Source organism: Anastrepha obliqua, chromosome 2, assembly GCF_027943255.1.
Source record: "Anastrepha obliqua isolate idAnaObli1 chromosome 2, idAnaObli1_1.0, whole genome shotgun sequence".
NCBI classification, from domain to species: Eukaryota; Metazoa; Arthropoda; class Insecta; order Diptera; family Tephritidae; genus Anastrepha; species Anastrepha obliqua.
In genome coordinates this window covers 64,030,138-64,606,853 of record NC_072893.1, presented here as the reverse complement: position 1 = coordinate 64,606,853, position 576,716 = coordinate 64,030,138, and the positions used below count along the sequence as shown (strand labels likewise).

General features: G+C 36.4%; 3 protein-coding genes and 1 long non-coding RNA gene across 5 annotated transcripts; 1 reads left to right on the top strand and 3 right to left on the bottom strand.

The window, feature by feature from the left end:
• Positions 1-124,105: 124,105 nt before the first annotated feature.
• On the bottom strand, positions 124,106-124,570 carry LOC129238174 (protein GVQW3-like). Its single transcript, XM_054873208.1, has one exon. It carries the CDS (start codon positions 124,568-124,570, stop codon positions 124,106-124,108), a length of 465 nt encoding a protein of 154 aa, XP_054729183.1.
• A 98,556-nt stretch (positions 124,571-223,126) lies between these two features.
• Positions 223,127-228,331, bottom strand: LOC129238173 (uncharacterized). Its single transcript, XM_054873206.1, has 2 exons — positions 224,484-228,331; positions 223,127-224,438 (listed from the first exon to the last, which is right to left on the bottom strand). The coding sequence occupies exons 1-2, from the start codon at positions 228,329-228,331 to the stop codon at positions 223,127-223,129; spliced, it is 5,160 nt and encodes a 1,719-aa protein (XP_054729181.1).
• A 74,744-nt stretch (positions 228,332-303,075) lies between these two features.
• On the bottom strand, positions 303,076-534,535 carry LOC129239217 (neurobeachin). Of its 2 annotated transcripts, XM_054874564.1 has the most exons (30): positions 534,436-534,535; positions 483,231-483,357; positions 453,640-453,836; positions 433,471-433,592; positions 432,759-432,885; positions 430,213-430,332; positions 429,963-430,109; positions 427,781-428,255; positions 427,501-427,595; positions 419,763-419,903; positions 416,783-416,922; positions 409,429-409,642; positions 395,256-395,478; positions 393,632-393,774; positions 393,346-393,536; positions 392,520-392,710; positions 387,043-389,580; positions 380,539-380,906; positions 378,306-378,620; positions 377,486-377,593; positions 373,645-373,792; positions 348,608-348,717; positions 334,878-335,120; positions 315,647-318,557; positions 315,392-315,562; positions 315,022-315,285; positions 314,632-314,828; positions 310,752-310,903; positions 303,738-305,223; positions 303,076-303,460 (listed from the first exon to the last, which is right to left on the bottom strand). In XM_054874564.1, exons 1-29 carry the CDS (start codon positions 534,517-534,519, stop codon positions 305,133-305,135), a joined length of 10,353 nt encoding a protein of 3,450 aa, XP_054730539.1. In that variant the 5' UTR covers positions 534,520-534,535; the 3' UTR covers positions 303,076-303,460; positions 303,738-305,132. The 2 variants fall into 2 exon arrangements, with proteins under 2 accessions (XP_054730539.1, XP_054730540.1); XM_054874565.1 differs by lacking the exon at positions 334,878-335,120 and having other exon boundaries at positions 303,076-305,223.
• Positions 399,994-401,908, top strand: LOC129239218 (uncharacterized). The gene is made up of 3 exons (XR_008581830.1): positions 399,994-400,310; positions 400,378-400,814; positions 400,880-401,908. It is a non-coding gene; the product is annotated as an uncharacterized LOC129239218 (long non-coding RNA).
• Positions 534,536-576,716: the final 42,181 nt, after the last annotated feature.

The following is a 576,716-nucleotide window of genomic DNA, read 5'->3' as shown; positions in this document are numbered from 1 at the left end:
ATAAGCGCAATTTCGACAGTTCACACTTTTGCAAGAATTACAGTCAACCGGCAAAGTGAAGGGACAAATCTAAATTTCTTGTTGCTACTTTCACGCCAGCCAGTATTTCACACATATACGAATATTCTATATGTATCTATGCGCGAACGGGAGTGAGCGCACTGATTTCAGAGTGTATATATGTGTGCATGCATGTATGTATGTATGTATGCGTGCCTGTTTTACTTCGCACGTTTTATGTCAGCTTTTATTTTCGCCAATTTTATAGCCGCCTTCTTTACGCTTCAAGCTCAGCTACAGCAGACCATTAAGCGCTAAAATTTTGCAGGTGTACTTTGAAGTGTTTATGTAATATATTTAGATGCGTAAGAAGGCATACATATGTGCTTGCATAACGGTATTTTTATTGCCATTTGTGTTTGTGTATTTATATTAATGTTTACTTAAGTGTGGGGTGCTCTTACCCACATCAACATATGCATACTTGTAGTGCTCTTTAAGTACTCGCATTGCAAAGTAGGTACTGTTGCTTAGCGCATATGTTTTGTAGCATACTTTGAGGCTGACGAATGTTACACAACTATGGCGTTGAAGCAAGCGTAGCAACACTTAAATGGTTGGGGCTATCGATATCCTAAGTTGTTAAACTTATTTGAGTTTTTTCGTTTCTTCATAGAATGTGTGTGTGTGTGTGTGCGCGTGTGTTTATACAAATACACTTGTATGCGATTTAAAGCTGGTCTGTCTCTTAGCGGCAGTTTTGTTTACCAACGCCTAAGCCGAACAAAGTAAATGAAAGCGAATTAATTCAGGCGCCAGTGCTGTTAATATTACAGGAATGAGATTGGAGAAACACAAAGAGTGAAGGAGGGTGAGATTATGCAGTAAAGTGTATGAAGAAAAAAATTAAAACACGTGACTCTTTTATAAATAAATTCCCGAAATGTAATATTAATTGAGTTGAAGTATTTGATTTTATAGACAGCCAGCATAATAGTGATAAGCAAACATTGCCGAGCCATGCTAACTAAATTTTTGTTTCTCAAAGAAGAAGAGGATGACATTGGCGACATTTGGTTTCAGCAAAACTCAAAATTTCAAAAATTGCCGAATCAGCCGAAAGTCGTAATGGTGATGCCTGTTGACCGTATAGTTATAAGCTGCGATTTGACTCCATTCGACTGTTCTTTGTGGGAATGTTTTGCCAACCATCCAGAGATGATTCAAGAGTTGAAGTATTAAATCAAAGTTGCCATTGGTAAGGTAAGTACCGAAACTAATCGAGCTATGCGGAAGAATTGGATGCACACTGTAAAGTCAATAATGGAAGTCCTTTGAATGAAATTTTTGTTCCATAACATTTACTCTTTCCAACATAAAAATTTCTTAGTAATAATTATTTGAAAAATTTGTATAGACGCATTAAATTAAATTCCAAGCCCCAGATGGACTACTCTGTGGTTACTATTTTGTAAAATTTTATAAGATGGTCTTTCCAAAACTAAAATATATTTACAAGGAACCGAAATATGAAAATTTTGTATATCTGCAATTTTTTGGTATAATTTAATATCCCTTAAAGATGAAAAAATTGTATAATGCATCAAGGAGATTACGAAAAATTCCTTTAAGGTCTACGCAGGATGCATCCGCACAATTAAATCATGACGAACGTAGTTGTATGGTTGGTTGGTTGGTTTTTGTGGTGATTCTTCCAGAATCCAACTAGCGCTTCCGCACCATTTTGTTGCCATATCCACGTTACCAACTTGTTTACCAGTTATTTACGGCATGAGTATATCCAGTCTGTGCGGTTTAAGAACCTTATTAGGTTATTGACGTCTAAGCCAGACAATTTTTCGAGATTCTCGAACAGCGGCCTGCCCAAGGTTAACATTCTGTCCTTCTATAGGGCAGGGACTGCTTGTTCTCCGACAGACCAAAAACCAGTTATGACTGTCGTTAGTCTCTAGGCGTCTCGTCGTTTCATTCTTATTAATGGCGACGATTGCTTGAGGTTATAGGTGGACTATAACGTTCTGCTAATTTTGCATTTCGTCTGGTCTTTCCACCTACAATCCGCGATTCGGAGGTATTTTAGGGAAATTGCACTTTTGACTGCACCTAATGGTGTGAATACCGATTCTGCAAAAGTATTATTCATGGCAGGCCCCCTTCTTGCCAGTTCATCTGCTTTTTCATTACCTTCAATATTCCGATGTTCCGGCACCCAGATTAAGGTCACTTTATGGCTTACACTCAAGGTGGTGAGGCTATTTCTACTTTGTTCCACCACTTTAGAGGTTGTTGTAGCCGAACCCAGTGCCTGGATTGCAGCTTGGCTATCCGAAAGATAAGCGATTTTACCCTTAAAAGAGAAATCTGCGATTAGTAGCCTACAAGCTTCCTCAATTGCCAGTACTTCCGCCTGGAAGACACTGCAGGCATTGGGGAGACGCACAGATTTTTAAATTTTAACCCTAGAACACACACCCAGAAAATACCACGTAAACACACACCCGGGATACGTTTGTACCCGGGACCTTATTTTGCGGTTTTTTTAATGCTTATTCAACCGATTTCTATGATTTTTTTTTTTTGAAATGTATATTTTAATATATAACAAGTATTTTGTCTTTTGTTTCATTCGAATATTCCTACTGGTTCCAGCGATATGGGCAAATAAGGTCAGGACATGCAACAGTGGATTTTTGTTTTTGTTGTTGTCCTGATAAATGCAAAACAAAATAATATAATTTATAATAATATACTTGTAGAGTAACAACGAATACACATTTTGGTTTTTATTTCATTGAAATATTCTACCTGGTTCAAAAGATATGTGCAAAAAGGTCGCGCAAGGTATGGGTACGTAGGTAGCAAATACACTGGTATAACTGGTTTTTGTATTTTATATGCAGCTGCAAGGGTTGTTTTCACACGAGGTGTTGTTATAAATGCTGCCTGTTGATATTTTCATTATTGTTTTGGTGCTCAAAAGTGTAAGAAGTGAAAATATAAGTGAAAATAAATATAACTGAAACTATAAATAACTGGATACGAAATGACTTCAAGAAGAAACGAATGTTTATCAAGTGCAGCATATAGAAGGTAAAAAATGTAAAATAAGCAACAATGTAAACATATACTAATTTTTTTTATTATGCAGGCTAACTGAGGAACAGCGAGAATCATATATACAATCTTTATTTGATGAAATTTGTGACGATGACGCTCCCTATGACTATGACTCAGAAGATGAAGAAGACATTGAAATTGCTGATGACGATGCTGAAGTTTCTCAAAGTGCCGCAGAAGTATTACCTGATTATGCGGACTATGAGGATGATGAAGAAGACGATGAAGAAGAAGAAGTAGAAGAAAATAATGAATTACCTGCTAGTGGCGAAAAATTTGTTGCACGCGATGGTACTGAGTGGATGAAAGAACCAAATGTAAGTCGTCAGGTACTCAGACAAAATATTATAAGAGAACGTTCTGGACCAGCTAGATGCACTGAAATGTTGTCAATAGAGCAAACATTCAAATGTTTCATGAACGTTGAAATGGCTGATATAATTATGCGCCACACAAATAAGTTAGCAAAAGAAACTTATAATGCTTAAAACAATGCGCATCCAAACACAACTCCTAAGTCATGGACGCCTGTGTCAATAACAGAGCTGTATGCATTTTTTGGCATACTTATTATGACTGGTGCGAACCATAGCAATGGAGAACACGTTCGAGATTTATGGAGCGTCAAAAACTATCCTTTATATCGCGCCACAATGGGAGCCAACCGTTTCTGTTCGATATTGCGGTTCCTAAGATTTGACGATAAAAACACTCGTGCAACACGCTTACTAACTGATAAAGTAGCACCGATCAGTGAGTTGTGGACGATGATGAACAATAATCTTGCTGCATATTACAAGCCCAGCTTATGCTTGACGATTGATGAACAATTATTTCCTTACCGTGGACGCACACGGTTTACGCAGTACATACCGTCAAAACCTGCTAAATATGGTGTCAAGGTTTGGTGGATTTGCGATGCCACAAATGCATATCCACTGCATGGGCAAATATATACTGGCCAAGCAGAAACTGGTAGGGAAACGAACCAAGGCGAACGAGTGGTGAAGGATTTGTCTGCCAAATACCAAGGAAGTGGCCGAAACATTACAATGGACAATTTTTTTACGACCTTGCCAGTTGCAGAACTGCTTCTCACCTGGAAACTCACGATCATTGGAACTTTGCGCAAAAACAAATCATATATTCCTCAAGAAATGAAGCAGAACAAAAACAGGACAATTTGTTCAACGACATTTGGCTTCAAAAATAATGTGACAATGTGCTCTTATGTTCCCAAAAAAATAAAGCAGTAATTTTGCTTTCGACCATGCATAATGATGCTGAAATAGCTGACAATGGGAAACCTGAAATAATTGAATATTATAATCGTACCAAAGGTGGTGTTGATCGAATGGACCAAATGTTTTCGGAATATCCAACACAAAGACAAACAAAACGATGGCCACTAGCGATGTTCTTCAACATGTTGGACATTACAGCTCTTGCAGCCTACATTGTCTACGATTTGAATAACCCTATGTTGCCTTGGAGAACAAACAACAAGCGTAAGCAGATCCTGCGCAGCTTGGCTGAAGCATTGTGTATGCCCATTATTGAAGCCAGAGCCATAAATCGGTAAGTGACGCGAAATTTTTCGACTAAAATTGCTATTGAAGCATATTTCAACCGACCGCGGGAATCAATGGTGTCAACAGCAGCATCAACATCTCCGCAGCGCGCACGCCAAAACCTGTGTCCGGTCTTGCTATTTATGTTACGCACAAGAGGAAAAACGCCGTAGAAAAACCAGAAAGCTGTGCGCCAAATGTAAGAAGCCAATGTGTCTTGAACATTCGGTCACATCAACAAATTGCTCTATTTGCCATGATTTTCCTTAGATATAAAATGCATTTGTATAATTTTTATAATAAAAGTCAATAATATAATGTGTGAAATGAATATTTTTGATTTTTCAAATAAAAAAATAATATAAAAAATGTTTTTTTTTGATTATTATGAGGATTTTTACTATTGGGGTACAAACGTATCCCGGGTGTGTGTTTACGTATATAATGTGTTTGGAAGGCTGTAGCTCCTGAACCAATAGTCCGATCTGGTTCAAATTTTGAATTTGAACTCAAAACTAAATAATCTTCCTAGATCCGAAGTTAGCGGTATAGAGGTATAGCGGTTCAAAAGTTACAACACTTCAAAGTTGAAGTGGATACATTTGTACCCGGGTGTGTGTTCTAGGGTTAAGTCTATGAGAATATATACCAGCTCCAACACAAAAATCCATTTTAGAAACGTCTGTATAGATTCTAGTGTCGAAGTTGTTCAGTGAGAATCCCTTATTCCATTCCTCCTTAGATGGAAAGAGAGTGGCAAAATTCCTATTGAATGTTACCGTCGGGACGATGTAGTCAGTCCTCACCGAGGACTTTTTTTCCAGCGACCTGCTTCGTTTAACCTAAATGCACTCATGATTGCCGTCTTCTTAATGTAGCTCTATTGGAATAGCGTGTGTCAGTGCGTTCAGAGCCTCCCTAGGACATGATTTGATTGAACCGATAGTTATTTCACAGGCTGATCTTTGTATTCTGCCGAGTAATTTGGTATTGTACTCGCTCCCTAAAGTTTTCCACCAAACTATCGAACCATACGATAAAATTGGTAGTATAACAGCTTTATACAACCATAATGCATGTTTAGGTTGAAGACCCTATCTTCTTCCAAGCATACGTTTACAGGTATATAAAGCAATTTCAGCTTTCCTTAGTTGTATATATAAATATCTTTTTTTATTAATATTACGATTGAGTTAGTATTATGTAAAAATAAGTTTGCAAATATTGTAAATGTTAACTAGGCTTGCATTTAGTAAAAAATGTATTCAAAAACAAAATGGGATGATTAATTTTTCGTCACCTTGCATTTATGTTCTGACTAGAGTTTCGGCTATTCTAGAACGGCTAACAGGACAGATTTCAACTCCTTTGGAACCCAAAATGCCTAAAATAAAGGAGGAAACTGAATGCCAGATGAATTCGCAAAGTAAGAAACGCTCAAACAAATTCATCCTGGAAAATAATGCAATGAATCTTTGCAAAGACGAACCGATGGCAGGTGAAGTCAAGGTCTGACTTGTGGAAGATCAAGGAAAACGTGACAAAGGAGGAGAAATCCAGCTCTTTGGAGTTCTGAGTAAGTAGTAGCCTCATAGCAAAAATTCAGGAAAGCTAGACGTGTTTTTATGAAGATTATTCAGAAATTATGAAAACGATGGGCAGGACAATCAGGCTTTAGTGAATGCATATATTTTTTTTAGATACTCGAATTTAGGTGATTCATATTGGATTTAAAGGTCTGATGAAAGTCATTGAGACACCGGACAGTTCAGCAAGTGGGTCCCGCAAGTAAAGCTGCGACTAGCACATAAAGAAAAAAGATATTATATTAGGTGCGCAACTAAGTTCCCGCTGTTTGTCAATAGATGCCGCCAGCAGTGTGTGCTTGTCCATTCTAACATAACCTAGGCATCATAAACCAAGCTTAGACATATGGTAAATAAACTGCTTCGACACATTAGTGATTTTGTTTTGGTATCACATACTTTTGGTTTTGTGAAAATGTCTGATTTATTCGAAAAAAAAACGGCCAAAAAAACCAAAGGATGTTGAACGTCGTTTTTTCGCCTGTGAACAACTGATCGAGCGGCAAAAAAGGAAGGGTTTGCTTCATTGCATAGTGACGGGTGATGAAAAATGGATTCATTACAGCTATTCAAAAATAAGAAAGTCATGGGGACTGCTCGGTCCTGCTTCTACGTCGTCGCCTCGGCCGAATATTCACGCTGCGAAGGTTATGCTATATATTTGATCAGTGTACAACAAACGATTCGATCAAAAATTTAGGTGATCTCCAATTCAACTCTACAGGGAGTGATTGCCTCACTCAGCATGACAAAAAAATACTATGAAAATATTTGAATCATCTGTTAGATAAAATGAAAGTAAATTACATGACTTACAAAAGTACAAAAGTTCACTGAAGTGTTCTAGTGCATCCAAATTCTACAACCCCCCTGCACATGCAACTTATTTTTATATTTCACACCCCCACATTCCTACTTACACCAAAAATCTGTAATGTCCATAAAAATATTTCAAAATATTTTGCATGCGAATGAGTCACTTAAGCACGCCGTCCACTTCTGGGAACAAGCAATGCGAGTATTGCACGACGAACTAAAATTCAAATATGAAATGCTGCTCCTGAGAGTGCAAGTCATTCCCGTAAGAGTAATATAGGAAATGGATTTTTAATGAATAAATTATAAAGAGAGAGAGAGAGAGTGAGTGGTCGAGAGTAGAGCAACCTGCATGAGCTATTACCTTTTTGTTAAAAATTTATGTATTTGTTTGTTGAGTGCTCAGGCTATAAAAATTATTAATTTGAGCTGGATAGTTGGGCTGCGCTCAGTGCTGGTGGGTGGCAGTCTACTACTACCAGGTATGCTGATTGAAGTCAGTGGTAATCCCTCGGATTACCAACGCCGCATTGTTGTAAGGTATGCCGATTACCAGGCAAATATGACACACATACGCGCATACACACGCGCACAATGGTGTGAGTTGGCTAACTACCATTTATTTATACATTATTGAAAAATGTATCAATCATGAACCAATTATTGTGAACGTAATCCACTTTTGAGTGAAACAAAAATTAATAAAATAATAATAAAATACAAATTTTTCATTTAAAGTCATTTATAGTCATATACTTTGTGAAAGTAAATATCGACTTGTGTTTATTGTTCTTGTCAAAATAATCCAATTGAGCTAAATGTCCAAAGAATGATATGCAATTATATTAAAATATAAAAAAAAAGATTTTTTCAATTACGAAGAAATTTGCATCAATTATGTTGAATAGCTGAAGTTGAATAACGAATGTTTAATATTTTTATATGGAAGAAGCCAACAAAAAATTGTCAAAAATCAACGCGATGCTTCAATCATTTGAAACTTACAGTTTATTCTTTTGACTAAATTTATGGATTTTATCTAAAGACTCTGATTTTTTATACAGTGGGTTAAAGTTTAAAAATTTTGGTCACGAGAAAGAAACTGGCGCGCTTTGTGAAATCGGCTCAAATCGCTTAGATTGTTATCGCCCCTATCAAGAAGAGGAAGAAGGCTTATTGCAATTTTTTTTTTGTTTGATCGGGTCAAAAAACCAGCACAGGGAATGGTTTTAAAATAAGCTATGGAAAAATCTAAGACGGCTCTGATGGCTAAACTAAAAATAGAGTTCCAGAAATGTGTCGATCGCTAAATCCAATGCTGGCATAAGAGCATTGCAGTTGATGGGAAGTACTTTGAAGGCGATAATATCACTTTTAAGGAATATACGCGTATTTTGAATTTTTGAATATATTCCGAGAGCTTTTTGATCAATGTTTTGATATGTAGATACAAAATTTCAGTCAAATTATTGAAACGCTCTCCGAGGAAACACATACTATGTTATTTATTTAAATATTAGGTCAGTCCATAAGTTCATGCGTTTTTTAAAGGTGGTTTTAAAATTAATAAATAAGATGTTTAAAGTATTTATTAATCAATAATATATTTTCCTTCATTATATACAATTTCTTCCCAACGTTGAGGCAAATTTTGAATTCCCTGCTCTAAAAATTGTTTGTCCTTGGAGCCAAAATACGCTTCCATATCCCTTTTTATAGCTTCTTTTGATGAGTAGTTCTTGTTACTCATATGGGATTGAAGTACACGGAAAAGGTGATAATCACAAGGTGCAATATCCGGAGAGTATGGTGGATGCGGCATTAGCTCCCATACGAGCTCGTTCAGCTTGCCTTATGTTTGCCTTGCGGTATGAGGTCTTGCGTTGGCGTGGTGAAACAAAACTTTGCGTCGGTCGATTTTTTTAAGTGCCTCATTCGGGTTTGATAGCTGATGGGAATAATAATCAGCAGTTATCGTCTGGTTTGGTTCCAGAAGTTTATAATAAATAATACCGGCCATATCCCACCAAATAAACAGGAGAATTTTCTTGGGGCGAAGGCCATCTCTAGGGGTCGGTTCTGGTGTTTCATCTTTATCTAACCATTGGCATTTGCGAACAGGATTATTATAAAGGACCCATTTTTCATCACCAATAACGATACGGTTCCAAAAAATTTCATTTTTACGCCGTTGCAGCAGCTGGGAACAGACATTCACTCTCTCCACGAGTTCGATCATCGCGTCGGAGTTAAGGACTTCAGGACGACCAGCGCGCGGGACATCCTCCACGACGCAGTTACCACTTCGGAATTTTGAAAACCACTTTTGCGCCGTCTATACACTCACGGTATCCTCACCGTGAACAGAGTTTATTTCTGCAGTAGCAGTTTTTGCATTTTTACGACTTTTACGATATAAAAAATTTACAAAATATGCCTCTTATACGCGTTCGAAGATTCCATTTTATTTTTTAACAACACGTACTTCTATCCGCGATTAAAATCACTTGTTGAATGCACAATATATCAAAGAAAATATAAATAGTTCCTTTATATTCTGCGAATAATTTTTTGCATGCAAAATCGTACAAAATTGAAATTATGGGTAAAATACGCACGAACTTACGGACTGACCTGATAAAGGGTAGTTAAGTTTCAAGGGCCGGTGTTGATTTTGAATAAAATACAATGTTTGCAAGAAATTATTTTCACGATAGCGAACACTATTCACAGTAACTGCCTGACCGGCCTCATTTTGGAAAAAATACGGCCCAATGATGCAGCCGGCCCATAAACGGCACCAAACAGTCACTATTTGTGGGTGCATTGGTTTTTCGGCAATCACTCTTGAATTATCATTCGCCCAAATGCGGCAATTCTGCTTATTGACGTATCCACTGAGGTGAAAATGTGCCTCATCACTGAAGATGAAGTGCGCGATATGCATTTTGATTTGAACGTCCGTTTTCATAATAAGCCTGAATAACTTTAACGCATTGCTTGATTGTGTATCTTTCCATGGTTCAAATTGAGTTAGTCTATAATTGAGAAATGTTAAATGAAACGCAGAAAAAAATTTAACATTTAGGTGTGGTTTACAATCAATATCGACCCTTAAAATTTAACCACCCGTTATATATAAAGTATATGAACAACAAATACTTACAGACACAATTTAAATGAGGTTGGCTACAAGATTTGAGAAGGTTAAAGAAAAATCGAGCTCGACAAGAGATGAGGTCTGGTTAAAGAGCCCTAGAAACTGATGCGTTTCGGGCATAATTTGTTTTGTTATTACTTTCACAAAATGTGTAGGAGATTCGAAGTTCTCTTCTTGGATCGCGGTGGTCTAGAGCTCGAAAATGGAGGGTGTTTTCAGGAAGTTTTTTTTAAATAAAAAACGAAAAACGATATTTACATTTTTGAGGTCTTTTATTCAACTTCTTCTACATACAAAAATGAAAAAAAAACTTTTTTTTAATTTTAATAATTTTTAAAATAGCGCTAAAGTTGATCCTACCGAAAAATTGGACCTGGACGGTGTTGTCGATTTTAGCTCTTCTGTTTATCTGAAACACAAAAACTAAAAGTTATTAATTAGTGGGACTGTAGCTATGTTCCGTACTACAATAGAATAAAAAGAACCTTTGACAAAATGGCGCGATTTTGAATTTAAAACTCTAAAAATCGGGGGTTTTTCAATTTTTTAATCCCAAAACTACGAAATAATTAAAATAATAGTTCTAGTACGGGCGATAGCCATTGATATTGTGAACAACATATTAAAATTTCAGACGATTCGGCTAAATATTTTTTTTTTTTGAACAGCACCAGGCCGAAAAAAGTCGTTTCGAGATAAATTGAGTTTAAAGTTTGAGGTTCAGGACCGCGCGGACCACTCTCTACCTAGTCAATGGGCTGTAGTAGCTACAATATTGAGAATTCCCGCATTTACAGTGTATTTTAAGGTACTGATTAGGCCACACCCTAAATACTTACAAATTTTAACTACCCTAATGTTAATTGCGCCTACCGTTCCGACTGTTTCAAGCCACCGATTCCAGTCGTTGCATTGTTAAGACCGTTAACCTCGGCATTTCCCCGCCGAACAGTTAAAACGTTTACTGTGCTAAACACTCTTCGGCGATGTTACTTTCGTTTTGACTTTACACTTTAATTACATTTTATCATATAATATACATATACATACATACATTCGTACATCTAAATATCAATAAAAGATGATAGCAAATATAAACTAATACTTTTCTTCTTTTCAATAAAAAATATCATTGGAGCGATCGTGGAGGAACCACATTTTAAACCTTACAACTGCGTCGTATTCCGATGATAACAGTACTATACCTTCGAAATATCGAAAAAACAAAAAAAAATCGATTTTTTGAAATTTCTAGACCACCGGGTCCCCTTAATGTTTATTCGTCCAGAAGGGCAGCACAGTCAGGATCTCCCTTTATAGTGCCAAATACAAAAGTTAAGGAGAGAACAGATTTTCTACTCTCGAGAGGTTTGAGATTTAAAAGAAGTAAACTAGCACTTGCGGCCTCGGAAGTGTAGCATAAGTGCACTAGCCTGCCATCCCAGACAACCTTATCCTCACAATCCTAACTCTCGCACAAAAAGTCAGCGCATTACTTGCATTGTGGCTGCTAAAACAAGCAAAATAACAAAGAAAAAGCCACAGTTACACTTGGCATCAGTGGCACCAGCAAGAGGAAGCGGGAAATGGCGATAATAGCGCAGACAAACCAAATTTAGCGAAGTCCTCAACCATCTGTGTGATCCTCCTGCCAGAAAAATGTGACGCACAGATGGCGCTTCAAGCAGTAAGAAGGCGTTGTTCCTAAGCAACGATAGGTGGGCATTCCCATTACTTTAGGACTGGTAGCGGCAGGTAAATCACCTACCCTGTCAGAAAGCAAATAGATTAACGAAACCAACGCAAGACTGAGTCTTGTCGAAGCCCTATGCTCCCGAGTGAAATGAACAAGTAACAATAACAAAAAAAAAAAGCTAGCATTATATGAAGGAAGAGTTTCAGTAAATCGTACAGAGTGGAAAGCATACTTAAGAAAAACCTTTTGAATTGTCTCAATCCTATTGATTGCACTCGTGTGGTGCTTACTATAGATTTTTTGATAACTTGTTGCTAGCGAGTTCTAAAGCAAGTGATCTTAGAGAATTCCATTCCTCAAAGACCCACAGATAAGTCCCATTGACTACTACGAGTGCTCCTACAGCATCTCATCACACCCCTCCCTCTTCCCTCGTAAAATTCTAGTAGCCTCTTTGCTAGGTGCATTCGTGTACAGGCATACAAACACATATTGCATAAAAGAATGTTTAAAACTTCCGCAGCAAAGACTTTGTGAGCTTCCGGCACCAATTAAGAGATCTCAATTACCAGCTACTGCTAGCTGTCAAGTTAATTAATAGCCCGGATATGTCTCTCTTACCTTTTTATGCAAAAGTACATGGACAGAAATAATCAATGCCAATTGCCATTGCTTTGTTTGATGGCTTTGTCGCACAACTACAAAGTTATTCCAAAACAATAAGCACATCTGAAACTCATATCAACACCGGCGGGGAAAGGAAACTTCAATAGAAGTCAACATCATTTTTGGCCTACGGCAGCCATTGCAACTACGACATTCATTTCTTTAGGCCAACCAGGAGTGCAGTTGATTTGTTGATAGCTACGTTTGTAAGTGCACATGGAGACACTCATGCATGCATGTATGTGTGTACGTACGCAATTGCATAAATAAATGCAACAGTACTGTACAGTGCACCACTGCAAAGTCAATTAAATTCTTGGCTTGATTTGTTAGTACTTTGAATTTTCGATTTCGCATTTTAGCTTTGCCATTTGTCTGATAAATTTTTGTTCGCCTATGCCGTTTGCTGTTAGTTTCCGTCTTTATTTATTTATTTATTTATTTGCATTCAACTGACTTTTTGTAGTAGCAAATGTTTGCCATGAAATTCAATGTATTGAAATCAAATTTTGGACAAGATTTCTGAAAAAGTAGTCAAGTGTTATCTACCCGAGCATCTTTGTTCATACACACATACATATGCACACAATGAACAATACGGAATTGAAATTTAGTACAGGGTGGCTGATGAATTTTGCTACATTAAGAAACTCAAATAACTTTTTTTTTAGTGTATGGAATTCATTTATTTTTTTTTCAAGTTGAAGGTCATTAAATTTTATTAAATGTAGCTTAACTAGTTTTAAAAATAATTGAATTTAAATGCCCCCCATGCTCGTTGACACAAGTGCGGCATCTTAGTAAAAAGTTGTTCATTGCTGGTTTGAGAGTTGCGACAGGAATAGCCGTAATTGTTGCCCGAATGGATTGTTTTAGTTCATCCAAATTTGTTGGCTTTGTTTTATAAACTTCTTGTTTACATAAACCCCACAAGAAAAAGTCAGATGCAGTAAGGTCAGGCGACCTGAGGGGCCAACGAAATTCGGAGTTTCTTGAAATCAGTTTATTGGGAAATTTTCGTCGCAACTCTGTCATAACAGTCTGGGCTATGTGAGACGTTGCCCCATCTTGTTGAAACCACACAGAGTTGAAAGGAATTCTCTTTCGGCGTAGTTCTGGATAGAAAAAATCTTTCAGCATTTTCAAATAACGGTCTCCAATAACCGTAACGGTGTGACCATTTTCTTCAAAAAAAATAAGGCCCGACAATACAGCGTGAAGAAACCGCACACCACACTGTCACGCAAAGAGGATGCAATTCCGTCTCGTGGAGTATCTGTGGGTTAGAAGTACTCCATATTCGACAATTTTGTTTGTTCACATTGCCGTTTAAATCGAAATGAAAAGGCAGTTTAACATGTTTTGGTCTTCTTCCACCATTTGCAGGATCTTCTGGCAAAATTCCAAGCGAATCGGCAAGTCTGCTGCATTCAGTTTGTTAACCATTTGAATTTTGTAGGGAAATAAGTCTAAATCTTTGTGCATTATTGTTTGCAAAGACTGTCGGCTGACACCAAGTTGAGCAGATAAGCTTCTTGTTGAAACCCTTGGATTGCTTTGTATAGCTGCAGCTACAGCAGCGATCGTTTCCTCCGTCCGAACTGGTGCATTTCGATGATAAGGCCTTCTTGCGACTGTTCCTTGCTCAGCAAAATTATTCACCAGTCTCATTATGGTCCATCTGCTCGGGGGATCGCCGCCAAATATCCGCCTGTACTCTCTCTGTACCAAAACTACGGACTCCAGTGCGTGATAGCGGCGGACTATCCAAATTCTTGTTTGCGTGTCCCAGTTATCCATTTTAATAAATTTTAAAGATCAATCTGCAAATTAAAACAAAAATGGGACAGATAACTTAAAAAGAAAAAAAGTTATTCAATTTTGTTTTGGTAGCGACTTTCATCAGCCACCCTGTACATTCGGTTCGAAATTAGCTAAAGCTTTAGTTAAATGTTAAAAGTGGATGGAAGTATGGATTTGAGTTGCAAGTGAGCTTAAATTGACAGACGAGTGAAATTAGAAAATTACCATAAGAATAAAACTACTATTTGCTGTGGTATTGTACTTAATTTAAATTGAAATCAAGCTTCTTGGCTGTCTAGCAATGAATAAACGAAGTGACACTGATCGAATACCCTCCTCGACTACCGCCTCTTTGAACGTTTTTTTCTTTTCTTTGAAATTTGAAACTCGAGCATCTTACCGTAAATTCACGTTTGCAATGACTTTATAAATACTGATTTAATTAAAAATTTATATTAAAAAAAGTAAATTAAAGATCGGAAAGAAAGCCTCTACCCTTGAGTGAAATGGGAGATTACAAACCCGTTAAGTTGGGAGCTAACAAACCCGTTAAGTTATCCTTGGCGATATAAGAATAATTAAAAATTACAATGTACTTGTAAGACAGTACTTTTAACTTTTGGAGTACATCATGAGCCGACTATTTTTGTAGATGCATATGGAAAAATTAAAAAAACTGGTCCGAAACCTAAGATTGACGACAGGTATACGAGACGAAAGAGACGGTTAGCTGTCAATAAAAACATCAGCCCTAACGAAATTAGATATGAGCTTCCTTCCAACGTTACAAAGAGAAAAATACGCAAATTTTGAGTGAACATTCACATTTAAATAACAAAATCGATTGGCTAAACCAAAGCTTACACCTCGCCACAAACCAGCTCGACTAGAATTCGCCGATAATCATGAGTTCTGAGATCATATTTAGCGACGAAACAAAATTTAATCTCGATGGGCCTGATGGTTCTCAGAAGTACAAGGTGAAGCCCAAAATAAACAAGACTGAGCTAAAATAGAAACGACAGGAGCTTCGTTCTGATAACTTCGAGTTTATATGTTCAAAAGAGTCCACTCCGGGCTCGATACACTGTTTTGCGATCTAAAGCTTTTCGAAAGAGCGTTTCAGATCAGTCACCAGAATGTTCTTCAGGATATAAGCCTTTTGGATGGTCTCTACGTACGCAAACCGTTTTCCTTCCATGGCCAAATGCAATTTTCCGAATAGCTAGAAGTCACGTGGAGCTGTATCAGGCGAAGACGGTGAGCGATTAATGGTAAAAATGTGATTTCTAGTCACAAGGGTGGATCGATGAGATGGTGCATTATCATGCAATAAGTGCCAGCTTCCTCCTTCATGGTAAACAGGGTGAATTCGACGAATACGATGCAACAAACGTTGCAAAACGCCAAGACAGAAAATTGTATTGACGGTTTGGCCCGTTGACACGAACTCCTTCTGGACAGTTCCCTTGGAATCGTAAAACCAAATGAGCATCGACTTGATTTTTGACTTCTCCAAACGCGATTTTTTGTATGGTGGCTCATCTGAGGCCTTCCATTCGACACTTTGACGCTTAGTTTCAGGTTTATGTTGGAAACACCAGGTTTCATCACCAGTTACAATGTTGTAAAAGAAGTTCTCGCCTCTTTTATAAGACCTTTCGAATATTGAATTCTGAGCAATTTTTGGTCCTCAGTTAACTTGTGCGGAATGAAACGTGCGCAGACTTTTTGTAAGCGCAAATTATCAGTTAAAATGCGATAAATCGATGTTTAGGAGAAATTCAACTCGAATTCCACGAATTTCAACGATGATTTCAGGTAATTTTTGATAAATTTACGAACAATTTCGATGGAGTTTTCGGTAATTACTGATTTTGAGCCATATTCATTGTCATTTATGTCCTCACAACCATCTTTGAAACGTGTAAACCACTCATGAACTCTGGCACGAAAGAGACAATCAAACTTTTTTCATCAATTCAAATGTTTCGATAAACGTTTTACCGATTTTAAAACCAAATTTGATATTAGCTCTTGGTTCGGAACTCATTTTTGTACCGATGACACAAACATACTGACACTTTAGACGCAATAACTTCGCTTCCTTTTTTTTTTATATTTGTTTATTTATTATCAATTATTAATATTATTAAGTACTACAATAAACAATAGTATTAGTATATTAATGATGTGTCGTACAATGTCTCTAGACGAGCTCTCAAGTACGTATATTATCTGATGTCTAGTAACTTTTCCTTAGTATTGAAATTAATTTTGTTTTAACTTACAAGTTATTAAATATTTTGTATCTTTGATGCAGGGAAAAAGGGAACAAAAACGATGCATAGATTATTGTTTATAATAAAAGGCTTAAAAGTAGTAAAAGAAGGTAGTCAGACTAGAAAGGTGGTATGAATTAGTGTTGCGTGTCATTTGTTATATTAACCACCAACAGTTTTTAATAGTAAGGGTGGATTCGATTTTGTCGCAGCTTGAAATATATGTATCAAAACGTTTATTATTTGCATTAAGTGTTTTTGATGTGATTATTTTATTGTTCGCTCTTCTGAATATGTGATATATTATTGGCGTGTGGTTTTCGTTTTGTATAAAGCCATTTTTGTCGAGGTATAGGAAGGATTCGGCAGGTGCAAATCCATTAGAAATAGCTAGTGAGAAATAATCGTCGCTTTCGTAGTAAAACGCTCTTATTAATATGTTTTTGGTATTGTGTAGGCAACGCTGGATATGTTTTCTTATTAAATTAATAATATGACAATCAATTCTGGGCACTTTCGCTGTGTTATAAAGCTTTGAGTTCGGTATGTATTTGGTGTAGTTACTAACTTCGCTTCCTCTGAACCTAAAGTCACTAAGCCTTCACTGGAAGTCAGCTAGAGATGTAGCTTCCAACGTACTATATTAACTTATTAAAACCTTTTTATTGCACCAGTCTTTTTTATTTTGAACTTCACCTTGTAGTCCAGCACTTCTTTTTTTTTCTACAGTGGATTTGTTTAGAGTCGGGTATATTAGAGACTAGCTAGGTAGGTACCAGTCTGCCACTCCCCAAGTAGCACCTAAGCACCGTTTTGATACCATTTTCAGACCTCCAATGGGCAGATATCTACAGCCAGCCAGAGCTGCTGATTAAATGGAGAAGATTGGGGGACTTAGGTTGGTGTACTGCTCCAGGCTGTCGAAGAAAGGAGCACCTAGTAAACGTATTCAGCTAGTTGCCAATCCAGGATATTTACAGAAAAAGTGCTCAACCACCTCCTTCCCTGAAAGCACGGCCCAGTGATGGTATCTACTTCCAACGAACAAATTAAAAAAAAAGTTTAGTTAAAAATCTTAACAACTTTCTCATATTCTAAGTGTTTATTTATCTAATAGTCTAAGTTTTGGAGTACTATTACTTTTAAAGGTCAGCGCAAAAGAACTTTTTAGATACCAGCGTGAGTATTCCTTATTACAATAACTTAATTAATATTATGTCATATCTCTCTAATACATATGTGCACCATTGTATATATGTATGTATGTATGTATGTATGTATGCGAGGATGTAGCTAAAGCCAGAAGTCGTAAATTTAGCTATTTGTGATATTCATAACACTTTTTGTGAGTAATGACGAGAAATTAAAAGCCACCGCTTACTAAACAAAAACGCTTATTACGTACCATCCTGGAATACCCTACAATAACCTTTTCTCTAGTGTATAGTCACCAGCTATTACAATGAAAAATTCACACAATTTCTTGTAATGCCTTATGCTTTGTGCCTTACTCGTATTCTCCGTGGCTAAACTCAACAACATTCTCGAGCGACCTCAACATGAAAGCTTCGCGCGAAAGTGCGAGTACAAACGCGATTTGCCATTGCCGCTGGTAATTTCGCCTAACAAAAGCGTAATGTTGAACATTTCTTTTCTACTTATAATTGCATAAACATGTCGTATTTTATTTGCCTCCATAACGGCAGCAGCTTAAACAACAATAACAAAACAAGATTAAATTAAAAAAGGATGAACAAAAAAAAACAACAAAAAAACGAACTCAAATACCAAAACAGCAGCATTGTGGGTAAGTTGTAGCGTTGACGACTTGGATCTAAATAATTCAGAGAGGAGAAACAGAGGCCAAGAGAATGCGAAACAAAATGTGTGTGGTATGCCTGTTGCAAGAATACAATACATACATACATACATTGTACACACACACAGCAAATGAGGGATTAAAGGGGCAAAATGGTGCAGTGAAGTTAAAGTACATAAGCAGCATTCGTGTCGAGTGTTAATGAAAGTGTATTGTTCAGCGAAAGGAGGCGAGAAGCGGCGAAAAGCGGCGTAAGGAGGCGTAAGGAGGCTGGTGGCTTAACGATAATATGCAAGTGTATTATAAAACATCCTGAAACAAGCGAAACAACAAAGAATCATGTGACTCGAGGAAAGCAAAAGCAGTGGCCAAAGGATTTTAGAGTATGTAGAAAAATATAAAAGAAAAATAAAAGAAATCAAGATTTGTATAAGAGGTATAATTTTTCTGTTTGTAACCACAATAACGACTGAACGCAGCAGCAAATGGCTATAGCAGCGCCTAGCCTTCTAACCAGTGGGTAAACAGTTGAAATGTACAAGTACAACTAAGTATTTGTTGTTACTGCGCTGATGTGCGGCACACTGGCACTGGCAGCTGCTACTCTTCCATATCTACTACTTTTATGTGTTTGTGTATGTGTTTGCATATGCCATTCACGATATACCAGCGTATAAGTATAAGCACTTAAGCGATATTTTCTTCTTTTTGTACGATTGTGTTGACCGTTTGCGGTTATGACTGCTGTTGTGGCAGCGACTTTTGTATTGGTAATGGCTGGCCATAATGGCAAGCAGCTCTAGAGTACAACTGCTAAATACAAATTGAGAATTGCTTTGTATGACTGCAGTCCATTGTATGCGGACGTGGTTTGATGCACCGAATTAAGGAACATAAAATACACTTGGAAAAATTTGGTTAGCTAAAGGCTTAATAAATTGTTTTAGTTTTAAGTAAAAATATTGGTGAATGTTAGAAAGAAGATTGCATAAATGAATGGATTCAAAAAAAGGTTAAGTAAAAAGTTGCTAGCGTTTTTCGGTAGTCGTTTTTAGTGAGCCATCTTTCTCGATGTGTGTCTGTACTACAACGTAGCATACCAAACGGGGATTTAAAGATAATACAGGGTGGGCCATATAGCGTTTGCTTTTTGAACCACCTATTTTTTTGAGAATGGTAACACAAATGACATGTCAAATGTGTTCATAATTTACTTAAAGGCTTGACATTTACGAAATGGGACGCTATACGCTTGAATAAAATTGGGATATATCGAATATCTATTTCTAAAGTAGTGAATCTTCTACTCAAACTGTGAGAAATTTGAAAAAAAATTCCAAAGAAAAGATTTGCCAACAAGACAGTTTGTGGATCAATTTGTTAATCGTGTTCGTGAAAGTGGATCGTTAATGGATAAAACAACACGAGAACGTGCTCCTACAGTTCGTACACCCAAAAACATTGCTGCTGTAGCCGAAAATGTGCGTGAACATCCAACAACCTCTACTCGTCATCGTTCTCAAGAATTGAACATTTCACACACTTCTTTGAGGAGAATTTTGCATAAAGACCTCGGTATGAAGGCTTACAAAGTTCAATTGGTGCAAGAAATGAAGCCTATTGACCATCCAATGCGTTTTCGGTTCGCTCAATGGGCAGAAAATCGTTTGACCGAAGATGAGCATTTTTCCCGAAAAATCACCTTTTCTGATGAAGCTTATTTTCACATCGGTGGCAACGTCAATAAGCAAAATTGTCGGATTTGGGGCTCAGAAAATCCACTCGTTACTGTAGAGAAGCAAATGCATCCACAACGAGTCACTGTTTGGTGCGGTTTTTGGTCTGGCGGCATCATCGGGCCTTTTTTTTCAGGATATTATTTTCATTCATAAATGACAATGTTCAATCTTTAAAATACAAAACACAAGTTTGAAAAAATATTGATTAGTTTTTTTTTTTTTATAGCCGATTCAAAAAGCAAATTTTACATGGCCCACCCTGTATTACGCTTCAAAAATACATTTTCTGAAAATTCTGCTGTTAGCTGTGCTTTACAGTTTTCCAAAGTAACAAAGCTAATACTCTACCCCTGCTCTCATCTTGCCTGTCCTAACGTATGGCGCAGAAGCTTGGATGATGACAACATCCGATGAAGCGACGCTTGGAATGTTTGAGAGAAAGATTCTGCGGAAGATTTTTGGACCTTTGCACGTTGGCAACGGCGAATATCGCAGACGATGGAACGATGAGCTGTATGAGCTTTACGACGACATAGGCATAGCGCAGCGAATAAAGATCCAGCGGCTACGTTGGCTGGGTCATGACGTCTGAATGGATAAAAACGCTCAAGCTCTGAAAGTATTCGATGCGGTACCAGCTGATGGTAGCAGAAAAATAGGAAGACCTGCTCTGCTTTGGAAAAATCAGGTGGAGATGGACTTGACTTCACTTGGTGTGCCCAACAGGCGCCGGTTAGCATGAGAAACGAATGACTGACGCGGTTTGTTGAACTCTGCTAAAATCGTGTAAGCGATTATTGCGCCAATCTAGAAGAAGCAGAAAGGGAAAGCAAAAGTAACTAATATTCGACACACCCAATATAAGTGCAAGATGAAAAGTTGTCCCACACGGCCGAAGAATATTTGAGTTATTTATGAACCTAATACAATAATTCCATTTTGGCTAGTCTTAAAAAGAAATTCCATATATGGGTCCCATACTAATTGACGCAAAATAATTTATTTTCCGATTCTTTGCGAAAATGTAATGAAGGCTTCACATTTCTGAATAAATAAAAAAATTATAATATCGTAAAAAAAAAAAAAAATTAAAAAGTTCTGAACCTGCAACTATTGATGAAATATGGCTAATATATACAAGAATATCAAGAGAAAAATATATTGGTAACATTACTGTGGGCCGACCCAAATGATCGCCAAATAGGTATACATCCTGACGCGGCATTAAATATCGCCTTGCAAAGTCTCTGCTAGGTTTTCGTAATGGTATAACATCTAACTCAAGAAGGATTGAAAAATGTGATAATTCAATAGCGGAATTATAAAATTACTTTCAATCAAAATCTTGAATCGTAAATGTGTTGCTACATCGTCGAAATAAAGCGAAAAAATATCACTACTCTCTACTTGACCTAATACTATTGGGTTGACAACCAAGTAATTGCGGATTTTTTTTAGAAAATTAAATACAAATTTTTCACGGAACTAAATAGCTTTATTCTGTAGTGTATTGTCCATTTTGATCAATGACCTTTTGCCATCTTTCAGGCAGCGTCATAATCCCACGTTTATAAAGCTTCTGGTTTTTAATAGCAAAAAACTGAACCAGGTACGATTTGATATCATCATCATTATTGAAATGTTTACCACTCAAGGAGTTTTGTAAAGATCGACACAAAAAGTAATCAGATAGTGTAAGGTTAAGATCTTATGGTGGATGTGGCAAAACTTCCCAACCAAGCTTCAGTAATTTTTCCCGAGTGGCCAAAGATGTGTGTGGACTTGCATTGTCAATATGGAATACAATACTTTTGGATTTGTCAATTCGGGCCGCTTTTCTTCAACTTTATTGTTTAATTTCGTTAGTTCTTCAATGTAGACATCAGAATTGACCGTTTGGTTGGGGGGTAAGAGTTCAAAGTAGATAATTCCTTTGTAATCCCACCAAACTGATCACAAAACCTTCTTTTGATGAATATCAGTTTTATATGTGGTTTGAGTTGGTTCACCTGGCCTGCTCCACGATCTTTTCCGCTTGATATTTTCTTTCGCCAGTTATCATCAGTCGTAGCGTTTCTTTAGTAAATCGCATTTGTTAATGCGATGCGTTAAATGCGTTTTTTCAGTTCGTGAAGAACCCACGTGTCGAGTTTTTGAACATAGCCAAGTTGTTTTTGCAAACTCACGTGTTGTACTGTGACGATCCTAATCGATTAGTGCTTTGATTAGGGCGCCATCAACTTCAACTGGACGACCAGAGTGCTTTTCATCTTTGAGTGAAAAGCCACCAGAACGAAATTTGGAAAACCAATTTTGTCACTCCCGTTCTTTTAAGGCTTCGTCACCATAAGCAACACATAACTTTTTATGCGCTTGCGATGCGGTTTTCCCTTTGCGGAAATAAAAATGCAAACTATGACGAAAATGTTCCTTTTGATTTTCCATTTTTCAACGAACGCCAAACGAAAACTACGCAACCGATCAAAAAACTTTCTTTACTAATTGACAGCTGAATTACCAACTATCAAATAACAAAATGTGTTTTACATTTTGACTACGTCTGCAAACCTAAAAATTCAACTGAATCCATTTATGAGTGAAACTCGCAATTATGTAGTTATCAACCCAATGGTTGGTTGGTTGGTTTAAGGGTGACCCCGCATCGGGGTGCTACATACACCGCAAGTTGGGTCCGTTGTGTTGCCCTAGAGCTCATTATCTTGTATGATTTTCCCACCTAGCCGAGATTTTTATTATAGATTTTGGTCAAAGATATTAATTCGTTTCGAGAATTTGATGAGAGATTCGATTTTCAGGTCCGAGAGTACTGAAAGATTGTTAATTGTTGGAGAGCCTAGAAGAGCGAGTCGACTTCTGGCTAGATCGGGACAACTGCACAGCAAATGCATGCCCGATACTTCCTCATCTTCGTCCTCGCAGTATCTGCACAGGTCGTTTTGAGGAACCCCGAGCCGACGTGCATGAGTGCCCAGAAGGCAGTGGCCGGTGATAAGAGATATTATAGGTATAGTATGCCTTAGTTCGTGTTTCGAAAGACTTATAAGGGTTTTTGTCTGTTTCAGATTGTAGCATAGCCAGATTTGTCTGGTCGTAACGCAAGTACTTTCCACTCGCCACCTCCGATCAGCAATGCTGTGAAATTCTCGATCAATGATCATTTTACATGTTGAGAGCGGAATATGGATTGTGGGTAAGTTACTAACATTTGATTGTGCAGCTCCAGCTCTTGCGAGTTCATCAGTTTTGCAGTTACCTTCGAATCCACTGTGACCCGGTATCCAGATAACTTGGACAGAATTCTGAACACTTATCTCGTTAAGAGATAAGAGACAGGATCGAACCACATCTGAGTGGGTATGAGAGGAGCTGAGTGCTCGAACGGCGGCTTGACTGTCAGTGAAAAAGCGGATATCCTCTAGTGATATTCTCTTTTCAAAGATAGTTTTCGCAGCATATCAGATAGCGCATACTTCCACTTGGAATACACTACAGTGGTCGGGTAATCTAAATGATAGATCGATGTGAGGGGAATTGGAAAAGATTCCAAATCCCACTTTACCGTCTTGTTTTGAACCATCTGTATATATAATCAGAGGGCCATCGATTTCGGTAAGATTTGTCTTCCATTCTTCCCTAGTTGGGAGTGAACAGGAGAATAGCAAGGGTGGTGATGGAAGACTTACATGATAGTCTATGTCGGAAGAGATAACAGTGTTCCTGTTCAGTATGGCCGAATGCCCAAGATACTTTTTCCATTTCGATATAGCATTCATGCGTGTCGCTGCAATCGCTTTGCCAGCCAGATCGATAGGCAACAAGTGGAGCAACGTATTTAGAGCCTTAGTAGGTGTTGTACTTAAGCATCCTGTTATCAGGAGGCAGGCTCTTCTTTTGACTCGATCAATTGTGGCTACTCTACACCGTTTTTCGAGTGCTGCCCACCATACAACTACACCGTAGAAGAGTATCGGTTTCATGATCGAGGTATATATCCAATAAATGATCCCAGGTTTTGCCTATAGCTTTCTTACAAGTATAAAGCTTTTTTACATCTGTTTTCAATGTTCAATTTTCAACTCAACTTCCTATCTAGAATAACTCCTAGATATTAGGCTGAATCTGATAGAAGTAATGATTTCCCTTTTAAAGTTATTGTTTGCAGTGGAGGAGATTGTTGTTTCCTATTGAAGAGAACGAGATCTGTCTTTGCTGGACTCGCATTTAGTCCGCATTCGGTGCACCATTTTGACAGAATATTGATTGAGCGTTGCATGAGCTCAGTGAGGGTATTCAGGTGTTTGCCTGACACGCAGAGAGCAATATCATCTGCATAGGCTACAACCTTGCAGCCTGCTTTTTCGAGATTTCGAAGCAAACTACTTACAGCGAATTTCCAGAGAAGGGGTGAAAGTACTCCGCCTTGAGGAGTGCCTTTGACGGCGTACATTCTCATGCGGCTTAACCCAAGCTCTGAAATGATTATTCTATTTTGGAGCATTTGTTCGATCCGGATGGAGTAATTAACCCAATAGTTTTGCTAATTTTTTTTATTTCTTTATGCCATCAATGATATTTGACATTTGACCCTTTGAAGACGTTAAAAATTAAAAAAAATATATATATTTAGCAAGTTTTGTTAATTAAGCATATACTGTCCCTTATTGCCACAAAAAATTGTCAACATAATCAAACCTATGTATTATTGTTATGTATGTTAAATGTTAATGATTTGCTGTCAGAGCCCTTTGAAGTGCAAACTGGAGAGTGTCAGGGCTGATTTATCTTTTGTTTAGACGAAGTAATGCGTGCCTCAATGAACGGAAGATGCGGAATACAATGGATGCCGTTCTTACACCTCGAGGATCTTGAATATGCCGCTGACATGTGCATAATCAAACACAGATTAATTGATCTGGAAACAAATCTCACTCAATTAGTATGTCATAGCAGAGCGGCAGGCCTAGAAATAGATGCAAGGAAGACGAAAGCAATGTGCAGCGGCCGCTCCTCTATGCCATCACCAACGCTCTCTTTAGGCGATAAATGCGTCACAACCGTACAGAGCTTTGTATGCTTGGGAAGTGTTATTGCAGCCAAAAGCGGAGCTGACGAAGATATACATATACAAGGATAAACGATGAAAACTCGGTCTTGGGTATGCTGAGGAACGTATCGAAATCTCATGCATAACTTTTGTTAAATCACTGCTATTCTATGTATGCGAAACATGGAAGGGCTTTACCCCTATCGAATCGAAAATTCAAAAACGTATTAACAAGTATTTGCGACGAATTCTTGGTATAAGATGGCCGCAAAGAATAAGAGACGAAGATTTATAGCACCTTACCTAATAAGAATCTGCAACGATTGAGATCGGTAGAACCCTATGCGCCACGAGGAGATCAGATCAGCAGTAAGTCCCTTAATGCAATCGGTCCACGTCTAAGGAGGTTCTCAACAGAACTTTACTATTACTACTTTGGTCTTGGTATTGCTCAAGGCTTTAACTAGGCAGAACTTCCCATTCGAGGTCTTAGAGCTTCGTGCCCGTCAATAAATGTGCATGTGAACAGACTTTGCTCCTCAAGGGATTTTTATCTTGCCGCGATGGCGAGGCTTAGTAAGAGCAATGATCATAAGAGTGATGCTTACAGTGCACCCAGTAGCGTTTGACTATAGACTAGTGGCGGCTAGAGCGCACGTCCGTCTTGCATCAAGCGGCTCGCGATATAAACGTAATACTAAGGTACGCCCATATGCCTGGCAATTGCAGCGTGCAAGTAAAGGTAGCAGCCCTACCTTGGGACTACAAAACCGGGATTAATCCACCATCTTTTCGCACGGCAAAGAAGAAAAATAATACGAAACCCACTTTGACGACCATATTTTAACAGGAAACAGGTTACCGAATAGGATATTGGAACGTACAAAGCCTATATTTTGTATGTAGGTAACTACTGGCCCTACAAACCACCCAGAATTAAAGGACATTATGTATATTTGGTATTCACGCGTTGTCTTGACGTTGAGCACAAAAGACATCTAATTCGCCAATTCTCGTCACTGGTCGTCGATCGCCTGCCTTAATTCTGGTCAGTTGTTGGGAGTAAGGTTCCTATGGCAGTAGCTCCTTTCGAATCCAACCAAATAGCGTCGTAATCTTCCTGGCAGTTCATTAGAGCTTAGCGATCGTTCGGGTGGTTAAAATGTTCTCTTTTTTACCTTCTTTTTGAGACACTGTACGCTTAGCTGACTTCACAAAACACAAAATTCTCAACTATGTATTATATTTTAGACGCATAAAATCACCCTTAGGATGACGTAAAGTATGACCCGATGCGTTGTAGTACGCAGATATGATTCACCAACGGCATTTATTTTATCTAAAATATATTTGGTGGTTAAACCTTTTTTCTTGCTTACTTTGGTGTTCAATGCAACAAAATCTATGTGCAATTGGCGAACTGCAATTCTGTGAGGTGTTCAATTGAGCCGGAGCTAAGTTCAATGCTAAGCATATCAAGCATTCTATTAATAAAGCTCATGAAAGCCGAGTAGCGACAACTGCAAAACAACAAAGTGTTTCCTGAAAAGGACAGGGCGATAAAGAAATCCCCTCTGATAGGTTCAATTGAACAACACAATCCATGGTGACGACATATGGTCATCATAGGCATCATCAACGAGACGCTGTATTCATCTCGTTTGGAGTACAACAGACAATTTTCTCTGACGCTGTTTGGCCTGCATCAAATTCAGATAGTACATTTCTTGGTCAGATGTATAGGATTGAGATTGGACAAGCTACATCTCTTTCCCTCTACAGACTGCTAAATTTCATAAGAAAAGTTGTGAAATTTTCATAGGAGCAATGACTTCCCACTCCAGCGATCCCTTAAGTACAATGGCCAATATTACCTGAGCACTTGAAAAATTCTGGCCATCCACAATTCTATTGTATGGAGTCGAGAATGAGTTTGAGTATGAGTTAAAATAAACGAAGATAAAAAATTAAAGTTTATCAAGTTTTATTTTCAATGGCGCAAAGAGATGGAACAAAGAAGAGAAAGCAATAAAAATGAAGGTGTTTAAACCGCTGACCGCGCTGATAGCTCACCTCTTGGCTACGGACGTAAAACGGAATTAAACTCTAGTCCGTTCAAGTGCATTGAAGAAGTTTTGACTTCCACAAAGCGTTGTTGTTATTTATGCTGTGCACACATAATTCTGTTTATTTTATTGTTTTACTTGAGTCAGCTATCTTTGGCTACCACCTTCTTTCTCTCACAATTTTTTTATACGCGCACTTTTCAACTTTTTACATAAATGGAGGCGGGTGTTCGAATGAAAGGCACATTTTAACTTTCCATAAATTAATAAGTGCAGAGTTTAAGAAGTTCAATGTTCCCTTCACAATTTCTGTGTTCCTCTGCGCGCTTGATTTTGACTTAGTTTTTATTTTATATTTTGATGTTTTTTGTATGTATTCTGAAATTAGGTGGTTTTGGCTGTGTTCTTATTATTGCCAAAGAAAAGGGCGTCAGCTGTACTGGTTGACTTTAGACAGCTGCTTAATGATTCACTGGGCGAGGCGGAAGTTCGGAGGCTTCCGTGAGGTTGTTTCCACAGCTTATTTTTTCTTGCCTTATCATTGTTTCCTTTCAATGCTCTTAGCGGTTTTTTGCTTTCATTGATTTTCACTGGCGGGCACATGGTTTATTCCGGTGTGCTTACTTGAGGGTTTAAGTAGTTGGGGATTCTTTGAAATTTACAAGTTCAAGGAAATTTAATATAAATCTTTGCAAATTAAGCGAACTTAAGGAAAAATCCTATGTCTTTATTAGTGGGATTAGCTAATAAAGAAAATAAGTTACTTCGTTAAGTACAAAGAGAATAAATTAAATGGTGGATGATAGGCTGTATAAGTAGTTATTGCTTTATGCTGTTTTCCAGAAAATTCAAGTTTTCTAAGCAAAATCTGAGATTGAATATTAAATATAGAATTTGCTTGTGCCGAAATGAAACTATTTTTGGAGCGCAATGATTTCAATTTAGGATGAAAGTAGTGGTGTCATACGAGTATAAGCCACAAAGCTTTTTGGATGCTTAGGCAAAATGTTTTTAACACGCTCGCTACCTAGGGGATTTGAGTAGTCCGTCATCACAGACCAGGTAGAAATTTATATATTTTTGTCTAAAAATGTGGCTTTTAATTAGCATTGGGTTTCCTAGAAACTGAAACTCATTACATAGTAATTTTTTAATAATATATATATATATATATATAATTGACGCGAACGCCTCATTTGGGTGTTTGGCCGAGCTCCTTTTCCTATTTGTGGCGTGCTTTTTGATGTTTTTCCACAAAAGGAGGGACCTACTGTTTCAAGCCGACTCCGAACGGCAGATATTTTTTATGAGGAGCTTTTTCATGGCAAAAATACACTCGGAGGTTTGCCATTGCCTGACGAGGGGCGGCCGCTATTAGAAAAATGTTTTTCTTAATTTTGGTAATTTTTAATAATATAACCATCATTATTACTAGCTGAACGACGCAGTCCGGGTTTTGCTTTGCTGTAACATTTGTCTCCTGTTTGATTTATCCCTGCTTTTAGTTCTCCAACAACTTATCGGAATTTTGGTCTTTCTTTGCCTCTATTTCTTTCATACATACCCATTTCTTCGGTGGGTATGCTTCGTCAACCCTTATAATTGTGACCAGCTCATCGTAGAGGGTTAACCTTTATTATGCTGGAGGTATCCAGGTGGTTACACAGTCTTTGGAACTCGTTAAAACCAGCCTGATAATTTCCGCCTATCTTATCAGCAAATGGGCGAAACCGGTTCTACAATACGTTAGAGAATATTTTAAAGCAATTATTAAGGATTATTTTCGGTCTATGGTTTTCACTCTGGAATTTGTCTTCCTTCTTGTTGGGTACACAGATTATTCCGACTTCCCATGGTTCGTTCATACGCTTATCCTGCCGAGCTCCTTTCAATACAGTGAATATTTGGCACTTATGTTTAAAAATATTTGGAGGTAATTCTTCTACTTCTGGAGCCTTGTGATTTTTTTAGGGCGGGTTATAGGTTAGGTTAGGTTAGGTTGACCTGGCTGGCTGAAAGCCATCACTTAGACCTTTTGGTCCTTAGTTGTACCAGATGGAGCTTGACCCTTGCGTTTTCTTGTAGTAAGCTTCCTGTAATAAGCCTGCGTTTTTGTGAATCTAAGTAAGCTCTGAAGCTCTAACCCCGAGAAACATTCTAGCCTTTCACATTGTAGAGCTCCTAAGATTTCATTCGGGTTCTAGCTAATACGGGGCAAGAACATAGAAGGTGTTCTAGCGTTTCCCTCTTTTCTAGTTCATTGGAAAATCTGCAGCTTTCATTGTTTGTAATTCCCATCTTGTATGTGCGTGCCGTCAACAAATGGTGGCCTATCAGCGTACCTACGATAGTTCTGCTGTCCTTTCTAGACAGTGCTAGTGCAAGTCTGGCGTATTTATCTGCATTCTGTGTATACATGAAACGGGTTTTGCAAGTGGTTATATTATTCTACCTCCTGTCTAACTGTGTTTTCATGTCCGCAGCGATGTCATTGTATATCGTATTTAAAGGCTTCAGTATGTCGTTTTCTTGTTCGCATTGAATGTAAACAGCGCGTTTGGCAATCTCATCTACAATTTCGTTTCCTACAATGTCCTTATGTCCGGGTACCCAATAGATGTGCAACCGTCGGTTTGCGGCTAGTCTTTCTATGGCTTCCCTGGTCCTAAGAACGTTTTCAGATGAAATTTTACATAAGTTTATTGCCTTTATTGCCGCTTTACTGTCAACTTATATATTTATTTTGGCGTTGCTCGATGCCTTTCCTAGTGCTATTTCTGCAGCCTTTCCTACAGCAAAGTCTTCTGCTTGAAAAATATTGTAGTGCTCGAAGATTAATTAAATAATAAATTAATTGATTGCTTGGTGTGTAGTTCAGCGCAATAAATCCGTACACCTACTCCGTCTAACATTTTCGAGCCGTTAGTAAATATATTAAGCTTATTGGGGCTAGCTTTCATACCTCTTTTTCACCCCTCTTCTTCTATTGTTGTTCGGAATCTCTTCACTCAATGGTATTTCGAGTTATATTGTAAGGCAGTTTATTGCTCATTCAAATTCTTCTAAGTCCGGATCGCGTTCTGGAATTGAGAACATAAATACATCCTCAGATTCGCTGATTCTATTGAGATGTTCAGCAAAGTTCTCTACCCATCTGTTTGATATATGATTGGGATCAGTAAATCGATTTTTACTAGAAGCCCTACAGTAGATTGTTCTAGGATTGAAATCTGATCCCCAATTGTTGATGCCTTTGTAGAACAGACCCTAATGCACTTGCAGCAATTCAAAAAGGTTTTTGTTGTATTTTCTCTTTTTGGCTCAATGGACGCACTTTTCTTCCTTGGGCATTGCCTATATTCCTCAGTGGAGGCCCTCGGTTTGCGAAATAACTTTTTCTGACATGCCACGTTCTTTTTATTGGTTGCGCTTCGACATTCTACACCAAACCAAGAATATCAATGTAGTCGGGTTTTATTCACTAGGTTGAGATTGCCACATCTTCGTTTGGTTGTTGATTATGTTTGTGCCTTTTAATTCCTCAATTAGGGAACTTTGGAATTTATCTCCTTTTTATGGTTATCCAATGCACTTATATTTATTTTCGCCCGTTTTGTGCTACCTGCTTTCTTCGTGGTCATCTAGGTAAATTACAAGCCAAATGTGTGATGTTTCGTACTGCAACTATAAAAGGAATCAGAATCTTTGAATATAATAATAACAACGTAAATATACAAGTTCAAATTTCATGGCTTCGTGGTTGTTTTCAAATATTTAAAATAAAATGTATTAAATGATGCGATTGCTTGAATAAATTCAGAATTCTGCAACCAGTAACTGGAAATATAAATATGCGTATGTATGGGTGAGCACTACATCCTTATATCATACAAGGTGGCACAAAAATAATCATCGCATTTTGTTTTTAAACAACTTTTCTACTAATTAAAAGCAAATTATTTTGAGTGATGGATATCTTTGACCTTAACACGCTCCATTGCTTGTGTGCTTATCTGTTTGTATGATATACTGGAGCTGTCTAGTTCGCATGTATCAAATATGATTTACGTACGACGCCATTTCCAGCAATTAATTATAAATCGTCTGGTAGGGTGATTAATTTTGCGTCACCTTGTAAATATTTGTGCCATTTACATAAACTTATTCGCATGTTACGTATACGCTATGTTGCCTCTACTAATTAGCCTATCTAATGACTAGTACAATACGCAATTACCCAACAGGAGTTGCAGTAATAATAACCTTCTTGTATGTTAAAGTTGCATTTGATATTATGTTTGCACATGCACTAATACATACATATGTATGTACACACATATTTACGGATGTTGTTCTAAATATACTATACAGATATGAGAGCATAGAAATTGCCTCTTTATCAACTCCCTTACAGCACTCAAATGGCGCCTGCGAGTGCAACAAACTTGCTACACGATCTCAATTACTTACATGAAATGTTTTAACAAAAATACACTCTCATGTGTATGTATGCATACGAACACGTGTGTGTATATATTTATCTATATTCTCCATTGCTAACACCTGTTCCTGCACTATTATGAAGTTTGAACGTGAATCCATTGTTCTTTGCTGTTCTCGTTGTTCTCCTAGTGTGCGCTTGTATGGATATGTATGTGTATAAACGAATAGCAAACCATATTTGTTTGTAGGTGTGCGCTGTGTACCTTCACAATTTGCTTTATTTTAAGTCTTGAATGTTTTATGCTTACAAATTACAACAAAGATGTGGTCTTAAAAAACCTTCATCTGAAATTTTAACGACTTGTGTGACTGTTGCGGTATGAAAGTACAAGCTGAGTAAGGCACGTACTTCCTAGGACAGTACATGTAGTAGAAAAGATATATGGATGTATGTGTATGTAGTAAAAACGTAGGTGTTCATCACGCAAAAACTAAATTCGCCTTTTTCTAAATTTTTTACATCGTATGGAAGCTTGCAAGTCGTAAATGGTTTGTGGAGAATACTCATTTTGGCATGGTTTTGCCACCTGTTTCTTTTCGGGAAAGGTAATTCACGGGTCTTATATGATTTCTGGATAATACTCATTTTGGTATGATTCATATTCAATTCATAGGTTCTAGAGGATTTGTTGCCACATTTTTTTTTTTGAAAAAGTAATTTATAGGTTATTCTTAGGCCGCCGTGGCCGAATGGGTTGGCGCCTGACTAGGTTCAAATCTCGGTGAAACACCAAAATTAAGAAAAACATTTTTCTAATAGCGGTCGCCCCTCGGCAGGTAATGGCAAACCTTCGAGTGTATTTCTGCCATGAAAAAGCTCCTCATAAAAATATCTTCCGTTTGGAGTCGGATTGAAACTGTAGGTCCATCCATTTGTGGAACAACATCAAGACGCACACCACAAAAAGGAGGAGGAGCTCGGCCAAACACCCAAAAAAGGTGTACGCGCCTATTATATATATACATATACTACTGTGGGCAAAAAGTTATTTTTTTCATGAGTTGGCAGCACTGTTAATAACCTCTGGGCCAACTTTCATGTGAATGTCATTATCAGTAATATATTTACGCTTGTGTTTACCAAACGACCAAGAGTGCATTTTTCGATTTTTACAATGTCTGATTTGATTGAGCAGAGAAGTGCTATCAAATTTTGTTTGCGGAATGGAATTTCGGCTGCGAAAACGTTTAGTATGTTGCAGAAGGCATTTGGTGATTCGACCATGGCGCAGAAAAATGTTTATAAGTGGTACAAAGACTTCAAAGATGGTCGAGAACGTGTTGATGACTTGGAGCGCTCCGGACGACCATCAACGTCAACAAATGACCAACAGAACAATAAAGTGAAGGAGTTAGTGCTCAAAAATCGTCGGTTGACTGTTAAAGACCTTACTGATATGATCGGAATATCAGAAGGATCTGTGAAAACCATTTTGAAAGACCATTTGGGCCTACGAAAAGTCAAATCTCGTTTGGTACCGAAAACTCTCAATTTCTTGGAAAACAGTCGATGCGTTGATGTGTGTGAAACAATGCTTTCAGACTATCAGCATGCTCAAATACATCATTACGGGAGATGAGACTTGGATTTATGCTTACGACCCTGAAACAACCGACCAATCAAGCGAATATCGTGCTGAAGACGAGGCCAGACCGAAAAGAGCACGTCAAAATTGTTCAAAAATAAAGGTCATGATGACAGTTTTTTCCCTTTTCGTGGTGTGGTGCACTATGAATTCCTTCCACCTGGCCAAACTGTTAATAGGGAATATTATTTGAGCGTTATGCTTCGTTTACGTGAAGGAATTCATCTAAAAAGACCAGAATTATGGGCCAACAACCCTTGGTTTTTGCATCACGATAATGTACCGTCTCACACTGCACTCGTTCTTCGTGATCATTTCGCCAAAAATTCCACGCATATCGTTCCGCAAACAACCGTATTCGCCTGATTTGGCTCCGTGTGACTTCTGGCTATTCCCAAAACTCAAGAGACCACTCCGGGGAACGCGTTTCGAGTCGATTGAGGAGATCAAAGCTGAATCGAAGAAGGTGCTGATGGTTATACCGGAAATGGACTATTTGGCATGTTTCGGGGATTGGAAAAATCGTTGGCATAAGTATATTTCATCGAGAGGGGATTATTTTGAAGGGGATGAAATTGATTTACAAGAATAAATAAAGATTTTTCATTTTACAACCAAATTCACCTTACTTTTTGCCCATTCATAGGTTCTATATGATTTGTGGTCAATACTCATTTTGCCATGGTGTTGCCACCTGTTAATTCATTAAAAAGTTTACATAGTTATTACATCTTGAATATCATTTTTTTTTACTTGAGTATACTCCACAACAAAAAAATCAAAAATATGGCAACGCCAATCTGAATTTTAATTTTTAATTTTATTGGAAATATAATAAATCAAAGGTAAGGACCTAGAGCAAAAAGATAATTCATGGGTTTTTAATGATTTGTGGCGAGGGCCCTTTTTGACATGGTGTTGCCACCTTTTTGCTTAAAATAAATTAATTCATTTAAAAAAAAATTGACATCATTATTACATCTTGGATATCAAAGAAAATATTTTTAATTATTTTTATATTCACCAGAAAAAAAGCGAAAATGTGGCAACGCTAACCTGAATTTTATTAGAAATATAACAATTTATAACAAATTTCGCTTGAATATCAAGATAAAAGCTTTTAAACAAGTTTCAATAAAAAATAATTTTTATCTGGTACTGCCACATGAATTTTATTGCAAAAATAGCAGCTTATCACACATTACATTTGAATACAAAAATATGGATATCAGAGGTAAAATTTTTTTGTAATTTTTTTTTTGAAAATTAGAAAATGCATTATAAAAGTGTAATTTTTAAGAAGTACTCGGTGGCGCAAAATTTATCATCCGATTTTGGTTCTGAATAACGTGTTTACAAAATTAAGAGTTCATTCAAGTATGATTGACACACGACGCTATGAAGCTTCCGTTAGGGTAATTTATTTTGTAATTTCTTGTATGTGATCAAGAAACTTATTAATTCATTAAAAAAATAGCTACAAAAGCTAGAAGACCAACCCAATAAACTAGCCCGAAATCTACTTCTAAATGAAGGTTACACACCACTGAGAAAAAAAGACATCCTCCAGTTTGCACTGTCTTCATTATCTCATCTCGCACGAGGGTCCGTCTACGAAGGGAACGGAATCTCGGCCATTCGGGAATTCATTACAGTCTTATCGTCATAAGAGATAAAGGCAGTTTCATTAGGCCTTTCCGGGTTTCCATCCAATTCCATCACATCCGAAAAAAAAATTCGCGCACAATCGTCGAGAAAAAAAATCAAACAAGCTGTCACTTTTTTCTAAATATTTTATGTAGATTTCCTGAGTATACATTTTATTATTCGAAGGCATTTATTACAATAGATCGATAACTTTTTTTATGAAAAATTCGATCTTTAGGCATACAGAGAGTTAAACATTTTTAAATATTTATGGAGGTAATTGTAAGTACCAACTAACCAGAAAACTGTTTTGTATCCCTAAATCAACGGTTTCAGAGATACGAAAGGTTTTCACAAGCAACCCAAGCATTTTGTCGGAAGCCATAAAAAAGCTATATATTTTGCTTTTAATTGTATTGCCATTACTCCTGTGTGGAGGGGAGGCACTTTAATGGATGTATATATGTACATATGCTCCAATCATACCACCTTTCTGACACACGCTCACATTCACAGATTTTCTCTAACGCGTAAATGTGGCGTGAAATCAGAGTAACAAAAGTTACCAAAGGGCGGTAATGTTTCTTCCAATCCACAGGGAATCGCTACGACTCATAATGCCATGTACGTACGAGTGTGTGTGCACACCGCGTTAGATATGTCATTATATGTAATGTAAGTGTACAAAATTTAGCAGTAAATGGATGACTCAAGGTGAATAGGCTTAGAAATGCTAACTTGGCATGAAAGCTTGATTAAAGAGCTAAAGTAGAGGCTCTCTGGGGGCGAATGAGTACCAAGCTAAATGTTTGCATGCACTTCTGCTTTAATTATAATTATTAATGTTTGCCCTTTGTTTTGTTCATAACATAAAGTAATATTTTCGGTACAGATGTATGTATGTATATATGTATATATTTATTAAGTTACTATTAACGAATCAACAAATTAATCACCGGCAGCTTTTGCTAATCATGTTCACCCTCCAATTCCGACTATGAATAAGTGAAATAAACTACGAAACGCGCAAAATAAATTTCATATTACGTTAGGTTTTGCTGGTGAACTGAGGAAGAAACATAAATAAAAGTAAAGAATGAAGACTAGTATTTCTCTCGACTTAAATTAAGTGGGGCAGCTCCTCCAGCACTTTCAAATTTTCCATTATTGTTTTAAAAATTCATTTACAATCTAAAGAATATCTTTTTTCAATGTTTCAAGTTTAATAGAGAATCTAAAAGTGCTTGTAAAGTCAGTGAAGTGATGAGCGTCGTGCGAAAAATGAATAAGATTGAAAACTTCAATCGCGTATTTCTCAAAATACGGTAATCAAGATATGGGGGAAATGCCAACTGTTTTCCAAACAGAAGTTTTTGCCATCCTGAAAGTTGCCGAATTTATAATCGAGAGGAGATGGAGGCGAAAACAGATTAGAGTTTTCAGTGACAGTCAGGCTGCACTGAAGGCCCTGGAGAACGCGAAGCAAACCGCAAAGATTGTTCAAGAATGTAAGAAGAAGCTCAATTCTGTCGCAAGACACCGGAACACTCCGGTGTTGAAGGAAACGAAATCGTCGACGAATTGGCCAACCGCGGATCACGGCTACGAGTTTTGGTTTCCGATGTCATGAGAACGAGTAATATTCGTTCTCTAAAACTGGAGGATATTTACAGATTTGCCAAAGAATAGGGAAAATTCTCACAGGACTAACTATCTCTATCTCTGTCTCTATGCTTTCATATCTCTTTCTCTGATACTTTTCTCCTTCCTTCCTTGACTATCTACCCCTTTCCAGAGCTCTAAATACAATGGGCTTTTTAGCCTGAGTGTTGTAGGAGCTACCAAATATCCGAAGCTTTGTACATCTTTTCATAGGGGAGATTTTTAAGTGGCGGGTCGTAAACCCAGCGCACAACCAGCTATCCTGGAATGCTTCACCTTCTCACGTTGGCTGACTCCCGAACGGGTATTTGGAAGCTACCCAGAGGATACTTGGACTAATCCTGGACGTTGTGAGCTGCTTAAACCATATGTAGAAGAATCGTCCTGGCCACTCCCAAGTCAATGGAAATCAGTAACTTTCCCCACTTGCGTGGACTTCTACATATGGAACTATCCTCCATTCTGCGCAAAACTTTTGGACCTTTACACGTTGGCGATGGCAAATATCGCAGGCGATGAACAATATGAGCTGTATGAGCACGAGAAAGAAACGATTGGCGCGCTTTTTTAAGCTCTGCCAAAATCGCGTAAGCGGCTATCGCGCGAATTAAAAAGAAGTCAAGAAAATATAATTTCATACTCACTACCAAAACTAAAGAATAATCAAAATATTTACATAATTCAAATATAAACTTACGTCTTACTAAAACATACAAGCTTATCCCTAACTAACTTAAAGATAGAGTTCAATAGTGCAAACAATTCTTTCTTTGGAACTGACAAATGAGGCAGTTTAGAAGAGCACATTCAATAGGAGCATTCCGAGCAGATTTTGTATTGAAATTATTTAAATAGAGAGGAAGGTTTTACGAAGAATTTTGAGTGGTGTAAGAAAATTAATACAAAGCGGCAATGTCAATGTCACCTTTAATAACATAGAAAAAAAAGTGGGAGTAAGAATCGATCTACTACTATCTAAGGACTTCAAGTTGACCAAAAGGAAACGTGATGTGTAAGATGGGATAGGATCAGAAAATTTTACTGATACTAGTATAAATTTCAGAGACACTTTTGCGCACTTGCGATACTGTCGATTAAATTAAAGGGGCGCATTCCAACCTGGAGCGCACGAATGCAGTAAACAGCCATTTAAGGGTATAAAAATCCGTAAAATTTGAGGATTTTTAATTGTAAAAAAGCCTGAAAGAGAATATGATTTTGATAAGATGAAATGAGATTCGAATCTTGGTGAATGACCAAAATAAAGAAAACGTTTTTTCTAATAGCAGTCGCCCCTCGGCAGGCATTGGCAAACCTCCGAGTGTATATCTGCCATTAAAATGCTCCTCATAGAAAATATCTGCCGTTCGCAGTCGACTTGAAACTGTAGGTCCCTCCATTTGTGGAGCAACATCAAGACGCCCGTCACAAATAGGAGGAGGAGCAAGGCCATACATCCGACTCTCAAAAATTACACCCAAATCTTTAGATTTTCTAGCAGATTGAAGTACAGTACTAGAAATGCTATAAGAAGTATGAAAGACAAAAGGGATTTTGTAAAAAGTGAATTGACAGCATTTTTTTGATATATAAGGAAAGTTGACATTTTTAACACCATATTGCAAATTTGTCTTTTATCTGCTTGAAGCCGGCATATGTCAGATGTATTATTTATGACTGAAAATATTCCTAAATCGTCAGCATGTAACCGAAAATTAGCTTTTGAGAAGCAATTGCTAATGTCGTTCATGAATAGCACAAAGAGTGGCGGATCTGAAACAGTGAATGATTCCAAGAATAGGCCATCAACTGTGACCACGCAACGCCTTCTGAATAAATAGGATTTCAACCATTGTGAAATCCATTTTTTTATTTTTTATTTAATAAATATTTAATTAATTTTAAATAATCTATTTTTTTTTATTTAATAAATATTTAATTGATATAATAATTAAATATATTCTTCTTCTTCTTAATTGGCGCGATAACCGCTTACGCGATTTTGGCCGAGTTTAACAAAGCGCGCCAGTCGTTTCTTTCTCGTGCTAACCGGCGCCAATTGGACACACCAAGTAAAGCCACGTCCTTCCCCACCTGATCTTTCCACCGCAGAGGAGGCCTTCCTCTTCCTCTGCTATCACCAGCTGGTACCGCATCGAATACTTTCAAAGCCGGAGCGTTTGTATCCGTTCGGACGACATGACCCAGCCAACGTAGCCGCTGGATCTTTATTCGCTGCGCTATGTCTAATGTCGTCGTAAAGCTCATACAGCTCATCGTTCCATCGTCTACGATATTCACCGTTGCCAACGTGCAAAGGTCCAAAAATCTTACGCAGAATCTTTCTCTCGAACACTCCAAGCGTCGCTTCATCGGATGTTGTCATCGTCCAAGCTTCTGCGCCATAGGTTAGGACGGGCATGATGAGAGTCTTGTAGAGTGTTAGTTTTGTTCGTCGAGAGAGGACTTTACTGCTCAGTTGCCTACTTAGTCCAAAGTAGCACTTGTTGGCAAGAGAGATTCTACGTTGGATTTCAAGGCTGACATTGTTATCGGTGTTAATGCTGGTTCCTAAATAAACGAAGTCTTTTACAACCTCGAAATTATAACTGTCTACAGTGACGTGGGTGCCGATACGTGAGTGCGCCGACTGTTTGTTTGAAGACAGGAGGTACTTCGTTTTGTTCTCGTTCACCACCAGACCCATTCGCTTTGCCTCTTTATCCAGTTTGGAGAAGGCAGAACTAACAGCGCGGTTGTTAAGGCCGATGATGTCAATATCATCGGCATACGCCAACAATTGTACGCTCTTATAAAAAATTGTGCCTGAGCGATTAAGTTCTGCGGCTCGTACGATGCTCTCCAACATCAGGTTAAAGAAGTCACACGACAGCGAGTCACCCTGTCTGAAACCTCGTTTGGTATCAAACGGCTCGGAGAGGTCCTTCCCAATTCTGATGGCGCTGCTGGTCTTAAGCAACGTCATCTTACATAGCCGTATTAGTTTTGCGGGGATACCAAATTCAGATATCGCGGCATACAGGTAACTCCTTTCCGTATTGTCGAATGCAGCTTTGAAGTCGACGAAAAGATGGTGTGTGTCGATTCTCCTTTCATGGGTCTTTTCCAAGATTTGGCGTATTGAGAATATTTGGTCGATGGTAGACTTTCCAGGTCTGAAGCCACACTGATAAGGTCCAATCAGTTGGTTGACGGTGGGCTTCAGCCTTTCCCACAATACGCTCGCTAGAACCTTATAGGCGATATTTAGAAGACTAATCCCGCGGTAATTGGCACAGATTGCAGGATCGCTCTTCTTATGGATTGGGCAGAGCACACTTAAATTCGAATCGGCAGGCATGCTTTCATCCGAGCATATTTTGCATAGGAGCCGATGCATGCTCCTTACCAGCTCTTCACCGCCATGTTTGAATAGCTCAGCCGGCAGTCGGTCGGCGCCCGCGGCTTTGTTGTTCTTTAGCCGTGATGTTGCTATTCTCACCTCGTCATGATCGGGTAGCGGAACGACAATTCCGTCGTCAACGATTGGGGTATCGGGATCTTCACATTCTCTACGACATGCGCAGCTGTCACTGTTTAACAGGTTCGAGAAGTGTTCCCTCCATAATTTAAGATTGCTCTGTACGTCAGTCACCAGATCGCCGTCTTTGTTCTTACAGGAAAACGCCCCGGTCTTAAAACCTTCTGTAAGCCGCCGAACTTTCTGGTAGAATTTTTGGGCGTTGTTCCTATTGGCCAGCATCTCAAGCTCCTCGCACTCACGTATTTCGGCCTCTCGTTTCTTCTGTCGGATAATACGTTTCTCTTCCTTTTTCAGCTCTCTGTAGCGATCCCACATGGCTCGCGTTGCGCCCGATCGCAGCGTAGCTCTATAGGCGGCCTCCTTTCTTTCTGCGGCAGCATGACATTCCTCGTCGTACCAATTGTTTTTTCGGGCTCGCCGGAATCAAATTTTTTCTTCGGCGGCGGTACGTAGGGAACGAGAAATGTTGCTCCATTCGTGCATGCCGGTTTGTTGGGAAGTGCTCTCTGAGAGCAGGAGTGCGAGTCGAGTGGCGAATCTTCTGGCTGTCTGTTGTGATTGCAGCTTTTCGATGTCGAACATTCTTTGCGTTGGTAGATGTACGTTTTTTGCTGCACAGAGGCGTGTGCGCAGTTTGGCTGCAACAAGGTAATGATCCGAGTCAATATTGGGTCCTCGGATCGTGCGTACATCTAACACACTAGAAGCGTGTCTTCCATCTATCACAACATGATCGATCTGGTTTCGCGTTTTTCGATCAGGGGACAGCCAGGTAGCTTGGTGGATTAAATATATTATATGTATATAATTAAGTAAATACTTACAAATGATTAACAACGACCTGCGTATGACAGTGAGTAAAATCCAAGTGAAGATAATTTATATAATAAAATGTTGTGAGAGACTTTGTCAAAAGCTTTGGAAAAATCTGTGTAAATGCAGTGGACTTGCAACCCTGCTTAGGAGGCTCTAATGCAATATTCCCTTGTTTTTGTTTTTGGGCGGTGAGGTTGGGTTAAAAATGCCTTCGCGCGATATAGCAACCGTCGTTATTACGCGTATGGTGATTCCACTAAAAACACACCTCCTCCTCCCTTAAATTTTTCCTTCTACTCTGACTGCTTCCGCATTGCTTCGAGGTAGAAGGTCAAGGCGGCGTCTTAAAAAGGACACTTACTTACTCACCCTGCGTCCAGGGTCACTTGTTTTGAGAAACCTATGCTCAATGCTCTTCAGCATAAGTTTCCACTTCACACTTCACACGAAGTTTGCGACGGTATTCCATTTTTCTTCGTCTATCATCATTTTCTTAATTATTTCTTTAGGTGTAAATACAGCAATAGCTCCTTGCAGAGCTGTTATCTCTTCGCATTTAAAGAAAGTGTTCCCCGCATCATCATACTCAGTGTCTCCATATATGCATGGCCGAACAAAAACTGTGTGAGGTTATAGTTAACCTCACCGTGCTTTCTTTTTACCCACTTTTTTAAATCGGGTATTAGACTCGCTGTACATCTACCGTACCATTCAGAGTTCCTCTTGCCTGCCAAAGTGTTAGCGTTTGAATTCTAATGTCGGAGAAGCGTGGTACTGGAATTGCTGTGATTTTTGCCTCCCATCTCCGTTTGCGCTCTTGTGCTATAATATCTATGGGGATGGTTCCGCTGATAACTAAAACCATTGCTTCAGATACTGTTCTGTATGAAAAAGCCAATCTAAGAGCGCAGATTGCAGAGTTTTCCGCCCAGAGCGAATTTGCCCATATTTCGCGTCCATATAGAAGAATTGAGTTCGTTAAAAGTTTTCGCTTGTTTTGTGTTGGACCTCCAAGGTTTGCCATGAGCTTACTTAACATGCCGCTTACTTTGGCAGCTCTTGTGGCAGCATGGTTTATATGCGCTCAGTAAGTTAGCCTTGTGTCCAATCGAACTCCTAGGTATTTGACCACTCTTTTTGTCGATAAAGTGGCACCGAGCACTTGTACTATATATCTACTTCTAAAGGGACACGTCTGTTGGTTAGAAGGATTAGCTCTGTCTTCTCTGTGGTCAGCTTAAGCCATGGTTCTCTAGCCATGTCTGAACTCGGATCATCACCTGATTTACCTTTCTTTTGGCCTCGTCAGTATTTCGAGCGAAAAACTGCAAGATTAGACACTGTGGACCGTCCAGTGACGAATTCATGCTGATTGCTCGAAATAAGCTTTTTAGTGGCAAAGGACATCTTTTCTTTTACAAAAAGTTTAGAAATTGTCGAAAGCTTTTAAATTAGTCGATAATTACTTACTTCACTCTTATTGCCGCTTTAAAAAATTTGGGAAAGACTTGGTAGTTTTCAGTCATCAATGAAAGTTCCAGAAGATAATGACTTATTTGAGATAATCTTAGCGGTCAAATAACTGCCGGACATTTCTTTCTGTCCATGAGGAAGGTATCAAGCTTAATATTTCATGCTCGACATCATCATCTGAAAGACTTGGGTGCCCAAAATTCAGAGTTGAAGATTGATTTAAATAGCGATCTAAAAACCCATAAGAATCTGAAGCACTACCACTCTGAACAAAATTATATTGGAAAAATTCTGTGAAAAAATTGACTGCTTCTAGTGGGCAGTGGATAGAAGATTTCCTGGATTTAATGGAGCGCCAAAAAGTGTTAAAACTAGATTAAATACTCTCCTCAACACTTAGAATATAATTATTGTGTGGAAATTTCAAGCAGATCAGAGAAAAACTGACGGAAATATAGAACATTAAAGGAAAGCGTCTAGCAAGAAAATATTTGAACGAAGGCTTAATTTTCTCAAAATCGGTTTTTTGCTTTTTATATATTTCTAAAATAACTTTTTCAAGAAAATAGTTTCTAGCGTTGAGCCAGTCCAAGCGAGCGCCAAGTCTGCATTAACAGTCAGATTGGTTTTGCGAAATATTTGCTGGAGATGGAAGGGAATAACCCAGAGAGGGCTTTTCTCATTGTGTGAAAGAACAGATAACTTAGAGCTCTAATGTCAAACAATGCTCAGACAAGTGAAGCAAGCGATTGACTAAAGTTGGCCTGAATTGTTAAGTAGAAAGGTTAAGTTGCGAGGCATCAAGATATGGCCAGAAATACACACTTAATGATGTGCCACAAGCAAAGACAGATTGAATGGAACATTAAGAGGATAGAGATGTTGCCTAGAAAATACTACCTTTTTAAGAATTTGTAAAATGTTTTTATGTAGGAGTATTATACCAGAAACTGGCCCCAAAGGAGGCATGTAAAAGTGAGCTGGTGAAGTTTTTTTTACCCACAGAGAGGAGAATTGATTTAGAAATGGGCACAGGCTATCGAAAAAAAACGAAATATATTTTGCCTACATCAGATAATTCTAATTGAAGTTAACTTCATCGTCGAAATGCTCACTTAATATTTTGAAAAGAGCTTCAGTGCCAAAGTTCGCATTAAGTTCATCTATGCACTACTGCTGAGGATTATCGAAATTTGAATAAAATAATTGCACACTTACCATTTGTGAACATTTTGTGAACACTTTTATATTGAGATGATTTTATTTAATTAACTTTTATTAATGCATTGAAACCTTTTAAGTAAATTACCATATAAAATATCAATTCCAAATGGTCAGTTATCAGATTTGATGGGGCGGTCTGCATAAATAAATGGCACCATTCACGTGAATGAGTAAAGAAAAATAAATAATAAGAATAATTCACTAAATTTGCTATTGTGTTATTTTATAAAATTACGGCAATTAAAGTACACTTTGGTTAAAAATTCGAATTTGAATAATGCAAAACTTATTTCATAAAAGTATAAAGTAGAATAACATTTCGAGGATTTTCTTTATTCACCATTTCTGTGGTCTAGTTAAGCTGCTTATCTCGCCACTGTATAATATTATAAATATGTACATACATTTTTGTATTTGTTGCCGCACACAGCTTTCGAAATATTCTAAATGTTCAATTATTTGTAATCCTTTACAAATTTAATCTGACTACATGATTTACTGAGCTCCACTGGTTGGCATGTTATTGAAAATTAAATTTAAATTAGAAACAAAGCAATGAACCACAACAGAATTCATTGAATTCAATGTAATATAATACTATTTATAAACTCCCCCCCACATACACACACACATGCATCTAAAGTAGACACCTTCATGTGTGTGCGCAAAATTAGAAATATTTAATCAGTGAAATGTGGGCCCGAATAGAACAACTAGAGCAACTATTTGCCAAAGGGTGCACTGGAAATTCCTCCCGCTCTACTAAATAATTCATTGTGGTCAATGCCTCTTTGACTCAGGAATGGAAGGTGTAATGAAAAATCGTTACTATATAATATTTAAACAAAAATATATGTAAATAAAATCTAAAAACTAACTTCTTTCTTTGATGGACTCGTTTTGCCTAAGCTAAAAGGATTCACAATCCAGCTATCCAAGGAAATTAAATATCTTGGAGTAATCCTCGATAGTAAGCTTCTATGGAAATCACACGTTGAAACAAAGACATCCAAAGCACTGACAGCTTTCTCGCAGTACAAGGGGTCTTTCTCCTAGCAAGGTCTATGGATCTACACGGCTATGATAAGACCTATTATCACCTACGCATCAGTGGTCTGAATGAGTAGACTCTCTCTAGTGGGAGTCAGGAGGACCTTATCGAGACTACAACGCACTGTGACCATCTGTTGCACCTGAGCTTTTTCGACTACTTCAGGCCCGGCATTAGATGCCACCACTTGATGCTTTCATCCATGCAGGGACCTTGAAGGCCATCTGCAGGCTGAAACACACTGGGAACTGGTACGGCCCCTGTCCAGCATTGGAAAACAGAGAAGGCATGGACGTCGATCCAACGACTCTCTCCATGCCCCTTGACTCCATGACATCAAGAGTCGTACTTGAAAAGAGATACAGTGTAGTGCTACCAGAGGCTCATTTGTGGGAAGACTCAGAAAATGAGCCCGGCAAACAATGTTTTCGCATTTTTACAGATGGCTCCAGGACCGAGCATGGCTCCGGTTCTGGGGTCTACGTGGAATCCAGCGGGACAAAACTGCACTTTGCTCTTGGAATGCATGCATCTGTGTTTCAAGCGGAGGTGTATGCGGTTCAAGAAGCGATGAACTTTGTTGTGGAAAACCGATGGAAAGGCAGATCTATATGTGTCTGCAGCGGCAGCCAAGTTGCGCTTATGGTCTTAGACAGCCCTCCAATCACATCAGGGGTAGTCGAATCCTGTAAATCCAGGCTGAACTATATCGGTAGACATAACAGCCTGATGCGAACATTGGTCCCGGATCACGTGGGTATCGCTCTGACTCCTTAGCAAAGATAGGCTCTGAGGCCAACTTCTTTGGCCCAGAGCCCGTTTTGCCACTCCCTTCTGCGGCCATCACGGCCACGGTTAGCAAATGGGTAACTACCACCCACAAGCGAGCTTGGCAGGCTGAGAGAGGCTACAGATGGACTAAACTGATGCTCCCTTTCATGTCCGATCGACTGTCGCAAACCCTTCCATCATTAAGCAGAGGGGAGTGCAGACGGCTGGTTGGACTTACGATGGGTCACTTTCTGTGGGCGAAGCGCATGGAAAGGTTTGGCATCTCAGACAGTGTACTCTGCCCAGCTTGTGAAGAGGAGGATGAGACGGCGGACCACTTCCTGCGCGTCTGCCCCGCCTTCGTTCGAATCAGGTTTGAGGTCTTTGGCACTGATGTGTTAAGAAGCGACCATCTTGGGTCCTTGGCACCGCAAGATCTACTCAGATTTCTTCGGAGATCGGGTAGATTTAAAGAAAATTGAAAGGGAATCCAAGTGTAGTACAATGGACTTAATTAATGTCTGAGTGCTGCACTTGCTTGTTGGCCGACATAAAAAAAACAAAAACAAAACAGTATAATCCGGAAAGTGACGGGAATCGAATTGTGAAACTTTTAGGGATTACGGAAACAGTTCTTCTTTCCAAAGAGTTTTTAACAAAAAAAATTTCCGCTTTTTTCCATAAGTCTTTAACCAATAAATTAGATCATTTGGAACAAAATAAAAATTTTAAAATAAAAATATAAGAAATAATTTTTAAAAAGTATATTTAATTCTAATTAAAGAAACATTTTGTTGCCTACTTAGTCCACAGTGCACTTGTGAGCAGAAGAGCTTCTCTCTTACAACCTGGAAATTAAAACTGTCAACAGGGACTTGGCTGCCGATTGTTGCTTTGATCGCAAGACCAGACCGCTTCGCTTTGCTTCATCCAGTTGCGAAAAGGCAGAACTAACAGCGCGGGTGTTTAAGGCCGATGATGTCAATATCATCAGTATGCGCTGACATTTTTATGCTCTTATAAAAAATGTGCCTAAGCGATTAAGTTCCGCGGCTCGCACTTTCTTTTCCCCCATCAGATCACACGACAGCGAGCCTCTTTATCTGAAACCTCGTTTCGTCAAAAGGTTCGGAGAGGTCCTTCCCAATTCTGATGGCGCTGCTGGTATTGAGCAACGTCATTTGCATAGCCGTATTAGTTTTGCGGGGACACCAAATTTAAACATCGCGGCATACAGATAACTCCTTTTCGTACTGTCGAATGCAGCTTTGAAGTCGACGAAAAGATGGTGTGTGTTGATTTTCCTTTCATGGGTCTTTTCCAAGACTTGGCGTATTGTGAATATCTGGTCGATAGGAGCCTGTCCAGGTCTAAAGCCAACACTGATAAGGTCCAATCAGTTGGTTAATGGTGTTGAATGAAATTCGTTATGTTGGTGTTATTACTGATTCGTCTATTACGTCCATTATCCGTTCAATTGTGGGGATGTACCGCTGCTTCAAACAATGAAATCATACAACGCCAACAGAATAAAGTGCTCAGTTGGCTGATAAACTGGCTAATGAATGCTCTGCAAGCATACCTCTGGACTCTGAAGCCTTCCTAGGGCCCTTAGAGGGCGTTGGTCTGAGTTGGGCTCCTGCAGAGTAGCTAAATGCTTTGTGAAAAAACCAAACAGGAGCGACCTTTCTCCTTGAACTTAGCAGAAAGGACCGGGGCGTAGGTAGGTTTAATCGCAGGACACAACACCTGTGGTCAGCATATGGCTATCATGGGAATCATCGACGACCCAATATTCCTTTTTGACGTAAAAAGGAGGGCACTGCAGAGCACTTTCTCTGTAGCTGTCCGGCGTTTTCTAGAATCAGACTTTGGCTGTTGGGGTGCGATGTTCGGAGCATATATAATTTAATGTTATGGCCAAAATGATTTCGGGCAAGTGGCCGCCGCGGGTGGCTCGAATAAATTCCAGCCGAGAGGCCCAATTTTCGACCACTTTTTGCTGGGCACAGGCTATCGAAAAAAAACGAAATATATTTTGCCTACATCAGATAATTCTAATTGAAGTTAACTTCATCGTCGAAATGCTCACTTAATATTTTGAAAAGAGCTTCAGTGCCAAAGTTCGCATTAAGTTCATCTATGCACTACTGCTGAGGATTATCGAAATTTGAATAAAATAATTGCACACTTACCATTTGTGAACATTTTGTGAACACTTTTATATTGAGATGATTTTATTTAATTAACTTTTATTAATGCATTGAAACCTTTTAAGTAAATTACCATATAAAATATCAATTCCAAATGGTCAGTTATCAGATTTGATGGGGCGGTCTGCATAAATAAATGGCACCATTCACGTGAATGAGTAAAGAAAAATAAATAATAAGAATAATTCACTAAATTTGCTATTGTGTTATTTTATAAAATTACGGCAATTAAAGTACACTTTGGTTAAAAATTCGAATTTGAATAATGCAAAACTTATTTCATAAAAGTATAAAGTAGAATAACATTTCGAGGATTTTCTTTATTCACCATTTCTGTGGTCTAGTTAAGCTGCTTATCTCGCCACTGTATAATATTATAAATATGTACATACATTTTTGTATTTGTTGCCGCACACAGCTTTCGAAATATTCTAAATGTTCAATTATTTGTAATCCTTTACAAATTTAATCTGACTACATGATTTACTGAGCTCCACTGGTTGGCATGTTATTGAAAATTAAATTTAAATTAGAAACAAAGCAATGAACCACAACAGAATTCATTGAATTCAATGTAATATAATACTATTTATAAACTCCCCCCCACATACACACACACATGCATCTAAAGTAGACACCTTCATGTGTGTGCGCAAAATTAGAAATATTTAATCAGTGAAATGTGGGCCCGAATAGAACAACTAGAGCAACTATTTGCCAAAGGGTGCACTGGAAATTCCTCCCGCTCTACTAAATAATTCATTGTGGTCAATGCCTCTTTGACTCAGGAATGGAAGGTGTAATGAAAAATCGTTACTATATAATATTTAAACAAAAATATATGTAAATAAAATCTAAAAACTAACTTCTTTCTTTGATGGACTCGTTTTGCCTAAGCTAAAAGGATTCACAATCCAGCTATCCAAGGAAATTAAATATCTTGGAGTAATCCTCGATAGTAAGCTTCTATGGAAATCACACGTTGAAACAAAGACATCCAAAGCACTGACAGCTTTCTCGCAGTACAAGGGGTCTTTCTCCTAGCAAGGTCTATGGATCTACACGGCTATGATAAGACCTATTATCACCTACGCATCAGTGGTCTGAATGAGTAGACTCTCTCTAGTGGGAGTCAGGAGGACCTTATCGAGACTACAACGCACTGTGACCATCTGTTGCACCTGAGCTTTTTCGACTACTTCAGGCCCGGCATTAGATGCCACCACTTGATGCTTTCATCCATGCAGGGACCTTGAAGGCCATCTGCAGGCTGAAACACACTGGGAACTGGTACGGCCCCTGTCCAGCATTGGAAAACAGAGAAGGCATGGACGTCGATCCAACGACTCTCTCCATGCCCCTTGACTCCATGACATCAAGAGTCGTACTTGAAAAGAGATACAGTGTAGTGCTACCAGAGGCTCATTTGTGGGAAGACTCAGAAAATGAGCCCGGCAAACAATGTTTTCGCATTTTTACAGATGGCTCCAGGACCGAGCATGGCTCCGGTTCTGGGGTCTACGTGGAATCCAGCGGGACAAAACTGCACTTTGCTCTTGGAATGCATGCATCTGTGTTTCAAGCGGAGGTGTATGCGGTTCAAGAAGCGATGAACTTTGTTGTGGAAAACCGATGGAAAGGCAGATCTATATGTGTCTGCAGCGGCAGCCAAGTTGCGCTTATGGTCTTAGACAGCCCTCCAATCACATCAGGGGTAGTCGAATCCTGTAAATCCAGGCTGAACTATATCGGTAGACATAACAGCCTGATGCGAACATTGGTCCCGGATCACGTGGGTATCGCTCTGACTCCTTAGCAAAGATAGGCTCTGAGGCCAACTTCTTTGGCCCAGAGCCCGTTTTGCCACTCCCTTCTGCGGCCATCACGGCCACGGTTAGCAAATGGGTAACTACCACCCACAAGCGAGCTTGGCAGGCTGAGAGAGGCTACAGATGGACTAAACTGATGCTCCCTTTCATGTCCGATCGACTGTCGCAAACCCTTCCATCATTAAGCAGAGGGGAGTGCAGACGGCTGGTTGGACTTACGATGGGTCACTTTCTGTGGGCGAAGCGCATGGAAAGGTTTGGCATCTCAGACAGTGTACTCTGCCCAGCTTGTGAAGAGGAGGATGAGACGGCGGACCACTTCCTGCGCGTCTGCCCCGCCTTCGTTCGAATCAGGTTTGAGGTCTTTGGCACTGATGTGTTAAGAAGCGACCATCTTGGGTCCTTGGCACCGCAAGATCTACTCAGATTTCTTCGGAGATCGGGTAGATTTAAAGAAAATTGAAAGGGAATCCAAGTGTAGTACAATGGACTTAATTAATGTCTGAGTGCTGCACTTGCTTGTTGGCCGACATAAAAAAAACAAAAACAAAACAGTATAATCCGGAAAGTGACGGGAATCGAATTGTGAAACTTTTAGGGATTACGGAAACAGTTCTTCTTTCCAAAGAGTTTTTAACAAAAAAAATTTCCGCTTTTTTCCATAAGTCTTTAACCAATAAATTAGATCATTTGGAACAAAATAAAAATTTTAAAATAAAAATATAAGAAATAATTTTTAAAAAGTATATTTAATTCTAATTAAAGAAACATTTTGTTGCCTACTTAGTCCACAGTGCACTTGTGAGCAGAAGAGCTTCTCTCTTACAACCTGGAAATTAAAACTGTCAACAGGGACTTGGCTGCCGATTGTTGCTTTGATCGCAAGACCAGACCGCTTCGCTTTGCTTCATCCAGTTGCGAAAAGGCAGAACTAACAGCGCGGGTGTTTAAGGCCGATGATGTCAATATCATCAGTATGCGCTGACATTTTTATGCTCTTATAAAAAATGTGCCTAAGCGATTAAGTTCCGCGGCTCGCACTTTCTTTTCCCCCATCAGATCACACGACAGCGAGCCTCTTTATCTGAAACCTCGTTTCGTCAAAAGGTTCGGAGAGGTCCTTCCCAATTCTGATGGCGCTGCTGGTATTGAGCAACGTCATTTGCATAGCCGTATTAGTTTTGCGGGGACACCAAATTTAAACATCGCGGCATACAGATAACTCCTTTTCGTACTGTCGAATGCAGCTTTGAAGTCGACGAAAAGATGGTGTGTGTTGATTTTCCTTTCATGGGTCTTTTCCAAGACTTGGCGTATTGTGAATATCTGGTCGATAGGAGCCTGTCCAGGTCTAAAGCCAACACTGATAAGGTCCAATCAGTTGGTTAATGGTGTTGAATGAAATTCGTTATGTTGGTGTTATTACTGATTCGTCTATTACGTCCATTATCCGTTCAATTGTGGGGATGTACCGCTGCTTCAAACAATGAAATCATACAACGCCAACAGAATAAAGTGCTCAGTTGGCTGATAAACTGGCTAATGAATGCTCTGCAAGCATACCTCTGGACTCTGAAGCCTTCCTAGGGCCCTTAGAGGGCGTTGGTCTGAGTTGGGCTCCTGCAGAGTAGCTAAATGCTTTGTGAAAAAACCAAACAGGAGCGACCTTTCTCCTTGAACTTAGCAGAAAGGACCGGGGCGTAGGTAGGTTTAATCACAGGACACAACACCTGTGGTCAGCATATGGCTATCATGGGAATCATCGACGACCCAATATTCCTTTTTGACGTAAAAAGGAGGGCACTGCAGAGCACTTTCTCTGTAGCTGTCCGGCGTTTTCTAGAATCAGACTTTGGCTGTTGGGGTGCGATGTTCGGAGCATATATAATTTAATGTTATGGCCAAAATGATTTCGGGCAAGTGGCCGCCGCGGGTGGCTCGAATAAATTCCAGCCGAGAGGCCCAATTTTCGACCACTTTTTGCAGCAATTGGGGCCGTATGTCAGCAATAACGCGCCGAATATTCTCTTCCAAGACGTCAATCGTCTCGGGCTTATCTGCGTAGACAAGCGACTTCACATAGCCCCACAAGAAATAGTCCAGCGGTGTTATATCGCACGATCTTGGAGGCCACGCCACAGGTCCACGGCGCGAGATAATGCGCTCACCAAAAGTTTCCTTCAATAAATCGATTGTTGCGTTGGCTGTATGGCATGTAGCGCCGTCTTGTTGGAACCAAAGGTCGTCCACATCAACATCGTCTAATTCAGGCACGAAAAAGTCATTAATCATGGCTCTATAGCGCTCTCCATTGACTGTAACATTATGGCCGGCTTCATTTTGAAAGAAATATGGACCAATGATTCCCTCTGCCCATAGAGCACACCAAACAGTGACTTTTTGAGGATGTAACGGCGTCTTAGCAATGGCTTGTGGATTATGTTCACTCCAAATGCGACAATTTTGCTTATTGACATACCCATTTAACCAAAAGTGAGCTTCATCGCTGAATAAAATTTTCTTCGATGCGTCGCGCGAACCGAACCATTATTTTCGTAATAAATTTGCACGATTTGCAAACGTTATTCAGGTGTAAGTCTATTCATTATGAAATGGCAAACCAAACTGAGCATAAATCAAGTGACAGCTGTCAAAAAGACCATCTACGAAAAAAGTAGTGCCAACTTGAAAACCTAACCTCTATAAAAACACCCTTTACTATGAAATGTGAAGCTATTTTTGTGTTATGTTTCAATAAAAAAAAATGCCAACTTAGCTTTTTTGCGACGCTGTGCTACATAGTAATTTAAACACACTAAAAAAATTGTATATAATGTTTTAATCCGTTCGAAGTTAGATTATGTCTCCGTCATCTGCAATCCGATGTAATCCTCACATTCTCTTAGAATTGAAAGACTTCAACGCAAGCTTGTACGTTTTGCTCTTCAACCTTTGCACTTTGATAGTCTCTAGCCACCTTACAGTGCTAGGTGTATGCTTATCAATGTTGTATAACTTGAAATGCAAGGATTCGTTCAAAACTTGTACACGATATAATATCCGGCAACACTGACTGTTGAGCTCTACTCGGTCAAATCATTTGTCAAATAAACTATCTATTTCATTTTAGTTCTTAAGTTTTTGTTATGTGACCCTGTAAATCTAGCCAGTAAGGTTGACTTAAATAAAGAAATAAAGAAGTTAAGAAAAAAATAGGAACAATGCGTTAGAAGCCGTTGCAAGAGACCAGTTTCTCCACTACGCTCCGATTAAGAGCGGCGCATCTTTTAAATTTATGAATGCATTTTTGAAGTCTTACTGCTTGCATACTTTTAAGATGTTACAATGAATAAATAAAATAAACACGTCTATATATAATGTTCAACACAGCGATAGTGAAGGATAACCCTTCTACATACTTTGACACTGCGACCTGTAAGACTTATTATGCGAGCCCCCTTTATGCATCTAAAGTATATCTCTAAGACCAACTCCCATAATATTGGGTTGGCAACTAAGTAATTGTTTTTAGAAGATCAAAGACAATTTTTTCATGGAACTAAGTAGCTTTATTCTGTAATGTATTGCCCGTTTTGATCAATGAGCTTTTACCATCTTTCGGGCACCATCATAATCCCACGTTCATAAAACTTCTGGATTTTAATAACCAAACACCTGAATCAGGAACGATTTGACATCGTCATCACTATTGAAAGGAGTTTTGTAAAGATTGAAACAGGAGTTTTGTTTGAAGGAGTTTTGTAAAGATTGAAACAAAAACCAACGAAGCTCCAATAATTTTTGCCGACTGGCCAAATATGGGGTGGCCTTGCATTGTCATGATGGAATACAATACTTTTCCGATTTGTCAATTCGGGCGGCTTTTCTGCAACTGCATTGTTTAATTTCGTTAGTTATTCAATGTAGACATCAGAATTGATCGTTCGGTTTGGGGGTAAGAGTTCAAAATAGACAATTCCTTTGCAAACTGATAAAAAAAACCTTCTTTTGATGAATATCAGCTTTTAATGTGGTTTGAGTTGGTTCACCTGGTCTGCTTCACGATCTTTTCCGCTTGATATTTTGGTAAACAACCCATTTTTCATCGCCAGTTATCATCATAGCGTTTCTTTAGTAAATCGCAGCTGCTAATGCGTTGCGTTAAATGCGTTTCTTTCAGTTCGTGAGGAACCCAGTAATCGAGTTTTTGAACATAGCCAATTTGTTTTAAGTCATTTTCAATGCATGTATGTGATACATGAAGCTTCTCTCACGTGTTGTACTGTGACGATCCGAATCGATTAGTGCTTTGATTAGGTCGTTGTGAACTTCAACTGGACGACCAGAGTGCTTTTCATCTTTGAGTGAAAAACCACCAGAACGAAATTTTGCAACTGCCGTTCTTTTAAGGCTTCATCACCAGAAACAGCACATAACTTTTTATGACCTTGCGTTGCGGTTTTCCCTTTGCGGAAATAAAAATGCAAAATATGACGAAAATGTTCTTTTTGATTTTCCATTTTTCAGCGAACGCCAAACGACAACTACGCAACCGATCAAAAACTTTTTTTACTGATTGACAGCTGAATTGCCAACTATCAAATAACAAAATGTGTTTTACATTTGTACTACGTCTGCAAATCTATAAATACAACTGAAGCCATCTATAATTGGAACCTGCAAATTCCATTGGAGTATACGTCCAGGTTAAAAAAATTATTATCCAATGCACAATTATATTGAAACTCCTGTAGTTTTTCTAAAATTGTTTTTATTTCGTTCCATACAACATTTAAATCAGTTTGGATTAAAATTACCTTTCACTGACTTTGATTGCGATAAATTTGGTCCCAGTTTATCTACTATCCATAATTAATTTTGAGTATTCCAGTTTGATTTAGACTTTTCTCTACTTTCTGAATAAGATATGAGAACTTACCCTTTTCTATGTTACAAAATGGCGCTCGGCCTATAAATAGAGAGGTCGTCTCTTTTCCGGCTAATTTATCTGCCATTTCCTTCCCAGTAATACCTTTGTAACCACCGCCCATGCTTTCATAATAGGTTTGTAACGCGCTTTGGGTCTCAAAATTCTATTAATTAGGACAAGATTTGCGGTCAGAATACAAACACACATACAAACGCCAAAGTGATAAGCTTGAGTGTGGATTAGGTGGGCATTCTCTTGCATTCGTGTATGCTTCTGCATGCTTCCGTTCAAAGAGATAGGAATATGAGTTAGGCGGCGCATGAATTTGTCATTTGACTGTGGGTTGCATGCATGCAATGCGTATTATGAGTACATATGTATGTGTGTATATACATATTTGTTTACATACGTAATTGCTGACTTTATTATGTAGAGGTATTTCATTGCGAATGCATTTATGCGTATCTGGTCCTACACAGTTGGTCACGTAAGAGCGTATTCACTTTGATATACATAAATCAAAATGAGGAGTTTAAAAAGCTTGCTTGAAATGAAATATAAAATAACTTTTCTTTTTTTTTCTTTTCTATTTTTTCTGCTCTATATTCTTTGTTATTTTTTTCTTCAACTTTGCATGCGCCTACCTGGGTATTCAGCAGGTCTCTTGGGCCGACGAAGCCTCACATGAAAGTTCCATGCCCAAGATTCTTTGCAATCGTCCAGGCATTCAAAGTTTTAGGAAACGCGGAAGCCAGGGAGATATTAAAATTTTTTCGGATAGTCAAGCCGCGATCGAAGCCGTGGAGTAGTTCCAAACTGGTCAACTCCTGTAATGAGGAGATCAAATCTCTTGGGTGTGGAGGGAACATTTCTCTAATCTGGCCTCAAGGACATAGAAACATAGAGAGAAATGAAATTGCTGATGAGTTTGCGAGGAAGAGGTCGACTGAATTCGTCTCACAGGTTTCCCACCCGGTCATCGGAATCCCACTGACTGCTGTTAAAAGGAAATTTCACAACTTCTTTCTGAGAAAATCGCAGAACACATGGAGCTCCATTTTTTCGTCTGCTATTTAGAAAAGCTTTCGGCCGTAGTACAATAGTTGCAGGACGCAGAAAGTTCTGGGGACTCCACTCCATTCAATTTCCAAACTTCATTGCAGAAGCTGTGGGGAGCTTTTAGAGAAGAAGGCTGTTGAGCACTTTCCCTGTAGATGTCCAGGCATATCAACTTATGGTCACTGGGTGCTCCTTAAGTAAGATGTAATTGCGATATTTGCAGACTTTTTTCTTAGCATAGCCCTATACAAAGTATGAAAAAAGAAACAGAAAACTAAGTCTTCATAAACACAAAATAAAATAATCGAAAAATACTGTAAATTCAATACGCGATACTTTTGGGCATATCAGAATGAGCTTAGAAGGTGAAAAGCCTTCGTTAACACCTTTAGAAAAAAAATGATTTTACATAACCTAAAACTACCTAACCCAAACATATTCCATAGAAAAAAGTATGGGTTTTGGTACATTTAAGCGAGAATGCCTGAAAAACTGACGTGCCAAAATTGAGATTTCAAACGCGGATTGAGCATATCCGAAAGGCTTACTGAAAGTTTAGTCAGGTTCTTGATTCTCAAGTTCTGTGCAGTTTTGTTGATCTGTGTAATTTTAGTACAGAGTCTAGATGGATTTTTCGAAACCTAAGTAAACCCAATTTTTCATCTCTCGCAGACGTTTCGTCAAAATAGCCGCCTTTTGGAAAGTCAGCTTTCTTAAACTGGTTCACTTTTAAGTAAAGGAACTGCTTTGATGAGTTTTAATGCATTCCTTTGTAAGGTTTTGGAGGAGAGCCTCAGATATGAAAACACAAAAACAAAATCAGCCTAAAAGCAGAAGGCGATGAATCTTGCGGTTTTTTTGTCATATTACAAGTGAAATCTATAAAAACTGTAGATGATTTTTTTTTTTCTCAATCAATCTCGCGCACTTTTTTCCACAAGGGATTAACTTTTATATGAAATGAAGTACAAAAAGCTGTAAAAAAATTATTCTTACTAAAAAATATATTATTATTATTAATATTAAAACTTCAAGTGACTGTTAAGGCGCTTAAAACTTAAACTTTGCTTTATTAAAATTCAAAGGACTATAAAAAACGCATATTTGAAATGTTTCAAAAAAATTCAGATGAAAAGGTTTAAAATTAAAAAAAAAATTTAATTTAATTCTGCTTAAGGTTTGAAAGTTTCGAGTATATGATTTTGGTTAAAGACTGAAAGATATTAAAATAAATTTAACGAAAAAAATTTTAGCTCAGTAAACATGGCAAAATTAAAAAAAAAAAAAATAAGCATCATGCGCTCAGTTATGCCTGTTACTGAACATATGTAAAATTAAAAAAAAAAAATTCACTCAGTTGAAACCAAAACTTTTCACCGCTTCTGAATTCATATCGGATTAACTCTTTCATTGAAATAACCTCTTACCAGGTTGTGTTTGCTTGTATGGTCTGTGTGTCGATCGATATGCTACAGAAATGGCAACGGGAATGGATGAATTTGTACGCGGTTTAACGGACTGTATCACCCAAGGTGTGCACTTTGCATTTCGAATCAAGTGAAATTAAGTATTAAAACCCAATGTGGGTATGAAACACGAAATGATACAAAAAGTTGTTGGCTAAAAGCGGTCGCCCTTCGACAGCCAATGGTAAACCTCCGAGCGTTTACATTTCTGCCTTCGAAAAAATTCTCATAAAAAACCATCTGCCGTTCAAAGGCGGCATAAAACTGTAAGTCCAAACATTTGGGACCAAAAGCCGAAGAGGGTTATTATAATCCAATACTGAATACTGGTTAAAATACCGTAATACCAATCATCTACTACAGCATCTGAACTCATACGTTAAACAACGTGACTAGCAAAAACTTCTTGAGTAATCCAGTAATGTTCTGATAGAGAGATTACATAGCCTGCATAGGCAAATTAAAGCAGCAGCCGGTGTATACAAACGTTCGGCTTCTTTTGTTTTAATAAATTACACTGACCAAATTATCACGAACCCGGAAGATATGAACGGAATTTGGGAACGTTTTATTCAAGAACTATTTGCCGACAATGCAAGACCAAGTCTGAATTCAACATCAATATCTTCCAAACTAACGCATGCACCAATAGCAAGTGCTGCAATTTTAAAGGCAATAAAATCAGCAAAATCTAATAAAGCCGGCGGCCCAAATAAACTGCCCGTGGAAGTGTCGAAACTAAGCGGCGATGAAAATATAAGCCTACTGGTGAACTTATTGAATATAATTTACAACACAGGAGTACATATATGGAAACTATTGCTTAAATTTTAAAACATTATTTAGCATTGAAATTGAAATATGAAAAGGTCGAGCCAAGGAGCACCAGGATATTTGGTGGCTCCTACAACACTCAGGCTAAAAAGCCCATTGTATTTAGAGCTCTGGAAAGGGGTAGATAGTCAAGGAAGGAAGGAGAAAAGTATCAGAGAAAGAGATAGGAAAGCATAGAGACAGAGATAGAGATAGTTAGTCCTGTGAGAATTTTCCCTATTCTTTGGCAAATCTGTAAATATCCTCCAGTTTTAGAGAACGAATATTACTCGTTCTCATGACATCGGAACCCAAAACTCGTAGTCGTGCTCTAGCAAAGACAGGACACTCACAGAGAAAGTGCTCAGTGCTATCCGCCTCCTCCAAGCATGACAGGCATATCGGGTCCTCGATGATTCAAATGGTGGTCATATGCTGACCCCATGGGTTGTGTCCTGTAATGATACCGACCATCAACCGAACGTCTTTCCTTCTAAGTTTTAGTAGAAAGTTTGACAGTTTTATGTTCGGACTTGTCACAAAACACTTTGTAGTTCTGCAGCGGTCTAGACCGGACAACCACTCTTTATGCAGATTGCCTACATAATCGCTGATCCAATTCAAGATTCCTGCGGAACTGATTCCGATTATTGGTTCTGGCCACTGTGGGGGCACCGCTAATCCGCGGTTGGCCAATTCGTCGACGATTTCGTTTCCTTCAACACCGGAGTGTTCCGGAACCCATTTAAGTACAAGCCTGTTTTGTCTTGCGACAGAATTAAACTTCTCCTTACATTCTTGAACAATCTTTGAGGTTTGCTTCGCGTTCTCCAGGGCCTTCAGTGCAGCCTGACTGTCACTGAAAAATCCAATCTGTTTCCTGCTCCATCTCCTCTCTATTATCCATTCGGCTACTTTCAGGATGGCAAACACTTCTGTTTGGAAAACATTATTAACATTATTTAGCATAGTTGTAAATTTGTCAATAAGAACATATTCGAGTGATTTGGGGAGTACGAAAAAGCTCGATAGAGTGCAGCATGCAACATTAACGGAAATACTGAAAAAACGAAATATTAACGAAAAAGTAGTCGATATTTCCAAAGCTGTAAAGAATCAAATAGCCGAGGTTTCTTACAGATTACATAGAACTAAAAGTAACAGTTACATGTACATACATATTTGACAAATGCATAGAGAGACAATTTGAAATTTTACAGGGTGCGCCGTCTTTTATGTCTTTATATATGCTTTGGCGCAAATACCGGCCCAAACAGTTACTTTCCAGTCATGCAATGGCGTTTCATGGATTTCGTGTGGATTCTCAGTTCCTCAAATGCGGCTATTTTGTTTATTCACGCCGCCAGAGAGGTTGAAATGTGCCTCGTCAGTCATAAAAATTTGTTTTCAAAAATTGGGTTCAGCGACTGTTTGGCAGTATTCCATGCTCAAAAAAATTCTCACCAAACGACAAATACATAGTATTGTCAAACTTTGCCTCGATGTATAGCGTCACTATTTCAGAGCGTCGTTTCGGTGTAAAGCGATCCATGGTTGAAATTATACTGAATTGACGTATCGAAAGCATATATGTTGAAGTCGATCGATTGGTAAATGATAAAGTTATTCAGCGTTTACATGCCGACATAAAAGATGACGCATCCTGTATATATTGTATTTAGATAGCGATAAATCAAAACCCAAAGAACTTGAAATCTGGTTAAACTCGTTCGACATTCTAATCAAAGATGTTACTCTGTAACTTAAGTCGTTTATAAAAGATAATTTTGCGGTGCGTGACTACCATTCGGAATTCAGAGAGAACGTAGGTTCAAATCTCAGTGAAATACCAAAATGAAGAAAAAGTTTTTTCTAAAAGCGGTCGCCCCTCCGCAGGCAGTGTCAAACCTAGTGTATTTCTGCCATGAAAAAGCTCCTTATAGAAAATATATGCCGTTCGGTGTTGGCTTGAAATTGTAAATCCCTACATTTGTGGAACAACATCAAGACGCACGCCACTAATAGGAAGAGGAGGTCGGCCAAACGCCTAAAAAGGGTGTACGCGCCAATTATATATAATATAATAGGTCTATGAATAAGTTCGTGCGGTTTTTTTCGAAATTTGAATTTCGGATCATTCCCATGGCTTTTAAACGTTTGGAAATTGTTGATTGATCAACTCCCAAAGTTTTTGCAACCTCTTCTTGCGTTTGAGCCGGATCTTGATCGAGCAATTCCTCCAATTCGGTATCCATGAACTTTGGCGGCGCGGCCAAAATCACCACTTTTAAAGCGTGCAAACCACTTCTGGCACGTTCGCTCAGCTAGAGCATGCTCACCATAAACTTCCACCAAGATACGATGACTTTCGGCTGCTTTTTTCTTCATATTAAAATAATGAAGAAGAATTCCCCGCAAAAACACATTATTTGGCACGAAATTCGACATTTTCAAGTGTGGTAAAAATATTGTTGTTTATGCTTCAAATAAAAAACTTATACTGACGTTTGTGCCTTACGACAGTAGCTCTCCAATGAATGTTTGGAAATGTGGATCGATGGAATAATAATCAAGTTACGCCATCTGTTGTAAAACCGCACGAACTTATCCATAGACCATTTATAAGTATAAGTAAAGGATGGTAAGATTGGAGATACTTTTTCCAAGACGGTTTTTTATACCGATCCCCCGTGACTAGTGTCAACTTAAGTACATAATTTTTCTAGTATTCATAAACATTTCATCAGAGAAAGATTTATGTTCCAACAATGTTGACAAATCCTACAACTGTATTGCGAAAATTAACGCTCTGTGGAAAAAGTTGATTGCGCGCTCAGGCGAACTTATGGTGCTCAGCGATGCGGTCCCTGTTTGGCCTATGACATTTAAAATTGGTGTTTACGGATGGCAGAACTACGGCCAGCGGGGTTATCTTTAAAAATAAGCGGGGTTATCTTTAATAGATATTGCCCAATTAAATTGAATTTTCAATTTTAAATACGATACCTCTGAATTGATGACCCTAAAATGAGTGTTTGTCTTTCAATTAACAAATGAAGAAGAAGTCGTTTTAATTGTTAAATAAATGTAAGGCACACACTGATGACACATTGTTGAATACACTTTAGTGTTCCATCCATTTGACCCTCCGTCAGGCTTATCTAATGCCGGATTTCGAGTCCACTGTAATTCTTGCGTTTAGTAAAAAAACAATTTATGTAGAGTTTTCCTGAAGCTTCCGGAGATACGGAAGAGTAAACAGGACTACACTTTTAGGTGGCACACTGTGTAGGTATGTAAGTATATATGTGTGTATGTAGGTGTGTTGGCTGCTGTTGCTGATTACGTAGCCGCTTGTTTATTTGTATTTCGGTTTAATGTTGCAGCTGTGACAACAACAGCTCAGAGGCAAAAACAGGCATGCAAAAGCTGGACACACACACACACATTTGTGTGTGCATTTGTGTTTTTGTATTAAACGCATTTCGTAATTATAGCTGTGCAAGTTTATACACACATACCAATACATACTCGCGCATACATGAGTATGGGTATGTGTGCATGGGTTTGTGGCCATAATTACACGGCCATATGTTGGCGCATTCATACAAGTCGGCATGGCTGTACAGAAATACCTATTTATTTGTAATTTGAGTCGGCATGTGGTAGCAATTATGCTGAGATTACATTAATTTTTTACTCGTTGTCTTTTCATTGCATTACATTGTTTTGCATTGTTGCGAATGAAAAGCGATTTAATTTTTGTTTTTGGTGCACTTTTTAGATTTAAGTTAGCAATTTTACGAAACGAAATGAAATGAATAGCATAAAATAATGACTTAGTATGCAGTTAGATGGCGATATGTGTGAGGAATTTATGTACTTACAGTTGGCCGCAAAATAACACGACTGCCGGCATGGAAAATATGCAATGTTAAATCTTCAATAAAAAACGGTTTTATTTCAAAATTTTTGGCATAAAATAAATCCCATCTTTGTGCAGTTCACATATTTCAATCAAAGGCAAAAAAATGTTAAAATTTCAATGAATTCATAAAAATTATTTTTTTATTTTTTTTTTTATCCCCTTTACCATATTTATTACAGTCTGTTATATATGAGGTTAGGTTAGGTTAGGTTTGGCAACCGCATCGCACACAGAGACAACGATGCCACTTAGACCACGGAGTGGGTCCGTTGTGAGCCGCGGGGGCTGGGCTACATTTCCCTCTCCATATTGAACCATCCTGAGCTTTTGACAAAGCATAAAAGGTTGTTGATACCTAAAGTGTACAGATCATCTATATTCGTTAAGAAGTAGGATTTTAAAAATCGGTTTCTGCTTCTGGCTAGAGCCGGGCATGTGCAAAAAAGGTGTTGAATTGTTTCCAATTCCTCCTCATTTCTGCAGCTACGACAGAAATCATGCGTGTAAATGCCTAATCTCTTTGCATGATTTCCTATGAGACAATGTCCTGTGAGGGCCCCTACTAAGGTCCTGATTTGAAGTCTATACAGTTTTATAATACTCTTGGACAGCCATAAATTTAGCCTTGGCCATGTTTGCCTAGCAATTTCATAGGTGTTAACGCTAATCCATCTTTGATTTGCAGACCTGATTAATGTGTCCTTAATGAGAAGCTTACAAGTTGCGAGAGGTATCTCCATAAAATTACTTATGTCTGGCATACAGGTACCTTCTCTTCCAAGTTGGTCTGCCCTACAGTTCCCTGGTATATCTCTGTGGCCTGGAACCCAGCATAAGATTATACGATATTGTTTGGCCATCTCATTTAGAGATTGGTGACAACGTGAGACATTCCTTGATGTTGTTTGGAATGCATCCAGGGCTCTTATGGCAGCTTAGCTGTTTGATAGAATGCAGATATCCGTTGATGATATTCTGATACCATTTTAAGGCTTCATGAATGGCGTTTATTTCCGCTTGAAAAACACTACAGTTATCCGGTAGTTTAAAGCATTCACTGATAAAAAGCTCTTCGCAATATAACGCTGATCCTACACCGCTATCCATTTTAGATCCGTCCGTGTAGATCTTAACGGGTGTGTTAGGTGTTGGATCTTCTTCAAATCATTCCAGTCTAGAAGGGATTTTCATTAGGAAATTGCTTTCGAAGCAGAGAATGGGAGGGTGATAATCACAGTCTCTGGGTATATCCGTGTAGGAGTCTAAGATGGTTGAATGTCCATGTGTGACAATCTTCCATTGTGAGCTCGCTTTGAGCCTTACAGCGGAGCAGGTCGCTGAGTATTTGCAGAAGAGATCTAGGGATGGCAGATGTAGTATGATATCCAAAGCCATGGATGGCGTGGTTTTCATGACGCCACATATTGCTAATTCCGCTGATCTCTGCATCTTACTCAATAAATTAGAATTGGTTTTTTTCTGCATAGCACACCACCAGACAACATTTCCATATAGAAGAATGGGTCTGACAACAGCAGTGTAAAGCCAATGAGCAACCTTAGGTTTAATTCCCCAGGTCTTACCTAAAGCTCTCTTATAGGCATAGAAAGCTAGGTTCGCTTTCCTGACTCTTTCTAAGATGTTTGCCTTCCAAGTCAGTTTCCTATCTATGATTAGTCCCAAGCACTTGGTTTCTTCCGAAATCATAAGAGCTTCCCCCTTGACCATAATTAGACTTAGTTGAGGGATTTTGTGTTTCCTAGTGAACAATATGAGTTGTCTGTTATATATGAAAAAATATGTAATTTTTGTACAATTAAGGTCTCTTATGTTCTTTTACCAATGTAAGAAGATTCTGGTACTATTTTACGCAATTGTTCGTTTTGATGTTTAGTCTACGTTTTGTGATTGTTTATTGGATTGTGTCTACGTTTAAGTCACGATGTATGTTTTCATGGGAAATAAACCAACCAGCATTTGTTATATTTAGTAATATTTTGGTTTGTTTATGTAGTATATTTGGTAACTCTTTTAAATTTTCCGGTAACTCTTTTAAAATTTTTCCATTTATTAGATCATATCCTGGAGCTTTTTATCGTTTAGCTGTCTTATTTGATTTTTAATTTCGTTTATGGTGGTCTTTCTTGTTTTCATTTGCGGAACGTTTATTATATTATCAGATTTAATCTTAATGTTTTCATTATCCATTTCGCTTGTAAATGTGTCTAAGAAGTGTTTGGCTAGGGCATCGGCCTTTTCTTTGCTTGTTTTTGCCCATGTGCCGGCTTTTGTTTTGATGGGAGGTCTATGTATTACAGCGCCATTAATGTGTTTTGTTGCTTTCCATAAGGAGTAATTTGTAGATGCTGCTGTTCCCAGGTTTGCCATGTAATTTCCTAGTTTACTCTCCTTGTGTTTTGTGAGTAATACTTTTAGCTCATTTGGATGTCTGGTGGTTTGCCATGTTTTGCGGAGTTTTCTTTTTCGCCGATTTCCCCTTTAATGTAAGTTGGGATATTTTCTTTATTTGTCATTTTCGGTGTTGGTGTAGAGGAAGCAACTGCTTGTATTACGCTATCATTGAAATATACAATAGCGGAGTCAAATCCATTTTGAGTTTTCAGTGATATATTTATTTTGAGTTTCTGTTCTAATATTTGACTAGCATTAGTCCAATTCGTTTTAGAATTATATACGCCCAAAGATTGTTTTATTTCAATAGGTCCAGGTAAGGTCATAATTAATGGTGAATGGACTGAGGATAGCTCTAAAGATGATTTCATTATCAGACACAAATGTAATCATGCAGAAGTCAATTAAATCCGGTTGTTTTTCCGTATCTGTTGGCTCACCTGTGCTAGTAAACCGACTATTATTTTTTCTAATGGCTTCAATTAATTGCCTCTCTTTTTTATTTGTTAACCTTGACCCCCAAAGTATGTTTTTAGCATTGTAGTCAAGTAGCTAAGAAACGATTCCCTAGCGATTTTAGATAATGCAGGTATTGTTCTTTTATGTTGTTATATTTGGTGGGACAGTAGACTGCAGATATTGCTATTTGCCCTTTTGTGTCTTCTATGGCTATTGTGGTGGCTTGGATGTGTTTTTCTCTGTATACCTCCAGTTCACTGTATTTAATATTTCTTTTGATAATAATTGCTCTCCCACCGTGTGCTTTGTTGCCGGGTTCATTTGTGTAATGTATATTATAGTTCGGTATGTTAACAGAAGTTTTGTCAGTGGCATGAGTATCAGAGAACAACATTATATCGATTGATTTATTCATTAAAAATGGTTTAAGTTCCAGAACGTGGCGAGCAAGTCCATTCGCATTCTATATAGCTAAATTAATTTTATTTCTTTCGTTCATCCAACTAGTTGGGTAACGATCATTGTTAATATGTTCATCATATTTGTCATTTGGTTTATAATTGTCTCATCATTTCTTTTAATTCGATCATATCGTCGTTATTTTTTGGAACTTGTTCGAGGTTATTTTTTGTTTGATTCGGTTCTTTTGGTGTGGTGTTGATTGTTGTTGCCTGCGCGTATGTTACTCGTATGCTTGGCACCACTCGAGTTGTATTTGCGTTTGTTTCAATTGTCTCATTATTCATTTGTACTTTTTCATTTTGCATACATAAAAATAAGAGTGATTTTCAAAATACTAGTCCACCAGATCCACAACCAGTTCGTGTTCTTCAGAGAAAAACCCCACCTGCGTTCTATTGCCTTTTTGCATGAGAATAGAGCTACAGTGGCTTTCTTTCCTCTGTCCTCTACATTCATGTTACAATCTAGTTTCTTGTCGCGAAGTGTACTAAATATTTGGCACTGCCTCTTTTTTCTAACCGTACACCATTTAATGTTGGCTTCACAAATTGTGGAATTTTGTATTTCCTTGAAAATAGCACTAATTCTGTTTTCTGATGATTCCATTTACGTTTGGCACTTTGTGTGAAAAGTTCAACTAAAAGCGTTTTTGTAATGTGTAAATAGTTTTCGTTCTTGCAATCACCTACGTTTTTGTTTTTTAGTAAGAGTGTTTCTATGTATGCCTGTTGAACATATGAATTACATTACGTATGCAGAAACAGTACAGTGGCGGGCACGAAAAATTAAAGCTTTTGCTGCATTACAGGTACTTTTTCAAATGCAATTTTTTTTATATTTTTATTTTTATTAATACATGCATATGTTTGTGGCCTAATGTTCTAGATAGGAACGACAGAAAACAAAAAAAATATATACATATATACAAGGTGAAGTCCAAAATAATCAAGACCGACGTCGTCAAAGTGTTTTTGAGGGCGGCATCTTTTTAATGAGTTAGTACCTTAGAAGTTACATCCCTAGCTGACTCCCACTGAAATATTGGTGACATTCGTTTCAGTCGAAGTTATTGCGTCTAAAGTGTCAGTATGTTTGTGTCATCGGTACAAAAATGAGTTTCGAACAAAGAGCTAACATCAAATTTTGTTTTAAAATCGGTAAAACGTTTACCGAAACATTTGAATTGATGAAAAAAGTTTATGACGATGGTCGTCTATCTCGTGCTAGAGCTCGTGAGTGGTTTACATGTTTCAGAGATGGTTGTAAGGACATAAATGACAATGAACATACGGGCCGCCAAAAATCAGTAGTCAACGAAAACGTAAGTTTATCAAAAATGATCCGAAATCATCGGTGGATTTCGAGTTGAATATCTCCTAAACATCGATTTATTGAATTTTAACTGATAATTTGGGCTTACGAAAGGTCTGTGCACGTTTCATTCTGTACAAGTTAACTGAGGACCAAAAATCTCTTAGACAACATTCGAAAGACCTTAATAAAGAGGCGAGAAAAGATGAGAACTTCGGTTACAACATTGTAACTGGAGATGAAGTGGTGCTTCCAACAAGAACCTGAAACTAAGGGCCAAAGTTCGGAATGGAAGGCTCCAGACAAACCACCACCCAAAAAATCATGTTAGGAGCAGTCAAAAACCAAGTCGATGTTCATTTGTTTTTACGAACCCAAAGGAATTGCCCACAAGGAAATCGTGCCGATGGGCCAACTGTCAATGCAATTTTCTATCTAGGCATTTTGAAGCGTTTGCTGTATCGCCCTGAATACCGCGAAGGAGGAAGCTGGCGCTTATTGCATGATAATGCACCATCTCATCGATCCACTCTTGAGATTGATTTTTTTTACTAGAAATCGCATTTAAACCATCAATCACTCACAGTGTTCGCCTGTGACTTCTACTTATTCTGAAAATTGCATTTGGCCATGAAAGGAAAAAAAGCAAAACAGTGTATCGAGGCCGGATGGGACTATTTTGAATAAATAAACTCGAAGTTATCAGAACAAAGCTCCTGTCGGTTCTATTTTAGCTCAGTCTTGTTTATTTTGGACTTCACCTTGTATATTTGTGTGTGTGTAATTTATTCGAGAATGGCTTGTTAATTGTTTTGATCGAGCTTCTTCACCTATTTTTGGCGTGCGTTTTGAAGTTGTTCTATAAATAGAGGAACTTACAGTTTTATGCCGCTTCCGAACGACAAACGGTTTTTATGAAGAGCATTTTTCATGGCAGAAATACACTCGGAGGTTTGCCATTGCCTGCCGAGGAGCGGCCGCTTTTAGAAAAAAATAAGTTTTTTATGAGTATTTCATACACATTGTGAGAAAATGAATCCGCTACAGCGCGGAGTTCTATACCTGCTCTACTTGAAACCATTTTTCGAAAACTTATTATTTTTGAACTCTGTGTAGGTCTCAACATAAAATGTAGTGGGAATTTTGCAAAGAACTTCCTCACTTAATTCACCAGGTGTTTCTGGAAGCATTTTCTTTTTTTAACAATTATTATTCTTATTAGAGTTTTTTCTTCCAAGTGCTACGAAAAATTTAATAATTAAGGAGAAATTCTCCCACGAGTACCTCGGGCATCCTTTAGCATTTTAGCTTTTTTTATGGTTCGGTTGCAACTTATGATATTCACTACAGAATCACTTTTTTCGAGGCGCTTCCGCTCATCTGCTTATTCAATATCAATTCAATGAAAATTTAGGAAAATTTTGTTCAAATGTTTCATAACTACATGGAAATTAACTGAAAAAACTTACATTCTTTCTTAAGATAAAAAAAAATCTACAAACAGGTCTATTTTTCACCGAATTAATCTTATAACCCCTTAAATACCTCACATATTTCTATATTTTATTTATTTATTCAATTAACCGTTTGAAAACTATGGCATTTCTTACAGACTATGAAACAGATAATCTATACTAATATTATAAAGAGGAAAACTTTGTTTGTTTGTTTGTTACGAATAGGCTCAAAAACTACTGGACCGATTTTAAAAATTCTTTCACCATTCGAAAGCTACATCATCCACGAGTAACATGGATCATATTTTATTTTGGAAATAGGGCTCGAGATATAGGTCAAAACGTGGACCCGGGTAACCTTCGGATGTGTATGTACAATATGGGTATCAAATGGAAGCTGTTGGTGAATGCTTTAGTCCAGAGTATCTTTCATGCCGCTCCGTGACTAGGGTCTCGAGATAGAGACCAAAACGTGGACCCTAGAATGTGTTTGTACAATATGGATATCAAATTGAAGCTGTTGGTGAATGCTTTAGTACAGAGTATTTTTCATGCCGCTCCGTGACTGGGGTCTCGAGATATAGGTCAAAACGTGGACCCGGGTAACCTTTGGTTGTGTATGTACAATATGGGTATCAAATGAAAGCTGTTGATAAGTGCTTTAATACGGGGTAATTTTCATACCTATTGATGACTAGGGTCTGGAAATATATGCCAAAACGTGGACCCGCCGTGTCTTTGAACCGAATTAAACCAAACTTACACACATTGTTAAGGAGGTATTGAAGATGGTTTCCGTATAGTATGGATACCTATTGGTAGATAGGGTCTCGCGATATAGGTCAAAACGTGGACCCGGGTAACCTTCGGATGTGTATGTACAATATGGGTATCAAATGGAAGCTGTTGGTGAATGCTTTAGTTCAGAGTATTTCCATCCGCTCCGTGACTAGGGTCTCGAGATAGAGACCAAAACGTGGACCCTAGAATGTGTTTGTACAATATGGATATCAAATGAAAGCTGTTGATAAGTGCTTTAATACGGGATAATTTTCATACCTATTGATGACTAGGGTCTCGAAATATATGCCAAAACGTGGACCCGCCGTGACTTTGCACCGAATTAAACCAAACTTACACACATTGTTAAGTAGGTATTGAAGATGGTTTGCGTATAGTATGGATACCTATTGGTAGATAGGGTCTCGAGATATAGGTCAAAACGTGGACCCGGGTAACCTTCGGATGTGTATGTACAATATGGGTATCAAATGAAAGCTGTTGATAAGTGCTTTAATACGGGGTAATTTTCATACCTATTGATGACTAGGGTCTGGAAATATATGCCAAAACGTGGACCCGCCGTGTCTTTGCACCGAATTAAACCAAACTTACACACATTGTTAAGGAGGTATTGAAGATGGTTCCCGTATAGTATGGATACCTATTGGTAGATAGGGTCTCGAGATATAGGTCAAAACGTGGACCCGGGTAACCTTCGGATGTGTATGTACAATATGGGTATCAAATGGAAGCTGTTGGTGAATGCTTTAGTTCAGAGTATTTTCATCCGCTCCGTGACTAGGGTCTCGAGATAGAGACCAAAACGTGGACCCTAGAATGTGTTTGTACAATATGGATATCAAATGAAAGCTGTTGATAAGTGCTTTAATACGGGGTAATTTTCATACCTATTGATGACTAGGGTCTCGAAATATATGCCAAAACGTGGACCCGCCGTGTCTTTGCACCGAATTAAACCAAACTTACGCACATTGTTAAGTAGGTATTGAAAATGGGTTTCGTAAAGTTTGGTTGTAATTCGGAGCACTGGCAACGGGTACAGCGTTCTTTTGAGCCAGCCATAATGTCGCTTACTTTTTTAACGCTTGGGGCGGAACTAAACTGTCAAATTGACAGTGTGAGTTACAATGTGTCAATATTTCTTTCTGATTTGGATGCCATAAGGAAAAAGCGTAAGTGCAAGATGTAAAAATTGTTTGTGAATTTTTTTGGAGTGGATTTTGGAACAGTGAATAATTTCTTACGAAATTTGAGAATTTAATGTGAAATCCGAATGAAATTATGTGTTCGTGGAAAAAACAATTTTTTTCGTTTTTTTTTTTTTTGAAAAATATAAATGGATAATGGTTAAAAAAGCTCCAATGCTTAATAAAACATATAAATTGAAACGAAAAATTCATGGATGATCAGGAAAAAGACGGTTGTTTCTTAGTTATTCATTTGCGTTGATTTGAAATTTAAAAACAATCTTCTTTTTTCCTGATTTTCAATTTGTATTTTATATTTACTCAAAAACAAATAGAAAAACAAAAAATATTGTTTATGCCAAAGCGATTGAATAAAGAATAAAGAAATAAATAATATGAAAACCATATATTTTCTGTTCTAAACCATATCTATTCTATTTTAGTGTGCCCAGCGAAGGGGGCGGGGTTTGCTAGTGCTAAATAAAGTCATCATTCATTCACAGCATTACAACGCGGGGTGCGTCAAAGCTTCCTTCACAAAACTCCTCCAAAGTGTTCTATCGCTTGCTTTTCCTTCGTAGTTGCGAATTCCCATTGCTGTGAGATCGCTTCCTACTGCACCAGTCATAGTTTTCCTTACAGCGGATTCAGCAGGCATACGGAGCACGTGACCTAGCCACCACATACGCTGCGCCTTTACAAACGCACAGCTGTCTCGTCTTGGATAAGTTCGTTCAATTTCGAGTTGTACCTAATTTTGTAGCTGCCATCTTCATGATTAATGGGTCCGAACACTTTCCTTAAAATATTCCTTTCGAAGTTAGCAATAAGCGCACTGTTTTTAATTTTCATAGTCCACACCTCGCAACCATATGCCAAAATTGGTCGTATAAGAGTTTTGTACATGGTCAGCTTCGTAGATCTAGATAAAAGACGAGACCTGAACAAACTAAGGTCGAATAGTACGCTCTATTGGCGGCGTTGACGCGATCTTTGATTGCTAAATAAATTAATCAAAGTAAAATTAAACTTATAATTAACTTATTTCCATTGTAATGAGTGAAAGAAGAAGATAACATTTCTTATAACTTACAGAGGAGGATTTTAAAGATAATAATAAGAATTTAGTTCAACAAAACATTTAGTACCAATTTGAAGTGGTTGTTTGTGGAAGAAGAATCCAGTATGATTTGAAAGCGAATTAAATTCTCTCAGAGTTCTAGAAATCGGAGCATTTTATTAGTTCTTACCATCTCTAACCAGAAAAAATCATTATTCCGTAAACTTCGCTGATCAATATTGAAATTGATTTTCGCGAGTAGTAATGGGGAGTCCCGAGTAGCAATGACCCCGTTTAACAAATCGAAAATGAAAGTAATGGGGAGAATAGTCCTTCTAATATCTAGTGATTTTATATTAATGAGCAAGCACCGACTTTTATAGGATGGAATTGGATCAGTAATATTTAAAGAGCGCAAAGCATAAAGCACAAGAGCTTTCTGGACACGTTCGAGCCTACTAATATGACAAGCATAATATGGCATCCAAGTAAATACGGTGCATTCCAACTTCGAACGCACCAGAGACGTATATAACAACTTGAGAGTATATGGATCAACAAAGCCCGAATTAATCGTCGAATAAACGCAAATACGGAAAAAGACTTTCAAATGGTGTAGTTTAATGTCTTTAAAAGAGAATTTAAGATCAAATACCACACCAAGATCAATAATTTCACTTCGATTGTATAAACTAGAACCGTAAATGTGGTGGAAAGTGTGTATAAGAGAACAAGATTTAGAATAAGAGACATAAAAACACTAGCTTATATTTAAGTCTTCTTTTACACCAAGCAACAACGTTATCGGCAAGCAACAACGGCCGCCATAGCCGAATGGATTGGTGCGTGATTACCATTCGGAATTCACAGAGAGAACGTAGGTTCGAATCTCGGTGAAACCAAAATTAAAAAAAAAAAAACATTTTTCTAATAGCGGTCGCCCCTCGGCAGGCAATGGCAAACCTCCGAGTGTATTTCTGCCATGAAAAAGTTCCTCATAAAAATATCTGCCGTTCGGAGTCGGCTTGAAACTGTAGGTCCCTCCATTTGTGGAGCAACATCAAGACGCACACCACAGATAGGAGGAGGAGCTCGGCGCACGTTATCTAAATCAGATTGAAGGCTTAAAGAGTCCACTATACTTGAAGTCCCCGAGTATATCTTTAAATCATCGGCATACAAGAGAAAATTTGTGTTTCTGAAGCAACTAGAAATGTCATTAACAAAAATTATAAAAAGAAGGGAACCCAATACATTTCTTCGAACCGCTCTTAATTTCAAGGCCTATTCTTTTTTATTTCCATACGTTCAAGTCTTTTCCTTTGCCATCCTTAGCAAACACTCTTTTGTGGGTGTTTGGCCAAGGTCCTCCTCCTATTTGTAGCTCACGTCTTGATGTGTTTGCTCCAAATGGAGCGACTAACAGTTTTATGCCGCATTCGAATGGCAGATGGTTTTTTTATGATCAGCTTTTTTATACCTGAAACTCACTCGGAGGTTACCATTGCCTGCCGAGGGGCGACCGATATTATGCTTTATAGGTCTTAAAAATGCGGTAGCAAAAGAAACAGGTGGCAAGTTCGTATTTTTAGGATTGTAAATGTCTATATGTACGTACAAGTGAAAGAGTACAAGTGTATGCCCGTAACTGTACACATATATATGTATATTTTTATGTGTATGTAGTGCAAGTATGTGTGTCATTTATTTTCATGGCAACCACGTTTGGAGTAGTAATTTAATATTTGTTTGACTACAAAACGTTTGCACACCTTTAACGAATTCATGCGCTGGCGTACAAAAACATACTAACGCATCCGCAGGCAATTTTTTAGGAGGTCAGAGTTCGTCTCTGTTTCATCTACGCCTTTTGAAATTCTCTTCTCAGTAGGCATGCATGAACGCGTGAATGTATGAGTGTGTGTGTGTCTGTATGTGCGCATGGGTGTATGCAGTTAGCTGTGAGCTGTCCTAAAATACAATGTAAAGCAATAAAAATTACAATTTCTAAGGACACCAGCGTGCATTGTCACATAACACATCCATTCAAACATTTTACGCTTGTACGAGTGAATTTAACTTAGTATGTCATTGTGTCGAGTATCTCATTGTCAAAAGATATGTGTACTATGTGACACATGTCCAGATGTGAAATAAAAATGTACGAGTACATAGCGAATACAAACAAGCAAATGAAAGTGAAATGGATGTGCATGTACGCGTGTGTGAATTTTTGAAACGCACCAAAAGTGTGAAAGTGAAGCAAAAAAAGGAAATTACTTGCATGAGAATGAAGAATGTAAAACGCGAAAGACATGACTAGTCGCGTCGTTTGATGTCATCGTGAGCAAGGAGAAGAAAAAAGTTAAAAAATGCTGACACAATTTTTTTCTGCCTTTTTTCGTGTCACAGCAAACACTTGGACACATACATACAGACATCGGTATATGTGTGTGATATTAGTAGAGAACGACCGTACATCGATTTTTAAGGCCGAGCTGAACCGAAATGAGCGTTTCCAAGTAATAAAGTGCCCATGGTTTTTTTTTTTTTAATTCCGTATTTTTCATAATAATAAAAATAAATAAGTGCATAACTTTACATTAACATAACATTGACAAAATATACATTAATTTTAGCTTAATTAAGACACTTTATCGTTTTGTTTGTTAATTTTAAAAATATAGTTCATTGACATTAGTAGGTCTTATTTGGCCCAACCTGTATAACAAGAGCTGTGTACCTAAAATTCAAAGTACCAAATTTTTTTTTACAATAAAAACATCCATTGCGTCATACTACTATGCTTTAGCCGAAAAAGGTGGAAGGAGTTAACTACATGTACTATAACAAGAAAAACATAGCCGGCGTACAAAATCCAGAGGACGAACTACTCACTCAAACATTTCACGTTTTCCTTACAAGTCACTGCAAGGTGAATCTGTCAAGCGGAGGGTGTGAATGAAAGACTTTTCCACTATTTACGCGAATGTCCAGGTTTAGTCTGAACAAACCTTCGCTCATTCGGCAAACTTTTCCTACAGCAAATTAAGGGGGCAGATACCTGTAAAATTTGAAAACAAAAAAATTTTTTTTTCATAAAATGTTAATATAATCTTTTAAGAATATGTTAAAAAAATTTAGAACGTAAATTTAAGTATTTTTTTATATTATAGATCGTCAACCGTGACGACTCTATCCTTTGCGTTCGAGTGTTGGGAGAGGTATAGTTACGTTGTATTCAAACTTTAGACGCGTTTTTCTCAAAAACAAAGGGTGGTTAAGTTTCAGGGGCCGTTGTTAATTTTGCATAACACACAATCTTTTTAAGAAATTATTGTCATTTCTCTTTATTATGATAATATTGGTATGGCTCAATTACGTACAGAACAAATATCGGCCAAATGACGGCCGCGGCTTCTGGCGGCACACCTCCATCCGATGGTCCAAATTTTCGATGACGCTGAGACATAGTTGAGGTTGCCGGTAATGTGCCGAATTATCTCATACTTTAGCTCTTGAATTGAAAGAATCCCAAAGAAAGAAGTTCAACGGTCTCGTTGACGTTTAGGTGTGGTTCACATTCAACATCGGCCCTTGAAATTTAGCCACCCTTTATATTTTTCGAATTGGCGTACACGATAACTCGAAAAGTTATTGACTGATCCCCCTGAATTTTTGCACATATTTTTTTTATGATATTGCTTTCTATGTAAATTTAAAATTTCGAAAATTTTTGGAAAAAATAATTTTTTTCGAAGCAAAAATAGTAGGAAAATTCGCCCCAAAACTCTTTTTTTTTAAAGCTTTTTATTAAGCGATTTTTTTTCACTTGTTTTTAATTCATATAGAAAATTATGACATTAATAAACAAAAAAAAATTTTGGTTTTTTGTATTCACGTCACTGCCGCCGATGCGATTGAGAAGCCCCGCTGCGACCTTCCTGGAAGAATTGAGTGTACATCCGCCACTTTCAATGATTAGAATAAAAAAAAATGTGTATATTACTTTAATGTAAAAATTAATTGTATGCCAATTTTGAAAAAAATATATTGGCTTCTTCATTTTAAATAATTTTAATGAACATCGGGGAAAATATGGCCGTTTATAGGTATCTGTCCCCTTAATGAAATTGCAGACATAGACATAAAAAATCTGCTGTTATATCCTGATCTCACGAAATGGTTCTGAAGTAAGAAAAAAAAATAAAAAAATAAAAGAGGACATCAACCGCTAGTCGCTAATTAAGACTATTTAGTAGAAACACTCCACATCTCAACAACAACAGATTTTATATAGAATTACATCAAAATTTGTAAACAGAATTTTTTAAAATATTTTTTGTATGCAATTTTATAGGCCATTAAATTCTAATTTAATGAAATGTATGATTGAAGTCGCTCAAAAAACTCCACCTTGAATAGGAACAAAATTTTGAGCATGAACTACAAATAAAGTTTAAGGAATCAATGGGATTTTTCAAACTTGAATTTCGTTACGGTACAGTTAATGAACTCTAAAGCTGCATATCCAGAATTAAATAATGATTCTGAATAAAAAGTTTAAAATTTTCATACCGGTCGCTCTTCAACAAAAATGGATGTTCGCCCACGTTTAAATTTGTTGATCAAATATTTAACTGTGGTCATAAACATCCAAAAACAAAGAGCGAATTACCAAACGATACGGCTCGTTTTTCATCTTAGCGAAAATCACGAAACCCGTCAGCTATTCGCGGCGGCCAATTGGCCGATATTTTATTCCATACGTAATTGAGCTATACCAATATTATCATAATAAAGAGAAATGACAATAATTTCCTAAAATAATTGTAATTTATTCAAAATCAACACCGGCCCTTGAAACTTAACCACCCTTTACTAATCTTGCAACTCCAGATGCAGCAACAGCTCCCGAAACCATTATATTGCCGTCACCATGCTTCACTGTTGATACCAAATTCTTCGGACTCAGTGCAGTATTTTTTTCCTCCATACTTTTGCTCTTCCATCGCTACCGAATATATTAAACTTCGACTCATCTGCAAACAAAATTTGTTACCAAAAATCCATCCCAGTTTCCCTGAGTGCTTTGGCGAACTCCAGGCGAAGTTTACGGTTTTTTTTTTTTTAGAAATAAGAGGTTTTTTTCGTGGTGTTCTACTATGAAATCCGTGTTTGTTCAGAGCTCTTTGAATTGTTCTCGGATGAACACACTTGTTGGATGAGCTTGTTTTATCCTCGGCCAATTTCGGAGCAGAAACTTTGGATTTATGTCCACTTCTTTTAGAATCAAGCTGACGTCTCTGCGAGATAGTTTGCTCGGCCGGCCACTGCTCGGTTTATTTTCGGTGGAACCACTATTTTTAAAGTTTGTTTCAATGGTCTGGACTGTTGCACGACTTAAGTATAAGATTTTTGAAATTTTGCCGTATGATTTTTTTCTGTCCTGTGCTGTCCTAAATTTCTTACGTCAACTGATATTTCCTTTCGAGGAGCCGTTGTAGATGCTTAAGTATTCAAATTGCAACTAAAATCCATATTAGCAAAGCAACAAACATAAGAAAGGGAAAGAGGTTTTTTAGCATAACTGTGTTGTTTTATGTTAAAGAATGGTTTTTTTTTAATTAAGTCGATTAGAAAAAGATTTCAAATGAAATTGCATAAACACATTTTTAAGCAAAGTGTTTGTACTTTGTAAACAACGAAAGGGAGGGGTGTATGTAGACTTCTGGCGACCACTGTATAAATCTATTAGGTAATAGTCAAATTACTAGAAGGTTAAAATGAAGTCGTACATCTGATTTGCCTTATAAGGAATTGTCACGTCTCTAAAACAAAATGGCGTATAATGGTCAATCTCAGGAGACTAACTGTAATGTAGATCGGTTATGTTTATACCAAATATGAGACTCATAACATCTCCTTATTGGCCTACAACAAAAATAAATATTTCAATATCTGGTCAGTTTTTCATTACTTTTTCATATGCATATACATATTTTGTCGCATTAACAGAGCTACGCATGCCGCATGCCGTGCATTTCCTAGCATTATTTAATAAAAATATTTTAAAATTAATCTACTAATATTAAGTTTTGATGTCAAAAACTCAAATGAGATTATTTTAACCAAAACTATTAAATAGTCCATTGTTATCAAAATTCAGGGCGGAATGAATGCAAAATAAATTTTATACCTATGTCACTTTGCATGTATGGCTCTTAACTAAAGTGAATTCGCGCACTAGAATATCAGGTATAATACATATTTAAGGCTATTATAATAGTAACGCGTGGGTGAATTGAGTTTGAGTTTTTATGAAATATCCGAATTAAACTCTCGCCATTTTATTGTTTATTGATAAAAGCCATAAACAATTTTTACTACGCGCCCTCGTTGAATTGCAGTGCTGTTCGTAGCAGAGCTCATATAAATAACTTTTTTTTAAACATATTTAGAATAGTCCACTCGAGAGTGTTTGTGCCACACAAACAATGGGGGTAGTTAAATTATTCGTGAAATATGTGCATATTAAATAATATGTTGGCAGCAGCACTTGAACGCGGTCTCTCTGTGCCAGGTACAAGAATTCATATGTAAGCGCTGAATTCTAGCTCCTTTCGCCCAGCAAGAAAATGCACAGCATGCAAAGTAGTGTCAATGCAATTAGTGGATTGGATTGCATGACATGTACAAGCGTGTATTTTTCCCCACATTAAAGCGATTCTAGGTGAAACGATCCAAGCATTTTCGAAAAATAAACAAAAGATTTTCTTAGGTATCATTTATTTAAAAAAAACGAAGGAGCTGCATACAAATTTGAAAAGTAACTCAAGATATTTCAGTCTGAAAACCTTTTCATCAAAACTTTCAACGTTCAAGAAGAATTTGAGTTCCTAGCCACTCGAAGCTAGCGAGTCAAATGCTATGGCTATGAAGTCAAATGCCGTGGCGACAGCAGATAATAAGACAGAGCACGTTTTATGGGTCTACCGCTACATGAGTTAGACGAAGACGACAGGTGATTACATCGCACAGACGGAGTTTAGTATGCTGCTAGAACAGCAGAACTCACCAAAAGGTACGACCTCCAGATCTAGAAGTTATTAAGCACGATAGTTATTAAGCACATAAGCATAGGGTATTCAGTTGGAAGTTGATTTTGTAAGCGAATAACAATACTTTATTCATTCACTATCCAACCGATAAAAATGTAATACATTCCCGACTAGTTCGTATTTGCAGAAATTACACTAGAAACTTCACTGGCAAGCTATGAGTCAGCCTATGTACATACATATACCTGTACGCATAAGAGACATGCTGATGCATAAACTGACACTTTTTAATGGTACACGCACCGGACGGATCCACTTGAAAATGCCTTTTGCATGTAGCATTATTATTGACGCTGAAAGGACCGAGCGACTAAGAGGCTTGCAGCTATGGTGAATTTAAGTGTATGTGTGTGCGTGTATGTTTATGCAAACCAATGAAACCACCAGCTTTAACATAGCCATAAAAACCTGCATACCTTCATATACATATACAATATGAGCTTGCCCTGCAGGGAGGCAGCCAAGTTGGGAGCTAGAATATTGACAGTTCATTCACACAACCGTTACTCCACCCATTCGTGTTCTATATTTTTCCAGGTTAGCAGATGGTATTTTTAGCACGTCGGTGTTCTATGAGATGTCAATTGTCCGGTCATGCATCAGCAAAGAACCAGTTCATACTAACCAAAAAAGGTTCTAGACCAATATGTTTCTAAAACAACCATTTTTAGACCAGTTGAAATATGAAAAAAGATCTATTCCATTCTAACATTCTAAAATAGTCTGTAGTAGAAACTTGATTCTTGCGCGTAATGAAAATCGGTCTCGATGCAAGTTTCGAGGTTGTCGCAAGTACTGAGGTTTTTTCCATGCAAGGTAAAATAGTTTGTGTACGGATTGCAGCCCAAGTTTATTTGTTTTAATTATTATATATTAATTAAAACACACTTTAAAGCGATAAGTTTCATTTGGAATTAAAGAAATGTTCGATTTTGGTTTGTTTTGTACACATTCGCTTCTTCAGTACCACACTGAGCCTTTGCAGCGTCATAATATCATTTAAGCAAGCATTGTTTTGCTCTGCCCTTACCAGGCACATATAATATTAAATGCTGATATTGCCACCTCCGATGTAATTTCATTTGTATTTAGTATTAAGCAGTTAGTCCCTTCACCGACTGTCTTCTTTCTTTAAAGCTATGGGTTCCGAATAATGTTCAACAATCGATGGCGCGATTTCAGACTTGCTGCAACGGTTCTACTACCAGAATCAAAGTAGAAATGAAGTGAATATTGGATGCATCATCAGCCATCTGTAATCGTAACTCCGAAAGAGAAATTATATCGTCACAATACCATTCAGACGCTTTTTCAAATGGTTTTTGAAACGATGACTGAATTGAGTAAGTAAGTTGCAGTAAGAGCGCCCCCTGCAAGCATATTGCATTTTTCAGGTCTTTATTTCGCAGTGACTCAGCGTTAGTTTCTCCATGAGCAAGAATGTGACTTATGGGGGTAGTCAGAGGCTCGACAAAATGATGATTTTCAATATTTTTGTTTTGCTAGTCAATTGCTTTATTTTGCAAAAATAGAAACGTAATATTAATACATCATATTTCGAGTTAACATTAGCAAAATTTCAAAAGACAAAAAATAATAATAATTGTAAAAGTTATCGCTGTTTGTGTGGAGCCCGTTTCTGGAGAAGTCCCTTGTGGTGATCATCATAATTCTTTGGAGATTCAACTAAAATCAATCGGACAACAGAAATTAGTTTTATTAATAGATAATCTCGTGCCTGATCGAAGCTTTTTGTGAAAATTAACAATATGGTGGCCTCAAGAAATATTTTTCAGATTTTCGAGGAAAAAACCGACAATTAATTGTTTAATAAAAATCGAAATTTTTGAAAAAAAGAATCCTTCGGTCAGGCACGAGTTTTTTATGTTTTTCAAAAGCAGTATAAATTTTATTGAAATCTGCCAATCGGTTTTTAAGTTACAGTAATCGGAAGTACAAAAAAAACTAGTTTTGAGAAACACCCATTTAAAGTTTTGCGAACGCTCCGGAGCGCCCGTGCGTCCTTTGTTAATTATTGAATAACTAAAAAAGTATTTGTCCGATTCACTTCAAATTTTCACGCAATATTTTAAAGATATTAGACTTTAAGAAAAATCCAATTTTTAGAAAATTCTGACTACCCCTAACCCCTTTGTAAGAGTGATTTTTTGTTGTTCAATTTAGTGAACCTAATAACGGTTTGACTCATGAGCTGTATTAGAGCCGTATAGTTTGGAGGAAAGCACATTATCGATGTTTGGCCGTCATAGCTCTTTAACTCGCCTTTTTTTTGGGATGGCATGGAGCATTATCTATGCATAAGAAGTGCTTTTTCCGGAAGATTTTGCACACAAAGGAACTCTTTTACTTGTTTATTAAAGTATTTTTTGATTAAAAATGGATTCTTTGTTTAAAAAAAAAAATGAACATACCTCTATAAAAATAAATAAATAAATAATTGGCGCGTACACTTCTATTAGGTGTTTGGCCGAGCTCCTCCTCCTATTTGTGGTGTGCGTCTTGATGTTGTTCCACAAATGGAGGGACCTACAGTTTCAAGCCGACTTCGAACGGCAGATATTTTTATGAGGAGCTTTTTCATGGCAGAAATACACTCGGAGGTTTGCCATTGCCTGCCGAGGGGCGACCGCTATTAGAAAAATGTTTTTATTAATTTTGCTTTCACCGAGATTCGAACCAACGACCTCTCTGTGAATTTCGAATGGTAATCACGCACCAACCCATTCGGCTACGGCGGCCGCTATAACATACCTCTATAACCATCCAAATAAAACTCAAGTCATTTTAATTTCTTTTGTAGGCAACAGGCATATCAGAGAAATTTTTTAATGAACGTGTATTCCCCGATTTCCCAAAAACCATTATTTTTACTTTATGATTTCCAGCAGCACCTGTACAAGCAAGGAACGCTATTACTGGTCTTATGCCCCGGAGTCGAGGTTTCTTTTGGGCGCCCAAAAATTTAATCGGGTAAGAGCTTCCCAAATAAGCCAGACTCATTAGTATTGCATATCTGCTCGTTTGTCAAACTTAAATCCATTAATGTTTTGCTAAATATGCCGAAAATGGAGCGATGGAGTAACGCTTACCTGATAATTTTTCGCTGCAAAATTTTTAGCCATATTTTAGATGGCTCTTTTTAAAGTTTCCAGCACAACCATTGCTAGCGTGAAAGTCCCCAGAATTTTTCTGAATTTTTGCATGTATGTATTAACTTGGCTTTCCTATTTAACCTATCACTTTGAATTGGTAAGTTTTTGGTCCCTTGAGTTGCAAACCAATTGAACACCGGCTTTTCCGTTTTTGGAAACTCAGAGTTCTTAAGAGTTTTCTTTTACCTGGACCGGTTCCTTCTTTATGGACTGTTCATTTTTTTGATACGAGTTGCTGTTGCTCTATGCACATGAAAGTTTTTAGTCAATGCTCTGAAGGAAATTCCCGCATTTAATTAGTCCAGAATGTCCGCTTTTTCTTCTAATATAAGCCGCGTAAAAAGTTAACGCAAAACTGTCATTTCGTAAGCAAATGAATTAGATGTCGCAAGTACTGAATACACAATGCAAAAAAATGATGTCCCAAGTATTGACTTGTGCAAGAATCGAGTTTCTACTGCATTTCATATCAAAAGTGAATGCAGAATAAATTTTTCCTTCAAATTACATCAAACTTCATTCAAGTAGGTGCAGTAAGTGCTTGAAAATTTAAAATTTTGTTCAGATTTATACTACAAGTAATCCTTAATAAATAAAACAAATTTCGTAAAAGCCAGTAATAAAGAAATAAAATGTAAATGTCACTTTAGAAACATAAATAAATAAATAAAATTAATGCCATTTACATTTCATATTCATTTTTTATGTGTCCGGTTGTTGCAAGACTCTTTTTTCTTCTATCAGCGATGGTCTTTTTGAAAGGAAACTTCTTAGGCGTCGATGGACGAGCGAGAATGGAGAGTAGAATTTCAAGGCTATGCAACTTTTTGGGCATTTTCGTTCCGCGTGAGAGAAAAAAGATATAACGTAGAGGAAAAGGAGAGAGAGAGAGCTATACCCTATATATAACTTAAATACACTTTAGGCTCTTTTTCCTGAGTTTTTCCTTGTGGTTGCTAATTTATAGTGAAAAATAACACTGCCTACTTTTTGGCGCTTGTTTGTTGGTGCAAACTTGTAGGAAATATATTTTTGGTGCCTAATTTTTAGCGTTATATTTCCTTGGCGGCTATTGTTTGGGGCGCTAAAGTGCTATCCATTCCGGCGTCGGATTTATTGGTATTGCCTTGCGGTAATTTGTGCCGTTGCTGCGGTCCTGGAATCGTAGCGTTTGTGTAGGTGATAAACGCTCGGAGTAGTGCGTGTTGTTGCCACGGTTTGTGTCCGGCGTTTACCTACACCGGTCGACCCTTCTCCGTTGTTTGTAAATTTTGTCTATTTATATTCTCCGCACATGTTGTGAATTTATATGGACATATATTCTTTCTCTCTCTCTCTCTCTCTCTTTCATTATCTCTCGGGTCTCTCCCTCTTTCTTTGAAAGTTTCTCTTCTGTTATGTGTACTACGCTACACGCACTTTTTTTTGGAAAAATCGTTTTTTATTTAGTTCTTAATTACATTTCTATTTCGTAAGCGCTGGGGAAGTTTATTATGCATTCTGGAACCAAATATGTACAGTAATAAAAATGCATATTCATTTAATATGTAAAAATTTATTACCCAAAAATAACCTTCTAGAAATTTTTATATTCCTTACGCTCTTTTTCCGTGGGCCCCGTCGATGTTACTCTCCATTATCATATCGGTCCGAAACACGTTTTTAAAATTTTTGCTGATAGGATGCTGAAGCTGACTCCTTACTGTAGGAATCTGTCAAAGGTAAACTTAATATGGTTTTCCAGTACCACTTATCCATTCATCTTAATTAAACCTTTTGTAGAGTTCGACCCTGTCGTAGAACCTTGACGAACTAAGGATAAAGGATATCTAATAACCGAAATGCTTTGGTGCATCCATAGACGAGTCGTAAGTTTTCTTATCTAAAAAAATCAACTAATTTACAGACAAATTGATCATTTTACTACCGGCGTTATTCTAGTCAATGACGAACTAAATATATGACCTCTTATATTTCTTACCAGTATATGAACTCGAATGTTTCCATGCTAGTTCGGATTTTTCCTGCAGGGTGTATATCCCCTTCCTAGGTGTTTTATACGTGTGTGCAAGTGATCGCTTGCAACAACGTTGTGGCAGCACATCTTTTAGCTTTCATAGTTTTTTTTTGTTGTTCTGTTTTTTTTTGTATTCGGAAGTATAGATTCAAGCGTGACGTGCGTGACATGGCGCAACGAAGTGATGTGAAGCCACAGCAACCACTGATGTCCTGATTGTGGGTACTTGTATGAGGAATGCGTAAAAATCGGGGGTTAAAGTAAAGTTTTTGGGCGGATATTTGGAAAAGTGCTTAATTTAAGATTTCTTTAAATCCATTTTTGATTAAAACTTCTATTTTATGAGCTCACAGCCGTTGCAATAATCAAATATCAAACAGGAAATTCAATTATTAAATTTTTTATTTGACTGGCGATATTTCAACCTCAATTATGTAGAAGTCATCTTTAGAAACTTTTGGCTGTGCATGGCAATAAAAATTGTATAAAAAGTGCATTGTTTAGTGTAATTCTTACGTACATATATCAGCAGCTCAGAAAGAAAATTTGTTCTATATGCGTGCAACAAATGAACCTAAAGAAAGCAAAAATTATTATTTAAATATTAAATATTAAACGCTCAGTTTTGACGATATTTAAATATAAATATATAATATATAAACACAAAGGTCATGCAATCGTTGTGTGGAGAAATTTTATTTAAATTTAGTGGACTATCATAGTGCATAACCTTTCGGTCCATATTTTTTCTTATGTTGGTAGGACTGTAAGACACAAATCTGTCACTTTTTAGGGCTACCGGATCATTAGTGTCTGCATGATGACAACGCGCCATCGCACCGATCCCAAATGGTGCTCGATTATTTGACCAAACACCAAGTAAATACCATCGTGCAAGCATCGTATTCACCTGATATGGTCGCTTGCGACTTCTTTTTGTTTCCCACGTTGAAGTTACCAATTTGTGGAAGGAGATTTCTGTCGATAGAGGAGATCAAAGAAATGCGACGAGGAAACTGAAGGCCATCTCTTCGTCGGCCTCCCAGGAGTGCATGGAGGACTGGGTTAAACGTTGGCACATGTGTGTTGCATCAGACGGGTCATATTTTGAAGGAGAAAAAGTAAATTTGCCTGAAATTTAACTCTGTTTGGTTTTATTTAAATATTTCCGGTACTTTCAGATCATAGGGTACACTTATATATATTATATATTTTCCCGTAGTTCCTGGATGAAAAAGAAGGGCCACAATAAACAAACTACAATTTAATTTATTTAAAGCTAAGATTTTTATTTGTCGCCAAGTGCGCCCTGCTGGTAGCGCTTCTGCTTCCAGTAGTCGCTTCCACGTGGCCTACCACATCTTCGACTTCGTTGCGCGTTGCAGTCCAAGGCTGCTTTTGTGATATTTCCATGTCATATTCGCGATTTCAAGATTTATTTAAATTGTGAATAAAAATTCTACAATTTCACTTTATTTAAAGACCTCATTCGCTTCTTAAGTGGTTGAGAAACGTTGACCTCGCATCTTCTTTCTGATGTCCGGATCATTGGGTATCAAATCAGGGCTGTAAGGCAGATGAAGCCTCGAACCGAGTATGATTTTTAAGGAATAAAATTAATGCCACCACTAAAGGGAAATTTCTTATCGAATGAAACTGCAAAATCCTTAAACTCTGTTACACTTTGTAGTACATTATTAGAAAAGGTGTGGGATGTGCTAAAAATATCTTCAAGCCTCGAAACATCAGCCATGAAAGCAGTTTTTAATATTCAAAGACATACGTGACTTCATGCACCAACACAGAAGATTGTTCATGTGGAGATGAAGCGTCTAAGCATCTACTGAGAAAATTTTTAAATCATCCGCGAAGAGCAAGGAATCCGAAAAGGAAAACCACCAAAAAAAAAAATAAAAAAATAATTTATCGGTATTAGAAAAAACTTTTCCTATAATTTTGCTGCTTCATGCATGGATATTGGAAACTATGAACTCCCGAAAGGTAGTCACGCACCAACCCGTTCGGGCCGATTCGATAGTACTCCATCAATTTTTACTGCACACCGTCTTTCCGTCAAATATGGCTTAAGTCATTGCAGAAAGGTGGAGTGAAATCACAAGCAAGCCTACTTGTTTACTAGAATCGTATGTGACTCTTTTTCAAATGCCTTAGAGAAGTCAGTGTAAACGCAATAACATAATTCACTAAAAACAGGAAGAGTAGTGGCTGTGGAGCGGCCAGTTAAAGAACCATGTTGGCTTTTGCAATGCATTCAAACAGTTCAGAGATGCATAAAAGCTTGGAAATAGGCCCAAATAATTGCGAACATAAATTTTTCTTCCGCTTTTAAAATTGTAAATTTCCATTCATTTAAAAAAGTGCCCGTAGATAAAGATTTGTTAAAAATAATCTGAAGACTAATTATCAACGCCGAGTAATTCTTGAGCAAAATAGCTGAAAGACCTTCAACATCTGTAAGACCGTCGGACGAAGATTTGAGAGAAAGCATACCTTGAAAATGTCATTAGATGAGATGTGCAAATTGCAAAAATTTCGAAATGACGACATCGCGGATGAAGAAAGGTCAGGGGAGGCCTTATCAGCCGAGACATAACTTGGCATAAAAAAGTCTGTAAATAAGTTAGCTGCTTCAGAAAGTGTATTTGCAAATTTATCATCCAACATCATCGAAGCAGGTATACTCGATCTGGATTTCTTAGCTTTGACAATATTCTAGCTTAGCTTTCGCTCAATTGCTAGTCATTTTTTGTTTTTTTGCGGATGAGGAGGTTGTCAAAGCTACCGTCGCAGCATTGGTATATCCGAGGACTAAAAAAATCCCCCTCATTTGGAACCGTTGCCCGCCCTGAAACTACTTTCCTATTACTTAAGAGTGGCGTTCCATCTTTTTCATTACAAAGGTCTACGCCCATGTGCCCTTGTCCGGGTCCCGCTTTTTTATACGGATAATTCTTTTCGCGAAACCAATGATGATCTCTCACGTTTTCTCGCCACTTAGCATCTTGCCGATTATAAATTGAGTGATTATATGACCGACTGCATTATCCAGTGTTTCATGTTCTTGTTCTCAGCATTGAAATAATGTGTTTTCAGAGGCGTCCCCGTATATGAATGTAGCATGTTCGCTTTTCCTTATTTTGAACAGGTATTTCTGGAAATACTCGTGGCACGAAAGTGTTTGGGTTGTATAAAAATTGACTTCACGTCGTCTTTTATGAGTCTAGCCGTCCATCTGCCCCATGTTTCGTTCATCCAGCGGTCTTGTCATAGCCTTGCATTTCATCCCTTATTTCGCGCGCTGTAGGTTCGCTAACTGTTTTTTCATTCCCTCTTTCTTTAATGCCCATAACTTTTTCCTTTTAAATGCTAGTAAGTCTATCAATATTGAACCGCTTATTACTTGAGCAGCTGGTCCTGATACTGTGCGGTAGGCGGACACAACTCTCAGGGCTGCCGTTTGTTGTACCGACGCTAAGAGCTTGCATCGGTGATTTATCTTTAGTGCATATGTCCACAGTTCAGCTCCGTATAAGAGAACGGAAAGCGTGGTAGCCATCATTACTTCCCGTTTCATTTGTTTTAGTTCCGTTATGTTTGCCATCAGTGTACTGAGTATGGGTGGCATCTTTCTCTGCTGAGTGTTTTATTTGGGCACAGAAAGTTAGTCTTGAGTCCAGTCTTATGTCTAGGTACTTTAGAACTTTTTTTATGGTTACCGTATTTGAGCAAGCTTGCATGCTGACTTCTAACGGAGTATGTTTCTTGGGGGGTAAGTATTAGCTCGGTTTTCTCTTTGGCTAATTTTTTCTACGAGCTTCTTCAAAGTTTCATGCTATGATGACAGCTGCGATATCGTTTGCGTATCCGATTAGAAAGCTAATGTTGGGCATTTCTATATTGAATATCTCGTCCTAACTAATGTTCTACAAGTTGAGACCGAGAATTGATTCTTGTGCCGCTCCGGATGTGATGTCTATACAACGAGAACCCTCTGGGATGTGATAGACGAGTTTGCGATCTCGTAAGTAATTGTTCATGATGCGTTGTAGATATGTCGGAATTTTGAACCTTAGCTCTAAGACGGCTAATATGTCCGCCCATCTCACGCTATTGAAAGTGTTCCTTACATCTAAGGTGATAAGGAGGACTGTACTTCTGGATTGTATACTGCCCTGTTGCGTTGCTCCTACGCTATTTATGACACTTTCGATTGCCCCTATTGTAGACTTTCCGCGTCTAAAGCCGTGCTGTCTTGCTAATAGTCCTCCCGCGTTATGTACCTGTATAGCTGGGGCTAGTCGAGGCTTGTTCAATCTTTCAAGGAGCTTGTCCGCTGTTGCTTCTTCCAGACTTCTGGGAAAGTTCCCTCTCTTAGACAGGCGTTGTACATATCTAATAAGACAGTTGCTAGTCATAGTAAGGAAGTGATGCAATTTATTTAATTTTTAAATGTTTGTGAAAGGTAGCCCTAAAGGAGTATTGTCAAGAAGAGAAATAAAGCTTTCTCAACGAATTCTGTTCGTTTCATACACTTTCATGTTGGCACTGTATTTTAAATTAATTTATTAGAAATATTATGAAATTATATGGCAACCCTTATCGAAATTATTCGTAGATTTAATCTGTCGAGCTCCTGTTTTTTCAACCAACAAGAATGCCTACTACCCATATTGAAATAGGGTTAAAGGGGTTTTGCTGCTAGCTGCATTAGGTGAGTAATAAAATCAATTATAATTGTATTTCATGTAGATTAGTAAAAAAAGTTACTTTTCCATTGAACTTAGCGAAACATGAAACTGAAAGTTTCTAATTTTTTTACAATCCATCAATAGAAATACTTCACTGCGTTAAAAAAAAAAAAAAAAACTTGGTAATCATTACTAGTATTGGCTTCAATAAATAACACTCTACACTCACCAATATTTGTTCTTATATTTAAATTTTCCACTCAAACTTCTTCTTTCCATATAAAAGTACATTTAAGCCACAACCGAAAATAAGCAATTTCCTTGTCGACTTATCCTTTCCTCTAATGCCAGCAGTTACATAATTGCGGTAGTTAGAGTTGAAAATGTAATCGGCAATCGTTGACCGAAAATTATTCGATCAGCAACCACATGCAATTCAATTGGTGTGCAACATACCGAAGCAGCAACAAATGGTCAACAGCTTCAAATGGAAAATACTATTTGCTGCTGATGGCAAGTGGAGTAGGGATGTGCAGATGGGGAAGGAAGAAATGAAAAATGACTGCAATCGTTTAGTTTGTAAGCGCTGATGGCAACGGAACGATTGAGTTAAATGCAATTACATCATCATATCCTTACGTGTTGGCAATGACAACACGAATGCGAGCAACACGAATGCAACGCCAAGTCAGCGAGTCAAGCCATCAGCAATACCAGCAAAAACTGCAAATATACAAGAAACAGAAATAGTGACTCACATACACACTCACAAGCATATTACTCGTATATACATACATGCGAATCTAGCTACTTTCGGACGTACCCTGCAGGGAAAAATACGAGTTGCCAACAAGAATACCAATAGCACCTCACGTTTCAGCTCAATCAGTTCGTGTTCTATCTTTTCTTTCATGCTAGTCGTTCGTATTTTCATCATGTCCGTTCCCTACGATATGCAAATTGTTCGGTCATTCATCGGCTAAACACCAATTAAAATACCAGTTCGTTCTAGCTAAAAAATGTTCCCTCGATATGCGACTCTAGTTAACGGAACGACCCGGACTTAAGGGGTTAGAAGTAGTCACAATTTTCAAAATATTCACACTTTCTTAAAGTACGATATCTTAAAAATATTGTGTGAAAATTTGAAGTGAATCCGACAAATAGTTTCCGAGTTATTCAACAATTAACAAAGCGCGCTCGGCCGCTCCGGAGCTCAATAGCACAACTTTAAATGCGTTTTTCTCAAAACTATGTTTTTTGAACTGGTGATCTCTGTAACTTAAATCCGCTTGGTAGATTTCAATAAAATTTATACTGTGGCTGATCGAAGGATTTTTATTTTCAAAAATTTAGATTTTTTTCAAACGTCGTCGGTTTTTTTCTCGAAAATCTGAAAAATATTTCCTGAGGCCACCATATTGTTAATTTTGAAAAACAAAAGAAAAAACAGCTTCGATCAGGCACAAGATTATTTTTTACTAAAACTAATTTCTCTTGTCCGATCGATTTTAGTTAAATCTCCAAGGACTTGTGATGATCATGGCAAGGGACTTCTGAAGAATCGGGCTCCACACAAACAGCGATAACTCTTACAATTTCTAATTTTTTATTTTTTTTTTTTATTTTACTAAAGTCAAGTCGAAACATGATGTATTAATGCTATGGTTTTATTTTTGTAAAATAAAGCAAGTGACTAGCAAAAAAATTATTGAAAATCATGATTCTAATATGGGAATAAAATGTAGGGCATGTACTTTAGGAACATAAATAAAATTAAATTTTTGATTTATATTTTATGTGTCCGGTTGCTCAAAGCTCATTTTTATTCTATCAGCAATAGCCTTTTTTTCGAAAAATAATTTTTTATTCAGTTCAAGTGCTATTCTTAATTACATTTCTCTTGCGTAGGCGCTGGAAAAGCTGTATTTTTTCCGTGTGCCCCGTCCATGTTGCTCTCCATTATCATATCGGTCCAGAATACGTTTTTCAGATTTGTGCTGATATAATGCTGAAGCTAACTCCTTACTGCAGAAATCTGTCAAAGATAAACTTAATATTTTTCACTCTTTTTTTTCTGATCGAAGACAATACATCCCTTCATAGTACGGTCTGTAGAGCTCGATCCTGTCGTAGAATCTTGACGAGCTAATATCTTCTAATCTTCACAATACATTAGTGCGCGCATAGGCGAGTCTTAATCTTTCTTATTTAAAAATAAAAATATCAACTAATTTGCAAACAAATTGATCATTTTACTACTGGTCCATAACGAACTAGTATGATTTCTTCTATTAAATACCAGTATTTGATATCAGGTCTTCCAATACTACTAGTTTAACGTATCTCTACAGGGCAGTAGCTGTTGCAGCAATATATTGGTTGTGGGGGTGGGACAGCAATGCTATAACAGCATCAACGTCGTCATCAACCACGCCATTCGTGGCGGTAATGGCAAATGGATCCGAATCCGTTGTAATGTCATTTTCGTCATTATCAACGCCTTCAGCCATTGACGACAGAAATAGCAGTAACACCAGCAGCGTCACGAGTTGTAGTTGTAAATGAAGCAGAACAGCTATGGAAACCATTATGCCGACATACAGACAAATACAGCAAGAGGCATACACACTGCGTTGAATAACTGTAGCAGTAGGACTTATTCACAAATTTTGATCATTTATTTCTTTTCAAATTTAAATTTATTAAAACATAGTTAATTCTCCTACATAAACCTATAAATCCAAGTTTTAAAGTTTGTGAAAATTAAAAATTGTCGGCGAAATTTCACACTTTTTAATTAGAATTTTTAAGAAAATTTGTTTGTTTGTGTTAAAGCATCGATTTTGGCATAAAATTGTGCAAGTTACAAGTACCTCACAAAATGCGTTAATTTTTATAACTTTTTTTGCTGATAGTGTTGAATGTTTTCCTCTACATAAAAAAAAATCGAAGCTGCCTTTTGTTTAGAAGGTGAGCAGGACCACCATTTATAAGAAATTCATTCAAAACTTATAGCGATTTTTGAGCTAGTTGAAGTTTGCACTTTTTTTATTAAAAAGTTAAAGTTCATTCATAAAAGTTTTGTATTAAAAATTAAAGCTTATTCATGACAGTTTTAAAAAAAAAATTAAACTTGTTTCTAAAAGTTGTTTTATTAAAAAGCTAAAGTTTATTCATAAATGTTTTTATAAACAAATTAAAGTTTATTCATGAAAGTTTATTATTAAAAAGTTAAAATTCGTTTATGAACGTTTTTTTATAAAAAAATTAAAGTTTGCTTATAAAAGTATTTCATTAAAAACATAAAATTCGTTTATAAAAGTTTTTTTATTAAAAATTTGGATGTTTTTCATTAAAAGTTTAAAATTAGTTTATACCTAAAAATTTTTTATTAAAAATTTAAAATTTGTTTATAAATGTTTTTTATTAAAAAATTAAAGTTCATTCCTAAAAGTTTTTATTAGAAACTTAAAATTTTTTTATAAAACTTTTTTATTAAAAAATTAAAGTTTATTCATGAAAGTTTATTATTAAAAAGTTAAAATTCGTTTATGAACGTTTTTTATTAAAAAATTAAAGTTTGCTTATAAAAGTATTTCATTAAAAGCATAAAATTTGCTTATAAAAGTTTTTTTATTAAAAACTTAGATGTTTAGATGTTTTTCATTAAAAGTTAAAAATTAGTTTATACCTAAAAGTTTTTTATTAAAAATTTAATATTTGTTTATAAATGTTTTTTTATTAAAAAATTAAAATTCATTCCTAAAAGTTTTTTTTAGAAACTTAAAATTTTTGTATAAAACTTTCTTATTAAAAAATTAAAGTTTATTCATGAAAGTTTATTATTAAAAAGTTAAAACTCGTTTATTAACGTTTTTTATTAAAAAATTAAAGTTTACTTATAAAAGTATTTCATTAAAAACATAAAATTCGTTTATAAAAGTTTTTTTTATTAAAAACTTAGATGTTTAGATGTTTTTCATTAAAAGTTTAAAATTAGTTTATAAAAGTTTTTTATTAAAAATTTAAAATTTGTTTATAAATGTTTTTTTATTAAAAAATTAAAATTCATTCCTAAAAGTTTTTATTAGAAACTTAAAATTTTTGTATAAAACTTTTTTATTAAAAAATTAAAGTTTATTCATGAAAGTTTATTATTAAAAAGTTAAAACTCGTTTATGAACGTTTTTTATTAAAAAATTAAAGTTTACTTATAAAAGTATTTCATTAAAAATATAAAATTCGTTTATAAAAGTTTTTTTTATTAAAAACTTAGATGTTTAGATGTTTTTCATTAAAAGTTTAAAATTAGTTTATAAAAGTTTTTTATTAAAAATTTAAAATTTGTTTATAAATGTTTTTTTTATTAAAAAATTAAAATTCATTCCTAAAAGTTTTAATTAGAAAGTTAGTTAAGTTATTTATTAGAAAAAAAAACAATATTCATATTTCTCTAAGAGTGGAAAAGACCAAAAATTCTTAGATTTATACCAGCACACAATAATTTAAAAATATATGATGTCAAGCGACTCATCTCAGTAAATACTTTCGAGCATATCATACTTTGCATGTCTTTAATTTTTGTAAAATTTTGCGCATCTCGAGTAAACTTATACCGAATTACCGAAGTAAACAGCCTGACAGAGCTGCCAAACAGCTTGGCATTGCAACACCTGTTGGCTTTCAAGTCATATTATTATTTCCTTTCTAAAACTAGTACATCGAGGTCTTTAAATATCTTAGATAACCTAAGTGCTTAAATATCAGTGAGTTTCAGTTGATTTGTCATCTTACCAAGGTCTCCAGATTTTGAGGTCCCACAAATGGAGGGACCTAAAGCTTAAAGCCGACTCTGACCGGCAGATATTTTTTAAGCTTTTCATGGCAGAAATACACTTGGAGGTTTTCAATTGCCTGCCGAGGAAGGACCGCTATAAGAAAAAACTTTCTAGTGTGATACTTTGATGTTTCATGCACGAAGATTCGTTCTCTCTGAACTCCGAATGGTAGTCACGCACCAACCCATTCGGTTTCTTCGACCACCATGCAGTTTTATAGCTCATTGAATTCTGATAATAGTAAAGGGCAATTTCGCGAAAAATTTCGAGCATTCGCTATACGGAATATAATGCATGACTCCGTCAATAAAAAAAAATTATCAAAAATCAACGCGAATATTGAGATACTTTAAACTGACACAACTTTGTTTTAAAATTTAATGGGCTAAAAAATTCATACGCTGAAGTTTTCTCAGGACTTTGACTAAAATATTGGAAATTTTAAAGGAATTTTGTTCAACTTTTTTAAATTTTGCACAAAGTTTGAAATTTTGAGTTTTAAGGGTTTTTGTTGGCCACAAAACAGCATACCTTGAATTTTGAAAAATTTGTGACTTTGTTGAAAATTTGTTAGAGAAAAGTTAGAGACTTTTAGTTATAGGGTTTCTGTTGCAATATGAACTATAATTTTATAAAAAACAAAAAAAAGAAACTAAATAAAAAAAAATAAATAGTAAAACTTTACAGAAGTCGCGTTACTATTATTATGAACATAGTTGTATGTATGCTCAATTCAACTGGGAATGGAATCGCTAAATCAATTTCTTCCACATTTAATAACTACAGTTATGAACCAGTCAGTTTATCAACAATAAACGTCAATCTTTGGAAACTATGTGCTGTGCTATTAAGGGGTAACACAACTGTAGAAATTTCAAAAAATTGATTTTTTTATAAGCTTAAACAATTCTTTGAACCTTTTAAAATACAGAACAAAAAGTTTTATACGTTACCGAAGTATATTTCATAAATATTTTAAGCTTTTAACCAAGCGTTAGTGACTGCTACCTAACGACTTCTTCAAATTTCCAAACTTTAAACGCGTTTTTCTCAAAACACGTTTTCTGAAATTGGCACGCAGCTTAACTCAAACAATTTTAAATATTTTTAATCAGGTTTTTCACTACGTCTGTATAATAACCTTCTTAAGAGAAGAGCGTAGGGGATTTTCGATAGATTAATTTAAGCGATTGTTATAATTATTTAAGTGCCGTTTTTTTAGTCCAAAATAGAGTTTTTTCCTTCAAATGCTTGCTAATTCCACAAAAATAAATATTTTTTAAATCCCCTACGTGTTTCTCTAGCTATTCTTATCTAGATTAAGAAAAAAAATGTTTCTTTGTTCCAGATTAAAATTTGCACCCTCTGTGCTGCGTGCCGCGGAGCTCCTTCAAGAGAAACCACATTACAAAAATGTCTCCAATGCCGCCATTTGCTAAAATTTTTCGATCAAACTTTGTAGTTTTGTATTTTAGTATATAAGTAATAGCTTCCCAAATCAGAGTGATTGTTTCCCCTTTCCTTCTATCCAAAAAAATTCTTTAAAAATCGTGTTTATTTTACGCGTGTACAGTGGTGTTACCCCTTAATAGAACGTAAAATGTGCTATTAAAATAGTTTCCTAGTGAATGGCAAGCTGAGATTTTTTGGAACTTAAATTTTATGGATCGGACTTGATTGAGTTTGGATTGAGATGGCCGTATTTCATGCACTTGTGCCTCTGCTTTCGTCAAATGACTTGAATTCTCACACATCGATGCCCAGAGGGGTTGCATGCAAGTAGAATAGGTTTAGCGGCAAACGAATTTTGTTGCAACTACCATGGGGGCGAAAAACTCGAAATTGTCGAACCACTGCCCAACTCTAGTGCAGGAATGACTATGACTTTGTTTGTCTAGCAGACCTGTGTTCAGCGAAAATGCATGAATTTTTTAGGTTTATTGCGTTCAAAAAATGGTTCTGCTTCTAAAGGGTTTTCCAATAAGAGATGTTATTTTGATATTCAAAGAAAATTGCTATTTTTTAATATAAATGATCGGATGTTTATTTCATTATAAAGCGGAAGGTATGCCGTTAATAGTGACAAATGACCACTACAACCACGCTTACAGGACAATATCCTTTTCATGAAATTTTCCATAACCGAATTGCAAATTGGCTGCCCTATGCTCTCGATAGTCTCACGAATTCCATCTTTGAGGTCTTGAATCGACCCTGGGCTGTTGGCGTAGACCTTTTCTTTCACGTGGCCTCAAAGAAAAAAATCACAAGGTGTTAAGTGACAAGATCTCGGTGGTCCATGGTCTTCCGGACTTTTCCCGTAAAAGATCAATGGTTTCGTTGCTTGTGTGGCACGTAGCGCCGTTTTGTTGAAAACAAACGTTGTCCAGATTAATACCATCTAATTCTGACCAGAAAGAATCGTTAATCATCTCTCGATAGCGCAATCCTATTCACCAATAACACCTGTTATTGGAAAACGCTTTAGAAGTAAGGAAAAGCGCAAAAGGAGCCTCAGCACTGGTATCACAAAAGCGCTACTAGACTTTAGAGTGCTTCCGGCATAGATAAAGAGGAGGGCAGCCAAAATTACGTATATACCTACATACTATATGTGCCCATAATTATGAAAGTAGTCTAAGTCAAAATTTGAAAAAAATGAGTTTATCACTTATTAAAATAAGAAATAAACTATGTGTATTTAATGTAATTTTCACGATATAGTAAAAATAGGACCTTTAGATAGTGGATGTAATTTGAACGCTGTACGGAATTCATTTAGTGTTAATTATGAAAGTTGTCTAAGTCAAAAATTCGTTGGTCTATTATAAGCGAAATATGTATGTTTATAACTTGCGCTTGCATAATTTCCATAATTACAATGTCCAGATGTATGTATGGGGTGCAACTATAGCATCAAGAAGGATGTACCATCATGCATTTTAACGCATATGAAGGATATTATACCTACTCAAAACCACGTAAGCTTACAGTGATGCGTGTTCAGGTCAAAATCGTAACACTAAAGTACCATTAACATGGATGAAAATTGCCCAGCCAAATAATAATAATATTGAAACGCTAGACCACACATTTTTTTGGTCATTCCTTTCTACCGAATGACCGTGATTTCGGTTTGATATAAATGAAAAAAAAAAAAACAACAACATTCAAAACGAATGTCGCCGGATTTTATTTCGACGAAGTCACTAAAAGAATAATTAACAAAAAGAGTGAAAAATACCGCGGGGAATCAGTATCTTGGCTGAAAATTTAATGGATGCGTGTCTTGAAAAATGAACCATATAAAATGTTCTACAAAACACTTTTGGATGGTTCTAAATTCCACGTTTTGGATCTTTTACCTAAAATAGGAAGCCCAAAAATATACGAAAATATTAAATTACTTCCATTATACACCACCACTCGACCAGTACGGAAGACATACATAAAGATATTATGTGTTTACTAGCATATATACCTCCAGTTTATCAAGAACATTTTAAGATTCTTAAAAACAAGAAAAAGTGATAAAAATGAATTACTTTTTAAAAATAATTAATAATAATAAAATGTTCATGAATTATTTCATTAAAGTCATTGATTCAAATACAACTCATAGTTCTTTATTGCACTAAGTCATTTGTAGGACATAAAATCTATTTTGACATTGGTGTAAGTCAATTAGAGCTCTAAAAACAACATTTCCGCATGAAATTCATACAAAATTCCAAATAGATAATAAATTTCCATTAATCAAGACTAGGAAAATTTTAAACTAAAATGTCGCATAATATAAAACTCGAAACTCGAATATCTCGAAACAAAAAATATATGACTTATACCACTTTCATAATTAAAAATCACATATGTACACTAGAGTGGGCCGAAAAAAAAATTTTTTTTAGGATCGAATTCTAATAGTGCGGAAAAGTTGCACTCTTAGACTAATAAAGCGTGTGCCAAATTTCAGCCCAATCGAGCGAAATCTTCAGTCGCCAGCAGAGGCCTCAAATTTTGAAATTTGCGTGCATTCTAGTGATTGATTCATCTGTTCCATTATTTTCCTTTTGCGACTTAAGAGTTAGGTGGCAACGCTAAACGTAAATAATTTTAATTAAAGCATTGCTTGTTGTTTTTAAGACATTTTCTTTGATACTCGTATTGCAAACTATAATTAAATTTTGTTATTAGTTTAAATTTCTTTGTTTTCTTATTATATGGCAACAACTTTTATTATTGGTGTTTTTTTGGGAATTTATTTTTGTTACAAATATTTGCCTTGATGCCCATGTTGTCAAACTTAGGTCTATTCTTTAATAAATAATTTTTTTAAACAAACTGGTGGCAACACTATCCAAGAATTAGTATTGCCCACAAATCATCTACGTTTAATTCTTTTTGTATATTGTGCATGCAGGTGGCAGCGGCCTCGGTAGTCTAGCGTAAGTGCACTAGCCTGCTATCCCAGAGGTTGTGGGTTCAATCCCACGTAAAGCACGGTCCTCACACTTTTCCAAACTTACCTACTTTCCTGGTTTCTAAAAAAAAACAAAAAAAAAATACGAGTCTAACGGTTAGACGCGATAGAAGTGAAACCTTCCGTAAAACAAACTGAGAGAGAATAAGACGAAAGCAGCATTAGGAGCGGGATAATTATAGGTTCATTATAATATTGCTATAAAGTTCATATTTTATTTTCTTCATTTTATTATTATTCATGCTCAATGTTTTCAATTTCAACAAATGATACGAGTGGCTTATGATAGATAAAATATGATACAAATGCTTTGCTTTCGATGTTGTCAACATATCTTTGAAATACCGCGTCAATGATTGTTTTTGATCGTGTTGTCGATTCAGTGCGATTGTTACACATTTTTAAATTGAATGTTGTATTGAGAACGTCAATTAAAGGAACCGCTGTGTCCAATGCAAAATTTACGTTAAAATCGCCACTTAAAATCATTGGAACTTTATTGTAATCTTTTCTAAGTATCCGCGATACTTCTGGTGTATACTTTATTAAATTTTCGTGAATGAATTCCGTGATGCTATTTATTGATTTTTTTTTCTGTCGATACTCACGACACTTTTCTGTATTATTTTTTGGCATAATTGCGGTAAATATTTAAAAATGAAAATATTTACGAATATAAAAATACACACGCGGTTGCTATTATGAGCGTCCCCAGCAAAACCTGCGTGACCGAAACTCTAACACAATTACATTTTTTTGAATGTTACAAACACATATGCACGCAGGTTTTGCTGGGGCGTGACCGAAACTCTAACACAATTACACATATGCACTCGTATTTGTTTGAAAATCGACTTTTTTTTTTGGTTCTCCGTCACCTTTGAAAAATGTGTAAACAGTAAGCAAACTTTATTCATATATTTTTCCTCATTTTTGCATCAGTAAAATTAAACAAACGCCGTAGCCGAATGGGTTGGTGCGTGACTACTATTCAGAATTCACAGAGAGAACGTCAGTTCGAATCTCGGTGAAAACACCAAAATTAAGGAAAACTATTTTTCTAATAGCGCTCACCCCTTAGCAGGCAATGGCAAAACACCGAGTGTATTTCTGCCATGAAAAAAAGCTCCTCATAAACATATCATAAAATAAAATAAAATAACTGTATAAAAAAATTTTTTTTCTTGTGATTCGAACCAAGAATTTTGGATCGGAAGCTCACATTGCTAGCCGCTCGGCTATCACGCCATGCTGTCGGCGCTGGCCTAAAAGTTATTTAGTTCGTCGCTACGTTTATATGTAATATTCGTAGCCAAGAGTGTCGCTTTTTTCGTTTCACTTTTTCTCAAATCACTCCCAACGATTCTAAAGAAGTTTTCACTTCAAAAAAATCATTTCTCAACGCCAAAAACCTTATCCCCCCAATCCTTACTCCCGCAGAGAAGTCAGCGCATTAATTGCATTGTTTATGCTAAAACAAAAAAACAAAGAATAAAGACACAGTTGCACTTGGCATCAGTGGTGCCAGCAAGAGGAAGCGGGCAGTCGCGGTAATAGCGCAGACACACCAAATTTAGCGAAGTCCTCAACCATCTGTGTGATCCTTCTGACATAAAACTGAGAAGCACAGATGGCGCTCCAAGCAGTAAAGAAGGCGTTGTTCCTAAGCAATGACAGGTGGGCACTCCCACTACTTAGTACTGGTAGCGGCAGGTTAATCACCTATCCTGCCAGAAAGCAGAAATAGCTTAACGAAACCAACGCAAGACTGAGCCTTGACGAGGCCTTGTGCTCCCGAGTGGAGTGAACAAGGCAAAAAAAAGCAGACAGGTGTCAACACCATGCCACAAATCATGTATGTTCGATAGGCTTTCGAACGTTGCAAAAAAAATTAAAATCGGGTAGTAATTTTTGGGCGCTACTCATTCGAAAATATTCCTACGTTTTTATAAATAAGTATGTATGTATGTATGCAGAGATTTGTCACAGAATAAGTGACCAATTAAAAACATGGATCAACGTTTGCTGGCTTACGTGAACAATCAATCCATTTCAATTAACAGCAAAACATTTTCAGAAATCTCACTCTGTTGGTGCTCTGTAGGATATTTAGACAATTTGTGCTTAATATTTTCCCCGCCTGGATGTATATACATATATGTACATATATAAGTACATATACAATTAGTGCGACACCCTTTTTGGGTGTTTGACTGAGCTTCTCCTCTTATTTGTGCCGTACGTCTTGACGTTGTTCTACAAATAAACGTACAGTTTTGAGCTGACTCTGAGCGGTAGGTATTTTTGTGAAGAGCTTTTTCATAGCAGAAATGCGCACAAACCCATTCGGCTACGGTGACCGAAGGAAAATGCTATTGTACTATTGACGCTTAGGCTGTCACTGAGCAGAGACAGTGAATTTTTAAAAGCTATCCCTCTATAACACGGAAAGTAGTCAAAAATGCTTTCGCAAGATAACAATCAAAAATGTAATCCTCCAAATGTTAGCTGAAAAGCAACAAATACAAGTAATATGAAGTAACAGTAATATATCTGCTAACATATGTATGCACGTACGTGTAATAGGCAGTCTCTGCATATGCACGTACCTACAAGTATAACAAAAACAGAGACCAAATTTAGCTAAAGCCACACGTTCATATTTCGAATCGCTTCAAGCACAACTCAGCCCGTGTAGAGAGCAGCATGCAACCTTTTGCTTGCTTTGCCTTTATTTACCCAATGGGATTGTGTGAGACAGTGGCTGTAAAGCGCATTGAACTGTGCAATGAATAATTTCCGCTTTAATAAATTTTATAGCAGATCATATGATTTTATGCAGTTTTCAGTGAGCATAGAGTAGCAAGCAGCCCAAACATCAGACCGCTCGTGTGTAAGCGCACGAGTATAGGTATATAGAAAAGCACCCCGTAGGAAAGTTTAGTGCTACTGATTTAGAGCGCTTAAGGTAAAATTTAGTACCATGACTACATCTTTCTAATGATACCTAAAAATCTAATGAATTTATTTGAGGTTAATTGAAATATACCTCAGAATAATTAGTTGAATTTCAGAAAGCCCAACGTTTTTCTCCCTCTCGCTCTGCCTCTTCTTCCTGGTCTGTGCCTTTCATTATTATTATTTGTAGTGGATATCAGTGTTAGAGAGCAATGGAATTTAAGCCCAATATTGTATTAAATATAATTTATTTATTCCTTCCTTTTTCCAGCAACAAGAGTAAATTACAGCAAATGCTAGCAGACCGGCGAGAAGATAAATGAGCTGTGTAGCTGCCGGAAAAATAGTCTCGAATGTGGCTACAGTAGAAATGGGATGTAAAAACAGTAGAGTAGCTGAAGAAACCAAAAAACAATGTGGTCTCCCATACAATTCGCGACACAATAATTGGTTTAACAGTAACTTTTTTTTGCATTCACTTTTGCTTTAACTTTTTCTGATTACTATCTAAAGTTTGTTAAGTTTGTTTTGATAAACCCTTTCATTTTAGATTGATAAATTTTTTTTTTTAATTTCTGATAAAAATTAAGGAATACAACAATTACGGAATACAATTCGCAAGGTAAATGAAATTGAATTACTGGATTATTTAACGTAATAAAATAATTCGATCAGAAACTTTTTTACGGCAAATTATGCATATCGAAGGGTATTTCGGAAGTGAATTATTGATGAGCGAGCGAATTACGACTGGGGGAGGGAATTAGGTGTCGTGGTAACTTAACATTAGACACTTGCGACAAAGTTTCAAAATTGCGCAGGCGAAATGCTAGTGGTTTTCGTTGATTCTTGAAAAAAATGAACATTTTTTATATTACAAGGCAATTCAATTAAATTCAGAATTAAAAAAAAGTGGCAACGCCATTCAACAAACACTTTTTAATTAAAATGTTCTCACCCATAATTTGTGGGACACTCACATGCTAAAACAAAATTAATCTGCATTGTTATTTACCATTTTCACTTTAAGAGTTAGGTGGCAACGCCATATAAAATAATTTCATTTAAAGCTTAGCTAATTCTTTTGGAAATAAATTTTTTGACACCCTCTTATTAAATTTTGTTACTATATAACAATTTTGTTTAAAAAATAAATGGCAACTCTGTTTAAAAATATTATTGCACTTCAAAGAAGTCGTGTCAAATATCTCGGCGATTATTTCTTTGAAGACCAAGGAGATTAGCAAAATGTCTCACTGGACGGATTAGTTCCTTTTCTTCTTCTTCTTTGGCGCAATAACCGCTTACGCGATTTTGGCCGAGTTTAACAAAGCGCGCCAGTCGTTTCTTTCTCGTGCGAACCGGCACCTTTTGGGCACACCAAGTGAAGCCAAGTCCTTCTCCACCTGATCTTTCCAACGCAATGGAGGCCTTCCTCTATCTCTGCTACTACCAGCTGGTACCGCATCGAATACTTTCAGAGCCGGATCTAAACGGCTTAACTTATTTAGAAGATGGAAATCAAATGTAGGTATTACAATTGACCTTAGAACCACCGAGTGTTTTATCTTCAAAAACCATTTTGGCTAACCGAACCCAACCTAACCTTCTCCTCAGATCTGCAGCTGCGACAGAAGCCATTTGAGTGGCGTTCTCATAAGGCAATATCCACTGATGGTACCCGCCACCCCAGGGCTATCGTTTGTGCTTACTTTTTGAGTAAGAAAGTAGTTAGTAAGTCGATCGAAATTGACAAAATCGCAAAAGTTCTTTCTAAGCCAGAACTTTGTTTTCACTAGTTTGTGGTTTCCTCGCGGGTATATTCTGAATATTGCAGTTATATCTATGCCTACATAGAAAATCATTACCAGCGCACACGATCGATCTATGCATTTTCATCTATGTATGCATGTATCCTGACGCGTATGTGTATTTGAATTTATGTTTTTGAGGGCTTTAATATGTTGATGCTAGTGGATTGGTATTGGTTGCTTTAGCACATACTTACATGCACACAAACATATTGGGTACGGTGTCAAAGCTGCCCGAAGGCGGTAACGTAATGAAATTGTTGCTTACCTTGCGAATTTCGAATATTTGGTTGTGTGTATAGATTATAGATGTGCAATGTGATATCAAAGTGTACGGAGTCACAAAGTGCACATAATTTGTAATGACTGGAATTCAATTTCGACAGGTGGTGGTCGCCTATATGGGTTTAATACGGGCACGAGTATCAGTGCTGTATACCTGCTGTGAAATATCAAACTAGTCAGAAAAAACACTAGTTTACAACTGAATGAAATAGAACTAGGCCAAAGAGGCCCTGATGTGGTCTAGTTACAAAACGATTTATGTCATATATACCTTCTACTCAAATATGAACGAGACGTTATCAATAAAACAGTCCGCGGATGACATATGGCAAAAATAAATTTTTTGTGTTTTGGTAGGACTGTTATAAGCTTACATGGCGAATTTCAGCGTGATATGTTACATAGTTTGTTTTCTGTGCTACTGTAAACAAGTCAAGCTCGAGTGTGTTCTTCGAATTTAACGATGGAAATTCAAGTTGAACAAAGAATTTGTTTGAAATTTTGTTATTCCAACAAAATTTCGGCTTCAGACACCTTAAAAATGTTGCAGACAACCTATGGGGACTCTTCTCTATCGCGTGCACGTGTTTTCCAGTGGTACAAATCGTTCAAAGAGGGCCGTACATCGGTTGAAAACTTGCCTCATGAACGTCGTCCAGCAACATCAGTAAACGACGAAAACATCGGAAAAGTAAAAGAAATTGTGCTTAAAAATCGCACAAATCGCAAAATCGGTTAACGGTGAATATTATTTAGACGCTTTAAAGCGTTTGCGCGAGAACATTCGTCTTAAAAGGAAGGAATTGTGGGACAACAAGTCATTGTTCTTGCATCACGATAATGCACCAACTCACACATCACGTCTTGTTCGCGATTATTTGAACAAAAATAATGTTAATATCGTTCCGCAAGCACCGTATTCGCCTGATATGGCTCCATGTGACTTTTTTCTGTTTCCCAAGCTCAAGTTGCCGCTCCGTGGAAAACATTTTGAGACAATTGAAGTCATAAAAGAGAATTCGAAGAACACACTCCAGCTTGACTTGTTTACACAGAAAACAAACTATGTGACATATCACGCTGAAATTTGCCATGTAAGCTTATAACAGTCCTACCAAAAAATAAAAAATTTATTTTTGCCATATGTCATCCGCGGACCGTTTTATTGATAACGTCTCGTTCATATCTGAGCAGAAGTTACATATCATTTGTGTTTAATCTTCTAATTAACTTTTATAAACCGTCGCTTCGCCAACAAAAACATGTTTAATATTATTACAAAAATTTAAAAAAATATTATTTATTGTATTTGAAATCGTTGACTTTTGATGGGTTAGGTTAATAAATGATTGCCTAATCGAGAGCCCACTAGAAATGAAAGAATTCAAAAAATCAAACATAGTAGAAAATTCGTCCAATGTGATGTTATACAGAAGAAAATCAGAGGGGGAAAAACAAATTCGCAAAATGAAGCGGGGGATTCGGATTGGAGAATAATGACCAAGCGATGGCTAATTACAATGCGTTAACTACTTCAAACTGATGAAATTCACCTGGTTTTTAATATCAAATCCTGCTATATAAACAGGCGTAGCAAGAAATGAGAGCTAAGTTGTCGAAATCTCAACCTCGCCGAAGCAGGACAGATAAGGAAAACGTGCTGAGATGATTCCACCTCATCATCCAGAGAGCTTCTACAAAAAAGATTTGAAGCAACCCAAAGCCACATCGTAAGTATACCTAATGGACAATGCCCAGTAGAGACATCCACCAAACTCGAGAACTGCCACTTTATTAGTCCCAGAAGTTCCTCAAGCCCACCCAATCTACCTGTGGCGAAAAGAATCTCGCGACCTTACACGTTTGCGCACTAACCCAGCGCTCGCAAAGTTAACGCGAGGCCTTGGTCTTTCCAGAAGCAGAGAACGGCTTGAAAAAAACGGTGTAAGAAGGCCTTATGCCTTTTTAATTACACTTTTTAATCTCACATTAGTGGTTTTGGTTCATAGTTGAACTAGTTGTTGTTGTAGCAGTTCACTAGAGCCTCCCAGTGTGATGTAGTCACCGATCGTCATCGCCTAACTCATCTAGCAGTGGACCCAGAAAGCCTGCAGTTTCGACGGGTCTAGGTCTAAAGGAAGAGGGATGCTAAGTGAGTGGTTTTGAGAGGTCATGTGAATTACTAGAATCGTGCGGCGTGTTTTCGCATGTCGGGTATATATATTGGGTATGTCAAGGTCTATTCTGGATAAGTAAGAGTTTAACCTACTACAATATCCAGACCGTAATTGAGCTAAAATTGAGATGGTGGTTGGCCTCCGTTAACGGCATTCGGGAGTCGGGTTAAGGAAGGTGGCGAGAGTTTCGTGATGAATGTTGTTTAGTGCCTTTGTATATACTGCTCGGTGCAGTCTGAGTTGTCTTGGACTTCGGCAAAATTTAACTACTATTTTTTTCCATGTTTAACTACCATGAGACTGGTATATATCTGATCGAAATCTGAAAATTGATATATCGTAGGTCCACCAGTTGCTAGGTAAATACCAGTTGCTTGTATGGAAAAAAGACAATTGACTGACTAGATGGGTCTGTGGCTCATATCAATCGTGCGGTGGTTTAGAACTAGCACAAGATGGCGCAAAAATAATCACCTTATCGGGAGTTTTATAGTTTTTACGAGTTACGACGCCACTCCATATTTGACACTTGTGAACTGGACAGCTGCAAACAGATAAACAGTGGAGTGCGTGAAGGTCAAAATGAAGATTTTAATCACTCAAACTCAAGTGTTTGTTAATTTAGTAAAAAAGTTGTTCGCACACAAAATTCGATGATTAATTTTGCGCCACCTCGTACATTAGACTACAGGGATATGACACTACTTGTATGCATGTGTTCAAGTGTTCGTGTGTGTGTGTGTGTATGCATGCATCCTCGTAGTTCGCATCAAAGGTTTTATGTTTATTTATTGCCTCATATATTTTCGTGTGCTGCTGCGCAAATAAATAAAAATGCAATTTCAATCATCCCGTTGGATTTTTGGCGTACGCTTCACAGCGTCTAACTCAGATGAGTATTTAATTATTTCATGACTGCTATTTCGCAACATCAGTTGACATAGTGGAAATGCACAATTTTGTTGCTTAGTTAAGCGGAAAACACTGATGAGCGCTTGTCAATTTTATTTGAGAAACTTAGTTTGGAATTGAAATCGCGTTTGGGGTTTATTAATAAATGAATTATCGCTATTTGCATGTGACGTGCACAAATTAATTTTATAATGCAATATTTCTATTAGGTCAGCAAATGCAGACATTAATTTCATATTTTTACCTGTTTTTCTTTGGCTTTACAGAATATCAGCATGAAACATCGGCCCTGGCATGTGCCAGAAAAAAAAGAACAAACAGGAAGTTTCGTTTTTGGGTTTTCTTGGAAGAATTTTACGTCACAAAAAACTGTAAATACAATTTGGGAAATGAGTTGAGTTTGCGCGTTTTTACCGAAGACTTTTACTTATCAATTACTCGTACATATTCGCCGTTGCTGTTTACACCTTGTCTGGTATCAATGAAGTTGTTGAGCCAGTTTTTAAGGACCTCTTTGTGATCGAGGGTAAGTAACCCTTCCATATGGTTTGACAGGGAGCGGAAAAGATGGTAATCGGTCGGTGCAAGGTTCAAAAAGTACAGTGGATGCTGAAGGTTCTCACATTCGAGCTCGTGGAGTGGGGCTTTCACGACTTGTGGAACATGGGGCATGGCGTTGTCGTGAAGGAGTATGGTTTGACCATGTCGATAAGGTATTTTCAGTCGAATAGCCTCATTTACGCGGTGTAGCTGGACAATGTGGAGCTCCTTGTTGACCGTGTAACTCTTTTCGAGCATCTCACAGTGCACCATGCCCTCTCAGTTCCATCAAACACATATCATGTTATCTTATATGCTTGACTATCGGCTTTGGCGTGTCTTCTGGAGCCACCTTTCTTTGCCTCATATTGATATACAGACACCATTTCTCCTCTCCAATATGCTGCTTGAAGGCGGGCGAAATGCGGAGAAGCGATTTAAACGCGACATCCTTTGTTTTTTTTTCGATGAGCTCGTGAGCTACCCAGGTTCCCAATTTTCGGCATATCCATTGAGTGAAGGTGAGTAAGAATCGCTTTATTCATTTTTTCACCCACTCACGACTGGTTTGACGAGTCTTCATTTTCAAAACTGATTTGAGACGCTCTTCATCTTCAAACCATTTCCGTGCTGTAGACTCGCCTATGAGACCTTTTCTATACACTTCGCAAATGTGTCGGGCTGCTTCGGCTGCTTTTTGACCTCGATGGAAAGCAAAGAAGAGCAGATGACGAAGGTGTTGATTTTTGCCTCCTGGATATTCTATTTCTAGGTCTGAAAACTAATAAAAAAATGAACAATTCAAAAATACAACTAACATAGTTTTGTAGAGCTGGAAGATTTATATCGAATGAATTCTTACCCTTTGCGAAACAGCAAACAAATCGTTGTAAAATAAAAGAAAATATAAAAACGCTATGAACTTATTCCCCGATCTAATTGTAAAGGCACTATAACATTTTATATGACAAGAGTACCACGGGTACACTACAAGAAGGACTAAAGCTATTTTGATGCCATAATGTAGACCACTACCTGTGAAAAATTACAAAACACAAAGGAAGATAAACCATCTACAGCCATCCACAGCTCTTGATGTAGTGGGGTAGAGAAAAGGGATTTAGGCTAGGCCTCAAGTTATCACCAAACGGCACACTAAGAAACCTCAAACGAATAGCCGTCAAACTCGGACATTGCAACTTCTGCAGTGTGAGTTGTACGGAAGTCCAAGCTTCTCGCCATGGATTCTGATTACCCAGCGACTGATGAACACCGCTTTACAGCAAAGTTGAATGGCGGGGGATCCCCAGCGCTTTAAGCGCCCTTCTTCTATCGTACTGAAGCCACAGCGCCTTCGAGATAGCACTCGATAAGATAGAACTCGACCTGTCTTGCGTTTTTTATGAAAGAAATTGTGTTGTTGCCTATAAGAGATCTGAAATATGAGGAGGACAGGACCTTGATCGCAGCTTGACTAACGGAAAAGATATTTATGCTTTCCTCCCAACAATGATCCCTAAGCATTTTATATGCCTGCAGCACGGCGAAGACCTCTACTTGAAAAACGCAACTAGTTTTCGGCAGTTTAAAGGAGGCTGAAATATTGACTGATTTAAAGAAAAATGCCCACTCCGACTGCAGATTCCTTGATCTTTGATCCGTCGGTGAAAACAAAGGTACCTTTGACCGTGCAGACTCTCCCTCCTTTCTCCTTCCAATCCAGCCTGCTTGGAAAGATAGTCATACCCTCAGAACCTTGCTTGCGGATGGAGATATCTTTACGAAGTACAGAGAAGGAAGGAGAAATCTGTCCCAAAATGCTACCATATCCTACAGGAGACGTCATTCACCCTAATAGCGCTCTGAGCAGCAATGGATTGGACTTGAAGATCAACGGGAAGTAAGTACAGAATGGCCTTAAGGGTGGCAATGTGGCATACCCTTCCGAAGAGCTACCCAGCAAACTAGGCAACCATATATCAAAATTGACAGAACCACTTGGTTTAACATCCAGAGTACGACACGTGGCTTGAGACCCCATTTTTTGCCGAACATAGATTTACCAGGAGTAGAGAGCTATACTTGCCTTCTTAGCTCGATTTTCGATGTGCAGCTTTCAATGGAGCTTGGGGTCAAGTATAACACCAAGCTACTTGACCTCCAACGATGTGCGTAAAAAACTGTTTGATCTAGGAAGTCTAAAAGCTGGAGGTTTGTATTTTCAGGTGAATAGCATCAACTACGTTTTATCAGAGTTGACTCCAAGATCACTGAGTACAGTCAATGCTCTTTCCAAAATTTCTGCTACAATTTCGCTGGGAGAGACGAGAGAATACAACCCTGCGGTGTATTTCTAAGCACGAATCTAATGATTCTGGCACATTCCGCACAGCGTCAATATCCCCACAATCAAGCGAAGACGAGATCCAAAGACAGATAAGTCTTTCTACCTCTAGCCAAGTTAGTGTAGTGACAATTGACTCAGCCGTAACTTTATTAAAGGCGCCCTCTATGTCTATAAAGGCCCGCAAAGTGAATTGTTTTCCTTCCACAGATTTATCTACAGTCTGTACTACCTCATGTAAGGCTATTTCAAAGGATTTCCCTTTCAGGTTAGCGTGCAAGCGGAGTTAATTTGTTTCAATGGAACAGCAAACACCTTAAGAATAAAGGAGGTAAGACTTATAGGCCTGAAGTACTTGGCTAAGACCTCCTTCCTGCCTTTCCTATACCTAGGAGGAACATGGTTTAACGTAATACACGCCAAAAGAGATGTTACAAAGGACAGGAATCACCAAGGTTTTAGTCCTCTGAAGCATCACGTGCATGATACCATCCCCACCTGGAGACGTGAACGAGGAAAAGCATTCGATAGCCCAGTTGATGCTGCTGACAGACAGCCGAGTCGTGTCATCATTACAAGCTGGAGCAATAGAGTTTTTCGGAAAACGGGCATAAAAAAAATTGTTAAAGAGTCTTCGGCGCATTCAGCTCACTTCTCATTCTCTCATTTAGAGTTTTACATGAATGGTCATTGGTCTCTTTCTGAGACTTGGAGAGTCTTTGATGGATTTAACGGATTCGCAGTACTATTTTCAGGGGTTGCGCTTCGCATTTCTGATAGCTTTCTTATATTCTCTCAAAATTACTCGGCAGGCTCCAAAGTTTATAATTTGATGGTAGTCATTGGAAACCCTCCTACCGGTTCTCTTTGAATATGGTCAGCATCTTACTCCAACAGGGAGAAAAGTTTGTCTTGCTGAGCGATATTGGACAAGCCACTTTAAAGGTCTGATAGAACCCATCTAAGTGTTCAACTTGGATGTGCAAGCATAAGATATAATTAGTTGAACATTTGTGAAGAAAAATTAAAAGAGAAGATTGAATAACATCGTAGCGAATTTTCTACCAAATATCCGAAAAAATGCTTTTTCTCCATGTGAATTCAATGCAAATTTCAAACCATTGGCGGCTAAATATTTTTTTGTAATTTTATTTTAATAAAAATACAAATATTTTAATAAAAATAATTACTTAAAAAAATGTGGGCCTCATATTTTGGCCATAGAAAAAATGTAAGGTGCACCCAGCAAAACAAAAGTTTTAGAAATAAAAATATTATAAGTTTTGCATTCAGAAATGTTTTTTTTTGTTACAGAATAGACGGCATTTCTATTCACAGCAGTAGTTAAATTGACAAACTGATAAGCTTTTGCTTAAATCGACACAAATGTCGGGTTTTCTTTGCCTTTTATATGCGTCTGCATATGCGTCCCATTGCACTGTTTTTCGAAGTGTCCCAAACAAACGATTCGTGGGTTTCGCATACTCGTATGCCACCATTAGCAAGGTATGATCTCATAAAAGATGCCTATCAGTGCTCATACCATTCTCATGAGCAACGCATTGGCCCACGTCACTTACCAGCAACATTGCAACAACGAAGAAGAAATATTGAAAAATTATTTTTCAACAGCAGATTGAAAGCTTTTAGCAGCATTTAAGAACCTCACACTCAGATGTTTTCATATACTCGTATACTATATGTGTCTGTATGTGTGGCAAATATCAGTAAAGTGCTGGCAATAGCCTTCATGGCAGTCATTTTACGCACATTTCTGCTTCCTATGTCAGCTTGTAGGCCTCGATGGGAATCGATTGTGGCACTTGAACTGTCATCAAAAGATACAAACGAACTTTTGACTTTTCAGTTAACTTGCTGTGACTTTTCCTCATACTTATATATGTATGTATGTATGTATGTATTAAATGGAAACGTACGTACAAGAACATATGTGAATATACCTACAGTGAAGAATTTATGAAGTAAATTAGGGGCGTTCTTTTGTTCAGTTTTCACCCGGTTCACAATTGGCAGCAATACTTGGAACAATGCGAATAGAATTTATAAGAAAGAATGTTAGTTTATATCTCTATTGGTAAAATAAGTATGTTGTACCAACATCCGGGGTGACAGTGTATAACAATTTTTTATTACAAAACTTTTCTCAATTCTCAAGATTTGTAGAGACTATTGAATTCTATTGCAGTGAGTTACGAAGCGCTCTAGATGGGATATTAAAATAGATTCGTTACACAAGGGAATTTACAACATTTGAAATAATATCACAAACGAACGATTATCGGTCGGACAAAACAGAACGCCGAGAATGCAGACATTTCAAATAGATAAGCAGGTACTCGTATGAGGAGATTAGTATGATGTGGTGAAAGCAAAGGGAACGTAGAGCAAAGATATTGCAACATTTTTGGTTATGTCTATTTTGAGTCACATTGGGTAGTCGAAAAAGTCTTTCCGTATTTTGTCATGTATATTCAGTGCTACCAATCACATTGTGTCATGGTGTTATGGTGTTAGACATTTTAAGCTTCATTTGACCAAAAAAAAATTAAATTCGGAGAAGTTGAAAAGAAGTTATAGCTGTTCAAAAATGAGTGAAAATAATGAAAAAATTCGCTATGTTTTGAAATTTTTGAATAAAAAGGGGAAGAATGCCACGCAAGCCACCAATGAAATTTGTAAATTTTACAGAGACGATGCTGTATCAGTTCGTGTAGCACAACAATGGTTCGCTTGCTTCCGTTCTGGAAGTTTCGATGTGAAAGATTCACCTCGCTCCGGTCGACCTATCGTTGAAAAAGTCGATGAAATTATGGAAAAGATTAACCAGGACCGTCACATATGCTGCCATGGCATCGCCAAGGCACTAAACTTTCATCATCAAATGGTTTTGAACAATTTAAAAAAGGCTGGTTACAAAAAGAAGCTCGATGTTTGGGTACCACATGAATTCTCTGTGAAAAATTTAATGGACCGAATTAACATCTGTAATTCTTTGCTGAAACGAAATGAAATCGAACCATTTCTGAAGCGAATGGTAATAGGAGACGAAAAGTGGATCAAATACGACAATAATGTGCGAAAAAGATCATGGTGCAAGGGTGGTGAAGCTCAACAAATAGTCGCAAAGCCAGGATTGACGTCTCGAAAGGTTATGATATGTGTTTGGTGGGATTAGAAAGGAATCATCCACTATGAGCTGCTCCAGCCTGCTCGAACGATTGATTCTACACTTTACTGTCAACAACTGATGAGATTGAAGCAAGCAATCAAAAAAAAAAAGCGGCCAGAACTGATCAGCAGAAAGGGCGTCGTCTTCCATCAGGACAACGCTAGGCCACACACATCTTTGATGACTCGGCAAAAACTGGGAGAGCTTGGCTGGGAAGTTTTGATGCATCCACCATATAGCCCTGACTTTGTACCATCAGACTACCATTTGTTTCGGTTAATGCAGAACTCCCTTAATGAAGTAAAGTTGGCTTCAAGAGAAGCCTGTGAAAATTACTTGTCGCAGTTTTTCGCCGAGAAACCACAAAAGTTTTACACTGATGGAATAATGTCTCTGGAAGTAAAATGGCAAAAGGTGGTCGACCAAAATGGTACATATTTGGTTTAATAAAGTTCATTATAAATATAAAAAATAATGAGTTGAAGTTTGATTAGAAATACGAAAAGCCTTTTTCGACTACCCAATATAATAGGCAGAATAAGATATCCAGATGAAAGATACATATTCCATTTTAGAATGCACAAATGATGGGCAGATCGTTTTAAGCGAATAAGAGCTTGTAAATTATAAAACTTACAAACGCTAATATAGCATAAGGCTACGAACTGATATAATTAATATGACTAGTAAAAGTGAACTTTTGCGTCGATAATAATTTCTAAGCCCAAAGTTTCATTAATCGATCTCAGACGGCAAATATAAATAAAATAAAATGGACAGAAGCACTTGGCGAAATTAGTCTGGCAGCATTTCGCTATACAAAGTTGGTCAATAAATTTTGCAGTAAAATAAACATAATTTTTTAGTTCGAAATTTACTTTACTATTCAGTATAGGCTCCCTTAACATGAATACACTTATTCCAGTTTGTGAATTCCATCCCTGAAGTGAGAATCTGGAAGTGCTATAAAATACGCTTCCACAGCTGTTAAGACCCCATCACTTGGTGACAAACGCTTTCCACGCATGCATTTTTTTAGGTCTGAGACAGATGGAGTCACCAGGGGCCGAATCTGGTGAATACTGTAGATGATCCAACAATTCGAATTTTAATTCATGGATTTTAGCTATTATAAAAATGATCTTCTGACACGGTGCAGAGTCCTATTTTCACGAATTTTTTTCTTCAGCTGGTGTAAAATGTTACAATAATATTCAGAATTTATTGTTTTACCAGTTTGCCAGTAATTCACCCACAAAATTCCTTTCGCATCACAAAAAACTGATGATAACACCTTCTTAGCCGATTTCTGGACATGAACTCGTTTCGGAGCCGAAGAACCAAGTTCACACCATTCTTTAGCCTCCTATTTCGATTTGGGACTATGGCGTTAGATAGAATCGACGCACAAATTCACTTTATCTTTACGGAAAAGGTCTACATTTTGCTGAGATGGTCCCATTCGTATGTGATTTTGTTCCAGTGTTAGCGAATGCGGTCCCAGTTGTGCACACAACTTTCTGAAACGAATGACTTCAGTCAAAATATTGCTTATACTGCCTAATAAGATGCCTAGGGCTTCTACTACATCTCTTTTTAGTCTCGATTTTCCAATACGATATCCTGCATTTTTTCTACGATTTCTGGAGTTGTTGCTGATTTTGGACGTCCTCAAAATGTTGATCTTCTTCAAGGCTTGTACGACCACGTTTACATTCAGCACCACATCTTAATTCAAGGTGAAAAGTCCTTATTCACTTTCAACATTCCTTCATAAATTTCTTTTTTCCTTTGCTTTTAAACTTCAATGAAGAGTTTACCAACGGAATATGAAAACTAGGCTAGTAGCAACGCTCTCTCTTATCGAACTGCAAAACTTCTTGAACAACCTAGCATTTAAATTTGAAACTGTTGATTCGTCGTACACCACGAAAAAGCTTTATCACGCTACTTTTGGAGCATTTGTGCATCGAATGGATTCCTAAAACAGATTAGATTTTAAGGTGGTCAGCATAAAGTAAAAACTTGGTATATCAAAAACAGATTCTTATGTCATTGTTAAACAAGGCAAATAGCAAGAGACCCAAAATATTACTGCTAGAGCAAATACATCCTCTCCTACACCACACTCGCAGCGACTACACTAAGTAGCCATAGTGAAAATAATTGAGAAAATCAAACCGTTAACCGCCTCTCAGCGAATTTGAAAGGATTTGCTGATTGGTCATGACAGCGGTTTATTTACGAAAAAATTGCGATTGTGTTGGTGGTATACGAAAGAAATCAATACAGTATTCGCTCACGCTGCTTCGTTGCCACCTGAACAACGACTGATTGGACGAAGGTGTGAATACATGAGAAATGAGCGAGTAGAATTTGAAGATGCTCGCACAATTTTGTTTTTCACCATAGCAGATTGGCTAACCTTGTCTATCAATGCTAAGCAGGTGCGCTCTGCTATCAGCGACGCTCTTCGCAGATCACCTGAGCACCGTGGTACCGTTTTGAACAGCGCTCAACACCTCTCACTCTTACATCGAGATAATTGTTTGGCAGCGGGAATTGAGATGCTCTTAGTGAGATACGCGTAGATCATAAACTCTCAACGGTAGTGGATGTAAGTGCATACTAAATTATATGTAACACAGCCCACTAAGTACTTGGGTAGACTCACTAGGATTGCGCGATCAATAAAAATCGAAATTCAATTTAGCGTTTTAACTCCCAACCGTTTTTCTTTTTGGTAAAGGTAAGCGGAAATATCCACTCTGCTTATTCAACTATCATACTTTTTGGGCTCCAGATGGCATGATAAATGATTATGACTGATTATTGTTAACAACGATATACGTTCAAAACTCAGGAGAAAGGAGCCAACCAGTGGAGAAATATGAAATGGAATGTCTTGGCGTTAGTTTCCTAATAAGGATTGAATGCGAAATTATGTCAAAAGCCTTGGAAGAAATCTATACATACAACATCGACCTATGAACCTTTCTGGAAAGCCGAAATGCAATTTTCTGAGAAAACAGGCAGGTATATAATTACACACATTATACTTGTTTCCGCTTTTAAAAATGAATATATTAAAAGGAAATTTCCACCAATTTCCACTCCAACGCTTCTGATAACATTTTTTTTTTTTTGAAAATTGTCAGGTCACCTCAAGAAGATAAACTCATAAGTATATAAAAAATAGTTATTATCCAAGATTACTATATAAAATAAATAATTTCAAGTACATATAGCATTTTTTTGATGGTATTGTCTAACGTAAAAGCCATAGAAGATAAATAACAAAAAATATCCGAAAATTTAGGGACATCTCTAATATGTGCTAACATATCTTCGTGGTTATATTACACAAGGTGACGCCAAATTATTCATGTTTTTGTTTCTGACTTACTTTTTTACTAAACAAAAAAAAATATTTTCAGTTATGAAAATCTTTATTTTGACCTTTACGCGCTCCATCGCTTGTCTGCTTGTATACCGGAGCTGTCTAGCTCACAAGTGTCAAATATGATTGATATACAACGGCATTTACAAATCTTCCGTTAGGTTAACTAATTTCGCTCCACCTTGTATGCCCTGTGTATTTCGGCACTCGCTCATAAGTAATACGTACATCCGCTTCTTGCACCGTTTGTCGTTCTCCTTGTAGCTGCCGGGCTGAAATTCTTTTCGCCCTCGCCTCCACTTTTGCCATCACCTTTTCCACAGCCTTCGTATTCGACTTTGTTGCAAGTACGCACACATGTGTGACGCCAGAAGTCTTCCATCTGTCGCAGTTCCGTTGGGAGCTGTTAAAAGCGGATATTTCATTGCGAAAAGCTTTGCGTGTGTGTGTACATTAGCCTCGCTTTGTGCTTGGTCTTCTGTAGCTTTTGTTTTCATTTCGTATCTTTAACTTGGCTCTTTATCATCTCAATGTGTCTTTATACTCGCTTGTTGTCTTGCGCAATTCTTCAATTTTTATTTGGCTTTTGTTGTCCTTGTTTTTGATGTGTGTTCATATGTGTGTGTGTACATGTGTAAGTTTTTCTCCACATTTAATTTTCCTGCTTTCCATCAACTTTTTCATTGTCTCTACACTTTTTTCTTGCAGATAAAAGTCTTCAAAATTGATTTCACTGTAATTTACAAATGATACACTGTCATGTAGTGTGCTTTTAGGCGTACAATTACATAACTCTTGTTCGCATCCACGTTTGTGGCGTAGTATCGTACGAAATGGCCTGCCTCATTGCGTGACTATCCGCAAATGTCTGCTCCGCTCACTTCACGCTTAAGGTCTTCGCGCTATACTACAAATGCGTCCCACTCTCGCGCTCTTCGTCGCACTTGACTTTGTTAGCAGCTGAACCAATTGCTTGCCTGTGGGCTGCCTTTGACTTGTGTCACATTGCGCTGTAATTCAATTTTTCGATTGTCGCTTTGTCATTTTGGTTTCCTAAGTGATCTGCAAAAATCAAAGGGGCAGTCAGACCGTATATTATAAATGTATGTATGTGTATTCACCACTCTGCTTTTCTTGCCAAACAACTTTCGCTAAACCTTCTGTGGCCCGTTTTCCAAACGACTTTCGATTTTCTATTTCAGTTGGCTTATCCTTAGGCTACAACTGGTATATGGCAGTTGGTGCGTCTGTCTTTGCATGACTTTTGATTTATTATTGATATTAGAGTCACAATATCCTTATTGTTGTTGTCACTCGGCGTTGCGTTTATTGATGAAATTAATTTCATTGCAATTTGATTGGCGCACGTACTACGTAATTGAAGAGACTCAGTTGTGGCACCTCGATTGCCTAGAAATTGTGAGGTCAGGTAGAGTAAATGGCCAATGTGTGTATGGGTTTTTGTGAGCAAGGCCACCCCTCACCTCTTCTCTCTCTTTCTCTCTTGGCACTTGTTATATACTCGTACGTCTTGTCGAGCGTCACATAAATTCGATTATCTCGCTAGTTGTAGGCGACTTTTACCTGCAGCCACGAAATTACATTAAAAATTCAATTCGCATTCAGGCGTTTAATTGAACAAACGTATTGACTGATTCGATATTCAGTAGAAATTTGAAATTATAATTTATGTTCATGCGCATTTAATTGAATTAAGCTGTATGAAATTTAATGTCAATTTCATTTCTACTGAAGGTTAGGTCGGGAAAACTTTAAAGTGTAATGACAAAATATAGAATGTGACGTGTTTGTGTATTCATAACTATGTAGGTATACGAGGGGTGCCTATTATATGTCGGGATTAGAGAACAAAAACAAATTTTAATCATCGAAAATCACTTTATTGTTTTTCAAAATATTCTCCATGAATATCTATACACTTTTGCATGCGCTTGAACCAATTGTCGAAGCACTTTTGCCACTCTGAATGAGGTACCTCCAAAATATGCATTCTGAATGCCGCAACCGCTTCTTCAGGTGTCGAAAAACGTTGACCTCTCAGTTTGTTTTTTACGTACGGGAATAAAAAGAAGTCATTCGGTGCCAAGTCAGGACTATACGGCGGATGACCCATTACTTCGATGTTTTGTGTGCTCAAAAATGCAGTTGTTTGAGCTGATGTGTGATAGTTCGCATTGTCCTGGTGAAGAGTGATCCGTCTTTGGCGATTGGTTTTCCTAATTTCTTGGAAGACCATGGCAAACAAATGGTTGTGTACCACTCGGAATTTACTGTTCTGCGTTGTTCTACTGGTACTGTTGGGACATGCCCAGTTTTTCCGAAAAAACAGGCGACCATTTGCTTGGAAGTGCTTCGTGCGCGAACAACTTTTGTTGGATTTGGCTCATCTTGAAACACCCCTACAGTCGACTGCTGTTTACTTTCGTGCTCATACGCGTAAATTCATGATTCATCACCTGTCACGATGTCATAGACGTGTTTCGAAGCCCCGCGATCGTATTTTTTGAGCATTTCCTTCGACCAATCGACACGAGCATTTTTTTGAGCGATTGACAAAATGTGGGGGATAACGCGAACAAATTTTTGTGATAGTCAAATATTTATGCAATGTTGAATGTATGCTGGTTCCACTAATGCCTAAGATTGTTTCAATCTGATTTTGGACGACCTTCACGAAATTCGTCTTGGAGTGAACTACGACCACGATTGAATTCACCATACCATCGATAAACACTGGTCCTTGATGGAGCTTCATCGCCAAAAAATGAATTAAATTCATCCATGCAATGTTGCTGAGTTAATCCACGTCGAAAGTTGTAAAAAATAATCGCACGAAAATGTTCACGATTTAATTCCATTTTTGGACCGAGATTAATCTTTTAAGTTACTGTAAACAACACAAGTAGCGCTGGTATTTCAAAACGTTCTGAGTACGTAAAAGCCAAAAAATGTCAAACTTTGCGATGCAGTTGTCAGTTGCCAGATTGCAACACCAGGGTTGCCAAGTCCCGACATATAAAAGGCACCCCTCGTAATAATGTCTATGGTGTCGTAAAGCTCATGCAGCTCATTGTTCCATCGTCCAAAATACTTGCCGTCGCCTACGTGCAAAGATCCAAAAATCTTCCGCAGAATCTTTCTCTCAAATACTCCGTGGGACGCCTCATCAGATTTTGTTCATAGCACGTGGTATTTGATTTGGATGTAACTAAAAGGCACATAAATATTTTTCACTTTTCTCATTGGAAAGAGTAAACTTTGTCATTAAAGGTAGAATGTGGTCGGAGGACATCCACGACAGGCCCATTTATTCAACCAAATTTCTTTGAAAATTTTCGCGCGTTTTGATACTTTCGCCAATGGCATCTTCAATTTCTTGTTCAACCACATAAATTGTATTTGTAGGGTTGGCTTACCATTTATCTCTAACGGCGTCTCTTAAAACATAGTCTAACTTAATCAAAACACAGCTTATAGCCAACCACTTGACATTCCTTGACGGATTATTCTATTTTTGAAAATCTAGTGGAGTATTTTCTGTTTGCCTTATTTGCCTTGGTGATGCTTTTCTGCCCGCTGAGAGAACGCATAGATTAAAAACGGTACTCGGTCTGAATGCCAAATTGTCATACTGGTTGCTACAGCAAATTAATCTTTAGCAAGTAAAAACTTTAGTGGCAAATTCATTAATATATTTCTCTTCGCACAGTTCTGCAACACAGATCTGACGACTGCAGTATGTGTGAAGAGCGGAGGCTCTAACTTCCTGCTTACATTAGCATACCTGCCGTTTGAAGAAAAGGACCCGCGGCAGAGAACTGAACCTGATGTTAGGTTACGAGGCGAATGCGTACTATTCAGCAAGGAGTAGCAGCGACATTAATGGATGAGGTGAGTCTCTTTTTGAATACTTACTCTCTTCTAATCTGCACAAAGGTAATCGGGGTAATCATCTCACATACTATGTATAATAGGATTAGACAGGAGTTAATGTTATAACCTTAACATCAAATTCAGGCTTATTAAGAATTGACAACTGGCATGTTTCACCGAAATTCTCCTTTTCCGATCACCATAGAATCGTGTTCACAGTCAACACGAAACAATCTAAAGGACTTCCCTACAGAAATTCAGTAAAGACTAATTGGACAAAGTTCTCTTAGCTTTTGGCTAAGTTAGATCCTCCTGAAGTAGAGGAAGTAACTAACGTATCCAGCTTGGAAAACAGCGTCAATTTGTTGGCATCTGTTGTTGTCCTGTAAGCAGACCCCTCAAACTACTTACACAAAAAGAGGCTTCTTGTTTCTCTACATAATGCAGCAGAGGCGTCAAACACGACAGCGGATTAGGAGTGCTATCGAAATAGTTTCAATATTTTTAAGAGAGAAATAAAGAAAGCAAAGAAACAATACTGGATAAGGTTTTGTGGAGAATTAAAATTGGAGCTGGAAACACATCTGAGTTCTCAAGACTGGGAAAATTTCTCTCCAAGGAACTTTGCAAACCAAGCTTTCAGAAAAGATCGGATGGCAGTTTCACGGAAAAAGGGCAGGAAATACTTGAGTATCTCATGCAAACACACAAGAAAGGTGGTGCTACAGTTTTGTTTTTGGTTTTTAGAAAACATAATCAAAAATCGAGTTATATGTTTTTGATCAAAACTAAAGCAAATTTATCGGGTGTTATGTTTTTTCGCTTTGAAATAATGTTTATTTTTTGAGCTTTTAGTTTTTCGAAAAAAAAAGTATATATATAATCCTAATTTTATGAGTTGTATTTTTCTGATCAGAAAAAAAATTGAGTAATATTAGTTTGATGGCACTTTTTTTTGATCACAAATAAAACTCATTAGTTGAGCATTATTTTTTCTCTGAGAAATAAAAATAAATTTTTTGATAATTTTTTTTTTTTTTTTGTGCAGATTGAAAAACTCAAAACGTTGAACTTTATCCTCAACTCACCTAACTTCACGTTATTTCAGCACAGCGAAGCACACCACAAATAAATGTGATGATCGTTTCAGTTCCTTTCAAAGACGCCCACTGACGTTTTTGTCATTGTTTGGCAGGAGGTAAGGCATGCGAGTAAAATCTTTTTCTATTTTAATTTGAAAGAATTTAATTATTTTTGTACTTACTTACTTAATATATTTTTCTCCTCATCAGTTCCTTAATTTAAAGTGAAAAAGCCAAGAAATTTGTAACACTTGAAAGTAGTGAAGGAGAAGAAAAGTAGTGCAAGCAATTACTCAAAGCCAATCCGTTTGCAAACTTGCCACCCACCTTCTTTTTCTTTGATCGCCGAGAATGGCAATTGCAATAAACAATCTTTGATCCTTTTGCTCAACTTTTACTTCCAGCCGATTTCCCTTATGGACGCATCCAATCACACAAACAAAGTAGTTGTAAGCCTATGAACATTTAAGAATCCTATACTCACACATTTTTATTTAGTTTATATAGTACATATATGTATGTGTATATGTATATCTATACCCACATGTAGCTGTCTGAACTATGAAGCCCAGTTGCGCAAAATTCAGTGCAAGGGGAAATAATTTTCAGCAAGAATTTAGTGCGGGAAAGTTCGAACCATCCAGCTGAATTTTAGCAGGCTGCGCCGTGAATGTCTGCGAATGTGCATCATTGTGTAGCTAGTGGAAGAAAATGCAATCAGCGCGTCAAGGAATTCCAGGTAAGCTTGCACTGAAGTATGCGTCGAAGTAGTCTAGTACAGAGTGCGATATTACTCATACGCCCCGCTGCGCCCCAAAGCAGTTGCTCACATGTAGTCTTAAGGTAAGCCTACAGGCAATCCGATGAGCTTGCATTCTTCTTAAAGTACATATATTTGTGCTGATTGCTCGCTAGAGTTCGGTGGTGCAGCAAGTTTCCCTATTTGTTTGGTTGCCTTGCCGAAGCGCTCACTTGGAAATGCGCGCCCGCACCGCACCCACTTATGCCAAACTTTAGTAAGACTTTCGTAACTTACATAAGCTAAAGATAGCAAGTAGAAAAGTTTAGTGCGTATTTCAGTGTATATTTTAAAGCTGAATTTTATTGTTTTGTGCACGTTGTAATTGTTGTTGCTATTGTTATTCGTTTGTTGCCTTTGCGAAGACTTATGTTATCTCGCTCGGTAACCATTGCAGCCACGTTGCCATGGATTACAAAGCAAATGATTAAAATGAGGATTATATGATGTGAGATTGAAATACATATATACTAGCATTTGCGGCTATATCTGCTTTCTGCATGTCTATGTATGTATGTATGTAAAGCAGCATCCGGCCCTTTTGTTATTTGAGCTCCATATGCTTTATGTACTAACTACTTTGATTCTATTGTGTACTGCATTTAGTAAATATATTATAGAGTATTTTATGAAAAAAGTTCAGGAGCGCCAACTACAAGGTGACTCAATAAGACCACTTATTTGTTTTTATAAATAAAAGACAACATAATTTGGCGAATTTGATTTTTTTCTTGTTCATTGCATGGCATTTTTTCGTCTATGGCTTTTATAAATAAAACGCAATGTCCATTTTATGTTGAGCGCAACTTCTCTGATAATACAAGACGCGCATATCATAACTTTCTATGAATTCCTTGCATAGCTCGGGCTGTTTATCATTTATAGCGCGTATGATTTTGTTTTTCAGCTCTTGAATCGTTTCGGTCTTATTGTCGTGACCCCAGAGAATGAAGTCGATTGGTATCAAATTGTATGGGATCGGAGCTTATTTGATCAATTTGTTTCGTGAAATAATGCGTTGCACTGAAATTTTGGATACTCATAACGATTGCCACTTTTCGTTGAGGTGCGGCAATATAATTTAAAAATAAATCATTGCTCAAAAACTATATTCCAAAAATTATAAAATAGTGGCGGCCAAAAAATTGCAACGTATTCATTTTGGTTTTGTGTTGTGCAAAGATGCACTTTGTAGTCATGACTGAGAAGAAAATTTTGAGGAAGTTTAGATGGAATTGGGACTTTGGTAGAAGTCCAAAGAAATACCGAAAATATTCTGCGTTTATCGTTATTCTAGTTTCTCATCTTCTTCTTCTTGACTGACGCGATAACCGCTCAAGCGATTTTGGCTGAGTTTAACAAAGCGCTCGAACCTTTTTTTCTCTTGCTAACCGGCACCAATTGGGCCCACCAAGTGAAACCAAGTTCTTTTCCGCTTGATCTTTCCAACGCAGAGGAGACCTTAAACTTTCTCTGCAACCACCAGCTGGTACCGCATCGAATACTTTTAAAACCGGAGCGTTTACATCCATTCGGACGACATGACCCAGCCAACGTAGCCGCTGGATCTTTATTCGCTGCGCTATGTCTATGTCGTCGTAAAGCTCATACAGCTCTACTAACTATCAGGTCAAAAAAAAATTACTAGGAGGCAACTCATTTCCCTGATGCATACAAACATATTACTGTAACGGCCGCTTTAAATACTCCGCTGAATATTGAGTCATGCCACTTTTATACCCAAACTTCTGTAATATTCCATGCAAATCACGCCATTTAAATTCAATTCTTGACCTTCTAAAGCAAAACTTTTCTCACTGATGGGAACCTTCTTGGATTTTATACACGAACTAGATTCAAGTGAAAAAATTGAGTTACTTTTTGGAATAGAATTTCGGTGATTGAATAACTTGTTCCTTAATATTGATTGGAATCGTAGCTTTGATAAAGATATTTTTCATCTGCCTGAATTGGCTGAACGAATACACGACATTTTTGTTTTCATATGTAGGAATTACGAAACATTGTTAGGGGGAGAAATTGGCAAGAATTAATGAAAGTCGTTAGTTACTTCAAATTTGCACTTTATTATATCAAAACTTAATGGTCTATAAAACTGCATACTCGAATTTTTTATAGAGACCCTAATTGAAAATTTTTGGAATTTTTATGAGAATTTGTCGATTTTTTATAAACCTTTTATACAGTTTGAAACTTGGATTATTATGGTCTTTAAACTATATTTTTGTAAAAAAATAATTCAAACTCGAACTTATTATTTAAAAATTACAAAATCCACTGATAACGTGTTGTTGCATGCAAATTGAAACGCCGTTTGAAAAGTAGTATATAAATAGTGGACTCATCGCCCTGCTGAGAAAGCTGCAATACAGTATTTAGCGAAAACGGCTAGAAAAACTCTGGATCTACCTGCAACAAAACCATGCTGGTATGATATTTTAAACTGCAAAATATATATTTTCTTTGACAATCTTTTCAAATAATTTAGATACTGACGAGAGCTTCGAGATTTTTATGTAATTACGGGTATCATTTTTTTACCACTTTTAAAAATTGGAGTGCAAGTGTAAATTTTCCGACATCTTTAAAGACACCAGAGGCTAACGATTTATTAAAAATTAACTTGAGGCGCAAGACAAGAGCTGAACAATGTTTGAAAAGAGCAACTAAAATACCATTATCACCCGTTTTTATGGAGGGTTTTAGGGCTAAAAACCCTTCCAATGACAGATTCAAACGCCCAAAATTAAGAGACGAGGTAGCATCTAAAGGACAGACACCGTTTTAAACAAATTCATCACTTACGAAATGTACTTTGAAAGAATCTGCAAACAGGTTTACCACTTCTGAAGGTGTGGTAGCTAATTTAAAAAAAATATTTTGGGCACACCCTGTCTATCAGTTTTCAAGTGAATGATTGATTCCTACTGACAATAAGTACGAGTGCAGTTTTAAACACATTTGCCGTGCCCTCACCACTATTAATTTGTATCACTACGTTTTCTTCTCATATAGACAACGTTGCGTGCAGTGTACCCGCCTGAAAACTCACTTCACTTCCACATGAAATTTGGTGAAGATGTTCCACTAAACTGCATTAATACCTATGGCACAGTGACTTATTGAGAAGTTTTGACAACTTATTTCTTTCCCATGCAAACTTAATAGTTTTTTTTACCAAATTAACCATCGGTCAATAAGTCCCCGGTCTAACAAAGAAAACACAAGAGTTACATCAAAATTCGAGTTTATTCATCAATATAGTTTCCTTCTAAGGCTATACAGTCAGTCCAACGCCTTTCCGATTCTTCTGAAACATGGCCAAACAGCTCTCGGAATCATCGAGACGTTGCTGTTTTTGGTCCACAGTCAGCAAACGCGGCACCCACTTCGAACATAGCTTCCGCATCGACAAATGGTCGTGTAAAATGGTGAAAACACTTCCCTTTGATATCTTTACGATGTCAGCAATATCATCCAGCTTCAATTTACGGTCGGCCAAAACCAATTTATGGACGTGCTTGATTTTTTCGGGAACAACTGCCTCATTTGGGCGACCAGAGCGGTGTGCATCGTTGGTGTCCGTACGACCGCGTTTAAAATCAGCATACCAGTCGATCACTGTTGATTTGCCTGGTGCAGAGGTGCCATAATGATCGTCCAACCACTGTTTTGCTTCGACGGTATTTTTTCTCATCAAAAAGCAGTGTTTAATGAGCACACGAAATTCTTTTTTTTCCATTGTTCTGAAAATAACAAAAGTAGCGTCACTAAAGCTTCAATAACTCACACAATAATGATCCGAATGACATACAAATTTGACAGTATACCTAAAAGGGTATGTTCTTTCGAACCATAAAGCTAATTTTATGTTAGTGGCGCCCTCTATATGTCAGACCGGGGAATATTATTGACCGATGTATTATAGTTCATACTGCAACAAAAACCAAGTAACACAAAAACTTCCCTCAAAACTGTTGATCAGAATTTATAGAATTTTTCCGAGTTTGTAGTTTCCTAGCACCTTGCATGACAGTACAACGAAGTGCTAGTTTTATTAGGCTACCAAACTCCGTAGATTTTTTGCAATTGTTTTTTTTTTTTGTTTTTTGTTGACGGTGCTAGGCTTTTCTCCATATATAAGAATTTGGACATGAATTGTTTTTGGAACAAAAGTCGTGACACCTAAGCGAAAAAAGTTGTCAAAAATCAGCTGTATTTTGTAGTCGCTTGAAACTTGCATTTTATTAGACTAACATTCAACGCGCTATAAAACTGCGTACCCAGAAAAATTCTGATTAAAAAGTTGTTAGTTTTGTGAAATTTTTAATTTTTTTTTAATTTTATACAAAGTTTCAAAACTTTCATTACATGGCTTTTATTGTAGTATGATCTATAATTCTATTAAAAAACAATTATTTATTAATTTTTAATAGGGTCTTTATGTGAAAAAATCGTTGCGATACGAATTAATAGTGGTAAGGGCGAGTATGAGGGGCAGGATTTTTACTTGTCAAATAATGAAAAAACAAAAAAATGTGATTCCTTCGGTAATGACTGCCCACTTAAGCATCATATTAAGATATTTGTGTGCAAGTGCAATGGAGTCTGGCAAAAATGTGGATACTTACAAAGATAAGCCCATTAAATATCATTAATAGTAAATGGAGTTGTACTTTTACAAGGATATCTTCACTTAATGTAATTTTTTTGCCTTTTGCAAATGTGCAGAAAATTACATGAAAATGAAATAAAAGCAAATAATAAAAATCCATACACTCATGCATGCACACACAGATTCAGATGTGTTTTAACAGCAAAGTGCACTTCGCAATTGTTGCACCGGCCGTTTGGTCGCCAACTTCCTGCTTCACATGCAAAGCTGCCGCACTACATACGTGGAATCGAGATAACTTTGCCGCTTATTCCAAGCTCAGCATTTGCATACTGCTAATTGTACGTACGTATGTATGTATATGCTAGTATGTAGCTTAATGTGTTTTGAACACAAATGCGACTACTTTTATCATATCCCTAGAATTTTCTGGCATTTCCGGCCAAATCAGAGATTAAAAGAGGTTAAAAGCCCAATTTTCATTACAATTAGTATGACCAAGTGACCGGACACATTTTCATAGCCAAAATTGTTGTATGTGCAGCATTGTGCTTTAGTTGTGAGCATATAATGTTGGCCAAGCGGATGGCTGATGCCATATTCTCCTGTTGAGGAGCCACTTACCCAGTGTACGAGTATGAGACAGGATGAAACAGTGACTGAATGAATTGAAGTATGTAAAAGTATGTGCCAATAGTGTATGTATGTACAGGTGTATGCTGTGTATGTGTGTATATGTATATATAATGAGAGTTGATAGTCAAGAACTGTCTTGTTTTTTCTGTGCAGCGACTATAGGTTACTGCGGCCCAAACCTTTATCTGTGGCGGGTGATGCTTCCTGGTGGCCAACCGATGACTCAAATTCTCCTATGAATGGTCGGTAAAATAAACTTTATTGTTTTGGAAGTTTACGAATTGTTCCATTTGAAAAACTCAGAAAACACAATTTTCGGAAATTGACCGATTTCGGCCAAGCGAAGCAACTCCTTCGCTCTCTCAAGTCTGACTTGTTTGTGTTTTGGTGTGAGATCATGCGCCTTTTGGATCTTGTTAGGCTTGGCTTTGAGATCATTTTCCAGTATACGGCGGATGTCGTGGTCAGATATTTTCAATTCTTTTGCCATTTGATTGGCACTTCGTCGGGGATTTCGCTCAAGTCGCTTCTTCACTTTTTGAACTATTTCACTTGACGTTGCAGTCTTTGGATAACCACCTCCATGTCGTTTCGCGATGTTACCAGTATCATCGTAACAAGTAATGGTGCGATAAACAAAAACTTTATTTACTTTAAAGTGATCGAGCTCACGAACAATCGCTGGTTGTGATTTTCCAGCCAAATATAATGCAGTCACACTATTACGTTTGAACTCCATCCCGTGCATCAGCTGCCGGAGCGGTCTGAAGTTAGTTACACTTTGAGTACCGGACCCTGTACGTTCTGTCGAACAAATAGCTGGAATTAGTTACTAAAACACAAAAGACATTGCATTCAATCTATATTACTAAGATCTATTTTTGAAAATTTATTTATTCCTTTTTTAATTTTTAAACAAAGTGTTTTTTTAATATAGTTCATTCTCCTACAAAAGCTTTATACACTTGCGGTGTTCCTCAAGGCAGCATTTTTTTATTCTTTGTAGTTTTTATTAATGACATGACATGAGACAAAGTTTCCATTTCGCTGAATTTCTTTTATCATATATGCCGACGACTGAAAAATTTTGAAAACTTTACTAAGCCTGCCTAATTCATATAATCTTCAATCAGACTTCAAAAACCTACCTCAACTGAAAATTAAAAAAATGCTCGCATGTGTCATTTTCTAAGCCAAAGCATTTAATCCCTACCTCATATTTTATAAAGAACTTGCGTTCAAATTTCCTAATGAAATTAATGATTTCGGAGTAATCTTTGATTACACTTTTCAGTTTCCTAGTCATTTGAATTTTGTCATCACCAAATCGTATTCTGCACTTGCCTTCATTCGGCATTTTGCTTCCCATTTTACGGATCCATATATAGGGTTATCTAATAAAAGGTGTTATTTTGATCTTGAAAGAAAAATGCTATTTTTTAATATAAACGGTCGGATGTTTATTTCATTATAAAGAGGAAGGTATGCCGTTAATAGAGGAAAATAACATCAGGCAAATGAGCACCACGACCACGCTTACAGGACAATATCCTTTTCATGAAATTTTCCATAATCGAATTGCAAAGTGGCTGCCCTATGTCCGCGATAGCCTCACGAATTTCATCTTTGAGGTCGTGAATCGACCCTGGGCTGTTGGCGTAGACCTTCACTTTCACGTAGCTCCAAAGAAAAAAGTCACAAGGTGTCAAATCGCAAGACCTGGGTGGCCAATTGTGATGACCTCTACGACAGATAACACGGTCCGGAAACTTTTGCCGTAAAAGATGAATGGTTTCGTTGCTTGTGTGGCACGTAGCGCCGTTTTGTTGAAAATAAACGTTGCCCAAATCAATACCATCCAATTCCGGCCATAAAAAATCGTTAATTATCTCTCGATAGCGATAGATAACACCTGTTATTGGAAAGCCCATTACTTTAAAGTCTCTGTCTACTTCGCTCGAGTGGTCTAAGCTGACGTATGCCGTCTTTATTTGAAGGCCACATCAATAGACTGAAACGCATTCAAAAGAGATTTCTTCATTTTGTACATAGAGTTTTATATTTCCCTGATCCCACTCCCTCATACAACGTAAGGTGTGGATTACTAAATTTAAAATCGAGAAGAAGAATTATACTTTCACTCTACTTGAGTTTCGATATTACAAATGGGACAGTTAACGCGTCTTTACTCTTAGAGCGCATTCATTTTCACTTAGCTTAAAAAAATTTTCAGAGTTATGAATGATTTTTTCTAGAACGGGTTAGAACTTTTTATGTCTCGAAAGCACCTTGATTGGAACATCGAATGAATTCAACCGGAATTAAATTTCTTTGACTTTTGATTTTTCGCTATCTAAATACGTATAACTTCAGGTGATCACTCAATGAGTTGTTTGAATAATTGCGAAATACGAGGGCGGGTAAATAAGTCCGTGACTTTTTGTATTTCTGACCTCTTTACTGAAAAAGAAATACTGCTCCTGTCAACGGGCATCTGTCAGTTGACTCCTGTCAAAATTTGAACGTGCTGCGTCAGTTAGTTTGTGTTTGACAGCTACCTTTATCAGACTACCCAGTAATTTGAGGAGAAAATGGAAAAAGCTGAATTTCGTGTGCTTATTAAGCCGATTCACCCACCTGTGAAGTTATTACACGATTGCGTTTGCAGTCAACTGTGAATTACTGGGTAGTCTGAAAGGTAGCTGTAAAACACAAACTAACTGACGCAGCACGTTCAAATTTTGACAGGAGTCAACTGACAGATGCCTGTTGACAGGAGCAGTATTTCTTTTTCAGTAAAGAGGTCAGATATACAAAAAGTCACGGACTTATTGACCCGCCTTTGTATGTACACATAATTTTTACTGTTAGTTCTATGAGGAATTTAATCTTTCATATATTTTTTTATGACACACTAAATTAGTCAAATGTCGAAATGAACCAGCTGTTGCATAACCAAGCCCCTATTAATGTAACAATGAGTGTAAAAATATACAAGGTGGCGCAAAATTAATCACCGTATGATGTGACGCGTATCCAAGGTGAAGTTCAAAATAAGCAAGACTGAGCTAAAATAGAAACGACAGGAAGTTGGTTCTGATAACTTTGAGTTTATTTGTTCAAAATAGTCCCCTCTGGCCTCGATACACTGTTTTGCGCGATCTAAAAACTTTTCGATAGTGTGTTTCAGGTCAATGACCGGAATATCCTTCAGGATGTCCGTTCAAGATTTTTGGATGGCCTCTACAGGCGAATACAGTGAGAGATTGATGGTTAAAATGCGATTTCTAGTCAAAAAATCAGTCGCAAGAGTGGATCGATGAGATGGTGCATTCAATAAGCGCCAGCTTCCTCTTTCGTGGTATTCAGGGCGTTAGAGCAAACGCTTCAAAACGCCAAGATAGAAAATTGCATTAACGGTTTGGCCCATTGGCATGAACTCCTTGAGGACAATTCCCTTGGAATCGTAAAAACAAATGAGCATCGACTTCATTTTTGCTTCTCCAAGAGCGATTTTTTAGGTCCTGGCTCATCTGGGGCCTTCCATTCAGCATTTCTACAATTAGTTTAGGTTCAGACTTCTCAAAGGCATTTGATAAAGTTGAGCACTCAGTTTGTTTAGAAGGTGGCGCAAAATTAAGCAACCTAACGGAAAATTAATTATTTATGCAAATGGCGGCGTACGTCAATCTTATTTGACGCTTGTGAATTAGACAGCTGCAGTATACAAACAGGCAAGCAATGGAGCACATAAATGACAAAATAGAGGTTTTCTTAACTCAAAATTATAATTTTTTTAATTAGTAGAAAAGCTATTCAAACACAAAGGCAATGTTCAGTCATTTTGCGCCACCTTGTGGAAATCTATGTAATATTCTGTTGTAACATTCAAATTTACAACTAATCCACAAATAAAGTATGCAACAAACATTTTATCCAATATGTGACAAGATGTTGAACATGAATTTCCAGGAATTTATTAAGCAACATTTTGTGGCTAGAAAGGATGCGGAGTGCAACATGAACACATGTCCTGCCACTATAAGTTCACTTGAATCTTAGCACCGAACATTGCATGCCGCATTAGTGTGCTGTAGTGTTGCAACCTGGAGTACAGCATAAGACGTGGTGCTATAATTTGGAGCTAAAATTCGGAGTTGCAGTGAAAGGGACGCGGAGTGCAGCAGTTAGAAAATAATATATGGATGTTTTAGTATGCAGTGATATTTTCTACAACAGGTATGAGGCCTGGACACTTAGTAGACCACAACTTTGACATAGTCACATGCAGATAGTTTATGGTTTCATGTCAACAACGAGTTTTCTCGACCTTAAATAACCCATAGGAAGAGGAAGGAGGGTAGATAAAGCAAAGAAAAGGACTTTAGGGGAATTTTTAATCCTCAATTAAAACGCTGTATTTAAATTGATTGTCCCAGTATGTAAACATGCATGGGCACACATACATACACACATATATATACATACATATGCACATGAACACTCGAAACGAGCTCCCAGATATATAGATTTTCACTCCTATGCAGAAAAGTTGCAAAATAAACTTTAGCAACAGCTTTGCTGTTGCATGAATTAAGTATACAATAAAAATATTAGTGCAACTGCACGCTTGCAACTGAGGCAAGTTATATTCTAAAATGTCGAATTTAAAATTATAATATCTTCGAGTATCTCAGAAAAGTATTGGGTCGGGGAATAAATTCGTAGCGTTTTTACCGAAGACTTTTATTTCAATAAAAAAATAAGTATATCAATAAGTTAATCAATTATATATTCGCCGTTACTGTTTACAATCTCTTCCCATCTATCGACCAATTTGTTCGCCACTCTGCCAAAAATCGCCCGGTCTGGTGTCAAAGAAGTTGTTGAGTCATTTTTCAAGGACCTCTTTCTTATCGAAGGTAATGATGGTAATCGGTCGGTGCAAGGCCCGAGAATACGTCGGATGCTGAAGGATCTCCCGTTCGAGCTCTTTGAGTGTGACTTTGACGACTTGTGCAACATGGGGCCTGACGTTGTCGTGAAGGATGGTTTGACCGTGTCGATCAGGTCTTTTTAGTCGAATAGCCTCATTTACGCGGTTTAGCTGAGCAATGCCGAGCTCCTTGCTGAACGTGACATTCTTTTCGAGTATTTCCCAGTGTAGTATACCCTCCCAGTCCCACCAAACACATACCATAATCTTCTTTGGCTGAAGATCCGACTTGACTCTCGGCTTTGGCGTATCTCTTGGAGCCACTCACTCCTTTCTTTTCTTCATATTTATATATAGGCACCACTTCTCATCTCCTGTGACGATTCGGTACAAAAAGCGCTGTTTATGACCGCATGTTGCTCGATGGCGGGCGAAATGCTGAGAAGCAATTTGAAGAAGACTTTCTTTGTTGTTTTCGTTGAGCTCGTGAGGCATCCAGGTTCCCAATTTTTCGGTAAATCCATTGAATGAAGGTGATTGAGAATTGTTTTGCGATCGCAGCTCATTTCCGCCAATTCACGACTGGTTTGGCAAAGCTGCAAAAGTGGTTTGAGACGTTCTACATCGAATTCAGAAGTCCTTCCGATGTGGAACGCATCATCGACGACAAAGTCGCCATTTATGAGCTTTTCAAACCATTTCCGTGCTATAGACTCGCCTATAATACCTTCTCCATATACGTCGCAAATGTGTCGGGCTGCTTCGGTTGCTTTTTGTCCTCAATGAAAAGCAAAGAAGAGTAGATGTTCAAAATGTTGATCTTTGCCATTTCTACGCATCAAAACTATTATAATAAAAAAGTAAATAATTCAAAAATACAACTAACATAGTTTTGTAGAGCAGAAAGAGTTCTATTGAATGAATTCTTACCCTTGCCAAACAGCAAACAAATCGTTCTAAAATAAATGAAATTATGAAAACGCTATGAACTTATTCCCCAAACCGATAGTAAATTTTACGTCATGTAGAAAGATCTATTGTGCCATCTTCATGCATTCATAGTATATCTCTGAGCCCAGCCTTCTCAATAAATTTTAATGCCCTATTTGATTTCTTCTATATATTTTTTATTTCCTACTCTAATAAAATATGTTTACCCAGGTGTTTATCCCGTTGCGGTCAACATAATCGCCTAACCTAAATTAAGTGTCAAGAAGGTGGGTGTTTGTTGGGATAAAACAGAAGTCATCTGCTGCAATTGGAATAAATACTCAATTCGAACCTCTGCTGAAAACCTCGCGTCTTACTTTTGTTCTTATTTTTTTATTTTGTATTTTTTAATTTAATTAAACTTTATTTTTTATTCTGCCTATGCTTGAAATTCATAGAAAACCTTTTAAAAAGCGACATTCATTTGAGTATTATAGGTATACCTCCTATGAAATATCCTTTCTAGTAAACAAATTTAACAATGTATCGTATATCTCTTGTCGCTCTTGTCTAAGCTGGATGGGTGTTTTCCTTTTCTACCCTAAAAAGACACGGAATGACGACATGAGAGTAGAGTGCAGTTCATTTGGTTGTGATTGAAGACGATCTCAGTATTTGCTAGTTAAATTTTTAATTTCCTCTTTAATTAAAAGAAGTTTTAAGTCCCGTTGTATTTGGGAGCATTCGTCACATACCACGAATTGTTTACCAGAGTGCGTAGAGTCTTGGACTGAAAACGTTGCAGAATTTCCAAGTATGAATTTGATGATATGCCCCACAATTGGAGTCCATAAGTTCAGATTGTTTTGAGCACAGGCTTGTAAAGGTTAATCTTGACAAACTATTGAGAAGGAGATTTAGGGTTTAACAGCCAATACATGTTTCGAAGTATTAATCCTACGCCTTTCCTTTTGGCAAATATGTATATGCATTTTCCGCGTAAGCCCTTTATCCAATTGAATGCCTTGGTATTTGGCAGTATTGCATTGCGGGATCGAAGTAAAGTTTTAGTTGATTTGTGGGCAGGTGGTGCTCTTTGCTGTTTTCGTTCGCTTTCGAGCGCCAGCCATTTGGAGATTTCATGTCTGGCGATTTGGAGCTTAGAAGAGACTACAGTGGGATCTGCTGCTGCCGTCATATTCGCAGTGTCATCGGGGAAAGTACCCCTTAGATCATCATTTGTGGTTGGCAGATCGTATTTAAAAATTTGGTTCGGGACTGGTCCTAATATACCGCATTATGGGACTCCAGCTTTAATTTATTAGAGATTGGAGAACTCTTTTTCATAAAAAATGAAACAGTTGTAGGTTTAGATACAATTCAAAGAGCAAATGCCTATTGCCTGCGGTTATTGTTTATTATTTTAAGGGGGAGACTTTGGTTCCACACTCGTTAAAAAGCTTGTAACATGTCAATCACATAGACTGGAGCAGACTTTCGAGCAGTAGTAGCCAGAGTTAACGAATACGAAGATTTGCTGCACTCCATTAATGCAACGCCAGTTCGCCACGTTAGTTTGTATGGAAGGTTCTATCGCAACTGCGGTATATTTATATATACATATATAATAGACGCTTGAACCCTGTTTGGGTGTTTGGCCGAGCTCTTCCTTCTATTTGTGGGGTACATCTGATGTGGTTCCCAAAATGGAAGGACCTACAGTTTCAAGCCGACTCCGAACGGCAGACATTTTTTATGAGCAGCTTTTTCATGACAGAAATACACTCGAAGTTTCGCATCGCCTGCCGAGGGGTGACCGCTATAAGAAAAAACTAGTTTCTTCATTTTGGTGTTTCATGCACAAAGACTCGAGCCTACGTACTCCGAACCTACGTCTTCCGATTTCTTTTTATATAACTCTGGTGTAAAATTATAAGCACACTACTATTTTTTTATGAAAAATATAGTTAATACTGCAATCAGAACTATAGATATAACGCAAAGTTTCAAACTTTGTAAAAAAAAATTCAAAATTACATCAAAATTTGCAACTTTTAAGCCAGAATGTTTCTACGTGAGCAGTTTTATAGCGCATTAAATTTTAGTATGACAAAGTTCAAGCTTGAAGCAACTACAAAATACACCTGATTTTTGACAATTTCTATGAGATGTGAAGTTTTCCTTCCATACAAAGTACAGGCTAATAAGTTGTTTACATGAAAGGAAAAGCCTAGGCATCTAAAACGAGTTCGTGAATTTTTTTACAAACAGCGAGGATGACTCCTTTAATCACGAAATTATAAAGCTTGGTTAGAAGGCAAATTTGATCTGAATTGATTACTCCTTAATAAAGCACAGACCTATATAAGCTAACTCAACGTCGAAATGAAGCGCAATATTGCTGAGAAATTTTTACACAACAAGTCTTTTCGTATTCCGTCAATAGATGTCGTTGGAGTCATCTATCTCCAGTGCTACCAATCACATTGTGTCATACCATATGTTGTTAGAAAGGTGACATTTTAAGCTTCATTTAACCAAAAAAAAATTAAACTCGGAGAAATTGAAAAAAAGTTATAGCTGTTCAAAAATGTGTGAAAATAATGAAGAAATTCGCTATATTTTGAAATTTTTGCAAGCCACCAATGAAATTTGTGAAGTTTACGGAGGCGATGCTGTATCAGTTCGTGTAGCACAACAATGGTTCGCTCGTTTCCGTTCTGGAAATTTCGATGTGAAAGATTCACCTCGCTCCGGTCGACCTATCGTTGAAAAAGTCGATGAAATTATGGAAAAGATTGACCAGAACCGTCACATAGCTGCCATGACATCGCCAAGGCACTAAACATTCATCATCAAACGGTTTTGAACCATTTAAAAAAGGCTGGTTACAAAAAGAAGCTCTATGTTTGGGTACCACATGAATTGTCTGTGAAAAATTTAATGGACCGAATTAACATCTGCGATTCTTTGCTGAAACGAAATGAAATCGAACCATTTCTGAAGCGAATGGTAACAGGAGACGAAAAGTGGATCAAATACGACAATAATGTGTGAAAAAGATCATGGTGCAAGGGTGGTGAAGCTCAACAAATGGTCGCAAAGCCAGGATGGTAGAGCTTGGCTGGGAAGTTTTGATGCATCCACCATATAGCCCTGACCTTGCACCAACGGACTACCATTTGTTTCGGTCAATGTAGAACCCCCTTAAAGGAGTAAAGTTGGCTTCAAGAGAAGCCTGTGAAAATTACTTGTCGCAGTTTTTCGCCGAGAAACCACAAAAGTTTTACACTGATGGAATAATGTCTCCAGAAGAAAAATGGCAAAAGGTGGTCGACCAAAATGGTACATATTTGGTTTAATACAGTTCATTATAAATATAAAAAAAATGAGTTGAAGTTTGATTAGAAATACGAAAAGACTTTTCGACTACCCAATATTATATTTAAACACCCTAAGTAAGAAATGTTAGAAACTCTATTAATTTTAACTCTAATTACCCATAATTTTATGTGCATTTGCTTACCCTGCAAAGGTTAATTTGCTTAGTAAATGGGACGTATTTCGGTTATGTAGTATAATAAAATATTTTCGTATGATTTTGTTCTATTTACTCCTTCTTACCTGGCCACATAAAAGCGCTTTAATACATAATTTGTAGACTTGTCATTTTATTTGTACATTTTGCACTTCTACCAACAATATTTCATATTCAAAAATATCTTAAGCTCACAGCTGTTACAGAAACTTTTCGCTTCAGTGGTCATCAATAAAATCGCTGTTTATCGTTTATGCAAATTCATTTTATGGCTTGTCACACCTGTCGCTGGCACAACAATAACCATTTTTCTCTAATCACTGTCAATCAGGAATGAGCTTTGACTTTTACGACTTTCGGGATGGTTTATTACAACGGAATTTTATTGGTAGTGGCTTTGCAACTTTATAGCACTCATTAGGGTTACACATTTGTAGTTCCGTTAAGAGAGTGGCATAAGTGGAGTGAGTGACGTGATTGAAGTGAGCGTTGTGAGTAGGGCAGTTTAAGGGACTAAGGTAAATGAACTAATAGAAAAAGTTTATCTATTTGTGAAATTATATTATATATTATATTATATATTATCTATTTGTGAAATATAGTGAAATTAATTTAGTTTTATTTTGAAGTGTAAAATGGGTATGCTTATTTTGTACTTTTGTGCAACCAAAAATGTATTTTCAATAAGCCGAATGTATTTTTTGAGAATATTCATAGCCAAAATATGATCGAATGAAAGCATGCCCAACGACCGGCATCTCAGCGTGTTCTGTCCAATCTGCACGATAAGTGACTCAACGAACTGTGCCAACTGCCTTCTCGGTATAGCATGCAAAGCAAGCTCATTTTGTGAAAGGCTGAAACCCTTCGTCAACAAACTATTTAGTCCTTAGTGTGATTTCAGCCCTAGTTAATCTACCATCTGAATATCTATTCCCGTTATGCCAAATCCTAGAGAAGACCCAAGAGAAGCTGATCGACATCCACCACTTTTTCGTCACTTACAAAGCTGCATTGGACAGTACGATAAGGATTACCTGTATGTTGCCATGTCTGAATTTGGTATTTCCGCAAAGCTCATCCAGCTGTGCAGGATTACCCTAACTAACACCACCAGCGCAGTAAGAATTGGCAGATATCATTCTGATCAATTTGAAATGAAGCGGTGTCTCACGCAGGACGATTCCTTATCATGCGACTTTTTCAGGCTACTTTGGACTGAGTAGACAATTGAAAAGAAAGACCAGAGGCCGACGCACGAAAAAAACCCTCTATCAATCACTCATCATCCCTGTTTTACTGTGTGGCGCTGAGTCCTGCACATTGACGAATACCGATGAGCGGTTATTGAGAGACAAATTCTTCGCAAAATCTACTTACATATATAATCCAATTTGAGTGACTGATGTTTACCGAATAAGATGGAACCATCCGACATCCCGACATCGACGTAGGTAAACGCATTAAAATTCAGCGGCTGAGCGAATAACGCTACAGCAAAGAAGGTTCTTTTTTTCGAAAAGTACTGGTGGAGCTCGCAAAAAATGGCGTCCTCATCTATGTTGGAAAGACCAAGTCGACGACGACCTAACCGCCCTTGGTGTTTCTAACAGGCGTCAATGCCCGCAATGCAGAGACGATTGACGTTGGTAGTGGCCAAGGCCGACCATCGGTCCGAAAAGTTCCAGGGAGAAAACGTAAAATAAAATAATATTACACCATTCCCACAAATCACAAATAAAACACAAACGGTTTGACTTTTTTAACTAATTTTTTTTTTTATTATCGAGTTTGAACATATACATTTAAGTATGAAATTCGATTTCTTTTGCATGACCACCGCGTGCACGTTTTACGAAGTCCAATCGTTGAACCCAATTTTCGACCACACTTTTGCATAAATCGGCCGAAATTCCAGCAATTTCATGTTCAATATTGGCTCTGAGCTCACAAATCGTCGCCGGCTTGTTACTGTAGACCAATGACTTCACATAACCCCAAAACGGGACGGCTTGTTAAATGGACCGTAAAATGGCCGTAATGCTCTTAAAGTAGCAGCAACAGAACGATTATTTTCATAAAAAATTTGCACGATTTGCAATCGTTGCTCAAGTGTGTAGCGTTCCATGATGAAATGTATGCTAATGAAGTTTACAAATGACAAGCGAAAAATAAAAAATATTGTGTCGTTCGCCCTCCCTATCGGAAAAAAGTTGAAGCGCACCTATTGAACAACCCTATATAATATATATACTAATAACAATTGGCGCTTACACTTTTTTTGGGTATTTGGTCGAGCTCTAGCTTGGCGCCTCCGAATGGAAGATGGTTTTTCCTGAGGGGCCTTTTCATTGCAGAAATACACTCGGAGGTTTGCCATTGCCTGCCGAGGCGCGACCGCTGTTAGAACAAACTTTTTCTTATCACTTGGAGCTTAGAACGCGGGCGCTTTTAAATGGTACGTGAATGAGCGTAACAACCAATTCGTCTACAGGGGTCGACAGTTATTCAATTACCTTGACTATGTTTGTACACAGTTTTTCTTCGTGTTATAAATTGCTTGGACCTAGCAACATCTGGCGACTCAAAACTAGAATATTTGTTTTGTTTTCTGAAATGAACTGCTTTCTAAATTGATGTCAAAAACAACACAAATTAGCCTTGGCATAAAAATATGCGACAGGACATCTTCAAATTGTATTTCAATATTTACTTTATTGAATGTGTTTTTTTTTCAAGCATGATATCTACTAGGTTACTAACCATTATTAGCTTCCCAACCCTATCACTCGAATCTTCTCTTTCTAGTTCAAAACGAGGGCAAACACAGAAAACATGCTCTGCATCTTCAATTAGACTGTCGCAAAAGGTGCAATACGGGTCATCTTCGTGCTTAAATCTATGCAGATAAGTCTTAAAGCATCCATGCTCACTAAGTACTTGGGCCAGGTAGAAACCTATCTGTCCATGCTTTCGATTTATCCATCTAGTTATATTCGGAATCAATCGATATGTCCATCGTCCGTTCTTGGAGTTCCTCCATTCCTTCTGCCAAGTACGGTTGCTTCGCTCCCGTTCAGTCCATCGGTTAGTCAGCTGTGCTGGATCCGCTCCATGTTTCGTCGTGCCAATGCAATTATGTACAGCCTTCGCTGCTTTATCGCTGGCGTATTTTAGGTGCTGTTTAAAGCTCAACCTGTGGTCAATCATTACGCCAAGATATTTGATGTACCGCACTGGAGCCTAGCGTGGTCACCTACTCTGAGATTTGCTGTTTCAACTATTTTCCTGCTACTGATAAGAACTGCCTCTGTTTTATGATTTGCAAGGCTTAAACTACTATTGCGCAGCCAATCTTTTGTGATTTCGATCAGCCTGGTTAGGGAATTCAGCAACAACTACGATTGCTATGTCATCAGCAAACTCTATGATTTGGGATCCTGGAGGTAGTTGGAGACGCAGCCTGACCCCTGTGGGACTCCTCCGGTTACTCTGTACCTTTTCATTCCTTCGTTGCAGCACTCTGTTAGTGAAGTAGCTTGCAACCATTTTTCGAATGTAAACTGGGACTCGGAAATTCTCCAGCGCATTTAGGATTTTGCCCCAGTTTGCTGTATTAAATGCATTTTTTACATCTAACGTTGTGACTAGGCAATACTCTTTATCTCCGTAGAGCCAGCGAGAACCTTCGATCGCTTTGTGAGCGATGCGCTTAACCGCTATTACAGCATCTGTGGTAGAGCATGTTTTACGGAAGCCATATTGGTGCGGCGATAACCCTCCGGCGCTATCGATGGCAGATTCCAGGCGATTCACAATTAGCCTCTCTAATATTTTATTGAATGTGGTTAAATATTATAAATTTGTAAAAAATTACCTTTCACTATAGTGAAAGATATGAATATTATGGCGAGTAAATATGTACTAAAATTTATAATTTGTGCTTGGGGTTTTTCCATCCAAAGACGTACAATAAAGTACAAAATACCCATTATTTACATGCCTGTATCCATACCATTCATTTTGTTGAAAATCTTTCATATTCAAGCAAAATAAAAGATCTAAGATATCGTAAAGCCGATTAAGAATTTACCCTTAGTCACTAAGCAATAAATATATTTAAGTATTTTTTAACATAATATTGTTTATAGATACCGGTATACATATATTATTTACATAAATAGCATAAAACTTAAATTCTTCCTTTTAGAGGGGTTTTCAACAAGAAACTTTGCTTTTCAGTATTTACAAAATCCTACATCTTAACAGTTTTGTCATTTGATTTTTTGACGCATACTTAGTAGAACCTTTGGCATTGTTTGCAATGAATTCGATTTTGAATGAAATGAGTGCTCTCGAAAAATCCACTATGAAAACGGTGGTTCCAAAGAAACTTCATTTCGTAAAATTAGTGTATTTCAACAATGGCGTTTAAAAAAATCGTCCTTCTGAGACGCCTATTAAAAATTTGGCCGATAAATTTGAAGCGACTGGATCGGTACACCAACAGGTGCTTCACGGGCCGTTCAAGTGATTGGGCTATTTTTTTCGTAAACTCAGCTGGAAATGCGGTTGCGATCAATAGATTTTGCTTTAGGTTCATCGTAACAACTGAATTTTGGCCTATTAGCAATGATATGCATACCGCATATGGCTTCAACGGAACGAAGCAAAGTATCGCACAGTCACAGAAACAATGAATTATTGCAAGCCGAATTTCCCGATGCTGTTTTTCATAACACTGCGTTACAAAAACGAACTTTTTTTCTGTCCTATGAACCAAATATACTTTTTCGGAAAGGGGAGAAAGAATAAAAATACACGTGTATCGGCGATTTTCATGTACACGTCAGAATTTTTTTTTTATGTATAAAATATAGAGCTCGTAGTCCGCCTGTGTGAAAAACTTTGGATCAATTTTTAACCCTTTTTCCGTGATCCAATTGCGCTGAATTTCTGCAGGCAGACTCGTGGAAATGTTTTTATTATGTAAAATTAAAAAAAAAAATTTATCAATTCTCTGATTTTCCTTTTTTTTTCTAAAAAAAAAAATTTTTTCTAAATTTTCGGCATAACTTGAAGGGACTCCAAATTTTTAAACGACTTATTAACCTTTAATTTATTGTTTCATACAACACACTATGTGGCGTTTGTGTGTTTGTTACAGTACCGGAAGTTACGATCATCTGACAGTTGCGCTACTAGGAGACGTATGCTTTGACAATTGTTTTAAGTTCTGTTGCGCGAAAACGTCTTTCTGTATATTTCATCTTACGAAAAATGCAGTGCTCGACTCGAAATAACTTTTGTTACGTTTGTGGCTTATTCGCACCAAGTAAAAATTTTAAAAATATAACGAAAACAGTGGTTAATTCGTTTCAGAAAATATTCAAGACTGCTTATATTCCTTACTTGTGGTATACTCCGGAAGTCGTGTGCGACTATTGCTATAGACATTTATGCAAGTTTACTGATGGAAGGTCAACAATAAAGTACTCTGTACCAACAATTTGGCTACCACGTACGGAGCACTGCCGTGAACTGTGCTACTTTTGCGTAACTTTTACTCAAACTAAAGGGTACCGATACTTTCGCCGCAACAAAATTCGCTACGCTAATGTAGAATCGGTTTTTCCAGCGGTTCTGTACTCACCAGAAGAACGTATAGCGGCTTCAATGGAGATTTTTGATGATGTTCCCGAATTAAGGGAGAACCAACAGTAGCACCAACAATGCTATCAACATTTCTTGCATCGAATGCGAGATGCGGGGAACCAGAAGTATCGGAATTTGTACCAACACCCAGTGAACTTGGGACTACAGTGCCGCATTTAGTAACATCAGGACATTGCAGCTATTGAAAAGCGCTTTAAAGGACAAGACATTACGCATATGCTTGGCGAATACTGCTGGTCTATTTGTCGCGATACTGACACAAATGCTTACAAACGCAAAAATAAAAGGCCTAAGTTTCTTTAAATGCATTAAAATTTTTAATGTAACAATTTTTAATTTTAATATAATAAAATTAATAAAAAAATACGGGGTTTTATATCTCTATTGTAATGCGGAGTGAAATACCTTTCTTTTGATACCCACATCGGTATATCTGATGCAATTTTTTTTTTAATTTCGAACAGGTGGCAAGCCTGTGAAACATTGTCATTGGCAATACCTAGATGAAAAGTCTAGAAATATGATACACTATCTGTGTGCCCAATTTCATTCAAATCCGTTAAGCTAATCCTGAGATCGTCTGGCTATACAGATATGCATACAAGAATTGCTCGTTTAAAGTTATAAAATACAAAAAAAAAAATTGTGACGTGTACATGAAAATCGCCGATACACGTGTATTTTTATTTTGTATCCCCTTTTCGAAAAAGTATATTTGGTTCATAGGACAGAATGTGTGTAACGCGGTGTAATCAACTGTTAAGTGGCCGCCTTGTTCGTGTAATTTAACTAAAATGAGTTGCCTTTTGAGATCATAGGATTTCCTTTCTGTAAATGCCATTTCTGTCAACGGTGATCGCTACAGAGGCCTGTTCAATGATTTTTATGGCCGGAATTTAACGTGGATGGCCTTAGGTTTCAGCAGATCGGAGCACCATGTCACACAGCCCATACTACAATCGGACTTTACGCGCCAAGTTCGTATTGTCAGCCGTTTTGGCGATGTCAATTGGCGACTTGACGCAGTTAATACTTTTTGGTGGGTGCTGAAGAAACGATTTTATGCGAACATTGTATTAACGATTCAGGCTCTTACGGGGAATATCACGGAAGCCATTCTTTAGCAAGAGTTAATAATTGACACCAAGGTCTTGGAAACCTCGATTAACAGAACTGGGGAGCCAGCCACATGAAACAAATGGGAATGTTTGTGCTTCTGAATAAACCAATGATGTAACAAAAAATTGATTTTTGTTCACATTTATGAATTATTGAAAATAAACTACTCTTTGAACCACCTTGTATGAAATCAAAAAATCAAAGAACGATCTTTGAAAGTGATTGATATTTAAAACATTTGTTGTTTCAAAGCAAAGCACTTAACAACAACAACTTCAAGCTTTTATCATTTTTAATAAAAGCTTTTTAAATTTTCAACATTAAATGTCGCTTTAATGTTAACTTTTGTTCTAAATTCATCTTATGAAACTTGCCACTTTTTGTCTTTCTCCCTGCTATCCAGTTATATATTTCAACTTCACCATTCCATGTCAATCAATCCTTGCTTCCTCTTCTTTGCGGTTGAACTGTTAAGTGTTGACAGCATTTTGTGCTGTCAGTCGCCTTCTATCCATTGCAATTTCATGGAGCCTTTGCGGCACCGTATAAAGTACTCCGCATACAAACTCCATTGAGCAGAGGAAAAGTTACAAACAGAGTGGAAGTTTTATGCCGCATTTCCTCATACATCACCCTCTGCCTGTCAGTGGCATCACCTTGTCGTGTGTGTGTTGCCGTCTTGCCGGTACTTGACATTTGCGCTGCTGCAATTTTTATTTGATTTGATTAATTTGTAATGCGGCCTCCGTTGAGGGATTTTGTCGTGTTGCCTCAAAAATGGGAAAGGGTAAATGCTTAGCTGAGATCCTGCTCAAATTTCGGTATAATACGAAACTCTTTAATTTATCCTTTAATATTGCGATTACTTAAAAAACTTTTTTTAAGGTTTTCTTTTCCTTTTCTGGAAGTGCCTTTCAGCTTTTCCCCAGTAATATAATTTGTTCTTGTTTTCATTACGCTGATAAGTAATAATTTATTTAATTAAGTATTTTCGCTACAATCGAGAAAGTGGGAAAGTGAAAGAAATGTCCCACTCTTACGCACATTCACATGAATTACGAAATAACAATTCATTATTTATATTACTTAAGAACGCTTAAATGGATTTTAAGTATTTGTTTTTTTTTTTTTTAGTAAAAATTTGACTATCATTATTCAATCGCGCCTGGCGACGGAAATACTGTAAGCGAAATTAAAATCATTATCAGAGGGTCTCTATACACTAATCTTTTCAGAGGCACGCAAAATCATACCCGTATTAGTAACAACAAAACCTATTGCTTGTAGGTATGTAGGTATAGTGGTAGTCGGTTGATACACCTAGGCCTGCTGTAGGCCCATTGTGATACCACCAGGGCTGTCCGCTCTCCTCACTCTACAATGTCCTCATTGAAGCAACCTGTGGCTTTAATATATCTAACAAGATTTGTTATTCTCAAATTGGCTACTTCTGCCAAGTTATTGAAAGAACTTTTTCCTAAAACATTTAACCTTCTTCTATCCAGAGCCATGCACCCGCATAGAAAGTGTTTTATAGTCTTTTCTTCTTCAATGCCGTTACAGCTTCTGCAATAGTCGTTATAGGGTGCTCTCAGTCTACTGTCATGCCTGCCAATCAGAGAATGCCCTGTTAAGACCCCAAGAAAATTCCTCATGTCTTTCCTGATCAGTTTCAACAGTCGGTTTGTGAGGCCCATATTCCATTCCGGCTACGTCATTCTACTAGTGCACAGGTCAGGGACTGAGACCATAGCCTGTTGGCAGCACTGATTGTGTGTTTATCTATAAGCATCTTACAAGCTGCTAAAGGTATAGGTATGTTAGCTGGTCTGGTTGGATCGGTAATGTGGTTATTGCTTGTGCATGTCAGACCGACTACTAATCGGCACCTGAAACTGCTGACTAATTCAACTAAATTCGCATTCTCTCTCAACTCGCACTCACTTTTCTCAAAATGGCCTGTTTAGGACCGTATGGAAAGAATATATAAAATAGCAGTCATAAAAAAGTGACAGATGCATGCATTGTATGGTGGGATGCATGTGCAAGGTGGCGCAAAATTAATCACCCCATTTGAAGATGCTATCATTTTTGCAAATGACGTCGTACATCAACCGGTTTGACACTAGTGAATTAGACAGCTGAAATTTACATTACTATTGAAAAATTAAAAATATATAATAAAACTTACTATAGTAAAAAAATATGTGCTCTCTATTTTTGACTAGAAAAGTCTTCTAAGATTTTTAAAAATCAATATTTTAACACATTTCATTCTCAATATCAAAAATCGCTGAGGAAGTAAAGCTTTTGAAGTTCATTTTTTAACGTAAAAACATTTTTGATAGCTTCAAATTGGAAAGCTATCGCTCACCACTTGACAAAAAGACTATGAGTCAAAAATATATTGGAGGTGGAGGTTGTCTGCGGATACAGAGTGATCAAATGCGACGATCAACTCTCTTTAGTTTTCCTGCGAACCACTGTTGACAAGATCTAGAAAGGCTGGGAAGGTTTGAGACTCAAACTAATCCCAGAAAGCGAGATTCCACGACGACCGATGTTTCAAATCTAGATACCGAACCTTGAGTTCAAAAATAAGCAGCTGATCCCACATCTGCAATCACACAACCGCACTATTTCGAGGGATGACTGGAGCATCATAAAAGGGGAGGCTCCGCAAATGAATAGGAACGCACTTGCTTTTCCACTGGAAAAAGTGGACAACAAACTTTGGTACGACGGGAGGAAAGCACATCTGAAGTTATTTCGTTTTGCAAATCCAGAGGATGAGAATTGACACAGGAACCCTGGGTGCGAAAGAAACATTTATACATATTTTTAATCCCTTTCTATAGTTCATCGAATGTGACGGTCATTAACGCTCAGCAGGCTCGACGGCATCAGAATCAAAATTGCCTCCGTCTACATGGTACATGATTACGCAGCACCGGCTGACAAGGCTCGTAGGCTCGTGAATGATAACAAAAACAATATCCTGCTACTAGGATATGACACCAACGTGAGACATACCTTATGGGCGAACACCGAAACGAAGGATCGACGTGAGTCTTTATATGAATTTATCATTCATACTAATCTAACTTATAGTCCGGTCCTCTATCCCCTGGAGCTTGATGTAGATCCACCTATTGCCCAATTAAATATATCAAAAAATCCTTTCCTCCTTGGTTGAGCAATGGCCTCTTAAAATGGAGGGAAAAAGCCAGATCAAATATTAATCTCAGCTACTCCACACTTGAACAGAGAAAGTCAGAGCACAAGAAAGCAACTGAGGCCACCAAGAAAGAGAGCTGGAGGGATTTCTGTTCTTCTATAAAATCTACCAGGGATTCTGCGAGGCTCAGCCCTATTTTGTCCGAAGATCATTTAACGTCTTCTTGGATCAAGAAACCAGATGGTACTTGAACTTCTATGGCGGAAGAATCTCAACAACTTCTTTTAAATACTAATTTTCTGGGATGCAGTGCTCACGACGTCAATATTAGAAGAATCCGGCGGAGCCGCTATGACCCACAGTGTCTTGCCCATGTAATAGTCACAAAAGAGAATGTTGCACCTTTCAAATCTTCAGGCGCAGACGGAATCTTTTCTAAAATGTTACAGGAAACTCTTGATAGTATTCTTTCTAGATTAGATTAGGTTGACTACTCGTAAATGGTTACTCCAAGAAAATAAGGCCTCAGTTGAACGTGAATTTTAAATTTGTCTCGGATAGCACAACTGATAAGTGATAAGATGAATAGCCAAGATATCGGAGCTCTTGTGTCACAAAATCAAGGACGCTGAGGAATGCGCTCTGAGCTTCCACCTCATTCCCTAGTCAGCTTTAGTAAAAGAGGCTCGAAGTAATGCTTAGTCTCATTACATGGATGCCCAACGGGCAATGCTGAATTATATCACCCGCTCGAGAGTTGCCGGTTTGTTAGCCTAAATAGTGGCCTCGAGTGGTTACCATCAAGCCTGACTTTGCACGTTAGCGTACTTGCTGAGCGCTCACTGAGTTCGCACGTTGTACACACCTTTGCATGAACAAATCATAGGTAACCTAACGGAACATCAATTCTCTCACTAACCAGATATCCAAATGAACTTGACATTAAAGTATACGCATGCTAATGAAAAGGAAGTCCGGCATATCCCGATTAGTTTCGAGTGCTCCATCATCGAGCTTAGAGCTCTAAATACCAATGCCAATTGGTAATTGGCAAATAAGTTTATCAACCTCGAAGCTGTTCGACTAGTTGTGAGTAGCCAAACACCTGCTTATTTGATATCAGCTACTTGCTTTTGGCGGTTGCCGTAACCGTGAGTGACTACCATTCGGAGAACGTAGGTTCAAATCTCCGTGAAACGCCAAAATGAAGGAAAAGTTTTTTTCGAATAGCGGTCGTCCCCGGCAGGCAATGTCAAACCTGCGAGAGTATTTCTGTTATGGAAAAGGTCCTCATAAGAATATCTGCCGTTCGGAGTCGGCTTAAAACTGTAGGTTCCTCCATTTGGGGACCCGCAAGAAGACGCACGCCACAAGTAGGAGGCAGAGCTCGGCCAAACACCGAAAAACGCCAGTTATATATACTTATACTTTTATATATACCTGCTTTTAGAGTGCTAGAGTGATCCGCTCGCTTAAATTTGGGCTTCATCGGGAGCTCCTATATCAACCTCACTGTTCACCTTCGAGACCTGCTAGATTTACCGAGATTTTTCTCAAACCGTTACGCTCCATACATGCCTTCCTTAAGGCGTGTATGGTATGGAGAAGGTCTCATTTGGACCAAGTAGGGGTGCCCATAAGACACTAATCTTGGGAACAAATTAAAAATTTTTAAGAATTCTGCGGTGCGCGTAGTTTAAGCCTATGTTCTCAGCTGGATCGCCGTCCAAGCAGCGGCAATTTCGCCTACATCACCTTTAGCATTGCCTTCTGTGCTAGAGTAGGAATAGTTCGAAGCACCTCAGTGATTAAAGTGAGGTCAGTCCTTTGGACTGTTTTACCAAAGTCCTCTACTCCAGACGATTGGCAGACGATTGGCAAAGACAGTCAACAATTTCACGGACTAAATTGCAATAATGCACCCTGTTTAATCGAAAATCTATGCTTTGAAGTATGAGGGCGTATTAAATCATCAAAACGAGACAATTCCATTTTAGCAAAATTTTAATATTCTTTTCGGATAACGATTCGAATTTGACTTATGGATTCCAAGATCAAAAAGATTTTCCGCAATGTCAACTCGCAAGCACACACACACACTCGCACTCTCTCAGTTGCATAAATTTAGGAAAAATTCGTACACATGAAAATTGATTCTGGATGTGTGCATTGAAGTGTAAGTTTGCCCTCCTTTAACTCTCCATTTTGCAACTGTCATAAAAGTATATCTGCATGCATGCATTTGACGGCGAAGACAGTTGCATAGTTATGTGTGTTGCAGGGAATGTGAGCCTGCCATTGAAGCCATCAACGCAGCCGTAAATGTCGTTGCAATTCCCAAAACTCATGCGATGTCGAATTTGCTCTTCATTCGGTTGTTTTGTTTACATGCATATCTACATAAATACACAAACATGCGCACACACATGCCCTTTTTATTGTGCGCCGGCAACTGTTGCAACTACATTTGCAGGCGCATGCAATTTAATTCATTACTGCCGCAGCTACTGCTACTGCTGCTCTTGATGTCAGTGTGTATTTGCGGCAACATGCTGCTGGTGGCAGCAACAATAACAGCAACAGCATGACGATTGCATGGAAGTGGCAGTGGCTGCAACTGCGGCAACAAATGCAGTAAACATAACAATGCATGCAACCAACCGTGATGCATATTTCATTGTGTGCGTAGTTATATACAATACAAATAGACGCACACAGCTGCACACATAGAAAAATATGAGTACGATAGTATGACGAATTGTGTGTGGGTTGGCATGCACGAGGATGCATGCGAGTGAGTGTTGTGATGCTCTTGAATGCCAAATATCGTATTTTGTGGGTTAATTGTTTGTCGGCGCTGCCGCATCTTTGCTGCTGCACAGTTAGCAAGTGCGGAAAAGAGATAGCTGGCAAAGAAACAGCACTTACAGCAAACCAGGTCAAGTTACACTGCCACATGCGGCAGACGTTCGTTCGTTCGGGTGCATAACCACTCATACATATTGACACATGCATTTGTTGAGGCAGTCCGTTAGTCGGTTAGTCAGCATTTTTATTATAATTTTTTATATATTTTTGTTGTTGCTTTGCCTCGTATTGTTCTACGCCCTGCAATGCTGGAATTGTTAGCTGCATACTGCAACCGCCAACATCAAGTGTGGAAAAAATTTAAAAAAGCTGTGCCCGCCAGCTCAAGTGCAGCATAAAATTGTCAACAAAATAAAAGTCAACCGGATAATATGGCGAAACGCAGCAACTTGACATAGACAAACTAATAGATAGACATCACAACAGTTGGCGTAAATAAATGTCGCATAGTAGTTATGGAAAAATATAAATAGGTACACTCATACATATGCGCTAAGGATGTCAGTCCCGAGATATCGGGAAACCGGTTGTATTTGTTCTTTTTCAAGCTCCATGAGTCCCAAAATTTACTTTTATTAACTGGTATCCCGATTTCAAGTTCCGAAAATCTTAGTTCCACGATGTACTAAGCCGGGATCCTGAACATTTTTAAAAACTGAAAGGTGAAAACTTTTTTATTACAAAATTCGATTGCAATAAATGTTTCAATTTTTAAGAAACTTAGTTTTATTTATATATTTATTAAAGCAGTGATACTAAAAAAAGACTACAGAGTCCGGCACTCGAAGTGTGACCAACTTCCGATCGCCGGCGCACCTGTTGCATGGGCATCAGCTCTCTGTTAGTTGACTGAATGACAGTCCAGAGTATTATTTACAAGCGCGCAGAAGCATTTTGCCGAGAGTAAAAGCGCAAAAAAGAAAATCAGTAATGGTAAATAAAGTTTTGTTTATCGCACCATTACTCGTTACAATGATGCTGGTAACATTGCGAAACGTGATGGAGGTGGTCATCAAAACACTGCAACGTCACGTGAAATAGTTCAAAAAGTGAAGAAGCGAGTTGAGCAAAATCTCCGATGAAGTGCCAATCAAATGGCAAAAGAACTGAAAATATCTCACCGTAATATCCCCCGCATACTTAGAAATGATCTCAAAGTCAAGTCTTACAAGATCCAAAAGGCGCTTGATCTCTCACCAAAACACAAACAAGTCAGACTTGAGAGAGCAAAGGAGTTGCTTCGCTTGGCCGAAAGCGATCAATTTCCGAATATTGGGCTTTTTGACGAAAAAATGTTTCAAATTGAGCAATTAATAAACTCCCAAAGCGATAGAGTTTATTTGACCGACCATTCATAGGAGAATTTGAATCATCGATTGGCCACCAGGAGGCAGCACCCGTCACAGGTAATAGTTTGGGGCGCTGAAACCGCAGATGGCCGATCATGTCCAATCATTTTCATCGAGCCTGGCGTCAAGGTAAATGCGAAATATTATCGAGACAGTATCTGGAGGTTGCTTTGAAGCCGTGGGTAGACACATATTTCGGTGGCAGACCATGGACATTTCAACAGGACTCGGCACCGTCTCACAGCGCTCGAGTGAACCAAGAATGGCTAAAAAAACAACGTTCCGAAATTCATAACGTCCACAACAATGGCTCTCAAATCCACCAGACGCGAATCCGATGAATTATTCTCTTTGGGACATTTTGGAGAGCAAGGTCTGAACTAAACGATTCACCAGTCTCGATGCGCTGAAAGAAATCGTTGTCCGCGAGTGTGCCAAAATACCTGCTAGTCACATTCGGGCAGCTTGCGATTCGTTTCTGGACCGTCTCTAGGCCATAGTCAGGGCTGTATACTCGTACTCTCATCTTGCTTTCATTAAACCATATCAAGCGCCTTCGATTTGCCATTTCTTTGCCCGCTATCTCTGACAAAAAAATTGCATGTGAAAGTAACAACAAAGTTATCGAGCTAGGTTCACCGCTAGCGAGTATGATTACCCCTCATAAAACTGGTATAACTATTTTCAGTTCTGCCAACTCTCTTTCAAGCGAGTTTCATTCGACCGCGTTCATACAGGAATGCGTTAGTTGCTTCAACTCTGGGAACTATCTTTTGGTTTTGACCGTTGTGTTCACACACTAGTATCACAAGTAACCAGTTGAAGTAAAAAATGATTCCCTGTATGAACGCGGTCTTACTAGTACGAATTAAATGCTTCCCGACAAATATAATTTTTGGTACTGCCAGTTAGGTATAGTGGTCGTCAATTGACTCACCGAGGCCTACTGTAGGCCCATTGCGATGCCACCAGGGTTGTCCGCTCTCCTCACTCTACATTGACCTCATTGAACCAACCTGTGGCTTTAATATATCTAACAAGTCTTGTTAATTTTATATTGGCTACTTCTGCCAAGTTATTCAGGGAACTTTTTCCTAAAATATGGAACCTTCTTCTATCCAGAGCCATGCACCCGCATAGAAAGTATTCTATAGTCTGTTCTTTTTCAATGCCATTACAGCTTCTGCAATAGTTGTTATAGGGTGCTCCCAATCTACTGGCATGCCCGCCAATCAGACAATGCCCTGTTAAAACCCCAACGAAATTCCTCATGTCTTTCCTGATCAGTTTCAACAGTCGGTTTGTGAGGCCCATATTCCATTCTGACCACGTCATCCTACTTGTTGCACAGGTCAGAGACTGAGACCATAGCCCGTTGGCAGCTCTGATAGTGTGTTTGTCTATAATGTCTATCTTACAAGTTGCTAAAGGTTGGATCGGTAATGTAGTATCCAATCTCGCTAGTTCGCCTGCTTTGCAGTTGCCTTCTATGTGTCTGTGACCTGGCACCCAGAGCAGGTTTATTACAAAGTACTGTGATAGTTCTGTCAAAGCGTCGCTACATTCTTTCACTGTCTTCGAGTTAATATTAGGCGATTGTAATGCGGCCGCCGTAGCCGAATGGGTTGCTGCGTGACTGCCATTCGGAATTCACAGAGATAACGCCGGTTCGAATCTTGGTGAAACACCAAAATTAAGAAAACATTTTTCTAATAGCGGTCGCCCCTCGGCAGGCAATGGCAAACCTCCGAGTGTATTTCTGCCATGAAAAAGCTCCTCTTAAAAATATTGCCGTTCGGAATCGGCTTGAAATTGTGGGTCCCTCCATTTGTGGAGCAACATCAAGACGCACACCACAAATAGGAGGAGGAGCTCGCCCAAACACCCAAAAGGGAGTACGCGTCCATTATACATATACAACTTGGCGCAAACGTAACCTTGCGATGTTTTTTGGCTATAATTAAAAAAAAAATGAAAAACTTTGATTCTTCTTGTGGATTATTTTTATTTGGTCTTTTAATTTTTTTTTACATCAAGTCGAGAATATGATGTCATGTAAATGGCCGCCGCCACAGTTGATTGCCATTTGAGCCCTTTTTATGGCATTTTCCATCACTTTGGCCAAAACTTCCGGCGGTAGGTCCTCACATTCTTGATGGATATTGTCTTTAAGAGCTGCAAGAGTCTGAGGCTTGTTGACATAAACCCGCGAATTCAAAAAGCCCCAAAAAAAGAAGTCTGGAGCGGGCAAATCAGGCGATCTTGCTGGCCAGTGCAAATCGCCAAAACGGGAGATTAGGCGCCCGGGAAATGCAATCCTTCAGCATATCGGTTGTGACACGTGCAGTGTGTGCCGTTGCACCGTATTGTTGGAACCACATGTTTTGCAATCCCAATTCATCAAGTTGCGGCAAAAAGAACTCGTTGATCATTGCTCTGTAGCGCTCACCATTCACAGTAACCGTTTGGCCCGCGACGTATTCGAAGAAAAAAGGTCCGATGACTCCTCCAGCGAAAACAGCACACCATACAGTGACTTTGAGCGGGTGTAATGGCTCTTCGTGGGTTACACGCGGATTTTCAGTGCCCCAGAAGTGTAAATTTTGCTTATTTACGTACCCGCTAAGATGGAAATGGGCCTCATCACTCATGATTATTTTTTATGAAAAATCATCTTCCTCTTGGTGGTGATTAAGGATGGCTTGAGCGTATGTTAGACGCGATTGGCGGTCAGCAGCTAACAGCTGATGCACCGTCTGGACTTTGCACGGAAACATCTTCAAATCTTGTACCAAAACTCGCTGTAAAGACCGTCGACTGATACCCATTTGCGTGGCACGTCGTCTGGTCGATGTCGACGGTGGTTCCATGACAACCTCGGCCATATCAGCAATATTCTCTGCAGAACGGCTAGTCCGGGGTCTTCCACGCCTGGCAGCATCTCGTGTTGTGCCAGTCTCGGCGTTGGACGGCGAGGAAGTCTGCGACGAAATGCACGCTGTGCCAAAGTCACCGACCGATTATTGGTCAAATAAATAGTCAGCAATATTCCGCGTTCTGGAGCAGTGTAGCGTAACATTGTTTTTTAACGTGTATTTCGCATGTGTTTACTACACAAATGTCAAAACAGAACTGACATTAGGGGCCAATCGCAAAATTTATAGCATTTTCTGACAGGAGGATTACTTTAGCGCCACCTGTTAGGGGGCGTCCATAAATTACGTGAGATGTTTAAGGGGGGAGAGGGTCGAGTCAAATCTCATCTAATCTTACGTTGGAGAGAGGGGGGGTCTCGGCAAATATCACGCAATTTTTTTTCTGATTGAAACAAAAAAAATTATACTATTTTGGTCCATTATCCAGATTGTACATGCTTAAGATTTAATCTTAAGCGTAATCGTAGTATGATTAAGATAATTCACTAATTCGTTCGAAAGAAAATAATTTCATTCATACTTCGACGTTATATGTACATTACTACTGTCAAACCACCATATTTGTTTTACACAAAATAGCTCAATTTAATCTGAATTTACGGTACAGTGTAGCCCGTCGTTTGTTTTCGCGCCACTATCAGCCGAACGCGCGACTCGATGAACAAGAGCGTACGAGATGAGTGGCAGCGACACACTGACAGGTTCCAACCTTCTTTGTTTATTCTTGTAAATGTTTTACTCGACTTAGTTCATGCTCTTACTAATTTAAAATGAGTTATCAAGATTTTTATAACGCATACGTCAAAAGATACGTCTATAAGGCGAAGAAGTCCTGCCACGACGATGTGATAAAATTATGAAATACTGCGAAGCAAAAATTCCCGAAGAAATAAGAGTTAATATATCACATTAAACATGAGATTGAACGGCTTCTCAGGGAATCCACTGAGAGAAAAGTTCGGTCTACTTTAGCATTCCTTCAAAAGGTAGTTTAATATATATTTTCCGGTCATTTCCTTCACTGTTTTCACATTATTCAAAATCAGCTTCTCCATCTAACGTACGTCCCACTCCAGCACAAGATACTATGAACAAACAGATTGCTAAGCTGCAGCGCACGCCGGAGTGATCTGCATATGATTCTTCACGACCGTTTTCTGCCACCTCCATACCCTATCACTCAGGTTGATGGACGTTTGACAATTTCGGACTTTAAAGAACATGACGGAAAGTCATTCGCTCCATTTCGAATACGTCTACCGATTCAACCGCTGAATGCCTTCATCAGCACGCCTTATGATCTCTATTGCCCAAGTATACGTGATAATTTAGAGAAAAGATGCTGCAGTACATGCGGTATTTACTTCGCATCTATCACAAGAGCTGTAGAGCACAGGCGAGCAGCTCACATTGCACCAGCTAAACAAGCGCGTATGTTCCGCAAAGTGCGACCCTCACGGATTGTCACAAGACGAGCTAATGAGTTACTGTGCGCAAGTGTCAATGGCTTAGAGTGGCTGGGTCAGAACGAAGTTGAAGGAGCAGATGATTTTACTGAAAATCATATGGTCATGTTGGTCTCAATAGTCTCTCTTGAAACCGCGCATGATTCTCCATGGACTGAATTAGAGTAGATATTCCTTTTTTAATCGCAGTAGTTACGATTTAAGTCTTCTATTGTTAAATTTTTATTACACTTATAACTCTCAGCAATATTGAGTACTAATCTTAACTAATTGTAAGTAAGTAAAAGCACGAAGCAAATTTTTTTTTATCTTTTTACAATAACAATCCAACGCGTTTACATAAGAAACCCACATTTTGAAAATTCTCACGTGAGATTGGGGGATGAATAAAATCTCACGACATCTCACCAGGGGGGGAGGGAGGTATAGAAAATTAAAAAAACACCTCACGTAATTTATGAACTCCCCCTTATATACGCTTTCAGAGCCGATTGCCTATCTGAATAAATATTAATATCTCTTATGGTGAGGGCTAACAGGCCTTCCCTGATAGCCAAAATGGCAGCTTAAAATACGCTACAATAGCCGGTAGCCGGAATGAAATGTTCGCACTCATTTCTTCAGAGTAAAGGCCTTCGCCTACTTGTTCATTTAGCTTGGAACCATCAGTATCGACATCGATTCCACATCTATTACCCATTAGCTCATTGTCCCATTGTCCCAATCTTCTCTCGTTGAGAAAGTTGTGGTAAGGGATGTATTTAGAGAATACTCTTTATTCTCTATTGATTTCCGGTACTGCCAATAAATGTTAATTTATGTCAGTTGTTTCATCTATTCGCCACTTGCTAATGCTTGGGGAATCGAAGAGGCCTAGATTTTGAACGCCTAAGCTCACTAACAAGAATCTATTTTATGCGACCCTGCTCTCATAACTGCTGACGTACTTGCTATTGTCTTGCTTTTGTGTTGCAAGCAGACCAAATAGGTATCTTGTTTATGTCAAGCAAGTAGTAAACTTCAAACTTTCAAGTAATGTACGAGTATATAATTTTTTTAGAGTTTTGCTGTACTTTACTGTTGCTCTTCCGCAGCTAAAGTTGCATTACATTTGAGACTGTGCTGCCTGAAATAGCGTAGTTGAAGCCACAGCAAGAGTTAAAAGAAAAAATGATTTATCAGTTCATGCATTTTTAGAAAGATTCAAGTATGCAGGCTTCAGCCCAATGAACTCTAGTTCAATAAAGTGAAAGTTTCAAGTAGCTCAAAAATCTGATTGATTTTTGAAAATTTTTTTTCGGACGATTTTATGAATTTTCTTCGTGTTGAAAGATTTTGATCTTCGTGAGATGGAACTAAATGCATAAATTTCAAATGGCTAATTTCGTGGTATGTATAAGTGCATGTAGTTATTGCATTTTCCTTCTCTAAAAGAAGTTAATTCCCGTACTAAGTCCCGGGAGGAATACTGGGATCCCGGCACTACTTTATAAATGTACCTAACGAAATCCCGGGATCAAAAGTTTCCACTAATATTGGCATCTCTAATGCATATTTACATATTGAAGGCCATTTTATGATTGTATGAATGTATGTACGGATGGCTGAACTTAAGTAGGTCGAGAGATCATAATTGAAAGCCCAAGAGCTCAAGCATAGTTGCCCATTGCACTTGAGGTTAGGTAGAAAGTATGGATGTGGTTAACAGCAGGAAGGGGGCGTTGAAACCCAGTTAAGTTATCTCTGTACTGGCCTAAAACAATAGAGAATCTGAAAAATCTGTTCACTTCATGCCTGATGGATTCTCAATACAACTGACCAAAAAATTTATGTGGCAGTCAAAAAAAAGGCAGACAGAAACTGAGAAAATTTTCTTTTCTCTTACCAGCCTCTCGACGAGAGTCACAGATTGGGTTGAGAGTTTGAGTTTAAAGATGCCTGTGGTAGTCATATGTTGGTATCATAGATTGATCCCTTTGAAGAACACACCCAGCGTTCTTTGCTGCTTCTACTTCAGCTTGATAAGATATTCCACAGACCGCCCTGCTGGGCTTTCTCGAAAAAACTCTTAGTGGTTTTGCAGGTATTGAGGTTGTGCCAACATTCCTATGTCTGCTGTACATAAGATTCTAGATCCACCTAATAGTTTCTGCTACGCCCCGACTAATAACACAGTGCAACAAAATAAAAAAAAGAATTTAGCCCCCGGGATTTCATAGTATTTTTCTGATTCTGGTTATGGAAATGGAAAAGACACATTTTTTTTTTTCAAATATTTGTTTCAGGATTTTTTTTTTCATTTTATGCAGTCGGTGCAGTTCGCCGATCCATCCATAAACCAGTGCATCTCCCAAGCAACTGCAATATCCAGGTACCAACATAATTTTTGTTCCAATATTAGATGTAATGCGTAGAAATGGCACTCAATGGGTTAAGGCAGCGTCTTCTTGTCTTCTAAGCGCGCCACCTCCTCTCAATTATGGATTGTGTTTCACTGGGTATTATGCAAACAGTTTTTTTAGACGCGGGCTTTGTCAAACCGGGAGCGAATCAGAGGCTCAAATGCCTTCCAGTAAACTGGTGCTCTTTGGTCGTGAGGCAATCAGTGAAGAAATTTTTGATAAACTCTTTTAAAAAAGATTCGGAGTTTCCTTAGCACTTTCTAGAAGCCAAACTGCAGCAGTATTTTCTTTCAAAAAGGACTTCTTTGGGGTCAGTATACCTACATTTCTACCAGAAACCTTGCTGTAAGCAATTTCATACAAATTACTGGATACAGGAGTTGAAACTACCAAATATTTCCAGATAGTCTAGGTAGGTAAATAGATCAAAACTCCGCATTTGTCATGTGAGTAAACCTCTATGTAGTATCGCCCTCTCGTATTTCTTTTACGCTTTTCCCTTGTTAGGAAGAAAGCATTAACCAGAAGACAAAACTGTCCATGCGAAGGGGTACTTTCCCGAGCATTTTTCAAGCGAAAGAGTGCACTATCAGCCTTTATGGATAAATCTACATTGTCATCCTAAGTGATAGCTCAGATATACTAGCTTAAGATAAAATTCTCGCTAGCTGTCCCACTCTAGGGGTCTTGAACCATAGGACTTTAGACGAGACATAGTTGAGCAGGTAGGCTGAGGCTACTAAAATAATAGGATCACAACACTTCCTGCCGGTAGGAGAACACACAATGTGTAGCTACTGCGAAGATACAATCGTAGAAGATTGAAGTGGCTTAACATCTTCCTAGGCTGAGCCATTTCTCCCAAAAGTAGCTTAGGTGGCTGGTCAATGCGACAACTAGGGGAACTGCTGTGTCAATAAACTAGCAAGACTTGACATCAAGCTGACTGATGAGTACACAGACACTGACGTAGACATACCCCTACGGATATACAGGGCCGTCCATTTATCGTTACACTTAGCTGTCATCTGATTTGACAGAAAATGAGTTTTATTCTTCCGCTGAACGAAAATGGTTGTGTATACGCTCAAAGAACGCTGGAAAATATTGCGACATTACTTTGAAAATCATGGTAATGTTGCAGAATGTGTACGAAAATTACGTACGGCAATGGGAAGAAGAAAAGCACCGAACGAAAAACAGTTTGGAAAAATATTGAGTAGTTTCTTTTTTATAGCATTTTTAATTCCGTAAAATTATATGGCGGACCCTATATAAGCTGCTTATTTTTAAGAAAATGATAAGAACTGTGAAAGGTGGCTTAATGAAACCTGCAGAATCGCCCGATAATTGTGGCCCACTCTCAATGCTGAACGCCAAAATAAGCACATGATGATTTTGCACCTTTTGCGACCCTTTCCTGCTCTATTCAGACACAGATTTACCTTTTTAGGTTGAAAATGTTTCAATAAGTTAGAAGATCTCAGCTCGTTGGAAACCATGAGCTTTCTAAAGTGTCTCAACAGTTCACATTGATTTTAGGAGACACGAGAAGAATTTCTCCATGCGGTATCATAAGGGGCTATGCGTTTGAGTGTGTCCCATGGTGTACAATCGCGACAATCTAAGCTAACCTAAGGAATTTTGTCGTCATATAAAATTTCAATAATTCCCAGTTTCCGTAATTAGCCACCGCTAAATGTCTTAGCCGAGTCTCAATGGATTTTGATAATTTCTAGCTCATTGAAAATGAAATTAAAAGTGGGTTATTCTTATAGAGTTATATGAAAGCTAAGCGTAATTTACGGCGGTTGTCCTTCTCTGAAATGGTGTGGAGGAGGCGCACTTTTGACTGGAGGCCTATAGTTACACCAGTAGTTTGGACTCAAGTTCCTCTACCAATTCTCAATGCGGTGAAACCACTTCGTCCCTCGTCCATACAAGCAAAGCCAGACTGCATTGGACAGCAGCTACAGACTTCTCAAAAACTAGTTCGATGCAAAGATTGAATAAATTTAAGTCCATATTTTCATGCTTTTAATAAAAGTTAACTAAAAACTTAAAAGTTACCAGGAATATCTGCAGGAGATACGAATAAATTCAGTTGCAAAACAATTCCGCAATTGTTTGCATATGTGTGTGTAATTTTATGGCCAACCCTTTCATTTCCATTTATTTTAAAACTTCATAGCGAAATTAAAAAATTCATTTCTTTACTTCATGTGTTTCCACCATCAAACCATGTTGTTTTACTGATGCTTTTGCAAATGTCGCTCGAAGCCATTCCGTTGTCAAACTGGTTGGTTGGCAGTTCGGTCGGGCGATTGCAGCTGTCGATGTCTCTTTGTGGCACATGGCACATGTTGCAGGACTGCTGTTACGCGGTTTTGTTCATGGTCAGCTTAGTTTGTTGCCAATAGCAATTGCAGAGCAATTGTAGTCGCTAGTAAAAACATTCTTTGCGCACAACAAAAACAATGACAAGACAATTTAATTACCAAATATGTATGCATACCTTTCCGGCCACTCTACCAACTACCAGCCAACTGCATAAATATGTAAATATGTACGGACTCGTATTCTGCCCACATATTCTAGAACTGAAATTGGCATTGTTGAAACAGAATTTTGAATTTGCCTGCCTTGCATTTTGCCACTCGCTTTTGTTGCTAAATTTTTAGTGGGCGGTGTGCAGCTATTGCAAATATTGTTTGCAATTTTGCAACAATTCACATTTCGTTGTTTTAGGCAACGTCTGACTCTGGCTGGGTAAAGAGATCAGAAAATTACACGGGGAGCGACATTTACACAACGAAGTTTGCACTAATACCAATATTAAAAATAAAAAGAAATGCCCATAAAAATCGATGAAATTCCGAATTGAGATAGCTGCCAATAGTGAAATTAGAATCGAATTGTACGAGTTGGCAGCCGCAGGTGAAAGTAGGAAAATTGCGATGCCAATGCCAACAACCGCGATGTCACTTTGCTGTCATGTCAATATGACGAGGTGGTTGTGGTGTAGGCAGCTCGGCGTTGAAGGCAGTAGAAGTATTCAAATATATGGATATAATACGAAATGTTGCAATTTAAATACATAAATATTTATGGTACAAGGGGAGGTCGAAAAGCTTGCGTAGTGACTGCGAGTGGGGCATGAAATTAAGTATGAAATAATTTTGCTTTGCGATATTTACGAGTATTTTTTTGTTTGAGTCTAGCTCTCCAAAGCAGGTACTTAATTACACTTTGTTAACTTCAAAAGCAGAGCACCCAGCTGTAAAACATAATTTGAGTCTTTCAGGCAACCCAACCAAGGCATACCCCATTTCAATAAACAGCGCAGGGCATGTAGCCTTTCATGCAATTCGCTTTACCGGAGAACGCGCTTTGCTCGCGAGGGTCTTAGAACACTCACCGACAGAGATCGGACTTGTGCAGGACATGTGTTCGTCCAGCGTCAAATGGGCCGCAGTAAGAGCGTTTGTGGTCTCAATCATGACGGAACTGTAACACATTCATTGGGAAAGGAAAACTCAACAACAACAACAGCAGCAGCAAACCACCGCAGACGAACTGCTTTAGACAAACGAACGATCGAACAGACGCTTGAGCTAAGCACTCACTACAGAATCAGGCTAACGACAAGAAAGTAGCTTGTAAATTTCACGCTATCGCAAAATTTCCCATATGCCATTTACTCCAAAAACACTAAGGAAGGAATGGATATTATCAAAGACGTAGAGTCTCCATATGCCCATAGGAGGGGAACCTTAACGCAGGTACCTGTTGTGTCACATAGTATCACAGATGCGACGACGCCTTTGCTGTTGATTTGACATTTTGATTTAAAGTTCCTTCTAAAAAAATGAATCTTTAAGGAAAAAAAATATGTTGCTGGCGACATTTAAAGCAACTCAAAGAATATCTTAAAATGTACTTGAACAGGCAGGTGTTAAACTACTTTTATCGTCAATCTTTCACCATCTTCATAAGCTCCCGATCCTAGAATTCCGTCGTCGAAATCCAACCATCACCCATCGCAGACGAAGAGCTTCAATTGCCCGTGAGAGCCGCGCAACTTTGGCTCATTTACGGTCTGAATATTGTAGCAGGTTAAACTCCTACCTATCCAGAATCGATCCCGACATACTAAACACAATACAATACAAAACGATACTCACAACCTATTCACATCTCTCTAAGCTCACTCACCCAACACCTCTCTCCTTTTGGACTCAGCCCGTCTAAACAACATGATTTGTAGGCCCATCACATTTGGGGTAGACGATGACGATCGGTGACTACAGCGTGCTGGCAGGATTTGATGAGCTACAAGAACAACAGAACGCTAAATCCAATGCTACTGACCATCTTTCTAGGTTAGCTCTCGTTTTCGAGACATTTCGTACCGAAATAAAGTTACTCGAGATTATTCAAGATCATAAATTTAACTGGAACTGAAACATCGAAGGCTCTTGAGACTTCTACTAGATCTGCTCTTAGATATACCTATAAGGGCGCATTCTGGCCTAACTGCAATGAAATTAAGAGTAAATGTATACCTGGCATGAAAAGATTTCATATTTAGGCCCTCGAAAATTCACGGGAGTCTTCCGAAAAGACATAGCGAGCAAGATTAGCCTGCTCCACAATTCTGTTTTACAAATAATTTGTGTTGTATCCCAAAAAGGATAACGATAAAGACCTTCACCCAGGGTCAGTTGCTCTATTTACTGACAGTTCAAGACTAAATAATAGGATGTGGAGTGGCATCTAGTCATAGGTGCTGCAGCTGAACTTAAGCTTACGGCTACCTGACTACTGCAGCGTCTTTGAAGCTGAGTTAATAGCTATAAAGGAGGCTGTGTTGTGGGTCAGGAACTCACCCATTGCAGCACAACCTATCACTACTACTACTACTACTCAAGCTGCTATAAAATTCTTCAATGCAATAATACTTCTTCCAAAATAGCAATTGAATGCAAGGCTATTCTTAATGAGTTGGCTAAGCGGCGCACCACGAACGTTGTCTGTGTACCAGTACACATAGGTATTACTGAAAATTGCATCGCTGATGAGCTCCCTAGGAGGGGAACTGAACTTAAATGAGTTAACTCTGCCAAACATGTGAGCATCTCTTACCTGGCCAGGATCAGGTCAGTCTATATCACACAAGCCAACAGTAGACGGGCCATGGAGTCCACTTGTGAAATAACTAGACAGGTCTGGCCTAGAAGGAATGAACACAGTACTAGGTCCCTCACTTATATAGACCGAACTCCCATTAGTGCAGTGGTTGGTATAATAACCGGGTCTTCTATTCCGCGAGCTTTTTGATCAACCCTCGTTTGTTTCAATAAATTGAGTTCTACTCAATTATACTCGCAAACTATACTCATATGTGAATTGATACACACACTCATACACACAACTAGGCAGAGGATTCGATTAAATAAATATTCATTGACTATTAAAAAGATGAAAAGATCAAACAAAAAAATATCCCATGGGTGAAAAGGTGTGTCACTGTGGAAAGCGAGCCCTGCAGGTCAAAATGAGCGAATGCAGCTGACATCGCAACATATTTTATTTTAATCGAATTTTTGTCATATCTGTGTACGAGTATATGGCCATAATTTTATATGGGAGATAAATGATTGTGTTTTAACAGAGGTCGAGTGGGGGTTAATAGTAAAATGCCAATGCCACAATGGAGGAGAGCATACCGGGCGGAGGTACTAAATTTCCTATGTGCAAACTTATACGATGACAAGGGGTTTTTTGGAAATTTTACTTGCTTAGTATTGAAAAATATTATGTGTAATATAATTAGTACATTTTTTTGATATGTTTTGCTAAGAAATTTTTTGAATACTAGGAAACTTTGTCTGTTATCAAGCTGACACTGAAAATAGGCAAAGAACTTAATACTCAAACATCAGAGATATCATTCGAATCCGAATATTTTCTAATAGTAAGCATATACAACTCTTTTTCACTCTTGGGAGCCAAGGATGGTAGATTTACAAGCTTTGCTCTTTAACTGTGCTGAAGAAGAAAATTCTGAGAGGATCATCGGCTGTTTCGTCACTTGGGAGATTCGGCAGCCGAATTCTACGCGACCATTTCACGTGCATTCCCACACTCGTCCAATCACATGTTGTTCAGACGGCAACAAAGTGTCATTGGTTGATTTTATTCGTATATAACCAACACAATCTCAGTTTTTTTGCAAACACATCTCAAGTGCCGTCAGCCTATCAGTTGTTCTGTCAAATTCGCTTAGATCCGAAATACGGGCTAGACGTGTGCTCTTATTTTCACCATGCTTGGGAGCAAACTCTCTCTCTTTGAGTTGGAGATGTTAGCCTCAGATGGGCATAGCTGCTACAGAGAGTGTGAATGGGAGGGGGAAAAAGGTGCGTGCTCTATTAATTAAATAGCTATCAAAGCATGTTCAGGAGTGAAGGTAAACTCGAAGCAATTTTGACCTCAACATATTATATATATGCAAGCACTCGGGACTGGTACTTGCAAGTGAATACTCGATAGCTTGTAATTTAGTAATTATATTTTCTTATTTATTATAACTTTTTTACGAAACCAGTACTTTTTATTCCATGCCAAATTTGATGGTTTATATCTACCATAATGATAATATTGGGTTGGGGAATAAGTTCATAGCATTTTTATATTTTCTTTCATTTTTCAACGATTGGTTTTCTATTTGACAAAGGGTATGAATGAGCTGTTTAATTTTTTGTTAGTTTTGCAGGGCTTAGAATTGGAATACCCATGAGGTCAAAAAGCTGCCGAAGCAACCCAGTACATTTGCGACGTGTATAGAGAAGTCTCATAGGCGAGTCTACAGAACGGAAATGGTTTCCAAAGTTCAAAAATTGCGATTTTGACATCGATGACACGTCCGACAGCGGAAGTCCTTCTGAATTCGATGAAGAAAGTTTAAAAACACTTTTGAAAGGAATAAATGAACTGCGAATATAAAGCGATTTTCAATCACCTTCATTCAACGGAATTTATCGAAAAATTAGGAGCACGAGCTCAATGAAAAAAAAAACAAAGAAAGTCTCCTTGAAATTGCCTTTTTGCATCTCGCCAACCATCGAGCATCACGTGGTCATAAGCACCGAAATCGTCACGGGAGATGAGAAAGTCACACTCCAAGAGCTCTAATGGGAGGACCTTGCACCTATCGATTACCATATTTTCCGCTCCCTGTCAAACCATATAAAGGGTGTTACCTTCGAAAGAGGTCCTTAAAACTGTCTCAACTATTTACTTCTTTGACACCAGACGATGCAATTTTTGGGGGTACGGCCTCAACAAATTTGTCGAGAAGTGGGAAGAAGTTGTAAAGAGTAGCGGCGAATATATAATTGATTAACTTATTGATATGATTATTGTTTTTTGTTTGAATAAAAGTCTTCTGTAAAATGCTACGCACTTATTCCCCAACTTAATAGATTACATGGTTTGGTCATCCGAAGTAAAATTGTGGCAGTAACTTTGGCTGTTACGCCATAAGGGATATGACAGAGAGAGAGGCTAATGAAATGAAAAAAGAATGTGTGATGTGAAGTTAATTGAAACAACTAGTCTTCCAATTAGTCGTTGTTTAGACGAAGTAACATGAGTAGTGGTGGCACTGCTTTTTCGTATAACACCAACACAATTTCAGTTTTTGCCTACCTCTGTCATAAAAAAAACTCTCTCGTAGCCCCTTTTACGTTAGCAAATCAGCTGTCTTCTTTAAAATCGCTGAGATCCGATTAGCGGTCTGATGATGAAGTTTTGTTATCTCAACCGTGCTTGCTTAGGGTTCTATTATTTTTAATTAACGCCATCAGAACTCCTTCTTTTCTGGACCCAAAGTAGGCGATGCAAATATTGAGTTGTTGTAATTAAGGCGAATCGTGAATTTGTAATAAAATATTTTATAAAAAATATTCACAGGTTCGTATAAACTTTACGCAATTAGTAATAATTTCACAGTTCTTAGAAAACGATGTTGCCGCAATAGTTGAAACTCTTTTTTATAGATGTGGAACAAGTCCGCAAAATACTTCTCCACAATTCGTGAGGTGTTAAGCAACTTCCTGGATAATTTTTTTATTGGGTATGGAAACAAGCTTCCGTCCTTTCTTAGGCAAAGTTACGAATTATTTAAACAATTAAATAATAAATGATATTATGTGAAGTATGTGCCCTTGGAAGCTACAAGCTTACTCCATATTCCAGGTAGCATACGGATTCCTCAGTCGAGCTCTTTTGTCTTGATCCATTCATTGAGCCAGTTTGCGATGCTCTCGTAAGTAGTGAACCGCTCTTCAATAAGCGCTGACTGCATTGATCGGAACAGACGGTAATTCGAAGGTGCAATGTCTACGAAATATGGCAGGTGGGGCAAGATTTCCCAATTAGGTCCATCTTAGTATTTCTGGACCGATTTAGCAACGTGTGGCCTGGCGTAGTCATGCAAAAAAATCAGTTTGCTATGTCTACCGTCCCATTCTATTTGTCTCACACGTCACCAAACATCTCTCGATGTCCCTCTTCTTCAATTGATGTGGCACCCAGTTACCTGCTTTCTGGACCAACATACAACTCTTTAGACATATGTATCATCAAAGGTTCGACATGCGTGTTCATCCAATAATTGTTGTAGTTAAGTAGCTCCAAATTTTTTCGGTTCCCCTTCACGATCTTTATCACTCACGTCGAAATTGCCACTTTGGAAGCGACGAAACCAATCTTTAGAAGTTATATTTGATGGCGCTTGATTACCGATTACCGTAAATATGGATCAATATACGACACGTTTCAGCTGCACCTTTCTTTAAAAGATAATAATGAAGCATGACTTCCCGCAAATGCGGTTTTTTCGGGACGAACGTAGAAATTTTTGACGTCAGATAAAAAAGGATATTTACGATTCAAACGAATGTCAACTACTGCGATCGAGACCTCACATATACACCTTCAAATCGCCAGTATACCTATTACTATACCGAACACGAAAATAGTATCAGCAACGACACCTCTTTTACGAGGGCGCAAATTTATTCCCTTACCCAGTATTAAAATATATTTATCTTACATTTTGTTTTGTTAGAAAGCTAATTGCGATAAATTTGCGCAAAGTAATTGAAATTTAATTTCTTTTAAACGAGGTAATTCGCTCTCAAAATTTTGTATGGAGAATTACGTAATTTCAAGGCTTATTGGAAAGTTAAATACAAATGAGAGAGCGAATTGCGTGCCGTGGGAACATAGCATTACATCGAAGGTAACAAAATGGCTGAAGCAGTTGTAAGAGCTGTCAAGAGGTAGCAAAATTCACAGAGCCTCCAAGTGCCGAATTAGTGCACACTTTCTAGAAGTGCTTAGCAACGTTGGAATCGATCTCAGCAGTGCAAGTTAAAGGAGTTCTCTAATCAGTGGGAGATGTTTATGGACAACATACTTTCTACTTTAAAGCAATGCTGCGCATACCAATAGAGATCACAGTGCACTATGGCCCTATAATAATAATAGTGTCTATTTCATGATAACCATGACTATTTCAAAGCAGCGCACAAGTAGTTCCTAAGAAAAGCTCACTGAACCGATCACTGCGCCACCACTTTTGTGGTGATTGACTAGAAAATGCAGCTCGCGTTATGTTACAGAGGTTTGCTTTCTCTTCGCTTTCCCCGATAATCGTTTGTTCGAGCATTAGGCGATCCCCTTGCTTGCGAGGAAATATGATACTGCTTGCTGGTAAAGATCTCAGGATCAAAATAAAATAGTTCTAAATCACACCTAATTCCTAAAAAAATCAGAAATATAAAATTTAGTTAGATTGATGGATCTTGACCCCCACTCACCACTCATTGAAATCCTGGCTACGCCCATGTTCGTGCGCGTATGGTCAGCATGTCCGTCTCGATGAATGATGGCTTTGTTAAGTATCTACATTTTTCATTAACGACAATGTGCATATCTATATTTTACACTCGCGCATACTCGGATACTAGTGAGCCTTTGAAGGGAAACACAAATATGGATATGTTGCGTCAACTTGTATTCATTTGCATCGACATTTATTTAATAAAAAGCGTTAATGAGGTGAAAAGCGTAATGTATGTTAAAAATTATTGAAATCTACAATACATTATTGCAATTTAAAAGAGTGTTGCGTAATGGTCAGTAATGAGGGGATGAATTAAAAATAATGTTATTCTTCAAGTGGAGCTGCTGCATGTGCGAAAACAGTGCTCCAGTACAAGTACTTATCCGAAAATATAAGGTAAACAGCCTGGCTACGGTGGATAACAAATAAATGGTTCCGTACCGGTTTTTTCGTTGTTGAATCTCTTACAACTGACTTAAAAAATTATATTAATTCTAAAACTAAGTATAAAAGCTAAGCCAGCGTGCTTCAATGTGACCAGTATTTTCTGCGGGGAACTCCAGTCGCTGCTTTAGAATTTCTTCAACAACTTTTTGGTTGCGCGTGAGGAGTGTTGGATTGCTATCCCCCTTTTGTTGAGTTTTGTGAAGTATTGCCATATCTTATATTATCCTTATCAATTTTACTGGGGAGCAAACAACAACAAAGGACTTTAAGGACTACCCCAAATAAAGTGCTCGAGTTGCTAGTCAATTTGCCCCACGTCGTCGCCGCTTCAGCGTGCAGACTTAATAGCATGGCGCTATGGAAGATCCGGCCGTTCGGCCACGCTTCTATACTACGTACGCTTCTACATACTATGAGTAGTTGTAATCAAGAAATCGACTAATCTTTTCCCAAACCAACCTTCAACAGGCTCTTCAAAACCAACATTCCTCAAGAATAGAGTGGCAAAATAAAAGGCCATGGAGAAGAGGGAAATGAAGCTAAAAAAAATTTTTTTTCAAAAGAGTTGAGACTAAAATGTTCTGTCCGATTTCTAAACTACTGTAGCGTCTACTAGACAGAATTCTTAGCCATAAATGAGGAAGCTGTGTACCTTAACACAAACGCCGTAATAAGAACTACGTTAAATATCTTCTCGAACAGCCAGGCAGTCATCAAATCGAAAGTGGCAGTTCTACCAAGGAATGCCTGGCTGCTCTTATTGATATAGGCACTGTCTTCAAGGTCCGCCTTATATGAATTCCGGGTCATAGGGATATTGAAGGAAATTGCAAGGCCGATGAGCTAACCAGAAAGGGTATAATCATCAGCTACTTGAAAACAGAGGCAATATTGGAATTCCTATGGTAACTTGCAAATTAAGGATAAAAAATAATATTCTTCAGGAGGCCAATAATTCATGGATATAAAAAAATACTTGTATTACAACCAGGCTAATTTGGTCGCAAATAGATAAGAGAAGATCAGAAGAGTTGCTTAACCTCTCAAGAGATAACATCTCGAAGGTCGTGGCTTGTGTCATCGCTCATTGACTGTTAGGTAGGCACTCTTCTAGGATAGGAGTATTTTCGCATGAGTACTGCAGAAGTTGTGGAAACAGTAGAGCACTTTCTTTGTAATTGTGTAGCCTTAGCTGAGAGTAGAGCAAGGTTGTTGGGAAAATAGCATTTGGACTCTCTTACGGAAGTATTCGCTGTTGGGATAAAGCCTACCTACGCTTCATAAGAAAGTCTAACTGGTTCGATGAAAACTAACAGTAAGGCTCCCGTGTTATACAGTGGTACCACAACGGATCTACATTGTCTAAGTTTGGCTACTCTAAGCCGACTGCCACAAAACCTAACCTAACCTAGCCTAATCCGCTTCATGATCCCAGTTACGTCAGCATATGAGCTGATTCTATCAAATTCGCTGAGAGCCGGTTAACGGTTTGTTATTGGCCACACTTTCTCAATTATTTTCACCATGGCTGTTATCATTAATTTCATCTTCTTCTTGTTCTCCGTTGTTCCAATTCAACAATGTTTCGAAGTGTTCCTATCGCATTTTAGGTGTATGTGTGAACGTCAAATATTTCTACTTCTCTTAGCGCTACTTGAGCTTTTGATTGAATTGTTGGGCTACATTTCCTTCTTTAGTTCTTTGCACTAGAGTTTTTCTGCTCGTTTGTTTCTTTTTCATTGCACTCTTTTTGTTTGCACTCTTTTCTATCAATATCGACCAATTGGAATTCGCGTTTCAATGAATTGCTCTCGATCAGAGTATGCGTTCTCTTTATCACAAAATGTTGAATTTCGATTTTCTTCCTTAGATCAGCATACATCCACGTTGTTTGGTGTGCGTTTCGATGTCAATGCCCGCCACTATTTATTACCGTCTCGCGTGGATCATCTAGTAAACCAGGCCTTTAAAAACATTGACATTGACATCATAACTTTCTATCTTTTAACCAGAATTTTTAGAATTTTTCTTGGTATGCAGTTTTGTAGCTCACAGAATTTCAGTAAAAGTGAAAGTCTCAAGCGGCTACAAAATACTTTTTATCTTTACTAATTTTTTTTGTGCTAGGCCTTCTCCCCGATATAAAAAATTCCAGCTTGTATTTTGTGAGGGCAGGTATTATATAGGGTGGGCCATTTAAAATTTGCTTTTTGAATCGGCTATAAAAAAAATGAATCAATATTTTTTCAAACTTTTTTTTTTTATTTTGAAGATTGAACATTGTCATTTATGAATGAAAAATAATATCGTTCAAATGACTGCCACGACTGGCTTTACCGTAGGCCATAAGATCAACTCAATTTTTAAGCACATTTTCGATTGTTTGGGCTCCAATTTCATGAATGGCAACTTCGATTTCGTGTTTTAAAGCATCAATCGTCTCTGGATGGTTCGCATAGCATTTGTCCTTAACGGCTCCGCACCAAAAATAGTCCAACGGGCTTAAATCACAGGTCCGAGGCGGCCAATTGATATCGGAATCCAAACACGGTAGCCAAAAGTTCGAGTGTAACTTTGGCAGTGTGACAAGTTGCACCGTCCTATTGAAACCAAATGTCGCCCATGTTATCCTCTTCAATTTTTGGAAACAAAAACTCGTTGAGCATGCCACGGTAACGCTCGCCATTTACTGTAACCGCGGAAGAAGAAGAAGACGCACCACTTTGGAAATAGGTTTTCAATATATCCCAATTTTGTTCAAGCGTATAGCGTCCCATTTCGCAAATGTCAAATCTTTAAGTAAATTATGAACACATTTGACATGTCATTTGTGTTACCATTCTCAAAAAAAATAGGTGGTTCAAAAAGCAAACGCTATATGGCCCACCCTGTATAAATAAAGGTTGATCGAGGTATCGCATTTTAAATTAAAATAAAACAATATTTACTATTTTTGTGTAGAATCATTCTTGACTTTTATTTTTTAAGGATAGTTCCTTTCAAATGTTGGCCATCCGTAATTCGGACATCTGGAAACACCAATTTTGAATGACTCGCTGGAGGACTTCAGTCGATATCTCGTGGAAAACTGTTGTAATATTGGCACCCAAATGCCTCAATCGAAGCTGGTTTATCCACAAAGCATTGAGACTTTACATACCCTCAAAAATAAAAGTCCAAATGTGTGATATCACAATCTTGGTGGCCAATTCACTCGTCCGAGACGAGAGAAAAATTACTCATGGAGGACGCAGTTAATCCATTGTTTCACGGGCTGTGGGACAAGTAGCGCCGACTTATTGGAACCAAGATTTATGTTGTTGAGATCACGAGTGTCAATTCCCGACATCAAAATGTCGTTTATCATGGCGCGTTAGCGGTCGCCATTCACTTTTTCGAACAGATTGGCGCCAGCCTCTTCTTTGAAGATATATGGGCCAATGATTCCTCCAACCCATAGACCGCACCAAACGCTTGTTTTCAATGGTTGAATGACTGTTCTTGCTCTTCACCCCAAATACGGCAATTTTGCTATTCACGTAACTATTAAGCCAAAAATGGGGCTCATCGCTGTACACCATAAGTTGGACTGAGCGCGCGATGAACACTTTTCATAGAGCGTCGATTTTCGTAAAACATTGTTGAGACGTAAGTCTTTCCTTGAGGAAATGACAATAAATCTGAAAAAACTAAAAACTATTTAGGTTGAAAGTAGCCACGTGTGATCTGTCAAAATCTGAAAAAGTACCTTCAATCTGATCACCCTTTATAAATAATTGTTATAGTTGCCTTAAGAAAAAACTTGGTTTTGGAAACGTATTGTTAGATAGAGTAAGATGTTAAAGCGTTTGGCTTGATGGGCACGTAAAGCGGTGATTAGTTTTTTGACGAAGCTTCCTTGCATTTTAGATACTAGTGTTTGTGTTTTATATATCGGAGTCTAGACGAATGCGAGTTTAGGCTGATGTAATATCGCGCATGTAATGGTACCAGTTTTATGCGGGTCCGGCGAGGCACTTTGATGTTACCGACTTCTGGCATAAACAAACAGCTACCACAAGTCTTATTACGTAAGCCAATTAGCTGATTCCTTCAGACTCGCTGAGAGCAGGGTAACGGTCTATTATTGGGCACATCTTTTCTATTCTTTCCACCGTAAAGACATCCGACTCATGATTATGGAGTTCAGCGGCGCAAGCACCACCAATGTCACGGAAAAACAAATACGCTTTCTTATTCCACTACTTTTCTTAAATTGTTAGTTCCTAATCGTTTCGAAATGATTTAAATTACTTCAAAATTTACGATAAAACTCGCACACTTTGAAGGATTGTAGTGAACTGCAAGTATTTGAAGTAAATAGAATCAAACGAATATGCACATACATACATATTACGCAAACATATGTAAAACAACCGAAACTTTTGGCTAATACATGTAGAGTGTTACTTCAGACATTTGTATACACACAAACATACGCACATGGGTATGAGAGAAGTACAGTTAGTATAGAATCCCTCTTGGAAAACGACGAACGCTTCCAAGTACTTGGAAGTAAAATGGAAACTTTACTTATCACATCTCGCGGCAATTCCACAGAAGTTTGAAATTTACACTGTTTCCCTCTCGCTTTTTACAAAAGAGATGAGCTGAAGCGAGCAACTCGCGTTGAATGGCAAATTTTTCGATAAGAGCGCTACTAAAGAAATTTGTGGTTGTCATTAAACAGTGTAATTTGTGTACAAAACCACCGGTTTCCGCCTATTACGACCTCTTTTGCTGGCCTGCGCCCAGAAAGAGGAGAAAAATACACTTTTGATTCTAGCACAACTGCCGACAAATGTTACTGATTACGCTGTTGGGACATTATAAGAAAATTTCAAATTAATTGCTCAGTTCTTCAATCAAGGCAAATATGCGTCCTTGCGTAATCCTTCATTGATTTCGACCTATCAAATTCAGGCCTTTCTTCTTTGGCCGATTGCCAAAGCAAACAAATTTGCCAACAGCTGCTGCAAGTAACTAACAGAACCATGCAATTGTTGGCACAAGAAATTCTTTTCATGTATATTAGATATGCATTGTACGTATAGTGCTAGGGATGTTAGTCCCGAAATACCGAAATTCCGGAATATTGAGATATCGACATTTTTTAAGCAAATTTTCAGGATCTGCAGTTCCTAACGAGAGCGTCGACTTTACAACATGAACCAACCTCACAGAATAGCTCGCAAAGTTCAGCGCGGAAACAAGCAAATTTAAGGAAGAGGCAACGTTTTGCTCCAGAGCGTAAATCATGGTGTGGAGCAGAGATATGGTATAAAATACCTTGGAGCGATGAAGAAAAAATTAATACATTTGGAAATGATGCCGGGTGAAAAGTCAGATGTCCTAAAGGACAAGAGAATACCTTTTACAAAGTAATGTTAAAGATATGGATTAGCCAAGCCAGTGACCCTACCTAATGGGGTCATATAAAACCTTCGGGGAAATTTAATGAAGCAAATCGACTAGGAAACATTCAAAAATAAGAAGGATTTATGGCGAAAAATGAAAAAACAATGATATTCCACTACCATAGAGACCTGCCGTAGGACTGTCAAATCTATACCAAATCGAATACAGAAAGTCATTAACAAGTCATTGACAAATAGTCGTGGGAAAAGTGGTTATTGATTAAACTTCGATCATTTAAACAGTATTTTGAGTAAAATCACTAAGTTCTTTTTGTATCGTATCTATTTCTATTTCGAACCTATTTTAGTGATCATATGAATATTTCCTTTTTGTTCGTATTGTCACCAGTTTAAGTTATGAAAGATGATATTATGTTAAGTATGGGCGATTGGAACTTTACTCCACCTTTCAAGCAGCATACCGATTCCTCTGACGAAAAATTCGAGTTCTTTTGACTTGACCCACTCATTTAGCCAGTTTGTGATGCTCTCATAAGAAGTTAACCACTGTCCAATAAGGGCTGACAGCATTGATTGGAACAGATGGTAAGCCGAAGGTCCAATGTCTGGGGAATATGGCGGGTGGGTCAAGTTTACCAATTAAGTCCTTCTAAATATTTCTAGACCGATTTTCGACGCCTAGGGTTATCATAATAGATCCATTTTTCATCGCCAGTGGCGATACGATGCAGAAAACCTTTTCTTTTTTACCGTTCAAGAAGCATCTCACACGACACTAACCGGTTCTGGCACCCAGATACCTGCCAGTATAACTTCCGGACCATTCCCAGCGCGTGCAAACGTCAGGGACGGTTGATCTGTCAACATCCAACTCTTTAGATATATAATCAAGGGTTCGACATGCGTCGGACTAAAATATGAGTATCACATTGAGTATATTTAGAAAATTCAAAATAAAATTGTATCAGTAAAAAGTGATATTGATGTTATTATCGCCTTCCAAGTGCTCCCCATCAACTGCAACGGACTTAGGACAACGTTTGACCCAGCTGTCGAAAAATTTCTGGAACTCTATTTTCGGTATAGCCATCAGAGTCGTCTTCGATTTTTACATTACTTCCTATCGACTCCTAAAACGAGTTCCCCGTAGTGGTTTCCTGAATCCATGAAACAGAAAAAAAAATCGCAGAGATCCATATCAGCTGAATTCGATGGCTGTTGGATGCTACTCGTGTAGTTCTTGGCCAAATATTCACTGACGGTGATGGCACTGTGTGTAGCCATGGTGCAAAATCCACGAGTTGTTTTCTCATAAATCTTTTCTCTTTTGACGAATTATTCGACGCACATAAATATTTTATGGTATAACGCCCAAATAATGCCATTTTTCTATCCTTATTCACTCCGCACGTGACATAGGGCCTCGACAAGACTTTGGGCTGTACACGTTTCTGGGCGGTTGTTTTTTTCGCCGTCCCATGTGATGTCGGTTTCTGCTGGCTCGCGCAACATCAACCTTCTTCAAGTTTTCTTTGGCTGACCGCGATCTCTGCTCTCTTGCGAGTTCTAGTCCTGTGCTATTTTCGTGACACCATCTGGTAGTTTCCTAAGCGTGTGACTTATCCATCCAATACCGTTGTAAGGAATAAAAAACGTGAGCATCGATTTCTGTTTTTATTCAAAACGACGTAGCTTTGTTTTTATGACCAAAGTCTTGATTAATTCGGAGCTCTTCACTCATTCGCCTAATTGGTTGGTCTGGATTGCTTGTTGTGCAATGAATGTAGGGTCGGATTACGCCTTGGAATTCATGTCTTTGGCGATATTCTTCTGGTTTATTTACGGTTATTGATCAACTTTTCTTTCACTTTGTTGAAATTTTCATCAGTTTTCAATATCAACGGTTGGCATTATGGTCCCCACCCTTGATGGACTCACGATCGCTTTTGAAGCATTAATGTCTCTCATAAATGGCTATTTTCTTTAGAGCACAAATGCTGAAAGTATTCAATGCGGTACCAGCTGGTGGTGGCAGAGGAAGAGGAAGGCCTCCTCTGCGTTGGTAAGATCAGGTGGAGAAGGACTTGGCTTCACTTGGTGTGTCCAACTGGCGCCGGATAGCACGAGAAAGAAGCGACTGGGGCGCTTTCTTAAACTCGGCCAAAATCGCGTAAGCGGTTATCGCGCCAATTAAGAAGAAGAAGAAATGTAGTATTGATTCACTTAGGGTCGGTCAAAAAAAAAACAAAAAGCTTTGTGAAAGGATTCCGCATTGCTTTTATGAGTAGCCTTGTGGAATATTCCCCTACATTTTCTGCATTCAGCGAGATACAGTACTTACTCCCCATGGCTTCGTCTGTTCAAAAGAACTGGAATGGCCAACATTGCGGAGTATTTCTTGAATTCTGTAGAATGTTTTTGTCTTACATGGTGGATTGCTCGCATTTCCTGCAGGGATGTGAGTATTTGTAAATTTGTATGAACATACGTACATATGTAAACATGTATAGGTGTATTTATTTGAAATTTCCACATGCATTGCTCAGTCACTTGAAATGCTTTTAAAGTGCGTTGGCGCTTAAAAAGTTAAATCCTTACACTGCGAGGTGGAGGAAGAGCCCACAAATAATTCTGTAAGTGAGCGGTTAAAGCCAAAGGGGAAATGAAAGCGCGAAAAGTATCGCTTGTATGCTTGAATACCACGGAGTTGAATGAGCAAGTGAGTGTAAATGCATGTGTATGTATGAGTGTATATGTTTGAATGAGAACTCCTAAGAAGGGTGTGTGAATTTAGAAGTACAGCTCGGGAGAAACGATAGCACACCAACATTTTAAATAGCTTTGAGACTTTTTCCTTTCATTTAATTTTAATTCTCTTTTTAAAAAAAAATTTCGGCACACAATTTTAAAGTTCATTGAATTTTAGTACAATAAACTGCTAATTTAAAGTGGATAAAATTTTGCGCTGATTTTTGTTCATTTTTTTCTCCGTATAAAATAAAATTTGGTGCTTTTGCTATGCGGAAAAGTGTTTAAATGCGGAAAATAATTAAAAATCCACGGAATTTTTGAACTATATTACTTCACACCGTAACTTTCTGATGCTAAAATTTAATATGTTGTGAAATTGCATACTAAAAATAGTTTCAGAAACTCTATTTAAGCACCGTGGAATTGAGATAAAAAGTTGATGGAATTTTTCTACAAAATTTGAAAATTTAGTTGTATGGTTTTTGTTAGATAATACAAAAAATAATGAAAAAAAAAACAAACAAAAAATAAAATAAAATAAAAATAAAAACAAAATGCTGATGTGCTGTCGTTCTGTACGTTCGAGTGTACGTTGTTGTTGTTCCAAATGTAAGAAAATAATAATAAAATTAATACATGTGTGCATATGTATGTGCAGCCACAATTATATTTGTATACATGTCTGCTTAAATAAGTAATTCTTTATAAAGTATAAACAGGAAAGGTATTAGCGGAATTGTGGTTCGCAGCTCTTAAACTTTCCGCTAAAATAAGTTGAAAAGTAAATTGTGATAAAAATTAAAGAACGTTTAAAGCTAACAAACAAATAAAATGCTTTGTTATTGTTCAAAGTTCTCAAAAATAAATGGTGGCGCAAAATTAATCATTTAATTTAATTTTTGAATAACTTTTACGAAAAACAAATTACAGCTCCGAAATCAGTTTGTGTCTTGAAAAAGGAACCTAGTTTGCGACTTCCATCTGTTTCCAAACCTAAAGAAAATCATGCTCTACGCGTTTTTCATAAAATTATGAGGTCATAACAGCTATGGAAGCATAATTTGCATATTATCTCATTCATATATACAACATATGGGCTCAAAGGTCCCGGGCCTAACAAATATGTGGCACTAGTTTTATTACATTCACCTATTTTTCAGTTAGTACTAACCTTAGAAACACAGCCGTCGAGAATTTCATGATATTCTACAAGGTGAAGTCCAAAATAAATAAGACTGGCGTCATAAATATGCTTTTGATGGCGTTATCCTTTTAATGAGTTAGTGCGTTGAAAGTTACATATCTAGCTGACTTCCAGTGAAAGCTTGGTAACATTCAGTTTGGTGGAAGCGAAGTTATTACATCTAAAGTGTCAGTATGTTTGTGTCATCGATACACAAATGAGTTTCGAACAAAGAGCTAATATCAAATTTTCTTAAAACGTTTACCGAAAGATTTCAATTCATGAAAAAAGTTTATGTCGATGATTGTCTATCTAGGCCCAGAGTTCAGCACCTTTTGATGTGTGCACATTTTAGTATTTTTAAGAGTGACTTTTAAAATTCATCTGGAATTAAATGTTCACATTTTCATCAGGATATTTTTCCATGTAACATTCCCAGTGAATGAGGCATCCCTGGAGCCTTAGTGCCTGCGCAGTTGGTAATTAGTTGACCAACTCAATATATATTATATATATATTAGGGCGGGTCGATTTAAAAATCGCTCATTGCTCTGCGAAAATCGTATTCTAGGGATCAAAATAAGAAACTTTGCCGAAGGAACCATACCTCTAAAACGAATTCTGATATCCCCGAATTTGGGTCGAACGAAAAATCCCACTTTGACCCATTTAGAGTGCTCCAATCGAGTCCAAATGTATGACCGACCCCCACTAACTTTGGACGGCCGATCCACCCATGCCAGTGGCACACCCCCTGGAACTCCCCTGGGGGGTTCCCCATACAATTATTTCAAAATATCACCATTTTTGGCCTTTACGTGAGAAAAGAAACTAAACAGTTCGACCCAAATTGGGGGACATCAGAATTCGTTTTAGAGGTATGGTTTCTTCGGCAAAGTTTCTTATTTTGATCCCTAGAATATGATTTTCACAGAGCAATGGGCAATTTTTTTGCCTCCCCACAAATCGACCCGGCCTAATATATATGTATACGAGTATATATGTATACGAGTATATATGTATGTGTATATTGTAATATACATGCATACACACTTCCCTGCATATGACAACGTTCACTGATTGTCCCCTTTTTGAGCGAAAGTTGGCCTAAATGTTGAAAAGGCCAGAACAAATACTGGAGGGCACTTCGAGAGTAACTCTTTATTTGCACCATTGCGTATTGTTCACTCGGCAACATTTCCATATTCACTTAACTATAGGCAGAAATGCATAAATCTGCCATGAATTAGTATGCTTGGACCCGTTACGCATTTGTCCGCCTCGTCGCTTTAATCGCATTGTGCGAAATGAGCGCAAGCATCCATCAAACTGTCAATCCACACAACTCATACGCCGGCACACCAGTTATCACTAACTCCGCTGGTAGTCAGCGCTTTGCATAATGTACGATTACATACTATAGAGTTTTTTTGCTTTTTTTTTTGGTTTTTTGTGCCATCAAAGGAGAGTAAGTGTATTTTCTCATGCGCTTTGTTTGCGCACTTTTCTTGCATTACTCCTTTTCTAGTGCTTTAATGCAGTTGTGTGCCATTTTCCCGGTTTTTCTTTATCCCATGGACAATAAAGAAATTGCGAAATTGTGAAAAATGCAAAAAAAATATATTTAAATCATTCTTAACACACAACTCAGTGCAGCTGCCAACAAAAGCACAATTATTCGCATATAAATAATTTCACATGCGCATTACATGTCTGTTTGTATGCGTGTATTTATGTAGGTGCAACACTCTGCAAGCAGCGACATTGCATTATTGCAGCGGCTATTGACTTTATGCAGCCATCCGTTAAACATTCCGGTAGATAACAAGGATTTATGCAAGCGACAACCGAATGCAGTTCGCGTTCTTTCTGGAAGCGCACAATACGAAATGCTATGCAAATCACATTCATTTCAGTGCCCCTTTGAGCGTCCCAGGCACCGTACACTTAGAGCTGGTTAATAGTCCACTTTGTACAAGCGGGTCAGCGCCTATTGGGGGCAAGCAAACAAAGCGCAGCAACGCAGGATTTTAGCACAATTGCCGACAATGTTACTGATTGCGCTGTTGGGAAAATCGGCCACCCTCTATTCTTCACATTATAAGAAAATTGCAAATTAATTGCTTAGTTGTTCAATCAAGGCGAATATGCGTCCTTGCGTAATCCTTCATTGATTTAAACCCACCGAAATTGGACCTTTCTTCTTTGGCCGATTGCCAAAGCAAACAAATTTGCGAACAGCTGCTGCAAGTAACTAACAGAACCATGCAATTGTTGGCGAAAGGAATTCCTTTCTCGTACACATGTATCGGGTGTTTTTTTAGCTACATGGGAGCCATCGATATCGAGAACTATGGTTTGACAGCTGAGAATGGCTAACTGTGATGACATTTCTGTTTAGTAAGTGTGGAAAGTCATCATGCATCGTTTCACGCCAGAACAACGCTTCCAAATTGTGAAATTTTACTTTGAAAAAAAAAAACAAAATAAACAATAAATCTGTTTGAGAAGTTCACAGCTCGACTAAGACGGCGTAACTTACCGCGCTTAGTAATCGATTTATTGCAATATTAAAAAAAAAAAATAAATAAAAAAAAATATTGGCATGTACACTTCTGTTAGATAATTGGCCGAGCTTTTCTTTCTACTTGTGGCGTGCGACTTGATGTTGTCCCACACATGGAGGGACCTATAGTTTTAAGCCCATTTCCAACGGCAAATGGAATGAGTAGCCTTTTCATGGCAGTAATGCACTCGAAGGCTTGGCATCGCCTGCTGAAGTTCGATCACTATTAGAAAAAACTTTTTCTTTCATTTTTCTGTTTCATGCACCTAAATTTGAACTATGCACTCCCGAATTGTAGTCACGCACCAACCCATTCGTCTACGGCGGCTGCATATCATAAATGACAAGAAATTATCTACCCGATTATAATAAAAAAAAATCGTTCCAACAAGATTTCTGTTTTTAATTATGATGTTAAATTCTTAAGCCTTTAAAAGACACCCTATACATATATTGCACTCGGGATGTCAGTCAAAAAATACCGAAATTCCGAGGTATCGGCATTTCTTAAGTCGCAAAAACACCGGAATTATTATGGCATCAACACTGCGATTCCCCGGTTTTGCAAGCTTAGAGGAAAAATCAAGTGTCGTACAGTTAATGAATTCTTATTTTTAGGTTTAAAGCAAAGGAAAAAGGAAATTTATGAAGGAATGTTCAAAGTGTATAAAGACTTTGCGCCATCAATTAGTCGAAAGATGGGTTGCTAAATTCAAATGTAGTCGTACAAGACTAGAAGACGATCCACGTCAAGGACGTCCAGAAACAGCAACAACACCAAAAATCATAGAAAAAATACAAAAAGATCGTATTGGAAGATTGTCGAGTGACTGAAAGAGATTTAATAGAAGCCCTAGGCATTTCATTGGGCAGTAACAAGAAAGCTGTGTGCACAGCTGGGCCGCATTCGCTAACAATGGAACAAAATCACATTCGAATGGGACTATCTCAGCAAAATATAGAGCTTTTTCCAAGGATAAATAGATTTTGTGCGTCGATTTATCACAATGGCTGAGCCTTTGGTCTATTACCATGAACCTAAATCAAAACAAGAGGCTAAAGATTGGTGTGAACCTGGTTCTGCGGCTGCGAAACGTGTTCGTGTTCAGAGATCGGCCAAGAAGGTGTTAGCATCAGTTTTTAAGAATACGAAAGGAATTTTGTTCGTGGATTACTTGTAACAATGAGGTAAAACAATAAATTCCGAATATTATCGTAACCTTTTAGACCAGCTGAAAGAAAAAATTCGTTCAAAAGAACCCAGTTTGCGAAGGAAAAAAATCTTTTCAATCAGAACAATGCACCGTGTCATAAGAGCATTTTGACAATGAATTAAAGTTCGAATTGTTGGAGTATACACCGTATTCACCAGATCTGGCGCCTAGCGACTCCATCTGTTTAAAGACCTAAAAAATTCATGCGTGGGAAGCGTTTGTCATCAAATTATCAGGTTTTAACAGTTGTGGAAGCGTATTTTGCAGTCCTTCCAGATTCTCACTTCAGGAATAGAATTCATAAATCGTAATCTCGTTGAAACAAATGTATTGATATTGAGATAGACTGTACTGAATAATAAAGGGAATTTCAAACCATAAAATTGTGTTTATCGAACTGCAAAACTTTTTGAACAACGTAGTACTGTTCTCGCTTGCCTGAATTTTTATGATTTTACAATTATTTTGATTCGTTCTTTTTCTGGAAGGGCTCACGCATTATATTAACTTTTGTAATTGAGGTAAAAGATTTATTCATTTTTTTTAATTTTAGATTTATTAGATTAGGCTTAAACAAAAATTAGGCAAAACAATTAAGTGATTTTATTTAAGAAAGTCTCAAACGGAGAGGACTGGGTATCCTTCTTAAGTATGTTTCAATGTATTTTATCAGATATTTATTATTAGATGCATAAGAATTTAATTATTGTTTTTTGTTTTGATACTACCAAAGTAATTTTTACTTTAAATAAAAAATTATATGTAAAACCAACTTATTAACTATTTTTTATGTGGTAGGAAAGCTTCTCAAACAGTATTAATGTTTTATTTTCGATTTAATTTTTTACAAAATATTGAATATCTAAATTTCGAGACTCATCTCGAGATTGTGATGATGAAATTCCTAACACCTCGAGGTCCCGAAAAATTCGGGATCGTAAAAATCGAAAAAATGGGCATCTCTAATACGTAAATATGCTTTCACATGTGCGTACATGTATAGATAAGCTGTTAAAGTGCGCTGCGGGTGGGGAGGCGCCCAAATTAAATGCTGATCTGCATACAAATGCGACTTGTTAAATAAACCGCAAAACCACAAAGCTACGCTGCCACATCAACTTTAAACCGCAATCAGCGCAAAGCGCATGCCCAATGTGACCTACAAAGGGGGCGCGGGGACTGTGAGTTAAAAGCAGCAAAGTGAATTAAAAATCAATTGATAAAAAATTGGATTCGATTGTTAACGTAACTGCACGCATCAGTCATTGGAAACTGGATGTGGTTGCTCTGCCACCGATGAAAGCGCGCAGGTACGAAACTTTGCCCAGGGCGGTGATAAATGTGACGAAATTAAAGGTGGCAGGCTTTGTTGGTTACCACATCATTAGAAAGAAGTTTTAGAGTGCAAATGTTGCAGGTGCAGTATAGGGTTTTTCATTAAGAGCGTTCAGGCAGAGAAGTGAGTTTAGCTGATATTAAACCAATTTTAATTTTATTTTCAAATGCTTTCTTTGATATCATAGATATGTGGAATATAACTTCGGTCAAAGGACCGCCATGGTGTATCCTAATGTACTACTTTTGGACCATATCTTCACAAAAATGGAACTCAATGTCATGAAGCAAGCAAGTTATGTTAGCCAGCTGAATGAGAATCATTTGTGGTTTGTCTGCAGCGAGCAGAGATTTTATGCAGCTACACAGAACTTAATCGAACATTGTTAAGGTAAAAGATTTCGTTAGCCAGGGAAAGTCACGATCACTCGAAAGAACGACAGCTATAAGTTTGACATCATATTTCTAGAAGCAAAGTCCTTCCATTCATAAATTGTCTCATATGCGTTAGATGGGAAAGTGATGCGAACAGCCACCCTTCTCCAAATGGCAACCTCTGTCCAAGACTTGTTTCGCTAATGAGGCTCTGTCGACCGGTGACAAGGCGGTATAACCTTGTACTAAGTACCTTACCACCCCCCCTTCCGTGCCTACTCGTGGGACCAAATAGCAAATGGATTCAAATATAAATAATGGATAAGAAGGAGTTGATGATAAAACTGAGAGTGTGCTGGGCACACTCTCTGAGGATGATATACTGTCATCCAGCCAGGAAACGATCGTCGAGCCATGTACGACGAGAGGTGCACGACACAGCACCCCGCTTCTCAGGCCAGCCGACTTCAGGCGGCCCACAAGACGACCTCTGATGAAGTAATCAAGGCGACAAACGATAAATTATATTTTCAAAAAAATTTTTTGGAGAGAAATCTAATTTTTTTGTTACTAATTTTTTGTGAAATATTTTTTTGCCATTTTCGATCCTTTTTAACATTTTTATCAATTTTTCTTTTTATTTTTATGATAATTAGAAATTTTATAATATTTTTTGCGAACTTTTTGGTAAACTTTTTTGGTAAACAATTTTTTTGCCATCTTCTGTTCTTTTTAACATTTTGATGGATTTTGTTTTAATTTTTATGATAAATACACTTCTTAAAAATAAATTTTCTTTAGACAAATAAAATTTTTTGTTTAACATTTTTGGTAAAATATGTTTTTGCCATCTTCAATACTTTTGAATGATTTTTATTTTTATGATATTTTAAAAAAAAGTTTTAAGAGAGTAATTTAATTTTAGTTTTAATTTTTGGTGAAATATGTTTTTACCATCTTCGGTTCCTTTTAAAATTTTTATGATTTTTTTAATTTTTACGATAAATTACACTTTTTACACAAATACTTGTTGGAAGAAGTTTAATTTTCTTGGAAATTTTTGGTAAAATTATTTATTACCACCTTATATTTTTTTAATATTTTTATGGATTTTTTTTAATTCTTGTCATAAATTATATTAAAAAAAACCATTTGAAAAGAAATTTAATTCTTTTGTTATAATAAAAAATTTTGGTAAAATATTTATTTGTCATCTTCGGTTCTTTTTAACATTTTTCTGATTTTTATTTTATTTTTATGACATATTACACTTTCTATAAATATTTTTTTTTTTGGAGAGAGATTTAATTTTTTTCGTTACACATTTTTTGTAAATTTTGTTTGCCATTTGATTAGAGCTAGTGGTTTTTTTCACATCGGAAGTAAAATTTTTTTCATTTGAAAACTTTGAACAGGAGTTGCCACAAGCACTGCTTTCTGAATCTTCTACAATGTCACCAGTTGCTGCATCAACTGCAAAGGAATGCCATTTTCTATAGTCTATAACAACATGATTTCTTCGCACTCGTCTGCTGCGCATTGCTGAATAACTTCAGTCCGTTATTCTTCATCTAAAGTAGAAGTTTTAAACCACTGTTACTTGGTATTCCCAAGTGTTCCAAGATTCAATCAGATTTAGCTCTGAAGATATTATAAATGTTGCCTGGAGCCTGGTGTAAAGGAACAGGCAACCTATTTGAATACTTACTCATTTCAACTTTCGAAAATGTTCCGTTGAATATTTTAGATCCAATTTCATTTTTCCTTCCATTGCAGACTTTTTCTTTCCATTTTAAAACTTTTTAAATAACACAATTTTTTTTAAATAAGTCAGCTGATATATCGGCTTTTGCGGATAATCGCAAATTTTGCGTTTGTAACTTATTCTTCTCTTTGGGAAAGAATTTCTGCTTCCGCTCTTTATTTGGACTGATGGCTGGTGATGGCAAATTTTGATATCAACTGCAATTAATGGCCAAAATAAGACGAAAATGAGAGTGTTTTGTTTTCAAAAAATGCAAAGAAAAACGTGCGCCAAAATTTTAGATAAAGAAATAAACGAATTTTGAAAATTTGTGAATTTTATCCCAAAAATCGAATCTCAAAATATAAAAAAAAATTGCAGAAAAAGAATATTTTCGCTTCTTTTTCTACATTTTTTTTTAATTCACTCCAAAAAGCTTTATACCAAAATTTCTCTTCTAAACCTAAATCTGAAAATTATGATTTTTGTTCTAATTTTTTTAGGTTTTCTTATCGCACTCAAGCCTACAAATTAACTAATTTTCTGAAAACCCGGTGGCACTGTCCAAAATATTTTCCTTACTTGTTTTGGAATCACTTTATACAAATCATTTTCTGATTAAAATACTGTGCCATTGCATCCTTTCCTTTTTCTACTACTTTTGAACTAGTTGTTGACTACTCACTAGCGTATAAGTTCGATAAGAAGTCTTTTGTTTCATGAGTTCACTTTTCATTGCGATAGTAAATCCCATTTAGAGGGAAAGAAAAGTGCCATGCATTACTATTTTCTTTATTTAAATGCAACCAAAGGGTGATGCTACTAAGCTGGACGTTAGATTACACATATCGCCAGCCCTGGTATACATTCGCATACAGATATACACATACATGCACAAATACAAGCATGCTCATTTTACGCTTCCTTCGCTTCGCCATTTATACAACGAAGGACAATGAAAGAAATTAATTTTAGGAAATGCGAACATTCACAACACAACTCCTTACTCAGCTCTAGCCACCCGGCCATTCAGGCTTTGAAGAAGATTTCGACTCTCAATGTAGTGGTGTAAGCTGCTCTGTTTTCAATTTTAAGTCAGTGCACAAGGCTTAGGGGTATGGGCGGAGATTTAATATGTCATGCTAATGGCTGGGATTTCTATAACAATAGCAGTCGACATGTTTGGCTTTGTTGCAGAGATTCATTTAATGGATTTTAGAATAGTACAAATCGCTGTGCATTCAGTGCGAGTGAAGGGGTGAGATTCGTGCATATGAAAGCGTTAAGAACACAATGTTACGCACCTATGTAAGGGGTTTTTGAATAAGGACGCTTGATTTTTAAATGCAATGCAAATAGACTTTTTTGGCTGTGAGATATTGACAGAATTTTTATTTTCGTTGAAGGAACATTTTGTGGCACTAAGTATGGAATACCATAGGTTATGTTAGGTTAGGTTAGGCGAGGTGGCTGTCCCTCGAAGCACCTAGGTCAGTTCGAGGCCCATTACTCGTATAATGCTATCAAAACTATCCCATCCTTACTCTGGGTCCTCTTTAAATCATTGTGCGGTCTTTAAAAAGCTGAATATACCAGCTAGTTTGGGATTCGCAACATCCGTAATGTTGTCCAGAAAAGCGAGACCGAGCTATCTCAATCGTCTTCTACACAGAGTCATGGGCCCGCATAGAAGGTGTTCGACTGTTTCTTCCTCTTCCATATCCTGACAGCTTCTAGAATCCATATTAGACGGTGCCTCTAATCTACTGGAACGTTTTCCTATCAAACAATACCCAGATAGGACACCTAAATCGATTTTAAGATTTTTCCTACTTAATTTAAGTCGTGTCTTAGTGCAACCATTGTTCCATTCGAGCCACGTCTGTCTACTCATAACGCAGGTGTTTAACTGTTTCAGTTGGAATTTGCAATCGTAATGGTATGTCTGTCTATTCAAAGTTTACATATTGCCAAGGGTATGGGTATTTCGAGTTTGCCTTGGATAATTGGGAACGGGGTACCCAATCTAGCTAACTCATCTGCCTTAAAGTTACCCATAATGTTTTAATAGTATGTCCTGGCACCAAGAGTAGATTAATAGAAAAATACGGTGCAAGTATTTTGTATAATTTGTAATACTCTTTTAGTCTCTTAGACTAGCGTTCACATGACAAGACCGATTCCAGACCTGCCTGACTATCGGAGTAAATGAAGATTTCTCTAATTGTGACTACGTTTTTATTTGGCAATCAAATGATTTCTGAGATTGCTAAGATTTCGGCTTGGAGTACACTGCAATGATCAGATAAAGGAAAGGATGTATTGGTGCCTATAGTTTCGGATTGATGCCTACAGTACTCGATTATTGAGTTGCGAGCCATCAGCATATGATATATACTAACCCAGTTTTCTTTATTTTTTACACCATTTTCCCAGTCCTCTGATGAAAAATTGTTTGTATAAGGCCTGTCTAGATATGTATTCACCGAGTCACAAAATTTCATTGGTGTTTGGAATACCAGCAAGCATCCCAAGCATGGTCGCGTGCCCCTGGTTGTTTGCCTTGACCATCGATGGTTCCTTCAATCTTAACGCCGCTTTGACGGCTAGTCGTCTACAGTGTACGCCTAGGTCAATAATGGTAATAAATACAGCATAACGTTTAGAGCCGATATTGACATTGACGTGACGTTTTGAGAGCCCCACATATATCGCTGAAATTATCATAAAGGCAGACATATTGAATATATTTCACCTGTAAAAAAATACCACAATAATTCAAGTCTCAAACTTTGCATACGATTTGTAACACTCCGACAAATTTTCAACAAACATTGTCACTGCTCTTAATGGGCTAGGGGTAGAAATACCTATTATATCTCTGCATCACGTCCCTGCTTGGCGGTAGGGAAATAAATGCTGCTGTGGCAGGAGGGGCTAGAATCACTAGGTTCGTTCATAGAGGTACACCGCAGGGCGGCGTCCTCTCACCTCTTCTTTGGCTAGTAGCTATGGATGAAGCTTGAACTCGCTTAAACAGGGACGGAGTAAAGGTGGGAGCATATGCCGATGACTTGGTCCTAATGGTCTCACGACCCTTCCCATCAGTAATGGCTGAAATTTTAGAAGGTGCAGAGTCAACTCTGACAAAACGGAGTTGATGCTATTCACCAGGAAATACAAGCCTCCGCCTTTTAAGCTTCCAAGACTAAACAACCAGTGTCTAACACTCGCATCGGAAGTCAGGTTTCTTGGTGTAATACTTGACCCCACTGGAAGCTGCACATAGAAAATCGAGTTAAGATGGCCAATATAGTCTTCTACGCCTGTAAATCTATGTTCGGCAAAAAAATGGGGTCTCAAGTTTTGCCAATTTTAACATATGGTTGTCTAGTTTGGTGGGTAGCTCTTCAGAACGGCTACAACACCACTAAACTAGAGCGAGTGCAGAGAACTGCATGTGTGGGCATCACTGGTGCTTGTAGAACGTGACCCACTGCTGCGCTCAACGTTATTCTGCACTTACTTCCTGTGGATCTGCAAGTTAAATCCAATGCTGCTCAGAGCGCTATTAGGTGGAAGGAGATCGGCCTCTTGAGACAATTTCCTGTAGGACATAGTAGCATCTTGAAGCAGATCTCGCCTTCCTTCTTTGTTTTTCGCACTGGTCTCTCCATCAGCAAACTGGGATTTAAGGGTTGTGCTAGGGGTCTCTTTCCGAGCAGGCACGACTGGAAAGAGGAAAGAGTCGCCACGGATATAGGTACCTCTGTTTCCACTGACGGATCCAAGATGGAATCTGGAGTGGGAGCGGGAGTTTTCTCTAAGTCAGCCAGCATTTCTTTCTCCTTTAAACTGCCGAAAACGAGAAACGTTTTTCACATTTTTAAACTTTGATCAATAATGATCGAATTTTTATAAATCTTTTACAAAGCATTCGACCTTTTGCTTGTTCGCTAATCCATTCATCAAAAAATTGGTCGCATGCCATTACAAAGTAGTTAGTCAAGTAAATTTTGAGTTATGGCGTAAACGGACTTCAAGAACAAGAAGTCTCAGAAATACGCTTTGAAGTCGAGGAAATATAGAACACCGGCCTGGAGCAATGGAAATACTCAATGCTTCGATAATTTTGCTACAATCGACTTAAAAAATTTAGCACATTATTCCAGAGATATTGGGAACTCATTTAAAAAAAAAGGAAAAAAAATTAAATACAAAAAAAGTTTAATTCTCTTCTTGTTTCTTCATCTTCTTTGCTTATGACGTCAGTAACTACGAATCTATTTTGCGAGCTCCTGCTAGCTATTAATCTTTAGCTCAATATTTTTAAAACGTCCTGAGCCAGTTTTACTCTTCACACTTCTACTCCTCTTATAATACGTCAATAGCTATCCGCCAGCAAACCACCCAATATTTTGATCTTCACTCAATTTAGTCGGTTTTTGCGCCGATAGAGGCGAAATTTTTGCTCTCGATGCTTTCCATTTAAATTCAACCGGGCTATTCGGGTCATGTTCTTCGATTTCGATGTAACTTAAATATGTTGCTCTCTGGTCAAAATAATGAGACACGTATTTTTTTGTTCGCCCGAAAAAATTTTTTTTCAAGAGTTATCGGTAATTTTGTTTTTCGCCTCAAACTCGATTTTTTTTAATTATATAAGAAATTTTTTTTTTTAAATGCCCATAACTTAGTCAAAAATGAACCGATTTTAATAATTTTGGGTTCAAAATGATCGTAATTACATACACAAGCGACTTCATGAAGAAACAATTGCAAAAAAGTAGTTGAAATTTTTTTATTTAGCAAAAAAGAAAAAAAATTGAAATTTTTTCGAAATTCAATATTTCAAAAAGTGTATTTTTTTTTTTATAACTTTTTCCAAATCAAAAGGACATCTCAAACTTTAATTGAGCTGCATGCCTAGTAGCTAAAATGAGTTGTTTTTGAGTAATGAATTTTTGAGTAAACACCCTGTTTCGCACTTTTTGTTTTTCGCAAAATAAAAAATTTTCAACTACTTTTTTGCAACTATTTCTATATGAAATCGCTCGTGTAAGTAATGACGATCATTTTGAACCCAAAATTATTAAAATCGGTTCATTTTTGACTAAGTTATGAGCATTTAAAAAAAAAAATTTCTTATATAATTAAAAAAAATCGATTTTGAGCCGAAAAACAAAATTGCCGATAAAGCTAGAAAAAATTTTTTTTTGGGCGAAAAAAAAAATACGTGTCTCATTATTTTGACCAGAGAGCAACATATTTGAGTTACATCGAAATCGAAGAACATGTCCCGAAAAGCCCTTTTGAATTGAAATGGAAAGAATCTATATTATATAAGAAATTTTTTTTTAATTGCTCATAGCTTAGTCAAAAATAAGCCGATTTGAATGATTCTGGGTTCAAAATAATCGTAATTACTTACATAAGCGATTTCATGGAGAAATAGTTGCAAAAAGTAGTTGAAAATTTTTTCTTTTGCAAAAAACAAAAACTGCGAAACAGGGTGTTTACTCAAAAATTCATTACTCAAAAACAACTCATTTTAGCTACTAGGCATGCAGCTCAATTAAAGTTTGAGATGTCCTTTTGATTTGGAAAAAGTTATAAAAAAAAAATACACTTTTTGAAATATTGAATTTCGAAAAAATTTCAATTTTTTTTTCTTTTTTGCTAAATAAAAAAATTTCAACTACTTTTTTGCAATTGTTTCTTCATGAAGCAATTGTTTCTTCATAAGTTATGGGCATTTAAAAAAAAAAATTTTCTTATATAATTAAAAAAAATCGAGTTTGAGGCGAAAAACAAAATTGCCGATAACTCTTGAAAAAAAATTTTTTCGGGCGAACAAAAAAATACGTGTCTCATTATTTTGACCAGAGAGCAACATATTTAAGTTACATCGAAATCGAAGAACATGACCCGAATAGCCCGGTTGAATTTAACCGTAGATCGTTCTTTGTATCAAAAATGATACATTTCATATTTTAGAAGCCAATAAATTCTTCCACGTTGGCAACACTTACCTCAACTTTTATGACTTTGTTTGTTCCGTTAATATAAGCATTTTAAACTGAGTTTCAAATTTTAAAATCAAGTAGGCCGCGAGAAAAACGAAAACTTCATAATTCTACTCATTGTATCATATTTGATACATATGAAATTTTTTATGATTTTTCGTGCAAATAGTTTTAGTTTCACCCTTGTTTTGACATTATTCGGACGTTTTTTTGTGAATAAGTGATTGTTAGTGAAGTTTGGTTCAAAAATGTCGCGTCCGCAATATTTAACTTTAGAGGAGCTGGTGAATGAAGTTATGGATAACAGTTCAAACGATGAATCTGAAAATGGAAATTTTTCAAATTCAGAAACTGAGGTGGAGGACTATGTGTTTGAAAATGACTCAAATGAAAGTTTTTTATCAGATATTTCTGGGAATATTGGACTCAACTTTGATATTGATCCGTTATATACTGCAAAAGATGGTACCATATGGAGGCCAGAGCCATACACCATCGGTCGTTCAAGGGCGGAAAACGTCATTAGTTTGAGACCAGGTTACTAACTGTGCTATTTTATATTACGATTTTTCAATTTACATACTGACTTACTTCTTTTAGGAGTAACAAGAAACGCATCTAGCCGAGTTGGAAACATCCGAGATTCCATGCTATTATTTTTCCCTACATCGATTACGAAAATAATAATTGAAAATTCGAATAAGTATGGGAAAGAATTGCATGGAGATAAACATTTAGAAATTGATGAAGATCTACTTCTGGCTTTTCTGGCTGTTTTGATATTGGCTGGTGTATATAAGTACGTTAATACATATAAAAACTAAAATATCATAAATAAAAAATTGTTTTTTTCGAATACTTATATAGATCTAAAAATGAAACTTTGCATGATTTATTCGATACTACATATGGGCGACCTATATTTCGCACAATTATGACCGAAAAAACATTTTTATATGTATTGAAAGTTATACGCTTTGATGACGTACTTAGTCGACGAGAGAGAAGAAGTGAAGATAAATTTGCACCAATTCGCGATCTTTGGGAACGGTGGGTAAAACTACTCCCTACGTTCTATAATCCTCATGATTGCATCACAGTAGACGAACAATTATTGGGTTTTCACGGCCGCTGTAAGTTTCGCCAGTACATTCCGTCCAAACCCGAGAAGTACGGTATAAAGTTTTGGTTGGCCGTTGATTCCGAAACATGTTATGTTTGGAAAATACAGCCTTATTTGGGAAAAGGAATTACTGGAGTTCCAGAGCGCAATCAAGGCGAGCGGGTCGTACTTGATTTAGTGGAAGGATTGAAAGGTCACAACGTTACCATGGACAACTTTTTCTCGTCGCATACTTTGGGTCAAAAACTTTTAAAACGCAATTTAACGATGGTTGGAACAATGCGCAAAAATAAGAGATCCATTCCTCCAAAGTTACTTCAGTGCAAAAACATTCCTAGATATAATTCAACTTTTGCATTTACTCCGGACACTACTCTTGTTTCGTATATGAGCCATAAAAACAAGTGCACAATTGTTATGAGCACAATGCACCACGACGCGAATGTTCTAGGTAACTCAAAAAAATTGCCAGAATTAATTTCCTTTTATAACTCGACGAAAGGAGGAGTTGATACGGTGGACAAAATGTTAACCTGTTACAGTTGCAAGCGAAAAAACAATCGTTGGACTATGGCAGTTTTTTCCAATATGATTGACATCTCAGCATTAAACTCATATATTATATATAATGAAATAGATCCAAACTGGAAGTCTACAAGGAAGCACACAAAACGCAAGTGTTTTCTTCATGAACTTGCCATTTCATTAGCTAAACCTTATGTTGAAAAACAATCCCAACGTACTCAAAATGGCATGCTTTCGTCCATTTTCTTTACTGGCGTCGTCAACAGTGCAGACGAGAACGAAGCTGGATCTTCAAAAAAGGCTAAAATGGAAAGTTTGGAAAAAAAGAATCGAGCAAGATGTTGTATGTGTTATAGTTCCGGAGAAAATAAAAACAAATGGACCTCTTTATATTGCAGCAAATGCAAAAAACCTTATTGTAAAGACAAACATATGGAAAATATTTGTACAAAATGCGTCAATAAAGCTTAATTTTATAACTATCTCAAAATCTAGTTAAAAACACATTGGTTTGTTTCATTTTTAATAATAATTCGGTATGTATCAAAAAAGATACACGGTATGGAATTGTGAAGTTTTTTGTAGGGCTGATCTACGGTTAAATGGAAAGCATCTCTCTACTTTGCACAATTTTTTCCTTAGCTTCAGTTTGCTTTAGCTTTCACAGCCTGTGAGTAATAGAAAAAGTAACCCACTACCTGCATTGTGTACCTACTTACAATCTCTTGACATGAGAGACCTCCAACGGCAGATACACACACCCAACCAGAGCTGTAGATGTAACGCAGAAGGCTGATGGGATTTACGTTGGAGCTCTGTCCCAGGATGTGGAGGACAAGAGCCCACCGTAACCTTAATCGACTAGCTGCTAAACCCGGACATATGCAGAGAAAGTGCTCGACAATCCCTCTCACTTAAAAGTCCCGCAGCTTCTGCAATGGGGGTTAAATGGTGTGTCGATTGAGCAATGACCCATAAACACAGCTACGAGTTTGAAAATTGAATGGCGTGGAGTCCCAGAACTTTTTGCGTCCTGCGTCTTTTGTACTGGGGTCCAAAGTTTTTCTAAACAGCACACCAATAAATGGAGCTCCATCTATTTTGCGCTTTTTTGAGAAATAAGTTGTGCAATTTCCCTTTAACAACAGTCATTCGACTGACCGATGACCGAGTTGGAGATCTCTGAGACCAATTCAGTCCACTCCTTAATAGCAAGCTCATCAACAATTTTATTTTCGGCTGCACTGCTATGTCCTGGTAACCAGATCAGAGTAATGCTATCCGCACACCCAAGATATTTGATCTCCTTCACACAGGAGTTGACCAGTTTGTATCTACACCAAGACGTCTTCAGAGCCTTGATCGCAGCTTGACTATCTGAAAAAATGTATGCCTCGCTCCTACGTTCCCTAAGCAATCTGCCTGCCTGAAAAGCTCTTGCAGTATTCGGAAGGTTTAAAGAAATACTTCGCTGATTTAGGGAAAACTCTTGCTTCGACAGAGATACCAACCTCGATACAGGTTTGCCCCTCGTTCTAATCCTGCTTACTTGGAAAGATTGCCCTCAAGCTCCAGTTTGCGGATAGAGAGATCCGTACGAAGCTCAATTCAGAAGTCCCTTGAGAGTTTGCCTCCAGCGGTCAATCTCCTTTAACATGCTTGCACTTTGAAAGCGGTTATGCTGTGAACAAATTATTGTATAGTAAATGCTAAAGTTTAAATTATTATAAAGAAACTTGTTTTTCCCCCTTCTGAAAATCAGAGAATGCAGCTCGTGCTAGCCGGCGCCAGTTGGACACGCCAAGTTAAACCAAGTCCTTTTCCACCTGATCTTTCCAACCTTCCTCTTCCTCTGCTACCACCAGCTGGTACCGCATTGAATACTCTCAGAGCCGGAGCGTTTGTTCCCATTCGGACGGCATGACCCAGCCAACGTAGTCGCTGGATCTTTATTCGCTGCGCTATGTCTATGTCGTCGTAAAGCTCATACAGTTCATCGTTCCATCGCCTGCGATGCTCCCCATGGCTCACTTACAAAGGTCCAAAAATCTTGCGCAGAATCTTTCTCCCAAACACTTCAAGCGTCGCTTCATCGGATTTTGTCAACGTCCACGCTTCTGTGCCATACGTTAGGACGGAGATGATGAGAGTCTTATAGTGTGTTGGCTTTGTTCGTCGAGAGAGGATTTTACTACTCAATTGCCTACTTAGTCCAAAGTAGCACTTGTTGGCGAGATAGATTCTTCGTTAGATTTCTGGCTGACATTGTTATTGGTGTTAATGCTCGTTCCTAAATAAACGAAGTATTTAACAACCTCAAAATCATATCTGCCAACAGTGACGTAGGTGCCGCTACGTGGGTGTGGCAACTGTTTGTTTGAAGACAGGAGGTGCTTCGTTTTGTCCTCGTTCACCACCAGACCCATTCGCTTTGCCTCTTTATCCAGTTTGGAGAAGACAGAACTAACAGCGTGGTTGTTAAGGCCGATGATGTCAATATCATCGGCATACGCCAGCAATTGTACGCTCTTATAAAAAATTGTGCCTGAGCGATTAAGTTCTGCGGCTCGTACGATGCTCTCCAACATCAGGTAAAAGAATTTACACGACAGCGAGTCACCCTGTCTGAAACCTCGTTTGGTATCAAACGGCTCGGAGAGGTCCTTCTTGATTCTGGCGGTGCTGCTGGTATTGAGACATGTCATCTTGCATAGCCGTATTAGTTTTGCGAGGAATTCAGACATAGCGGCATATAAGTCGACGAAAAGATGGTGTTTGTCGATTCTGCTTTCATGGGTTCTTTCCGTACTCTAGTTTAAAAATATTTACTTTATGTATAACCAAAATACATCTCTGGGGTAAAAGTGAAAAATAAAGAAAAAGGAAGATCGCTTCACTTCCTATTAAGCAACTGCACGAGATTCACGCGTTTTAATAAAGAGACTAACTAACATTCCCATAATTTTCAATAAAAAACCTGATTTCATACTTCATATGAAATTCTGTTGAGCCCGCAATTTGCGTATGGGTTACCTTCTTAATTTAAGTATTATATTATAATTTTTAAAATAATTTGCAAAATATATTTCATACAATTTTTCTTTTTTAATGAAATGAAACAGGAAATACTTGGTAAAAACGTATATTCTAAACTAAAAAATCAAGAAATTTTTAATTGTCAAAGCTTGGTCAATATTTATTGATGAGCCGACTAGAAATTTTGGTAAGGCAGTGACTGGGCTCAAATAAGGCAGACCGCATTCCAAATTTGCGCCTTGTAGGGCAGCCAAACTAGGCCCAAGTCCCGAAAGGTATCGCCACACATCTGCCTCATTAGGCGCAGGTTCGAAAAACCGAACTTCGGTAATACTCCGGATGCCCTTCTACAAATCAGTTAGGGATTCCAATTTATGCCTAAGTGAGACACTGCCACAGATTTTCGTGACCACAACCAAATTTGGTATTGTTCTGGCATGCCAATCTTTGCCTTGCCTAATAGTGAGGCATGCCTCAGTAAGGACTGCCTAATTCGGGCCTACCCGATTCTTCGGCATGCCTCACTGTAATTCTAGTCGGGGAGTTATCTTAACTGACATACCTTTTAACTACATAAAAACAGAAAAAAATCGGATTCTTGAACTCTCATTTAAAGACAAATGGACATGCGCTCAAAACATAATATTCTTTTGATAATTTTTAAAAATAAAGTTAAATATTTAAAATAAAACTAAATATTTTACAAATAAGTTTTGAATAGATGCCCTTAAGTATCTATGATGACTTTTCCGGGAACCCTGTGTTTACACAATACAAGTATTAACATATGTATGTATGTATGTATGTATATATGTATGTCTAGATACATATATGTTTAAAAGCTTGCACTCTCATTTACGCTTTTTATGTTCCTTTTGTCTGAATTTTTAATATTTTTTTCTAAAATTCATTCATAGTCACTGATCAAAAAGGTCAGTCTCTTAAAACTATTGCTGACTATTTACTTTCTCATAAGCGCACAAAGCAATACTCATTATTTTAAGTGCTTTTACCTTAAGTAGATTGATGCTTCGTCATTATAAGTATTAGACATTTTACATTAAAATGCTTTTCTGGTCCGACGTTTCACCATGTGAAATGTGAATGTGAAAAGATAGAAACGTTCGGATGGAAATATTTTTCAACCTTTAGATAAATCGATTTTTGAAATTAATATAATATAATAAATTATAATATAATAAAATTTTAATTATATTATATCTAAATGACGAATTTGAATTATTTTCACTCAACTCTTATGACTGATTTTAAAACTTTACGTTTCTAAGAACTGAGGAAATTAGGAATTTAAAAAATCGATTTGTTTTGTTTTCTTCAAAGAGGTGAGGGCCTTAGAAATTATGATAGAAACATTTTTTAGGGGATTAGGGGTAGTTAGAGACCGAAAAAATGATGATTTTCAGTAACTTTTTTTTTCGGTAGTCAATTGCTTTAGTTTAGAAAAATAACAACATAGCATTAATACATCACGTTTCGACTTGACTCAAGCAAAATTAAAAAACAAAGAAAAATTTGAATAATTGCAAAAGTTATCACTGTTGGTGTGGTGCCCGTTTCACCAGAAGTCCCTTGCGGTGATCATCACAAGTCCCTGGAGATTCATCTAAAATTAATCGGACAAGAGAAATTAGTTTTATTAATAGATAATATTGTGTCTGGTCGAAGCTTTTTTTCAGAATTAACTATAAGGTGGCCTCAGGAAATAGTTTACAGAATTTCGAGAAAAAAAGACCGATAATTAATTGTTAAAAAAAATCGAAATTTTTGGAAAAATATCCTTCGATCTGGAACGAGTTTTTTATGTTTTTCAAAAGCAATATAAATTTTATTGAAGTCTACCAAGCGGTTTCTAAGTTACAGTTATCACCAGTTCCAAAAATCTAGTTTTGAGAAAAACGCATTTAAAGTTTTGCTGTCGAGTTCCGGAGAGCCCTTTGCTAATTGCTGAATAACTCAAAAAATATAGTCGGAGTCACTTCAAATTTTCCAATTTTTCAATATTTTTAAGATATTAAACTTTGAGAAAATGTAAAAAAAATTTTTTGGAAAATTCTGACTATCCCTAACCCCTTAAATACTTCTGTTCCACATTTGTGCTCAGCTTCTCTCAGTCCGATGCGTACCGCACCGAAAACTTTAAGCGCGTTTTTCTTGAAACAACATTTCGCAAGTTGTTCGGACTCTTAAAGAGAACTAAACCTAACCGAATGATTTGTAGTTTTAACTATTTTTATTCAGTATTCAGAACTTAATATTCCACATAACATTCTGCATAGAAATGCAGTTGAGTTTTTTAATTTAAATTTTTGATCATTAATTTTTTCAATTTTTTAAGCGTTTTTTGGAAAAAATTAAAAAAAAATTGGCAAGCAATAGCAAGTCTCCGAGAGTATTTCTGCCATGGAAAAGCATTTCATAAAATCATTTGCCGTTCGGAGTCGGTTTGAAACTATAGGTCCCTCCATTTGTGCAACAACATCAAAACGCACGCCACAAATAAAAGGAGGAGCCCGGCCAAACGCACGAAACGGGTGTAAGGGTATAAGGGTATAGACGCCGTTGACTACTGGCTTTTAACTCTTCAAGTCCTTTAAGAAATTGTGTCACTTCGACTGTATGTAGTTCTCAGCTTCGACACATTTTCTTCCTCACATATTGGTGTAAACTTTAAGTCACCCCTTTCTTGTGACTTTCTCATCTTAGACTAAGGGATGAATTCCTGCTACATGTAAATATAGGGGTGATCACATTTGACGTACATTTTCCAATAGGTTTTTTTTATTGGCAGAAGTTATTGTATTTAGGCTGAAGAGCAACCCGAGGCCCTTCAAGAACAGCCCTAACATCCATTGAAAACAACGGTTTGATGTGACCTATGGGCCATATTTCTTCAAAGACGAGGCTGGCGTCAATCTGTACGAAACAGTGAATGGCGATCCCTATAGCACCGTGATAAACAACTTTTTGATACCGGAAATTGAAGCCCCAGTTGAAGTGATCTCCACAACATTTGGTTCCAATAATACGGCGCTACTTGCCATACAGCTCGTGAAACAATAGATTTACTGCATCGTCGTTACGGTGAGCATTTAATCTCTTGCCTCACGCCAGTGGATTGGTTATCAAGATGGAGTGTATTCACACTTTTGTACGTTTATTTGTGGGGGTATGAAAATTTTAAATGCTCTGTGGATAAACCAGCTTCGATTGAGGCAATGGAGGTCAACATTAGTAAAGTTATTCACGAGATACCGACATATAGCCTTCAGCGAGACATTCAAAATTGGAGTTTACAGATGGTCAAATTGCGGAGTAGTTACGGCCAACATTTGAAAGATAATATCTTTAAAAACTAAATGTCATGAATGGTTATACACAAAGATATTAAATGTAGCCCAATCCAATTTAATTTTCGTTGTTTTATTTCAATTTAAAATCCGATACCTCTAAATTGGTCATCCTTTACTTAAGTAATTATGTAAGTATTGAATTTGATCATACGCTGTCATACAAGGTTTTCAATCTGGACCTATACTATTTCGTTCGTACTATCAAAAACACCCTTTACATAATTTATTACAAGTAAGAACGAAAATATTTTCACGAGTACTGATACTGAAAGATTTCATGCCTTCTGTAACTTCCACTGAAATTTTCTGATATATACTTTCGTGAAGCATTTTAGTATCAAAATTTTCCGTTCGAAAGGAATATTTTGCCTTTCATAAAACAAATTGTCAAATTGACCCATAAAAAGTACAGTTATGGGGTATAAATATTTCACAAGAATGAACTTCCTACAATTCTGCTTTGAATATAACAATAATATGTCTATCAGAAAACGACTTAGAACACCTTTTTTCACTTAGAACACTTTCTTTTAGAGTTTTTAAAAGAAAATGTATTTTGATAAATAATATTAACAAATTTCTATATAGTTGGTGAGGACATCCATAACTGATATAAATTTTATTTACTAATTCCATAATTAATATTAATTTCGTTCAGTAGTTCATTCCATTTTATCTAATTCGTAACTAGTCAATTCCGGACTAGTTAACATTTGTCTAAATAACGCTTTGATACATCTGAAACTTGCCTTCGCTAGCTAACTTTTCCTTGTTGACTACGCAAATAAGCCTTTATCACATTAACACTATTACCAGGCCAGGCGTGCTGGGCGGAAACTTCGTCATCACATCACCATCATCTCTGTCAGGCTTGAGAGCGCTTCCCTCACGCCTGTCTCATTAAAGCTAGTTGTTTTAATGAAAAACTAACCAAATTAGATGGGAATAATTAATGGACTTTAACAGGACAGCAGCATAAAGCCCCTTACGCCAGTAACTATGAACCTTAACAGAAGAGCAGAACCGTAGTTGCAACAGCCCTGCCAAGTATAAAGGCACTGCGATGGCGACAACAGTAGCGTCATTAAGTATGCAGTGGCAGCAGCGGTGGAGTCGAGATATTTGCAACATATTCAAGCGTAAATTCCAGTTACGCAAGCCCACATGTCTCAAATTTGCGCACATGCATACAAGGCAGTGCACACTCGTAGATATGGTGTGTATCTATGTGCAGAGGAAGCACTGAGTAGTACTGAAAAGGTGTGCTTGGACTCGTATGTTGTGAATTTCGAACCGTGGTGGGTTTTTTTACTTTCCCTTTTTATTGAATCGATTGCTAAAATCCCAAACTGCATCTCTTCTTCGATAGCTTAGGATCAGAATTAAAGTCGGCAAACTATGTAAAGGATGGTTAAGTTTCAAGGGCCGGTGTTGATTTTGAATAAAGTAAAATTTTTTTTAGGAAATTATTATCATTTCTTTTTACTATGATAATATTCGTATGGCTCAATTACGTATAGAATAAAATATCGGTCAAATGGCCGCCGCGTTCTCGGCGGCACACCTCCATCCGATGTCCAAATTTTCGATGACGCTCAGGCATAATTGAGGTTCTATGCCGTTAATGTGCCGAATTATCTCATCCTTTAGCTCTTGAATTCTTGCTGGCTAATTGATGTATACCTTTCCTTTCAAATAACCCTTAAGAAAGAAGTCCAACGGTGTCAAATCACATGATCTTGGCGACCAATTGACATCGCCGCGACGTCAGATTATTCGGCCATCAAATTTTTCGCGCAAAAGAGCCATTGTTTCGTTAGTTGTGTGACAAGTGGCACCGTCTTGTTGAAACCACATATCGTCCACATCCATATCTTCCAATTCGGGCCATAAAAAGTTCCTTATCATCTCACGATAGCGAACACTATTCACAGTAACTGCCTGACCGGCCTCATTTTGGAAAAAATGAGGCCCAATGATGCCGCCGGCCCATAAACCGCCCCAACCAGTCACTATTTGTGGGTGCATTGGTTTTTCGGCAATCTCTCTTGGATTATGATTCGCCCAAATGCGGCAATTCTGCTTATTGAGGTGAAAATGTGCCTCATCACTGAAGATGATTTTCTTCACGAAGTGCGCGATATGCATTTTGATTTGAACGCCCGTTTTCATAATACTTTTACGCGTTGCTCGATAGTATATCTTTCCATGGTTCAAATTGAATTAGTCTGAAATTAAAAAATGTCAAACGAAGTACAGAAAAAAACTTGACGTTGAGGTGTGGTTTACATTCAATATCGGAACTTGAAATTTAACCACCCTTTATTATACATCTATGAGCTCGTATTACTTGTGACTCTTGGCGCAACAGTTGATATGGTAATGTATTCATTAACATACCATCCATGCTATTCTAGTAAAGCAGATCTGCTTGAGAACACCACAGAGTGAACTTACGAAACTTAGTATGCCAAACGGATGAGAACATCCGATGAAGCGACGCTTGGAGTGTTTGAGAGAAAGATCCTTCGCTAGATTTTTGGAACTATGCTCGTTGGCAACGGCCAAATTTGGCAGACGATGGAACGAACATAGACATAGCGCAGCGAGTAAAGATCCAGCGGCTACGTTGGCTGAGCCATGTCGTCCGAATGGATACAAACGCTCCGGCTTTGAAACTATTCGATGCGGTACCAGCTGGTGGTAGCAGAGGAAGAGGAAGGCCTTCTTTACGTTGGAAAGATCAGGTGGAAAAGGACTTGGCTTCACTTGGTGTGTCCAATTGGCGCCGGTTAGCACGAGAAAGAAACGACTGGCGCGCTTTGTTAAACTCGGCCAAAATCGCGTAAGCGGTTATCGCGCCAATTAAGAAGAAGAAGTATGCCAAGCTGCAGGATCTTTTCTTCGAGCTGAATTTGATGTGAAGAGTATATTAGGAGTATATTAGATAAAGTCGTTGGCCCTTATAAGATACTTTAACGAATACTGTTTTTTTTTTGGCGGTTAGGTTGGTTAAAAACACCTTCGCACCATGTAGTAACCGTCGTTATTACGTGTGGTGATTCCACTGGAAACATCCCTCCTCTTCTTTTGGATATTTCCCTCAACCCCGGGACTGCCTCCCCATTACTTTGAGCTGGGGTCCAAGACGGCGTCCCAAGAAGGGCACATTCACTTACTCATCCGGCGCCCAGAATTGCCTGTTTTGAAAAACAATGTATTGGCGGGTAACTGCTAATACTGAAGCAAGCTCTTCTTGTATTTGGCGCGGATCCTCATTGAGCAATGCCTCCAATTTAGCATCTTCGAAGGTTTTTGGCCTTCCTTGACGCAGACGGTCGTCAACATTAAAGTCACCGTCTTTGAAGCGACAGAACCAATCCCTGCAAGTTGTTTCACTTAAAGCAGCAGCTCCATGAACTTTTTGTAGCTCTCGATGCGCTTCAGCTGCCGTTTTTTTTCGAATGAAAGAGGAAAATCAACACTTCCCGCAAGTGACGATTATTCGGCACAAAATCAGACATTTTCACAAAACCAAAAATGTATGATACCAAAACAAAGTCATTAATGTGTGGAAGCAGTTTGTTTACCATATGTCTAAGCTTGGTTTATGACGTTTAGATTATGTTAGAATCGACTAGCACACACTGCTGGCGGCCTCTATTGACAAACAGCGGGAACTTAGTTGCGCATCTAATATTATATATAAAAGTTTCTATTCGGAAAATTTCTGATTAACTATCCCACAATTGCACGTTCGTACTATCCAACAAGGAGCTAACAATCGCCTTTGTTCAGTTTTCAGCTTTCCCATAGTCACACCCCGACTCCAAATGCTGCTGCCTGCCACTTGATTGGCAGAGTGGTTATCAAATGCCGAAATTGCGCTAGTTATGAAATTAAAATTTGTTGCACCTATTCCCTGCAGGGTATACCCGTACTTACATACCTAGCAGTATTCTTGTTCTTTTATACCCAACTGTGAGTGCGTTAATGTGTCAACTGTCAACCCCCTCTCGGAGTAACTCAGTGCGTATGCGGATCGTTATGTGTGTTCTACACAAATATTAGCCCGACTGCTGCCACTCGTTGGTTGACTACTGACCTGGTCGGCTCAATAGTTGGCTACAAGTATGTGTTGCACGTTAGTCCTAATTATAACTGCAGGTCAGAAATGTAGCTGCCACTGTCACTTCCGTTACTGTTTAAAAACTATGTAGGCAGTGGCAACTATTCATGAAGTCATGCGAGCGATAATTGAAAGGAATCATATTCGCATGCTGATATCAGTTTACACAGGGAATGAGTATAAAAGGTGTTCTAGAGACTGATTTTGTACCACTATATTTGTGGGCTCTTACAGATGAAATCACTTATCTAACTTTACCGGATTTTGCTTTTAGGTCAATAAATGCGGCTTTTTCTCCGAAACATCGTTGCTCAAGCTGAGGTTATGATTGATTAGTAGGGTAAGTATTATATTAGAGTTAAGCTCTCTTGTTCTTGAGAGGTAGTAAGTGCTAAGTCTACTTAAACTACTTTTGGGGTATGAAAAGTACACAGGTACGTTGATTTGAAAACAATAGGATTTTGGTAATTTACTCAGCTTCTTCAAATGGAGGTCTGAATTAGAGTTTAATGAGAATACCGCCATCACGCATTATTTAGAATAACAAATTCTTCTTCTCGCAATGAATGAACTAAGTTACCAGTGGACCTGTGACTACGATTTTTCGTAAAGCAAAGACTAAGCTAGCATTTCACGTCAAAAATGTCTATCAAAATCCGTACAAATTGCACTGCCGTAATATATGCCTGAGCGCAGTTCACAACGTGAAACATACCAGCAACATTTGTTCACATTAGCTGATGGCCTAGCCGCTAATGCTTTAAAATCATTGTGATTGTAATTAATTACTTTTCCAATTTTAAATAATAATAATAATAATTTTTTCACACACACTTAAAATCCGCATGTCATTTAAAATTGAGCAAAAACTGACAGTTGTGAAGCCAGGGTTCAAATACTCCGACGATATGACATTTTTAAGCAAAAACACTTGTCTTACCAAAATTTGAGAATGCTTCTGGGGCGATGCTCATAAATTTCACGTTTCTTCTCATTTGACAATCAATGTTGCTAGCAACATTTCATGGCAAACCAAATGCATGTTGCTGGGGAAGTTTCACTGCTATGAAGTTAGTACTAGCCTCAAGAGGTAATTGCTATGCAGCTATTTGCATATTTAATATTAGCTTCTCTACCTTTCCAATGTGGCTACACTTCATCACCACATTTTCGTTTGCTTAATAGAGGTCAGAGAAACACATTCATTACTTCAGCATACATGTATATATGTACATGTCTACAGCCATTTGCATAGGTGTGCATGTATGTATTCATGAAAACATATACAAAGTACCTAGCACAGAGAAAAATTATTTGAAGCTCGTCTGCTAGTTTTGCCGTTTGCTGATTTTTTGTATGCAGTGAATAATAAAAACAATAGTTTGGTGCTCACAACCTCTGAACACGAAGGCTCAAATTCTCTTGGAATTTATGTGTCTGAATTTTTTCTTGCAATGTTGGACCCCAAGATTATTATATCAAATTGCTATGTATATAGAAAATGCTTTGACTTAAAAGATGTTGAGGCGATCTTAACCTTAATCTCTCAATCTATTTGGCACCTTAATCCCATGTCGATGGGTCTTTCGCGTCCGGCTCTTGTTTCTACTATATAACGCCAACAGAAAATTAGAAAAAATTCATAAAGTATCTTCTAAATTTTAATTAAACATATCCAAAGAGATTTTTTAAATTTTTTATTTTTATTTTAATAATATTTTATCATAAACAAATGGTATAAAACATGTACCGTTCAGTAGTTTCATACAAAATGCATGGTATCTCAACGAATTGGCTGGACTTGAACGACACATCGACATGGGATTAGGATTAACCCCAATGTTTCTTTTTTGTCCTTGTTTTTATTTTTTTTTAATTTTAACTCTTTGAAAAACTCAAAGTAATGCCGTCATAAGACTTTCGGCCGCCAAGCAGAGTGTATATCGACCGAATGCTGTACATCAGTGCCGACCAAATACGAACTCAGAAGCATAAGCATATTTTGCTATTGCTTTCGTAAGTGAACAAAGCAACTGTGCTATGAATTAACGATCGTGTTTGTGCAAAAACAACAAGAGAGCTTGGTTGGTTGGGTTGGTTAAAAAGGTGATTCTTCCAGAATCCAACTAGCGCTTCCGCGCCATTTTGTTGCCACATCCTCGTTACCAACTTGTTTAACGGTTATTTACAGCATAACTATATCCAGTCTATGCGGTTAAGGAACCTTATTAGGTTATTAACGTCTAAGCCAGACAGCTGTTCCAGACTCTCGAACAGCAGTTTACGCAGGGTTAACATTCTGCCCTTCCATAGGGCAGGGCATTCACAGAGGAAATGGAATGTCGTTACCTTTTTCTCCGGTTGTTTACAACTGTGTCAGTATGTGTTGTGAGGCATGCCCATTTCGGCTGCTTGTTCTCCCACAGACCAAAAGCCAGTTATGACTGCTGTTAGTCTCCGGGCGACTCGTCGTTTCATGTTTATCAATGTTGACGATTGCTTAAGATTGTAGGTGGGCCATAACATTCTGCTAATTTTGCATTTCGTCTGGTCTCTCCATCTACAATCTGCGATTCGGAGGTATTTTAGGGAAATTGTGCTCTTGACTGCACCTAATGGTGTGAATACCGATTCTGCAAGAGCGATATTCATGACAGACCCCCTTCTTGCCAGTTCATCCGCTTTTTCATTACCTTCGATGCTCCGATGTCCCGGGACCCAGATTAAGGTAACTTTGTGGTTTTCGCTCAAGGTGGCGAAGCTATTCCTACTTTGCTCCATTACTTTAGAGGTTGTTGTAGCTGAACCCAGTGCCTGGATTGCAGCTTGGCTATCCGAAAGAAAAGCGATATTGCCCTTAAAAGAGGGATCTGCGATTAGTAGCCTACAAGCTTCCCCAATTGCCAGTACTTCCGCCTGAAAGACATTGCAAGCATCAGGGAGACGCACAGATCTTTCAATTTTTAGTCTATGAGAATATATACTAGCTCCAACACCAAAATCCATTTTACTGCCATCTGTATAGACTGTAGTGTCGAACTTGTTTAGTGAGAATCCCTTATTCCATTCTTTCCGAGATGGAAAGAGATTGACAAAATTTCGACTGAATGTCACTGTCGAGACGATGTAGTCAGTCCTCTTCGAGGTATACTGTGTTTGTCGCAGTAATAGACTGGCATGGCTATGAGCTTTTTCCTTGCAGCGACCCGCTTCATTTAACCTAAATGCACTCATTGTTGCCATCTTTTTGATATGTTGATCTACCGGAATAACGTGTGTCAGACTGCTAAGTAATTTGATGTTGTATTCTCTTTCTAGAGCTTTCCACCAAACTACCGAGCCATACGTTAAAATTGGTCGTATAACCGCCTTATACAACCATAATGTATACTTGGGTTGAAGACCCCATCTTCTTCCCAGCATACGTTTACAGGCATATACGGCGATTTCTGCTTTCTTTACCCGGTCTTCAATGTTTAATTTCCAGCTAAGTTTGGAGTCCAGAATTACCCCTAACTACTTTGCACTGGGTAAAAGTGAGAGGGTTTGGCCGTTAATGCTGGGTAGAATAAAAATGGGTACCTTATATCTGGTCGTAAATAGCATGAGTTCTGTTTTACGCGCGTAGGACCCCAAGAATTATTATATCAAATTGCTATGTATATAGAAAACGCTTTGCTCAAAAGATGTTAAGCCAGTCATAATAAAGTTTTTTTTTTTTTTTTTTGCTTATTTTTAAACTTTTCTTTTTAATTTTAAGCACAAAGCCACTGTACCATAAATTAACGATCATGTTTGTGCAAAAACAACAGCTTGATAAATGCGAACAGATAATAACTATTTCTTCATTATTTTTAATACTCAAATATATGTATAATAGAAAGTATGGTCAAGTGCATCACGTCACCTCTGAACACAGTTATATACATCCCTATCTACTTTACTTATTGTTGGTTAAACTCAGTAACAAAGTTCCCCTACATAATCTGCTCTATAACAGTGGGTTAACAGAAAGTGCCTATTTACACTCATCTTACAGAATTTGTTGATATGATTGTACATACATAATTCTCGTATGTACCGTATGCTCGATACTGCTTTACATTTGCAGAAAATGAGCGTAAGTAGGAAATAGCCTCACTCCAGAAGCACAATAACACCACGAGGCACAAAATGCAAAAATGTGATTAACATCAAGCCCCTACTCGGCTCTCAGCGAATTTGAAGAAATCATTTGTTAAGTGAGATGAGAACGGGGTGTTTACAACAGAGGTTAAAATTCTGTTGGTCTTATTAGAAAAAATTAATGTTATTCATGTTATTTCGTTGTTGTTTGAGGAAAGACTCAGTGGAAGAGCGTAAGAATACGTATGAAATAACGTATGCTGTTAAGCCCCTTATAACAGTCCAAATGAGTCGACAATTCAAAGGTGGGTGAAAAAATTTTACGAAACCGGTTTTGTCGAGGATAGAAAAGGACCGGCACACCTCAGACTGGATGTTCTATTGAAAATATTGCTGATGTAGCGCAAGGTGCTGCTGAACAACCTTCAACACCTTCTCGACGTACTCAACAATCAGGCATTCATGAATCTACAGTTTGGCGGTTTTTACCTTGGACGTGTTGCTCATAGTGGGCATTTAGATGATGTAGTTTTTCACATATAATTGTTAAGAGCCGTATTTTGAAAAAAAAAGTGAAACTGGAAATAATCTAAAATTGAATATTTTTTATTATTATTTTTATTTTAAAACAACAACTTGGGGGGTCTCTTGAAATACCCTTTATATGACTATTCCATGAAAAATCTTATTTTAAATCGCACCATTGAAACTAAGGATCTCAGGGTGATATTTGACACAAAAATAATCTTTGTCAAAGATGTCGACTTTCTTGTTTCTAAACTTTTTTCTATGCTGGGTTCATTTGGAGAAATTTAAATGAATTCAAGGAGATATCAATGCCTACCTTCGGCGCATATTAAAAGAGTTGAACAACTTTTGCCGAAAAGGCTTTATTTAAATTAAAATCGCCCGCGGTTTGCCATCTTACATTGGCGGACTAAAACTGCTTGGCGTACAATCCTTACAAGATCGAAGAGCTTACTTCGCACTAATGTTTGTCTACAACTGAATAAATCAAAGAATTTGCATTGAGGAATTCCAGAGTTTTTTGTAGTTTAATTCTTAATCGCTTGAATTGAGGCATAATCATTGACAACAATGAGATTTTTTATTTCATCACAGGTATTCAATGACGTTTCGTTACAGCCAGATTGTGAGAAGGAGCAATTCGCTAACTTGAAAAATCTGGCAGGATACACCTGCGTTAAGCTGCACTTTCAGACTCCCAATATCAGCGATCAGATATAGGTGAGAAGAAGGAATTTTCATGGGTAAATTACCAAGATGGTTTATCAATCGGGATCGAATGAACCCTGGCTTAATTGAACTCCTAGAATTTCCAAAAATGCTCACTTTTATTTGTCAGCATTTCTTTGGTTCTCCAGCGTCAATTGCACTTTAAACAATTTATAAAAAGTAAAAAAAAATCTTACACAACTCAAAATAATCGAACTGGAGGAAAAATCGATAGCTCTAGAATAAACACATAATTTCCTGTGTATTGAGTAGAGGGAATCCACTTTAATAAATAAATAAAATAATTATATACCATCGCGAAGTCAAAATCTGACACAGGCTTTGACAAAGCTATCGAGTGGCCCCATGATTCAATAATAAAAGGTTGTGTAAAGTTTGACAACTGCTTTAACCATTGATGCAAAATAGAAGTAAGGGAAAAGGGGCATACGTTTATCCGCTTTCTTTTTTCACGTGAAACATACGACAATCAGTATATGATCGAAATCAAAATTCGTTTAAATAAAACTACACATTTTATATAAAAAAATATTTACCATGCTTGCGTAAAATCATCAATCAATTGGCCGTCTCGGGGTCATTTCAGCTATGCAAAATTTTGATAGGCATCGGAAGAGCATTACTAGGCAACTTAGCTTTCTTTCGATCTGGCCCGATCTCGAAATCTGATACCTAAAAGTGATACACACAAATTTTTCGCCTGCTTTCAACGAAGAATCACACGACTTTACCCAATCTTTCCTTTTCATTTTGTCTTTTGAAACATGAACACACTTAAGGGGACAGATACCTGTAAAGTTTCCAAAAAAAAAAATTTTTTTTTCATCAAATGTTAATATAATCCTTTAAGAATACGTCAAACAATTTTTAGAACGTAAATTTAAGTATTTCTTATATTATAGATCGTCAACCGTGACGACTCTACTCTTTGCATTCGAGCGCTGGGGGAGGTAGAGTTACGTTGCCGACTTTAGACGCGTTTTTCTCAAAACTATATTTTTCAAATTGGCGTAGACGATAACTCGAAAAGTTATTGGCCGATGTCCCTGAAATTTAGCACACATCTTTTTCATGATACAATATTACTTTAGATGTGAATTTAAAATTTTTCAAAAAAATAATTTTATCGAAGCAAAAATAGTAGGAAAATTTGCCGAAAACTCATTTGTTTTTTGAAGCATTTTATTCCGTGTATTTTTTCCACTTTTGTTTAATTCATATAGGAATTATGATATTAGTTAAGAAAAAAATGTTTGGTTTTTTGCATTCAGGTCACTGACGCCGATGCCACAATGCCCGCCGATTGATAAGCCCCTCTGCGACCTTCCTGGAAGAATTGAGTGTACATCCGCCATTTTAAATGATTAAAATAAAAAAAAATTATATATTATTTTATTATATAAATAAACTGTATGCCAATTTTGGAAAAAATGTATTGACTTCTTCATTTTAAATAGTTTGAATGAAAGTCAGGGAAAATATGGCCGTTTACACGTATCTGCCGCCTTAGCGCCCTCTTTTGCCCACGAAGCTTTGATTTCTATGCTTTGGAATACTGTTTCTTTAAAATTTAAGTACCCTAAAATAAAAAGTGGCTTTTTCAAGACGACATTTTAGATTAGATTCGATTATATTTTTTGAGCACTCAGTCAGAAGACCATTGTACTACACCCAAATAGATTTCAGTAGAAATAATAGAGAGATAGAAAAGATAGATAGATGTGGGTGCTTAGACGGAAAAATTAGTTTGAGTTCACTCTTCTGCAAATCTTTTGGATTCATTGATAAATCTTAAGAGATCCAGAAGAGGAAGAGTATGAACTTTATTCATACTCAGTAAAGAGCAACCCAATATCCTACATCTGATGCTGGAAAACAGCGGACAGCTACAGTGAAAGTGCTCTGCAGGGTCGTCACCCTCAACACAATATAGGCATATCGGGCTGTCGACGACCACCATGGCAGCCATATGCTGAGCACAGGCGTTGTGCCCTGTGATTACACCTACCAGTACTGTCAGGTCCTTTCTGCTGAGTTTTAGGAAAAAGTTCGCTATTTTCCTGTTTCCTGCTATTTTCCTTTCACAAAGCACTTGGCTACTCTGAACGAGTTCAACCCAGATCAACGGCCTCTATGGGTAAACCTCATGAAGTCGACTATCCATAGTTGAATCGATGCAGAATTCACACCTAGAAAGGGTTCTGGGCCTAGCAGCATACTTGCAGAGCCTTCATTAGCCTGTTTATCAGACCCTGTAATACCACAATATCCAGGCACCCAAATAATACCAACTTTTTTGTGTTTTGCAACACTGTTCAGTTTTGTCTTGCATTCAACTAATTTCGAAGAAAAGCATGGGTTAGCAAAGGCTTTCAGTTCAGCTTGACTATCACTACAAATTCCAACACTGAGACCGCGCCACTTTTTCTCAATTAGCCAGTATGCCACGTTCAAGATGGCATAGACTTCCGTGAAGAATACCGCTACCATCTGCCCTGTGGTATAAGAGTACTTAGTGTCTTCGTCTAAGTACCATCCAGATACGCTACAATCACTGATTTTGGATCACTCGATGTAGAAAGTGTGCTGATGAGAGGACATTACGGACTTATGGAGTAGCTCAAGATGGCTGATATAGGGTGAAAATTTGACATCTCAAATATATATATATATATATATAGGGCCCGCCATCTATCGTTACGGATTTGAACTAGGTATTATTTGAAGAATGGTAACACTTAGCTGTCATCTGATTTGACAGAAAATTAGTTTTATTCTTCCGCTGAACGAAAATGGTTGTGTATACGCTCAAAGAACGCTGGGAAATATTGCGGCATTACTTTGAAAATCATGGTAATGTTGCAGAATGTGTACGAAAATTACGGACGGCAATGGGAAGAAGAAAAGCACCGAATGAAGCGTATGTGCGTTACTTTGCGTTTGGCTGCCTCGGAGCTGCGATTTGACGCCGTTGGATTATTATCTTTGGGGTGCCGTCAAAGACCAGTGTTATGCCAACAAACCAGCAACAATTGATGCACTGAAGACCAACATACGCGATGTCATAGCTGAAATACAGCCGCATACAATCGAAAATGTGTTGAAAAATTGGACCGATCGTATGGGATGGTGCATGGCTAGCCGAGGCAGCCATATGAATGAAGTTGTGTTCCATCATTAACCGGAAGGATTGCACTTCAAAATAAAAAAAAACAGTTTGGAAAAATATTGAGTAGTTTCTTTTTATATCATTTTTAATTCCGTAAAGTTATATGGCGGTCCCTATATAATCGGTATTTGGCCGTGTGCGTCTTGATGCCGTTTCAGAAATGGAGGAACCTTAGTTGACTTTTAAGTCGACTCCGAACGGCAGATATATTTTATGAGTAGCTTTTTTGTGACAGAAATACTCTCGGAGGCTTGCCATTGTCTGTCGAGGGGCCACCGCTATTATATAAAAGCTTTTCTTCATTTTGACATTTTACATCTCTTTTAATTATTGCGTCATGGAGTGTGGCAAGGAAAAGGACGCTATTGGAAAAAAATTAATTAATATTATAAAAATGTTTGAATTGACTAAGATAATCGGATGATTTTATAAATAAAATGCATCATTTAACGAATGAATTAACTAAAATGGCCTTTAAATTCATTATTTGAATTCTATGAGTAAACTTAATTGATTGAAAGAATGAGCCTTGCGCAAATTAGTTCGTTTTACCCGGATTGTACTGTAATTACCTATGCACGTATATTAATTACGAAATTTTGAGCTTTTTTGTTCATAGAAGCTCAGTACGAACTCATATCCTAGGAACTGATATTCCGTACATAAAATGCATTTGCTCAAGGCTGCCAAGGTTGCTTGCATCTGCTATATTGCGTATATTTTTCAATTTTCAGTTAAAAGTTCTGCAATAAACCAACTTACTGAAAACTCCTACCACAGACACACAGATAAACATACCGTACTTTACTTTATGTATTTTTATATCAACTTACATTATTCAAATTTGCTTTCTCCCAACTTTTGCTGGCCAAAAATATTATAATAAAATGTTACTCTTGACGATTGCGCCAAAAATTCTAAGTACAGTTATATGTATATGCAACATATTTTAAGTACATACATACATATGTATACCTTCAATGGCTAAAGTTCTAATGCTTTTGAGTAACTATTTTTAACATTGAATTGAGGATACGATAAGCCCCTGGTGACTACCTGTTGATGTATTTTTAAATGGAAACTCCGTTCGTTGCTAGTTTATAACTTTTTATACCACTCACCATTTGAATTTGTGTCAAGTTGTTGTGAGAATGTTTGGAAAGTTTTATGATTAGCATCAAGACAGTGTTAGTAGCGCTCGTGCCAAGATATAAAAACAAATTTACGGTCCGATTGATTCAGAATACTCGTACTTAGCGTTTTTCAGTAAAGGCATAGTGTAATATAATTTTTTCAGAACTCAATCGGTAAATGTAGGCAATGTTTTGGCTCTTCAAATGATCGAAAGGCTTCACTTCTTAAGTTAGATATTTCTAACTCCTGTGGTCTCGACTCTTCGACTTGGCTCATTTTGAACTAATTCTACTGTGCTCGGTGCGTTGTCTCATTGGTACATCAACATTCAATAGCGAATACATATTTTGACACAGTACTATGCAAACACTGCCGGCTGCAGCGATTTTACTACTGCCTACAACAGTTTAAATTGCAAACACTGGTTCAGAACTGCAATAATAATCGATATAAATAGATAAGAATTAGAGGAATGGGCGTATCGGTCAGATACGACCAGAGGAAAGGTACATGCACTCAGCCCAACGCAGCTCCATATAAGATTTATTTAGTGAACTGGGCTTGGATGAGGTATTTCGATGAGTAGAGGACCTTTAAGTGGGAATGCAACACTCCAAATATTATATTATAAATAAAATAAAACTGTAAGCTTAGGCTTTTAACATTAAAAATCATCAAACAAAATTTTGCGGATGATGTACAATAGACCATTAGGATCATTTTTTAAAACCATTGGCTCTTTGGCAGTTTGTTTAAACTCGCTGAGCTCCGGATGAATGAACCGAATCCAAGGAATCATTCACCGGTACGAGGGATATCTTTATTATTTTGAGCCCAATAATAAAAACACAGTAAAATAATAATGAAATTCGTCGTAATATTTTTAAATTATTACATTCTTATTGGAAGTCAATACACTTCCGTATTTGCTTCAACTAATTTTCAAAGCACTTTTGTCACTTAGAAGTGGATACCTCCAAAATAAGCCTTTTAAAGCTTCAACGGCCTCCTCAGGCATTGGAAAATATTGATCTCGCATTTTAATCTTGATGTTCAGGCACAAAAAGAAACCATCAGGAGCCACATCAGGACTTTAAGGTGGATGAGACAATGATTCGATCTTTTGACTGCTCAAAAACTTGCCTGAGTGAGCCAATTGGTGAGAATTCGCTTGGTGAATAATGATTCATCATTTTGGTTTTCTTAAATTCTCTGGTAAACAAATACATAGTTGAGCACACTAATAATTGACTATTTTGCACCCACGTTTATTAAGCAGTAGCTGGAAAACTGGCGACTATTTGCTTTGAGATGCTTAATCCGCGATCAACTTTTGTTGGATTAAGCTTGTCTTCCAAGACTTATATTATCAATTACTGTTTTATCCAAGATTCGTCACCTGTTATGATGTCATGGGCGCGCTTTCAACCACCGTGGGTGAATTTCTTCAACTTTCCTTTACACAAGCCGACACGAGTCCTCTTCTGGGCATTAGTTATGCGGTGTTCAAGGAAAAACAAATCTTTTTGGCGAAAAAATGTGCATTCTCGTTGTACCAGCGTTTGAAAGCGAAGCTTCAAAGCCAAAAGTCGAAGTAAGTTAATCAATGCACTTCTATTTCGATAATCTAATAAATCATCGTGTGAAAATTTTCAGGATTTAATTTCATCCTTATGGTGAAACGAATTTTTTAATTCACTGAAAAATTTTATGCCAAAAAATACCAAACTTTTCGATAAAAATATCGAATTACAGCTCATCACAAGTAGTGGGGTAAAAGCGTTAAATATAAATGTAGGTAGGTGAAATGGTTGAAGTGCCAATCTAACACTCCTCAAGCGCCGTTTTGATACCATTATGAGACCTCCAACAGGCAGGTATCTACAGCCAGCCAGAGCTGTTGCTATAATGGAGGAGATTGATTGGATTTAGGTTGGCGCGCTGTCCCAGGCTAGTTTCGCAGCGACTTCAGTCATCTAGCTACCAAACCCGGACATTTACAGAGAAAATGCTCTAAAGTCTCCTTCTCTGAAAAGTCCCACAGCTTCTGCAATGGGGGTTAAATGATAACCCTAGCCTTTTCGCGTGTGTACCGATCGTCCAGTGACCGGTAAACACAGCTACGAGTTTGGAAATTGAATGGCGAGGAGTCCAAAGGACTTTCTGAGTCCTTCGTATATCGTATTGGGGCCAAAGGGTTTTCGAAATAGCACATGAATCATCCATCTTTTCTGCGCTTCCGTGAGAAATAATCTGTGCAGTTCCCCTTTAACAAGTGTTAGGGGGATGCCGATGACCGGGTAGGAGATTTCTGAGCCCAATTCAGTCCCCTTCCTGGCAAGCCCATCAGCAATTTCATTTCCTTCCCTACACACCCAAGAGATTTGATCTCCTCCTTACAAAATATATACTTTTAAAATTAATAATATTGAGTTTGGGAATAACTTTCCGCCGTCGTAAAAGACGTGTCGCTGCTGATACATAATGAATTAATAATAAAAAATAATAAGTATTTAATGAATTTCAAATCAGAATTTTTGTCATAAAATATATATCAGATTTTTTTAAGAGCTTAGGAACATAAAATAATAATCATCATCGGTTCCTGTTTCTCCCATCGTAGCATAGGGCCTAAGTAAGCCACCTCCATCTGGTTCTGCCTTTCGCAAGAAACTTAATTTCGTTCCAAGTTTTTCCTGACGTTTCAACTTCCTTCTAGACCGTTCTCCTCCAAAATAGTTTCGGACGGCGAACACCTTGTGGATTCGAATCCAGTGCTTCACGACAGATTTCATTTGCAATCTTGCAAAGCTTATGCCCAATCCACCTCCACTTTCGCAGTTTTACCAATTTCGCTATTGGTTGAATTTTGCATCTCTCGTATAGATCGGCGTAACATTTGATGTTGGGCCACCAAATCCTCAATACCCTGCGTAAATATATGCTTACACTGCTTTGAATTTTGTTTTCAATCCAGTTGTTTGTGAACCAGGTTTCCGATCCATACAAAAGTGCTGATAGTGCATTCGATTTGAAAATGCGCAATTTTGTGTGTACGCTTTGGATGCTCGACGAGCAAACAGATCGGAGCTGTGCATATGCGCCCTTTGCTTCATTTATTCTGGAGATAACGTCTAGCTTCGCATTATCTTCAGCGGCAATGATACTACCCAAGTAATCAATTTTATCACCATTTAAGAGGACGGGTCGGCCCGGTGGACCGATATTTCATGGCTTTCGTTTTCACGTGATTTATTTTTAGTCCTGCACTCCTCCAGTTATGCATAACGCTGTGTTGGACGGGGAGAAGGCATATATCATTAGCGTAGGCAGGTCTTGGAGATGTTCGTTTAAGTTCCAATAGATACCTCTTTTTGTTTTTAATAATACAATAATAAAACAGAAATAATATTGGAATTAAATGTTTTTTATTAAATATAATCTGGTAGATAATTCCGTGGGATTTATTTTTTTAGTGTGATATACGGCATATATCCGTCGCGGCTGGGAGTCCGATCAGCCAGTTTTTGACTACTTTTTTCAATAAATCAGGTCATGTGGCGTCAATTGGTGGGAAGTTGCGCCGATGTTTAGCTGATTCATTTTTAGAAACAAAAGTTCAGTCAGCATGGCTCGATAGCGGTCGCCATTCATTATAACGGCAGCTCCTTCCTCATTTCAAAATAGTTAAGGACCGACGATGATGCCAGTGCTCCTCGGACTTCGCGAATAGATTTTTTTTTTATTTTTCAAAGTTACGTTCCATAATTTGGAAGCGTTGCTCTGGCGTTAAACGATTCATGATGACTTGCTGAACAGTAGTGAGGATAAATGTCATCACAGTTAGCCATTCTCAGCTGTCAAACCATAACTATCGATAGTTCTCATGCAGCTAAAGGAAGCATCCGTTATTACATAAGTCTCATATCCTTGTTCGATTTCAGTCTTTGTGGTAGTTGTATTAACTTCAATTTCTCAATTTTGAACCGAAGACAATGAAGGCCTTTATATTCTTCTTTCGTTTTTCCTCATTGTGGCCAGAAAAATGATGCAAAAGTTGTAGTGAACACCCCCTGGAGATGCATTCATCTGCAAGTTAGTACATATGTACATATATATCTACTATATATACATATACTATATTATACACATATATACGAGTATATGTAATGGTGGATTTGCTGGTGTTGAGTGATTACCTCTGTGGCAACTTGATAATGCAATAATGGGTATAAGTTAAAAAAATTATGGAGGAATGGAACATATTTGTTCTCATCTATTACGAGTGTGTGAAAAAAAGTTGAAAATACCATAAAGATACGTGTAAATTACGCTTTCAATTAAATCGTGGTAAGCAAAAGAGAGAGTTTGAAAAAAGTAAGCAAAATAAAACAGAAACGCAAAGATGATTTTAGTTGCTGATATATGGAAGTGCGGTCTGTGTCAGAAGAAAAGAACTGGTTTTTTCTTGTAACTTCAAGCCCATTCAAGGGCTACGACGCCAGTGCTAACTCAGGTTACTACCGTTCGAAACTTTCCCGTAAATGCAACTAAACAAAAATCAGTGAGCATCAGTACACAAAGGGTTTGAGGCTGCAAAAGTGATTAAAAAATCACTTTAGTTCGTGCTAAAAATGAAATAGATGTTAGTATGAACACCATCAAACGACAACTGAAGGAGGCGAACATATCCTACCGTCCCACATCGTCAAATCCACTGCTCTCAGAAAAACACATTGAGAAACAACCAAATAAGAAAACGGCGTCACTGTAATGGATTTGCCTTCCCAGTCTCCAGACGCCAACCCCATTGAAAATGTGTGGGGAACTATGAAAACGTATCATGCCGGAAGGACAGTTCATGATTTAAAGCAACTCGTGCGTCAAGTTCGCAAAGTCTGGTCATCTTTGTCGACGAGCTACACAGAAAAGCTGGTTCAAAGCATGCCGAGATGATGCCAAAATATACTCCAACGATGGATACTACACGGCTTATTGAGTAATTGCGACTCGTAGTTTTGTACATATTTTCATGTAAAAAAATTTTAAATATGTATCTTTTATACTTCATGAACAATCGCGGTTTCTTTTTTCTGACACAAAGTGTATATGTATTTTCCTTACTTTTTCCTTTTTCTGTTTTATACAGGGTGGCGCACGAATCGTGCTACAAAAACAAAACGTAATAACTTTTTTTCTGTGTGAGTAATCGGCTTTTTTTTCTTTATTTTGCAGATTAGTATTTAGATTTACAAAAAATGGAGGCTTGGGATACCGAAAAGAGGATTTGGATAGTGCAACGGTACCATGCTTTGCAGTCCATCATTTCCGTCCAAAGGGAATTTAGGCGGGAGTTTGGCGGCACTCCCCCGAGCAGATGGACCATTATGAGGCTGGTGAACATGTTTGCTGAATCTGGAAGCATCGCACGCAGTCCGTACCATCGAGATCCCCATGTTCGGGTCGAAGCCACAATCGCGGCTGTAGCATCGTCAATTCAGGCAAATCCAAGAGTTTCGACTCGTAACTTGTCGGCGCAAATTGGAGTTAGCAGACGGTCATTGCAGCGGATAGTTCATGATGACTTAAACTTGTTTCCGTACAAAGTTCAAATCACAAGCAAATTAAACCCTCTGGATTTGCCTATTCGCCTGGAATTTTGCCAAAAAATTATTGAAATGGCCGAAGAAGACAACAACTTCATAAATTGCTTGTTTATGTCTGATGAGGCCCATTTTGATCTAAACGGCAATGTAAACAAGCAAAATTGCCGTATATGGAGTCAATCAAATCCGCAAATACTCCATGAGATGGAACTGCACCCAGAACGAGTCACAGTGTGGTGCGCAGTTTCATCAAGGTGCATTGTCGGGCCATACTTCTTCGAAGAAAACGGTGTAACAGCGACTGTAAATGGGGACCGTTATTTAAACATGTTGAAGGAGTTTTTTTATCCAGAACTGCGGCGAAGACGTATCCCTTTTAACAGCATTTGGTTCCAGCAAGATGGAGCAACTGCACATATAGCCAGACCGGTTATGGAGGAGCTCCAACGAAAATTTAGAAATAAATTGTTATCCAGAAATTCCACTTTCCGCTGGCCCCCAATGTCACCTGACCTCACTGCACCAGATTTTTTTTTATGGGGTTATCTCAAACAAGAGGTGTATAAAGCAAAACCAAGTAATTTGACTGAATTGAAGCAGTCCATCACAACAATAATTGAGGCGATCCCGACTTCAACCCTTCAGTGCGCAATGAACAATTTTCTCATCAGGTGTCGCATATGCGTGAATGAGCATGGAGGTCATTTACGTTCTATTATTTTCAAAACTAATTAGTTACATAAAATAAAATTGAATTATCTATACAATAAAAAAACAAAAAGTTAAATACATTGATTAGAAAAAAAGTTATTACGTTTTGTTTTTGTAGCACCATTCGTGCGCCACCCTGTATATGGCTTACCATTTATTTAAAATTTTCATAACCATAAATATGAATTTCGTCACAAAATGCCATAATTTCTTCTTTTGTAAGTCATTCGATTTTCAAAACACGTAAATAAATTTAACAAAAAGTTTAATATAAAACAAACAGCAAAAAAAAATGTAAATAAAAAAATAAATAAAATATAAGTAAACAATTTTCTTTTAATTTTTTCTCAATGTATTATGAGATAGCCCAATATGGACTAGCGAAAAAAATTAAGAGATCGAAAACTCATTTAGAAATTTTTAGCTATTCTTCAAGCAGTTGTACCACAGTTAAAAAAGGTTTTATGGAAGTTTTAACTTTTTGAAAGTATCTGGTTTTGAGCCTATTGATGCCAGAATTTTGAAAGCAGCTGGTGCTTTGCAATCCTAAAAAGTGGCGTGAAAAAATTCGGTTTTCTTTGTTTTTTATAGATCCGAATCCGATACCGGCCTTTGAATTGGAAAGGTCCATTTTACCTTCAATCATCGATATCTCATCAACTAAGAGATGGGATTGGCGAGTGGTTTCAAATACCTAAATTTTGTTCGGGAATTTACCATAATTTTTCACAACAAAAAAATGTTTCTCATCCTTGATGTAAATTTGGAAAATCAAAAGAAGACGTGCTTTCGATTGTTTTCTGGATAACTAGGCGCTCAACTAACAACAACAATATTGATGAAATGATTAATAAGCTAATTACACCTTTTATAGCATAGCGTATTTTTTCAAAGTTTTTTCTTCAGGGTATATTGAGCTATAAAGGGTGTACTTAGTTTATTCGTCGTTTCAAAAAGCCCTAAGAAGTTTCAATTTCTTCCTTCCAGCCGTTATTTGGTCTAGAGTTTTTGGAAAAATAAAATAATAAATATATTTCTTTTAAAGACTTATAAGAAATCACTACCGAAGTGCAAAAAAAATGTCTTAGCTTTTTTCGCGTTTTTATGGCAAGCAGTGCTCAAACTTATGAAAAAAGAGAAACCGAATTTATATCCAAAATTAAAATTTTTTTGAAATAACTGCAGAACACACATGAAAATGCATGAATACGTATGAATACGAAAGATAGCAGGAAAAAATTACCGCTCGCAACGCGTACCTGAGTGAAGAAAAAGTTCTTAGTTCGAATCAATAATTTTAATATTTTCTAAAAAAAATAATCTTTTTGTTAAAAATATAAAATATCGGAATAACTTCAGATCACGTATGAAAATGCATAAATACGAAAGATAACATGGACAAATTATGGCTGGGAAAGATGCCGAAAAGGTATTTCTCTCACATCAATATTTTTAATTTTTTCTAGAAATAAATAATAAGCAAATAAAATAAAATTAAAATTGAAGCCTGTAACAAAATATGATAAAAATGCCGGGAATTTTCGTAAATATTAAATTTTCTACCTTTTTCTAAAATATTAAAAAAGTAGTATTTGGAAATTTCATTGCCTTGGGCATTGGGTATTGCTAGCCGCCTCAGATTTCTTACAAAAGTCATGATAAAAAATTTAACTTAGTTAACTGTCCCTAAAAAAACTCGTCACAATACCAGAAGGTTAAAAAGGTAGAATGCCGATCCCGTTAAATTTCCAAAATATTAAATTAAACATTTTTTTTCTAAAAATAAAAATTTTGTTCTGTCACAAAAATATGTGTAAAACATAAAAGAAGGTTAAAAAGCACAATACCGATTCCGATAACGTTTTGAATATTTTGCTTTCAAAACTGTCTCTTATCACAAAAAACACGTAAAAAGTCAAAGTGAAACAATTTTTTTAAACAATATTTCTTTATAGATTTTTTTTTAACTTTTTTTTTTCAAATATAAAAAAATTTAAGGAGGTTGAACATTCACAAAGCCGATTACAAGATATGTTCTAAGCATAATTTTTTTATAACCTAACTATTAGTTTTTTTTTATATATAATATTTTCTGCAAAGAAAATATAATTATTAAATGTAAAAAGGGGAAGTAAGTTATATAGGTTGAAAAAAAGTTATACATTTTATATATTTTTTTCCACGAAAAATGTAAGGAGGTTCTACAAAAAAAATATTCGTTTTTTAAATAATTTCTTTTGTCAAAGTATAATAAATGTAAAAAGTCGAAGACGGTTAATTATATTTTTTTTTTTACAAAAATTTAAATGTTTTCCTACACCACAAAAATTTTAAATTTTAGAGGGCTAAAAATTTTCAATATCGTCTCCACAAAATTTTTTAAATATACAATTTTTAATTATTCTTATTTTAATTAATATTAATATTATAAAACAGGAAAGACATGAGAAATCTTCTCGGGGCCCTAAGAGGGCATTGTCTGATTGGCAGACATGATAGTAAATTGAGACCACCCTATAACGACTATTGCAGAAGTGGTAACGACATTGAAGAAGAAGAGACTATAGAATACTTGCTATGCGGGTGCATGGCTCTGGTTCAATATTTTAGGAAAAAGTTCCTTGAATAACTTGGCAGAAGTATTTAATTTAAAAATAACAACAACGGCAAGGTTAGCCGTGGTGAGTATCGGAGGCGATGGAACGATGAGCTGTATGAGCTTTACGACGACATAGACATAGCGCAGCGAATAAAGATCTAGTGGCTACGCTGGCTGGGTCATGTCGTCCGAATGGATACAAACGCTCCAGCTCTGAAAATATTCGATGCGGTACCAGTTGGTGAGAGCACAGGAAGAGGAAATTCTCCTCTGCATTGGAAAGTTCAGGTGGAGAAGGACTTGGTTTCACTTGGTGTGTCCAACTGGCGCCGGTTAGCACGAGAAATAAACGACTGGCGCGCTTTGTTAAACTCGGCCAAAATCGCCTAAGCGGTTATAGCGCCAATTAAGAAGAAGAAGAATTCCATGAAATTTTTTGAATATAAAATTTTTAATTATAATATTTTCTAACAAAGTTATTTTTTGTCACAAAATGCACATTGCATAATGCAATTTCAACAGTGGTGTAAATAATAAATAAACAAAAAAAAATATTGGGGTTTTGCTGGTTATAAAACTAAAACTTTTTGTTTTTAAGCAAATTTGTAAAAACCAATGATGGTTAATTTAAAATTGCTAAATTCACATATTTTTATATATTTTTTTTTTTTAATATCTTTTTCACAAAAAATTCAGCAAGTTTAAGAAGTTTAAAAATTCTCAATGCGATTATAAGAAATGCTCTTAATATTAATATATTAATTTTTTTAAAACTTTGTTTTTCGTCTTCTCATAAACTCGTTGTGTATTACTTATTGAGACAGTAATGAAATTTATGAATCAATTATTGCTGCTAATCCTCAAAGTAGGCATTTCTTACAGTTATCAGCTTTCATGGGCTGGAAACTTAACAAGCATAAAACCTATGAATATTTGCACATTTTATGTTAAAAAAATAGATTATATTGTAGAAATTCTGTACTCAGCGAACATTTTAATTTGTGTGCTTTCGGCACACAGTTCAGACATAAACGAATTAAAGAGAAATACCAGAGGCGCGCGGAATATCAAAACTATAATTTTTTACAACTGAGAGACCAAATTACAAAGCTGCATAAATACGGGTAAATGTGGCAACACAACAAAAGGATAATTTTAATGATGATTATGAACGTGGAAGGGTGTGAAAATGTGTGTAGCATAGACCGAAGCAACCACAAGCATGAGTGCGCACATCGTCAGACATTTGCTAACAAAGCGAAGACAGCGATAATGGCGATGAGCGAAATCAATGACAAGTTACCAGCAGCGCGAAAGTGAAGCGAGCGGAGAATCAATTAAGTAATACAATGTGTGCGCATTTTGTGGAAGACGGTGGGGTGTTGCAAATTTAGTTAGACATTGGTTTTGTGGTCAATATGCGTGCGGTTAGGGGTTGCGTCAAAGTTAGTTTGGTAAGCAAAGTCTACTAAAATATACACAAACGGTGCCGAACTCACGCGGCAGCGCAACAATCGTACACATGCACGTGGGTGTGCATTTATGAGAGTTCTGTTCGAAAAGTCCCCGAAATTTTGAATGGAAAAAATGCCACTTTTGGGCGAAATCTGGTAGACTGTATATGCGTGATAACTTTGTTAGCCTATCATTATTTGGGTACAAGTATTTTTCGAATTTCGTTAAGTAGGCGAAGGTATTCTTCTTCTTCTTAATTGGCGCGATAACCGCTTAGGCGATTTTGGCCGAGTTTAACAAAGCGCCCGTGCAAAGGTCCCAGTCGTTTCTTTCTCGTGCTAACTGGCGCCAATTGGACACACCATGCCACTCTCCTACCACCAGCTGGTACTGCATCGAATACTTTCAGAGCCGAAGCGTTTGTATCCATTTGGACGACATGACCCAGCCAGTGTAGCCGCTGTATCTTTATTCGCTATGCTATGTCTATGTCGTTATAAAGCTCATACAGCTCATCGTTCCATCGTCTGCGATAATCGCCGTTGCCAACGTGCAAAGGTCCAAAAATCTTGCGCAGAATCTTTTTCTCTCGCTTCGTCCACGCTTCTGCGCCATACGTGAGGACGGGCATAATGAGATCCTTGTAGAGTGTAAGTTTTGTTCGTCGAGAGAGGACTTCACTGCTCAGTTGCCTACTTAGTCCAAATTAGCACTTGTTGGCAAGAGAGATTCTGCGTTGGATTTCAAGGCTGACATTGTTATAGGTGCTAATGCTGGTTCCTAAATATAGGAAATTATAACTGTCAACAGTGACGTGGGTGCCGATATGCGAGTGCGCCGACTGTTTGTTTGAAGACAGAATGTTGCGGGGAGAATCCTGTTCAAAAATGTTGCGGGGAGAATCCTGTGTGCGGCTACAAATCTGTTGCGGGAAGAACCAATAATGTTGCAGGAAGAAATCGATGCGGGAAGGACCAATAACGTTGCAGGAAGAAACCGATGCGGGAAGGATCAATAACGTTGCAGGAAGAAACCGATGCGGGAAGGATCAATAACGTTGCAGGAAGAAAAATAATTCGGGAAGAATCTTGTATGCGGCTATAAATCCATTGCGGGGAGAGTCCTCTATCCTTAATGCTGCGGGGAGAGTCCTGTATCCAACAATTGCCCAAAATAATGAAACTTGCTGCTTCAATTGACAAAGTTACAATTTTTTCTCAATATATTTTACAAAAATGTTCCGTATTTATACACATTTCTTTACAAACAAAACCTACTTAACTCACAGAAAATTATAAACAATTTAACAAAAGTTGAAAAACAATAAAGTATTTTATCTAATATTAAATTGAACTCAACATACCGCCGCCCTTGAACTATCTGAATAAGTTCAAAACAAAATATTAAAAAGAAAATGAAAAGCCTTGAAAAACATTTACGATAAGTTATTAGTTTCTTCATGAAATAAATCTCCTCTCGTTGGCAAAAGGCAAAGTTTGACTATAGGGCGAACCAATTCGCCATGCGGTGTTTTCAACGTAACTACTCTTACGCGTCCATCGGTGCCATGATGGCATTTGATCACTCGTGCAATCGTCCACTTCGTCGGAGGATTAGGCTCGTTGAATACAGCAACCACATCCCCTTCTTCAATGTTGCGTGAAGAACGAAACCATTTAGTGCGACGTTGTAAGCTCACGAGGTACTCGTCTCTCCAACGACGCCAGAAATGTTGTCTCATGGCAGAAATTGCTTGCCATCGCTGTCGAAGATTTCCACGAAACCCTTGACCCTCAGGTTCCGGTATTGACTTCAGCGGTTCACCGACTATGAAATGTCCGGGAGTTAAAACTTCTAAGTCACCAGCAGCTTCAGAGTTGTCACAGAGTGGACGAGAGTTTACGCAAGCTTCTATTTCAGTCAAAAGTGTGTTGAACTCTTCGTATGATAGTGGAACTTCTCCTAATACGCGTTTTAAATGATACTTAACACGTTTGACTCCGGTCTCCCAGTAACCTCCCATATGGGGTGCAGCCGGTGGATTAAATCGCCATTCGATATTCGAGTCCGCAAAGAAAGAGCGAAGTTTAATATCAGCCATGCACTGTTGAAATGCAATGCGCAACTCCTTCTCGGCTCCAACGAAATTTGTACCGTTATCTGATGCCATGACCTTACAAAATCCTCGACGATTGGTGAACCTTTTAAACGCATTTAGGAAAGCTGGTGTTGACAGGTCACCAACAAATTCGAGATGCATCGCACCAGTGCACATACAAATAAACGAACAAATGTAGCCTTTGGTAGCCTTAGCTCCTCTTCCTTGGGTGAATTTGTAGAGGTAAGGTCCAGCGAAGTCAACAGCAGTGTGAGTAAAACAACGGGCGTAGGTTGTACGAATGACAGGTAGATCACCCATGACTTGTGTGGTAAGATTGCGGTTCAAATAAGTGCATTTCACGCACTTATGGTATATATTACGGATCAAGCTACGAGCGCCGATAACCCAATAACGACGTTGTAAGACAGTTTGCATAATGCGGGGCCCAGCGTGCAAAGTGACCTTGTGTATTTCGCAGATTATTAACTTAGCAAGCGGACAATTCTTAGGCAAGATAATGGGATGCCTAACATCTGGAGCGATTTCATCGTTTTTTATTCTTCCTCCAACACGTAGAACACAAGTCCCATCCAGAAAGGGCTGCAGACGCAAAAGACTACTGCGAAGTGGGATTGGTCTTTTAGCGCTGCAAAGAGAAATTTCATTAGAAAAATAAAACTGTTGCGTATACCTTATTAGGCGAAGTTCAGCTTCAAATAACTCTTGGCAACTCGGTGTACCAAAACGCTTTATAACATTAAGCCGTCTGTTAGCCCGAATGTTAGTCAAAAAACGTAAAACATAGGAAATAACTCGACGCAGCTTAGAATACGATGAGTATTTTGTCATCACGGACCAATGATCTGTAGAATTAATCACATGGGCACGAATACTCTTTCGTATGCCCAGCTCTGTAGTGTGCTCTTTAGATTTTTTCTGCTTCCACAATTGTTCAGTGCTTTTCAGGAAAATAGGACCAGCCCACCACAATTGATGACGTAATAATTCGGAGGGAGTTATACCTCTTGAAGCACAATCTGCAGGATTCTGTTCAGAACGAACGTGGTTCCAACATTCGGGAGGCAAAACTTCTTGAATATCAGCGACGCGGTTGGCTATAAATGTCACCCATCTGCTGGGGTGAGCTTGTAACCATGCCAATGTTATAGTAGAGTCAGTCCAAGCGAAAAGCGGATAACGGAGATCAGACCAGCAGTGCAGCACGCTTCGCACTAGTTTAGCAGCAAGATGAGCGGCGCATAATTCAAGACGTGGCAACGTTGTCGGCTTAAGCGGAGCTACCTTGGTTTTCGACGAAATTAATGACACAATAATGCTACCGTCGCTTTGTGTTGTTCGTGCATACAAAACGGCGGCGTAAGCCCGCTCGGACGCGTCTGCGAATACGTGCAATTGCGTAAATGACCCAGCTACTTCAGTACCAAACCAACGTTTCACCTTCAAATGTGCCAGTTTCTTGAGTTCTATGCGATGCTCCAACCACTTCGTTGCGATAGACTCAGGAATGATATCATCCCAACCTACCTTAGTGCGCCATATGTCTTGAAACCAAATTTTTGAATTTATAGTAGCGGGAGCAAGCAGGCCCAGAGGATCGAAGAGCGTACTTGCATCTGATAGAAACATGCGCTTGGTCAACTTAACTGGCGGTTCCCTCAAGTTAATAGCAAACGTGAGATAGTCTCCTTCTGTGTTCCAGATAAGACCTAAAGCGTGTACATCCTTATCGTCGACAATATAATGTGATATGTTCGTAGATGCATTAGAAATGCTTGCGATTAGCTCAGCGCAGTTCGATGCCCACTTACGAAGTTCAAACCCCCCTTCCCTCAATATTTCGGAAATATTTTGCTGCAACAATCGAAGTTCTTCTTTACTAGATGCACCAGTAAGTAGATCATCCATGTAAAAATCCTTGAGAATAACACTAACAGCCCTAGCACAATCATTCGACGAATCTCTTGCCGTCTGTTGAAGTGATCGGACAGCTAGATGAGATGCAGCTGCCACTCCGTACGTTACGCGAACCATGCGAAAATCTTGGATAGGCAGGGATGGGTGGCTACGCCATACGATGCGTTGCAAATCGGCGTGTTTTAAGGATACGCAGATTTGACGATACATTTTGGCGACATCTGCTGTTACAGCATAGCGGTGTGTTCTAAAGCGAAGTAAGATGGAGTATAAATCTTCCTGCAATTGGGGTCCTATAAATAATGCGTCATTCAGCGAATTTCCGGAAGTTGATTTTGCGGACGCGTTAAATACAACCCTCAATTTGGTCGTGGTACTACTTTCCTTTAAAACAGGATGATGAGGCATATAATACGTTGGATTCATAGTCTCTGACGCGACCTGCATATGTTTCATGTCAATGAGTTCATTCATGAACTCATTGTAGCGTAAACGAAGATCGGAGTCACAAGCGAGTCTTCTTTCAAGTCGTAACAAATTCCGGATAGCAAAGTTTCGCGACTCTCCCAGAGCTACATCGGGCTTCAGCGGCAATTCGACGACAAACCGTCCGTTAGGTTCCCTTCGATGCGTTGTTTCAAAATGGTCTTCACAGTAACGCTCCTCATGCGTAAGAAACGTTTTTTGCGTACCTTCCTCTAACTCCCATAACTTGTTCAATGCTCGATCCAAATGAACATCGCAATGTAACGACTGTAAGCGTGGCATATCAGGCTCAGATCCATTCACGCTTCCAAACAGAGTCCACCCAAAGACCGTCAGTTGAGCCATAGGAGCTCCAGATGGACCCTTACGAAGTTCTGTACAGATCAGTTGATCCATAACGTCCATTCCAATCAATATATCGACCCGTCCAGGCTTCATAAAATGGGGATCGGCTAAAAACAAACCTCGGATATGTGGCCACGATGAAGTAGCTATAGTCTGTGTTGGCAAGTCGCTTGTAATTTTAGACAGAATTAACGTTTTGACAGTAAAGCATTGATTTGTAGAGAAAGAAGAAAGAGAAAGTGATACTTCACCTCTAGCTCGTCCTCCTTGCGCTGACCCAATTCCAGTAATGTTTACTTCAGATGTTGATCGCGGCAGGCCTAAGCGTTGCACACACGCTTCGGTTACAAAGGAAGCATGTGATCCAGAATCGAAAAGTGCACGTGCGGGCTGCCAATTACCAGAACAGTCGCGTACCTTCACTAATGCGGTGGATAACAGCACAACTCTTTCTACAGCTATGGGTGGATTGGAGCTCGAGTTCAAGCATGAAGAAACGCGTGGAACGTCGACGCTTGCTGGAAATTCACAAGTTTTTGCGCTTACCTTTGATGTGGCGTCAGCAGCACATAACGAATGCGTCGCGTAATTGTTCACTGCGGTAACGGTCGTTGACTGCAAAGCACCGTGCAACAGAGTGTGATGACGTTGTTTACACATGCGGCAAGTGGAAGCACTGTTACAACGGTCTTTATAGTGACCTGAACTTAAGCAGTTGAAGCATATGTGTCCTTGCTTCACGAACTGTGATTTTGTAGACAAGTCCAATTCACGAAATTTTTCACAACTGTAAATTTTATGAGGTCCACTACAATATGCACACACGTTACTTTGTTTTGATATCGTGTGGAACACATTTGTCGACTTGCTTGATGATGCAGTTTTAACCTTAATTGGTACTGATGTTGTTGACGACGAAAACATCGATAACGATCGGCATCTTATCTCTAAAAATGTTATTAGTTGCTCAAAAGATGGAGGATCATCACTAACGAGCGATAACTCCCACTGCTTACGCGTTTCGAATGCCAACTTACTGACGACCTCATGTACCAACCAATCATCCCAAAACTCAATCGGACGACCCAACGCTTTAAGCTCGCGAATATGCTGTTGGAACGCATCAATTACACCTTTGATTGCGTCAGCATTGTCATGCGTAGCTCTTTTAATTTCAGCCAACGCGCGAAGATGAGATTCCACAATTACACGAATAACCTTATACCGCGATGTTAATAGACCCCAAGCTTCAACGTAATTTGCGTCACATATTTTAAAACCACTGATAATTTTCAACGCGTCACCTTTCAAGCAGCTTCGGAGATAGTGCAACTTTTGTCCATCTGTTAAAGCAGAGTTATTATCAACTAACGAAGAAAACGCGTCGAAAAAACCAATCCATTCTGTAGAGTCACCGGAGAATGTGGGCAACTCCATTTTCGGTAAACGTATAACCGTGGACACAGATGCCTTTGTGGAGCTATCTTGCGAATTAGTACGACAATTTTTCACGCGGCTAAAGTTAGCTGAAGCTGTAGAGTACCAAGTTTCGGCTTGGATACGCACATTTTCTTCAATTTCAATAACATCGGCACCACACGTAATTTCTACAGCGTCTTGAGCAACGTTAAAACGAACCCACTGTTCACTCAATAACTGAAGGTAGCTTGCAATATTTTCTGCATCCATAGTGAATGCCTCATCAATACTTTTTGCCATATACCGTTTAATGGCATTGAGAGCGGAATCGCGCGTTTTAGTGGAATTCGACATTTTTAATATGACAGAAAAGCAAACGACGGGTTTTTAGAATTTTCGCGATGTTAAATGCAGGAACGGCTGCACAAACGTACACACAATGCACAAAAATAATTTTCTTAATAATCGTTGCGCCTTTTGCTACGCGTATGTATGTACACAAGCGAATGCGTATATGCAAAAGGCAAGCGGAGTGACTATATCCGGCTCGAAGGACCAAAAATGTTGCGGGGAGAATCCTGTTCAAAAATGTTGCGGGGAGAATCCTGTGTGCGGCTACAAATCTGTTGCGGGAAGAACCAATAATGTTGCAGGAAGAAATCGATGCGGGAAGGACCAATAACGTTGCAGGAAGAAACCGATGCGGGAAGGATCAATAACGTTGCAGGAAGAAACCGATGCGGGAAGGATCAATAACGTTGCAGGAAGAAAAATAATTCGGGAAGAATCTTGTATGCGGCTATAAATCCATTGCGGGGAGAGTCCTGTATCCAACAATTGCCCAAAATAATGAAACTTGCTGCTTCAATTGACAAAGTTACAATTTTTTCTCAATATATTTTACAAAAATGTTCCGTATTTATACACATTTCTTTACAAACAAAACCTACTTAACTCACAGAAAATTATAAACAATTTAACAAAAGTTGAAAAACAATAAAGTATTTTATCTAATATTAAATTGAACTCAACACAGAAGGTACTTCGTTTTGTCCTCGTTCACCACCAGACCCATTCGCTTTGCCTCTTTATCCAGTTTGGAGAAGACAGACCTAACAGCGCGGCTGTTAAGGCCGATGATGTCGCTCTTATAAAAAATTGTGCCTGAGCGATTAAGTTCTGCGGCTCGCACGATGCTCTCCAACATCAGCTTAAAGAAGTCACACGACAGCGAGTCACCCTGTCTGAAACCTCATTTGGTATCAAATGGCTTGGAGAGGTCCTTCCCAGTTCTGGCGGCGCTGCTGGTGTTGAGCAACGTCATCTTGGTAGATTGGGGGTTTTTAAGTGGCGGTCCCAAACCCAGCGCACAACCAGCTATCCTGGAATGAGTCGCCTTCTTACTTTAGCTCACTCCCGAACGGTTGTTCGGTAGCTACCCAGAGGATACTTGAGCTATTCCCGGGAGTTGTGAGCTGCTTGAACCATATGCAGGAAAATCGTCCTGGCCACTCCCAAGTGAATGGCGATCAGTAACTTCCCCCCATGGAACCATCCTCCAGTCGAAATCATTACCTAATTTAATGGAGCAAAGGCTTGTTTATTTTAAATGTCATATGCAGAGGCATTGAAAAGGTTAGCGGTAGCCTAAGTCCACTCAACTGTCCAAATGCTTAAATCACAGGCCTTCAACTGATATATGGGGCAGTGAGTTGTACTGTGGTCGATGAATTGCCTTATACCGGGAACCTTGAAAATGTTCGGTCTTCGTCTTAAAAATGGCTGAAGCTCGGTTCAATTCAAATCCGCATAAAAGCTCGAGTTTGGTCGTTCTCTAGATAAAATCAGCTTGGCTAATGAAATGATAACTCGCTTAAGCCGTGTCCAAGTATAAAAAGGTCTGGATTTCGCAAACATGAGGCTCAATGGCTGAAGCCACTTACCATACTGCACCGAAAAAAGGGATATTTGTTAGACGAGAAGTTCATGGGCTTGCATTTCGGTGCACCTTGTCTTCTTTTTTTCTACTTCTTAGTTTAATTGTAGTAGTAATTCAGAGGCCATGAGAGAAACAGCCAACAAAACTCTGAATTTGGCTTGAAAAAATTTGTATTTAATTTTAGCTCGTTTAAGAACCGTCAATGCTTTTATACAAGATGAATTCCAAAATAAGCAAGACTGAGCTAAACTAAAAACCTCTCAGGCCTCGATATACTGTTTTGCGCGATCTAAAAACTTTTCAAAAGAGTGTTTCAGGTTATTGACCGGAATGTCCTTCAGGACGTCGGTTCAAGCCTTTTGGATGGCCTCCACGGTATTCAGGGCGAATTCGACGAATGCAATGCGTTTTGAAGGTCAAGATAAAAAATTGCGTTGGCCTATTGGCGCAAACTCCTTGTAGATAATTCCCTTGGAATCGTAAAAACAAATGAGCATCGACTTGACTTTTGACTTCTTCAAACGCGATTTTTTGGGTCTGGTGTCTTCCATTCGGCACTTTGACGCTTAGTTTCAGATTCATGTTGAAAACACCAGGTTTGATCACCAATTACTATGTTGTAAAGGAAGTTCTCGTCTTTTCTCGCCTCTTTAATAAGGTCTTTCGAATGTTGAATTCTTCGCAATTTTTAGTCCTCAGATAACTTGTGTGGAATGAAACGTGCACAGACCTTTCCAAAGCCCAAATTATGTGCTAAAATGCGATAAATTGATGTTTAGGAGATATTCAACTCGAATTCCACGAATTTCAACGATGATTTTGGTTAATTTTTGATAAACTTACGAACAATTTGGATGGTTTTTCGAGTTTTCGGTGATTACTAAATTTATACGGTCCGTATGTTCATTGTCACTTTTGTCCTCATATCCATCTCTGAAACATGTAAACCACTCATGAACTCTGCCACGAGACATAAAATCAGCGCCATATACTTTTTTCATCAATTTAAGTGTTTCTGTAAACGTTTTAGAGATTTTAAAGTAAAATTTTATATCAGCTCTTTGTTCGGAACTCATTTTTGTACCGATGACACAAACGCACTGACACTTTAGACACAATAACTTCGCTTCCACTAAACCGAATGTCTCCAAACTTTCTTTGGAAGTTAGCTAGGAATGTATCTTCCAACACTCTAACTCATTTTAAAGATGATACCATAGACAACAGTTTTAGGACGCTAGTCTTGTTTATTTTGGACTTCACCTTGTATTTTAATTTTCTAGGTGTGATATCGACTCCACAGTTGAGCTTTAAAAACATGTTTTAAAAAAAATCAGCGTAGCAAAAAATAGTATATATTTTTTTTGTTTGATAAAGTAGATAAAACTAAGATTTCCTTTTTAAAAAGAATTTTGAACTTGCCTCGTATACACCGCCTTTTTTATTTTTTTAGAAATTGGTTTTCCACATTACAACTTCACCTAACACCTATTCGTAAGATCTTATTTGACTATTGACTACACAGATTCTCAAAAATTATGCTACAAAGACAAATCTTTTGGGCAAAGTAGTTCAGGACTTAAATAAATAAATAATTGGTGCGTATTGCCTATAATTTCAAGCCTACTCCGAACACCAGATATTTTTTATGAGGAGCTTTTCTATAGCAGAAAAACACTCGGTGGTTTGTCATTGCCTGCCCAGGGGCAACCGCCTTTTCTTCATTTCGGTCTGTCACCGAGAATCGAACCTACGTCCTCTCTGAATTCCGAATGGTAGTAACGCAGCAACCCATTCGGCTACTGCGGCCGAAGTAGTAGTTTTTATAGGTAAAAGTCGAAAAAATACAATAAAAATAATTGCAGATTGCAGTAAGGCGTACGCAAGTAAATATGTGGGTAAATTAAAATTGTTTTATGATAACTGTTTGTATTTTTGGTTAAAAATAAAAAAAAAATAGTCATTATTTTCTACTGACAAATTTGACAAATTCTGGGTAATTTTTGAATTGAAGTTATGTAAGTCTGAGCACACATACACATGTAACTGTATACACTAGGCCGGGTCGATTTATGGGGAGGCAAAAAAATCGCCCATTGCTCTGTGAAAATCATATTCTAGGGATCAAAATAAGAAACTTTGCCGAAGGAACCATACCTCTAAAACGAATTCTGATGTCCCCCAATTTGCGTCGAACTTTTTAGTTTCTTTTCTCATGTAAAGGCCAAAAATGGTGATATTTTGAAATGATTGTATTGGGAACCCCCCAGGGGAGTTCCAGGGGGTGTGCCACTGGCATGGGTGGATCGGCCGTCCAAAGTTAGTGGTGGTCGGTCATACATTTGTACTCGATTGGAGTACTCTAAATGGGTCAAAGTGGGATTTTTCGTTCGACCCAAATTGGGGGACATCAGAATTCGTTTTAGAGGTATGGTTCCTTCGGCAAAGTTTCTTATTTTGATCCGTAGAATATGATTTTCACAGAGCAATGAGCGATTTTTAGATCGACCCGCCCTAGTATACACATAGCATACATAAATAGGTGGTGTGGTGGTGCGTATAATCAAGATGCAAATTATTCACTATTCACTAATCCAACTAAATTTCAAATCGCGTAACTTTCATGAAAAGGCATAACTGAACCACACAGTAATACACTAAAGCCGGAAAATGTAGTAAGCGGGTGAAAAAAAAACTTTCTTCATTTCGTTGTGGTTGTGGGACAAAACTGTTATAACTTGTTTATGTTAGTTGGTTTGGTAGTGCGGTTGAGCAACTTTAGAACGTAGGTTGTGTGTATGAAGCGATTTGACTTATTAGCTTAAAATATAAATGTTGAATAAGCGCACGTGGACCACAAAGTGCGGCCATGTGAAGCGCTGCACGGTAACTCCATATGAACGGAGCAAAAGTTTCCATGCAAGCCGAAAATTTTCAACCAATTCCCCATCTCCACCCTCGCAGCAGCAACAAATGTCAACACTATTATTAAAATCAGCAACATTGTGAAAAGTTCAAACCCAAATGAAGCTAAAACATCGCCAACTAGCGAGAGCGCTGTCACATTGGTGTCATCAGCTTCTATGAAGTCAAGCGAAGCGGCGGTGGTGATGGCAGCTCACACTCAACTTTCCATACTTTTGATGAGTGTTGAATAATGTATTTTGTAATCAAGGTATCTCATTAGCTCCAGGCATACTAATAATTCTATGCCGAAGTCAAATATTGTGGAATTCCGGTATGCTCGCTTCTTAACGCTAATAAATAAGTAGGTGCACGAATTTATATCTTGCGCGTACCTTACAACCGATTTCTGTACATATGTCTATGTACTTTATGCGGCAACATCAGTCAATTATCGCACCTACTTTTCCTTGTTTACTTCTGTACTATTTCCTCGTACGAGTAATTGGCTCTGGTACCACTTCCGCTATTTTGGCAGCGTTCATAAGTGCGCGGTTCGCAGGATCAGGGCGACTGAAATTTGTTAGTCAAAGTTGGCGCAGATCATTTTGATTATGGATGAGCGGATCGAACTTTCATCGCATTGAATTAATTTCTGAGCACGTAAAGCTCAAGTGGATGAGTTCTTTTACTGGAGATGCAGTTTAGTGCTGCTAAATGGAGTTTCTTTGCCCCCCGAAGATATGAGCGTATCTTGGCTGGGAAACGGTGAGAGTATTTCCAACCTTCGTAGTTCTATATACTGTAAGCAAACTTCCATGCAAAGGGTAAGTCTTTGGTTAGTCCTACTTAACCTTAAGATCGTAAGATACAGAAATTTTATTTATACGCTGCGCAAAAATAACCGTTCCACTCCAATTCCTCTCTTCTTGATTGGATACCCGCTTACGTGATTTTGGCCGAGCTTAACAATGCGCCCCAGTCGTTTCTTTCTCGTGCTAAACGACGCCAGTTGGACACACCAAGTGAAGCCAAGTCCTTCTCCAACTGAACTTTCCAATGCAGAGGAGGCATTCCTCTTCCTCTGCTACCACCAGCTGGTACCGCATCGAATACACTCAGAGTCGGAGCGTTTGTATCCATTCGGGCGACATGACACAGCCAATGTAGTCGCTGGTTCTTTATTCGCTGCGTAAAGCTAATACAGCTCATCGTCCCATCTCGTGCGATATTCGCCGTCGCCAACGGGCAAAGGTCCTAAATTATTTCTCTCAAACATTCTAAGGGAGGCCTCATCCGATATTGTCATCGTCTAAGCTTCTCCGCCATACGATAGAAAGGGTATGATGAGAGCCTTGTAGAGTGTTAGTTTTGTTCGTCGAGAGAGGACTTTACTGCTCAGTTGCCTACTTAGTCCAAAGTAGCCCATCTTGGCGAGAAAGATTGGTTGGGGGATTTCAAGGCTGACATGGTTATCGGTCTAAATGCTGGTTCCTGAATAAACGAAGTCTCTTACAACCTCGAAATCATAACACTCGTCCAGATTACCATGATGAAACGATTTTTACATGTGTGGCCAATATCAGTCCATTAAGTGGATCTCAGGAAATTTGACAGAATCAGCTGACTGGCTGACGTAACAAGGGGCATGACAGCGCTTTATTTACTAAAAAACTGAGATTGTGTCGTTGCCGTCTGAGCAATGACTTATTGGACGAGCGTGTGAGTGCAAGTGAAATGAGCGGGCAGAATTCGGCTGCTTTGTAATCGGTAACGCGGCAGCCGAAGTTATTCGATTAATTTCGTTTTTCACCATAGCTGAAATAATTTATCATTTTGACACTCTTTTGGTTTTAGTGTAATTAAAATAGAAATGAATCTTTGATCTCTGCCACGGGGCATTCATTTTCATATTCCTACCGTGGCTCTATGTGTGTAACACTTACTCATTTCATCTTAAATGTTGAAAGCGAATTAAATGCGTAATGCTTCTATTTCATGGGTATTTAGAGGATTTAATGAGATCTCGAGTTCTATTTCGCTCGACTTTTTGGTGTCGAAAAGGAATTTTATAAATTTTTAACTACAATATTTTGCTTAATTTATTTAATTATCCTTAGTAATTTAAGCTCATATTAGCTTTAAGAGGTCTGTAAAAACTATTATTATGTTTTGGACATGAAATAAATTACTTAACCCTTTGCACTCGAGAAGGAAGTTGTGTTCATATAAGGCTGATCAGATTGGAGGCACTTATTGCAATAGAATTTTCCTGACAGACTACTGTTACACTAAATATATACATAATTTTTTCAGTATCCATGGGCATTTCAACTTGGAAAGGCTTACGACTCCACAAAGTTTACAAAACCCACAATTGTATTACGAAAATCTACGCTCTGTGAAAAGTGTTCATTGTGCGCTCAGGCCAACTTATGGTGTTCAAGAATGAGCCCCATTTTGGACTTAATAGCTACGTGAATAAGGAAAATTGGCGCATTTGGGCTGAAGAGTAACTCGAAGTCATTCAAGAACAGCCATTACATCCGTTGAAAACAAGCGTTTGGTGCAGCCCATAAGCTGAAGGAATCATCGGCCCATATTTTTCAAAGACGTGGCTGGCGCCGATCTGTATGAGACAGTGAATGGCGAACCCTATCGCGCCTTCATAAACTAGGTTTCGATGCCGGAAATTGAAGCTCGTCATCTCTACAATATTTGGTTCTAACAAGACGGCGCCGATCTACTGCATCGTCATTTCGGTGAACAATTTATCTCTCGTCTCGAACCAGTGGATTTGCCCACCAAAATTGTGTGATATGAAACCTATGGACTTTTATTTGTCAGGGTATATAAAGTCTAAATACTTTGTGGATAAACCAGCTTCAATTGAGGCATTCGAAGCCAACATTACTAAAGTAATTCCCGAGATACCGACCAAAGTCCTCCAGCGAGCCATACAAAATTTGTGCTTACGTATGGTCAAATTACGGAGCAGTTGCGGTCAACATTTGAAAGGAATTTTCTTTAAAAAATAAATGTCATGAATGGTTGTACACAAAAATAATAAAGATTGCCCAATCTATTTGAATTTTCATTGTTTTATTTCAATTTAAAATCCGATACCTCTAAAATGACCGCCCTTTGCAAAGAAAAATTACAAAAACATACAAACTACACCCTTTTTGAGTGTTTGGCCGAGCTCCCCCTCCTATTTGTGGTGTGCGTCTTGATGTTGTTCCACAAATGGAGCGACCTACAGTTTCAAGCCAACTCTGAACGGCAGATATTTTTATGAGGAGCTTTTTCATGGCAGAAATACACGCAGAGGTCTGCCATTACCTGCCGAGGGGCGACCGCTATTAGAAAAATGTTTTTCTTAACTTGGTATTTCACCGACACTCGAACATACGTTCTCTGTGTGAATTCCGAATAGTAGTCACGCACCAACCCATTCGGCTACGGCGGCCAAAGACTATTGTTTACGAAAATACCTTCGTCAAAAAGGAGGGATGCATTAAATATTAAAATATAAAAGTTTTATGATTTTTCTTTATGTGTGGAATCATTTTAAATTAGAAGTACGTAATTCACCAAAAGCACTATAAAACGCTTCATTAAGGAAACAGTCTAGTTATGGAAACGGCATCGAGTGCGAAGGGTTAAATATGGAAAATGTATGGAATATTTACTCGTTAGATTATCATTTTCCAAATTCGTTTACCTTAAATTCGATGCCTTCTAGCACGCTAATAAAATGCAAGCATGGCGCTAAGACAACCCCACACTCAGATTTGTTAATAAATGCTTCAAAAGACAGAAAAGAGCCTTCGAGGTTAGTGTCAGAACAGAAAATATTTGCACAAAAGATTTTTGTTCCTAAAACTAATTTGGGGAGTTAAAAATCGACTGTTGAAAATTGCTTGTAATGCAAATCACTCAAACTTCGCTGTAATAATTTTAGTATACATTTTTTCTAGATGGTATATGTATGTTTTGTGTATATGTATGTATATGTACGTATGTATGCAATTTTTTTGAAATACCAGCTGAGTGAGTTTTTACTGTTAGTTAGCAAGTTTCATTAATATAATTTAATCAGTTATTTTTCGCCATGCATCGATGTAAAAAAGTTGCTGACCACATATGTACTATGCATGCAAAAAATTTCGAGAAGTTTTTGTATTGCAGTTGCAGATAATCTCTCACATAATCTATTCAATCCACTCCAGGAAATTTTATTCATACTCACACATCTGTGCGAAATATGTACCCGAAATAATGGATTGCTAAGCGAAAAGAAAAATAATATAAATACATACTTGTGCTAAAAAATAAGTAGATAGCAAAAAAAAAAAAACAATCGTTAATCACAAAAAATCGTAATTCACAAAAAATCACATTATACAAAAAAAATTGCAAGTCCTCGAATCATAAATGCAAAAAAAAAAAAGGTAAACTTTTATAGGCGTGCAAAAATTATTACAAGCTGCAGCAACTTTTTATAAAAAATCTACATTTGATAACATTACATACATTTATATAAAACATGCTTTACCATTCGCAAATAATTTTCGCAAATTTTCCATCTGATGTTAGTAAAGTTCGGATATGTTTGAGTATAAACTCATTTATATGGCTACTGCTACTAAAATTGGGGCCAATTTACAGTGACTGCATCATTTTGTGGTCACCTGCTGATCAATTATTTAATTTTAATCATTCGCTCTATTTGATTCATGCACTTAATTGGTATCCATTCAGGGTCGATATACGGAGGATTACAACAGCAGTGTGTCAAGGCTTCATTCGTAATCAGCTGCACTTTTGTGAGATGTTTTTAAGTTCGGTAAATAATTGGATGATAAAAAAAGGGTAGGGGAGCTATGTATGTAAGTGTTTACATTCGCAAAGCTACTTATTTGATTGACTGTTTAAAAAACGGAATACGATTTTCTGCGGTAGATAAATAAATGAAAATTAAAGGTACTCTGGTTATCACTCAACGCTGAATCGGGCGAGAATGTTTTCTTTGGTTGTAGGATTGGAAACTAATTAATTTTTCAATAATTGAACATAATCTAATTTTTCTAAACTTCAAATATTAGTGCCTGAACGTTTTTTAATTTTGATATTTAGCGCTAGCATGAAAACCATATACATATTATGTAAGGGAGAACAAAAGCACGTTTTAAAAACTGGTTTATTTGTGGACTTCAGTATAATAAAAAGTAAACTGAAAAAATTTATTAATTTGTGTTTGGAAAAAATTTATTAATTTTGAGATTTTTTAGAGTCAAAAATTTTGGTATAGAGTTTTTTGAAGGAAAAAAGGTACTCGCTGCAATAAGAGCTCTGAAAAACAATAAACCTGCCGAAATTTTCAAAGTCACATCAGGTGCCCCTCAGGATAGCCATCTCGGCCCACTATTGTTCCTAATCTTTGTTAATTACAGGGTTGCCCATATTCAACGGAGCCATCTGGCAACACTGCATCTTTTGACAAAGACGTCAGATCACTTAATGACATACCGCTTTGGAAGCGTCAGTCCAAGCGGATCTTTACCATGGAACGCCACGCGAGCGCTCCCAAATTGTTGAAATTTACATTCAATAAAAGAAGTCAAAAGAAGAAGAACAAAATCATCATGTGCGATGAGCCTCATTTCTTATTGAATGGGACGGTAAACAAGCAAAATTGCCGTATTTACGCCACTGAAAATCCTCACGAAATTCAAGAGGTACCTCTTTACGACGAAAAAGTCACTGTTTGGTTCGGCGTTAGTGCGAAAACTATTATTGGGCCGTTTTTCTTCGAAACTGAAGATGGTCAAGCTGTTACCGTCAATCAGGAGCGTTATCGCGATATGATAACCACTTTTGTGATGCCAATTATTCGTCGGAAGCGTATGAGGCAGTTCTGGTTTCAACAAGACGGCACTCCACCACGCACAGCGTGGTTTCCTCGTCGTTTGATGTCGAAAAATGGCGATTTTGACTGACCACCGCGTTCGCCCGATTTAACGGTACCTGACTTCTTCTTGTGGGGATATTTAAAATCAAAGGTTTATATTAATAAGCCAAAGGCCATAGAAGAGCTCAAGAACAACATCCGTGAGGAAATAGCCGCTATTCCAGCCGAAATGTTAGCTAAAACTATGGAAAATGCTGCAAAATGGGCACAATACGCCGTACAGGCTGAAGGCGGCCATTTGAGAGATATCATATGCAAAAAGTAATGTCAACAAATCTACTTGAACCAAATAAAATGATTATTATCGTCAACATAAAAAAAATTGTGTTTTTCTTTGATTTATAAAAAAATACATGGGTCCGTCGAATAGGGGCAACCCTGTATATTCCAGACGTTTTTGTGATACCACCTTGCCCAAAAAGTTTCCGGAACAACTGCCAGGTGACGCTCTGAGCCAACTGGTGTGAGTGCTGTGGTGTTTTTGTTTTTTTTGGTAGGTTGCCATTTACGAGTGGCACAAACGCTTCAGAAAAGGTCATGAGTCCATCGAGGATGACGAACGAAAACTGCTGAAAAAAGTTTAGGGTGAAGTTAACCATCTGTTGGTGAGTATTCAAGCATTGCTTATGGATCCGTTCAGAACATTATAGATAATTATTTGGGTTTGCGTGCGCCAGGGTCCATATTGATATCACCAAATACATGATTTCCAAGGCTGAATACGACCCAACATTCATCAAACGCATCCTTATCGGGGACGAGGTAAGGGTTTATAAGTACGACAAGTATTACAGTCATAAGGCGAGTGAGAGGAGAGCTCCGAATGAACCAATACCAAAAAAATCATGCCATTTTCAATGAAAATATAAGTTCACAGTGGAATTCTACACCACGAATTTTTGCCAGAAGTTCAGACAATTAATAAGGACCATTCTTTAGATATTATGACACGTTTACGTGAAGAAATTCAGCAATTCGCTAAAAAGTGAGGATTTCTTGAATTTTGCGCCGAGATAACACACAGACGCGCAGTGCCGTCATTATTCGTGAATTTTTGACCGAGAACGATACGTATACCATCCAACAGCGGTCGAATCTATCGAATTCACCTGATTCATCTATGGCTCCCCGCGATTTTTTAATATCACTTTTGATGAATAAACTTTTATATTGAATTTTCGGAATATATTCCGGGAACTTTTTTATCATGATGTATACCGTTGGCTGAATGTTTTCTCTTATTGCCAACTCCAGGTCTATGGTCGGCTTTGTAGTAAGGAATTCCAAGGAGTACCAGTATCTTTCTATACCAAAGATCTTGTATTTTTCTCTTGTTAGATCCAACAATCGAATATTGCAGTCTTATCTGGGATCCATTATCTATGGGTTTATTTTTAAGAATTGAGAAGGTTCAGAAACGTTTGTCATTAATTTCCTTCGTTGGCCTCATAGATTGTCTCCATCTAAAAGTATATGCTTTTTGTTAGCATGGCCAATATTTTGAGAAATGTGAAGAAAATTTTCATCGGTAATGTTTATAAGGCTTCGTTGCTATGTCGACTCATATCAAATGCTAATTCTTACTGGGGCTAATATATACTTTTCAATTGTCCTACTCGTAACCTTAGACCCTGCAATATGTTCCATTCACGTTATTACAAGACCAATTTTAGCCGTGATGAACTACTTGCACGTTGTATAAGGCAGTCTAACTAATTTTGTAAAAAAATTTAGACATATTCTCTAACGAACGAGAAAGTATTAAGTCAACACTTAATCTGCAGATACACTTTTTGAATTGTGACTAATATATCTGACCGTATTGCTTACCGCATATTATATTTAAAAGTGCGTTCACATATGCATTAATTACCAATAAATCCACAAAACTAATCTACCCGTTCACATATGGCAGATTATCCGCAAAATTGACAATCAGCTTTCATACTGTTGTGCAAGGTTTTTCTTCATAGAAATTATTTTGGTGGAATACTTCGGTGTTTTTGGTTTGTTTAATTATTATTAACGATATGAAGAAAATGACAAGGAGAAGGAAGCTAATTTAATTGCTGAGTCGGCTGCTAATAATAAAAAGTTGGAGGAAATCCGACAGAAAGCGACGTTTACTGAGGTTTCAAAAAATTATGGCAGCAATACGCATTCGAAATTCGATTAGGATTAAGAGGATACACGATTTTTTCTCTTATACTATATGAATGCATAGTTAATAATACCTAACAAACATTTTATTAGAATTATGTCTACAAACCTGTTTTCGTTGCCGGCATCCATTTTATTCAGTCTTTACTTTGACGTTTTTCTACCCGCGTAGAGTTGTATGTCAAAAAGTATGGTTATTACCTAGGATTAGTTAATAATCTCAGATTTCGGGAGAGAAATTTGTGGTGCGCGTCCGACTCCGAACGGCAGATATTTTTTACGAGGAGCTTCTTCATGGCAAAAATACACGCGGAGATCTACCTTTACCTGCCGAGGGGCGACGGCTATTAGAAAAATGCTTTTTCTTCATTTTGGTGTTTCACCGAAATTGGAACCTACGTTCTCTCTGAATTCCGAATGGAGTCACGCACCAACCAATTCGGCTACGGCGGCTAAAATATATACTTCCATTCAAATTCATTAAACCATTAATCATATCTTTAAAAACCTTGTCTTTGGTGCGATTTGGTGGGCATTCGCTTAGGACGTAATTTTTGGGGGATTTCAGAAAAACAGCTGAAGTGACATTATTGTATACAGGGTAATCTAAATCTGGAAAAATTTGCTCAAATATGGTCAATTTGCCCTTCAAAAAAATTTTTATGAAAGGAACTAATATTTCAGATGGAGAATTTAGCTTTAATAGCTACAAAATTACAGTAATTCAAAAAATACCGTCACATGGGAGTTGGCCGTATTTGTGGGTTGATTTTATTGAAACTAAACGCAGACGTGCAAAGTCGCGAGATGCTTCTAGCCACACCTAGATCGAAGGCGTTCAAGGGAACTTCTAAGGCTAACAAAGCCGCTGCTCTCAAATTTGATAAGTATTCTTACCGGACATTGTCCGTTAGGTGTCCATGTGGTGAAACTTGCGACTGCTTCAAGTGCTTTCTGCTGAAGCTGTCTGGAGGATGAAGTAGAATCATGCACCTTCTTCTCAGCTGCCCTGCTCTCGTCGGGCAACGATTTAGATATCTGGGCTCTCACGCCTTTACTGCACCTGCGGATATTACGAGTTTAAATATCACATATTTCATTTCATATGAAATTCATTAGTAGCTTGAAGCGGTTATACGAACGTAATTAGCCCCTCTAATCCACAGCCCCTTCTTTCTTTTCCTACTTGGTTGGGTGTATTCCTTCTATTTCATCATCCAGTAAAGGCTATCAGCCTGACACAAATATAACTTAAAATTTGTCTAGCTAAAAATCAGTTTAATTAGTTTCACTTAAAGTTAAGTGATTGTGGCATTATTTGCTCAATATTACTAAAATTTCAGTGGTAGTTAAAATAGGATTTTCACTACCACTGAGGAGTGATAGTGCGAAATACCCAATTGTGGCATATGGCAATCTTTCTGAAAAAAATGTTACTTTTCTTGTGCGTGAGGTTTATTAAAAAAAAATCATTCTAATTAATTGACATTAAATAAATATTTATAAATTCGTAAATAAACATAAAGCCAAAATAAATAAAAAAGTGAAGAAGGAAGTGAGCATGGGCGGAGCTGAGCCCAATATACATACAAATAGCTACATCTACTTGTACACCCGGTGCACATTTTTTACGAAGTGTACGAATATTAAATTCAACAAAGATTCTAATTTTAGGATTGCCGCATAGTTGTAGAATTAGTTTTACTGTGAGAGGTCTGCGAGTGTCCGTGAGATAATACCGACCGTTTTGCAACTTTTCAGGTTTAATTTATTAAAATGAGTACTACTTTAAAAAAATATGTTTGAAATTTGCTTTATTTAATGTACAATAATTTCAGTTATATTAAGGGGTTACATACTGGCCGGGGGGAAAAAATTGACTCGAGGTCAAAGTTAAAAAAATGGGTTTTTCGTGAATTTCTCGAAAACGGTCAGTTTTATCGCAAAATTAACTCAGATAAAAATTGTAGATCATAAAATTATTTATAAAAAAGGTATCAATGATTTTTTCCTAAATACTACCGTTTCTAAGATATAACGAAGTAACGAGTTGCAAGGGTCATAATATGCACACATTTCCACGCCACCTCGGAGGTAGTGTCCTTAGCGCGCGTATACTCGTAGAGCAATTTAGTTGGACGAAAACAACTATTGTTGTTGGTAGACTTACTCGTATTACTCACTCCTCGAACTCTAGCTGAAAAAACAATTTTCTTCCTAAAACCAGGTAAAACTCAAAGTCAGTCGGAAATATATTCATCCAAAAGTTTATCAACTTTTGTAAAGTGTCAAAATCACGTTTTATTTTAACACGCAATAACTGTCTGTGACACAAAACCTGCATTTTACAGGAGAGGTAAAACGATTGTCTTTAAAATGTTTGAAAAGCAAGATTTAGTTCAATGTGCTGCAGTTTTCAAAAGAGTTGATTCAACTCCACAAGCGGAATTCGCTTTCTTCTCTGTATGTACGGAGCGCCTAAAAAAACTACCTGCTTAGATAAATATCGATATGCATGTTTTGTTAAGAATATTCGAAATAAAAAACAAGTACAATTAACTTGTCTTCCTCCAACGTCTGTCGCTGCTCAGCAACATCTTTTCCGGGTGTATTACCAAGTTTAAGTATGGCATGGTAATCAGCTAGACCCAACAGATTGCGGTTGGATGTTGGGTCGATGATACATTAGAACCGATTCAGCAACTGTACTGTGTCGTACTTGTAGACAGGATGAAGAAAAAGAAGAAGAAGAAAATGAAGAAGGATAAGAGGAAAAACAAGAAGATCGAGAAGAAGAGGAGGAAGAATAAGAATGTAACATATATGACAGTAACCTGGAATACAAAATTTCTTAACTACGATTTTTTAATTTTAATTCCGTTTGAAATCCGGAAAATCCATTTTTTACTTCCGTTTTTTTATTTTAATCACAACAGACCCGTGGATTCGGCCTACTGGGGAAACCATGTTAAAAAAAAGTGCTAAGTACATTACCTCTGAGGTGGCGTGGAAATGCACTTGCACCTCGTTACTTCGTTATATCTTAGAAACGGTGGTATTTGGGGAAAAAATCATTCATACCTTTTTTATAGATAATTTTATGGTCTATAATTTTTGTCTGAGTTCCCGGAAAACCCAGTTTTGAGTGAGCATATATATGTATGTATATGCGCATATGTATATAAATTCACATATTTGTATTTGCATATGCCTTCTTCCTGTGTGCATGGTGATGAACCATTTCTCTGTTGAGAATAGGACGATGATAGGAAAAGTAGGAAATGAAAGGGGGTGTTTCGAGTGTAAAGTGTCTTGAAAAAGGCAAATCGATGATGATGCCTCTTAGTGTTGTTGACTTGTTGACGTTTGAAGCACAATCGAAATTGAACATGTCTTTCATGAATTTGATAAATGTTTCGTCATTTTTCACGTTTGTGTAAATGTAACTTGACCTATTCCATTGCAATTCCTTTTACCCCCTCCTCTATATCCATACAAAATATCTATCAAACAAATAAAATTAAAATTTTGTTTTGAAAATTGCAACCCTTACATCAGTATTTTCTTATGACGTTGTCACGTTAAACTATCGTCAGTAAACCGTCTTTACACACAATCTCTTTTTTTTTAAATGGCGTAAATTGCAAAATTTTTCGAAACTCTAAAATCTGGCTCGACAGCCTATAACTACAACTTTATTTTACAAGAATTTTTTTTCTTTATAAAGATCCATCAACATTTCAAGGAGAAATGATGCAGAACGTGGAGCAACCTTTTTTTCATTGTACTTTGGGTCACGTGATTTTGTACATACTAATTGTTGTAAAGAAAAATTAGTGTAATTCTTTTTTTAAACTTGAAGTACTAATAAACAATGTACAAAATTTGTTGTACTTATTTCTATTATTATCCCTTGTAAAAACAGTTTTTCGGTTAGCGTATTTTGGGCGCTGCTGGACGTATGTAACCCCTTAAATCTTTTTGTATTTCTTGTGTATAATCTTAGTTTTTATTAATATCAAACTTTTGAATGTGTCAACTTTTTTATGTATTCGACTTCAATTTTGTGAACAAATCGTAGTTCATAAAATGCGTGCGTCCAATGATACGTCACGGATGTCATAATCCCGAAAGCTTGATTCTTTCAGTGACAGATTGTACGTTCACATGCTTGTGACGCTTCGAGCCCAGATCTCGATACCATTGATTACCCCGGGGATTTTTTAAAGCATAAAACTCGGCTCTTTATCATAACTCCAATATCAATACTAAAGGATAAAACCAAATAACTGTAACGGAAATAAAATTGGTAAAAACTAAGCCAATGTGTCCCAAAGAGGACATGAAGTGTAAGGCATACCCTAAAAGAAAGGACACCAAAATAAGAATAATAGAAAAATAATTTAAATAAAAAATTAAGGGTGTGAGATGACAAATTGATTGTTACTTTTAAACTACATTCATGCCATTATGTATAGAGTAACTCGTCATTCAAATTGCCTTCTCAGCTTTATTGGCACTATTAATGAGTCGGTTCAATACATGCGGAGTTATTCCGGCAATAGCGCCTCGAAAGTAGACATCGAACTTATCCAAAGTATTCGGCCTGTTATCTTAGACTAAGGACTTGGTCGTCGCTTGTTTAGAACGTAACGCATGTTGTTGGAACCATAGCGCGAATATATCAAATATATATATTACTTAGCGCGGGTCGATTTAAAAATCGCTCATTGCTCTGTGAAAATCGTATTGTAGGGATCAAAATAAGAAACTTTGCCGAAGGAACCATAGCTCTAAAACGAATTCTGATGTCCCCCAATTTGGGTTGAACGAAAAACACCACTTTGACCCATTTAGAGTGCTCCAATCGAGTCCAAATGTATGACCGACCCCCACTAACTTTGGACGGCCGATCCACCCATGCCAGTGGCACACCCCCTGGAACTCCCCTGGGGGGTTCCCCATACAATCATTTCAAAATATCTCCATTTTTGGCCTTTACATGAGAAAAGAAACTAAAACGTTCGACCCAAATTGGGGAACATCTCGCCTCCCTTTTGGATCTAGACTTTTCCAGAGCGAAACAGGTATTTAATATCCAATTAAAAAATTTCTTCCTTTGTAAGAATTCTAAATAATTACCTAATATATTTTGTTAATTTAGTATAATAAGCTTTAATTTTGTCAACTACTTCTATATAAATACTCTTAGTTCTATGTAGTCAGTAAGAAACTTTGTATTTCTTGACTTACTAAAATGAATTAATCCTCTCTGTAAGTTATAAGAAATTTTATCTTTTTCTTTTACTCATTACAATTCTAGCTTCAATTTTCAATAATTATAAGTTTAATTTTACTTTGATTAATTAATTTAGCATTAATCTGTTTTCATAGTCTGTAAGAAATACTGTATTTTTAGACTATTAATTGAATTAAAAATTCGTTTTAGAGGTATGGTTCCATTGGCAAAGTTTCTTGTTTTGATCCCTAGAATATGATTTTCATAGAGCAATGGGCGATTTTTTTGCCTCCCCACAAATCGACCCGGCCTAATATTAATAGTAGAGTTGTGGCCACAGAAAGTTGGTTAGCGCCACCCTATAGCGAATACCATTCACCGTAATAGGGTCTTCATTCTTATTTCGAAACAAATGAGGTCCCGTGATGTCACTACATCATTTATTTATTTATTTTGGTGGGGAGGGTAAGGTTAAAAATGCCTTCGCACGTACAGCGACCGTCGCCTACTGCACTGATGTGGTGCAGCCACTAAAACAATCCCTCCTCTCCTGCTGGGGAGACACCCTTCCCGGGACTACCATCTGCATTACTTCAGGAGGACGCAGAACTGCATCCCTAAAGGACCGATTATATGCACCCACGTCTGCGTCCTCCGTATTTGTAGTCAGCTTTCATGCTCTAGGCTCGCCTTCTTGTGTTCTCATGTGAGGCTTCGCTTTGTTGCACTGTGTCGAGGTCTATGGATTTTTCCTCGATGTATCTCTTTACCGCATTCTAGCTGCCCTCGCGTTTGAGCATTTTGTTGATTATGTTGTTCGGCGCGATGTTGCCAATCAGCTTCCTCAGAGCATCGCTTTTCGCGACCCATGTGTCACAATTAAAAACGTGTGTTCATCGTCATCGTTCGGCACTTTGCAGTATATACACTTGGGATCGCTTACATTGCTCATGCGGCATAAGTATATCTGAAAGTTTCCGTGCCCCGATAAGAACTGAGTTAAGAAGTAATTCACTTCCCCGAAGTTCCTTTGGACCCGCTTGCCTCTTGATGGAATGAGTTTTTCCGTCCATCTGCCACTCGATTCAGTCCCATCGTCTTCTCCACCGTGGCACTGTTTGGCATCTCCGCTCTACGATGCTAGTGTTTCTTCTTGGAGTCCACGCATCAATTCGTTATCGAGTCATGAGGTCGACTGGTATCTTCGTGCTGATCACAAAGACTGCAGCGCCAGAGACAGTGCGGTAGGCTGAGACAACTCTGAGTGTCGCTGTTCGTTGCACAGCCTCCAGTGATTTCCGCTTAGCTTTGCAGTTTAGAGCATCTCCGCCGTACTTCGCTGCCGTACAGGAGAAATGTCACCATACCATAAACCACTTTAAACAGTCAATCCTTGTAGTTGCATTGATCCAAGGTCATATACTGGTGAATATTTTTCGCTCCAATAAATACAATTTTGATATTTGACTGAATCAAATTGTCGCTGAGCCAAAAATAGGCCCAACTCGAGAAGACAACTTACGTATTTAGGACAATGGCAGTATTTTGACTTTTTTTCAATAATTTCCACACTTCGGCAAGCGTGAAACGATGCATTAAGAAATGGCAAACCTCCCTGAATATCTCAACAGAATAAATGTGTGACTTTGACATCTGCTGGGACATAACAATTTAAAGTTTATCGATTTGAAATCTTCTTGTGCTGAAAAATTTAACTCCAACCTGTAATAAAGTAAATATTTTTGGTATGAAGTAAATTTTTTTAAATTTCTTCTATAACGAAATGCCGTGTACGCAAATTTTTTCTGTCCAATGTATTTATATCTGACTCGATTTCGTTGAGCTGTTGAGCTAAATATTATATTACAAAATCCCATTATGCGAACAAAGTTACAATACCCCAGCGGTATAGTGCGCATGGGTATAAGTGTGCAGGTGGATATATCAAATTATATCAAATTAATTACTTTGCCAATTTACGCTCCATTGTTATTAAATCGTTGCAATCTGCATTTATTTTTGCAAAATATTTTTCGAATTATGCAAACAATGCACATTTCTGTTGCAGCAATATTTGTGAGGTATTTATATTCATGTTTTGTTGTTGTCTTGCTGCTCGTATCTACTATATTTGTTTAATGTTCATACAATATTTGTGGCTAACAATTAAAATGAAGTGCGTTGCATGTAAATAATGAATAAAATATTTGATGAATAAAATATATCTTCACAAAGCGCTGACATACCAACCCACATACATGCATGCATACAAAGGTACAGGCTCATTAATCCGGGTCGATCGTCATAAGGAAAAACAAGTTATGTGGATCTGCTCAACTGGACAGCCGACGATGCTATTAACAATACCGAAAATAAACGAAAGTAAAAGGACTGTTTTCTGTTCTAGAGATTCCAGATTGATTGATTGAAAATTATAGGATGGTGTCAAATCGTAGCGAATGTAATGCCTGCTTAAGAAATATTTTTTGAACGCGCTCTATTATACCTATTTACCGAAAGGCGGCCGGTCGTAGATTAGATTCTTTATGAGGTTTGCACTTCGATTTCATCCAGACCCAGCCGCCTTATTATGTTCAGGATGGAGCTGGGTTGGATTGAGTTTTGGCCATGATTGCTTCACTTTCTCCGCGCTATAGCGCTGCTTTCCAGAAGAAGATGCATTGTAGCCTCCTGAGACGAAAGAGCCCATAGACTAAATTTCGATGATGTACAAATGTCTCCGCAGTATGCAGTGGCCTGTGAGAATGTCCTTGAGCACTTTCAGTTCAACCTTGGGGAGAGTTATGAGTTTTTTAAAGTTGTTTTGGTTGTACCCTCCCAGTACGGATTTCGCCTGACGTAGCACCATAGTTTGGCGCCAATAAACCTCTCTTAGCCTTAGCTCTTCACTCCAAGGCTTCTCCTTGATGGTGTGTTGTCCCATAGCAAGAAAGGGCTCGAAGTTGGTCTTAAGGTCTCCAAATGACAAAGGCGTGCTCTAAGTGAGAACGAACTAGAGCCGTAAGCAGCAGTTTATAGGTATATGTGCAGATCAGAAAATTCAGATGCATTGCGTCGAATGAGCCCTCGAACCGAGTACGAGTTTTAGAGAATAAAATTTATGTGACCTATGCAGGGTTGGACATAGTGCACTAAATAATTAGGGAAATAAGCGAATTTAGTAAATTGAAGAATTAGTGATAATGAAGCCCTTATTTTAACTACCACTAAAAAATGTGTGGTAGTGTAATTTAGTGGTAGTGCAAAATGCCCAACCCTGGACCAATGAAGAAAAATTTCATATCAAATAAAATTTCAAGAACCTTAAACTCAGTTTCATAATGTAGTACGTCGTTAGAAATGGTGTAAGATGTGTTAAAAATATATTGGCGCCTCGAAAATGTAAAATGAAAACATTTTTTAATAATCAAAGGCAGATGAGACTTCATGCACCATTGATGAAAATTGTCGAGTTGAAGCTTCTCAGCATTCCCTGAGTCCTTAACAGATGAGAAAGTTTTTAAGTCATCCACGAAGAGCACGAAATGTGAAAAGAAAAAACATTTGCTTATGTCATTATTAAAAATGGCAAGAAGTAGTGGCCCTAAAATGCTCCATTGGCGGACAGCTGAAGTAGCAACCTCTCCCCTTGAGCAACCAGTCTTAGCAGCATCACGATCTTTACGCAAAATGTCGTACAGATTTAAGTCAAAGAATTCACTATCATAAAAGTCCGAGGCCAACTACATCTCAACGATAACAATGATGTCATACGCCTCTGAATTACTAAACTGACGATTTAAACCGAAATGTTTCTATATACACATTTAGTCCAATATTTATTTCAGTAACTTCACTAAGGTCACTCAGTGTCACTTCGATTGCGATTTAACCATTTGTTTTAAAAAAAAAAAAAATGGAACAGCCTTGTTCCAACATTAGCTGGCCATAGGAATGCATTTAGTAGTTTATCAATATTCGCATATGAAACGCCTAGTTTGAAATTGAACGTTAATGTTTCTTTTTGTCCACGAGTTGCTACTGGGTTGTCTTTCTTGATAAGCGGAGAGCATAAGAGAGAGTTCTTATCAAGGTTTGCATGCTTTTCTATATATAGGGTTGTTCAATAGGTGCGCTTCAGCTTTTTTCCGATAGGGAGGGCGAACGACGCTATATTTTTTATTTTTCGCTTGTCATTTGTAAACTTCATTAGTATACATTTCATCACGGAACGCTACACACTTGAGCAACGATTGCAAATCGTGCAAATTTTTTATGAAAATAATCGTTCTGTTGCTGCTACTTTAAGAGCATTACGGCCATTTTACGGTCCATTTAACAAGCCGTCCCGTTTTGGGGTTATATGAAGTCATTGGTCTACAGTAACAAGCCGGCGACGATTTGTGAGCTCAGAGCCAATATTGAACGTGAAATTGCTGGAATTTCGGCCGATTTATGCAAAAGAGTGGTCGAAAATTGGGTTCAACGATTGGACTTCGTAAAACGTGCACTCGGTGGTCATGCAAAAGAAATCGAATTTCATACTTAAATGTATATGTTCAAACTCGATAATAAAAAAAAAATTAGTTAAAAAAGTCAAACCCCTTGTGTTTTATTCAAAAAAGTTCAAAAGTTGAAGCGCTCTTACTGAAAAACCCTATATTTATAGCTTCTTTTGCAGTAATATTCCGCGCAAACGAGGCGAGATGAACCCGTTTATTACGAACGATGACACTCAATTCGGTGTGATCACTTGAGACAACAACAACCATTGCGCTCTTCCGCATTTTATTTCTCACCTCCGTCCAAGCAGAATTGTTGGATTGGATTATGAGAACATGGCTGAGGAGCAGCAGCAGCGACAAACGAAGTATTAACAGGGAGAGCGTATGCCAGTTGTTTGGGTAATTGTAAAAACAACACAGCAACACTACTGTCTGCTTTGGGAGTTTGGTATTTCTTACATTAGCACACATATCAGTAACAACAAAGTTAGAACTCGCATTCAAAGGTAAAAGTAAAGTAAGTAAAGTAAGATCAACCACCTTAGCTTTCGAACGTATAATTATTAAATTGTTTTTGTGCAGCGCAACATTATTGGCGGCAGTGCTGCTAGCAACATTGTTGCTAGATATTTATTTTTTTGATATTTCAGATTTTTGTTACCCTTAAAAGTAGAATATATTTATTTTAAGGAGAATAACGCAATTTTCAGTTTAGCAACAAAAGATGGAATTGATATACCACTGCACACGTGACATCTGTGTATATAAGTATTATATATCACATCACTTCTTTAGGCAACCGTAGCTTAACTTGGTACACTTTAGATGAAATCTAAGCGAGAACATCCCACAAGACACAGAGTCACTTGCACCCCACTGCGAGTCACAATAAGCGCATAAGTTCATCGCGCATGAATGATGAATAAATCAGTGGAGACAATAAGCTGTGCGAAAATATGTCTTCACTTGGCGCAAGTTATTATTGGTTAAGTATAAATTGATTATTTCACTTCGAGTCTTCTGAAAACACCAACATATCCACAGTGGGTCTCCCTTAAATCCTGTTTCTATAATAAACTAGCAAACCCGGCCCCCTTCGCTGGGCACACTAAAATAGAATAGATATGGTTTAGAACAGAAAATATACGGTTTTCATATTATTTATTTCTTTATTCTTTATTCAAGCGCTTTGGCATAAACAATATTTTTTGTTTTTCTATTTGTTTTTGAGTAAATATAAAATATAAATTGAAAATCAGGAAAAAAGAAGATTATTTTTAAATTTCAAATCAACGCATATGAATAAACAATCGTCTTTTTTCCTGATCATCCATGAATTTTTCGTTTCAATTTATATGTTTTATTAAGCATTGGAGCTTTTTTAACCATTATCCATTTATATTTTTCAAAAAAAAAACGAAAAAAATTGTTTTTTCCACGAAGACATAATTTCATTCGGATTTCACATTAAATTCTCAAATTTCGTAAGAAATTATTCACTGTTCCAAAATCCTCTCCAAAAAAATTCACAAACAATTTTTACATGTTGCACTTACGTTTTTTCCTTATGGCATCCAAATCAGAAAGAAATATTGACAAATTGTAACTCACACTGTCAATTTGACAGTTCAGTGTCCCAAGCGTTAAAAAGTAAGCGACATTATGGCTGGCTCAAAAGAACGCTGTACCCGTTGCCACTGCTCCAAATTACAACCAAACTTTACGAAACCCATTTTCAATACTTACTTAACAATGTGCATAAGTTTGGTTTAATTCGGTGCAAAGACACGGCGGGTCCACGTTTTGGCATATATTTCCAGACCCTAGTCATCAATAGGTATGAAAATTACCCCGTATTAAAGCACTTATCAACAGCTTTCATTTGATACCCATATTGTACATACACAACCAAAGGTTACCCGGGTCCACGTTTTGACCTATATCTCGAGACCCCAGTCACGGAGCGGCATAAAAAATACTCTGTACTAAAGCATTCACCAACAGCTTCAATTTGATACCCATATTGTACATACACATCCGAAGGTTACCCGGGTCCACGTTTTGACCTATATCTCGAGCCCTATCCACCAATGGGTATCCAAACTATACGGAAACCATCTTGAATACCTTCTTAACAATGTGTGTAAGTTTGGTTTAATTCGGTGCAGACACGGCCGGTTAGCGAACACACACAAAAAGTTGACTTTATTTTATATATAAGATTTTTTTCAGTTTGTGTCCGAAAAATCCAAATATCTTATGGAACCCTATTTTTTTCCAAAATAAAATGTAATCCATGTTACTCGTGGATAATGTAGTTTTCGAATGGTGAAAGAATTTTTAAAATCGGTCCAGTAGTTTTTGAGCCTATTCGTTACAAACAAACAAACAAACAAACAAACAAAGTTTTCCTCTTTATAATATTAGTATAGATTATTCTGCGTTAGAAGTTTTATGGTTCAGTGAATTTTGTACAATTTTTAATTTTTTGCTGGCGGTTTGGCGCATTTTCTCCTTATAAAAGAAAGCTCGAGAACGCGTCATAGAGAAGCAAATGAGTAAGCCCGTCATTAAAAAAATTAAAGAAACTCAACGGATTTGCTAAATTTAAATTTTTCTAAAGATTCTGAAAAAAGTTTGAAATTTTCTTGGAAATTTCTTAATTTTTTTTTTAATTTTTCATAAATTTTGAATCTTTGAGTAAGATGGCTTTTATTACAGTACAAAGTATCTTTTTCTAAAAAATAAACGAAATGTAAATCAAATGAAATATGTCGCGCTGCAATTAATGTAAACACAGCTGTATGCACATTGGACTGGGCTGAAAAAAAAGTTGCAAAGTCCGCCTCTGCATTTAAGCTAGTGTTGAGAAGACATTAACATTCATTTTTGAAGTGAAACTTCTTAAGCGTTGATGGACGAACGAGAATGGAGAGTAAAATTTCAAGGACATGCAACGTTTTGGGCATTTTCGTTCCACGAGAGAGACAAAAGATATAACGTAGAGGAGAAGGAGAGAGAGAGCTATACCTTATATATATCTTAGATATACTTTAGGCTATTTTTCCTGAGTTTTTCCTTGTGTTTGCTAATTTCTAGTGAGAAATAACACTGCCCACTTTTTGGCGCTTGTTTGTCGATGCAAACTTGTAGGAAATATATTTGTGGTGCCTACTCTTTGCGGCGTTTTTTGGTCCCAATTTTTTTGGTGACTACTTTTTAGCGCTTATTTCCGTTTCCTGTCTAGTGCTTGTGCGTACCATAAAGTGCTATCCACTCCGGCGTCGGATTTATTGGTATTGCCTTGCTGTAATTTGTGTCGTTGTTGCGGTCCTGGAATCACTACGTTTGTGCGGGTGATAAACGCTCGAAGTAGGGCGCGTGGTTGCGACGGTTTGTGTCCGGCGTTAACCTACATCGGTCGACCCTTCTCCGTTTTTTATAAATTTTGTCTATTCGTATTCTCTGCAAATGTTGTGAATTTATTTAGATATATATTCTTTCTCTCTCTCTCTCCCTTTCTCATTCTCTCTCGGGTCTCTCCCTCTTTCTTTGTCTGCCTTGAAAGTTTCACTTCTGTTATGTGTACTACGCTAGACGCACTTTTTTTTGTTGTTTGTTTTTTGATCACTTAAAAACCGCCGAAATGGTTTTTTCTATTACGATTTTCAAAATCTTTGCGTCATTGCTCCATTCTTTCAGATCCATTCCCATATCAGATCATCTATGGTATTGTAGTTTTGATTCAATTTTATTTCCAACTTTAGTATTGTAAAATAGTTCAGATTATTTTATTCCATCAAATATATTTTTGGCAATGAGTAAACGCAAAAAAATTGTATATGATTCAATGACATTTCACTTTTGTGCCAAGTGGGTGAAAAAACAGAATTTAAGTGCGTGTGATTCATTTGCTAAAATCGATAACAAAGTTAAACGTAAACACCTTTTGTGAAAAAAAAATTTCATAGAGTCTATATACTCATCTCTCTCGACGCATAATAATTTTTCCGCTTTTCAACTGCTTTCTTTACAACAAGTTTTAATAAAGCGTGGTTAAATTTTAAGGGCCGATTTTTAATGTAAACCACATCTAAACGTCAAGTTGTTTTCTGTTGTTCATCTCACATTATTCAATTTCAGAATAATTCAATGTGAACCTTGGGAAGATACACAATCGAGCAACGCGTGAAAGTTATTCAGGCTTATTATGAAAACGGACGCTCAAAGCAAAATGCATATCGTGCACTTCGTGATTTGTTCGGTCAATTTAATCGTCCAAATGTGCGTACAATTGGAAAAACTGTGCAAAGGATTGAGCAAACCGGGTCTGTAGGAGATGTGAAAACACCAGTGCATGCTCGTACAGCTCGTACTACAGAAAATATTGCTGCTGTTCGCGATAGGTGGTTGAAGAGCCGTCCACCTCAACTCGTCGTCGTGCCCAAGAATTGCACCTCTCACGCTCGTCGTTGATGAACATTATGCATACAGACTTGCATTTACACGCTTACAAGGTGCAATTGACTCCAGAACTAAAGCCTCTTGACCATTTCAAGCGTAGTCAATGGTCAGAATGGTGGCAGGAACTGGCAACAGTGAATGACCAATTTTCGAAGAAAATCATCTTGAGTGATGAGACACATTTTCACCTCAGTGGATTCGTCAATAAGCAGAATTGACGCATTTGGGCGAATGATAATCCAAGAGTGATTGCCGAAAAACCAATGCACCCACAAATAGTGATTGTTTGGTGCAGTTTATGGGCGGGCGGCATCGTATTTTTTCCAAAATGAGGCCGGTCAGGCAGTTACTGTGAATAGTGTCCGCTGTCGTGAGATGATAACGAACTTTTTATGGCCCGAATTGGAAGATATGGATGTGGACGATATGTGGATTCAACAGGACGGTGCCACTTGTCACACAGCTAACGAAACAATGACTCTTTTGCGCGAAAAATTTGATGGGCGAATAATCTCACGTCGCGGCGATGTCAATTGGCCGCCAAGATCATGTGGTTTGACACCGTTGGGCTTCTTTCTTTGGGATTATTTGAAAGAAAAGGTGTACATCAATAAGCCAGCAACAATTCACATTAACGGCATAGCATCATCGAAAATTTGGACCATCGGATGGAGGTATGCCGGCAAGGCAATTTGGCCAATATTTTGTTTCATGCGTAATTGAACCATACCAATATTATCATCAAAAAGAGAAATTACAATAATTTCTTAAAAAAATTGTATTTTATTCAAAATTAACACCGGCCCTTGAAACTTAACCACGCTTTATATGGTTCCGTAAAAAACAAAACCAGATATAAAACTTGTATGGTACATTATTTTGCATTTAATATGTCGCATTGATAATTAAGTAAAGCTATTTCCACTCTGAAGCAATTTTTTTCAACACTTTATTAATTAAGGGAGAAGAATTTCAATACTTTTCATGAATGCCTTTTTGAGCTGCCAGCTCAGTTATCATTTTTGTTCTATCAAACTCCAGTGTTTTAAAATGCATTAAAAGTTTGCGATTAAACTGTTTTACTAAATTCCTAAACAAAAAAATTGTAATTGTAAATTTGTAACAATTAAGCATTGTGATATTGAAATTGAAATTTGAATGAAATTTGAATAGGTCGAGCCAGGGAGCACCAAGAGATTTGGTGGCTCCTAAAACACTATTTAAAGGTCTGAAAAGAGGGTAGATAGTCAAGGAGGGAAGAAGAAAAGTATCAGAGAAAGAGGTGGGAATGAATAGAGACAGAGACAGAGAAAGAGACAGTTAGTAGACCTGTGAGAATTTTCCAGATTATTTAGCAAATCTGTAAATATCCTCCAGTTTTAGACAACGAATTTGATTCATTCTCACGACATTGGAACCCAAAACTCATAGCCGTGCCCTAGCAAAGGCAGGACACTCACAGAGAAAGTGTTCAGTGCTATCCGCCTCCTCCAAGTAAGGCAGGCACATTGGGTCCCCAATGATTTTAATGGTGGTCATATGCTGACCCCATGGGTTGTGTGCTGTAATAATGTCGGCCATCAACCGAACGTCTTTCCTTCCAAGTTTAAGTAGAAAGTTTGACGGTTTTCTGTTCGGACTTGTCACAAAACACTTTGCAGTTCTGTAGCGTTCTAGACCAGACCATCGCTCTTAATGTAGATTGCCTACATAATCGCTGATCCAATTCATGATTCCTGCGGAACTGATTCCGATTATTGGCTCTGGCCCTTGTGGGGGAATCGCTGATCCGTAGTTGGCCAATTCATCGGAAATTTCGTTTCCTTCAACACCGGAGGGTTCTGGAACCCATATAAGTGCAAACTTGTTCTGTCTTGCGACAGAATTAAGCTTCCTCTTACATTCTTGTACAATATTTCAGCTTTGCTTCGCGTTCTCCAGGGCCTTCAGGGCAGCCTGACTGTTACTGAAAATTCCTCATATTACTAAAATTAAAAATAGAGATTTAAGAATAAGATTTTTTTTTAATTTTTTTTTCCAGCCGAGTCTAATATACATACATACATAGGCACCTGCACTTATACAGCTAATATTTGCCAATTTATTTATTTGAATTCATTTTGCAGGTGTCCACCTACCGACCAACTAAAGTGCCTGCGTGGCTATGTGTACCTAAGTGTGCACAAAATTGCATACTTGCATATGCACACATACATACATAGTTACTCATACACACGCATATACATTGACGTATACTTATGATATTTTATTTGTTTAGCCAAATCTACCATTACGACCTGCCCATTAGTATTGATGCTTAAATGCCAACAGAGTCGTACATGCATATATCATATTTATTTGTAATGTGAGCATCCATCTCATTTGATTTTCATGTCAATTTCATTCGTTTTGAGGGTTAAGTGTATGTCGGCACAATCACTTCGAAAGCATGGCTGCGTTGGCTTTTGATGCAATTTACGCAACATTTCCGCTCGACGGCCGCAATTTCCGTGACCACTCACCAGCAAGTTAATTGCATAATTCAAATGCTATCATTTTTAAGTTTGCGGTTTTAGTAATGCAGTAGTGAACATCCACACTTACATGAGTATGTATGTAGATCCATTCTATTCCGTGATATGACTTTTAAATATTTAATGCTTACAACGGACATTACCATCGCAGTTGAATGTGTCCCAACAGAAAAAATTAAATTAAATTGAATGTGATTTTGATTAGCCTCCAAATACTCTGTCAAAAAAGTCCTAGAAGTTGGTCGATATATGTATGGAGTTGTAAAATACTTACCACTGAGAGTCGCTGGTACTTCATGCAATCCTAACATCTAACACTAATGAGGACTATCCAATTGCACAAACCAATCCTGATTACGCCAAATGCCATTATTGAATTACTAGTAAGTTCTTTAACGCTATATCCAAACAAAAACACTTTCCTCAGCCATAGAAAAGGTCAATATTTGTATTGCTACCGAATCAGGCAAGGAAGAAACACAGCCTCATTATATTCGTACAAGCCTATTAGCTTGCGCCCATGCCTTTCGAAGACATGGTGAAAAGATTTTTAGAGGCGTGGCTAATATTAAACAGTTAACCGGCTCTCAGAGAATTTGACAAAATTAGCTGAAGGGGTGACAAAACAGAAGATGTGTTTACAAAAACATTGAGATTAGTGATATGTAAAAAAAATTAGCATAGTTTTCGCTCATTTTGCTCCGCTGCTTTTTAAGGACGAATGAGTGGATGAGTGTGTGAATATGGTACATGTGAAATGATCTTGCAGAATTCCGCAGCCGAATACACAAGTGACGTGCAGCCAAAGTTCCCATCGCAATTTTCTTTTTCACCAAGGCTAAATAGTAAATCTGGTAATCGATCATTCTTGCATTGGGAAGCTATTTGAGAAACTAAAGGGTGATCAGATTAGAAGTACTTTTTCCAATAGGGGTTTTTTGACTTTTGACAGATCACGAGTGACTAGATACTGTCAAAGTAAATACATCATTTTTTTTAGTATTTGAAAAGTGTTCATTACGCGCTCAGGTCAAATTGTGGTATTCAGCGATGAGGTCCACTTTTGGTAATAGCTAAGTCGATAAGCAAAATTGCCATGTTTGGGATGAAGAAGAGCCCGAAGCAACCCAAAATAACCATTACATCTATTGAAAATACTCGCTTGGTGCCTATAAGCTGAAGGAATCATCGGCCTATATTTTTTCAAAGACGTGGCTGGCGCCGAGCTGTATGAAACAGTGAATGGCGAACCCTATGGCGCCATGATAAACGACTTTTTAATGCCGGAAATTGAAGCCCGTGAACTCCACAGCACTTGGCTCCAACAAGACGGCGCGAGGTGCCATACAGCCCGAGAAACAATACACTTACTGCGTCGTCGATGAGTCGTTTCGATGAGGAATTTGTCTCTCGTCTCGCACCAGTGGACTTTTATTTGAGGGAACATGTAAAGGATGTAAAGTATAAATGCTTTCTGGATAAATCAGCTTCGTTTGAGACATTGGAAGTCAACATTACTAAAGTTTTTCACGAGATATCGACCGAAGTTCTCTAGCGAGCCATTCAAGATTGGTGTTTACGGATGGCCGAATTACGGCGTAGTTTCGGCCTACATTTAAGAGGGATATTTAAAAAAAAACAAATGTCATGAATGGTTCTACACAAAAATAATAAAGATTGACAAATCAATGTAAATTTTTATACCTTTAAATTTATCACCCTTTACTTATTACTCCCTGTAGTCCCTTCCTTCTCACATTAACCTTACCCGAGTAAGGTTATCAGATTTGGCCATCCGCTATAGGAAATAATGAAATTGAGCGAGCAAACTTCGGCTGCCACCTCACTCGGCAGTCGAATTCTGCCACACCTTCTGAATTTTTTTCACCATGAACCTCACCTACTTTTAAATATTGCTAAAGGGAACGAACTATTTCGGCACTCCTTTTTAATTCTCTCATACACCAATCGCATAGTGCAGCTCATTATTTGAATTTAATCTGTCCCATTCTAGAATAAGACGAGTATAAATAAAAAATAAATTATGGATGATAATTTTTTAGATGCAGTTGTATTTTTTTATCTATTGGACCTCTTCAAAAGTGTTCAATGATAAGAAGGAGAAAAGTTGAAACAAACATACGATGTTATTGAAATGGAAGTGCAGCACATCGTGGAACAAATGCCAGATTTCGCCTCAAACTAAGAATGTTAATTTGACGGAGAATCTTCACACAACTAATATCAAATGCGAACTTAACGCCTCGTAGGCGCATATTTACAATTCCAACACGACTGAGGAGAATTTAACATATCCTTATAAAGGGTTTTTCAATAAGGGCGGGTAGATGTTGAGAATGTCAATCGTGGCGTTTGCTGTGTGGCACGTAGCACCGTCCTGCTGGAACCACGTGTCGTCTAGGTCCATATGGTTCAATATGGGCCATAAGAAATTGGTTATCATCGTTGTGTAGCGCTCGCTGTTGACGGTGACCGCCTCACCAACGTCGTTTTCAAAAAAGTACGGACCAATGAAGCCGCTGGCCCAAAATCCACACCAAACGGTAACTTTTTGAGTAAGCATTATCACCTGGTGAACCTCGTGTGGATTGGTCTCGTCACATATACGGCAATTTTTTTTGTTAACACAGCCATTCATGCAAAAATGCGCCTCGTCACTAAAGATGATTTTTCGCCCAAAACTGGGGTTCTCTTCCAAACGATTCGAAGCCCAGTCAGCGAACAAACGGCGTTGTCTATAGTCATCAACTTTGAGCTCCTGGGTCAGTAGGATCTTGTACGGGTGTAGGCCCAAGTCCCGACGCAAAATTCGCCAAGTTGAAGTCTGCAAAAGGCCAAGTTCTTGTGCACGGCGAGGAATAGACTGCCTCGGGTTCTGCTGTACACTTTCACGGACCGCGGCATTGTTCTCGGTTGATCTTGCGTTCCTTGAACGTACGGGTGTTGGTTGATTGTTTACTGACCCGGTCGTCTCAAATCTGGCCACCAAACGTTGAAGAATCGACTTTGAAGGGCCACCACGTCTACCGAAAAATGGGCGGAATGCGCGCAACGTTTGCGTTAATGAACACTGATTTTGATAATAAAGTTTTATCATTTGAACGTGCTGTTCAATCGTGTAACTTGCCATGATGATTTGGCATAAACAACTGAATAATAAACAAAAGATTTGACAGATGTCACTAAAACAAAATGGCTGCCATAGGGCGCCAAAATCGACCCGCGCCAATTGAAAAACCCTTTATATTTACTATAGGCTCATTTTTTCGCCAAAGCTTAGGAAGTGGCGAATAGATGAAGCAAACGAACATACTTATGTCGGCAACGCGAGTGCGGCCTCATGAGCTATAGCCATTCTCGCTAACCATGGAGAAAATAGTTTTCGAGGTGTACTACTTAGTAGACCGTTATTCGGCTCTGAGCGATATGCCGGCGTCATTCGTTTTGTGTTCCCCTACACCAAAGCTAAATTTTGGGAACACAAGACGAATGACGTAGAATCCAAAGTTCCCCTCAAATTTTTTTTTCACGATACCTAACGAGCAAACCTTATATATGGTATATCATCCTTGATCGCCAGCGCCGAATGTTACTCGGCTATTTTTTTAGCTGCATGAGAACTATCGATATCGATAACTATGGTTTTACAGCTGAGAATGGAAAACTGTGTTGAAATTTCTGTTTACTAAAGTTTGGCAAGTGGACATGTATAGTTTAATGCCAGAACAACGCGTCCAAATTATGGAAATTTACATTGAAAAAAAAAACGGTAAAATGTAATTCCTATAAATTTTTATATACTTATGTACAGTCAGTCTCAGAAAAAAGGAACCACTATTGTTCATGAAGTCTAAAAGATATATATTTAAAATTTTTCTACATGAAAGTATGTATGTACAAAACTATGAGTCACATTTACTCAATAAGCCGTGTAGTCTTCAGCGTTGTCAAGTATAGTCTGGCAACTTCTTCATGCTTTGAACCAGCTTTTCTGCGTGGCTCGTCGACAAACCGGACTAGATTTTGCAAACTTGACGCACGAGTTGCTTTAAATCATCGACTGGCCTGATACGTTTTCATAGTTCGCACATTTTCAATGGGGTTGGCGTCTGGATCAACAGTGTTTTGTTGTTTCTCAATGTGTTTTTCTGAGAGCAGTGGGTTTGACGATGTGGGACGGTAGGATATGTTCGACTTCTTCAATCGACGTTCGATGGAGTTGATACTCACATCCATTCCCTTTTTAGCAAGAACTGATCGTGCTTGGCGCAGTTGCAAAGAAGAGTCCCGCTTAAAAAGATGGACGATCACTTTGTCCTACTTTTTTGTCGTCACTCGGTTCAAGCCACGCTCGGAAAAGTCATCAAAATTTTTGTACACTTTATACCACTGATTCCACATCACAACAAACTTTTTTGATTTTTCAATTAGTTTTGCAGTCGCGGCATAGAATAGCTTCGGCCCTTTTTTATGCGTGCATAAAAATACCGCCTCAAAACGCTTTGCGTACTTCTCACTCATTTTTGATTGGTTGCATTTACGAGAAAGTTTCGAACGACACTAACCTGAGCTAGCACTGGCGTCGTAGCCCTTAAACGGGACTATTACGCGGCAAGAAGCAGAATGAAATAGTATATCTTGAAGTTACAAGAAAAAACGGGTTCTTCTCTTCTGACACAGACTGTATATGTTCTTTTATATGACTTCCACAGGTGTACAGTTGTAACAACATGACAGCAGTATACCACTTTGTTGGAGCTAATGAAGGAGAAATCAGTCATGGCATTGATACTGTAGTGGACCTTCCGGTAGTAGAAGAGAAATGTTTCTTTAGTGGGGTAATAATTTTTATGTGCGTCCCATCCACACACAAAATGATGTCAGGAAATCTATACTTTTGATCAAACTCCATCTTGCTTTGCCGCTTCACATTGACACTCATGTCAAGATTTACTTACTGAGGACACAATTGCGTGTTTGTGACTCTAATACGCCTTTTAGTACATAGCTAAATGTTGACTGCCCCATTGGTACGTCGAAATCTTTGCCAACTTCGTGCTGATAGCCTCCCTCCGCAAGAAACCGTAAAGCAGAGGATAGTTGGAAACCTGGAGTTATGGACGACGACCTTGCTGAGCTTGCACTGTCTTGAATAAAACTCAAAACATATGTAAATGCGGCTTTATTTAACCGGTAATTTTTGACAAACCTGCTTTAAACCGTATTTAACCTTCCTATACCCGCGTTAATTTTTGTAACACATATACCCGCGCACGGTCTCACAGACCGAAAGTTCAAACTACATAAAATATTCGTTTTTTCAAACAAAACTAAAAACAAAACTACGCATTAAATTTGTATTCACTTATTTTATTGATTTTAAGTGATTTACAAAAAAGCCATCAAAATCGATAATTTTTTCTTAAGTACTACAAAAACAAAACAATAACATATTTTTTTATTCACATAAATAAAAATAAGTTATAATAACTTAAAAACACTTCTTGGACAATACATAAATTATAAATTATATTAGTTTTTAGTCTTGAAATAAAAAATCATGGCATATCGCAATTCGTGTAAAAATCTGTCTTAAAAAGAAAACTTACGCTTTTACCCCTTAAAAAAAAAACACAAAAAAATTGCCTTTTCTAGCTTAAAAAATATTTGCAATAAAAACGTCAAACTATCTTATTCATTATCGTTACGGAAAAACTCAGGACACACCATAATAGCATGTTCCAAACAAAAATACTGTCGGCATGTAGCACAGTTGTAACGTGTTTTTCGGTTTTTCTTTGAGGAACAGTATCCACAGCGACCACTTTTATTAAACGATGTTCCAGAAGTCTCGCGACCATCTATTTTACATAATTCAGAGAGCCGAAGTTTGATGGTTTTAGGCAAGGAACTGTTTAGAGCTCGGCGTCGAAGTTGCGAGTTAATAAGATCGTACGACAAAGATTCAATAAAGGCTCTGCGGTTAATTTTCTTACTAGGACTATTTTGTACATGTATTATGTATGAATTTATACCCGCAACATTCATAAGGCTATAGAAAATAACCATGGGCCATCTATTCGTACCTCGAGCAACATTAACTAAAAGGGCTTCGATTTCTCTGTTGTCTGTATAGGTACAGTCGCTTTCTCTTGAAAAATTAGGTTTTATGAGATCAATATGTTCATTAGTATGCTTTACAATACGACTTATAACAACTTCAGTAAAAAATAATCTCCAAACCTCGCCTATTTCCTTCAAGTTTTTTGCTGCTTTTCTAGGCCCTGGCAGTTGAGTGACTATATTCCTAGCGAGCCGTCTTAAACGATTTGACGGAGCATCATTATTCCACCAAGTGTGTCCATCTTTACCAAGATAAAATTCTCTATCATCTATCTCATTCAACTCCTCGTCGTATTCTTCATCATCTCCTCGGTCATCATCCTCGGTATCATAACTTTCTACATCTCCTACAACAAAGTCTTCAACGTCGCTGTCATTTCCATCCTCATAATCAGAAGTCGAATTTTCTTCCTCTAAAAGTAGTCTGATTTGCTCTTCATTCATTATAATATTAAAAAGTACCTGCAAAATAGTAAAACGTAAAAAAATAAGAAAGAAACAAAAAACAAAATAACTGCTTTAACTTCACAAAAAATTACACATATACCCGCGTCGGTCTCACAGACCAATTTTTATAAAATTCACCAACACGCCTGTCTAGTGCAAACGCCAAATCAACACTAATATAGAGCTTGCAAGAAAAGCGGAAGCTAGCAGTAAATTCAACTTTGTAGAGTTTCTGGAAAAACAAAAATTTACGTAAAATCATTTTCTCGGTCTCACAGACCAACGCGCGGGTATAGGAAGGTTAAGTAAACTTTTTCTTCAACACAAAGCCAAGAATTTACATTGGTTCGTCCATATCGAGAGGATTGCTTGCATCACTCAATTCTGAGACTCCGTTTGCTTCACTCACTTTCCTCCTCCTTTAACACAACCGCACATACTTGCTCGTATCAACGAATACATTTAATTTGAAAATTCAGCTAAATTGAAAAAAAAACTTGAAGATTATTTATTAAATTGTCTTCTTTAACAAATAAATAACAAAATTTGACATTTGAGTCTGGCAGCACTTTTTTCGTGTTCACATGGAACCCACGATTATAATTTTTCGTATTCATAGAATACATTCATATTCGAAGGTTTTCTACGACGGATTTGATGATAGGGCTGAATAATAAAAATGATCATTACAACACTATTTTTGCTTTGTTTTAAGTTCTTAAGCTCTTAAAAAAGCTGAAGGAGTGAGTCAAATTATTTTTTGTCAAATTGATAACTACCTTTGAATTGAAAATATTATTTGTTTTCCATTTTATTGCATAAATAATGAATAATGATATGACTTTAGGTGGAAAATAAAGAGAAACAATTTTATGTTATTACATATATTAACGTAGTAAATATTAGAACAAAAAAACTTTGCTTCAACTAGCATTGAAACAGACCATTTCAATTTTAAAGTTAGAGCTCCTATAATTCTATGTATGATTGACGGAATTATTTACAAAGCCCTCTCCGCTCGCACATCATCATAAGCATGTCTGTTGTGCAGTGCACAAACAAAAACGATGCGTAATATATCAGAACGAGAAATTGACATGAATACATACGCTTGCTTCTGGCCTTTCACCTCAACATGCGTGGGTAGGATTTATGGAATATTTGCTGCGCATCTCGTACAGCATTAAAATGAAAAATGGTTTGTGGAAGATGAAATCAATAAAGCTAAAGTAGCTGAAAGCCAGAAATAAATTCAAAGCAGATCTAAAAGTAGGAATTCGTCTTTTAATGCATATGTCAAATCAAAAAATCGGCAATGGCAATGATGGCAAAATAGCTGGAATATTTTTCAAAGGCGCAGAAAAGAAAAATGTACGAAAAATATTGGGCGTAAATATAGGCAGTGGATAGCTAAATGCCAAATGATGGAGACTACGGAATATATTTTGCTAATTTTATTAGTTCAGTATGCTAGTAAATGCGCAAAAAGGGTTATACCATGGAAAGGATATAGTGTAATATTTTCTTGCACCCCACCTTTTTCGAAATATTTATTAAAAAATTATTTAAAAGGAGGATTTATAAAGGGTCCGCCATATAACTTTACGGAATTAAAGATGCTATAAAAAAGAAACTACTCAATATTTTTCCAAACTTATTTTGAAGTACAATCCTTCCGGTTAATGATGGAACACAATTTGATTCATATGGCTGCCTCGGCTAGCCATGCACCATCCCATACGATCGGTCCAATTTTTCAACCCATTTTCGATTGTATGCGGCTGTATTTCAGCTATGACATCGCGTATCTTGGTCTTCAGTGGATCAATTGTTGCTGGTTTGTTGGCATAACACTGGTCTTTGACGGCACCCCAAAGATAATAATCCAACGGCGTCAAATCGCAGCTCCGAGGCAGCCAAACCATATCAGAATTTCGGCTGATAATGCGATCTTCGAAGACAGTGCGCAAAAGATTGATCGTAGCATTCGCTGTGTGGCAAGTAGCGCCATCTTGTTGGAACCAAATGCCACCAATATCCTCCTCTTAAATTTCTCGGAACAAAAATTCGTTCAACATGGCCCGGTAACGCTCTCCATTGACGGTTACGGCCACTCCTCGCTCATTTTCGAAGAAAAATGGACCAATGATGCCTCTCGACCAAAATCCGCACCAAACAGTGACTCGTTGTGAATGCATCGGCTTTTCTAATTTTCTGTCAAATCAGATGACAGCTAAGTGTTACCATTCTTCAAATAATACCTAGTTCAAATCCGTAACGATAGATGGCGGGCCCTGTATTTAATACCTTCTATATACAAGATTAGATTTGAAGTGTGTGCTCGTTGAAACTTAAGTGTGCTCTTCCTAATCCATAAGAAGGATGATTCTGCAATCTGTGCCAATTACCGCGCGATTAGTGCTCCAAATATCGCCTTCAAAGTTCTAGCGAGCGTATTGTGTGAAAGGCTGAAGCCCACCGTCAACCAACAGATTGGGCGTTAGCAGCGTGGCTTTAGACCTGGAAAGTCCACCATCGACGAAATATTCACTATACGCCAAATCTTGGAAAAGACTCATGAAAGGAGAATCAGCACACACCATCCTTTCGTCGACTTCAAAGCTGCATTCGACAGTACGAAAAGAAATTGCCTCTAAGCCACTATATCTGAATTTAGTATCCCCACAAACCTAATAAGGCTATGCAAGATGACGTTGCTCAGTACGAGCAGCGCCGTCAGAATGGGGAAGGACCTCTCCGAGCCGTTTGATACCAAACGAGGTTTCAGACAGGGTGACTCGCTGTGGTTTGACTTCCAAACTGGATAAAGAAACAAAGCGAATGGGTCTGGTGGTGAACGAGGACAAAACGAAGTACCTCCTGTCTTCAAACAAAAAGTCGGCACACTCGCGTAGCGGCACCCACGTCGTTTTGGATAGTTATAATTTCGAGGCAGTGGCGAACAATAATGAAATTAGTGGCAACTTCCGCTAATCGCCGCTTGGCTATTAGAAGAATTTTATTGCATATTCGTGAATTTGAGAACATCCATATATGTTGCTATAACTTTCTGAAAAATTTTGTTTTTCTTTATGCTCTTTTTCGGATAAAAAATGAAGGACTAAAGCTTAATCCAAGAAATGAAGAGACGTGCAATTATCGTCGCCATACGTGCAAACCACACCGATTTAGATTTCTGGACAATAAGAATAAGTAGTATTCGTACGCAAATCGAGGAGGTTTTTACAGCTAAAGGAAATTTTATTGAATGATTTTATAAATATATAAGGTTGTCAAAAAAGTCTTGCGGTATTTTTATTGAATTTTCAATTGTTCATAAAATTGGTTATAATAATGCGATTTAAGTCAAATATGCGCCGTTTTGTTCGATGACAAGTTTCCAACGAGATGCCAACTTCATAATGCCCCTCTTATAGAAGCTCGCTTCCCTATTGTCAAAAAACTCGGAGAGCCAATTTTCACAGGACTCTCTTGTGGACAACTTCCGACTACCAAGCTCGTTCGCTATGGACAGAAATAGGTGGTAATCACTTAGTACGAGATCCGGACTATACGGTGGATGCAAAAGAACCTCCCATCCGAGCTCCCGGAGCTTCTGGCGCGTCACCAAAGATGTGTGTGGCCTGGTGTTGTCCTGATGGAGGACAATTCGGCCTCTGTTGATCAAAGATGACCTCTTCTGCATGAGTGCTGCATTCAAGCGGTCCAGTTGTTGGCAGTACAGGTCCGAATTGAGCGTTTGGCCATAGGGGAGCAGCTCATAGTGGATGATTCCCTGCCAATCCCACCAAACACACAGAAGAACCTTCCTGGCCGTCAATCCAGGCTTGGCCACCGTCTGGGCAGCTACACCGCTTTTCGACCACGACCGTTTGCGCTTCACGTTGTAAGTGACCCACTTTTCATCGCCAGTCACCATCCGCTTCAAAAACGGGTCGATTTTGTTGCGATTCGCATGCATCTATACGGGCAAAAATGTTTTTTTGCGTCAAGTCGTGTGGCACCCATACACCGAGCTTCTTTTTGAATCCAAGCTTCTTCAAATGGTTTATAACGGTTTGATGACTTATGCCCAGCTCTTGGCCGATGCTACGGCTGCTACTATGCCGGTCTCTTTCGATCAATTCAGTGATTTTATCGCAATTTTTGACGACAGGCCTTCCGGACCATGGCGCATCTTCGATCACCTCTGCCCCAGAACGAAAACGTTGAAACCATCGTTGTGCGGTGGAAATGGAAACTGTATCGGATCCATAAACTGCACAAATTTTATTGGCAGCATGAGATGCATTTTTGCCTTTATCGTAGTAGTACTGTAAAATATGCCGTATTTTCTCTTTATTTTGCTCCATGTTTGCGACGCTATAACTCACGAGAGACTAAAAGCAAACAACAATTAATCAAACACGTGTTAGCACGTGAAAAGAGCTTTCCAAAAAGCTCTAGCGTGAACTGATGCGACGAATACAACTAGAACTACGCGCTTGCAAAGACAAGCTTCCGGAAATACCGCGAGACTTTTTTGACAACCTTATATAATAAGTTAATTTTGTGAAAAATAGCTTGAGGTTTCATTAAATTTTGTTCAAAATGTTAGCTCACTAATTTTACTCTCAAGTTGTTCTCAAATACCGTATGATTTCTGTACATGTATATACAATTATGTTTTTTTTTGTTCACTTCACTCGGGAGCATAGGGCCTCGACAAGACTCAGTCTTGCATTGGTTTCGTTAATCTATTTGCTTTCTGACAGGGTAGGTGATTACCCTACCGCTTGTGTACATGTGTATATATACCTGTACAGATTTCTCTAAAGGTAGTCACATTTTTTTTAGCCTAACCAGACATTTACTTCATTAGTGGCGAGAACTTCAGCCTGAAAGCGCTAAGTGATTACGAAGGTGAACCGAAACGCTTACTTTTGGATTCTTCCAGTAGACGCCAATGACACTTTACGTCAAGCTTTGAGCCATCAGGGCAAATTCTTCGTGAGGTAAGAAGAAAAAACAATGTTAACAATATTCGTTTTATATACTTTGGACTCGTTTTATTTTAGTTTATACATATGTATGTCATCCTGCAAGGTCGTTGCAGCTCGTTGTACCAACATTTCACAGCCTTAGCGGCTGGTGGTGCTTCAAAACCAAAAGTCGAAGTAAGTTGATCAATGCACTCCTGCCTCGATAACCCACGTCGCAAGTCATATTAAATCATCACACAAAAATGTTCACGAGCTAATTCCAACTTGTGGAAGAGATGAATGTTTCAACTCACTGAAGAAAGAACAAATAATTAAAATAAGAACAAAATAAAGTTCGTTAGGGAAAATTGTATATGTAAGTTTATGCTAAAAAACACCAAGATTAGGTTAGGTTAGCCTGGTTGGCAACAAGACACGCATAGACCTCTTGGTCCCTAGCGATACCAGATGGAGACCGACCTCTATGAGTACGCGTCCTCCAGACCCTCAAACAATGGGGCTCCCAGGCATTTTAAACGCGTTTTTAATAATGCCGGACAAACGCACAGAAGGAGTTCTAAAGTTTCCTCAACATTCTCTCTGCATTGCCTGCATTTGTCCGTGTGAGCAACCCCGTTTTTGTCGTTAGTTCTACACATGACTTTTGCTGTTTTGCATGTGGTTGGATTAGTCCACCTAGCTTCCACTCGCCTTTTCATGAAGTCGTCCATTTCATTGTATATTGTATTTAGCGGTTTTTGTATGTCGTTTTCTTGTTCAAATGGTAGTCCAACAGCAATTTTTGCTATCTCATCTACTATTTCGTTTCCCTACCCAGTAAATATACAGCCTACTGTTTGCGGCTAGCCTTTTTATGGCCTCCCTGCTCCGTCGAACATTTTTGGACTTAATACAATATGAGCTTATTGCTTTTATTGCAGCTTGACTATCCACGTATATATTAATTGTTGAGTTCTTTCTTGTTCTAGTGTAGGCTAGCTCCGCGGTTTTCCCCACAGCAAAAACTTCCGCTTGGAAAATACTGCTGTGGTCGGCAGCTTGATGGGCTGCCTTATCCCTAGTTTTGAGCAGTAAATACCCGCTCCCACTCCATCTGAAGTTTTAGAGCCGTCTGTATAGATGTGAAAAGTTCTATGGCCAGGCTTCATGCCTTTGTGCCATCCCTCCTCTTCAATTGTAGTGCGAAACCTTCTCTCCCAACTAAAGTACGGAGTCATGTAGTCTGTGCAACCTGAGCTCCACTTCCCTATTGAGCTATGACCGAAGGTTCTGTAGATGTAAAAAAAACACCAAACTGTCGATACAAATAACGAATTACAGTTTATCACATTTAGAGTTGTAAAGGCGCAGAATATAAAAGTCAACCCACGTATTACAGAATTTAGGTGTGAAGTGCTATACGAAAGTCACACATTTATTAAGTAAATATCTTCAGAAGTGTTACATTTTCATATTTAATTTCAATAAGAGCAGCTTTGTCTACTCAAATATGCGCATAAAAGATTTGATTTTGAGAACTTAAATAGCGGAAACACGTATGCACTTATACTCACATACGTAACTACGTAAGTAGGCTTGGAAGTACTCAAGAGCCAGTGGCTGAGGCCTGTGTGCCATTTTCGTCGCCTATTCATTGAATTTAAAGGTCAAAGCGAATTGCGTACTTTGTTTTTGCATTTGTAATATAATATGTACTATACTTCAAAGGAAATCTCTACGCCCTACTGCTCCGCCGCTCTTCTAATTTTTTCTAGTGGCTAATTGCGCGTTATGAAGAAAAAACGACTTGGTTTCGCTTTTTTATTTGAATTTCTTTCTTGGTATAGAAATGTGTAGGTGCATGTGTGGCTGTGTGCGTAAGGTATGGTATGTACCTATATATGGTACATAACTGTGACTGCCACGCTTTTCTTTAGCTGTCATTTTCTCACTTTAATGCTTTATGCTTTGATGTCGAATTTATATGTTTCTGTTTGTAGATAATTTTGCATACATAAAAATGGTATTTACATAACCACATACGTAAAAGTATGTGCCTACGTGCAAATGCCTACATATACAAATATATTTTTTTATTTTTTGTATTCTTCTTACTTTATTTATCTTACATTTATCTGTACGTTATTTGATGCTATTTATTTTTCTAAATATAATTGAAGTCAAAATATTTGTAAATATTTAAAAATTATGTTTGCCTGCGGAAGGGCAATCAGGCCGCCGCCAAAGATGTCCTTAACGAATTCCAGATGGTGCTGGCAATGTCAGGATAAAAAATAAGGCGATTCTGCTTCCTTTTGTGCGGGTAAAAAAATTGTGAAAACACAAAAGTTTGCCTAAAATAGACAAGCATGTGTATGTATGTATCTACAGTAGCGTGCCTCACGAAAGCAAAAAAAAGGAAGTTTCTACAAAGTGTTAAGTTTGCCAAAAATTGCATGCCCCAACGGATAGGTAAGCCGAGAAATTAACCATTTCTTTCAAATACCACCTTGAACAAAAAGTTACCGGAATATATTCAGAAACTTCAAATGTCAATCAAAGTACTTCCTATCAACTGCAACACATACTTCTGAATCTCTATTTTCGGCATAGCCATCAGATTTCATTACTTCTTTTCGGTTGCTAAAATGCGGTTTCGTAGTGGTTTTTTGACTTAATCAAACAGAAAAATAATTGCAGGTAGTCAAATCAGATGAATTCGATGGCTGGTGGATAGAATTCTTCTCGTTCTTAGTCAAAAATTCACGGACAGTGATGGCACTGTGCGTTATCCTGACGCAAAATCCACACTAGATAATAATCCTTTTTAACTACCTGACTTTCTGGTAAAAAAATTGTGGTGTACAATACAATTGTAATCCATAAAAACCGTGAGCATCGCTTTCTTGTTTGACTGAAAACGACGTGGTTGTCTGGACGTGTTTTCTTTGGCATTGGTTCATTCGGAGCTTTCAACTCACACGCCCGATGTATGGATTACGCGTCGAACTCATAAACCTACCTCTCGTCTCCAGTAATGATGCATTTGATGAATGTTAGGTCGGCCTCAGCCTTGGAAATCAGGTCATTGGCAATATCAACGCGGTCGCTTTTTCGTATGAAATTCAGGACTTTTGCAAAAATACGGCGCAAACACAAAACTGCAGCTCTCGGATGGTTAATTTGCATTTATTGATCAACTTCTCTTTGATTTGGTTGATGTTTTTATCAGCTTTCGATGTTGTCGCCCTACCACTACGTTCAAAATCCTCTCTTCTGAAGAGTTCATGCAACTCGTAAAAGGAGTATCATTACTGGAGCAAAGGTTTTCGCACCACTGAATTCATTTTTAATGCAAAATTTACTACAAACTCGTTGTTTCAAATTTGTTTCAATGTCATTAAGTTTAGGTAGGAATGTCAATCATAGACGTGGCAACTTAATAAAAAAATATAAAAACTTAAGAAGAACTCACAACAGCTTAGAGCGTGACCTGGCGATTGTTCCGGGAACCTTTTGATCAAGCTGATATGTGCGCAAAATCAGTTCATTAAAAAGAAATTAAACATTTTTAATACTTTTTTCTTGTAATACCCTCAAAAATAAATGAAGGAACAGTCTGAATTGAAAAAAGAACTATAGTTTCGCTTCACTCTACATATTCCAAAATTCACAATGCTCTAAGAAAGGTGGCATTCCATCAATATTACATTTTGCTTAATAAGCTACCTTCAATCAATGCAATTCTTTCTGGGTTGGTTATTTAATATACCTCTGAATATTTTAAACTTTTTCGTGGTACTTTTTTTTATTAGTACTTTATTTTATTATTATTATTATTTATAGGAGATATATACAATATAACCCTTACTTAATTAGCACACTGGCTACTAGGGCCTTCAGTGCTACTTTATTTTAACTTTTTTAATATTAAATGAAACACAGCCAGTCACAATTATTCCTTCTCTAACTACAAAATGAGCTGATTTATAAGACTTATTTCCCTTTTAACCAGAAAGAAGAGCGAACAAAGTTTACGAATACAAATTTAAATATTATATTTAATTTTAAATATACTTTTTTAAGTTTTTTATGTTTATGTACGTTTTATACCCTTCGAAGTAGTCTCCTCAGTAATCGAGACACTTATCCCAATGCCTCATTTGATCTCAAAAATATTTTCACAGAACAATTTTGAAATGGCCTTCAGCTCTTTCTGTATAATCACTCTACTTTATGGCATCAATCGTCTCAAAAAGTTTTCGGAGAAATGGTAACTTAAACCACAGGAAAATACTTGTAAAAAGTCAGTGAATGAAATGAATAAATACGGAAGAATTTTATTTTTTGATCGAATAAACGCGTCCAAGATGAGACGTAAGAGCTACTGGGTTTATGGAACGTAATAAACTATCAGTTTGTAATATATTTTCGAGTGAGTGAGGCGGTTCCGAGAGAGCCTCTCCAATTCTAATGGGGCGGATGGTTTTGCTCAATGACATTTTGCTTATCCATAAAAATTCTGTAGGTGGACCTTACTCAGAGACAGAGGCAAATATGTAACTACTGTCCGGTGTTATGAAAAGCGGTTTTTCCTGTTGATAAAGAGAATACAGTGTGTTGATTCTTTTTCTGCTATCGGATGTTTTTTAAGAGCTTGGGAACTTGAAATAATAACACAAAAAAGAAATATTATTAGAACGGATTTTTTTTTATTAAAATCTAGTAGATAAATTCATGGCATTTATTATTTGAATATGATATCCTGCATATACCCGCCGCGGCTACAAATTACTCGTACATAGCCCATACGATTAGTCCAATTTTTGACTACTCCATAAAATCTAGGCGCATGGTGTCAATAATGGCTTGAGGATTGCAATAAATCGATTGTGAAGTGCATCGTATGGCAAGTGGCAAGTGAGCGCTGGAGGTTAGTAATTCGCGAATTCTTCGGATGTCACTTAACTTTTCATTTATAGTGTAACAATGCGCTCCCTAGTCGCTTATCTTCAGTAATTTAGATAATTATGTGGAGAGCTCTCAGCGCACTGGGCAATTTTGTTGTTAGCGATCGCAACTATTGATAACATAACCAAATAACAACTCGAAAGTTTTGAATGAACATTTTAGAGTGAGTGCAAAATTTCATTAAGCACCGAAAATTTATGTGTAGTATTTTGACTGAATGGCTTTTAATTTATTCTATGTATCCTATGTATTCGTATAATAATAATCATATATACTCGTACATAGGTATGTTATGTTTATAGATGTGCAGGGTGTTTTTCTACCTACTAGAAAGACGTTAAAGTTACATTATGGGGTTAATTTCTTGACGAAAGAGACCTAACGCAAATTGCAGGCGCTAAGAATGGACACAATTATTATTATTATCTTACGGCACGATGAAGGTGTGACTAAAAAACGAAGATAAGTTAAATGGAAAGTCAATAAAATTATCAACTAGATAAACTTTCTTTCCGACCTCGGCAGATAAAGAGGTAAAAATCGACATAACTAGGTTTTATACCATCTGCGCAAAAATTTTACGCAAAAATAATGTATTTGTTCAAGAATCTTTTAAAACTTATCATAAACTAGTGACATTAGGAACAAAACGGAAATATTCGTGTGGTCATTAAAATTGGTACCAAATAGAAATAGATACGACCGAACGAGAACTTAGTGATTTTACTCAAAATGCTGTTTAACTGATCGAAGTTTAATCAATAACCACTATGCCCACTACGATGAATGACTCTTTTTAATCGATTTGAAAATGAAATATAATTGATAATCATTGGACAGGTTTCTGTGGCAGTAGAATACCATAGTTCTTTGAATTTTTCGAATAAATCCTTTTTATTTTTAAATTAAACTTCTTAGACGTCGACGGACGAGCGAGAATGGAGCGTAAAATTTCAAGGCCATGCAACGTTTTGGGCATTCTCGTTCCGCGAGAGGGGAAAAAGATATAACGTAGAGGAAAAGGAGAAAGAGAGCTATACCTTTTATTTATGTATATTAGATACATCTTCATCGACATTCGCCGTTGCTAACGTGCGAAGGTTCAAAAATCTTCCGCAGGAGGATGGTTCTGTGTGTAGAAGTCCGCGCAAGTGGGGAAAGTCCCTAATAATAATTTACTAGGGAGTGGCCAGAACCATTCTTCTGGATACGGTACAAGCAACTCACAACATGTGGATTCCGTCCGTGTATCCTCTAATTAGCTTCCGAGCATCCGTTTGAAGCGAGCTAATGCCAGAACGCGAAGCAACCCAAGAGATCTAGTTGTGCTCTGGGTTTGAGACCCGCTATGTAAAAATCGTCCCCTAATAAAAATCGAAACAAAACGCTCGTTGAGAACGAATTGATGTTAATTATTAGATATTAAATGAACTGCCTAATTCGCTACTGACATTACAGTCAATATTTTTCACTTAATTAGTTAAGTTAGTTAAGTTAGTTTTTGTGGCGATATGTTCGTACTCATGTGAGAGACATGTCACGCCAACGAGTTTGGTCATTTTGAATGTCCAGTTAATTGTTGACACATCTATCTATTCACAAAGACAAAAAGAACCTGTATTAAATTTTATGTGAAAAACGAAATTAAGTACGTTGATGTAATCCGAATGTTAATTGTGTCATACGGAGAAGATACTTTGGACCAAAGCAACGTTTATTGGTGATACAAAATGTTCTCAGAAGGTCGAGAAGATGTGAACGACGAAAAGCGTTCCGGCGTGCCGTACGCCCTTCAACAACAGACGAAAAAATTGATGAAGTAAAGAAAATGGTATTGGCCAATCGTCGAATCACCGTTAAAGAAGCTGTTGAGTACTTAGACATATCGATTGGCTCGTGTCATTCGAGTTTTTTCAGTGATTTGGGCATGAGACGGGTCGCCGCAAAATTCGTACCAAAACTGCTCAATTTCGACCAAAAGTTGATGAGATGTTGGACTCTGTCCACGACTTAAATTTGCTCCAGATGGTCATAACTGGTGACGAAACGTGGGTGAATGGTTATGACGTGGAAACCAAAGCTCAATCATTTCAATAGAAGCTGCCGCACGAACCAAGACCGAAAAAAGCGCGCCAAGATTGGTCGAATGTAAAAGTTTTGCTTACCGTTTTCTTCGATTGCAGGGGCGTTGTGCATCATGAGTTTTTGCCACAGAGTAAAACGGTCAATATGGAATATCACCTGCAAGTTATGCGTAATTTGCGCAAAGCAATCCGCCAGAAACTTCCAGATTTGTGGAAGAACAAAAATTGGCTCTTGCATCACGATAACGCCCGTGCTCATACATCGTTGCTTGTGCGCGACTTTTTGGCCAAAAACAACACACTAATGATGCCACAGCCACCGTATTCCCCAGATCTGGCCCCCTGTGGCTTTTTCTTGTTCCCGAAATTGAAGAGGCCCATGAAAGGACGACGCTATGCTATGATTGACGAGATAAAGATAAGATTGACGAGAGCTGATTTTCACATTACGCCAAATCCTGGAAAAGACTCATGAAAAGCAAGTCGACACACATCATCTCTTTGTCGACTATAAAGCTGCGTCCGATAGCCCGATAAGGGATTGCCTGTATGCCACCATGTCTGAGTTCGGTATACCAGCGAAGCTCATACGGCTTTGCAGAATGACGTTGAGCAGCACAACCAGCTCCGTCAAGGTGGGAAATAACCTCTCCGTTCGAGGTTTCAGACAAGGCGATCCACTGTCATGCAACCTCTTCAACTTCATGATGGAAGGCTAATGGCACTATTTTCTACAAATGTGTCCAGCTCCTTGTGTACGCCGATGACATTGACATTATCGGCCGCTGTAAGCGAGATGTCACGGCTGCGTTTTCTGCTATCGAGAAGGAATCATCACGAGTGGGTTTAGCGGTGAACGAGGGTAAAACGAAGTATACGCTGTTTACAACGCGGAACACACGGCGTGTAGGAACGCACGTCATTGCGGACAACTATACTTTCGAAGTTGTGCCAGAATTTATTTACCTTGGCACCGCCGTTAACAGCAACAACGATATCAGCCTAGAGATCGAACGGAGAATCCCTCTTGCTAATAGGTGTTACTATGGATGAGTAAGCAATTGAGTAGTCGAGCCCTCTCTCGCATGACCAAACTGACACTTTACAAGACGCTCATCATACCCGTGTTGCTTTATGGCGCAGAGGCATGGGTAGTGTCACAAAGCGATGCAGCTGCTCTTGGGGTGTTCGAGAGAAAAGTTCTTCGTAAGATCTTCGGTCCTGTGCGCGTTGGCGAAGACTACCGTTCAAGAATGAACCACGAGCTGTATGAGCTCTACGCCGACATTGACGTAGTTTAACGCATCGCCATCCAACGCCTGCGTTGGCTAAGGCATGTCGTGCGTATGGATGAAGAAGCCCCAGGAAAGAAGGTGTTCGAGGGCGAAGTCCAGGGGAGCCGACGCAGAGGAAGACCATTGCTCCTGGGGAAAGACCAGGTGGAGGAAACCCTATGCTCGCTTGGTGTACAGAATTGGAGAAGGCGCGCGCGGAGCAGTGGCGCCTGGAGAGAGCTAGTGAGGTCGGCCGTAACTCGGCAACGGGTTGTTATGGCCACCTAAGTAAGTAAGTAAAACGAGAGCTGAACAAGATAAAAAAAAAATTTTTTTGAAGGGCTTCGAAGATTGGAAAAGACGGTGGTACAAGAGCATAATATCTCATGCCTATTACTTTGAAGGGGACAAAATAGATATTAATGAAAAAATAAAAATTTTTTGAAAAAACACAAAATTCGCGATACTTTTTGAACACACCTCGTATATATTTTTTGCTCCCTTCTGCCAGTATACATTGCCGGAACCTTGGAAATAGTTTGGTTTGGTCGTACAGCGCTATCTGGCGAACCAGTGCTCGAAGGGCATTTATAAACCTTATCACTTTTTCTGTTTCTACTTCCAACAAAGCGATATGCAATTGCCTGGACTCTTATATGGATTACAATAAAAGTGCTAGTACACAGCACATGTTATGCTAGCACATAACATAACTTGTATAACACTGAGATTAAAAGGTGCATATGTCTGGTCTTTAGACTTCGCGGACTCTAAGAGCTGACCTTTACTTTATCTGGCATTTACTCAAAATTCACGTACAATTTCACTTTTATTTTTTCAATGTTTGCTGCCGAAGAAAAAACTTTGACAAATAGAACTTTTATTGTATTTTGTAGGCATTTCCATTTCATTTCTGATAGTATTTGCAAGTTTACATTGAAGTTGATTTCAATTTGGCCGCTTATGAATTGCCAACTCTGCTATACGAAAGTAAATGCAGCCTGAGGCATTTTTTTCTTTTTCTGTTACTGATGAAATGAAAAAGAAAATGTTGCCAAGCAATTGGAAACTTACATAAAATATATGCATATGATATAATATACATATGTACATACTTATATACTATAAATTTGCACGTAAATATACAGGCAACCAAGCAAGCACAATACCAGCTTTCCCAAACTCTGCCGTCTTCGCCCACTATTGAATAAACCAAAGATGCATTCAAACGGTACCAAGTATGTGGATATGTATGTATGTAATATATTTCCATGCGAATGTCTGTCTGTATTGTCAGTCAGCTGCATTCGTATGTAAAAAATTGCAATTCATCTAGCTCCGCATCCAATCTTGGCTATTTCTAGTTGGCACAAGCACCTCAATTTTTTTGCTTTTCTATTTTTATTTGCTCGAACACGCATCCAGCTGCGAATTCTTTGCAATATAAAATATTTTCCACTCGACTCATTTTCTACTGGATTCTCACTCCGAAATCTTGTTGCATTGCCAGTTTGCAATTTGGCTGCTTTCGGCGGTGAATAAGGAAAATCGTGGCATTGCTTTTTTTCTTACCTACGGCGGCAATGCTGACTTATGACAAAAAGCAGCAGTGACAAGGAAATATTCCTTCGCTGTAATATTTTATCATATTTTGAAATATTAAGTATGTAGGTTTGTTGTTGTATAATAGCTTTTGCATAGTTGCATCTGCTCAGCGGAAATCACGAAATTGCAATAAAAAAAGAGAAAAACATGAGCGGAAAATAGGCATTTGTTTGGAAACTTACAACTGAGAAATACAACAAGCTGAATAAATGAGGAAAAAACTTCCAATTTTACTTACTCCTGTTTGTTTTTGGAGTACAGAAAACCTAAAATTTTATAGCCAAACAAATGTAAAAGATAGCGCAAACAAAAAACCAAGTAAGGAAGTGCTTTTTATACTCGCCCACATTTTACTATAATTTAATTTCGCGTGGATATAATAAATATATATTTGAAAAAAATGTTATAATTTTTTATTGCTTATGAGTTCATTTGATTTCAAAAATTAACAGCCAGTTCAAATTACATTTTTCAAAAAGTTCACGAGTATATGAGCCCTTGATTTTGAAAGTCGACTAAGTCAAAATTTTTAAAAATCGAGTTTATCAGCTACTTGTTATCTAATCCTAATGAACTAACATAATCTGAAGAGATTAGCAGTATGCCATGAAAATTAACTCGTAAAATTGAGTGTATTTTTTGGTTGTTAAACAAAATACGGAAACTGTTCATTTTGATAGTCGACTAAGTCACTTCGTTGAGAAATTTTGGAAAATAAATAATAATTTTGTAATGCCTTCAGATAACGATTCAGGTATGATCAAGTAATCATTTAAATGTAAAAACTTACTATTTATAGTTAATTGTAGATATTGTACTGCGAAGAAGTTTAGAAATGGAAACGAATAAGAGCAATATCGTCTTCAGATGAATCAACTGATACTGTGAAAGTGAATTCGGAACCCCTACAAATGGAAGAAATTAACATGAAATCAAGAAAGAGGAGCCGAAATCAACTTAATTATGCACAAAATATAAGAAAAATGAAGAGAAATAGTGGAGAGGAATATGAAACAAAAAAGTCTAAGCTTGTGAGTGGTAAACTTTTCGAACATAAAGATTGCCGTTGTTCCAAACAATGTATAAATGCAATTGGATATGAAGATAGGAAAGCAAATTTTGATTTTTTATGGAAATTAGCAAGTTTTGAAAAACAGAATTTGTTTCTGCACGGTTTGGTTCGAAAACTATCAATAAAGCAAAGACGACCCAGAAATGAAGAAGGATATATGAGAAAATGTAGTTATAAGTATCATATAAATTTACGGAATTCAGAAGTTTCCATTTGTATTATAGAACTTTTTTTTTTGGATACTTTTAAAATATCTTACGGAAGATTAAACGGTGCCTTAAATGCCAAATAACCTGGAATGGATTTACGTGGCAAAAAGCTTGGTTCATCTAGAAAAACAGATGAAGATAAAATTAAAGTGGTACGAGAACATATTCTGAGTTTTCCAGCATGTGAGAGCCATTACACGAGATTACATCACACTTCAGGTCGAAAGTATTTAAGTGCTGACTTAGATATCCGAAAAATGTATGAGCTATATGTGAAAAAATGTGATGAAAATAATATATCACGTGTGAAGGAGTGGACTTACAGGAAAATTTTCAATACGGAGTTCAACTTAAATTTTCATACTCCTCGTAAAGACACTTGCCAAAAGTGTGATGCACTAAAACTAAAAATAGAAGCATCCAGTAACGAAGACGAGAAGTTGCATCTTATGGAAATTCGTGATTCACATCTTATCAGTGCCGAACAGGCCAGAAAAAGTTTAACAGATGACATACAAAAAGCAAAAGATAACCCGAGTGAATATTACGGTTTCACATTTGATCTACAGAAAGCACTTGCGTATCCAAAACTTTCTGTTTCGGTAGCTTATTATAAGCGCAACATGTATGTATACAATTTGGGGTTTCATAATTTCCACAATGAAAATGCTAAAATGTATATATGGGATGAAACAATCGCTTCAAGATCACAGGAAGTTGCGTCCTGCATCTTAAAGCACATTCAGGACATTACCACTCAAAAGCACGTCATAGCTTACAGTGATGCCTGCACAGGACAAAATCGTAACATCAATATAGCTTTAGTTTGGTTAAAAATTGTACAGTCATCTGATAACAATGTTGAAACTGTTGATCATAAATTTATGGTATCCGGCCATTCTTTTTTGCCAAATGATCGCGATTTTGGTATGATAGGAACTAAAATTAAAAAATCGAATTATTTATACATACCTGAGCATTATTATAATTTAATAGAAGTATGTAAAAAAAAAACCCATTTTTGGTGGCTCAGAAAAATTTCATTTCGACAAAACAACTAAAAGATTCAACGAATAATAGAAAGAAAAACACCAATGGAGAAGCTGTGTCTTGGCTAAAAATTCAATGGATCAGATTTCTAAAAAATTCTCCATATAAGATGTTTTATAAAACTTCCTTAGATGACAATTCCGAATTCAAAATATTAGACCTCTCACCTAAAATAGGAAGACCTAAAATATACAAAAATATTGATTTGCCTCCATTGTACACAACTATTAGACCAATAACAAAAGAAAAACATAAAGATATGATGGATTTACTACCCTATATCCCACCAATTTTTCACAAACACTTTACTTCCCTAAATATGTATTAACAAATAATTTACTTTGTTACAATGAAATGAGTTTGAATAAAATGTTAATTACTAATAAAAATGTTTCCTTGGAATAAGTCATTTATAAAGTAATTTTGTTAATTTTGAAAGTCGACTAAGTCATTTGCAACCTTTCAAAAGCACATATCCAGTTAAAAATGGTTACAAATTTCACAACCATAATAAATTCTTGTTTGTTGGCACTACTTTACTGTCGAAAAATCATTTTCCATAGTGCAAAAATATTTTTTAATCCTTTAAAACGCAAAACTCTAATTATCTCGAAACAAGGAAAATATGACTTAGTCGACTTTCAAAATCAAGGGCTCATATATCCTTCTTCATTTCTGGGTCGTCTTTGCTTTATTGATAGTTTTCGAACCAAACCGTGCAGAAACAAATTCTGTTTTTCAAAACTTGCTAATTTCCATAAAAAATCAAAATTTGCTTTCCTATCTTCATATCCAATTGCATTTATACATTGTTTGGAACAACGGCAATCTTTATGTTCGAAAAGTTTACCACTCACAAGCTTAGACTTTTTTGTTTCATATTCCTCTCCACTATTTCTCTTCATTTTTCTTATATTTTGTGCATAATTAAGTTGATTTCGGCTCCTCTTTCTTGATTTCATGTTAATTTCTTCCATTTGTAGGGGTTCCGAATTCACTTTCACAGTATCAGTTGATTCATCTGAAGACGATATTGCTCTTATTCGTTTCCATTTCTAAACTTCTTCGCAGTACAATATCTACAATTAACTATAAATAGTAAGTTTTTACATTTAAATGATTACTTGATCATACCTGAATCGTTATCTGAAGGCATTACAAAATTATTATTTATTTTCCAAAATTTCTCAACGAAGTGACTTAGTCGACTATCAAAATGAACAGTTTCCGTATTTTGTTTAACAACCAAAAAATACACTCAATTTTACGAGTTAATTTTCATGGCATACTGCTAATCTCTTCAGATTATGTTAGTTCATTAGGATTAGATAACAAGTAGCTGATAAACTCGATTTTTAAAAATTTTGACTTAGTCGACTTTCAAAATCAAGGGCTCAATTGATGGTCATCATTAACACTGGCCGATACAGCTGCGATATTTTCTTCAGTTCGCACTCTACGTAAGCCTGTTGGTGGTTTGATGTCCAATAATGTAAATTTGGTTCTAAATTTGGTCACAATAGCTCAAATAGCCGCTTCAATGGGTCGATTCAACTGACCATAAAATGGAAGAAGCGCGCGATAAACTTTCTCAACAGAAGACGCATTTTTATAATAAAATTCAATGATTTGCAAGCGTTGTTCGTTTGTAAGGCGATTCATGGTTAAATTATAGAGTGAACTGAAGATGTTTGACAGTGAAACAAAACACGAAACGTGCGTCAGCTGTTTAAACCAACTGTTTAGAAAGATAATAACTAAAAAATCACCCTTTAGGTGGAGAGCAATACGTGTACCAAATTTAGACGAGTTTGATTAAGTTTCTACCGCTGCAGCCAAATGTGCTGGTGTGTGACTACCATTCGGAAGCGCAAAAGCAGCGCACGAGACATCGATTAAGGGGTTATATACCTTGTGAGCCCCGATTGTCATAATTTTTTTAAAATATGTTTTAGAACTTTTATTCAAATAAGGCATATATCGTACTGAAGGGTAATTCTCGAAGAATACATTTTGGTGTTTTTATTTTAAAAAATGTTATTATTTGTTGTTGATGTCGCCCCTCCCCCGAAACGCTGTATTTTAGAAGAGGCTTGCGGTGATCACGATAGCGCATGAGCAGCTCAGCTGAAATCAAAAAAATTATATGATTATTTTAGAAAAATGTTTTTTAGTGAATCTGGGCAGTTTATTTACCCAAAAACAATTTTTCTCGATATGAAAACCGCTTTGCACCAAAAAACAAAAAAAAAAAGATTTTAGAGGGGTTGAAAAAAAAATTTATTCCAGCGAACTACGCAAATATTTATAAAAAGTGAACCGTTCGCATTGACGAGGCTGTAACTTCGAATAATTAAAATGCAAATCGGTCAAATAGTTTTTGATAAATAATAATAAATAATTTTCAAAAAACACGACTTGGAGATAACCGCGTCTAAAGTTTTGCGTGCTCTTCTCGTTCCAAGAAAGGTATTATATTTTTAAGATGTTGTACTTTTAGAATATGCCATAAAAAAAATTTCGATTTTTTACTTCAACACAAGGTATATAACTTTAAGATACAACTTTTTTCTAATAGCAGTCAGTTGATAGACAATGGCGAACTTTCAAGTGTTCTTGTGCCAAGAAAAATCTCCTCTTAAGAAACCGTCTCTGGTTCGAATGCGAATTAACGAGAAATACACATCTACTCAAAAGTAGGCGTGTCAAAGTCCATTTTATCGTATTTGTTTTCTTGTGCTAATTATTTCTACCGAATTTGAGTCATTTTGCTTCTTTCGTAAGGAAGATATCACGTTTTTTTATTTTAGAAAATTACCGTTATATGGGAGGAGAACTTATCGACTGACCGATTTCTCCCATGGTTTTTTTTTTTAGGGTGGGCCATGTAAAATTTGCTTTTTGAATCGGCTATAAAAAAAACTACAATAATCAATATTTTTTCAAACTTTTTTTTTATTTTGAAGATTGAACATTGTCATTTATGAATGAAAAATAATATGTTTCGAATGACTGCCACGATTGGCTTTAAAGTAGGCCATTCGATCAACCAAATTTTTAAGCACATTTTCGATTGTTTGGGCTCCAACTTCATGAATGGCAACTTCGATTTCGTGTTTTAAAGCATCAATCGTCTCTGGATGGTTCGCATAGTATTTGTCCTTAACGGCTCCCTACAAAAAATAGTCCAACAGGCCTAAATCACAGCTCCGAGACGGCCAATTGATATCGGAATTTCGGCTGATTATTCGGTTTTCGAAAACGGAAGCCAAAAGTTCGAGTGTAACTTTGGCAGTGTGACAAATTGCACTGTCCTGTTGAAACCAAATGTCGTCCATGTCATCTTCTTCAATTTTTGGAAACAAAAACTCGTTGAGCAAGTCACGGTAACGCTCGCCATTTACTGTAACCGCGGCTCCTCGTTGTGGATGCATTTGCTTCTCTACAGTAACGTGTGGATTTTCTGAGCCCCAAATCCGACAATTTTGCTTATTGACGTAGCCACCGATGTGAAAATCAGAAAAGAAGAAGAATACTCCCCACTTTGGAAATAGGTTTTCAATATTTCCCAATTTTGTTCAAGCGTATAGAGTCCCATTTCGTAAATGTCAAGCCTTTAAGTAAATTATGAATACATTTGACATGTCATTTGTGTTACCATTCTCAAAAAAATTGGTGGTTCAAAAAGCAAACGCTATATGGCCCACCCCGTATTATTGTTGAGTGTAGACCAAAAACTAAGAATTGCAATATGTGTGAACACCAGAAGAGAATTCGCAAAGTTGAAGCAACAAAAATACCAATTTTTAACTTATTAATCTGAATTTTTTAGAAAATTCCTCTAATTTTAGTACAATAAAGTTTAAGCTTAAAGTCGCTCACAAGTCACAATGTTGAGCATTTTCTTCCATATAAAAGGCTTCCGAGTATGTGCTTTATTCAATCAGATTTGTTTAAAGTTTGCCAGCAAAATTCTTTCGGTTAAAGTCATCAAGTAAGTTTTTCTTTGATTTCTTTCAAAATTTGATGCAACTTTAGGAAATAGTCAAACGGCATAAGTGTGTAAAAATTGAGTCTTCCCAGTAGTACCGGACGCTTGCCAAAATCTGTTATATATAAATTTTAAACAAAAAGAATTATCTGCCAAGTAGAGTAAATTTCATGGATATTAAAAACATTCTTTTGTACTTTATTTTTATTTAAGTTTCTCCGCCTCTAAAATAAAACCCCTTTGTATGAGTGAAATAAGAATTTTAAAGCACACATGCACGTCACACGCCTAAAATAAGAAACTTTTACATGATTACAACCTTGAAATTCTTTGCGAAATGCTAGCGCATCATAGCCCAGCTAAGTGTTGTAATAGTCAGAACATACAGCAAAATAAAAGAAAAATTGCAATTTGAATTTTTATTTCGCAGATGTGGCAAATCAAATGGGCTTCATTGAATCTTTTAGCAAATTTTTGATGTGCATCTTTTTGTAGTTGCTGCTGCAATGGCAGGGCTGTGCAAAAGCAAGCGAAAATGCATAGAGGCCGTTGCCGCGGTTGTTGTTGTTGTTGATCTTGTTTTGTTGTTGTTTTGTATTGTTGTCGCACCATCAGCATAACAATGACAGTAATCGAGCGAAGGTTGTCACGGCAGTGAACTTCGTCGAAAAATCCTGCGCCTTTTGAACACATTCCGCATGGACATTGTTGTATTGTTGTTGCGTGAAAATGTGTGCTTCATACATATGTGTGTGTATGAGTGTGTTTGTTTGTATGCATGCTTGTGAGCCTCTTCTGCATGTACGCGGGTGACTACAATTGTAAGCCACCAACTACAACTACAACAATGTTAAGAAACTATGCGCCCGCATCAAGGCTCCTTTGTATAGGCATCGTTCAATGGAGACAACAACAGCAATACCAACAATAATAAAAAACACCCAGAAGGATGAACGGAAGGACACAACTGGCTGCCAATATTGTTCACTTTGCTAGAAAACAACAAAAGCTCGCGCAGTACTCGCAGGCGGCCTGAGCTGACGCAATGTCAGCAGCTTTGCCTTCATCACCCCTACAATGTTTGTATTGCTTTCTTGCATTTGCACATATTTCTTCATTCACAGATATATTTACATACAGCTGTGTTCACAATAATCGCACCGACGCGTATTGTAAAGTTTTGACTATTGATTTATTTATTTATTTTTTCATCAAATGTTCATACAGGCGTTTTATAGCCCATTGATTTTCTTCAAAATTTCAAACTTCTTATCAGATTTAAAAAAAAATCGCAAGTATGCAGTTTTGTAGCCCATAGAATTTTGGTTTATTATTATGCCATTTTATTATTATTATTTATTTTTTCCTATAGCTGCTATTAGAGCATAGGGCGTCGACTACGCCTCTTCGCCAACGAACAGGGTATGGAGCTATATACTCGTAAGTACTGTCTGTCAAAAACCAATCGGGAATTGTTGTTACTCATAAGTCTACATCTGCTGGAATGTTGGTGCAACAATAGTGTCACAGAGTTTGAGCGTCATCTGTCAATTAGCTTGTTTTTGCCATTTAATTATTTCAGTCACTATGGATGCAAATATCGGAAAAAGAATTTGTTTTAAATTTTGTGTCTTGAACGGGATTTCTTGAGCCGAATCACTGAAAATGTTGGCGAGTTTTTTTACAAAAACACGGGTCTACGAGTGGCAGAAGGCTTTTGCAGAGGGCCGAGAAGTCGTGGAAGATTTGTCCCGATCTGATCGCCCATGAAAACGTCGACAAAGTCAAGGAATTGGTGCTGAAAACCCATCACTTAAGTTTGAGGGAGGTAGCTCGTGACCTCAGCGTGTCTCACGAATCAATTCGCAATATTTTAAGCTATCAATTAGACATGAGACGCGTAGCTGCTCGACTCGTTCGAAGAGTGTTGAAGTTCTTTCAAAATATTCATCGGAAGAAGGTGGCTGAAGACATGCTTGAGCAAGTGACAAGTGAATCGGACCCAACGTTTATCCAGCGCATCATAACAGGTGATGAGACGTGGGAATATGAGTTTGCCATGCAAACCTATCAGCCGTCAACAGGCGGCTGAATTGCGCTATCCGCATGAGCCGAAACCCAAAAAACCACGTCAAAGTCTGTTAAAAGTGAAAGTCATGCTACTAGTTTTCTTTAATTATCAGGGTGTTGGCCACTCGGAATTCGTTCCAAATGGTTCTACGGTAAATAAGGAATATTATTTGGAAGTTGTGCGACGTTTGAGAGAAAATGTGCGTAGGAAACGAACCAATTTGTAGAAAGAAAACTCATGGATTTTGAACCATGATAACGCACCATCTCACAAGCCTCATATTGCGAACACTCTTTTTACCAAAACTCGCAAATTTTCATCGAAAAACCACTTAAATTGGTACTCCGTGGACGCCGCTTTGAGGACGCCGTCGATAGAGGCTATTAAGGAGAATTCGCTGAAGAAGCTGAAGAAGATCTTTTCAAACGCATTTAAAAGGTGCTTTGATGACTGGACTAATCGTTGGCATATGAGTATTGCTTCGAATGGATCCTATTTTGAAGGCGACAAAATAAATTTTGATGATTACACAATTATTTTGCGTTTTATTCCCGGTACTTTTTTTGACAGAATGTATGATATATCCCAGTCTGTTCCATGTAAGATCGTTCATTTCAGTTTCCGTTGAGCGTATGCAGCGGGTGCGTGGCCTAACCACACCTCGGCCAGCTTGTTGAATGGGGTTACATCGCACGGCCTGCCTAGCAATAGTTTCATCACTTTTACGAAGTGTATTTCCTATCTACTGCCACTTCCTTCTTCGAATTACAGTTACCACGTCAGACTGGTAAGCTATTTTTAGCAGATTTGAGTCCGCAAAAAACATCGCAAAAAACATCGCAAAATACGCCGCAGGCAGCGGTTGACAAAGGTTTGCAAGCGTCTTGTGCTTGACGCGAATACTTTTCATGTGGTGCAACCAAATAGAAGGACAGATTTGATATTAGTTTTACACAAATATGCACACTTTGGTATAAAAACTGATGTTGTTATTTTGCCACAAAGGCGCGAGAGTGTCAACAAATTAAATAGCTTTGCTAATTCTACGCTCAACGTCTACCTCAGAGCCCGCCAAGGTAGTGCACATTTTCTTTACGTTTTCATACGGTTGTGCATCCACTGTAACTGGCGCTGATGTGGCCTCCTTGAGAGGCAGCACTTTCATGTTTATAGCGTCTTGAAGCCGGTACCTTGAAGTTTTTCCAGTATGGCATGAGTAAGGAGTCCCAGGTCGCTGAATTCATACCAGGGGGTTCCATAAATTCCCATGTTATAATAGAAATGAAGACACCATTCTTTAAAAAATCTTTTTTTATTTTTCAACATAGTCCACTTTTAGAAAGGGGTTCCGACCATTTTTTTAACACTTCCAAAAATAGGATTTGTCGAGCTGCCCAAAATATGCCTTTGTCTTGGCAATAACTTCCTCGTTTGAACTAAATTGTTTTCCCGCAAGCCATTTCTTCATGTTAGGGAACAAGAAAAAGTCGAAGTGAGCCAGATCGGGTGCATACGGGGGGTGCGGAGGTGCAATTCATAGCGCCATTTATGCACTTTGGCTGCGACAACTCCGGATGAATGTGCTTGTGCGTTATCGTGGTGAAACAGGACCTTCTTTTTCGCCAAATGCGGTCGTGTTTCCTTCAATTTCTTGTGAAAGCGGTCCAACAACTCACTGTAGTATTGTACAGTGGTCGTTCTTCCTTTTTCTAAAAAATCTATGAGGATGAGCTGTTCGCAAAAAATTGTCGCCTTGACCTTACCGGCCGATGGGATTGTCTTCGCCTTCTTTGGAGCAGATCCACCGGGAGAAATCCACTGTTTTGATTATTGCTAAGTTTCTGGTGTGTAATGATGAATCCAGATTTCATCAACGGTTATAACTCGCCGCAAAAATTCCTTCGGATCTCGTTTAAATTGCTTCAAACACTGCTTCGAAGTTAACAGCCGCATCCGCTTGTTGTTCACCGTGAGCAAACGCAACACGCACCGGGCCGAGAATTTTTTATCACGTAAAATATTAATTGCCGTTCCGGTCGACACAACTATGGCCTCTGCTACTTCGTGCATTTCCGCTCGTCGATCAGCGAAAATTATTTACTGGACTCGTAAGCTAGAAAACAAATGTCATTCCTAGCCCATTGAATTTTGGTATAATAAAATGAAAGTTCAAAGGGACTCAAAATCGCGTTAAGTTTTTGCAACTCTCTTTTGCTGACGATCTTGTGCATTTCTCTACATAAAAAACTTTTCATTTTCTCTCTTATAAAAAACTTTCAGCTCACATTCGTTGTATGAGGAAAATGCATATCACCGTCAACAAAAATAAATCCCAAAAATCAACGTAATTTTTGAGCCACTTTAATCTTGCACTTTATTATACTAAAATGCTATGGAACATAAAACTGCATACTCGAAATTTCCCCAAATATGCTGATTACAAAGTTTGCAATTTTCACGAAAATTTAAAAAAATTTTTAAATTTCCACAAAGTTTGAAACTCTGAGTTATATGGTTTTTGCTGTCATATAAACTTTATTTTTATAAAAATAATTAGATAAAATCAAATAAATAGTGAAAAATTTGCAAGATGTCGCGGTGATATTATTATGACCACAGGTATACGCATATGCATGCATACATATAGATATATGAGTGATATATGAGATGAATAGGTGTGTTGCAGCACTGCTGTGTGCTTTAGTGACCCAGGTTCACATTTATGCCTTTGTCTTCTTCCAAGCATACAAACCTTCTTTCAGTTTTTGGAATGCATTTGCGTACAGGTGGACAGCCGAGTTACACATTAGAGATTGCGCTACCAGCTATAGACACAAATGACATTGCATATGCACAAGCGGCCAGGTATTTTGGCAAACACTTTTTTTCTGCGTCTCGAGGCTGATGAATCTTTTAGTTCGAACCTTGCTCTCCAAAAAAGCCTGATACGGTACCAAGTCCTGTTCCGAAATGTTTGTCTGCCCATGGCTTCAAAGCAACCTCCAGAAAAATTTCCCGATAATAATGATTTTTTAGCTATTATCTTTTTAAACAGTTGGTTTAAACAGCTGACGCACGTTTCGTGGTTTGTTTTACTGTCAAACATCTTCAGTTTGGTCTATTATTTAACCATGAATCGTCTTACAAACGAACAACGCTTGCAAATCATTGAATTTTATTATAAAAATGCGTCTTCTGTTGAGAAAGTTTATCCCGCGCTTCTTCCATTTTATGGTCAGTTGAATCGACCCATTGAAGCGGCTATTTGAGCTATTGTGACTAAATTTAGAACCAAATTTACATTATTGGACATCAAACCACCAACACGCTTACGTAGAGTGCGAACTGAAGAAAATACCGCAGCTGTATCGGCCAGTGCTAATGATGACCATCAATTATCGATTCGTCGCCGTTCGCAGCAATTGGGCCTCTGTTACTCAACAACGTGGAAAATTTTGCGAAAGGATTTAGGTGTGTAGCCTTTCAAAATACAGCTGGTGCAAGAATTGAAGCCGAACGACCTACCGCAACGCAGAATTTTTGGTGAGTGGGCTCTTGGGAAGCTGGCTGAAGATCCACTTTTTTATCGAAAAATTGTGTTCAGCGACGAAGCTCATTTTTGGATCACTGGGTACGTAAATAAGCAGAATTGTCGATTTTGGAGTGAAGATCAGCCAGAAGAATTACCAATTACCAATGAAGAGCTACCAATGTATCCAGAATAGGTCACAGTTTGTTGCTGTTTATGGGCTGGAGGTATCATTGGACCGTACTTCTTCAAAGATGCTGCGAATCGTAACGTAACTGTGAATGGTGAGCGCTACCGTGAAATGATATTCAACTTTTTTTGCCCAAAATGCAAGAGCTTGACTTGCATGACATGTGGTTTCAGCAAGACGGTGCCACATGTCACACAGCACGCGTAACAATGGACTTGTTGAGAGGCGAGTTCGGTGAACATTTTACTTCACGTTCGGGACTTGTCAATTGGCCACCCAAATCGTGCGATATAACGCCTTTAGATTATTTTTTGTGGGGCTATGTTAAAGCTCATGTCTATTAAGACAAGCCTGCTTCAATTAACGCCTGAAAGACAACATTAAAGCATTTATATGTGAGATGCCGGCCGAAACATTGGAAAGAGTATGACGAAATTTGACTAAGCGGATGGACCAATTGAAGCGCAGCCGCAGCCAACATTTGCATGAAATAATCTTCAAACATTAAATTATATGGACCGTACTATCGATTTAAATAAAAATTGCATGCATTTTTCTGAAGTTTACGTGTGTTTTTTTTGAAAAACTTTCCTATAGCTCTTAAAAAATCCCCTTTATTTCGCATTTACCTTGACGGCCGGCTCGATGAAAACGATTGGAGAGCACCCATCTGCGTTACAGCGGCCCAAGCCATCACCTGTGGTGGGTACTACCTCCTAGTGACCAATCGATGACTCAAATTCTCGTAAGAACGGTCGGTCAAATAAACCCTAAGTAAATATTTGGGAGCTTACAAATTGAGAAATTTTCTGTCAAAAAACACTCACTATCACTCGCTATCTCAAATCTGACTTGTTGCTGCTTTGGTGTGAGATCATGCTCCTTTTGGATCTTGTAAGGCTTGACTCTGAGGTAATTTTTTAGTATGCGGCGGATGCTACTCTACAGTTTTTTCAGTTCTTTCGACATTTGATTGGCCCTTCGCCGGGCATTTCGCTGATGACCACCTCCATGACGTTTCGCGATGCTACCAGTATCATTGTAATGAGTAATGGTGCGATAAACAAAACCTTTATTCACTCTATGGTGCTCGAGCTCACGAACAATCGCTGGTTGTGATTTTCCAGCCAAATATAATGCAGTCACACTATTACGTTTGAAATCCATTACTGATTTTCTTTTTCGCGTTTACTCTCGGCAAAATGCTCCCGCGCGCTTGTAAACAATACTCTGGACTGTCATTTAGCCAACTAACAGACAGCTGATGTCCGTGTATCTAATGTTGGTTACACTTCGAGTGCCGAACCCTGTATATGCAAGGTGAAGTCCAAAATAAACACCAAAAACTGGTGTCAAAAAAATGTTTTTGATGGCGTCATGATTTTAATGAGTTAGTGCGTTGGAAGTGACATCCCTAGCTGACTTGGTGACATTCGGCTCAGTGGAAGCGTCTAAAGTGTCAGTATGTTTGTGTCATCAGCACAAAAATGAGTTTCGAACAAAGAGCTCCCAGCTAACCAAATTTTGTTTTAAAATCAATAAAACGTTTACCGAAACATTTGAATTGATGAAACAAATTTATGGCAATTATTGTCTATATAAGGCCAAGTTCCGTGAAGGTTTACACGTTTCAGAGATGGTTGTGAGGACATAAATGACAGTGAAGATACCGGTCCAAAAAAAGCAATCACCGAAAACTTCATCCAAATTGGTTCGTAAATTTTATCAAAAGTACCGAAATCAATATTGGAATTCATGCAATCGAAGTTGAATATCTCCAAAATATCGACTTATCGCATTTTAACTGATCATTTGGGCTTATGACAGGTCTGTGCACGGTTCATTCCACACAAGTTAACTGAGGGCCAAAATTGTCAGAATTCGAAATTCAAGCGACTTCATTAAAGACGTGAGAAAAGACGAGAATTTCCTTTACAACGTCGTAATTGGTGATGAAACCAGGTGTTTCCAACATACCTATACCTGAACCTAAGCGTCAGAGCCACCACCTAAAAAATCGCGTTTGGAGAAGTCAAAAATCAAGTCGATGCTCATTTGTGATTGAGATTCCAAAGGAATTGTCCACAAGGAGTTCATTCCAATGGGTCAAACCGTCAATGCAATTTTCTATATATTTTCGCGTTTTGAAACATTTGTGACATCGCATTCGTCGAATTCGCCCTGAATACCGAAGGAGGTGGCTGGCGCCTATTGCATAATAATGCAGCATCTCATCGATCCACACCAGTGACTGATTTTTTGACTAAAAGTGCCTTTTTAATCATCAATCACTCACTGTATTTAACTGATATGGTTCCATGTGACTTCTACCTATTCAGAAATTTGCATTTGGTCATGAAAGGAAAACGCTTTGCGTCCATAGAGACCACCGAAAATACTTGTACCGACATCTTGAAGGACATTTTGGATTCCGGTCAATGACCTGAAACACCTTTAGGTTGCGCAAAACAGTGTATCGAGACCAGAGTGGACTATTTTTAATAGATAAACTCGAAGTTATCAGAAAAAACACTAATATGAGCAAGGTAACTACATATGAACAGTAATGAGCAAGGTAACGACACATTTTTTCGTGCGTGCAGCCTGTTAAATCGAATTATAAGACGTTATCACATCAAAAGCTCCTGTCGTTTCTATTTTAGCTCAGTCTTGTATATTTTGGAATTCACCTTGTTTAATATTTTTCGTGCCCATTCTTTCTTACCTGATTTTCTCGTGATGAGTCTGCAAGAAATTGCTTTAAAGTTCCACAATAGAATGAAACACAATTGTAATATTTTTTAAATCAAATTATTTATTTTTATTTTTATTTTTATTGAACATAATAGCAATAATAATATGATCATCGTCACAATAATGCTGATAATAATGTGTTTTATTTTAAATTTAAGTTCAATAATATAATTAATTAATGTTAATTAATAATTTCCACCTTTCCATTTGACGCATATTTTATATATTAATTTGCATTTACTCATAATTCTATTTTTTATTTTTACTTTTTATTTAATTTTACTTTAATTTATTGTTTTTTTTTTGCTTTTTATTTGTTTTTCGCATTCGTGTGTCCTGTGTTTGGCTATGTATGTGCGCGCGGGTGTGTGTGGTGAGGGTGAGAATGTTGCTGTCAGTTTAAGCTAAGTGACGCCGACGTTGACGTACTCGTATTTTACGCTATGTTTTTTAACATTACTCAGTAAATTTAATATTCATATTTCTGCTTACGTTTATGTATGTATATATATAATTTTTTTTCTTTTGTGAAAATTGCCGGCTTCATGTGTTTACTTAAATGATAACTGTTAGCGGAAATATGCATTTATTTAATTTTATATGTATTTTTTTTTATTTATATTTTTTATGTATTAAATTTAGTGTATAGAATTATTTTTTATTTTCTTTTCATGCTTTTCATATCATATATTTTCGTTTGTCTGCTTTTTTTTGTTGTTGTTGCATTGTAAATGTGGCTTGCAGTAGGTTTTCATATTATAGGTAATAATTATTTTTATCCTCGACTTGTGTTAGCTTACTATATATGTAGGTATGTATTGTAGATTTTTCTGCTTTTTATTGAATATTTTTTATGCTTCATAGCTTTTCCATAATTAATTTGCAAATTAGCGCATTGCAATTAGGCTGTTCGGTGTCGTTTTGTTTGTGAATACATTTGTGTCCTGTATATCCCTACTGAGGAGGTCTATGCCGAATGGCTGTGTGTAAGTGTATGTGTGGGTTTTATGAGATAATGTATGTACGTACTATAATTAATTTGATTAATAAACCGGTATTACTTGCATATTACATTTTTTAGTTGTTTATTTGAAATGATTTATCCATCGAATTCAATCCATTTCATGTCGGTAAGCGTTCAATTAAATGCGTTTAACAATTTCTACATTCATCATTTCTGATATAAATTAATTGCAGCTTTTATTTGTTAAAATTGTTTTATTTAACGTTAACATGTAATTTTTTTTTATTATAGTAATAAATTTTTATGTGCAATTTAGGTTTAAATTTATTAGTTAATTTTGAAATTATGGCTTTCGATTTAGTAATTTTATTGTTTTGTTTTCTAGTTTCATTTTTCCATTTCTTTTTCTATGCAAACCCATCCCAATAGAGCAGCCAAAACGACCTTTTGCAAAAACCTTATTTCGATACGCTGTCTAAAACTCGGAAGCATAATCGTAATTGAAAACTGGTCGCAAACTCATTACACTGTGCATTAATTTGACACTTTTTATTATCTTGTAAACGAATCGGACTAATGAATTTAAGGTTAGTCTGAGCCGCGGAATTTGAATTCCTACTTAGTGTTTTTGTTGAAGCACCAAAACAAAAAAAGTTTAATAAAAAAAATTTGTATTTCAAACAAAAAAAATATCAAAAACCAAAAACAGTTAATACGGCTCAGCAGCTTACAAAATAAAAATACTATTATATAAAATATATATAAAACAAAAATAAAATAAAAAAATTTCCAAAAACTTAATAAAAAAAATTCAAATTTCGTACCTAGTTTTTCCGTTAAAAAAATCTACTAAACAATTTTCTTATTTTAAATAAAATAAATATCTAAACACCTAAAGCGCCTTACCACCTTGAGCGAAAACCATAAAAATTAAAAAAAAAATAAATAATTGGCGCGCACACCCTCTTTGGGTGTTTGGCCGAGCTCCTCCTCCTATTTGTGGCGTGCGTCTTGATGTTGTTCCACAAATGGAGGGACCTACAGCTTTAAGCCGACTTCGAACGGCAATATTTTTATGAGGAGCTTTTTTATGGCAGAAATACACTCGGAGGTTTGCCATTGCCTGCCGAGGGGCGACCGCTATTAGAAAAATGTTTTTATTAATTTCGCTTTCACCGAGATTCGAACCAACGACCTCTCTGTGAATTCCGAATGGTTATCACGCACCAACCCATTCGGCTACGGCGGCCGCCCAGCGAAAACCATAAAGTTAACTTAAACTGGGTCCCGGGACATCGGAGCATTGAAGGTAATGAAAAAGCGGATGAACTGGCAAGAAGGGGATCTGCCATGAATAACACTTTTGCAGAATCGGTATTCACACCATTAGGTGCAATCAAGAGTGCAATTTCCCTAAAATACCTCCAAATCGCAGATTGTAGATGGAGAGACCAGACGAAATGCAAAATTAGCAGAACGTTATAGCCCACCTACAATCTTAAGCAATCGTCAACATTGATAAACATGAACATGGTCTGTGGGAGAACAAGCAGCCAAAATGGGCATCCCTCATAATACATACTGTCATAGTTGTAAACAACCGGAGAAAAAGGAAACAATCTTCCACTTCCTCTATGAATGCCCTGCCCTCTGGGCAACCAAAATTATAGCAATATAAAATAACAAAAATTTTTTAAAAATTAATAAAATAAATTTTACAATAAAAAAAAATTCATTTTAAAAAATTTCGTTTTCAAATTTTAAATCTCGTACCTAGTTTTTCCGTTAAAAAAAAAATAAATTTTTTTTTTTATTTTAAATAAAATAAATATCTAAAAAAGTGAATCCGGCTCAGTAGCTCTCAAAATAAATATACCATAGAAATATAAAATAAAAATAATATTGTATAAAAACAAAATTCTAAAAAACTAATAAAAACAATTTTACAATAAATAAATCATTTTAAAAAATTTCGTGCCTAGTTTTCCGTTAAAAAAAAATCCACTAGACAAAGTTATTTTAAATAAAATAAATATCAAAAAACCCTTAACGTTAATCAGGCCAGGGGGTCACAAAATAAAAATACTTTAAAAATAATAAAATTAAAATAACACAAAAACTAAAAAAAAATTTTGTTTGAAAAGGGTTAACGATAGAAAAAACGTATTGTCAAATAATTTCTTTCTTTAATTAAAAAAAAAATTACAACAAAACAATTTCTTTTTCAATTTTATAGAATTAAAAACAAAATTGTTTTCTACGCAAATAGAATTTTCAATGGAGCCAAAACTGTTCTTACTCAATTGAGACCTTCTAAATTTAATGCGCAAACTGATAAAACTGAGTGGCTTTGGCCAAGTGGTACTTCAATGGAGAGTTTAAAAATAATTCACGAGTTGCAGCGAGTCACACACAGCATGACGAAGAGTCGGATAGTATCCACGAAGACGCGATCGAATGCATTGCAGATTTCATTTGAAGAAAGTGGGGATTGGCTGTGCTTGTTTCCATGTTGAGGTCAATTTTACCATTCCTATGTGCCTCAAGGTATGCAAACAACATGTACGTTGAGGGCCGCATGTGCCTATAGAACGCTGCCGGACGATGCAATCTGCGTCATAGCTAGAAAAATGCCTATAAACATGCGGGAAAATGTACAGAAGAGGCTGTACTGCTCGCAAGGTACCAAGGACAGGAACTCAAACAAGCAGAACGTTGTGCCTCGATAGCTGAAGGGCAATCAAAATGGGGCCAGTACCCAAAAGACCAGTGGAAGCATAGGTTGATTCCACGGATTAACGAGTGGATCTGTCGAAAACACGTAGACGTTGATTTCTTCCTGACGTAGATATTAAGCGGACACGGATGCTTGGCCTTTTATTGCAGAAGGTTTGCTAAGAAACGCGACGATCTAACTAACAAAACTGAAGTGTCTCTAAGGTCCAATAACCTAGTCCCACAAATGCTTGATTCGGATGAAAAGTGGAGGGCGATACAAGCTTTTGCGACAAGAATTATAGTGGAACTTCGCAACATTGGTTGAAAGGAATTATGTAAGACGAACGCAACAGCAAAAACAACTGTCATATTGATAAAATGCAACAAGACGAACAGTGGACGAATGTAAGGTGTGAAGGTGACTTAAGGATGAAAAATATTCGACCTCTTCAGCGATAGCGTCTGGAATGAAGCATATTTTCGCGTTCTTTAATGATAACTTCAGGCAAGTTCGCGATTCGCTGCTGTCTTTAGGTTACGAACTGCCATATTTTTTCCTATTCACTTTAGAGTGACTGCGTTCGCTATGAGATTTTCCTAATGTTGTTTTTTTTTTTTTTGAAAAATTTCAGAGGTGTGGCAAATATTAGACCGGCTCTCAATGAATTGGAAAGAATCAGCTGATTGGCTGATGTCGAATAGTTTGTGTTGTTGATATACGAAAAAATCGGCACAGTGTACGCTCATATTGCTTCGTTGCCATGGTGAAAAGATTTTTAGAGGTGTACTACCTAGCAGACCGTTATTCGGCTCTGAGAGAATTTGACAGATATGCGGACGTCGTTCGTTTTGTGTTTAGCTTAGTGAAACACAAAACGAATGACGTAGAATCCAAAGTTCCCCTCAAAAAGATTTTTTTTCACCCCACCTAAGCAGCAATCCTGGTATCTATCATTCTTGCTTCGTTGCCGTCTAAACAACTACTGATAGGACGAGTGTGTGAATTCTTGTGAAATGAGCGGGCACATTTCTGCATTCTTTCCAATGACGTGGCAGCCGAAGTTACTCTCACAATTTCGTTTTTCACCATAGCGGTTGTCCAAACCTGGAAAGCTATGATCCTTACATCAACAATTTATGTTCACTTGCGGTAATTTTAGCTGCATCTGATGGGTGTTTAATTTAGGTATGCTGGTTTATCTTGCTGTTTTTTAAATTTAAATAATATTTAGCGCATTTTTGTAAAACACTTACCAGTTTGATTTCCTGTACGCTCATATTTTAAAGTTATAACAATTTTAGGTGAATTGTTTTTTTTTAGATAATGATGTAGTTACTGGTTTTATTTAATTTTCGCTTGATTTTTTATTTATTTGTCAATTTAACTTTTTAAATTTTTTATGTATTTGTTTTATTTTGGTTTATTTTAAGTTTTCATTTATTTCTTTAATTTGGTTTATTTTTAGTTTTTATTTATTTGTTTAACTTTAGTTTATTTTTAGTTTTTATTTAATAGTTTAATTTTGGTTTATTTTAAGTTTCTATTTATTTCTTTAATTTCGGTTTATTTTTAGTTTTTATTTATTGGTTTAATTTTGGTTTATTTTTAGTTTTTATTTATTTGCTTAACTTTGGTTTATTTTTAATTTTAATTCTCGTCTTTTCATATTAATTGTATTTTGAATATTAATTTCTACTTATTTTTACAATAAGTTTGTATTTATTTGTTTAATTTTTGTTTGATTTAAGTTATTAGTTTTTATTTATTTTCGAATTTTAATTTTTTTAATTTTGTTTTAAATTATTTGTTAATTTTTTTTTTAATTTTTATTTATTTGCTTAGTTATAAAATTTGTATTTAATTTATTTTTTGTAAAATGATCATTGATCGAGAATTTCACAGCATTGCTGATCGGAGATGGCGAGTGGAAACTACTTGCGTTACGACCAGACAAATCTGGCCAGCCTACAATCTGAAACAGACAAAAACCCTTAAAAGTATTTCGAAACACGAACTAAGGCATATAATATCTCTTATCACCGGCCACTGCCTTTTGGGCACTCATGCACGTCGGCTCGGGGTTCCTCAAAACGACCTGTACAGACACTGCGAGGACGAAGATGAGGAACTATCGAGCAGGCATTTGCTGTGCAGCTGTCCCGGTCTAGCCAGAAGTCGTCTCGTTTTTCTAGGCTCTCCAACAATTGACAATCTTTCAGCACTCTCGGACCTGAAAATCGAATCTGTCATTAAATTCTCGAAACGAATTAATATCTTTGACCAAAATCAATAAGAAAAATCTCGGTTAGGTGGGGAAATCATATAATATAATATAATGAGCTCTAGGGCAACACAACGGACCCAACTTGCGGTCTATGTGGCACACCGATGCGGGGTCACCCTTAAACCAACCAACCAACCAATTTATTTTTTAATTTTTATTAAAATGTTTATTTATTTTATTATTTTTCATTTATATTTGTATTCTTTTTTGAATTTTAAGTTTCATATTTCTTAATTTTTTTTTGTTTATTTCCAATTTTTATTTATTTCTTTAACTTTCATTTACTTTAAATTCTATTTATTTTATTTATTTATTTATTTATTTATTTATTGATACATTTTTTTTAATTGCAGTTTCAATTCATTTATATTTTTTTATTGCATTTTTATTATTCATTTTTGAACTTGTATTTATTTGTTTAATTTTCTTTTGATTTAAATTTTTAATTATTTTTGAAGTTTTATTTTAATTTTTAATATTCTTTATTTTTATATCTGATTACTTTTCATTTTCATTTATTGCAACTTTTATTTATTTAGTCCTGAATTTAAATTTTTAAATCGTTTTGAAATTCAATTTTAATTTTTGCTTATTTATTTTTGAATTTTTATTTATTTGTTTAATTTTCCTTTGCCTTTAATTTTTAATTTAAATTGTTGTTAATTTTCAGGACTTATTTATTTAATTTTTAGTTTTTATTATTTTAATTATTTTTGAAATTTTAATTTATTTATTAATTTATTCTTTATTTTTATTTTTGATTACTTTCAAATTTTATTTATTTATCTAATTTTCATTTATTACAAATTTTATTTATTTAGTCCTGCATTTAAATCTTTTATTATTTTTGAATCTCAATTTTAATTTTTAATTTCAATTCAAATTATTGTTAATTTTTATATTTTATTTATTTAATTTTTATTTTCGTTTACTTTTAATTTCTGATTTTTATGTGTTATTTTTTTGTTATTTTTATTATTTTATTTTTAGATTTTAACTATTATTTTGGTTAATTTTTAATTTTATTTATTTAATTTTTAATTTAAATTATTAATTTTATTCTTTAATTAGTTTTTAATTTTTATTTATTTTCTTAGTTTTATTTTTAATTTATAATATTTAATTTTTACTTGCACTTTTATTTAAATTTTTATTTTTCATTATTTTAATCTTTTTTTATATTTTTTTGTTCAATTTTCATTTATTTTTTTTAAATTTTTTTATTTTTGATTTTTAATTTAAACGTTTGAATAGTTTTAATATTAATTTATTTAATTTTTATTTGTTTGTTTAATTGTCATTTAATTTTATTTTGGATTATCTTTGAACTTTAATTTTTACTTTTCTTAATTTTTAGTTTTTATGTTTGTTTACTTTTAGTTTTTTATTTTGGTTTAGTTTTAATTTTTATTTTCTTTAATTTCTAACTTCTAATTTTTGTTTTTCCTTATTTTGGAATTTTTTACTCACTTCTATTTAAGCTTTAATTTTTTGCTTGCTTTCTTGTGGGGCAAATGGAGGGCAAAATGTCACGAAATTAATAAAAATTACGTTGTTTTTGTTTTCTGTTACTTGGTATAGCTAGTTTTGCATTTTTTTGATACAGTAGATTATTATTTTTTTTTGTTTTGCTCTTATTTGTTTATTTGGTTTTATTTAATTTTTTAATTATTTTTTTTTGTTTATTTTCCGCTTATCCTTTTTGCGTTAGCCACTAATCTCCTCTATTATGCAAATATTTATATATCTACTTCAGTGTATATATATGTATATAATTTGGTTTGCAACAAATGTTTTCAATTTCACTTTGTTATTTCTCTTTAATCGATTTGCAAGTAGCTAAGTTAATAATTTAAGTTTAATGCAATGTTGGTTTCAAAATTTTAAGCCTTATTTACAAACTGCCATCAGCAAAATGCTTAGTAAATATTTTTGTATTTTTTTTTGTAATTTTATTTTATTTTTTACTTAATGCTGGCATTCATTTTTATTTATGTATGTACTTGGTTATTAAAACCAAACCCATCACCACATGCAAAATATGAATTTAAGCTTATTTATGAATATTTCTTTAATACTAGTTTTTGCGCTACGGCAGAAGTTGTTAAAAAACGCTGCACTTTATTAATTTTTTGTTTGCTATTTGCTGGCTTTAAACTCTGCTTATTTTCTGTTTTTTTTTTTTATGTAGCGGCAACGTAGTTGTATTTACAAAATAATAATAAAAAATGCGGTCGCTTGCACATTGCAGCTGGGCCTTACGTCAAAGGTAGAGGACACATATACAACTATACTTACACACACATACATATATGTATATAAAAACTTTCAATCAAACAAAGAGCATAAAATGCTTAAAGAATTTTAACTAATGGACAGATTTGCTTGAATGGCGTGGACGTATATATTTTATGATATTTTTTTTGTGTTTTTTTTCCAAATCCACTTTAAATTACCTTAAGGAAATGAAATGTTTTGCGTTGCTCAAGTTTTTTGCTACTGCGTTTTGTGTGAAAAAAAAAAAATATTTTAAAAAGACATTTTTTTTTTATAAAGAAGGTAACATTTTTCGGCACCAACGTCTTTTTTCTTCTTCTTTTTTTAATAATAATTTTACCTCACTGCTTTCGGATGGTCAGTGTAACTCAAAGTAAATACCGTAAGCGCACATCAGTACCCCATCAACAGCAGTTCCAAAACGATTGGAGCTGCGTAAACACGAATTTGGCTGGCGAAAACGGATATGCAGTGTGCGCCAACAACTTTTCAATTTACCTAAGCATTGCTTTTTTTTCAGCAAAAAAATATGGAATTAACGCTCTAAAACTAGTTTAAGTGGATGGACTCAGGAAACCTAGCAAACAGCCAATGCTAATGATTTTTAATTAATGCAAAAACAAAACAAAAAACAAGAAAATAAAAATCTGGTCATCAAACTGACCTGTCAGTTGTGCTTTTACAACTCTAGACAAATTAATTTGTAAAAAAACACACACACATATATAATAATGCTAGTAAAACACATACATATGTATAGACTTGTAGTGGTAAAGCAACACACACACACACAAATTTACGCACGACCAAATATACAACAATCAACAAAAAATGAGGAGCTTACGGAAACTGTTGGACGAAAGATTGTTAGGTGATGATATTTGTGAGTGTGTGTGCGAGTGCGTTAGTGTGAGTGAGTGTGTTTTACATGAATACAAACTTTATCGTACACTCGTTTTGTTTTTCTTTTAATTGGACGCAATAAAATTTTATTAAAATACCTTTGTTTAATTTTTTTTTGTTTACTTCACACATACACATATGTAAATTTATACAGACAACATACACAGAATATATAAGTATTGTACATAATAAGTGGTTCTTTCTTCTAGTTGTGAGGGTGGTTTTTGTTCTTGTTTTCACTTTGCTGCAAGGAAATTAACGCATTACAACGCATGCATACCACACACACACACACATGCATGCATGCATGCACACAAATATGTGGGATATATATGTATATGCACACACACACACACGTACATGCCGCCGCGCAACTAAATGGTGTGACTTACCCATGCATGCTTGCATGTATGTGTGTGTGTACGTATGGGTACTTATTGCTTGAAACATGCACTGCCTTAAGCCCAATTGCATTGTTTCTGTGCCTTTTCTTGTTTCCCTTTCTGCTTTCAAATACCTACTTTCTTTTCGCCTTTGCCGCCTTGCACTATTCCCTGCAACTCTTTCACTTCTTTTTCGCTTCACTTCTTTGTTCACCTTCACTCTTTGTTTAACAGGAGTTAAAATTAATTGTTCCTTAACAAACACATATTTTAATTTTAAAACCCATTTCTTTCGTCGTCTTGTGCCTCAGCGCCTTGCTTAGAAAATTCCGCACCTACTGGCATATGTCCAAATATATGTGGCTTTCTAAGTTTTCCGTATTGCCGTGGCGTAATAAGTAAAATTCTTTGTTAGTTTTGGTTCTTGAAAGCCTGAAATATGCGTATCTTTATATATACTCGTATATTTTTTTTAACCCGCCTACTAATAATTCTATGCGTTTTTGTGTGAGTGCCCAACTTTGCTAGTCAAACTGTTAAGTGATTGAAATATCTTCGTTTCTTGTGTTTTTTGTTTTCTGGTTCTTGGTTTTTTCTTAAGTACATTTCTTTTAAGCAAATTTTTTCGCTTTAAGAGAGAAAGAAAAATAGAAAAAAAAAAACAAACACTGAGTTAAGTACGTTGCACTTTCTCTTTTGGCCGCTTAGTTACGTCTTTGTTTTTGTTGTTGTTTTTTTTTGTGTTTTTTGTTTTCTTTGAAGTAATAACTCTTCTGGGAGTCACTAAAACTATTTAACTTTGTTTCTAATTTTTTTGTTTTTCATAAATTTTAATCGGCGTTAATTAAAAAAAATCTTTCTTAACCCTATTAATTACTAAGTTAAGAAATTTCAGCGCAACTTTTATTTACTTTTTTTACTTAATTAATTCATTTTGTTTATTACTTTTAATTTTTTTCATCATCGTGTTCAACTATTCGTAGCAATGTATTGGTCTAGCCCACTATTTCTATGTATTTCTTGGCTGTGTAATCCTATGTAAAAAATTTGCAACAACAAAAAAACAATAATTTGCTCCTAGCCTAAGAAAATCTAGTAATAATAATAATGAAAGAATTTTTTGGTTCGTTAGAACCTGCGTGCCGGTATTTCGGTTCAAAACTCAAAGCCAATACTACTATTTTTTTAATTTATTACTCTTCCATTTTGTATCTAAATAAACGGCTTACGTGTTTATTGTGTCTTTTTTAATTTTGTTTTTGTTTTTTTTTTTTTATAATTTTGTTTTAATTTTTTTAAACTAACTTCTTTAACATTTTAAGTCCTGCTTATTTGCAATTTGGCCTTATTTTATCCACAATTGTTGTTGGTATAACGTCATCTATGTTTTTGTTTGTTGTGCGCAGCAGCGCGTGATGGCTTGCTGCACTTCTGTTACGTCAGGTTTGGAATTGAAGAAATTTGCGTGTTGCTGCTTTTTTGTTTTGTTAATTTCAGTGATTATTAGAACGATTTATATCATCTCTTCAGCATCTAGTAACGTTGTTGGTATTCGTGATGCCAGCGGTTGAAGTCAATATGAAAGACAATGATGGAACCGGTGGAGAGTCCAGCAAGGAGGTATCTAAAAATTAGCGCAAATAGAAGGCAGAAAATAAGAAAAGAATGTTTTCAGTGAATTTCAGTAATTAAATTGTATACAAACATAAAAATATACTGTTTTTAAATACTAAAGAATGGACACAAACAAAAAAAAATTGTGTTTACTCGTCAATTGCGTAAAACTGAATGTAAATGAAAATTAAGTGCAGATATTCGCAGAGTTTGTTGGCGTATTTAGTTTTTGTAACTTCTACATATTCCTCAAAATTTGTTGGTTTAAAGGGGGAGCCTGCTTTAGAGGCTTCAAAAAATCGATTTTTTTTTGTTGCATAAATGTCTTCCCAAACTATCCAAGAATGTGTCCTCAAAATTTCAGAAGCAAATTCAAAATATTTTTGAAATTACATAAGAAATTGTGAGCACGCGTCGAGCAGGTTACGAGCGGATTTTTTATATACGAAAACTTTGACGCGCGATTTCTCGGTTTTTTATTTTTACGATTTTCCCTAATTGGCGGGAAAAATAGGGAAACAGTTAAACGCGCTATCGAAACGAGATAACATTGATTGTATTCGGAATTAAATTCTCGTCCAGTTGAACCTAAAAACCTTAAGAAAGTTATGATTAACTCACTTTTTAAACAATCTTAAGTGAATTTGTTTTTCCAAAAAAATTAATTTTTTTTTAATTAGCGAAATATTGTTGAATTTCTCACTTTTTGTTTAATTTTCTTGGTTTAACTAGCGGCTATACTATACTAAAATAAAATTTAAATCTGTTTGGGGTTTTCGGTTTCAGATGAAAATTGCGACCTGCATCTTTTCCGCCGCACCGCACATGCACACTCGAGGCGCCTCGGCAAAATGCTTGTACCAGGCATAAAATGACATCTATTTTAATGAAAAAATTGGAAAAGACTGCTAAAATATATATCAAAAAAATCCACGAAAAAATCCCCCTTAAGTCTAGAAATTTAAAAAAATCGAACTTTTTTTTCCAAAATTCGATAGTTTATGTATTCAAAAATATCTCCCTAATTTTCAAAATTCGAATTATTTTCGAAGTTACAACTATTTTAGTGACGCGACAGCTGGCTGGTTTGAACGGACGGTGAACTTTAAACGTGTTTTTCTCGAAACCACTTGTTTCGATACGGTCGGCACGATATCTCAAGTTCTAATCAACCGATTTGTTTGAAGTTTATCATGAATATTCCTTAAATAAATCTCTATCGGATGAAACACGAATAACTGGAAATTTCAACTTTTTAATATGTGTAAGCAATTCGAGAAAGCTTAAAGATTAGCGAAAAGTCGACCTCAATTTTTGAGTAGCCGCCACTTTATGAAAAAAAAATGGCCCCCTTTTTTTTTTGCGTTATACGATAATGACATTAATATTAATTAAGAATTTATCATCTTTTTTTTTCAAATGAGCACAAGGGTAGAAATCGTCACGACGAGGGCACTGCGTTTTCTTTTCTCCTTCCATTTCAAGGACGCATAATTCCGTGAAAATTTATTTATTTTTTTAAATTCATTTTGTGTGCTCTTAATATAATACATAAATAAATAACTTATAAAAAAATGGATAGTAAAAATATCAATAGCTTTTTTTTTATTCACCGTCAAAAAATGCTCGAAGTTCGGGCCTCTAGACTAGAATACCCCCTTAAGTGTGAGCTCGAGGAGAACTTTGTGCGCTAAAAGCAAGTAAAAGGTAATTTGTCGCCCAGTGGCATAGCAAAAACTTTAAATTGTCCGAAAAGTGCGGCCACTTACGTGTTAAAAAAGTTTAGTCGGGTGAACGAAAGCTTGAAAGTGAAAGAAAGAAAGGATTTGGGTCGCAGTCACAAGCCAAACAAGTGGTGTCATTATTTCGAAAAAAGTTGATCTTTCACTTCGAAATGTAGCAAAACAGGTACATACAAGGTGAAGTCCAAACTAAACAAGACTGAGTTAATATAGAAACGACAGGAGTTTTGTTCGGATAACTTCGAGTTTATCCATTGAAAATAGTCCCCTCTGGCCTTGATACACTGTTTTGCGTGACCTAAACACGTTTCGAAAGAGTGTTTCAGGTCATTCACCGGAATGACCTTCAGGTACATGCCTTTTGGATTACCTCTACGGACGCAAAACGTTTTCCTTTCATGGCCAAATGCAATTTTCCGAATAGGCAGAAGTCACAGGGAGCCATATCAGGCGAATAGGGTGAGCGGGTAATGGTAAAAATGCGATTTCTAGTAAAAAATCAGTTACAGGAGTGGATCGATGAGATGGTGCATTATCATGCAATAAGCGCCAGCTTCCTCCTTCGCAGTATTCATTGCGAATTAACGAATGTGTTGCAACAAACGCTTCAAACGCCAAGGCAGAAAATTGTATTGACGGTTTGGCTTATTGGCACAAACTCCTTGTGGATAAAAGCCTTGCAATCGTAAAAACAAATGAGCATCGACTTGATTTTTGACTTCTCCAAGCGCGATTTTTTGGGTGGTGGCTCATTTAGAACCTTCCACTCGGCACTTTGGCACTTAGATTCAGGTTCATGTTGGAAACATCCTTTTCATCACCAGTTACAATGTTGTAAAGGAAGTTCTCGTTTTTTCTCGCCTCCTAAATGAGGTCTTTCGAATGTTGAATTCTGAGCAATTTTTGGTCCTCAGTTAACTTTTGCGGAATGAAACGCGCACAGACCTTTCGTAAGCCCAAATGATCAGTTAAAATGCGATTAATCCATGTTTTGGGAATATTCAACTCCGATTCGATGAATTTCAATGACGATTTCGGTTCATTTTTGATACATTTTCGAACAATTTCGATGGAGTTTTCGGTGATTACTGATTTTGGCGGGCCGTGTAAACCACTCATGAGCTCTGGCACGAGATAGACAATCATCGCCATAAACTGTCTTCATCAATTCAAATGTTTCGATAAACGTTTTACCGATTTTAATTGATGATATAAACATACTGACACTTCAGACGCAATAACTTCGCTTAAATTCCTATGAAAGAACGCATACAAAGTATTTATTTTAGTTTTTATAGATCTTTGCGTTATTTTTATGTAAATTTTGTCTGAGAAGACCACTAGTGAATTTTTCCGCGAAATTATTTTTTAGAAAATCTTAACACTCTAGCGCCCTTTAAAAATACTTTTTTTCAAACTTCTCCAAATAGTAGTCAAAATTATCCTATTTTGAAAGAGCTCGTAGGTTCAAAGATTCAATATAAATATTACTTATGGAATTCTATTATACCTGTACAAAGTAGGTATTGCACTAAGATATGTATTTTAGTATTTTTTTCTGTTATTTCGAAAAGCGCTCAAGTAAAAGGGTTCCAGGCAATAGGAACAACGAGTGTAGCGAAAAGGCGTATGAACAGGTTGCTAGGCCTGGATTTTCCTTAAATTTTCGTGAAATTTCGATAGTGATAAATATTCAATTACAACTTTAAGTTGTTGATATTGCAGCTTCTGGTCGATGATTATTTTGCATTGTAGGTATTCCCCATAGAAAGTATTGCGTAATTTGTAAGTACTGAATGCGGTTACTTTTATTTATACCAACATTTGTAAGACAAGAGATTTATACCAACATTTGACAAACGACTGGACTATAAGGAACACAATTTTTAGTTGAGAGATCGACGAGTGTATTTTCATTAGGCTTTTTTGTTTGCAAAATTTCGCATTGCGATAATTAATAGACAAACTGAAACAAAAGATGGCCATTCTCTGAATGCCCCGCAAATGTGGAATCTATCTGCTTCTACCATTTCCAAACTCTGATCAGATCACTACACATGGCTGTTAAATCAGTGCTTCACATTGGACCTGTTTTTCATGACGTTTTTGGTCTAACTGGGACTAATAAAGATAACGCAAAGAGAAACCTGAATGTTGATTCAGGCGGCAGATGACTGGCGATAGGACTTGACAAGGCATCGAGGGCAAAAAAATTACTTGAGTGACTCTGCGAGATCGCATCTGAAGTCTCCAGCAATGACTAAAACGCACATTTTTTCAATCATTTAAGGGGGAGCCTGCTTTAGAGGCTTCAAAAAATCGATTTTTTTTTGCGTAAATGTCTTCCCAAGCTATCCAAGAATGTGTCCTCAAAATTTCAGAAGCGAATTCAAAATATTTTCGGAGTTACAGAAGAAATTGTGAGTAAGCGTCGATCAGGTATACGAGCGGCCGGATCGCTCGAAGTGCGATTTCTCGGTTTTTTTATTTTTACGAATTTTCCTAATTGGCGGGAAAGATAGACAAAAATTTAAACGTGCTACCGAAACGAGATAACATTGATTGTATTCGGAATTAAATTCTCGTCCAGTTGAACCTAAAAAACCTTAAGAAAGTTATGATTAACCCACTTTTTAAACAATCTGAAGTGAATTTGTTTTTCCAAAAAAATTAATTTTTTTTTAATTAGCGAAAAATTGTTGAATTTCTCACTTTTCGTTTAATTTTCTTGGTTTAATTAGAAGCTATACTATACTAAAATAAAATTTAAATCTGTTTGGGGTTTTCGGTTTCAGATGAAAATTGCGACCTGCATCTTTTCCGCCGCACCACACATGCACACTCGAGGCGCCTCGGCAAAAGGCTTGTACCAGGCATAATATGACATAGGTATATGTATTTTAATGAAAAAATTTGAGAATACTGTTGAAATACATAACAAAAAAACCTGAAAGTTTCGTCTCAATCGAATATTTCTTTCCTTCCCAAAACGAAAACATCGATTTTTTGAACCCTCTAAAGCAGGCTCCGCCCTTAAAGTGGGCAGCTCCTCCAAAACTTTCAAATTTTCCAGTTTTTGTTTTTGGTTTAAAAATTCATTTACAATCTAAAGAATATCATTCCAATGTTCAAGCTTAATAAAAAGTCTAAAAAGTCCCTATAAAGTCAGTGAAGTGATGAGCGTTGAATGAAAGAAGAGTAGGAACGAAAAGTTTAATCGCGTTTTTCTCGAAATACGTTATTTTTCGAGCTATCGAATATAACTCAAAAACTTATCAAGATATCATCTTAAAATTATACGGTGTCACGCTGGCCTTTGCATGTACCTCACATTTTATGTTATACATATATCACTAAAAAATTGTTTCGATCAATTTGGTGTAAAAACAGCGTAATTTTTTTCTCTTTCCCTTCAAATTTTAATTTTTCTTTTTTTCTGCCTGGAGGAGCTGCCCGCTTAAATTATTTCTGTTATTTTTTTTAATATTTTTGATTTAATTTGAGGCTTTTATTGTCACATTGAAAGCCCCATTTGCTCACTTGAACACAAGAAAAAAATATATTTCTGCCTTTCTTGCGCGAAATGCGAGCCCCGTTATATAAGCTCTCAAAAAACACGCCAAAACAGAGAAGAAGTTGAAAACAATATCTTAATAAGAAAAAAGTCCCATGCTACATAAATCATGTTTTCAGTCAAAATATGCGACTTAGCGGAAAAAATTAAAAGCATAAATTTCCGTCACAGCTATATATTAAATTTTATTGAAAGTAAAGGGTTTGCATTTGTTAAACTTACTTTTGATCGTGTGTCAACGCCAGTGAGCGAATCGCCGCATTACAAGCAGGGAAGGCATATAAAGGCGCCAGATTAAAAGTCCGCCAAACTTCCACTATGCCGCGATCGCCAGCGGTCATCAGATATTCACCATCACGCGAAAGCAGCATGCACTAAGGGGAAAAAGATACAGAATAGCAAAGGGTGAATATTAGAAATTAGAAGTAAGAAAAACTAAAATAAAAATGTATGTTTTATAAAAAAAATGCTATTCACTCGCTGCGTAAAAGATTGTACAAATTTTAAAGTCACTACTGATGTGGCAAGTCTTTGGTTCAGAAACTCAACTCTGGTACAGTGCCGACTATAAGTTGATGGACAATATGGGCAACTAAATTTCCCAAAGTTCTACAGTTTTTTCTCCGTAATTAAAGTTGGTAAGAAATTTCATCGATCGATGTTTTGTTTTTACGATATTTCACTAGTCTCTTAAGAATATATTGTGAGAGTTTCATGTGGAAATTCACAATATTATAGCGCCAATTTGTAATTTTTTTTATTCTAATAGCTACTAATAGTCATACTGATTAATATTTTTTTTGGTTTTTGTGTTTCAGATAAATAGAAGAGCCACCGTCCAGATCCAATTTTTCGGGAGGCTCAACTTCAGCACCATTTTTAAATTAAACAAAAAAACTTTTTTTTTTGTTTTCGTATGTAAAAGAAGTTAAAAAAGGCCTAAACAATTTAAATATCGTCTTCCATTTTTTAATGTAAAAAAAATTCCTGAAAATACTCTAAATTTTCGAGCTATAGACCACCGGGAACCCTTAAGGCACGATTATGTTTTTTGTACCATTACTTATTAACTTTTTTTTATTTATTCACTCAATAAAAAATATTTCATGCAAGCTAGTAAAAGCAAGTTTTATTAATGCCAATATTTTTCACACAAAATAGACTGAAATCCCCTTTCCGGATATTTCCGGAAAACCAGTTCTGACTTTTCCTACATAAAATGGATAAGAGACTGAAAATTGCGTTTGGGAAAATTGATAATTTCCTTTTAAAGAGATAAGGACAATCAATGAGAACTTGGAGAAGTTTTAAGGTAAAGGTTAATTATAAGAAGGATCCAGATCTACGGCTATACAAAAATTGTAAATTTATCAGCTTGAGAGGAGATGCATGGGTAGGAATATTTATATACAATTTACGCTTAAAAGTTTTATTTTAGGTATTTGGTTGAGCTCCTCCTCCTATTTACGACGTGTGTCTTGACGTTGTTCCACAAGTGGAGGGACCTACTGTTTTAAGTCACCTCCGAATGGTGGATGGTTTTTTATGAGGAGCTTTTTAAGAAATACACTCGGAGGTTCGCCAATGACTGCTGAGGGGCGAAAAAACTTTTTGTTTTATCATTTAGTGTTTTGCGCACGGAGATTCCAACCCGTACCGAATTGTAGTCACACCCCAAATTTTTAGGCAACGGCTTAAGGAGTAGGGCTCTTAAATTGAAGGGACCATATAGAAATTTAAGGAAAATCTATTTTCATTATATCTTTTCTCAACAATTAAGTATGAATACAAGTATTTTTGAGTACATACGAATTTTATTGAAAACAATTCACGAAGAATAGTTCTAAAAATTTTAACCGAAAAATTATAATTGCAAAATTGTAATAGCTTATGATTTTTCAGGCCTTTATTTTGAAAATTTTGTTTTTTTTTTATTTTAATTTTATAAAAAAGCTTTCCAATAAGTATTTTTAAATTTTTTTTTAAGTTTTTTTTAATTTTCCAATAAATTTTTCTAAACCAATATTGATAAAAAAAAATGTTTAAAGAAATATTTTTATTAAAATAATTTTCTAAACATATATTTTTCTTGGAAAAAATTTCTAAATAAATTTATTTTATAATAATCAGCGCGTACACCCTTTTTCGGTGTTTGGCCGAGCTCCTCCTCCTATTTGTGGTGTGCGTCTTGTGTTGTTCCACAAATGGAGGGACCTACAGTTTCAAGCCGACTCCGAACGGCAGATGAGGAGTTATGAGAAATATTAAAACAAAGATTTTGCGGACAACTCTAGTAAAAGTGCATCTAATTGAGACATAAATATGCCAAATCCACAATATTTACCCACCCATATTTTGGTGCATTCCGTTCAATCAATACAAATGTAGTATATACCGATTTGGGGCTAATGTTTTTGACTTTCAGGCTCAAATTTTAATTCCGACACATCGGAGAAACGGAGGCATTGGAGAAGGTGGTGTGGCATATATTTCTAAAATCTTAGTCAAGGAAGATGAATGCACAGGAAGAGTGACGTACACCTCCTGTAGAAACTAGAATTTTCATCCTTTTTTAGCTGGAGCTGCTTATGGTGAGATACTGAAATTTGAGACGGCGGCATATACAAGGTGGAACTCCACACGCTCCATTGTTTCTCTATGCAAACTGAAACTGTCTAGTTCACAAGTTTCAAATTTTATTGACATAATACGAAGGTAATGGCAAACCTCCGAGCATTTTTCTGTCATGAAAAAAGCTCCTCATAAAAACCATTCGCCGTTCGGGTTCGACTTAAAACTTTAGGTCCTCCATTTGTGAAACAACGTCATGACGCGCCCGACAAATAGGAGAAGGAGCTCAGCCAAACACCCAGCCGAAGTGTGCGTGGCAATTATTTATTTTTTAAGACGTCATTTGCAAAAGTTATAAATCTCCCGATAGGGTGAATAATTTTGTGCCACCTTGTGTTATCTGTAACCGCAGTGAATTAGTACCAAGTTTAACCACATGGATATCTAATAGTCTATTTTCGATTGGGGCATTCATAACAATAGAGGGTTAAGGCTCTGTTAACTTTAGCCGCGTGACCAGGACGATCTCGCAAAATTACAAGTTCAAATTCTTATACAGCTTTCTCTCTGACTTGAAACGTAAGCAGATCACAAATGGTCAATGACACCTCGATTCTAGTTCTGCACTTGGAAATTAGCTCTAAGGTTGACTGCTCAGTCAACTCATCCGACAAGCAGTTTTCTACCGTGTACCTGCGATCAGGTATGTACGATCAGCTTATCAGGTATATGGGATTGATATCAAAGTAATATATTTGGATGCTATCGAATGTTTCATAGATAGATAAAATAGGTCGACGCAAGTTTCAAAAGAAGATCCAGAAAAATTTTTTTTTTTTGACGTACTGAACCAAATCTGAATTATTTCTCTATGCCAGGTTAGGAAAATTCAAGTTTAAAAGAGCAAAAATTTCGATTTTGACTACATCTGAGGTTAAGCAATTTTTTTTAATATTCCAAGGGTAGTTCAGCGTACAACTTCTTACTGTCTAAACCCATTTTGACATAAAAAATAGTATTTGCCTTAGAAGTACCGTCTGTTGTTTTTCCAGTGTTAGATTCATATGAAGTTATTCACAAAACAACTCAAGTAACAGTAAGTGAATAGATACCGTAAATTCAATAGACTTTTTATATCCCAAAAACAAAAAAAAAAGTTCTTAGATAAGAAAATTGGTTTAAAAAGGCAAACAGTCTACTAGGAGAAATTGTTACAACCTTAAAAAAATATATTCCATGATGTTACATAACCTCACATATAGCCTTTTATTTATATTTTTTTAAGCTGGAATATCTCGTAAATGTTCTGTGCTATGGCTATTCTGTGTTCAAATTATGATTTGGCCCGTCAAGAACCTTCGGAAAAGTGCACTCTTGCACTCAGCTCTGAAAGTCAATCAAATTTAGATAGTCTGTGTAGGTCTTTAAAAATTATAAAAAATACATTTACCCTTAATATGCAACTATCTTGGAATACATTTGATCAAAACTCTGTTCATTATCCAAATTTTCATGTCTATATTTTCCTCACCTGTAGGTTATCATTGTGCGTCTCGTGCCGTAACTTTTTGCCGTTGATGGTGTACGCAGCCACATTTCCCTTATCATAATTGACAACAATGAAGCCCTCACGAGACATGGCAATCAACTCAGGTGAATAGAAATCCATAGGCGGATCAAGCGAACGCAGGAGGTCACCAAATGTGGTATGTATCAGTACCGGACCGTCTGTAAAGAAAGAAAGAAGGAAGAAAACAATAAAAGCAGAAATGAATTTCTCTTACTGGTTTGCTTTCATTAAATTTGTAGTAGACAAGTAAAATCGGAGATTTATTGAGACCATTTTTGGTGCATTAATAAATTTTTAGCTGGAGTTCTATGTTTGTATACACTTATATACTTATAAATAGTCTATACTCACTTGTCGATCCCGAGACGACTAAGCCCAGCTCAGCGCTAATCACAACCGAAGTCACAGCTTGTTCATGTCCTGTCAAAGTTGCACGCGGCGTTGGCACATCACCCTCACCGACAATACTCTGAGTGCGAGCATTCCAGTGCCACAGCAGCACTGTGCAGTCTGCCGAACCCGAGGCGATATAACAATCCGAAGTAATGTTGCATTCGGAGCGCGCCAAACAGGTGACAACACCGAAATGACCGAATACTATTTGCACGATTTTAGCTAGAAGAAAACCGAATGTGGGAAAGAGAATTGTAGATAGGCATGTTCAGACTTTTCGGGAGACTAAGAAAACTCTTTGGCTGTTATTATTGCAATGATGGCTTACCAGTTTCGGTGGCAAATACGCGGAAGCTGTTATCCCAGAAACCGCAAGCAATCAGAAAACGACTGTCTACAGTTGTTACAAAGCAATTGGAGCGGATCTTCAGCATTTGACTGAAATTATCACCCAAATGACGACGGTTCATTGGGTTGTTGTGACCTGTATTTTGTGCAGCTGAAGGGAGGAAAGAAGAAGAAGTTAAAAAAAAATTAGCTTCCAATTCCATCCCAAAACCTTTTTTTCGAATGCGAAACTTACACAACACTGGGTCGATGGTCAACGGCAGATTAGAGCCAGGCGATTGCGGTGATTCTGCGTAGCTGGGACTCTGGACGGATGCGGTGTAATTGCAATTCCAGCGATTTACAGCAAACTGATGGCCCGCAGTTACGGTCACTACCGACGGCAATGACAATTGTGGGTAGGTGTTGGCAGAGATGTGTATTATGGGTGAGTTCTGGTAGAATTTTAGCGACATGCAAAGATCATCGGGCATTGCACTGAACATCATGGGCGATAGATGCATCGCCGAACTGCGTGGTGGATGTGGTTCCATCAAGAGTTGGCTGGGTGTTTGGCCGAAGTTACGTATTTGATTCTCTACTGCCTCACGCATAACGGGATCATTAATTGCATCCAAATCCACACTACCTTCATAGGTTAAGTAGTAGAATACGTTGGTCGCGCGTATAGCTTCGGGCCCACGTTGCTTGTAGCCGAAAATCAGATCAATCCATTGATGCAATTGGCACGAAACGAATTCAGATTCCAAAGCCATGCGATTGATGCGCACAAATTCTTCGGGACTCTTAGACCAGGGCGGCAGCTCGACATCGTTGACGAGTGTGCCATCTTCGCGATGCCCTAGCCGATAACTGGATGAGTTGTAGAACATTTCTGGCAGGAAGTACCACTCAGGTATGAGTTCTTTAACGTCGGATGTATCGCGTTGACAATTTTTCCACGAAAGGGAAATGGAGGAGAATAGACGATCGGGATAATCGAATTTACCGCCTTGCAGAGCCAAGAACATGGTGGTGAACGGTTCAACGCGTACCAGCCAATTGAGCGTGAAACTTGAAGTCGAATAGTGTGTGCCATAGTGGAATGGTGGTATTGTGTCACTCTCCCAGCTTTCGTAGCGTTCTTCGAAGTAGGCGCGTCGAGAGGGATTTAGCGCACCAATCGGTTTCGACAGATCGCGATAGTTCGAAGGCAAACTCAAGTCCAGTTCCTTGGTGTCATAGTTGGTGAGTACCCATGGGAAAACCGGGTACTGATTGAGGTCATTGTAGGTGCGTCCCGCTATTGTGTTGAGGAACATTAAGTACTCGAAATTCGAGATTTCGCGTCGTTGCCACTTCTGTGTCATGTTGGAGTTACGCATCAGTTGACGTGGCGACATCATCGAAGCGCGTCGGGTTTGCGGTATACCATATTTGATGCCCACACCAACGCGTGGCAAAGCCTTGATCACTTTCTTCACCGTATGTTGGTCGGGGAAAGCGAAGAGTATAGAGGTGCGACTGGCTAAGAAAATTTCCAATGCAACATTTTGCAGCAAATAGCGGCGCGAAAAGATGGCGCGCACTTCAGAGAAATACCACTTGCCATGCAAGTGATCGCAATACTTCAACACCTCCGGGTCGATCTTTTGGAACTCGAGATGATCCTCGTCAACTTCAAAGAACATCTCAGTGCTAGTGATGGACACAGTACCCGGAGCGACTACACCGGGTGCAATGAGTTTCGCTTTAGTGCTAATGTTCACCGGTCCAGTCAAGTCAAGATCTAATTCACGATCTTCGATCAAGAGCTCTGCGTCATCCAAGAGATCAGCTGTATGCTGTGTGGACTGGTGTGCACGCGAGACGGCAATCTGTGTGTGGAATTCGTCACGTGTCTGCAAAATGGCATCTTCGGGAGCACCATTTTCGATGGCCGCCTTCAATGTAGCCTGAGGGTGTGATGAGCCACGAGGATTTTGCACCATGCGCTTGCGTCGACGCGCATCGTCTTCCCACGCGTCCAATTTCCAGAAAGTTTGTTTCTGCACAGTACCGCTGGCATCGCCCCAGGCACCATGTCTATTGCACATAATATTGCGTACCTTCTCCAATAAACGACTAGCAATTACATTGTCACGTCTGCGTGCCGCAGTGATTAGATGGTCGCACATGCGCTCCTCCTCGCGCCGCTCCAGTAGAGTTTGCGCGCATTGTGACTCGAAATCGGCATGCTTGAGCACATCATCAGCACGCATACGATTCAATATGAATTCAGCTTCATTGGCGACACGCACAATGTGATCCTTCATGGCGTGCGACAACAATCGACCCTCATTAATCAATTCGATAAAGGCGAGACCGGCATGCTTCTGCAGGCTATTCTGCCATTCTTGCGAACACAACAACATCACCAATTCAACAACGGAGTGCGAGTTTTTGAATGTCGTTAGGCCCTTACCCTCCATCAGCAGCTCTTGACCATGTGAGCCAACGAGTGTTTTTGAGAGGAACGGCGCAAAATCGACCATAATTTCACGTAGCAACGGGCACACCGGACCCAAAGCCACCTCAAGCTTTTGCGTAAGACTCGCCTCACGCGAGGGCGTTGTCATCGGCAGCTGGCCAACGAGTGGTGGTTTCATTTGTAGCTCATCAGAGCGTGTGCCACGCTGACCCACATTGCCGGCAGCCGTGGCAACGCCCGCACCTGATGCGCCGGATGTTGCTGCATAACTGTCCGGTACGCGTACAACCGATATTTCCGAATCGGGTTTGTCGCCACGTTCACCACCCGCACCCACCAACTGATGGCCATGATGTGCTTGCATTAGCTGAGCACCCTGCGGTTGGCCATGTCCTGTCGGCGCCTGTTGTTGTTGCTGTTGTTGTTGTTGTGATTGTTGTTGTTGATGTGCTTGATGCTGCAGGCCGTCGATGTCACGCATTTTCACATCCACCACTGACATGCCACCACCCGATAATAAACCACCTGCGGTGGCCTGCACACCCGCATCCTCATTCAAATTGACATCTGTCCAGCTTTCGTCATTCGAGTTTGTTGGCTTGTTGTCATCAGCCAGAATTTCACTCGACGATTCCACTTCAGGAACTTCGTTCTCCGTGGAATTCATGTTCAACGAACCGACATCCGAGTCGACGCTCTGTATGTTGCCGGATGTGCATTTTAATGATTTGTATGGTTGTTGATGTATGCGTTGTTGTTGTTGTGCGGTTGTTGGTCGTGAATGACGAAATGAAAATGTTGCGATGTTGGCCATCCGTAGTCAGCAATGGAAGTGTTGATTTTTATTGGTTTTACACGAAATTTGTTATTTCCGTGCATGTCGGTGGCAAATAAATTATGGAGAGCGGTCGTGGAGAGGCAGTATTGGGAGGATTGAATAAAAAATGAAAAGAAAATAGAAATTAATTTTACAATTTTACTATATCCGGGAGTATTCTGTTTTTTTTTTTTTGTTTGTTTCTGTATGTACGTGGTTATGATTGGCTGCTTGCGGTGGAAATTCTACTAAACTGACGAGACTGACGATTGACAATTGCGCTGTGAACAAAGCGATACGGCAGTGAGAAATAAATGACGGTGCCTAACTACTTACCAAATTAATAGAAATGCTAAATTACTAATCCATGTAGTGAAATGGAAAAAGCATTTAAGAAAATTGGAATAAATATGGCACGCTTTCGAGTCACGAAACTTAAAAAAAAATCGATTGTCTTAGATATTAGATAAAATAGGCGATACATCAGGTTCAGCAGAATGCGAAGGGTGTTAAATAAATTGCCGGTAGGCTAGACGCAGACCGCGGATTTATTGTGCATACTTATGCACATATATACAGTGGCGGTCAAAATAATAGCAGCGCGACATATTGCCAAGGCAGACTTATTTATTTTATTTTATTTTTTTATAAAAATAAAGGGCGTTTCAAAAGTGTTAGCAGTGAATAATTTCGGGTACCTTTTCAAGTAGACAGATGTACACTTTTATACGATAGAACAATGCGAGAAAGATATTGAAATTTATTGTACCATATTATCACATAGAGGGGGCGTTTGATAATGCCACTTTTGATAGTATGTGTAGCTCTGCTAGTAGGCACGGCGTAGACCGGGTGCTAGTAAATTGGATTCGTTTAATGCTGGCCCAAAGAATCGTTTCGGTGCGAGCAGAGGAAGATCCGCTGGTGTCATCCGGGGTTAATAAAGGCTGCCCCAAGGCTGTGTGCAGTCTCCATTGCTCTGGTGCATAGTAATCGATCCTCTACTCACCACCTTAAACGATTCGGGAGTCTACGCACAAGCATATGCGGACGATGTTGCTTGTTTGGTAACAGGCCCTTCGCTTATGAACATCTGCAGGAAAGTGCAGAAAAAAACTCTGGATCGGATTGACACTTGGTGCTGTGCGAATGGGCTATCGCTAAACTCCACCAAGACTGGTATTGTCCTCTTCACCAGAAGGGAGAAGCTTGATGGACTTGTTCTGCCTAAGCTAAAAGGAGTCACAATCCAGCTATCCAAAGAAATCCAATATCTTGGAGTTATCCTCGATAGTAAGCTCCTATGGAAATCACACGTTGAAACGAAGACATCCAAAGCACTGACAGCTTTCTGGTGTGTTTTGGGAAAACGTGGGGTCTTTCTCTTAGCAAGGTCCTATGGATCTACACGGCTATGATAAGACCTATTATCACCTATGCATCAGTGGTCTGGATTTGTAGACTCTCTCTAGTAGGAGTCAGGAGGTCCTTATCGAGACTACAATGCACTGTGGCCATCGGAGCTTTTCCGACTACTTCAGGCATTAGATGCTCTGATTGGTTTACCACCACCCGATGCTTTCATCCAAGGGGAGGTCTTGACAAAACTGCACTTTGCTCTTGGAATGCATGCATCTGTGTTTCAAGCGGAGGTGTATGCAGTTCAAGAAGCGATGAACTTTGTTGTGGAAAACCGATGGAGAGGCAGATCCAGCGACAGCCAAGTTGCGCTTATGGCCTTAGACAGCCCCCCACCCACATCAGGGGTAGTCAAGTCCTGTAAATCCAGGCTGAACTATGTCGGTAGACATAATAGCCTGATGCTAACATGGGTCCCGGGACACTTGAGTATCGCGGGTAACGAGACCTCTGACTCCTTAGCTAAGATGGGCTCTAAGGCCAACTTCTTAGGCCCAGAGCCCGTTTCGCCACTCCCTTCTGCGGCCATCACAGCCACGGTTAGCAAATGGGTAACTACCACCCACAAGCGAGCTTGGCAGGCTGAGAGAGGCTGCAGGTGGACTAAACTGATGTTACCTGTCATGTCCGATCGACTGTCGCAAACCCTTCTGTCATTAGGCAGAGGGGAGTGTAGACGGCTGGTTGGACTGATGACGGGCCACTTTCTGTGGGCAAAGCACATGGAAAGGTTGGGCATCTCAGACAGTGTACTCTGCCCAGCTTGTGAAGAGGAGGATGAGACGGCGGACCACTTCCTGTGTGTCTGCCCCGCCTTCGCTCGAATCAGGTTTGAGGTCTTTGGCACTGATGTGTTAAGAAGCGACCATCTTGGCTCCTTGGCACCACAAGATCTACTCAGATTTCTTCGGAGATCGGGTAGATTTAAAGAAAATTAAAAGGGAATCCAAGTGTAGTACAATGGGCTTTATTAATGTCTGAGTGCTGCACTTGCTAGTTGTCCCGACAAAAAAAAAAAATATATTGTATTATGAAAAATGCCTATCTTTAAAAACAACATACCGCAGATTTTTTGGAAGAAATAATCCTCCGAATGACAAAGGACGACAATTCAAAGGCTAGTGAAAAAATTTCAATTTCTGTCGACAATAGAAAAAGGACTGGCAGACAAAAAGCTGGACGTTCTATATATTCTCAATATCGTTGCTGTAGCGCAAAGTGTTGCTGAACAAGCTTCAACATCGATATTCCGACGTTCTCAACAATTAGCCATTAGCATTCATGAAACGACTGTTTGGCGAATACTAAATAAGCATTTTAACTTACGTCCTTACAAAATTCAACTGGCACAAGAATTGAAGAATGGTTTTTGTCAGCAAGCAAAATTGCCACACCTGGGGAGAAGAAAACCATCGGGTAATTTCAGAAAAATCTTTACTCCCACCAAGAAGTACTGCTTGGTGTGGTTTTTGGGCTGGTGGAATAATGGGCTTATTCTTCGTGGAAGATGAAAATGAAAGAGCTGTTACTATTAATGGATATCGCTATAGACAGCAGGATGGTGCCACAAGTCACACAAAACGGGAAAACGATGCATTTTGAAGTTGGCGGCCCATTAATTTTATGCAAGGGTGACTTAAACTGCGATCTAACTCCACTAGACTACTTTTTGTGGAGTTTTTTGAAAAGCAAAGTCAATGTGAATAAGCCTGAAATATCCTACATTTTTACATGTTTTATCTAAAAACACATCATCAAGGCGAGTATTTTGAAAAACTCTTTATAGTTCATAACAAACAAGTTACAACAAAAGTTATATTTATAACTCAAAGTTTCAGTCTTTATAAAAAGTTCAAAAGAATTAAACAAATTTTCATCAAACTATTTATTCAGAATTTTTGAAAAAAACTCTGGGTATGCAGTTTTATAGGTCCTTAAATTTTTGAGTAAATTTGTACAAGTTCGAAGTGACTTAAAAATCGCTTTGATTTTTGAACATTATTTGCTGCCCGCGTCTTGTGCACTTTCTTTATACGTCGAACACTTCACTTTTTTTTCAAACTCAACGTATGTGTAGATGTTATCAATACGAAATTACCTGCACTAGCTTCAGCAGAAGTTTGGATAAAAATCTCAACTTGTTCACTTATAAGACTCTACTAAGTTAGAAAAACATGAGAAATGGCACCCGTTTCACTCTCGCTGTTCATAGTGGAATCTGGAACGGCTAGAAAAGTAGTGATTTTGTAGAATAACACGTGGGCTGAAAAGTACCGGGTCTATCACATAGATGGCAGTACTTTTATTGCATTCACCCCAGACCACTGATTCATGATATTATATTCAAGTCACGAACTTACAGTGCTAAGAGTGACGCTACTTTTGTTATTTTCAAAACAATGGATCAAAAAGTATTTTGTGCTTTACACAGCTTCTTGAAAGGAAAAAATATCATTCAAGCGAAGCAATGGCTTGAAAAGTGTTAAAGGGACACGCTTCATCAGAAACAATAACAAAATGTTGGTTTGTTGACTTCAAACGTGGTCGTAGAGGCATCGATGATGCACAACGCAGTGAGCGTCCAAATGAGACGGTAACACCAGAAAACATCAAACATCAAAAAAAATCCACTAAATTTTTTTGAATGAAAGAAAAGTAAAGGTACGTAGGATAGCTGATATCGTAAAAATATCAAAAGCATTAGCATTTGACTATGAAAAACCTCTGTTCGAAGGGAGTGTCGCATTTGCTCATAGTTGACTAAAAACAAGAAGGTCACAAGTCAATGGCAAACCTACATGGATTGAACTTCGAATTGATCCCACATCGACCAAAGTCGCCAGATTTGGCCCCCAGCGACTACTGGCTGTTCGCAGGCCTAAAAACATGATCACCGGTAAGAAATTTCGCTCGAATGAAAAGATTATCACCAAAACTGAGACCTATTTTGAAGCAAAACATAAATCGTTCTACAAAGGTGGTATTGAAATGTTAGAGCGGTGCTGGTGCGAAATTACCTCGATAAATGAAGCTAATTTTGACCGCAAAAAACATGTTTTCTTTATTAGGCTCGGGACTTTTCACATCATGTGTTAAATCCCCCTTGCGAATGGAGCGTAACTATGATATTTTCAGCCCACAAACGTAATGAAGGCACTCGAGTATTTAACCCGAAGAAATCTTTTTGGTGCAGAGCAAAAATTATTCTCATATATTGGGCGTTGTTGTTTATAGTGTTTTTTAGAAAGAATTCAGCCGATGACCCGCTCTTACTATTGACTTTCCTTTCCGAGACTAGCCTCGAATTAATAATAATTTTGTAAACGATGAATTAGAGTGTAGTCTCTTCTAACGGACACCTCTCTTAAGCGGGCGTCTCCCATAAGCGGATACATTTTTCAGTCCCCCGCTTAAGAGAGAGTACACTTTATTTAATATTTTAAGTCCGGTAGTAACTTTCTTCTCCTATGCTTCTTTCATGCTAAAATATTTTCATTTTCTTTTTTATTGTAAATCAGTTACGCATCTCTATTCCAATGGCAATCAGAGGTATAACAGTAATTAATTATTTATCTACCCAGAAATCAATGACACCATACTTGTAGTTGGAGTTTTGTGGGTGTTGTTGCTATTGACTTTAGCAAAGCCAACGCTTAAGAGCGGCGCATTAGTAACCGCAGCTGAGATGCATCATTCATCAGCACGCAATTGTCAAATACACTTATGCAAACCTGTGTTGACATATACAATTGCACACCCATGCATAGAACAGATTAGGTGATGCTCTATGTGGAATACGTGTAGATATATGTACATATGTATAGCACACTACATCTGTATATGTATGCAGAGATATGTGCAAATATATAAAGACGTGTCATGCGCTGCATTTAACAGATGGCAGCAAACACGCATGTGACAAATGTCAACTGTCATACGCACGTCAGCCTGCTAAACTCTGAGCTATGAAATGTACTAACACATATATACAAACATATTTGTACTAATGTAATATCCAATTCGGTAGGAGTGCCAATGGTAGGCATAGCAACACGCACGTGAGTAAATGGGTACACATATACATATAAATAAGAGGTAATACATATACATACACAGTAGTTTAGCAATACTAGGCAAGAGCAAGTGGGAGTGGGAGAGTACATACACATAAAGTGAGTTGAGGTGAATACAGTAAGGTGCGTGAGAGAGTATGTGGTTGAGAGCGTGGGATGTGAGTGAAGTGAAGTGATTGTGTGCTTGTGTGCTTGTGAGGTTAAAGCAAAAGTAATACTTTCTTAACAAATGTTTGTTTAGTTGAATATTTACATTAACATACTTACTTTTTATGTCTACACTTGCTCGCATTTAGGTATAATACAAAGCATGTGGCAACCGCCAATGTAAATGTATACTCAACTTTGTATGTACAGCGAGTAACTTTTGTGTTATAAGAATCAATCCTACTATGTACATACTTATATGGATATATGCAGAAATATACAACCAACAAATCTGAACAAGGTGGCGCAAAATCAATCATCCCATCGTAGATTTAAAATTCTTGAAAAAGACGTCGAACGTCAATCACATATCTGAGACTAGGCAGCTGTAGTATACAAACACAGAATGGAGCGCGTAAAGGTTATAGGTTAAAGATTTTCATCACTCAATTTTTTTTTTATATAGTAAAAAAGTTATTCAGCAACAAAATTGCAAACTTCATTTTGCGCCACCTTGTATAAAATGTTCAGCAGTGGGTACGTATGTAGTTATGTGGTCTGCGATCAAAACAACGCGAATCACGCACATTCCACACTACCATGCACGCATTCACAAACAAGTTTCGCAAACCGAAATTAGCCAGAATGCCAACAGTGATTTTCAGAATGTTTTCAAGAATGTTAGTAGCAAAGTAAAATTTTGGAGTGGCCGAATATTTTTAGTTTACTGCGGTTAGGCCATTTGACGTGGATGACTGAGGGTATAGAGGGCAGCTGACGCACTATCCATTCCATTCATAGGTATTTATGTGTAAATTTATGTACAAACAAGTTAACTCTCCGGAAAGTACGTTTTTCGTTGTGTATACAGGAATTACAGTTACCATAACCTTTAATTATTTCTATGTTTTTTGGCACAGGAATATCTACGTAGTATATGTTTGCATGTATTACATGGTACAGAAAAATTTGTGTGTATGGGCAATTCTAGTAAATGAAAAGTATGGACTTATAATGAAACTGTAACTTATTTCCAACTTTTTTTAGCGCGTTGTAATTTTTTTTGTGACTTTGAGAAAGGATTGAGTGAGTTGAAAAATTAGTAAAATTTTAAAACTTCGAATAACTGATTAAGGGGTAACACCACTGTAGAAATTTCAAAAAATTGATTTTTTTTTTATAAGCTTAAACAATTCGTTGAACCTTTTAAAATACAGAACAAAAAGTTTTATACGTTACCGAAGTCTATTTCATAAATATTTTAAGCTTTTAACCAAGCGTTAGTGACTGCTACCTAACGACTTCTCCAAATTCCCAAACTTTAAACGCGTTTTTCTCAAAACACGTTTTCTGAAATTGGCACGCAGCTTAACTCAAACAATTTTAAATATTTTTAATCAGGTTTTTCACTACGTCTGTATAATAACCTTCTTAAGAGAAGAGCGTAGGGGATTTTCGATAGATTAATTTAAACGATTGTTATAATTATTTAAGTGCCGTTTTTTTAGTCCAAAATAGAGTTTTTTCCTTCAAATGCTTGCTAATTCCACAAAAATAAATATTTTTTAAATCCCCTACGTGTTTCTCTAGCTATTCTTATCTAGATTAAGAAAAAAAATGTTTCTTTGTTCCAGATTAAAATTTGCACCCTCTGTGCTGCGTGCCGCGGAGCTCCTTCAAGAGAAACCACATTACAAAAATGTCTCCAATGCCGCCATTTTGTAAAATTTTTCGATCAAACTTTGTAGTTTTGTATTTTAGTATATAAGTAATAACTTCCCAAATCAGAGTGATTGTTTCCCCTTTCCTTCTATACAAAAAAAATTCTTTAAAAATCGTGTTTATTTTAGGCGTGTACAGTGGTGTTACCCCTTAAAGAAACCACAACTTTAATTTTTAGTACACTGTCGATAGAAAAAAAAATTAAAATACATATAAAAATTCTTAATTAAAAACAAAAAATTTAAATTTGTATAATTAAAAAAATTTTAAAGTTCACATAACATAAAGGAGGTAGAATAATGAAAATTAGTTATTAAAAATAAAATTTTTATTTATATATTATACTTAAAAAATTTAACAGTTTCCAAAAGTAATAAAAAATAGAATAATGAAAATGTTTAATAAAATCAAATACAATCTTTATACATAAAAAAAAAAAATAAACAGTTCAGAAAAGATGAAATATGGAGTAATGAAAGTTATAAATTAAAAAAATTACAAACATATTGTATAATAAAAAAATAAACAGTTTACAAAAAACCAAGAATGAAAACTATGAATTGAAAAAAATGTTAGATTTATAAAAAACAAAAAATTCAACCGATCACAAAAGTTAAAAAAATACATTAGAATAATGAAAACTATTAATTAGAAGCAATTAGAAATTTCTTATATTTAGAAAAAATTTAACAGTTTAGAAAAGATGAAAAATAGAGTACTGAAATATTTAAATAAAAAAAAATTGAATTTATTTAATACAAAAAAATTCAACAGTTCACAAAAATTAAAAAAATGGAATAATGAAAACTATTAATTCAAACAAAAAAAATATAATTTTTATACTTAGAAAAAAATTAATAGGTCAGAACAGATGAAAAAAATAGAATAAATTTTTAATGAAAAACAAAATTTTTAAATTTATGTAAACAAAAAAATTCAACACTTCAAAAAAGATTTAAAACAATAAATAATGAAACTTATTTATATTATTAAAAACAAAAGTATTTAAATATATAATGAAAAGAATTCAATGCTTCACAAAAAAATTTTACTTTACATAATAAAAAAAATCAACAGTTCGTAAAAAGTAAAAAATTCGAGTAACGGAAATTATTAATTACAAAAAAAAAAAAATTATTTGTGACCTGGTCTATGAAAAGGTACCTTACGTGCGAAAACAAGTTTTCGAGAAAACAGCAGTTAAAGTTTAAACTTCTAAAAACCGTTGTAACTTTTTTAAATATTAATATTTTTCAATTCGGTTTGGCTTATTTTCTTCAGCATAGATCACAGTATCAACAAAATCACAGAAGCAGTGAAAAACATTTTTTTTATATATAAATAAATAAGAAAAATTTAATGCAAATCGCAGAAATCGTTTTGAAAAATAAGTTAGCTTTTGTACCGACATCCATGCCAAAAAAAACTTATAAGACCCGGTGACAAAAATTTTTTGAGATCAGACTTCAGTATCGTATTCATTACACCTCAGACTGTCCAGGAATGGTTCAGTTTTTAATTTGCACAAATTATTGTCTTCGTTATTCTAATTTGTATCAAAAAATTTTTTGAGATCAGACTTCAGTATCGTATTCATTACACCTCAGACTGTCCAGGAATGGTTCAGTTTTTAATTTGCACAAATTATTGTCTTCGTTATTCTAATTTGTATCATGGCATCGTATTTGTACTTTTCCTTTTTTTACTTTTAACAAACTTTTAAACAAATTATGACTTTCTGGTTTGCACCATTTTAAAGAGACTTTCACACACTATTCGAATCAATAAAAAAGTGAAAAATGATTTTTTGACACGTAAGGTACCTTTTCATAGACCAGGTCTGATTTATATAATGAAAAGAATTCAATGCTTCGCAAAATTTACTAATATAGAATAACGAACATTTTTAATTTAAAAAAAAATTGACTTTATATAGTAACAAAAATTCAACAATACACAAAAGATAAAAAAGGGTAGAATATAAAAATTTTCTTTCTGACTTAAAATTTACAAAAATCACTTGAATGCAAATTTTTAAATTGAACAAAGTACAACAAAAATAATAAAAACTATTAGCTTTACAAACGAAAGAAGAAGGTATTGCATCAGCAACAAAACGGAATTAACGAAGAATTTAAAAATGCTTACAAAATTCAGTTGTTTTTGAGAAAAATGATATATTGTGAGATGTTAAAATTTTTTCCCTGCAAAAACCTTTTGCGAATATAAATATGACATGAAAAGCAGAATTGGTTTATAAATAATTTATCATTCAAAGCAATAAGCGTATCACACTAGTCATTTATACAATGTAACCCTAGTTTTACCTGGAAACTGATTTTACGAGAACTCTTCTCAGTTCCCTATTAGGTACATTCATTTCTAGTTTTTTACATTAAAACCAGTTATATGCAATAAGAATAGAATATAGAATATACAATAAGAATGGTGGGAACAGTCTTCTCAGTTCAAAAATTCCTATTAGGTACATTCATTTCTAGTTTTTTACATTAAAACCAGTTATATGCAATAAGAATAGAATATAGAATATACAATAAGAATGGTGGGAACAGTTTTTATAAACTGGGAACAGATTTTAAAACTCTTCTCAATTTATAAAAACTGCTCCCGTTTGTAAAAAGTGAAATATTTTCATTTCAGCAATTTTATTCTATGTCACCTACGTTCTGAGCACAATCGTCCTGACGTCGACGTTATTCTGTGCCTTCTGCAAATGTATTAAAACTGATGTGCTTTACTACATATGTATTATAAATATCTGAGCATATAATTGGCGCTTTTTTTGGGTGTATGGCCAAGCTCCTCCTCCTATATAGAAGAACCTACAGTTTTAAGCCGACTCCGAACGGCAAATGGTTTTTATGAGGAGGTTTTCATGTTAAAAATACACTCGAAGATTTGCCATGCCCACCTGACATCTACTAAAAAAAACTTCCTCTTTCAATTTGGAGTTCCATCTACGGAGATTCGAACCTACGCACTTCCAAATGGTAGTCACATACCAACCCATTCGGCTACGTACGTATGTTACACTAAATATTGATGTCAAACGAACCTAGCTAGTTAAATACACTGATAATAGTTTACAGCATGGGGTAACCTGTTCCCAGCTTATGGAAACTGTTCACAGCTAATGAAAACTGTTCCCAGTTTATGGAAACTGTTCACAGCTTATGAAAACTGTTCCCAGTTTATGGAAACTGTTCACAGCTTATGAAAATTGTTCCCACTTTATGGAAACTGTTCACAGCTTATGAAAACTGTTCCCAGTTTATGGGAACTGTTCCCAGCTTATGAAAACTGTTCCCAGTTCATGGAAACTGTTCCCATTTTAGGAAAGCTGTTCCCGTTTGTACAAATTTTATCTGAGGCATAGACTACATCATTCCAAGTCAATCAGATCACCTCAGCTCTTACACGCTAGCTTTAAGCCATCAATATCGGAACGCCAATTTTTGTTCTCGCTATTCGCCTTTGGAACAGTCTCTTATATAAGTTCAAAAATATTAAAAACTCGCTGCGTTTTAAAAACGAGCACGATAGCTGCTGTTATGCTCATAAAGGCAAACATATTATAGTTATATACATACATAAATACCACATAATTCTTCTGAATACTAATACAGTTGCTAACAAAAATTAACTAAGCTCTGGAAAACTAAATTCCCAACGCACTATTTGTGCTTCTTTGCACTAACAAAATATATAATAATATACATATCTATTATACACAAATAATATTCATATGTATGTTTGCGAATATATGTTTAGTTACCCAATTGTTTATTGACTTTTGCTTAGTCACAAGCATTTGCCAGCCAAATAGGAGCCATACAAATCAAATACATTGGTATGCAAATTTCAATATATTTGATAATATATGTATGTACATACGAGGGTGACTATTTATTTAATAAGCCCTTTCGCCTCTTTGATTTGTTAATTGCTAATTGAAAATTCTAATTAAGAGGTTTACAATTTTTAATAAAACCTGATTTGGAGCAGTTTGTCAATTGAGTGCGTTTTATGTAATTTAAAGTTCATGCGTTGTTGTTCCTGATGAAAACTGGAACTACTTACAGCGCAACTTATATAATTCTGGCAAGGAAAATTCCTGGAATTTTGCGCTAAAACACAAAATATATAGTAAAAAAAGTTATGCAGAAACAAACTGCATGATTAATTTTGCGCCGCTTTACATCCACAATTATATTTGCTGATGCTCATCGCACCACAACGAATTTAGTGAAGGCCTTCGGTAACCAGTTATTGTGCCCTAAAAAAATTGAAGCTGTGCGATAAGCTTTCGCAAAGCTGCTTACGAATGCTCGTAAAGACACTTCGATCGATTAGCAAACGAATGTAATATACGAGTACGAATGCTAGCGCTTCGGTAATGCAGTATTTTGCATTACATATTTGTACTGTACATCTTTGAGAATAACTCGAAAAGTTATGGGAGTCCTACTATGAAACTGTGAGGTATTGATGAGCAAAGTCTGAGCTATTAAAAAATCGAAGAAAGCTTTTTTCAAATATGACAAAAAAATTATTCATCCTAAGAATTAAAACAAAGAAGAAACTAAGAAAACAGAGTAAAGAAAAAAATTAAAAAAAAAAAACTTATAAATATTAAAAAAAGCCGAATCTATTTTACTTTAAAAAGTTCTGTACTAAAATTTTTGCCTAGGAAAAAATCTAAAAATTATAAAATTTTTGTTTTAAATTCTTTTTTTCCAATTTAATTCTTATCGTACTCAAGCCTACAAATAAGCCGAGTTTTAGAAAAATTTGCAACAAAATCTAATGTCTCCCGACGATTTACTTAACGGTAGCACAGGGATTAGTTCGGTACCGCTTTAGTTCGGCTTAAAGTCCAACACTGACAGGGTAAAGGCTTCTGATGCTTCTCCTCGTACAAACAAAAAAAGTAGCTTTTTGTATACTCAAAACATAAATTGAATGGGTCACTGGACTTTCACATGCAGCTGAAACACTTCCCATTATCTTCATGCATAGCAACCAAAAAAGAAATGCCTCGGAAGCGGAATGGAGAAAACGCTTTGAAAAATAATTTTAATTATATACATCCTGAAATATAATATTTTGAAAACTATTAAAGATATTTCCAATGAAAACCTTCTGATTTCTTATTGTTTGACTTCAATATAAATAGTAGCCCTCGTATACACAAACACAAGAGAGTTCTTATTGATGATTATTTAGAAAGCCAAATGAATGCATAATTTATAATATTTGCGCAGCCAACCAAACAAATAATTATACTGGCAAACGAATGCCCCATAAATAATTAATTTTGGCAAATACTTGTGGCACTAAAATCCAATGCTGATATTTGCTGGAGACGACACTCCATAACTGGGCATAAGCAGTATCATTAAGTGTCAATATTTATGCTGTGCCGAATTTGTAATTGAGTAAAAGTGAGGCACTGGATAAAATACTGTAGTATTTGTGGAAAATAATTTGGCAACTTGAAATTTAAAAAGTGTTAGGTATTATAATGAAAGTAAATTAAAATTGAGTTTATTTCTAAATTTAATTAATTTTTATTATAAAAATAAATCCGAGTTAAGATAAAACTGCAAATATATTTTAATATGCAGATATTTTTTAAACGTGAAAACATAATATAATAATAATATAATAAACTCAAACCCAATGGCATGTTAACTCCCTCTTTTAAAAACTGGATGAAGAAGCAAAGGGAATGAGTCTGAAAGCGACATTGAGACACAGATGCTCCCAGTCAAGGAGCACAACAAACTGCTCAGCAAACAGTTTCTACTCGGGTAGTACCGCAGGTTACTCTTCTGTAGAAGCTGCTAGAAGCTGAGCCGCCTCCCAGACACATCAACTCCTCAGGAGGCATCTCTTCAACTATACCGTGGAGGGCCAGGTCAAAACTAACTAACTACTAGTGGACCGGACAGTGTTTAGACACACGCTCAATGAAATTCATTGGGAGACACTTACCACCTTCCTAAACTTCCTACCCTTGAATGCCGTAATCGGAGTCCAACCACCATCCACAATAAATGAAGAGCTTCAGTTATCCCGAGAGACCCGCGTAGAAGACTAGAGTCCTACCTATCCAGAATTGACCCCGACATACCAAACATATGTCCAGCATGTGGAGACACCACGCACGATGCTAACCACTTTTCTCATGCTGGAACAAACCCACTCACCTAACACCGCTTTCCCTCTGGATCCAACCTGTAGAAACAGCAAGTTTCCTGGGCCTACCTTTGGATGAGCTAAACGAAGACGACCGGTAATTACATTGCACTGACAGGGTTTAGTATGAAGTTACAACAACGACAACAAGCCTGAAAGTGACCAGATTGTGGCAAAGTATTTTCAAACAAGGATGATTCAGGATGATTGCATTGGTATGCGCCAGTCGCTAAGGTCGCAAGGCCTGCACCAGGTAGCTGCACTGGCTGCGCTCTTCCTGTCATGCTAAGAGATGGCGAAACTCGGTGAAGCTCTTCGCAGATCACCTGAGCACCGTGGCTACTCTCAACGACGTGGCTGGAACAACGCTCAGAAGCACTATATTGCGGTACGCCATACAGCGATACTGAGATGCTCTTAGTGATATGCGAAGATCATAAATGTCATTTTCAGACCTATGCATAAGGGCGCATATCAAGGCAAATTTGTACATACTTATATGAAGGCACACTGAATTATGAATAGCAAAAGTTCACTAAGTAGGTACTAGCGTAGACCCACCAGGACACCATTGCAAGGAAAAAATATCGATTGCAATGATTGTATTTGAGCCGAGCCGTACTCTCCAGGCGTTGCTCCTTCGGACTTTAAGAAGCCCACAAATAGGAGAACTCCTGGTGCGGAATTCGTGCGCTACATTATAGATGTGAAAAAATAGAGGCAAACACGTAGTCACTTTTTTAAAAGAACTCTTAAGGAAGAAATGATAGCGCACTTCGCTTATTTCGGTGAAGATTTATTACCGACTACGGAATTTTGAGCTGTATGAGTTTTACAGTTTCCTCTATATAATTTGGGCAGTTCTACTGAAAGTCAGATCGTATAAATATAGTCAAAAGCTCAAGCTCTGAAAGCATTCAAAGTGGTACCTGCCGTTAGTGGCAAGCAAAGATAATGGCCTCGTCTGCGTTAGAAACACCAATTAGAGAACGACTTGACTTTACTTGATGTTTCTAACTGGTGCCGATGGTTGAGTGCAAAAATCTGGTACCATGGTTTGTTGAACTCCGTCCAAATCACTTAGGCGATTACTGCACGATTTACGGAATGCAGAGGTGTGACCAACATAAGACCGTTAACCGGCTCTCAGCTGATTCTGTTGTGTCATGGGAGTTGTGACGGCAGTTTGTTTATGAAACAATTGAGGTTGTGTTGGTGATATATGCAAAAATCAACGCAACCCCTGCCCACGTTACTTGCTTGCCATCTGAACAACGATTGATTGAACGTTTGTGTGAATTCGTGTGAAATGAGCGGGCAAAATTCTGCTTCTACATCACTTACATAATGTGGCGGACGAAATTCATCATGTAATTGATTGGAGGCAGAAATTATTCTTACAAATTTGCTTCGATTGGCCAAACCTGATAATATTTCATCATTGGCTTATGTGTCAATCTAATAGGCGAAGCAACAGTGGATTGCGTCTACGATAAGAAAGGTGCGATCTATGTAGCATAGATAACTAGAAGAGAATTTTAGAAGGAAATTTTTACATTCACAACTCTAATTAAGTAATTCCTTTTTTTAATTGCTAATAAGATCCAAAGCCCCTAATATGTACTCTTCTCTGGCAGCTTCAATCTCGTGGGTCATACTTCGTATATATTCTATTAGAATCATGAGAGCGGTTTTTGCCCCTTTTGTGCAAAGCCAGATGTTGCATTTTATCAATACTTAGAATTGAAAATCAACCATGAAGTCCTCTAAAGTTAACTTTTCAAGTAAATAAATAGTAAAATATGGGTGTGATAAGTTTCAAAAAGAAAATTAAAAAATTAGCGCATATAAAAACACATAAGCAAAGCTAACTAAGAATAACTAAGAATAAGCAACACAAATATTTAGTAATTCATTTAAAAAATAATTTTCCAACATAACGTCAGAATTTAAAATCATATATGTGGTACAACATACCAGGTGGCGCAAAATTAATCAAGCCATTGGAAAATTTATAATTTAATTTTTGCAAGTGGCCTTGCACAGCTGCAGTATGTATAGTAAATAGACAAGCCGACTCCATTACTTGGTTAAATTTCCAGTATTCAGAATCATTTTTTATTCATTTATTGAAAAAGTTATAAAAAAAATGGATGTTTAATTTTGCGCCACCTTATACAAATATCTACAAATCAATAACTGTTGTCCAAAAGAGTTGTAATGAATGTGCTCCGAAATCTTATTCCACGCACAGGAAGGTGTGTACAAATTTGTGCAAGTGTGTGTGTGTGTGTGTCTCATCAAATAAGTGAAATTTCAGTTCTTGTGACTTAACAAACACTTAGGCACATATACATATACTTATACTATCACAAGTATGGAAGAGTGCGTACATTTATATTGAGTATTGATGTACAATTACTACTTTTGCTAATTCTTATTTATTTTACAAAGTAATTTTTTTTTTTTTAATTTTTTGTGAAAACATAAAAATGTGTTTGCAGGATGTGTGGACAACAACAATTCGTTTTGCGTGACTACTTTCTATGACTTTTGTACGAGTACTTTAGCATTTTACTGGAAGCAATTTTTTTGCACGAAATTTTGATTTTGTTACCTTCGGCAATTTTTTAGGCAACACTGGCTTCGGTGGTGATAATGGTTGCTGTTGCAATTTACTTGTATATTTCAACATTTTATGGTTGCTTATTGTTGTTGCCGTTGATGAGGTTGTTGTCGTTGTTAGATTTGTCGTGAAGGTAGAAATAGTTTTCGAATTGGTCCTCTGTTCCATTTGATTAGTGGTAGAAGTAGTAGGAGTTGTATTTGTAGTAGTATTGGTAGTGGTAGCCTTATAACTCTAATCATGCAAATTAGTAATCAATAAATTATATGTATGTATCTATGCATACGCATATATGGATGTTATATGATACATATCTAATGCACGTATGTATGTGTATATGAATGTATGATTGGAGGATGGTTCCATGTGTAGAAGTCCACGCAAGTGGGGAAAGTTACTGATCGCCATTCACTTGGGAATGGCCAGGACGATTCTTCTGCATATGGTTCAAGCAGCTCACAACGGCCGGGATTAGCCCACGTATCCTCTGGGTAGCTTCCGAACATCCGTTCGGGAGTGAGCTAACGTGAGAAGGCGAAACATTCCAGGATAGCTGGTTGTGCGTTGGGTTTGGGACCCGCCACTTAAAAATCGCCCCCAATGAAAAGTTTTAAAAAGCCTCGGATGAGACCTCCCTATACTGATGACGACCCCTGCAAACGAACTAAGGATTATGATTTGAGGGCATGCACCTGGAATGTCCGGTCCCTTAATGGGGAAGGTGCCTCTGCCCGGCTGGTTGATGTCCTCGTGAGAGTAAAGGCTGACATCACTGCCATCCAAGAGATGCGATGGACGGGGCAAGGAAAGAAAACCATGGGACCTTGCGACGTCTACTACAGCTGCCATGTAAAGGAGCGCAAATTCGGTGTCGGATTTGTTGTGGGAGAGAGACTTCGTCGCCAAGTACTGTCGTTCACTCCGGTGGACGAGCGTCTCGCAACAATCCGCATCAAAGCCCGTTTCTTCAACATATCGCTAATTTGCGCCCACGCCCCGACGGAAGAGAAGGACGATGCGACCAAAGATTCCTTCTATGAGCGCCTGGAACGTTCCTATGAGCGCTGCCTTCAACGCTAGGGTGGGCAAGGAGGGAATTTTTGGTCCCACAGTCGGAAAATTCAGCCTGCACAACGAAACATCCGGTAACGGACAGAGGCTGATCGACTTCGCCGGGGCCCGAAACATGGTAGTCTGCAGCACCAGATTCCAGCATAAGAAGATTCACCAAGCCACCTGGCTGTCTCCTGATCGAAAAACGCGAAACCAGATCGATCATGTTGTGATAGATGGAAGACACGCTTCTAGTGTATTAGATGTACGTACGATCCGAGGACCCAACATCGACTCGGATCATTACCTTGTTGCAGCCAAACTGCGCACCCGCCTCTGTGCAGCAAAAAACGTACATCTACCTACGCAAAGAATGTTCGACATCGAAAAGCTGCAATCACAACAGACAGCCAGAAGATTCGCCACTCGACTCTCACTCCTGCTCTCGGAGAGCACTGCCCAACAACCCGGCATGCGCGAGCAATGGAGCAACATTTCTCGTTCCCTACGTACCGCCGCCGAAGAAGAAATCGGATTCCGGCGAGCCCGAAAAAACAATTGGTACGACGAGGAATGTCATGCTGCCGCAGAAAGAAAGGATGCCGCCTATAGAGCCACGCTGCGATCGGGCGCAACGCGAGCCATGTGGGATCGCTACAGAGAGCTGAAAAAGGAAGAGAGACGTATTATCCGAAAGAAGAAACGAGAGGCCGAAATACGTGAGTGCGAAGAGCTTGAGATGCTGGCCAACAGGAACAACGCCCGAAAATTCTACCAGAAAGTTCGGCGGCTTACAGAAGGTTTCAAGACCGGGGCGTTTTCCTGTAAGAACAAAGACGGCGAACTGGTGACTGACGTACAGAGCAATCTTAGATTATGGAGGGAACACTTCTCGAACCTATTAAACAGTGACAGCTGCGCATGTCACCGAGAAAGTGAAGATCCCGATACCCCAATCGTTGACGACGGAATTGTCGTTCCGCTACCCGATCATGACGAGGTGAGAATAGCGATAACGCGGCTAAAGAACAACAAAGCCGCGGGCGCCGACGGACTGCCGGCTGAGCTATTCAAACATGGCGGCGAGGAGCTGGTAAGGTGCATGCATCAGCTCCTATGCAAAATATGGTCGGATGAAAGCATGCCTGCCGATTGGAATTTAAGTGTGCTCTGCCCAATCCATAAGAAGGGCGATCCTGCAATTTGTGCCAATTACCGCGGGATTAGTCTTCTAAATATCGCCTATAAGGTTCTAGCGAGCGTATTGTGTGAAAGGCTGAAGCCCACCATCAACCAACTGATTGGACCTTATCAGTGTGGCTTCAGACCTGGAAAGTCTACCATCGACCAAATATTCACAATACGCCAAATCTTGGAAAAGACCCATGAAAGAAGAATCGACACGCACCATCTTTTCGTCGACTTCAAAGCTGCATTCGACAGTACGGAAAGGAGTTTCCTGTATGCCGCGATGTCTGAATTTGGTATCCCCGCAAAACTAATACGGCTATGTAGGATGACGTTGCTCAACACCAGCAGCGCCGTCAGAATTGGGAAGGACCTCTCCGAGCCGTTTGATACCAAACGAGGTTTCAGACAGAGTGACTCGCTGTCGTGTGACTTCTTTAACCTGATGTTGGAGAGCATCGTACGAGCCGCAGAACTTAATCGCTCAGGCACAACTTTTTATAAGAGCGTACAATTGCTGGCGTATGCCGATGATATTGACATCATCGGCCTTAACAACCGCGCTGTTAGTTCTGCCTTCTCCAAACTGGATAAAGAGGCAAAGCGAATGGGTTTGGTGGTGAACGAGGACAAAACGAAGTACCTCCTGTCTTCAAACAAACAGTCGGCGCACTCGCGTATCGGCACCCACGTCACTGTAGACAGTTATAATTTCGAGGTTGTAAAAGACTTCGTCTATTTAGGAACCAGCATTAACACCGATAACAATGTCAGCCTTGAAATCCAACGTAGAATCTCTCTTGCCAACAAGTGCTACTTTGGACTAAGTAGGCAACTGAGCAGTAAAGTCCTCTCTCGTCGAACAAAACTAACACTCTACAAGACTCTCATCATGCCCGTCCTTACGTATGGCGCAGAAGCTTGGACGATGACAACATCCGATGAAGCGACGCTTGGAGTGTTTGAGAGAAAGATTCTGCGCAAGATTTTTGGACCTTTGCACGTTGGCAACGGCGAATATCGCAGACGATGGAACGATGAGCTGTATGAGCTTTACGACGACATAGACATAGCACAGCGAATAAAGATCCAGCGGCTACGTTGGCTGGGTCATGTCGTCCGAATGGATACAAACGCTCCGGCACTGAAAGTATTCGATGCGGTACCAGCTGGTGGTAGTAGAGGAAGAGGAAGGCCTCCTCTGCGTTGGAAAGATCAGGTGGAGAAGGACTTGGCTTCACTTGGTGTGTCCAATTGGCGCCGGTTAGCACGAGAAAGAAACGACTGGCGCGCTTTGTTAAACTCGGCCAAAATCGCGTAAGCGGTTATAGCGCCAATTAAGAAGAAGAAGAAGGAGAGTAAGAATGTGTGAGGGTAGCTGAAACATATTTATTTAATACATATACATGTATACATATACATATTTATGAATAATATGTAAAATAAAATCAATAGCACACACACATATAAGCAAGTAACTTGCATTCATATCTTACCAGAAAGCATGTAAATTCTATGTACAATCATTGCTGAACGATGAGGAACTTAGTTCTAACTTATGGCTTTAATCTCTAATATCTTTAAAACCAAATATTTCATTATCATCATCAAACACCTTAATATTCTTAAACAAATAAAAGTGAGCTTAAATATGTAGAAATCACTTTGAGTTTGTAAGACTTACGGCTCTCACTTGGCATGCAGATGCAAAGGATTTTTCTCAAAATTGGCTTGTTTATAAGCATGAGTGTAAAAAAAATTATAGTTTTGAGATATTTTCAATTTAAATCATTTTGGCATATTTTTCGACATTTACAAAAATTTCTTTTTTACATTTTGAGTGTACAAAACATAATCTGAAAAAATTAAAAAAAATTATAATTTTGAAATTCATTCAATTTTGAAAATGTTAATATAGCTTATTTTTCGACGGTAAAAAAAATTTATTTTAAAAAAAAGTTTATTTAAAAAAAAATTATAAATTATTAATGTCATAAAAAAATTTAGATTAAAAAAAAAATTTAGTTTAAAAAAAATTTTTGTTTAAAAAAAAAAATTATTTAAAAAAAAAATTTTATGAAAAATATAATTTTATAATTATAATGTTTGGTCTTGGTTTCTTCTCTTTCTTTCTATCTGAATTTTTTTTTCAATTTTTTTTAAATGAAATATACACTAAAAAAATTTATTTATACAGGGTTGTTAATATTCGACGGACCCATCTAGCAACCCTGTATCTTTTGACAGAGACGTCAGATCGCTTAATGATATACCGGATATACCGCGTTGGAAGCGTCAGTCCAAGCAGATTTTTACCACGCGAGCGCTCCCAAATTGTTGAAATTTACATTCAACAAAAGAAGTCAATTGTGAAAACTCAACGTGCGTATAAAAAATTAAATAATGTGAAAAAAGCGCCTTCTAAGAACACCATTAAACGTTTGTACGAAAGGTTTTCGACTGGTGATGCTCTTTCTAATCCAAAAAGGCCAAATCAAAATCGACCAAGGCGATCGGATGAGAATATTGCTCTTGTACGGGCTAGTGTTGAGACGTCACCAAGGACATCCCAAAATCGCCGTTCTCAGCAGTTGGGCATTGCTCGGACCACTTTACAACGAATTATCCGCATTGATTTGCATTTACTCCCGTATGAGATTCACCTGACGCAAAGATTGTTGCCTGCGGAGAAGCCTCGTCGATTGGAATCTGTCAAAAGATACAGGGTTGCCAGATGGGTCCGTCGAATATGAGCAACCCAATAGAAAAAATATACTTTTAGGTTACAAATTTTTTGAGAACAAATCGTTTTGCCAATTTTGAAATATACCCGCTTTCAGATCTTTTTTTTTATTTGGTATTTTTGAGGCTATGTCGAGTAATTCTGAAAGTTTCTATCTGAAATTTTTTTTAATTTTTGTGGAATGAAATAAACACTAAACATTTTTTTTAGAAAAAAAATATATTTTTAGTTACAAATTTTTTGAGAAAAAAGTCGTTTTGCCAATTTTTAAAAATACTCGCTTTGAGATTTTTGTTTATTTTGTTTTTTTTTGTTTTGTATTTTCGAGGATGTGTCCAGTAACTCTGAAAGTTTAATAGTGGAGGGATTTTATTAAATTTTCAAGTTGTATTTGAGTGCGTACGGTCTGCAAAAGAACTGAGCAAACGTCGTCAAATTTCATAAAATCCAGAATTGTTGTTGTTGTTGTTTAGAAAGCCACGAGCAGACATATTCAAAATTACGACAACCATAACCGGCCACTGGTCTATGAGGGACTATGTCAGGAAAATGGCAATCAAGAAGAATCTAAGGAAACAGTCTTTTCCCATCTGTGTAAGTCTCCTCGTCTGGATACTCTACAGCATACAAATTTGGGGGAATTCTTCATGGTTAACTTGAAAGAAATTGTAGAAAGAAAAAAATAGACGACATAGGCAGATTCAAAGTCAAGTCACGATGGTTTGACTAATAGAAAGCAGAGAATCTACAAGTGGTTGATAAATAGCATCTTTTGTGCTAATTGGGCTTGGGATGTGCCACTAAGACAATACCTCAACCACCCGCATTACGTACCGTGAACCAGTGAAAAATACCGTGCATCTGCTTAATAATGTACGTATCGATGCTTTGATCGATTAGCAAACGGACGCAGTACATTTGCAAGTACGTTTTGCACTGATTTTTTACTGGTGCGATTTTCTAATGGTGATTTTTTGAATATAATATTAGTTATGGGAGTTCCACTATGAAACTTTCAGCGATTAGTGAGATAGTCTCAGCCAATAATGAAAAATATAAGGAGAAATGCTTTTCAGTACTGACAAAAAGCAATGTTTTCCCCAAAAACTTCTGGCAAAAAAATTTAATTATTTTTGTTAAAAAAAAAAATTTTATTTTATTTTTGTTAAAAAATAATTTATTTTATTTTTGTTAAAAAAAAATATTTATTTTTTTTTTTTTTTTTTTAAATTTAATCAAATTTGAATTAAAAAAAATATTTATTCTTCTAGAAAAAGAAAAAAAAAATTATTTTATTTTTGTTAAAAAAAAAATTAATTAAATTTATATAAAAAAAAAATATTTATTCTTCTAAAAAAAGTATTTTAATTTTACATTGAAAAAAGGTTTAAAAATGTCAAAAATAACCGAAGATATTTCTCTTTAAAAAAACTAAAACAAAATTTCAACATTGAATAAATCTCAATATTATAATTTTTTTCAGTATGATATACTCAAGTCTACAAATATCCCAATTTTTAGAAAAATCGACGACAATGTCCAAAATACTGTTATCACTTGGCGTAAATCACTCTGATAGCTCATTTCCACAAAACCTTAATTCTGGCTTTGCTGCCCTAAGAGAAAATGTTAAGTTAACAGTGATGTTAACAGAAATGTTAAGATAACAGTACTCGCATTAGAAATGTTAACATTTTTTACAGAATACTTCCGGGCGCAATTATATAACATACTAAGTTATGACTATACCCAGCCAGGTTAAATTTTTTTTGCCACAAACCGACTGGGGAAGGAGATGGGTAGCAATTCACCCCTATTCGGGCGACACGCTTTGTGTCCTCGTTGTTCTCGATGTAAAATGAAAACAAAAGGTAAATACTTTGCAACAAAAAAAAAAAAAGCAATAGCAAGTGGAGTTGCCGTGCTTAGCCGAGACATAGCAATAAAAATGTCCATGTCTGAATTGGGTCTAATAAAACTTTTACTTGACGCCTTTTAATATGGTCAGAATAATGTAACTTTTGCAGAGAGCGATCGAAGATGTTTAGGTACCTCAAATGATCGCCACACTTTGGCCTGGACGTCGTACCTTGCGATACCACCTATTGAAGCGCCAGTTTTCGCATGAAATTCCCAATGTAGTGAATTTCTAATTAAAATTGAAATATTTTAGATGCCTGCGGATTCTAAGTCTGTCAGCCATCCAAAGAAGTAAGAGTTTAAGTCTTCACCACTCGCCACATCCTCGCTCATGCAGTTACGACAGAAGTGTTTCCATTAGGCATTGCCCTACTGTACTAAAGGAGGTTGGGTTGAGGTGGATGAAGGATATAGTTTTGTTTCCATCCATTCTAGGACAGTTCGTTTTAGTTCCGAGGTCCAGCAATTGTTGACCTGCGCGATGTATACCGACATGATTCAGAGCTTTTGTGAAAATAAAGGAATATCCACACACTGACCAGAGTTGACTGATGAAAAATCAGCTCCCTTTGTAACAATTTCGGCTAAGAGATTCCTAGTACCTGTGATCGGAATGAATTTCTTGATTTGGATCATTTTGAGCTGAACTATTTATGGCTGCGATATTTTCAGTACTTGGACTGGTATGTTTAGTTAGTGGTATTAAATAGTGAACAAGTTAATACGAATTTATTTCCAATACGAAGATAGAATACACAGCCTGTCAGGTGAGACGTTTATTACGACCGAAAATTGGGGTAAGTGCTTTTAAAATTTGGCAGAGAATTTTAATAGTACGAACGTTGTTTTTTATATACCTATAAGATTTTTCATGACCATCTTGTGGTAAAAAAGTTGTGCTCGCGTTAGATCCCACACAATTTAAAAACACGCTGGATACGCAACTGGACAAAGTGCTTCGAAAATTGATTCAAACGAATGCAAAAGTGTGTTGATCATCATGGATAACATTTCGGAAAGCATCAATAGAATTTTCAAACACTAATAATAATTTTTCCATTGTTATTGTAATAACAAAGCGTGCCAAAAAATTTAGGGTAAATCATTCTAAAAGAGTTGCAAAATCTACTTTATATAGAATGTTTTAAGACCATGCAAGGAAACAGAAAATATAGTAGTGGAATTAATGGAATTCAACTATGATTCAAAATGTTTTATTTCGCCTTAAGGATGAATTCAAAATGAAAGAAGGCGCAATCCGCTATGGCGATAAAGTGCCATCAAAGTTATAAGTATCAGTTGAACATAAACAAAATTAGATCACCAGATGATATTATAAGGTATAGCAAATGACGGCAATTAAGACTCAACCCGGGGTTAAAAAAACAAAAGTGCGTGTAGCGTAGTACACATAACAGAAGTGAAACTTTCAAGGCAGACAAAGAAAGAGGGAGAGACCCGAGAGAGAAAGAATATGTATCTAAATAAATTCACAACATTTGCAGAGAATACAAATGGGTAAAATTTACAAACAACGGAGAAGGGTCGACCGGTTTAGGTAAACGCCGGACAAAAACCGTGGCAACAACGAGCACTACTTCGAGCGTTTATCACACGCACAAACGCAGCGATTCCAGGACCGCAGCAACGGCACAAATTACCGCAAGACAATACCAATAAATCCGACGCCGGAGTGGATAGCACTTTATAGTACGCACAAGCACTAGCCAGGAAACAGAAAGAAGCGCAAAAAAAGGCACAAAAAAAAGCCAAAAACATTGAGTCCAAAAAACGCCCCAAACAGTAGGCACCAAGGAAATATAACGCCAAGAAGTAGGCACCAAAAATATATTTCCTACAAATTTGCATCAACAAACAAGCGCCAAAAAGTAGGCAGTGTTATTTCTCACTAGAAATTAGCAACCACAAATAAAAACTCAGGAAAAAGAGCCTAAAGTGTATCTAACATATCGCACTTGTTACGTTAAAGCGTAACAACTCAAAATCTGAACATTTTCAGTAGAGACGAAAAACTGTTTCCGTAAATATTAATAATATAGGTATTACAAGGGAAAAATATGTAATTGCACGAAAATATCATTAAAAACAATATAACGGTTGTTTCATTCTTATTTGTTTAGTAGTTGCGCTAAAATAACCAATTTTTGAGTGATTACTCTTTTCCTTTTCTTTTTGAGTTGTTACGGTTTAACGTAACAAGTGCGATATGTATAATGTATAGCTCCCTCTCTCCTTTTCCTCTACGTTATATCCTTTTCCTCTCTCGCGGAACGAAAATGCCCAAAACGTTGCATGGCCTTGAAATTTTACTCTCCATTCTCGCTCGTCCATCGACGCCTAAGAAGTTTCACTCCAAAAATATTACTCAAAAGGAATTATTGCAAAGGCAACATTTTGTCTGACAAGATTTATTATACAGACAATTAATTATGCCACAAAAATCACAGTCCAAAGCACCCCTATAAGGTTTCTTAAGTACATATGTATATAAAAAGTGAATTGAATGTACCGATAAAGCAAGCACCTGCAAATTTGTCCTAATGCTGTCTCATTGGAATTTTTTTTGTGAAAGTCTACATGACCAACAGGGGAGTTAAGAGCTGCACTTGTAAAGTAGCCAAAAACTCTGATCAACAGTCTTTGGAGGTATCCCCACATAGTTGCGCCATACAGCGGAACGCTTTTCAGTAACATATTAATTACATAAATTTTTAATACTTCATATATCATAAAATAAAATGTACAAATATTTCCGTTGTAAACTATTTTTGAAAAAATAAAAAAAAAATTACCACTACTTGTTGGGTATTTCTCAAAGAAAGCACACTCATTTTTCATATTCGTTCTCATTTATTTGCACTGCTGTATGTATCTACATATTGTATTAAAATTCCTTTCATAAAATTTCGCAAATTTTCATCTTTAGTATAAAAATAATTCCTGCATTCCCTAGATTCAATGCTATTGTATGAGGAATGCACTCACAAGAGGTTACCTGAAAATTGCATTTTACAAATGAAACACAAACACATGCAAGCGTATGAAGGTGTAGGTGTATATATTCTTAGGAACCTTTACATAAATGCTCGGAAGCTTGAAAAGTATTCCTTATAAAAAAGTATTGTCAGAATTGTAATTGATTACATAAATACTTAGTTGCACTAGCATATGAGAAAATGTAGAACCCAGTAGGGAAAATCTGAGTTAGTGAAAAGAAGTTCAGTTTAATTACCATGGACTAAGAGGGAAACTCTTCACTGAGACTAAAAGCCACTACCCCGATTTCAGTAGGGAAAGGAATATACTATGTAGCCATTCCACCATTCAAATTATCTCTTTTTTTAATTTCCCATTACCTCTTCGCACTACTTCTAACCACGAATTTCAAAGCAGATATAAATGGCATTCTATATATCATTGAAGGAGACAAAATAGATATGAAGGTTGTGGCGCTGTATGCCTAACAATAATAGCACTGCGCTTCAGTGAAACTTATTTACTTTTTCGTGGCATAGCTGAAACTCGAGATGCAGTTAAGCAGAAAAAAATTGCATACTCAGAAGTTTGAATTTAACCGCCAAATCTGGATTGAGGGTCGAAAAACGAAGTTTTATAAAAAAAAGTTTGACGCCACCTTTTTATATTATATTTTAGGTCCATACAAACAATTGGCATGATTGAAAATTTTAAAATTTGTACTATTAGCTGAGGTCTGGATGGGTAAGATATAATAATAGTAATAATTTTAGTATCTGTACTGTGCCATTAAATAGCCTTTAAATGTTTTAGATCAGGTTCTATTTAACCTAGATGTTTCCTGGCTCAGACTGAGAATTCGCTGAAAGCCTTTCCTTTGCCTTGCGGACAAATTTCAGAATATGTGCAGCAGGAGCATTCTTAATTTCATTCGGATCCGTTTGATCTCGATGAAAGAGCCTTGTCTCTGTCAAGTTAATGCACAAGAGATGCTCTGTAGTTTCATTATTCTCCAGACAGAGTCTAAATTCTGTCTCATTACTAATGGGAATTGTTGAGAGAGGTAATTTATGTAACACTGACCTGTCAGAAAACCTGCCATTTTCCTAATGTCCGCTTTACGCATGTTATGCAGTTCTCTATTGTAGGTAAAACGTCTTATAAACTTTTGGCTTGGCGGAGTTCTTGTGTGACTTCCCAATGAGTAATTCTTAGAGTATTCTCCCAACTTTTTATCCTACATTTAGTTTCTGTCCAACTGATCCAGTATGGTTTTGGACCGTGAAAATCTGATGTCGACCCCGCCCTAGTGAGCTCAGAAGCTATGCCATTACTTTAATTCCAAGGTGGCCCAGAACCCACCAAATTACAATTTTATTTGTTGCACTAAGTTGGTTAAGATTGCTAAAGCATTCGTATACTAGCTTCGATTCCACAGAAGGTGAAGCTAGTTCTTTTAATGTAGCTTGACTGTCCGTGTATAGAGATAAGTTGCCCCTCAGTGATTTTTTCTTGCAGATATTGAAATTGCCTGAATTTCAGCCTGGAGGTCGTTAACCCATTTGCCCATTGGTTCGGAGATTTTCGTGGCTAAGATATAAGTAAAGGCAGACTTCATTAGTAACACAATAAGATTTTGGGGCTTGAGTACCTAAAATGAAGTTTTCGACCAATTGAATTGAAAGTAGACAGGCAGTACTAAAATGAAACTACTCTGAAACTATTGAAAAAATTATCTAAAGGGAACTAGGCGTATAGATATTGGTATAATTTCTTAAAAAAATGTCCGCAGATACAGAAAATAGTTTTGGAAAAGGATGAGAATACATATTGGGAACACTTCCGATTACATAAAGGGTACATAAGGAGACTTCCACTAAACAACTTCGACACTACAGTCTGCACAAATGGTTACAAAATGGTTTGTGGTCTGAGAGCTGGTATATATTTTCATACACTTAGAATTGAAAAATCGGTGTGTCTTCCTAATACTTACAGTGCCTTTCAGGCTAATGGAGGAATGTTGTAGAGTACTAATCGCAGACATCTCTTTTAAAGACAATATCGCTATCCTTTCTAGCTAGGCTACAATCCAGATACTGGATTCGGCAACAACAGCCTCTGCATTGGTGAAACAAAGCAGAAATAGCCTTATCACATAGAGTGTAAACCATAACGTTGCTTTAAGCTGGGCCCGACGACATCGGAATATTGAAGGAAATGAAAAACCAGGCGAACTGGCGAGAATAACATTCTTGTAGAATCGGTATTCACATCAATGAGTGTAATCAAGAATGTAATTTTCTTCAAATACCTCCGAATCGCTGATTTTCGATGGAGAGACCAGACGACATGCAAGGTTAGCAGAACATTTTGGCCACCTCCAGCCACAAATAAACGTTAATATTGGCAAATATGAAATAAAGGGATGCCTGCAGACTCACGGCAATGATAACTGGCTTGTGGTCCATAGGAGAGCAGGCAGCCAATAGTTCTTCAGGGCTGTCATGGTTCTAATCAACTGGAGAAAAAGGAAACTACCTTCCACTTCCTCTGCCCTTTGGAAGGCGAGGATGTTAAACCGCTTTTTGAAAACCTCAAAAAGCTGACTGGTATAGATGTACACAACCTTATAAGACTTCTCAATCGCACAGATTAGATATTATAGAGAACTCATATAACGTGTTGGTAGCGAGTATGTGGCAACAAAATGTTGCTGTGGCGCTAATTGGATTATTGGAGAGTCACTACTTCAACTAACCAACATAAAGGGTGAGACACATCTATCATTTTTAATTTGAAATATATATTTTTTGACCTTGACAACTATAATAACATCCGTTATGTGTCACAAATTTAATTTATACTTAGACATTTATAAAATAGGCCGCTTTTCATTTGAACAAAGTTGGAATATATTAGAAATGAGTTTGGAATACAGGAAAACGCATAATCAGCGAACGGTGATGCATACCTGGCGTTTAGTACTTAATTAAGACTTAATAAATATTACGTCAACCAAGCAGAGAAATTTTAAAAGTAAAAACATGAAATGGAAGTTGCCATTGCTAAGGCAAGTGTGGAGTATCTTGAAAATTTAAATCATTTATATGATCAAATTAACAAAATTGGTCACTGCAAAGCCAACTGAAGAAGACACTTGACAGATGTTAGAATTATGTCCCATACGTCAGGGCAAAATTTAAACTATCCTAAAAAAAAAATTCAAATACATAGAAAAATACTCCTGTGTATTTTCTTTATAGCGGGCCGAATTAAGTGAAATTTTTAATTCTTAAAAAGGGCTACACTGTAGTAGTTCATAATACAAAAATTGGAGGAAAAACAAAAAGAAGTGTGAGCCAGTCAACTTCACTACCCGGCTGCTGGTAGTTTTGCAAACAGTTGATTAGATGATTTCTACATGGTTATATTTTATGAATGCGTGTGTGTACTTTTGTATAAATAGTTAGATGTGTGGAATTCAGCGAATAAAAGTTTCTATAACAGAGGAATATGAGTTACAGAGAAATACATTTATGTGTGTATGTTTTTATGTATATTATGTGTGTATGTGTGCGGATTTTGTGTTTTTATATGTAGGAATGAAAAATTATTTGCTACTGGAAAAAGATGCTACTTTTTCTATATAATTTCATTGTGATAGTGAGGGAGATGAGTTTTTCCTTTTTTAGAGGACACAGAACTTTTCTGTTATCAAATGAAGTTATGTGCATATGAGCATGAGTGCCACAGTATGTGTCTATCTATTTATATATGTATAAAAATATGTACGTGTATGTAAGCATGAAGCACTCACCTTAATTGAGGGCGGTCCACTTGAGTGGGAATCATTATCCGCCAACACCGATGGATTACTCTCGTCCACAACAATAATTTCATAGTCCCCATCTTGTATTGTACGTGCGCCTGTAGTGGTGACGATGACATTGGCAGATGACAGATGAAGTTGTTAAGTCACATTCGTTGTATAGTTGGAAAATTCCATTGTGATTTTCGTTGTTATTGTCATTGCCGTTATCAATGCATATTGAATCGTGTAGTTGAATTCCCAAATCGAATGATAGATAGTTGCAGCAGATATGCGTAAAGCACGCAATAGAAGAAGAAGAAGAGGAAGAAATTACATATACATATAAAAGTTGACTAAAAGTTATGCATTTCTTTAATTTAAGTTATTCAAGTAACAACAACGACAAGGTGAAATTTTAACAATAAAATAGAACAGAAAGAGGTAGAGGTAGAGCTTAGTACTCAGATAGATTAAGGAAATATAGATAACTTGCATGTAAAGCAGCTTAAAGTTAGTAGATACTTTGTTTTCCTTCGTTAGTGAAAACTTTATTATAGAGTGAAACAATTTTTTATATACTCTTATGTAGGTATAAGTCTAAAGTAAGTAGCTACCCAGAACATTTCTTTTATAATTAGTTGTTATAGCACACTGAATGAAGTTTTCATCCTTTACTAGAAGAAGTATATATCTTTTTATAAAACAATATCTTTTTTTTCTAGGAACAACGAGAACTTGGAAGTGAGTAAGAAAGAGAAGTCAAGTAGATATTAGTTAAGTGGCAGTAAAAGGTTTTGGTAATACTTTACGCATACTTTGGCTTTTTGCCTTCAAAGTTAATTTTTTCTTGCACATTTAGTATTTAGTCATTAGTTGTTAAGGGTAAAGTACAGCAAAAAAGTATGAATGCATATGGAAAATCATTTCATAAATTTTTTATCTACTTTTTTTTTATTAAACACTAATTATACGTTTAATTAATACTTTAATTTTTTTAATTATATCTTTTTATTTTATACATGTTGAGAGGCATTCAATTACACTAAGCAACAAAACCAAAAAAAAATAAAAATAAAATCCATCCAACAGTGACTATTTGTAACTTATGTAGTTCGGTCTCCGAATGAGCAAAAATCGCAAAAACATTCGTTTCATAGCTACATTTTGTTCCAGCGTTTTTTTTTTAATATTTGTAGTCTACCTCGATTTTTATATTTAAATTAAGTTGACTATAAATAAAACACGCATTAATTTTTCAATTAATTTTTCCTTTTCGTTTTTTGGAAAGAGTCAACTTTGCTACTAACTTTTTCAATCTGAACTAAATTTTCCCTTTTTCCAGCTGAAGGAAAAAGTACATGAAAAGGTATCCAGTTTGCAAAAGAAAAAAATTATTTGTCATGAGCACTCTGCACCGTGTCACCAGAGCATTTTCGCAATGGCAAAAATCATCTATCACCAGATTTTGCTCCTAGCGACTTTCATCTGTTTCCAGACCTAAAAAAAATGCATGCGTGAGAAGCGTCTTTCATAAAATTATGAGGTCTTAACCGCTGTGGAAGCGTATTTTGCAGCACTTCCAGATTCTCACTTCAGGAATGGAATTTATAAAATGGAATCTCGTTGAAACAAATGTGTTGATGTTTAGGGAGACTATGCTGAATAATAAAATTATGTTTCTTATCAAACCGTTAAACTTGTTGAACAAATCTAGTATTGACAAGTTTTAACTATTTATTTTCATATTAAAGATTTCGTGCATTTCTTATATGGAGAAAATCCTCAACACATCAGCCAAAAAAATTGTCAAAAATCAAAGCCAATTTGTAGTCTCTTAGAACTTGCACTTTACTCTAATAAAATTTAATAGGCTATGAATGGAGCTATTTGATAAAAATTTACAAGATTTTTTATAAATTTTCTACACAGTTTGAAACTTTGTATGAAATATGAGTTTTGCGATATGGACTATACTTTTGTAAAAAAATTAAGAAAAAAAAATTTCAGTATCTTGCGTACACATTCTTTTGAGGCTGGAGGTGCGTATCGGAAAAAATAGAAAAGAATTAATAAAAAATCGGCGCTTGTATGTATCTACTTATATATGTATTTGCTATCTCCTTGAAAAAACGCAATAAAATTAGATATTTAAAAATTTAGTTTTTGTTATTCGTAGTTTGTGCATCGAGCTACATAAGAAACAAATAGCGAGAGTCAAGAAAAATTAATGTTGCTTAGTGTTAAAAATTATGCGTTTTTTTGTTTATTTTTAAATTTTAATGCAAACAAATGCGTATCATTTATAATTGCTTTCGACAAAACAACAAAATTTTACCTCAACTTTTTGAGCAGCACATATTAATTTTTTATAAAAAAATTATATACTAATTTCTTTTAAAAATTTGAAAAATACTAATTTTTCATAAAAATGTGTATACCAACTTTTATCACAATATTTTATACTAATTTTTTATAAAAAAAAGTTATGCTAATATTTCATAAAAAATGTTTATACAATTTTTTATCAAAATATTTTATACTAATTTTTTATGAATTTATTACTATTTTTTTTAATTTCAAAATAATTTTTTAAAGAATTTTATAGTTTCTTTATAAAAATTTTGTATACTAATTTTTTATAAAAAAAATTTATAGCAATTCAAATATAATCCAGTTCAATATATATCAAGTTTAATTAAAAAAAAAAAAAAATTATAATACTTTTTAGAAAGATTTTTATAATTTTTTCAAAAAATTGTACATTATTTTTTTATAAAAATTGATGGAGTTTGTTTATAAAAAATTTGTAGACCAAGTTTTTATCACAATATTTTATCCAAATTTTTTTTACATTTATTTAAACATTTTTTTATGACATTTGTATACATTTCAAAAAAAATGTGTTTAAAATATTGTGATAAAACATTGGTCTACACATTTTAATAAAAAAACTTCATCCAGTTTTATAAAAAATTAGTGTTCAATTTTGTTGCAAAAAATTATAAAATTCTTCGTAAAAAGTATTATACAATTTTTTTATTAAAAATTTATATACATTTTAAATACAATACTTTTTCATGAAATTTGTATACTAAGTTTTTATCAACATATTTTATACTAATTTCGTGATTTTAATCTTATATTTTTTATAAAAAACTTCTAAAATAATTTTGTGCAAAAAATTTTACAATTTTTATAAAAATTTATAGATTTATAAACTTAATATAAAATATTGTGATAAAAATTGGTCTACAATTTTTTTATAAACAAACTTCATCCATTTTTTTTAAATTAGTCTTCAATTTTGTTGCAAAAAATTATAAAATTCTTCATAAAAAGTAATATACAATTTTTTTATTAAAAATTTATATAAATTTTAAAAACTTTTTCATGAAATTTGTATACTAAGTTTTTATCAACATAATATATTTTATACTAATTTCGTGATTTTATTTTATATTTTTTATAAAAAACTTCTAAAATAATTTTGTGCAAAAAATTTTACAATTTTTATAAAAAAAGTTTGAAACTGATTTTTTATGAAAAACTATAAATTTTTATAAATTTTTACAATTTACCAATTTTTATAAAAAAAAGTATCAATTTTGTATAAAAAATTTTTACAAAGAATTTTATAATTTATTACAAAAAAATGTTATATTAATTTTTTATAAAAATTTATGATGTTTTTTTTAGATTTGTATACCAAGTTTTCATAAAACAAAAATGTATACCAATATTTTATAATTTGTTACAAAAAAATTGTATACTAATTTTTTATAAAAATTGATGAAGTTTGTTTTTAAGATTTGTGTACCAAGTTTTTATAAAACAAAAATGTATACCAATATTTTATGGCAACATATTGTATGAAACATTTTTATATTTTAATTGTTTTCAGCTTAAATTATCAGCTGCAGCTATGGGTAATTAAAAATTCAAATATTCCATTGCAACTGAGCATTTTAGCGCTTTACTGCTAGAAATTGCCGAGCCAAAACAAGTCATTTTGTCAAAAGCTTTTATTTTCCTATGTGGGTTTGCTTTTTATTAAGTTCGATTCATTGAAAATAATATAAATTCAACAAGTTCGTAACGCAATAATGAGCAACTCAAAATTATATAATAGTACTTAAATATATTACTACATACAGGGTGGCGCAAAATTAATCACCCAAACGGAAGATTTATAAATTTTGCAAATGGCGTCGTGCATCAGCAGAGAGCTGCGATGTATAAACAGACAAGCAATGGAGCGCGTAAAGGTAAAAAAAAGATGTTTATCACTCTATTTAATAAAAAAGTTATTCAAAAACCAAATTGGATGATCAATTTTGTGCCACCCTATATATTTAGCTATCACATAAAATCATATAAATGAAGTTTTCCATTCACAAAATGCTGGCAAATCATATATTTTCATATAAGAAAAAAATAAAATTAATACAAATATAAAAAATAATATAAATTATACAGAATATGTGCACTGAAGCGTTCAGCAAATCATAATTAACGATGATATCTAAAACTACAAATACTATCTCTAGCAACAAATTTTTATACATATCTATAAAATATTTTTTGTTTGTTTGTTTGTTTTATCGTAACTTCAGTTTTTAAATGAAAACTTGTTAGAATACTCGACATCAACAGAATATCGTTCCGTAGTATTTTAATGTATGGATAAAATATATATAAATAATAGGACTAATATTCAAAGTATTGTCCATCGCTTGCTACTACTTTTTCCCATCTTTCTGGCAATTCACGGATTCCCTTTGTGAAAAATTCGGTCGGTTTTGCCGCAATCCACGAATCGATCCATTTTTTGACTTCATCGTAATTACGGAAGTGCTGGTCAGCCAGGCCATGTTGCATCGATCGGAAGAGATAGTAATCGGATGGCGCAAGGTCTGGACTATACGGCGGGTGGGGTAGGACATCCCATTTGAGCGTTTCTAAGTATGTTTTGACCACTTGTGCAACATGTGGCCGAGCATTGTCATGTTGCAAAATAACTTTGTCGTGTCTATCGGCGTATTGCGGCCGTTTTTCTCGCAGTGCTCGGCTCAAACGCATCAATTGTCGTCGGTAGACATCCCCCGTAATCGTTTCATTCGGTTTCAGTAGCTCATAATACACAACACCCAGCTGGTCCCACCAGATACACAGCATAACCTTCAGGCCATGAATATTCTGCGCCGACGTCGATGTTGAAGCATGGCCAGGGTATCCATACGTTGCCCGACGTTTTGGATTGTCGTAATGGACCCACTTTTCATCGCCAGTCACAATTCGATGCAAAAAACCCTTTCTTTTGTGCCGTTGAAGCAGTTGTTCGCATGCCATAAAACGGCGTTCAACGTCTCTTGGCTGCAATTCATACGGCACCCAATGGCCTACCTTTCGGATCATTCCCATGGCTTTTAAACGTTTGGAAATGGTTGATTGATCAACTCCCAAAGTTTTTGCAACCTCTTCTTGCGTTTGAGCCGGATCTTGATCGAGCAATTCCTCCAATTCGGTATCCATGAACTTTGGCGGCGCACCCTCGCGTTCTTCGTCTTCCAAGCCAAAATCACCACTTTTAAAGCGTGCAAACCACTTCTGGCACGTTCGCTCAGCTAGAGCATGCTCACCATAAACTTCCACCAAGATACGATGACTTTCGGCTGCTTTTTTCTTCATATTAAAATAATGAAGAAGAATTCCCCGCAAAAACACATTATTTGGCACGAAATTCGACATTTTCAAGTGTGGTAAAAATATTGTTGTTTACGCTTCAAATAAAAAACTTATACTGACGTTTGTGCCTTACGACAGTAGCTCTCCAATGAATGTTTGGAAATGTGGATCGATGGAATAATAATCAAGTTACGCCATCTGTTGTAAAACCGCAAGGAACTTATTCATAGTCCTATTATATGATTTACAAATATTTACTCAGTCGTTAAACAAAATATCAGAATGCATACCAGAAATTTCGCAAGAAACTTGATCTGAACTTGCTCAAAACCGATTTTATTTTTTTGAGTTAATTATCATTTTTTAAATTGTTTGGTTAGTGGGCATCAGGCCTTAAGTTAGAACTACATAAGAAGCGTTTCAGGCGCTTTTAGGGATTTATTCAGCCGGCAAATCTGTGCCTGCAACTCACGATGTGGAGTTTTAGTTCAGTCGGCTACCTACTGCCTCCCAGACACTTAACAATTTTCTGTCGTAAATACCTAAGTACAAGGTGGTTCATGAACGGCACTTCCCTTTTTTTTTTGTTTTGACAGCTGTCACAGTTTAAAGACGTTATTTTTCATCAATGTATGTTATGTCTAGAGAAAGTGTGCAATTTACTTAAATGCGCTCGATTTATTTCGAAAAACGCGTATTAATAAAAGTCCACTAAAAATGGGAAGATTAGTGAGAAAAAAAATTGTCACACTTGGCATTGGAAAACCCACAGAAACATGTTGCGAAGCCTTTGAATTCCTCTCCTGTTACTGGGCAGTACGCGTTTTGTGTTGTCATTGGGTATTTTTTCTTGGAACTGTTTTTATCCGAATAACCTGCACAACAATTTAAAGTTTTTTCAAAATAACAAGGTTCCGAGAAGGGCTCCTATTAGAGGACAAAAAGAAAATTTACGTTTACCGGAGAGTTAAAAATGTACATCTGTTTTTTTAGTGGTAGTTAAAGTTGCCATCTTTTGCACATTATTTAAGTAGAATTTTATAAGAAATAATTTTTGGTACATTTCAAAGATTTTTTCCCCTATATTATAAGTGGGTTTGTCTTTTTCAATAAAAAAGATAAGGAAATGGCCCATCTATTGAAGAGTTAAAGAGCTAAAATGTTCCACAAAAATGTTGCCTATGACTTTTTTTGTAGAACTATTGAAGATATTCCAAATTTAAAATGTAAGAATTGCATCGAGTCCTATGCCGTTTAACTATAAGAATCCACTCCCCATTAAATACAAAATAAAAGCACATATTCGGGAGTCTTTTTAAAATCAAAAGTGAATGCTGAATCATTGAGTAAAAAAAACAGGAATTGTCAAAAATCACCGAGCACTTTTCCACTTTGCATGGACTATAAAACTGCGTAACTGCGCGGCCGCCGTAGCCGAATGGGTTGGTGCGTGATTACCATTCTGAAGTGCGTGGGATGATAGAAAAATTATTTTTCTTATAGTAGTCGCGCCTCGACAGGCAATGCCAAACCTTTGAGTGTACTTCTGCCATGAAAAAGCTCCTTATAAAAAATTTCTGCCGTTCGGAGTCGGCGTAAAATTGTTAAATTGGAAAATTTAAGAAATTTTGATTGTTTCTTTTTTGTGTGAAAATTGTTAAATTTTTGTAAATTTTTTACAATAAAAAGTTTGGGACTTTGGCATTACATTACACTTTCATGAAAATATAAAAAAAAAATACACCAAAAAAAGTAATTAAAACTTAGTCGCCACGTCACGTCTCCCTTGGCCGTCATTTTGTCACGCTCTTATTTTGAACTCAGGTGCAAGTAGGTTTCGTAATATATTTAGAATTTGAAAATGGGCTAAAAGAAGGCAGGCTTATGTGTATAGAATCGCTTAAAAAGTGCAAATTTAACCTAATAATTGGAAATTGCAAATTTAACCTAATTGGAAATAATATTTTTCTTTTGTTTTTTTGAAAAAGACGATTAAAGAGCAACCACCGTCACTAAAGGAATAGCACCGCATTTGCTTATTTCTTGTTCCCTTTGGCGACAATTGTCATGGCAATTGTCACATTCTGGCAGCAACAGCGCATTTGCATGCACACGTATATAAAATTGTATATGTTAGATACACATATATACGTATGTATTTATAATATATGCATACACAAACAATTTATGTTTTAAAATTTAACATCACAAGCGAAGCGACGAACCGTAGTATCAACAATGTAAAGCGGTGCCAGCAAGTTGACAGCTATGACGAGGCCGACGACGACGACGACGTCGACGAGGACGACAAAAGCAACAATCAAAGTGACAGACGCGGACACAAAGGAGTGTACTTGCTGCTGACACTTAAATAAGGGCACATACACACATACATTCATACATTCATACATACATACATACATTCATACATACAGACGAACATATGCAAATGTATAAATGTTTACAATTTGGCGCAGCAAAACTTCTGTTAGCAAGGCTTGTTGCTGGTGATGATTGTGAATGAGTGAGCGAATTATGGTAAACGCAGGAGGCAATGGCTTGTGCAGGCGGTCGAACACGAGTGGAGGAGTGCGCTAATACTTGAGCTACTAGTGGCGACCACACAGCACCTATAACACCAACACCAACGACAACGAAACGACAACGGCAATGGCTATAACAACAGCAGTAATGAAATTGCAGTTGACATTTTCGTGTCAATTTCAGGCCCATGCATATGCATAAATGTAAAATATGCTTATTGTGCTTGCATATGTACTTCCAGCGAGTGGACAAGTATGTTTGTGTGTGTGTGTGGGTGCGTATTTGCATGCTGTTATGGTTGCTTTATTGTTTGTATTATACATTTATGAGGGTTATAACTCATATCATCAGCGAGTTTGAGTGCTGAATAAACAAATTTGCAAGTGAGTTGTCTACAATTCAACATAGGCACACTCATTAGGGTGCAACACTCTTAATATAACAAAAAAATTTTACTCTTTTTCCATTGGAATGGAAAAATCTATTAAATTTTAAGACTTCAGCTAAAAAAACCATTTTCGGAAAAATGTAAAGATTTACGTTGCCTGGTTCGATTTGAAAGGACCCACAAAAATTGCGTTTTTTTTTTATAAAAAAAAATAAGTTTTTAAAAATATTATTGTCAAAAAAAAATTATTTAAGTTAGGTAATTCGTCGCGTTCCTAATATTTCGAACACAGGTATATGCAAATTCCGGAATATATTCAGAAAATATAGGTTTTTGTAAAAAAAATTGTCTCTAAAAATATTTTTTTCAAAATAAAAAAAATCAAACTTGGTAACATTCCCATTATTTTGAACACAACTGTAAGAGGGTTTTGGAATATAAATATTTAGAAAGTCAAACTTTTAATAAATCAAATTAGTTTTTTAATTATTTTTTCCAAAACAAATCATAGTAGGATTTCGGTAATTCCTCGCGGTTCTATTATTTTGAACGCAGGTGTAGGTATGCTTCGGAATATATTTAGAAAATTGAGGTTTTCATAAATAGAATTAGTTATTACAAATATTTGTTCAAAAAGCTTGGTAATTCGTCGAGTTCCTATTCTTTGGAACACAATTGTAAGTAGGTTTCGAAATACATTTAGAAATTTGAAGTTTTTATAAATAAAATTAGTTTTTAAAAATATTTTTCCCGAAAAAATGGCTAAAGCTTGGTAATTCAGCGTGCCACCATTATTTTGAACACAACTGTAAGTAGTTTTCGAAGTTTTTATAAATAAAATTAGTTTTTAAATTATTTTTTCCAAGACAAATCATAGTTGAAATTCGGTAATTCGTCGCGTTTCTATTATTTTGGGATACATTTAGAAAATCGAGGTTTTTATAAATTAAAATAGTTTTTAAAATAGATTTTACGAAAAAGTCACCCTAAGCTGGTAGAAAATTTTTAATTTAAATGGTCTGCATCAAATTTTAAATTTAAATTTTTTTAACATAAACAAAATACTGATATAAAGAAAAAAAATTTGGAACGTGAATTGAAAAATTTCGAAAGAAATAAAAAGGACGGAATAATAACTTTACCAGTGGTACCCTAGAAGTCTAAATCGGAATAGATTTGGCTGAATTATACAAGTTTTCCCCAAACTTCTCTTCCAAAAAAAGTCCAAAATTTAATTTTTTTCGATTTCGTTGTTAAAATTTTTAAATATTTTTAGTTGTTTGTTTTTTTTTTGTGTAAGTTTTTCTATTAGTTTAACACAGTTTAAAAAAAAAATAATTGTAAAAACTAGTTTTCTTTGTAAAAAAAAACTTGATTTTTTTCAGTATTCTCAACTCGGTTCCGCTTCTGTAAATCTTAGTACTTTTCCGAATTTTTTTTTGCCGCATGTCTTAAAATATTACACATTTTATAATTTCGGTGGGCAAATCATAACTGGTGAAGCACCCTAATGCACCTACCTACATATCAGTATGTAAATACATTCTGCTTACTCCAACTGACATAAACGCAAATAAAATAAAAATTCTCGATTAATTTACATGTTTGCCAAGCGCAGAGAATGGAAATCATTTTGCCTGTAATTAAACCTAAAGGAAGGAAAACATTACCTCATTCAGTGGACTAATTAATTAATATTACGTGAGAGTTGTCAACGAAACGTTTTGTACTTTGCACCAAAAGGATTTAGAGATGCTCACACATCCTCGTTTTTTTAGATTAGAAGGGACCAGCAGTTGCAGGCATTTAAGCACTTGTTCACTTGCTCGCTCACATGTATCTTGGCAAAGTGACATCCCTTTTATCACGCAAAAGGGCCCGATAGGCATATGATCCACCCCGCTAACTAGCCAGTGCTCTTAAGGTTCACAAGATCCCTGAAGCTCGATCAGACGGAGCGTCGGTTTAATAAAGCAAGTAATGTTCATTCGTAAATATTTAGTTTCCATCTGCAGTTCATCATTGCACCAATGCAAACATATTTATATATCTAGGATCTAGAGTTGAGTTTCTACTTCTCTAATAATCTGAATTTGGGAATGTGGTTAGAAATTATCTGAAAAATTGATGTTTTTAGTCATTGCTCCTGCAGTTCCGAGCCTTTCCAACCCAAAATTTTTTCTTCGGAGTACTCGTTTATCATTTTCTTCCAATAACGTCCAACCTCATATCTGAATGTGCAGCTGCGTCGAGAATGCTACTGCTTATTGCTTATCCGTAGTAAAGTTCGTTTTGTGCGAGCTAGTCCATGGCACTAAAAAAACATTTCTGTTCGTTTACATCCTCTCTCCCTGCTCATTCAGCGATTTCTTTCAATGAAAAGCTATTAACTTGAGGTTTTGTAAAACTATTTGCTTTCTCGAAATTAGCATTTTCCATAATAAAATAGAAATCGTTTTTCTTAATTTGTAGCACAATGGAAAAGAGTGCACTCATACACATACAAATATAGTTGAATATGTGTATATAAGGAGTTTATATTTGTTAATGTGGTTCGCTAATGACCACTACGCCTGGCATTAGAAAAGCGTAAAAAATATTACTTTGAAAGAACTTTTGCTAACGGTAAATCATAGTCTCAGTACATAGCCATGATAATCGTTACACTTCTACGAAATATATTACGCCGGCGCAAAATTGGTCTGCTAAATTTTTTTTTCTTGCCCAACGAATACAAACTTTATCGCTTTTCTTTTCATTTTTTTGCATATTTTTGTGATTTATTAAAATTATGCATTATTGGATTTATTACAGTTGTGTTAGTATAACATTTACATTTTGAATGCTTAGAGTTCGGGCAGGCACGAATGTGGCGCTAGGTTTCTGCGGTGTATGTAACCGACTGTAAATATTTGCTGTTTTATTATTCTTGTTTTAAGTTTGGTGCCAAAAGCAAGTAAAAAAGGCGAACACAAAATCACAAGAAACCACCGTAGAGGCAAAGAAAGTTAAAATCATGGACTTAGCTTGGCGCCAAAAAACTTTCGCCGACAATTGTGGCTTTTCTTTTCGATTGTACACCAGACTAAACCACTAAATCAAAATGACAAAATTAAAACAAAAAACAAGAAAAAAAACTTTCACACAAATTTGCTTAGTACGTAGCTGCTGCTTTTCTATAGGTTACGATAACATTTTGAGATCGAAATGTTGAAATTTACCTTTTCAAATGCACCAATTTTTAAACTTAGAAAAAATTCGGTTCGGTATATCTGTCAAATAAGCTCTCTAAATAAACATAGGTATGTATGTTGCTGAAGGGACACCGCACACAATATACACGAAATGGATTCCAATCAAAATATGGGTTTTCCAAGAGCAGATGTTATTGGTGAATGGACTACGCTATCAAGAGATGATTAACGATTTTTTATGGCCGGAATTGGATGGTAATGATCTGGACAACGTTTATTTTCAACAAGACAGCGCTACGTCCCACACAAGCAACGAAAGCATTGATCTTTTACGGGAAAAGTTTCCGGACCGTGTTATCTCTCGAAGAGGTGATCACAATTCGCCACCGAAATCTTGTGATTTAACACCTTGTGACTTTTTTCTTTGGGGTCACGTGAAAGAGAAGGTCTACGCCAACAGCTCTGAATCAATTTAAGACCTTACAGATGGAATTCATGAGGCTATCGAGGACATAGGGCAGCCACTTTGCAATTCGGTTATGGAAAATTTCTTGAAAAGGATATTGTCTTGTAAGCGTGGTCGTGGTGGTCATTTACCTGATGTTGTTTCCCACTATTAACGGCATACCTTCCTCTTTATAATGAAATAAATATGCGATCATTTATATTAAAAAATAGCATTTTTCTTCGAATATCAAAATAACACCTCTGTTTGGAAGACCCTATATTTATGGTTAGGGATGTATTATTGGGATATAAAAGAGCAAATAGTGTGCCTACGCTCCTTTGATTTCTAATTATTTTAACTTATCTACTAGAATATACAATTTTGAAGTCAAAATTGGTAATTATTTGAATTGAGTAAATTTTTGTCACTACAGTTGTGGGATTTCTGAATGACTACAGAGTTTCAGCATTTATTTAAGTATCTACAAGTGGGAAACTTTCCGTTAATACCGTTAGACAATTTGATCTTTCGTAACTACTACCAAGTACTACTTACATTTCGACTAGTTTCCAACTAGTGAGCAACTAGTTCCCATTTGCTGTAATGTTCATGGTACTGAACCATACATTTTTTGAACAAGTTTAGTTTTTCACTATAGAAACTTTTTTTCTGAAGTCTGATTTCACTGGATACTGAAGCATACATTTTTAAACAGGCTCAGTTTTTCACTGCAGCGACATACATTTTTATCAGCAAATTTTAGAACTAGTGAGTAACTATAGCGACTTACTTTTTTGATATCGAAATTCACTGGTTTCGAACCAATGCGTAACTAGTTCCCATTTGGTGGAATAGTCATAGTGTTGAACCACCACTTTTTAGACAAGTTCAATTTTTCTCTACAAGGACTAACATTCCTCTTATAAAAAATCACTGGTTTTGAACTAGTGAGTAACTAGTTCCCATTTGGTGAAATGATCTTAGTACTGAACTATATGTTTTTGAACAAATTCAGTTTCCCACTATAGAAACTTTTTTTATACCAAATTTCATATGTTTTGAACTAGTACGCAACTAGTTTCCAATTTAGTGAAATTATTCTAGTACTCAACCACCTATTTTCAGACAAGTTCAATTTTTTACTACAGCGACTGACCTTTTTAAACCCAAGTTTCATTGGTTTTGAACTAGTATGTAACTAGTTCTCAATTAGGTAAATTAGGTCTTATTATAGAACCAATTTTTAGACTAGTTGAGCTTCTCTCTAAAGTGACTTATTTTCATGACGTATTGGCAAATCGCGGCCGCTGTAGCCGAATGGCTTTGTGCGTGAGTACCATTTGGAATTCAGAGAGAGAACGTCGGTTCGAATCTCGGTGAAACACCCAAATTAAGAAAAACATTTTTCTAATAGCGGTCACCCTTCGTCAGGCAATGGCAAACCTCCGAGTGTATTTTTGCCATGAAAAAGCTCCTCATAAAAATATCTGCCGTTCGGAGTCGGCTTGAAACAGCTGGTCCCTCCTTTTGTGGAAAAACATCAAAAAGCACGCCACAAATAGGAAAAGGAGCTCGGCCAAACACCCAAATGAGGTGTTCGCGTCAATTATATATATATATATAATATATATTGGCAAAATATTCTTCTAGTACTGAAATTTCGTTTTAATACCGTTCAACTCAATTATTTATTGCACAGCTAGAATTCTCTTTTGTGATAGCAAATTTCGCTTTGCAAACTTTTCTGTGAGATATTATTTTATTTATACCTGCATCTGCACCTTAAGTATGAAAATAAGGGAATACTCGTATATGTGCATATGCGCAAGTCCAAAGCTGTGAATGTCAGTTGCACATGCTTTCAAGGAATCGCACACATACACACGCACACACAAATATTCGAGTAAAATGGTTTTTCTAGTTTATGAGGTCTACCACTTGCCTCCCCTTCATTCGGCCATCAAAGCACAAGTTCCCTCCATTAGCGCAGTGTTGAGCTTTTCGGTAGTAAATTAGAATTTGCATCTTAAAATTATTATTGTCGTTGTTGTTGTTGTTGTTGTGACTGCATAATACATCTTACATATTTGTACTATTTCAAGCTCTTGCGGAGTGCTGTCATCATCATTTGCAAGCAGCAAATGCATTTATGCACTCAAGTAAATTTTACCACTCAGCAAATTGCACGCAGTGTTGTATTTGACACTTCAATGTGAGCACACATTTAGCTTACATACTTAGACACTCGTAGATGTGTTTATTTATGAATAATTTAAAATCTTATTTGGGCGGATTAAAACTTTCACAGTTTACCATCGAGCGAGCGCATGTTGCACTTTTCAGATGTTACCATAAGAAACTTTAATATTAGACTGTTGGCCACATGACAACTTCTGCCGAGAAACAAATTTTGGTAATACAATTAATCAAGTGCTAATATTTCATTATGAAGTGTTTACACTGCCACCATAATTTGATAAATTTACAACCTTTACTAAAATGAAACGCCTGTTCTTGTTGATTTATTAATGAGCGGCAAATGTGTGGATTATTAATTAGTTTGTATATTCAATTTATGAAATTTACTCAGCCAAATTAGTCGAAAATTCCTCACTGACAATGGCGCTATTATGTTACGTATGAGGACTAGTTAAGGGGTTAGAACACTATATAAGTAGATATTGAAAAAAAAAACGATTGCTCAGTTTTTGCTTAAAGGAAGTCCAAATACCTTAAAAATGGCATAATTGAAGTATTAAGCCTGGAGAAAAAAGTGTAAAAGCATTAAATTTTGACGTGGCCTCTCTAAGTGCAATGCGGCCCGTACAGAAAAATTTAGATTTAAACTAGAAGGAAGAACTGTATATTTGCAATTCTTTTTTATTTTTATTTTATTTATTAACCTTGTTTTGTTAGCAATTTTCGGAATATTTTTTTTGCATGTTGTTGTTGGTATCCATATCAATATTATAGAGTGAGTAAAAGTATTTAAAACAATTTTTGGAAAATTTTATCCTCGAAAGTTCTTTTAAAAATGGAAATTGATGGAGAAATTACTACTTTATAAACCCCATAGTTTTACGTGCAAACGAGACTTTTCCTGTATATTATTCCTTTGTGCCCTTTGACAAAAGTCGTTCATAGGCTCCTTGTTATTATTATTATTTTGTGAAGCTGTGAAGTTTTCATTTAATTACTGTAAAGCTTTTATTTAATACTCTCCAGTTTTCTAAATGTATATTCCGATTGTAATTCTTGTTTTATTAACCCTTAACGGCCGAGAGCGTATTTTGTAATACTTCCCCATAAGACGACGGAAAATTAGGTGAAATTCTAAAACGTTTACAAGGATGAAAACTTAAACTAAACATTTAAACTGATTTATTTAGATATGAAATCAATATATTTACTTGATTTATAATTTTGTATGATCAACAAACCAGGGATGTACGAAGTTGCAATATTTGTTAAAGAAAACTACAGCGATGATAAATAAATGAAATAAAAACTGAATTCTTTTCATGTCCCCGTATTGGGGCCTTTCGTTTTCTATCGCATAAATACTATGTCCCCGTAGCGGAACTTTCGGCTGTTAAGGGTTAAAAGCAAGTACCAAGTGGCGCAAAGTTAATCACCCTATCAGAAGATTTATCAGGTCAGTCCATAAGTTCGTGCGTATTTTACCCATAATTTCACTTTACTACGATTTTTGCTTACAAAAAATTATTTGCGGAATATAAGGGAACTATTTATATTTTCTTTCTTTTCTTTGAAAAATAAAATGGAATCTTCGAACGCGTATAAGAGCATGTTTTTTTTTTTGTTATAAACGTCAATGGTTAGATAAAGACGAAACACCAGAACCGATCCCTAGAGATAGCCTTCACCCCAAGAAGATTCTCCCTTCTATTTGGAGGGTTATGGCCGGTATTGTGTATTGTGAACTTCTGGAACCAAACCAGACGATAACTGCTGATTATTATTCCCATCAGCTATCAAACCTGAATGAGGCACTTAACAAAAATCGACCGTCTTTAGTGAATAGACGCAAAGTTTTGTTTCACCACTACAGCACAAGACCTCATATGGCAAGGCAAACCTTAGGCAAGCTGAACGAGCTCGGATGGGAGCTAGTGCCACATCCACCATACTCTCCGGATATTGCACCTTGTGATTATCACCTTTTCCGTGGACTTCAATCCCATATGAGTAACAAGAAATACTCCTCAAAAGAAGCTATTAAATGGGATAACGAAGCGTATTTTGGCTCCAAGGGCAAAACATATTTTGAGCAGGGAATTAAAAATTTGTTTAAACGTTGGGAAAACATTGTAAATAATGAAGGAAAATATATTATTTATTAATAAATACTTTAAACATCTTTTTTCTTAATTTTAAAAGCACCTTTAAAAAATGCACGAACTTATGGACTGACCTGATATAATTTCTGCAATATTTGCAGTATACAAGCAGACAAGCAACGAAGCGCGTAAAGGTCAAAATAAAGATTTCTATCACTCAAAATCATTTGCTTCATATTTAATAGGACATGCAACAACACAATTGAATGATTAATTTTGCGCCACCTTGTATCGAGTGTTTTTTACGAGCTTGAGAATTTAAAATGACATAACTAAACAGAAAATTTTATTGGAATGATTTTTTTAATTAAATTATAAATTAATAGATAATTACATGGGAATTATTATTATTTTTTGGATATAACATCCGGCATAAGCTCGCCGCGGATACGAGTTATATGCCCCATTCGATCAGCCACTCGAATATTGCAATAAATCGATTGTTAAGCACTCTGTATGGCAAGTTGCGCCGCCTCGTTGGAACCGTCATGATGCCGTCAATGCTTAATTGTTTAATTTTTGGAAACCAAAATTCAGTCAGCATGGCTCGATAGCGCTTGCCATTTGGCGTAACGACTGCTTCTTCCTCATTTCGAAAGAAATAAGGGCCGTTAATGCAGCTGGCGTGTAAACCGCACGTTAAATGTACGAAGTGATCTATGAATATTGCGAACATATTTTTATTTTTTATTTTTTTAAGTAAATTTCCAATTGTTCTGACGTTAAGCGATTCGTGATGAACAGAAATGTCAACACAGTTTGCCATTCTCAGCTATCAAACCGTAGTTATCGATATCGGTGGTTATCATGCAACTAAAGAAACACCCGATTCAGCTAGTTAAATATTTTAGGAGTCCCTATTATTTTGCTGTAAACTAATAGTCCAGTCAATATTGCAACTAATAAGAATTCAAATATAATTAAATTTCAAATTAAAATTTCATGAATTTCATGCAAGAGAAAAAAGCGAACTGGCATGCAATGCAATTAGTTTTTTTTTTTTTTTTTGTTTTTGTTTTTTTCTACAAGTACTCGTTGCTTGTCCAAAATGCAGCGTTGTTGTGCTCGTTGCTTGTGGATTGTGCGGAAGTAGAATTAGAATAGAAAAAATGCAATTGGCTGTGACGTGACGGTGCCGATGACAATGGAAGCAAGAAGGTAGCTTTCTTGAAAGTTGAAAGGCAAACAAAAAACGTAAAAAAAAGGACGAAATAAAATACACAAAAGTAAAAATAAAGAAGTAATGAACAACGATAAACGAACAAAAAGATGAAACAAGAAAGAAGTGAAAACGAAATGAAGAGGTGAGTATAGTTTAGTTAGAATAAATTAGTGAAGGAAACCGCAAATTTAAACGGAAAATTTCTACTTGATAAATAACTCAATAGTAAAGACTTAGCAGAGAAATAAGAATTGGCAAGTGAAAAAGAAATTAATTTTCAAACTTCGGCCATTTAAAGTTTGTGTCCAAGTCAAAGTGGATTAAAATGCTAACCACTCTACATACACACACCACAATCGACAACACGAAACAACAGTTGGCTGTGTGGCACGCACATAAACTCTAGAGAAGAATATCACTTAAACACAGATAAACAAACAACCAAGTGGAAAAAAATGAAATTTAAAAAATTACAAAATAAAAAAATTCCAAAAAAGAAAATTTGAAAAAAAAAACAAAGCTAAGCATATTCCACAAACGGTATACATTTCAAATAAAGTATAACAAAAACTTGGCCAACGAACGAAATCGAATAAATGTACACACATACATGCGTACATATGCGTTTATAAAGTTTAGAATTATAGCGTCGAAAAATTAGACGATTAAGTTAAGACTGCTAACTATTTATGAAGAGCTGTTATCTATTTTTCTAGTTACATACGAGTACATCTACTCAATAAGTTAGATAAATTTCAGAGCTACATAAGTACACATATCCACGGAAATGTATGTATGAATTTAGATAAAATACTCAGTGTCGGAGTTAAATCATTGGCTCATGGGAAGAAACCCACTTTGAAATTAACAATTTGTTCATAGCTGAAACTTTTTTATACCAAGAGTGTATAACTATTTTTTTCTAATAGGTGGCTAGTGTTCTCTGACTACAATGACAAATGTACACGAATTAAAAAAAAAGCCAGCCGTACTGTATTAAATGGATTAAATTTAAATATTTTACTGAGGATTGAAATGATTTCATATAAAATTACATTATTATCCACTATATACTTCTGCTCAAATATGAACGAGACGTTATCAATAAAACGGTCCGCGGATGACATATGGCAAAAATAATTTTTTTGTTTTTTGGTAAGACTGTTATAAGCTTACATGGCAAATTTCAGCGTGATATGTCACATAGTTTGTTTTCTGTGTTAGTGTAAACAAGTCAAGCTCGAGTGTGTTCTTCGAATTTAACGATGGAAATTCAAGTTGAACAAAGAATTTGTTTGAAATTTTGTTATTCCAACAAAATTTCGGCTTCAGACGCCTTAAAAATGTTGCAGACAACCTATGGGGACTCTGCTCTATCGCGTGCACGTGTTTTCCAGTGGTACAAATCGTTCAAAGATGGCCGTACATCGGTTGAAAACTTGCCTCATGAACGTCGTCCAGCAACATCAGTAAACGACGAAAACATCGGAAAAGTAAAGGAAATGGTGCTTGAAAATCGCACAAATCGCAAAATCGGTTAACGCTGAATATTATTAGGTTTGCGCGAGAACATTCGTCTTAAAAGGAAGGAATTGTGGGACAAGTCATGGTTCTTGCATCACGATAATGCACCAGCTCACACATCACGTCTTGTTCGCGATTATTTGAACAAAAGTAATGTAATAACGAATACGCATAGAAAAAAAACACACTGGCGGCTGCTTTTTAATGGATCCCTTATAAATCAGTATATGGTCCACAATTCTTCGTATACTTACTAACAAAAATGCAATTGTTTTAAAAAACTAACCATTTGTATAGCTTTTAGTTCGAAATGAAATATCTCGATAACTACTGGACCTATTTTATTACTTTCAAAAGCAATACTACGCATAATTCATAAGTTTTTATAATTTTTTATTTATTTAAAAGCCAGCATTAAAAAATCAGTACTTCAAACCGAAAGTGGACACATTGGCATCTTCGAAGTGGCTGAGAACAGGCACCGATTTTAAGCAACCAAAAGGACGGGAAATAATTTTCCAAAATTTGAAGTGAATTTGCAAACATATTTAACACTTTTCGTACGCCATGCTTAATTTAGAAAGCTGACAGCATATTCGGCTTAAGGAATTCAAAATAATTCTCGTTTTCTTATTTGGTTCTACAGTCGCAGACAGGTCTCGCAACTAAGTTCATGGACGTTCTTGCTTTCGCTGAGTCGAAAAATATTTCCACTGGAGCATATCATGTGGAAAAGTGCACACAAATGGAGACATATTTTGGATTGCCACTCTCTGGAGGTAGCCTGGAATGATTATTTTACACGCGGCTCAAGCAGCTCACAGCTTCTAAACTCAGTGAAGTATTCTCTTGGGAGCGAACAAAAACTTACTTGGAAGCGAGCTAATGTGAGAAAGCGAGTGCTGATAGAGTCACTACGACGTATTCCGTGAAATTGTCGAGCCATTCCAGCAATAGGTGCAGGGCTGGGCTTGGAAAAAAACTAGCGCAAATAAAAATAAAAAAAGTCGCAGACAAATTCAATGTTTATCTCAAATTGAATTGAGACTTGTAAAAAGCTCATAACTTTTTCATGTTTGCAGCTTGTTGAAAATTATAATAAATGACTTATGTACATTTAAAGAATTAGTTCGAGTTTCTAGAACAATCTACACAAATGTAAGCCAAGATAGGAAGTAATACCCTCTGATTAGATCTGGCAATGATTATTTTAGAGGGTGGGATATGTGTATATGACCCAGCACCATTAAAGGGTTAAATAATTTTTTTTTTATTCCTACTTGGAGCGGAGTTTGTCTGCTGATGAAATTACAAATACTAATACGCATGGCTGCTTAAATGCACAAACAAAAAAATATGTTTTCAAAAATTTTACGAGGCAAGGAATTACTTCCATTAATAAAGATCCAGCGGCTTCGTTGGTTGGGTCATGACGTCCGCATGCATACAAACGTTCTGGTACCGACTGGTGGTAGCAACAGAAGAGGAAGGCCTATTTTACGTTGGGTTGTCCAACTGGCGCCGGTTAACACGAAATATAATCTAATTACACGCTTTGTTAAACTCGGCCAAAATTACTTAAGCGGTTAACTTGCCAATCAAGAAGAAGAAGAATCAATTCTATAATTTATTTTTAAGTTACAAATTGCTATCTGTCATTTCCGTCTGAAGGAAGTTTCGGCACAGTTTTGTCTTCATGCCCTCGATTCATAATGACCACAAGAATGCTGGTAAAGACTTATGTGGAGAATACGAAAGTTGTTCGAAGGCTTTAACCATCGAAATCCCTCGCAGGCGTTTCGACACAAGGAATTTATCTGTTCAAATGGGAATCAGCAGACGGTCACGCTAGCCACTCTGCACAAATATTCCAGTTAGTTTCTTCCTCAAATTTCATATGACTGACTATTTGTTTAAATAAATTCATATTTTTTCCCATGATTTTACATACCGACACTGAGCATTTGGAAAAATTCACTAGATTGGAGTAAAAAAAAAACTAAGGTTCCAGAAATTCTTTGTGAAAATGATAAATAAATCACGCATGTGGCCTTTGCTCTTGGCTGAAAGCAACTTTTGTGGTTGATAGGTAGTACCTGTTCCGATATTGGTGCGTCCATTGTAACGGTAATTGTTATTCAAGCCATTATTCTTATATGGCAGGGTTGCAGCTCCACTGACGACACCACTACCGGCCCCAGTTGTTACGCCTACACTACCAACGCCAACACTAACACCAATACCAACACCAACACCCACACCGACGCCAACGCCACCCAACATATGACCGCTGCTACCCGTGCTGGCATCACGCAACGTAATGCCACGCATGCTATTACTGTTACAGTTATTGTTGCTTAGAACGAGGCTATTGTTGTTAGACGCACCATTCACTGCCCCACCAACACCGGTGGCATGTGCATGCGCATGTGTGTGATAATCGACGGCGATGCCGTTCTGATGTGCAACGCCACTGCCGCCATTACCAGCGATACTGCCACCATTCATCTTGACGCCGCTTGGCCGCATATATTGGTGGTATACACTGCCGTTCATATCGCCAGCATTGCCAACAAAGTGTTGCTGATGGCTATTGGCTGTCATTGTTGCATTTTGTGGCATGCTCTTGTTGCCACCGTTTACTCCACCACCACCACCGTTAACCATTTGATTGCCAATGCCATTCATCATACCATAATGCTGTTGGAATTGTTGTGGCGGTGGCTGTTGTTGTTGCTGTTGATGGTGGTAGTGATGTTTCTGTGCATGCCGCTGGTGCTGGTGTGCGGCAACATGTTGATGTGCGTGCTGATGCTGTTGCTGTTGCTGGTGATGACGTGTTGTTGGCTGCGAGGCCAAACTCGACAATGACGACGAGGATGCCGGCTGTGAGGTGGCCGATGACGAGGCCGAGGAACTTGTTGACTGTGTGGCCAATGGCGGTGATATATTTCCAGCGTAATTACTGCTGCCGTTGCTGCTGCCGCCGCTCATTGTATGATTGTGCAGCTGTTGTTGCTCACCATAGTATGTTGGATGTTGGTGCTGCTGTTGCTGTTGTTGTTGCTGCTGATGTTGTTGTTGCAAGGAGGCATAGTGATGGTTGTAGCTGTGCTGTTGTGCCAGCTGCTGCTGGTGTGGCGATGAAGCCATTTGTTGTTGCTGTTGCTGCTGTTGTTGCTGGTAGTAATGTTGATGCAATGTTTGCGATTGCTGTTGCTGTTGTACATTCGATGTTGTCGTTGTTGTCGCCGAAGGCATGTGATTTTGATGAGAATTGTTGGGCAAGAATTGTGGGTACACATGGTGCGACCACTGCGGGAAGAGCGGGCGGCCTGAGGGTTCTAATACCATGTCGCAGGGGGGGTAAGGTGGGGCAGAGAGCAAATAGTCCAGTTTATTAGCAACGGTAGTTGCAGAGGAAACGGGTAATTTTAAGAGGCAAAGAGAAAAGTGGGGGGAGTAATGGAAGCATTTAAAAATGGATATTGCAACAAAAAATAATGGCAATGGTAAAAGTTAAAAAAGTGGTTATAATGACAATTGTAATGGGAATAATAATAGTAATGGAGTGTTAATGGTAATGGTAAAAGTTGAATGCAATCGTATTGGTAATGGAGAAATTATTATTTTAATAGGGGATGCAAATGTAGATGAATATTAGTTGTAGTAGTAATGATAAATATAGTTAGTAATGGTAATGGGAATGGTAATTGTAATGGTATTGGTAATGGTAATGGTAATTTTAAAGGTAATAGTATTGGTAATGGTAATAGTAGTTGTAAAGGTAATGGTAATTGTAGAGTTAATAGTACCGGTAATGGTAAGGTTGAGGTTAATGCAGTGGTAATGGTTTTTATATTGATTATGATAACATAATTGTAATGACGTGTAGCAGAGCAGTGGTGATGGTAATGGTAATTGTAATGGTATGGTATCATTAGTAATTGCGTTGGATATAGTGATGGTAATGGTTATGGAAGATTAAAAGAGTAGTGGAAGCGGTAATGTTAATGATAATGGCAATGGTAATGGCAAAGGTAATTAAGAAATTATATCAAAAATAGTAAGAACGGTAATGGTCAATGTAAAGTATAAAAGTACCGAAAGTAGTGATTGTAATGATAATGACAAAGGTAATGAAAACGTTGAAGCACCGGTAGTAGTAACGATAATGGTAAGGGAAAGGAAATTGTAATGGTAATGGTAATGGTAATGGTAAAGGCAATGGTAATGGTAATGGTAATGACATTTAGTCGCATGTGAAAGAAGTAAGGGTAATGGTAATGGTAATGGTAACCACATTGGTTGCATGAGTAAGTAGTAATAGGAAAGGGTATTGTAATGATAACATTGGTAATAGTGGTATTGGAATTTTCATATTAGCATTGCGGAGAGTTCACAACATTTTTTTTTATTAAAAAATATTCACCATTTCAGATCGTCGGAATCGTACAATTTGTTTAATTTCGATGAGAAATCGACAGATGCGGTGCAAAAATAATAAAAAAAAAACAAGCGTGTTTCACATGAATTTACCAGACCACAGTTATAAAATTGTCACAAATTACAAAATTCGTGAAATACCGAAGTAATGGAGAAAAGGTGATTCACAATAAAAACACACACGATCACAGCACGATACACATTTTTCGGGTTATATACAGGATTTTTCATAAAAATTGAATAAAGGATAATAGAGGATTTTACGAATTAACATTCGCAATTAATCAAATAGTCATCACATTTTTTGTTGTTGTTGTAAGTAATATTTTGGATTTGATGATATCATTCAAATGAATTCCGAAAATAATTGTGCCAAATGGTTGTTTTTTGGCATTTGGTAAATGTTGCATGTTTTTTTTTTTAATTACAAAAATCCGAACAAAGCAGCGTGAAATAAAGTTCAAAGAAAAAGAGAAAGAGAGAAAATATTCGGGAAATAACGATTAGCAATACTCGCTGTCAAATATTGAAATAAACATGAAATGGTTGGACAAAAAATTTGAAAAAAAAATCATAATTTGAATTTAATTATAAAAGTATAACTGACTTTTTGACACGGATTTTTCATTCAGGATACAACAATCGTTCCGAATGGTTAGAAATTTGTATTAATTTGGTCAGTGTATAGTAAATATAAATAAAATTGACGTCCAATACATTTAAGAGGGTAACAAGTTTTACACAAATAAAAAAAGAAACTATATAAAAAATACGTACAATAAAAATTAGAATAGAAACTTTGATTAAAAAAAGTATAATAACTAAACTAAGTAAATTCTACTTATGCTTGATTGTGACTGCAATGTTCGCTAATTTATGTACAGAAGTGAAATAAACTTACTTAAAATTAAAATACGATCAATAGCTACCCCCTCGAAATAAAATCTTAAATAAAGTTTCAAAACTGTGTGAGTTTTTGTTGCTTGGATTAGTAAAATAAATAACTACCAACAATTTGTACTTTTTTGATTTTTTGTTTGTTTTTTTTGTTTGTTAGTTGGAACAACTGAGTTACGAAAATTTGATTTCAGCACATTGAAAAAAAAAACTCGATTGAGTATATAAATAAAATTAATGTGATAAAAATTTTGGTGCATTCGTAAAAACCAAAGTCAAACTAATCAAACTAACCGCAAAGAGAAAGAAAATGAAAACAAAGAGTATAAAAAAGTATACCAAAAATATTTTGTAGCAGAACTAAGCAGTTTAAAAATTTGTTGGCAACACTTACCGGCTGCAGAACGTTGCATTACGGGTGATTGGCGCTGGATTTGCGGTTCCGCTGGCGGTTCCAATATGTCGCGATATTTGGACACCATGAGCACGGAAATGAAGTAAACGATGGCGAGTGAAAGGAACTGTGCCTGTTTGGTTTCCTCCTAAAAAAAACAGAAACGTTGTTACATTGATGGTGTGGTAAGGATATCACAGACGTCAGATATAGACATGATTGCAGTTGTTGACAATTTAATAAATTTTTCTTCAAAAAATAGTTAATCTGACGATGCATAGTTTCGAAGCAATGTTCCAGCACCTTAGGCAGAAAAGGCAGGATACTCATTGGCATATGATCACCATTCGGTTTTAATATAGGAAACGTTGACCTTTTCCAGCAGTTTGGAAAGGCTGCAACATCGTGACATAGGATAAATTTATTGTAATAAAAATATTTCACTTTTCACAAATAAGTTACAAATATATACAAAAACAGTTTTAATAAGCTGGAAACAGTTTTTGTGGGGTGGGAACAGTTTTTATAATCTGGGAACAGCTTTATAGGGCAATAATAGTTTTTATAAAGCGGGAACAGATTTTATAAGCTGGGAACAGTTTGTAAAAGCAGGGAACAGTTTTTATAAGCTAGGGCCAGTCTGTTATAAGCTGGGAGCAGATTTTATAAGCTGGAAACAGTTTCTAAAACTGTTCTCACCATGCTATAAACTATTCTCAGTGTATATAAGTATATTTAATGTAAACAAAATAGAAATATATGTACCTAATCCGAGTTTTTAAAGTGAGACGAGTTTCAATATACACTTTTTAAGGAAAAAATTATCGTTACATGATACGTATTATGTAATTGCTAATGGCACTCGCCCCTCGGCAGGGAATAGGAAACCTTGGAGTGTGTTTCTGCCATAAAAAAGTTCTTATAAAAAAACTCCATCTGCCGTTCGGAGGCTGCATAAAACTGTAGGCCCCCCATTTGTGGAAAAAATATCAGGACGCACACCAAAAATAAAAGGAGGAGTTCGGCCAAATACCCAAAAAGAGTGTAAGACCCAATAATATAACTTTTTAGCTGTAAGCAGTACCACATTGAAGCCCTGATACTTGTATTATGATATCTGGCGTGAATTCAAAAAATCGATTCCAATAGGTTTTCCCAAAAATCTTCCAGGCAGAAATACCAGCCAGAGAAAATGCCTGCGTAGGCAAAAAATGAGAGTAATCGACATTTAAATACCTTCAGATAGTGAATCGGCTTTGAAAACGCTCCTATCAACTGTAATCAGCTCTAAAATGGTAAATGACTGTCTGAACCAATTGCAACACGTTAGGGAGCTGCAAGACAGTATTATTAGGTTGGGTTCCTGGACATGAGGGATATGAGAGAAATTAAATGGCTGACCATCTAGCCAGACAAAGGGCAAACATGCGTCTAGTTGGTACTGAGAATGAGAAAAAATTCATTGAAAAATGGTGGAATTATATAGGTCACCGACAAATGAAACAATTCCTAACGCCAGACAGAGGAATTACTGATAAGCTACTTTCGCTCAGCAGAGTAGACAGAGGACTTTTTACTGGTTACTTTACAGGTCATTAAAACCTGAGATATCACTTAAATAAAATTGATAAAATAAGACCATCATGCCAATTCTATGAAATGGGCACTGCAAAGTCTTGCTGCAAAGCTTGTCACAAGGGATCTGAATTTCATGCAAAAAAAGGGGCCGTTGATATCGCCAAAGATATTATTTCCAAGGCTGAATCTGACCCAACATTAATCGAACGCTTCATTACTAGAGACGTAACATGGGTTTATGAGAGTAACGCGCAATGCAGACATCAGGCGAATGAGTGGAGGGCTTCGAGTTCCGAATGAATCAAAGCCAAAAAACAACAATGAAGACTACAATACAAGGTTGCCCCTATTCGATGGACCCATGTGTTTTTGGGCCCACTCCAATCGACGAGGCTTGTCCGCAGCCAACAATCTTTGCGTCAATTGAATCTTATACGGGAATAAATGCAAATCAATGCGGATAATTCATGGTAAAGTGGTCCGAACAATGCCCAACTGCTGACAACGGCGATTTTGGGATGTCCTTGGCGATGTCTCAACACTGGCCCGTACAAGAGCAATATTCTCATCCGATCGCCTTGGTCGTACCTTTCGTACAAACCTTTAATGGTGTTCTTAGAAGGCGCACTTTTCACATTGTTTAATTTTTTATACGCACGTTGAGTTTTCACAATTGACTTCTTTTGTTGAATGTAAATTTCAACAATTTGGGAGCGCTCGCGTCGTGTGTACTGTTCCATGGTAAAAATTTGCTTGGACTGAAGCTTCCAACGCGGTATGTCATTAAGCGATCTGACGTCTCTGTCAAAAGATGCAGGGTTGCCAGATGGGTCCGTCGAATATTGGCTACCCTGTATTATTTGGGCGTGCCATCATTATCCGTGTATTTTTGACCAACAACCAAATGAGTACCATCCAACAGCCATCGAATTCACTTGATATGACTCCCTGCGTTCCCAGAACGGGGAACCCGTTTTAACAGCCGAAAGAAAGAAATGGTAAAATCGAAAACAGCTCTGATGGTTATACCAATTATAGAGCTCCAGAAATGTTTCCAGAGCTGGATTAACCGCTGACATAGGTGAGTAGCAGTTGATGGGGAGAACTTTGAAGGCGATAAGGAATAAACTTGTATTTCGAATTTTCTGAATATATTCCGAGAACTCTTTGATCAAGGCGGTATACTATGATATTGAGATATCGAGTTTGATTATTTCTTAACGCAAAGGTTGGGTTAAGCATGGCGGAGGTGGTATTATGGTGAGGGGTTGTTTTTCTAGGTTTGGTGTTGGACCTCTCCATTTAATAGATGGAATTATGGAAAGGTTTGTATACCAAAATATACTAAATAGCATGACGTTTCCTCATGCTGAGTGGAATATGCCACTTTCGTGGACGTTCCAACAAGATAATGACCCAAAGCACACCTCGAAGTTGGTAGCAAATTGGATCGCATCGGAAAAAATTAATGTGCTCGAGTGGTCAGCACAATCTCCGGACCTCAATCCAATTGAGAACCTTTGGGAGATAATCAATAGGATGATAGACATGCAAGGAGTAAATGGGGGCAAAAACATACTATTTGAAGCTGCCAAACAAGCCTGGTTGGATATTCCACTCGACTTTATCAACAATCTAATAGCTTCCATGCCAAAAATGTGAAGTGAAGTTATAAAAAATAATTGTTGTGCTATAAAATATTAGTTAATTATTTTTATTTCAACATGTTTTGTCGCTCTGAATATCGCATAAGTTTTGTTTTTTACGCATATAATTTTATGAAGTAAACTATTGATTAATTTATTTTATGCATTCAAGAAATAAATAGGTCGTCTTAATTTCTGGGTATTTATTTTATATTTGAAATGACATTTCACGTTAAATAGTCATTCGACTTTGTGGCACCGTAAAATTCCAATTGACTTCCAAATTAAAAAAAGGTATAATTTCTTTCAAAAAAGGTATAAATTTTTTACAACAATTCTGGTGTTGTGGTAATAAATATTCAGTACTAGACATTGCTTTGGACCGCCCTAAAGTACCCGAATTTGAGACTATAAAAAATTCGAAATGTTCTTACGATAAATTGGTAAAAGTTTTCGTTGAAAATAAAGCCGTTATTCAAAAAATTGATTTTCTGACATACTAAAGCTGCAAAGTGAAGTTGTATTATTTAAAAAAAAATGCATAAAAATCGCTTAAAAACTAAAGAGAGACACTGAATGCGTGTGCAGAGTCATTAGCTATTATTTGTCTTACTTACCACATCTCGATAGATAACTGCACGCAAACGATTGACATCCATATCCTGCAAAAGCTTCTCAGGATCCTTGACTGGGGATAATTGACCTGTTATTGACTCAACAATATTCTGAAAATAAAAGCATAGCATGAGATAGGGTAGAAACCATCAGATGGTGGGTATAATGAAGGGGCAAGGCAAAATGCCAAAAGGCAAGTCATTAAGAAAGGATATGTGAAGTATTTAACTGCAGCAGTTGCAATAGCATTTGACAGCAGTCATTGACAGAGCCATTTCAGAGCACTTGCACCACGCAACCCCCGGCTTTCGTCCCATATATGCATATGTGTATGTGCTTGTTTATATACACGTACACGCAGGCACACCTATACACATTCGTTAAGTACACATTGTATGTGTGCACCAAATTTGTACACACGCCCATACTAGCATCCACTAAGTATGTAGGCATGCATGTCTGTGTGACTGTGTGTAAATTTGTATATGAAAGTGAGTAAACCACAGCAAAGTGCACTGTGAGTGCGGCACTTGAAGGCTATAAGCCAAGACAAGGATTGCGGCTGTGAAACCAACTGCTGTTGTTGAAGCTGCGCAACGATAGGCAAAGCAAGACGTCGCGTCTACCCGGACGCAGTGCTGTGCAAGTCTACGTATGCATGTTGGTGTAAGTAAAAGTGCTCTTTTCAAAAGTGCAGTTCCTTTTTTGTGCTGTTTTTGTTTTTTACGTTGCATAGCATATTTTATTTTTACGATTATGGCATTTTTGGAGTCTTCTTTGTTTTTTTTCTACTTATTTTTTTGTATTCCACTACTCACTCACCTTGGGCGACGCTTGTGCGCCACGTATGAGCGCCTGCAGATGTGCCGCTCCGGGTACATCGCGCGCCATTGCGCCCACATTGTAGCGCGTACGCTCCTTACACTCCAAACAATTGCGCACCGCACACGTGCACACCAAACGCAAACATTGACGCAGTATACCGCCGCTGGACATGTTCTTCTCCGCCTCGAGTTCGCCAAAATTCAACGAAGTGGCAAAGATTAGCACGTCCGCCATATTGACAAGACGTTGCAGAAAGGAGACGGCCACCTCTAGTGGCATGCCCTGAGTGGGCTCAAGCACATCCAGTTCAGACTGCAAAAGAAAAACAGGCATTTGAAAGATGCTTAAAAACAAAATTTCATAAAAACAAGCAGAAAGAAATGGAAAATTTAGCTTTAAGTACTCTGGATGTGCGCAAGTACTAAATATTTAGTATGGATGTGTATGGACGTATATACCAAGCCTTTACCATGAAAGACTTTTGTTTAAATTACTGCATTTACTGCATGTTTTTTACTTTTATGCAAATTTTCTAAGTTTTGTCAAAAATTTCTAAATTTAAACCAAATTAATTCTTATGTTTCTTTTCATGTTCATTTATTTGTGTTCTTGAATTTGACCAAGTTCTTGAACTTTATCAAAAATATTTCAGTTTTATCAAAAATTTCTAAAATTTTATCATTCAATTTTATTAAAAACTTCTAAATCTCATCAACAATTTCGAAATTTTATCAACAGTTTTTTTACTCTGGTAGTTCTTTCTTCTTAAACTAGTTTACTGGTACTTTTGAATTTTATCAAGAACTTTACAAATTTTTCAAACATTTCTAAAATTTATGTAAAGTAAAAATTTTATCAAAAATTATATCGACGACTTTTCCAAAATTATTTAATTTTCTTACAAATTTCTAAATTTTATCAATATTTTTTTTTACTCTGATAGTTTTTTTATTAAATTCATCACCTTGTCCTTTAATTTTCATGTGTCCTTAAATTCTTTAAATTTTCCAAAATTGGATAAAAAATGTCCAACATTTTTTCATACACTTCTAAACGTTTTCAAAAATTGTGTAAGGTTGACCTTCAGCTTTTAAATTTTACCCAGAATTGTCAAAGTTTTTTTCAGAACTCTTTTGGAAACACCTAGATGTTTTAAAGGTTCTTAAGTTTTTTTCTTTATTTAACTACTTGAACTTTTAAATTTTATGCAGAATTTGCATAATTTTATCAAACCCTCTTCCAAAGTTTTTAAAACCTTCAAAATTGTATTAAAAATTTTTTCAAGTTTTTCCCAAAATTTTTTTAAAGGTCTTTTAGTTTTTTTTTTAATTTCATTTAATGACTAGAAATTTTGAATTTCGCTTAGAATTTTCAACATCTTATCAAATCACTTCCCAGAGTTTGTTTAAAGACTTTTAAATTTTATCAAAAAATTTGGAGCATTTTCCCAAAACCCCCTTTTTAAGGTTTTTAGTTTTTTACCTTAATTTCTTTTAATTACTTAAACTTTTAAATTTGACTCAGAATTATCAAAATGTTATCAATTTGTTTTCTAAACTTTTTTCAAAGGATTTTAAATTTTAACAAAAATTTTGGAGTATTTTTTCAAAAAACTCTCTTAAGGTTTATTTCATTTAACTATTTGAAGTTCTAAATTTTACTCAAAATTTTGTTCAATAACTTTCCAAAACTTTTTAAGAGACTTCTAAATTTTTTCAAAAATTATTTAAACAAATTTTTTAAGGTTTCTTAATTCTTTTTTAATTTCATTTACCTACTTGTACTTTTAAATTTTATAAAGAATTTTCAAAATTGTACAAACAATTTTCGAAGACCTCTAAACTTTATCAAACTTTTTTTTTAGGTTTTCCAGTTTTTCAGTATCATTTAGTTACTTGTACTTTTAAATTTTACTCAGCATTTTATGAAACAATTTTCCAAACTTCTTGTTTTTAATTTTATCAGCAATTTCTGAACTTTATCATTAAAATTTTTTACTCTGAAAAATTTTATTTTCTTTTTATTCATTTAAATAGTTTCTTGTATTTAAATGTAAAATTTTACCCAAAACTTTGCAAGACTTTTCCAAAGCTTCTTAAATTTTACCAAAAACTTGAAAAGTTGCTCAGCAATTTGGTTTTGCTCCAATAATTTTTGTTCCTATTTTGCATGCTTGTTTTTGTTTTTTGTTTTTTCTTCTTTCACTTTTTTCCTCATCATTCACACTCACATTAGGCGATGTGGCACTTGCCAACAGTGGCAGCAAACCCCCGCAAGCGATGATCAAATTATCCGCCAACTGCGATATCAGATGCACCGTATTTACCACAAAAATGGCATTCTCACTCGAATTCACAAAATCCAAAACACTTTTTGTCGAGTGGCTGCGCCAAACTTGTATGTCCGTCTCCAGGGAGAAGAGCACGTCGGATAGCAACCGCTGATGTATGTAAGACCATTTGAATTCCGGTATGCGAAAGGGTGGACGTGTTGGACCAGGACTAAACATTGGGCGCGTTGAGCCTGGTTTCGAACGTTGTTGTGGCTGCTGTTGCTGTTGTTGCTGCTGTTGTTGTTGATGATGTGGATGCTTGTTATCTGGAAAGCAAAGTGAGAGTAGTGTAAATACAAATGTGTTGAAATTAGAAGATGTGTTGAAGAGTTGACTGCTTAGCGGAGGTGGAGACTATTGGGTAGCGGCCAAGTTGCAAAAGTGAGCTGATGTGGTGCATACGAACGTTGTTGTATGCATATGTGATTACAGGCAATAACCGTGTAAGTCAAAAATCAAGCTTTAGAGAGAAACGAAATATTTACATCTACCTATATATATTATACACAAGCCATATGTTCTTTTTTCTCGTTAGTCTCATTAAAAAAGTATATTAAAAGACGTCTTCTACCTAAATTGTTTTATTGGTAAGTAATGGCAGCCTACACAACTGAATAATTATTCAAGTCGCCTTATGCAATTATTGCTTGTGATTACAGATATACACTTCCGCTTTGCTAATGTGGCACAATTCAAGCGTTGCAGCATTTAAAGTGTGTAGTTAGCGTTAGATGCCTGAGTTCAATTTTTTCCTGAAATCAGATCAACTAATTCAAGAGTTGCAGGAAAGTCAAAAAAAAAAAAAAAACGTATTAATTTGTATCAGCAAGTTTGCGAATGGCAAAGGGGTTTTTTTGTTTCAGGATGTGTGAAGAAAATTTCTAAATCGATATAAATACGTTTAGGCCTTCACAAACTGTTTTTCATTGTAGAATTCAAAAACGTAAAATCTAAAAGCCTTCTTGCTATATATAGGCAGGAACATTACGTGAAGCACGGTTCAATATTTTTCATTAATTTTTGCTTAATTTACTTAATTTTTACCAGCGACCCCATGAACTAACGAGTAGTGATTTTTATGAGCTCAGCGCATATCAGTGGCCAAAGCGATAGTAATTACAGGACCTTAAAGGGTTAACCACATTTAATTTATCTTTTTTTAGAATTTGCGTATGTACGTATGAGTTAAAATTCTGTCTCGGACACGTACAATTTTTGAGAAAAGGAGGGTAAAAGCACACAAAATACGTTTTTTTTAGGGGATCTTATCCCCAAATTTGTCTTTTGGAACCTAAAATTGTCTTCAGCACATAAAACACATCTGGTTTCAGAAAAAAAAAACTATATAGTTCTTTGAGGCGTAAGTTCCAGTCACTAGTAAATCTTTAATGCAACTTTGCACAGAAAGTTTTTGAGCTCACAGATTACGAAACTGAAGTAAGATTTTCAAAAATCAAAACAGCGGATTGAACCGCAAAAAACATAGTAGATCTGCTAAGGCGAAAGGTACCTGCAAACGGCCAGAATTTTTAAAGGATTATATTAACATTTAATGGAAAAAAAAACTTTTTTTCGAAATTTTACAGGTATCTGCCCCTTTAAGACATGGATTCAACATGGATACATTAATATCAAGCAAAAATGTAAATTGAGTTTACAAAAAAATTCTGACTCCAAGGACAAATATTTTTCGGATTTTGATAGCCACTCAGAAAATGAATTAAATGCTTTGGAGTTCGCCGACATAGAGGAGAAATATAAAATTCCTTCAAAAATATCAAAAAATAAAGATAAGAAATATAATAAAAAAAATATAATTAAAATTAGATGAGAGAAATATTAAAAAAGGGTTAAGCCCTTTCAAGTTATAAAGTTTATAAAAAATTACGAAAATAAAATATTATAGAAAACTTAAATGAATAAAAATAAAAAAAGACTCAAATATTGAAAATAAATAAAAACACACAAGCAGTGAAAACAAATTAAAAAAAAAAAATTACTTGTAAAAACTACCAACATACTAAGAAAAATTTAAAAACCATTTTCTAAAATCTCTAAAAACTTAAATAAATATCACAAAGTAATAAAAGCAAACATTAAAAAAATAAAATTAAAAAAAAATTAAAAACAAAATAAATAAAAAACATTATTTATTTTTTTATATTTTAAAAATTTTTTAAAAACTTAAAGAAATGCCACAAAGTAAAATAAAAAAGCATAAAAAAATAAATAATAAAAAAAATTAAATAAAATTTTTTTTTAACAAATTATTTATTTTCTTTTTTTTTAAATTTATAAAAACTTAAAGAAAAAGTAAAATAAAAAAAAAAATAAATAAAAAAAAAATTTAAAAAAATATATATAAAATCAATTTTTTTTAATAAATAATTTATTTTTTTTATATTTTTTTCAACATTTGTACAACAATAAATTATTTAACAAATAACTGCTTAGCATATAAATCAAATATTGAAGATTTGAAAATAAATAAAAACACACAAGCGTGAAAACAAATTTAAAAAAATTTGCTTGTAAAAACTACAAAAATACTAAAAAAAATTTAAAAACCATTTTCTAAAATTTCTAAAAACTTAAATAAATATCACAAAGTAATAAAAACAAAAATAAAAAAAAATTTAAAAACAAAATAAAAACATTATTTATTTTCTTATATTTTTTTAAATTTCTAAAAAGTTAAAGAAACAGTAAAATAAAAAAAATTAAAAAAAATAAATAAAAAAAAATTTAAAAAAATATAAATAAAATAATTTTTTTTTTAATAAATAAATAATTTTTTTTTATATTTTTTTTTAACATTTGTACAATAATAAAATATTTTACAAATAACTGCTTAGCAGCGCTAGCAACAAAGGGCTTCGGCTTAAATCAAAATAAAACACAACTATAAGAATTATATAAATATATAAAACTGAATATAAAATGGAATAAAAGTAAGAAAAAATGTATACAGATTAAAAAAACAAATTACAAATAAACATCTCTCTTATTTGCGGGTGCATGTAACCTTCAGAAGACTTGTCACCAGGTGGCGGATTCGGGTGGTAAGAGTAAAATAAAATAGCTCTCCCGGACCAGCAAAGCTACGCTAGAAAAGGACAAAAAAAATCTATTCTGGCGAGACAAGCAATCTACTCGAGTGGTACCTCATATGCTCATAAAACAACACCTCCTTCGTATACAAATAAAAAAGAGGTGATAAAAATTAAAAAAAAAATACGCAATTGTTTAAAATTATAAAATCATTGATATATATATAAATAAAAAAATTGTATATAAAAAAAAATTATAAAAATTATAAAAACTAAAAAAAAAATAAAAAAACAACGGAACTAAAAAACTTAGTAAATAAAAAAAATGTTAAAATTTGTAAACAAATTTTAAAAACAAGATTGCTAAAATTTTTAAATCAAAACAAAAATTAAAACAAACGACGGTTAAAAATTAAAATAAATAGAAACTATAATATATAGGGTGATCAATCATGAGGTGCTTTTTTCAATAGTTAAAAAAAAAAAACAAAAATGTAAATTATGTTCAAAACCTTTATTTATCATTTGAAAGGACATTCTTTGACATTTACTTTTTGAATATGACTTCATTCAAATGTTGGCCGCAACTACGCTTAAGGTGGTCCATTCTGAAGGTCCAATTTTCAATCACTCGTTCGAGCATTTCGACTGGTATGTCGTGAATAACACTATAACCGCTATATTCTCAATGCTTCTTGCTTGACGTTGTCTATTCGGTCGAGAATTATCCACCAATGAATATTCGGATTCAAATTTGTTGATGGTATGTCGAATAGTGTTTAAGGCAGGCCGATTATGTTGACCATAATGCGGTCTAAGCGCACGAAAAACATTTGTCACAGAACGCTGATTTTCATAATACAGTTGAACAATTTGTAGACGTTGTTGCGGTGTGAGTCTTTCCATGATGAAATACCAAACGCTGTTCAACAAATCCACGATGACAGTTTGCCACAACTCGCGCGCGATCTGTAAAAAAAACGCAAATGAAAAAAACTCCTCTTAATTGATCACCCTATATATATATATAATATACCTATATAAATATGAATTGAAAAAAACCCTTATAAAAAAGTAAGAATAAATTAAAAAAACCATGGCAACAAAGGTAAAAAATTTTTAAATTAAATTTATAAAAAATTAACTAAAAAAATTTAAAAAAAAATTGCTTAACATTTTTTAAATTAAATAAAGCACTATAAAACATTAAAAACCAATTTTAAAAGTAGAATTAATAGAAACCATAAAAGATAAAAAAAAATTATAAAATATATATATAAAAATTCAGCAAAAAGATTTGAAAATTATAAAAACTAAAAAGAAAAAATAAATAAAATAGCAGCAGAAGTAAAAAATTAATAAATAAAAAAATTTAATATATACAAATTAAAAAGTGAAATAAAAAAATTGTACAGCTATTAAAAATAGTCCTGCAACCTCCTCGTGTTCTCATTTAAAATTTAATTTTGTTTTAGTCATTAGTATCATTATTGATTTTGAAATAGCGCCGACGTGAAAGACAAAATTTTGTACGTGAATCTAAAAAGTTGCAAAAAGTGACATAAATTCCTTATAGAGAATACTTGAAAAAATAAAAGGACCCCAAAGCCATCATTTTTGATGAAAAAGTTGCTTTCAAGCATGATACGAATTCTAATTTTTATAGGACATGCAAGTATGTTTAGGAACCTGTTCAGGTTTAAAATAATAAGAATTTTAATATTCCATGGCATCCTCTCGAAGGTAATGAATGGGTAGAATACTCAAAATTACTTTTACTATTAACCCTTTGGGGACGAGTGTCGGCATATAGCCGCGCAAATTAATTCGCAGATGCAAGGCTCGTGACGACTGTCGTTCTGAACGATAAGATACGCATAGGATTAGTAAAAGGGTCGCGTTTTCATTCAAAGACATTATCTAATATACTTTATGATGTAAACTTACGATGTGAGACGACGGTTGAGTCTAGATCTAGAGATGATACGTTAGATAGTGACAGTTCTGATGAATAAGACGCAATAAGCAATCCACTCAGGCATTTCAACATTAGCAGTGATAGCAGTTTGTGTATAATTATTTTTTGGATTTTATGAAAAAAATGTCGTGTGTTAAATAAAGCCTTAGTTTTTATAACTTTCAATTTATTTATTTTCTTTACTGCGCTCTTCAATACCTCCCGTCCTCAGCGACGCAGCCCCGTCGATCGGCTCCGTTCCCAAAGGGAAATTGAGAATTTGGCGAAAGAAAAACCACAAAAAATACAAAACTGACGTTATTTTAACACTCCATTGGACACCTTTTTCAAAATTTTCGGTTGGGCAGCCCTTTTTAAAAGGAAACTTCGGCCCAATTCACTTTTATTTGTATATAATAAGACATTCTAGTGCTTTTAAAAAAATTTCACTATTTGATTACGGTCAATTTTCACCACTTTTGATAGGCTTTTGGAGATCTAAAAATTTCAACAACAATGTATTTTTTGCTTAATAAATACCCTAACACCTCAAAAGTGGTGGGTCGGAAAATTTGTATATACCGAATTGCGATGCAAATATTCTCAGTGCCGTAAAAAATAAGAAAAACTCTATTTCCTTTTCAGAATTTCTACTATTTTGTTTTAATTTTTATTTTTCCATAATGAGTTTTTTTATAAACTCTTACTTCGAGCTACTATAAAAACGTTGGCTTCTTTTTTATTTATTTAGTTTTTTCTTTTGTAATTTAGCAAACTAAACTTTCGCCTAATCTCCGTATTTTACTCATTCCCCCAGTTGGTAAACTCAGTGACAGCTGTAATCAAGAATGGCACAGACCGAGTAATACGAGTACATACATACATACATATAAAAAGAAAGAGGGGAGGCAATAAGCATTTGTTGGCATCTGCTGCAATCTTCAAACCCCTAACGCATGAGTGCCGTTAAATCCCAGCTAAGTTTATGTGCGTGCCATTTAATTTTGTGGAAATCATTTACCGCGTTGAATGTCCGTTCGTGCGCGCAAAGCATGAGTGAAGTGTGTGTTAGTGACTCAGATTTTATTACATTGCAATTTGAGTGAGTGCTCAATTGACAGCTAGGATTTATTTAATTTCCAAGCAAGTTGCAAAAGCTTTCGAGGCCAGCAGAGGAATCAGACGAAGAAGAAGAAGAAGCATTTCTTTATTGCAATATATTTGTCTCAGCTTTGACATAGCATCATTTGATTATTGCTTCGAGTTAAATGATTTGGTTTTTTTGCTTTTACTCTTCTCTGCACTGAGAACACTTAACATCAGCTTCTCTATACCCACACACCCGCACACTCACTGCTTTCACATACATATACACATTTAGGGGTTGGTACTTACCAAAATGATTATTCTCAACTTGTGTGCTGGCAGTCGTGTGCTTCGCTAGCCTTTCTTCCGCCTCAACCATGCCACCTCCTTGCAGCTCTTCATGTGTCGTTTGTGTCTCCTCTTCCGTCTGCTCGACCAGCTCTTCCACTACTTCCATATCCAAAAGTTCAACGGCGCCATCATTGGGCTGATTCTTTGGCGTTGTTTGTGTGGTTGAGTCCACCTCTTTTACCGGTGGAAGCGTTGTGGCCACTAAAGAGTTTTCGTTTGCTGCTTCTAATGGCGCTGATAACGACGCTTCTGGTGTTTCGGTTTCCGCTTTTGTCTCAACGGTTGGCGCTGCTTGTGACGCCGCCGTCTCATTTGTTTTTTCTACGGTGTCCACTGTTTGTGTCAGCAAATCATCAACGACTGTCTGCACAATGTCCGTAACATTTTCCTCTGTAGTATTTTCCACTTTTGCTGTATGTTCTTCAAGCGGCGTGTTTTCCTTAACCGGTGTATCCTCTGTGGCGGCTTTGTTCAGCGCGGACGTAAGCACATCTTCCACAATTTCTTTGGCCGTTTCAGAGACGGCTTCTTCTTCACTTTTATCCTCCTTCGCTTTATCTACAATTTCATTGTTGTTTGTCTCTTTAGCGGCAACATCTTCCACGCTACTCGCATCTATCACTTTGTCTATCAGTTTATCGACAATGTCTTTCACCATTGTCTCGACTTTGTTGTTTTCGCTGTCTGCTGGTGTTGGCTCAGATAACCCAAGTAGATTCTCTTCGGTAATGGATGCACTTGATACTGTTGTTTCGGGACTGAGTGAGGAGATTTCCTCGGTAGTCTCAACCGTTGTCGAAAGTGAAGAGCTTACATCCATTAGCTCGTGGTCGTGTTCCTTGGCAACAACGATTGCTAATTTTGTGGTTATGTGCTCTTCAGCAGGCTCGGCAGTATTGGCGTTGTTATTAATTAAGTTAGTTACTTCATTTTTTTTGTCTTCAGTCTTTTGTTGCGTCTCAATAACAGGCGCCTTGGCGTGTAAATCCGCCGTGGCATTGTTTGTTGTGTTGGTTTGTAAGTTTTCATTTTCATTGGCATCATTGTTCGCATTCACTTCTTTGACTTCTGTTGTGTTATTGTTGTTGCTGCTGTTGCTGTTTGCTGTCGTCTCAACCTCATTGTCAGCATTGTTATTTAACAAGTTCTTTGTATTCAGTACAGATACGTTGTCCTCTTCGGTCTTCTCAGCAGTTTCAGTGTTTGTTGCAAGTGTCTCATCTGTGGCTACTTCTTTCGTCGCTTGCTTCTTCTCATTCTTGAGCACACCTTGTACTACTTCATTCACCGCCAATTCAATTTCCTCATCCTTTAGCACAGAGGAAGCTTCCTGCATCTCATCGGCCACCATTTTGCAGTCTTGCAACGCCTTTTCAGAGCTTTGCAGCACTTGTTGCACATGTTCGGCATCATCGGTTGTACCAGCAGCGATCTTTGCGTTGGCCAATTCGATTTCTTCCAGATCCTCGGCCTTGAGATTAAGCGTTTGTGAGAATGCTTCCTGACCGCCGCTAGGCGCCGGTGACTTCGACGGTGTACTGTTCGCACTTGCGGCCGTCGATGAGCATGAAGCGCTACCGTTGCAGGTCACAGCGACTGCCGGCGATTCAACTATACTGGTGACTATCACTTCCGATTTAATGTGTTCGTTGTACACATCGGATATGTTGGATATTTTCGGCTTTGTTAAGTCTTCGTGTACGTTCGTCTCGTCAGCAGGTGTTTCCTTTACCAACTCTGGTTCAGTTGCTTTGTCGTCCGACGCGCAGACACAATTCGTTGTTTCACTAACACCGGTTGACGCTGCTACTTCTTGCGTTGTGGACTCAATTTCTTCGCACTCGATTTCCTCCTCCACAGGCGGCACATCTTCGAGTGAGCCCACCGACTCAGCAGCCTTCACTTGCACCTCTTGCACTGCTGGCGCTGGTAGTGCCGCTTGCCGATGGTGCTGTTGATGATGCGCATGTGTATGCTCCAACTGCTGCTGCTGCTGCTGTTGGTGTTGTTGATGGTGTTGATGATGTTGCTGCTGCTGTTGCTCTTCACGTTCCCAACCGCTAATCGTGCTGATGGGACGCGCTTGTCGTAGCGCCGGATCGGTAATATTGTCCGTACGTTGGCGCTCGTAGTGTTCGTACATTTGCGCGAATTGCAGTTTGAATTCTTCATAAGAGACTTTCGAGTGAACGATGGCTAGTGTATCGACCCATACACGCCATCCGCCATATTCATGTTTAATCGCATGATGCAATAGCATGCGGAAAAGTGAGTACACCATATCGGAGATTTTCTGCTCTTCCGTATTCTTCGGATGTATATAGGCCATGGCTATGAGCCATTCTTGCCACACGGACATTTGTAGTACTGTGCGTCGGTTCTCGCGATTGCTATTGCACAGAAGCGTCATGTCGGAGAGGAAGAGTTTTTTCACCTCGATTAGTGATTCGGTTTGTTTGGATTGGCGTATGAGCGTGGCGACGACCTTAAGGATCACTGAAAAAAAAAGAAAATCGTTAACAAATTATTGACTATAAGTTAAAAATATATTAAAATGCGTATTCAGAATAGATACATTTTACAATTATTTTATGAAAATATATCCTTAGAACAATTTCTACTGCCTCCGATACAAACTCGAATGTACAACTGTGTTCAAAAAATACAAGAGCGACGAATTACCAAGTTCATATTATTTCGTTTTATTTAATTTTGGTGTCATGTTTATTTGAAGGTATAATAGGTCATTAGAAATTTCAAAACAACACATCAAAATTTCAACTTTTTGTTTTTATTTAAACAAAAAAAAAATTCTAGGTATTCTATAAAACTGCACTTATAGCCCATTCAATATTAGTATAACTATCAAGTATCTCGAAACTCATTTTTCATTTTTTTGCTTGTAGTGTTGAGCATTTCCTTCCATAACATGCGCTTTGTATGGAAGAAAATTGTCAACACCGCTTGCAATAAAAAATATGATAAAAAATCAACGTTTTTTTTTGCCGAATTTGAACTTTAGAATTAAATGGTGTATAAAACTACATACCTTGAATTTTTCTAAAAATCCTGCTTACAAAATTGAAAATTTTGATGATAATTTTTTTAAAATAGTACAACTTTTTTGAGTTTGTACAAAGATTGGGAATTATATAGCACTTTTATAAAAAAAAATCCTTGCGCTCCTAGTATTTTGCGCACAGCTGTATCTGACCAATATTTGGCTACTTAAATTGGAAGATAAACATCTTAGCACAAGACAACATCAGCAAGACATGGCCTTAACATACCAAACGGGGATTGCAAGATTTTAATTTTCTTGATTTTGAGCCATAAACACTCCATCTCTGTTCCCACAACGCGTCAAGTGCATGAACATCGGCATGTCTTTAGAAACCGCCGAGCCATCTTACGCCAACTCCTTTAGAAGGCTGGTCGTCTCTTTCACTTTGCCAACATCAAAATGTTCCATTTTTGTTCTTTTCTTATAGATTTTAGCTTTGAAAATTGAAGTTGCGTAATTTAAGACTCAGCGAATGGTCGAGCACTTGACTAAATTACTTTCGGCAGACAGTCGGCGCATTGTTTGGCGGAGAACCGATGACCCTATTTTCTACAATTGGAGTCCTTTTTTTCGTGTTCTTTCACAAATCTGATCAAGTTTCGACTGGTCGCCATGTGATGTAGAGTGTTTTTTGAACTAAAAAAATTTTTTTTGTAATTTCTTAATCCGTGTTTTCAACTACCTGATAGAAGTCTTGTATATGAGCTGAATCGGACATGAATTCGCCAGCGTCACTTGAATAATATTTGCAGGAAAAACAGAAAAGGCTTAGAAAATTCGTCTACTTATTAGTATTGAGTTGCTTGTCTCCCATCGGATGCGTCCCCAGGTGGCAGGTAGGGGAAGCTCGGCAGATATGCAAGGTCGAATCCTTGATGTTTTTGAGTTTGCGACTTGATTTTTAAGTTGTTCAACTGATTTTCTTAATTTTTGAATTCACCTTTTATTCCAGCGTTTTCTTCATTACATAAATTTAATTAAAATTATTTTTCTGCATTTATTATAGTTATTTGAAAACTGCCATAGCTTTTATGATATTTTCCGAACAGTTTTGCGGGTTGAGTTCTAGCTTTAACTTGAGGAAAGTTGTTTATGGGTGTGTTCACATGTTGTTGGTAGTTTATTGGGAATATCAACTAATATATTAAATTATGTGTTAGTTAAGGTAGGTACCGTCAAGTTAATTTTAATAAGTTTATACAAATCGTGTTTTATATTTTTTCTCACTCCTTGCATTATCTGAGTTTTGACAACTTTATTTGAGAGGACCTGGCAAGAGGCTGAATGATAGAATTAAAGTATAGCTTATTCTAGTGGTTATTTAGTTATTGCGAATTTTTGCTACTGCTGTTATTTTTATTGTTCTTATGTTTTCTACAAAGAAGATAGCCAGCTATATTGGAACATTTCCATGGAATATTTTCTTGAATTTTGTATAATTACAGATAATTTACAGATGCCGAGAATCAGTGGGAGAAAAATACGTCCCTATTTTTAGCAAATTATTCGGCAGATCCTCCTTAATATGAGAAAAAACACAGCTGCCCTTGAACTGAGTACCAACTGTGCCCCTTTACAACCGTTTTCCATTACTTCGGCACTAGTCATGGAATGCCTGACATACAACTAACTCCTTAGGCGATTGTGCACATTTTGCTTTGCAGTGTTCTTATACAAGCACAAACTCCATTCCGAATTAATTTCGCATTTTTGAACAAGAAATAAGTATGACTAAAATGTTTCCCAATTTATCGCAGCTTAAGCGAAATAGCATCTCTCTTAATCTTCATATATGAGATACACTCGTACCCACTGCATAGTAGCTGGTATTGCAGCAGCACAACGCATTCATTTCGCTTATCCCAAGTAGGACATTTAGCGCGCTATTTCATACTTATGAGGATGTACAAGTATCGTTGTGAGTGTGTGCTGTTTGTGTATGCTACGAGTAAATGTAAAACCCTGCCAGTACTGGCAGGACAAGAGTTCTTTGCGTTAAAAAAATAACAAGAATGTAGTATTCACAACTCAATTAAGGGTATTTAAAAAAAAAATTCATAAATAAGTCAATTAATATGAGCCCGAATAATTTGTGTAACCGATTTTTGCTTCGAACTGGGTATTTCAAATATTGCTAATTTAGTGGTTCATGAATTAAAACCTTCAACTATTCACTTCTAGAGATCAAGCGCAAGATGGTATTAATTACGAGCTCTACAATTAGCGGTAGGTTTTCCTGTTGGGTACTAAAATACTATGGAATGTACTTCTTTAATTTCACTACAATTTCACGTATATGCTTTATATACTTATATACTTTTTATATTCCTCAATACAAATATTACATGGGTTTTTAGCTCTCTTTACTTACTTGGATTTTCCAAACGATAATGACTCTCTGGCTCTGGATGTCTGGTATAGAGAATTTGTTGTGATATATGCTCTGTCATAATTTCGTAGAGGACATTATACGTTGGCAGGGATAGCGATTCCTCGTAGAGTAATAAACGTTCCGCTAATAGTGTGTATAAGTTGTGCGGCGACATAACGTCATATTTTCGTCTATTATGAAAGTAAGTTGCAGACAAGCAGCAGTAGGAAACCACAGCAGCAAAAATTTGGCGAATGTTTGCGAAGGCATGGGAAATTAGAAAGAGAAAATATAGATGAAAAAAACGTATATATACATATACTATATGTAATAGGTAAATAATGGTTCACTTATTAAATTGCATTGCAAAGCAATAATTTATTTATACGCATCAGCCACGAGGCTGGCTCACCAACGCGATTTTGTTTGACAGCCTGCAGTTTGGGGGTGCCCTTATTTTCATATTGTTTTAAAACTGTCTATCTTCATACATTTCTTCATGCACACTTGTCGTCATATAATTAAGTCATTTTATCTTTTTACAATGTTCACAATATTTTTGATGTAAAACTTTTGTCGGAATATTTTTTTAAGCGGAGTCTTCGAAAAAATACTCGGTATGCAATTCTATAGCCCACTTAATTTTAATATATTATAATAAAATGTAGTTTGAAATCGCTGAAAAATGGCGTTGGTTTTTACAATTTTGTTTGCATGCGATGCTGACAATTTTCGTCCATACAAAGCACATACTAGAAAGTCTTCGTAATCTAAATAAGGACACCCCTAATGCAATGCACACATGCAGTCACAACCTGCCACTCACTTGTGTGTGCTGCGTGATAAAAAGAATCCAAGCAATTTCAATGCCTGTAAGCGTATCAATTGACTTTCGGCAGCCAATAATTTGAAAATGCTACGAACGCCATGTTTCACATCGAAAGCAGGTACCATGGAGCTGGGATGCTCAGACATAAGCGAAATTAACATTTGTAAAACGTCATGAAGATTTTCATCCTGCAAAGGCAAATCAATCAAAACATAGCAATGAAATGGATATCAAATAAGCAAGGAAATACAATTTTATATTTCTAGGAGTATGACTTGCTTACCTCATGCATGGTCGTCAAGTAATTTAAAATGCTTTGCAACTCATCCTCTTTGACGCCATTACCGATCATAATTAACTGTTTCAAAAACAATAAAATATAAGCGCGTATCGCTAGGATATCCTTTTGTGCTGGACGTGGACCATCTGAAAGTAGTTTTTAAAAATTTAATACATAGGTTCGAAATTTGTACATACAAATATTTATATTTATGGAGGAATGAGAATTAAGAAAACTGAGCGTATGCAAAATATTTTTTTTTTTAAATTATAGGAGAACGTTTAAAAAGTCACCAAGTGGCAAAGAATTTGCCAAGTAGGAACTTCTCTACGTGTATTTTTACGATACTCAAACTCATATTCATACTCATATTCTTATTGATATTCATACTCAGATTCAAACTTATACTCCTATTATTCATATTCATACTCATACATATACTTATACTCATATTTACATTCATATTCATACTCATACATATACTTATACTCCTACTTATACGCATATTAATAGTCATACTTTCTTATAAACATACTAGTATTCATATTCATATTCATATTCATATTCATATCCATATTCATATTCATATTCATATTCATATTCATATTCATGTTCATGTTCATATTCCTATTCCTATTCCTATTCCTATTCATATTCATATTCATATTCATATTCATATTCATATTCATATTCATATTCATATTCATATTCATATTCATATTCATATTCATATTCATATTCATATTCATATTCATATTCATATTCATATTCATATTCATATTCATATTCATATTCATATTCATATTCATATTCATATTCATATTCATATTCATATTCATATTCATATTCATATTCATATTCATATTCATATTCATATTCATATTCATATTCATATTCATATTCATATTCATATTCATATTCATATTCATATTCGTATTCATATTCATATTCATGTTCATACTCATATTCACATTTCCATTCATACTCATCCTCATACTCATATTCATACCCATCCTCTAATCATAATCATACTCATTTTCGTATTCATATTCATACTCATACGCATACGCATATTCATACTCATCCTCATAATCATACTCATATTCATACTCATACACATATTCATACTCACCCTCATAATCATACTCATATTCATACTCATGCTCATATTCATGTTCATACTCATACGCATATTCATACTCATACGCATATTCATACTCATCCTCATACTTATATTCATACTCATATTCATACTCATACTCATATTCACACTCATACTTATTTTCATATTCATATTCATACTCATCACTGATACTCAGGCTCATACTCATATTCATACTCATATTCATACTATTACTCTTATTCATACTCATACTCATATTCATACTCATACGCATACGCATATTCATACTCATCCTCATAATCATACTCATATTCATACTCATACGCATATTCATATTCACCCTCATAATCATACTCATATTCATACTCATACTCGTGCTCATATTCATATTCATACTCATACTCATATTGACACTCATACTTATTTTCATATTCATACTCATCACTGATACTCAGGCTCATATTCATATTCATACTCGTATTCATATTCATATATTTCACTTACCCAATCCCTTTGGTATGATGCCACTCTTTGCACGCGGATTCACAACCCAATAGTAGTATTTCAGTGTGTGCACCGTTTGCAGAACAGTGCTAACACGTCGCACATTGCTGTAGATTTGCGTATCGCTGAGGAATTCCGTGGCCAAGTACGAGTACAGGCGTGCCTGCACATTGGCCGGCGTATAAATCCACAGCGCCGGATTGAAGAGCACATGATCGAGCAGCTGCCACGTCAGAAACGAGAAACAGAACAGCTGGAACACATCGAGAATATATGGAAAAGTAATAATATTAATTTTTTTCATTATTCCAAAAAAACATTTCATTCACTTTTCAATCTTTTAAATGAACACATAAAAAAGTATACGCAATTTTCGCGCTCCAAAGAAATACGAGTACAGTAAATAAATTTGAATATAATTTTTAATATAAAAATTGAGTAAAAAAATTTGTTTATACATACATGTAATGGGGAGTTTTTATATTGATTGTTGATTATATATTTTGAGGCACAAAACAACGAACGAACGTAACGACAATACGAGTAGGTAGTTATAGTTTGGATATTTATTTTTGGTTTTGTTTTTGTATACATATTGGATTGGAAACCATAAATTGTAAGGCAAGGCAGGCAATGCAACGCAACGCAACGTAACGCAACGTAACGTAAATGGCATTCGATAATTTCAAGTTTTAAAATTTGATTTCAACGCATGCAGCGAACAGCAATCAGAAATGAAAATTCGATTAAAACATGAAAAAGGAAAAAATAATAAAATACATTAAGTTTTTATGTATGGAAATTATTATTATATTATATATTACAATGTTTGTTAAGTTTACCTATGTAATATATGTATGTAGAATGAGATATCCTTTAGTTAATATATTAAATAATTTACGGGATCTTAGGTGAAAATGTATGTGAATGTGGGGTTTCTACTTATTAAGTGAAGTAAAAAGTTCCAAGCGTTTTTCGGTAGAAGTCTTTAGTGAGCCATTTCGCACGATCTATGCATAGCATCGAGCTACACTGTACGACGACTGAAAGGTGAATTTATGACTAAAAATGTTTAGCAGTTTTATCTTTGGTGAAGCCAGTTGTATGCTACAGCGTTTTAAAATAAAGTCATAAAAAGAAAAAAAATCTATAAATTCGTCAATACTACATACTACGACCAACGTGGAGAGCAAGATCAGGTGGCCCAAAATTTCTTTTGCTATCTACGGACTCAATACAGTATCGAACTTAATAGCGAAGTGTTGGTTCTAATGATTCTAAACTGGTTATATGGACGCTGATAATAAGGCACTACCTGGTAGGTCAAACGTCGACAATGTGAATAAAATCATGGAAGTTATCTAGTCTGGCCTGAATGTGAGCACCTTCCCCATTGCGCACGAATTTAAGATTAACCACAGAAATATTTTAATTAAAACTAGCCAGATTTATATTCGATTGTTAGGTTTGTCATTATCATTAACGAAAAAATGGCAAAAACCAAACGATCTGAACTTTTTACTTCACCGAAAACATATCCTGTTGTGATCGACTTCAAATAAATAAATATATAATAACTTTTTAAAGTATCTAACTTGACTTTTTAAAGTACCTAGTTCGACTTTTTATTCATTACTATCTTTGAAATAATATTTTTAGCTAAACAAATTGTATTCTGACAAAAAAGCAGAGCCGTTTTCAGTTTATTGAACCGTAGACTAGACTTTTCCGTAGGTTTCTGATATGCTGAAGTTTTCAATGATATGGAGAAACTGCGCAGAATCGGTTGAATACTAAAAGATAATAAAGTTATGCGCCATAATGGATCCATTTTTTCGAATTTTTTTTGATTCTCCGAACTGATAAAGCTTTTGACGACGCCGAAGATCTAAAGGAATACTCGAAATTTGTGGGTTGGTAGTTTTAATTTTCTCTTCTTTGATTTACGAAGTTTTGTCTGATTCTACGTAGCTTTCGCATATCGACGGATAACTCAGGAAAATAATATATTAAGAAGGGAAGGAGTTACTGCCACGATCGTCAAAAAAAAATATCGCGCATGTGACATAACCTCAAATAAAAGCGAAAATTAATTTTTTTGCACTTTTAAGCCGAAATATCTCGTAAACCACGACATATTGAAGCTTTTCCGAGGACGAATTTAGCACAACCAAAATCTTTAGAAAAGTATAGTCTTGCTTTTCGTTCTAAAAATCAATCAAAATTTTAAATTTTTTTAATTTTTTTTTAATTAAAAATTTCAAATAATCACCTCACACTTTTTTTAAGCCCAAATAAATGAATTCTTTTATTTGAATTCACTTTTTACTTTTTTCAAGAAATGAGCCTACTTTTGTAGTAGTCGCAACAAAATGAGTGTTTTGAGTTATATTTATTTACCTTAAGGTTTTGTAAAGTAACGGTATGTATATAAGATACTAATAATGCTAATCTAAGTAATAATTTTTGTCTGCACTACTTACTACTCTAAGACCTTATGAATATAATTTTTATACGTAAACCTTAGAGACTTATGTGCATCGGACTGTTAAAAGGGACCTATCGTTCCAAAGCAGGATTTCAAGAAAACAGCTGTTAAAGTTACCAAACTCAAGCCTGTGTTTTTTTATGGATTGAAACTCATTACTAACTAATTTTTAAAAGTCTTTTGATTGAGTCAGATTCCAGTTCGACCAAATACAAAAAGGAAGCTGCAGTATGGCGATTGAATTAATTGAATTTTCGCGAAATTCGACACAAGGAAATTTTTAGCGTCACCGATAATAAATTTTATATCGCTTTTGTGATTTTAGAATAAATGAAAAAATAGTTAAAATACATATCGGAGAGAAATATGTGATAAAAAGGGTGATCAGATTGAAAGCACTTTTTCCAATAGGGTTTTCGACAGATCACGCGTGATTATTGTCAAACTAAATACATAATTTTTTGCAGAATTCATTGACATTTCATCATGGAAAGACTTACGCCTCAACAACATTTACAAATCGTACAATTGTATTAATATACGAAAATCTACGCTCCGTGAAAAGAGTTCATCGCGCGCTCAGGCCAACTTATGTTGTTTAGCGATGAGGCACATTTTTGGCTTAATGGCTACGTTAATAAGCAAAATTGTCGTATTTGGACTGAAGAGTAACCCGAAGCTATTCATCCAACAGCCATTACATCCATTGAAAGCAACCATATGGAGCGACCCATGAGCTAGAGGAATCATCGGCCTATATTTCTTCAAAGACGAGGCTGATGCCACTGTAATAGTGAATGGCGAACGCTAACGCGCCATGATAAACGACTTTTTGGTGCCGGAAATTGAAGCCTGTAAGCCCCCACAACAGATGGTTTCAACGAGTTGGCGCTAATTACCATACGTCCCGTGAAACAATAGGTTTATTGCACCGTCATTTCAGTTTGCGGTGAGCAATTTATTTCCCGTCTTGGACCAGTGGACCAGATTATCCTCGGGGAGAGTTATGAGTTGTTTAAACCTCTTTTGGTTGTACTCACCCAGTAAGGATTTCGCCCGTCGTAGCCCCAAAGTTTGGTGCCAGCCATGATGGTGTGTTTTCCCATGGCAAGGAAGGGCTAGGGTCCCATTAGAGGTGAGGCCGCAGCCTCTCTCGCCAATGCGTCCGCTACTTCGTACCCAGTTATACCCCTGTATCCTGCAACACAAATTAGCCGGATGCAGTTATGCATTCCTAGTAGGTTAAGTTTTACGATACACTCAAGTACTAGTGAAAGCCAACATTACTAAAGTTATTCACGAGATACGGACTGAAGTCCTCCAGCGAGTCATTCAAAATTAGTGTTTACGGATGATCGAATTACAGCGCAGTTGCGGCTAACATTTGAAAAGGATTATCTTAAAATAATAAATGTCTTGAATGTCAATTTAAAATCCGATACCTCTAAATTGATCACCCTTCAGTTTAGTAGTGAAAAGGTTAAAGCATTTTATAGAATTTTGCTTCGAATCAGCAGCTAAATCGATTATATGAACTGAAAGAAATTCGCACACATACTCACACATACCATCGATGAATTTAAGCACCAAAAGGTTGTTCAAACTTCAACCTGCATTCGCTGCCACTACAATGCTCCAGTCTGGGGTGTAGTAGGGTAAGCGGCTGTCCTTCATAAAATACCGAAATATAAGTAATACGGGAGAGCAGGCTGCTAGAAAAGTGTTACGGAACGCAGTGATTGCTGTTGCAAGCACTGCTGTTATGGTATTCTTAATTGTGTCTACTTGCAGTGATTGCTGTCGACAGTCATTACACAGTTTTGCGTACTTTTTGCTTAACGTTTTTTTTTTTTTTGTTTATTTGTTTGTTTTTTTTTTTTTTGTAAAAACGTCAAGCATAAATTTAATGCAGAAAATACATAAATTCAGAATATTCGCACCAACTTCATGTGCACACATCCATGTAAACCCCGATATTTGTGGATATAAGAGCATAAGCATGCAAATATGGACCAGTAAGAGCAGGTTTGTATGTGTGTATGCATGCATGGGTAAATATAATGGCAGCTGCAGATAAAATTCGAATGAGTTGCGGCGGTCAATGGATTGCACCACAAACACGAAGTACGAGGTGGCAAAAGTTTTGCAATTAAAAACGCGTTAAGCGTTGCGCAACTAATACACACACACAAACACAATTAAATGATGAAAAAAAAATGGAAAAGAAAATATGAGTGAATCCGCAACCGAACACCAACAACAAAGCAAATTGCTACCACTGTTGCGATAATTCAGCACTTTTCATGACTTTCCTTCCCTTCACCGGAGCAACAGCAGACGTCGCAGTAGCAGCAGCAGCAGCAACAACGGTTCGTTGCAGCGAGCTGTGTTGACATACATACATAAATAAAATTTTGTAAAATTGTACCATCCAGTAAAAGGCACACAATGCACAAGCGAGCAAACAACTGCGCTGTAGTCAGGGTGAGAGGGGAGATATAGAAATGTAATGCATAGCCATCCTTGCACTATCCAAGGCAACGAACCGAATAAGCGAAATGAGTTACGTATGTATAGTCAATATTACAGTGTTTTCCAATAATTACTACCCCCGTAATATTAAATAAAATATAGAGAAGTGAAGAAAAAAGTGGAGAAAGCGAGAGAAAAAGAGAAAAAGGATTTCATACAATAGCAGAGCGCAAGTGGCTGCACCAATAACAGTGCGGTAGTTACCAGGAGCAACGGCAAAGGCTGCGACAATGACATGGCATGACAATGTCCCAGCAACATTGTCGATATTAACGTCAAAGTCAGCATATAACTCATTAGGCGACTGACAGTCGGTATGATCCCAACAATGAGCAGAGAGTGAAAAAAGAAGGGAGAGCGAGGGAGATAAAGAGGATGAAATAGCGAAAGAGCCAGAGAAGTGGTGGAAGGGAGAAGCGAAATGAATATAAATTATTGCAGTGAAAAACAAAAAAAAAAGAAAATAATAACCAGAACAACTCCAACGACATTGGCAGTCACAATTGAAGTTTGGTTCGTGAACGCAGAGATAAAGTGAAGTGAGTATAAATTTAACGAAAATTAATTATTGACTTGCATAATTTTTGGTTTCCATATCTATCAGTTACATGGAAAGTATGGATGGCATTTGCACATATCTGCATATATTTCAATAAATATTTAAGAAGATGGATTTGCATAAGAGCATAATTTTACATATATCGGACATATTATGCATGGACCCAAATACGAATTGTTGCACTTCATTGTGCAAGATAAAATTGAGGGTAAATGTGGCATAGGAAGGAAGGAAAAGTCTTGGTTAAGGAACATAAGATAATGGACTCCGAACGATCGGGCAACTCACACAAGCAGCATGGAACCGCGAAGATTTTCGTGATATAGTAACAAAAATAAATTAAAGTAAATTAAGAGTTAAGCACTCACAAAATTTTAAAATTTGCATAATACTATAATGTTGTGATCGCTCACATTCCGTTGATAGAATAGGCAAATAAAGAAGAAGAAAAATAATTTTACAAACGAAAAGAAATATGTACATGTGGCTGGAAGAGTGTCACAACCCAAAAATAATCGTGGTTTTCCTTATGAAGTCTTGAATTCACTAGTGCCTCAAAGTAAAAATAAATAAATATTTTTCTCCTGCTCAGAGATAGTCAACTATTAATGTGCACTCCTCAGTTTTGCAAGTGAAAGTTTAAAGTTTTCTGAGCAGTCAAAAACTCAAAACGATCACTGAAGTTTGACGGGTTTTGGCCAGTATTGGACCCATGAATATCTAAGTGAATGAAGCGACTCGCTTACATCGGGCCCTCAACGATTGTAAAAGTGTCAGAAAAAAATGAGCGAATACTCTTAATAAGGCAGCAGCCTTAGGAAGTCTCTTCTAAAGCACGGCTTAACTAAAAACTTTCAAGCGAATATTGACAGGTATTCCTACAGATGATCTCAACAATATAATGGGTACTAACTTCGACCTAATGCAGATGCAGAGTACGGATTACTTTCCTAGATTTCAACAGGTTTTTACACTTCACTCTCTAACTTGTCTAAGCGGATCATCTTATCTTGATACGATAACGCGTCTAGCTGGAAGGACTAACGAAGAAAAATTTGTTGCTCATATGAGCGATTCCATGTCAATTTATTCAATTTATTCAATTTAATAATTTTAAGACTTATTCAATGTTGAAAATTTTGATATAGAGTTTTTGAAAGTGAAATATCTTCGGTTATTTTAAAAACTTTTATACTTCTTTTAACTTTTTAAGGTAAAATATGCTTCAAAAAATTTATATTTTTGTATTAAAAATTTTTGAAAAAAAAGTTCTTACATTTTTGAAACCTCCCTTAAATTTATTTATAGGCTAGACTGTAAAAAAAAGATAAAATGAAACAATTTTGAAAAAAATTAACAGACTTATTCCATGTTGAAAATTTTGATACAGAGTTAATATCTTCGGTTATTTTTATAATTTTTATAATTTTTTTTTTACTTTTTGAGGTAAAATATACTTAAAAAATTCTTCGAAAATTATATTTTTTCGTAGAATATTTTTTGTCAATACTGAAAAACTTTTCGATTTATATTAATTTTTCTAGCCAACCAGGCAAAATTAATAAAAAACTACGTTAAAAAATCTATAAAAACAAGCGAAGTCGCCATGTTTGATAGTGAGAAATTAAGCGCTATAAATATTTTATTTAAATTACACAATTTTATAATTTTTTTCTTTTCTTTTTTGACATGATGCTGAGCCTATTTCTTTAAGCTTTAAAAACTCATTTTCCCAGTAATCCATTTCAATGATAGCCAGGTATGTAAGTAAAGGAATTGTGATTTTAAAAAGCTTTCACGTGTAAGCTTGTCTTTGCATCTATAATATCTTCCACCATTAGTGGCGGCATTAAAGGTGCTCAACGCAGAAAAGGACAATCAACAAATACACGTGCCTCACGCAGAGCCAATGCGATTCAGCGGGTTCACGTGCTGCATTACAAATATGTACTATACCTTTGAGGGTGTGCGAGTACTCGTAAGTGTAAAGAGTAAACACATCAATGCTCGCCAGCCACTTTAGCCAGCAAATATTTACGGATTGCCAGCGGAAATTGAATGCTGGGGCGAGATCTACCTACATATAATAAGTATTAAGTAATGATAAAATACGAAAAATAAAATATTTATGAGATATGATACGTTCAACGAGAATGGAGTGGTGAACGAAAGCTTCGAACACTAAAATAATTCGAATCTTACGAAAAATTTTCAATAAATTTATTTACAGTTTTACAACTTTCCAATGAGCTAGGCTGAACTTCAAAGCGCTACTAACGAGATTTGCGGCAAGAAAACTTTAATCTATACGAAAATTTTCAAAACTACTAAATACTTTTTTGAAACCAAATTTTACACGTAACTACAAATATTTTACGATTTACTAATTTTACGTATAAAACATATAATTTTGAAGAACACATTAAGGATATTTAGTATTATTATTGTATTTTCATACTTGGAGAGCGAGCTTTCAAACTACATATGTATGTTAGCGGGGATTTCATAAAATATGTTAGGCTTTATATTATAACTGCTTTTAGAAAAAATATTTCGAGTAGCCATAGAAAGTTACAGTGAATTTTGTTTTTTCGAACGACGCAATAAAATATTTAGAACCCGGCGAAGAGATTTTCAAGAGTTTGGACAATTTGATGGCTGTATCTCATATCAAATGCTTTTGCCAGTGATTTTTAGATTTAGTACTACATTTGTACTTTATTTGAGTTTCACTTGCAAACATTAAAAACAATCTCACTTTAAATTTTTAGTTTAAATGTCAAGAACCCAAAAATATTCTCTTAACTGAATTAGCAAAATAATTTTAATTTTTAATGTTTTTTTTTCGTTTTGGAAAAATGCTTCGTTTAAAAATAAATTTAATTAAGTAAAAACATAAAAATATGTACAGAAAAAATAATTACGAAAATACAGTGAGTGTCACTGAAACTCATACAGCAGTTGGTTTCCGATATTTTCAAAGTTTAATTTTGTTTTTGACGATATTTGAAGAAAATATTAGAATATATATCGAGAAGTTTCCTAAACAATTTCAACAAAGTCATTTTCAAATAAAATTGCAAAAATTTTACTCAAAATTTTTTGATAGAATTTTGAAATAAAAAAAAATTATATTTTTGATAGAATTTTAAAATAATATTTAAAAAAAATGTAAGTAAGTTTAAAATAAAAAAAATATAGAAAATAAAAAATATGATAGAATTTTAGAATAAAAAAATTATATATTTGATAGAATTTCAAAATTAAAAAAATTAAAAAAAAAATCCTTTTTTTTATGAAGTCTTGAATGCTGTAATCACATTTGCTTAACAAAATTTTAAGGTTAAAAAAATTTTAATCAAATTTTTTAATAGGATTTAAAATAAAAAAAAATTATATTTTTGATAGAACTTCAAAATAATAAAAAAAATTATATATTTGATAGAATATTTAAATAAAAAAAATTGTATAAATGTGTAAAAAAAAAAAATTACGAACATTCCCTTTTTTAATGAAATTTCGAACATTATATTCAAAACTTTTTATCAAAATTTAAAGGTTAAAAAATGTTACTCAAATTTTTTTATAGAATTTTAAAATTAAAAAAAAATTTTAAGTAAGCAAATGAAAAGTTCAAAAGTTATACTAAAATTTTAAAACATTAAAAACAAAATCCTGTTTTAATAAAATTTCAAACAACAATTAAAGTAAGGAAATGAAAAAATCAAGAATTATACTAAAATAAAAAAAAATCATTTTTTAATGAAATTTCAATCATTATAATCAAAACTTTTTAACAAAATTTTAAGACTAAAAAACATTTGTTTTTTTTTTCTAATTGTTTTCCATAATGAACTCTTTGCGAACTCAACAAAATTTCAACAATATGATTTGTTTTAATTTGTAGCTCATAATATTTTTGTATGATGTAATACGGTGCGAGTTTTGACTGGTTACTGCTAACAGTTTGGAAGCTATGTGAGTTTCCGCTGTCAATCTTGCAAAATATATTGTTTCCTTTAAATTGTACAAAATAAAAAAAATCTCCTAAATGAATTTAACTATTTTATAAAAATTGTACAATAAAAAAAAAATTATAAAAATTCTCGAATTCTAGTACATTTTTAAAATAAAATTTCCAACACCTCAAAATTGAAGTTTTTATAAAATTTGAAAAATGAGTGTCAACGAAAATTTAACAGCAGTTTTTGTTATGGCTTCTATGTTAGCCTTTTTTTGCATCGTTTTAAAGAAATACGCTCTAAAGTATATTGCAAAAAAGGCCGTGTATATCACAGACCGGGAAATATACTTCGAGAATTTTTTTTGTTTTTAATAGTTTTTAATTAAATAATTTTTATTTACGCAAATTTTAGGAAAATTAAAATATTAAAAAAAAAATATAAAATTTTTGTTTAATAAAATATAAAATTGTTGTTTAATAAAAAATAAAATTCTTGGACACTTTTTTTATTAAATTTGAAATATTTTTTTCCAAATTTTTGTTAAATAAATCAAATGTTAATAATTTGAAAATTCTAGTTCTATTAAATTTTTTATGTATATAATTTTGAAGCGCGTACAATTTTTGTTTAAACGGCGCAAGTTTGAACTGACTACTGATGACAGTTTGGAAGCTTTGGGAGCTTCGCTGACAATCTTGACAAATACCTTTTTTCTTTAACTTGTAAATAATAACGAAATTCCTCCAAAATAATTAATTAATGAAATAAATTAAGAATTCTTTTATAATTTATTCAATTTTAATAATTTTTATTTAAGAAAATTTTAATGAAATTTTTGTTTAAAGACATGTGAAATTTTTAAAATAATATATACAATTTTTTTATTAATATTTTTTTTTTATAAAATTTGAAAAATTGTATTCAAAATTTTTGTTAACAGAATCAATTGTCAACAATTTGAAAATTTTGAAGCTCATATGGCGCAAATTTCAAGTGATTATTGGTCACTGTTTGGAAGCTATGTGAGTTTTTGCTAATAACCTTTACAATTTCTTTTCAACTTAAAAGAAAATAATATAAAATTCGTTCAAAAAATATTAATTTCCCTTTTTTCTATAAAATTTTCAAACTTTTAATAAATCATGTTTAAATAAAAGTTTAAAAATTTCAACTTTAAAAATTTTTTATAAAATTTCCAAAAATTTAGTAAGCCTTTTTTATTAAATTTCAAAATTTTTAATAACCTTTTTTCTGACAATTTTACAATTTTTTTTTTAACTTAAAAGAAAATAATATAAAATTCTTTCAAAAATATTAATTTCCATTTTTCTGTAAAATTTCAAAACTTGTATTAAATTATTTTTAAATAAAACTTTAAAAATTTCAACTTCAAAATGTTTTTATAAAATTTCCAAAAATTTAGTAAGCCTTTTTTTATCAAATTTTAAAATTTTTAATACTTTTTTTCTGCCAATTTTACAAGTGTTTTCCAACTTAAAAGAAAATAATATAAAAATAATATAAAATTCTTTCAAAAATATTATTATTATTATTATTTATTAGAATAATATAAAATATTACACTAACTTAAAAAAAAAACAAAAAAGAAATATAATATTAATTTCCATTTTCCTATAAAATTTCAAAACTTTTAATAAATCATGTTTAAATATAACTTTGAACATTTTTTTATAAAATTTCAAAAATTTAGTAAGTCTTCTTTTATAAAATTAAAAATTTTTTTATAATTTTTGTTCTTTTTTTCTGGCAAAACAAATTTTAGCTTATTCGATTGCAGTAAATAAGGCTCATGTTATAGGGAGTGTCCCCAACAATTTTGGGATATTAATTTTTTTTTAACTAACAGAATAACGACCAAATTTCATCGAATATTTCAACAACTAAGTGATTAAACACTTGCATTTAATTATATTTAAATTATTAAATAATAACAAAAACAAGTTTAAAATAAAATTCCAAAAATATTGAATCATTTTATTAAAAAATATTTAAAAATGTTTACCGAATTTTGAAGGACAAAATTTCAAAAATATTAATAATTTTGAATACAATTTGAAAAATGTTTAGCAATTAAAAATTTTAAGGCATACAATATTTTGGCTTGTTTAGGCTCAAGTTTGAAGTTGATATCATCAACAAATAGGAAGTTAGCTGATAATACATGAGAAGATGCTCAGAGCCCCTCAGGTATTATTATTTTATATACAATATTTGAGCTACATTTGATAAATAACCATCGAAGTGGTCGAAAACAAAAAATTTGAAAAAAATAGTATGTAAAAAATGTATTAACAAATTTTTAGATTTAGAAAAATATTTTTTTTTTTGGTTGGAAAAAACATTTTATAAGGAAATAGAAATCTGAAAAGCTATAATTTTTGTAATGGAAGCCAAAGTTGATTTCCAGTTACGATCAGCTACATAACAAACCGAAAGTTTGCTGAAAATAAATAAATTTTTATTACTCAAATAAATAAGAAAACTAACAAAGTCTAAGCTTAGATTGACAAAACAACCGTTAATCGATTATTTTAAAGCTTATTTATATTATTCAAAATACTATCTTTAAGTATGAAAGCTCTTAACTGCTGATATGAAAGCTTTTAAACTTTTAAGTATGAAAGCTTTTAAACACTTAAGTATGAAAGCTCGCTCTTGCATAAACAATTTTGCAACAAATAACTCGGAAGAAGATTTTGATTTATTTCTTCACCTGATAGAACTGAGAGTTGGATAGTTAGAGGTGTTGAGCGGGTAAAGTTTGTTGTTTTTGTATCGCAAAACGCAGGTCGCGTGTTTTTCGGATTGTTTTGGCCACAATTATAATTAATGTATAATACGAGTATGAAGGGTCACGATATAGACGTATTTTTGATTGTAAATAAATTTTAATAATTTTTTTTTTTTTTTTTTTTTTTTTTGGTTTTTTGTTTTTTATTGTATCGAAAGCAGCCAGATGTTTATTATATAAAATGTTACGATGCACATGAAAGATGAAAGCGATAGTGAGTGCGGCAATTTTGAGAAATCGAGTTTTGTTTGGCATTCAGAAGAAACAAACAAAAAATATTTGAAATGCGAAAAAGAAAGAGATATCGTAAAAAAGAAAGAGTTCGATTAGTTATCGGTTTGAGCAGCACTATGTAGAAGAAAAGTTCAAAAGGTAGATATAATATAAAGCGAATTTATTTTAGATTTGCATATACAAATTTTGAAACCAAATATTGGTATACAAACATAAATTTTCTCTGGAAAAAACAAACGAAAAACTGTTAGGCCAATAAACATCAAGGAATCCCATGCAAAACAGGGCAAAGAAAATTTTGCAAAATTTCCATAGCCAAAAATATGGCATACGCATAACAACTAACCAAGGAATAACGTAGTATAAGGCAGCGCATTTCCATTAAAGGGAAGTTACAAGGCAACAATAACACAAATAATGAAAAAAGATATTTTGGGGCACTTTCAGGGTCAGGGTTGAATGGGTAGAGTTAAAAAGAGGAGAGGCGAACGCCGGAATGGGTTGGGTCATAGAAAATATTCAAGCCAATACACAGCTAATGCAAAAATACATAGGAAAGTATAAACAAACTCAGCAGTGGCGCTGGGGAAAACGGGAATTGGGGAAATAAGATACAAATTTGCATACTTATGTACATACATACATACATACATATGTATATACATACTTACATACATATGTGCATACATACTTATGTACATACATACATATGTATGTAACTAACTATTTTGTGGGGCGCAAGCAACCGGTTATGCACATAAGAGAACCACTCACTAGCATAGTAAATACATACATATACATACATATATAAATGCTGTTAATAAATAAATAACTACTATAATTAAGCCAAATTATGTTTACTTTTTTATACGGAAATCGCAAGGCCACGCTTAACTGTAGACATTTATAAAGACAATTTAAGTAAAAGAAAAACAAAAAAAGAAAAAAAAATTAAGTAAAAGTATCTGTTATGTATAGAATTTGCTCCACAGCAAAACGAAAATTAATTAATAATTTTAAAGTTGATAAAATAAACACTTCATGCAGTTTCATTATTTTCATTTGCTTTTTAAGACCTACTTAAAGCTATAAAATACCGTTGTTAAGTACAGTTATGTTATTTTTGCATACCTATATTAAAATTACAGCAAAAGTTACAGCCAATTACGATTTATTTGCACGTCAAAAATTTATAGGCACTTGAACAAGGCAATTTATACATACATACGTACAGACATCCATGCGCGCTATGCGCACGCAAGTTATGGCGCATAGCGAATACGTAACGTTATATGTACTTAAATATCTATATACATACATACTTGCATATATTTACTTATAAGTGTACATATGTATGCGTATAAGTAAAATTTTACATTTCACTCGAATATAAAAAAGTTATAGCCACACAAATTTATACACGCAAACACACATCTTACAGCAGTGTATACAAATGTACATATTTATGCATGCATACATACATACACAATTTCATATATACGTACATACAATATATATATATAGGATATATAAAACTTAAGTTTTCTTCACTTTCATTTAATTGGAGAATTCGCAAAACTCACCTGCTTCAGCAATAAATCACTATTCGCCGACAGACATGTCACCAAATATTTGGTTAAATTCAGGAATGAACCCAAAACTTCTAGAGTTAAATGTTCGCGTGACGAGCGTTGCAACATAAACGAAATGACTAGGAATCCACGATTCTGTATCATATGTTGTTGTACGGTTTGTGACGTCTCAACCAATTCACAAATGAAACCCAAAAGTTTCGAACTGCAAGGAGAGAAAAGAGTGATAAGTGAAAATATGAAAAACTTGAAAGTGATTGTGAAAAATAAAAAAACAAATACAGAGAAAACGGTGAAAAAGTAAAATAACCATATTTCTCACTTGTATGAAGGTGAAAAAAAAAACGTTCCGTTTATAACTGAATGTAGTATGAGCATAGATGGTTAGACCTTTCACGATAAAAAGCTACAGCTGAGGCATGAAGAATATTCCAACTGTTAAGACGTTCAAGTAACACAAAAACGCCGAGACACGAGAACTTAATTTTAGTACGTCGATTACGGATTTGTGAACCGTTTTTCAGGATCAAGTAATTTTTTCAAAGTAAAGGATGATCAATTTAGATGTATCAGAATTTAAATTCAAATAAAACAACGAGAATTGAAATTGATTGCGCAATCGTTATTACTTTTGAGTAGAACCATTCATGGCACTTATTTTTAATGATAGTCCCTTACAAATGTTGGCCGCAACTGCGCCGTAATTCGGTCATCCGTAAACACCAATTTTGAATGACTTGCTGGAGGACCTCGGTAGGTACCTCGCGAATAACTTTAGTAACTGGCAGCCACCAATACCTCAATCGAAGCTGATTGATCTACAAAGCATTTAGACTTTATATAGGTACATCCACAAATAAAACTCCACTGCTCCGACACGAGAGATAAATTGCTCACCGAAACGACGACGCTGTAAATTCATTGTTTCGCGGACGATTTATCGTTTATTTTTTAATGAGAAAAGTCGCAGTCTCTTTTTAAATGATGGTTTTTCCAAAACTCAACGCCAAATTTTAGCTCTTTTTGACCTATTTCTGCCAAATTTTCGTATATAAATTTATTGTATTTTTTTATTTTATGGTTTTTCATGAGGAGCTTTTTAATGGCAGAAATACACTCAGAGGTTTGCAATTGCCTGCTGAGGAGCGATCGCTATTAGAAAACCTTTTTCTATCATTTGATGTTTTATGACCGGAGATTCGAGTCCAGGCACCATCCAATGATAGTTACGGCTGAACCTATTCGGCAACGGCGGCCACCAGGAAATCATCTGGTAAATGATGTGGACAGGCACTTCCGAATGGTAGTTACGGCTCAACCGATTCGGCTACGGTGGTCACCAAGAAATCATCTGGTAAATTATCTGAACAAAAATATTTAAAAATTTTATCAGCCGAATTAGATTTTGGATGCTGTTTTGGCTTTTCTTTGGAAGGTAGGTTTCCGGAAACCGTGAATAACTCGGCCAAATCTCGACCGATATAGACGTCTAAGGTATCCTCTCCATTGATATTTTCGCATTTATTATTATTTTTCGTAAATTTTGGAAAAATTGAACATTTTTTAGGTAGTTTTATGCAGACCTTTTAAGTTTAACCTTTGTACTCTGCAAAGTTTTTGATTTTTTGAAACAATTTTTATTTTAATTTTTTTTTTAATTCAGTTACAAAATTCTTTTTTTTTTTAATAACGGGTGTTTTTTAAGCTGCATGAGAAATACCAATATCGATAGCTATGGTTTGGCATCCGAGAATGGCAAACTGTGTTGACATTTCTGTTTGGTAAGGCTCGGCAAGTCATCATGAATAAATGTTTAATGCTGAAACAACGCTTCCAAATTGTGGAAATTTACTTTAAAAACAATACATCAGTACGCGAAGTTCATGCAGCCAAGTGTTGAAGAAGACACCAAAATGTCGTTCCGCCATTGTTCTCAACTTGTTGGCATTTGTCCTTCGACTAAATGGAAAATTTGATGTGAGGATTTTGACTTTCATGCCCATAAAAAACAGCAAGATTTGAAGCCAAATGACCATCGTTTGCGTCGCATTTTTACTGATTAGGGTCATTTATGTAGATTTATTATTCCGATTTATTGAAAAAAGTAGTCAAGAATTGTACTGATCGAATGGACCATGTGGACTCATAGCTTCAGCGGCCATTTGCCGGGTAGCATAATGAAAAACTAAATGCCATAAAAATATCTATCAGATGATAATAAAAAAATGTATTGCAAGAATATTCCTGTTTTGTATTATTATTTAAAGTTTTTAAGCCTTTAAAAACATCCGCTGTATTTCATCTATTACAAAAATCACATAAATCCAAGTTCCAAAAATTGTGCAAAATTTTTCAACATTCATCCAATTTCAATCAAAATTTCACATATTTTATTCATAATTTTTCGAGAATTTTTGGGTACGCACACTCAGGATTTATTTATTTAACTACTTACTAAAATAACTAATTGTTTAATTTTCTTTTCTTGGCGATGCTACGCATCTGCTTCTATAACAAGCGCACTTTTTTATGGAGAAAACTCGCAACACCGTGAGAGAAAAAATGATTAAAAATCAGCGAAAATTTTGAGCGACATAAAAAGTGCATTCAGTTACACTAAATTTAATAGGTTATAAAACTGCGTACTCAAACTTAACTTAGAAATTCTATTTAAATAGTTTTGATGTACATTTTCCGAAATTTTGAAAATACTGTAGAAATGTTGAAGCTTGGCTTAATGTGGCTTTTGTTAAAGAATGAAGTATATTTCTATTGAATAATAATTAAAATTAAATAACAAATAAATAAATAGTTGAAAATAGTCAATATGTGGTGCTTTAATAGCATATTTATTGTACATATGTCAACTAAGTCGGATCTGCAGTTGTCTTCACTTAACATTCGTACTTAGAACTCGAACTATGCAATAATTCGCAAATACCGGAAAAATTGTAAGTCAACCTTTTAAGTAATACTTTGAAGTAGAATTGTGCATTCACAACACCTACTTTGATTGTGTGTGGCATGCATTGTAGACGTGTGTGAATTCCAAAAGCCTTAGAAATACCTGCACTGACTATATTTCTAAATTTTCATATATGCAAATATTACATAGATATGCATATAAAGGAAAATGTGCATGTGAAAAATAGTAAAGATGTTGAAATGAACTAAAAAAGGAATAAAATATTTTGCAGAATAGAATTCTATGGAATTCTATGGAGCTTACTTATAACTTTTCTCTTCAAACTTCATTTTCATATCTACTATTTATGGAACAATAAATTTCTTGGAAGTTGACAACTTTGCAGTATAGAGAAGGAAGAAAGAAGGAGTCTTTTTCAGAATGACATAATTGTACGTTGGAGGCCGCCGTAGCCGAATAGGTTGGTGCGTGAATACCACTTGTAAGTACGTAGATTCGAATCTCCATGCATGACACATCAAAATTACATAAAAAAGAGTTTTCTAATAGCGGCCGCTCCTCGGCAGGCATGGGCAAACCTCCACGTTTAGCTCTGCCATGAAAAAACTGCTCATAAACAATCATTTGCCATTCGGTGTCGGCTTAAAACTGTAGGTCCCTCTATTTGTGGAACAACATCAATTCTAGAGATTTTTAAAAGTGGCCATGCTTTTCATTTTGTAGTAATGTTCCATGAGGAGAATTTGAGAAAACTATTTTCTCATGCATCGACTAACTGAAATAACAGACATTAATAAAGAAATTCGATTCAAAATGTGACGACGCTGTACAAAAAGTATGTGGAGCATTTGACGAAGGAACTTTTAGTTAACGAGGAGCTAAAAATGTATGCAAACTATTTCGATTGGCGATGACACATTTGAAGATAGGAATTAAATGCTTAGAGTAGCCCCATAATTGTGGCCCCCTGGCCGAATGGGTTGGTGAAACTTCAAATGATAGAACACTTTTTTTCTAATAACGGCTGCCCCTTGGTAAGCAATTGCAATATTTCGAGTATATTTCTGCCTTAAGAAGCGCCTCATAAAAACTCATCTACTGTTTGGTGGTAGCATAAAGCTATGGGACACTCCATTTTTGGAAAAAATAACCGAGACGCGCACCACAAATAGGAGGAAGAGCTCGGAACGAAATGTTCACGCCATCAAGGTTATGTTCTACATTTTTGTAGAACAACCTCGGTGTGATATCCTATACAGAGAGATATTAAAATAGAGTGAAACCATTGCACAACGCAGCTAAGGCGTTTAGTTGTTAGTCAACGGGTAGTCAGTGCAACTTTCTCAAGTTTTGAAAAAAGTCCCATTGAGTGGGTCTTGCGGTAAATGAGGGCAAGAAAACTACCTTATGCCAAAAATTAAAAAGTCTACGCGTATTTGACAGCTGGTTGCGATTGACAATTACGAGTTCGTCGTAGTCAAAGACTTTTTATACTTGGGATCCAGCTTTAACACCAACACCAACGTCAGTTAAGAGATCCAGCGAAGAATAACTCTTGCCAACAAATACTACTTGGGCTGGGTAGGCAATTGAAAAGCAGAGCCCTCTCGCTACGCATAAAAAAAACGCTCTATGAACCACTCATTCTCTCGGTCTTACCGTATGGTGTTGTAATGTCCAGGGCCATTGATGAACACCGATGAGCGGTTATTAGAAGCTTTTGAGAGAAAAATTATTGGGAAAATCTATGGTCCGATTTGCGTGAATGATGCATACCAAACAAAACGGAACCGCAAGCTTTACGCCGACATCGACGTAGTGAAACGCATTAAAATTCAGCGGCTGCGCTGGCTAGGTCACGTTGAGCGAATGGACAATAACGCTCCAGCAAAGAAGGGGCCCTTTTCGAAATGCACTGGTAGAACTCGCATAAAAAAAGACGTCCTCATCTTCATTAGAAAGACCAAGTCGACGACGTCCTAACCTGCCTTGGTGTTTCTAACTGGCGTCAACGCGCGCAATGAAGAGGTGACTGGGACAAAATTTGGTAGCGGACAAGACCAACCACCGGCTGTAGTTGCCCACTAAAGTAAAGTAATTCGAAATTTAAATATGTAGCGAAAGTAATTTCATACAGGGGAGAACAGCAAAGGAAATGTGGTACAATTTTGTAAAAATTTTTCAAGGAACTTAGTAACTTAACGATTACATAACACCCGACTATTAGTTTTTAAATAAAAAAAAAAATATTTTTTATTAAGACAGAAAATCTCTGAGAAGTCTCTCTAAGCAGCCCTTTTTCACACAAACGCCACCTATCAGTTTCCAGAGAAAATCGCAAATATTTTTAACTACTGTATTTTTTTCCATATACAGCTGAGAACATGAAAACATCAGTACCCTTAAAATATTAATTTGAAGTCATTTATTTTTTTCTATAAATCATACAAAATAAATTTTTTTAGTGTTATTCACATAACAATTTTTTATTTTTTGACTATAGTGGATTGAGCGAAACACTGCACCACAGAGCAACGAAAGTAGATTCTGAAATTTATTGTAGATGAAAGATCTTTCACAGAACTACAAGATATTCTTTCATGTTCAGCAAAAATGATTTCACATGCAGTCAAATTTGTGGAAAAGTCAGGAAAAAAGGAGAGGAAGACGAACAATTTCGCTGCAAGACGATTGAAAAATTTTAAGGTGATCGAAAGAGAATCCCATGAAGTGAGTCATACAAATTAAAAAAGTGGTAAACTTTGATTTTGACATGACTGCACGTAGAAGACTACGGGAAGCTGGATTAGCAGCTCACAGACCTCGAAAAGGGGAATATGCCAGAAAACATAGACAAAGCTGACACGTAGCGTAATATTTTATGGACTGACGAGTCTAAAATAGACGTCCACCTGGCACCGATTATCAATCACTGTATACTCTAAAAACCATTAAACATGGCGGACTCAAAAATAATGACATGGGGTTGTTTCTCATTGCGCAGGCCACACACACACAAAATTGATGCCATAATGGACACCAATACTTATGTGGAAATAATGCAGAATGTTATGCTGTCGTATTGCAGAGAAGAAATGCCAATAAACTGGGTCTACCACCAGAATAATAATCCAAAACACCCGAGTCGGAAGGCCAAAATTTGATTTCGTGCAAATAAAATTTATGTTATGGAATCATCAGCTCTGTCCCTCGACCTCAATCCTATGGAAAATCTGTTGGGGGACTTTAAAAGAGCTGTACACGATGTCAAACCGAGGAACATTCAACAAATTTGGAAAATTGTCAAAGATGCATGGCTGAATATTCCGAAGCAGCGATGTGTGCAATTATTGGACTCAATGCCTGACAGTTGAGCCGCCGTAAAAAAATTGGGAAATTCAACTAAATATTCGTTACAACTTTATATCTGCGAACTTTGGCAATGCAATTCTTAAATTTTTTATTAACTTGGTCAGAATGCGTTACTTATGGATTGACCACTGCTATTTTAAGGAGTTACATTCGTCCATAATTTCGAAAGTGAAAAAGTATACTGTGAAATATACTGTAAAATTTTCATGCGGAATTTTCCCATATTAAAGCTTGTATAGCCCATTAACTAGGTATAGAGCGGTCCGCGCACTCCTGCACCTCAAACTTAAAACTCGTTTTCCTCCAAACTACTTTTTCCAGCACGGTCTGCATGATAACTCACAGCTTTTAATATTTTTTGAAGCGCTTTTGCTTTAAATATTTTAAAGTGTTTCCTCTATAAATTTGATTTTTCTTATCTTTATTAAAAAATTTTATAAACACAATTAAAGTGTGACATTTATAACGTAAAACGCATACTTTTTTTCAAATGCCGTAAATTGTAAAATTTTTCGAAGCTCAAAAATCCGGCTCGACAGACTATAACTACAAGTTTATTTTACAAGAATTTTTTTTACTTTTTACAGATGCATTAACATTTCAAGGAGAAATGATGCAGACCGTGGAGCAACTTTTTTTTTCATTGTACTTTCGGTCACTTGATTTTTTTGTGAACTAATTTTTGTAAAGAAAAATTAAAATAAATTTTTTCATAACGTTTAAGTACTAAAAACAGTGTATAAAATTTATTTGTATTTATTTCTATTGTTATCCCTTCTAAAAACAGTTTTTTTAGCGCATTTTTGGCTGGACGTGTGTAATGTTAATGTTAACCCTGAATTTTTATTTTTCGTTATAAAATATTTTGTTTGGCTTCTATAACGCAATTTGGTTTAAATATGTGTTAAGTTAAAGAATAGGATATTTCAAAATAAATAATAAAAAAAACATTTTTGTCACATCGTAGATGATTTTTTTTTTTATCTAATATTTTTTTTAAACTATTATTTTTATGTTCGCAATTGTATATATTTTGTTTATACTCACCATAGCGTTGGATCGCGTTTTATATCGCTAATACCCTCATGCGCCATATCCAGTTGCGAGAATAATGGAAACAGCACCTGAATGCCACCAATGGAATTTAGTGTGCAATGTATTGAGTGTGTAACTACAGCCTTAACGTCCTGTAAATGCGTAAATATTATTAGTAATGTTATATGTAATAATATTTAATAATATTCATTGCTTCATTCGAAATTTACAAATTTTAGATTCTTCTGTAATAAAAATTTTATATTTTTCTGCCCTTAATATTTATCCTTTAAAATATATCATCTTCTTTCCTCATATGACTTGCTCCGCTACCTTGCGAGAGTAAAATTTTGAGAGCTTAATAGTTTACTCATATTAGAGAAACACACTGGAATATCAAATGTGCGCCTTTTACTTTTGAAATATTTTATGGCGCACATTTGTATATAAATACAAAGTTCAGCTTGCAAAACTTAACCTATTTTATATTTACAATGATTTTACAATGATTTTATTTACATCTCTCTGTCTTGCAGCATTGCACAGTTCTCCAAATCTTTCGATACCACACCAATGACTTAAATTTCGCATCCAAGACATTTATTTTCTCCCAATGCCACGTTTACCTTCTCTTTTTCCTTCTAAAATAAGTTACAATTTTTTTAAATCGTCTTTAAGGGGGTATTCTGGTCTTGAAATTTGTAAAAATCAATTTTTTTGGTTTGCATATGTTCAATGTTTAGACCTTAAAAAATTTGCCTTTCAACGGATTTTTCAAAATTCGAATTATTTTTGGAGATACAGCGGATTTTGTGACGTGGCGTCTAAGCCGGCCGAGTGGAGAGAATCGCACAATGAACGACTTGAAGAGTCGTTCTTTCCAGAAAATTTTTTGTATCCCACACAACCTTTATTTATTGTACACATATATATATACACTTTATACTTCAATAATACATACCTGGAAATATATCGCCGATTAATCCAGAGTGGGTAGTCAAATATTATGATCTAAGTTATTCTATTGGAACTTTTGCTCAAACTTCAAACGCGATTTTCTGAAAACTGCGTTCTTTGAGATGGTCGTCATGATATCCCAAGTTCTACTTGACCAATCGCTTTAAAGTTTGATAAGAAGTTTTTATTATACATCTGTCTATCGCGCCTGCCTCGGATTTTGAAAAATTTAAGTTTGAAGTATTTTTAAAAAAAATTGAAAGGGTAAAAAAAGAGGGTAAAACAAAATTTTTTTTTCAAGTTGACGCCATTTTTTGAATTTGTTTTTCTTTGATTTGGCTTTATCCGATAGCGACAACTTAACTAATGAAGAATTTTTTAATTTGTTTTTATTAAATCACTACAAGGGTTGGAATCATGTCAACCATGGAGCACTGTTGTTTATGTAACCCCCACTCCGCCGGCCTGTAATTCCACGATCTTTTTATTTTTTTCTTTATTAATTTTTTTTTATACTTTTCCAATATTAATAAAAACCATAAAAAATGTATAGTGAAAATGTTTCCCATTTTTTTTATCTTAGTTTTAAAAATACCTAAAATTAAGACGTCTAGACCAGAATACCCCCTTAAATCCTCTTTAAAAATTTGTTCTGCGTAAGTGTTAAAAAGTAGGGCTGACCATATATAACTTTGTCTGAGTCCCTTAAAAATGCGCACTTCGCTGATCAGCTGATTTACTGCTGCTGTCTGATTCCAACAACAATTTTTTATGCAACGGATTTCGTCTTCATCTGTATCCAGCGTTCGCAAAATCTGTAAATATTTTCTGTGTCGAATGGTTTTTTCTAAACCAAGAAGCACAAAAAACATCCTTTTGTACATCTTTGAAATTTTGTAATAAAACCTATACGGCTTCTGAATAAGGCATCTCTCGCTCCCACACCGTTTTTAAAACCAAACTGAAATTTACCACCAGCAGCTTCACTTTGTTTATATACTCGATTGTGAATAATTTTTAAAAACATTTTAAGCCCGTGGTTAGTCTTTATTCCAAGCATTTTTGTGCATTTTGTTTATTCGGTATTGGTATAAAACTCAATGTTAGCGAATCTTGTGGATATTTACCAGAGTTGCATATAAAATAAGTTAAAAATTTGAGGAGTAACTTGAAGTTGTTGTCACCAATCATTTTAAGTAACTCAGCTGGCAGCTCGTCAGTGTCGCCTTGCTGTTTTTTCAGACGACTGAATAGCTTTTCTTATATCTTCTACAGTTACAGGTAGGCTCGCGCATTCCTGAAAATGATTTATGTATATGATCGGTTCCAGGGCTGGTGGCGGTAAACAAATTACGTATATATTTATAATATCTCAAATGTTATGCTTTTCATTTATTTCAGAGACTAATTCATCATTTTCGTTCAAATATTAAAGTACATTTCACAGATTTTTTATTAGTTGCACAAGCATCACTCAGTTTTTTGTGCAGATTAAACTCATCCAGAAGTTTTTGGAGTTTTTCGATTTCTTTGCACTGATTTGTGATCCATTCAGTTTTTGCTTCATGTATTTTATGGTGTATTTAGCATGAATTTTCTTGTTTTGTATTGATATTTGTTTTTGAATTTTCGCCTTTCAATAAAAAGTTCACATACATTTGACGTTGACTGTTTGCCTTTATTTACATACGCAAGTATATTTCCACAATTTTCTTACTCGTTATAAACACAAACCCAATACCAACAATTTTTCTTGCATGCTCATTGACTTTTATTATTTATTTATTTGTACAAAAACACTTTTTGAGCTTACTTGTTTAGCAAAAAAAAAAAAATTGTCCAACATGCTTTGAGTGCATGCTTCTGATAAGGTGACTATGGTTTTACGAGTATTAGTTTAAAATATTTATATGTTACATTTTTTTATTATTTTCACTCACTACTCAAGTGGCGGAGACCTGGTGTATTTTTCTGTTTCTTCACTACTACCCTTTTTACTTAAATATTCTGCAGCTGCTGCTACTTTGCCACTCACCTGTAACATAAGTGCATGCGGTGTATGTACAAAATATGAAACATTTCCTTTGGGTGCGGATTGTAAACACAGCTGACCATCGGTTGCCACTGGATTGTACATGAAGACGATGGCATTTGACAATTTACCATCGTAGAGTACCTGTGTCAGCAAGAACAGTGTAATAACAAGGAGGAATTTTCGTTTTCGTTTTTGTTGTCCACATCAGATTTTGTTCGGTTGCCACGGCGTTGTAAGAATAATAGAAACAAATTTATTTCAGTTAGTAAATACAAATAAAATATATTTTGTATGTTTCTATGTATGTATGTGTATTTGTATATATACATATATACATTAATGTTAGTACGTATGTATGTATGTAAGTAAAGATGCGTTTTGTGTAGTTGAAGGACATTTTTCGTAGGACGCTTAGGCGATAAAATGACGGTGCGCTTGCGAATTTGTGCTCTTCAGCTCGATTTGCTGCTCAATTTTTTGTAAATTTTTGCTGATTTTAATTATGTTTTTTTTTTGTTTTGTTTTTTGTTGCTCACTTTGGCACTGCTATACATAGGAATTGGTTGATTGTGTGTAGCCACTTTACATTTATTTTGCAGGGGTAAAATATTTGGATTTGTTTGATAAAAAAAGAAGAATGGAAAAATTGTAAAAAATAACGGTATAACAGTACATACATATTAAATGAAGGCTGCTGGCGTTGCTAAAAGGCACACTTAGAATACGCAAAAAACAGAAAACAAAACAAGCAAAAACAATAAGCGGAATTTTTTGTATAGCGTGAAGGCATGAAAGTAGCTGGTTTAACCCTCTAATGCACAGATGTGACTCAGTGCTTTCATTTTTAAAGGTAATTGTAAAATAGTAAGCCGAATTTTTGTTTTTTAATAAGTTTTTGTTGATAAAATCGGCTAAGCTTGAGCGAATTATAATGAAAAAATGGTGAAATTAGTGCCGGTAGAGTGTCTGAAGTCACTGGAAATACTGATAAAAGAAAAATTACGAAATACTTTTAATATTACGTATATTTGGGTTCATTGTTCATTTAAAGCTTTCAAAAAAGCATATAAAAAACAAATTTTATGATGTAAATAATTATTATATGGGATTTTTAAAGCTTCAAAAATTTTACAAATTGTATTAATTTTATTGCCGTTAGTGCAATATAATTACCTGCTATTGATTAAAAAAAAACATTTATGGTTTTAAACAGCTTTAAAATGTATACAGAAGATAAAAATATTTATCCTTATCCACAAAGGTTTCTAAAGGCTTATCATATGAATTCTTATTAGCTACAAAAGGGGAGTAAGACTTAAACTTGACCCAGTGGTCTAGAAACTTCAAAAAATCGGTATTTTGTTTCTTCGATATTTCGAAAGTGTAGTATCTTAGGAATATACGGTCCGCGCGCTCCTGTACCTCAAACTTTAAACCCATTTATCTCGAGACGACTTTTTCGGCCTGGTGTTGTCAAAACAAAAAAACAAAAACAATCAAATCGAATCGTCCAGGTTCAATTTTTCGGGAGGGTCAACTTCAGTGCCATTTTTAAAAGTATTGTAATTAAATTAGAAAATTTCCAAAACCGTATTCGTTTTTTATTAGAATTTCTAGAAATATTGTTGGTATGCAATTCGAAGTGGCCAAAAATTCTTGTTGATTTCTTATACATCTTTTTACTGACGCCACACATTTTTTTCTACGAAGAGTCAACACAAAAGATGATCGAAAGTCAACGAAAATGTTGAATGACTTCAAATTTGCACTTTGTTATACTAAAATTTAATGGGTTAGACACCCAAATTATTATAAAAGTCTGATTAAAAATTTCAAAGTTTTAATGAAAATTTCTCGAATTTTTATAAATCCTGTGCAAAGCGTAAAACTAGTGGACGATTATGATCTTTGAATTATATAATACTAAAAAATTATAATAATTGAAATTAAAAAATAAATAATTAGATAGTCAAAACTTGGCGTATTTGGTGCTCCTACATAATAATTTCGGCGGCGTGTATCGATATCCCTAGACTTAATTTTTTCATTAAACAAAAGCACTTCACCAGCACGAAGCCAGCTGCATTTTATTGCTTTTATTTTACTTTCGAAGCAATCTATACACATTTCTAAGCCTCTTTTCCTGCGCATAGCTACTCGGATACTTGTGCACGTGTAGCTGTAATGGGTTCTGCACAATACAAACTTGGACCGACGATAAGCCGCTTCTCTCTAATTTTGCAACCTCTTCCACCTCAGCATCATTTCACGCTGGACTAGGTACAGTGCTTCAAATAACCCCCCATTATTGTTTGGAATTAAAATATGCCTGTATGCGTGTATGCATGTATGTATGTATGTATGTATGTATGTATGTATGATTGCCCGTATTGTGCACAAAAAAACAACAAATCGTTTTGGAAATCGTTGTATACTGTACTGTACAATGTAGGGAAAGAGTGATTGAAACAAAAGTGTGTAAAAATAAGAAAAAGTGCAAGCGCTCAAGTGCTTAATTGCTTTCAAGTGCATAATCGATGCATGAGCATACTAATTTCGCCTAGATTTATGCACAAATGTTTGCAGGAAATAATGTATGTATGCTTGTATTTATAATACATAAGCGTGTATGTGGCGGTGTGCACATAATTTCTTGCTGTTGCTCATCTACTTAGTTGGTAGGTGGTGGCTGTTAGTATATTTATAAATATTGCAAGGTTTTCGGTTAGGCGAGTATTTCAATCGTTCACAAGTAAATGCTTATATTGTCGACTTTTGTGTTTTCGGTAAGCGCTAGTGGAATTTTGTAGCAAATATATTCGTAGAAGATTTTAGTCCACAAATGCCCCATGCAGAAGTACTTTTTGGAGATTGCTTGAAAAATGGGTCATATTGTACCATAAAAAGGGCAGCGAGCGGGTTAAAATGCTCTACAAAAGTGATCCTCGTGGAATTCTACTATAGAATTATGAAGAAATAGGTTTGTCAGAAAGCGAGTTATAACACTTTTTAAGTAGTAGTAAAGGCAAAATTTGCAACTTATAAGAATTTATAAAAAAAAAAATATTGAGACGTTTTGGACTAAAAGTTTGAACTATAAAAACGATCAGCGTAAAATTCTACTAAAGAAAATTGACAAAAATATGTTTGCCAGAAAACGACTCAGAACATTTTTCCACGAAATAAAAAGATTTTTTTGAGAAATATTTGGAAATCAAGAGTATTTAGAAAAACTAAAATATAATGAGATGAGCTGGATTGTTAATTTGATCCACAAAAATTAGCCCCCTAAAATTCTACTACAGAACAATGAAAAAATAGGTCTGTCAGAAAACGACTTGGAATAATTTTTCACGTAATAAAAAGATTTCTATGACTGAAATTTGGAAATTATTGGCCACTCTCGGCTTTGTATTTTCATTTTGTTAGCTCATAATCAGTTTAAAAAGAAAAAAAAACAAATAAAATTATTGTTCTTATTCATTTGTCGATATTTTATTCATAGCTGGAAGTTCTGAAAATCATTTGGCTATGCCTGGTCGGGTGTAAGCCACTGTAAAAAAAATATTGAGATGTGCTGGACTAAGACTTTGTTCTATCGAAAATTTTCGCAATTCTTCTGGGAACAAATAGGGAGCTAGATTATATTGCTCCAGAATTTTGTTTTGAAAATAATTTTTCCGCGCAAATTCCAGAAAGATGAACGTTGAATACTTTGAGCCGGGATAAGTGGCTAACTTCACTGATGGCTCCAGACCGGGAGTAGCATACGCCCAGAAGTGCTGCAGTTGCACTTAAGTCTACGGCTACCTGAAAACTGCAGCGTTTTTCAACCTGAGTTAATGTCTGTAAAGGAGGCTGCGCTGCAGGTCAGGAACTCGTCTGTTGCAGTATAAGAGTTCACTATCTACTCGGACAGTCAAGCTGCCATAAAATCTGTACAATGCAATACCACTTCTTTCGAAGTAGCAACTGAATGTAGAGCCATTCGTAATGAGCGGTGCACCACCAACGTTGTATGGACACTGAGATATTCCTCGAAATTGCATCGCAGATGAGCTCGCTCGGCGAGAAACTAATTTAAATCAGGCAATTCTGCTCAATATGTGGACGTCCCTTTATCCTCAAGCAGGCTGTTGATCAGTTTGGTTTACATTGCGCAAGCCAACATTAGATGCGCCATAGAGCCCACTGGTCTGACCTAGAAGAAATGAACACAGAACTTTATCGATCTAGAGCGGCCTTCCATTGGTACGGTAGTTGGTACCATCACCGGGCACTCCACATAGGAAACGTAAATGACTTCTTTCGCAGGTACAAAGACGAGCAGGAGGTGGAAAGCGCTAAACACTTCCTCTGCGATTGGCCCGCTCTTGTCAGAATTTAATGTTTATCGATAAATTTGTATGTCTAACGAACTTGAAATTGGCAGCCATCCACAGGATTTTTATTGTTTATCAAAGAGATGAAGTGGTTACTTAACTTTGGGAATTAGAGAGGGAGCTTGAGTTCAAAGTAGTGGCTTTCCAATTGACCTCCAGGTCTAAGTGGGCCCACTCTACACCCTTATGAAATAGAGAGTGACAACCACTGTAACCTAATCTGCGCCAATCAAAAAGTTAAGAGTTGTTGTACGATGTTATGAAATGTAGTAATGATGCAACATTTTCCTTCAATTTCTTTATTTAAATTACGTAAAAACTTATTCTTTTTAACCAGCTAGCGAAAGTTGTTAAAATTCCAATTTTTTTTGTTTCGTTTTTACTGCCTACACTTTAACACTAACGTTCTCATTTCACTTTGCACACGACCACCTGCTCTCTCTCCTTAAGTATGCCAACAATTTGCGCTGCAATGCGAACACTCCTTTACAAGCGCCTAGACGCATTGGTTTGCCTACAAGATGCTGTTGAGGTGGAGGCCTCAAAGGCCAACTGACTGAAGGACGCAACTTTGGCATGCAATGAAACGGAATCGCATTGAATGCTAAGCCCCGCGGCGGCTCGATTCTCATTCAACCGAAGTCTCAGCACACCCTTGGAAGGCTTAAGAGTTGAGGCAGTGGGCTTGTATTAGTGCAGTACACACAAATTCATGCACATGCACATGTATGGGTATATGAGAATGCGATTGAAAGACATGATGATGTGGAAAACAGGCAGCATACTGCCACGCCGCGCCGCCTTGCAACTCAATTAATTGCAAGCGTAAATTTCATGCTCTAATAATTTCAATGATTGAATAAAAGGATATACATACATTTAATAAAACATCGTATCCTTGTACTTAAATACGTTTATATATAAATACGTACAACTACACATGTAAATATGCACACACGTGAGTGGAAGCAAGGCTTTGAAACCTGCTGTTCCTGCATTGTAAGTCATCTGTTGCAATAAACGCCCGCTTCGTTTGGTGTTGATTTGTTTGTTTAACAAAATTCAAACCTTGTTTCCCTTCCTCCTCTCTCGCCCGCTCAATTTACTCCTCGGGTTTTGCTAAACTAAAGTTTTAATTGCTTCACCTCTTGAGGCACAAAAATGTTTATGCAAAGTTTTTTAGTTCAACTCGTAGCGTAAGAGCGATTGGCCAATTATGGTTAGCGTGGGAGAAGTACTTGAAATTGAGAAACCTGGAAAGCTTTGAATTGAATAACTTTTCGCGATTTGTATTTTATAAAATTTTTATTCAAACTTATACTTTTGCAATTAGGCCTTGATGATGGCTATTATGGATGAAAGCATAAAATGTACTTTTCACATGACTTAATTGTTGCTTATGAAATTCGTTCAATGTTCTAAAACAATTAATATTAAAATAAAACAAAAAATAAAAATCATGAAAATTAATTATACACAAATCGCAAGGGAACAAATATTAGTCATTAGACATTAGTCGCTTAAAAAAAACTATATTTCATTTTGACGTGCAGTCTGTTTTCAAGAAATTTTTCTAAAATCCTGATACCTGAAATCTCTTGCAACCAATCTACGTTGAGATTGGCTCTATTTCTATAAGTTCCGTCTTTCATATTGCATTCTCTCTTTTGAACCATTTCAGTTTCAATTTCAGATTTGAGTTCAGCTAACCTATGAAATTCAGAATTCGAGGTAAGAAAGAAATCTGTCGATTAGAAAAAAATTTTAGTTAAAATTAGTATATATTTTTTATTTCCCTGATTCTAATTTTAAAGAAACGCACAGGTATGCACCATAAAAAATGACTCTTTTGCTGTGTAAGTCATCCCAAAAGCTTTTGGGAACAAAATCCGACTGCTTTAAATTTCCGGAAAGCGATGGTCAATGACGTTTTTAACAGCGGCGGTCGCAGTGGAATAATATATTAATTTCGTAATAGCCACATCAAAATTAATTACTACCCTAGGCAACAAAATGCAGATTATATTGTAAGCCGAACTTTCACCATTTTTTTGTTATACAGTTCCATCTCCGAACTATTTAAATGCATAAAAAATATTAAACATTTCCTTCTTGACTTTTTAGGAGGTAGCCACCAAATATGCATACATATAAAATGGCGCAAAATTAAGCATCCCATTTTTTTGTAATAGCTTTTTTATTAAATTTAAAAACAAAATGATTTTAAGTGATGGAAATCTTTATTTCGACCTTTACGCGTTCTATCTTCCGACAAGGTGATTAATTTTGCGCCGATAGGGGGCGCCGAGGGGCCGCTCTGAATAAACTTGTTAAATTTTACTTGCACATTTACATATATCTAAAGGAAAAATGTGCACATTAGGTTTACTTTGAATTTTAAGGATTTTTTGTGGCAAAAAATTTTTTTTGAAAATTTTTTTTTTTTGGAAAATTTTTGTTTGAAAAAAAAAAATTAAATTTTTGTTTGAAAAAAAAAAATTTCATTTGAAAAAAAAACACTTTGTTTAAGAACAAAAACAATAATTTTTTTCAAAAAAAAAAAAAATTTGAGAATTTTGGAAAAAAAAATTTTGGAAAAAAATTAAAAATTCGCAAACTTTCTGCCTATTACACTAAGCTATTGATGTGAGGAAAAGTTTGTAAGTCATTAATTTAAGGCTATTTTTATTTTCCTGACCAGGCTACCCACAGCTAGATACATTTACTAGTTTACCTCTTTAAGAAATAGAAAAAAATTAAGGGAAAGAAAAAAAACAATGTTTAGTATGTTGATAAATCTTTTAATGATTTCATTTCGGAAACCAAGATATTTGCAAATACCAAAAAAAAAAAACAAAGAGTGCCATTTTGGTATGGATTTTTTTGTGATTTTGTTCTTATATCCAATTATAGAAAATAATTTCAAAGCCCAAAAAGAAGTTTGAAGCCGCAGATACTAGCTTATTTTCTAGCTATAGAAAAATATTTTTTTAAGTAATGTGCAATATTCTATGTGATAACCTTTTTTTGCTATTAAAAATAGAGAAAATTAAGCCCAACCAATAAAGCGTTTTTGAATTCATACAAATAAACATAATCAAAGCTCACTTAATCTTCTACAAATTAGTAATTTTAATTAAAGCACTAATTTCTTAAATTTCCAGTATCCAGACTCCACAAAGACACACACACACAGTGGCTGTGCTGCACATTTAGAATTAAATGAGTGTGTCCGCCGAAAAAGTGACAAAAAATCAACTCTTAGATGAAAAACGAAAATATCACACACATACACAACATAACGAATGAACAAAGAAAGAATATAAAAAAAATATAAAATACTTAAAAATGCTTACAGCTTTAAGCTGATTAATTTCTTCGGTCTGAGTGGAGTATCCCCTCAAAAGCTCCAAACCAGCAGCGGAAGTAGACGAAATACGACGCAATTGTTCTAAAGGAAAAGCAATACAAAGTATAAGAAAAACACAAAAAAAAAGAGAAACAGGAAAAAAACAACAAATGAAAAATAAATAAATTTCAATTGAAGTGCAAATCTCTTTACACAAACAACAAATGAGAAACAAGAAGTAAAAAATGCGAAAAAAATGAAATAATAAATTTAAAACAAATAAATACCAAAGGACGTGTTCCCCGTTGGCAAATGACACAAAGGATCTGAGATGATTTTGTTGTTATCGTTGGCGCCGGCTACACCCGCAACGCTACCATACTGATTGTTGTTGTTTGCGCCAGCCGCATGGCTTCCGCTAGCGCTGTTGGCATTCGCCGCTGTCGATGTTGATGTTGTGGAGGTACCCGACGTAGTGGCGCCGCTAGACGCCATCTGATCGACCACAACACCTCCCAAGGCATTGAGCACCGCATTGGCAGAAGCATTTCGCGCTGAGAGCACTGCACGAATTTTCGAAAAAGCCGCACTCAAATCGAGCTTCTCATCGGCCCAGTCGATGGCCTGAGCCTCTTGTTCGGCTAGCAGCACCGTCGTGGATTTATTGTTGATATTGGTGGTGTTGTTGTTGTTGTTCTGACTCACCCGTTTGTGATTGTCCGGCAGGTTCAAATAGCACTCGTTGTCAAAGCGGAATTGTGACTGTGTATTTTTGAGAAACGACGGAACGCAGGAGACGGTTGAAAACGATTTCGAATGTGAAACGGTGGGTAAATTTTGAATTATGAAATAGAGATATTATATATGAGAGTTTGAATAATTGTAATAATTTTTTTTTTTTTAATTTTAAATAATTTTTGGGAAGTTTATATGATGCCGTAAATTTTTATATACATTATGAATATTACATATTTGAAAAAAAAGTTATCGAAAATAGTAATTTAGAAAAATGTCACCGCATAATTGGAATAATTCCAATAAGTTTTTTTTTTTAATTTTAAATAATTTTTATGTAAAATATATGCCATAAAGTTTTTATATGCAATATGAAAAATATTTAATATTCGAAAAAAAATATTCGAAATAATTGAAAATAGTAACTCAGAAAAATTTTGTCGCATAAGAATTTCAATGATTTGAGTACATTTTTTTTTTGTCAATTTCAAATCATGTTTAGAAAAATTATATAATGTCATGAATTTTAATATACAATTTAGTATTTGAAAAAATATATTTCGAAATAATTGAAAATAATAATTCAGAAAAATGTTCTCGCATGAGAAATTTAATAATTTCAATACATTTTTTTTTGTCAATTTAAAATAATGTTTAGGAAAGTTATAAAATGACATGAATTTTAATATATAATATGAAAAATATTTGGTATTAGGAAAAAAAATCGCAAATAGTAATTTAGAAAAAAATTTTCGTGAACGAATTTGGATAATTTCAACAAGTTTATTTTTTTTTTTTTAATTTTAAATATTTTTTAAGAAAATTATAAGTTTTCAAGAATTTTAATACACATTATGAAAAATATTTAATATTCGAAAAAAATTCCAAATCATCGAAAATTATGGTTTAGCGTTTTTTTTTAATTTTAAAGAATTTTTTATAAGTTATATAATGTCATAAATTTAAGGAAAACCATATTTACAAAAACACTCAAAAAAAAATCAAAAAAAAAAATTTAGAAAAATAATATCGTATAAAAATATCAATAATTTTTTTTTTTTTTTTTTGGAAAATTATATAATGTCATAAATTTTAATATGAAGTACGAAGAACATTTTGAATTCAAAACAAAAGAAACAATGCGACAACAATAATTTAGAAAAATATAACCGCATAAATAATTTTAAAGCATGAATAATTTGGTTTTTTTTTTTGCAAATTTAAACATGAAGAATGTTTAATATTCGAAAAATAAACGAAAGTAATAGTTTTTATGAATACAAAACCCAATTAAAAAAAATATTATGACGAAAAAAATTGAGTTTTTGAACGTTTTACAAAGACAGCATTTCATTATTGAATTTAGTGGGTAGCATTTGCAATGTGCCCAAAAAAAGCGTGTTTGGGAAAAGACAGAAAAAGAGAACAGGAAAAAGGATAAAACAATAGTGTGAATCAAAATTGTGTTTTGTCTTTTTTTTTTTCTTTGTCTACAACTTTACAATAATGTCAAAGCTAAAACATATCACAGCAACTCTTACGAAAATGTTAAACGTAAAAAGCCTGTGCAATGATAAACTAAATAAAAATATTACTTAAACTTCATAACTAACTTCATGTGACTCTTCTATTTTTAATTTTTTTATTTTCTTAATTTTTTTAATTTTCTTAACTTTTTTTAGTTTTTAAAATTTTCTTATTTTATTTTTTAAATTTTATTCTTCAACAACTCACCTTATAGCCCGGCCCCAGGCGATGCATCGCACAAATCTGCTGCGTTGTCAACGCTTCGCTGAATAGGTAAATCGCTGACATTTGCCCGCAAAAGACGCGCTCCTCATCCAGTTCGGGCGTTGCGCCAATGTAACACTTATCGAATGGCTGCAAAGCGACAAGAAGTGAAGATGTTTAATAGCAGTGAAGATTGTGAATTATTGAAAAGTACAGAAGTTTTAAGAGTGCAAAAGCATATCAAAGTACTTACGTCGTTTGTAGAAACGAACCACGCCATTTCGGTACTGGACGCCAATTGTCCATTAACGAGGCACTTTATTTCGCTTTTTGTCCAACGATTATATATGTACACTATGGCAATCATATACCACTGCAAGAAGTACAAAAAACGATTATATTTTCTTAGTTTTTTTGAAATATTGTGTTGAGGTTCATTTGGTTAAATTTCGTGTATAGTTCCTAGAGGACCACAATACTTAAGAAGCTCAATTTGGCTACGTAAAATATCTGTGTCTCTACTTCTTTCCAAATTCTTTTTAAAACAAATAACCTTTTCTCATATTTTCCAGTTTCATTTTAAAACGATACTACCCGACGCCCCTAGTAGCTTTGATTTGAAAGTTTGATTTCAAGTAGAGTATGGCTTGACATGGTGAAAAAAATTCAGAGGGTGTGGCCAATATCGGACCGTTAACCGAACCGAACTTGAAAGAATCCATGTGACGTAACAGAGGTAACAAAGCGACTTATTTATGAAAATACTGAGAGTGTTTAGTGATATACCAAATAAACTAACCCAGTTTTCGTTGATGTTGCTACGTTGCCGTACTATTGATTTAAGGAGTGTGTGAAGAAGTGTGAAATGCGCAGGCAGAATTCGACGGCCGAGTATGCGGTGATGTAGCAACTGAAGTGTGCTCGCTCAATTTCATTTTTCATCATAGCTGAAGGCTAAACACGGTAATCTATCCTCTTTGGAGTCTGACCGAATTTCGGCCTCAGCTTCAGCCATGTTCGACTATAAAAGTTAGGTTCAGATTCAGTTCTGCTTCGACGAAAAATAGGCGAACTTTATTTCACTTTTTTTTTGGTCAAAACTTATATAGCAGGGGTTTTTTTTTTGCAAGTGCCACACTGCTACCCCGGGTTCGAAACCCACTGTGAGCATGAAACACGGAATGCTAAATGCAATTTTTTCTAATAGTGATGATCCCTCTCCAGACAATTTCAAGTCTCCGAATGCGTTTCTGACATTTTCAACTTTAGATTAAAACCATCTTCAGATCAATCACTTCAAAGAAAAATTAATGATTTGGAGATTTATTCAAATTATTCGAGGCAAATATATTCGGTTCTTTTTAACATTTAAAAAAAATGTTGGCCTACTGCTTTTAGCATGAAATAAACTTTTTTAACAAATTATTAAGAGAAATACCATGTTTTTTTGGTAATTTCTTTTTTATTATTTTGTTTTGGTTTTAGTTTTTTTTTTCTTTTTAATTATTGCAATGCACAATATTGCTTTAACGAATCGCTAATAACAAAGAGAAAAAATAAAACACAAATTTGAGGCAAGATCTGCCCTGACTTAAAAATAAAAAAATAAAATTTTTTTCCAAAAAATAAAAAAAATTTTTCAAAAAATACAAATTTTTTCCAAAAAAATTTTAATAAAAATTTGTTTCTTTAAATCATTTTTTCTCAAGATTTTTTGGGAAACAAAATTTTTATGCTGCTTCAGATAAATTTATATCATAATTTCCAGCATTGAACAAATCTAAAAATTTTTTAAAATCTTCCAAAAATTTTTCAGTTTACTTTTTATTATACTCAAGCCTACAAATATACCAATTTCAAAAAAGTTAACGACAATGACCTAATATAAATAGTTGGATCATCTGACTTGGATTCGCTCTGTAGTCCAACTCCTAAGCGTTGAGAGTCCATATGCCAAGGATATTTTATAATTAATTAGGGAAGCTGACATTACCTTCAGGCCAGTACCACTTTGTTCGGCTACAACCAATTTTTTATGTAGCTGCTATACTCTAAGCCCTCTACATTATAGTAAGCGCTTTATACTCTATACTCTATACTCTATACTCTATACTCTATACTCTATACTATGTACTCTATACTCTGTACTCTATACTCTATACTATATACTCTATACACTATACTCTATACTCTATACTCTATACTCTATACTCTATACTCTATACTCTATACTCTATACTCTATACTCTATACTCTATACTCTATACTCTATACTCTATACTCTATACTCTATACTCTATACTCTATACTCTATACTCTATACTCTATACTCTATACTCTATACTCTATACTCTATACTCTATACTCTATACTCTATACTCTATACTCTATACTCTATACTCTACACTCTATACTCTATACTATATATTTTAAATTTTACACTCTATACTTTATTTTTCTTTAGGAATTCTAGCCATTATCCCTAAATTAAATCGTGAAAATATGAGGCTCATTTTCAAAGAAAACCTATTAAATTTGGGTAGCAAAAATATTGCAAGCCAACCACTACCAAATCCTCAATTGCGTGCCATGAATAGCCTGAGTATCTAAGTGCCCGTTGTAATTGCGCTAATTAAACCAAATGAGAGTACATTCATTTGAACCATCAACCTAAAGCCCACCCCATACTCGGCATAGCTCATCGGCACCACTCATAAAATATGAAATATTGTAAACATTTAGAAATGGAAAAATGTTCAATCGTCAACGTACACCTCATCGACCAGTGCACCAACTCACCTTTCTCGGTTGAAATTCATATTTCACACAATGTTGGAAACCTTTGCCTTTGACTTTCATCGATGTAAGCACCAGACAATTGCCAACAAAATGAGCTGTATAGCCAACGCCTTTCGATGTTTTAAAACTGAAAGAAAAAAAGAAGAAAGAAAGCGAAAAATTGTTATAAAATATGAAAGTGGCAGAAAATAGGAAATGAAAACGATAATTGTGAAGAAGCCAAGTCTGAAATTTAAGGTAAATGAATGAAGTAGATGAAGTGAAGAAGAAAATCGAGCAAATTAGTTCGCAGGATACGCTGAAGTAGTGCAAGGAGTGGCTGAACAAAATGGAATGAGTGGTGTACGCAAGCTGAACGAAGGCGAATTAATGAATTGCAAATTGCAGCAATATTTCAAATTAATTAAATCAAATGGTATACTATTAAGACGAAATAACGGTAAGAACAAAAAAGCGTGAAACAAATAAAAATGTAGTAAAACGAATTGTAACACAAAGTAGAAATGGTAGCTAAAGGAAGAATAGCAGCAAATAGAATGCGAGAAATAATGAAGACTTGGGAAAAGTAAGTAGTTAGTAGTGGAAGTTGACCAAGCAACGAAACAAAAAAAAAAAAGATACAAAAAAAAAAAATAAAAAGAAAAAGAAAAAAATCAAGTAAAACTGGCTGCCGCTTTTGATGTGGTTACAATGTATAGGTTTGCATACTCACCAATAGAGGTAGGGCTTCTCGCGCTCGATATTCACCGAATTAATAGGATCCAAACGAAACCACGTTGTAAATGTAAAGCCATTTTCGTATGGCCATTTCGCCAACGGCGGCAGTACCATGGCCTGTAAGGAACGAAAGAAAAAGAGAACAAAGAAAGAAATCAATAAATGGATGAGATTTGGATTGAGTGTGAAATTTATGACTACTGTAATTAGCTTCATTTAAAATTTTTTATAGCTAAATGTATCAGAAAAACAAAAAAAAATTGAAATTGGTTTTAATGGGCCACTGGCGTATTGCTGTAATTATTTTGGAAAGCAATGACGTAATGCAAGGGAATTCAAACTTCCGCTCAGTTGAAATCAAGGAAAATCTTTAAGGCTAAAGTTTAAGAAGTATTAAAAGCTACTTAAGGGGGTTATCACCCCCATGTGATGTGTTGAAAAATTGTTTTTTTTTTGCGTTTTACATAAACTGATTCCAGGAGTATCTCAAAAATGGTGCGAGAGATTTAATAATTGTATTGGCAGATTCGGTACAAGTGCTATTATTATCCAATTAAAATAATGCAAAAATGCAAGGTCATTTTTTTTTTGTTTTTTTTTGTAGCAAAATAAGATTTTTGGCATCTGAGGACGAGCTGCTCACACAATGGAGTAGTCAATAGCGCATTGAAAGAAATTTAACGAATATGTTCCTTACCGATGGGTCCAAGAATGAATTAAGCTCTGGAGCCGGGTGGTACTTAAACGATAGTAATAAGTATCATTACGCTATGGATGGAAAGGCAACTGTTTTCCAAATGGAAAACGCAAAGCAAACCTCAAAGATTGTTCAAGAATGTAAGAAGATGCTTAATTCTGTCGCAAGACAGAACAGGCTTGTATTTATATGGATTCCAGGACACTCCGGTGTTCAAGGAAAGGAAATTAGCGATGAATTGGTCAACTGCGGAACAGCGGTTACCCCACGGGGACCAGAGCCAATAATCCGAATCAGTTCCGCAGGAATCATGAATTTGATCAGCGAATATGCATGCAATTTCCATAAAGAGCGATGGTTCAGTCTAGAACGCCGCAGAACTGCAAAGTATTTTGTGATAAGCTCGAACAGAATTCTTTCGCGTTTTTTTCTAAAAGTTGGTAGAAAATACGTTCAGTTTATGGTCGGTATTATTACATCACACTATTAATGGGGTCTGCATATGACTACCATTGGAATCATTGGGGGCACGACTTGCTTGTTTTTCTTAGAGCAGGCAGATCGTACTGAGCACTTTCTCTGTGATTCTCCTGCCTTTTTAGAGCAAGTCTACGTACGAGTAATTTTTGTTTGCTCAAACTGGAGGATATTTTCAGATTTGCCAAAGAATCTGAAAAGTTATCACAACTTAAACTAAAGCTGAATAAAATCGGCCACCGCACTAGGGAACCCCTTGAAACAGAGGGTTAAATATATTTTTTATAAATTTTTTTTTGTAATATTGAGTGTAAAAATATAAAATACGCACAAATTGTCAATTGATGGAATTGAACTGGAAATAAAACATTATATTTCTGCTACTGCCCATGCCATGCACCTTAATTGGAATGAAGTTAAAGGATTGATGCTAAACATACCCGAATGGAAAAAAGCGTGTGCCACTATGCTATAAGTTTTCTGGAAGTTGTCAAGGGCCGATCCAACGCGGAAACGAATCGAAAGTTTGCCAATGTGAGAAAATTCTGAGTTGTAGTTTTTCTAGATGGTTAAGTTGGCGATCTATACTCATAAAAATAAAGGGTTTTCCAATAAGAGGTGTTATTCTCGTAAATGATCAATGGTTTCGTTGCTTGTGTGGCACGTAGCGCCGTCTTGTTGAAGATAAACGTTATCCAAATCAATACCATCTAATACCAGTCATAAAAAAATCGTTAATAATCTCTCGATAGCGCAATTCATTCACCGTAACCGTGGCTCCAGTTTCATTTTCAAAAAAGTAAGTTCCAATGACTTCGCCGGACCATAAGCCCCACCAAACCGTCACACGTTGAGGATAGAGAGGCTTTTCAACAACAACTCTTGAATTTTCTGAGTCCCAGATGCGACAATTCTGCTTGTTGACGGAGCCACCGAGATGGAAATGGGTCTCATCACTCAAGATGATTTTTCGATGGAGTTCCAGATCATTTTCATGCATTTCAACGACCCAATCATCAAAGACGTGCACGGGTTTTATTATTCACATTACTAACTTGTCCCAACAGCTCGAATTTTTTCACCAATTTCTGTATTGCGGTCCGACAAGGTGCTTCTCGATGACCCAAAAATGTTCGAGTTCTATGAACCGTCTCTGCCAAATATTCACCAATGCGTTGTTTTATCGTGTATCGTTCCATTTTTATTAATGACGTAATTTCTACTTGTCAAATGTCAAAAAATGGCAGCTTCAAAAGTGACATCTACCGAAATAGCGGGCTATTTAAAATAACACCTGTTATTGGAAGACCCTTTATTATCCCTAAGAAAGTCTGCTTTTGCAAAAATCATGGCTTCATTTTAATGGAAGCTCAAATATCATTCCCAATATAAAGAATTATTCATACCCTTGAACTCTAATTTGATAAATGGCACGCACTTTAATACACTAAAAGCTTTTTCGCACATTTTCCGGTAAATAGCATCTCAAAAATGAAATGTCATTTCCTTTGTGGTATGCCGCCTAAAAGCTGACAACAAGCAACAGCTGCAGAAAGAGCAAATGAAATAGTTAACTGCTTCAGCATTATATGAATTTCTAAGAATCAAATGCATGAGAATGCGCAATTCATTGCCATATAACGCAGAGACAGCAGCACTTTTTGCACTTCGACGCCTGTAAGTATGCTGCTATCTACCACTGGTTTCCTTATTTGCAAACTCCTCATGCGAAAGTGCGCAGCATATGGCTTTACAATCTTCACATTTCTCAGAACGAACTAAATTGGAATGCGAATACGAAGAAGAGCACCTATATACCTACTTGTATATATGTGTGTATACATGTATATGTAGCAGTGCGACTAAATGCGGAAAGCCAAAAGCATGAATGATATTTCCATGTACAGCGTAGAGGCAGATATACACATACAAACACACGTGCTGTGCTATTGCTTTTACATATACATGTATGCATGTATGTATGTATATGATTATATCTGCGTACTTTCCTATTTGTTTGGCACCTCGAAGATCATAAATCAATATCCTCCACACTTCTTACTCGCCACACAAAAGTATAGAGGAAATAAGAGTTTATGATTTATGGCACAATCTGTGTGCCATTTGAGCCTTAGTTCATTGCGGCCAAACTTGCTATGCAACACTTGGCCACTTTTGTTACTTTGTACTTTGTTTCAAGTTACGCATTTTTGTACGTAGTTGGATGTCAGAAGGAAATGTGACCGCAATTGCACTCGGTCTGCATTGTTAGAGGACCCAGGGGATGATTTAGTTAGAAAAGGCTTGCCGCAATGGTATTTATAGCCAATTTGAATAGCGATGAAAATGTGGAGAGTGAAATTGGATTTTGCTGTCACTGAGCACAGCATTGAATGAACGCTTTATATGTATGAGAATAGTGGAGAGTTGAGAGAAAAGCGTGATAGTTAGCACAATAAAGATATCCATTAGATAGTTAATAAATTTGGAGCAAATTAATCACCCTATCGAAATATTGGCGGACGCTGTAACCGAATAGGTTGGTGAGTGACTACCATTCGGTAGTGCGCAGGTTTGGATCTCCGTGCATGATACACAAAAATTATAGAAATATTTTTTTTCTTTTGAAAAAGCTCCCCATACAAAATAATTGCCATTCGGAGGTGACTCAAAACTGTAGGTCACTCCATTTGTGGAACAACATCAAGACGCACACCACAATTAGGAGAGGAAGATTTTTCAAAGACTCAAAAATGGAAAATATATACATATGGAAAGATTTATAATCTTTGCAAATGGCTCCGACTTTCCAAGAATAAGAGCAGAGGTTCAGAATTGAATAAAGTATACTGGGGTTAAGGAGCTCTATGATTGTATCCTATACTGGTATACAAATGGCTCTAGGACACTAAAAGGCGTATACATATAAATATTTGGCTCCAGAAAAAAGCGTTCTGTGCCGATAGGTAGTTTTCCAAGCATCTTCAAAGCGGGGATGTGTGCCATCTGTCTACATGCAGAGATCAATTTAGATAGGAATCTCCCGTATGAGCGAATTGCCATTCTGAGCGACAGTCGTGCGGCCTATCATCATCTGAGATTAAGTTCTCACTGGCCCTTGAGGGTATCGAAAAACTGAATTTGTTGGGAACGTACAATCGCATCCGGTTCATTTGGCTCCCAGGATACTGGAGAATAACTGGGAACAAAGTAGCGCATGTATTGGCTAGAGAGTCTGTGGTTTCGTTGTCAATACGCCCTAGTCCTTCTTTGCTATGGGATAACACAGCATCAAGTTAAAGCTAAGGAGTTAAGAGCTAAGACTAAGGGAGGTTTTTTTTTTTTTTTTAGTCAGGAGGTGTAAATCTAAATGGCTGAAACATATCAAAGGTGCCGACCAATGGTATGTGGGGCATGTACCCACAAACACTATAGCATTCCTTCTCCTCGGCTGATTTCCACCCTGGAACCGCGTTAGCATTTCTTCAAGGTGGAGCCGCGTTTATGTCTACTAACACAAAAGGTTCCTGCGTCCAGGTTCCGCTCCTGTGGGCGTATGGAGATTTTACGCCGTCGATAGTATTCACTCCTCCCACTGGCTTCGAAAGCGGTTGTGGGAGGAATTAAACATCGGAGAAAATGCAATAGTCCGATACTCACAAACTATTGTCTTGTCTAAGGGAGATTAGCTGGCACCAAGTTATGAGGCTACGCAATGCGATATTGTTACTGGGGGCCCGTGCAATCAAAAAAAGTTTAGGAAACTCATAATCCTTCTTAAGGATAAACTGAGAAAGGTTGGGTTAGGTTAGCCTAGGATAAATGACTGCCCTTGCGAGGCGCCCACTTGGACAATTTGTGAGTTGCGATATCACAGAGGAGGTTCTCACCAGGCAGGTGGAAAAAAGGAGGAAGTGGCTTTGGCTTAGATGACGACCAAGAGTGGCGATTTACGTTCGTATTAATTGTTTCAAGCTACTGATGAACTTCACCAGATGTGTGATATTTAAACCCCAATATTCGCAGGTGTAGCGAAAGAGTGAGGATCCAGGTATCTAAACCTTTGTCCGATGAGAACAGGGCAGCCGAGAAGAATACGCTGAGACAGCTCCTCCATATAAAAGGACTTGAAGCATTCCCAAGTCTTACCGCATGGACACCTAACGGGCAATGCCCTATCAGATTCAAGAGCTGCGGCTTTGTTAGCCATATAAGTCCCTCGATACCTGAAAAAGTTCACGAGCAGGTGTTGTGATGAGTAAAGAGCACAAAAGACCATGAAATCGAAGTGCAAACCACAAACCAAATCTTCTTATCTATCTAATGGCACCCACGCCATGCACCTTAGCTAGAATGAAAGAAATTAGTTTCACACTAGAAATCGAGGAATTTCTGATGATGTTGAATACCTAGAAACAAGAATTTCAAACTATAATTTCTAACAAACAGAATTTATTATTCAACATTTCACATTTTCCAATAACAATCAAATGCCAGCATTCATTTCCATCTCTCAATGTCCAACAATCAATTCTCGTACCCCAAACTATTTGCTGGCACGCTGATGATGCTAAATACGCCTCTAAGGCCCAAGCAACTGGCACGTGCATTCCATCAGCAGAAAATGGTAAAACCCAAAACAAATTATAAAAAAAAAAAAATTGTGAAACTGTCACAGCGAATAAAAAATTGCGAAGAACGCAGTGATGGAATGGTTGGTGGGGATGGTGGGTTGAGAGGTAGGTTGAGTTCTTGGTTGCTTGGTTGGCGCCCTTTTTACTTTGGCTACAAACAATGTTTCTACAAAATTGTTGTTATTGCTTTCATTGTTCTTATTGCCGCCGATGCTAAGGCAACACGCTGCTACTGGCTGCTGCTGCTTCTGCCGTCGTCCATAATAGAGTTGGGAATAATTTTGACCAATTTATTAGTGAAATGCGTTACTGAAATTTCGCAGAGCTACCCAACTCATGCCTTTTTGCGGCCATTGCTTTTGTGTTGGTGCGTTTTTGTTTTTTTTTTTTGTGCATATTTTGCTTTCCTCCTTTGCTTGCTGCTGTCATCATTGTTACCAGCCATTCGCAATTTTGTCATTCATTCCCTTTAGCCGCAGGGGAGTTACATGAATGCCGGTGCTTTGTAACAAAACTTTGCCAATATTTTGGATATTTCAATGTGAAAGTTATGCAAAAAAGGATGTGGTGAAATCTACGCTGAAATATTGCGCATACACATACATGCATGTATAGTAATACAAAAGATGTTAAATTGCCAAAAATGGAATAGAAAATATAAATAAAAAATCTTCATACAACATGAAAAAGTTGCTACATTACTGCATGCGCCAGCCAAATTGAAATATGAAGCAATGAATTTGAATTTGAAAGTGACAATGCAGTAATTCTCTCCCTCTCTCTTCCTCTCCCTCTCTCTCTCCTTATCCCCTCTCTTTCCCTCTTTCTCTCTCTCTCCTTTTCAGTGATGCTGCCCAAGCGAGTAGCCAAAAAAAGCCAAAAACGCCACTGAAAGAGCAGCTGGTAAGGGTTGCGACGAAATCAAAAAAAAAAGGTAGAATAAAAACAAAAAAGCAAAAAACCTTAAGGAATGAATAAAAAAGTGAACATAAAATATTATAAAGTTTTGTCAGTCGCTGCATCAAAAGTTCAAAAGTTATTTGAATATAATTTATTTTTTTTTCATAGTAGCGGCGAAATTGAAAATCAACTTTGCTCATTGCCTCATACTAGATGTGTGTAGGTCTATAAAGCGTAGCCAGTGGGTTTGTGCGTGACCACCACTCGTTTGTCCTGGAGCTTATTACTTATACTTACTGTGGGTATGTAACATCAAATGTTAAAGAAAGTTTTGTTTTTTTGAGAAGTTTCACTTGGATCGTCAATAGCAAATCCTCTGAGTGCATTTTTGCTACAAAAAAACTTCTCATAGGAAACCTTCAGTATAAACAAGATCAAGGCGCGCACACGATACATGACCGACAAAAAATAAAGGAGGGATGGAAACCAAGGAATGCACGCCCTCACATAACTTATATGCCCATACATTAAAAAAATATGGTGAATTTTCAAATTTCGTGGGCTGCATACATTCGACTTTCTATTATAATTTTTTTATGTTGGTACACTCGTCTCAAAGATATGTTCGCGGTTTTTGCAATATAGCAGGTTTAGTTTGTTTGTTGGAGGCATAAATAGGACAAGTGTTTTGTGTGTTCGGCGATTTTCTGCTATCGAAAACAATGCATCAAAAGAGTTGCATCAAATTTCGAATAAAAAATGGAATTAAAGACACTTGGAATGTTGACAGTGGCATTAGGTAAGAGTACTCTGAGTCAAAAAAAATACTTAAAACTGGTACAATCTTTTCACAGAAGGTCGAGAAGATAGGAATGACGATGCTCGCTCTGGACGCCACAGCACATCAACATCCGATGAAAATGTTGGGGAAATGAAGAAAATTTGTATGGAGAATCGTCGAATCACAATTAGAGAAATTGCTGAGGAATGTTGGCATATCAGTTCGCTCATGCCATGCAATATTTTCGGAAATTTTTGGGCATGAAGCGTGTGGCAGCGAAGTTCGTTCCAAAATTGCTGAATTTTGACCAAAAACAACGTCACATCGTCAGCATCGCGCAGGAATTGTTGAATGCCGTCAACGATGATCCAGATCTGCTTAAATGGATGATAACTGGTGACGAATCATGGGTATATGGTTAGGGCATCGAAACCAAAGTCCAATCGTCCCAATGGCAGAGTCCAACAGAGCCAAGACCGAAAAAAAACACGCCAAGTTCGATCTAATGTCAAGGTTTTGCTTACTATTTTCTTCGATTATCATGGCGTATTGCATCAGAAGTGCGGTAAAAAAGGAGTATTACCTTGAAGTTATGCACCGTTTGCGTGAAGCAACATGAAAAAACGCCCGAAATTGTGGAAAAAATGCATGGATTTTGTACCATGATAATGCACCTGCTCACTCATCTTTGCTTGTGAGGGATTATTTGGCCAAAAAAAAAAAAACACCGTTATCATGCCTCAGCCACCGCATTCATCAGATTTGGCCCCCTTCTTCTTGTTCCCCAACATTGAAGAGACCCATGAAAGAACGGCGTTTTGCGACGATTGAGGAGATAAAAACCTAATCGCTGAGTGATCTCAAGGACATACCAAAAAGTAATTATCACAACTGATTGGAGGATTGAAAAAAAAAACGCTGGCAGAAGTGTTTTATACCTGAGGGACTACTTTACTTCGAAGGAGATAAAATAGAAATTGATGAATAAATAAACATTTTTTGAGAAAAATTAAAATTCATCTTTTTTTTACACATCTCGTATACATATGGACTTATGGACAAAATAAGAGAATCGCGATATTTTGTACAGTTCTTTTGTTACCCAACCCCAACAACCTTATCCTTCCAATCCTTACTCCCGCACAAAAACTCAGCGCATTACTTGCATTGCGGCTGCTAAAACAAGCAAAAAACAAAAAAAAAAACAAAGAAAATCACACAGTTACACAAGGCATCAGTGGTGCCAACAAGAGGAAGCGGGTAATAGCGCACACACACCACTTTAGCGAAGTTCTCAACCATCTGTGCGATCCTTCTGGCAGAAATATGTGAGGCACAGATGGCGCTCCAAGCAGTAAGAAGGCGTTGTTCCTAAGCAACGACAGGTGCGCATTCCCACTACTTATGACTAGTAGCGGCAGGCTAATCACCTACCCTGCCAGAAAGCAAAATAGGTTAACGAAACCAACGCAAGACTAGGTCTTGTCGATACTTTATGCTCCCGAGTGGAGTGAACAAGGAAAAAACATCAGAATATCAGTAAAAATTCATTTAATAATTTTAGGTAAAGAAAAATCAAGATCGATAGATGTTGAGATTTGGTTAAATTCTCGAATAGCTCGAAAATATTCCCGCAGAACATTAACATTTATTTTCTCCAAAAATGACTGACAGTCATAAACTGCTTCTATAATGCAATAAATAAAAGCTAAAGATAATATAGGCTTTCTTTTGTTGAACGATTTCAAATTGAGCAGCGCTAAGCGTGCCTTACGAAGGCATAGAATCAAAGAAACCCAATGAACGTAAGGCAACTTTTAGAAACACCTTCTGCACGCGCTCTATCCTATCATTGCGGAACGTTTGGAAAGGACGCCAGATTATTGCAGCATACTTCAAATGCGAGAGAACAAAAGAGGTATAAAGCAGTTTTATGGTGTACGGATCGCCAAATTCTGTGCTAAAAAAAAAGCATTGCCTATGCCTTTGAAACGACTAAATTAACATGACTGATGAATGAAAATTTAATATCACAAATAACGCCAAGATCCTTAAATTCTTTTTAAACAGAGTCTTTATAAAATTTCTGGGTATGCAGTTTTATACGCCACTCAATTCTAGTGTAGCAAAGTGAAAGTGTGTAGCCCTTCATAAATCGCAATATTTTTTGACAATTTTTTTTTGCCATGCGATGTTCAGAATTTGCTTCCATACGAAGCACATGAGCGGAAGTTACATGTTTCCCGTTCAAGCTTACTTCTGGCGTGTAAGTGGAATTTTTAGCTTTGGCGCAATAAAAGATTTGTGGTAGAGTTGCATGAACAATATTTTTGTGGTACATTTTAATCCGCTTTATTCCTCCGTTGCGAGTATTTTTGGCGCTTTCACGCAAAAGAGACGAGAAAGGCGCATCCATTAAGGAGTTAAAAGGTTAAAATATTCCAAAAAAAAATGTTGCTATTGATTTTTCTATAAAACTGTGTCACATATTAAAAATTATATTTAAATTTTAAATGCATAAGGTGGCGCAAAATTAATCGTCTAATTAAAAAATCAAACAAAAAAAATTAGTTGGAGCTACGGAAACCTTTCGTTTGACCTTCACGTGCTCATTTTGCTTGTCTGTTAGTATACTGCAGCTGTCTAATTTTAGCACACCACTATTTCGGAAATGTCAAATATGACTGATGTACGACGCCATTTACAAAAATTATAAATCTTTCGATAGGGTGATTAATTTTGCGCCACCTTGTACATTCAAATTTTAATTATCACATAGTTTCCTATATTGATTTGCCACAACAAAGTGCAAGTGGGTGAAAACTTTGACCCTCTGTAAAATTTTCAAAACGCCGACCAATATTTTTTCCCCCCCCCATTCTAACAGCATCTATTGCCCAAACCTTGTTATTGTGAATAAAGTTTAATTTTATCACACAGTGTGATTTATCTATACAAAAAAATTGTTGTATATGTACATTGAAAATATTACCATAAAATGATTGCGCTTGCCTGTGTGTCTGTTAAACTTCGGAACGTATTGACTGAATTGAAACAGTCTTTCAGTAGTGGATAAAGGAACCATTTGAGCAGGTAAATAGGTTACATTTCTTTCGCAAAATATTAACCCACCCCACATGTGGCGCCGTAGCCGAAATAGTTGTAAAAATACTATTTGTAGTCCATTTAGGCTGACTTTTAAAACAAGTATTGGCTGCGCGAATATAAATGCTTTCCCAAAGAAAATTTACTATTAGATGGCGCTCGGAGCAAGATACTTTGAAAAATAGTGCAATGGTACCTCGACAGTGCATGTTGGTTCTAATTCAGAATTTGACACTCTGGTGTTAGAGACAGTTCACACTAAGCGGTGATTATGTAAACTTTGATAAGATCAGGTAAGATATCTGAATTTTTATTCGAGCTATTCATTGCCCAAATAGACGAATGGACGGACATCTTAGTATGTCTAAATCTATCCGTGAAGCTATTAGCAATTGGGTTCGTTATTTGTGCGTTCGAAATTAGTCGGAGAATGCCTGACTTCTCCCTCGATTGCATCCATATACTTCGATATTAGGCTCATCTGGGTTGCCTATCACAGCGGCATAGAGGAAAACTGCTAGGTAGATGAGCTGGCGAGGCAGGGGACGTTGGAGATGGTATCATCGCAAAACGAGAGGATTGGGGTTCAGTTAAGAATCCGTGGTCTAGTGTTGGGATAGTGCGCGAATTTGGAAAGTTACGAGATCCTTCAGACCACAGGTAGATCAGGGGCGTTCGAGGGAACTCCTAAGGCTAACAAAGTAACAGCTTTCGAATTTTGTAGGTATTTTTAGCAGGCATTGTCCGATAGGTATGAGTACCTTATTCGCAGCTGCCCTGTTCTCATCAAAGATTTAGGCATCTGGACCCTCACTTTTTCGCTACACCTGCATATATTGGCGGTTTGAATATCACACATCTGGTGAAATTCATCAGTAGCTTGAAGCGGGTAATACGAATGTAATCGGCCACTGTTCTCCGTCAGCCTCAAATCTAAAATCATTTCTTCCTTTCTTCAGATATTTGATTCTTTTCGTTCTGTTTCTCTAATGTTGGTAAAAATTAATAAGGATAAATTGTATCAAAAAATTATCTAACTAATCTATCTAATCTCAGCTTGCTTTGCGCCATTTCACAAGAACAAGTAAATTATTAAACACTAATAAATATCAGCAGATAAGGTCTGGGCAGTCAAGTGGGCTCTAGAGGTCGTTTTTTTCTATTTGCAACAGTAAAATTCTCACTCAAAGGACAGAGGAACTCTGAGTTAGAAGTTCCATCAAAGAAGATTACACGCACAGGAAACCATCTACCAGGGAGGCTACAATATTTCTCTTCCAGATACCTTTTTCACGAACCTTATAAGGATCTCAAATTTCGTTATATGTATAAGTCGAATGATGAATACGACTTTTCGACCTTAGTTCCTTTTAGAGGGCCATGCAAGTTAGAACAAACTGAGTTTAGCACCGTTAGATTCTGCAGTGGTAAGTCCATATCAAAATGAAACGAGACAAATAAAAAAAGCGAACCACATCAACCGTAACCGCAGTTTCCCCAAAATATTTTAACCCCCAACGCGGCTACTATGTTTTTTGTTTCAAAGAGATTTCTGAGAATGCTGTTCTAAGAACTTGAACTCTAGACCAGTGAAGGCATGTAATTCTTTTTAAATATCAGAATCTCAGTACCAGCCTAGATTACAATCTGATAATTTCTCTATGCATCTCTTTTAAAAAATTGTATGCGAATGAAATAAGGAAAATTTTTCTTTCGTATAAAATAATAACAACTACAAGTTACAATTGTTGAAGCCTAAATTTTTCTTTGCACAAATTATATCTACCGAATAATTTTTTTAGAAGATTTTTTTTAATTTATGTTATAAAAAACAAAAAAAAAAACACAGTTGCACTTTATTACCTAGAAATACTCAAATTGTCTTTTTCTTCGATTATTCCGTCTCTGCGCCTATTGTTATGCAAGCAATTAAACAAAACAAAGCTATAACGCCTTCACGGCTCATTGCACACGTTCTATGATTACCGTTTATTGACTCTACGCATCAAATATGCACATACACACACACATAAAACGAGCAGCCCTCTAATCTGTAAAAAAATACAAGCATATAACTCGGGACACATTTGGAATTCGATTTGCGCGCGAATCTTTGCCCATAAAATGGCAAATAAAAATAAAAGCAAACATTTCGCCACATGATGATGTAACAAAAAAATGGAAACGATGCAGCAAATGGACAAGAAAAAAATACAAAGCGTTGCTGCTGCTATTGCAAATAGAAATATCATACATAAGGAAGGCTACAACGGAGTTATGGAGTTGGCTCGTTTCGATGCATGAAGGGAACTGACTACACAGCACATACGAGGGTAAATGGGCGCAGAGAGAGCTATACAAACAATGTAGGACTGAACGCTCAAATCAATTGTTGGTGCATGGATGTAGTCAAGAAATACAACTCTGTCAAAGTCAGTGTTAAAATGGGATTTTTTCTATATTTCTGTGCAATGTTTAACGTTGAAAAAGCGAATTTCTTGTTGTAGGCAAGCAACCAAAATCATTTTATTTTTATAGGCACAACATTTTTGATAGTGTCTGTTTAACCTATTAACGACCAAATCAAAGCTACATTCACATACAATTTTGTATTGTTAATCAATACATTTTTCTTAGTGACTTGTTAACCCATTGATGACCAAAACAAAGCTACAAGGAAAAAAGATTTTGATATTCTCCAAGATCACCAAAAATCTGATAATTGTTGATCACAAAATTGTTTTTAGGACTGTTTAACAGATTCATGACCAAACGAAGGCTACATTCACATACATTTTTGTTACTGTTAGTCACCAAATTTGTTTAATGGGTGTTTAAGCCATTAATGCCCAAAACGAAGAAACAATCACATAAAATCTTATAATTGCTAAGCATTATATTTTTCTTAGTAATAGTTTAACCCACTAACACCCAAAATAAAGCTACAATGAACAAAGTATTTGATATTCTGCTAAGCATACATTTTATTTAAATGCCTAAGATTCCGCCGTAAGATTCAGCGCGACAGGCGAATTTACCTGTAAAACATTCGGACATACATAGCTCAGTAGGCAGAGGTTATAGTATCCAAACGGACTATATGACCCCAAAATGCAATTGGGTCAAGAAATTCCGAACAACAATAGGAGAAGAGGGGTGGAAAAACGGAATGAAACCTAACCCAAATACTCTTAATATATTTACCGATGGCTCGAAAATGGTAGATGCAATAGGGGCAGGGATCTATTGCGCAGAACTAGATATCAGGCAGCCATTTAAGCTTCCTGACCACTGTAGTATCTTTCAAACAGAAGTCTTTGCGGTAGGAAAGGCTGCAGAAATAGCAATCGCAAAGACATCAAGCAACTCCAAAATAAATATATACGTTGACAGCCAAGCTGCCATAAAGGCTATGAAATTTCATCTAAAAATGTTCTAAGAAGCAGAGAAGCCATAGAGAGATTAGCCGCAGACAGACGGTTGCATATTTATTGTGTACCCAGACATAAGGACATTGCAGGAAACGAAATTGTAGATGATGCTTTCCATTTAAATTCAACCGGGCTATTCGGGTCATGTTCTTCGATTTCGATGTAACTTAAATATGTTGCTCTCTGGTCAAAATAATGAGACACGTATTTTTTTGTTCGCCCGAAAAAAATTTTTTTCAAGAGTTATCGGCAATTTTGTTTTTCGCCTCAAACTCGATTTTTTTTAATTATATAAGAAAATTTTTTTTTTAAATGCCCATAACTTAGTCAAAAATGAACCGATTTTAATAATTTTGGGTTCAAAATGATCGTAATTACATACACAAGCGACTTCATGTAGAAACAATTGCAAAAAAGTAGTTGAAATTTTTTTATTTAGCAAAAAAGAAAAAAAATTGAAATTTTTTCGAAATTCAATATTTCAAAAAGTGTATTTTTTTTTTTTTATAACTTTTTCCAAATCAAAAGGACATCTCAAACTTTAATTGAGCTGCATGCCTAGTAGCTAAAATGAGTTGTTTTTGAGTAATGAATTTTTGAGTAAACACCCTGTTTTGCACTTTTTGTTTTTCGCAAAATAAAAAATTTCCAACTACTTTTTTGCAACTATTTCTATATGAAATCGCTCGTGTAAGTAATGACGATCATTTTGAACCCAAAATTATTAAAATCGGTTCATTTTTGACTAAGTTATGAGCATTTAAAAAAAAAAAAATCTTATATTATTAAAAAAAATCGATTTTGAGCCGAAAAACAAAATTGCCGATAAAGCTAGAAAAAAATTTTTTTTGGGCGAAAAAAAAAATACGTGTCTCATTATTTTGACCAGAGAGCAACATATTTGAGTTACATCGAAATCGAAGAACATGTCCCGAAAAGCCCTTTTGAATTGAAATGGAAAGAATCTATATAAGAAATTTTTTTTTAATTGCTCATAGCTTAGTCAAAAATAAGCCGATTTGAATGATTCTGGGTTCAAAATAATCGTAATTACTTACATAAGCGATTTCATGGAGAAATAGTTGCAAAAAGTAGTTGAAAATTTTTTCTTTTGCAAAAAACAAAAACTGCGAAACAGGGTGTTTACTCAAAAATTCATTACTCAAAAACAACTCATTTTAGCTACTAGGCATGCAGCTCAATTAAAGTTTGAGATGTCCTTTTGATTTGGAAAAAGTTATAAAAAAAAAAAAAATACACTTTTTGAAATATTGAATTTCGAAAAAATTTCAATTTTTTTTCTTTTTTGCTAAATAAAAAAATTTCAACTACTTTTTTGCAATTGTTTCTACATGAAGTCACTTGTGTATGTAATTACGATCATTTTGAACCCAAAATTATTAAAATCGGTTCATTTTTGACTAAGTTATGGGCATTTAAAAAAAAAATTTTCTTATATAATTAAAAAAAATCGAGTTTGAGGCGAAAAACAAAATTGCCGATAACTCTTGAAAAAAAATTTTTTCGGGCGAACAAAAAAATACGTGTCTCATTATTTTGACCAGAGAGCAACATATTTAAGTTACATCGAAATCGAAGAACATGACCCGAATAGCCCGGTTGAATTTAAATGGAAAGCATCAGATGAGATTACCAAAAGCGCTGTTTACAGACAATTCGAACAAGAACACGACATACTGAAACCTTTAAATACGGTATACAAGGACATCGCTGCGGACATGAATATATGGATAGATAGGAGGTGAAACAATCTAGCCACTTGCAAAACCGCGAAAATCATGTGCACACAGAGTGCAAATAAATACGTCCGATTTGTACTAGCTCTAGAAAAGAAAGCAGAACTATTGTAGGAATGCTGACAGGCCACAATTTGCTAGCGGCGCACGCATACAAGATAGGAATTGCAAACAACGATAGCTGCAGATTTTGCAATAAACTAGAAGAGAGGGAAACGATATAACACCTTCTATGTTCCTGTCCTGCATTAGCTAGAACCAGATTAAAATGCTTAGGAGCTTTACAATATGAGAAGTTAGGAAGCCTCTCGGGGATAGAGCTCTAAAGTTTACTTAGCTTCGCAAAAGACGCAGACGTATTACAAGAAGTCTACTACAAAGAAATTTAAGGGTCTAGCTTCATCTGGTAACACTGAGGATCAATAGGTCTATGTGATGGCTTTCAGCCAGCCAGGTCAACCTAACCTAACCTACATGATGCTTTCAGGCGCAGCTAGAACGATAAATGTGCTAACAAAGAAAGTATATATCATTGGTTAAGTTTTGTGTGATGGAATTTCATTATTTTATGCATAAATAATAGGACTATGAATAAGTTCCTTGCGGTTTTACAACAGATGGCGTAACTTGATTATTATTCCATCGATCCACATTTCCAAATATTCATTGGAGAGCTACTGTCGTAAGGCACAAACGTCAGTATAAGTTTTTTATTTGAAGCGTAAACAACAATATTTTTACCACACTTGAAAATGTCGAATTTCGTGCCAAATAATGTGTTTTTGCGGGGAATTCTTCTTCATTATTTTAATATGAAGAAAAAAGCAGCCGAAAGTCATCGTATCTTGGTGGAAGTTTATGGTGAGCATGCTCTAGCTGAGCGAACGTGCCAGAAGTGGTTTGCACGCTTTAAAAGTGGTGATTTTGGCTTGGAAGACGAAGAACGCGAGGGTGCGCCGCCAAAGTTCATGGATACCGTATTGGAGGAATTGCTCGATCAAGATCCGGCTCAAACGCAAGAAGAGGTTGCAAAAACTTTGGGAGTTGATCAATCAACCATTTCCAAACGTTTAAAAGCCATGGGAATGATCCGAAAGGTAGGCCATTGGGTGCCGTATGAATTGAAGCCAAGAGACGTTGAACGCCGTTTTATGGCATGCGAACAACTGCTTCAACGGCACAAAAGAAAGGGTTTTTTGCATCGAATTGTGACTGGCGATGAAAAGTGGGTCCATTACGACAATCCAAAACGTCGGGCAACGTATGGATACCCTGGCCATGCTTCAACATCGACGTCGGCGCAGAATATTCATGGCCTGAAGGTTATGCTGTGTATCTGGTGGGACCAGATGGGTGTTGTGTATTATGAGCTACTGAAACCGAATGAAACGATTACGGGGGATGTCTACCGACGACAATTGATGCGTTTGAGCCGAGCACTGCGAGAAAAACGGCCGCAATACGCCGATAGACACGACAAAGTTATTTTGCAACATGACAATGCTCGGCCACATGTTGCACAAGTGGTCAAAACATACTTAGAAACGCTCAAATGGGATGTCCTACCCCACCCGCCGTATAGTCCAGACCTTGCGCCATCCGATTACTATCTCTTCCGATCGATGCAACATGGCCTGGCTGACCAGCACTTCCGTAATTACGATGAAGTCAAAAAATGGATCGATTCGTGGATTGCGGCAAAACCGACCGAATTTTTCACAAAGGGAATCCGTGAATTGCCAGAAAGATGGGAAAAAGTAGTAGCAAGCGATGGACAATACTTTGAATATTAAATTTGTAACCATTTTACGTCAATAAAGTTTCAAATTTCGAAAAAAAACCGCACGAACTTAACCATAGTCCTATTATATATAATATTTTTGCAATAAATGACATTGAAAACTCCCTGTAAGAAATATAAAACGCTCAAAAAGAAAACAAAAAACTTAAAACTTGTGCACGTGAGCCTCTTCACATAAAAATACAGATAGCTATGAAGGTAGTCACCAGAACTGTAATGTAAAGAAAATTATTTGCTGTTTGTGTGGGCTCACTGCAGTGAAAGTGCTTGATTTTCTTGGAACCGACTTGACTAGAGTTAAATTTTTGGTAGACAGAGGATATTAGTGCCCTTTTCTCAAGTAATCACTAAAATTATAGCTTACTTTATCATGCCTATGAATATATTTTCGTTAATCTAAAAGCTTGATAAACTCTCGTGCTGATATATTAGGTGAAGTAACATAGACTCAATGTTTTTAATTTCGTTGATTAAAATAATAAGAATTGACGGTTATAATCAGCCAAGCGGCCACAATAACAAAGTTTGGTTTGGTGCGTGACTGAGCCTGTTTTTGCCATGAAAAAGCTCCTCATAAAAAATAGATATTTGCCGTTCGGAGTCGGCGTAAAACTGTAAGTTTATAATTTTTGCAAATGGCGTCGTAAGTTCATCCTTTTCGGTAACTGGAGACAAGCAATAGAGCGCATAAAGAACAAAATACAGAATTCTATAACTCGAAATCACTTTTTTCTTATTTAGTAAACAAGTTATTCAAAGCAAAAGTGGATGATTAATTTTGCGCCACTTTATACTAAGGCATTGCATATTTTGAAATTTATAGTTACGTTTAAAATAAAGTAAGATGAAGTAAAATTAATTTAGATTATGTGAATAGAGAACAACTGGTTTTGCTAATCGGCATTACCTCAAGCTTAGTTGAAGAAATGAGTAGATCTTTACGTTTTAAATTTCGAAACCAGCAAATTCATATTTATGGGACAGTTACAAATAAGTTCAAATAAGTTAAAAAAAATGTTAAGGGGTGTTTTAAATGGATAGTCTATCGACTTAATAAACAAAGTTCACTTTATTGGTTGAATGAGCTTTAAATCTGCATGCTCTGAATTTTTTTTTTAAATTCTGCATACAAATTTGATATTTTTATGTAATTTTTCTTGAAATTTGTTAAGTTTTTTGTTGATTTTGTTCAAAGTTTGAAACTTTGAGTCATAGAGTTTTTGTTGTAAAATGTACCAAATTTATTTTAAAATTCTGTTAAAAAAAAAAAAAATTTACTAGTAAACATTTTAGGTACTTTTTTTAAATTAAATTTTTAAGAATTTTTGAAGTTTGAGTTATAGAATTTTTATTGTAAAATGTACTAACATTTTTCTAAAAGTTCTGCGAGCAAAATTTTAAATTTTGATGTATTTTTTTAAATTCGTTAAATTCTTGCGCGTATTGTAAAAAGTTTGGAGTTATAGAGTTTTTGTTGTAAAATGTACCAGATTTTTTTAAAAATTATGCATAAAAAAATAAAAAAAATTTACGTGCTTCGTTTTTTTAATTTGTTAAATTTTGAGAATTTTTCAAAGTTTGGAAAATCAAGTTATAGAGTTTTTGTTGTCGCTTTATACAAAGTTTGAATTTATAGTTTTTGTTGTAAAATATACTGGAATTTCTCTAAATATTCTGCACGAAAAGTTGGAGTTTTTAGGAACTCTTTTTAATTTGTTAAATTTTAGTAACTTTTTACACAGTTGGGAGATTTGAGTTATAGGGGTTTGTTGTAAAATTCTACTAGAATTTTTCTAAAAGTTCTGCATAACAAATTTTAAATTTTTAATGCATTTTTCCAAAATTTTCAAAGTTTTTGTGAATTTTGTACAAAGTTTGAAGCTTCGGGTTATTCGGTGTTTGTTTTCAAACGCACCACATTTAAAACAAAAAAAAAAATATATACAATATATAAAAGCAAATGTAATAGAAAACAAAATACCAACTTTAAAGTTAATACTTCGTCGCCCTCCTTTTTTTTGAACACTGGTGTATGTACATACGTACATCCAACCAAATCCAGCCAAACAGCATTTGCGCACACTCCCATACAAACAAGCATTAGCATTAATAATGCAACATGACATTACGTGGCATGACTTTAAATTACGCCACAGCAGCAGCGCAAAGTGAAGCCTTGAATTTGTGCAGACATACAGAATTGTAGTCGAAGTCGGAGTCGAAGTCGAAGTAGTGTAAAAATATAATGTAAGCATTCTTGTAAATTATTCTCAAGTAAATAAAACATTAGACTGCAGCTATGTGATGAAACGAAGTTCAGCAAGGGTCAGTTCAGCAAAAGATGGCACGAACATTGAGCAGCAATAAAAAAAGGAAATAATTGATGATGCCATTTTATTTACTGCAGCTCATGGCTGACCTTCTTTTTGTTCTTTTACGTATATTTAACGAATTACTCACCGATTAGGAGGATTTAAAGCATTTGGAGTTGAGTGAAATTTCTAATATAGACATGCTTTTGCAGATAGTGTGTTTGTATGTATTTAAAGCTTTTGATCTCATTTGCTATTTGCTAACTTACCGATCCTTTGCGTCCAGGGAAACTGAAAAATACATCGGGTCCATTGCGATGCGGCATTTGACGTAACACATTCAGCAGTTTGGCAGAGTGACGTGGCCATTTGCCATTAACCGCTTTCATGGTGCCAAAGAGTAGTTTGAGCTCTTTCACTGTGATGCTGTAGCTGGCGAGTACGCCCAACATTTCGATGAGCAAATCTGTAAGAAAAAAATAAAAAAAAAAAGTGAATAAATGATAAATATACAGAAAGGCTGATAGGTTAATGAAAATTGTCACATTGCTGGGTCTATAAAGCAACTAGGAAAATTATTGCACGATTTGCTGTGCTGCTAATGCAGTGTTGTTTTGTGTTTTAAGTGGATAATTTATCCTAATGCTTGGGTTGCACTACGGTTTACCATCTTAAGTTATAGAAAAGTATAACCAAACTGAATGTCTACGGGCTCTGAAAGAATTGGTTTCTCCTAATTTACTTCACAGGCCTTTAATGCAAGCTTGTCTTGATGTTTATCTACTGGAACAGAAAATGCTAGATCGATAAGGAACTGAACTTGAATGGATATGAGAGTTGTTGCAGTCAAAAAACCACTATTTGCATAATTTTATGGGTATGCCCGGAAATCTCTAGGGCTTGGAATATTCTTTTATATCTTGAATAGACCTTCTTTTTATATAATTTTATTACCACAAACCTCATCATGTTGGTCTTATTGCCGCGAGGATGAGGCTTAAGTGGTGGTCTGACCCCACATCATAGGGACCAACCCAACACGAATTAAGAGGGAAGCTCTATATGGGGATTGACTAGTCATCCTTCTGCTTTACGGCGTATTTGGTGGCCATCCAATCACCATGCGAAGATCACCGTGCCAATGAAGATCCCTTAGTTATTCCCAAACCCCTGCCATCCCATCCCATTACTTCCACTCCTTGCCCACCTCCTAATCCAGGCTGTTATGCGACACCGTGCGCATTGGATGGTTTGCAGCCAGGGGATTTACCAGACCGGCTGTATTTCAACGGCGCCTTCCTAACACCGGGCCGCCTTAGGAAGTAACTGTGGCCTTGCCACGGCATGGCGCGCTGCTGTGGTTGACCGTTTGAATTCCTCTTTATAAGACCAATGCGCTCACCTCGTCGATCGAGCAGGTGGTCGTACGAAAAAGATGAGTACAAACTATAACATAAGCGGCAAAACTTCCACTGTAGCGGGAGAAGGTTTCAGTGGTCGCAATGCTACTGCCAAACACACGCATAACGTTCTTCATCGCGGAGGTGCCATTGCCAACGAAGACTCGGACACCAAAAGCGTCGGGAGCACAAATACAGCTGAGGCAGAGGCTCTTCTGCGTTCTCCGGCTGGGCCCAATGATTTTGTTTCGGATAGCAAGAACAGGCCAAGTATCAAGCCCGATAAGGAGAAGCTGAAGGTCAAAGCTCGGTACAAGGCCACGGTCAAAGTTTGTGACCGATTTGGCAGCAAGTCCAACCTGACGAAGCAGGAGGAGGAAAAAAAAAATGGCCGGGCCTTCTACGCAGCAAAACCAAAGTTCACAGCCTCCAATCCGAAGTATGCGAACAAAATCGAAGAAGAACTAGCCATTAAGAGATAGTGCCATCGAAAAATCAGAAGCGCAAGCACGAGATGGCTAAACCTAAAAACGGAGACAAGGAAAAACCTATGACATCGAAAGCAGCGGCAGCGGCCATTGAAATTGCTGAGAAACACCTTATAGTGGCACGCACTGACCGTAGTGATAATCTGGGGCGAATGTCGCAGGAACGGTGAAAGGTAAGGGAAATTAAGCTACTCGAAACCCTTTTTATGAAAATGGACGCAGAGCTGAACGCGCCCATACCAGAATTTGACAGAGGAGGAGGATGGTTCAGCGGCGTCAAAATTATAGAATGTAAGATTGACCCCACGCTCACATGGGCCTGTGGGAGAGAGCATCACTTGAAATTGTTGACCACAGCTGCATCAATACCGAAAGCAAAGGTTTTCATTCCGCGAGTGGTAAAACCGGAAAATGCACTGCCACTACTAAAAATCTAATTCTATCTTATGTAAAATCGCTTTTTAGAAAAACTTTGACCCCAACGTCACCTTGGAAGTCTATACCTTTTCAACTTCAAATTGGGACTAAACAACTTCAAATTGGGACTAAACAACTTCAAATTGGAACTAAACAACTTCAAATTGGGACTAAACAACTTCAAATTGGGAATAAATACATTCAAATTGGGACTAAACAATTTCAAATTAGGAATAGACACATTCAAATTGGGAATAAACAATTTGAATGTCTTTTAAACTTTAGTCATAAGGATTGTAATTAAATAAATAAAGAATGCTGTGCGTAAAACCGATATTTTTGTTGAATTTTATTTTTCTTATTTTATTCATATTTTATTAATTAATATGACACCGTGAAATGGCTTACATTAAAAAAATTGAAGCTGATAATATTAAAAAACAAATTCAAGCAATGTACAACAAGAATGAAGATTGGAGAGCACTATCAAACACATTAGGAGTAAAAAAGTCTACTGCATATAGGTGGGTTAAGGAAAACCCACAAAGTGAAAAACAACGTGGAGGAAAAAGGAAAAATAAAATAACAAATGAACATCATTTTTTAATGGAACAATATATTGAAGAAAATCCAAAAATAACACTAAAACAACTTAAAGAAAAATTCCAGCACCATCATCACGTTAATGCCTCTACAGAATGTTTCCGCAAACATTTAGATAATTTAATCTATACATTGAAAGAGATTCGAAATGAACCTGAATGAGCAAATAATGAAGAAAATAAAAGAAAAAGATGTGTGTATGTTCAGAAACTTTTAGAATATCAATCGGAGAATAAACCAATTATTTATATGGATGAAACCAATTTTAACTTATTTATATCCAGAAAACGAGGCCGGTCCAAAAAAGGAAGCCGTTGTACGTATATTTCAGCTGGAAGTCGTGGAGCTAATATTCACCTAATTGGATGTATAGGAAATCTGGGTTTAATTCATCATGAAGTAAGAAGAGGTGCATTTAAAAAAGCAGAAGCTAATGAGTTTGTTCGTCGTTGTCTTCGTAATGCTCGAAATATTTACCAATCACCAGTAATATTGGTAATAAATAATGCACCTAGCCATACTTCCATTGAGGATGTCTTTGCAGAAAACGAATTTGTTGATCACCGCCTGCTGAGATTAAGTCCATACAGCCCAGTGCTCAACCCAATTGAGCTTGCCTGGTCAACCCTGAAAGCTGGTGTAAAACGTGAGCTGGCAATTGAACTGCCACAAATTTTGGCTGGCGAAAATAGAGTAGATATGACTCAAACTGAGTATCGCCTGCAACGGCTAGAAAATGTAATACAACCGAACATCGCCAAATTAAATGTAGCTACTTGTGCCAAATATGTCGCCCAAGTCCAAAGATTTATACCAGATGCGTTAAATATGAATGACATGTCTTTTTAATCATATGTAATAATTATTTGTATTAATCAATTTAATTTGTTGTGTTATTATATATATATACCTTTTCAATTATTAGTTGTGTTATTTGTTATGATGATTTATAATGTTTAGTATGTTACAATAAATAACTTCAAATTTGCATCAATTTAAAAATGCTTAATTTCTACTTAAAATGCTAAATTCCAACTTAAAATTCTTATTACTAAAGTTGAAATTGTTTATTCCCAATTTGAAATTGTTTAGTCCCAATTTGAATGTGTTTATTCCCAATTTGAAGTTGTTTAGTCCCAATTTGAAGTTGAAAAGGTATAGTTTTTACTTACATATTTCTTTCCATGTACCTAATAAGTAAGTCAATGTGCGATGAACCAAATAGTTTGAACAATGTCGTTCATTTTTTTTTAAATGCAGGATGTTTATAGACTTGAATATAATAAAAACTAAATAAAAAAAACTTTTTTTCTTTAGAAGTACATCTTCTATGAAAAAAATTACATTTTTGGTTAAACATTTTTGAAGAAAAAAATTATTTTTGTTATTTTTAATTTTTTCTTATTTTTCTCATTATTAGCTGCTACTTGCTCAGTAATCCCTTACAGTTTCAGGAATTTTCATTTTTGCATATTAAAATATGTCCAAGGAACCAGTGAAAAATCTGTGGAAAATTCAACTCATATCGCCCGTTTGAAATTCGAAGAAATACAACTTCTAACAAAACAATTAAAATTAACTTCTTAAAAAATTTATTATCCTAAAAATAAAAACAAAAATTTAGAAAATTGTTTAAAGGAACAGCATATATTTCAAATTAAAAACCCCTGTACCAAACATTGAATATACCTAAAATTTGTAATTTTTTTATTCTATTTTATGTGTCTACTTCTTATTACACTCAAGCTAAAAACTACTCAATTTGCAGAAAAATTTACGATAATATCAAAAATACTTTGATCAATTGACCTTCCTGTAACACAGGAATATTATATTATATTTATTTTCCAGTTCGCTTTCCTATCTCGACTGAGACCCAGAAATACATCTTCAGTTGAGAAGCGGGCGAAATTACTGATGGTATCAGGTCAGCCCATAAGTTCGTGCGTTTTTTAAAGGGGGTTTTAAAATTAATGAAAAAAATGTTTTAAGTATTTATTTATCGATAATATATTTCACTTCATTATTTACAATGTCTTCCCAATAGGCAAATTTTTAATTCCCTGCTCAAAAAATTGTTTGTCTTTGGAGCCAAAATACGCTTCGATATCGCTTTTTCTAGCTTTTTTTGAGGAGTAATTCTTGTTACTCATACGGAATTGGGGAAAACTACTTTAAATTAATATATCAGAGACAGAAAAAGGCGCCATGGGTTTTTCCGGTGGATATCCAATTTGATGCTGCCATTTTGAATTTTTTTTTATTTTTATTACGCAAATCTACTACATTACAACTCGTAATTTACGTCATCAAAAAATTAACTTGGACATTTACTTAATAGAAACGTATCGTATAGATAAATTCCTATAGGTACATATTTTCCAAACTTTCAGAAGCAAGCAACACCATAAAAGTACGTTGTTAAAAAATAAGTACTTATGAAAATGCTTGTGCCAATACTAACACATACGCTTTTATTCTTCTACAACTTTAGAAACTTGTCATGAAGTTAAAAATAAAACGAAACATGCTTACAAACTTGCAAAGAGAGTGTTGCAGTGTGTGCCGTACAGTTCTATTTTCAATCCACTCAATTTTATGGACTCAAGCGGCCGTTAGCATGAGCAAATAAACTTGAAAGTTTTAATGGCAACAGCCACTTGCACAACGGCTTGTTGGCTGCATACATATAAACACTCACAGGCATTTCCAATGCAAACATACAGAAAGCAACGAAAAGAGAATCATTTTAATGCCACAAATGCGCTCCGTGGCAATTGTCATTTTAAAGTAAAACTTCAATATAGTTAATAACGCAAAGCGATTTGGCAACTTGTTGTGACAAAAATGATAGCAATAGTCAGTAAATGTAGACATTCTTGGAATTTTATAATTACACCATAAAATGGTAAGAATTCAAGCTGATGATGGAAAAAATCGAAGTGCGGAATAGATGCCGAAAAAAGTTTATACTTCCACAGGGTCCGAACTAAAGTTTTCGCTGAGCTGTAGCAGTGCATTTAAATGCTTAACTTTGCACGAAATGTCCGAAATGTCCGAAGCCCGCTAACTCACTTTTAGAATGGTGTTACTTGGCTTAACAGAAAATGTTATGCCAACAGTAGCCATAGCAGTAAGAGCAATGTAGAAGGCAGTGTGGGAAATATGCAAGCGCAGGTGGGATAATTTATTAAGTGTTGTAGAATTTTCCTACAGAAAACCAGTTTTACCTTATTTTCAGCATAGTTCTTGAGCATTTGTAAAGAATAAGAAAATACTCCCACCATTTCGAAAATCAGAGGCGAAAAACCAAATTAATGAAATTGGACGAGGCAAAAAAATAATAATAATAAATATATAAATAAGAAATAAATAATTAAATGTTAATAAAAGTAAAAATATATGTAGAAGGCTTAAAAAGAATTCAATTACAATAAATACAAAGCAGAATGGGAGATAACCGCAGAAAAGAAAAGAAACCTAAAGAAAGAAAAATAAATAAATAAAAAATAAAAAATTAAAAGTGAAAATATCAATAAAAGTTAAAATAAAAATAAAAGTAAAATAAATAAATTACATTAAAACGCAGAGGGCTGTGATAACCATAAAAACTAAAGAAAACTAAAAACATAATAATAAATAAATAAATATATGAAAAATAACTAATTAAAAGAGAAAAATATTAATAAAAGTAAAAGTAAAAAATTAAAATAAAAGTAAAAACATAAAAAAACCTTTAATTAAATTAAAGTGCAGAGGGCTGTTGTAGCCATAAAAAACTAAAAACAAATAATAATAAATAAATACAAAAGAAATTTAAAAAATAAATAGCTAAAAGTGAAAATTTTAGTGAAAGTAAAAATAAAAATAGAAGTATAAAAATTAAAAAACAATTAAACAGAAAATTTTGAACGTTGGGATTAACATACAAAACTAAATAAATAAAATTAAAATTTAAAAATATATTATATAAATAAAACTGCAATTGAGCGTAAAATTAAAAATAAAATGTATAAAATGAAAATAGAAAGGCAAAATAATTGAATGAAAAAATGCAGAGAGCAGCGACAGAAAACAAGAAACAAAATATAAATAAAAACACAAATAAAAAAAATAAAATGAAAATAAAAAAGCAAAATAACGAAAATATGAAGAGGGCCGTGACAGAAAAAAAATATATAAAAAAATAAATTAATAAAAATAAAAAAAAAGCTAAAAACATGTAAATATAAGAAAAAGTAAAAAACAATATATACAAAGAAATGTAGAGGCCTTTAATGACTTATCATTACAATCACATAAATGGTCTTTCAAAAGACGCGGCTAATTTAAAAATAAGTTATCTAAATATGTATGTAGATCTTTCAGATTTCATTATTTTTATTCGAAGCAGTTATACGAACAAAATGACATCATTTAAATGTCCACCATAAGCAGCACGTCCACAGATAAAATCTGCTAAATAGTTGATTCATGAATATCTAGTTTTTAAGAATGTCAAGATATCGATGTTGAAAGTTGTTCCGCAACTCTTTGCGCTATAACAGTAATTTTCTCAACAGAACGTCCAGTTCTTGGTTTAGTAATACTAATAAGACACATCCGAAATTCCTTATATTTAGTCAGATTTTGAAATGAAAAAAGCCAAAATATTGATATTGTTTTTTTGTTTTTTTTTATTTTATTTTTATTTTTTCCTTGTTCACTCCACTCGGGAGCATAGGGTCTCGACAAGTGGACCCAGTCTTGCGTTGGTTTCGTTAATCTATTTTGCTTTCTGGCAGGGTAGGTGATTAGCCTGCCGCTACCAGTCCTAAGTAGTGGGAATGCCCACCTGTCGTTGCTTAGGAACAACGCCTTCTTGCTGCTTGGAGCGCCATCTATGTCTCACATTTTTCTGGCAGAAGGATCCCACCGGTGGTTGAGGACTTCGCTAAATTTGGTGTATTCGCGCTATTACCCGCTTCCTCTTACTGGCGCCATTGATGCCTTATGTAACTGTATATTTTCCTTTGTTTTTTTCTTGTTTTAGCAGCCACAATGCAAGTAATGCGCTGACTTTTTGTGCGGGAGTAAGGATGTAAAGGATAAGGTTGTTGGGGTTGAGGAATGAATTATTATTCTTATTATTATTTTTATTTTTTTTTTTTTCTGAGAAACTAGGAAAGTAGGTAAGTTTGGAAAAGTGCGAGGACCGTGCTTTAAGTGGGATTCGAATGTACAACCTTTGCTTGTTTTACTTCTTACTAATTTATTTTTTTCTCAAAACACCTCTCATATCAAAATCTGGCACACTTGCTTTGCCAATAAACAATAAATATTATATAATAGGACTATGAATAAGTTCGTGCGGTTTTTTTTTCGAAATTTGAAACTTTATTGACGTAAAATGGTTACAAATTTAATATTCAAAGTATTGTCCATCGCTTACTACTACTTTTTCCCATCTTTCTGGCAATTCACGGATTCCCTTTGTGAAAAATTCGGTCGGTTTTGCCGCAATCCACGAATCGATCCATTTTTTGACTTCATCGTAATTACGGAAGTGCTGGTCAGCCAGGCCATGTTGCATCGATCGGAAGAGATAGTAATCGGATGGCGCAAGGTCTGGACTATACGGCGGGTGGGGTAGGACATCCCATTTGAGCGTTTCTAAGTATGTTTTGACCACTTGTGCAACATGTGGCCGAGCATTGTCATGTTGCAAAATAACTTTGTCGTGTCTATCGGCGTATTGCGGCCGTTTTTCTCGCAGTGCTCGGCTCAAACGCATCAATTGTCGTCGGTAGACATCCCCCGTAATCGTTTCATTCGGTTTCAGTAGCTCATAATACACAACACCCAGCTGGTCCCACCAGATACACAGCATAACCTTCAGGCCATGAATATTCTGCGCCGACGTCGATGTTGAAGCATGGCCAGGGTATCCATACGTTGCCCGACGTTTTGGATTGTCGTAATGGACCCACTTTTCATCGCCAGTCACAATCCGATGCAAAAAACCCTTTCTTTTGTGCCGTTGAAGCAGTTGTTCGCATGCAATAAAACGGCGTTCAACGTCTCTTGGCTTCAATTCATACGGCACCCAATGGCCTACCTTTCGGATCATTCCCATGGCTTTTAAACGTTTGGAAATGGTTGATTGATCAACTCCCAAAGTTTTTGCAACCTCTTCTTGCGTTTGAGCCGGATCTTGATCGAGCAATTCCTCCAATTTGGCGGCGCACCCTCGCGTTCTTCGTCTTCCAAGCCAAAATCACCACTTTTAAAGCGTGCAAACCACTTCTGGCACGTTCGCTCAGCTAGAGCATGCTCACCATAAACTTCCACCAAGATACGATGACTTTCGGCTGCTTTTTTCTTCATATTAAAATAATGAAGAAGAATTCCCCGCAAAAACACATTATTTGGCACGAAATTCGACATTTTCAAGTGTGGTAAAAATATTGTTGTTTACGCTTCAAATAAAAAACTTATACTGACGTTTGTGCCTTACGACAGTAGCTCTCCAATGAATGTTTGGAAACGTGGATCGATGGAATAATAATCAAGTTACGCCATCTGTTGTAAAACCGCATGAACTTATTCATAGTCCTATTAACTTTTTCTTTGCCGTATGGAATTGTCTGTCTTCAATCGGTTGCATCCTACTTAGGAAATAAAATACCACTCGCGGACTAAAATGGACAATACCTACTTGGAGGTGTAGGAGGTTTTAGGTGGACCTACTTATCCGAATATCATTTGCTGATGAGCCGCCAAATTCGGTAACGGGATCGTCAAAGTCTCAAATAAATAAACGAAAATCCTCGTTGCCAACTTTTGGATATCGCATAAGGATAGAGATTGTCTTTTGCTACGTAACAACGATAAGGAACAACGACTGTGATTTTTTATATATTGACGCCCTTTGCTCCACTAGGGGTTAAAGGAAGAAGTATTATATATATACTAGCAAACCCGGCCCGCTTCGCTGGGCAAAGACATGGTGGGTCCACGTTTTGGCATATATTTCGAGACCCTAGTCATCAATAGTTATGAAAATTACCCCACATTAAAGCACTTATCGACAGCTTTCATTTGATGCCCATATTGCACATCCACAACCAAAGGTTACCCGGGCCCACGTTTTGACCTATATCTCGAGACCCCAGTCACGGAGCGGCATGAGAAATACTCTGTACTAAAGCATTCACCAACAGCTTTCAATTGATATCCATATTGTACAAACACATTCTAGGGTCCACGTGTTGGTCTCTATCTCGGGACCCTAGTCACGGGCCGCATGAAAAATACTCTGAACTAAAGCATTCACCAACAGCTTCCATTTGATACCCATATTGTATATACACATCCGAAGGTTACCCGGGCCCACGTTTTGACCTATATCTCGAGACCCCAGTCACGGAGCGGCATGAGAAATACTCTGTACTAAAGCATTCACCAACAGCTTTCAATTGATATCCATATTGTACAAACACATTCTAGGGTCCACGTGTTGGTCTCTATCTCGGGACCCTAGTCACGGGCCGCATGAAAAATACTCTGTACTAAAGCATTCACCAACAGCTTCCAATTGATATCCATATTGTACAAACACATTCTAGGGTCCACGTGTTGGTCTCTATCTCGGGACCCTAGTCACGGAGCGGCATGAAAAATACTCTGAACTAAAGCATTCGCCAACAGCTTCCATTTGATACCCATATTGTATATACACATCCGAAGGTTACCCGGGCCCACGTTTTGACCTATATCTCGAGACCCCAGTCTCGGAGCGGCATGAAAAATACTTTGAACTAAAGCATTCACCAACAGCTTCCATTTGATACCCATATTGTATATACACATCCGAAGGTTACCCGGGCCCACATTTTGACCTATATCTCGAGACCCCAGTCACGGAGCGGCATGAGAAATACTCTGTACTAAAGCATTCACCAACAGCTTTCAATTGATATCCATATTGTACAAACCCATTCTAGGGTCCACGTGTTGGTCTCTATCTCGGGACCCTAGTCACGGAGCCGCATGAAAAATACTCTGAACTAAAGCATTCACCAACAGCTTCCATTTGATACCCATATTGTATATACACATCCGAAGGTTACCCGGGCCCACATTTTGACCTATATCTCGAGACCCCAGTCACGGAGCGGCATGAGAAATACTCTGTACTAAAGCATTCACCAACAGCTTCCAATTGATATCCATATTGTACAAACACATTCTAGGGTCCACGTGTTGGTCTCTATCTCGGGACCCTAGTCACGGAGCGGCATGAAAAATACTCTGAACTAAAGCATTCACCAACAGCTTCCATTTGATACCCATATTGTATATACACATCCGAAGGTTACCCGGGCCCACGTTTTGACCTATATCTCGAGACCCCAGTCTCGGAGCGGCATGAAAAATACTCTGAACTAAAGCATTCACCAACAGCTTCCATTTGATACCCATATTGTATATACACATCCGAAGGTTACCCGGGCCCACGTTTTGACCTATATCTCGAGACCCCAGTCTCGGAGCGGCATGAAAAATACTCTGTACTAAAGCATTCACCAACAGCTTCAATTTGACATTCATATTGTACAAACACATTCTAGGGTCCACGTTTTGGTCTCTATCTCGAGACCCTAGTCACGGAGCGGCATGAAAAATACTCTGAACTAAAGCATTCACCAACAGCTTTCATTTGATACCCATATTGTATATACACATCCGAAGGTTACCCGGGCCCACATTTTGACCTATATCTCGAGACCCCAGTCACGGAGCGGCATGAGAAATACTCTGTACTAAAGCATTCACCAACAGCTTCCAATTGATATCCATATTGTACAAACACATTCTAGGGTCCACGTTTTGGTCTCTATCTCGAGACCCTAGTCACGGAGCGGCATGAAAAATACTCTGAACTAAAGCATTCACCAACAGCTTTCATTTGATACCCATATTGTATATACACATCCGAAGGTTACCCGGGTCCACGTTTTGACCATTTTCCCGGCAAATTGTGAATCTAAACCATTCTCGAATCCCATTGAACACACACAAAAAATTTCATCAAAATCGGTTCAGTCGTTTAGGAGGAGTTCAGTGACAAACACACGAACATAAGAAATATATATATAAAGATTTCCTTTTTTATGTTCGCTGTAAAACATTTTATTTATTAGCCTAGAAAGATGAGCTAGCACCAGCCAACACACTTTCAAGACAGGCAAATGAAAATCCGCACTCACAATTCGCGTAGATTTTATTATGGTTTGTTTCACAGCAACAAGCTGTTTTAAATGTACAGTATGTATACATATGTATATATATTTGTATGTATTTGCCTGCTGCAATATTAGGTTTCACTTTAAGTGTCACCTTCCCTCGCCAGCACATACACACACACACACACAAACAAGAATGCGCCAATGCCCGCTGCCGTTAGAGTTGAGGTTATTGTCAAGTCAATGACTTGTAAGCATTAATAAAGCCAAAGCGTTTGTGCGTGACAGCATACCAACAACTAAATTTAACAAGAAGGGTGTAACTGTTGTTGGCAGCAGCCCATTGAAAAGAAGACAATGTCAAGTCTGAACCAAGACAATTCACAGCATTGCAACTGCCGCAGTCAGCATTTTGAAAAGTAAAGCAATACAGACAAATACGTGGCACACGTACGACTACGTCCGATCGCATTGTGTGTATGCCGTTCAAATGAAGCCACCGGGACGTATACGTGACATGCACTAAAGGCAAGTTTGTCGCACATCAAACGTGTGGAATCAGCCAATTTGGCGCAGCTAAAGGTTGAATAAGTGCAAAAAAAAAAACACCATGCACTGCTTAGAGAGAAATCGAGAAAAACAGGGAGAGAGGCAGGGGGAGGAATGAAGCAGCAGCGGCAACATCTGCAAAAATTAAGTCAACTCCACGATTCGCCGCACAATAAAGCCACCCAAACACTCGCCACTCGGAACTCATGCCAGAATTATGTGGCGCTGCCACTCGAACAGTTGAACTTTGACATCGAGGGTCGAGTGGCATGTCGTAGCATTGTTTGCCGCAAAATCAGCGTCAAAGAACAAAAGTGTAATTAACGGCTGAGGTGGCTCTTGCCTTTGCAAGCGTAAAGGGAAAAACAAAAAAATTATAATTTGCTTATGAACTCTTAGGAAGTCACAAAAGAAGCGTGTAAGTGTGACAATTGCGAGAAATCAAAGCAAATGAAAAAACAAACAGTGATATGCGGAAACTTAGACACCCAGCAACATGGCACGCTCAACTAGTGGGGCGGTAGAAAAATCACATTTTCGAGTAAACCCACATGGGTTGCATTTGAGTAAATGTATGCGCATGTATGACAACTTCTTATATGTACATGGATATGCTTGCTGCCAGAGGCGTGTGTTGTAGTACAAATTTACGCTAATTTGATATACTTTGACAATCTATGCGGCTTGGAGCAACAGTGAGTGGCAGGTCGGTGACTATGGCAGTGGAGTCAAATGCAAGGACGGGCAAAAGGGTGGCTCTCATCAACTAATTACTGTGCATGAGTGCCTATTGTTGAATAAACGTACATGTGGGGGTTTTTTTTAATGTATCGAAAAGTTCAGCCTGAGCTGTTGTTGTTTGTGAATAATCCATATGGCGGAAAACACGTCGGATGTACCAGCGTAAAAACTTCCTGGTTTCGATTCGGGTGGAATTTGATGAAGATGTTCTACTACAAAATATAGGAACATAAATTGCGCAAAGGCTGGAGAAGAAATATAGAGGGGTTTCTGAGTGGTTGAAAATTCAGATTTTTTGTGCAAGTATTTTTTCATTGAATTGCATTTCGGTGTAAAAGAAATTAAAATAAGGGATAAAAATCGATTTTTTTTTTCTGCATGTTATTGTAGTAAAACATTTCAAAAAATACCGTGTTAAAATTTTAAGTCAATCCGAGCAAAACTTTTTAAGTTATAGAGCATAAAGCCGAGCCGCCTCAAACATCTGCCGAGACGCAGCAGTTGCGCGCGTAGTCCGTTACAAACTTTAAACGCGGTTTTCTCGAACCTTTTTTTTTAAAGTGCGTAGTCATTGGCATTTGAAAACTACTCAACCGATCCTTTTGAAATTTTGCACACATATTTTACATATAAAAAACCTCCTCCCAACGTTTTTTTCGCCATTTTTTTTTTATATTAAGGTGGTTTTACACCTACAAAATGGCGGCATTTTTTCGTCAAAAATCACTTTTCACTTCAAACGACTACCAAATGGCTGAAAATGAAAATAAATCGTCAAAATAAACGTTGGGAGGAAGTTTAACTCATACTTTGAATAAATGATTCGATTTTTTTGATTTCAGATGATTCTACGCTGAGATATGCTGACTACTGCAAAATGTATTTTTGAAAAGACGTCTACGTAAATGTGCTCTCATTCGCTCATTTTGCAATATTTTTACATGAAAATTTTATCAAATATTCTTGAAATGTTACTTTATAATATGCAACAACTTTTAGTAAACTGACTTGAACCGTTTCGCTACAATAAATTCATGAAAAAAGTGTTTTTTTTAGCGTTTATCCCTTACCCTAGAATTTTTTATCACCCTTTCCGATAAAAGCAAAAATGAATTTTTTTTCTTTGTTTTTAAATTTCTGTTCAATTTCGAGTTTATTGTTTAATTTCGCTCAATTTCTATCATTTGATATTCCATAACTGCAGTGTTCATCGCGTTAGCGACCATATTAGACAGGAAACTTACGTGGAAACCTAATATTGAGGAAAGAGTAAAGAAGGCCAACGCTGCATTATATAATATAGTTGCAAAAAAGCGGTCGGTATTAAATGGGGATTAACACCAGGCGTTACACTTTGGCTATATACTTCAGTGGTTAGGCCAATCTTAATACTTGTATAGTGGCCTCTTGCTCAAAAGGCGAGTTACGCTTAAACCATGAGCAAGGTTTATGGACTAACCCAAACAAAGCGTTGGAAGTGCTAATCAATTCACCTGCCCTAAATCTGGTAGGGAAACACGTGGCCGCCTCGGCGCTCAGACCTAAAAGTATGGCGCTATGGAAAGACCGGTGGTTTGGCCACGCTTCTATTTTGCACACTCGGAATAGTCACAAACAAGAAATAGACTAGTGTATTCCTAGACTCACCTTCGAAAGGCTATTCAAGACGAGTATACCGTCAAGAAGGGAGTGGCAGACACCAAGGCCATGGAGAAGCAGGGAATTAAATGCTTATACAGATGATTCCAAGCAAGACGATAAGGTTGGCTATGGAGTTTTCTCGAAGGAATTAGCACTGGAACTATACGTTCGACTCCCAGACTACTGCAGCGCCTATCAGGCAGAGGTTCTAGCCATAAAAGAAGTGGCTACATATCCAAATACGCATGCCATAACAAAAATTACTGTAAATATATTTTCGGATAGCCAGGCGGCCATCAAATCAATGAATGCCGCTAAACTCAGAGCGTAGGTTGCACAGGAATGCCGGGCAGCCCTCAATGATATTAGTGTCGTATTCAAGGGGTCAGTCATATTTGGGTTCCGGAGCACAGAGATATTGAGGGAAAGTGTAAAGCTGATGAGTTAGCTAGGAAAACTGCTCTAAAACTGCTTAGTGATAAAAGCACCATTGGAATACCCATGACCACAAGTAAACTAATAATAAATAACCACATTATCCAAGGGGCCAATAGATGAAGAAACATGCGTAACAGCTAGGCTACTATGGCCGCAAATAAACAAGAAAAGAACAAGGGAATTGCTTAGTCTCTCAAGAGACAATATCTCGAAGGTCGAGGCTTGTTTAATCCGTCACTGGCTATTTGGCAGGCATCCCTCGAGACTAGGAGTTTTCTCCCATGAATATTGCAGAAGTTGCAGAGATGAGGAAAAGGACGAATCAGTTGAGCACTTGCTTTGCAATTGTCCAGCCCTAGCTAAAATCAGAGCAGGTTGTCTAGGTAAATACTTTTTTAATTCTCTTACAGATCTGTCTGGCGTGGGGTTGGGATCAATGCTACGTTTCATAAGAGCCACAAACAGGTACCACGAAGGAAGGTAAATGGGGTTCCCATGCAGCACAGTAGTATTACAACGGACCTGTTAGGTCTAAGTGAGTTGGCCGTGCAGACCGACCACCACCATAGCCTAACCTAACCTAGCGACCAGCCTAATGATTGGCCACATTTAATCATATTTTACTAACGTGGTCGCATTTCATCTCACTTACAAATGACTGCAGCAATGGTTTTATTATTACCATGACTTCAACATTTTCTGAACTTTTCTTCAGGATTTTGTAACAAAATTTGTTGCTAAACTTTACCTCCAAATTTATGACATGACCAGAAAAATGTATTTCCAAACAAATATCAACTGCAATAAAGCTAAATGGATGACTTTATAATAATTGGAAAAACATTTATGTGCCTAATAAGTCATTAACGTATAAAAGTTCATTACTTTTCTCTGAAATCGTTGCGCTCAATAAAAGTAGAAATTAGGCTTTTAACGCCCCAAAGTATGCAATAAGAAAATATTGGATTAATTATTACTTCAAACAAGACAACGCGTACGCACTCATACACACAACCCCACGCACACACACACGCATTGGCATTGGCATGCCTGCTAATGGGCCACTTCGAGTTCTCACACAAGTGCGAAGCATATTTTTGGGAGTTCATTAGCCACATATTTGGCATTAGTGCGAACTCCGAGATTTCTCAGCAATGCCAGCTTACTACTTACCACACTTCAACTTGACTTTAATGAATTACAAAATGTTCTAAGAGTTTTTGATTCCATATAAGATAATGGAGACGTTTGCATACCAGAAATATCTGCGTGAATATGTACACATGTGTGGGTGTGCGCTATTCACAACGAACTTGTGCTTTCAGTAGTTATCTAACATATGCGCTTTAATGGGCTGCGACAGTTTTAGTGATACGCACTCACCCATTAATAGACACAAGTACGGGTAAATGCGAATTTATTTATTTATGTGTGCGTGTGTGTGTATGCACGTATGCGTTGGCCTGACGTCAGACCAATGTCGTTTCCTTCTACTGAATCTTCTTCACTGGATTCTGTCTTTCTGTGCTACCTGCTGATTACTCACCACTTCTGCGCCTACTCATCAAACATTTACACATCCACACATCCTGCCTCAGATTTAAGTATTGAATTAATTGCTAACGTGTGCGCTATGCAAATGAGCGCACTAAAATGTCTTCGTTAGCATCGGTGGGTGGTGGTAGGAATGCGTGTGCAGGTATGTGTATATTCTCATATACTTGTAGGAATAGATGTATGTATATACATAAGTAAATTTACTTGAGTGTGTTTGTTCTAACTCACATATGCCTGCATGACTTTTATTTTGCTTTTATGCTTACGTTTAAGCGAATAAAATCAAGTGACTTATTTATATTTAATGGCATTGCTGGAATTGCTTCTGCAATCGTTGGTTTTCTCTGATGGAATTGCAAGCTTGGTAGTTAAACAAAAATTTTATTAGACACTTTTAATTGCTGCCACATTTTAAGAATTAAATACCTAAGGAAGAAGAAATGATTTGCGGTAATGCAAGTAGCTCAATCTGATATTGGGAAAATTGTAGATTATTTTTGGTTTGTTATGAAAAGACACTTTTTTCGACATAACAAAACATCGTAGGTAATCTAATTTAACTGTTTGTTAGCAAATAAACTTTAGCGTCTGTATAAGTTAGAAATGCCTGCAAGGATTTTATAATAAAAAAAAAGTCCAATATTTTTTTCCAACTTTTTATTCAGACGTGTTACTAAATTGAGTTCTATCACGAGCTTCTGCTGCCCTTGAAACTCGTTCTACGAGTTTTTATAATATTCCCATACGGTCCTCTGTCAACGGATCAGTGTATACCCTCGTTTAGTCCGACCGGAACCTTCTCCACTCATATTCCGTCAAGGAAGGAGTGGACGGGTGGCTACACTTGGGGACAGGGCCTGGTGAACTTGTTCACGGATGGATCGAAGTTGGAAGGAAAGGTTGGCGGAGAAGTATTTTGCGAGCAGCTCCCCATCAGACTCAAATTAAGGTTACCGGACCACTGCAGTGTGTTCCAGGCAGAGGTAGCCGCAATCAAGGAGGCAGCTGATTGGCTGCTCAAATGCGTACTAACAGTCAAGAAAGTATATATTTACTCCGACAGCCAAGCGGCAATAAGATCCCTCGGGTCAGTGACGGTGCATTCGAAACTAGTCAAGGAATGCTTGACCTCACTTTCGTCTGCGTCCGAATTCTTTGACATCAGCCTCATCTGGGTTCCTAGTCACAGCGACATTACGGGAAACTGTGAGGCGGATGAGCTGGCCAGACAAGGCACATATGAGGTGAATTCCCCGCGAAGGGAGAGAATTGGGATCCCCCTGAATACCTGCGGTCTGCTCGTGGAAAAATGGGCTCCGCGCCAGCTCAGCGAGCGTTGGGCTAGTACACAAACTTGTAAGGTCGCGAAATCCTTCTGGCCACGTGTGGATCGGAGGCGCTCGGGCGAGCTTCTGACGGTGACAAAATATCAGCTTCGAATCTCGTCGGTTTTCTCACAGGTCACTATGCGCGAGGAATGCATGCTGTGAGACTTGGAATCCCCTCGAATCCTTTTTGCGATGGATTTATGGAGGATGAGGTAGAATTATCTCAGCACCTTCTCCTTAGCTGTCCTGCTCTGCCGGAGCTAAGATCTAAGTATCTTGGCTCCTACTTCTTTGCCACGCCTGCTGATATAGCTGGCGCTGACATTAAAAACCCATTAAAAACCTGATGAATTTCATCAGCAGCATAAAGCGGTCGACGCAAACGCAGCATAGTCATCGTTCGTAATCCAAACGCTCCTAACCATCCCAGCACCACCTCTTCCCGCCCTCTCAATGTATCCCATCGGTCGTTCTCTTTCACCTCACCTCCTTCATAACGGTATCAGCGGCCGCCGTAACCGAGGGAACTCGGACATTACTAACATTCGGTAGTACTCGAGTTTGAAACTACGGTCATGAAACACCAAACAGTATTTCTGCCACGAAAACCATAAAAAGCCACCGATTGGAGGCGGCATACGCTCATCATCATCATTGTTTTCGTGAGAGTTCGAACCTTAGCTTTCCTAAACAACTTCCACCAATAATCTCGATTCTTTGCAGATATCCTCCGGTTTTTCTGTCCAAAGGCCATGGCGTCGTCACTAACTGTATCAAACGAGATGTTCCTTAAGCGATTCCGATCCATACTCAGAATATGTCCAACCCCATTAAGACGCTGAAGCTTGACGTAGTTGGCAATTTGCAAGTCGCTTTGCTCAGCTAGATATTCACCTTTGAAACGAAGGCGATAATTGACGTGATCAATTCGCACCGGTCCAAGAATGTAGCGTAGAATTTTTCAGTTAAATATGTTAAGCTTTTCTTCATCCATCTTTTATCTCCCAGGCTTCAGCAGAATAAGTAACGCAAGGCCAATTTTTTGTTATATAAAGTTTCAGCTGCATTCCCTTAGAAGGCAACGAAGAACATAAAGCGTTGTGTACCGAAAGTAAGACATGGAGGCATAAAACCATTTGTTGAAAAATATCAAGACACACATCACAAATGGGAGGAGAAGCTTGGTCAAAATACTCAATAAAGGGTGTAGTTTTCAAGTTTTTCCTGAACTACCTGGCCTAGGTTATTTTCGACATATTGGAAGAAATATTGTTTTGGGGAAAAGGAAATCCATTATTTTCTCGGTAGATGGTTGTAGAGATCGATATCTCGTAAAATATCGATCAAACAATTTAAAGTTTATACTCCTTGCCAAGGTGACATTTTCACTAAAAAAATTCTTTTGCTATTTTTTTGTTTGTTCCATTTAGTTGTGAGTTATAGGGTGTGAACAATAGAAGTCAGAAAATAGAAAATTTGGGACATTTTAAAGTTTTTGTTTGATAAAAGCGAAAATGCAATTCAGGCCGCTGAAATTGTAAATGGTGTTTATGGTGCCGGTGCCGATATTGTAAGAGCAAATCTCGTGCAATTTTGGTTTCGACGATTCCATTCAAGCATTTTTGATATTAAAGAAAATGTCGATAATGTCGCTGAACTCAGAAAAATAATCGAAGTTGACCGGCTTGTTAGCTAAATATGAACCATGAAACATAAAACAGTGCTAAACCATTTGTGCAAAATGCTGAATTCAAAAAGAAGCTGGATATTTGGGTGACACACCAATTAACATTAAAAACATGGTGGATCGAATTTCCATCTCGCCAAATGGAATGAAATCGACCCATTTCTTAAACAGACGGTGACTGGAGCAGCAATGGGTCACATACGACAATATTGTGTGAAAACAATCGTAGGCAAAGCGTGATAAAGCAGGTCAAACGGTGGCCAAACCAGGGCTAACGGCCAGGAATGTTCTACTGTGTATTTAGTGGGACTTAAAAGGAATAATTTATTATGAGTTGCCTCCGTATTGCCAAACACTAAACTGAGATCCCTATTGCCTACAGCTGGGCTGTTTGAAGATAGCGATAAATCAGAAACGACCAGAATTGGCTAAGAGACACACACGTTTGTAGTGACTCACCAAAAACGCCGGCAGCTGGGTTGGGAAGTTTCAATGGATCTACCATACACCAAGCGACCACCAGGCAACAAGCGACCACCACCTTTTTTTCTCATTGAAAAACTTCCTTCTCTCTGTAAAATGGCAATAAATTATACAACAAAACGGTGCATATTTAAGCCAAATCGAACAATCCGAAACATCTAAAATAAAGTTTTGAGTTTTAAGCAAAAATAATGGACTTCTTTTACCCCAAACTAATATTAATGTTTTTATCACTAATTCCTCTTATTTGTACTAATTTATTAACAAAAGATCATTACTTCGCTTTTTAAAACGAAAAATTCAGTACTTAAAGGGGTGTCTAATACTTTTGGTTAAGGCTGTATACAAGTGTATAGTTAATTGTTTATTTAATATAATGAAATATACTTATAAATAAATATATATATAAATGCCTTCAGCTGCTTAGTGTACATAAGCCTGGGAGTGGTGTAGAATAGAGGGATTATCAATCACCCTTTTCAAAACCACTATTATCCCATTTACAAAGAAAATGGTTATAAATATACCCACCCTAAGAATAAATGGAATAGACGTACCTCTAAAGGAAGAAGTTAAATATCTATGAATTATCTTGTATAAAAAACTCACTTGACAGGCCCACCTCAACTCAGTAATAAAATAGGCAACGAAAAACCTTTGCACAACAAAACAACTCTTGGGCAAATCCTGGAGTCTGAACCCTAAAATGACCTTCTGGATCTACACGCAAATGCTAAGACTTATTGTACTATATGGGGCTTTGGTATGGTGGGTTAAAACAAATCAAACTACTACTGCTAAACTACAAACGCTGGCATGGCGCTTTTAAATTTACCACCGGTACATTTAGCAATACAAGAGGAAGCTACTATGCCAGCACTCTCTTTTCATATGAAAGAAAAACTTAAACCCGAATGACCACACGGAACCCGTACTCAATTTTATAAAGAGATACAAGGTTGTCTAACTATAACCCAACTTGGATTGATGATGACTCAAAAAAATCGTACACAGATGGGTCCAAAACGCTCCAAGGAGTAGGAGCAGGAATAGAGGGCCCTAGATTACACAAATCTCTAACACTAAGTACAGATACCACAATTTCCCATGCAGAGCTCTTCGCCATAATGGAAACAGTGGAAATCATATCCAAAAGAGAGTTCGAGAAAGTAAAAATTTGAATACTTTCGGACAGGCAATCGGTTCTCAAAGCCTTGAATAGCTTCACATTCAAGTCAAAAGTTCTAATAGAGTGTAACAATGCACTCAACAAATTGGCCACTCATAATCAGGTCTCATTGATTTGGGCACCAGGACATGAGGGACACGAAGAAAACGAGAAGGCAGACGTGTATGCCAAAAAAGGGACAGAAGGGCTATTTATTAGACCAACCCCATTTTTCGGTTTTAAGAAAAGTAATATAAAAGAGAAAATCAAAAAATGGATCCAAACAAAAATCAGGGAATACTGGAGCAGCACAAGCGGCCTTAATCACTCCAAAACGTTTTTGAACTTCAATGCCAACAGAGCAAAATCTGCTCTGACACTAGATAAAAAGGGCCTCAGATTACTCTGTGGAGCACTTACAGGTCACTTTGCCTGTAATAAACACTTTAACACAATACGATTATCTAGTATAAGACTATGCAGTTTCTGCTGTGATGAAAAGGAGTCTATGGAACACTTAATCACCACCAGGCATTAGGCAACAGGAGACACAGAATCCTGGGTACGTACCTACTAGAGGAGGAATACCCACAATTGCTCCCTTCTAAGGAGCTAGTTCGATTCCTCGGTACACTAAATAATTATAATTAAGTAATTAGGGGCGCACAATTATACTAAGCTGCAAACCCAAGCGCAAAGCACTGGAGGCTGAACAATAAACAGCGGCACTCAAAGTTGCTTCAGCCTACCGCACTGACTGTCGCGCGGCAGTTTTTGTAAGCGTGGAGATACCTGTCGACTTTATGGCCTGGAAATTAATGGATACGTGGATTAAAAAAAAAAACACGCCACCACTAGCGCCGCGAAACGGAGATGCCAAACTATGCAGCGGTGAAAAGGCCGATGGGACACTGAATCGAGTGGCTGGTGGACAATGATAATTTCTATATCCTTTTTTATATTTTCTGCAGTAGGGGCTTCCAAAAGCTCTGATGGCCTGTTTGATGAAAATATTTCTCCCCTGATCTTGTTGAGTGCTCGGCATGTACCCAGGATGTGTAGCGTATATGTTGATGTGCTGTTACAATAAACGCAACCTGGATCGTAGCTTCTATTGAGAAGATGTTGGTATGAAAGTGCACAATGTCCGAGGCAGAGTCTTGAGAAAACTTTGAGCGCTGAAATACATACTACTACTATTACTACTACTACTACTACAACCTACCCTACGTTGTTTTAATTCTGTTAGGATTAATAAGGCGATACCGCTCCATAACTCTTTCTGTTGATTTTCTTTCATTTTGTAAATATGGCGTAATATATCATTTTTCTCGTTTTTCTCTATGTACATAGTAGCAGGGCCTATGCGGTACATTTTTAGCTTCCTTATCGGCTACTTCGTTGCCGTGCATACCGCAGTGACTCGGTACCCACATCAATTTTATTTTAGTCTTTTATGCAATCAGGGTATCTCGAATATATGCAATCAGCGGGTTTACGTTATCTGGGTTCTGTATCGCAATCATTGTTAGGAGGCTATCGGTGCATATGGTGTATTTTCCTTTTGACGTTACCGCCCATTTTGTTGCTTCTTTCACAGCATAGGCTTCAGCTGAGAAAATGGAGCAGTATGGTGATAGCAACCCTTTGCTTATAATGCAAGAATCGTCAGAAACGTCTGCATAGGCGGCATTAGTATAATCTTTAGATCCGTCGGTGTATACCAAAGTCCAACCGTTGGGGTAAAGTTTTGCGTTTTCGACTCATAAAAACTTGTTTGAAAGTATCTGCACAGGTGTAGTGCTTTGGCAAGCACATTAATTGGTCTTCCAAAAAAGAGGAATGTAGAGTACATGGGGGGTGTTTGCTAATTTTGAAGCACCTTAGTTTTATATCAGCATCGAGATGCGCCGTCTTTTGAACAACCCGATGGATAGCTGATTGCTTTTTTATATGCCGCTTTCGCGTAAGCGCTTGTTTTACTTTGTTGGGTAATGTAGGATTATGGGTATAAAAAAGTTTAGGTATCAGTCATAATGTGCTCAATTTGGGTCTTTCTTGGATATGTGGCATGCCAGTTTGTGCAAGTAAAGTTTTTTAAGTGAGTTTCCCGCGTAGTGCCCATATATTGGAAGACCGTAATCAATGGTCGATAGGAGTAGAGCCTTAGTTGTGTTGGTTAAGATATTCGGATGAATATTTGATCTTTGCGATGAGAGGAACTTAATAATACTTAGTTTATCAAATAACTTTTCTTAATTTCTTAAAGCTAAACACTGCTGATGATACCTAAAATTTTAAGTGTATTTACATTTTGTATTTTAATATTGAATCTTAAATTAAATCCATCACATGTTTTTTGTGGCAAATATGTGAAGTGTTATATTTTTGAAATGCTATGTTGGCTCCCGATGTGAGAGACCGTTCACAAATTTTGTTTAAGATTTCTGTAAAAGCATCTTTGACTTGTGTCAGATCGAATTTTCTTGAAAAAATCAGAGCGTCATCTGCATAAATATAATGTTCTACTGGGAACTGGGATATAATTTGGCTAATTTTATTGAAAGCGAACATAAATATTGAGAGCCTTGAGGTATAACATTTTCAACGAAAGGCAGTGTGAGTAGTTATTATTGAGTTTAACTCGGAATTTTCTATTGCTTAAAAAAGTTTTAAAAAAGTTGTAAATTTTTGGGCCTACTTTGCAGTTGACTAGTTCCTGAAGGACGACGTGTGCACCGATACAATCGTATGCTTTCTCGAAATCTAGACTTAGAGTTGTTAAATGCCCCTTATTGGCGATTGCGGTTGCTGCGGAGTGTTCCAAATGTAGCAGAGCATCTAAAAAACCATGCTCTTTTTTGAATGCTACTTGGTTGGCGCTAGTTGACTTAATTTTTTCCTGAAAACCACATAATCTTTTGGCTACTATTTTTTCTAGTATCTTTCCCAAGCAGGATAATAAGGATATGGCACGGTAGCTGCTGAATTCCAACTGTGGTTTAAGAGGTTATCCAGTAATAAAACCCTCAATAGATTGGAAAAAGTTAGCTCAAAGAAATATGCCAGAAACTATATGCCCGAGCGTAGTGGAGCTTAACATTTCATGTACAGTAAAATTTCATAGGAAATATTATGCTAGAGCATTTTTACCTATTAGCTACCACTTTAAAGGTTAATTTTGATCCTTACTTCAAGAAACCTATCACAAAATTAATTTAGAAAATTGTTAGAGGTTGTTCTGGAAAATTTTATGTAGGCAACATTTTCTATTGATGCTGCCGGTGTATTGTTTTTTCCATGGAAACTGTGACATCATTTAATGGGTATCTTTCTGGCTTAAGGAATTAAGCCTCTCTAAAATTTTCAAAAATCTACAGTCTGCAAAATCGAGCAGAAAAAAAGAAAGTTAATTTGGAAAATCAATTTTAACTTTTTCCCATAAATTCTGATTTTTTACTAATAGATAGGGACAAGCTCCCCACGCGGCATCACAATGGGCTATAAGCCTGAGTGTGTCCCACACGACAACCGCTTCAGCCTAACCTAACCTAACCTACTGATTTATGTAAAAATTAAACTGTGTGCTCGAAATAACAATATATTTTGTTTTATAAATTATAATTTTTTTTGTATGCAAAACTTGCAATTTTTTTTTTTCAAATATCTTCTATCTTCTATTTTTTTTTTTTTTTGTTTTTTTTTGTTTTTTTTTTTATTTGAGGTTTTGAGATGCTAAAAAAAACCAAAAAAATTGGAAGGATGAAAATTGTTAACAGACAATTATTCGGCGGCAGAGGTCTTCTATTTAAAAATTAGTTCCATCACGCACCTTTTGCGCAATTGTCATATTTTTTACCTTAATCGTAGTGTAAACTAGTAAGAAATTCATAAGTCAGACGCATTATACGTTATTCGAACCCATGCTGAGGAACAGCTCGAAAAGCTCTGCACAGAAAAACAAAAGGGTTAGCAAGAAGTGGTGTTCCGCCATGTGAATACGCCATTTCACCGACCAAAGCGCTACAACTAAATGTTGGAATCAGCTCGCCTGGTTAAATGTAAATCATTGCCACTTACAGCTGCTTCAGCGGACTGGGATTTTCAGGCTTATTCGCTGTGTAGCACTACTCTCCTACCGAAAATCCAGAAAAAATGATTCTGTGACTACGAATAATTTATTTCTAAGATGAAGCATTCACAAAAAAAAAATGTGATATATGTAAAAAATGTTGTTTGCAAGCACGCATAAATCGATTTTTTGGATATAAACCATAGCAGCTTTTTGTCAAACAGGGGCTGAAAACGGATATGCATGAACGCATAGTTACATACAGATGAAAAGCAAACATATTTATACAAGGAGGAGCTGCCTAGCAACAACAAAAGCGAGCATAGAAATTCAAGTATTAATTGAAGGCACTGCCTTAGTAATTTATTTCTATGCACTGAACTTCTTTTAATTTAATTTATATATACGCAGCTTGTATTTGTTATTTCAGCGTCTTATTTGTGCTCATTTATTTGCGCCTACTTTTTACCCTCATTCTACAAAAACGTTTGCTTTTAATTCAATGAGTTACTACTCGTATTTCAATCACTGAGCAAACAAACAAATGCTGGGCGAAGGATAGAGGTTCACACACACACACAAGCACACACGCACGCATTCACTACACAAAAGCATGTGCGTGATTGTATTTAACTTAAAATACATCCACACACACTTACACATATGCACGTATATACGATACGTTGTGTGTGTGTGTTAACTCATGTAAGGCCAAAACAAATACAAAGTTAGTATGCCTAGTCGAGGCACACGTACGAAAGTCCAAAGAGCAAACAGAACTGATCGACTGGTGCATGCGAAAGAAAGATATGGCAACAACAGAGTAGACGTTGCAGCTACGACGCGACAAGACTAAAAACGAGTACTTGCCACAAGCGCCAAGCAAGCAATTCAAGCATGACAAGAAAAAAAAAGCTAACGAAATACCCAAAAATACGAGGGGAGGTAAACGTAAATGAAAAGCAAAGACGTGAATTGAATTGAATCGAAACGAATTGAATTGAATTGATTGAAAGCAAAGAAGTGTTGACTATTCTCTGTTTCGTTGTAAGTTGTGTCTTTTGGAGGCCAAAATCGTACACTCACAGGCAAATGTACATACATATATACCCGACAGAAAGTCATACCATCTCAAGATTAGCAGTGGAGTACTGCAGGTGTGGTATGCTACTGGTCCGCGTGGAATCTGCAAAATGCTGCACTGGTCTGCACTTACTTGCCAGTTCCCTCCACTGCCAATTTTCTCAATACTTTTCAAGCAACAACACAAAATTTTTGAACGAGCAATAGTTTACTTGAAAAATGCAACCCGATAAAAATTATATTCAAGGAAATTTTAGGTCGGAAATACGAAAAAAGAGCAATTTTTTCCATATTAGGATTTTCATTTTTTTTTTTTTTTTGGAAATACAATTGGAACTTTAAAGAAATATTGTTTGTATTGAAATGCTTGAAATAATTAATAGAAATAATTTTTGCTGGCGCTTTTGTGCGTTATTTTTATAATAGAAATATACAAGAAAAGAGCTAAAACTGGCAGAAAAAAAATTGTCAAAAATCAAGGTGAATTTCGAGCCATTCAAAACTTGTACCAGAATTCAGTGGGCTATAAAATTGCATACTCGAAGTTTTTCTAAAGATTTTGGAAACATTTAAAATTTCTTTAAATATAATAAAAAGCAATAAATAAATTGTCAAGTGATCGGCCAAAGATCACTTGGGAAAATGGCACTGGACTCGAGTCCACATCGGAGCAGAGGTCGCGGCCGGCCAAAGATAACTTGGCGAAGGTCGAAGTTGCTCAAAGTAGCCGACAGAAGTAAAGATGCCGACATCACACGGGACGGCGGAAAAACAACAGTCCAGAACTGTGTACGATGGAAGATTCTTATTGAGGTCCTATGCTCTCGAGCGAAGTGAACAAGGATATAAAAAAAAAAAAACAAAAAATAAAAATTGTCAAAACTTGTCAATAAGTCTCTGAGCTATAGTTATTAAACGCACTGTATGTATTTATGTATTTTTAGTTAATTTTTTTTTTTTTTTTTTTTGTATGTATGTAAATCAATGAGTTTGTGGAAAGTTGAAAATTTACTAATTTAGCTCAATGTTTAATGACTGTTTTTAAATTTAGAAGCTAATTTTCATGATCTTTGATTTAATTAACGTATCTTTAGCCTCAAATTTCTAATATGTAGGTGAAAAACAAATGCTCAACTTATCAACAAATAACTAAAAATTTGTAATTTTTGAACATTGACGAAAATTCTCCTTTCTGATAAATGTTTACAAAATCAGCTCATCATTTCCCATTTGCGAATAGATTTACTTTTTATTTTCTTTCCAACTAAATTCCCATAATCTGGAACGGTTGTTACGACGTTAAACGATTTCCGATGATTTTGCAAACCTTCAAAAAAAAAAAAATCCAAAAATTTTGGAAAATATTACTTTGACAAAAACGAGCATCATTTTCGTGTTTAGTGATTCAAATTATACTAAAATTCACTTTTCTTATGGGTTTATTAGATGAACCGAAAATTTGTAAACTAGTATAATTCATTAAATTTAATCACCTAATTTCCTTTAATAAAACTATCGCCATGAGTAAAATTTAATACAATTAAAATTATCGTCTGATTATTTTTGCAGAAGTATATACATAATGGAATTAATATGACCAAAGATCAACAAAAAAGTTTTTCTTGACACTACCGTCCAAATTTCTACTAATGCCGAAATAATGAAACACCTATTTATTGGTTTTTTTATTTAATATTTACCTTTGTCAGTATTACTTTGGAAATTAGCACTGAACTTATCTAAAAAAAAAATGCACTTTTCCGTAAATTTGGTATAAAATATGTACAGTAAATTTCGTATACATTTGGTAATACAACTCGATATTACTTAGTCTCCTCTTTAAATTTCCCCTTATAAATGCTCAAAACATGATATCCCATGCTTTATTACAAGGGAAGTGCTCTCTGAGTAACATATTTTAATTATGCGACCGACGCAATGTCTCTCGCATTGTTTTACAGCCTCTTACCACTAGCCATAACATTAAATGTTATTCAAACCAACAACGACAGTCTCCAGCTATGTTAATTTTCAGAAATGTTAAACGTTACCAGTGCAAAAGAACTACCGCAAAGAGCCATACATTGATGGTTTACTGAGTGCAGGTAACTAACAGAGCTGTCTTCCAGCCTCATATTTTTGTTAGTTTTGATAACAAGTTTTATTTCGAAAGAATGAGAGTGTTTACAAAAATTATATATTTATGCTTTGAATATACGAAAAACTTATTTTCTGAACAAAAACTCTATTACATGAAACTTAGTAAATATAATAGTTCTCATAGTTGAGCTCGAAAGTAGCTTATAAAATATGCTTACATTTCATGCACTGCTCTCACTCTATTAATGTAACATTAGCTGTCAGGTCAGCAAAAATTGAGTTAGCTCAGTACTGAAAGTGAGTTCAGGCGATTTGATACAATAAATTGAAGAAAATCTGTTCATTTATATGCATTGTTTAGTTTCAGTGGTGGCGCGTTGGGCAAATGATATTAATTGAAATACCTATATAATCATTTTAACAGTTTCTATAATGAGCATTCTCATGCTACGCTAATTATTTATTTTATTTATGTTAATTTATTTTTATTTTTTATTTTATTTATATTAATTTATTTTTATTTTATTTATATTAATTTATTTTATTTTCGTTATTCAAATTTTAATAATTTTGCACTGCTCATTATTACTTTGGTTTGGGCCACCAAGGTGCCCTAAATTATGCATTACGCCATCTTTTCTAAACTTTGCATTGACCTTACAAAATAAAAATGTACAAACTGCCTACATTGAGGTCTTTGCATTCAACTAACTTGACAATAGTCGCAAACTGAAAGAGAAACTATTTTTTGTCCTCGGGTGTATATCGTTACATATATTTATTACACATATGTGCACATATTTTTACACTTCCCCCTTCTAAGAGACAGACAGACTTGTCGATGCATTTATCGTTTTTATTGTTTTTGTAGTACATACCTGCCACAACCGTTTCGGAGCGCTGCAGTCGCACCAGTACGTGTTCGATTAGGCCGACGTCCGTGCATGCCTGCAAATTGCGCACGCTCTTGCGTAGAATAGCAATGAACACACTCCAGATTTCAGCCTGCAAGAAAACGAAGAGAAGCGAATTGTAAATAAAGCAATAATCAAAGTTTGGAAATGCAAGTAGAAAAAGAGAAATCCTTAAATCTATGGTACAGATTCCATTTCTAATTTTTTTTAAGTCTCATGCGCATGTGGAATAGTTTGTGATAAACTGATTGGGACAATATTTTCAAGTGCCCGATATTAATCGATCTTTTGACCATAAAAAGTGGCCGCTTAGTGAATAAAATTTTTGTTTACGTTACATTTATAACTCCACTTACCTAACAGTTTGGCTAATTTTTCCAATATTAAAAAAAAAAAATAATAATTGTTTCGAAAATCATATTACAGTATTCAATTTCAAACTAGGTAGGTAGGTGAAATGGTTGAAGTGCTATTCTGGCACCCCCCAAGTAGCACTAATGTGCCGGTTTTATATCATTTAGAGACCTCTGAACGGACAGATATCTACAGTCAACCAGAACTGTTGATGTAATGCAGAAGTTTGATGAGATTTAGGTTAGAGCACTGCCCCAGGCGGTCGAAGAAAGGAGCGCCCAATGAACTCAATCGTTTAGCTGCCAAACCTTGAAATTTTTTGAAAAAATCCCCAATAGTCTCCTTCTCTGAAAGGTCGCTACAGCTTCTGCAATATTGATTAATTGGTAAGCTTAGCTTGTCTGCATATGTAGCGATCGTCCAATGACCAGTAAACCCCGGTAAATTCCGGTGGAAATTGAGTCGCCAAAACTTTCTGAGCCCTGCATCTATTGTGCTGGGGCCAAAGGATTTTCTAAATAGCATACGCTTTCTTCAGCAACAAGTTGTTCAATTTCCCTTTAGTAACAGTCAGGGGGATGCTGATGATCTGGTAGAAGATATCTGAGACCAATTCAATCGACTCCCTCCTGTCGAGCACATCAGCAATTTCTCTTGCTCTTATATACCGGAATCCAGATAAAAGAAATGTTACCTGCACACCCAAGAGATTTGATCTCCTGCTTACAGAAGCTTACGCTAGAGCCTTGATCACAGCGAAAATGCTACTATCTCCCTCCGTCCCACGTTCCCTCAATATTTTATAATGAAAAGCATTTGGTGCTAGAATAGCGCCGCCATTTGCGTACCAACGCGGTGGAAACTCCTCACTTGAGCAAATCTGAACCGCCGTCATCCACTTTGGACCACCGAAGAAAAAAGAGTTTTGGAATGCAGTGGAGAAGGTAAGCCATATGACAGGCGTAAGTATTTCATATATCTTTAGAAAAATGGCTCACCTTTCACAGAATTTGGTGTTCTCATTTAATATGTTTTTGCTCTATCAGTGACTTTCGCGCCAGCCGAGTACGTTCCCCCGACAGTCGGTTCTACATTACCGGAACGACACAGATTTACTATATATCCGGTCAAGGACTGTCACTCTAGCAAAATTCTCGGTACATGTATGGGAATTTTTTTTTTGCTGCTACAACAGCAACAACGAGTACTTTCATGTATTAAAATTATTTCGAGGAACGCAAACATTCCTTTACAAGTCAAAACATTGAAGTTTATTTTTTTCACTAAACCTAATTTAGAACAAAGTTGATTAAAATTCTACAACTATTTGCAAGAACAACACGATTTCATCACAGCCATCATGAGGCCACTTCGACATCAGCTACTTTTTGACGAAGAAAATTGGATTCAGTTTTCAGAAAATTTTATAATATAATAATAACGTTTTTGAAGCGAAATATTTCTTTTTTCGTTTTGAAAGTTTTGTTATGAAATTAAATTTGTTTCATTAATTACTTTTGTGAACATGAGTTTAAAAAAATTTCTTTATCCCAAAGAAAAAAAAAATGGCCACGCTATGCTGGCGCAACGCCTATCAGACATGTAGATATCCGCACAAACTACACAGCTCTCTTTGTACCCATCTGTGAGGATAGATACTCCGCAGCATTTGGAGAGTAATATATCTTTGCTCTCTTCTCTTAAGAGAAAAATTGTCTGGAAAATATTTTTGTAGAGTATCCCAACCTTCCATCAATCCAACAAAGTGAATATTTTTCAGATTTTAACAAATAAGGGTCAAAATTACCCACGCGGGTGTGAAATAGTGGCTCAAAATGTTCCACAAATTTTAGGTTTTTTTTTAGACACATAAAGACAATGCTAAGTGTAGTTTTATACCATTTTTTGTTTTTTTTTTGTTTTTCAAATAAAGAAGTCAACTTGCGATCAATTGGGGAAAGCTTCAAATACACTGTGGAAAAAAATTCTGACGTTTGGAACCGGAACGACAAGTGCTCCAATATTCGGAAGCTCTGTTTCTTTCTGTATTTTTGACTAGCTTTGACGGCTGCACACTGTAACTAACACGCGTGGGTCCATTCCCTGTATCCGCGTTGGCCGACCGCCATGTGTAAAAAAAACACTTTAATTCACAAGGCAAAAAATATTGCTCGAGAGTGCATTTCAGGGCGTAGATTGTTTGAAAATGTTAATTTTGTAATACATTTACTACCAGGTTATTTTTATAAATAAATTTTCTGATTTTTATTTTCTCTGAAATGTGTCATCTATAGTTGCGATGGTTGAGGGAAGAGAAGCTTGAGAAACTGCCTATTTTGGTAAGATAAATTTGAAAAAAAAAAAAACAGTCAAAACGAAATGCTTCATTTACATAGTAAATCTGACACCTCGCTAAACCAAAGAGGTTTTTTAAACAGATAAGTGCAAACAAATTTACTTACAAAAATTTAAATTTTTCAAGTGGGATGGCAGTGTATAAACTTGAGAAAATATACGCTGATTTCTCCGTATAAATATGCTATTAAAATTCATGGTAGCCCGCTTACTTATTTTTCCGCAGAAAATAGAGCCGTGCATTTTCCTTTAAGCCTTTGAAACTTATTTTTACAGCAATACAAATCTACGGTAGTCAGGTATGGTCAGGTAAGGGAATCTGGATTTTAAAAAACTTTCACGTGTAAACTTATCTTTGCATTTGTATATAATATCTTCGGCCATTAGTGGCGGTATTAATGGCGTAACGAACAATACTCTCACAATAAATACACGTGCCTTATGCAGAGCCCATGCGATTCAACGGATTTACGTGCTCTTTACATCGCAGTTCTCGTAAGTGTAAAGAGTAAACACATCAACGCTCGCCAGCCACTTTAGTGAGCAAATATTTACTGATTGCCAGCGGAAGTTGAATGCAGGGGCGATCTACCTACATATAATAAGTAGTAAGTAATGATGAAATAAAAATATAAATAAAATAAAAAAAAAAAAAACTTTGTGAAAGTAGCTCCCCTACGAAAGCTTCAAAAATATAAATAAAATATTTACAATTTTAAGGAAAACTGTCAACAAATATTTGTTTATATTATTTTATTTTTTATTTTTTAATTTTATAATTTTTAAATGAGCTTTGCTGAACTTCAAAGCGCTACCGAAAATATTTACGGCAAGAAAAAGTTTGGTATATGCAGGTAAATTTTTAAAACTACTAAAAACTTTCTTGAAAACAATTTTTTTTCACTTTTTTATTAATTTCTTTTTTTAACTAAGGATATTCATTATTATTTTTTTTTTAACTAAGGATATTTATTATTATATTATTTTTTTTTTCACTACTTATTCACGAGTTTCGACATTTGTCTTGCAAATTGGCTACTTAGATTTCATAATTCAACTCTTGAATGCCCCCTAGATGGATTTAACTAATAATTATCGCTAATGGCGCACCATCAAAAATAGTCCAACCAAATCAATTTTTAGGCGGTCGATAGACATCATCGTTTCAGCTGAAAACTAGATTTTCGTTTTTCGACTAAATATCGATATAAAATTTTATTATTTCTCAACGTTGAAATATGTTTAGCGGTAAACTAAGCTTTTGAATTATTTTAGTTGTCAAAGTAAAAAAAAAAAAATAGTTAGTTCTTACACCAAAAGCTAAATGGATTGAGTAGTTTATTGTATGAAATATCTGCACTTTAACGCCATCTTTGGAATAAATCTTGGTCGAAGGAAAATTGTTTTATATAACTAAATAACTTTCATTTCGAATTCTCAATGTACATCGAATGATGCTGCAAATATAATTCTTAAGAATTATGTCGACTGCGTTTCCCTCAGACATGGCTGAGATTTTGGAAAGGTCACTGACTGTACTCAGTTGCTGTGCTGCTAGTTGTCGCCTCAGAGTCAACTCTGACAAAACGGTGCTGGTTCTATTTACCAGAAAATGTAAACATTCACACGTTAGACTTCGCAAATTAAACAACTACACGCTCCCGCTCTCATCAGAATTGAGATATCTTGAAGTGATACTTGATTCTACACGCCATAGGAAGCTACACATTGAAAATCGGATAAAAAAGGAAAAAAGGCCAGCAAGTTTTCTACTCCTGCAAATCTATGTTCGGCAAAAAATACCAATTTCAATGTGTAGGTACCTGGTTTGGTGAGAAGTGGGTGCAAAGGACTGCATATATTGGCATCACGTGCTCGCGACGACACTCCTTCGCGGAGTCCTCAACACATGAAGTTATCAGCGCATTTTTCATAGGCAAAGGAACTTTGTGGGCAGGTTTTATACTGCTTTTTCAGCGGAAATTAATTGCGGCCAGTAGAACACCCATGCCCAAATTTATGTATTTATTTATTTCTGACACCAATGAACAATTGTTCTTACTGACTACTTGTGACAAAAGTTTTACTGAAAATATTACACTCCAGATGACGCTGTTGCCGAAATATTTCAAAAAATATCATTAAAATGACATAAGAACTACCGCAAAGTAGAATAAACTATTTTTAAATGTTAATTTATATGCATGTTTGTCTATTTGTAAGCAGTAATTTCCGCAACAGATAAACCGAATTTGACGAAGTTTTAATTTGTAGATAGAGGAATCTTCTGAGCATGTTATAGGCTACCTTTCAATCTGAAAATATTACTCTGCAGGTGCTAATGCCCACAAAATGTGTTTCTCAATATACAATTAATGGTCGGATTTGGCTTATGGTATTTGCAAAACAATTATTGGCTATGCGAAAATAAATAATTTTCCAAAAAACAAAAACTCCAAAAATATACAAGAAAAAACGAAGATTCTCAAGATGACACTTGGATCAAGATATATATGATAATCGTGGTTTAAAGATACTTTTTTCTTTCATTGTGCAATGTAAACATTTATAATTATATTTCATGTAAATAAAATAGAATAAAAATAAAAAATTCAACTCCCATGCAAATACAGCTTCAAATATTTGCCACAACATCTATATCCAAAGAAAATAAGCAAAATCGTTGAGAAGTGTGCTTGAAAATATTAAATTAGCAAAGTCAAGTTGGTGTCCAAATAAAAGCGAGTCAATTTACCAAAAAGTAAAAAAAAAACTGTTTGTCCCAAATACGCGATGAAATATAATATTAACAAAGAACTCGCAATTCCTTAAAGTGTGCGGCAATCAAAGCGTTCGAGCCCTCAGCGCATTGCCCGTAGCCAAGTGCCGTTTGCAGGTAGACGTGGAAACACTTTTAAGTAGTAATGCAATGCACATAATTTAATTTGTCAGCTCATAACTGCGAGATACACAACCAAAATTTAAGGGGAACGAGAACTGAGCACAGCACTCCCCCTGCTGTCAGCAATTTACGCAACGATTGTAAACTTTATTTTCCACCAAGAGGAGGATGCACAGCAATAGTCATTTCTCAGCTAAAAAACCAAATTCAAAGCAAACGAACGAAATAGGAACAAGCAAAAAAAAAAAAAAAGAAAAAAAAAACAAGAAAAAAAAAAAAATTAAACAAAAAAAAAAGCCCAAAAAAAACTTTGCTCCCTTTCCACTTGCCGTAAGCTATTTCTTGCCTTCAACCAGCGGGCGTTACATTTGCCCCTGCCAAAAAAAAGTCAAACGAAAAAAAAAATGTTTCCACTTTACTTGTTTAATGAAATCTTTTGGCTGGGGGCATTGTACTGCTTCCACCAAAGTCCTGCTTCTCGGGTGTGCGTGAAGAAGTTTTTGCTGTAGTTAGCTTTTTTACGTTTTTTTTTTGGACGTTAAATTTTTATGTAAAAAATTAACTTCACTTTTGGTCGTTTGCTTTTTGTTTTCATGGCATTATTTTTTAATGAGCCTCACAACGGTTGTGTGCAACACAGCGACAGCTTTGAGTGGCAGTAGTCGAGAGTGTGTGCACCTACTCAAGGGCAAACAAAGTGGAAATATGATAGAAAGAAAAAAATCGGTACTGTAAATAACGCAGGTTCTAAAATAGTACAGTAAATGTAAGAAATTTTGTTAAGACTGGAAGTGGGTGTGTATGTGGGTGTGTCAGAATCATCTGCGCTGCTTTATTTTGCAAAAAAATAGAAATTCATGTAAAGTTGTGTTTAAATTAATTTAATTAAATGGCATCAAAGTAGCTGCCTGTCAGGTAAATGTAGGCAACAGGAAAAGAAAATGTAAATTAAGTTCATTTTCAAGTTTATTTTAGGCAGTGTGACATTTACTTTTATTTTTTACTTTTTTTTTTTTAACACGAAACTAAATTTTAAAGCTTTAAATGATACACTCAGACACAGTTCAGAGAATCTATCTTCACAGACGAGGACGGGGAACTATATGGGCACAGCAGGTTATTAAGCAGACACTCAAATCGAAAGATAAGCAAACTCAACTGGGTCCTTTAGTAAGATTTAGTCCTTTTTGTAGACTTGCAAGATACTCCCTGCTTCAGTTCGATAGAAGACTAGTGTAATTATCTTTTGGAATAACCAGACGACAGTAAGCTCTCCAGACTCTCTTAGTTATACTTAGTTACATCGAGCTTTGCAAAGCAGTAGAAGGTGTTGTGTGACTTACAGCTCGGTTGCATAACGTTGACCAAAGCTGGGTGCCTGTGCGCTATAACTTTCAGGGTGTCAAATTGCTGAATGAGCTATCCTGGAATGTTTCGACTATCTTCCAGCTTCCATCGATTTCACAATCTCCAATTAAAGAGTTTTCATAAAAACTCTTGTTCGACATCTTCTACAATCCTCTCAAGTTCAAATTTTATGCTTCGAGATTTTGAAAGATTTTAAATCCTTTGTGAAGAAAAGTATTTTCGTTGCACTTCCCAGCTAGTTCCTATTATTATTTTTTTTATTAATTTTTTGCCCATTACAGTATTAGCAACTTTATAGTTTCTTTTCCAAAAATGAAAAACTTCTTATTCCTGTTTGCATACAATTGTGGGAAGGGGCAGACCTGATTAGATTGTAGACTTGAGCTCAATAAGGAATAAATTAAAAATATTAAAAAATGTATTATATTGAGACTCATTCACCGTTGAAAACTTTGGTATAGTCTGTTTTTAAAATTAAGTATTTTCGGTCTTTTTTGTACATTAAAATATTTCAACAATTTTCTAATTTTTTTGAGTTTTTGTTAAACGTTTTTGGAAAAAAGTGTTTTTGTTAAATTTCAAAGACCCCTCCTCAGTTTTTTTTTCTCTTTAAAATAAAAATATAGAATGAAGATAGATAAAGATAAAGGTAAAGGTAAAGATAAAGATAAAGATAAAGATAAAGATAAAGATAAAGATAAAGATAAAGATAAAGATAAAGATAAAGATAAAGATAAAGATAAAGATAAAGATAAAGATAAAGATAAAGATAAAGATAAAGATAAAGATAAAGATAAAGATAAAGTTAAAGATAAAGATAAAGATAAAGATAAAGATAAAGATAAAGATAAAGATAAAGATAAAGATAAAGATAAAGATAAAGATAAAGATAAAGATAAAGATAAAGATAAAGATAAAGATAAAGATAAAGATAAAGATAAAGATAAAGATAAAGATAAAGATAAAGATAAAGATAAAGATAAAGATAAAGATAAAGATAAAGATAAAGATAAAGATAAAGATAAAGATAAAGATAAAGATAAAGATAAAGATAAAGATAAAGATAAAGATAAAGATAAAGATAAAGATAAAGATAAAGATAAAGATAAAGATAAAGATAAAGATAAAGATAAAGATAAAGATAAAGATAAAGATAAAGATAAAGATAAAGATAAAGATAAAGATAAAGATAAAGATAAAGATAAAGATAAAGATAAAGATAAAGATAAAGATAAAGATAAAGATAAAGATAAAGATAAACATAAACATAAACATAAACATAAAGATAAAGATTAACATAAAGATAAAGATAAAGATAAAGGAAAAAAATACAAAAAATGGAGATAAACATAATTAGATAAGATAAGAAAGATAAAGGTATGAAACAAAGATAGAGATAGAGACAAGCATAGAGATGAAGATAAAAAAAAATCAAAAAAGTAATAAAAACTAATTGCAATGCAAATTGGTACTGTCGAATTTTCCACGCGGGTGACATATTTACAATTTTTTGTTGTATTTGAAAATACCTTCCTTAAGAGTTTGCGTATGTTCAAAGCATATTTTTTATTTCCTATCTTCTTCTTAATATATAAAAACGAATGCTTGTCTGTATGTCCTCGATGAGCTTAAAAACTACTGGACCGATTATTATAAAAATTGGTTTATATAATATATGTATTTTTCCATAGTTCCATGGAGAAGGTTTGTAGAATATGCTCATTGCTGCCACCCAGAACCAGACTCTCAGTCAAGAAAATGGTGAACAATGTTATCGAGGCAACAATTTTGACTGGAAAATTCAATGGTGAAGACGTACTGTTGCCACGTGTCCCAATGATCCCGACAGATATGCCATTCGAATTCAAACGCTTACAGTTCCCGGAGCGACTCGCATTCGCAATGACTATTAACAAAGCACAATGACAATCGTTACAAGTGTGTGGATTAAATTTTGAGAATCCATGCTTCTCACATGGGCAGCTTTATGTGGCCTGTTCACGTGTCGGAAAACCTTCTGATTTATTCGTCTACGCACCAGATGGCAAAACAAGTAGTATTGTGTATCCAACAGCACTTTAATAAGCATCAAATTGAAGCTAAACTTTGTAATCTTAAAACTTCGAAATAAACAAAATCAATAAAATGGTTTAGAATGAATTGAATATTTGTGTACTGATTTTTCTTTAAAGTTATTTTTCTTAAACTTATTTTAGTTGTTGGCGTAGTACCGCGCGCTGGGTATAGCTAGTTTTTATATAAATATGCGTCCAATGTTTCTAACGTGTCACTCACTCACATCGCAATGCCCTGAAAGTATTTGTCGTAGAATACAGAATAAAGTGAGAAAATTCGCTAATGATAAATCTTCAAATATAGTAATTGCGCAATTATGCTCATCCCAATGCGCTATCTTCTGACAAATTTCTTTAGATAATTTTGCTTTCCAAATCCACTCCACATCAACGTCACTATCACAATCAATATTTGCCAACATATTTCAACGACAGCCTTCCGCACTTTTCTTCAATCAGCTTTTCTCATTCGCAAACGCGTGCATTCTTCAACTCCGCAATTGCTTTTCCGTGCTTTATTGCAGCAAATCCTTGCAGCAGGCAGCAATGTAGCTGTGGATGTGGGGAATTGGCAGTAAACTGAGAAGCAATGATGTAGTCAAAGTTGTTGAAACATTTTACTTCCTTTGCCTTTACCCAGAGCGCTGGCTTGTCTTCACTCCTCACTCTGCCGCTTTTAACGCTGTATCCATTCAGGTATTTATCGAATTGCAATATTTTCTCTTACACTACAGGTATGCGCCTGTGATTTCCGCAATCGGATTTGCATTTTTTATAGCACATGCTTTGCTTCTAGTAATTTTGCATTTTTCGTTTTTTCGATATGCACATTGAGCTCTTTCATGGGTTTTCTTATTACGACTGCAATTCTAGTTTCTCCCATAGACAACAGGTTAAAAGGGAAGAGGTCAAAAATTGTAATATTCTATTGTAGTGGCCCGAAGTATAGGGGGCAGAGTCAATCTACGTTTTTTCCTATTTTCTTCAAGCTTTTAACTGCTGCTACTGACATTCGCCTCTATTCTCATGGACATTCAATTCAAATGTCATTTACTCCACTTTCTTCCGGTTGTGTTATTTCGTCTTCCATTTCGGGATTTTTATGCTTCGTTGCTAACATTTCAGGCACAGCGAGCAGGTAGTGCACAGTTTAACTACTGACAAAATGGAAAAAAAAACTATGTGGCTAGGTATACAATTGTAGCGAAGGAAATTTGCTTTGATTGAACCGGAAATTTACTATCTGAAATCATGGATTGTGCACTGACAGTCGATAAAGAATAAATCAATAGGAGAATAGACATAAAATTTCAAACGTGGTATAAACATTGGCGCACAAACCCCACCGCCAAGGCAAGACAGCATAAAACAGCTGCGATAAGATGGACTGCATTGATGTTAAAATTTGCAAAATCCGCCAAGCATTTATTTGTTTTCAGCGTGGGAAGCGACAAAGAAAATTGAAATTGAAGTTTCGTCGTCTTTTTGTTAATCTAAAGCGGATTCTGGGTACTTAGAATCAAACAAAAAAAGCAATAGTTTAAAATAAAATTCTTTGTTAAAGCGCTGAGGTAATTCTCTGCTTGCTCGACTCTCGCAGAGGGTTTGCGTCTTGCTTGCGTCTCTTCAGACAAGTGTGAGTGTTTAAATACTCAAATGCGGGCATTAAATAAAATGCTTAGTTTCTACCTACATTACGTACACATACTCGTACAAACACACACACACACGCATGAAAGCTTACACTTCAAAAACCATACGAAATCAGACAGGTGACATCAGCAACCAGGTGGGTAGCGATGGCGCGCAGGAGGAGGCAGCCATTATGTCTGCTCTATATGCTTTCGGGCATAGTCGAGTGTATACTTAGCGGCGATGCAGGGCACTTCCGGCGACCATTTTCTTTTGCTGCAATGGCTTCCTGTTCCACATTGGAGTTGCATATGCGAGCTGAATTGTGGTTCCCCAGTGAAATGGACCTTTGCTACAGGTACTTAGGTGGGTTGAATATTTTCTGGAGCGGTGCATGTGTGGCGTGAGAGGCGCATGCGAAATGGGGGCTTTTATGTGTGCTGCGGTTGGTTGGAAATGTTTTAAATAAAGCGTTCTTCTTTGCTGCACATAAAGAAATTGTTCATATTTTGTTTGAGTGCTCCTCGGCTCCTTGGCTTAAATAAACATTTAAATGCACAAACAGACCAAAGTATGTCGAAGAGGAGGAATGTACCAAGTCGAAAATGCACACATACTTATAATGTACTGGTAGTTGGGACACTGCACAGTAGGTTAAATTGACACTTTGGTTGTGAAAATTTAGTAGCAGTTACAAAGCCGAGCTATTTGAACCAAATACTTTAAGAATTGGATGAAGAAGAATGCATTTATGAAAAAAGTAAAATTAACCCATTAACGACCAAATAAAAATATTAACCCTTTCGAAACCATTTTTGTAAAATTGAGCATATTTAAATTTTTGCTGGTGAAGTACGTTTTAAAATTTTTTTTTAAATTTCGTTTTTTTTTATTAAATATTTTTTTTTTTCGAATTATAATTTTTGAATATACTGAATGCTTGCACTTGGCGACTGTCGACTACACCTCATCGCTTGAAATGCATAGGCCTTTCAAATTCTTTTATTATCTCTTGGTACTGCTTACTTTGCGACACGCAATTTGCCTCCTCGAAATAATACAGACCTCTTCAAGATGGAATCAGGGTGGCGGCATCAGGTAAAAAAAAAATATATGAATTTGAAGTAGTGTAGCAATCTATTGGTGTTATTATTTTTATTGTATTTGTAATTAAAATTATATTACAAAATAATATTAAGCACAAGCTTACAGAGCCAGAACTAACAGCGAATACTTCGACGAGTACCAGATGGACGAACAATTGACAAATGGACACAAAGGAACTTCAGTGAAGTGAATTATTTCATGACTCAGTTCACCTCGGGCCACGGATACTTCTGGGAAAACCTATACCGCATGGGTAAGGTAAGCGACCCCAGATGCATATCTTCTACTCAAATGTGAACGAGACGGTATCAATAAAACGGTCCGTGGATGACATATGGCAAAAATAAATTTTTTGTTTTTTGGTAGGACTGTTATAAGCTTACATGGCAAATAAATAATAATATAATATATATAATAATAAATAATAAAATGGCACCGTGATATGTCACATAGTTTGTTTTCTGTGCTATTGTAAACAAGTCAAGCTCGAGTGTGTTCTTCGAATTTAACAATGGAAATTCAACGAATTTGTTTGAAATTTTGTTATTCCAACAAAATTTCGGCTTCAGACGCCTTAAAAATGTTGCAGACAATCTATGGGGACTCTGCTCTATCGCATGCACGTGTTTTCCAGTGGTACAAATCGTTCAAAGAGGGCCGTACATCGGTTGAAAACTTGCCTCATGGACGTCGTCCAGCAACATCAGTAAACGACGAAAACATCGGAAAAGTAAAGGAAATTGTGCTTGAAAATCGCACAAATCGCAAAATCGGTTAACGCTGAATATTATTTAGACGTTTTAAAACGTTTGCGCGAGAACATTCGTCTTAAAAGGAAGGAATTGTGGGACAACAAGTCATGGTTCTTGCATCACGATAATGCACCAGCTCACACATCACGTCTTGCTCGCGATTATTTGAACAAAAATAATGTTAATATCGTTCCGCAAGCACCGTATTCGCCTGATATGGCTCCATGTGACGCTTTCCTGTTTCCCAAGCTCAAGTTGCCGCTCCGTGGAAAACATTTTGAGACAATTGAAGTCATAAAAGAGAATTCGAAGAACACACTCAAGCTTGACAGAAAGCAAACTATGTGACATATCACGCTGAAATTTGCCATGTAAGCTTGTAACAGTCCTACCAAAAAACAAAAAAATTATTTTTGCCCTATGTCATCCGCGGACCGTTTTATTGATACCGCCTCGTTCATATTTGAGTAGAAGGTACACAACGCAGCACCGAGCGGTGACGTCGAACACACTTTCTTTAGTTGCGACAGATGGCTCGTGGAAAGAGATGCTTTGAGGGAGCAGATTGCCGACATCGCGCGGACCAACATAATTGGTAAAATAACTGAACGCTAGCACAGCTGGAATGCTGTTAAAAGATACGTAGAAGGTGTATTACGGAGAAAACAGATAGACCTCGACGCAGTACAACAAAGCGAAGCCTACGGACAGAGACATAAGAAAACGAGGCTATAGCATTAAGCTGGCTAGAAATATGGTGGGCCAAGACGTGGGTGAATAGAGCTGGCCCCTCGTGAAATAATGCAGAAAGTAGTTCCGGGAAGAGAGTTTTCCTAAAAGAGAAGGATGGATTGCTTTAGTGGGCACACCACTCAACGCAGTAGATAACGGACACCGAAAGTGCGAAGGCATTTTGAACACTATCTCATCCAGTACAAAAAAAAAACTGCGAATTACTCTAGTCTGCTAGAATTAGTTAAAAATTTTAATAAAGGTCAGCACTTAAATAGGATAGGTTTAGATTAGATCAGGTTAAAGTGGTTGCCATATTCCATGAGAATGTAGGCCGGAAGGCCTATTGTGATACCAAATGCTTGGACATGAGGCTGTTCCTCTAAATCGCGATGTGGTGAAATATTGCGGTCGGTTTCAGATTCCAAGTATGCCGGACATCCAAGAAGGTAAGAGTTTAGACAGCGATGTCGCGTTCTGACATATTGACGGGTCAATGCAAAAACGCACTTTCTTTAAAAAACTTTATGTTCTGCTTACTTTTATTATATATACAGCAAGGATGAAATTTTCTGATTTACATATATAAATCTGAGAAAAACAAAGTCATCTTATCTTTTTTCCTTTTTCCGGGTTTTGACAGTTCTCGTTTGTTGACAAGGATAGTCCCAACAAAAGTTGTTTTTTTTTTCACCTATTTATATGTTTTCATGTGGCTTATAATAAGCCTGGCTGTTGCTTGATGTGTTGCGGATATCAGCGCAAATTTATCTGTCAGTAATCTTTCGCATCGTTGGTTTTTTCATCGAAGCGTATGAATCTTAAAATGAATCTTAAATTTATCTCTGCTTTTTTCGACCATAGATAGGAAGCTTCTCGCTGCAAATGCACTCCGAGCATACAGAATTCTTATAAAACTTCGTAATTCCGCAGTTGAGATGGTCCAGTCTGTTTTGAACGCGATGTGCCTCGGCTTCAGTACAATATTTTATGTGTTGCATTATATGTTTGTTAATCATGAAATTGACAGCGCTAAGCTTGCAAGCCAATACAATATTTCTTCTAGCATGGGTAGTAGGCCCTACGATATCCTCAAAAATCATGCGGATGGGCGTCCAACCTTTAGATTCGCCTGCTTTCAGTTTGGTCCACTGTTTCACAATAGATGCAATTTCGATATCACCCGCTACATTTTCGGATGCACTGGGAGAGCTCGTTCTCTCATCGTCAGAGTTAGAGCTAGAAAAATACTTGCGTACTTTGCTCTGACGGACTGTATATATAAACACTCTTCTTCCCTATCTGAAGCTAATTCTGTCCATTCACTTTCAATAGATCTACTGGATTTACGCATGATTGCCTGAAAAAGGTGATCGGTCATCATAAAAAATACTGTGCTTTAATTGCATTACCCTATTGTAAATATCTACAATGCGGAAACTCTACAAAGCGGACTCTCTACAAGAAGCGTATCTTTTTGACACTGCCTTTCTGAAGCGTTCGTACATACTCTGTGAATGCAACATTCACACTGAATATCTTTTTTTGTTCTTGAGTTGTTTTAGGGAAACGAATTGATAACGGAAAACATAAGGGCATTGCTTAAAGTACTGTATTTCCCACTGTAATAAATAGATAAGGAACTATTTGCATTTAGAGGTCTTTGGAGGTATGCCGGCGAAGCCGCGGCGGCCATTTGGCCGATATTTTATTCCATACGTAATTCAAACATACCAATATTATCATAATAAAGAGAAATGACAATAATTTCCTAAAAAAATTGTATTTTATTCAAAATCAATATCGGCCCTTAAAACTTAACCACCCTTTTTAAGGATTATTTTTGAGAAAAGCGTACCCATTTATTTGAAGGATCCCATAGAGATGGGCTAACCATGTATGAATCTCAAAAAATAGAAGGTAAAAAGCAGTGTGTTGGAAAAAATGATTAATTTATAAAGCAACACGGTTGAAATCGATGAAGTGATTTTTGAGATATTTCATTGCAAAGTTTAATTCCATAAATCTAGGGTTGAAGCAGTATTACATAGGCCAGCTGAAACTTTGAAATCGCAGACATATTATTATTTTTGTAAATCGCCTAGACGTAGGTACGTAGAAATTTGGAATAAAAAAATATTTAGGCATTCTAAATTTATATCTTCTATTTATAAATATCATATAAATATAAAATATTTTTCCTTCAGAACCGAAATGTAAAATAATATGTGATTTCCGGTGGCTTGATGTAATCTGAAGCAACTGAAGAGTACCAAATACCACCTCTTCTTCCTACTTCCAGTCCTAAACTGCAACAAAAATTTGCCCTTAGCGTCTTTATTTGCTTAAACATAGTTTTACGTGCAACACACAAACTCACAAACGATTTCACCAACAAAATTAAATTATACCATTTTTTTTCTTTTGTCACTCTGTCACTTTTCACTAAAATTTGTCTTAAAAAGAATCCTGCACGTGGCTACTCTAATACCTATCATCATAATGTACATACATACAAACACATATACGCATTTATGTCGACATTCTTCCCAGGTGTGGTAATCTGGACAGCAAATACCAGCTCACGTTGCATATTACCAGGCGCAAGACTATACATCCGGCTTACAAAATACTAAGTGCCATTGCTGACATTAATAAGCTTAGTCGAAACACAGAATTTAATTTAGGAAAATACTCGAAGGTATAGAAAATATCAAAAAAGTGTTTGGACGAAGAAGCAAATACGAGTAGATACAAATAAAAGTTGGCAGGCTGTAAATTTATGGAGGACAGCTGGATACGGCGACAATTACTATGTAGATAAGTATTATTAGAGTTTATAAGTGTTTTCTATGTAAGCAGAGAATTATTTGATGCAGGAAAAAATTAAAAAAAAAAAAAACATACACTTCATGATGGAGCAATAAGCGCGTGAGCTATTGATAGAAAAAATGCTTCTAATAAAGGCAAACGGAAGTTCATATCTTCTGTAGAAACTTTTGCGGTTTTTTGTATTGAGAATAACAAATGTTGGCTACATTTTTGTAATTTGTTTAGGTAGAGCAATTACTTGAATTTTCATAATAAGGGAAAGCTGGATTTGTTTGTAAGATAAAGATTTTATAAAAATAAAGATTCATATAAAAAGCACCGCATCTACTTAAGCAGATATATAGACAGTTAAGTGGTCTAGAGCTCGAAAATTTAGGGTATTTTCAGAATTTTTTTTTTTAAAAACGATATTCAAATTTTTTAGACCTTTTATATAACTTCTTTTACATACAAAAATGATTTTTGTTTTTTTTAATTTTAATAATTTAAGTAATGGCGCTGAAGTTTACCCTCCCGAAAAATTGAACCTGAACGGTGTTGTCCAATTTGGACAAACAAATTACTAATCAGTATGACTGTAGCTATGTCCTGGGTGAAAATAAATTCACTAATTGGCGCGGTTTTGAATTTGACACTCCAAAAATCTGTTTTTTTCTTCATTTTTTTATTCAAGAAAATACAAAATACTTGAAATAATAATATGATTCTAGTGCGGGTGATAGCCATTGATGTTGTGAACAGCATATCATTTCAGACGATTCGGTTGAATATTTTTTTTTTTTTTGACAACACCAGGTCAAAATAGAAGTTTTGAGATACTTGAGTTTAAGGTTTTGAGAGTGGCCGCATAACGAATCTGACGCTACCTGCTAATACGGCTGTAGAATTGAAAATACTGCCAATATCCTTCCAAAAATTGACAGTATATTCTTTAAAGCCAATACTTTCGAAATATTGATTTTTTGAAAATTCTAGACGACCGGGACCCCTTAAATAGATAGATGAATAACTACATGGATAGACAGATATGTATGTAGTCAGATAATTGTATAAATAGCTAGACGATAAGTGGGATTCGGCCGCCGTAGCCGAATGGGTTGGTGCGTGATTACCATTCGGAATTCACAGAAAGAACATCGGTTCGAATCTCGGTGAAACACCAAAATTAAGAAAAATATTTTTCTAATAGCGGTCGCCCCTCGGCAGGCAATGGCAAACCTCTGAGTGTATTTCTGCCAGGAAAAAGCTCCTCATAAAAATATCTGCCTTTCGGAGTCGGCTTGAAACTGTAGGTCCCTCCATTTGTCGAACAACATCAAAACGCACACCACAAATAGGAGGAGGAGCTCGGCCAAACACCCAAAACGGGTGTACGCGCCAATTATATATATATATAAGTGGGATTGTAACGGCTGCCTATTATGAGACACAGTCAAAGTTTCAAAAAGTCTCTGATTTCCACAATGCTGAGATCTTCCAACTCATTACAAAATTATCTACGTACAATGGTGAATTATCGTCTGTATAGAGCAATACAGAAGCACGGAGGGTGCAAGATCGTATCTGCCTTCGCTTTGCCTAGACAGCTTCTGCAGAAGACATGTGCCTGCTTTCCTAGCCCCTGAGCGTGTCGGCATATCAGACAGAAATCAGTGTGCTAAGGTTGTGCTTATTTAGACTTGGCAGGGATTGTTGTGTGTTTAGTATTAAGGCCACACTTGTTGGGCGATTTTTTATGTGGGTTCGATACGCCAACTTTCAATCGCTTTTCTTAAAAATTTCTCAGTAGTGTCGTGAACGCGGCGTTGGCAGTTGTAGGCGGTAGAGCTTAGTCCACCGTTCTGGGAGCTCCGAAATATTAGTCAGGATTTTTCGCGACTGTAACTATTGTTCGGTCTTCTTTAACTATTGTTGAGTCTTACTATTACGCTGTTGGTGGCCTGTAGATCTCTTAAAAGGAAGTTCAGTTCGTTATAGTTATGTTCGCTTTGTCTGGTTGGATCGGTAATGTGGTACCCAATCTCGCTAGTTCATCTGCTTTGCAGTTGCCTTCTATGTCTCTGTGACCCAGCACCCAGAGCAGGTTTATTACAAAGTACTGTGATAGTTCTGTCAAAACGTCGATACATTCTTTTACTGGCCTCGAGTTAATATTAGGCGATTCTTATGCTTTCAGGGCCGATTGGCTATTTGAATATATTTCTCTTGTGGTGAGAACACCTTTATTTAGGGCAAACATGCCTTCCCTGAGAGCCAGAATTTCAGCTTAAAATACACTACAGTGATCCGGTAGCTGGAATGAAATGTTGGCATTCATTCCTTCAGAATGAAGGCCTTCGCCTACTTGATCATTTAGCTTGGAACCATCCGTATAGATGCTGATTCCGCTTCTATTGTCCATTAACCCAATATCACAATCTTCTCTCGTTTGGAAAGTTGCGGCAAAGGATGTGTTTACATGCAGCTCTACTGAGTTACAAAAGTCTATCGTTTGATGTAAGCAGGGGTATTCGTCTAGTATTCTTGCGTGACCCCTTCTGTTAGTGGCTATGTTAGAAGATTCTCTTAACCTAAGTATCGATTTCCCCGTCAGCTGTTTGCTGTAGGCCTCAATCGGTAATAACAGAAAGATGGCATTAACCGCCGCCGTGGGCGTAGCCTTTAGTGCCCCTTTGAATACTTTCTAAGCGTTTTACTGTTGTTCTTTTGTCAATAGCTGGCCACGAAACTAAGACACCGTATGTCATGATAGGCCTTACCACTGCTGTATATAGCAAGTGTACTATTTTTGGGGTTAGGCCCTATTTTGCTCCCACAATTATTTTGCATGTATAGGGGGCTGTGGCTACTTTTTTTACTCGATCATTAATCGTTTGTTTCCAGGAATGCTTCGTATCTAATACTAGTCCTAGGTTGCTTGCCTTTTCCCCAATTGACAGAGTGATTTCCTCAAGGGTGGGAGGTTTAGAACAGGTATCCTGTGACTTGGGGTGAACATGATTAGTTCTGTTTTGTTGGGATTTACCCCAAGACCACTCGATATAGCCCACTGGCTTACTGGTTCATTCTTCCCTCTATACTTAGCTGCTGGGCAAGCCTTGTGCAGGGCTTGGTTGCAGCAATTAGTCACTCTATTGACCATGTTATCTAATGCCTTTATGCTGGAAAGGTTGAAAGGGGGATTCATGGGCAAACGTTATGCTAGTTCGTGAGAATATCTTAGCCAGTTTGTTTTCTTATGGTTCCTGAATTTGAGTGCTTTAGAATGAATGACCTCTTCCTGAAGCGTGCATTCTATATATCTGTCATCAGAGAATGAATGTGCATTGAGTACCCTCAAATTCGCTACTCTATCTATGATACTCGTATCTATAATAAACATAACTAATCAAATGATTATTGAGAACGTTGATGGTTGCTTTGCTTTTCAAAGGAAGAACTGCATGCGAAAAGGGGGCTGACAATCGTGTTCGAGGTTAATGCTGGTACAAGTGGAGACTACATAAAAAACGTTATTTAAAATTTTTTTTAATGTGTTTTGGAAATGCAACGTTAATAAATAAAATTGGTAAATTATTCAAAACTTTAATTTCAGTTTTCGCTCATCGTAATTGAAATTCATGAATTTTTGAATTTTCAAATAACTTGCTGGGAATTTTTGGCGCAGTTTTTGCTTCAGCCTTCACATGACAGCAGCATTAAAGTTGAATGAATGCAAAATTTCTAATACGCACGAAATACCGGCACGCATTTATGCATAACAATACATCGACTTTGTGAATGTGTGAAACTTTTCAGACAAGTTTGACAAATTTTGCAGAAAATTGTAGCTGATTTATGCGAAAAAAAAATTATTTGCCTATAATTATGAAAGTTGAAAATGCATTGGAAGCAGAATAATGATTGCCTTTCATTATGCAAAATATTTTATTTTATTTTGATTGTTAAGCGAAACTCAATTTGAATATAATAATGCCGAGTTGCCGTTCAACTAAATCAAGGCTTTTTTGTTTCTGCTCTTTTTAATATATTAAAAATCTATGTATGTATTTTATTCAAAAGCCTCAGGATATAATTTATTTAATATACATTATTTGCGTATGCATGCAAAATTAAAAAAAAATAGTTGCTCACTTGAAATTTGAAATTAAAAAAAATTGTTTTTGAAATTGGAATTTATGAAGACCTGAAAGGTGCACTCACCGGTAAGATAGAAAGAGATGCGAGTAGCAATATGTTTTGTGCTAGCTGCTATTGGTATTAAATGAGAGGTGATCAAGAAAGAGTTATATTTTTATGCAGGGTTGCCCTATCCAAAAATTTAAGATAACTCAATATGGAAGGTTACTAAATTCTTAAAAGCACTTAAAATAGCAAAAATTTTTAATGGGGTTTCCCTTGCATAAAAATTTAAATTAATAAAATTAAATAAATTGACAAATTTCTAATATGGACTTATATCAGGGGGTTGCCAATATACCAAAAAAAACTAATTAAAAAAAAAACAATAATGATACGAAAGAAACGAAGCTTTATTTCAAACGCGTTTTTCTCGAAACGAGTTCTTTTTCAATTGGTGGGCATTCTAGCTTAAAATGTTATCGACCAATCGTTCTAAAATTTTTCGGGATATTTTCTTTATTCAATTCTAATTTATATGAAAATAATTCTGGGATTATATTATTATTTAAAATATGGTTTTTTAAGCAAAATAGATGAAAAAATATGGTATAAAAAAACTACTTTGTGTTCAAGCGCTTCAAAAGCATGCAATTTTTAATATTTTTTTACTACAATTAGGCTCATATTCTTAGGAAATATGTTGTTAATAAAAAAAATTGATTTCAGAGAAAAATTGCAACTTCATGAATTCCCTCAAGCAAGACACTCGGATGGCGATCGTCCATGGACAGCACGCTCTAACGCCACTATCTCCCGCCGTAACAGTTTCAAAAAAATTTAAAAGTGTACCTGAAAATATAAATAAAATAGCATCTAAACTTAAACGATTTCTGACTATTCCTTCTTTGTTCAAAAAATTCTCGAAAAACACCAAAATTTTGGCCTCCTAAACCGGTTTCCCCCCTTAAGCTGTTGTGGCCAACTGCTAATCAGCGATTATCCCACAGGGATCAGAGCCAATAGCCGGCTGAGTTCTATAGGAGTCATGAATTGGATCAGCGATTATGCGATGGTCAAATCTAGAACGCTGCAGAACTGCAAAGTATTTTGTGACAAGCTTGAACAGAAAACTGTCAAACTTCCTACTAAAACTTAGAAGGAAAGACGTTCGGTTGATGGTCGGTATTATTACACGACAAAATTCAGGGGGTCAGCATATGACTACCATCGGAATCATTGAGGATCAATGTGCCTGTCATGCTTGGAGGAGGCGGATAGCACTGATCACTTTCTCTGTGAGTGTCCTGCCTTTGCCAGAGCACGGCTACGAGTTTTGGTGAGAATGCGTGATGTTCGTTTTCTCAAGCTCGAGAGTATTTTTTGATTTGCCAAAGAATCTGGAACATTCTTACAGGACTACCTATATCTGGCTCTGTCTCTGTCTCTATTTTATCCTATCTTTTTTCTCTGTCACTTCTCTCCTTTTCTCCTTGACTATCTACCTTTTTTCTTTCCAGAGTTTTGAATACAATGGGTTTTTCAGCCTTAGTGTTTTAGGAGTTACCAATCTTTCGGTGCTCTTGACTCGCCTTTTTCAGAATTTAAAATTTCAAAAAAGTATGCTCCAACATTAACTGAAAAGTGTTTAGTAATGCTTCAACCTAGAACAATTGTGAAATAGACTCGCCATGTTTTTTGATAAAAAGCTTTAATACATATGTAGAGTTGCCACATAACTATAAAATTTAATTTATTAAACATGTGAAGGAAAGAAAAAGTTACAACAGTTACTATAGGTATACAACGAAAGATGTTCGTGAGAACTATGTAGCATAGTTCTTGCTAAAATAGGGTTGCCACGAATGACAAATATAGAAATAAATTAAATACATTAATAAAATACTACAGTCAAACAGAAGTCAGCTGAGAAATATCTAATTTAAATAAAAAATAAAAAAAAATCGAAGCAGAGTTGCCATTTATATAAAAAAAAAATAAATAAAATATTTTAATATAGCCTGATATGAAAAGTTTTTATTTATTTAATAATCTAAAAATGCCGAAAATAAATAATCTAAAACTGCGAAAAAGAAAAACTGATCTTAGCAAGAGGAAAAAAATGTTAAGGCAATTCTTCAAAGCGAAAAATGCATTCTTTCAAATATTTGAATTCAAATCCACAAAAAGTGATCCAAGAAAAAATTACAACAGCACACATTAATGGCATATTAAAACATTACAAGATTTCCATTAATATTCGTGTGATAACTCCTTCTACACTTCGTTATCAACTTCAAAATCGTCACAGCTTTCTATTGTTGAAATTAATTGCTTCTTAATAATCACTCCATTGTCTCGTGCACTCACTGTGCTTCACTGAGTTGGTGTACGTACTCGCATGTATTTGCGAGAAGCCCACATATTTCTCAACTGCTGTAAGTTGAGCCAGTGCGAGATAGAGAACTGAGAACTTCATACTACCTGCTTTTGCATAATAAAAGAATTATAACTTTTGTGAAAATTCAGCAGAAACTAATTTGAATATTCAACGATTGTGAGTAAGTATGAACTGCCGCCATCAGCACAGGCGGGATGAGCAGGTGAAGTCAAGGATAAACGTAAGCGTGTAATAGCTGTGGTGACCTCCACTGCCTGCCCATTCATGTCAGACAAAGTTCTTTCTTCCTTTCTTTTTTTTAATATTTTCAATTTCACTGTTTTTGACAAACGACTGAGCTGAATGATTGTGTTTAATTCAATTTGTAGTTGAAATCATGTTACAATCCACGTGTGGATATAGATATGTATATGGAGGGTTTTATTAAAGTTGTGTTCAAGTTTATAGAAGATTATTACTTCTAAAAATAGCTGTATTCTTACTTTGTTACTTCGTATTTGTTACTTTGCCACTAGCAGTTTTTTATTGCTAAAGCTCTTCACTGTTAGTCAGTGTCGTATCACCGCGCAAGTTTCACGCTTCGAGACCTTTGGGATGTACTTTTAACAATTACTTGGACAGTGAGCGCTGTTTGCCAAAACAGTGCGCTGATCGAACAGTCCTGGCAAATGAGCAATTACAAATTTTTCGTGAACAGCGAATTTTTTCAAGTAATTTGAGCAATGCTTGTTTTGATTATTAGAACTTTTTTGTTAGCAATTTTTTTTTTTAATTTTACAAATTATTCATACATAGATTGCAAAACGTTCAAAAGTTACCTTCTCCAAGTACTCGCTTCTTTTAGGCATACTTTGATATTCAAAGAAATTAGGAGCAAACTGATCCGCGCTTCCATTACAAGGTAAAGCAAGAGTGATTCGATGAGCATAATAATAATAATAAAAATTGGCTCTTAAGCCGTTTGCTGATTATTTGACCAAGCTCCTCCTCCTATTTGTGGTGGAAGGCTTTTACGAAAAGCTTTTTATGCCGAGGTTTGCTATTGCCTGCCGAGGGGCGGCTGTACGCCTCTCTGCCGAGATGAAAAACGAACTGTTTTTGAAAATAGTCGCGTGGGAGTCAAGAGACTTCAGAGCTGCTCAGCTGCTCTAAGTTCATAGAGATTATATTTATTACGACAACAACTTTTTGTGATTTCGTCAACTCATCCCAAAAGGCACACCGCACTAGTCTGCAACTCTCACCTTGCCAATTTTATTAAATTTCGTTCTTCAAAGTATACGTTCTGACCAAATTTTTTTTCTAGTTTCGATCCAAACTCATGGAGTTGAAAAAAGTGTTCGGACACTGAAGCACCTGCAGCAGTATTCTGTACCAGATGACGCAAAATTAATCATCCATTTTGTTTTTGAATAACTTTTTTAGAAGTCAATTTGAGTGATGTACCTTTGACCTTTACGAGCTTTATTGCTTGTCTGTTTGGTTCGTATACGGCAGCTGTCTTGTTTACAGGTGTCAAATATGATTGACGTATGACGCCATTTGCAAAAATTTTAAGTCTTCCGATAAGGTGATTAGTTTTACGTCTGTTGCTGAAAGTGAGCGCTGCAACATCATAGCCGTTGGCTTTAGTGGATACTAATTTTCGATTATGACAACTTTGAGGAGCGCTAACTTATTGCCCCCCCTGAATTTATTACTCATATTAACATCATTTCATGACTTAATTATTTATTTTTTTAATTTTAATATTTTTTTTATAAAAATATAATACACTCCAGAAGAAATAGCAAGTAAATCAGAGCTTAAAACGTTGCACAAAATTAAAAAAAAATTCGACAACTTTTCACCAAATTTCAAACTATTTAAAGAGAATTAAAAAATGGGTAAGCAGTTTTTTAGCCCATTAAATTTTAGTATAATAAATTGCAAGTTTGATTTTGCATAACTCTAATTTTCTTTTATTTTACTTTAATTTTTTATGTGTCTATTCAGGAAAATTTAACCATTCATCGAAAACTGTTTTGTTTTTTTTGATTCTTAAAGCATTTATTTAACAACTACATACTTTTTTGTACGACGAATCAGAAAGGCTTTACATGAAGATAGTAAAAATAAAGTTAAAAATAAATTAAAGAAACATCTTTTTTTTAATTTTTTAAACATTTTTGTTTAATTTTTTTGTTATTTTTTTATAATTTTAACTTCATTTTTTTTTTAAATTTCTTATGTGTGTCTTTGTGGATTTATAGAAGAAGAAAGTTTTCACTTTAAGCTAATACTGTTTTTATTTCGTCTTCTTATTTCAGATCAACTAAAACACTAGCAAAAGTATATTTAGTTAGCCAATTAATTTATTTACTTTCATAGAAAATCATTTTGTGTACTTTACTGTTGTATGAGCCATATTTTCAAAAATAATATACATTTTTGTCACCTGTAGCAAAAATAATGTTATAATAGAAATTTTTTTTTGTAAATTTTTTATATTAAAAAATCTCTTGTTTTTGTAGTTTTTAAATTTTTCATGAGCTTGTAGGCACAGAAATAATGTTTAATTTTTTTTAAATAAATGTTTTAATTTTTTTTTAATCCATTAAAAATTTGTGAACTATATAAACCCAAAACACAAAAGAAAGTTAAAAAAAAGTTGAAAAAGTATAAACCCAATATACAATAAATTAAAAAACCAAGTTAAGCAATTTTTTTTTATTTTTTTTTGTTTATACGAGGGGTGCCTTTTATATTTCGGGATTTGGCAACCCTGGTGTTGCAATCTGCCAACTGACAGCTGTATCGGAAAGTTTGACATTTTTTGGCTTTTACGTACTCAGAACGTTTCGAAATACCAGCGCTATTTGTGTTGTTTACAGTAACTTAAAAGATTCATCTCGGCCCAAAAATGGAATTAAATCGTGACTTATGACACGTGGATTAACTCAGCAACATTTCATGGATGAACTTAATTCATTTTTCGGCGATGAAGCTCCATCAAGGACCAGTGTTTATCGATGGTATGGTGAATTCAATCGTGGTCGTAGTTCACTCCAAGACGAAGTTTCGTGAAGGTCATCCAAAATCAGTTGTTGTTCCGAAAACCATTGATGCTGTGCGCGAACTGATATTGCAAGATCGTCATGTGACCTATCGTGAGATTGAGACAATCTTAGGCATTAGTGGGACCAGCATATATTCAATATTGCATAAACATTTGACTGTCAAAAAAATTTGTTCGCGTTGGACCCCACACAATTTGTCAATCGCTCAAAAAAAGGCTCGTGTCGATTGGTCGAAGGAAATGCTCAAAAAGTACGATCGCGGGACTTCGAAACATGTCTATGATATCGTGACAGGTGATGAATCATGGCTTTACGCGTATGAGCCCGAAAGTAAACAACAGTCGACTGTATGGGTGTTTCAAGATGAGCCAAATCCAACAAAAGTTGTTCGCGCACGAAGCACTTCCAAGCAAATGGTCGCCTGTTTTTTCGAAAAAACTGGACATGTCGCAACCGTACCACTAAAACAACGCAGAACAGTAAATGCTGAGTGGTACACAACCATTTGTTTGCCAGTTGTCTTCCAAGAAATTAGGAAAACCAATCACCAAAGACGGAACACTCTTCACCAGGACAATGCGAGCTCTCACACATCGGCTCAAACAACTGCATTTTTGAGCACCCAAAACATCGAATTAATGGGTCATCCGCCGTATAGTCCTGACTTGGCACCGAATGACTTCTTTTTATTCCCGTACGTAAAAAACAAACTGAGAGGTCAACGTTTTTCGACACCTGAAGAAGCGGTTGCGGCATTCAGAATGCATGTTTTGGAGGTACGTCATTCAGAGTGGCAAAAGTGCTCCGACAATTGGTTCAAACGCATTCAAAAGTGTATAGATCTTGATGGAAAATATTTTGAAAAACAATAAAGTAATTTTCGATGATTAAAATTTGTTTTTGTTCTCTAATCACGAAATATAAAAGGCACCCTTCGTATAGATGAAAGTTTGCCCATGAATCAAAAACACTGTTTTTCTTCTTATTTCACATCAATCAAAAAAGTTACGCTCACAGCATACACGCCCATGATGATTTAGCATTACTCTGCCATCGAATAATTTTTTTTTATTAAAACTCATTTTCCGTACTTTGTAATTTTTTGAGCCATAATTCCAAAAATAATAAATATTTTTATCACCATAAAAAAATTTTAGAAACGCTTCATTCTAGCGCTCGTAAATTAAGATAAAATAACCATCAAATAACCCGACCCATTTCAGAGACACAACTACCCATTTCACATGTGAATACAGACATTTAATTTGTTTGATAGTAACCTTTCTGATTATTTTGCATTGAGGCAAGGGCAACTCAATTCTTTATCGATTAGCCACACGTATGCGACCATGTTTTTTTTTAAGGAACTACAGCACCAACCGTTTCATATTCAATTTGTATGCAAATTTTAGGGAAATCGCACACAAACTACTGCTTGTAATTTCGGTGTAAAAAGTGGTCCCATGAACATATTATATAAAGTCATCGGCAAGAAAGTCACATTGAAAATGGTTAAACAAAAACCACCAAGCACACCACCAAAAGGGTACAAAAGCAAGTTGAGGCAAAAATTAACATTTAAAACGATTTTCCACAAATCTATTCATATATATATATTTTTTTTTTTTTTGTTTTGCATAAAACTTTAGTGCACAGTTCCAATTGCTGGTAGTTTACAAATGAAAAATATGAAAGTTTCGGAATTATTCTGAATACAGAATTTATCTTCACCGTTATAATTGATTTAGCGGACATCACAAATTGCCCTGCAAACGCGTCGCTATATCAAAGTTGACAACAAAGAAAAAAGTCAATTAAAATTTCCAACTCCTACTTCTGTTTCATCTTGTATAGCAGTGAAATTGCAAGCCCCGCATCCCACTGACACCTCCAAGTAGCCATGAAAATAATTACGCATGCATTTTTGTGGCAGAGAATGCTAAGCTGGAGCTCCAGGTTCTTATACGAGTACAGTGGCTGTACAATTTGTCACATTTGTTAGTTGTCTAGCTGTACTTAGTTGGTATTTTGTTGTCACTTTCTTTTGTGCCATAATTTGTTTGCGCGCACAATTTGCTGGAGTGTCAGGCGTTTAACCCTAATTTGTTGAAAACGAGCACAACGAGTGAGTGCCACATAAAACCTTAGCCATTAGGAACGGCAGCTGTACACTTATACAATGGAGCCAAATCAGGCTGGCAGGAGAGGCACGCAGTGGCGGTTGTGAAAGTGTGCTAATAAATTATCTGGAACATCACAGCAGCTTTAAACTGTCATGCATACGTCACTTGAAAAAACGAAAAAATAATAATATAATATAAAAAAATAAATAAAAACTAAAAATTAAAAACTTAAACAAAAAATATCTATATAAATATGCGACATCCACAATTTCAATAAATCGTAAACAGTTTTTTGAAGCTAACAAGGAGACTTGGCATCTCCAGTACAGTTCATTTTTGGAACCACTCTCTGTTACATACATATGAGGAGCTTTTCCATGGCAGAAAAACACTCAGGGTTTGCCATTGCCTGCCGAGGAGCGACCGCTATTAGGAAAATATTTTACTTAACATTGGTGTTTCACCGAGATTCGAACCTACGTTCTTCTGAGTGGTAGTCACGCACCAACCCATTCGACTACGGCGGCCGCCTTACATACATACATTGCGCTAGTTAATTATAGCGCTGAGGCTTATTGACATGTTTTGTCAATTAATTTGTCTATTGTTTAATTTTAATAATTCTGTTTTTTTATGAGAATATATTTTGTTCTCTCTCAAAAACATACAAATCTAAGTTTCGAAAATTGTGCAATTTTATCAAATTTTCAAAATTTTTAATGAGATCCTTCAAAAATATATGCAGTTTTATAACCCATTAAATTGTAGTCCAACAAAGTGTAAGTTTCACGTGGCTTTGATTTTTAATAATTTTTTTCCTTGAAGTATTGTGAATTTCGTCTCCAACATTTTTTATTTTAAAATAAAACGCCCAACACCGTAACCAAAATCTTTTTTTCAAAAATCACCGCAATTTTTGAGCTACTAGAGACTTGTATCATACTTAATTATACTAAAACTGAATGAGCTATAAAACTGCATGTGATTTTTTTTTTGTTTTTTGGTGAATTGTTCTTTTTTTTTTTGAATTTTTTTTTTTGAATTTTTGTTTTTTTTTTTTTGAATTGTTTTTTTTTTTTTTTTTAAATTTTTACCAAAATTTAAGCTTGGGTTTTGAAAGGTAATTTTTCCATACAGAAATTATTAAAATTAAATAAGAGGCAAATAAATTGTCAATAAATTCCTGTGCTATATTTACATAACGCAGAGAATAAAGCCAATATTCTACTTAGAGGGAAAAGTGGTAAGTATTGTTATCTTTCTGCTATGGCAAATCAAAATCAAAACGTGGCGATGGATACGTCAAACGCTTACAAAACGACCAGATTACCGAGAGTGCCACTGGACTGGAAGGAAGAGCACTAGACAGCAAAGTAGCAGAAGTCGCGGTCAGCCGAAGATCACTTGGAGAAGGTCGATGTTGCGTGAGCTAGCAGATACCGACATCACATGGGACGGTGCAAAAACAATAGTCCAGAACTGCACACGATCGCAGAATATTGTCGAGGCTCTATGCTCCCAAGTGGAGTGAATAAGGAAATAAAAACAAAAATTGGAAAACGAGGCATTCATGAAGTATATTTCCGCGCCAGCGAGAAATCAAGTATTTCCAAAAATACTAATAATATTAAAAAATAATATTGGATTAGGAATAAATTATCTTGCTAGCCTGCGGAGAATGGCGGTAGAATTTACTGAGTCTAGAGCCAACCTCGGCTTTAGCCATAAAATTTCCGTAGGGGTTCGATTCGGCTTCGACCAAAAAAGTGGAGAAATTTGGTCAAATATTTCTTTTATTTTCTTAAAAAAATGTATTAAATTTGCGGTTGAGACTTATGTCTCTGCTTTGGCTTTTTTATAAAACAAAATACCGGATTTAAAAAAAATATTGTTTGTTTAACTTAAACCTTCTGAAATGTTTAGTTCAGTTTCGGTTGAGCCTCAGCTGAAGTTTGCCGCATTTCGCTACGACATCGAAAATTGATGTTCGGTCATTTTCTAGTAATATAACGCTTATTATCGATCACATAGTTATCAATTTTACAAAAAAGGTACTCAAATGAACAAAAGGTAATAAAAATGAAAGATAATATCTTCAAAATGAGCCATACCGAATGCAGTACTAGTGTAGAGGGTCTACCATAAGTATGTTTACGGAGGCTTAAAGTCATAAAACTTTAGCCGAAAGTATGAAAAGTTTATTTCAGGGGTTAGGGGTAGTCAGAATTTTCAAAAAATCGATTTTTTTTTGCATTTTCTTAAAGTATAATGTTTTAAAAATATTGTGTAAAAATTTGAAGTGAATCCGACAAATACTTTTCAAGTTATTCAACAATTAACAAAGGGCGCTCGGCCGTTGCGGAGCCGATAGCAAAACTTTAAATGCGTTTTTCTCAAAACTATGTTTTTCAAACTGGTGAACACTGTAACTTAAAAACCGCTACGTAGATTTCAATAAAATTTATACAGCTTTTGGAAAACATAAAAAACTTGTGCCTGATCGAAGGATTTTTTTTTTTCAAAAATTTCGATTTTTTTTAACAATTAACTGTTGGTTTTTTTTTCTAAAATCTGGAAAAAATTTTCTGAGACCGCCATTTTGTTCATTTTGAAAAAAAGGCTTCGATCAGGCACAAGATTATCTATTAATAAAACTAATTTTTCTTGTCCGATTGGTTTTAGATGAATCTGCAAGGACTTGTGATGTTCACCGCAAGGGACTTCTGGAGAAACGGGCTTCACACAAACAGCGATAACTTTTGCAATTATTAATTTTTTTTTTGAAATTTTGGTGAAGTCAAGTTAAAACATGATGTTTTTATGCTATGTTTTTATTTTTGTTAAATAAATTAATTAAGTAGCAAAAAAAAATTCCGGGCCTCTGACTACCCCTAACCCCTTAAATATACAGAACCTTTATTTAAGGGGTTAAAGGACCATTAAGTGAAGAATTTTTTAGTGACATATTTTAACCCTCTATCTGCTACTTGAGCGAGAATTTTTACTTTATGAACTTTGCGAACAGAATTCAAATGAATTTCCAAAACTTGGAAGCGTAGTTCTAACGCTAAACGATTGATGAAGACTTGACAGTCATTAATGCACTCAAATATCTATACAGCTTGCCATTCTCAGCTATCAAACTATAGTTATCGATAGCGATAGTTCTAATGCCACTAAAAATAACACCCGATATATTCTGAATACGATAAGTTTAATAGTATTAGAAACAAATTCATGGTGTGCTTTTGTCCGTTATCGCAAATTATTTTGGTCTGAGGAGATTACTGCTGAAAATTTCCCGGAAATATTTTTGTGGAATATCTTAATTCTCTATAGACCCTACAAGCTTAATATTTTTCAGATTATTTAAAATAATAGTCAAAATTACCCACCGAGTGAGAAATGTTGAGGTGAGGGGTTTGAGGCAGTAAGAATTTTCAAAAAATTTGTTTTTTTTGCATTTTCTCATAAAATAATATCTTAAAAATATTGTCTGAAAATTTGAAGTGAATCCGACAAATACTTTTCGAGTTATTCAATAATTAACAAAGGGCACACGGACGCTCCGCGTTTTTAATAATTAATTATCGATTTTTTTCTCGAAAATCTGAAAAATATTTCCTGAGGCCGCCATATTGTTAATTTTGAAAAAAAAAAAAATCTTCAAACAAGCACGAGAATATCTAATAATAAAACGAATATCTCTTGACCAATTGATTTTAGATGAATCTCGAAGGACTTTTGATGATCAACGCAAGGGACTTCTGGAGATTTGGGCTCCTCCTCCACACAAACAGCGATAACTTTTACAATTATGAATTTTTGTTTTTGGATTGTGCTAAAGTCAAATCGCAACATGATGTATTAATGCTATGCTTTTATTTTTGTAAAATAAAGTAAATGACTAGCAAAAAAATAATTGAAAGTCATCGTTTTTCGGGCCTCTGACTACCCCTAGACTGGATTTAGGGACGAAACTACAGATGTAACATTGTCCAAGGTCCAATATCCAAACACGAGCTATTTAAATATATTTACCAAGAGAAAAAACATTTTTTTTTTGCTAACAAAACCAAGGAAACTTTATTCTGAGAGATAACAAAAAATGCGACACCAATCGCATCACTCCCAATATTAGAATCAAAGATTCACATTATATGTACCAAAAGTTTATTTTTGCCTTGAAGAAGAGCTTGAATAAGGCATTTCATTTATCACATCAGCAAAAAATTTAGAAAATGTGGTCTTTTTTCGACTTCGACACTAATATGCCCCGCTAAGGGATTAAGTCAATGTGGAAATCCCAAGAAAAAAAAACCATTTTCTCTTATTTTATATTCTCTTATGAAATCCTTTCAATACGAAGTTAGTTTTAATGCCGCACAGTGCGGTAAATCTACAATGAAAACTATAACCCATCAAATAATAATTTTACGCAAATTGCAAAATAAATAAAAAAAGATTGCTCATACGCACTGTGTTTCGAAACTATTTACGTATATGCCCGTGGCGATTTTGCTGCTACACTGCCATGTGGTGCTGCTGCAAGCGCAACGCTGAATTGAATTTAAGAGCCAACTTTAAATTTTCACTCTACTAGATTAGCGCCCGAAGCCAAAAGCAAAAGGCAGCAGTATGAGAAGCGCCAACACGCACACGCTTTTACCAATTTTTTTCCAATATTTCACTCAGTCAATAGCGACAATCCATATGCAATGCACTACGAAAGCCAATATGCTGTTTAAGCGCAAAAGGTTCAACTACTTCGCCTACTTGAACTAATTTGCATAGAGTTGAAGGATACGTCCGGCCACTTTGCCAAACACCCAGAAATGGGTTGGCGCAACCCTTAGCTAACACTTTCATGCCACCTTCCTTTAAGGGGTTTGCTTGCTTTCCCCACTTTTTTCACTTTGCTACGTTGCTGTTATTTTTTTATTCCTACTAAGCTATGCGGCTATTGAAATGCGTGACATGTGCTGTCACTCTTCTGAAACAGATCGCGAATACTTGCAACAAAACAAGAAAAAAAACGTATCACACGCAAATACATCAAACATACACTACCATACACCGCAGGCCACAATATCAAACCGGATAGTGGTGCGGAAGTAACAAAGAGTAGAGAAAAGGAAAAAGAAGAAAAAATTGGTGAAATAAGCAAATAAGCCAGCGTTTGCTTCAAAATGTCATCACGGCTGACTGGCAAGAAAGCCATTCGGTTAGTGCTGCTGACGGGTTACATCCTGATTGCTTTGCGTGCCCCTTCTTTTCATTCATGCAGCAGCCTCCTCAGTTTGTGCTATAGGAAAATATTCCAAGTGGTTTTTGTTATTGTAGCGCTTTGACGTAAGCGATTACCAGTTACCAGATCTCATATAAGCAACCTATTATAAAATTGTGGCACGCAATTCAAAAAATTCAATATGAATAAAGTTTCTCATTTCCAGCAAATAAGCACGCATAGATGTACACCATCGAAGCAGCTGTTTTCAGATATTCTTTGGCCTTACATTTCTTGTTTTTCTTTTTTTTTTTTTGCGTTATGCGCTCGCATGTGATTTTAGCAGCTCCATGTAGATTATTTTATACAACTTGTAATTTTCACTTATTGTTGTTGTTTTTTTTTGTTATCCTGAAGCCCACATTTTTAATAATCAAAATATCGCTTGTTGTTATTGTAAAATATATGTACATAAACGTGTCGACAGTAATGTTGATGGTTATAGCAAAACTTTCATGAGTTTAGAAATTCATATGGACATAAAAATCAGGATGTATGGAGGTGTACTGGAGCGCGGTACAGCTGTGTCAAGTGCTAATATGTTTCCTATGGACATGAGGAAAATCGTGAGAAAACAAAGCTGCTTCCATAAAAAATTGCATACATGGTAAAATCACTGCAGCTTGCTAGAGTTTTGGTATTACCTAAGAGGTGTACTAAAACCAGAGTTAAATTTCAAACCAACTGCTACTTTTTTAGCTACTGCTTTTAGTTTTGCTTAATTAACTTTTTAGTATTCATTTACATTCTGGACCCCCTTAGCAGCCTTTGTAATATACAGTACTATCTCGATAATCCGGACACGCGGTAGTCCGGTCACATCTATAATCCGGACGACTGCTAAATTCGGACAGTTTAACATTTTTTACTCTATAATCCGGACATTTTTCAAATTTGCTTCGCAATATGTACATACATATGTATTTTAATTTTTAGTTTGCTTTGTGAGTTTTTCGTAAAATAGCGGTACTTTAACAACAATATATGTATACGAAATGCAACAGCATAAATCACGCGTTGTGTTTATTCTTTAGTGACAAACTGAATTGAGTGGACATTATTATTATGAAAATAATAATATAGAAGAAGCTGATTCTGATTGAACCATAGTTGAAGCGGTAAATACTATAAGTAGCGGTGAAGCAAAGAATATTTTTTCCAAGGCTATGCAATGGGCAAAACAAATTGACGCTTCGGCTATGGATATTTTAGTTTTAAGACTGCAGATAAAATGTTGCTGCTGCAGATAAAATGTTGCTGGCGAACTCACAGCAGACCAAAATTAATAATTTTTTTGAAATAGTACATACTAAATATAATAAAAAAAATGTTTGATTATGTACAGATGTACATATTATTATGTAAGTATGATTGTACTGTATTTAATAAAACTATTTATGTACATACATATATCTGAAGTGCGTTATGTTCATTTCAAAAAAACAACGTTTAGTTGAAAAAAAAAAAAAATCATCTATAATCCGGGCACCCCCATAATCCGGAAGACCCCTAACATTAAGGGTGTACGGATTATCGAGATAGTACTGTATAATATTTGATTATATGGTGGGTTGGTTCGTTGGCTGTTTGGTTTGTTCGTGCGTTGATTAGTCCGTTTGATGGCTGGTTGGTTAGTTGGTTGGTTGGTTGGTTGGTTGGCTGGTTGGCTAGTTGGTTGATTGGTTTGTTCGTGCGTTGGTTGGTTGGTGGTTGGTTGGTTGGTTGGTTGGTTTATTGGTTTGTTCGTTCGTTGGATTGTTGATTAGGGTGATCGGTCGGAGGTTAGTTGGTTGGTTGGTTTGTTCGTACGTTGGTTGGTTGGTTGGTCGGTTGATTGGTTGGTTGGTTGGTTAGTTGGCTGGTTAGTTGCTTGCTTGGTTAGTTGGATTGTTGGTCAGTCGATTGGTTGGTTTGTTTTGATTTGTAGGATGGTTGGCTGGTTGCTTGATTTGTAGGGTGGTTGGCTGGTTGTTTGATTGATTGGTTGGTTGGTAAGCTTCTTAATGTGTCATCTGTTATGTGTTAGCTCCTGGCATAGTTCGGTTTTATGTTCAAGCAACTTGGTCTTGTAAATGAATATGCTTAGGAAATTCAAGGAGTGCATGGAGATCTCCATTCGATTTCACTTTAAGAGCCTGAATGGTTTGTCTTTATTGTGGGTTTTACTAGGTAATACTCTGGCACTCCACAAGTAGCACATAAGCGCCGCTTTGATACCATTATGAGACCTCCAACAGGCAGATATTTACAGCCAGCCATAGCTGTTGGAGTAATGGAGCAGATTGATGCGAATTACGTTAGCGCAAAACCCGGACAATCGCTTAGCTGCCAAACCCGGACATTTACAGAGAAAATTCTCAACAGTCTCTTTCTCTGAAAGGGACCGGCAGCTTCTGCAACGGTGGTTAAATAGTAATTCGTTTATTTAAGAAAATAAATAAATTCCCTGATTTAGAGAAGACTCTGTTCCGAATCGCGATTCCATCTTGGAGCCGTCAGTGAAGACAGAGGTACCAGTTTCGGTGCAGATGTTGTCATCGTTGCAATCTTACCTACTTGGAAAGATTGCTCTTACTAAACTTCAGTTGGCAAATAGAGAAATGAGCCCGAAGTTCAAAAAATGCGCAGTTGACTGTCTAAGAATGGCACCATGTCTTTTGGGAGAATGCCCCCAGAGGTCAACTTCCTTTAACACTAGAAGGGTCGTGTATCTAACTATACCTTCAAAGACCGCAGCCGTCAATTTGACGGTATTAGAGATTCAATCAGAATGCACATGAAATTATTGTATATTTCGCTTTGAAATGAAACAAAAATATTTAAAATTTTATTTTTATTAGTAGTTACAAATTAAGGATAGCACTTAAGTCGAGTAACATTTGTAACAAATAATATTTTTTTTAAATCTTTTATACATTTACCACAAACAGCGTTTTTACATATTGTGCAGTTTTCACACGTTCTATTTTTCTTACAATTATGATTGACTTGACATTGCCGCCGCTTATTGTTTGTAGTAGATTGTTCACTTGTTTCAAAATTACTTTCTTGCCTTTGAGTCGTAGCTGAAGTAGTTCTTTTTTTCAAATACTCTGCACGTAGATCGTTCACTAATTGTAAGATAAAATCATGCCGAGAAATATTTATTCCCGTAACTTTTCGGTACATAATCCATGAGTTTACAGCTGCTAAATCAAGTATATTGTAAAAAACATGAACGGGTTCCAGCTCTTACGGTGTACTTTCGTGCCATTTGGTCAATGATGTCAACACCAAACTTCGTTTCATTATAACATTTTACTGCCTCGGGAAGCTTTTTTCGATCAACTCCTATGCTCACATTTGGGTGCAAAGTACTCAAAATAATAACATTTTTTCCTGGTTTTCCTTGACAGACAGTAAGAGTGGTATTAGTCTCTGATTTCAGTATAAACGATTCATATCGTGTGGTACGAATATTTTTACAAATTGGTGGTACTTCTCGTCTTCGTCTTCTTGCACGCCGCATTGTCCCAACAATACTATATTAGTTTTTTCGATCATTAGTTTTTTAGCCAGATTTATCGACGTGAAAAAGTTATCAGTGGTAACGTTTCGCCCTTTTTTGAAATAGGGTTGTACTAGTTTCAAAACCACATGTTCGGGTAATGAAATATCGTTCGGACGGTTTTCGTCTTTTCCTAGATAAGGGAATCCACCACATAGATACATACTCTCGACATCCACCAGCAGCCAGAACTGTATGCCAAATCTATCCGGTTTGTTTGCAATATATTGTAAAAATGGACAGCGAGTTTTTGATGGAAACAACTGCTCATCGACTGTCAAATTTTCTCCAGGAATGTAACACATTTGACAATTATCTATAAATTTCTTCCATATGTCAGAAATCATTGCAAATTTATCATTAGCTAAACGAACAGAACGCGTGCTTCTCATATCAAATCGTAAGTACTCCATGATTTCCTTGTATCTATTTTTACTCATAGTCTTATTGAAAACGGGTGGCCCCCAATCTTCAGACCACAAGATATCCAAATCAAGGTGGCTCATGTTGTAGGCTCCACGAGCATAAATCAAAGCAATAAAGGCATCTAGTTCGTCTAGAGATAAGTTCCAAGTTTCATTTTGACTCTTCTCATGTGCTTCCTTTTCAGTACATTCTTTTATACGTCGAAGAATGTACTCATCAATCAATAGCCTCCACGCAGAAATTGGTTTGTCATTTTCAATATATCGCTTGGCGTATGGAGTAGGTCCTGAGATTTCTCTAAGTATATTTTGCTGACTGTAACGTCCTACTTCAAAAGCGTTCGGCGAAATACAAGTCCATTCTGTACCGTCACTTGCTATCTGTAGTATACCGACTTCTGCCCCGAAGTTGTCCTAGATGGACGTCCACCGCGCCCTGTTCGTCCGCCACTAATTGATCTACGAGAAACCCCTCGACCTCTGCGCAAATTTACAGTAAAAGTGTTACCTGTATCAGGGAAATCTTATTTCGTAGGAAGCATTGTTTTCTACCGTTATCGCTGCCGTCAAATTGACGGTATGCGGTCTTATTAGGTATTTCTAAAGGAATTTCATAAGCCACATATATACTAAAAGTTTTCTATAGTTATTTGAGCAAACAATAACAAATTAGGAAAAGTCATAAAATATGAAAATTAACAAAAACATATTTTGCAAAATATTTAAGAATGAAATGGTGATGCCGTCAAATTGACGGCTTTGGTCTTTCTAGTGTTAACCTGATTGCACTTTGAGTACCGATGGAAATAACGTAAAAGTCGATGGGAAGTAAGTGCAAAACGATATTCGGGGTATCACTGGGGCAAATTCTACACGTTCCGGTAATGCTAATACATGCCGTCCTTTGCACCCTCCCTCCCTGAATGATATTATTAGCCCTTTCGAAGAGCTTTCTACCAAAGCAGGTGTTCGTAAATTAAAATTTGCATCCAAAGAACGACCTGTGGGATGAATACTCATATTTTGCCGAACATAGATTTGCAGGAGAAGAGAAATATGCTGACCCTTTATACGAGATTTTCAATGAATGTGAAGGTAACTCACTTCCGATGAAAGCGAGAGAACGTGGTTATTTCATCTCGGAAGTCTTAAATGTGGAGGTTTATATTTCCTGGTAAATAGCACCATTACTGGTATTATGGAAAATCGTAAAAAATCGTGGCCTTAACTTCTTTCGCAACTGTCTTTTCAAGCGGCACATTGAAGCCACATTTTTACATATCTCGAGTTCATATCTTCAAATCATAACAGCGTCTTTCTAATTCGAGTTCATTCTTAGATTTGAAACCAAACCAATTTTTAACGTTCATTCATTATTTACTTACACGATTTGCCCAGAATTGATATTTAATTAGGTATGTCAAAATGACAGCTGAGGAAGACTGAGCATGCTTTGTCCTGGCTACACATTTTCCGGGAGCTGTTCCTCATAACCTGGGGTCCTATACTGGGTTCTCAAGGCCGACAATGGCAACTGGGTAAATACCTCTTTACCCAGCAACTCATAAGATGAATCGCCAGCTTCTTTAATCCATACAAGACGCCTCCTATGAATTGTAGTCATTGATAACTGGCTGTAGTTGCTGACAAATAATGGCATCAGCTACGAAGAATATGCGGATGAGGTTGTAATCATAAATAAGGAGCAAGTTCGAGAATACCCTTGGCAGCATAATGCAAAGAGCCTTTAACCTGATGACGATGATGATGTGCTGGATTGAGACTGAACATAAACCCGTCTAAAACAGTAATTCTCTGCACCAGGGAAAAATTCTTTCCAGAAGTGAGGGAAATCAATATGGGCGAGGCTGATATTGGAATGGTCGATGAAGATAATTACCTTCGCGTTATGCAGGATGTCAAGTTTGACTGGAAAAGCTACGCTGATGCAACCTTCCACCTTAATTTAAAATATATATTTTCTGCCGTAATCTTCTATTTTACATACATTTTCGTCTTAGGTATGCAAGCTCAAATGCATTTGTGCATGATCGTTGCGCACCTTTTGCTTTTATTAAGTTTTCTATTTACATAATAAAGAAGCACTTCAAGATTATTGCAATTTTGTTCAAATATCTACTACAACTTCAGCAAATTCAACAGCTACACTACACTACACTCATCATCTTCCTCAAAACATTTGCCTGTGTAAATGCAAACTATCAAAACTGCGTAATGTAAACTTCCTTTTTAAAATGCACTGCGCTCTTGTGTAAACTTGGCAACTAATACATACACAGAAGGCTACTTGAAAGTCGCTAAATTGTGCAAATATTGACACATACCCAAGTTGATCTTATACTTTGTGCATAGTTTATACGTATGTATGTATGTATATAGGTAAGTAAGTGTGTGCGACTGGCTTTGTCGAAAGCCTAGACGCTGTGGATATTTCGCTATTTTGCATTTTAGCTGCAAAACAAGAAGTAGAACAGTGTCACAGTCGCTTTGCGGTGCAAACAGCGCTTAAAATCAACAATACCATCACTTCGGCAAAGCTGCTTATGCCTGGGTAAATACATATCCACGTGTGAGTGTGTGTGTGTATTTCCCAATACAAGTAATTTTGCTAACGAACCGTGTGTAAACACATCCCACTCTCCATTTCTTAATTCATTTCTTCCTTTTCGATGAGCTTTCAAATACAACAACAGGGAGTCGCTGCCTCCAGACAATCTGCGAGTTTGTGAGTTTTCTTCCCAGCTGAATTTAGGTTTCTATTATTCACAGTTATGCGGTAAAAGTTTTCTGCGAGGGCTTAATTATTGAAATACAGCCAAGGCAACAGACAACAGACAGCAATGGGTTCATGTGTAGGTATACGCGTCTGTGTGTATGGGCATATATCTGATTTTAGTTGAGCTGTTTACATGCGCCGTTATAAGGCTTTCAGTGAAAAGACAAACTACTGAGCAAGCGATATGGTTCATGAACTGGTGTTTTATGGAATATATCATACTAGGCCGAAAGTAACTAGTATTGTACTAGTTGCAAATGGACCAATTAAAAGAGGAAGAAAAACATTAATATTTATACCACTGTAAAAAGGAAGACTTCTAACGCTAAAAATGAATAAAATGAGGATTAGAGGCATACAAAGTGTATGTTTAGTTAATCAGCTATGTTTTTTTTTTTTTTTTGTCTATCATTGACTGGTACAGCAGTGCTGCAGAGGTATCTAAGTGCGTTAAATGGCATAAAAATGTTGCTGACCCTAACTACTCCACCTGCTGGGATGTCGCTGTTGCAACAGCTCGCAATTGATATCTCCTAAAATAGCTTCATGCTAAAATTACCAGTTGCTAGTAATGCAAAAAGTGGAAAAGATAAAAGGCAAAATTATAAAAGCGCCACATATTGACAAGCTTTGACAATTTCTTTATTTATTTTTAAATTTAAATTATTTTTCTATACAAAAATGATTTATTTTATAACAAAAACTACATTATACCTAATTTCAAACTCTAAAGGAGACATGAAAATTCGACAACCTTTCACAAAAACTCCAAACTATGTAATCAGAATTCAAAAAACTAAAAAAAAAGACAAAATCAAACAGGGTTTGTAAATGTATAGCTCATTAAATTTTAGTATATTAATTGATAATTACCATTTATGATATTCTTCCCCGACAATTTCGTGAACTTTTCGTATATAAAAGACAAAAAATTAGTGCATATGGAGAAAATGCGCTGTTCCGCCAACAAAAAATATTAAAAATCAAGGCGAATTTTGAGCTATTTGAAACTTACACTTCATTGTACTAAAATTAGATGGGCTATAAAACTGCATACCCAAAAATCTTCTAAAGACTTTGAACAAAAAGTGTGAAATTTTGAAAGAAATTTAATGAATGTTTAAAAGTTTTGCACAAACTTTGAAAAATTTATTAAGTTAAGCCGCGCACCTGTTTCCGGATTTGCTCATATTTTTAATTTCGAAAAGCAACTGTCAGCCAACTCATCTCTCAACATCTGCCATTAACTGCTGTCTTCAACGCTAGGCATTTCACTATCGAAACAAAAACAAAGGCCTCTACGAATTGCATTCTGCAATCACACTAGAAAAGCTCTCCCCACCACCAACATCACAAGTTTCGTTTTAGTCATCGTCGCTGCTTGCATAGCTGCAATGGGAGCAGCTTAAGAAAAACACAGTCAGTCGATCAAAGAAATCTGTAAATGGCACACCCTTTGCTTCATAAATTATCATTTGGTTTACATTCCGCGCGCATAGTTACATTAAATAAAACGCAAAATCTCCGCTTATTGCATCAAAATCTCCGATTATTAGAATAAAATATATTTTTCTAAAAAATAATTCAAATTAATTTGAAAAAAAGCAGTCAAAACTTACATTATGTGGTGGCCACAGCACTACTTCAATCACTTCAGAAAACGAACTACTTCCGTTGCAAAGCTAACTGGTTGTAAGTTTGTTCACAACTGGTTGATCTCCCTGCAGGGATACTACAAGCGTATTTTCAAAGGAGTTTGTTTTCCCGTTCGCAAGTATTTGCAGCTGCTTGTATTGTATGATAATAACAACTACATAATACAACAACTACCAAATATGGAAAATAAAACTTCAAGAGCGCGTTTGTTTTGTTAAGTGTCTTATTATGTACTCACATTTACATATGCAAATACTAATGTATGCACACTTACAAACACAAAATAACCTACTCCAAGTGTGCTGAGAGTAAAACATTTTGGGACTGTGCACACACACACACTTACATATGAATTGCGTTCACACTCTGGTAATCAAAATGTTAAAGTCTTTTTTTGACGCCTCTGCTAGAGTAGGTGAAAAAGTTTAAATACGTAGGTCCATTTTTGTATATTTATTTGGTGAGCTCGAGACCGGATTAACCATAAAACAACAAATTAAATTATACATTTTATTTACTTATTTTCTTTATGTGCAGATTTTTCTACTTCAAATAGAAGCCATCTTCAGGAACTACTGGTTGTGTCGGCTTCATGTTTGCATGTACGTAATTGGCTCTTGTAAGCAATTTTTATTTTAATGGCACTATTCACTGTTAAATTTAAGGATAATTCTTCACTAAAATGCCGTATTCAACACTATATTTAATATGACCATTTCTCGTTAATACCGTCGGACTATTGAATTCAAAACGAAAATTAGTCTTTAAGACTGTAAAATACATAACAGATAATAAACGAAAAAAATAATAAAGAGGAAGAAGAAATCCATTGTTGATTCTGGTAGAGAGGACAAAAACACGTACATGGTATTAATGTCGTTAAAGTGTGTTAAAAAATTTGTTTTGGTAAAATTTCAATAAGGGTTACCCATTCTGACCTTTTTCTGGCATTCATATTTTTGAGCTTTGGTGTATTCAGAGACTTATAGTAGAAATTTATAACAACATTTTTCTGATATATTTTATCCCGTTACATCCCTCCGTTAAGCGTATTTTCAGCACTTTCTCGCAAGAGAAACAAAATATACCCAGTTATTGAGAAGTTAGAGGGTTAAAGTGCTCCACAAAAATATTCGCTGTAATTTTTTATACAGAACTGAGGATGATATCATATGTATAAAATGTAAGAATAACATAGTTTCCTATATCTATTTACAAAAAAAAAAAAATTTAAAAAAAGGGGAAAAACTTTAACTACCCATTAAGGGGTCCTGATGGTCTAGAGCTCCAAATTTGGGGTATTTTCAGGAAATTTTACAATAAAAAATGAGAAACGATATTTAAATGTTTTAGGCTTTTATTTAACTTCTTTTACATACAAAAATGAAGACATACAATATAATTAGAATAATAATTTGATTCTAGTACGGGCAATAGCCATTGATGTTGTGAACGACATATTCAAATCTCAGACAATTTGGTTGAATGGATCGTTTTTAGACAACACCAGGCCAAAACAAATCGTTTCGAGATAAATGAGTTTAAAGTTTGCGGTACAGGAGCGCGCGGACCGCTCTCTACTTAGTTAATGGGCTGTAGAAGCTATAGTATGTGGAATTTCCGCACGAAAATGTCACAGTATATTTTTAAGATACTACATTTTCAATATATCGAAAAAACAAGAAATCGATTTTTTGAAATTTTTAGACCATCGGCTCTGCTTAAAATATACCTCAAGCATAAACTTTGAAAACATTTAAAATTAAAATATACACATATACTAAAATTGTCTTGACTCGTGATTTCCTAACTTTAACAAAAATCGCATATCGCTTTAATCTGATCATAAAAACATGGCCTCCTTAACAGCAGGAAATTTCTTTACATAAAAGTTAATCATACGCCACAGCGGTCAGCTCAAGCAGCTGTCGGCATTAAATTTATTTGCGCAAAGTACACAAAAGTAAGAAATAAAATAAAAAGCGAATTGAGACTGTGATATTAAAAGAAGAAGAAGCTACAAAATGGCATAAATAAAACAGCTGGACAAAGTGTAAAAGAAAAAATTGTTATTACATTGCTAATGTTATGACCTTCACCGCCACGGAGCAAAGCATGCATAGGCGCCAGAGCCTGCAACGGCCATAAAAAAAAAGAAATAAAGGTATAACAACGTTGAAAGGCAGCAACATGCTGCAATTTAAAATGCAACAGCATGGCATACAAATATCTCTGTAGTATGGCGGCCACGAAAATGAGAAGAATCGAGAAAATTAGAAAACGAAAGAAAATAATAATTTTTTGTATATGTACTCGTATACCAATGAATAACTGGAGCCTCAGCAGATGCCAGCGCGGCAGAAAAAAAAAAAAACAACATAACGCATACTAATGAGAATTCCAAGCGGGTAATGGAGGGGCAGCAAAGTGTTGTGTGGAAAGTAACATTTCAATGGTGAATAATAATTCTTCAAAATCATAGCTACGGAAGAGCAATAAATGCGATGCGCGCATTAGCGCTATTTATCAAGGGAAATTGTGAGAAATGACTACAGCGATTTATAGCTCTTCAGTAAACTATGTTCTTGCGTATGCTTCAATTTGTATGTGTATGTATGTGTGTGATGCATAAGTGATGTTTTAGTATTTGCCGCATTTCATTTCGTTGTTAGAGTCTACTATTGCACGCTGCGTCGTTATGGGGATAATAATGATTTGGTATATAAAATATTTATTTATCTGGGGTTAATGGTGAATTTATTCTATATGAATAATTTTCAATGGTCGACGTAAGTTGTATGTTGTCCTCCAGCAATATATCGTCCCCTTCTACTATAAACATGAATGTGTAAAAACGAATATGATGGGAAATCAAGTTTGAAAGTTTATTGCTCTCGTAAAATTAGAAGAAGTGGTTTCTGATATAAAAAGGTATTTGTGGGGAACTAAAAAGCCTTTATTTATATTTCTAGTTAAGTTTTTTTTAGTGCTACTCTAAAAAATGTTACGCACTTAAAAAATGCCTTTCAGTTTTCTGGCAGATCACTTCTTCGAGGGTGTATGTGGCGGCTTAGGCCCAGTTTAATTTGAGAGGCTGGCTGGCTTGACGTGCCAAAAAATCGGAATGGTTTAGTGGCATGAAAGCATAGGTCGTGGGAAAATCTTCTCAGGAGCAGCGCAATGATCCTCTGTGATCCTTGAGTAAATTCTTGATAAAATAGTAGCTCATCTAACCTAAATTAATTTGAGTTAACCAAATAATTCGTATGAGTTTTGTAGTCCTACGCAAACCTCGATGCTATCTCATGTTAGGGTAAGGATTTTAGAGTTGATGATTGTCTCACATTTCATATACTCTGGTGCTATTTGTGCTTCTGCAAAGATATTTGCATTTTGTGGTTGGGTAAGTGCGGGGGTTGGGTAATCGGCGAACCATTTTAGAATCTTTGTTTGAGTATTTCATCTAAAGTACTCCTATCTTTCAGGATTAAACCATCGCCTAAAGTTAATTTTAAGAATTATAACCTAGTAGGGCTTATTAAAGCACAATTGTGGTAGCATAAAAACCCGATCCATTCATGATGGCAGAATGAATGAATTAGGCTTTGAAGATAATACAGTACAAAACAAGTCTCTCTTTCAATCTAAATGTAAAGAGAGCATGTTCGCAACAACGTCAAGAGCATCGTATAAAATACAAAAAAAAAATTTTCTCAGAAATCAGTGAGTTCACCAAAAGTGTTGTAAAAAGCTAAAATGTCAATTCGCAGCTAAAATAAACGAAATATTTCGGCAAACAGATGAGACAAACTCGCAGCATAACTTTATTGCCTCATTAATATGCATCCTTGGCATCCTTTTGAACTTGTCACAGCTTTGCTACGATAAACTTAAATCACATTTATATATAGAAGTGTGAATGTATATACATTAGGGAGGTAAAAAAAAAAAATGTTTGTTTGTTTTTATTCCTTGCTACGGCCCAAATTTGTTCTATGACCAAAAAGGATTAGGTTCCTCTGTCTTTTTCTTATTTAATATTTACCGTAACCATATACAAAAAGAAAAAACAGTTGAAAAATGGAAAAATGTTTATCTGCCGAGAAAGATGAGTATATTGATTCCATCAAAATATTTTTTTTTGTCAAAAAGTATTAACGTTTGACTCTGTTATCTTTTTTTGAAAATGAATTACTCGCAATTAAATTCTGCTTTGTCACCCACTTGCACAAAAATTAGTCTAGTTCGAAATGTCATAAAATCACAGACAGTTTTTTTGGTTTTCATACGGCTAAATTTATATTTGCTGGATTAAAATATTTTCAATTATTTTATAATACTTGATTTGGAAATTAAATTCAATCAAAACTCCCATACCATATATGGGTGCATATGCGGTAAAGGGCTAAGAAGGGCAAAAGGCTGCCCCCATCGGTATGCATCGTATGGGTCTCAAGGCTCATTAGAATTACTGGGACCGAAATGACAGATAAATTACTACGTTTTTCGTAGCAAAATCAATGATAGGTAGGTTTATTTATTTAACAAAATTATTTTTTTACAAAATTAAAAAAGACATTATAAAAAAAAAGTTTTAATAATTAAAAAAAAAACTAAAATAAAAAATTATTAATTATAAAAAAAATTTAATATTTAAAAAAAATTAAAAAAACATGTTGAATGATTGGTAGATTTATTAACTTAAAAACGAAATTTTATCTATTTTCTAACAAAATTAAAAAATACATTATAAAAAAATATTATAAAAAAAATTTTAATAATTTAAAAACAAATAAAAAAAAAATTTATAACTTAAAATAAAATTGTTTTTATTTGTTTTTTTTTTAATTTTTTTTTATAATATTTTTTTATAATGTCTTTTTTAATTTTGCTAGAAATAGATAAAATTAAATTTTTTTGTATAAATAAAACTACCTCCTATCATTGATTTGGCAATATTTAAGTTAAAAAAATAATATTAGTAACACTTTTTTTAACTTTTTTTAATTTGTTTTATATTTTATTTATTTTTATTTATTTTATATTTAATTAAAAAAGAAAAATAAAAGTACGTATGGTTTCTTTTTTGGCCATAGAGTAAATGTAAAGCTTAGCATAAAAAATAATAATAAAAATTAAAATAAATATATAATAAAAAAAAATGTCTATTCCATCCTAATACAAATATACACACATCTACTTGATTTACTTTTTATCAACGCTAATTTTTTTATTTTACCTGCGACTCTAATTTGTTATGCCCAACACGTCACATTGACCACATTGACGTAAACGTGAGTGGCGTTCGAAAGCGTGTCGAAGTGTTGGAGTGCAGTTAAGGGCCAACTGAGCTGATGCATGAAGACATGACAAAATATAATTTACTACTTTCTCGTAAATTCGTTAGTTGAAAAAATTTATTGCCAACACCTTTATTGCTGAATCTGCGAGCTCTCGATTCGCTTTGGCTATTCAGCATTCGTTTTCATACAACCGTTACCAACCGTTAACTATTGTTGTTGCTCATGTTTTTATTCCTTTTATTGTTGCTGTTCAACTACCATTGCCAATGTTACATTTTGGTTTACCGGTAGCTGGACGCATGTTGCATGTCGCCTGTCGCTTTGAACAAAACATAAAGTCACTTTGTACCGACATTGGCACTACAGCGCCTCCGACGAACTTCCTCACATTCTTGCTTTTCATTTCATTTTCTGCATTTTTGTATTTTTTTGTTTTTTGTTTCCTCACTTTTATACTTTCTTTGGTATGCTTTACACTCGCTCACCTGCCAACAACAGTAAAAGCCGTAATATAACCTTTTTACTCTTGTCCTTGTCCCATTTCTGCTTCAAAAACTTGCTACCTTTTAAATTTTGTGCTCGGAGATGGGGTGAGTGGCGAATGAGGAGGAGGCAATGATATCTGAACTTGAAGTTTACCTACATCCAAGAGCTAAGGTGGTGGTAGGAGGAAAGGAATGAGGTAGCTTTTGGTGTGAGAACTGAAATTTAAAGCGTAGCAAACATTGAGGCAGGCAAAGGATTTATATGCCTATAAATTTCAAAACGCGAGCATACACACACACAGCTACACCTACATAACTCTTTGATAGCTGTAATAAGCGAGTGCCGTTGAGAAACTCTTTCTGTTTGCGTAATCAATAGATTGGCCGATTATGTCGAAGGTGTGTTGATATGCCTTTGCGCTTTGCGCCGAATTGGGCTACTGGGAATAAAGTTGCAAAGTTTCACCAAGCTTGGCATACATAAAAATGGAATGTAAGAATATGTATATACTTAATTAAAGAGGCATACAGTTAATTCAAATAATTTCATTTCATTTCGGGGCACAGTTATTTATTATAACTAATTTATAAGCAGCAAATGAAGTTTAGACACAATCGAAGATGTTCAACGCTCTGACGGGCTGAATGGGGGGACGTCTTCAAACATAGTTGAAAAAGTGGTAAAACTTATTATGTAAGATTCAAGTTTGAGAAAGAAAAAAATTCCAGAAATTATTAGAGTATCCTTCAGGACTATTTGAACCATTTTCACCTAACCTGTCAGAAACCAAATAGATTAACGAAACCAACGCAAGACAAGTCTTATCGATGCCCTATGCTCCCGAGAGGAGTGAACAAAAGGTCAGACTGAAAGCGTCGAATGTTTACTTGAGTTTTTGATATGTAGGGAGATAAAGAATTAATATATGAACCAGTTCGTTATTGAAAATGATACTTCGGTTCTTCTCTGTGAATCTGACTCCTCCTAGCAGTATTTTCAGTGCTCACAGACTTATTACAGTACTGTCTAAGATTTTCAGGGAATATCACGATGGAGTAAAAAGATGTGGGGTATGGCTTTTTTGGGTTACTAAGGGAATCTAATGAAAGAAAAATGTGTCGATAATTAAAGAAAAAAAGCCATTAAAAAAACAGAGTCAGAATGGGCTTTAGTTATGCCTCTTTCTTATGACAACGCACCAGTTAATAAGAATCTTGGTGCAATACCTACCCTACCTAAGCAAGTGTGACTTCTAAATACTTAACCACCATCCCAATATTTCACAAAAATCGATTTTTTTTTCTGCATGTTATTGTAGTAAAACATTTCAAAAAATACCGTGTTAAAATTTTAAGTCAATCCGAGCAAAACTTTTTAAGTTATAGAGCATAAAGCCGAGCCGCCTCAAACATCTGCCGAGACGCAGCAGTTGCGCGCGTAGTCCGTTACAAACTTTAAACGCGGTTTTCTCGAACCTTTTTTTTTAAAGTGCGTAGTCATTGGCATTTGAAAACTACTCAACCGATCCTTGTGAAATTTTGCACACATATTTTACATATAAAAAACCTCCCCCCAAAGTTTTTTTTCGCCATTTTTTTTTATATTAAGGTGGTTTTACACCTACAAAATGGCGGCATTTTTTCGTCAAAAATCACTTTTTACTTCAAACGACTACCAAATGGCTGAAAATGAAAATAAATCGTCAAAATAAACGTTGGGGGGAAGTTTAACTCATACTTTAACTAAATTTTTCGATATTTTTGATTTCAGATGATTCTACGCTGAGATATGCTGACTACTGCAAAATGTATTTTTGAAAAGACGTCTACGTAAATGTGCTCTCATTCGCTCATTTTGCAATATTTTTACATGAAAATTTTACCAAATATTCTTGAAATGTTACTTTATAATATGCAATAACCTTTAATAAACTGACTTGAGCCGTTTCGCTACAATAAATTCATGAAAAAAGTGTTTTGTTTTAGCGTTTCTCCCTTACAATTTGATACAAATTTTGCAGCTTTTTCTTGAATTTGCACTGAGTTTGAACGCTGAATTTATATAGTTTTTGTAGGATAATGACCTATATTTTTACATAAGAATTATTCAAAATAAATAAGAAATAAGTAAATTGTCAAAACTTTTCAATAAATGACTGTACTATAGTTATAAAATGCACTGTATTTACCTTATTTTCATAAAAGAAATGAGAATGGAATTAGAGCCAACTCTTTCAGTCATAGTTTTATATAAGCGATTTTGTTGAATTAGTAAATTTTATGAGAAAAAAACATCCCATAAAAATACTTCATGGGGAGGAAATATCGAAGAAATAAAAATTTATTCCAATCTGATTTCTTCATTCTCCCAGCTTCTTGACTTATTTTCGTAATAAAAAATACAATAGTGCAGTTTTTAATACTTCCCATAAAGGAGTTTAAAAATACGCGTATTTTATTTTAAGACAAGACATGTAAAAATTTATAGTGTTTTGACTTCACTATTTTTATTCAAAATACGGCTTTTAATAATTATATGTGAAAAATTGCATCATTTAAATCAACAGGTAAAATCCGGCAAAAAAGTCGATTCCTGATATCGATGTTGCAGGTGGTTCACCAACACTTGGCGCTACAGCGGCTTTATTTTCAATAGAACGTCCAGTTTTTGGTCTGCCAGTGTTTTTTTATGCTCTTCAGAACCTGTTTTTTGAAATTTTTTTTAAAACCTTAGAATTGTCGACTAATTTGGACGATTATTTATAGCAAAAAACAGCACAAAATACGAATTTCGCGATTTGTTCTTAAAGATCAACTATTGTCATAATAAGTTTCAGCAATTTTAAAGTGTTGTTCTATAGTGTAAAATTGTACCTCTGTCTACTTGATAAATGTTAAGGGTGACATAAACTAGAAATTTTTCACTACTGACATCGTCAGTCATTTTAGAAAAGGCGTCTTTTTCGAAAGACCCTTTATCTTCAATGACTTTCAAGTCTTTACTGGCAATAATTTTTTTAAATTTTTACTGTACTTAATTAGTTTAAATTTGTTTCATAGTTGAACTCAAGTATTATGGTGGAGTACCGCCTACTGTGCGCGCAGGATTCTGATTTCATTTTAAGTCAAAAGTGGGAAAGGCAACCCACGTATATGTTCTTTTGGAATTGAATCGAGAACTACTGCCTAGCTGCCAGAATATTGCAAGTTAGAACATCAGCTAGGGGAGATGGAGATTTCTGAAGAAACGAATTTTTTTTTACAAGCAACTACCGTCGCTATGTAAGATTTGAAATATGACACCACTGCTTATTTTTCGCGGTATTTTCACTACTCACATACATTTTTTTTTGTTTTTGTGTTTTTTTTTTTTTTTGTTTGAGAAAAGACGCATAGTGAATTTTTCTTAGGATTATATTTGTAGAGCCTGTTAACCCTCTAGCTCCTTTTCGACAAGGACATTTTAGGTATTTGTCATATAAACGGTTGAAAGGGTACCCTATAAGACACAATTATTTTAATTTTGCGAAAATTAGGTTAAGCTCCGGTTGATAATTTAAATGTTATTTTTTTTTCTACACCATACACCATGTACACATGGTCATACCCAAGAAAACTTAATTTGCACGCCAAAACATATTTCGAGCTCCATGAATGGAATGCTTTGAAGGTTTTGCTTTATCATTCGAGACCATCTCTCTGGCAGGGAATTTCACACCTAACATAGATTGACCTTCGATTTTTCGCACAGAGTCTCTGCATCGTGTCCACGCACCCAAGAAAACTTTACTTGGCTGGTAAAGCCATTCTTTCCAGAAAGACTCAAAAAGCTCAAAAACTATTTACAAATTCGCTTACCTGTAGATTTGGCGGGCAATGATCCAGCAGTTCCAGCATGTGTTTAATGTTTTGTGCATCTTGTATCACAAAATTTAATTCCATATCAAATTCGCCTCCCACGAGCTGTAAAATAGAGAAAAATTAAAATTATTAAAAATAAACTCCAGTGAAAGTTTTGCGCCTTAAAGCATGCAACAATTTAATTTGGTCCACTTAAGTAGTCGTCAATTTATTTTACGTTCGAGATTAATGGAAAAACCCGCTAGTGTACATAAACAAATATATTAACACATACACACACTAACACTTATACAGCAGCAAATACAGTTAAATGTTGCAAGCCGAGTGGGTGTAATGTCCAACAAATGATGGGCGAATGGGCGGGTGAAAGGTTGGCAACAAAATGGGGGTCTCACTTGGATAATTTGAACGGCATAGCAAACGACGCGCGCTGTGAGCGGTAAAACATACCAAAAAACTTTGTAGACTTAATGAAGCGCACAGAAAAACACAGACAAACACACACAAATCCCTGCAAAATCTGTTAGCAACGCATGCATTTGCGTGCGTGTGAGTGTAAGTGTGCGCATATTCTGGATTAAATATATGCACTCATGTGTATTATGGGGATTTTATGAATAACCACAAATTGAATTGGATTAAAATTTGCTTGCCGCTCATTGGATTTCATATTTTTTTATTTCCTGATTTATTTCCCAGTTTCTTTTTCCCCCTCCACTGCTTTTCATGCATAGCAACTAATAGAATATGAGCAAATTACAGGCAAACCGTAAAAAAGCATGCGAAAATATAATAAGTAACTAGCAGCAGCACTGGTAAGAGATAACCATGGCGTTTGCTAGGGTAACGCAAGCAAAACTCAAAGAAAAAATAAAATTCCCAAAAAATTTTATACACATTCATTATGTATGCATGATAGAAAACCACATGTGGTCACAGCCACACGTGTATTTGGGTGTGTGTGGCCGCGTATGTGTGCGTACTAAGGAAAAACATGGAAAACAGGAGCTGGCGCAATGTTGAATTTACAAGTAGTGGTTGGTTGCGTATACGCCCTGTTGGTCGTACAGCGCCCAAGTTATACAAGTAGGTAATATCTACATATGTATATGTAAGCACGAGCGATTTTGGCTCCTGGCGGTATTTTAAGCGCATATAAATTTAATAACGGTAATGTTATTCGCTGTTATTTAACAAAGTTTCTTTTTCAGAAAAAAACAAATGCTTTTATGTAACAAATTTACTAACGGGCAGTCTCACAGGAAAATGAAATGGTGGTAAACAGACTTTTTTAAATTGTGCTAAACAATTTTGCAAAATACTTTTTTTCTCTTAAGTTTAAGAATTTTTATCTCGCAAGCTATTAGAAATACAAAACAAAGTCGTTTATACAAAATTGTAGGGGAAATAACAAATTTTAACATTATTAAAAAATAAGAAGAAAAAACACTTTTTTAACCAAACAGGAATACAAATAATAAATGTGTTTCCCCCAAGAGCCAGGAGAATCAGTTTCTATGTAAAGACGTGTGTTAATGGATCACTAAGCTCGTAAAACCACATAAAAAACATAACCGACTCTGACTAGTGCAGAATCAAAAGGCCAAGTCAATAAATTTAAGAAGTTGTCAACTAATAACTACACTGAGTTACCTCTAAAGTATTTTTATTTAAATAAAATTGGTCGCTTGGTGACAAAGCAAACCCCTCTTTGATATTTGATATTAATTTTGGTGTAGTATATTAATAAAAAGCTTTCCACAGTGAATTTAATAAATCAATTAATTAAGTTAAATTAATGAAATAAAATTTTAACTAGGGGAAAGAAATTGCCGATGAGCTTGCCAGGAAGGGGACTGAATTGGTCTCAGAGATCTCTTACCTAGTTACGGGCATCCCCTGACTGTTGTTCAAGGAGAATTTCACAAAAATTTTTTTCATAAAAGTGTCCACCCTTCGGACCTACAACAGATGTAGGATGCAGAAAGTTTGTCATTCAATTTCCGAACTCGTAGCAGGGCACACACACGGGGAAAAGCTGAGTTTACCATTTAATCCCCATTGCAGAAGCTGTGGGGATCTTTTTGAGAAGGAGACTGTTGAACACTTTTTCTGTAAGTGTCCATGTTTGGGAGAGAGACGATTAAGGTCGCTGGGTGGTCTTTTCTTCGGCAGCCTGGGCCAGTGCGCCAACCCATGGTAAATCCCATCAACCATCTTCATTCAGCAACAGCTGTGGTTGGCTATAGATATCTGCCGGTTGGAGGTCTCATAATGATATAAAAACAGTGCTGTAGTGCTACTTGGGGAGTGGCAGACTGGTACTTTAGCCATTTCACTTATCTACCCAATCTCACTGACAACCTCATTTGGTTATGGGATCACCACTGATCGGGTTTCCTTCAATGGGTTAAATCTCACCTGTTAGGGTGATGTTTTGTCACCATAGACGGCACACATTTCTTGCATTTTCCGGCGTTCCCCCAGTGAAATATCTGAGGTCCCTTACTCTTTGTCTTGTATACTAACGATGTAAGTAGTTACGTTTCTAACGCTTATTCATTGCTCTATGCAGCTGATGTAAAAATGTATTATTTTATAAAAGATGCATGCCATTATAAATTTCAATCTGATATAAGTAATTTAGATCTCTGATATACTAAGAGTCCCCTTTCTTTAAATAAATTATAAAGAATTGCTACAAAATCACTTTAACAAAAATAGTCAATTTGAGCTTAAAGTTAAGATATCTTATTCAACACCAAGCTTTGTTAGGCGGAACTCTGTACAGTTCTCTGATCCACGTCTGCCTTACATGTCTCTCGTACATTCCAACTTAAAATATGCTACGCTCGTTTGGAGTTCATATAACAGCGATTCTATTAATCGCAACGAGCGTATTCAGAAGGTGTTTCTTAAATTTGCCTTCCGACCTTTAAATTTTTGTGAGTCTACGCCTTCTTATAACTCTCGTTCGCCTCTAATAAGCCTTAAGACCTTAGATGCTAACATAGAAGAATTGTACTCTCGCTGTCCTTTATGTTTAACGTTGTCTTGTTGTTAATGGCTCTTTAGAATGTACTTCTTCATTATATTGTATCAATTTTAATATTCCGCAAAAAGCGTACTTGTATTACGGACTTCTTATCCAGCTAATTGGATAACTGGAATTGCACGTAATGCACCAATCGCGCGTGCACTTAGTGAGTTAAATAAGATTTTGAGTTTTATATCTACTAATTTTTCTTTAGCTACATATGAGTTTGCTAAAACTTTTGTACATCTAAGCTTTTCCTTGCATAAATAATATACTTTTTATTTGTATATAACCTGTAAGAAAATTGTACTTTCGAAACTTTTTATCAAAGTTCCAGTTTCTTAAACATTCTTGTGGTTATCTACACATAAAATGAGTCCAACAAATGCAGTGAGATGCCTCTTAGCTCAATCCGACTACTCAAAAGCATTTCACCCAATGAAACTTTCATAATAATTGGGGCTAGAAAAGTGATTTTTCATGAGGATTACTATAGTTAGCTAAACCCCATTTCCTGGGTAGTCTTCAGTTCTTGAGCAATGAAGTAAGTGCTACCATATTTCGTCAAAAGTAACTACAAACATCGTGACCATTTTTGACTAATTTTCATTGAACTTTAACATTTTTGACTTTTTTATAAAAATAGAGGTAATTCTACAAGAAAGATCATATAAATAAAAGTTCTGATAGTAGTAAAAAGTAAGTTAGGAGAAAAATTATCGCAAACCAACGAGAGTTTGAGCTACTTCAAGCTTCAAGCTTGATTTTATTATAGAAAAAATTGAATAGGCTATAAATTTGTAATTCTAATCGCCGACCATGAAAACCAAATGACAGAAAACATTTTTTCTAAGAACAGCTACCATTCGGCAGGCAATGGCAAACCCCCGAGTGCATTTCTGTGGAGAAAAAGCTCTTAATAAAATATTATCTGCCATTCGGAGGCGGCATTAAACTGTAGGTCTTTCCATTTGGGGAAAACATCAAGACGCACACCATAAAAAGGAAGAGGAATTTTGATTCACAAGCAAATGTCAACAGAATTAGATATATTAATTTTTTTAAATAAGGGAAATTTTAACCCTGATCACATAGACGCCTTAAATGTGTACGAATATGACAAAAAACCGCTGTAATTTTCAAAACGTGATGTCTCGTTGAAACGAGCATAAGGTGTCTGTGGAAGTCCACCATATAGCATTATCGATAATTCACTCCACGAGATCGCCCGACATTCAATTCCAGGTAACAGGCCCAACAAGGATTTATATTCGACCGAGGGCTGTCACTTTAGCAGCAATCCCGCAAAAATGTATGGGAAGTGTTTAATGCATTACAACAAAAAGAACACCAACGACATGCCATTCCACGATTTTAAATTTATGTTCGTAGTTATTCGAGCTTCGTGATAGACTTTTGTATATTTTACTCAAATCACACCAATGGTCGAAGCAGGGATAAATTGATAAGACTGAAGGATGATTGAAATTCATTAACGCCTGAATAACACAAATACCACAAATAATTGCGCTTTAATTAATATTTCTTTTATTTTTATATTCGCGATTATTCAACGCAATGGAATCTGAGCAGGTATGTAACTGAAACTGATTACAACTATGACATTCCATCAGTATTGTACTTATTGGAGTATTTAAAATAATTATATTTGCATTCCATTTTTCAGCATTCTCAACAAAAGTAAATGCATTTAAGCCTGTAATATTTCAGTGCTCATTAAAAATAGTTTGCATACGTAAATTATATGCGTACATGCATTCGGGTGCATCACCAAATAAAGTTTTGGTTTTCGCAATAGTAATATAAAATGTATTATATTTTTAGCCTTACACTAAAATGTTTCAGAAAAGCCTTAAGATTTAAGTAAGCTGAGCTGATTTGGAATCATCTCCACCAATAGAAGTTTTTGTGAATAAAAAATAACCTTCTCGCGTGGTTGCCTATTAAACAATGACCAGTTAATACCCCTACCATTTTTCTTATAGCTTTTCTGTTAAATCTTAACGCGATTTTCGATCGACCGCTGTTCCATATCGGTCATGTCTGTCTGCTTAGTTCGCATGTTGTGAGGTTTTGCCCACTTGTATTTACCTTGTTGATGGTTTCCCTATCTATAAGTAGTTTACAAGGCATAGGCATAGCGTCTTATTCACTTGGAGATCAACGTTTTTGAATATCTCAGTTCAAATTGAGAGTTGGTTAAGACTTCTAAGGAATCATTGGAAGGGTATTTTCTCACTCTTTTCATTTGTTGCAAAACTAACGCATTTACGACACAACTGTTTTTAGAAACTACATTTTTTGTAAAAACCTCGATTTTTGTGGGTACTTTCAACTCAGTATAATTCCCCTAAATATTTTTTCGAAACATTTTGGCAAAAGCCTTAAAATATAATAAATACACTCGGAGGTTTGCCATTGCTTGCCGAGGGGCGACCGGTCTTAGAAAAATATTTAATTTCTTCATTTTGGTGATTCACCGAGATTCGAACCAACGTTCTCTCTGCTTTCCAATGGTAGTCACGCACCAACCCATTCGGCTACGGCGGCCGCTCTTGCTCTTACAACTCTTGCATTATTTAAATAAAGCCCCATTATGCGCTCAATAAGCAATAATTATAGAAAAAAAAAACACGCACAAACACACAAATTAATCCAGCGGCTTGTCAGCACAAATATCACTCATCATAATATCATAATATGCATGAAAAAAATATATTTTACAATAATACCAAAAAATAAATGACACTGCGTATACATAACCTTCATTACGGGCTGAATCTGCAGCAAAGAAAATAACCAGCACGTAGCCTTCGACATCACTCTGCTTCGCAAAAAGCAAACACAAACATAAAAAGTATTAAAATTTCTACGTTTTTCTCCCTGTTACTTTAAAATACATTTTTCACATATTTATCGCTGAATTTTCACAAAGATTTTTTTAATTTGAAAGTCCGCACAAAAAGCTAACAACTCCTTCATCAGCTGACCAACGAAAGTATTGCAAAAAACTGTTTGCGCGTTAATCAAAATGACATCAGAATTCAGCGCCGGCAAAAAATTTGTCAAACACCAAACAATGTAGCACAAAAGCAAAATATAGAAAGCAAATATAGAAAAATTAAACGAAAACATATTAAGCAGCACTAAAAAAAAAACAAGGAAAGACGAATTAAATTTAACGGAAAGGTTAAAGGCATCACAACTTTGCTGCTGATGGCTGTACAAAATGAGGGTGTGCCTTCGCATTTTTCATGCCATGCTTGTTTTTGGTGCTGTTTTCTTGGCGCAACGTGGCCATCCAGACGCCAAATGGTAGCCGCCTGCTGCTTAGCTAGCGAACTGGTGATTGAAGGGATTATGTGGAAGGCCGCCAAAGGGGTGCGCTCGCTGCCAGTTGGATTGTCAGTTAGCTCAGCCTTTGCTAGGTATTATTTGGTGAGTTTCTATTTGTATGTAGTTATATTGTGAAACTTTGAGTTTTGTTTTTGCTTTTTTGCTGTGTAATCGAGTGGCTGCCTTTTTGTTTATTCTTCGTCTGCATGTCAATTTGGTGGCGTCCGCCTGACTGGCGTCGGCGGTGTTTTCAAGTGTGTATCCTTCCTTTCTGTGCTTTTACAACAATTCGTTCATCTGCTATTACTTTTTGCTATTTCATGTGCCATGCGACTCTTGTTCTTCTTCAGATTTTATTTTGTTTTCTTATTTTACGTGCGTGAAATAATTTGCTCTCTGAAGTTGGTAGAAGATGATTATTTGCTCATTTTATATGAAAAATATTGAGCATAGTAATGCTTTTAATGTGTGAATATTGAAAATAATTACGATTATTTACCGACTTTTATTTACTTCTGAAAGGAGATTACAACTCAATTTTACAGCCGCTCTCAAAGCGATTATCAGCATCAACCGGGCCCTATTGAAAACCATTTATTACTCTTCACAAATTACATTTGATGGACCATGGACCCAAAACTTGTTCTCAATAAAAGTCGCAGCATATAATGCGGTGGCTGCGTTTGCCGAATGGGTTCGGCAGTTCAAAACATGCAGTTCAGTGCATGAAACACAAAATCCCAGACAAAGTTTTTTCTAATAGCGCTCGCCCTTCGGCAGGCAATGACAAACCTCTGAGTGTATTTCTGCCATAAAAAACGCTTCTAAAAAAACTGGTTGTAGTTCGGAAGCAAGATAAAATTGTACGCCTCTGCATTTGTTGAACAACATCAAGCAGCAGCTCGGCTAAATACCCAAAACAAAGCGTCTAAGCACCAATTATTATTTTTCTTATATGATTATTGACAGGCAGCCATTTTTCCATCAGCAGTGTCATTTCACATTTAAAAAATGTATATTGATGACTCACTTCTACTACCGATAGCTCTCTACTCGCCTCTTCGCTTGCAATTTAACTGGGGTCGCCTGGAGTGGTCCCTCTCATCAGCTCATCATTTTCATGTGACCAACACTAAGCTAGCGAATAATTTAGCTCTAAGCGAAGATATTTTCCACTTATTTCCGCTTATTGTGATTTATTTCCACTACTTCATCATTCGCTTCAGCGGAAGCCACTGTTCATCTCACTCTTCATTCTGTTTGGAACTTTATGCTGCTTGCTGTTTTCAATTCTCACTATGCTTGTGTCTGTGTTTTATCTTATGCTATCATTTTAAGGTATTGCAAGCGATTCCTATCCTTTCCACATTGTACATAGATATGCCTCTCCAATAATGGCCATTCACGATAGATGCAGAGAATGGCAGGGCAATGTAAGATTTTTTGCAAAATCCTCAGCTGTCACATTGTTTTTTGTTATTTTTTTTTTTTTGTTATCAAAAGCCTTATCTATTCTATTTATGCCTATGTATGTATATACATCGGCTGCCTCAAGCATTGCATAGCCATGTTTTTTTCCGTCTGCTAGGATGCCAGGAAAAAGGGTCGCTTGGCTTTGCCCTTAACCGAATTAAATTAAAATTTGTTCAAGCAAACTAATGCGAAAATATCCGTTGAATCAAGTTGGTACGGGTGGATGACTGCTAGACTCTCAATACTTGTAATAGGATATTTAAGCTGTTTTGTGTTTATGATATGCGTGGATATGGGTGTGTGTGAAGAGAGGCATAAAAGTCACATTCATATGTGGGTTTGGGTATTTGTAGGGATATACTTGCTCATACCATTCATTGTAAGATGATGCGTGTAAATTTGATGATGCTGCTGCGCTGTCGAGGCTTTAGGTATAACAAAGGTGAGTGTCATAGGCAAAGGCAAGTCAAGTCATTTTCCGACTATAAGCGGTGAAATAGGTTTAAATGCTGTGCCCAGCAACTGCAGTTAAAAATTGTGTTAGACCACATATTTGAGGTTTGCTGTCCGCACTTTTATAAGAAAAAAATAAAAATATATGACGTGAGTTTGTTTAGAATTCTTCTCCAACTAGATAATGCTTCGTATATATAGCAGGAATAGATAGATGACGAGTCTACAAAAAATTATATCTATCATCCGATTTGATTTAAACTGGTAGTGCCTTAATAACTTTAGAGAAATATATCTGAAAAAAGGCCCACCAGCTGGTGCTCGAGTCTAAAAATCTAGAAAAAGTTATATCTATGGTCCGATTTGATTTAGAAACGGAATGCTTCTTAGCGAAATATATCAAAGGTATGCTTCAAGTGGAATATGGGCTCGTTAGGTGGCGCTAAGGTCAAGATACACCAAAAACTTATACTTATGGTACGATTTGCTTTATATACAATTACAATGTTCTATTTTATTTTTTTTTTTGGTTTTTTTTTTTTTTGGAAAATAAACCTATTACTTATAGATGGCGCTGAGATCTAACTATCCCGAAAAATCGTATTTAACACCGAATAGAGTTTACATTCAGATATTATGCCCATTAAGAGGTGCCAACATTTGCGTTAATTGTTGATAAGAAAGGTTTCGGGATATTTTGAATGTAGTTCCGAAATATCGGGACTCGTCCCGAATTTTGGTTTTATAAATACTAGAAACCCTTTTTTATAAATACTAGAAACACTTTTTTTTATAAATACTACAAAGGTGATGAAAAATAAACTTGGATATAATTTATTGTAGAAATATTTCTGAAAATTTATAAAATAACGTAGTTGTAAACCTATTCAAACCCTCGCAGTACTGTTGTCGGTATGTTTAAAAAGAATCAAATTTTAGCCCAATTTCGTTTATATATTGAACAAACAGATTTTTGTTTTTTTTGTAATTAACCCACTAAATGACGCTTGATGGGGGCAGAAATATTCGAACCAAATATCTTTAAGGACGATCTGAGTTCATATTCAGCATATATGTAAATTAAGAGATACCACAAAGTGTTGTTTTAAACATTTCCGAAAAATTTTTGCGTAATCCCGAAATTTCAGGATTTGTCCCTAAATATTTTTTTAAATTCCACAAAAAGTCTGTGTACTCTTTGTGTTGTACAAATACTACAAACAATTTAAAAAGTCATGCCAAAAATGGCATCTTATTTCCTTAGTTAAAAGCAATTACTCTAGACCTCTTCTACTCGCCACTTCTCTCAGCTCGACTTACTTCACGAAAAATTTGCATGTGAAAGCAATAAAAACCGGTATAACTCACTATTTTATAAACAACTGTAATTTTAGGCAGCTCTATTCCAGCGCTGCCAAGACTGCTAATAAGAAAAACAAGAGGCTTTCTGTTTAATTAAATGAATGTATACAAAAAAATACTTGACGTTTCCTTGAACTACAAACATTCCTTCTGGTCCAAATTTTCCTTGAAAATTAATAAAAGAACCTAGTTCTAAACCTGCTTTCCCCCTCAAGAAAATTCTATTCACACAAAAAAGCAAATTTGAGTTCAAAGCCAAAACGAGAAGGCTCTTGCGTACCACAACAATTTAAAAAATAAAATAAATAAACGGTATATTGCAAAGAATTCTCGCAAGATAAAACCTCAAAATTATTAGATATTTGAGTAAACTTTCATGCGATACCCCTCCACAACACATGACTCTCAGCTCTACTCACACAGTCGAACGAATATACTTTCATTTCGGGGGCTTCTGTTGCAGCTTTGTTGTTGCATTTGTTGCGTGATATTATTTCAGAGACATTCTTTTATTATATAAAATATTTATGCTTGCCTATGTAAACATGCCACATTATTTAGAATTGTATACGTGTACGGGCACTTTGTTCATAGCTTCGTTTGTCTAATAAACTTTTCGCTCCGACCAACATCCTTGCAAAGCTTCGTCGCACGTTTGCGCAATTTGTCAAATCAGATAAAAGTCAGCCAGTCCGCTTATCTTCGCTCTATGTCTGGCCGTCTGGTTGCCCGTTTAGTATAATTCTCATTTTCTATTTTTTCATTTGCCTTTTTTTAATGTGTTATCGGAATTTATTTTATATTTGCGTTTTGCAATCAGTTCTCTATTATTTCACCTTGTTTTTGTTTCATTTTGTTATTATGTTTCTTTTACTTATGCACACGCTTACAATTTTATTCTGTTTCTTTCCGTTTGTTAGACAATTTTCCACAGTTCAATAATCGCAGTCCACAGATTTATGCGAATTGCTGGTATCTGGTGGATTCAAGGCAATGCGATTGGCATAGCATTGGACTTATGAGGCTTTGGTATGGCGCAAAAGGAATATAGGGAAACAAAAATAGGACAGTTATTGCATGCAGTTCTTTAATCACATAAAAGATAGTCCATACAGATTTTTTTTCTTATTTATATATATAATAAAAATAAGTTTAATCCTCTAATCCACTCGCCTGGAAGTATGCACTTCTGAATAAGCATTTTCTTATTATTTTCCTTCCGCTAATACATACGACCGCACCTTTCAAGTGGCTTAGGAAACATAATATTTAGAGCGCACACTGCTTGCATACGGCAACCATGGAGATATCGACATATCTCTTCCCTCTTAAAATCAACACTCTTGCTCCGAGCAGCAAAATTCAACACTTTTGGAAGCACCTTCGACCTAAGACATACCTTTTCTACTTTTTAAATATGAAAAATATAATTAAAAATAAGCTTGCTGAACATCATTGCAGTTCCATCTCAATTATTTTCATTAGCCAGGAAAATATTTTAATAATTTTATTCAATTAAGCTTATTATGTTCACGCAGAGAGCAGACACCAGGGATGCTAATTTTTTGCGAGATTTCCGACCCCAGAATTTTCGGGATCTCATAGTGACAATCCCGAGATGACGAGATTTAGATATCCATTATTTTGCAAAAACTTAATCGAAAAAATAGCATCAATGTTTTTTGAGAAGCTCTCTTACAAAATAAAGAATAACAAATGAATGGGTTTTAAATATACTTTTTTATTTAAACTGAAAATTAATTCACTAATAGCAAAAATAAATGACAAATTTAAACCTAATTTATAATACAAGGTGAAGTCCAAAATGAAGAAGACTGAGCTCTATAGAAACGACAGGAGCTTTGTTCTAATAACTTCCAGCTTTTCGAAAGAGTGTTTCAGGTCAATGACCGCAATGTGCTTCAGGATGTCGGTACAAGCCTTTTGGATGGCATCTACGGGCGCAAAGCGTTTTCCTTTTATGGCCAAATGCAATTTTCCGAATAGGTCGAAAAAGTCACAGGGAGCCATATCAGGCGAATACGGTGAGTGATTGATGGTTAAAATTCGATTTCTAGTAAAAAAATTAGTCACGAAGTGGATCGGTGAGATGGTGCATTATCATGCAATAAGCGCCAGCTTCCTCCTTCGCGGTATTAAGGGCGAATTCGACGAATGCGATGCAACAAATGCTTCAAAACGCTAGAGTAGAAAATTGCACTGACGGTTTGGCCCATTGGCACAAACTCCTTGTGGATAATTCCCTTGGGATCGTAAAAACAAATGAGCTTCGACTTGTTTTCTGACTTCTTCAAACGCGATTTTTTGGATGGTGGCTCGTCTAGGGCCTTCCATTCGGCACTTTGACGCTTAGTGTCAGGTTCATGTTGGAAACACCACGTTTCATCACCAGTTACAATGTTGTAAAGGAATTTCTCGTCTTTTCTCGCCTCTTTAATGAGGTTTTTCGAATGTTCAATTTTGAACAATTTTTGGTTCTCAGTTAACTTGTGCGTAATGAAACCTGCACAGACCTTTCGTAAGCCTAAATGATGAGTTAAAATTGCGATAAATCGATGTTTTGTAGATATTCAACTCCGATTCCATGAATTTCAGCGGTGATTTTGGTTCATTTTTGATAAATTTACGAACAATTTCGATGGTTTCGGTGATTACTGATTTTGGACGGCCCGTACAAAAATTAATATTTTGGTCATTTGAAGAGTTCAACATTGAACGCAACAAACCCAGCTGATTTCTACCACTAAAGAGTTGTAACTTTTTTGCTAATAAACTTAGGGGTTGTTTTCTCCATTTCATATAATTATGCAAAAAAAATTAAAAATTACATATCTCGAAAATCTCGAGCAAATCATTTCGGGTTTTTCGCGACATAAAAAAGGATCTGTCTTACAACCTGTGAACCAAATGGAGACTTTCGCATTGTATTTGATTCCAAGTTGGCATACAAAATAATAGCCATGTCGATTATTATTTTCCGCTCGTATTCGATGTTGTCTTGTATCCATCGAATCTGACAAGCGTTTACGAACCCTTACACACTTATATCTCTGTTTTACGAATTGGTTAGATCAAGACTGGAGTACGCAGCGTTTATTTGGTGGCCTTACACAAAAATTCAATCTAGCCGCTTTGATTTTGTAAAATTTGCTCTCCGCTCACTAAATTTTCTTCTATTATCTTCTCAGTAAATTTTCTTCTTACTACTCTCGTCGCCAACTAATTGACCTTCCTACACTTGAGGCCAGAAGATCCATTTTAGCATACTCATTTCTCATTGAGATCCTATCTATTGACGGCCCTTCTCTTTCAGAAAAGATCGCTTTTAATATTTCCTCTAGAATTATGCACCAATTGGAATTCTTTTGAAGTGTTTGTTTAGAAGTACCAGGTAGATACATTTTTCCCATCTCTCAGGCAATTTGTGGATGCCGCGCCAAAAAAATTGGCCGTCTTTTGCCGCAAACCAATTATCGAGCCATTTTTTGGCGTCTTCGTGAGAATTGAAGCGCTGCTCGGAAAGTGCGTGGCCCATCGATGCAAACAAATCATAATCGGAATGCGCCAAGTTTGATGAGTAAGCCGCATGCACTAGTGGTTCCCAATCGTACGTCTCCACCAATTCCCGGGCCGCTTTTGTTTGATGTGGCGATGCATTGTCATCAAGAATGCCGATCGGCATATTCTGGGCGTTTTCGGTGTATAGCGTTGTTCAAATCGGCCAATTGTCGTTGGTAGCGTGCACCGTCAACTGTTTCACCTGGTTTTAATAGCTCGCACCAAATCATACCACGCTGATCCCAGAAAACACACAGCATTGCCTTGCGGCCGAAGCGATTTGGTTTGGCCGTTGTTTGTGGTTTCTGGCCGAGCGGACCATACGATCGTTTACGCTTGGGATTGGAGAAATACACCCATTTATCATCACCTGTAACGATTCGATGCAGTTATGGTGTCAACGCCATACCCATATCTGGAACTTGTGCTGAACTAAGGTTAGTCTTCAATGCTTTAGATTTTGATTCCACGCAATCAAGACCTTCTTTAGTTAATTATTTGCAAATATTTTTCTCTGCATCACATCACTAGTTATTTATCTTAGCTTATCTATGTATTTTATATATGTACTAATTAATTCTATTTAGATTAATTTAGACCTAACCTAACCAAACCCTATATTAATATTAGCTGTATAGTCTGCAAGCATATTTTGTACTTCAGGGCTCGTAATAAACATCAGCAAATATATGTATCTACTATGTAAGGTTACTGTAATCATATATTGTACTTAAATACACAACTCAATTTTATGAGAAAAAGATCGAGATTCCAGCATCTCTGATTTCCGGTATCCCGGGATTCATACTCCTAAATGACGCCCGTCAAAAAAAGTTCTGAAATGTTCTGCCGTGAAAGCTTCATTTCTAATTTATATCAATTCTAAATTAATTTAATATTCCACGCCGTTTCCACGTGACAGTTGAATTAGACGTTATGCACTTCTAAGAAAATAATATAATATTTGCGAGGAAAGTTGCTTTAAAAAAGTTCAGTATTTGTCAATCTCAGTTTGCTAAAGTATAAATGTAAAAATATTTTCCCCCACCGAAATAAAGTTAAACAATTCATTTATTACTTTTGCATTTACATTCGTTCGTAATTAAATAACATTCGTAAAATGATTGGACGAGCAGTTACCAAGATGATGAATCCACCCATCCTGTGGAAAAGCATGTAAAAATGGTATTTAATTAGATGAAAGTGGAAACTAAATCAGTCCAGAAAAAAAACAAAAGTTTTAGAAAAGAGAAAATCATCATCTTCATGATACTCTTCGGTAGCTGAAGCAATAAAAGTGGCGTGCATAGGTAAATAATGCTGATAAGTGATTTTATTTCTCAATGTTTTGCAAAGATTTTTTGTTTCAAACTATTCTGGCTATAACCCAAGCGCGCTGAAAACACAATTTTCCCTAAAATATTGAGTTATATTTTTTCAGAAAAGTAATGGACTATGAATAAGTTCGCGCGGTTTTACAACAAATGGCGTAACTTGATTATTATTCCATCGATCCACATTTCCAAACATTCATTGGAGAGCTACTGTCGTAAGGCACAAACGTCAGTATAAGTTTTTTATTTGAAGCGTAAACAACAATATTTTTACCACACTTGAAAATGTCGAATTTCGTGCCAAATAATGTGTTTTTGCGGGGAATTCTTCTTCATTATTTTAATATGAAGAAAAAAGCAGCCGAAAGTCATCGTATCTTGGTGGAAGTTTATGGTGAGCATGCTCTAGCTGAGCGAACGTGCCAGAAGTGGTTTGCACGCTTTAAAAGTGGTGATTTTGGCCGCGCCGCCAAAGTTCATGGATACCGAATTGGAGGAATTGCTCGATCAAGATCCGGCTCAAACGCAAGAAGAGGTTGCAAAAACTTTGGGAGTTGATCAATCAACCATTTCCAAACGTTTAAAAGCCATGGGAATGATCCGAAAGGTAGGCCATTGGGTGCCGTATGAATTGAAGCCAAGAGACGTTGAACGCCGTTTTATGGCATGCGAACAACTGCTTCAACGGCACAAAAGAAAGGGTTTTTTGCATCGAATTGTGACTGGCGATGAAAAGTGGGTCCATTACGACAATCCAAAACGTCGGGCAACGTATGGATACCCTGGCCATGCTTCAACATCGACGTCGGCGCAGAATATTCATGGCCTGAAGGTTATGCTGTGTATCTGGTGGGACCAGCTGGGTGTTGTGTATTATGAGCTACTGAAACCGAATGAAACGATTACGGGGGATGTCTACCGACGACAATTGATGCGTTTGAGCCGAGCACTGCGAGAAAAACGGCCGCAATACGCCGATAGACACGACAAAGTTATTTTGCAACATGACAATGCTCGGCCACATGTTGCACAAGTGGTCAAAACATACTTAGAAACGCTCAAATGGGATGTCCTACCCCACCCGCCGTATAGTCCAGACCTTGCGCCATCCGATTACTATCTCTTCCGATCGATGCAACATGGCCTGGCTGACCAGCACTTCCGTAATTACGATGAATTCAAAAAATGGATCGATTCGTGGATTGCGGCAAAACCGACCGAATTTTTCACAAAGGGAATCCGTGAATTGCCAGAAAGATGGGAAAAAGTAGTAGTAAGCGATGGACAATACTTTGAATATTAAATTTGTAACCATTTTACGTCAATAAAGTTTCAAATTTCGAAAAAAACCGCACGAACTTATTCATAGTCCTATTATTTACTTTCACATAGCCAATACTTGGTTTGAAAATCAGCCGAATCGGACTACAAATGAGATTTTTATAAATAATTCTTTGGCAACACCATGTGGAGAGTACGAAAGGTTGTCTTACATAGGTTAGGTTAAGTATACCTGGGTGATCTAATTAGATCCCACATAGACTACAAGAGTCCGTAGTGTTACCAATGTTATTCTAGTCGTGTTAAACATACATAGTTCATGATACATGTCTTGGCGAGTTTTAACAAACAGTTTAAACATTTCACAGCAATACACTTCAGAGATGAAAAGTATACCGATTCCAAGCAGTTGTAACGAGTTCTGCTTAGAGCAGGCAAAGAAGCTATTCTAGCGTACCCCTTTCCTCTTCGCAAAATTTAAACGCAACGTTCTGGACCAATCCCATTTAAGCTGCATCATATGGAGTGAGGCAATGGCCCGTCAGTAGTTCAACTAATATTTTACATTCCTTCCTAGGGAGTGATAAAAAAAAACATGGCTGTCTTTGTGTTGCAAGTTCGTAGCATTATTTTGGCATTCTTGAGTTAGTTCCACGTCTACTTTCCATCGTTAAATTCGAAGAACACACTCGAGCTTGACTTGTTTACAGTAGCACAGAAAACAAACTATGTGACATATCACGCTGAAATTTGCCATATAAGCTTATAACAGTCCTACCAAAAAATAAAAAATTTATTTTTGCCATATGTCATCCGCGGACCGTTTTATTGATACCGTCTCGTTCATGTTTGAGTAGAAGGTACGTCATTGTAGTCGTTGTGGGCGTTTAGCGCATACTGAGTTTCATACATAAGTTTCATAGACCAGAAAGCAGGCTGAAGTAAAATAAAAATTCATTTTCCTATGTTTTATCTGCGATCTTACTGAATCACCTTTCAGTAAAGATGTATCTTATAGTTTTTTCTGCTCAAAAGGAATGCTGAACGAGCAGTCAGCTTGATTTTTAAGACATATGTGGCTGGGAGCAGATCGGAACCAGTCTAAGGGCCTTGTACTGCTAAAACAGTCGCAACTCTTTTTAGTGCTGAGAGTCCTAACTGAACCTCTTGCGATAGAAAACCACGGTGCGGAACTCAACATCACTTCAGGTCCCTTCTAAAGTATTCGCAACTGTATAAAAGGTTACTTTGAAAGGGAGCTAAGTACTCCCAGCTGTATGAAGGCTGATGCGGTGGCATCATTTCGCATCTACTTCTCAACTGCCTATAATTTAGGCATCTTGGCTCTCACTTTCTTTCTCTGTAAAACTGGTGCAACCAGCCAGCCATAAATGTGTTTATTTGTGCTATACATTCTGTTTTTTTTTTGCGCTATTCCCTTTTAGTGTGAAAATTTAAAAATGCAGTGGAATCAAAAAAGTTTGCCTTCTGGGTAATTTAGCAGCATACTTTTTCAAGTTCGCTGCATTCAATTCAATAACGATTTTTTTTTCTCTTTATTTGTAAAATTCTGCAAAAAAAAAGGTTACGCCTGTGCAAATTAGTGAATTGCGTTTACTTTCATTTTATTTTTTTATTAAACGAATTCACTTTGCTAACTTTTATCCGTCTTATTTATTTTTCGTAATTATTTACCCTCGTCATTAGGGAATTTTCACACTTTTTGTGCAGACTTTTAAATGGTTGACAAACATTGACTGAGTTTTTCGTGTATTAAAAAAGGCAAAACATCAAAGTTTATAAGAATAAGTACTTAAGTCAAATGGGAAGCCTTCCTTGGGTATTTAGCGCAACCCTCTTAAAAGTCGACTCCAATTGTGATTGTGTTAAAAAAGTTTCCCTTGAGACTATTAGTCGCCCTCGCTTTGCATAAAACAATGGGATATTTACTTCCTTCGAACTTGCATTGCCTTCTAAGATTGACCAAGAATTGTATTTCGTTAGTGGCACTGATATACATTGATGCATATAAATATACACATACATATAAATTTTTTGACATTTTTTAATTCCTACTCTGTATTTTTAATGCTTACATTATTCGGGTTAGGAGGCTTTGAAATTTCAATTGAGACGGTCGCTCGCTAATTTGTGAAGTGTTAAATAATTGTTAACCAATCTCAGTGCTGACTTGAAGCAGTACTGTGTACAAACTAAGCAAATTATCTTCTTTTTCGTGTTAACCGGCGCCAGTTGAACGCACCAAGTGAAGCCACGTCCTACTCTCTTCAACGTAAAAGAGACCTGCCTCTTCCTCTGCTGCATCGATTACGTTCAGAGGTGAAGCGTTTCTATCTATTCGGACGGCATGACCCAGCCAACGAAGCCGCTGCATCGTTTTTCGATACGCCAGGTCTATCATCACATTATCACAATAACTTAATCAACAGAATAGCTGCATTGCAAATAAGGTTAAGTAAGGCTAATAGCCCATTGTGATGCTGTATGGAGAACTTAGGCTCATCACTCATACAGCCAATGTCAACTGAGCCTATCCGACTCATTAAAGACTGGATAGAGCTTCATGAAAAATAAGCAAACATGCATATTGGGGAAGGACTAGTCAAGGGATCTCTGTCAAGATACTGCACCAACTCATTTCTCATTGTCTGTCAGGAGGTTTCTTGTGAAATACAGCATTCCAGTATCAAATCACACTGTGTTAGTTTAGCAAGTGTTAGACCAAACTTATTCCCGGATCTTGCTTCGTGAGGCTTCTTGTTGGGATATCTAAATTAAAAAGAATAAATTTGGGTATATTGAGACTGTGAAAGAGAAAGATGCAATTCCTCACCCGAAGATGCTAATAGAAGAGTATTCCAACAATATTCGCAAGAAGTGTTAAAGGTAAAAGGAGGTGCGACGTGTATTCAGTATGATAATAAAAATATAAATCAAACTAAATCGAAATGTTTCCCAGCGTCAGTCGCATTACTTAAAATTTACATATCGTAAATAAAAAAAAATTTTTAAGAATTTTGAAGTTTTAGTGGCCTATGCGCCCAAGTCTGGGTGGTCTACGAGATAAAATGCTAGGGGAATTCTCGATGGTCAACTTGAAAGAAATTGCAGAAATAAAATTTACTACATAAACAAATGCGTATTTGTTCTATAAGTGGAGTATCAAAATGGCATCTTTTTTGCAAGTTAGGTCTGGACTGTGCCACTCCGACAACACCTCCACCACCACTACCGTGAAGAACATAAAAGAGAAGTTTGACAACCAGCACATGGATTTATTCAGCCTTCAAAAGTCGTAACAAAGGCGATGAAATTTCACAGGCACTAAAAAGAAATTCATGATGAGCGATATTGTCTTAAATATTGATCTTGAACGCAAAATAAAAAACATAACTTTTTATAGAAAACAAAATTTGGTACCATTTTTCCTTCGAAACAAAACACATTTTTGTATTCTAAGACTCAAACCAAAAAATTTCAGTAAAATATTGATTTTTATCTCAACTGGACTGCATTGGAGATACCTCCAAAAATTTCACTACTTTGATTGTGTTTATACACTTTTTTAACATTTTCATGCAGGTTTTTCAAGATTAAACCTTTCAACTATCTGAGGTGAGCTTTTGAAAAAAATACTTTTAAAATATTTTAAAAATTTTATTTATAAAAAACGTATTTTATTATACTATTACGTACGCAACTAAGTTCTCGCTGTTTGCCAATAGGTGCCGCCAGCAGTGTTGGCTAGTCGATTCTAACATAATCTAAAAGTCTCAAACCAAGCTTAGACATATGGTAAACAAACTGTTTCGACACATTAGTGATTTTGTTTTGGTATCATACACTTTTGGTTTTGTGAAAATGTCTGATTTTGTGCCGAATAATCGTCATTTGCGGAAAGTGTTGATTTTCCTCTTTAATTCGAAAAACCGGCGGCTGAAGCGCAACGAGAGCTACAAAAAGTTTATGGAAATGCTGCTTTAAGTGAAACAACGTGCCGAGATTGGTTCCGTCGCTTCAAAGACGGATCCGTGTCAAACGCAAGAAGAGCTTGCTTCAGTATTAGGAGTTACCCGCCAATCCATCTCCAAGCGATTGCATGCTTTGGGAATGATTCTGAAACAGGGGACTTGGGTTCTTTATGAGTTAAAACCAAGGGATGTTTAACGTCGTTTTTTCGACGTTTCGCTTGTGAACAACTGCTCCAGCGGCATAACAGGAAGGGTTTTCTTCATCGCATCGTGACGTGTGGTGAATAATGGATTCATTACAGCAATCGAAAGAAAAGAAAGGCATGTGGACTGCGCGGGACATGCTTCTACGTCGTCGCCACGGCTGAATATTCACGCTGCGAAGGTTATGCTATGTATTTGGTGGGACCAAGTTGGTGTTATTTATTATGAACTGTTAAAATCAAGCGAAATCATCACTGGGGACCGGTGTCGACTTCAATGGATGCGATTGAGCCGAGCACTGCGCGAGAAGCGCCCGCAATATGCGGGGAGGCATGAAAAAGTCATTCTACAGCATGACAACGCCCGGCCTCACTTTGTCAAATCCGTTAAAACCTACCTAGAAACACTGAAATGGAAAATCTTACCCCACCCGCTATATTCTCCAGATATTGCGCCGTCCGATTATCACCTGCTCCGATCGATGGCACATGGTCTAGCTAGCAGACCAGCAGTTCCCTTCATATGAAGACATTAAAAAATGGCCTGATCCGTAGATAGCCTCAAAAGATGAACAGTTTTACCGCGACGGTATACGAGATCTACCAGAAAGATGGGAAAAAGTAGTAGCCAGCGATGGCCAAAACTTTCATTGATTCGCTTGTAACCATTTTTGCAGAATAAAGTTGTATTTTCATAAAAAACACAGCGAGAACTTAGTTGCGCTTCTAATATTAACATCAGCTGGCAGTTTATGTAAATCCGCAAAGTTTCAAATAAAGGCATATATTTTCAAATCATCCGCATACACAATATTTTATACCTGGCCACCATAATGTATAAATAAATATGTATATTTCCATTTCAGGCTGTCAATATTTGATTTCATAAAAATTGAATATTTCCCAATTGTTGGTTCAGTTTTAAGAGACAAACAGTTGCATAAAAATATTATCAGCAATTGCGCAGCAACCAATCACTCCAGTAGAGGCTGTCAGTTTCAGCAACATTTCAACAACGACATCTAATACGTATGTGAAAAAGACATATCCACATTTGACGATGTCCTTTTGAAGTGCTCAATTACGAGTCCTATGCACGTATGTTTGTATGTATGCATTTATTATCTGATAAAATCAATACAGACAAAAACTTCGGCAAGGAGAAAATACTCCTGTCAAAGTAAGTACATGCAAAGGACATTAAGAGCTAACATGGACGCAAAATAATGAAGTAATACATTTGCAATTCTACACCAGTGGCAGAGATGTAAGGAAGAGAGTGTTGTATTTTACATTCACGTATACATATATAGCAAACATCCATAAAGCCCATTTACATGTACATATTTTGCTTGAATGGAAAAGTAGAGAAAAATAAGCAAATACTGAAATAAGTGTATAACATACATGCACACACTCACACACACATACTTGGTTATTCACACACAGTGTTTCGAGTAGTATTCAGCACATACCTACATGTGAGTAGATTATGTGTTGAAGTATGTGTAAATAGCAAATTTCCCATTTACATGCACACAGTCCTTATACCGACAGACCTATACCGCACAGCATGCGGCCAAACAGACAGCCGAGAGGTCGATGTGTACAAATTGAGTGGACGTAAATCAATTGCGAGCGACATATATAGAACGTGTAGACGTGTCCACAACAAATACAAAAAGCAAAAAACAAAAAAAACTGTTAATATAAATGCAAAAGTAAACAGGCAAAGTATTAGACGAGCCAGACAGGCGGCTCGAAATAATTTATATGGCTAACATGAAACAGAAGAGCACTAGATGTAGATGCTACAACATATTTGCATAGCGCCATTAATATTTGAGCAGTGAGCAGTGAACAGTGAGCGCTGAGCGCATTAAATAGGCAGCTGTATATTTTGAAATATGATTAACTGTGGTCGTGCATGCTTCAAAAGAGAACAGAGTCGCTCTGAAATTCAATGAATTTTGCATGAATGCTGCAGTGTACGAGTATCAGACAAAGTGCGCATACATACCGGCGGCCTAACAGAGTCTAAATGTATGTGTAAAAGGGGTGATGTATGTAAAGGCGCTTAAAAGCAGACTACAATGGAGACTTAAAAAAGTTATTGGTGCAAGAGAAAATATTGCAAAAATAAAGGTATGAACTGTTGAGTGCCAAAGGTGAACACGAGTGAGTGCAACTCTCATTTATCAACAAAAGCAAACAACGGCGGGCAAAATATGAGCAAAACAGACGCTTCTAATAGCTTTTACGAGTATTCGTATAATATTAAAGATTTAAAGTTTTGAATGAGATAAATTTTCTGTTGCTTTCAATGGTTTGCATTCAGTTTAATTAGTCGGTCTGTACAGTGCGTTTAATAACTATAGCACAGGGACTCATTTCCAAGTTTTGACAACATATTTGTTTCTCATTTAATTTTTATAATTTCAATATAGTTCAATCTCCTACAAAATCATATTATCTCTTACATTCAGTAAACGTAAAGCTTTTTCCAAATTAAAAAACCAAAAACATACCATCAAAATTTCACTTGTATTCAGAATTTTTAAAAAACTTTCGGGCACTTAATTGTATGTAGGTGTAGCGCAGCTGTTTTTTGTTTTTTTTTTTTTTGTTTTGCTCTTGACATGGGATGTTTTCTTTCACATAAAAAGGTGTAACTATTCAGTATGGAGAAAATGCACAGGACCGTCAACAAAATGTAGTAAATCTGTGTGTTCCCAATGGATGTAAAAGAAATCAAAAAGTTTTCATCAAATTTCGGATTAGAAAATCAGAATTAATAAAAAATCGGGCAATCAGTTTTATAGCGCATTTTCTTTTTAATTGCAGGCTTTTGTGTTCCCTTTGTACTCCGAAACCACTCAACCGGTTTTGATGAAATTTCGGTGTACCTGGTGCTGAGATGTCAGAAATGACCAAAATTTATTAGGGTCCATTAAGTGGCGCTTAGGTCAAGCTATTTATCAATGGTTTTCCAAAAAGGTTGTATTCAAAACCCTTGCCACTTATACGAAATTAAATATTTTTAGTTCCCAAAATGTGAACGCGATAAGTGGCGCTGGAGTTTATATGGGTACCAAATGGGTATAGATATTAAAATAAACATTTACGTTACTAAACTGAGCGACTAGCGCTGCAAACGAGATTTATTTCACAAAAAGAAAGTCAGAAATTTGACGTAGAGCTTTCTTTAAAGTATTTGTTCCTTTTATGAAAACTCAACATGATTGAAAAATTTAATTGGTGTAGGAAAAAAACATTCATTTATCCATTTTTATTACACAATTTTTCTTTGTACAAAATATACAAGAAATAAGTGCGTACAAATCGACTGATCCTGTTACGAATGCAAATGAAATCGTTAACTATCCAATAGAATTTTTGAACTCCTTGCACTGATAAAAAATGCCAATGCTTTCACTCCAAGTTCGAGCACTTGTAATTATTCACAGCGACAGAAATCCAGAACTTGTCTTGCTAAAAAAAAAAGAAAATTTTAAAAACCCAGTTTTTCAGAACCAATGAGATTTAGTGCAATATAGCGACTGTCGAGGGAATAGAATATATCTTCATATAAAGAAAAGTGGGCGCTCTTACCCATTTAAAGTTTGAGAATAGGTTAAGATCGTTTCGACTCTAAGGCCTTTGTTCCTTGTTGTAGCAGCTCATCAATCCCTGACATTGCGGTATAGTCACCGAGCCTCGTCATTTATCTCATTTAATAGCAGGCCCACGAAAAATGTAGTTTCGACACGTTGGGTCGAGAGGGATAGGGATGTTAGGTGAGTGAGTTAAAAAGGCTTCAAATTAGTCACTTTACCAGATAAGATTATTTCACATAATTTTTAAATGCACTTTGTTGTTTAAGACGTAGGCTTACTTCGAGGTCTTTCTCATAGCAAAGCCTTCTGCCTGAAAAATAGTGCAATCAAACTGACTCTGTCCTGAGTGAACACCTGCCTAGGAATGAGCACACCTGGACGAGGAAAAACTGTTTCGTCCTTTGTGGTACCATTATGAAGGAGGTGAGGTGAAAGAAGAAGACCGATGTGAAGCAGGGAGAGGGCGGGGAGAGGTGGTGCTGGGATGGTTAGAAGCGTGTGGATTACGAACGATGACCATGCTGCGTATGCGTCAACCGCTTTGTGCTGCTGATGAAATTCATTAAATTTTTAATGTCAACGCCACCTATATCAGCAGGCGTAGCAAAGAAGTAAGAGCCAAGATGCCTGGATCTTAGAAAAACATCAAACGAATTTATTTATTTATTTTTTTTTTTTTATATTTATTTAATTCACCTTGCACCTTATTGTATAAGTAAACTAAAGTATGTATTAGGAAATTGAAAAGTTTATATATATATAATTTTCTGCGATATCGGTACTAATATAAGTAAAAAAATATCGGGATCCCAGGATTGTAATCTTTAATATGTACTCTTTCTACCAATTGTACTGAGCCTGAAGGTACTGTTTGAGAATTCTGCGATTGGCGTTAATTTGACAGCAGATTAAGCTATTTGATTTTCCGCCCTCAGGTCGATGAGCGACAGAAAATTTTTTCGAAAGCGGCTGTTGGAGTGGTTCTCAACGCTCGTAAGATGCGCAACGCAGCGAGATGTTGTAGTTTCTCGAATAGAATAAAGTAAATAGATTTCTTCGTTGCAGTGGACTGCTCTAAAGCGCCATAGAACAAAATTAGTTTGAATATTGCTTTGTAATGCCAGTAGATCAAAGCAGGTGACACCATCCATGCCTAGCATCTGAAATTGAAATTTGAAATTTGAAAAGGTCGAGCACCAGGAGATTTGGTGGCTCTTAAAACACTCAGGCTAAAGCGCCCATTGTATTTAAAGCTCTGGAAAGGAGGTAGATAGTTTAGGAGGGAAGGAGAAAAGGAGAAAAGTATCAGAGAAAGAGATAGGAAAGCATAGAGACAGAGATAGAGATAGTTAGTCTTTGGCAAATCTGTAAACATCCTCCAGTTTTAGAGAACGAATATTACTCATTCTCATGACATCGGAACCCAAAACTCGTAGCCGTGTTCTAGGAAAGGCAGGACACTCACAGAGAAAGTGCTCAGTGCTATCCGCCTCCTCCAAGCACAACAGGCATATTGGGTCCTCAATGATTCCAATGGTGGTCATATGCTGACCCCATAGGTTGTGTCCTGTAATGATACCGACCATCAACCGAACGTCTTTCCTTCTAAGTTTTAGACAGTTTTCTGTTCGGACTTGTCCCAAAACACTTTGCAGTTCTGTAGCGTTCTAGACCGGACCATCGCTCTTTATGTAGATTGCTTACATAATCGCTGATCCAATTCATGATTCCTGCGGAACTGATTCCGATTATTGGCTCTGGCCCCTGTGGGGGCACCGCTGATCCACGGTTGGTCAATTCATCGGCAATTTCGATTCCTTGAACACCGAAGTGTCCCGGAACCCATATAAGTACAAGCCTGTTTTGTCTTGCGACAGACTTAAACTTCTTCTTACATTCTTGAACGATCTTTGAGGTTTGCTTCGCGTTCTCCAGGGCCTTCAGTGCAGCCAGACTGTCATTGAAGACTCCAATCTGTTTTCCGCTCCATCTCCTCTCGATTATCCATTCGGTTACTTTCAGGATGGCAAAAACTTCTGTTTGGAAAGCAGTTGCCATACCCCCCATAGCATAGTGATACTTATTACTATCGGTTAAGTACCATGCGGCTCCAGACCCTCTTTCATTCTTGGACCCATTGGTAAAGAAAATATCCGTCAAACTTCTCTACATGCATTCTGGAAGGCTCCATTGCTCACGCAATGGAAATCTGACAACAAATTTCCTTCCAAATGAAACTGTGGATATCAGGTCGTCTTTAGGTGCCAAAAACTGTGGATGCTGCTCAGATAGCAACTTAAAGATTTCTCTGTGTCCTAGCATCTACTTGCATGCATGCAAAATATTACTGGACTGTTTTCCTTTTCCTATCTAATATTCTTTTTGCTATCTATTTAATATCACTCCCTGATATTTTGTGCTCAGCTGTGTTTGGCCAAGCTTCTCCTACGATTTGTGGCGTGCGTTTTGACGTTGTTTCACAAATGGAGGGAAGCCGATTCCGAACGTGAAATTGTTTTTTATGAGGAGATTTTTCCACTGCCTGCCGAAGGGCAAACGCTATTAAAGAAAAAACTATTTATTATACAATAATATAATTTTGCTATATTGATTTTAAAATTTTCTAATAAATCATGGCGAAGCAAAATATTATTTGAAGTAAATCTAATTGATTCTATGAACATTCAAAAAGTCACTGACGCTGTATGACATCGAAATAGCGAAATGGTTAAGTAAAGTCCAAATAATAAAAAACATTTCTAATTTCACCCCAGACTCTAGGAGACAGTTCATTATACAAATAACTGAGAAAAACTGCAATATTTTTGTAGCAAAAAAAAAAAAAGACATAATTTATTTGTGTTAACGCGCTTTAGTAATACATAGACTAATAAAAATGTAGCACATAGGGCGTTAAAACTTGGCCATAAACAAACCCAATAGCGATTATAAATTTTTGGAATATCAGCTAGCAATGCCACACCCCACCATGGATCATATAAAGAACGGAACACGAGCAGCTATCTAAAACGTGTACGTGTGAATGCTCTTTGCAGCAAAATATTCACTGGATACAAAGGCCAAGGCTACTTACCAGCCACATAGTTTATTGGCGTGCTAACCAAGCTAAACTTGCCATTGGCAATTCGGTTCACCCGCTGCTTTATTTCACCGCTTGGCTAGTCGCCTGTATGACTGCCTGCTGACTATGCGGTCATAACATAAATTTACCGAAAATTTTATGATTTGTGTTCACTGCACTTTATTCGATTTGATGTATGTGTGTGTGTGTGTGTGTGTGTATGTGTGTGCCTATTGCATGACTACCGTTACTGCTAATGCATATAAGTCATTTTGCTGCTCTTACAGCTGCGTTGTTTGCATTAACAATCCATATAGCATTTTGCTGGCCTACAAGCAAATAAATTTACGAAGGCTAAGATAATAATCTGCTGTAATTCTGTTAATAAATTTTGTTGTAATGCTTCGAATGGGCTGTGTTGGCGTGCAAGCTTAATTTAAGAGCACACGTAATCACGGAATCAACAAACAATTGATTGATATAGCTGTTAATCGCTTTATTATTGAATTTTCCAAACGCGATAGTGCGAAATGAAAGGAAGATGGTGGAGCAAAGCAGAGCAGCAGGGCGTGAGATGGGGAATATATAGAGCCCGCTACAAGCCATAGTATATCAACATTTTGACCAGTTTCGACTATTTTTTATATTTCATATGTTGAAAAGTTAAAAAACCTCAACTAGATTTTAGCAGATTCAAAGTTTTGCTTTATTTTATTAAAATTAGGGTCTAAAGTTGCATACCGAAAATCTTTCCAAAAATTATAATTAAAACCCACGGTATTGGTATGAAAAGCTTGTGGAATTTTTAAAAATTTTTTTATAAACTTTGAAAATTGGATTTATATTGTTTATTGCTAGACAATACGCTAAGCTTATATATGTACAAAAATAATGAACGCTCGAAATAGAAAAGAAAAATTGTCAATAGGCTACAAAGCTATATAGCAAACAATTTTCCAGAAATTCCAATTAAAAACTGTGTAATTTTTTATGAAAAGTTTGTGGAATTTATACAATTTTTTTTTAAATTTCAGACTTAGATTCATATGGCTTATTGCAAGACACTGAGCTAAGCTTTTGTACAAAAATAATAAACGTTCAAAATAGAAATGAAAAATAGTCAAAACGGGTGAAAATTTGTATGTGCTATTGTTTGATCACGAGTTGTGGAAGCTGAGGTATGACACGGAAAACAATTTTAGCTGCAAAATAATTAAAAAAAAAATAGCTATTGATTGATATTTACTAGAATATAAGAAATACTAATTAATAATTTAATTTTTCTTTCCTCATAATTTTTTTTATTTTTCATATTTTTTGTTTATTAAAAAAATATATTTTTTCTAATTTTTTTTTTTTTTGCTGTAAGAGCAGCGCAATAGGCGCACACTTCATTCTAACCACATGGCTTACCCATCCAATTGCTTATTACCTTACTCAAATATCAACAAATTTGTTAATTCACACCACACATAGTCCACTTGACCAAGATGTGTGTATAAACAAGCACTCTTCTGCCCACAAACAACACTTGAGTACATAAAAGGCTCATTAAGCACAAAAATTGAGCAGCTTATACACTGAAAGGAATATGAACTCATCACTCATTTATCATGAAATATGAAACATGCAAAAACAAGCACAAAATGTGGGTATGCAAAAGTGAGTGTCATTAAACTTGAGGGCAACAAACAACCAAGCTCAAAAAACTCATATGCGGCGCAAAAGCAAATATCGCTCATACGACATGTAGCACCAGCACAAATATGAAAGTATCTATGCGGCTAACTGCCCTCGTTATAGGTGCCTATGTATTTATGTAAGTGTGTTGACTTACATAGAAATAGACTTGAAAAAACTTAACCACCACATATGCATGCTTGTAGTTACACACACAGCCTGACATGCATTTGAGCTGTGATGGGCATTTGTGGATGGAGATGAAGCTTAACAAAACCAACAATTTTTGTGCGGTAGGCGTGAGCTGAAATGATTGACGATATGATTAGATGTTAGCTAAGATATTAATAGCATCATATATTATTACTAAAGTGGCAAGCAAAAGAAGAAACCTATAATGGCAGATGTCAATAACAGAAACGACCCAAGTTTTTGAAGTGTTGTATGAATTATGACAGAAAACTCTCGAGTCCCGTGTTGATAAATATATATAAGATATATATACAAACTACATAGGCGTTTTGCTTAACAAATTCTGATTAATTTATTTATAAAAAAAAAAATTTTAGCTGGTTGACGTAAACATATTTTGGCAAAACAAGAAAGGTGAGTTTGCAGATCCCTTCGAAGGATGCCCAACATTAATTTTCTATTCGCCTCAACACGGTAAGCGAGTGGGAGTCATGGAGGGCAAAGCCAAAAAACGAAAAAAATATATACATGTACTCAAATTCTTAATCTAAACAGCAGGGGTATGTGGTATCAATTCCACCATGCGGCAAAAAGCAACTTTTTTTCATACAGACTATATGCATCCTCTTCCGTTTGATACCCATATTAATACTATAGAGGAAATATGTGAATTTAAAACCATTTTTGGAAATTTTAATTCCTTGGAGCTTTAAATTATTTCAAAAAAATCAAATTGAAAATTAAAAAAATGTAATGCGAGGTATGTAACATCAATTGCTGAGATTGCTAAGCAAGTGCTAAGAGGTAATAAAAAAATTAAAAAAAAATTGAGAGCTGTGGTTTTTCATAAATTGCCAAAAAAAAGTTTCATCAAACATTTTGAGCAAAAAAATAAAACTTGTTGTAAAACCGTTAAATGTTTGTTTTTTATTTAATTATTTTTATTTAAGTATTTTTTAAACGAAATTTTCCTTAACATAACTGTATACCAAAACTGTCAGCATTTTTACCTTCTGTGCCTCTAGCCTCTACTACGCAGACGAAGATACACCATTCTGGATTAGGTTAAATAGTTGCCCATGCAAGGACCCATTTGAACGAAATATCAAATTGGCACTTTGTGAATCGATACAGAAGAAAAACAGGAAGAGGAGAGCGGGCTTTGGTTGAGAGGAGGATGACGGCCGAACGGTAGCTGAAATACATTTACGTTAACCGCTTCAAGCAATTGATAAAATGTGTGATATCTAAACCTGTAATATCCGTTGATATAGCGAAAACGTGAGAGTCGAGATGCCTAAATCGCAGCCGCGCATGAGCAGACCAGCTGCGGAAAGAGTTTCATCGGTTGGATACCCACAAAAGTTTATTAACCTTAGAAGTTCCCTCGAGCACTTTCGATCTATCTACAGTCATAAGCATCTCGTGAAGCCCGTCTTTCCAAGAGCATATCACAGATTTTCACGCGAATCCCAATCATTTCATTTCGCAAGGAAGCCGTCCCGAGTGTGCCCAGTCTAGATATCTCATCCACCTGGTATCTCACTGTGACCAGGAGCTCGCATGAGCCGAATTTCAGAGTATAGAGAAAAATTAGGTATTTCCTAACTAATTTCGAGCACGCCAACAATAAGCCGTGAGCCCTAAATGCCAAAGTAAATATTTACGTCCCGCACAGTAGCAACTCAAGTAAGCAACCAATGGCATGCTTCTTTGATTGCGGCTCCCTCCGCTTCAAAAAAAACTACAGTGTGACCGGTAGCCTGAAGTTGAGCTTAATGGGGAGCTCCTCGCAGAACACTCCCTCACCTAGAATTTTGTCCAACTTTGAACTATTCGCAAACAAATTCATTATACTCTGCCTCCAAATGTTTCACACCACCCACTCCGCTTTGAGAGAATATGAATAGCAAAAGTAGTGCTAGGACCCAGTGAGTATGTGCAGTGATAAGTCATCCCTCACCTAGAATTTTGTCCAACTTTGAACTATTCGCAAACAAATTCATTATACTCTGCCTCCAAATGTTTCACACCACCCACTCCGCTTTGAGAGAATATGAATAGCAAAAGTAGTGCTCGGACCCAGTGAGTATGTGCAGTGATAAGTCACCATGGAGTTGGACTCAAAGTTTCTAATAATACTAGAATATCCATGGCTTAAGTCTGCTTGGTCGTCCGAAGATCTCCATCTGATGGCGACACGTGTAGCGTCAGTTTTGCCTGCGATATCCGCGTTAAGCTCCGGGGTAGGAGTGGTCCGAAGCGTTCCATTGATTTCCAAAGGTCTGTTCCTTTGGACTCTCCCCGGCTTCTTAACCGACGCCCTCCTTTCCAGCGCGTTCTACCAGACAAGGAATGCATACAATAACATAGGTTTTATATTTGTGTTATATAGTGACAATGTAACTCTAGCCATTCTTGGTAGAGATGCTTTGATGCTTTCAGCACAGTAGAAATTAAGGATCAATAAATCAACGAAGAAAGACGAAGGTTTTTAATTTTAGGATAGATTCGTACAAGTTGCTTATGTGGCATCTTCTCTTCTTCTTAATTGGCGCGATAACCGCTTATGTGGCATCAGTACGATTTACAAGCATTCTATAGTATCCAATCATTACAGGACACAACCTATGGGGTCAGCATATGACCACCATTGGAATCATCGAGGACCCAGTGTGCTTGACTTGCTTGGAGGAGACGTATAACACTGAGCACTTTCTCTGTGAGTGTCCTGCCTTTGCTAGAGCACGACTATGTGGTTTGGGTTCCGACCGTGAGAATGAGTAATATTCGTTCTCTAAAACTAGAGTACCAAAGTCTCTGAAAAATTCTCACAGAACTAACTATCTCTATCTCTGCCTCTATTCTTTCCTATTTCTTTCTCTGATACTTTTCTCCTTTCCCCCTTGACTATCTACCTTCTTTCCAGAGCTCTAAATACAATGGACTCTTTAGCCTGAGTATTTTAGGAGCCACCAAATCTCTCCGACAGACGACAACCACAACACGCTCGCTGCGGGGGAGGTGGAAAAGGATCTCGGTATAGAAGAGATCATGGAAGCCTCCCTCAATATACAGGAAGTGGAGACGGGTGACTTGGAGGTAGTATCCAACCCCGAGAAGGTACTGAAGCCAGATGCTGAAAGTCCTTCAGATAAACCTCCACAAAAGTAAGAACGCCTCAGCCGAGCTCCTGCTCAACATAGAGCGAGTCGGCTACGATGTGGCTCTAGTCCAGGAACCATGGATAGCATCGGGAAACATAGTCTCCGGTCTAAAGTCAAACAACTACAACACATACATCCCGACTGTAAAAAATAAGGTAAGAACAGTGATATTGGTCAAAAAAAGTATATGTTCTTATATTGATAACAATCTCTCTTCAGACGATCTGACAGTGGTGGCGCTGGAGGGCTGCAAGGATGAGACGCTACTCTTTGGGTCCTGCTATATGCCACATGATGGAGAAGCACCACAGACGGAACTTCGGAAGCTGGTAGAAACAGCTGCCAGAAAGAAGCACGCTCTGGTGGTAGGAACAGACGCAAACGCACATCACACCGTCTGGGGAAGTGCAGATATAAACGACCGAGGTGAGTCACTATTCACCTATATTCTTCAAAGTAGCCTAGAAATAGCTAATAGAGGTGAAGAACCAACATATGTGGGACCAACCTCGAAGAATGTACTCGATTTAACACTCTACACAAGCAGGCATATTATGGTTCAGGAATGGGAAGTATTGAGTAGGCCCTCATTCTCTGATCACAGATACATAAGCTTTCAGGTCATATTCCGCTCAAAGAACAAGATTACATCCTTTAGAAATCCTAAGAATACGAACTGGGACTTGTATAGGGATATACTATCAAAAACACCAATGATACCCCGGAAATACAAGTCACACGTCGCACTTGAGAAAGGGGTTGAATTGTTTGCAACTACTCTCGTCAAAGCCTTTAAAAGATCCTGCCCTCCAACACGTAATAAACGCAAGGTGAAGCCTCCCTGGTGGAACAGGGAATTAGGAGCACAAAGGCGTAGAGTACATGAATTCTATAGGTTAGCCAAAGTGGCTGACAATGAGTTCTGTTGGAAAGAGTATAAGGATCTACTAAAAGTATACAAGAAAGAGATACGTAAAGCCAAGAGAGAATCTTGGAAAGACTTCTGTAGCAGTATGGAAGACACTAACGATGTGGCTAGACTCAGGAAACTGCTATCCAAGAATCCGGCTATGCCAAGAACAATACGAAAAATTAACGGGGAGTGGGCTGACAGCTGTGAGGACTCTCTAGAAGACCTAGTCAGTACACATTTTCCAGGGTGTGCGGACATTACAGATCTCGAACCTAGAGGAGATATTGTGCACGAAATCCCGACGAACGTAATTACAACCAACAAAATAGAATGGGCTATACAAAGTTTCGACCCATATAAATCGCCAGGACTGGATGGAATCTTCCCAGCCATGCTCCAAAAGGTAAGCCACCTTGTAGTACCATGGTTAAGAACGATATTCAGGGGATGCCTGAGGTTCAGCTACGTTCCTGTATCGTGGAGAGAAGCGAGGGTTGTGTTTATTCCAAAAGCGGGAAAAAGCAACCCTCTATACTCAAAAGAATACAGGCCCATTAGTTTGACTTCATTTCTCCTGAAAACGTTAGAGAAGATTCTAGATACATACATCAGAGACACAATTGCGCCGGACGAATTATCCAAAGCGCAGCATGCTTACACTAAAGGCAGATCCACTGAAACTGCACTTCACTCACTTGTACTAAACATAGAAAAGGCGTTAGAATATAAGGAGTATGCTCTAGGAGTATTTCTAGATATATCAGGGGCCTTTAACAACGTGACAAAAGATGCTATTTTAAATAGCATAGAGTCACTTAACGTGCAACCCGCGGTTTATCTATGGATAAGGCAGCTATTAGCTAGCAGAAAGATAAGAGCGGAGTGGAACGATGCGACCGTCACCAAATATGCATGCAGAGGTACTCCGCAAGGTGGGGTACTATCGCCGCTATTATGGCTACTAGTAGCAAATGAAATTCTCAAGAAACTTGACAGAGGGGCACCTAAACTAGTGGCATATGCCGATGACATAGCTATAGTAGTTACAGGAAAGTACCTGGACACCATCAGTAATGTGATGAACAACACTCTCAAAACGATACACCAATGGGCATCTCACGCAGGGCTAGGGATAAACGCGGAAAAAACGGACATGGTACTTTTTACCAGGAAGTACAAAGTTCCGGCGTGGAACCTCCCGAAGCTAGGCAACAACGAATTACTTCTCAAAGATTATGCAAGGTACCTCGGAGTAATATTGGACAGCAAATTGCTGTGGAAGCACAACGTTGAGGAGAGGGTGAAAAAGGCCAGTAATGCGTTGTACGCATGTAAAAGAATGCTGGGCGTTACTTGGGGTCTATCACCCTCCCTGATGCATTGGTGCTACACAGCAGTAGTCAGACCGATATTGCTGTACGGAACCTTAGTATGGTGGACTGCGACAAAAAAACTGACATACTTAATGCCGCTGGAAAGGATTCAACGACTCGCTGCTCTGTGCATAACAGGAGCGATGAAGACCACTCCAACGGCGGCGCTGGAAATGATACTCAGCATGCCACCTATTGACCTCATGGCGGAAAACCTGGCAGCGAAATCCGCGAGAAGGCTAATGGCTGCGGGGGTATTCATCTGCAGAACCTTCGGTCACAGCTCAATAGGAAAGTGGAGCTCAGGTGGCACAGACTACATGACTCCGTACTTTAATTGGGAGAGAAGGTTCCGCACTACAATTGAAGAGGAGGGATGGCATAAAGGCATGAAGCCCGGCCATAGAACCTTTCACATCTATACAGACGGCTCGAAAACTCCAGACGGAGTGGGAGCGGGGATCTACTGCTCAAAACTAGGAATAAAGCAGTCTATCAAGCTGCCAGACCACAGCAGTATTTTCCAAGCGGAAGTTTTTGCTGTGGGGAAGGCCGCGGAGCTAGCCTACACTAGAACAAGAAAGAACTCAACAATTAATATATACGTGGATAGTCAAGCAGCAATAAGAGCAATAAGCTCATATTGTATTAAATCCAAAAATGTTCGACGGAGCAGGGAGGCCATAGAAAGGCTAGCCGAAAACAGTAGGCTGCATATCTACTGGGTACCTGGTCACAAAGGCATTATAGGGAACGAAATAGTAGATGAGATAGCAAAAAGTGCTGTGAGACTACCATTTGAACAAGAGAACGACATACCGAGACCGCTAAACACAATATACAATGAAATGGACGACCACATGAAAAGGCAAGTGAAAGCTAGGTGGACTAACCTGACCACATGCAAAACAGCAAAACTCATGTGTAGAACCAACGACAAAAAACTCACTCAATTCGTACTTACGCTCTCGCGAAAGGAATGCAGAACTATCATAGGTATGCTAACAGGTCACAATCTATTGGCTGCACATGCGTACAAGATAGGGATTGCTAACACGGACAAATGCAGAAAATGCAGAGAGGATGTTGAGGAGACTCTAGAACACCTTCTGTGCGTTTGTCCGGCATTATCAAAAACGCGACTAAGATGCCTGGGAGCCCCACTGTTTGAGGGTCTGGAAGACGTCTCAAAAGCGGAACTCCCAGACCTACTTAGATTCGCCAAAAGCGCTGACATCCTACACGATGTCTACTTTAGGGATTCATAGAGTTCGGTCTCTATCTGGTATCGCTAGGGACCAAAAGGTCTATGCGTGGCTTATTGCCAACCAGGCTAACCTAACCTAAATCTCTTGGTGCTCCTTGGCTCGACGAATTCAAATTTCAATTTCATACAATCAATTGGTTACGGCCCTTATTATAGTAGAGGGCGAGTTCCCACAATCAGAGCAAAATACGCGCTTGCCGATATGCTGATAGGGCTCTTGGACTTCGCAAATCTGCCACTGGGCAACAGCCATAACCTAACCTTGTACTTGTTTGCAGTAATTTTATATAATTTTATATAATTTAAGTTAAATCGACCCATATGAAGCTCAAAAACTACTCCCTCAAATTCAATGGAATTTCGCAAACGCTAGTATCTTTCTCGCTTCAAGCCTTATCAAAACACAATTGGGCTGTTAATATGTGATCATAATTCAAACAATCAAGCCTGTACCCCTATTATGATATTTAATTAAAAATAAGCACCTAAAGCTAAATTTCGATTCGACCCAAAATTTGATACTTTTCTACTCATTTGCAAACTAAATTATTTTTCATTATCTCAAAAGTTAAATACTCATTAAATTATATTTTAAATAATCCCACTCTTTCCCACTCTCGGTCTTAACTTTTGTTATACCTTCGCTTCAATAGACGCTTTACCTCTTTCGAAATACTAAACATATTTAACGCAACGTTCAGTAGCTGCCTGTGCAAAGGCGTTAAGATGCCATCATTAAATGCATTTAGGAGCAGCGAAACTTTCTTGCAATAAAGTTAGTCGCTGAGCTGACAGGTAACCAAGCAATCAACCAACCGACGCAGCGAGGCGCTGCTGCATAACAAACTTTTTAACAAGTGCAAGGTAGGTAGCAGAAAAAATTACGCAAGTTTCAGGATTTTCAATGAGAAAAAAATTAGTACAAAAAATTATTATTGTTTCGAAGAAGTACAGGTAAGTCTTACCTTGTCGGCGACAAGTGGCATGGCATGATATGGTGAGGCTGTCAGTACATCCATACATATAATGGCAAAAGGCAACTAAGCCAAGCAAAGAATAGTTGTGCAAAAGTGCTTCAAGTAAAGAGCATAAGTACGAAACTTATTACAATGATATTATATTCCCTCTCGAAGTTATAAAAAGAAGCTAAAGCTGACTTTATTGCTGTTATTTTTGTTGTTCTTGCGTATTTTGATAGCAAAAAAATACACTACAGAAACTTTACAGCAGATATAACTACGCAAAGCCGCTTAATGGACACATACATGCGTATGTAGGTTCGTATATACATATCTACACATACTCATACATGCAAACTTGCACCGGTACCTACACAGGTACACAAGCGAAAAAGTTTTTCTGCCTGAATGACTGCTTGCCGAATGGCTTGGCACCTCATTTCCCAGCCTCGCTGCTAGGCGCTTGGCTTTATGTCCTTGAAGTTGAGCTGCTGTCGAAACTCCGTCATTTTGTTTGTCATTTGTCTGTCTGCTTAGCACAGCAAATGCTTTTGTCGCCACCCATACACATACACCCACATACAATACATTTCAGTTTACACGTACATATGAGCTTATGACAAAACTCTCCACTGAGTTGATATCAAGTTTATTAACGAGTTTGAGCGAAACTTTTGCTATGCTGTCACAAATTCAGACACGTGTACGTACGAGTGCACACATGCACATATATAAATTTAGGTGTGTGTGTTCGTAGTTGGTTATGTGGAGTTACTCACATAAGAACTCAGTTAGATAACGTTATTTTATGCGCCCATTTGAACATCCGGATATAGAAACAAATGGCAAAGTAATAAAATTTAATGGAATTATAAACTGTTATCGATACTTAGAGTTTACTAATTGAAGGAAACGTGCAATTCAGAAATATTATTTCGAAACTCACTTCGAACACTTGAAATCGTGCGCTGTTTACATAGCCTAAAACCCAATAAAACCATTTATAATTTAGTGACGCAGTAATTGGAGAAGCAACTCTTTTTGCGGCATTCGGCGTGCATTCCTACCGGGTTATATCTGAGGTATGCGGACCACGTTAGTGAAATACATTTTTTTGTGATTGGTTCAAATGTGTACGCCTCTGTGCAAAATAATATGAGCGCGACGAAATATTAAGTTGTATTTTTTTTATATTTAATTTTTCTTTTTTCCTTTACTTGCATTCCACAATAAAACGCCTAGGACCCAAAACATAAACTTTGCACAAAATTTACAAAATGTAAAAACAAAATTATGATTTTTTAATTAGCATCTTAAGAAAATTTCAGGGTACGTAGTTTCATAATTCATTTACTAGCTCTAGTATAATAAAAACTCACAAAAACTAAAAAGAAAAAATACAAAATTTTTATTTAATTATCAGAATCTTTAGAAACTTTCAGGGTATGCAGTTTTGTAGCGCATTTACCTTCAAAACAATAAAGTAAAAACAAAATTGTGATTTTTTAATAAGCATCTTAAGAAAATTTCAGGGTACGTAGTTTCATAATTCATTTACTAGTTCTAGTATAATAAAAACTCACAAAAACTAAAAAGAAAAAATACAAAATTTTTATTTAATTATCAGAATCTTTAGAAACTTTCAGGGTATGCAGTTTTGTAGCGCATTTAACTTCAAAACAATAAAGTTAAAATTTGAGATTGCCTAAAAATTGCATTGATTTTTGAACTTTTTTTCAATTTTTGCGAGCGAGGTCGAGAATTTTCTTGATTTGTTAAATTTTTGTGGATAATTCTTGTTTTTCTTCTTGATTGGCGCGATTTTGGCTGAGTTTAAAAAAAGCGTGCCAGTCGTTTCTTTCTCGTGCAGTTGAAAACACCAAGTGAGCCCAGTCCGTTTCCACCTGATTTTTCCAACGTAGAGGAGGCCTTCCTTTTCCTCTGCTACCACCAGCTGGTATCGCATCGAATACTTTCAGTGTCGGAGCGTTTGTTTCCATTCGGACGACATCAGCCAGCCAACGTAGCCGCTGGATCTTTATTCGCTGTGCTATGTCTGATATGTAGTCGTAAAGCTCATACAGCTCAAGCTCACTGCGGTCAACGTGCAAAGGTCCCAAAATCTTCCACATGAGAGTCTTATAAAGTGTACGTTTTGTTCGTCGAGAGGAAACTTTACTATTCAGTTGCTTACTTAGTCTAAAGTAGCGATTGTTGGCAAGAGAGATTCCTCGTTGGATTTCAAGGCTGACGTTGTTGTGAATAATTCAAACTTTATAATTCATCGTGCTTCTATTATTTTGAACACAGGTGTATTTAATTTAATTATTATATTTATTATTATTCTGTATTTGTTGCATTAAGATTCACTCTTAAATAAATATTCTTCATAGAAAATGCAACACTATCACGCCCTTAATTGTATTTCAAATAAGAAAGGTTTTTGCTTGAAAGTTTTGCTTAAATAAACGGTAGATCGAATTATTTAATCTCAATCTTTTATCAGTAGCAGTATTTGATTTGATATCGATGTAAATCGATCGTGTCTTTTGTAAGAGTTACTCTTAACAGCTTATATGATAAGATCATGCGATACGATAATATGATGTGATCATATGAGAGGATCATATGATGAGGTCACGTGATAATGTCATAGGATTAAATCACATGATGTGATCACATGATTAGAGCATATGATGAGAACATATGATGAAATCACATGATGATGTCATATTATTAGAGCATATGATGTGATCAGATGAAAAGAACATATGATGAGATCACATGACATCACATCCGATAGGATCACATGATAGCATTTGATAGCATTGATGATATCATATGGCCATATCAAACGTAGACAACTTCAATAGGTATTTTTTATTATTTGAGGCTCTTTAACAAAATCCATTTCTGCATAGTATTCAATATGCATTAAGCAATCCATGTACTTTTGGGAGGTTTGTGCGCTGAATGTCACGTCGTTGGAGAAGCACAGTGTGATTACTAGGAACTAAAAAGAAAAAGTTGGACAATTTTAGGAAACGAATAACAAATTGTGTCAGGAATAGGGGCAGTTTTGCAAAATACGAATTATTATAATAAATAAAAAAGTTTAAATTGCCCAATATTTTTATTTAGTCGGGTATTTAAATTTTTTTTCATATGAAAGAAAACCGTCTCGAGTTACTACTATTATTTAAGTAAGAGTATTATATATTTTCGTACAGACAAAAACACAGTTTATACAATTATATTGCCTGGTTATTCCCGCTGAATGCACCTCGATGGCTTCGGCACACATTGAGCATACACACAAACAGCTTTTTTGGTTATAAAGAAATTAATTCACATCGATGCAGAACAAAAGTGAACTCTTCAAAGCTTAACTACATAACTTAAATGTATCAATCGATTGATTCTGGTTCGATGCAACAGAAATAAATGAGAATTTTTTAGTAGATTCTTGCAGATTGCCAAACCTTCCCGGATAACATTCCTGGATAGTAAGACCTTCAAACGCAAAAAATCCGTGTCATATCGGAACATTCTGTACGAACTTATTACATTACAAACTTCAATTTATAAAATGTATATTCTTATACACGCACATCTATATATACATACAGCGTTAAAAACTTCTATTCCTGCCATGAAAAACCTCCTCATAAAAAATCAACCATCTGCATAAAACTAAAAAATTAAAAACCTTGATTTGTGGGAAAAAGCTAAAATTTTCTTGGCAGATGGTCTTGAGTGTTTTCTTTATATCAGAAAAACATCAGCCATGAGTTATATGGACTAGACTGTAAAAAAACTATCAAAATTCAACACGATTTGGGAACCACTTTGAACTTACACTTTATTATATCAAAATTCTGTAGTCCATAAAACTGCACACCCGGAAATCACAAATTCTGACCAATAAATTTTAAATTTTGATGCAAATTTTTCGAATTGCTTTTAATTTTGCATACAGTTTGAAATTTGGATTTATAAGGTTTTTACAGGATAGTAAGAATTTACAGGAGAAAAAGAAGTTTCAGTAAACAAATATCAAAATTCAATCAAAAATAAATATCATAAATTGCAGAAGAATGAGAAATTTCATAAAACAAATTATTAAAATTAAATTAGAAATAAATAAATTGTCAAAACTTGTCAATAAATTGTGATGCTATAGTTATTTAAAGAAGTGCGTAGAAGCTTCTTGTTATTCTTATATAAATATAATAATTAAAGACTGAAAAATTATATATTTTTTTTCATTGCGCACTTGATTTTGTATTTATGGAAACGAGTAAGTGAGCGATGGCTTCAAAATTAGTAGCATTAAAAAACAAACAAAAACAAATGCCTGCTTAAATATATTTACCACTTAGCTTTTAGCATTTAACTGAAATTTATCGCCTTAGTCCGTATTTTATTACTCTTCAGAGACGAATAAATTATTCAGCTAAAAAAAAAACAGCAATAAAATGCTGAGCTGTGGTGAAGTAGTTTGGCATTTCGACTATTCATTGGCGCATTTACAGGCAAGGACGTACATTGGAAAATCAAGGACGATTCATTGAAAAGAGAGACATTTGGCTAGTTAGTTGTATTTTATTGAAATATTGGAGATTGGTAAATACTAATGCCTTTGCACGAAAAATATTACCATAGGCCATAATATACGCATAACTGTCTCCATTTATCGGATGACAGCAAAACTGGAAAGACAAAACGGGGCAGACGCAACTGAATATAAAAGTTTGAATGTATAGTATACACAGGTCAAGACATCTCCTTGTTTTGTAATATTCAAAAAATTAATCCGCACTAATTCAAGTCAGCTTCTGTTGCTCTCTTCAGGAATGGTGGGCACACAACTCAAAAGTTTGCATGGAATATTTAATTTTTGTTTCTTAATTTTTTTTTTTTTTTGCTGAATTTTGCATACATATTTTTTTATTTTATTTTATGTAATTTTTATTATATAAAATAGAAATTAATAATTATAACGAAAAAATATATTAATAAAACACATCAATGCTAAATAATGTTTTGGTTCAACAATTCAATGATAATAATTTAAACTTATACTTTTACTATTTAGTTTTAGTGCAGAAAATCTACATTTCTATAAATTACAAGAAAAAATATTAGATAGTACTTAGAAACTAATGATACCTTCAACTGATCTAATTCCATCCTATAACCTAAAATCTCTATCCTCATTAACATAAAATCACTTCATAGAATTTACTAAGAATCTTAGTCTTAATAGCATTTTGTAGTAGGAAAATCTAGGCCAATAAGATTTGAAAGCGAAGTAAATACTCTCGAAATTCTAGAAATGCATTGGAAGCATAATTAGTTGTAACCATCCCTAACCAGAAAATATCATAATTTTGTAAGCTTCGCTGAGGAATAGGGAAATAAACTTTTTCGAGTGGGAAGTCTAGCGCGCCATTTATTAAATGGGAAATGGAAGTGAGAGAGACAATATACCTTCCACTATCAAGTGTTTTTAGGTTAAGGAGGATAGTGATTTTAGGTTATAGGATGCAATTGAATCAGTGAAATGCAAGGAATGCAAAGTATAACTAACAAAAACTTTCTGGGCATGTTCAAGCCAACTAATACGACATGCATAATATGGTATCCAAAAAAAGGCCTCTTAGTCTATCTAAGAAAACACAAAAGAGGTATATAACAGCTTTAGAGTACTCGTATATGGATCAACAAAGTCTGAGCTAAAAGGTCGTATATTAGGCATTTTTTTCTGCAGAAAGCAGTTCTTTAGCAACAGCAATTTGATGTGTTGTTTTTTTTTTTCATCAGCACTTTTGCAGAGTCCGCGTTTCAACTCACCATGCACTGCATCGATCTGAGTGAAATACCACTATCCGTTTCATTCTCCATTCTCCCCAATTTCCAAACTACGGTCCTAGAGCACAATTTTCTTGCTGTGC

Bases quoted from the DNA above. Each gene is read 5' to 3' on its own strand.
- LOC129238174 (XM_054873208.1), bottom strand. From the start codon at position 124,570: ATGGAAAAAAAAGAATTTCGTGTGCTCATTAAACACTGCTTTTTGATG.
- LOC129238173 (XM_054873206.1), bottom strand. From the start codon at position 228,331: ATGTCGAATTCCACTAAAACGCGCGATTCCGCTCTCAATGCCATTAAA. The intron at 224,439-224,483 runs GTATACGCAACA...TTCTCTTTGCAG, and splicing joins GCTGAACTTCGCCTAATAAG to CGCTAAAAGACCAATCCCAC.
- LOC129239217 (XM_054874564.1), bottom strand. From the start codon at position 534,519: ATGGAATTAAATTTTGTGATACAAGATGCACAAAACATTAAACACATG. The intron at 315,563-315,646 runs GTAAGTTTCGCA...TCCTCCCTTCAG, and splicing joins GACCATCGACCCAGTGTTGT to CTGCACAAAATACAGGTCAC. The intron at 310,904-314,631 runs GTGAGGAAAATA...TTTTCCCCTTAG, and splicing joins CGCACAATGATAACCTACAG to TGCATGCTGCTTTCGCGTGA.